General features: G+C 46.8%; 1 protein-coding gene across 13 annotated transcripts; it reads right to left on the bottom strand.

The window, feature by feature from the left end:
* Positions 1-97,783: 97,783 nt before the first annotated feature.
* On the bottom strand, positions 97,784-562,059 carry LOC141266083 (cytochrome P450 2C25-like). 13 transcript variants are annotated; one of them, XM_073679978.1, is made up of 13 exons: positions 561,929-562,059; positions 396,894-397,196; positions 393,134-393,190; positions 392,800-392,871; positions 385,291-385,472; positions 322,286-322,466; positions 321,726-321,866; positions 292,454-292,614; positions 244,803-244,976; positions 131,908-132,049; positions 100,764-100,951; positions 100,030-100,171; positions 97,784-98,495 (listed from the first exon to the last, which is right to left on the bottom strand). In XM_073679978.1, exons 5-13 carry the CDS (start codon positions 385,465-385,467, stop codon positions 98,302-98,304), a joined length of 1,500 nt encoding a protein of 499 aa, XP_073536079.1. In that variant the 5' UTR covers positions 385,468-385,472; positions 392,800-392,871; positions 393,134-393,190; positions 396,894-397,196; positions 561,929-562,059; the 3' UTR covers positions 97,784-98,301. The 13 variants fall into 13 exon arrangements, with proteins under 13 accessions (XP_073536079.1, XP_073536082.1, XP_073536080.1 ...); XM_073679981.1 differs by lacking the exon at positions 396,894-397,196 and having other exon boundaries at positions 561,929-562,022; XM_073679979.1 differs by lacking the exons at positions 392,800-392,871; positions 393,134-393,190.
* Positions 562,060-576,716: the final 14,657 nt, after the last annotated feature.

The raw sequence follows: 576,716 nt of genomic DNA, 5'->3' as shown, positions 1-576,716 counted from the left end.
GTACGCCCTCTTCCCTATCCTGGTATCTATGGTAACCCCTCACCCCCCAATCTTGTTATGCATGGCGCCCTTCACCCCCCGATCCTGGTATGCATGGTCCCCTCACCCCCCATTCCTGGTATGCATGGTCCCCTCACCCTCCAATCCTTTTATGCGTGGTCCCCACACACCCCAAAACTTGTATGCATGGTCCTCTCACCCCCCAATCCTCTTATGCATGTTCCTCTCACCCCCCAATCCTGGTATCTAAAGCACCCCTCACCCACCAATCGTGGTATTTTTGGGCACCCCACCGCCCAATCCTGGAATGTATGGCATCCCTCAAACCTGGTATGCATGGTCCCCTCACCACCCATTCCTGGTATGCATGGTCCCCTCACCCCCCAATCCTGGTATGCATGGTACCTCCTCAACCCTATCCTGGTATGTATGGCATCCCTCACCCACCAATCCTGGTTCGTATGGGCCCCTTTCCCCCAATCCTGGTGTGCAGGGTCCCCTCACCCCAAAATCCAGGTATGCATGGTGCCCTCGCACCCCATTCCTGGTATTCATGGCCCCCCCACCCTTAATCCTGGTAAGTATGGCACCCCTTACCCCGCAATCCTGGTATGTATTGTCCCCTCACTACCCCAATCCTGGTATGCATGTTCCCCTCACCCCCCAATCCTGGTAAGCATGGCACCCCCTCATCCTTATCATTGTAGGCATGATCCACTCACCCCCCAATATTGGTATGCATGGCACCCCCAATCCTGGTATGCATGGTCCCCTCACCACCCAATCCTGGAATTCATGGTCCCCTCACCCCCCATTCCTGGTATGCATGGTCCCCTCACCCTCCAATCCTTTTATGCATGGTCCCCACACAGCCCAAACCTTGTATGCATGGTCCTCTCACCCCCCAATCCTCTTATGCATGTTCCTCTCACCCCCCAATCCTGGAATCTAAATCACCCCTCACCCACCAATCGTGGTATTTTTGGGCACCTCACCGCCCAATCCAGGAATGTATGGCATCCCTCAAACCTTGTAAGCATGGTCCCCTCACAACCCATTCCTGGTATGCATGGTCCCCTCACCCCCCAATCCTGGTATGCATGGTACCTCCTCAACCCTATCCTGGTATGTATGGCATCCCTCACCCACCAATCCTCACCCCCAAATCCTGGTATGCATAGTATTCCCTCATCCCTATCCTGGCATGCATGGTCCCCTCACCCCCCAATTCTTGCATGCATAGTACACCCTCTTCCCTATCCTGGTATCTATGGTAACCCCTCACCCCCCAATCTTGTTATGCATGGCACCCTTCACCCCCCGATCCTGGTATGCATGGTCCCCTCACACCCCAATCCTGGTATGCATGGTACTCGCTCATCCCTTTCCTGGTATTTATGGCACCCCTCATCTCCCAATCCTGGAATGTATGGCACCCCTCACCCCACAATCCTGGTATGTATGGCACCCCTCACACCCCAATCCTGGTATGTATGGTCCCCTCACACCCCAATCCTGGTATGCATGGTCCTCCCAACCCCCAATCTAGGAATGCTTGGTCCCCTTACCCCCCAATCCTGGTATGTATAGCACCCCTTACCCCCCAATCCTGGTATGCATGGTACCCCCTCATCCCTATCCTGGTATGTATGGCACCCCTCACCACCAATCCTGGCATATATGCGCCCCTCATCCCCCAATCCTGGAATGTATGGCACTCCTCATCCCCCAATCCTGGAATGTATGGCACCCCTCACCCCACAATCCTGGTATGTAAGGCACCCCTCACACCCCAATCCTGGTATGTATGGTCCCCTCACTCTCCAATCCTGGTATGCATGGTGCATGGTCCTCCTAACCCCCAATCTTGGAATGCTTGGTCCCCTTACCTCCCAATCCTGGTATGCATGGTACCCTCTCCTCCCTATCCTGGTATGTATGGCACCCCTCACCACAAATCCTGGTATTTATGCGCCCCTCATCCCCCAATCCTGGAATGTATGGCACCCCTCACCCCACAATCCTGGTATGTATGGCACCCCTCACACCCCAATGCTTGTATGCATGGTCCCCTCACCCTCCAATCCTGGTATGCATGGTCCTCCTAACCCCCAATCTTGGTATGCATGGTCCCCTTACCCCCCAATCCTGGTATGTATGGCACCCCTTACCCCCCATTCCTGGTATGTGTGGTAGCCCTCTTCCTGGTATGCATGGTCGCTCCCTCACCCCCCAATCATGGTATGCAAGGTCCACTAACCCCACAATCCTGGTATGCATGGTACCCCCTCATCCCTATCCTGGTATGCATTGTCCCCTCACCCCCCAATCCTGGCATGCATGGTCCCCTCACCCCCCAATCCTGGTAGTCATGCAACCCCTCAACCCCCAATCCTGGTTTGCATGGTACCACTTCATATCTATTCTGGTTTGCATTGTACCCTCATTCCCAATGCTGGTATGCATGGTACCCCCTCATCCCTAGCCTGGAATTCATGGTCCCCTCATCTCCCAATCCTGGTATGCATGGTACCTCCTCATCCCTATCCTCGTAGGCATGGCAACCCTCACCCCCCAATCATGATATGCATGGTACCCATCATCCCCAATGCTGGTGTGCATGGCCCCCTCATCCACAAATCCTGGTATGCATGGTCCCCTCACCACCCAATCTTTGTATACATGTCCACTCACACCCCAATCCTGCTATGCTCTTTCCCCTCACACCCAATCCGGGTATGCATGGTCCCCTCACCCCCCAAACCTGGTATGAGTGGTCCCCTCACCCCCCAATCCTGGTATGCATGTTCCCGTCACCCCCCAATCATGGTATGTAAACCACCCCTGACCCACCAATCCTGTTATTTATGGGCACCTCACCCCCAATCCTGGTATGTATGGCACCCCTTAATCCTGGTATGCTTGGTCCGCTCACCCCCAATACTAGTATGCATGGTACCCTCACCCCCCAGTACCTCCTAATACCTATATTGGTATGTATGGCATTCCTCACGCACCAAGCCTGGTATGCATGGGCTCCTCATTTCCCAATCCTGGTATGTATGGCACCCCTCACCCCTCAATCCTCGTATGTATGGCACCCCTCACCCCCCAATCCTTTTATGCATGGTCCCCTCACCCCCCAAGCCTTATATGCATGGTCTCCTCACACCCTCAATCCTGGTATGCGTGTTCCCCTCACCACCCAATCCTGGTATGCATGTTCCCCTCACCCCCCAATCCTGGTGTGCATGGTCCCTTCACCCCCCAATCCTGGTATGCATGGTGCCCTCACACCCCAATCCTGGTATGCATGGTCCCCCCACCCCCCAATCCTGGTATGTATGGCACCCCTGACTCCCTAAACCTGGTATGTATTGTCCCCTCACCCACCCCAATCCTGGTATGCTTTGTTCCCTCACACCCAATCCTGGTATGCATGGTCCCCTCACCACCCAATCTGGGTATGCATGGTCGCCTCACCCCCCCATTCCTGGTATGCATGGCCCCCTCACCCTCCAATCCTTTTATGCATGGTCCCCACACACCCCAAACCTTGTATGCATGGTCCTCTCACCCCCCAATCCTCTTATGCATGTTCCTCTCACCCCCCAATCCTGGTATCTAAAGCACCCCTCACCCACCAATCCTGGTATTTATGGGCACCCCTCCCCCAATCCTGGAATGTATGGAATCCCTCAAACCTGGTATGCATGGTCCCCTCACCACCCATTCCTGGTATGCATGGTCCCCTCACCCCCCAATCCTAGTATGCATGGTACCTCCTCATCCCACCAATCCTGGTATGTATGGCATCCCTCACCCACCAATCCTGGTATGTATGGGTCCCTCATTCCCCAATCCTGGTATGCATGGTCCCCTCACCCCCAATCCTTTTATGCATGTTCCCCTTACCCCCCAAACCTGATATGCATGGTCCCCTTACCCCCAGTCCTGGTATAAATGTTCCCCTCAACCCCAATCCTGGTATGCATGTTACCCTCACTCCCCAATCCTGGTATGCATTGTCCTCCCACCCCCCAATCCTGGTATGTATGGCACCCCTCAATTCACAATCTGGATATGTATTGTCCCCTCACCACCCCAATTCTGGTATGCATGGTCCCCTCACCCCCCAAATCGTGTATGTATGTTCCCCTCACCGCCCAATCCTGGTATCTAAAGCACCGCTCACGGACCAATCCATGGTATGTATGGCACGTTTCAATCCTGGTATGCATGGTCCCCTCACCCCCAAATCCTGGAATGCATCGCACCCCTCATCCCCAAATCCTGTTATGCATTGTACCCCCTCAATCTTATCCTTGTATGCATGGCTCCCTCACCCCCCAATATTGGTATGAATGTACCCGCTCATCCCTATCCTCGTATGTATGTAACCCACTCACCCCCCAATCTTGGTATGCATGACACCCCCCTAACCCCACGATCCTGGAATGCATGGGCCCCTCATCCACCAATCCTGGTATGCATGATCCCCTCACCCCCCAATCCTGGTATGCATGGTACCCCCTCATCCCTATCCTGGTATGTATGGCACCCCTCACCCACCAATCCTGGTATGTATGGGCCCCCCATCCCCCTATCCTGGTATGTATTGCACCCCTCACCCCACAATCCTGGTATGTATGGCACCCCACACGCCCCAATCCTGGTATGTATGGTCCCCTCACCCTCCAATCCTGGTATGCATGGTCCTCTTAAAACCCAATCCTGGTATGCATGGTCCCCTTACCCCCCAATCCTGGTATGTATGGCACCCCTTACCCCCCATTCCTGGTATGTGTGGTACCCATCATCCTGGTATGCATGGTCCCCCCCTCCCCCTCCAATCATGGTATGCATGATCCACTAATCCCACAATCCTGGTATGCATGGTACCTCCTCATCCCTCTCCTGGTATGAATTATCCCCTCACCCCCCCCCAAACCTGGTATGCATTGTCCCCTCACCACTCAATCCTGGTATGCATGTTCCCCTCACCCCACAATCCTGGTATGTATGTTCCACTTTCCCCCAATCCTGGTGTGCAGGGTCCCCTCACAACCCAATCCTGGTATGCATGTTGCCCTCACACCCCAATCCTGGTATGCATGGTCCCTCCACCCCCAATCCTTGTAAGTATGGCAACCCTCACTACCCCAATCCTGGTATGCATGGTCCCCTCACCCCCCAATCCTGGTATGCATGGCACCCCTCACCCCCAAATCCTGGTATGCATAGTACCCCCTCATCCTTATCATTGTAGGCATGGTTCCCTCACCCCCCAATCCTTGTATACATGGCGACTCACACCCCAATCCTGCTATGCTCTTTCCCCTCACACCCAATCCTGGTATGCATGGTCCCCTCACCCCCCAAACCTGGTATGCATGGTCCCCTCACCCCCCAATCCTGGTATGCATGTTCCCGTCACCCCCCAATCATGGTATGTAAACCACCCCTGACCCACCAATCCTGTTATTTATGGGCACCCCACCCCCCAATCCTGGTATGTATGGTCCCCTCACCCCCAATACTGGTATGCATGGTCCCCTCACCCCCCAATCCTGGTATTCATGGCACCCCTCACCCCCAAATCCTGGTATGCATAGTACCCCCTCATCCTTATCATTGTAGGCATGGTCCCCTCACCCCCCAATATTGGTATGCATGGCACACCTCACCCCCAAATCCTGGTATGCAGAGTATCCCCTCATCCCTATCCTGGCATGCATGGTCCCCTCACCCCCCAATTCTTTTATGCATAGTTCGCCCTCTTCCCTATCCTGGACTCTATGGTAACCCCTCACCCCCCAATCTTGTTATCCATGGCACCCTTCACCCCCCGATCCTGGTATGCATGGTCCCCTCACCCCCCAATCCTGGTATGCATGGTACCCGCTCATCCCTATCCTGGTATGTATGGCACCCCTCACCACCAATCCTGGCATATATGCGCCCCTCATCCCCCAATCCTGGAATGTATGGCACCCCTCACCCCACAATCCTGGTGTGTATGGCACCCCTCACACCCCAATTCTGGTATGTATGGTCCCCTCACCCTCCAATCCTGGTATGCATGGTCCTCCTAACCCCCAATCTAGGAATGCTTGGTCCCCTTACCCCCCAATCCTGGTATGTATGGCACCACTTACCGCCCAATCCTGGTATGCATGGTATCCCCTCATCCCTATCCTGGTATGTATGGCACCCCTCACCACAAATCCTGGTATTTATGCGCCCCTCATCCCCCAATCCTGGAATGTATGGCACCCATCACCCCACAATCCTGGTATGTATGGCACCCCTCACTCTCCAATGCTGGTATGCATGGTCCCCTCACTCTCCAATCCTGGTATGCATGGTCCTCCTAACACCCAATCTTGGTATGCATGGTCCCCTTACCCCCCAATCATGGTATGTATGGCACCCCTTACCCCCCATTCCTGGTATGTGTGGTACCCCTCTTCCTGGCATGCATGGTCACTCCCTCACCCCCCAATCATGGTATGCATGGTCCACTAACCCCACAATCCTGGTATGCATGCTCCCCTCACCCCCCAATACTAGTAGTCATGCAACCCCTCAACCCCCAATCCTGGTTTGCATGGTACCACTTCATATCTATTCTGGTTTGCATTGTACCCTCATTCCCAATCCTGGTATGCCCGGTACCCCCTCATACCTAGCCTGGAATTCATGGTCCCCTCATCCCCCAATCCTCGTATGCATGGTACCTCCTCATCCCTATCCTGTTATGCATGGCACCCCTCACCCCCCAATCATGGTATGCATGGTACCCATTATCCCCAATGCTGGTGTGCATGGCCCCCTCATCCACCAATACTGGTATGCATGGTCCCCTCACCACACAATACTTGTATACATGGCCACTCACACCCCAATCCTGCTATGCTCTTTCCCCTCACATCCAATCCTGGTATGCATGGTCCCCTCACCCCCCAAACCTGGTATGCATGGTCCCCTCACCCCCCAATCCTGGTATGTATGTTCCCGTCACCCCCCAATCATGGTATGTAAACCACCCCTCACCCAACAATCCTGTTATTTATGGGCACCCCACTCCCAATCCTGGTATGTATGGCACCCCTCAATCCTGGTATGCATGGTCCCCTCACACCCAATACTGGTATGCATGGTCCCCTCACCCCCCAGTACCTCCTAAATCCTATCCTGGTATGTATGGCATTCCTCACCCACCAATCCTGATATGTATGGGCCCCTCATTTCCCAATCCTGGTATGTATGGCACCCCTCACCCCCAATCCTGGTATGCATGGTCCTCTCACCCCCCAATCCTTTTATGCATGGTCCCCTCACCCCCCAAACATGGTATGCATGGTCCCCTCACCCCCCCAATCCTGGTATGCATGTTCCCCTCACCCCCCAATCCTGGTATGCATGTTCCACTCACCCCTCAATCCTGGTGTGCATTGTCCCTTCACCCCCCAATACTGGTATGCATGGTGCCCTCACACCCCAATCCTGGTATGCATGGTCCCCCCACCCCCCTATCCTGGTATGTATGGCACCCCTCACTCCCCAAACCTGTTATATATTGTCCCCTCACCCACCCCAATCCTGGTATGCTTTGTCCCATCACACCCAATCCTGGTATGCATGGTCCCCTCACCACCCAATCCTGGTATGCATGGTGACCTCACCCTCCAATCCTTTTATGTATGGTCCCCACACACCCCAAACCTTGTATGCATGGTCCTCTCACCCCCCAATCCTCTTATGCATGTTCCTCTCACCCCCCAATCCTGGTATCTAAAGCACCCCTCACCCACCAATCGTGGTATTTATGGGCACCCCACCGCCCAATCCTGGAATAAATGGCATCCCTCAAACCTGGTATGCATGGTCCCCTCACCACCCATTCCTGGTATGCATGGTCCCCTCACCCCACAATCCTGGTATGTATGGCATTCCTCACCCACCAATCCTGGTATGTATGGGCCCCTCATTTCCCAATCCTGGTATGCATGGTCCCCTCACCCCCCAATCCTTTTATGCATGGTCCCCTCGCCCCCAAAACCTGATATGCATGGTCCCCTCACCCCCCAATCCTGGTATAAATGTTCCCCTCACCCCCCAACCCTGGTATGCATGTTCCCCTCACCCCCCAATCTTGTCATGCATGGCACCCTTCAAACCCCGATCCTGGTATGCCTGGTCCCCTCACCCCCCAATCCTGGTATGCATGGTACCCGCTCATCCCTATCCTGGTATGTATGGCACCCCTCACCACCAATCCTGGTATGTAGGCGCCCCTCATCCCCCAATCCTGGAGTGTTTGGCACCCCTCACCCCACAATCCTGGTATGTATGGCACCCCTGACACCCCAATCCTGGTATGTATGGTCCCCTCACCCTCCAATCCTGGTATGCATGGTCCTCCTAACTCCCAATCTTGGTATGTTGGTCCCCTTACCCCCCAATCCTGGTATGTATGGCACCCCTTACCCCCCAATCCTGGAATGCATGGCACCCCTCACCCCTCAATCCTGGTATGTATCACACCCCTCACACCCCAATGCTGGTATGCATGGTCCCCTCACCCTCAAATCCTGGTATGCATGGTCCTCCTAACCCACAATCTTGGTATGCATGGTCCCCTTACCCCCCAATCCTGGTATGTATGGCACCCCTTAACCCCCATTCCTGGTATGTGTGGTACACCTCTTCCTGGTATGCATGGTCGCTCCCTCACCCCCCAATCATGGTATGCATGGTCCACTAACCCCCCAATCCTGGTATGCATGGTACCCCCTCATCCCTATCCTGGTATGCATTGTCCCCTCACCCCCCAATCCTGGTATACATGGTCCCCTCACCCCCCAATCCTGGTAGTCATGCAACCCCTCAACCCCCAATCCTGGTTTGCATGGTACCACTTCATATCTATTCTGGTTTCCATTGTACCCTCATTCCCAATCCTGGTATGCATGGTACCCCCTCATCCCTAGCCTGGGATTCATGGTCCCCTCATCCCCCAATCCTGGTATGCATGGTACCTCCTCATCCCTATCCTGGTATGCATGGCACCCCTCACCCCCAATCATGATATGCATGGTACCCATCATCCCCAATGCTGGTGCATTGCCCCCTCATCCACCAATCCTGGTATGCATGGTTCCCTCACCACGCAATCCTTGCATACATGGAAACTCACACCCCAATCCTGTTATGCTCTTTCCTCTAACACCCAATCCTGGTATGCATGGTCCCCTCACCCCTAAATCTGGTATGCATGGTCTCCTCACCCCCCTATCCTGGTATGCATGTTCCCGTCACCCCCCAATCATGGTATGTAAACCACCCCTCACCCACCAATCCTGTTATTTATGGACACCCCAACCCCCAATCCTGGTATGTATGGCACCCCTCAATCCTGGTATGCATGGTCCCCTCACCCCCAATACTGGTATGCATGGTCCCCTCACCCCCCAGGACCTCCTAAAACCTATCCTGGTATGTATGTCATTCCTCACCCACCAATCCTGGTATGTATGGGCCCCTCATTTCCCAATCCTGTTATGTATGGCAGCCCTCACCCCTCAATCCTGGTATGTATGGCACCCCTCACCCCCAATCCTGGTATGCATGGTCCCCTCACCCCCCAATCCTGGTATGCATGGTCCCCTCACCACCCAAACCTGGTATGCATGGTGCCCTTACCCCCCAATCCGGGTATGCATGTTTCCGTCATCCTCCAATCCTGGTATGCATGTTCCCCTCACCCCCCAATCCTGGTGTGCATTGTCCCTTCACTCCCCAATCCTGGTATGCATGGTGCCCTCACACCCCAATCCTGGTATGCATGGTCCCCCCACCCCCAATCCTGGTATGTATGGCACCCTTCACTCCCCAAACCTGGTATGTATTGTCCCCTCACGCCCCTATCCTTTTATGCATGGTCCCCTCACCACCCAAACCTGGTATGCATGGTGCCCTCACCCCCCAATCAGGTATGCATGTTTCCGTCATCCTCCAATCCTGGTATGCATGTTCCCCTCACCGCCCAATCCTGGTGTGCATTGTCCCTTCATCCCCCAATCCTGGTATGCATGGTCCCCTCACCCCCCAATCCTGGTATGCATGGTACCCGCTCATCCCTATACTGGTATGTATGGCACCCCTCACCACCAATCCTGGTATATATGCGCCCCTCATCCCCCAATCCTGGTATGTATGGCACCCCTCACACCCCAATCCTGGTATGTATTGTCCCCTCACCCTCCAATCCTGGTATGCATGGTCCTCCTAACCCCCAATCTTGGTATGCATGGTCCCCTTACCCCCCAATCCTGGTATGTATGGCACCCCTTACCCCCCATTCCTGGTATGTGTGGTACCCCTCTTCCTGGTATGCATAGTCGCTCCCTCACCCCCCAATCATGGTATGCATGGTCCAGTAACCCCACAATCCTGGTATGCATGGTACCCCCTCATCCCTATCCTGGAATGCATGGTCCCCTCAACCCCCAATCCTGGTATGCATGCTCCCCTCACCCCCCAATACAGGTAGTCATGAAACCCCTCAACTCCCAATCCTGGTTTGCATGGTACCACTTCATATCTATTCTGGTTTGCATTGAACCCTCATTCCCAATCCTGGTATGCATTTTACCCCCTCATACCTAGCCTGGAATTCATGGTCCCCTAATCCCCCAATCATGGTATGCATGGTACCTCCTCATCCCTATCCTGTTATGCATGGCACCCCTCACCCCCCCAATCATGGTATGCATGGTACCCATCATACCCAATGCTGGTGTGCATGACCCCCTCATCAACCAATCCTGGTATGCATGGTCCCCTCACCATCCAATCCTTTTATACATAGCCACTCACACCCCAAACCTGCTATGCTCTTTCCCCTCACACCCAATCCTGGTATGCATGGTCCCCTCACCCCCAAACCTGGTATGCATGGTCCCCTCATACCCCAATCCTGGTATGCATGTTCACGTCACCCCCCAATCATGGTATGTAAACCACCCCTCACACACCAATAATGTTATTTATGGGCACCCCACCCCCCAATCCTGGTATGTATGGCACCCCTCAATCGTGGTATGCATGGTCTCCTCATCCCCAATACTGGTATGCATGGTCCCCTTACCCCCCAGTACCTCCTAAAACCAATCCTGGTATGTATGGCATTCCTCACCCACCAATCCTGATATGTATGGGCCCATCATTTCAAAATCCTGCTATGTATGGCACCCCTCACCCCTCAATCTTGGTATGTATGGCACCCCTCACCACCCAATCCTGGTATGCATGGTCCCCTCACCCCCCAATCCTTTTATGCATGGTCCCCTCACCCCCCAAACCTGGTATGCATGGTCCCCTCACGCCCCCTATCCTGCTATGCATGTTCCCCTCACCCCCCCAATCCTGGTATGCATGTTCCCCTCACCCCCCTATCCCGGTGTGCATTGTCCCTTCACCCCCCAATCCTGGTATGCATGGTGCCCTCACACCCCAATCCTGGTATACATGGTCCCCCCACCCCCCAATCCTGGTATGTATGGCACCCCTCACTCCCCAAACCTGGTATGTATTGTCCCCTCACCCACCCCAATCCTTGTATGCTTTGTCCCATCACACTCAATCCTGGTATGCATGGTCCCCTCACCACCCAATCCTGGTATGCATGGTCCCCTCACCCTCCATTCCTGGTATTGCATGGTCCCCTCACCCTCCAATCCTTTTATGCATGGTCCCCACACCCCCCAAACCTTGTATGCTTGGTCCTCTCACCCCCAATCCTCTTATGCATGTTCCTCTCACCCCCCAATCCTGGTATCTAAAGCACCCCTCACCCACCAATCCTGGTATTTATGGGCACCTCACCCCCCAATCCTGGAATGTATGGCATCCCTCAAACCTGGTATGCATGGTCCCCTCACCACCCATTCCTGATATGCATGGTCCCCTCACCCCCAAATCCTGGTATGCATGTTACCTCCTCATCCCTATCCTGGTATGTATGGCATCCCTCACCCACCAATCCTGGTATGTATGGGGCCCTCATTCCCCCATCCTGGTATGCATGGTCCCCTCACCCCCCAATCCTTTAATGCATGGTCCCCTCGCCCCCCAAACCTGATATGCATGGTGCCGTCATACCCCAATCCTGGTATACATTGTCCTCCCACCCCCAACCCTGGTATATATGGCACCCCTCAATCCCCAATCCTGGTATGTATGGGCCCCTCATTCCCCAATCCTGGTATGTATGGCACCCCTCACACCTCAATCCTGGTATGTATGGCACCACTGACCTCCCAATCCTCGTATGCATGGTCCCCTCACCCCCAATCCTTTTATCCATGGTCCCCTCAACCTCCCAAACCTGGTATGCATGGTGCCCTCACCCCTCATTCCTGGTATGCATGTTCCCCTCACCCCCCAATCCTGATATGCATGTTCCCCTCACCTCCCAAACCTGGTGTGCATGGTCACCTCACCCCCCAATCCTGGTATACATGGCACCCCTCACCCCCAAATCCTGGTAGGCATCGTACCCCCTCAATCTTATCCTTGTATGCATGGTTCCCTCACACCCCAATATTGGTATGAATGGTACCCCCTCATCCCTATCCTTGTATTTATGTAACCCACTCACCCCCCAATCTTGGCATGCATGACACCCCCCACCCCCCGATCCTGGAATGCATGGACTCCTCATCCACCACTCCTGGTATGCATGATCCCCTCACCCCCCAATCCTGGTATGCATGGTACCCCCTGATCCCTATCCTGGTATGTATGGCACCCCTCACCCACCAATCATGGTATGTAAGGGCCCCCCATCCCCCAATCCTGGTATGTATTGCACCCCTCACCCCATAATCCTCGTATGTATGGCACCCCTCACGCCCAAATCCTGGTATGTATGGTCCCCTCACCCTCCATTCCTGGTATGCATGGTCCTCTTAACCCCAAATCCTGGTATGCATGGTCCCCTTACCCCCTAATCCTGGTATGTATGGCACCCCTTACCCCCATTCCTGATATGTGTGGTACCCATCATCATGGTATGCATGGTCCCCCCCTCAACCTCCAATCATGGTATGCATGATCCACTAATCCCGCAATCCTGGTAAGCATGGTACCCCCTCATCCCTATCCTGGTATGTATGGTCCCCTCACCCCCCAATCCTTTTATGCATGGTACCCTCACCCCCCCAAACCTGGTATGCATGGTCCCCTCACCACTCAATCCTGGAATGCATGTTTCCCTCACCCTCCAATCCTGGTATGCATGTTCCCCTTTCCCCCAATCCTGGTGTGCAGGGTCCCCTCACCCCCCAATCCTGGTATGCATGGTGCCCTCACACCCCAATCCTGGTATGCATGGTCCCCCCACCCCCCAATCCTAGTAAGTATGGCACCCCTTACTCCCCAATACTTGTATGTATTGTCCCCTCACTTCCCCAATCCTGGTATGCATGGTCCCCTCGCCCCCCAATCCTGGTATACATGGCACCCCTCACCCCAAAATCCTGGAATGCATATTACCCCCTCATCCTTATCATTGTAGGCATGGACCCCTCACCCCCCAATATTGGTATGCATGGCACACCTCACCCCCAAATCCTGGTATGCATAGTATCCCCTCATCCCTATCCTGGCATGCATGGTCCCCTCACCCCAATTCTTGTATGCATAATACGCCCTCTTCCCTATCCTGGTATCTATGGTAACCCCTCACCCCCCAATCTTGTTATGCATGGCACCATTCACCCCCCGATCCTGGTATGCATGGTCCCTTCACCCCCCAATCCTGGTATGCATGGTACCCCCTCATCCCTATCCTGGTATGTATGGCACCCCTCACCACCAATCCTGGTACGTATGCGCCCCTCATCCCCCAATCCTGGAGAGTATGGCACCCATCACCCCACAATCCTGGTATGTATGGCACCCCTCACACCCCAATCCTGGTATGTATGGTCCCCTCACCCTCCAATCCTGGCATGCATGGTCCTCCTAACTCCCAATCTTGGTATGCTTGGTCCCCTTACCCCCCAATCCTGGTATGTATGGCACCCCTTAGCCCTCATTCCTGGTATGCATGCTACCCCTCTTCTTGGTATGCATGGTCGCTCCCTCACCCCCCAAACATGGTATGCATGGTCGACTAACCCCACAATCCGGGTATGCATGGTACCTCCTCCTCCCTATCCTGGTATGCATGGTCCCCTCACCCCCAATCCTGGTTTACATGGTCCGCTCACCCCCCAATCCTGGTAGTCATGCAACCCCTCAACCCCCAATCCTGGTTTGCATGGTACCACTTCATATCTATTCTGGTTTGCATTGTACCCTCATTCCCAATCCTGGTATGCATGGTACCCCCTCATCCCTAGCCTGGAATTCATGGTCCCCTCACCACCCAATCCTTGTATACATGGCCACTCACACCCCAATCCTGCTATGCTCTTTCCACTCACACCCAATCCTTGTATGCATGGTCCCCTCACCCCCTAAACCTGGTATGCATGGTCCCCTCACCCCCCAATTCTGGTATGCATGTTCCCGTCACCCCCGAATCATGGTATGTAAACCACCCCTCACCCACCAATCCAATTATTTATGGGCACCCCACCCCCCAATCCTTGTATGTATGGCACCCCTCAATCCTGGTATGCATGGTCCACTCACCCCCAATACTGTTATGCATGGTCCCCTCACCCCCCAGTACCTCCGAAAACCTATCCTGGTATGTATGGCATTCCTCACCCACCAATCCTGGTATGTATGGTCCCCTCACCCCCCAATCCTGGTATGCATGATCCCCTCACCCCCCAAACCTGGTATGCATGGTGCCCTCACCCCCCAATCCTGGTATGCATGTTTACCTCACCCCCCAATCCTGGTATGCATGTTCCCCTCACTCCCAATCCTGGTATGCATTGTCCCTTCACCCCCCAATCCTGGTATGCATGGTGCCCTCACACCCCAATCCTGGGATGCATGGTCCCCCCACCCCCCAATCCTGTTATGTATGGCACCCCTCACTCCCCAAACCTGGTACGTATTGTTCCCCCACCCACCCCAATCATGGTATGCTTTGTCCCCTCACACCCAATCCTGGTATGCATGGTGCCCTCACCACCCAATCCTGGTATGCATGGTCCCCTCACCCCCCATTCCTGGTATGCATGGTCCCCTCACCCTCCAATCCTTTTATGCATGGCCCCACACCCCCAAACCTTGAATGTATGGTCCTCCCACCCCCAATCCTCTTATGCATGTTCCCTTCACCCACCAATCCTGGTATTTATGGGCACCCCTCCCCCAATCCTGGAATGTATGGCATCCCTCAAACCTGGTATGCATGATTCCCTCACCACCCATTCCTGGCATGCATGGTCCCCTCACCCCCCAATCCTGGTATGCATGGTACCTCCTCATCCCTATCCTGGTATGTATGGCATCCCTCTCCCACCAATCCTGGTATGTATGGGTCCCTCATTCCCCAATCCTGGTATGCATGGTCCCCTCACCCCCCATTCCTTTTATGCATGGTCCCCTCCCCCCCAAACCTGATATGCATGGTCCCCTCACCACCCAATACTTGTGTAAAGGTTCCCCTCACCCTCCAATCCTGTTATGCATGTTACCTTCACCCCCCAATCCTGTTGTGCATGGTGCCCTCACATCCCAATCCTGGTATGCATTGTCCTCCCACCACCCAATCCTGGTATGTATGGCACCCCTCAATCCCCAATCCTGATATGTATTGTCCCCTCACCACCCCAATCCTGGTATGCATGGTCCCCTCACCCCCCAAATCGTGGTATGCATGTTCCCCTCACAGCCCAATCCTGGTATCTAAAGCACCCCTCACCGACGAATCCCTGGTATATATGGCATCTATCAATCCTGGTATGCATGGTCCCCTCATCACCCAATACTGATCTGCATGTTCCCCTCATCCCCCAATGCTGGTGTGCATGGTACCTCCTCATCCCTATCCTGGTTTGTATGGCATCCCTCACCAACCAATCCTGGTTTGCATGGGCCCCTCATTCCCCAATCCTGGTATGTATGGCACCCCTCACACCTCAATCCTGGTATTTATGGCACCCCTCACCCCCCAATCCTCGTATGCATGGTCCCCTCACCCCCAATCCTTTTATGCAAGGTCCCCTCACCCCCCCAAACCTGGTATGCATGATCCCCTCACCCCTCAATCCTGGTATGCATGTTCCCCTCACCCCCCAATCCTTGTATGCATGTTCCCCTCACCCCCCAAACCTGATGTGCACGGTGGTCACCTCACCCCCCAATCCTGGTATGCATGGTGCCCTCACACCCCAATTCTGGTATGCATGGTCTCCCCACCCCCAAATCCTGTTAAGTATGCCACCCCTTACTCCCCAATCCTGGTATGTATTGTACCCTCACCACCCCCAATTCTGGTATGCATGGTCCCCTCGCCCCCCCAATCCTGGTATGCATGGTCCCCTCACCCGCGAATCCTGGTATGCATGGTCCCCTCACCCCCAAATCCTGTTATGCATGGCACCCCTCACCCCCAAATCTTGGTATGTATTGTACCCCCACAACCTTATCCTTGTATGCATGGTCCCCTCACCCACCAATAGTGGTACGCATGGTACCCCCTCATCCCTATCCTGATATGTATGGTACCCACTCACACCCCATTCTTGGTATGCATGGCACCCCTCACCCCCCGATCCTGGTATGCATGGACCCCTCATCCACCAATCCTGGTATGCATGGTCCCCTCACCCCCTAATCCTGGTATGCATGATACCCCCTCATCCCTATCCTGGTATGTATGGCACACCTCACCCACCAATCCTGGTATGTATGGGCCCCCCATCCCCCAATCCTGGTATGTATTTCACCCCTCACCCCACAATCCTGGTATGTATGGCACCTCTCACGCCCCAATACTGGTATGTATGGTCCCCTCACCCTCCAATCCTGGTATGGATGGTCCTCTTAACCCCCAATCCTGGTATGCATAGTCCCCTTACCCTCCAATCCTGGTATGTGTGGTACCCATCATCCTGGTATGCATGGTCCCCCCCTCACCCTCCAATCATGGTATGCATGGTCCACTAACCCCACAATTCTGGTATGCATGGTACCACATCATCCCTATCCTGGTATGCATGGTCCCCTCACCCCAAAAACCTTTTATGCATGGTCCCCTCACCCCCCCAAATCTTGTATACATGGTCCCCTCACCTCTCAATCCTGTTATGCATGTTCCCCTCACCCCCCAAACATGGAGTGCATGGTGCCCTCACACCCCAATCGTATTATGCATGGTGCCCTCACACCCCAATCCTGGTATGCATTGTCCCCCCACACCCCAATCCTGGTATGCATTGTCCCCCCACCCCCCAATCCTGGTAAGTATGGCACCCCTTACTCCCCAATCCTGGTATGTATTGTCCCCTCACTACCCCAAACCTGGTAGGCATGGTCCCCTCGCCCCCCAATCCCGGTATGCATGGTATCCCCTCATCCTTATCCTTTTATGCATGGTCCCCTCACCCCCCAATATTGGTATGTGTGTTATCCCCTCATCCCTATCCTGGCATGCATGGTCCCCTCACCCCCCAATTCTTGTATGCATAGTACCCCCTCTTCCCTTTACTGGTATCTATGGTAACCCCTCACCCACCAATCTTGTAATGCATGGCACCCTTCACCCTCCGATCCGGGTATGCATGGTATCCCTCATCTCCCAATCCTGGTATGCATGGTCCCCTCACCCCCCAATCCTGGTATGCATGGTACCCCCTCATCCCTATCCTGGTATGTATGGCACCCCTCACAACCAATCCTGGTATGTATGGGCCCCTCATCCCCCAATCCTGGAATATATGGCACCCCTCACCCCACAATCCTAGGATGTATGGCACCCCTCATGCCCCAATCCTGGTATGTATGGTCACCTCACCCTCCAATCCTGGTATGCATGGTCCTCTTAACCCCCAATCTTGGTATGCATGGTCCCCTTACCCACCAATCCTGGTATGTATGGCACCCCTTACCCCCCATTCCAGGTATGTGTGGTGCCCCTCTTCCTGGTATGCATGGTCCCTCCCTCACCCCCCAATCATGGTATGCATGGTCCACTAACCCCACAATCCTGGTATGCATGGTACCACCTCATCACTATCCTGGTATGCATGGTCCCCTCACCCACCAATCCTGGTATGCATGGTCCCCTCACCCCCCAATCCAGGTATGCATGCAACCCCTCAACCCCCAATCCTGGTTTGCATGGTACCACTTCATATCTATTCTGGTTTGCATTGTCCCCTCATTCCCAGTCCTGGTATGCATGGTACCCCCTCATCCCTAGCCTGGAATGCATGGTCCCCTCATCCCGCAATCCTGGTATGCATGGTACCTCCTCATCCCTATCCTGGTATGCATGGCACCCCTCACCCCCCAATCATGGTATGCATGGTACCTTTTCATCCCCAATGCTGGTGTGCATGGTCCCTTTATCCACCAATCCTGGTATGCATGGTCCCCTCACCACCCAATCCTTGTATGCATGGCCACTCACCCCCCAATCCTGGTATGCATGTTTCCGTCACCCCCCAATCCTGGTATGTTAACCACTCCTCACCCACCAATCGTGGTATGTATGGGCACCCCACCCCCCAATCCTGGTATGTATGGCACCCCTCAATCCTGGTATGCATGGTCCCCTCACCCCCTAATACTGGTATGCATGGTCCCCTCAGCCCAGTACTTCCTCAAACCTATCCTGTTATGTATGGCATTCCTCACCCACCAATCCCTGGTTTGTATGGACCCCTCATTTCCCAATCCTGGTATGTATGGCACCCCTCACCCCTCAATCCTGATATGTATGGCACCCCTCACCCCCCAATCCTGGTATACATCGTCCCCTCACCCCCCCAATCCTTTTATGCATGGTCCCCTCACCCCCCAAACCAGGTATGCATGGTCCCTTCACCCCCCCAATCCTGGTATGCATGTTCCCCTCACCCCCCAATCATGGTATGCATGTTCCCCTCACCACCCAATCCTGGTGTGCATGGTCCCCTCACCCCCCAATCTTGATATACATGGTGCCTTCACACCCCAATCCTAGTATGCATGGTCCCCCCACCCACCAATCCTGGTATGTATGGCACCCCTCACTCCCCAATCCTGGTATGTATTGTCCCCTCACCCACCCCAATCCTGGTATGCATGGTCCCCTCACCCCCCAATGCTGGTATGCATGGCACCCCTCACCCCCAAATCCTGGTATGCATAGTCCCCCCTTCATCTTTATCCTTGTATGCATGGTCCCCTCACCCCCCAATATTGGTATGCATGGTATCCCCTCATCCCTATCCTGGCATGCATGGTCCCCTCACTCCCCAGTACCTCCTCAAACCTATCCTAGTATGTATGGCATTCCTCACCCACCAATCCTGGTATGCATGGTCCCCTCAACCCCCAATCCTGGTGTGCATGGTCCCCTCACCCCCCAATACTGGTATGCATGGTGCCCTCACACCCCAATCCTGGTATGCATGGTCCCCCCATCCCCCTATCCTGGTATGTATGGCACCCCTTACTTCCCAATCCTGGTATGTATTGTCCTCTCACTCACCCCAATCCTGGTATGCATGGTCCCCTCCCAAATTCTGGTATGTATGGCACCCCTCACCCCCAAATCCTGGTATGGATTTTACCCCCTCATCCCTATTCTCCTATGCATGGTCCCCTCACCCTCCAATATTGGTATACATGGTACCCCCTCATCCCTCTCCTGGTATGCATGGTCCCCTCACCCACCAATTTTTGTATGCATAGTACCCCCTCAATCCTGTCCGGGTATGTATGGTACCCCCTCACCCCCCCAATCTTGGTAGGCATGGCACCCATCGCACCCCGATACTGGTATGCATGGCCCCCTCAACCACCAATCCTGGTATGCATGGTCCACTCACCCCCCAATCCTGTTAAGCAAGTAAGAAAAAGATATTCAGCTCACCTGGCCCAGCCTGCCCAGTCCTCCTTTCCATGATCTCGGTGCTCGGAATTAGTCCATCCCCATCTGGGAGAAAAATCCTCAGTGAAAGTAAAAAATAGTTTTCCAGCACACGATGTAGAAAAATTAAAAAAAGCCTTTATTTAATCCATCGTTAAAAAATACAATTCCAACAGAGATAAAAGCATGTGTAGGCTTACGCGTTTCGGATCATATTTGACCCTTAGTCATAGCATAAAGTACTAAATAAATGTTGCACTTTTCAAGGAAAACAGTCAAGGGAAGCTGCCAAGGGTAACACTCAGCCAAAATCAGCTGTGATATCAGCATCACTAATTCAAGGCTAGCAGTGACCTAAACACTAGTTTAACCCTATAGTACATCCATCCTCTACAAACATATTACAATGTGAACTGTCACTTAGTAATGCACTAATTATTTGATCACTTTTTACCCAAGTTTTTTATATATGTGAATTCATTGAATAAACAATTGATGCACTATTTAAATATATATGTAACAATACGAGCTTCTAAAGATATCATTACCTATTTTCTAAAAATTATTGTTCTAACATTTGATTTCAAGGGCATACTTTCCCCCCCCCAAAAAAAAAATTCTCTATTTTGAAACCATATGAGAATGGCTGGAAATTATTACAAAACGTAATTAGCATGTTTTGTTTCGTATACTATTGATTATAGAGTCCCCTAGATTGATCACAAAAATAAAAAAAATTAAAAAATTTTTGAAGAAAAAAAATAAAAAAAATTTTTTAGTTAATAAATGCCTCAATTTGTCCCAACCTTTTTAATATTGATACATCAATTCATGTTTTAGATTTAGTCCTGCTGGGTGTCTGGTATTTAGTTTTAGAATCTATGGAGCTTCAGTCATCTGGAGTAATTTAACCCTATCTCCACCTCGCCGGGGAGCAGAAACAAATTCCAAAGCACTTACTCGCAGGCTACTTAAATCCCCCTTGTGTTCGCACAAAAAATGTTTGGAAGCCCTGAAAGACTGCGGGTAGTGACATTATTAATGTCATAAATGTGCTCCGACAGTTTTTTTCTTATACTACGGCTTGTAGATCCCACATATTGTTTTCTGCATATCGTGCAAAAAATGATATAAACACAGTGGTCAGTAACACAGTTCAGGAAAGTCTTAAGATTAAATACTTTACCCTCATTACTTATGACAGACGTGTTATTACTTATCAAGAATTTGCATAAACCACATGACTTCTGCCCACATCTAAATGAGCCCTTAGTGGACAACCATGTAAGACCTATTTTGCCTGTATTTTCTCTGAGTTCACTCAGGGAGAATACATTTCCTATTGTCATTGGGATTTTATTGGAACAAATTTACAACCATTTTTTGGTATGCATGGCACCCCTCACCCCCAAACCTGGCATGCATGGTACGACCTCATCCCTAGCCTGGTATGTATGGTACCCCCTCAACCCCCAATCTTGGTATGCATGGCACCCCTCACCCCCCGTTCCTGGTATGCATGGTACCGGCTCATCCCTTTCCTGGTATGTATGGCACCCCTCACCCACAAATCCTGTTATGTATGGCACCCATCACACCCCAATCATGGAAGATATGGGGCCATCGCCCCCCAATTCTGGAATGTATGGCACCCCTCACCCCCCAATCCTGGTATGCATGGCACCCCTCACCCCCTAATCCTGGTATGTATGGTCCCCTCACCCTCCAATCCTGGTATGCATGGTCCCCTCAAACCACAATCCAGGTTTGCATGGCACCCCTCACCCCCCAACCTTGCATGCATGGTATTCCCACATCCCTATCCTGGTATGTATGGTACCCCCTCACCCCTCAATCTTGGTATGCATGGCACCCCTCAACCCCCGATCCTGGTATGCATGGTTCCGGCTCTTCGCTTTCCTGGTATGTATTGCACCCCTCACCCACCAATCCTGTAATGTATGGCACCCATCACACCCCAATCCTGGAAAATATGGGGCACTCGCCCCCCAATTCTGGTATGTATGGCACCCCTCACCCCCCAATCCTGGTATGTATGGCACCCCTCACCCCCAATCCTGGTATGTATGGTCCCCTCACCCTCCAATCCTGGTATGCATGGTCCCCTCACCCCCCAATCCTGGTATGCATGGTCCGCTTACCCCCCAATCCTAGTATGTATGGTCCCCTCAACCCCAATCCTGGTATGCATAGAACCCTCACCCCCAAATACTGGTATACATGGTACCCCCTCAAACCTATACAGGTATTCATGGTCCCCTCACCCCCTCAATTCTGTGTGGCATGGTATCCCCTCATCCCTATCCTTATATGCATGCTTTCCAAACCCCCCAATCCTGGTATGCATGGTACCCCGTCATCCCTATCCTGGTATGTATTGTACTCCCTCATCCCCTAATCTTGGGAAGCATGGCACCCCTCACTCACCAATCCTGGTATGTATGGTACCTCTCATCCACAATGCTGGTATGCATGGCCCCCTCATCCCCCAATCCTGATATGCATGGTTCCCTCACCACCCAATCCTGGTATGTATGGCATCCCTCACCAACCAATCCTGGTATGTATGGGCCCCTTATTCCCCAATCTTGGTATGTATGGCACACCTCAACCCTTAATCATGGTATGTATGGCACCCCTAACCCCCCAATCCTGGTATGCATGGTCCCCTCACACCCCAATCCTGGTATGAAAAGTCCCCCCACCCCCCAATCCTGGTATGTTTGGCGCCCCTCACCCACCAATCCTGGAATGCATTGTCCCCTCACCTACCAATCCAGTTATGTATGGCACCCATCACTCCCCAATCCTGGAACATATGGGGCCATCGCCCCCAATACTGGTATGTATGGCACCCCTCACCCCCCAATCCTGGTATGTATGGCACCCCTCACCCCCCAAATCCTGGTATGTATGGTCCCCTCACCCTCCAATCCTGGTATGCATGGTCCCCTCACCCAACAATCCTGGTATGCATGGCACCCCTCACCCCCAAACCTTGCATGCATGGTATGCCCTCATCCCTATCCTGGTATGTATGGTACCCCCTCACCCCTCAATCTTGGTATGCATGGCACCGATCACCCCCCGATCCTGGTATGCATGGTACCGGCTCTTCCCTTTCCTGGTAAGTATGGCACCCCTCACCCACCAATCCTGGTATGCATGGTCCCCTCACCCCACAATCCAGGTTTGCATGGCACCCCTCACCCCCAAACCTTGCATGCATGGTATTCCCACATCCCTATCCTGGTATGTATGGTACCCCCTCACCCCTCAATCTTGGTATGCATGGCACCCCTCAACCGCCGATCCTGGTATGCATGGTTCCGGCTCTTCGCTTTCCTGGTATGTATTGCACCCCTCACCCACCAATCCTGTAATGTATGGCACCCATCACACCCCAATCCTGGAAAATATGGGGCACTCGCCCCCCAATTCTGGTATGTATGGCACCCCTCACCCCCCAATCCTGGTATGTATGGCACCCCTCACCCCCAATCCTGGTATGTATGGTCCCCTCACCCTCCAATCCTGGTATGCATGGTCCCCTCACCCCCCAATCCTGGTATGCATGGTCCCCTTACCCCCCAATCCTAGTATGTATGGTCCCCTCAACCCCAATCCTGGTATGCATAGAACCCTCACCCCCAAATACTGGTATACATGGTACCCCCTTAAACCTATACAGGTATTCATGGTCCCCTCACCCCCTCAATTCTGTGTGGCATGGTATCCCCTCATCCCTATCCTTATATGCATGCTTTCCAAACCCCCCAATCCTGGTATGCATGGTACCCCGTCATCCCTTTCCTGGTATGTATTGTACTCCCTCATCCCCTAATCTTGGGAAGCATGGCACCCCTCACTCACCAATCCTGGTATGTATGGTACCTCTCATCCACAATGCTGGTATGCATGGCCCCCTCATCCCCCAATCCTGATATGCATGGTTCCCTCACCAACCAATCCTGGTATGTATGGCATCCCTCACCAACCAATCCTGGTATGTATGGGCCCCTTATTCCCCAATCTTGGTATGTATGGCACACCTCAACCCTTAATCCTGGTATGTATGGCACCCCTCACCCCCCAATCCTGGCATGCATGGTCCCCTAACCCCCCAATCCTGGTATGCATGGTCCCCTCACACCCCAATCCTGGTATGAAAAGTCCCCCCACCCCCCAATCCTGGTATGTTTGGCGCCCCTCACCCACCAATCCTGGAATGCATTGTCCCCTCACCTACCAATCCAGTTATGTATGGCACCCATCACTCCCCAATCCTGGAACATATGGGGCCATCGCCCCCAATACTGGTATGTATGGCACCCCTCACCCCCCAATCCTGGTATGTATGGCACCCCTCACCCCCCAAATCCTGGTATGTATGGTCCCCTCACCCTCCAATCCTGGTATGCATGGTCCCCTCACCCAACAATCCTGGTATGCATGGCACCCCTCACCCCCAAACCTTGCATGCATGGTATGCCCTCATCCCTATCCTGGTATGTATGGTACCCCCTCACCCCTCAATCTTGGTATGCATGGCACCGATCACCCCCCGATCCTGGTATGCATGGTACCGGCTCTTCCCTTTCCTGGTAAGTATGGCACCCCTCACCCACCAATCCTGGTAGGTATGGGCCCCTCGTGCCCCAATCCTGGTATGTATGGCACCCCTCACCCCCAATCCTGTTATGTTTGGCACCCATCAAACCCAATCCTGGAAGATATGGGGCACTCACCCCCAATTCTGATATGTATGGCAACCCTCACCCCCCAATCCTGGTATGTATGGCACCCCTCACCCCCCAATCCTGGTATGTATGGTCCCCTCACCCTCCAATCCTGGTATGCATGGTCCCTTTACCCCCCAATCCTAGTATGTATGGCACCCCTCACCCCCCCATACTGGTATGTGTGGTGCCCACCATCCTGATATGCATAGTCTCCCCCTCACCCCTAATCATGATATGCATGATCCCCTAACCCCATAATTCTGGTATGCATGGTACCCCCTCATCCCTATCCTAGTATGTATGGTACCCCCTCACCCCCCAATCCTGATATACATGGCACTCCTTACCCCCCAATCCTGGTATTTGTGGTACCCCTAATCCCCAATGCTGGTATGCATGGCCCCCTCATCCCCCAATCCTGGTATGCATGGGCCCCTCACCCCCAATCCTGTTATGTATGGCACCCCTCACACCCCGATCCTGTTATGTATGGTCCCCTCAACCCCAATCCAAGAATGCATGGAACCCTCACCCCCAAATACTGGTATACATGGTACCCCCTCCAACCTATACATGTATTCAAGGTCCCCTCACCCCCAAATTCTGTGTGGCATGGTATCCCCTCATCCCTATCCTTATATGCATGGTTTCCAAACCCCCCAATCCTGGTATGCATGGTACCCCGTCATCCCTATCCTGGTATGTATGGTACTCCCTCATCCCCTAATCTTGGGATGCATGGCACCCCTCACTCACCAATCCTGGTATGTATGGTACCTCTCATCCCCAATGCTGGTATGCATGGCCCCCTCATCCCCCAATCCTGATATGCATGGTTCCCTCACTACCCAATCCTGGTTTGTATGGCATCCCTCACCAACCAATCCTGGTATGTATGGGCCCCTTATTCCCCAATCTTGGTATGTATGGCACCCCTCACCCCTTAATCCTGGTATGTATGGCACCCCTCAACCCCCAATCCTGGCATGCATGGTCCCCTAACCCACCAATCCTGGTATGCATGGTCCCCTCACATCCCAATCCTGGTATGCAAAGTCCCCAAACCCCCCAATCCTGGTATGTTTGGCATCCCTCAACCACCAATCCTGGAATGCATTGTCCCTTCACTGCCCTAATCCTGGTATGCATGGTCCCCTCACCCCCAAATCCTGGTATGCATGGTCCCCTCATCCCCCAATTCTGGTATGCATGGTAAACTCACTCCACAATCCTGGTTTGCATGTCACCCCTCACCCCCAAACCTGGCATGCATGGTACGCTCTCATCTCTATTCTGGTATGTATGGTACCCCCTCATCCCCCAATCTTGGTATGCATGGCACCCCTCACCCCCCGATCCTGGTATGCATGGTACCGGCTCATCCCTTTCCTGGTATGTATGGCACCCCTCACCCACCAATCCTGGTAGGTATGGGTATCTCATGCCCCAATCCTGGTATGTATGGCACCCCTCACCCCCCAATCCTGGTATGTATGGCACCCATCACTCCCCAATCCTGGAAGATATGGGGCCCTCGCCCCCGAATTCTGGTATGTATGTCACCCCTCACCCCCCAATCCTGATATGTATGGCACCCCTCACCCCCAATCCTGGTATGTATGGTCCCCTCACCCTCCAATCCTGGTATGCATGGTTTCCTCACCCCACAATCCTGCTATGCCTGGCACCCCTCACCACCAAACCTGGCATGCATGGTATGCCCTCATCCCTATCCTGGTATGTATGATACCCCCTCACCCCCCAATCTTGGTATGCATGGCACCCCTCACCTCCCGATCCTGGTATGCATGGTACCGGCTCATCCCTTTCCTGATATGTATGGCACCACTCACCCACCAATCCTGGTAGGTATGGGCATCTCATGCCCCAATCCTGATATGTATGGCACCCCTCACCCCCCAATCCTGTTATGTATGGCACCCCTCACCCCCCAATCCTGGTATGTATGGCACCACTCACCCCCACAATCCTGGTATCTATGGTCCCCTCACCCTCCAATCCTGGTATGCATGGTCCCCTCACCCCACAAGCCTGCTATGCATGGCACCCCTCACCCCCAAACCTGGCATGCATGTTACCCCCTCATCCCTATCCTGGTATGTATGGTACCCCCTCACCCCCCAATCTTGGTATGATTGGCACCCCTCACACCCCGATCCTGGTATACATGGTACTGGCTCATCCCTTTCCTGGTATGTATGGCACCTCTCACCCACCAATCCTGTTAGGTATGGGCCCCTCATGCCCCAATCCTCGTATGTATGGCACCCCTCACCCCCCAATCCTGTTATGTATGGCACCCATCACACCCCAATCCTGGAAGATATGGGGCCCTCGCCCCCCAATTCTGGTATGTATGTCACTCCTCACCCCCCATTCCTGGTATGTATGGCACCCCTCACCCCCCAATCCTGGTATGTATGGTCCCCTTACTCTAAAATCCTGGTATGCATGGTCCCCTCACCCCCCAATCCTGGTATGCATGGTCCCCCATCCCACAATCCTGGTATGCATGGTCCCCTCACCCCACAATACTGGTATGCATGGCACCCCTCACCCCCAAACCTGGCATGCATTGTACGCCCTCATCCCTATCCTGGTTTGTAAGGTACCCCTCACCCCCCAATCTTGGTATGCATGGCACCCCTCACCCCCCGATCCTGGTATGCATGGTACCGGCTCATCCCTTTCCTGTTATGTATGGCACCCCTCACCCACCAATCCTGGTAGGTATGGGCATCTCATTACCCAATCCTGGTATGTATGGCACCCCTCACCCCCCAATCCTGTTATGTATGGCACCCATCACACCCCAATTATGGATATATGGGGCCATCACCCCCCAATTCTGGTATGTATGGCACCCCTCACCCCCCAATCCTGGTATGCATGGCACCACTCACACCCCAATCCTGGTATGTATGTTCCCCTCACCCTCCAATCCTGGTATGCATGGTCCCCTCACCCCACAATCCTGCTCTGCATGGCACCCCTCACCCCCAAACCTGGCATGCATGGTACCCCCTCATCCCTATCCTGGTATGTATGGTACCCCCTCACCCCCAATCTTGGTATGCATGGCACCCCTCACCCCCCGATCCTGGTATACATGGTACTGGCTCATCCCTTTCCTGGTATGTATGGCACCCCTCACCCACCAATCCTGGGAGGTATGGGCCCCTCATGCCCCAATCCTGGTATGTATGGCACCCCTCACCTCCCAATCCTGTTATGTATGGCACCCATCACACCCCAATCCTGGAAGATATGGGGCCCTCGCCCCCCAATTCTGGTATGTATGTCACCCCTCACCCCCCAATCCTGGTATGTATGGCACCCCTCACCCCCCAATCCTGGTATGTATGGTCCCCTTACCCTCCAATCCTGGTATGCATGGTCCCCTCACCCCCCAATCCTGGCATGCATGGTCCCCTAACCCACCAATCCTGGTATGCATAGGCCCCTCACACCCCAATCCTGGTATGTTTGGCACTCCTCACCTAACAATCCTGGAATGCATTGTCCCTTCACCCCCCTAATTCTGGTATGCATGGACCCCTCACCCCCCCAATCCTGGTATGCATGGTCCCCTTATCCCCCAATCCTGGTATGCATGGTCCCTTCACCCCACAATCCTGGTATGCATGGCACCCCTCACCCCCAAAACTGGCATGCATGGTACGCCCTCATCCCTATCCTGGTATGTAAGGTACCCCTCACCCCCCAATCTTGGTATGCATGGCACCCCTCACCCCCCAATCCTGGCTTGCATGGTACCGGCTCATCCCTTTCCAGGTATGTATGGCAACCCTCACCCACCAATCCTGGTAGGTATGGGCATCTCATGATCCAATCCTGGTATGTATGGCACCCCTCACCCCCCAATCCTGTTATGTATGGCACCCATCACACCCCAATCCTGGAGATATGGGTCCATCGCCCCCCAATTCTGGTATGTATGGCACCCCTCACCCCCCAATGCTGGTGTGTATGGCGCCTCTCACACCCCAATCCTGGTATGCAAAGTCCCCCCACCCCCAATCCTGGTATGTTTGGCACCCCAAAACCAACCAATACTGGAATGCATGGTCCCTTCACCTGCCTAATCCTGGTATGCATGGACCCCTCATCCCCAATCCTGGTATGCATGGCCCCTCTTCCCATAATTCTGGTATGCATGGTCCCCTCACCCCAAAATCCTGGTATGCATGGCACCCCTCACCCCCAAACCTGGCATGCATGGTACTCCCTCATCCCTATCCTGGTATGTAAGGTACACCCTCACCCCCCAATCTTGGTATGCATGGCACCCCTCACCCCCCGATCCTGGTATGCATGGTACCGGCTCATCCCTTTCCTGGTATGCATGGCACCCCTCACCCACCAATCCTGGTAGGTATGGCTCTCTCATGACCCAATCTTGGTATGTATGGCACCCCTCACCCCCCAATCCTGTTATTTATGGCACCCATCACACCCCAATCCTGGAAGATATGGGGCCATCGCCCCCCAATTCTGGTATGTATGGCACCCCTCACCCCCCAATCCTGGTATGTATGGCACCCCTCACCCCCCAATCCTGGTATGTATGGTCCCCTCAACCTCCAATCCTGGTATGCATGGTCCCCTCAACCCACAATCCTGGTATGCATGGAACCCCTCACCCCCAAACCTTGCATGCATGGTATGCCCTCATCCCTATCCTGGTCTGTATGGTACCCAGACACCCCTCAATCTTGGTATGCATGGCACTCTTCACCCCTCGATCCTGGTATGCATGGTACCGGCTCATCCCTTTCCTGGAATGTATGGCACCCCTCACCCACCAATCCTGGTAGGTATGGGCCCTTCATGCCCCAATCCTGGTATGTATGGCACCCCTCACCCCCCAATCCTGTTATGTATGGCACCCATCACACCCCAATCCTGGAAGATATGGGGCACTCGTCCCAAAATTCTGGTATGTATGGCTCTCCTCACCCCCCAATCCTGGTATGTATGGCACCCCTCACCCCCCAATCCTGGTATGTATGGTCCCCTCACCCTCCAATCCTGTTATGCATGGTCCCCTCCCCCACAGTCCTTGTATGCATGGTACACCTCACCCCCAAACCTGGCATGCATGGTACGCCCTCATCCCTATCCTGGTATGTATGGTACCCCCTCACCCCCCAATCTTGGTATGCATGGCACCCCTCACCCCCCGATCCTGGTATGCATAGTACCGGCTCATTCCTTTCCTGGTATGTATGGCACCACTCACCCATCAATTCTGGTAGGTATTGGCCTCTCATGCCCCAATCATGGTATGTATGGCACCCCTCACCCCCCAATCCTGGTATGTATGGTCCCCTCTCCCTCCAATCCTAGTATGCATGGTCCCATCACCCCCAATCCTGGTATGCATGGTCCCCTTACCCCCCAATCCTGGTATGTATGGCACCCCTCACCCCCCGATCCTATTATGCATGGTCCCCTCAACCCCAATCCTGGTATGCATGGAACCCTCACCCCCAAATTCTGGTATACATGGAACCCCTGAAACCTATACAGGTATTCATGGTCCCCTCACCCCCAATTCTGTGTGGCACGGTATCCCCTCATCCCTATCCTTATATGCATGGTTTCCAAACCCCCCAATCCTGGTATGCATGGTACCCAGTCATCCCTATCCTGGTATGTATGGTACTCCCTCATCCCCTTATCTTGGGATGCATAGCACCCCTCACTCACCAATCCTGGTATGTATGGTACATCTCATCCCCAATGCTGGTATGCATGGCCCCCTCATCCCCCAATCCTGATATGCATGGTTCCCTCACCACCCCATCCTGGTATGTATGGCATCCCTCACCAACCAATCCTGGTATGTATTGGCCCCTTTTATCCCAATCTTGATATGTATGTCACCCCTCAACCCTTAATCCTGGTATGTATGGCACCCCTCACCCCACAATCCTGGCATGCATGGTACCCTCTCCCCCCAATCATTTTCTGCATGGTCACCCCCCAATACTAATATGTATGTTCCCCTCACCTCCCAATCCTTGTATGCATGGTTTCCTTACCACCTAATCCTAGTTTGTATGGCACCCCTCACCCTCCAATCCTGTTTTGAGTGGTACCCCTCATCCTGGTAAGCATGCCCCCTCCCACATCCACCCAATACTGGAATGCATGGTCCCCTCAACCCCCAATCCTGGTATGCATGGTACCAATCATTCCTATCCTGGTATGCATGGTTCCCTCAACCCCAAATCCTGGTATGCATGGTACCCCTCATTCCGATCCTGGTATGCATAGTCCACTCACCCGCCATTCCTGGTATGCATGGCACCCCTCACCCCCCAATCCTGGCATGCATGGTACCGGCTCATCCCTTTCCTGGTATGTATGGCACCCCTCACCCACCAATCCTGGTATTTATGGGCATCTCATGCCCCAATCTTGGTATGTATGGCTCCCCTCACCCCCCAATCCCGTTATGTATGGCACCCATCACAGCCCAATCCTGGAAGATATGGGGCCCTCGCCCCCCAATCCTGGTATGTATGGCACCCCTCACCCCCAATCCTGGTATGTATGGTCCCCTCACCCTCCAATCCTGGTATGCATCGTCCCCTCACCCCACAATCCTGGTATGCATGGCACCCCTGACCCCCAAACCTGGCATGCATGGTACACCCTCATCCCTATCCTGGTATGTATGGTACCCCCTCACCCCCCAATCTTGGTATGCATGGCACCCCTCACCCCCCGATCCTGGTATGCATGGTACCGGCTCATCTCTTTCCTGGTATGTATGGCACCCCTCACCCACCAATCCTGGTAGGTATGGGTCCCTCATGCCCCAATCCTGGTATGTATGGCACCCCTCACCCCCCAATCCTGGTTTGCATGGCACCCATCACACTCCAATCCTGGAAGATATGGGGCCCTCGTCCCCCAATTCTGGTATGTATGGCACCCCTCACCCCTCAATCCTGGTATGTATGGCACCCCTCACCCCCCAATCCTGGTATGTATGGTCCCCTTACCCTCCAATCCTGGTATGCATGGTCCCCTCAAACCCCAATCCTGGCATGCATGGTCCCCTAACCCACCAATCCTGGTATGCATAGTCCCCTCACACCCCAATCCTGGTATGTTTGGCACTTCTCACCCACCAATCCTGGAATGCATTGTCCCTTCACCCCCCTAATTCTGGTATGCATGGTCCCCTCACCACTCAAACCTGGTATGCATGGTCCACTCATCCCCCAATCCTGGTATGCATGGTCCCCTCACTCCACAATCCTGGTATGCATGGCACCCCTCATCCCCAAACCTGGCATGCATGGTACGCCCTCATCTCTATCCTGGTATGTATGGTACCCCCTCACCCCCCAATCTTGGTATGCATGGCACCCCTCACTCCCCGATCCTGGTATGCATGGTACCGGCTCATCCCTTTCCTGGTATTTATGGCACCCCTCACCGACCAATCCTAGTAGGTATGGGCATCTCATGCCCCAATCCTGGTATGTATGGCACCCCTCACCCCCCAATCCTGTTATGTATGGCACCCATCACACCCCAATCCTGGAAGATATGGGGCCCTCGCCCCCCAATTCTGGTATGTATGGCACCCCTCACCCCCCAATCCTGGTATGTATGGCACCCCTCACCCCCCAATCCTGGTATGTATGGTCCCCTCACCCTCCAATCCTGGTATGCATGATCCCCTCACCCCAAAATCCTGGTATGCATGGCACACCTCACCCCCAAACCTGGCATGCATGGTATGCCCTCATCCCTATCCTGGAATGTATGGTACCCCCTCACCCCCCAATCTTGGTATGCATGGCACCCCTCACCCCCCAATCCTGTTATGTATGTCACCCATCACACCCCAATCCTGGAAGATGTGGGGCCCTCGCCCCCCAATTTTGGTATGTATGGCACCCCTCAACCCACAATCCTGGTATGTATGGCACCCCTCACCCCCCAATCCTGGTATGTATGGTCCCCTCACCCTCCAATCCTAGTATGCATGGTCCCCTCACCCCCCAATCCTGGCATGCATGGTCCCCTTACCCCCCAATCCTGGTATGCATGGGCCCCTCACCCCCAATCCTGTTATGTATGGCACCCCTCACCCCCCGATCCTGTAATGCATGGTCCCCTCAACCCCAATCCTGGTATGCATGGAACCCTCACCCCCAAATACTGGTATACATGGTACCCCCTCAAACCTATACAGGTATTCAAGGTTCCCTCACTCCCCAATTCTGTGTGGCACGGTATCTCCTCATCCCTATCCTTATATGCATGGTTTCCAAACCCCCCAATCCTGGTATGCATGGTACCCCGTCATCCCTATCCTGGTATGTATGATACTCCCTCATCCCCTAATCTTGGGATTCATGGCACCCCTCACTCACCAATCCTGGTATGTATGGCACCTCTCATCCCCAATGCTGGTATGCATGGCCCCCTCATTCCCCAATCCTGATATGCATGGTTCCCTCACCACCCAATCCTGGTATGTATGGCATCTCTCACCAACCAATCCTGGTATGTATTGGCCCCTTTTTTCCCAATCTTGGTATGTATGGCACTGCTCACCCCTTAATCCTGGTATGTATGGCACCCCTCACCCCCCAATCCTGGCATGCATGATACCCTCACCTCCCAATCATTTTCAGCACGGTCACCCCCCAATACTAATATGTATGTTCCCTCACCCCCCAATCCTGGTATGCATGGTTCCCTCACCACCCAATCCTGGTATGTATGGCATCCCTCACCAACCAATCCTGGTATGTATTGTCCCCTTTTTTCTCAATCTTGGTATGTATGGCACCCCTCACCCCTTAATCCTGGTATGTATGGCACCCCTCACCCCCCAATCCTGGCATGCAAGGTACCCTCACCCCAAAAATCATTTTCTGCACGGTCACCCCCCAATACTGATATGTATGTTCCCCTCAACCCCCAATCATGGTATGCATGTTTTCCTTACCCCCTAATCCTGGTTTGTATAGCACTCCTCATCCCCCAATCCTGTTATGTGTGGTATCCCTCATCCTGGTAAGCATGCCCCCTCCCACACACACCCAATACTGGAATGCATGGTCCCCTCAACCCCCAATCCTGGTATGCATGGTACCAATCATTCCTATCCTGGTATGCATGGTCCCCTCAACGCCAAATCCTGGTATGCATGGTACCCCTCATTCCGATTCTGGTAGGCATAGTCCCCTCACCCGACAATCCTGGTATGCATGGAACCTCTCACTCCACAATCCTTGTATTCATGGTACCCCCTCATCCCTATCCTGGTATGCATGGTCCCCTCGCCCAACAATCCTGGTATGCATGGTACCACCTCATTCCTATCCTGGTATGTATGGTACCCCCTCACCCCCCAATCCTGGTATGCATGGCACCACTGACCTCCCAATCCTGGTATGCATGGTATACCTCATTCCCAATGCTTGTATGCATGGCCCCCTCATCCCCCAATTGTGGTATGCATGGTCCCCTCACCACCCAATCCTGGAATGCATGACCCATCACCCCCCAATCCTGATATGCATTGTCCCCTCACCCACCAATCCTAGTATGCATGGTCTCATCACACCCCAATCCTGGTATGCATGGCACCCTTCAACCCCCAATCCTGGTATGCATGGTCCCCTCACCCTCCAATCCAGGTATGCATGGTCCCCTCAACCCCAATACTGGTATGCATGTTCCCCTCACCCCCCCAATCATGGTATGCATGGAACCCTCACGCCCAAATCCTGGTATACATGGTACCCCCTCATCCCTATCCTGGTATGCATGGTCCCCTCACCCCCCAATTCTGGTTTGCATTGTACCCCCTCATCCCTATCCTAATATGTATGGTTCTCTCCCCCCCCAATCCTGGTATGCATGGTACCCCTTCATCCCTATTCTGGTATGTATGGTACTCCCTCATCACCCAATCTTGGTATGCATGGCACCACTCACCCCCCAATCCTGGTATGTATGTTACCTCTCATCCCCAATGCTGATATGCATGGCCCACTCATCCCCCAATCCTGGTATGCATGGTCCCCTCACCACCAAATCCTGGTATGTATGGCATCCCTTGGCCACAAATCCTGGTATGTATGAGCCCCTCATTTCCCAATCCTGGTATGAATGGCACCCCTCACCATTTAATTCTGTTATGTATGGCACCCCTCAGCCACCTATCCTGGTATGCATGGACTCATCACCCCCCAATCCTATTATGCATGGTCCCAACACCCCCAAAACCTTTTATGCATGGTCCCAGAACCCCTCAATCCTGATATGCATTTTCCTTTCACCCCCCAATTTTGTTATGCATGGTCCCCTCACCCCAAATCCTGGTATGTATGGCACCCATCACCCCCCAATACTAGTATGTGTGGTACCCCTCATCCTGGTATGCATGCCCCCCCACACCTCCCCAATTCTGGTATGCATGGTCGCTCAACCCCCAATACTGGTATGCATGGTACCCCTCATTCTCGTCATGGTTTGCATGGTCCCCTCACCCGCCAATTCTGGTATGCATGGCACTCCTCACCCACCAATCCTGGTATGCATGGTACCCCTTCATCCCTATCCTCGTATGCATGGTCCCCTCACCCTCAAATCCTGGTATGCATGGTACCCCCTCATCCCTATCCTGGTATGCATTGCACCCCTCACCACCCAATCATGGTATGCATCGTACCCCTCATCTCCAATACTGGTATGCATGGCCCCCTCATCCCCCAATGCTGGCATGCATGGTCCCCTCACCCCCTAATCCTGGTATGCATGGTCCCCTCACCCACCAATCCTGGAGTGTAAAGCACCCCTCGACTGCCAATCCTGGGATGCATGGCACCCCTCACTCACCAATCCTGGTATGTATGGTACCTCTCATCCCCAATGCTGGTATGCATGGCCCCCTCATCCCCCAATGTTGATATGCATGGTTCCCTCACCACCCAATCCTGGTATGTATGGCATCCCTCACCAACCAATCCTGGTATGTATTGGCCCCTTTTTTCCCAATCTTGGTATGTATTGCACCCCTCACCCCTTAATCCTGGTATGTATGGCACCCCTCACCCCCCAATCCTGGCATGCATGGTACCCTCACCCCCCAATCATTTTCTGCACGGTCACCCCCAATACTGATATGTATGTTCCCCTCACCCCCCAATCCTGGTATGCATGGTTCCCTCACCACCCTATCCTGGTATGTATGGCATCCCTCACCAACCAGTCCTGGTATGTATTGGCCCATTTTTTCCCAATCTTGGTATGTATGGCACCCCTCACCCCTTAATCCTGGTATGTATGGCACCCCTCACCCCCCAATCCTGGCAGGCAAGGTATGCTCACCCCCCAATCATTTTCTGCACGGTCACCCCCCAATACTAATATGTATGTTCCCCTCACCCCCCAATTCTGGTATGCATGGTTTCCTTACCCCCTAATCCCGGTTTGTATGGCACTCCTCACCCCCCAATCCTGTTATGTGTGGTACCCCTCATCCTGGCAAGCATGCCCCCTCCCACACCCACCCAATACTGGAATGCATGGTCCCCTCAAACCCCAATCCTGGTATGCATGGTACCAATCATTCCTATCCTGGTATGCATGGTCCCCTCAATGCCAAATCCTGGTATGCATGGTACCCCTCATTCCGATCCTGGTATGCATAGTCCCCTCACCCGACAATCCTGGTATGCATGGCACCTCTCACTCCCCAATCCTGGCATGCATGATACCCCCTCATCCCTATTCTCGTATGCATGGTCCCCTCACCCCCTATCCTGGTATGCATGGCACCCCCTCATCCCTATCCTTTTATGCATGGTCCCCTCGTCCCCCAATCCTGGTATGCATGGTACAACCTCATTCCTATCCTGGTATGTATGGTACCCCCTCACCCCCCAATCCTGGTATGCATGGCACCCGTAACCCCCCAATCCTGGTATGCTTGGTATCCCTCATTCCCAATGCTGGTATGCATGGCCCCCTCATCCCCCAATTGTGGTATGCATGGTCCCCTCACCACCCAATCCTAGAATGCATGACCCATCACCCCCCAATCCTGATATGAATTGTCCCCTCACCCATCAATCCTAGTATGCATGGTCTCCTCACCCCCCCCAATCCTGGTATGCATGGCACCTTTCAACCCCCAATCCTGGTATGCATGGTCCCCTCACCCCCAATCCTGTTAAGCATGGTCCCCTCAACCCCAATCCTGGTATGCATGTTCCTCTCACCCCCCCAATAATGGTATGCATGGAACCTTTACGCCCAAATCCTGGTATACATGGTACCCCCTCATCCCTATCCTGGTATGCATGGTCCCCTCACCCCCCAATTCTGGTATGCATGGTACCCCCTCATCCCTGTCCTGATATGTATGGTTCCCTCACCACCCAATCCTGGTATGCATGGTACCCCTTCATCCCTATTCTGGTATGTATGGTACTCCCTCATCCCCCAATCTTGGTATGCATGGCACCCCTCACCCCCAAATCCTGGTATGTATGTTACCTCTCATCCCCAATGCTGATATGCATGGCCCCCTCATCCCCAAATCCTGGTATGCATGGTCCCCTCACCACCAAATCCTGGTTTGTATGGCATCCCTCGGCCACAAATCCTGGTATGTATGGGACCCTCATTCCCCAATCCTGGTATGAATGGCACCCCTCACCACTTAATTCTGTTATGTATGGCACCCCTCACCCACCTATCCTGGTATGCATGGACTCATCACCCCCAATCCTATTATGCATGGTCCCAACACCCTCAAAACCTTTTATGCATGGTCCCAGAGCCCCTCAATCCTGATATGCATGTTCCTTTCACCCCCCAATCCTGGTATGCATGGTCCCCTCACCCCCAATCCTGGTATGCATGCCCCCTCACACCTCCCCATTCCTGGTATGCATGGTCGCTCAACCCCCAATACTGGTATGCATGGTACCCCTCATTCTTATCCTGGTTTGCATGGTCCCCTCACCCGCCAATTCTGGTATTTATGGCACTCCTCACCCACCAATCCTGGTATGCATGGTACCCCTTCATACCTATTCTAGTAGGCATGGTCCCCTCACCCCCCAATCCTTATATGCATGGTACCCCCTCATCCCTATCCTGGTATGCATTGCACCCCTCACCCCTCAATCATGGTATGCATCGTACCATTTATCCCGAATACTGGTATGCATGGCCCCCTCATCCCCCAATGCTGGTATGCATGGTCCCCTCACCTCCCAATCCTGGTATGCATGGTCCCCTCACCCCCCAATCCAGGTGTGTAAAGCACCCCTCGACTGCCAATCCTGGAATGCATGGCACCCCTCACCCACCAATCCTGGTATGCATGGTACCCCCTCATCCCTATTCTCGCATGCATGGTCCCCTCACCCCCCAATCCTGATATGCATGGTACCCCCTCATCCCAATCCTGGTATGTATGGTACCCCCTCACCCCCAATCCTGGTATTCATTGCACCCCTCACCCCCCAATCCTGGTATGCATGGTACCCCTCATTTCCAATGCTGGTATGCATGGCCCCCTCATCCCCGAATCGTGGTATGCATGGTCCCCCCACCACCCAATCCTGGTATGCATGGCCCGTCACCCCTCAATCCTGATATTCATTGTCCCCTCACCCCCCAATCCTACTATGCATGTTCCCCTCATCCCCCAATCCTGGTATACATGGTCCCCTCTCCCTCCAATCCTTGTATGTATGGCACCCCTCATCCCCCCAATCCTAGTATGCATGGTCTCCTCTCCACGCAAATCCTGGTATGCATGGTACCCTTCCACCTCTAATCTTGGTATGCATGGTCCCCTCACCCCCCAATGCTGGTATGCATGCTCACCCTTCAATCCTGGTATGGATGGTCAACTCACCCGCAATCCTGGTATGCATGCTCCCCTCACCCTTCAATCCTGGTATGCATGGCCCCCCTCACTTCCAAATCCTGGTATGCATGGTACCCCCTCATTCCTATCCTGTTATGCATGGTCTCCTCACCCCGCCATCCTGGTATGCATGGTATCCCCTCATCCCTATCCTGATATGCACGGTCCCCTAACCCCCCAATCCTGGTATGCATGGCACCCCTTGCCCCGCAATCCTGGTATGCATGGTCCCCTCAACCCCAATCCTGGTATGCAGGGTCCCCTCACCCCCCAATCAAGGTATTCTTGTTCCCCTCATCCCCCATTCCTGGTAAGGATCGTGCACTCACCCCCCAATCCTTGTATGCATGGAACCCCCTCATCTCTATCCTGGTATGCATGGTCCCCTCACCCCCCAATTCTGGTATGCATGGTATGCCCTCATGCCTATCCTCATATGCATGGTTCCCTCCCCCCCCAATCCTGGTATACATGGTTCCCCTTCATCCCTATCCTGGTATGTATGGTTCCTCTCATCCCCAATGCTGGTATGCATGGCCCCCTCATCCTCCAATTCTGGTATGCATGGTCCCCTCACCACCCAATCCTGGTATGTATGGCATCCCTCACCCACCAATCCTGATATGCATGGGCCCCTCATTCGCCAATCCTGGCATGCATGGTCCCCTCACCCTCCAATCCTTTTATGCATGGTCCCTCAGCCCCAAACCTCGTATGCATGTTTCCCTCACCCCCCAATCCTGGTATGCATGGTCCCCTCACCCACCAATCCTGGTGTGTAAAGCACCCCTCGACTGACAATCCTGGATTGCATGGCACCCCTCACCCACCAATCCTGGTATGCATGGTACCCCCTCATCCCTATTCTCGTATGCATGGTCCCCTCACCCCCCAATCCTGGTATGCATGGTACCCCCTCATCCCAATCCTGGTATGTATGGTACCCCCTCACCCCCCAATCCTGGTATGCATTGCACCCCTCACCCCCCAATCCTGGTATGCATGGTACCCCTCATTTCCAATGCTGGTATGCATGGCCCCTTCATCCCCCAATCGTGGTATGCATGGTCCCCCCACCACCCAATCCTGGTATGCATGGCCTGTCACCCCTCAATCCTGATTTTCATTATTCCCTCACCCCCCAATCCTACTATGCATGTTCCTCTCATCCCCCAATCCTGGCATACATGGTCCCCTCTCCTCCAATCCTTGTATGTATGGCACCCCTCATCCCCCCAATCCTAGTATGCATGGTCTCCTCACCACGCAAATCCTGGTAAGCATGGTACCCTTCTAGCTCTATTCTTGGTATGCATGGTCCCCTCACCCCCCAATGCTGATATGCATGGTCCCCTCACCCTTCAATCCTGGTATGGATGGTCAACTCATCCGCAATCCTGGTATGCATGCTCCCCTCACCCTTCAATCCTGGTATGCATGGCCCCCCCTCACTTCCAAATCCTGGTATGCATGGTACCCCCTCATCCCTATCCTGTTATGCATGGTCTCCTCACCCCACAATCCTGGTATGCATGGTATCCCCTCATCCCTATCCTGATATGCATGGTCCCCTCACCCCCCAATCCTGGTATGAATGGCACCCCTTGCCCCCCAATCCTGGTATGCATGGTCCCCTCAACCCCAATCCTGGTATGCAGGGTCCCCTCACCCCCCTGGTATATAAACCTATAAAAGTATCACTAAAAAGTGACAACAATCCCAAATCATATGAGAAACCAAAGAACAGAGTATTCCCTGCTAAATTTTGCTAGCCCAATAGTATAATATATAGTATATGATCACAACCAAACGGGAATTTAAGAAAAACTGTGGGATCAGTTTAAAAGAGAGTAACAAATTTTATTTAATGTAATAAATATACAACATAGAAAGTATCGGTTAAAATAGTTTGGAGTGACAGAAATTACTGCAGTTGTACTATGGAAAAAATGATGAAAATAATCCAACACAATAGATAGTAAATAGAGACACATAGGATCCTACTCAAACTACATATGGCTTCAAAATAAGGCTGCTCTATTAAATTGCAAGGCAGTAAATAAATGCCTAGCAATCAATCAAAAAGTAAATGGTATGCAGCCTGATTATATCTTGCCTGCATAGCTTACTAGACAGGCTGCTCTGATATAATCCAAAGCAATAAAGTTTATGCCCAGCAATAAAGCAGGAAGTAAGTACTATATAGCCTAAATATATCTAGACTGAATGTCAGAAAAGGACTAGGATAAAAATACCTTAAGTCATAATATATAGGAGGTAGATATTACTAGGGATCCGTGCATCAGCCTCGGATCCTGTTAAGACTACATGCAGCTTCCTAATAAGGGCTACTCTGGGCTATATAGAGAGGTATAAGAATTTATACTCAACAATCGATCAAAGAGTTAATAGTATGCAGCCTGATTTTGTCTTATCGCGCGTTTCACCTTCCGGCTTCGTCAGGAGGCGTGGTTAGAGGTAAAAGCAGGGGCTATTTAAATGAATGGGTCTGGGCCACTAGCGAATCGGCGCGCAACACGTCATGTTGCTCCGCCCTGTGGCGCGGCCTGACGGCGTCTGCAGGAAGCGACTGGGAGGAGGACAAACGTCACCCCCCCCCGTCGCCCCAAGCAACCCGCCCTGCCAGCGACGCCACACGGCGGGAGCAGCACATGTACGGGGCGCGTCTGCGCTGTATGGGGACACATAGAGTGAAAATCAGGTGGGTGTATAAATCAGCTTGTGCCTACATATTAGCCACCGTAGATCTCAATAAGGAAGAGTGTGTTATATTATATCTCACAGAGGCTATATGGCTACTCCATTAGAGCATAATGTATATCTAATGCTGCATATAGTATTGTACTTAATACAGGGTTAGTGCCATTCATAGAAATCCCATATTATAAGTGACAGTACCAGAAAAAAAAATATATATTTTTTTTTTAGGCAGATGCTGGCTGTAAATCTCATATGTACGTCTAGGAGTATCAAGGAAGCTATATATAAATAACTATATTGAGCATGTGCCTGCCAGCACTGAATGTATGGGGGCAATCACTGAACAATTCAGTAATAGTTGACATTGCTCCCAGCCATGCAGGTTGCTCAGCCATACACATAAAACATGCATATATGAGCATAAAATGCCCATATAGAATAATACAGACAACAGACCTATGTATACAAATAACGGCCTTATTATATGTGACACTAATACACATGGACTGCAATAATTATATTGACAAGACATTACAAGACATCTCTGGTATGTATGGCACCCCTCACCCCCCAATCCTAGTAAGCATGGTCTACTCAACCCCCAATCCTGGTATGCATGGCAAACTTCTACCCCCAATCGTGGTATGCACGGTCCCCTCACCCCCCAATCCTGGAATGCATGGTCCCCTCACCCCCCAATCCTGGTATGCATGGTCACCTCAACCCCCAATACTGGTGTGCATGGTTCCCCCTCATCCCTATCCTGGTGTGCATGGTACCCTCACCCCCAATCCTGGTATGCATGGTACCCCCTCATACCTATACTGGTATGCATGGTTCCCTCACCCCAAATCCAAGTATGCATTGCACCCCTCACCCCCAAATCCTGGTATGCAAGACACCCCTCACCCCCAATACTGGTATGTATGGTACTCCTCTTCCCCAAAACTGGTATGCATGGCCCCCTCATCCCCCAATCCTGGTATGCATGGTCCCCTCATCTCCCAGTCTTGATATGCATGGTCCCCTCACCCCCCAATCCTGGTATGCATGGTCCTCTCACCCCCCAAATCCTGGTATGCATGATCCCCTCATCCCCCTATCCTAGTATGGAAGGTCCCCTCTCCCCCCAATTATGTGTGCATGGTACCCCCTCATCCCTATCCTGATATGCATGGTTCCCTCACCCCCCAATCCTGGTATGCATGGTACCCCTTCATCCCTATCGTGGTATGTATGGTACCCCCTCAGCCACCAATCCTGGTAAGTATGGGCACCTCACCCTACAATCCTGGTATGCATGGAACCCCTCACCCTGCAATCCTGGTATGCATGGTATCCCCTCATTACTATCCTGGTATGCATGGTTCCCTCAACCCTAATTCTTGTATGCATGGTCCCCCCACCCACAATCCTGGTGTGTATGGCACCCCTCACCCCCAATCATGTATGCATTGTCCCCTCACCCCCCAATCCTGGTATGCATGGTCCCCTCACCCTGCAATCCTGGTATGCATGGCACCCCTCACCCCCAAATCCTGGTATGCATCGTACTCCCTCATCCCTATCCTTGTATGCATGGTCCCCTCACCCCCCAATTCTTGCTTAGTACCCCCTCAACCCTATCCTGGTATGTATGGTTCTCTCTCATCCCACAATCCTGGTATGCATGGTACCCCCTCATCCCTATCCTGGTATGTATGGCACCCCTCACCCACCAATCCGGGTAAGTATGGGCCCCTCATCCCCCAATCCTGGTATGCATGGCACCCCTCACCCCCCAATCCTGGTATGTATGGCACCCCTCACCACCCAATCCTGGTATATCTGGGCCCCTCAACCCCCAACTCTGGTATGTATGGCACCCCACACCCCCAATCCTGGTATGTAAAGCACCCCTCACCCCCAATCCTGGTATGTATGGCCCACTCATCCTCCAATCCTGGAATGCATGGTCCTTTCATCCCCAAATCCTGGTATGCATGATCCCCTAACCCCACAATCCTGCTAAGTATGGCACCCCTCACCCCCAAACCTGGTATGCATAGCACCCCTCACCCCCAAAACCTGGTATGCATGGCACCCCTCACCGCCAATCCTGATATGTATGGTACCCCTCTTCCCCAAAACTGGTATGCATGGCCCCCTCATCCCCCAATCCTGGTATGCATGGTAACCTCATCCCCCAATCCTAGTATGGATGATCCCCTCACCCCACAATCCTGGTATGCATGGCACCCCTCACCCCCCAAATCTTGGTATGCATGGCACCCCTCACCCCCCGTCCTGGTATGCATGGCCCCCTCAACACCTAATCCTGGTATGCATGGTCCTCTCACCCCCCAATCCTGGTATGCATGGTCCCTTCACCCTCCAATCCTGGTATGCATGGTACCCCCTCATTCCTATCCTGGTATGCATGGCACCCCTCACCCACCAATTCTGGTATGTATGGGCCCCTCATCCCCCAATTCTGGTAAGTATGGCACCCCTCACCCCCAATCCTTTTATGCATGGTCCCCTCACCCCCCAATGCTGGTATGCATGGTACCCCCTCATCCCAATCCTACTATGCATGGCACCACTCACCCACCAATCCTGGTATGTATGGGCCCCTCATCCACCAATCCTGGTATGTATGGCACCCCTCAGACCCAATCCTGGTATATATGGGCCCCTCACCCCCCAACTCTGGTATGTATGGCACCCCTCACCCCCAATCCTGGTATGTATGGCACCCCTCTCCCCCAATCCTGGTATGCATGGCACCCCTCACCCTCGATCTTGGTATGCTTGGTCCCCTCAAAACCAATCCTGATTTGTATGGCACCCCTCACCCCCCAATACTGGTATGCATTGTCCCCTCTCCCCCAAATCCTGGTATGCATGGTCCCCTCACCTTGCAATCCTGGGATGCATGGCACCCCTCACCCCCAATCCTGGTATGTATGGTCCCCTCACCCTCCAATCCTGTTACGCATGGTCCCCTCTCCCCACAATCCTGGTATGTATCGTCCCCTCACCCCCCAATCCTGGTATGCAAGGTACCCCCTCATCCCTATCCTGGTATGCATGGCACCCCTCACCCACCAATCCTGGTATGTATTTGCCCCACATCCACCAATCCTGGTATGTATGGCACCCCTCGGCCCCCAATCCTGGTATATATGGGCCCCTCACCCCTCAACTCTGGCATGTATGGCACCACCCACCACCAATCCTGGTATGTATGGCACCCCTCACTCCCAATCTTGGTATGTATGGCACCCCTCTCCCCCGATCCTGCAATGGTTGGTCCCCTCAACACCAATCCTGGAATGCATGGTCCTCCCACCCCCAAAACCTGGTGTGTATGGCACCACTCACCCCCCAATCTTGGTATGCATTGTCCCCTCACCCCCCAACACTGGTATGCATGGTCCCCTCACCCTGCATTCCTGGTATGCATGGCACCCCTAATCCCCAAATCCTGGTATGCATTGTACCCCCTCATCCCTATCCTGGTATGCATTGTCCCCTCACCCCCCAATTCTTGTATTGCATGTTACCACCTCATCCCTATCCTGGTATGTATGGCACCCCTCACCCACCAATCCTGGTATGTATGGGGCCCTCATCACCCAATCCTGGTATGTATGGCACCCCTTACCCCCCAATCCTGGTATGTATGGCACCCCTCACATCCCTATCCTGGTATATATGGGCCCCTCAACCCCCATCTCTGGTATGTATGGCACCCCTCACCCCCCAATCTTGGTATGCATGGCACCCCTCACTCTCTATCCTGGTATGCATGGCCCCCTCATCCCCCAATCCTGGTTTGCATGGTCCTCTCACCCCCCCAATTCTGGTATGTATGGTCCCCTCACACTCCAATCCTGGTTTATATGGGCCCTCAACAACCATCTGTGGTATGTATGGCACCCCTCACCCCCCAATCTTGGTATGCATGGCACCCCTCACCCCGCGATCCTGCTATGCATGGCCCCCTCATCCCCCAATCCTGGTATGTATGGTTTCCTCACCCTCCAATCCTCTTATGCATGGTCCCATCACCCCACAGTCCTGGTATGCATCGTCCCCTCACAATCAAATCCTGGTATTCATGGTACCCCCTCATCCCTATCCTGGTATGCATGGCACCCCTCACCCCCAATCCTGGTGTGTATGGTCCCCTAACCCTCCAATCCTGTTGTGCATGGTCCCCTCACCCCACAATCCTGGTATGTATCATCCCCTCATCCCCAAATCCTGGTATGCATGGTACCCCCTCATTCCTATCCTGGTATGCATGGCACCCCTCACCCACCAATCCTGGTATGTATGGGTCCCTCATCCACCAATCATTGTGTTTATGGCACCCCTCACCCCCCAATCCTGGTATATATGGGCCCCTCAACCCTAAACTCTGCTATGTATGGCACCCCTCACCCCCAATCCTGGTATGCATGGCACCCCCCACCCCCAATCCTGGTATGTATGGCACCCCTCACCCCCGATCCTGGTATGCATGGTCCCCTCACCCCAAAATCCTGGTATGCATGGTCCCCTCACCCTGCAATCCTGGTATGCCTGGCACCCCTATCCCCCAAATCCTGGTATGCATGGTACCCTCACCCCCCAAATCTTGTATGCATAGTACCCCCTCAACCCTGTCCTGGTATGTATGGCACTCCCTCACCCCCCAATCCTGGTATGCATGGTACCCCCTCATCCCTATCCTGGTATGTATGGCACCCCTCACCCACCAATCCTGGTATGAATGTGCCCCTCATCACCCAATCCTGGTAAATATGGCGCCCCTCATCCCCAATCCTGGTATATATGGCACCCCTCACCCCCCAATCCTGGTATATATAGGCCCCTAAACCCCCATCTCTGGTATGTATGGCACCCCTCACCCCCAATCCAGGTATGTATGGCACCCCTCACCCCAATCCTGGTATGTATGCCCCCTCAACCTCCAATCCTGGAATGCATGGTCCTTTCACCCCCCAATCCTGGTATGCATGGTGCCCTTACCCCTCAATCCTGGCATGTATGGCACCCCTCAACCCCAAACCTGGTATGCATGGCACCTCTCACCCCCAAATCCTGGTATGCATGGCACCCCTCACCGCCAATCCTGGTATGTATAGTACCCTTCTTCCCCAATACTGGTATACATGGCCCCCTCATCCCCAAATCCTGGTACGCATGGTCCCCTCATCCCCCAATCCTAGTATGGATGGTCCCCTCACCACCCAATCCTGGTATGCATGGAACTCCTCACCCCCCAATCTTGGTATGCATGGCACCCCTCATCCCCAGATCCTGGTATGCATGGCCCCCTCATCCCCCAATCCTGCTATGCATGGTCCACTCACCCCCCAATACTGGTATGCATGGTCCCCTCACGCCCCAATCCTGGTATGCATGGTACCTCATCGTCCCTATCCTGGTAGGCATGGCACCCCTCACCCACCAATCCTGGTATGTATGGGCCCCTCATCCCCCAATCCTGGTATGTTTGGCACCCCTCACCTCCCAATCCTGGTATATATGGGCCCCTCACCCCGCAACTCTGGTATGTATGGCACCCCTCACCCCCAATCCTTGTATGTATGGTCCCCTCACCCTCCAATCCTCTTATGCATGGTCCTTTCACACCCCAATCCTGGTATGCATGGTCACCTTACCCTCCAATCTTGGGATGTATGGCACCCCTCACCCCCAATCCTGGTATGCATGGCACCCCTCACCCCCAAATCCTGGTATGCATGGCACCCCTAACCCCCAATCCTGGTATGCATGGTAGCCCTCTCCCCCAATCTTGATATGCATGGTCCACTCACCCCTCAATCCTGGTATGCATGGTCCTCTCACCTCCCAATCCTGGTATGCATGGTCCCCTCATCCCGCAATCCAAGAATGGATGGTCCCCTCACCCCCCAATCCTGGTATGCATGGCACCCCTCACCCCCAGATCATTGTATACAAGATACCCCCTCATCCCTATCCTGGTATGCATGGCACCCCTCACCCACCAATCCTGGTATGTATGGGCCCCTCATCCCCCAATCCTGGTATGTTTGGTACCCCTCACCCCCCAATCCTGGTATTTATGGGCCCCTCACCTCCCAACTCTGGTATGTATGGCACCCCTCACCCCTAATCCTGGTATGTATGGCTCCCCTCACCCCCAATCCTGGTATGTATGGTCCCCTCACCCTCCAATCCTGTTATGCATGGTCCTTTCACCCCCAATCCTGGTATGCATGGTCCTCTTACCCCCCAATCCTGGCATGTATGGCACCCCTCACCTCCAATCCTGGTATGCATGTCACCCCTCACCCCCAAATCCTGGTATGCATGGCCCCCCTAACCCCCAATCCTGGTATGTATGGTACCCCTATTCCCCAATACTGGTATGCATGGCCCCCTTATCCCCCAATCCTGGTATGCATGGTCCTCTCATCCCCCAATCTTGATATGCATCGTCCCCCCACCCCCCAATCCTTTAATGCATGATCCTCTCACCCCCCAATACTGGTTGCATGGTCCCCTCATCCCCCAATCCTAGTATAGATGGTCCGCTCACCCCCCAATCCTGTTATCCATGGTACCCCTTCATCCCTATTGTGGTATGTATGGTACCCCTCACCCCCCAATCCTGTTATGTATGGCACCCCTCAAACCTGGTATGCATGTTCCCTAACCCCCCAGTCCTGGTATGAATGGTCCTCTCACCCCCTAATCCTGGTATGTACAGCACCCCTCACCCCCCCAGATCATGGTATGCTTGGTCCCCTCAACCCCATTCCTGGTATGCATAGTCCCTTCACCCCCCAAACCTGGTATGCACTGACCCCTCATCCCCCAATCCTGGTATGCATTGTCCCTTCACCCCTCAATCCTGGTATGCATGGTCCCCTCACCCTGCAATCCTGGTATGCATGGAACCCCTCACCCCCAAATCCTGGTATGCATGATACCCCCTCATCCATATCCTTGTATGTATGGTCAACTCACTCAACAATCCTGTATACATAGTAACCCCTCAACCCTATCCTGGTATGTATGGTACCCCCTCACCCCCCTCTTGGTATGCATGGCACCCCTCACCCCCCGATCCTGGTATGCATGGTCCCCTCAACTCCTATCCTGGTATGCATGATTCCCCCACCCCCATTACTGGTTTGTATGGCACCCCTTACCCCCCAAACTTGGTATGCATGACACTCCTCACCCCCAATCCTGGTATGCATGGCACCCCCTCTTCCCTATCCTGGTATGTATGGCACCCCTCACCCACCAATCCTGTTATGTATGGGCCCCTCATCCCCCAATCCTGGTATGTATGGCATCCCTCACCCCCCAATCCTGGTATGTATGGCACCCCTCACCCCCAATCCTGGTATGCATTGTCCTTTCACCCCCAATCCTGGTAAGCATGGTCCCCTTACCCCCCAATCCTGGCATGTATGGCACCCCTAACCCCCAATCCGGGTATGCATTACAAACCTCACCCCCAAATCCTGGTATGCATGGCACCCCTAACCCCCAATCCTGGTATGTATGGTACCCCTCTTCCCCAATACTGGTATGAACGGCCCCCTCATCCCCCAATCCTGGTATGCATAGTCCCCTCATCCCCCAATCTTGATTTGCATGGTCCCCTCACCACTCAATCCTGGTATGCATGGTCCTCTCACGCCCCAATCCTGGTATGCATGGTCCCCTCATCCCCCAATCCAAGAATGGATGGTCCCCTCACCCCCCAATCCTGGTATGCATGGCACCCCTCACCCCCAGATCATGGTATACATGATACCCCCTCATCCCTGTCCTGGTATGCATGGCCCCTCACCCCCCAATTCTGGTATGCATGATACCCCCTCATCCCTATCCTGATATGCATGGTTCCCTCACCCACCCAATCCTGGTATACATGGTACCCCTTCATCCCTATCGTGGTATGTATGGGCACCTCACCCCCCAATCCTGAAATGTATGGCACCCCTCAAACCTGGTATGCATGGTTCCCTCACCCCCCAGTCCTGGTATGAATGGTCCACTCACCCCCTAATCCTGGTATGTATGGCACCCCTCACCCCCAAAACATAGTATGCATGGTCCCCTCAACCCCAATCCTGGTATTCATGGCTCCAATCACCACCCAATCCTGGTATGCTTGGTCCCCTCAACCCCATTCCTGGTATGCATAGTCCCTTCACCCCCCAATCCTGGTATGCACTGTCCCCTCATTCCCCAATCCTGGTATGCATTGTCCCTTCACCCCCCAATCCTGGTATGCATGGTCCCCTCACCCTGCAATCCTGGTATGCATGGAACCCCTCACCCCCAAATCCTGGTATGCATGATACCACCTCATCCATATCCTTGTATGCATGGTCACCTCACTCAACAATCCTTGTATGCATAGTAACGCCTCAACCCTATCCTGGTATGTATGGTACCCCCTCACCCCCCTCTTGGTATGCATGGCACCCTTCACCCCCCGATCCTGGTATGCATGGTCCCCTCAACTCCTATCCTGGTATGCATGATCCACCCACCCCCCAATACTGGTATGTATGGCACCACTCACCCCCGAATCCTAGTATGCATTTTCCCCTCACTCCCCTCCTGGTATGCATGGTCCCCTCACCCCCCAATCCTGGTATGCATGATCCCCTCACCCTGCAATCCTGGTGTACATGGTACCCCCTCATCCCTATCCTGATATGCATGGTCCCCTCACCCCCCAATTCTTGTATGCATAGTACCCCCTCAACCCTATCCTGGTATGTATGGTACTGCCTCACCCCCCAAACTTGGTATGCATGGCACTCCTCACCCCCGATCCTGGTATGCATGGACCCTCATCCCCCAATCCTGGTATGCATGGCACCCCCTCATCCCTATCCTGTTATATATGGCACTCCTCACTCACCAATCCTGTTATATATGGGCCCCTCATCCCCCAATCCTGGTATGTATGGCATCCCTCACCCCCCAATCCTGGTAGGTATGGCACCCCTCACCCCCAATCCTGTTATGTATGGTCCCCTCACCCTCCAATCCTGGTATGCATTGTCCTTTCACCCCTTAATCCTGGTATGCATGGTCCCCTCACCCCCCAATCCTGGCATGTATGGCACCCCTAAACCCCAATCCTTGTATGCATTGCAAACCTCACCCCCAAATCCTGGTATGCATGGCACCCCTCACCCCCAAATCCTGGTATGCATAGTACCCCCTCATCCCTTTCCTGGTATGCGTGGTCCCCTCACCCCCTAATTCTTGTATGCATAGTACCCCCTCAACCCTATCCTGGTGTGTATGCTACCCCCTCACCCCCCAATCTTGGTATGCATGGCACTCCTCACCCCCCGATCCTGGTATGCATGGCCCCCTCATCCCCCAATCCTGGTATGCATGGTCCCCTCACCCCCCAATCCTGGTATGCATGGTACCCCCTCATCCCTATACTGGTATATATGGTACCCCTCACCCACCAATCCTGGTAAGTATGGGCCCCTCATCACCCAATCCTAGTATGTATGGCCCCCCTCATCCCCCAATCCTGGTATGTATGGCACCCCTCACCCCCCAATCCTGGTATATATTTGGCCCTCACAACCCAACTCTGGTATGTATGGCACCCCTCACCCTCAAACGTGGTATGTATGGTCCCCTCACCACCCCCAATCCTGGTATGCATGGTCCCCTTACCCCTCCAATCCTGGTATGCATGGTCCCCTCATCCCCCAATCCTGATATGGATGATCCCCTCACCCCCCAATGTTGTTATGCATGGAACCCTCACCACCAAATCCTGGTATACATGGTACCCCCTCATCTCTATCCTGTTATGCATGGTCCCCTCACCCCCCAATCCTGGTATGCATGGTACCCCTTCATCCATATCCTGGTATGTATGGTACCCCCTCATCCCCCAATCTTGGTATGCATGGCACCCTTCACCCCCCAATCCTGGTATGTATGGAACCTCTCATCCCCAATGCTGGTATGCATGGCCCCCTCATCCCCCAATCCTGGTATGCATGGTCCCCTCACCACCCAATCGTGATATGTATGGCATCAATCACCCAACAATCCTGTTATGTATTGGCCCCTCATTCCCCAATCCTGGTTTGTATGTCACCTCTCACCCCTTAATCCAGGTATGTATGGCACCCCTCACCCCCCAATCCTGGCATGCATGATCCCCTAACACCCCAATTCTTTTATGCATGGTCCCCTCACCACCCAAACCTAGTATGCATCGTCCCCTCACCCCCAATCCTAAAATGCATGTTCCCCTCGCCCCCAATCCTGGTATGCATGTTCCCCTCACCCCCCAATCCTGGTATGTATGGCACCCCTAACCCCCCCAATCCTGCTATGTGTGGTACCCCTAATCCTGGAATGCATGGTCCCCTCAACTCCAAATCCAGTTATACATGGTACCCCTCATTCCTATCCTGTTATGCATGGTCCCCTCACCCACCAATCCAGGTGTGCATGGCACCCCTAACCCCCAAATCCTGGTATGCATGGTACACCCTCATAGCTGTTCTGGTATGCATGGTCCCCTCACCCCCCAATCCTGGTATGCAAGGTACCCCCTCAACCCTATCCTGGTATGCATGGTCCAATCACCTCCCAATTCTGGTATGCATGGTACCCTCTCATCCATATCCTGGTTTGTATGGTACCTCCGCACCTCCCAATCCTGGTATGCATGGCACCCTCACCACCTTATCCTGGTATGCATTGTTCCCCTCATCCCCAATGCTGGCATGCATGATCCCTCATCTCCCAATCCTGGTATGCATGGTCCCATCACCACCCAATCCTGGTATGCATGGCCCCTCATCACCCAATCCTGATATCATTGTCCCCTCACGCCCCAATTCTGGTATGCATGGTCCCCTCACCCCCCAATCTTGGTATGCATTGTCCACTCTCCCTCCAATCCAGGTATGTTTGGCACCCCTCACCCCCCAATCCTGGTATGCATGGGCACCTCACCCCCCAATCCTGTTATGTATGGCACCCCTCAAACCTGGTATGAATGGTCCCCTCACCCCCTAATCCTGGTATGTACGGCACCCCTCACCCCCCAAACCTAGTATGCATGTTCCACTCACCACCAATCCTGGTATTCATGGCTCCCCTCTCCACCCAATCCTGGTATGCATGGTCCCCTCAACCCCATTCCTGGTATGTACTGTCCCCTCACCCCCCAATCCTGCTATGCATTGTCCCCTCACCCCCCAATCTTGGTATGCTTGGTCCCCTCACCCTGCAATCCTGGTATGCATGGAACTCCTCACCCCCAAATCTTGGTATGCATGGTATCCGATCTTTCCTATCCTGGTATGCATGGTCCCCTCACTCAACAATCCTTGTATGCATAGTAACCCCTCAGCCCTATCCTGGTATGCATGGTAACCCCTCACCCCCCTCTTGGTATGCATGGCACCCCTCACCCCCCGATCCTAGTATGTATGGTCCCCTCAACCCCTATCCTGGTATGCATGATCCCCCACCCCCCAATCCTGGTATGTATGGCACCCCTCACCCCCCAATCCTGGTTTGTGTTGTCCCCTCACCTCCCAATCCTGGTATGCATGGTCCCCTCACCCCCCAATCCTGGTATGCATGGTGCCCTCACCCTGCAATCCTGGTATGTATGGCACCGCTCACCCACCAATCCTGGTATGTGTGGGCCCCTCATCCCCCAATTCTGGTATGTATGGCATCCCTCATCCCCCAGTCCTGGTATGCATGGCACCCCTTCATCCCTATTGTGGAATGTATGGTACCCCCTCACCTGCCAATCCTGGTATGCATGGGCACCTCACCCCCCCCAATCCTGTTATGTATGGCACCTCTCAAACCTGGTATGCATGGCCCCTTCACCCCCCAATCCTGGTTTGAATGGTCCCCTCACCCCCTAATCCTGGTATGTATGGCACCCTTCACACCCCAAACCTAGTATGCATGGTCCCCTCATCCCCAATCCTGGTATTCATTGCTCCCCTCACCACACAATCCTGGAATGCATGGTCCCCTCAACCCCATTCCTGGCATGCATAGTCCCCTCACCCCCCAATCTGGCTATTCACTGTCCCCTCACCCCCCAATCCTGGTATGCATTGTTCCCTCACCCCCCAATCCTTGTATGCATGGTCCCCTCACCCTGCAATCCTGGTATGCATGGAACACCTCACCCCCAAATCTTGATATGCATGGTATCCCATCTTTCCTATCCTGGTATGCATGGTCCCCTCACTCAACAATCCTTGTATGCATAGTAACCCCTCAACCCAATCCTGCTATGTATGGTACCCCCTCACCCCCCTCTTGGTATGCATGGCACCCCTCACCCCCCGATCCTGGTATGCATGGTCCCCTCACCCTGCAATCCTGGTATGCATGGAACCCCTCACCCCCAAATCTTGATATGCATGGTATCCCATCTTTCCTATCCTGGTATGTATGGTCCCCTCACTCAACAATCCTTGTATGCATAGTAACCCCTCAAACCTATCCGGCTATGTATGGTACCCCCTCACCCCCCTCTTGGTATGCATGGCACCCCTCACCCCCCGATCCTGGTATGCATGGTCGCCTCAACCCCTATCCTGGTATGCATGATCCCCCCACCCCCCAATCCTGGTATGTATGGCACCCCTCACCCCCCAATCCTGGTATGCATTATCCCCTCACCCCCCAATCCTTGTATACATGGTCCCCTCACCCTGCAATCCTGGTATGCATGTTACCCCCTCATCCCTATCCTGATATGCATGGTCCCCTCATCCCCCAATTCTTGTATGCATAGTACCCCCTCAACCCTATCCTGGTATGCATGGCACCCCCTCACCTCCCAATCTTGGTATGCATGGCACTCCTCACCCCTGATCCTGGTATGCATGGCCCCTTCATCCCCCAATCCTGGTATGCATGGTCCCCTCACCCTCCAATCCTGGTATGTATGGTAGCCCCTCATCCCTATCCTGGTATGTATGGGCCCCTCATCCCCCAATCCAAGTATGTATGGCATCCCTCACCCCTCAATCCTGGTATGTATGGCACACCTCACCCCCCAATTCTGGTATTTTTGGGCCCCTCTCCCCCCAACTCTGGTATGTATGGCACACCTCACCCCCAATCCTGGTATGTATGGCTCCCCTCACCATCAATCCTGGTATGTATGGTCCCCTCACCCTCCAATCCTGGTATGCATGGCACCCATCCCCCCCAATCCTTGTATGTATGATACCCCTCTTCCCCAATACTGGTATGCATGGTCGCCTCATCTCCCCAATCCTGGTATGCATGGCACCCCTCACCCCCCAATCTTGGTATGCATGGCACCCCTCACTCCCCGATCCTGGTATGCATGGCCCCCTCATCCCCCAATCCTTGTATGCATGGTCCCCTCACCCCCCAATCCTGGTATGCATGGTACCCCCTCATCCCTATCCTGGTATGTATGGCACCTCTCACCCATCAATCCTGGTACGTATGGGCCTCTCATCCCCCAATCCTGGTATGTATGGAACCCCTCACCCCCAAATGCTGGTATGTATGGCACACCTCACCCCCCAATCCTGGTATATATGGGCCCCTCACCCCCCAACTCAGGTATGCATGGCACCCCTCACCCCCAATCCTGGTATATATGGCACCCCTCGCCCCCAATCCTGGTATGTATGGACCCCTCACCCTCCAATCTTGGTATGCATGGTCCTTTCACCCCCATCCTGGTATGCATGGTCCCCTTACCCCCAATCCTGGCATGTATGACACCCCTCACCCCCAACCCTGATATGCATGGCATCCCTCACCACCAAATCCTGGTATGCATGGCACCCCTAACCCCTTAATCCTGGTTTGCACGGCACCCCTCACCCCCCAATCCTAGTATGCATGGTCCCCTCAACCTCCAATTCTGGTATTAATGGCAACCCTCACCAACCAATCCTGGTATGCATGGTCCCCTCAACCCCATTCCTGGTATGCATAGTCCCCTCACCCCAATCCTGGAATGCACTGTCCCCTTACCCCCCAATTCTGGTATGCATTGACCTCTCACCCCCCAATCCTGTTATGAATGGTCTCTTCACCCCCAAATCCTGGCATGTATGGCATTCCTCACCCCCAATCCTGGTATGCATGGCAGCCCTCACCCCCAAATCCTGGTATGCATGGCACCTCTAACCGCCAATCCTGGAATGGTCCCTTCACCCCCAAATCCTGGCATGTATGGCACCCCTCACCCCCAATACTGGTATGCATGGCCCCCTCATCCCCCAATCCTGGTATGCATGGTCCCCTCGCCCCCGATCCTGGTATGTATGGACCCCTCACCCTCCAATCCTGGTATGCATGGTCCTTTCACCCCCAATTATGATATGCATGGTCTCCTTACCCCCCAATCCTGGCATGTATGACACCCCTCACCCCCAATACTGGTATGCATGGCCCCCTCATCCCCCAATCCTGGTATGCATGGTCCCCTCGCCCCCGATCCTGGTATGTATGGACCCCTCACCCTCCAATCCTGGTATGCATGGTCCTTTCACCCCCAATCCTGATATGCATGGTCCCCTTACCCCCCAATCCTGGCATGTATGACACCCCTCACCCCCAACCCTGGTTTGCATGGCATCCCTCACCACCAAAACCTGGTATGCATGGCACCCCTAACCACTTAATCCTGGTTTGCACGGCACCCCTCACCCCCCAATCCTAGTATGCATGGTCCCCTCAACCCCCAATTCTGGTATTAATGGCACGCCTCACCAACCAATCCTGGTATGCATGGTCCCCTCAACCCCACTCCTGGTATGCATAGTCCCCTCACCCCCAATCCTGGAATGCACTGTCCCCGTACCTCCCAATTCTGGTATGCATTGACCTCTCACCCCCCAATCCTGTTATGAATGGTCTCTTCACCCCCAAATCCTGGCACGTATGGCACCCCTCACCCCTAATCCTGGTATGCATGGCAGCCCTCACCCCCAAATCCTGGTATGCATGGCACCTCTAACCGCCAATCCTGGAATGGTCCCTTCACCCCCAAATCCTGGCATGTATGGCACCCCTCACCCCCAATACTGGTATGCATGGCCCCCTCATCCCCCAATCCTGGTATGCATGGTCCCCTCATCCCCCAATCTTTATATGCGTGGTCCCCTCACCCCTCAATCCTGGTGTGCATGGTCCTCTGTCCCCCCAATCCTGGTATGCATGGTCCCCTCATCCCCCAATCCAAGAATGGATGGTCCCCTCACCCCCCAATCCTGGTAGGCATGGCACACCTCACCCCCAGATCATGGTATACATGGTAACTCCTCATCCCTGTCCTGGTATGCATGGTCCCCTCATCCCCAAATTCTGGTATGCATGATACCCCCTCATCCCTATCCTGATATGCATGGTTTCCTCACCCCCCAATCCTGGTATGCATGGTGCCCCTTCATCCCTATCGTGGTATGTATGGTACCGCCTCACCCACCAATATTGATATGTATGGGCACCTCACCCCCCAATCCTGGTATGTATGGCACCCCTCAATCCTGGTATGCATGGTCCACACATCCCCCAACCCTGGTATCCATGGTCCCCTCACCCCTTAATCCTGGTATGTACAGCACCCCTCACCCCCCAATCCTAGTATGCATGGTCCCCTCAACCCCCAATTCTGGTATTCATGGCACCCCTCACCACCCAATCCTGGTATGCATGGTACCCTCAACCCCATTCCTGGTATGCATAGTCCCCTCACCCCTAATCCTGGTATGCACTGTCCCCTCACCCCCCAATCCTGGCATGCATTGACCTCTCACCCCCAATCCTGTTATGAATGGTAACCTCATCCCCAAATCCTGGTATGCATGGTACCCCCTCATGCCTATCCTGGTATGCATGGTCCCCTCACTCCCCAATTATTGTATGCATAGTATCCCCTCAACCCTATCCTGGTATTTATGGTACCCCCTCACCCCCCAATCTTGGTATGCATGGCACCCCTTATTCCCCAATTCTGGTATGCATGGTCCCCTCAACCCCAATCCTGGTATGCATGGTCCCCCCACCCACCAATCCAGGTATGTATGGCACCCCTCACCCCCCAATCCTGGTATGCATGGTCCCCTCACTATGCAATTCTTATATGCATGGCACACCTCACCCCCAAATCCTGGTATGCATAGTACCCCCTCATCCCTTTCCTGGTATGCATGGTCCCCTCTCCCCCTAATTCTTGTATGCATAGTACCCCCTCAACCCTATCCCGGTATTTATGGTAACCCCTCACCCCCCGATCCTGGGATGCATGGCCCCCTCATCCCGCAATCCTGGTATACATGGTCCCCTATCCCCCCCATTCCTGGTATGCATGGTACCCCCTCATCCACATCCTGATATGTATGGTACCCCTCACCCACCAATCCAGGTAAGTATGGGCCCCTCAGCCCCAACCTTGGTATGCATGGCCCCCCTCACCCTCCAATCCTGGTATGTATGGCACTCCTCACCCCCCAATCCTGGTATATATGGGGCCTGCACCCCCCAACTCTGGTTTGTATGGCATCCCTCACCCCCAATTCTGGTATGTATGGCACCCCTCACCCCTAATCCTGGTATGTATGGTCCCCTCACCCTCCAATCCTGGTATGAATGGTTCCCTAAACCCACAATCCTGGTATGCATGGTACCTCCTCATCCCTATTCTGGTATGCATGGTACCCCCTCACCCCCCAATCCTGATATGCATGGCACACTTTACCCCCCAATCTAGGTATGCATGGTTCCCCTCATCCCAAATGCTGGTATGCATGGCCCCCTCATTCCCCAATTCTGGTATGCATGGTCCCCTCACCACCCCATTCTGGTTTGCATGGTCCCCTCACCCCCCAATCCTGGTATGTATAAAACCCCTCACCCTCCAATCCTAGAATGCATGGTCCCCTCACCCCCCAGTCCTGGTAAGCATGAAACCCCTCAGTGCCCAATCCTGGTATGCATGGTCCCATCATCAACAATCCTGGTATGCATAGAAACCTCACCCCCAAATCCTGGTATACATGGTACCCCCTCATCCCTATCCTGTTATGCATGGTCCCCTCACCCCCCAATCCTGGTATGCATGGTACCCCTTCATCCCTATCCTGGTATGTATGGTACCCCCTCATCCCCCAATCTTGGTATGCATGGCACCCTTCACCCCCCAATCCTGGTATGTATGGTACCTCTCATCCCCAATGCTGGTATGCATGGCCCCCTCATCCCCCAATCCTGGTATGTATGGCATCCCTCACCCAACAATCCTGGTATGTATTGGCCCCTCATTCCCCAATCCTGGTATGTATGGCACTCCTCACCCCTTAATCCTGGTATGTATGGCACCCCTCACCCCCCAATCCTGGCATGCATGGTCCCCTCACACCCCAAATATTTTATGCATGGTTCCCTCACCACCCAAACCTAGTATGCATCGTCACCTCACCCCCCAATCCTAAAATACATGTTCCCCTTACCACCAATCCTGGTATGCATGTCCCCCTCACCCCCCACTCCTGGTATGTATGGCACACCTAACCCCACAATCCTGGTATGTGTGGTACCCCTCATCCTGGTATGCATGCCGCCCCCCAAACCCACCCAATCCTGGAATGCATGGTCCCCTCAACTCCCAATCCTGATATGCATGGTACCCTTCATTCCTATCCTGGTATGCATGGTCCCCTCACCCACCAATCCTGGTATGCATGCCACCCCTAACCCCCCAATCCTGGTATGCATGGTACCCCCTCATCCCTATTCTGGTATGCATGGTCCCCTCACCACCCAATCCTGGTACGCATGGTAACCCCTCAACCCTATCCTGGTATGCATTGTCCCCTCACCTCCCAATCCTGGTATGCATGGTACCCCCTCATCCCTATCCTGGTTTGTATGGTACCTCCTCACCCCCCAATCCTGGTATGCATGGCACCCCTCACCACTCAATTCTGGTAAGCATTGTACCCCTCATCCCCAATGCTGGTATGCATGATTCCTCATCTCCCAATCCTGGTATGCATGGTCCCCTCACCCCCCAATCCTGGTATGCATGGTCCCCTCACCCCCCTCCTGGTATGCATGGTCCCCTCTCCCTCCAATCCAGGTATGTTTGGCACCCCTCACCCCCCAATCCTAGTATGCATGGTCTCCTCACCTCCCAATCCTGGTATGTATGGCACACTTCTACCCCTAATCCTATTATGCATGGTCCCCTCACCCCCCAATCCTGGTATGAATGCTCCCCTCACCCCCCAATCCTGGTATGCATTGCACCCCTCCCCCCCAAATCCTGGTATGCCTGGTACCTCCAAATCCCTATTCTGGTATGCATGGTCCCCTCACCCCCCAATCCTGGTATGCGTGGTACCCCCTCATCCCTATCCTGTTATGCATGGTCCCCTCATCCCCCAATCCTGGTATGCATGGTCCCCTCACCCCCAATCCTGGTATGCATTGCAACCCTCTCCCCCAAATCCTGGTATGCATGGCACCCCTCACCCCCAATCCTGGTATGTATGGTACCCCTCTTCCCCAATACTGGTATGCATGGCCCCCTCATTCCCCAATACTGGTATGCAAGGTCCCCTCACCCTCCAATCCTGATATGCATGGTCCCCTTACCCCCCAAATCCTGGTGTGCATGGTCCCTCATCCCCCAATACTAGTATGGATGGTCCCCTCATCCCCCAATCCTGGTTTGCATGGCACCACTCACCCCCAAATCATAATATACATGGTACCCCCTCATCCCTATCCTGGTATGCATGGTCCCCTCACCCCCCAATTCTGGTATGCATGGTACCCCCTCATTACTATCCTGATATGCATGGTTCCCTCACCCCCCAATCCTGGTATGCATGGTACACCTTCATCCATATCGTGGTATGTATGGTACCCCGTCACCCCCCAATCCTGGTATGTATGGGCACCACACCCCGCAATCCTGGCATGTATGGAACCCCTCAATCCTGGATTGCATGGTCCCCTAATCCCCCAATCCTGGTATGCATGGTCCCCTCACCACCTAATCCTGGTATCTATGGCACCCCTCAACCCCCAATCCTAGTCTGCATGGTCCCCTCAACCCCCAATCCTGGAATTCATGGCACCCCTCACCACCCAATCCTGGTATTCATGGTCCCCTCAACCCCAATCCTGGTATGCATAGTCCCCTCACTCCCCAATCCTGGTATGCACTGTCCTCTCACCCCCAATCCTGGTGTGCATGGTCCCTCATCCCCCAATACTAGTATGGATGGTCCCCTCATCCCCCAATCCTAGTATGCATGGTCCCCTCACCCTGCAATCCTGGTATGCATGGAACCCCTCACCCCCAAATCCTGGTATGCATGATGCCCCCTCATCCCTATCCTGGTATGGATGGTCCCCTCACCCCTCAATTCTTGTATGCATAGTAACCCCTCAACCCTATCCTAGTATGTATGATACCCCCTCACACCCAAATGTTGGTATGCATGGCACCCCTCACCCCCACTATCCTGGTATGCATGGTCCCCTCAAACCCAATCCTGGTATGCATGGTCCCCTCACCCCCCAATCCTGGTATGTATGGCATCCCTCACCCCCCAATCCTGGTATGCATTGTCTCCTCACCCCCTCAATCCTGGTATGCATGGTCCCCTCACCCCCCAATCCTGGTATGCATGAGCCCCTCACCCTGCAATCCTGGTATGCATGGCACCCCTCACCCCCAAATTCTGATATGCCTGGTACCCCCTCATCCCTATCCTGGTATGCATGGTTCCCTCACCCCCAATCATGGTATGTATGGTACCCCTCTTCCCCAATACTGGTATGCATGGCACCCCTCACCCCCAGATCATGTTATACATGGTACCCCCTCATCCCAATCCTGGTATGTATGGCACCCCTCACCCCAAAATCCTGGTATGCATGGCACCCCTCACCCCCAATCCTGATATGTAGGGTACCTCTCTTCCCCAATACTGGTATGCATGGCCCCCTCATCCCCCAATCCTGGTATGCATGGTCCCCTCATACTTCAATCTTGATATGCATGGTCCCCTTACCCCCCAATCCTGGTATGCATGGTCCTCTCACCCCCCAATTCTGGTATGCATGGCACCCCTCACCCCCAGATCATGGTATACATGGAACCCCCTCATCCCTATCCTGGTATGCATGGTCCCCTCACCCCCCAATTCTGGTATGCATGGTATCCCCTCATCCCTATCCTGATATGCATGGTTTCCTCACCCCCAATCCTTGTATGCATGGTACCCCTTCATCCCTATCGTGGTATGTATGGGCACCTCACCTCCCAATCCTGGTATGTATGGCACCCCTCAATCCTGGTATGCATGGTCCCCTCACCCCCCAATCCTGGTATGCATGGTCCCCTCACCCCCTAATCCTGGAATGTACGGCAGCGGTGCGAGGCTCGGAAATTAGTGCAGCAGAATGGGGATGTATTCTCCAAACTGCCAGGCCATACTTCTGTCATCCAACATGACATTGTCACCGAACCTCGGGTGAGGGTGCGAATGAAACCGTACCGTGTACCCGAAGCCCGGAGGCAGGCCATCGTTGCAGATGTAAAACAAATGCTCAAACTAGGAGTCATCGAGGAATCTCGTTGTGAGTGGGCTAGCCCCATCGTGCTGATTCCAAAGTCGGATGGATCGTTACGATTTTGTAACGACTTCTGAAAATTGAATGAGGTGTCAAAATTTGATCTTTATCCAATGCCTCGGGTGGACGAGTTGATTGAGAGACTGGGGCAGGCCCAGTACTTCACCACACTCGATCTCACCAAGGGTTACTGGCAGGTGCCTCTGACAAAATCGGCGAAAGAAAAGACTGCCTTTGTAACACCAGAGGGCCTCTATCACTATGTCGTCTTGCCTTTTGGGTTAAATGGGGCTGACGGACATAGTGTTTGAGCCCCATCAGAAGTACGCGTCCGCATATTTGGATAATATTATCATCTTTAGTACTGATTGGCAGACCCACTTGACCCAGGTATAAGAAGTAGTGGATACACTCAGAGAAGCAGGCCTGACAGCGAACCCCAAAAAATGTGCGATAGGTCTCGAGGAAGCCCGGTACTTGGGGTACATGATTGGCCGTGGGGTTATCAAACCCCAAATAAACAAGAATGAGGCCATTCAAAACTGGCCCAAGCCGGTGACTACTAAACAAGTGAGAGCATTCTCACACTTCTTGTAATACCGACAATTTTTGCCTAACTTTTCTGGTAAAACGGCGCCCCTGACCGAACTGTTAAAGGGTAAAAAGTCGGTTATGGTACGGTGGAACCCTCAGGCGGAGGAAGCGCTCCAGTCTATGAAGTCGGCGCTGTGTGGACAGCCGGTCCTCATCAGCCCCAACTTCAAGAAAAACTTTATTGTACAAACGGACAACTCTGAGGTAGGCCTAGGAGTGGTACTGTCACAAGAGGTGAACGGAGAAGAACATCCGTTCACCTGCTTGAGCAGGAAACTTACCCCAGCAGAGAGAAATTATAGCGTAGTGGAGAAGGAGTGCTTGGCAATTAAGTGGCCTTGGAGTCCCTACGCTATTATTTGCTCGGGCGACAGTTTTGCTTAGTTACGGACCATTCACCCCTCGTCTGGATGAGAAACACAAAGGAGAGGAATGCTCTGGTTACCAGATGGTTCCTGTCCCTACAAAATTTTAGTTTCTCGGTGAAACATCGGGCTGGGAAATCGCAGTGAAATGCAGATGCCCTGTCTCGGGCACCCTGTATGGTGACAAGTGTTCAACCCCACATGTTTGAACAGAGGGAGGGGATATGTAAGGCAGTAAGAGGGATCATTTGCGAGGGATGGTATGTGTCTCCCAGAATGTACATAGAAGCATATTGAACCCACTGGAGTGCATTGCTATCACAGACACAGCTGTGGTTGCAGTGCAGATTAAAAGTAAAGTTTGAACGTGGTCAAGCTTTTTGGCTAAGTTGGATTTAGTAAAAACCCGGCATGGACTTTTATTCTTGGAGAGGACTGCAGGTGGAAGTGGGCGGTCCACTCCCTCCAGCCCGGGTCTTGCATGTGGCTCATGTCCACAGTTCTCATTTAATACATGCAGGTCTTGGGGGTGTCAGTGTTTTGTCTACAAGCTGCAGAGCAGGTGGTTCTGCAACACAGGTCTGTGTGAAGCTGAACACAGAGCCAAGGGAAAAGCAAAACTCCCGGCGCACCCCAGCGTGACACCTGAGTGCCGTCGCCCTCGGTAACGGGTTGGAGAAGGACTGTGTGACAAACTGTGCGGATCCCGGCTGCGATCCGGAGGATACCATTTTCCTTTACTTTGTGAGTTTTTGCTAAATAAAGCCGTTTAAGTTGGACTTCCCTTGGGTCACTGCCTCATCACTGCACAGTGTGAACACCACCGCACTACACTTGCCACAATTGAAGATGATTTTAAAAGGGCACTATAAAGAAGAGAGTACTTCAGAATTGTTCCACCGACTCATTAACATCTCACAGAAAAATAATGAATCACCCCAAAGTTTCTTGTTCAGAGCAATTGAACTGAAGGATAGACTGTTGTTTGCATCCAGAGATGTAGAAACGGAGAAGTTTGTTGCTGGACTAGTCCAGAAGAAGTTCTTGAGATCATTGGGAACGGGGTTAATCAGCAAAGACATCAAGTTGCAGCTGAAACAGCACCTAGAAGATCCTGGCATTCTGGACGAAGTCCTAATTTAAAAAATGAATGAGGCCGCTAGTTTGGAGTCAGAGAGCGAACAAAAGTTAAAGAAAGACTCTGATTCTAAAATCACCAAAATGAGTCAGCTGAAGTTGGAGACCCCCGGTGGCCAGTCCCAAGATCATCATGGAGACCCTCCAGTGCCACCTCCGAGAGGGAACCTTAAATCACCAACAAAAGAGAGGACCGCCAGCGCTGACTGGGAGGAAGTAATAGGAGAACTGTGAGCCAAGTTGATTGAGGTGAAAAAGTTGATTCGCTCCAGGCCAGAACCTGTATCCCTCAGACCCAGGAGTGGGTTCTAAAACAGAAGATACCCGGCTTGTGAAGCGGGCCGTTCATCAAATCAGAGTATGGTGTGTGTCCACTGTCTAAGATGTGGTGAGGAAGTACATTATGCCAAAAAATGTCAATGGTCACGGTTGTTTGGGTTAAAAGACAGGAGGTTGCCAATGCGAAGGGACTGGTAACCACAACACGGAGGAGGCCCCAGAAGCAAATCCAAATCTCATCAAACCATAGAACGGCACATGAGGTAAAACGGCTGCGTCAGTACTATCCCCAAGTGTGTTCCAGTCTACAACAGTGGCAAGAGAGACAGGGGCATCAGTTACATAATGCCCAGTGCGAAAGTCCAATGATGTACTCCTGGAAGGAGGATTCCTCGGTCAGTAAAGAAAGCCTCATCAGCCTAATCGGTGAAAGGTACTTTATACAGTGCCAGCTAGATGGACACCTGGTAAAAGCACTGTGGGACACAAGAGCCCAAGCGAGCCTTTAAATGAAGAATGGAGAAGGCGCTACCTGCCACATACCTGCCTTCGGTCACTAAAAGAACTCTTAGGACCAGTGGAACTCCACGACAAAGCTGTCAACCAGACCGAAATCCCTTTCATAGGCTGGGTGGAAGTGACTTTCCAACTGAGGGCCACGAAGAACAGCAACACCATTGAGCTTTTGGTACCTTTTCTCGTGACCAGTGATCAGAACGTAGCAGAGAATCATATCCTGGGTTATAATGTAACCAGTGAGGTTATCACGAAACACAAGTCAGGGAAGCTGGTGGTGGATGCAATTGCCACATCACTTGCCATACCCAACGCCGTGGTGGAAAATGTGATTCATAGAGTAAAGAAAGAACTGAATACAATGGACCTAAAAGAAGTTAAGGTAGGCTGGCGCCAAACCATCATCCCTGCAAACTAAATGGTGGGGGTGAGGTGTGGAGAACGGGTGGAACCGGGAAGAAAAGTACAGAAAAGATTGTTTGTGCCAAAAGACTCCTCAGAACTTCCGGAATGCCTGGTTCAAGGTGAAACTATGCTTACGATTCCTACTGGTGGGTTTGCTCAAAGTGACAGTACCAGTGATGAATACTACGAAGCACGAAATTAGACTGGATCCAAAGACTGTGTTAGTTCACATTGAAAATGTTATAACGGTATATCCAGCCAGTGTGAGACCTGCCCTGGGGTCTACCAAGAGTTCAGTCTCCCCACCGAGGAACAGGAGTTGTCCAGAGGAGGAAATTGCACGACCCACCTCAGGATCCTGGGATCCCCCAGCATCCCTGGAACACTTGTGTGCTGAAGACATAGCGATAGCAAAACAGATGCTGAGAGAAGAGTGTCACGCATTATCTAAAGATGACTCTGATATAGGTTGTATCCCATCGTTGCAATTGAAAATTAATTTGAAATACACAACGCAAGTAACCAGAAGTTACATGTCTGTGCCGAAACCATTACACCGTGAAGTGAAAGAGTATTTACAAGATCTAATCAACAGAGATTGGGTCCAAAAGTCGAAGTCATCTTATTCGTCTCCTATTGTTGGTGTTAGGAAGAAGGACGGTACGTTGAGACTCTGTTTGTGATTACCGGGAACTAAACTGAAAGTCAGTACCTGATCGGCACCCGATACCAAGATTCAAGATATGCTGGATAGCCTATCAGGAAGTACCTGATTCTCTGTTCTCGATCAGGGTAAAGCATACCATCAAGGGTTTGTTGAATAGTCCAGTAGACCCTTGACAGCATTCATCACACCGTGGGGGTTATATGAGTGGATCCACATAACGTTTGAGCTTAGTTCAGCTCCAGCAGAATTTCAGAGGAGCATGGAGTCTTTTTTGTAAAGATTGAGGGACGATATCTGCCAGCCGTACTTGAATGACAATGTGGTACACAGCAAAGCCTTCCAGGAGCATGTTGAACACGTGAGGACCGTATTACAGCGGTATCAACAACACAGAGTTAAGTTGACCCCAAAGAAGTGTGAACTGTTCAAAAGGCAAGTGTTAGAACCCTCCTGTTTGTTTTAGCCATCTTGTGTTTTGCGGTCACTTGACCACCTGCCTTTATATTCCAGCTGGACTTCAGTGTTTTTTGACTGTTTTGCTAGCCATTTGCTTTGATGCCTTACTCTGTCAGTTCGCTTGGTCCTTCTGGGACCTCTAGTACCTTTTTTGTCAGTTTATCTTTTTGTGTTCTGCAACAACTTCTCTGTTTAGGAGGTGTTCCATTTTTGTTCCAGTCCTTAGTTCTTTTAGGGACCCCTCCCCTATATGCTTTAGGTTTTCGTTCAGACTAGCTGAGGACTAAGACGGGTCTGTTCGCAAGGAACAGGCAGCAAGCTACATCGTAGGGATTCAGCTTAGTCTTACTGTAGGGACAGCTTTCCCCCTTCTTTCCTTAGTACTTGTTGCAGATCATAACAGTAAATCCAGCCCAAAAAAAAAGCTAAAAGAAAAGAAATTCGGGGATCAGTATGGTTTCCATCCAGGATTTGGCTCAACGCTTGCAGGGATAGTCTCTGGAGGTGGCCGAGCTCCAGCAACACGTGAGTAGCTGTTCTGGAGGGCATTTTGTGGAACCCAAGGTAGGACTGCCTGATGTTTTTGTATGGTAAAGAGCAAGATTTTTTTTCCTTTAAAAATGCTTGTTTGTTATATTTTTGTTTGAGACCAAGGTCCTCTGGGATGAATCACAGCGCATTGGTTTTAATATGTCACTTTTGCGCAATGAACCACAGGGGTGGGCCTTTTCTCTCCAACCTAATGATTCATGCTTAAGGTCAGTAGAAGAATTTTTTTCTGCTATGGGGCTATTATATGACGATCCTGATCGAATCTCATCTGTTGAGGCAGAACTCAGGCATTTGAATCAGGGGTCAGGTGATGTTGAAAATTATTGCACACACTTTAGAAGATGGGCTTGAGAAGTTAAATGGAATGATCCTGCTCTGAAATGTCTATTTCTTGCTGGTCTGAGTGAAAGGGTTAAGGATTTGCTAATTGCATTCCCCGCACCTGAGACTCTGCAGGATGCCATGCAATTAGCTGTTTGTGTGGATAGGAGGCTGAGGTCCAAGCTGAATGAGGCAAAGACTCCTGTAATGCCAGGTCCTAGACCCCAGAAAATCTGCTCAAATGGCGGAGAACTGATGGAGGTTGGGGCGATGTCACTCCGCTCTCAGTAAAGAGACCGGAGTTTCGCCGAGGGATTGTCAGTGAATATGAATAGCGGTACCAGAGCGCCAATAACAGGGCAAAAATATTAAAAGGACTGATTTATTAATATACACACAACACGTTTCGGTGGACACAGCCACCTTCAATCAAATTGCCGGAAACAGTGATGTGCAGCCTGGGATCGGTGCTCCTAAGTAACCCCAGCCCTCTCCCCAAACTGCTATGATCGGTGCGATCGCCAATCACATCGATCGCACCGATCATTGCGGGACCGCGCGGTAACAGGGCTTGTGACCTGTCTGTCCCCGCCCCATGACCCCCTGTGATGTCATAGAAGCCCCCAGCCAGCTCTGATTAGAGCGATCGATGATGACATCGATCGCTCCAATCAGAGTACCTGAACACAGGTGACAGGGCAGTCACAGGGCGATGACCGGCTTGTGATCTGCCTGTCACCTCCCTGTGACCCCCTGTGGTGCGTGCCCAGACCCCAGCCATCTCTGATTGGTGCGATCGATGTCATCATCGATTGAACCAATTAGAGTACCTGACCGGGAGGTGACCGGCCTGTGACCTGTCTGTCACCACCCTATCACCCTCCTGTGGCCGCCCTGCAAATCCTCACACTTGGTGAGGATTTCTACAGAGCGGTCACACTGCTGATCTCTCTGTGCTGAGCCTTGTAGTGCCACATAATCTTCTGTGGCACTACAAGACCTTCCTAATACCTGCTCCAGTCGCTGCTGCTGCTCCAGCAACCTGCTGCTGTCTCCAGGGTCCTGGGTCTCCAGCTCCGGCGTCCTGCTGCTGTCTCCAGGGTCCTGGGTCTCCAGCTCCGGCGTCCTGCTGCTGTCTCCAGGGTCCTGGGTCTCTAGCTCCTTATCCTGCTGCTGCGGATCCTGCTCCAGAGCCTCTTCCAGAACATGCTGCTGATCCTGCTGCTGAAAGAAGAACAGAGAAGACTTTGGTAAGTCGATCTCTGTTCTCCTCTTATCCACCCCTCTCCCCCTCTCCCCCTCCTCCTCTCCCCCCCTCCTTTTACCCTCAATCCTCCTTCCCCCAGTTTTTTTTTCCGTGAGTCCTGCAGTGGCCGAGCGCTGACCAGTGACTACGTCACTGATCAAGGTCCATGCTCGCTGCTTTTCAGGACTTTTTTTTGTCCCTGTCAATTCCCCCCCCCCCCCACACACACTTTGCACCACCTCCGTGCATGCATCGAGCAGCCGCCAAGAGTTGATCGGTGACACAAATCACAGATCAGCAATCGTGCTCGCTACTTTACCCTTTTTTTTTTCAACTAACCTTTTTTCTTTTCTAGAGGGCGGTCGCGTTGTCTGATTGTGCATCGTGCTGGGCCTTGAGCTACCACAGAAGCATGTGACACCACAATCGCCACTCCTGCTCCAGAAGACATCGTACAGAAGACATCTTACAGAAGACATCTTACAGAAGACATCTTACAGAAAACATCTGAAAGACGACATCTGAAAGACGACAACTGTAAGTAGGATTTTTTGATCCGTCCTCATCCACCCCAATCTCTCTCTCTCCCCTCTCCTCCTTCCCCCCTTCCAATCCCCCTTTCTCCCACCAAGTGCTGATCATTACTTGATCAGTACTTGATCGCTTGACTTTTATCCATTTTTTTTTCCTTGCTTTCTGCAGCGGCTGAGCGCTGATTAGTGACCACAGATCACTGATCCGCACTCATGGTCGTTGTTTGCACCACCTACAGTAGTTCCTTTTTATCTCTTTTTTTTCAGAAAAAAAAGTTCACACCAACCACATTGACACACACACTCTAAATAAAGTACTGACACACACGCACCACATTCACAAGAAAAAAAAATGTCCCGCTCATCCCAAACTCGCTATTCAGTGGAGGAGGCATACGCTATTCTTGCCTCCGACACTGAGACTGACAGCGAGGGTGAGGATCCCACATTTCTTTACTTTTCCGACGTCTCATCATCCTCCTCTTCCTCCTCTTCTTCCTCCTCCTCCTCTTCCTCCTCAGGTGCTGCTGGACCACCCCACAGTCGTCGCAGGAGAGAAGATGATCCAGCGCCCCACACTACTGACCCCATATGGACCTCGCCCCCTGAAAATTATGAGCCACTGATTCCTGATTTCGTGGCGGAATCAGGAATCAAGATTGACACCACCGGCCTCACAGAAATAGACTTTTTCATAGTCTTTTTCTCTGAGGATTTTATAAACCTCATCGTGGGCAAAAACTAATTTATACGCTCATCAATTTTTGGAACAAAACCCCTCTTCATCATTTTCTAACTGGTCTCCTGTAGACGCAGAAGAAATGATGAAGTTTTTGGACCTGGTCCTTCATATGGGGATCCTGAAGAAATCAGAGGTTTGGCAATACTGGAGTGTTGACATTTTGTATAACACTCCAGTCTTCCGAATGGTCATGACCTGGAAAAGTTTTGAGGGCATTCACAAGTTCTTGCATTACCAAGAAAATGCAAGGTGTCCTGCACGCGATCACCCGAACTTTGATCGTCTTTTCAAAGTTCGGCCGGTCATCGAGCACTTCAACAACAAGTTTGCTGAAGTGTATGTGCCCCAAAGGGACATCTGCGTGGATGAGTCCTTAATCTCTTTTAAGGGGCGGCTTGGATTCCGGCAGTACCTGCCAGTAAGAGGTCCAGGTACTGGATCCAGCTGTATAAACTTTGTGAGAGTACCTCAGGGTACACTCACAAGTTTAGAGTTTATGAAGGGAAGGACTCCCGGATTGAACCCCCTGAATACCCCCCTTTTCTGGGAGTGAGTGGGAAAATTGTGTGGGACTTGGTGCACCCACTGCTGTATAAAGGTTATCACCTGTATGTGGATAACTTTTATACAAGTATTCCGCTCTTCAAGTGCCTCTCTGCGCAACATACCGCAGCTTGCGGTACTGTCAGCAAAAATCAGAGAGGCCTCCCAAAGACGCTAATTGGGCAGCTGCTCAGAAGGGGTGAGAGCAGAGCCCAATGTAGCGACCACCTGTTGGTGGTCAAGTACAAGGACAAGAGGGATGTCCTTCTCTTGACCACCATACATGGTGATGGCAGCACCCTCAGCACTGTATGAGGTTCCACTACACAGGTCGCCAAACCAGACTGTGTAGTGGGATACAACAAGTACATGGGGGGGTTGATCTCTCTGATCAAGTCCTCCAGCCGTACAGTGCTTTGAGAAAGGCCAAGGTATGGTATAAGAAGCTGGCGGTGCACCTTGAACAGATGGCAATGCACAAAGCTTTCCTTCTGTCACAATGTGCAGGCCAGACTTCTGCGTCGTATCTTCACTTTCAGGAGACAGTTATCAAGGACCTGAAGGACCTCGAATTGTACCGGGCCAGCATTTCCCAGGGCAGATCCCTCACAGCGGAAAAAAAGGTAAGTCACAAAAGAAGTGCCGAGTGTGTTACCGAAGGGGAATAGGCAAGGACACCATTTACCAATGTGACACCTGCCCCGACAAACCTGGCCTGTGCATGAAAGACTGCTTCAAAAGGTACCATATTTCCATGGACTATTAAATTAATTTCTAACGTATGCCAACCTGACGAACACTACACAGCTGACGTAGTGTTCGTCAGGTTGTCATACGTCAGTTGTGTAGTGTTTGTCAGGTTGTCCTACACAACTGACGTATAACACTACATTATATCATTGACAAATGAGGTATCAGTTCCAAAAAGGGGGCACTTGTTGGGCATTTCCACTGTTTAGGCACATCAGGGGCTCTGAGAACGTGACATGACGTCCGCAGACCATTCCATCAAAGTCTGCATTCCAAAGCGTCACTCCTTCCCTTCCGAGCCCTGATATGCGCCCAAACAGTAGTTTTCTCCAACACATGGGGTATCAGCGTACTCAGGAGAAATTGCACAACGGGGCATTATTATGCATGAAATGGTCTTGATGGTCCAGATGAATGGAGTGGAGGATGGCTGGTTGATGGACACCCCATGCAAACACGGCTACGGCGCTAACAAGGAGGAGGTGGAGTAATGTTTTGGGCTGGAATAATGGGGAGAGAGATTGTCGGTCCTTTTAGGATCCCTGAAGGGGTAAAGATGAACTCCATAATGTATGTTGAGTTTCTCAAACAGCACTTCCTTCCATGGTTCAAGAAGAAGAACCGTGTATTCCGCAGCAAGATCATTTTCATGCATGATAATGCCCCGTCTCATGCTGCACATAACACATCTGCATCTCTGGCTGCTATGGGCATAAAAGGGGACAAACTTATGGTGTGGCACCCATGTTCCCCTGACCGCAACCCCATTGAGAACCTCTGGAGCATCATCAAAAGGAGTGTCTATGATGGCGGGAGGCAGTTCACATCTAAGCAACAGCTCTGGGAGGGTATTCTGTCCTCATGCAAAACAATTGAAGCAGAAACCATCCAAAACCTGACAAATTCAATGAATAAGAGAGTTCAGAAGCTCCTTTCGAACAATGGGTCCTATGAGCAAATGTAACATCACCTAGAATAAAGTTTTGAGTAGAGATGAGCGTTGTTCGACTCGAACTGTTCGCCAATCTCAAATTCGAGCTGTTTTGGGCGGTGTTCGAGCCGTTCGGCGAACACGAACGATTTGAGAAAAATTCGGCTGTTCGAGGTTATGTTCGATAACTGTTCGTGCACCAAAATCATAACTGGATTTTTTCTCAGTAATGATGAAACTTAATGTTAATACGCAGTTTGAGTGTACAGCGGGGTGGGGGGAGGGGCAGGGGATGGATCTCTGCAGGAATAATGAAGATCTCCATTTTTTTTTCTCTTTCCCTCATTTACAGTGGGGAGGTGCAATCTGTCAGCCTATCAGCAGCGCACACACGGAGCGAAGTGCTTTTTTTCACACAAGCAAGGGCATGTGTCATTGGCAGTGTATGTCACATGTCCTTGCCCTATAAGACCAAGCCATTTTCCCCGTCGCCACCATTTTCTCACTGCTGCAGCTGCGTGTTAGACGGCACCGCTGTTGCTGTGTGCGCTATACCTTGTTAATTTCAAGCCAATTTTCGCACAAATCTACAGATAGCTTGGGAGTAGGGAATAGTTGTGATTGCAGTCCTTTTAAGGACTAGGTTACAGCATTTCCTGCGACTTTTATCAGGCAGGTCTGTGCTCTTAAATAGATAGATTGTGGGAGTAAAGACTAATTGTAATTGCAGTCCTTTTCAGGACTAGGTTACATCAGTACCTATCAGTTTTTGCCAGGCAGGTCTGTGCCAGTGCTGTGCAAGTTTTTTTCACAGCATTTGGCTGAATCTAGCAAAGCTAATCCTTTTTGGCCTATTGCAGAGTGTGTTATTCAGTGGAGTAGCCTATCTGTGTTGCAAGATATACCACCTGTGTATAGAATACCAATTTTTTTACTGCACCTAGTGAAGTAAAATCTTTTGGGCATAGCATCATTCTATTAGTCCATCTATACTGACCTCCATCAGGTTGCAAATTGAATATAATTTTTTTCTGCATCTAGCTCTGAAAAAATATTTGGGCTTCTAGCAGTGTGTGGGACTTGTTCTATTAGTCCATCTATACTGACCTCCATCAGGTTGCAAACTGAATATAATTTTTTTCTGCCTCTAGCTCTGAAAAAATATTTGGCCTTCTAGCAGTGTGTGGGACTTGTTCTATTAGTCCATCTATACTGACCTCCATCACGCTGCAAATTCAAAATAATTTTTTGTCTGCATCTAGCTCTGAAAAAATATTTGGCCTTCTAGCAGTGTGTGGGACTTTCTCTATTAGTCCATCTATACTGACCTCCATCAGGTTGCAAATTAAAAATAATTTTTATCTGCATCTGTGGCACCCCAGGGGTCTGGTTTCCACAGTAATAGCAATATTACGTCTGTGAGCAGGTGGGAGGTCTCCTGGCCAGGAATCCTATGCATGCCACACCTCCTGCCCAGTCCTGGGAGGGGAAGAACTTCCCCTATATAAGACTGGGGCTGAGGCAGGGTTAGGGAGAAAGAGGAGAAGAAGAGTCCCAGACAGAGACATAGTCTGGTCTGGAGAGGAGCAGCCATAGGAAAGAAAGATCAGGAGCTCAGTGGGAGCAGTGCTAAAAAGAGTCAGGGGCTGGAAGCTGTAGAGCTCGCCCTGATCGAAGAGTTCTCACCGGACCCGGAGTCAGAGGCTGTGGGGACTAATCCTTACCCAGCAGCAGAAACCGACCGGCAGGGGATTTCAGGTCCTCTGGCCAAGAAACCCGAAGGCACGGTCACACGCAAGGGACCAGCACCGCCGTCGTGGAGCGGAAGCTACCAGAAGGCCTCGAGTCACCGGCCATACAGGTGAGCACCACACGGTACACTCAGGGACGTGGGCTACTTTTACCCGCCTCTAGCAAGGTAGCCAGAAGAGTACAATTAGTTGGGGAGGCCTACAACTCCGCCTGGCCAGGGGAGATCCCATCTGCTCACGGACTGACCAGGCCCCGATCGCTAGCCAGTACTCCGGGAGGGTCTACCTTTGTCATCAGTAAAGACCCTGAACTACACCGCACCGTCTCTGAGTGGTTCCTGCTACCTGCATGCTATTCTGCTACCCCCTTCAAACACGTGGGCTGCCCTGAGGCCATACCCCTCCCATTGGGGGTTATACCATCTACGCTGCACAATCGTACCACCGGCCTCAGCGGTCTGCCCTGCAGCGGCGGCCTCATAGCCGCATTCAACGGGTGGCGTAGTCGAACACCGTACCATCTTCTGCTAAACTCTGCCACTCAGCTTGACTCCCTGGGCACGGACCGGGTCACCGCCACGAGACTACTACCCCTATCTGATCCGGCTCCGGGTAGGCTCCCGCGTGCGCAACGCTGCGCGACTCAGGCCCAGGGGCGCGTCAACTTTGGCGTAGTCGGCAGGATTCCGTGCCCGCAACCACCGGGTACTGCGTGCCTGAAAGAAGACTGTTAAACTTACCTGTGGTGAAGATTCCCGCCGTCCGGCGCCATCTTCTGCCTTCTTCCCGCCATCCGTGAAGTTTTCCCGCCATCCGGCGCCATCTTCTGCCTTCTTCCCGCCATCCGTGGAGCTTTCCCGCCGTTGGACGCCATCTTGAAGACGCCGCGCGGGAAGAAGAGGGGCGTGGACTCTGAAAGCGCGCGAGAACTGAAGCCCCGCCTCACGTCAGGACGTTGCGTAAGGTCCTGGAAGGAGCCCAGCAGACGCCGACGTCACAGGAGCGCGACGGAAGGTCCTCAACCCTGACGATCCACTGCGGAACCGCGGCCTACGGAAGAGGATCATCGCAAGGTAGGCCACGGTCCACTAGGGGGGAGGAGGATGTCGGATACGGAGGAGAGCTTCACTGCCACAGCCACCGCCAGCGCCGCCGCTGCTGCGGTCATGCCTTTCACCATGCCCTATATCCCGGGGGCAGCCTGGCTACCCCAGTACTCAGGGGAGTCACATACCTTGAATGACTTTAGAGAAAAGCTGGATAGCCTCTTCCAGGTGTACCCCCTCACAGAAGAGCAAAAAGTGAGCATCCTGGTGGCCCAACTAATCGGGGCAGCCCAAAGGGAGGTAAAGTCCTGGCCACCTGGGAGGAGGACTGTCGCAGGGATATTAACCCGGCTGAAGGACACCTTTGATACCCGCACCTCAGCCAAGATTAAGCTTAGATTCTACGGGTGCAAACAGCGAGCACATGAGAATATAAGGGACTATGCACTAAACCTACAAGAGGCCCTGAGAGCCATTAAGCAGACCGACCCTGACGGCGTGGGAAACGAGGACAGGCTGTTGACCGAACAATTTATAGAGGGACTATATTGCAATGCCCACCGAACCCAGTTGCGGGCAATGGCCTTACAGGATCCTCATGTGGACTTTGCACAGTTCAAGGACAGAGCCATCCGGGTGCTCCGAGAACCGGCACCGGGTGGCGTGGTGACCCACAGGCGCCCTACTACCGCTTACCACCAGGAGGCGGCGCCCTTGTCGGCAGGGCCTGTGGGAGCTGACGCGCAGGCTTTGAACAATGACCCGGCTCCAGACCTGCACCATCAGGTCCAAGAGCTAGCTAAAAGCGTTGCTGCGCTAACCCGAACTGTGCAGTCTTTACAGGTTTCTGCTCCAGGGAAGATCCAGCTGGCATCCGGACCGGCCAGAGGAAGACCCAGCGACCGATACAACGAGGACGGACAACCCATCTGCCGCCGCTGCAATCAACCCGGACATATGGCAAGGTACTGTCCTTTAAACTGGCACAACCTGGGGTAGAGGGCCAACCCCTAGGAATAAGATCACCAGGCCCATCGAACTGGCGTGACAAATACGTGGGAGGACGTCCAGTCTTGCCTGTGGTACTGGATGGCATTCCTATGAGTGCCCTACTTGACACCGGGTCACAGGTCACCACCATCCCGTACGTGCTCTTCAAGCAGTACTGGAATGACTCGGATATATCCCGCTACCCTGACGACGACTTGAGTATCATTGCCAGCAATGGTCAGCCCGTGCCACAGATCGGATTTAAAGAGATGACCATTAAAATCGGTAGAGTCGAACTAGCAGCACAGGGACTGATCATTGTAGACATTGACAAGCGCGAGAGTCACCCAAAGATAACTCTAGGAACTAATGTGATTGAAAATTGTCTTGCAGAGGTGATTTTCATTTTACAGCAGGTTGCCAAGAACGCCAGCTCCGGCCAGCAGCGAGTGCTCCAAAAAGAGATCCGGCACTGATGCGGCGGCAACAGGTGGAACTCTCCGGTGGTGAGATAGGTAGCGTGAGAATGTGTGACCCTTTCCCTATTGCCATGCCCCCGAAAAGTGAAATGATGATTTGGTGCCGGGCAGCTATTGGTCTGAGAGGTAGAGATTACCAGGCAATGGTAGAACCAGTCTACTCAGACAGTAGGCCCACCATTTTGACGGCACGGGGGGTGGTTGATGTACGCCATGGGAGGGTGCCCATTCGCATAATAAATATCGGGAAGAGGGAAGTATACCTGCCCCGGTATGCCACGCTAGCCAAATTGTATACCATCGACCAAAATTCTGTACAGTCAGTGGAACCCTTGCCTCCATCTCACCCAGAGGAAGGTAACGGCTCTAAGAAACCAATGGAGGACTGGTGTCAGCAACTACATTTGGGAACTGACTCCACTCCCTCACACCAGAAACAGGGAGTCTATCGGGTGGTTCAAGAGTACGAGAGAGTGTTTAGTAAACACCCGTTAGACTTCGGGCGAGTAAAGGGGGTAGAACACCACATCCCCACGGGAGACCATCCTCCCATAAAGGAGAGATACCGACCCGTACCCCCTGCACACTACCAACACGCCAAGGGGATGCTTAGAGACATGAAGGAGGCTGGAGTAATCAGGGATAGCTGTAGCCCCTGGGCAGCTCCACTAGTCTTGGTTAAAAAGAAGGACAACACCATGAGAATGTGTGTAGATTACCGGAAAATCAACCGTATCACACACAAAGATGCGTACCCCTTACCAAGGATAGAGGAGTCTTTGGCTGCTTTAAAATCTGCTAACTTCTTCTCCACTTTGGATCTCACTAGCGGGTACTGGCAGGTTCCTGTAGCAGAGGCGGACCGGGAGAAGACCGCATTCACCACCCCGATGGGACTTAGCGAGTTTACCTGCATGCCGTTCGGACTCTGCAACGCACCAGGAACCTTCCAACGATTGATGGAATGCTGTCTGGGACACCGAAACTTCGAGACGGTCCTGTTATACCTGGACGATGTCATCGTCTACTCCAAGACCTACGAGGACCACCTGAAACACCTGGCAGAAGTGTTCGAAGCCCTGGCAAACTACGGCCTAAAGGTGAAACCCTCCAAGTGTCACCTCCTGAAACCAAAGGTGCAGTACCTGGGACACGTGGTGAGTGCTGACGGAGTGGCTCCCGACCCTGATAAGATCACCGCAATTAAGGAATGGCCAAGCCCCTCCAGCGTAAAGGAAGTGCGGCAGTTCCTCGGGTTGGTAGGCTACTACCGAAGATTCATTCCCGGTTTCACCAAAAAGGCAGCTCCTATGCAGGACCTCCTGATAGGCCAGTCCAGGAAGGCCAAGAACCAGAAGCCACCCTTCAGATGGGAGAAGCTGGAAGAAGAGTCCTTCCGCCAGCTGAAGATGGCCCTCACGGGGAATGAAATCCTGGCGTACCCTGATTACAGCCAGCCCTTTATCCTCTACACCGACGCAAGTAACGTCGGGCTAGGAGCCGTACTGTCCCAGATCCAGCAGGGGAAAGAACGGGTAATTGCTTACGCCAGCCGAAAACTGCGACCCACCGAAAGAAACCCTGAGAATTACAGCTCATTCAAGCTAGAGTTCCTGGCAGTGGTGTGGGCAGTCACCGAACGCTTTAGGCACTACCTTGCCTCTTCCCGGTTCACCGTGTACACGGATAACAACCCGTTGACACACCTGGATACGGCAAGACTCGGTGCCCTGGAGCAGAGATGGATGGCCCGCCTGTCCAACTATGAGTTCACGATCAAATACCGGGCAGGACGCTCCAATACCAACGCGGATGCTTTGTCCAGAATGCCAAACCTACCAGACGTAGGGGAAGATCCAGAGGAACTGGAAGAAGTTGAACTCCCCGCGTTCCACTGTCATGGGACTATCCAGTATTCCCACCGTGTAAGGGGTAAGCAATCTGCTACGTTCAACCCCTTACCTCATTACAACTGGGCGGAAACGCAAGACAGTGACCCCGCCGTCCGACTGGTGAAGGAGATGCTGACGCAGCCAGATGCCCGCCTTGACCCTGACGCTCCGGAGGAGGCCAAGCAACTGTGGGTTGAGAAGAGTCGACTGTTCCTTTACAAGGGGAAGTTGTGCCGCAGAATGGTTAACTCCCGGATGCATGAACTGATCTGGCAAGTAGTGGTGCCAAGAAGAGACGCGGCTATGGTACTGGAGGCATACCACAACGGAGCTGGGCACTTCGGATGGAAGAAGCTGGAGTTCCTGCTGCGCGGGCGGTTCCATTGGGTAGGCATGAGAGGAACCATCGAGAGGTGGTGCAGAGACTGTGGCCCATGCAACCTAAGAAGGAAGGACCGTGCTAGCCAGAAGACTCCCCTGCAGTCCATCGTCACCAAGCAGCCGTTGGAACTGGTAGCCTTGGATCATGTAAAACTGACCCCCAGCAGAAGTGGCTACGTCTATGCGTTAACCATCGTGGATCACTACTCCCGGTTCTTGGTTGTCGTCCCCGTCAAGGACTTAACGGCTCAAACAGCAGCTAGAGCCTTCCAGCAGCACTTCTGCCGTCCACACGGATACCCAGAGCAGGTGCTGACGGACCAGGGACCTGCCTTTGAAGCGGAGGTCTTCCAGGAGTTCTGCACTCTGTATGGCTGCCGGAAGATAAGAACAACACCCTATCATACACAAACCAATGGACTCTGCGAGAAAATGAACCAGGTGATAGACCTTTTGAAAACATTGCCCCTGGAAGAACGCAGTCTGTGGCCTGAGAAACTGCCTGATCTGGTGGACCTATACAACCACATCCCTGTAGGTTCTACAAACTGTACCCCGGCTTACCTAATGAGAGCAAGACCTGGTAAGCTGCCTGTTGACCTGGATATGGGAGTTCTGACACCCGAGGACACTTCACCAGAAGCAGACTGGGACACAGAGAGGCAGCAGCAGTACCGGAAAGTACAGGAGAGCGTGAAGCGAAGTCTCTGTCAAGCTAGAGAAAGACAGGAGAAGACTTACAACCAGTATGCTCCCGCTGTTCCCCTGGTACCTGGAGAGCAGGTCTTGAAGAGGAAGAGACGGCTCCACAAGTTGGACGAACAGTGGGAGAAGGACCCGTACACCGTACTGCCCTCAAGCCATGAGAACCCGAAAGTCTGCACAATCAGTAAGGATGGAGGAGAAACCACAGCCATTGTATCCCGAGATCACCTGAAGAAGTGTCCCGAACAGCTACGGAACCCTGAAGAAGAACAGGAAGACCCTCGACCCGCAGAGGAAAGGGAAGATATGGTCAGTACTGTGCTCGGAGACTTCCCTCGGTCTTGGACTCAAGTCAATGGCGCTGTTGTGGTACCCGTCCTCACCTTCCTCCAACCAACATCTCAAGTACCTACGGAGAAACAGGTAGAGCTGGAAGAGCAGCCGGTCCAGGAGGCAGAAGACCCCACACAAGCAGACCAGGAGGATCAACCCTCTGCTTATAGTGAGCCTGCCGTGCCCCTAGTGAGCCAAAGAGCTCGTAGACAGCTGCCCAGTTTACCTTTGACAGCCCCTACACCCTGTAACTCAGGACCAGTCAGTCAGCTCCGTAGGTCTACTAGGGTCACTAGAGGCCAGTTGCCCGTACGTTGGAGGATTTAAAGTGCTCAAACTGTTTTATTTGTATTTACTTGTTTATTGTTGCTTGTGAATAATTGTGTATTTCTAGTTATTTTATAGGTGTCGTTTATGGATTATCCGGAATCCTTTGTACATATGTTTGGAGCGTAACCCAGGAACGGACTAAAGACTGTTAAAGACTCGGGGCAGGACAGACCCCTACCTGGTTACGGCTCTCTGTTCTTTGGTGGAATGGACACCCTTGTTTTCTTCAAAAACCGCACCCGGTTGCGGACACGCCGTGACCATCCTAATGTGTTTTTCTTTATTGTACTGTTTCTGTTTATAACTTATGTTTACAAAAGTATGTTTAGTCCCGGAGTACTAAATTTCACTAGGGGGGAATGTGGCACCCCAGGGGTCTGGTTTCCACAGTAATAGCAATATTACGTCTGAGAGCAGGTGGGAGGTCTCCTGGCCAGGAATCCTATGCATGCCACACCTCCTGCCCAGTCCTGGGAGGGGAAGAACTTCCCCTATATAAGACTGGGGCTGAGGCAGGGTTAGGGAGAAAGAGGAGAAGAAGAGTCCCAGACAGAGACATAGTCTGGTCTGGAGAGGAGCAGCCATAGGAAAGAAAGATCAGGAGCTCAGTGGGAGCAGTGCTAAAAAGAGTCAGGGGCTGGAAGCTGTAGAGCTCGCCCTGATCGAAGAGTTCTCACCGGACCCGGAGTCCGAGGCTGTGGGGACTAATCCTTACCCAGCAGCAGAAACCGACCGGCAGGGGATTTCAGGTCCTCTGGCCAAGAAACCCGAAGGCACGGTCACACGCAAGGGACCAGCACCGCCGTCGTGGAGCGGAAGCTACCAGAAGGCCCCGAGTCACCGGCCATACGGGTGAGCACCACACGGTACACTCAGGGACGTGGGCTACTTTTACCCGCCTCTAGCAAGGTAGCCAGAAGAGTACAATTAGTTGGGGAGGCCTACAACTCCGCCTGGCCAGGGGAGATCCCATCTGCTCACGGACTGACCAGGCCCCGATCGCTAGCCAGTACTCCGGGAGGGTCTACCTTTGTCATCATTAAAGACCCTGAACTACACCGCACCGTCTCGGAGTGGTTCCTGCTACCTGCATGCTATTCTGCTACCCCCTTCAAACACGTCGGCTGCCCTGAGGCCATACCCCTCCCGTTGGGGGTTATACCATCTACGCTGCACAATCGTACCACCGGCCTCAGCGGTCTGCCCTGCAGCGGCGGCCTCATAGCCGCATTCAACGGGTGGCGTAGTCGAACACCGTACCATCTTCTGCTAAACTCTGCCACTCAGCTTGACTCCCTGGGCACGGACCGGGTCACCGCCACGAGACTACTACCCCTATCAGATCCGGCTCCGGGTAGGCTCCCGCGTGCGCAACGCTGCGCGACTCAGGCCCAGGGGCGCGTCACATCTACCTCTGAAAAAATATTTGGGCTTCTAGCAGTGTGTGGGACTTTCTCTATTAGTCTATCTATACTGACCTCCATCAGGTTGCAAATTAAAAATAATTTTTTGTCTGCATCTAGCTCTGAAAAAATATTTGGCCTTCTAGCAGTGTGTGGGACTTTCTCTATTAGTCCATCTATACTGACCTCCATCAGGTTGCAAATTCAAAATAATTTTTTGTCTGCATCTAGCTCTGAAAAAATATTTGGCCTTCTAGCAGTGTGTGGGACTTTCTCTATTAGTCCATCTATACTGACCTCCATCAGGTTGCAAACTGAATATATTTTTTTTCTGCATCTACCTCTGAAAAAATATTGGGCTTCTAGCTGTGTGTGGGACTTGTTCTATTAATCCATGTATACAGACCTCCATCAGGTTGCAAACTGAAAATAATTTTTTTCTGCATCTACCTCTGAAAAAATATTTGGGCTTCTAGCTGTGTGTGGGACTTGTTCTATTAGTCCATCTATACTGACCTCCATCAGGTTGCAAACTGAATATAATTTTTTTCTGCATCTAGCTCTGAAAAAATATTTGGCCTTCTAGCAGTGTGTGGGACTTTCTCTATTAGTCCATCTATACTGACCTCCATCAGGTTGCAAATTAAAAATAATTTTTATCTGCATCTAGCTCTGAAAAAATATTTGGCCTTCTAGCAGTGTGTGGGACTTTCTCTATTACTCCATCTATACTGACCTCCATCAGGTTGCAAATTCAAAATAATTTTTTGTCTGCATCTAGCTCTGAAAAAATATTTGGCCTTCTAGCAGTGTGTGGGACTTTCTCTATTAGTCCATCTCTACTGACCTCCATCAGGCTGCAAATTAAAAATAATTTTTATCTACATCTACCTCTGAAAAAATATTTGGCCTTCTAGCTGTGTGTGGGACTTGTTCTATTAGTCCATCTATACTGACCTCCATCAGGTTGCAAACTGAATATAATTTTTTTCTGCATCTAGCTCTGAAAAAATATTTGGCCTTCTAGCAGTGTGTGGGACTTTCTCTATTAGTCCATCTATACTGACCTCCATCAGGTTGCAAATTAAAAATAATTTTTTGTCTGCATCTAGCTCTGAAAAAATATTTGGCCTTCTAGCAGTGTGTGGGACTTTCTCTATTAGTCCATCTATACTGACCTCCATCAGGTTGCAAACTGAATATATTTTTTTTCTGCATCTACCTCTGAAAAAATATTGGGCTTCTAGCTGTGTGTGGGACTTGTTCTATTAATCCATCTATACAGACCTCCATCAGGTTGCAAACTGAATATAATTTTTTTCTGCATCTACCTCTGAAAAAATATTTGGGCTTCTAGCTGTGTGTGGGACTTGTTCTATTAATCCATCTATACAGACCTCCATCAGGTTGCAAACTGAATATATTTTTTTTCTGCATCTACCTCTGAAAAAATATTGGGCTTCTAGCTGTGTGTGGGACTTGTTCTATTAATCCATCTATACAGACCTCCATCAGGTTGCAAACTGAATATAACTTTTTTCTGCATCTACCTCTGATAAAATATTTGGGCTTCTAGCTGTGTGTGGGACTTGTTCTATTAGTCCATCTATACTGACCTCCATCAGGTTGCAAACTGAATATCATTTTTTTCTGCATCTAGCTCTGAAAAAATATTTGGGCTTCTAGCAGTGTGTGGGACTTTCTCTATTAGTCCATCTATACAGACCTCCATCAGGTTGCAAACTGAATATATTTTTTTTCTGCATCTACCTCTGAAAAAATATTTGGGCTTCTAGCTGTGTGTAGGACTTGTTCTATTAGTCCATCTATACTGACCTCCATCAGGTTGCAAACTGAATACAATTTTTTTCTGCATCTAGCTCTGAAAAAATATTTGGGCTTCTAGCTGTGTGTGGGACTTGTTCTATTAGTCCATCTATACTGACCTCCATCAGGTTGCAAATTGAATATAATTTTTTTCTGCATCTAACCCAGCCAATAGTTTTGGCCTAATACCACAGTTTGGCCACTGAGTTCTGCTCGGTTCCCATCCATTGTTTTTTTGTGCAAACAACTCCAGAGTTGTGAATTAGTTAACCACCAAAATGAGTGGAAAAAGGCCTGCTGCTGGTGGAAAGGCGAATAGGCGTGTTGGGAAGGGGAAAAAAGGTTGTGTCCGTGGGGTAGGTGTTAAAGCAACAGTAACATCTGCAGAAGAAAGACCATCTTCCAGCCAAACTAAAATGTCTACTTCTTTTAGCGGACAATGTGATAAGATCCCTTTCTTTCGGCCACGCCAATCGCTATAAATTCCAGATGAGGCACAAAAACAGCAGGTGCTTCAACGGATATCAAGTGCTCCTTTAAGTGGGCTCTCCTCCACATCAACTTCAACATCACAAATACTCCAGTCCTCAAAGGTGTCACCCCAATCGCACTTGCTTCCTCACAGCTCCCAAATCTCCAGCTGCCCGTCTGAGTATGAGGTAGAACAGATGGTTGAGTCTGCAGAGCTGTTTACTCATACTATAGCCTGGGAATCAGAGGTTGACTCCAGCGCTTCTGTGAATCCAGACGAGGAAATGATTTGCACTGATGCCCAGAATCTTTATGAGTCGGATCCAGGACCAGACGCAGAAGGTTCTGACCATAATGTAGACCCTCATTCCCAAACTGTAACTCCTGTTGGTGGAGACAATGAGGAAGATGATGATGAGACTCAAATACCTGATTGGAGCGACAACTTTAGTTTTTTGTCAGGGCAGGAACAGGTTGGCTCTGAGGACGACGGGTGTGATAACGCACAGGGTGATGATGATGAGGTTGGAGATCCCACTTACTGTCAACCCACAGTCAGCCAAGAGATGAGGTCAGCAGAGGAGGTGGAGGAAGATGCTAGTGACGACGAGGTCAGGTTGCGCCTTCCTGGACAGAGACGTAGTACTGGAAGCACGTCAACAACTGCATCCTCAAACACAACTCTGCCTCTCACCACAAGTCGTGGTGGCTCTTCAGGTCGCATGGGTGCTAAGCCTTGCATAGCCTGGGCATTTTTTCAGATCGATAAAGATTACCCAACTCGTGTTATCTGTAACATTTGTCAGCAAAAGCTAAGTAGAGGCCAAAAAATACATAGTTTGAGTACTTCATGCATGAACCGGCACATGGACATGAAGCATAAGTTGCAGTGGGAAGCTCAGTGTGCTACAATGCGGCCTAGCCGGCCAGGCCAACCACCGTCTGCCATATCTTGTGCATCCGCGGCCTCTTCATCCTCTGTGACTGGGGGGGACAGCAGTCACACCTGTTTTGGGGCGCAGACCTGCCACCTCTTTACCCGCAACAGCCAGCGTGATTGGCAGGTCATCATTTTCTTTGGAGGTGGTAACACCAGCTGGTGTTGAGCGCTGTCCGACATCGATAGCACCACCTTTGAATCAAGGCAACCTAACATGTCCGCCTGCATCTTCCTCACAGACCGGCAGTTTGCCGGGGACACCCTTATCAACCCCGTCTAAGCACAATAGCCAGCCCTCGGTCCCTCAGATGTGGACAAGTAAAAGACCATTTCCTCCTAGCCATGAGAAAGCTAAGAGGTTGAATTTCACCATCTGCAAGCTCTTGGTTACAGAAATGCTGCCTTTCCGCCTGGTGGACACAGAGGATTTTCGAGACCTTATGTCCGTCGCAGTGCCCCAGTACCAGATGCCCAGTCGGCACTACTTCTCCAAGAAAGGTGTGACTGCGCTCCACCAGCATGTCGCACACAACATCACCGCTTCTTTGAGAAACTCTGTGTGTGGCAGGGTGCATTTCACCACAGACACTTGGACGAGTAGGCATGGACAGGGGCGTTACATGTCGCTGACTGGGCACTGCGTAACTATGGTGACAGCAGGACAAGGGGCTGCTGTCCAAGTCTTGCCGTCCCCACGAGTTGTGCGTCAATCCTCTTTATGTCAAAGTTCCTCCACTGCTTCTGCCTCCTCAACCTCCTCTCGGTCTTCCACCTGCACCCAAAGCCTGTCTGGTCATGCCACAAGCTTTCTAACTGCGCAGAAGGGATCCTGCACACCTCCTTACTATGCTGGCAGTAGGGCTCAACGTCATCAGGCGGTTTTTACTTTGAAATGTCTGGGAAATGTGAGTCACACAGCTGAGGAGTTGTGGTCAGCTCTGGAGAACCAATTTCATGAATGGTTGTCTCCACTGGACCTGAAACCAGGGAAGGCCGTGTGCGACAATGCTGCAAACCTGGGTGCGGCCCTTCGCCGGGGCAATGTCACACACGTGCCTTGTATGGCTCACGTGTTGAACCTGGTTGTCCAGCAATTTTTAGCCCACTATCCCAGACTAGATGGCCTTCTGCAGAGGGCACGGTCGCTGTGTGCTCACTTCCGCCGTTCGCATCCCGCAGCTCAGCGACTTACATCTCTACAGAAGTCGTTGGGCCTGCCACTTCACCGGCTAAAATGCGATGTGCCTACCCGGTGGAATTCAACTCTGCACATGTTGCAGCGACTGTGGCAGCACCGACAAGCCCTGGTGCAATACGTTCTGACGTATAGCCTGGGCCAACGAGATCCAGAGGTGGGGCAAATCACGCTGGAGGAGTGGTCTCAGATCAGGGACCTATGCACCCTTCTGCACAGTTTTGAAATGGCGATGAAGATGTTTAGTGCTGACGATGCCATTATCAGCATGACTATTCCGCTGATTTACATGCTGGAGCACATGTTAAACAGACTTCGGAGTCAGGTGGTGGCACAAGAGGAGGTGGAGGAAGTAGAGGAGGAGGAGTTGTATGCGGAAGGGCTAACATCTGCAAGGTCCAGACGGTCGGCAGCACCAAGGCGGCAGGCATGTGAGGGTGGGGGAGATGGTTTTACCAGGGCTCATGGTAGCAGCCAAACTAGTGAGGAAGGTGCAGGAGCCCAGGAAGAAGTGGAGGACCAACTGATGGAAGACTCATCAGATGAGGGAGACCTTGATCACATTTCTGTTGTGCGAGGTTGGGGGGAGAGGACAGAGGAAGGAAGCATGATTGTTACCTCGCCACCAACACAACAGGGACTTGGTGCTCCTGGATGCGCAACACACATGAGTGCCTTCTTGCTGCACTACTTGCAACATGACCCTCGAATTGTGAGAATTAGAAATAATCCTGACTACTGGGTTGCCACACTGTTAGATCCCCGGTACAAAAGTAAATTTGCAGAAATTATTCCTGCCATAGAAAGGGATGCACGCATGCGGGAGTATCAGCAGAGACTGTTGCAGAATCTTACATGTGCTTTTCCACAAAACACCAGTGGTGCACGTAGTGAATCTCACAGTTCCAACTTGCCAACCGTGGGACCGTCAAGTGTTCAGCACTCAAACCGTAACAGAACCACAGTATCTGCTGGTAACATCAATTTTGCGGAATCATTTCACAACTTTTTTAAGCCCATCCTTTGCAAGGCCGCAGGAGACAAGAAGTCTGACACATAGTCAACGCCTAGAGACGATGGTACAGGAGTATCTCCAAGTAACCATTGAAGCCATGACTGTGTCACTGGACCCTTGCTCTTTTTGGGCTTTCAATCTGGATAAATGGCCGGAGCTAGCCACTTACGCCTTGGAGATCTTGTCATGCCCCGCAGCCAGCGTTCTGTCTGAACGTGTGTTCAGCGCTGCTGGTGGTGTGCTGACAGATAAGCGCACGCGGCTCTCCACTGATAATGTAGACAGACTCACGTTCATAAAGATGAACAAATCATGGATCCGAAACGACTTTTCTACCCCTGTGTCATCCTGGGGAGAGTAAAAGCTTGATGATTGGTTAAAATCACCCTACCAACCGTTTTAAGCTTTCAAATTACTAATCATGTTTATCTGTATCTTGGCTGGAAAATAATTTGGGCTTTGTAGCAGTGTGCAGCACTGATTCTATTAGGCCATCTATAATAAGCTCCACCAGATTTAAAATTACTAATCATGTTTATCTGTATCTTGGCTGGAAAATAATTTGGGCTTTGTAGCAGTGTGCAGCACTGATCCTATTAGGCCATCTATACTAAGCTCCACCAGATTTAAAATTAATAATAATTTTTAGCTGCATCTAGCCCGGAAAATAATTTTGGGGCTCCGAGATGCGCAAGACACATAAGTGCCTTCTTGCTGCACTACCTGCAACATGACCCTCATATTGTCAGAATTCGAAGTAATCATGACTACTGGGTTGCCACACTCTTAGATCCCCCAAACTTTTCGATCAACCTTTTCATTTTAATAAAGACCAAAAAAATGGTCATTTTTGAAATTATAAGCATTAGCAGGTTATTAGAATCTGAAATCAAACAGTTTTCAACTCAAAACTTTATTCTAGGTGATGTTACATTTTCACATAGGACGCCTTGTTCGAAAGGAGCTTCTGAACTCTCTCGTCCATTGAATTTGTCAGGTTTTGGATGGTTTCTGCTTCAATTGTTTTGCATGAGGACAGAATACCCTCCCAGAGCTGTTGCTTAGATGTGAACTGCCTCCCGCCATCATAGACACTCCTTTTGATGATGCTCCAGAGGTTCTGAATGGGGTAGAGGTCAGGGGAGCATGGGGGTCACACCATAAGTTTGTCCCCTTTTATGCCCATATCAGCCAGAGATGCAGATGTTTTATGTGCAGCATGAGATGGTGCATTATCATGCAAAAAAATGATCTTGCTGTGAAATACACGGTTCTTCTTCTTGAACCATGGCAGGAAGTGCTGTTTGAGAAAATCCACATACATTATGGAGTTCATCTTTAGCGCCTTCAGGGATCTTAAAGGGGCCGACAATCTCCCATGATTCCAGCCCAAAACATTACTCCACCTCCTCCTTGTTGGCGCTGTAGCCGTGTTTGCGTGGGGTGTCCATCAACCAGCCATCCTCCACTTCATCCATCTGGACCATCGAGCGCTGCACGGCACTCATCCGTGAACAAAACAGTTTTGAAATCAGTCTTCATGTAATGTTTGGCCCACTGGAGCCGTTTCTGCTTGTGTGAAGTGGATAGAGGAGGTCGACAGGATGGCGTATGCACAGCTGCAAACCTCTGAAGGACCCTGCATCTTGTTGTTCGGGGGACGTTGGAGGCACCAGCAGCTTCAAAAACTTGTCTGCTGCTATGACAAGGCTTTTTTGCCGCTGCTCTTTTAACCTGACGTAATTGCCTGTAGGAAAGAGTCCTCAATTTGCCCTTATCAGCACGCACACGTGTGTACTGTGAATCAGCTACATACTTCGTGATTGCCAAGACACTTCATCCTGATCATCGCACAATGTTGATTGTAGTCATGCCTTGACCTAAACACTCCACAATTTGTTGCTTCTCAGCAGCCGACACATCCTTTTTCTTTCCCATTTTGGCAGAAAATGTAGGCTGCTTAATAATGTGAGACAGCCTTCTTAAGTAGTCTTGCCTTTCATTGGACACACCTGCCAAACTAATTAGCACAGGTGTCTGCAATTGCTTACAGTGATATAAAGAGCCCTGACACACATCACCATCAATGAGTTTAACTGACAAACAAACAAATTCTTCCCTTATCACTCCTAAACACTTTTTGCATAATAATTTGGAACACAGTGTACATGTGCTTTTCCACAAAACACCAGTGGTTCACGTAGTGAATCTTACAGTTCTAACTTGCCAACCGTGGTCTGTATGGAGTTGATCAATAAAGGGCCCAAAATTAAGATAACATAGATGGGAGAGGTCTCTATGAATAGGAATTCCTAAGTATTTGATACCCTGTGAGGGCCAGGCAAAGGGAAAGTTGGACTGGATGGAATCCTATATGGATTTGGGGAGGGAGACATCGAGGGCCTCAGACTTCGCTGCATTGATTTTAAAATTTGACCATGTAACAAAGTGATCTATTTCAGCCATAACAGCATGGATGGATATATGTGATTGAGTGATATATACTAGGACATCATCAGCAAATAGAGAGCCCTTGTACTCAGTGCCTCCCACCTCAATCCACCTAATATTGGGGTTATGGCAAATTGATGAGAGCAGGTGCTCCGTCACTAGGATGTATAAGAGAGGGGACAGAGGACATCCCTGCCTTGTCCCATTGGTAATTGTGAAGGGTGATTAAAATGTTCTGATGCACCCCCTGGGCCTTGGGACACCCGGAGCCGGACCCTTTTTGGTGGATGCTGGTGGTTGTAGTATTCGGGCCAGTGACCCGGTTCCGTGGCTCAGGGTGGTCAAACCAGTGGCGGAATTATTTATGTGGTTTTGATGTTTAAATGTCCGACTACGCCACCCGTGGATTGCGGTCAGAGTGAACCGCCGCTGCAGGGCAGACCGCTGAGGCTGGTGTTGTGGGTGCAGCAGAGCGTAGCATAACTCCCCATGGGAGGAGTATAGCCTCAGGGCAGTGTATGCGGAGGATGGGGGTGATGGTGCAGGGCAGCAGCAGTAACGACACGGAGTCAGTGATGCAGTCCAGGGCCTTTACTCACAGTTCTTATTATCCAGACCACGTCTGCAGGTAACGGCTGCCCACGTCGTACTGTGCTCACCAGGTGAGGGGCTCAGACAACTCCCAGATAACTTTGGAGCGCTTCACAGGACGCCCTTTGTGTGTCCTTTGTCTGGCCTTTCTTACCAACCCTTCTGTCCGGCTGCCTCGGGCCTCCTCTTGGTAAACTTGGCGCCAGTTTCCCTGACCCTATGTGGTGCCTTCCTAGCGGGTGTAGTGAGGGGCTGCGCCACATAAAATGTCACAGCCTCCGGTTTCTAGCTGAGGGTCGTTTCCTGCCTCCACTAGTTTCGGGGACCGGTCTCCCCCTTTGGCCTGACCCCTCCACGCAGGTGGATTCGGGCGTGCGGTGGCGACTCGCCCGTCCGCACCCCTGGGATCCCTTCATTCCTCGTTCCTGGAGCCTTCTCCGCTCCTCTTCCTTCCTTCTCCCTCTTCCAGGCCTGGGCCTCTGTTACTAGGCCCGCCTCCGGAGCAGAGCTCAAGCAGAGCCCCTGCTCCCTGCCACTTCTGCTCAGACTTCTCTGCACTGAACTAAGATGGTGCCCACCTTTTATACTCCCTTCTCAATGCACCCAGGAACTGCTTCCTCCCTGCTCCTGCACTACAGGGTTCCCCTTCCTCAGTGTTCCCTCCCCCCACTCCAGCCAGGGACAGGGACTGTCGTGCCCATCTCAGAGGCATATTGGTCGCCCTGCCCCAAGGGCAATGAGGTGTAATGCATGCAGGTGTCGGGTCCTGATCCACACTCCATCCTTACCTGAGAGTGAGATATCACACCTCTGGGTGAGGTGAAATACCTCTGTAGCAACCGAGCCCTCAGGGTGCTACAGTTCCATTTATCTTCAGCCTAGGTGACGTATTGTGATACAGGGCCGTGATTTTGGCTATAAAAGGGTCCCCTAGACCCCTACCCCAAGCTTTTTAAGAGAATCATATATGGCGTGCCAAGAGACTCTATGGAATGCTTTCTCAGCATCCAACGAGAGTATCTAATTACAAATTTTTAACTGCATCTAGCCCAGGAAATACTTTGTGCCTAGTAGCAGTGTCTGCTAGTCAGCGGATTATACCGGCTGATAAGCAAGCTACACCACCTGTAGTTTGGACACTTAATTTTTTCAAAGGAAATGCTTCGGGACCACGGGATACTCAGTGAAGAGCATCAGGAGGCACCCCAAGGCATAGGGGCTGGGACTGGCAGTAGGATGCCTTGCGGTGGACAGCCGAGCTCGATCCTTATAAAAGCTTTTTAACTGCAGCAGCTTTAGTGGACGCTACTGGAGCTGGAATTACGCGGCTGCTGGCATGAGACTTGCCCTCCAATAGATCCTTGTAAATGGATTTAAAGTGTATTCATTCAAATTAGAGAGACAATTTAAATTAAAAAGCTTAGAGCTGCCTCCACCACAGGGGGGCTCGCTCGACCCACCAGCGGACAGGCACCAGTATTGGGAGAGGGGGGCTGGCCGTCAGGGTTCACTGCGGCTCTGGCACAAACCCGGCGACACGGAGGTGGCACGGGCAGGAGCCGACTGAACGTTTCGGCTTCTCACTTTTTGGATTTTAGAAGGGCATGACATGCCTATATCTGTGTCTCCCCCTCCTTTTACTCCTCCACCTCTTTTCTTTTCGCATGACTATATGTACTTGTCACTTTTCCATGTGTTAGTTGTGTCTTCTGAGCAGTTTGTCAGCTTTTGTACACCTTTGAAGGTGTTTTCTATGTGTTTCTATGTGTTTTTGTTTGCCTGCCATTGGTTTTAACGGTGTTCGAAGGTGTTCGACGAACAGTTCGACGAACAGTTCGGCGAACATACGGGTGTTCGACGAACCGAACCGAACTCGAACACTACGGGGGTGGCTCAACACTAGTTTTGAGTTGAAAACTGTTTGATTTCAGTTTGTAATAACCTGCTAATGCTTATAATTTCAAAAATGACCATTTTTTTGTTCTTTATTAAAATGAAAAGGTTGAAAACTCTGCTGTGCATAATAATTTGGAACATGCATTTTGAGTGCAGTTTGAGTTTTTTATTTTTTTTTAAATATACTGTTATCATAGGCAGTTTGTACAAAAACCTTTCAATTGTACTCTAATAGTTATTTGACTGGAAAATTACAATGACTGCAATTCATATAGGTAATTTGGGAAAATCTGAGAAAATATTATTTGCATAATAATTTGGAACACAGTGTATACATACAGTACAGACCAAAAGTTTGGACACACCTTCTCATTTAAAGATTTTTCTGTATTTTCATGACTATGAAAATTGTACATTCACACTGAAGGCATCAAAACTATGAATTACCACATGCGGAATTATATACTTAACAAAAAAGTGTGAAACAACTGAAAATATGTCTTATATTCTAGGTTCTTCAAAGTAGCCACCTTTTGCTTTGATGACTGCTTTGCACACTGTTGTCATTCTCTTGATGAGTTTCAAGAGGTAGTCACCGGAAATGATCTTCCAACTATCTTGAAGGAGTTCCCAGAGATGCTTAGCACTTGTTGGCCCTTTTGCCTTCACTCTGCGGTCCAGCTCACCCCAAACCATCTCGATTGGGTTCAGGTCTGGTGACTGTGGAGGCCAGGTCATCTGGCGTAGCCCCCCATCACTCTCCCTCTTGGTCAAATAGCCCTTACACAGCCTGGAGGTGTGTTTGGGGTCATTGTCCTGTTGAAAAATGAATGATGGTCCAACTAAACGCAAACCGGATGGAATAGCATGCCGCAGCAAGATGCTGTTGTAGCCATGCTGGTTCAGTATGCCTTCAATTTTGAATAAATCCCCAACAGTGTCACCAGCAAAGCACCCCCACACCATCACACTTCCTCCTCCATGCTTCACGGTGGGAACCAGGCATGTAGAGTCCATCCGTTCACCTTTTCTACGTCGCACAAAGACACGGTGGTTGCAACCAAAGATCTCAAATTTGGACTCATCAGACCAAAGCACAGATTTCCACTGGTCTAATGTCCATTCCTTGTGTTCTTTAGCCCAAATAAGTCTCTTCTGCTTGTTGCCTGTCGTTAGCAGTGGTTTCCTAGCAGCTATTTTCACCATGAAGGCCTGCTGCACAAAGTCTCCTCTTAACAGTTGTTGTAGAGATGTGTCTGCTGCTAGAACTCTGTGTGGCATTGACCTGGTCTCTAATCTGAGCTGCTGTTAACCTGCGATTTCTGAGGCTGGTGACTTGGATAAACTTATCCTCAAAAGCAGAGGTGACTCTTGGTCTTCCTTTCCCGGGGCGGTCCTCATGTGAGCCAGTTTCTTTGTAGCGCTTGATGGTTTTTGCAACTGCACTTGGGGACACTTTCAAAGTTTTCCCTATTTTTCGCACTGACTGACCTTCATTTCTTAAAGTAATGATGGCCACTCGTTTTTCTTTACTTAGCTGCTTTTTTCTTGCCATAATACAAATTCTAACACTCTATTCAGTGGGACTATCAGCTGTGTATCCACCAGACTTCTGCACAGCACAACTGATGGTCCCAACTCCATTTATAAGGCAAGAAATCCCACTTATTAAACCTGACAGGGCACACCTGTGAAGTGAAAACCGTTTCCGGTGACTACCTCTTGAAACTCATCAAGAGAATGCCAAGAGTGTGCAAAGCAGTCATCAAAGCAAAAGGTGGCTACTTTGAAGAACCTAGAATATAAGACATATTTTCAGTTGTTTCACACTTTTTTGTTAAGTATATAATTCCACATGTGTTAATTCATAGTTTTGATGCCTTCAGTGTGAATGTACAAATTTCATAGTAAAGAAAATGCAGAAAAATCTTTAAATGAGAAGGTGTGTCCAAACTTTTGGTCTTTACTGTATATGTATATATACACACGTGGCAAAATTGTTGGTAACCCTCGTTTAATGAAAGAAAAACCCACAATGGTCACAGAAATAACCAGAATCTGACAAAAGGAATAATAAATTAAAAATCTATGAAAATGAACAGATGAAAGTCAGACATTGCTTTTCTGCTTCCACAGAATTAAAAAAAAAATTAAACTCATGAAATAGGCCTGGACAGAAATAATGGTACCCCTGAAAATAATGTGACAAGAGGGACATGTTAAATCAAGTTGTGTCCACTAATTAGCATCACAGGTGTCTACAATCTTGTAATCAGTCAGTGGGCCTGTATATAGGGCTACAGATACTCACTGTGCTGTATATAGAGCTACAGATACTCACTGTGCCTGTATATAGGACTACAGATACTCACTGTGCTTTTGGTGACATGGTGTGTACCACACTCAACATGGACCAGAGGAAGCAAAGGAAAGAGTTGTCTCAGTAGATTAGAAAGAAAATTATAGACAAGCATGTTAAAGGTAAAGGTTATAAGACCATCTCCAAGCAGCTTGATGTTCCTGTGACTACAGGTGCACATATTATTCAGAAATTTAAGAGATGGATAATACGAATGGCAACAAAAGAGCCCAGGATAACTTCTAAAGAGATTAAAGGTGAACTTCAAGCTCAAGGAACATCAGTGTCAGATCGCACCATCCGTCGTTGTTTGATCCAAAGTGGACTTCATGGGAGACGACCAAGGAGAACACCATTGTTGAAAAAAATAAATCATAAAAAAGCCAGACTGGAATTTGACAAACTACATGTTGACAAGCCACAAAGCTTCTGGGAGAATGTCCTATGGACAGATGAGACAAAAATGGAAGTTATTGGCAAGGCACATCAGCTCTATGTTCAAAGACGGAAAAATGAAGCATATCAAGAAAAGAACACTGTCTCTACTGTCTTGCACAGGGTGTCTTGAATCTGTGCAAGGTACAATGAAATCTCAAGACTATCAATGGAATCTAGAGAGAAATGTGCTGCCCAGTGTCAGAAAGTTTGGTCTCAGTCGCAGGTCATGGGTCTTGCAACAGGATAATGACCCAAAACACACAGCTAAAAACACCCAAGAATGGCTAAGAGGAAAACATTGGACTATTCTGAAGTGGCTTCTATGAGCCCTGACCTAAATCCTATTGAGCATCTTTGGAAAGAGCTGAAACATGCCGTCTGGAAAAGGCAACCTTCAACCACGAGACACCTGGAGCAGTTTGCTCATGAGGAGTCGGCCAAAATACCTGTCGAGAGGCGCAGAAGTCTCATTGACAGTTACAGGAATCGTTTGATTGCAGTGATTGCCTCAAAAGGTTGTTCAACAAAATATTAAGTTAAGAAGAACCATCATTTCTGTCCAGGCCGATTTCATCAGTTTAATTATTTTAAAAATTCAGTGGAAGCAGAAAAGCAATGTCTGACTTTCATTTGTTCGTTTTCATAGATTTTTAATTTATTATTACTTTTGTCAGATTCAAGTTATTTCTGTGACCATTGTGAGTTTTTCTTTCATTAAACGAGGAGTAACAGCAAGTTTGACCACGTGTGTACACATATACACTATCAAAAGTTTGGGGTCACCCAGACAATTTTGTGTTTTCCATGAATTCATACTTTTACTTATCAAATCAGTTGCAAAATGAATATAAAATATCGTCCAGACATTGACAAGGTTAGAAATAATGATTTTTATTAGAAAGAATAATTTTCTCCTTCACACTTTGCTTTGGTCACAGAATGCTCCTTTGCAGCAGTTACAGCATTGCAGACCTTTGGCTTCTAGCTGTTAATTTGCTGAGGTTTCTTGAGACATTTCCCCCCATGCTTCCTGAAGCCCCTCCACAAGTTGGATTGGCTTGATGGGCACTTTTTGCGTGTCATACGGTCAAGCTGCTCCCACAACAGCTCAATGGGGTTGAGATCTGGTGACTGCGCTGGCCACTCCATTACAGATAGAATACCAGCTGCGTGCTTCTTCCCTAAATAGTTCATGCATAATTTGGATTTGTGCTTTGAGTCATTGTCCTGTTGTAGGATGAAATTGGCTTCAATCAAGCACTGTCCACAGGGTATGGCATGGCGTTGCAAAATGGAGTGATAGTCTTCCTTATTCAAAATCCTATTTACCTTGTACAAATCTCCCACTTTACAAAGTGTACAGTATTGGATGTGATAGTGTAGGGATGTTAAGTTTAGGGTTTTAGTACATAAGATTGGTAAAGTAGATAGTTGATTGTAGTTAGGAAATAACATTAGGGTAAGTTAGGAGTTAATGTTTGGGACTAGCCCAGAGTGTGAGGGGAATAGTGTTAGGACAAGTGACTGCTTCCTGTGGATAGTTAGATAGGAACAAAATTCAAGTTCGAGTAGGAAGTGTCTGTGAGCAGTGCTGCCAGTTTGGGTGAACTACCAAGGAAAAGGAGACTAAAGGACAAAGGATTAGCGAGATCCTGAAGTGACAGACGAGACAGAGTGGTCTTCCAGAAATGGGATCCTTGGATAGGACAATGTGTCACGAGAAACACTGAACTTGCAAAACGCCAAAGGTAAAGGACCAAAACAGGACTGAGTTGGTGGGATTATTTTGGATCCCGAGCGGTAGATCCAGGGCGCCAGTAGTGAAAGAAATAGGAAATGGAGCCACTGAGCAGGTAGAGAGAAATGCTCATCAGGACTATAGCAAAAAGCTAGGCCATGACGAAGCAGGGTGAAACATTGTGCCTCACTGGCCCTGGAAGGATACTGTGTGTTAAAATGCTTTGCACTGTGAAAGAAATGTTCATAAAATTTTTTACTCACTTTCCCTTGTACGCAGCTTTTATTAAGTTATAAGAGCTATAAATTATAATGTTATAAAACGGAAGTCTCCTTTATTGAACTGCGGAATTTGAGGTCCTGGCCAGCCAACACCATCACATACAGTCGGCCTGAATTGGCACAAGGCCATCACAGCACCAACACCAAGCCAGGACCCACACTTTTATGTAGCGCGTCGGTGCATAAAAGTAAGAGACCAGTGCCTCGCTGCCACTGTGACACGCTTCAAATGCGGGTCTGTCAAGCAGCCTCAAGTTCATGTATTTGAATTTCTAATTGTATTTGGGATTCTTTTCAGGGACTTGCCCATCTATCTCTCAAAAGTGGTTCTTTTCTTGTCTTCGGATTGGCTACCTTCACGTACCACTAATTTGCTTGAAAAGTGTGGGATTGGGATGTCCCTCAAACACTGTGACTGTCTTCTATAGAAAGTGATGTGTCCCTTGGCTGTGTTTTAAAAAACAGTCTTGGGCCTTCCTAAGAAGTGTGTCCCCAATAATTCTGCCAGGATTCTGTTGTCCTTTTGCTGATTGACCACTAGTGGCTGCAGGTTTACACCTTGAAAAATTGTCCTGCATTTTCACTTCTTTATACTGGAGGCTACTATTTTGCACTTGAGCTGCCCATAGTTTAGACTGTCGATGTTGTTCCAGTGGAAGCCATCTGGGCTTCTTCAGGACACTTGGAATTCTAAAGATTGCTTGTCCAGCCTTCTGACTAGCTCCAGTCTCCCACTCTAGAGAAGAGTCTTCCCCAGGTTGATCTTACCCTCTACAGTATTTACTCTTATTGGTCCCAAAGTCATTATCTACATCCTTGTTGCGTGTCGCTCATGCTTTTCTGGCCATGGCATTTCATTAGCAGTTCCCTAATGTCATAACAACTTTAATGTCATTTGTCCTCTGGCACCAAAATGAGACTGGCACAATGATTGGTGAAGTCACTAACCACAAGTAGGTGAGATACCTGCTCAAGTATCATTTGTGCACACATTGGCAAGCATGGGAAATATGTCTGGGAGATGAAAACCAAAGAGCCACTTTATTAGAGACACCAGATTTTATTATTGGATCTCTGTGCATTTTTCTCTTGAAACTGTGTCGAGAGTAGACAAAGAATGTTGTGATAAAGGAAGGACATTCAACGAAAGGAAATCTTGTGTGTGTAAAGAAATTTCTAATGAAAGGGGGTCTGAGAAAACAGTCAAGAAACATCCTGAACAGACAAGAAAATTACTGCAGAGTACAACGCTGGTGCTCAAAAGAAGAAGAATTGTCTCGTCTATTAGAGGAGCAAACAAGCCAAAAAAAAAGAAGCAAATGGGTTACCTTACTCATCTACCATATTTCTCCATTTTAACTCAAGTTTTGTAATTTTTAAAGAATTTGACTGAAATTCTGCCAATAAATTTGACACAATGTGAATGAATTAGGGTTTTCCCAATTTTTCCCTGTAAATTCTAAATCTTTACATTTTTTTTAATCAGCGTCTTTTTTTCACATGTTCTGGATTATTTTCTTATATTCTCATCCATATTGGTCGGCTGGATGGCAGTCGGTCACTTGGACAAGGCTCGAGGTACAGCACATATCTGGGAAGATTCAATGATTTCCACCTTGTTAAGGTTCAGATATTTCGAGTCCTGACGTTCTGTCCCCGGGGGGAGGGTGAAGGTGAATTTCTGGAGCAAAGCGGAGAAGAACATGAAGAGCTCCATGCGGGCCAGGTTCTCTCCAGGACAAACTCTCTTCCCTAGAAGACAAAATAAAACGTATGTAATAAGGAATTATCTTATTCCTGGAGTCACTCTGTGCTTTAGTTTCCCACCATCTAAAGACCACTGCTTGCTGTCCATTTATTTATATTTTCTGGCATATAATAATCAGTGCAGATTCAATGTATCATTATTGAGTTCATCATCAGCTGTTTGAGCAGTAGCATGCTATGATTTAATCCTTCAAAGGGAACCTGCCATGTACCCAAACGCTATTAACCTGCAATTATAGTCTTAATTTGTAATAGTATTCAAAAGCTGCCCTGCTGCCGCACTAAAAGTGCCGATACCAGGAGGAAATTAATTAAATTCCTCCCGGCAGCCTTTGGATTTCAGTCATAAAGGCAGGCCGATGCAGGTTTAGTCACTACTCCTTACTTAGTGAATGGTTGCGGCACATAAACTGCAGAGATAGCTTTCAGTCACTGTACCGCAGCGTGCTTACAGCTGCTCACGAAGTAAGGAGTAGAGACTAAAGCCACATTGGCACAACTCTATGACTGAAATCTGCAGGCTGCCGGGAGGAATACAATTAAATTCCTCCCGGCAGCCTTTGGATTTCAGTCATAAAGGCAGGCCGATGCAGGTTTAGTCACTACTCCTTACTTAGTGAATGGTTGCGGCACATAAACTGCAGAGACGGCTGTCAGTCACTGTACCGCAGCGTGCTTACAGCTGCTCACGAAGTAAGGAGTAGAGACTAAAGCCACATTGGCACAACTCTATGACTGAAATCTGCAGACTGCCGGGAGGAATACAATTAATTTCCTCTCGGTAGCCGGGCTTTCAGAGTTGTGGCTGCATGGTTTTGGAAACCTGCAGATTAACCCTATATCTATAGGTGAAAAGCACATCAGGACATGACAGGTTCCCTTCACATTTATTGCTGAAGATATCTAGAAGATATTTTCTATATGAATTGGCAATACCTTACACAAAAGAAAAGAACTGTAACTAAGAAAGAAGGCGGCAGTCACCACTGACATATCCAAAAATGTTTATTCGGTCATGGATGTTACAGAGACACAAACTTTAACCTGGTTCGCGTGTGTTCACACTTCTTTCGGCCCTAACAATAAACCCTCCCACGCTTAGCACGTATAATTAATTATCTCCAAAAATATTTAGGGCAGACATAATATAATATAATACAATATATAGGGCAGACATAATATAATATAATACAATATATAGGGCAGACATAGTAACGCAAATACATAAAACCATTTCAAAAATATTAGTGATAGTTACAGAAAATTGCTCAAATCACTTCATTCATTTAGGCCTAAGAGACCCAATGCCTCAGCTTTAATTAGAGAAGAGCCGATCAGGCAAACTTCAAATTCACCTGTTCATGTGGTTTTTCCTGAGAAATTTGATTCATTGATAAGTCATTCTCTGCAAATTTAATATTCATTATTATGGTTTGGTCTCTCTAGACCCCAATTCTTCACTTTGCCCAGAATCTCAGAAGATTGCCTACTCTCCGATATTTCCATCTTTGGTTCTTACCTGCCGAGAATGGCATGAACGCCAACCTGGTGCGAAACTGCCCATCCTCATTCAGAAAATGCTGAGGGTTAAACACTTCTGGAGTTTCCCACTGAGATGGGTCTTGTAGGACTGATGTAAGGAAGGGGATCACAGTCGTTCCCTGATATCAAGAAACATTAGGTGTTACATGAATGTGTATAGATCATGAAGATCACAGTAGACCTAGAATTTCCTAACTATGTACCAATGGTCAGATATAGAGATGAGCGGATCGGTTCACAGGACTCTGGTCTACCGGCCAGATCAATAGTCGTGCCTGGCTAATCAAATGCTGTGCCTGGAAGGTCCCAGAAGGTAAGAGATTCTAGAGCCTCCTGTCCACCAGCCGGAGACTACTGACCTGGTCGATGGAGCAGAGTCTCACAAATTGATCCATTCATCTCTAATTATAATTATACGTGAACTGTATGAATGTATCTAACAAGAATACAGCACAACTTATACAATCGCGATAATGAAACGTGACCATAAACGTATTCTAAAGGGTTTTCGACATAAATGCTGTAATTCAAAGCAAAATTGCATTAAGGCGCTAATGATTGTGAATTCTGAGTGGCATCAGCTTTCTACAAGAATAGGTGGTACAAAATATTTTTGTTTATATATTTTAATTTGCTTGTATCAAAATTTGTCCCAAAACTTTTTTGCGTAAGAAAATCTAGACATTGCCCATTGTAAGAAATGCACCGTACCTTCGGGATGGTATAACCTCTGAACTTGATGTCTTCAGTGACGGCATGGGAAAGAGCAGTTGGCACCAGGTCAAAAACTCGCTGTGCTTCATGGATGACAGCGTTGGTATATGCCAGCTGGGGCTTGTCCATGATCTCAGGGGATCGCAGGGACTTGGTCACCTCATCTATCTCCTGCTGAACTTTAGCTGTAAGACAAAGATCAGATTATTATTACCGGTGGTTATTTTAGGGCACCATCCAGAGTGCTGTATAAACGAAAAGGGATTACAGACATATAATACAATTAAAAAGCACACACAACTACAAAAAACATAAATGGGCTGGTACATGGGGAACAGGACCTTAAAATCTGTAGGGTACTAGAAAAGGACACCGAAGAAGGAGGAAGGGGTAATGTTGTTATAAGCTGTAATGAGGTGATACTGGAGTCATTGCAGGCTGCAGACCTTTACTGAAGAGATAAGTTTTGAAGGTTCCAAATGTTGAAGACAATGAGATGTATTTGGGCACTGTATTCCAGAGAACGAAAGAAACTCAGGGGAAATCTTGGAGGTAATTGGATGAGGAACATAGGAGAGAGGAGGAGGTCTTGTGAAGAGCGGAGCTTATGACTAGCCCAGGGGGATGGGGACCCTTTGCCTGGACTTTGGGGATGTCACGGTGGTCGGCTTCCGGGCCCATACCCTGGGGTCAGCTTTTAAAAAGGGGATTATTTGTTAATTTTATGAAAGTTCGTGACGCCACCTGTGGTTTCCGGTGAGAATCACCAGCGCTGCAGCAGTCCACTGAGGCCGGTGATAAGGCAGCTCGATGGTATAGCTCCCCACAGGTGGAGCTAGGCCTCAGGGCAGTGTACGGAGAGGGGGATGCAGGACAGGCGAGACCCAGCTGAGTCAGAGCAAGAGCGGAGACGGACACGGTAGTCATTTCAGTACCTTTTACTGGTGATAGTTCAGGCACATCCCAGAGCACTGTAGGGTGAAGGGAGCATATCAGGATCGTCCCCAATGAGCGGGTGTAGGGCCTCCTGTTTCTTGCCTCTGCGTAGTAAGTTTCTGACCTGCCTGAAGCTAGGCCTAACTTTATCTCTGTCCTGCACCGGCTGACGTAGTGGTAGGGCCTTCTGTTGGAGTGCACGCTCAAAATGCAGCAACGGGGATAATAGAAACAACTACACAAAAGTAGATATAGATACCAGCAGGTGTAGTTCTATAGAAACTTAAAACTTAACGTTTAATACCATTAGATAAAATATATGCCAAATGCAAGGACCTAAAAACACACAGTTTGACTGCCTGTGGTATATAATAACCAAGAGAACTTCCATATATTGTTACTTCCAGAGATATAAATATATGTCATATAAGCATATTACATCTCTAACACAAACCAGGGAAGGAATGGCAAATAGGAAAAAAGATAATGAAGCCCACAGTACACTATATCAACTTATTGTACCCCAATATGTGGGAACATGAAGGCATTCACCCTGAGATATGGGAACATGAAAACACTCGCCCCATCAATGGTGACCATTTAACTCTGCTATATAGAAATGGAACATCCTCACCAATTTTGATGACTGTCCATGCTCTCGGATCTCAGAGGGGGCTCCATATGATGGTGGTGAACCGAAATTCATAAGGTCACCAAACCAAATACCGCTCCCCAGATGCCGCTCCCGACGCGTTTCTTAGCCTTAGCTATTCATCAGGGGAAAGAAGAAAGAGGACATGCGGTATGCACGCTGCCCAAAGTCGCGCAGCTCATTCACCAGACAGCGCTACTTCATGCTCTATTAGATCCTCTTTTGAATCCTAATCGCGCTCTGTTCATAATCGTGTCACTTCCGGTTCCGGTCACCTGACATCCGGTATGTGGAACGCAGATGCCGGCCGTGACACGCAAACGTCACTTCCGGTATGCGCGTCATAGACAAGGAAACATCGCACATAACGGAGCGATAGCTAGGGGACACGCAGGATCACCAGCCGGCATCCTGCTTTGGATGTCACCATAAAAGGAGTCTCATCCATGAATATCCCAAGCCATGGAAAGTGTCCAGAACATATAATAACTGGCACTTATCCTGGCAACATACCATATGTACCGCGGTATATATAAAACACGCGTTCATTTTACCCCAGTGGTTAGAAGGCTGGAAATGCTTCATAGGTCCAGAATCGCACAGTGAAGCTACGGCCCAACCCCAGGAGCGCACTTTAAGCCCAAAATAGTAATGAAAGAAAAATGACAAAAACAGAAACAGAAAAAAATATATAAACAGAAAAAAATATAAAAAAGGAGGGAGAGGGGTATGAAGGGATATGAGGGAACAATGGAGAGGGACCGCACCTCATAGATTTGGAGAGTTAGAGGAATGTATGTAGGGAGCCAGGGGACCTATAAACATCCCTATTCAGCACCTGAAAAAATATATCCCTACCTGACAGTGGAGGTTGGCACCCTATAAACCTGCGCAAATGGCGCCCCCACTCCTCGACGGCTGTCCCTACACTCCTCTCCCTAATTCACCCTATATCTATAGGAACGGCCTGTAGGACAGCTGCTCGTTGAGGCCGTAGGGAGCCGTTGTCCGCATTCTGAAGATCCACTTCGTCTCTCTTTGCAGTATCAGTTTGTCCCAGTCGCCCCCTCTTGGTGGGGCCGTAACTTTGTCAATTCCCATATAGCGTATTATATCCCTACTGTTCGGATGTACGTTATTCACGTGTTTTGCCAGGGGGGTATCTCTTTTCAGGGCGATATCTCTTTGGTGCTCTCCTATTCTTCTTCTCAATTCTCTCTTTGTCTTCCCTATATATTCCATTCCGCAGACACATTTAGCCATATAGATAATTCCCTTCGATCTACAATTAATGAAATGTTTGACAACAAATGTTTTTCCGGTGACATTACTTATGAAGTCTTTCCCTTGCGTAATAACTTTGCATGATACGCATCCACTACATCTAAAACAGCCAGTTATGGAGCTTTTCAGCTTTTTGTTCCCCATATGGCCCATATAGTGACTATGGACCAATCTGTCCCTAAGGGATCTGCCCTTTTTATATGTAATCATAGGTCTTGAGTCAACCATGTTACCAATATCCTCGTCCATTAATAGAATCGGCCAATGTTTTTGTAATATCCTACGGACTGTATACGACTGATTAGTGAAAGTAGTGATGAGTCTGCAGAAGGTGTTGTCCTTATCCACATTTGGGGATGAGTGTAAAAAGGAGGAGCGGTCCCTGGCCAGAGTCCCCCCATAGGCCTCAGCTATCACCTTCTTTGGGTAACCCCTCTCATGAAATCTCTGACAGAGATCGGTGGCCTGGGCTCTAAAAGTGGCATCGTCCGAGCAGTTCCTCCGGACCCTCATGAATTGCCCCTTCGGTATGCCCCTCTTAAGTGGGGCTGGATGGTTACTCTCCCACCTGAGGAGGGAATTCGAGGCAGTTTTTTTCCTATATGTACTGGTCTCTATCTCCCCATCCTTTCCTATCCGTATCAAGATGTCCAGAAAGGGCAACTCCTGGGGGCCAAACTCAAAAGTGAAGTGTAAGTTAAGGTCATTGTGATTAAGCCTTTCTACAAGGTTTCCAAAGGATGTTTTGTCCCCATTCCACAGAACTAGGACGTCGTCGATATATCGAACCCATAGCAAAATGTTTTCACCACCTTCAATAGGGATGTCTCCAAAAACCACGGTTTCCTCCCACCAACCCAGGTATAAATTGGCATACGATGGGGCACAAGGGCTCCCCATCGCAGTACCCCTGAGCTGGTGGAAGTACTTCCCACCAAAAAGAAATACATTTTTGGTCAGGCAAAACTGAAGGGCCTTCATCACAAAGTGATTGTGTCGCTCAAATTGTTTGCCTCTCCCCATAAGGAAAAAACGTATCGCCTCCAGACCCCTATCATGGGGAATTGAGGAGTATAATGACTCCACATCAATGCTAGCCAAAGTCACGTCTTTGTCAACTGTCATACCTTCTAGTTTTCGAAGCAGGTCATTGGTGTCACCGACAAATGAGTTCAAGCTTATAACAAAGGGTTTAAGTACCTTCTCCAAATATATTCCCAAATTTTGCGTTAAGTTATTAATTCCCGATATTATGGGTCGTCCTTTCAGTGGATTCAAGCCCTTATGTACCTTTGGGAGACTATAGAAGGTAGACATAACTGGATGGATTGGACAAATAAAATCTCTCTCCTGTTTACTTAGGGTACCATCCCTCATGGCCCCATTTGCCAGTTCCTCCAACTCTTGGGAGAATCTTTTCGTGGGATCCGCCTTTAATGTGCTGTAGCACTCCTTAACGTTGAGTATAGCACTGCACATCAGGTAGTACTCACTGGTATCCATGATCACCACGTTACCCCCTTTATCTGAAGGTTTTATGGTGATATGTTCATCATTTTCTAGTGACCTCAATGCCTGCATCTCGCAACGAGTGAAATTGTGTCTAAAGCGTCTGGAATCATTTTCCAGGTCCCTCAAATCTTTAGTCACCATGTTCAAAAATACATCAATAGGGCTCAGATCACTCTGTGGAGGTGGCATTTTGGTGCTTTTCAGTTTCAAATTGGTGAATGGGCCATTCCCCTCAAGGTTAGGATCCACATCACCGAGGTGAAAAAGGGTTCTAATATCAGGTAAAAGTTCTTCACGAACCCCCAGATCCGCGCATGCCTCTCTAATAGGAGCCCAAGATACCCAGATACAGATATTTCGTCTACTGACACTGACTTTTCAGAGTCAGAGGTCAGACCCAAATCATATCGTGGTAGACAGAGGGGAAGAGGTGGCGGTAGGACTCGTGGCAGAAACATTAGTAATAGGAGATCCCCCTCTGGGCTTTTTTTAGAGGAGGGTTATCCATTACGCAATCGCCTCAATCTGAGTACCCCCACACCGACATTATGAATCCCCAAATCATAAACTTATCATCGAGAAGCCTCACCTCTGTAGAACTGGAGGTTTTGAATAGGGGTCTGACTTTTGTACCGACAACAGACTACAATTCTTTTGAGATTATAAAAGACGTAAATTTATTTGTGCGCAAGTTGAAGTGGCGCAAGCACTATATTAAGATTGATAAACAGGCATGCGCGGATCTGGGGGTTCGTGAAGAACTTTTACCTGATATTAGAACCCTTTTTCACCTCGGTGATGTGGATCCTAACCTTGAGGGGAATGGCCCATTCACCAATTTGAAACTGAAAAGCACCAAAATGCCACCTCCACAGAGTGATCTGAGCCCTATTGATGTATTTTTGAACATGGTGACTAAAGATTTGAGGGACCTGGAAAATGATTCCAGACGCTTTAGACACAATTTCACTCGTTGCGAGATGCAGGCATTGAGGTCACTAGAAAATGATGAACATATCACCATAAAACCTTCAGATAAAGGGGGTAACGTGGTGATCATGGATACCAGTGAGTACTACCTGATGTGCAGTGCTATACTCAACGTTAAGGAGTGCTACAGCACATTAAAGGCGGATCCCACGAAAAGATTCTCCCAAGAGTTGGAGGAACTGGCAAATGGGGCCATGAGGGATGGTACCCTAAGTAAACAGGAGAGAGATTTTATTTGTCCAATCCATCCAGTTATGTCTACCTTCTATAGTCTCCCAAAGGTACATAAGGGCTTGAATCCACTGAAAGGACGACCCATAATATCGGGAATTAATAACTTAACGCAAAATTTGGGAATATATTTGGAGAAGGTACTTAAACCCTTTGTTATAAGCTTGAACTCATTTGTCGGTGACACCAATGACCTGCTTCGAAAACTAGAAGGTATGACAGTTGACAAAGACGTGACTTTGGCTAGCATTGATGTGGAGTCATTATACTCCTCAATTCCCCATGATAGGGGTCTGGAGGCGATACGTTTTTTCCTTATGGGGAGAGGCAAACAATTTGAGCGACACAATCACTTTGTGATGAAGGCCCTTCAGTTTTGCCTGACCAAAAATGTATTTCTTTTTGGTGGGAAGTACTTCCACCAGCTCAGGGGTACTGCGATGGGGAGCCCTTGTGCCCCATCGTATGCCAATTTATACCTGGGTTGGTGGGAGGAAACCGTGGTTTTTGGAGACATCCCTATTGAAGGTGGTGAAAACATTTTGCTATGGGTTCGATATATCGACGACGTCCTAGTTCTGTGGAATGGGGACAAAACATCCTTTGGAAACCTTGTAGAAAGGCTTAATCACAATGACCTTAACTTACACTTCACTTTTGAGTTTGGCCCCCAGGAGTTGCCCTTTCTGGACATCTTGATACGGATAGGAAAGGATGGGGAGATAGAGACCAGTACATATAGGAAAAAAACTGCCTCGAATTCCCTCCTCAGGTGGGAGAGTAACCATCCAGCCCCACTTAAGAGGGGCATACCGAAGGGGCAATTCATGAGGGTCCGGAGGAACTGCTCGGACGATGCCACTTTTAGAGCCCAGGCCACCGATCTCTGTCAGAGATTTCATGAGAGGGGTTACCCAAAGAAGGTGATAGCTGAGGCCTATGGGGGGACTCTGGCCAGGGACCGCTCCTCCTTTTTACACTCATCCCCAAATGTGGATAAGGACAACACCTTCTGCAGACTCATCACTACTTTCACTAATCAGTCGTATACAGTCCGTAGGATATTACAAAAACATTGGCCGATTCTATTAATGGACGAGGATATTGGTAACATGGTTGACTCAAGACCTATGATTACATATAAAAAGGGCAGATCCCTTAGGGACAGATTGGTCCATAGTCACTATATGGGCCATATGGGGAACAAAAAGCTGAAAAGCTCCATAACTGGCTGTTTTAGATGTAGTGGATGCGTATCATGCAAAGTTATTACGCAAGGGAAAGACTTCATAAGTAATGTCACCGGAAAAACATTTGTTGTCAAACATTTCATTAATTGTAGATCGAAGGGAATTATCTATATGGCTAAATGTGTCTGCGGAATGGAATATATAGGGAAGACAAAGAGAGAATTGAGAAGAAGAATAGGAGAGCACCAAAGAGATATCGCCCTGAAAAGAGATACCCCCCTGGCAAAACACGTGAATAACGTACATCCGAACAGTAGGGATATAATACGCTATATGGGAATTGACAAAGTTACGGCCCCACCAAGAGGGGGCGACTGGGACAAACTGATACTGCAAAGAGAGACGAAGTGGATCTTCAGAATGCGGACAACGGCTCCCTACGGCCTCAACGAGCAGCTGTCCTACAGGCCGTTCCTATAGATATAGGGTGAATTAGGGAGAGGAGTGTAGGGACAGCCGTCGAGGAGTGGGGGCGCCATTTGCGCAGGTTTATAGGGTGCCAACCTCCACTGTCAGGTAGGGATATATTTTTTCAGGTGCTGAATAGGGATGTTTATAGGTCCCCTGGCTCCCTACATACATTCCTCTAACTCTCCAAATCTATGAGGTGCGGTCCCTCTCCATTGTTCCCTCATATCCCTTCATACCCCTCTCCCTCCTTTTTTATATTTTTTTCTGTTTATATATTTTTTTCTGTTTCTGTTTTTGTCATTTTTCTTTCATTACTATTTTGGGCTTAAAGTGCGCTCCTGGGGTTGGGCCGTAGCTTCACTGTGCGATTCTGGACCTATGAAGCATTTCCAGCCTTCTAACCACTGGGGTAAAATGAACGCGTGTTTTATATATACCGCGGTACATATGGTATGTTGCCAGGATAAGTGCCAGTTATTATATGTTCTGGACACTTTCCATGGCTTGGGATATTCATGGATGAGACTCCTTTTATGGTGACATCCAAAGCAGGATGCCGGCTGGTGATCCTGCGTGTCCCCTAGCTATCGCTCCGTTATGTGCGATGTTTCCTTGTCTATGACGCGCATACCGGAAGTGACGTTTGCGTGTCACGGCCGGCATCTGCGTTCCACATACCGGATGTCAGGTGACCGGAACCGGAAGTGACACGATTATGAACAGAGCGCGATTAGGATTCAAAAGAGGATCTAATAGAGCATGAAGTAGCGCTGTCTGGTGAATGAGCTGCGCGACTTTGGGCAGCGTGCATACCGCATGTCCTCTTTCTTCTTTCCCCTGATGAATAGCTAAGGCTAAGAAACGCGTCGGGAGCGGCATCTGGGGAGCGGTATTTGGTTTGGTGACCTTATGAATTTCGGTTCACCACCATCATATGGAGCCCCCTCTGAGATCCGAGAGCATGGACAGTCATCAAAATTGGTGAGGATGTTCCATTTCTATATAGCAGAGTTAAATGGTCACCATTGATGGGGCGAGTGTTTTCATGTTCCCATATCTCAGGGTGAATGCCTTCATGTTCCCACATATTGGGGTACAATAAGTTGATATAGTGTACTGTGGGCTTCATTATCTTTTTTCCTATTTGCTATTCCTTCCCTGGTTTGTGTTAGAGATGTAATATGCTTATATGACATATATTTATATCTCTGGAAGTAACAATATATGGAAGTTCTCTTGGTTATTATATACCACAGGCAGTCAAACTGTGTGTTTTTAGGTCCTTGCATTTGGCATATATTTTATCTAATGGTATTAAACGTGGAGTGCACGCTCCCAGCTTACGGGGCCTATGTGTCTCCTGGCTCTGTTACGTATCAGCTCTCTGGTGAAACTGGGACCTGTAGTTCTCCAGGGATTCCGGTTATGCTTTACTGGGTCGTAGAGATCCCGGTAAGCTCGGAGCCGGTGTCCGGTATATGTTTCGGGGTGAGCTGGGTAAGCTCCTCTGCCCCCACTGCTACTCACTTTCCACTCGCCTTCGGCCACGCTTGGGCCCTCACTAGGCTACTCACACTAACGGCAGCTTGCCGCTCTTCACCGATCTTATGGCGCCGGCACACCTTAAGCTCTAACTGAGCTCCTGAGTCTAGACTGGGCTTACCTCTGCAGACAGACTTCTGCAGGAACCAAACTGAGAACTATGTCCCTCTCTGGCTGTGAGCAGGAACTCTGTTCTGGCTAGACTGAACTGCCTAGCTCCACCTTCCCTATTTATATCCCTAACGGGCTCCCTCTGCTGGTCTGAGGTGGAAGGTGGAGATGTGTGAATGTTTATATGGGCCTCTTGTGGAGGATTCCATCAACACACCCTTCTAGGATCTGTGGTACCAAGCACAGCTGGGCGCCACATGCCCACCTAGCAAAGCTCAGCACTCCCGGGCTGAAGTGCATTTTAAAACAACAATAGTAAACATTAACAATGCAATAACTCTTCCCTTTATGGGAGGCACATTCTTAAACGTTGCATATAACATAAACAGGTACAAAGCATCCTCAGAATTTAAGTCTCTTATGGTGAGGTTCCCAGACAGGATGTCCATCTCACAGGGTAGAGTACTTGGTGGTTTGAGGGACCTGTCCCAAACTCTCAACGTTGGCCCTGTTGTGGCTGCAGGGCATGAAGATCCCGAGTTGGACCTCCAGTAGAGCCACTCCAGACAGGTTTTACTTCTGAGGTCACCTAAAAGGGGCACTCCAGGGAGCGCAATTATATACAATAAATAGTTTTTGGGCTGCACACAGTCCTCAGCCGCGGAGTTCTTAGATAAATAAGGAAGTCATTAGGCAAAGTGTCCATATAACTTGAACTGTTCAGTAATAAAGCAAAGCACAAAATAATATACATATGCATGAAAACACACAATCTAATTCAATTTAATTCAATGCTATACAATACCCCAGGGGAAACTATCTACATTTGTGAGAGTTTAGCTATCTTACTGATTATACCTGACAGGGGGTTGACCTTTAGTACTACGCGTTGATCTGCGTGGTACTGGAATGCGTGAGGCACTAATAGGTGCTCTACCTCCCAATGTGTCAGTACTAGGTGTGGAGGGGCTACTAGGCTGCATTGATCTCTCTACTGGACTGACAAGTTCACCATTGGCTGGGCCTTCTTGCTCTTCTCCTACCAGGGATCCTTCGTCCGGGGATTCTTCTTGAGCTGGCTCCTCTTCAGCACTTACAGGCTCTTCTTGCTTTGGGTAGAAGGTGATTACTAGTGTTGAGCCACCCCCGTAGTGTTCGAGTTTGGTTCGGTTCGTCGAACAATTCATTGAACTGTTCGTCAAACACCTTCGAACACCGTTAAAACCAATGGCAGGCAAACAAAAACACATAGAAACACATAGAAAACACCTTCAAAGGTGTCCAAAAGCTGACAAACTGCTCAGAAGACACAACTAACACATGGAAAAGTGACAAGTACATATAGTCATGCGAAAAGAAAAGAGGTGGAGGAGTAAAAGGAGGGGGAGACACAGATATAGGCATGTCATGCCCTTCTAAAATCCAAAAAGTGAGAAGCCGACACGGCCAGTCCGTTCCTGCCCGTGCCACCTCCGTGTCGCCGAGTTTGTGTCAGAGCCGCGGTGGACCCTGACGGCCAGCCCCCCTTTCCCAATACTGGTGCCTGTCCGCTGGTGGGTCGAGCGAGCCCCCCTGTGGTGGAGGCAGCTCTATGCTTTTTAATTTAAATTGTCTCTCTAATTTGAATGAATACACTTTAAATCCTTTTACAAGGATCTATTGGAGGGCAAGTCTCATGCCAGCAGCCGCATAATTCCAGCTCCAGTAGCGTCCACTAAAGCTGCTGCAGTTAAAAAGCTTTTATAAGGATCGAGCTCGGCGGTCCACCGCAAGGCGTCCTACCGCCAGTCCCAGCCCCTATGCCTTGGGGAGCCTCCTGATGCTCTTCACTGAGTGTCCCGGGGTCCCGAAGCATTTCCTTTGAAAGAATGAAGTGTCCAAACTACTGGTGGTGTAGCTTGCTTAACAGCTGGGATAATCCGCTGACTAGCAGACACTGCTACTAGGCACAAAGTATTTCCTGGGCTAGATGCAGTTAAAAATTTGTAATTAGATACTCTCGTTGGATGCTGAGAAAGCATTCCATAGAGTCTCCTGGCACGCCATATATTATTCTCTTAAAAAGCTTGGGGTAGGGGTCTAGGGGACCCTTTTATAGCCAAAATCACGGCCCTGTATCGCAATACGTCACCTAGGCTGAAGATAAATGGAACTGTAGCACCCCGAGGGCTCGGTTGCTACAGAGGTATTGCACCTCACCCAGAGGTGTGATATCTCACTCTCAGGTAAGGATGAAGTGTGGATCAGGACCCCGACACCTGCATGCATTACACCACATTGCCGTGGGGCAGGGCGACCAATATGCCCCTGAGATGGGCACGACAGTCCCTGTCCCTGTCTGGAGTGGGGGGAGGAAACACTGAGGAAGGGGAACCCTGTAGTGCAGGAGCAGGGAGGAAGCAGTTCCTGGGTGCATTGAGAAGGGAGTATAAAAGGTGGGCACCATCTTATTTCAGTGCAGAGAAGTCTGAGCAGAAGTGACAGGGAGCAGGGGCTCTGCATGTGCTCTGCTCCGGAGGCGGGCCTAGTAACAGAGGCCCAGGCCTGGAAGAGGGAGAAGGAAGGAAGTGGAGCAGAGAAGGCTCCAGGAACAAGGAATGAAGGGATCCCATGGGTGCGGACGGGCGAGTCGCCATTGCACGCCCGAATCCACCTGCGTGGAGGGGTCAGGCCAAAGGGGGAGACCGGTCCCCAAAACTAGTGGAGGCTGGAAATGACCCTCAGCTAGAAACCGGAGGCTGTGACATTTTATGTGGCGCAGCCCCTCGCTACACCCGCTAGGAAGGCACCACATAGGGTCAGGGAAACTGGCGCCAAGTTTACCAAGAGGAGGCCCAAGGCAGCCGGACAGAAGCGTTGGTAAGAAAGGCCAGACAAAGGACACACAAAGGGGGTCCTGTGAAGTGCTCCAAAGTTATCTGGGAGTTGTCTGAGCCCCTCACCTGGTGAGCACAGTACGACATGAGCAGCCGTTACCTGCAGAAGTGGTCTGGATAATAAGAACTGTGAGTAAAGGCCCTGGACTGCATCACTGACTCTGTGTCATTACTGCTGCTGCCCTGCACCATCACCCCCATCCTCCGCATACACTGCCTGATGCTATACTCCTCCTGTGGGGAGTTATACTACGCTCTGCTGCACCCACAACACCAGCCTCAGCGGTCTGCCCTGCAGCGGCGGTTCACCCTGACCGCAATCCACGGGTGGCGTAGTCGGACATTTAAACATCAAAACCACATAAATAGTACTGCCACTGGTCTGACCACCCTGAGCCACGGAACCGGGTCGCCGCCACGGAGACTACAACCACCAGCATCCACCAAAAAGGGTCCTGCTCCGGGTGTCCCAAGGCCCAGGGTGCGCGTCAGAACATTTTCATCACCTTTCATAATCACCAATGGGACAAGGCAGGGATGTCCTCTGTCCCCTCTCTTATACATCCTAACGACGGAGCACCTGCTCTCATCAATTCGCCATAACCCCAATATTAGGTGAATTGAGGTGGGAGGCAACGAGTACAAGTGCTCTCTATTTGCTGATGATGTCCTAGTATATATCACTCAATCACATATATCCATCCCTGCTGTTATAGCTGGAATAGATCACTTTGTTACATGGTCAAATTTTAAAATCAATGCAGCGAAGTCTGAGGCCTTCGATGTCTCCCTCCCCAAATCCATACAGGATTCCATCCAGTCCAACTTTCCCTTTGCCTGGCCCTCACAGGGTATCAAATACTTAGGAATTCGTATTCATAGAGACCTCTCCCGTCTATGTTATCTTAATTTTGGGCCCTTTATTGAACAACTCCATACAGACCACGGTTGGCAAGTTAGAACTGTAAGATTCACTGCGTGAACCACTGGTGTTTTGTGGAAAAGCACATGTACACTGTGTTCCAAATTATTATGCAAAAAGTGTTTAGGAGTGATAAGGGAAGAATGTGTTTGTTTGTCAGTTAAACTCATTGATGGTGATGTGTGTCAGGGCTCTTTATATCACTGTAAGCAATTGCAGACACCTGTGCTAATTAGTTTGGCAGGTGTGTCCAATGAAAGACAAGACTACTTAAGAAGGCTGTCCCACAATATTAAGCAGCCTACATTTTCTGCCAAAATGGGAAAGAAAAAGGATGTGTCGGCTGCTGAGAAGCAACAAATTGTGGAGTGTTTAGGTCAAGGCATGACTACAATCAACATTGCCAAGACACTTCATCCTGATCATCGCACAATCAAGAAGTATGTAGCTGATTCACAGTACACACGTGTGCGTGCTGATAAGGGCAAATTGAGGACTCTTTCCTACAGGTAATTACGTCAGGTTAAAACAGCAGCGGCAAAAAAGCCTTGTCATAGCAGCAGACAAGTTTTTGAAGCTGCTGGTGCCTCCAACGTCCCCCGAACAACAAGATGCAGGGTCCTTCAGAGGTTTGCAGCTGTGCGTAAGCCATCCTGTCGACCTCCTCTATCCACTGCACACAAGCAGAAACGGCTCTAGTGGGCCAAACAATAAATGAAGACTGACTTCAAAACTGTTTTGTTCACGGATGAGTGCCGTGCAACGCTTGATGGTCCAGATGGATGGAGTGGAGGATGGCTGGTTGATGGACACCCCACGCAAACACGGCTACAGCGCCAACAAGGAGGAGGTGGAGTAATGTTTTGGGCTGGAATCATGGGGAGAGAGATTGTTGGCCCCTTTAGGATCCCTGAAGGGGTAAAGATGAACTCCATAATGTATGTGGAGTTTCTCAAACAGCACTTCCTGCCATGGTTCAAGAAGAAGAACCGTGTATTCCACAGCAAGATCATTTTCATGCATGATAATGCACCGTCTCATGCTGCACATAACACATCTGCATCTCTGGCTGATATGGGCATAAAAGAGGACAAACTTAGGGTGTGACCCCCATGCTCCCCTTACCTCAACCCCATTCAGAACCTCTGGAGCATCATCAAAAGGAGTGTCTATGATGGCGGGAGGCAGTTCACATCTAAGCAACAGCTCTGGGAGGGTATTCTGTCCTCATGCAAAACAATTGAAGCAGAAACCATCCAAAACCTGACAAATTCAATGGACGAGAGAGTTCCGAAGCTCCTTTCGAACAAGGGGTTCTATGTGCAAATGTAACATCACCTAGAATAAAGTTTTGAGTTGAAAACTGTTTGATTTCAGTTTCTAATAACCTGCTAATGCTTATAATTTCAAAAATGACCATTTTTTTGTTCTTTATTAAAATGAAAAGGTTGATCGAAGAGTGTGGGGGATCTAAGAGTGTGGCAACCCAGTAGTCAGGATTACTTCAAATTCTGACAATATGAGGGTCATGCTGCAGGTAGTGCAGCAAGAAGGCACTCATGTGTCTTGCGCATCTAGGAGCCCCAAAATTATTTTCCGGGCTAGATGCAGCTAAAAATTTTTATTAATTTTAAATCTGGTGGAGCTTAGTATAGATGGCCTAATAGAATCAGTACTGCACACTGCTACAAAGCCCAAATTATTTTCCAGCCAAGATACAGATAAACATGATTAGTAATTTGAAAGCTTAAAACGGTTGGTGAGGTGATTTTAACCAATCATCAAGCTTTTACTCTCCCCAGGATGACACAGGGGTAGAAAAGTCATTTCGGATCCATGATTTGTTCATCTTTATGAACGTGAGTCTGTCTACATTATCAGTGGAGAGCCGCGTGCGCTTATCTGTCAGCACACCACCAGCAGCGCTGAACACACGTTCATACAGAACGCTGGCTGCGGGGCATGACAAGATCTCCAAGGCGTAAGTGGCGAGCTCCGGCCATTTATCTAGATTGGAAGCCCAAAAAGAGCAAGGGTCCAGTGACACAGTCACGGCTTCAATGTTTACTTGGAGATACTCCTTTACCATCGTCTCTAGGCGTTGACTATGTGTCAGACTTCTTGTCTCCTGTGGCCTTGCAAAGGATGGGCTAAAAAAGTGGTGAAATGATTCCGCAAAATTGATGTTACCAGCAGATACTGTGGTTCTGTTACGGTTTGAGTGCTGAACACTTGACGGTCCCACGGATGGCAAGTTGGAACTGTGAGATTCACTACGTGCACCACTGGTGTTTTGTGGAAAAGCACATGTAAGATTCTGCAACAGTCTCTGCTGATACTCCTGCATGCGTGCATCCCTTTCTATGGCAGGAATAATTTCGGCAAATTTACTTTTGTACCGGGGATCTAACAGTGTGGCAACCCAGTAGTCAGGATTATTTCTAATTCTCACAATTCGAGGGTCATGTTGCAGGTAGTGCAGCAAGAAGGCACTCATGTGTGTTGCGCATCCAGGAGCACCAAGTCCCTGTTGTGTTGGTGGCGAGGTAACAATCATGCTTCCTTCCTCTGTCCTATCCTTCCAACCTCGCACAACAGAAATGTGATCAAGGTCTCCCTCATCTGATGAGTCTTCCATCAGTTCATCCTCCACTTCTTCCTGGGCTCCTGCATCTTCCTCACTAGTTTGGCTGCTACCATGCGCCCTGGTAAAACCATCTCCCCCACCCTCACATGCCTGCCGCCTTGGTGCTGCCGACCGTCTGGACCTTGCAGATGTTAGCCCTTCCGCATACAACTCCTCCTCCTCTACTTCCTCCACCTCCTCTTGTGCCACCACCTGACTCTGAATTCTGTTTAACATGTGCTCCAGCATGTAAATCACCGGAATAGTCATGCTGATAATGGCATCGTCAGCACTAAACATCTTCGTCGCCATTTCATAACTGTGCAGAAGCGTGCATAGGTACCTGATCTGAGACCACTCCTTCAGCGTGATTTGCCCCACATCTGGATCTCGTTGGCCCAGGCTATACGTCAGAACGTATTGCACCAGGGCTTGTCGGTGCTGCCACAGTCGCTGCAACATGTGCAGAGTTGAATTCCACCGGGTAGGCACATCGCATTTTAGCCGGTGAAGTGGCAGGCCCAACGACTTCTGTAGAGATGTAAGTCGCTGAGCTGAGGGATGCGAACAGCGGAAGTGAGCACACAGCGACCGTGCCCTCTGCAAAAGGCCATCTAGTCCGGGATAGTGGGCTAAAAATTGCTGGACAACCAGGTTCAACACGTGAGCCATACAAGGCACGTGTGTGACATTGCCCCGTCGTAGGGCCGCACCCAGGTTTGCAGCATTGTCGCACACGGCCTTCCCTGGTTTCAGGTCCAGTGGAGACAACCATTCATGAAATTGGTTCTCCAGAGCTGACCACAACTCCTCAGCTGTGTGACTCACATTTCCCAGACATTTCAAAGTAAAAACCGCCTGATGACGTTGAGCCCTACTGCCTGCATAGTAAGGAGGTGTGCAGGATCCCTTCTGCGCAGTTAGAAAGCTTGTGGCATAACCAGACAGGCTTTGGGTGCAGGTGGAGGACCAAGAGGAGGTTGAGGAGGCAGAAGCAGTGGAGGAACTTTGAGATAAAGAGGATTGACACACAACTCGTGGGGACGGCAAGACTTGGACAGCAGCCCCTTGTCCTGCTGTCATCATAGTTACCCAGTGTCCAGTCAGTGACATGTAACGCCCCTGTCCATGCCTACTCGTCCAAGTGTCTGTGGTGAAATGCACCCTGTCACACACAGAGTTTCTCAAAGAAGCGGTGATGTTGTGTGCGACATGCTGGTGGAGCGCAGGCACACCTTTCTTTGAGAAGTAGTGCCGACTGGGCATCTGGTACTGGGGCACTGCGACGGACATAAGGTCTCGAAAATCCTCTGTGTCCACCAGGCGGAAAGGTAGCATTTCTGTAGCCAAGAGCTTGCAGATGGTGAAATTCAACCTCTTAGCTTTCTCATGGCTAGGAGGAAATGGTCTTTTACTTGTCCACATCTGAGGGACCGAGGGCTGGCTATTGTGCTTAGACGGGGTTGATAAGGGTGTCCCCGGCAAACTGCCGGTCTGTGAGGAAGATGCAGGCGGACATGTTAGGTTGCCTTGATTCAAAGGTGGTGCTATCGATGTCGGACAGCGCTCAACACCAGCTGGTGTTACCACCTCCAAAGAAAATGATGACCTGCCAATCACGCTGGCTGTTGCGGGTAAAGAGGTGGCAGGTCTGCGCCCCAAAACAGGTGTGACTGCTGTCCCCCCAGTCACAGAGGATGAAGAGGCCGCGGATGCACAAGATATGGCAGACGGTGGTTGGCCCGGCCGGCTAGGCCGCATTATAGCACAGTGAGCTTCCCACTGCAACTTATGCTTCATGTCCATGTGCCGGTTCATGCATGAAGTACTCAAACTATGTATTTTTTGGCCTCTACTTAGCTTTTGCTGACAAATGTTACAGATAACACTAGTTGGGTCATCTTTATCGATCTGAAAAAATGCTCAGGCTATGCAAGGCTTAGCACCCATGTGACCTTAAGAGCCACCACGACTTGTGGTCAGAGGCAGGGTTGTGTTTGAGGATGCAGTTGTTGACGTGCTTCCAGTACTACGTCTCTGTCCAGGAAGGCGCAACCTGACCTCGTCGTCACTAGCATCCTCCTCCACCTCCTCTGCTGACCTCATCTCTTGGCTGACTGTGGGTTGACAGTAAGTGGGATCTCCAACCTCATCATCATCACCCTGTGTGTTATCACACCCGTCGTCCTCAGAGCAAACCTGTTCCTGCCCTGACAAAAAACTCAAGTTGTCGCTCCAATCAGGTATTTGAGTCTCATCATCGTCTTCCTCATTGTCTCCACCAACAGGAGTTACAGTTTAGGAATGAGGGTCTACATTATGGTCAGAACCTTCTGCGTCTGGTCCTGGATCCGACTCATAAAGATTCTGGGCATCAGTGCAGATCATTTCCTCGTGTGGATTCACAGAAGCTCTGGAGCCGACCTCTGATTCCAAGGCTATAGTATGAGTAAACAGCTCTGCAGACTCAACCATCAGTTCTACCCCATACTCAGATGGGCAGCTGGTGACTTGGGAGCTGTGAGGAAGCAAGTGCGATTGGGGTAACATAGTTTGTAATGCCGAATAAAGACTTGCGTCCATCAAGTTCGACCTGTTAGTTCTGTAATTGCTAAAGTTGATCCAGAGGAGGGCAAAAACCCCAAATGATTTGGCCAATCTTCACCTGAGGAAAAATTCCCTCCCGACTCTGAAACCAGCAGTCAGAATAAATCCCTGTATCAACCTACTATTTTATTTTATTTTTAAGTATATGCTGAAATCTGCCTGGTATCTAGAAATGCATCCAGTCCCCGCTTGAACTGGTGTAGTGAATCCGACATTACCGTCTCCTCACTCAGTGAATTCCATATTCTCACTGCTCTTACCGTAAAGAACCCCTTCCTATGCTGGTGCTGAAACCTTTTCTCTTCCAGTCTTAGTGAATGCCGTCTTGTTACCGTAATATCCCTCCTTTTGAACAAATCCCGGGCAAGATCTCTATACTGTCCCCTAACATATTTGTACACATTTATTATGTCCCCCCTCAACCTTCTCTTTTCCAGGCTGAATAGTCCTAGTTTTGCCAACCTCTCTGGGTATTGCAGTCCCTCCATTCCCTTTATTAATTTTGTTGCCCTCCTTTGTACCTTTTCAAGCTCATTTATATCCTTTCTATATATTGGGGCCCATAACTGAGCACAGTATTGCAAGTGTGGTCTGACCAGTGCTTTGTACAGTGGAAGAACAATGTTCTCATCCTTTGCAGCTATACCTCTTCTGATACATCCCATTACCCTGTTTGCCCTTACAGCAGCGGCCTGACTTTGGGCACTCCAATTTAGTTTGCTATCAATCAAGATGCCCAAGTCCTTCTCCATCTCTGAATTCCCCAATGGTTTCCCATTCAGTGAGTACTGGTGACTTCCATTTCTCCTTCCCATATGTATGACCTTACATTTCTCCTCGTTAAACCTCATTTGCCATTTAATGCTCCACCTACCCAGCTTATCCAAATCCCTCTGTAGGTCTGCACTGTCCTCTTTTGTATTAATTGTTTTACATAACTTTGTGTCATCTGCAAATATTGATATTTTACTATTTATCCCGTTGACTATGTCGTTAATAAAGATATTAAATAACATTGGGCCTAGTACAGACCCCTGTGGTACCCCACTAGTGACGCTTACCCAATCTGAGTATATTCCATTTATAACCACCCTCTGCCTTCTATCCTTTAGCCAGTTAGCTACCCACTTGCAGACATTTTCCCCCAGCCCCATCATTCTCATTTTGTATACCAACCTATTATGTGGCACGCTATCGAACGCTTTTGAGAAGTCGAGATACACGACATCCACTGGTTCCCCCTGATCTACTCGAGAGCTAACCTCCTCGTAGAAGTCAATCAGGTTTGTTTGGCAGGAGCGATTCCTCATGAATCCATGTTGGTTCGGGATTAAAAGATTATTAGCATCAAGATGCTCCGTAATCGCCTCATTAATGAAGCCTTCAAAAATTTTGCACACAACGGACGTCAGACTCACCGGCCGATAGTTTCTGGCGTCACTTTTCGCTCCCTTTTTGAATATTGGCACTACATTCGCCTGTCGCCAATCAAGTGGTACAGACCCAGTCTCAACAGAGTCCTTAAATATAAGATATAACGGTCTGTCTATCACATTACTTAGTTCCCTTAGTACCCGTGGGTGTATGCCATCAGGTCCTGGTGATTTGTTTATTTTAATGTTACTGAGGAGTTTCTGTACCTCAACTTGGGTTAGATTTGTCATACTTAGTGGAGGATTAAGTTTGTCACTTCTCATTTCACCTGTTAGTTCGATTTCCTTTGTGAAAGTTGTCGAAAAAAAATTATTTAATAGATTAGCTTTATCCTCATCTTTCTCTATGATTTTGCCTTCCTCACTTATAGTAACATAGTTATTTAGCCATAGTTATTTTGCCACCTCTGAGGACTGGAGTATTTGTGATGTTGAAGCTGAGGTGGAGGAGAGCCCACTTAAAGGAGCACTTGATATCCGTTGAAGCACCTGCTGTTTTTGTGCCTCATCTGGAATTTGTAGCGATTGGCGTGGCCGTAAGAAAGGGATCTTATCGCATTGTCCGCTAAAAGAAGTAGACATTTTAGTTTGGCTGGAAGATGGTCTATCTTCTGCTTTAACACCTACCACACGGACACAACCTTTTTTCCCCTTCCCAACACGCCTATTCCCCTTTCCAACAGCAGCAGGCCTTTTTCCACTCATTTTGGTGGTTAACTAATTCACAACTCTGGAGTTGTTTGCACAAAAAAACAATGGATGGGAACCGAGTAGAGCTGAGTGGCCAAACTGTGGTATTAGGCCAAAAGTATTGCCTGGGTTAGAAGCAGATAAAAATGATATTGAATTTGCAACCTGATGGAGGTCAGTATAGATGGACTAATAGAACAAGTCCAACACACAGCTAGAAGCCCAAATATTTTTTCAGAGCTAGATGCAGAAAAAAATTATATTCAATTTGCAACCTGATGAAGGTCAGTATAGATGGACTAAGAGACCAAGTCCCACACACTGCTAGAAGCCCAAATATTTTTTCAGAGCTAGATGCAGAAAAAAAATATATTTAATTTGCAACCTGATGGAGGTCAGTATAGATGGACTAATAGACCAAGTCCCACACACAGCTAGAAGCCCAAATATTTTTTCAGAGCTAGATGCAGAAAAAAATTATATTCAATTTGCAACCTGATGGAGGTCAGTATAGATGGACTAATAGAACAAGTCCCACACACTGCTAGAAGCCCAAATATTATTTCAGAGCTAGATGCAGATAAAAATCATTTTTAATTTGCAACCTGATGGAGGTCAGTATAGATGGACTAATAGACCAAGTCCCACACACTGCTAGAAGGCCAAATATTTTTTCAGAGCTAGATGCAGAAAAAAATTATATTCAATTTGCAACCTGATGGAGGTCAGTATAGATGGACTAATAGAATGATGCTATGCCCAAAAGATTTTACTTCACTAGGTGCAGTAAAAAAATTGGTATTCTATACACAGGTGGTGTATCTTACAACACAGATAGGCTACTCCACTGACTAACACACTCTGCAATAGGCCAAAAAGGATTAGCTTTGCTAGATTCAGCCAAATGCTGTGAAAAAAACTTGTACAGCACTGGAACAGACCTGCCTGGCAAAAACTGATAGGAACTGATGTAACCTAGTCCTGAAAAGGACTCCAATTACAATTAGTCTTTACTCCCACAATCTATCTATTTAAGAGCACAGACCTGCCTGATAAAAGTCATTGGAAATGCTGTAACCTAGTCCTTAAAAGGACTGCAATCACAACTATTCCCTACTCCCAAGATATCTGTAGATTTGTGCGAAAATTGGCTTGAAATTAACAAGGTATAGCGCACACAGCAACAGCGGTGCCGTCTAACACGCAGCTGCAGCAGTGAGAAAATGGTGGCGACGGGGAAAATGGCTTGGTCTTATAGGGCAAGGACATGTGACATACACTGCCAATGACACATGCCCTTGCTTGTGTGAAAAAAAGCACTTCGCTCCGTGTGTGCGCTGCTGATAGGCTGACAGATTGCACCTCCCCACTGTAAATGCGGGAAAGAGAAAAAAAAATGGAGATCTTCATTGTTCCTGCAGAGATCCATCCCCTGCCCCTCCCCCCACCCCGCTGTACACTCAAACTGCGTATTAACATTAAATTTCATCATTACTGAGAAAAAATCCAGTTATGATTTTGGTGCACGAACAGTTATCGAACATAACCTCGAACAGCCGAATTTTTCTCAAATTGTTCGTGTTCGCCGAACGGCTCGAACACCGCCCAAAACAGCTCGAATTTGAGATTGGCGAACAGTTCGAGTAGAACAACGCTCATCTCTAGTAACGACACGGAGTCAGTGATGCAGTCCAGAGCCTTTACTCACAGTTCATATTATCCAGACCACGTCTGCAGGTAACGGCTGCCCACGTCGTACTGTGCTTACCAGGTGAGGGGCTCAGACAACTCCCAGATAACTTTGGAGCGCTTCACAGGACCCCCTTTGTGTGTCCTTTGTCTGGCCTTTCTTACCAACGCTTCTGTCCGGCTGCCTCGGGCCTCCTCTTGGTAAACTTGGCTCCAGATTCCCTGATCCTATGTGGTGTCTTCCTAGTGGGTGTAGCGAGGGGCTGCGCCACATAAATGTCACAGCCTCCGGTTTCTAGCTGAGGGTCGTTTCCCGCCTCCACTAGTTTCGGGGACCGGTCTCCCCCTTTGACCTGACCCCTCCACGCAGGTGGATTCGGGCGTGCGGTGGCGACTCGCCGGTCCGCACCCCTGGGATCCCTTCGTTCCTCGTTCCTGGAGCCTTCTCCGCTCCTCTTCCTTCCTTCTCCCTCTTCCAGGCCTGGGCCTCTGCTACTAGGCCCGCCTCCAGAGCAGAGCTCATGCAGAGCCCCTGCTCCCTGTCACTTCTGCTCAGACTTCTCTGCACTGAACTAAGATGGCGCCCACCTTTTATACTTCCTTCTCAATGCACCCAGGAACTGCTTCCTCCCTGCTCCTGCACTACAGGGTTCCCCTTCCTCAGTGTTCCCTCCCCCCACTCCAGCCAGGGACAGGGACTGTCGTGCCCATCTCAGAGGCATATTGGTCGCCCTGCCCCACGGCAATGTGGTGTAATGCATGCAGGTGTCGGGGTCCTGATCCACACTCCATGCTTAGCTGAGAGTGAGATATGACACCTCTGGGTGAGGTGCAATACCTCTGTAGCAACCGAGCCCTCGGGGTGCTACAGTTCCATTTATCTTCAGCCTAGGTGACGTATTGCGATACAGGGCTGTGATTTTGGCTATAAAAGGGTCCCCTAGACCCCTACCCCAAGCTTTTTAAGAGAATAATATATGGCGTGCCAGGAGACTCTATGGAATGCTTTCTCAGCATCCAACGAGAGTATCTAATTACAAATTTTTAACTGCATCTAGCCCAGGAAATACTTTGTGCCTAGTAGCAGTGTCTGCTAGTCAGCGGATTATCCCGGCTATTAAACAAGCTACACCACCTGTAGTTTGGACACTTAATTTTTTCAAAGGAAATGCTTTGGGACCCCGGGATACTCAGTGAAGAGCATCGGGGAGGCAGCCCAAGGCAAAGGGGCTGGGACTGGCGGTAGGACGCCTTGCAGTGGACCGCCGAGCACGATCCTTATAAAAGCTTTTAACTGCAGCAGCTTTAGTGGACGCTACTGGAGCTGGAATTACGCGGCTGCTGGCATGAGACTTGCCCTCCAATAGATCCTTGTAAAAGGATTTAAAGTGTAGTCATTCAAATTAGAGAGACAATTTAAATTAAAAAGCTTAGAGCTGCCTCCACCACAGGGGGGCTCACTCGACCCACCAGCGGACAGGCACCAGTATTGGGAGAGGGGGGCTGGCCGTCAGGGTCCACCGCGGCTCTGGCACAAACCCGGCGACACGGAGGTGGCACGGGCAGGAACGGACTTTTAGAAGGGCATGACATGCCTATATCTGTCTCTCCCCCTCCTTTTACTCCTCCACCTCTTTTCTTTTCGCATGACTATATGTACTTTTCACTTTTCCATGTGTTAGTTATGTCTTCTGAGCAGTTTGTCAGCTTTTGGACACCTTTGAAGGTGTTTTCTATGTGTTTCTATGTGTTTTTGTTTGCCTGCCATTGGTTTTAACGGTGTTCGAAGGTGTTCGACGAACAGTTCGACAAACAGTTCGGCGAACACACGGGTGTTCGACGAACCGAACCGAACTCGAACACTACGGGGGTGGCTCAACACTAGTAGGTAACGCTCCCAGTCGCGTCCCTGGGTCTGAACCAGCATTTTTAACATCTGTTTGAGGGTACCGTTGAATCGCTCACACAAACCATTGGTTTGGGGATGATGTGCACTCAATACCAGATGCTGCACCTGCATTTTCTTACATAGGGCTTCCATTAAGCGAGACATGAACTGGGTCCCCTGTTCGGTAAGCATCTCCCTGGGGATGCCTACTCGCGAAAATATGGCCAAGAGGGCGTCCGCCACCTTATCCGCCCTAATTGAGGACAGGGCTACTGCCTCTGGATATCGGGTAGCATAGTCTACCACAGTAAGGATGAAATGTTTTCCAGAACTTGCTGGGTATGGCCAGTGGTCCCACAATGTCCACAGCAATCCTCTGGAAAGGCTCCTCTATCACTGGCAAAGAGATCAGGGGGGCTTTGGGATCCGGCCCTGACTTTTCCACTCTTTGACACATGGTACAGGGGTGATAGTAGTTCACCACAGCCGTCCCCATTTTGGGCCAATAAAAGTGGTTAGACAGCTGGGCCTTGGTTTTGCTGACCCCCAAGTGTCCAGCGAGTGTAATCTCATGGGCGATCCACAACAACTCATCCCTGAATTGGTAGGGGACGACCAGCTGTCTTTCCCTCAGCCACTCCTGTTGGGGTGTATGGGGAACTGTCTCCCGGTACAACCTCCCTTGGTCCCAGAATACCCTCTCCTTATCCAACTCGGAGGTGGGTTTCTCAGCGAGGCTCCTTAACATCTCTAGGCTAGCATCTGAGTGCAGAGCTGCCTGAAACTCCTGGCTGGAGGAAGCCAGTAGTGAGGTTAAGGCCACGTCCTCACTGGGACCCTCTGGGACCGGCTCTGGGTCCATAACTGATTCCGTTATTCCTCTGTCCGAGGAGGGTCCAGAAGTCAGGGCGTTACTTGCGCTCTGGGCACTATGACTGCGGGTAACAGCGGCTATATAGGCCGTCTCTCCGGGGAATAACACCATCCCATCAGCCTGCGCGGCTATGAGAACTACTTCCCCATCCTCCCCCATTACCTCAGGTGCAGTGCTACTTATGAGGCCGCTACCATCAGCCAGATCACCGTCTGTTGTGACACTGGTCGCCAGCACAGCACCACCTACTTCATGGTCCCCGTGCCTCTCCCCATCACCCTTAGCACTGACACTTGTTCCTGCTAGGGGATCCTCAGCAATATCACCCCGCAGCGTGACATGGTTGAGTACTCCTGTACCTTCAAATACATCATCATCATCATCATCAGGTAAAGCTTTGACATTCACATTATCAGCATTAACCTTACCAACCGTATCAGATCGTTGAGGGGTGTCAGGGACATAATAAGCAAACATCCTCCCCAAATCAGTTCCCAACAAAACATTTGCAGGTAGGTTTTCAGATACTCCCACTTCATTCACCCCACTCCCCTCACCCCAATCAATAAAAACCCGGGCCATGGGCAAGGGGCAACGGACGCCCCCAATCCCGGTGACAGTCAGGGTCTTTCCCGGAATAAGCTCTTTAGCGGACACCAGTTCGGGTCGGATGAGGGTTCGTTCGGCCCCAGTGTCCCTGAGGCCTACAGTGACAGTGTCCCCCAAGGTGACAGACTGCAAGTTTTCACAGACCCTCCCAACCGGCCCACCCACCAAAAGAACTGATGCACTAGGCCCTGGGGCCTTGGATGGGGGGTTCTTCCTCTGCTTCTCTGGGCAAGTGGCGCTGAGATGACCAGTCTGGTTGCAGAAATAACACCTGCGGGCATCAGATGCAGGCCGGGCGTTGGTAAAGGGGTCAAGGCCTCCGGAAGTTCGGCTGGCAGGGGCAGGGATGGTTGTTGATGGCTTACCCCCTTTCCAGCTGGCGACGACCGGCTTCCCCACCTCCGGTCTCCGGTTGGCCTCGTAGGTGTCTGCGATCTGCGCTGCTTTATTGGCATCTGGTGGCTCCCGATCCATCACGAACTGCCGTACCTCAGTCGGACACAGATGCAGGAACTGGTTTTTCACCATCAGGTCCTTTAGCTGCTCAAAGGTGGTCGCTGACAGTCCTTGGATCCACTGCTCAAAGTTCGTTCTGAGCCCATGCAACACATCGCTGTAACTGTCGTGCGGTCCAAGTTGGAGGTTCCGGAACTTTTTACGGTACACCTCAGGAGTCAGCTGGAACCTCTGGATTAGGGCCTGCTTAATGGCATCATAGTTCCCATCTAGGCCCTGAGGAAGAGCCACAAACACATCCAGAGATTTGCCTCGCAGCCCTGCAGTTAAGTACCGGGCCCACTGGTCCACAGGCAACTGGTACTGTCTGCAAGTCTTTTCAATACCCCTCAGAAAGGTGTCAAGGTCGCCGTCCTTCTCCATCACAGTAAAATGCTCTGGATGGGGTTTAAACAGGGTCGCATTGTTGGTCTCACCATTCCGAGAGGTGGATGTTGAGATCCCGAGTTGGGCCATCTGCAGTTCATGGGCCCTCTGAGCTTGGGCTTCTCGCTTGGCCCCTCGCTCGGCCTCTCGCTCGGCACGCCGCTCGGCAGCCTCCTGGTGCTGCTGAATTACTTTCAGCCATCCTTCATGACCCTCTGCAGGAAGTTGCTGTAGAGCCATCTGCAGATAGGGGTCCAGGCTGCCCTGGTCGCTGATGCGGCGTGCATCTACAGGTGGGACCCCTGCAGCAGTACTGTCCATATCTCAGCTGACCCCTGGCCCTGTTGAGGTCTGGAGACGGGCTTGCTCGACCTCCAGTTGCGCCAGTGCAGCAGCCATTTGTTCTTTGTTTTTGCTGAGGGGGTCAATGCCTCTGGTTATACATATTCCAATGAGAGTGTCCTTTTTCTGCTGACTGTACCAGAACTCCCCAACTATGACCATGATCACCAAAATACAAATAAAAAAGAAAAACGAAGAAGGGTAGGGGTAACTGCTACACATACAGTATTGTCTCAGATCTAATAAACACTGAGTTCGATCTTCAAAACTTTTGTGCAGGGTGCAGGTAAGAACCGTGCAAGTTTTTAGTGAGAGTAATGATTGCTCAAACCAGATCACTAATGTCCTATGATCCCACCTCTGCCACCAATTTGTCTGGAAACACTTGGTCAGACCTTGCAGCCCTCTGGAGCCCCCTTATCCTGCTGGTCAAACACGGTATTGACCGAGGATAAGCAACAGGGCGCAGCTGCTCTCATTTATGTCGACTATTGTGGCACGTAATGTGACAGGACATATATATACCACCAGTTCCTTCCAGGAACGTATATATACCTCAATCCAGCCACCCTCAACCACAATATCACATAAATACACAGTATGCTGCCACCACCGATCTCTTAACAGGTGGATCGGGTACCGTTAGGTAACGTGAATTAGCAGGTGAGGAACGTGTTTGCTCGACATAGGTCAAGAAGAGCAAAGCTGGTAAATAATAATAATTTACTCCCGAAAGTTGGCAGTGTTTACAAAAGATATACAAGATATTATAAAAGAGACAATTTACATATATGCATAAAACAGTTATTAAAATAAAAGGGATAAGTAATAGCAAAACCTGCGCCACGAGGTGATGGTCCCAGATTCGGTGGGGGGGACTGCTCCCCGGAAATTAGGTGTGATTCCTCCACGCAGCGAGAAGTGCTTGCGTCCGACGTCCCTGGGTTGGAATGAGCCAACATGGACGTTTTGGTTTTTACTAAGGAGGCAAAACACTAGGACACACCCATGTTGCTTACCTCACACGGGGGCTCGGTTTTGTGAACCCACCCAGCTGCACAAGACATAAAAATTCTTCTTCTTTCATATCTTGGTATGGGGGGGACCCCACATCCAAGATGGATGCATCATGTTTGCCGTCACCAATATTCACGGAGATTGGTATCAAATATGATATTTCTAAGACGTTCAGAAGCTCAGACCGCATTTCCTCGGTTTCTGGTGGTTTCCGAGTTATGAAAGATACACCACCATAACTGGAAAAAGGTGGGCATCCCAAAAATGTGCTCCACGTGTTTGTGACAGTCTTGTGCATTATTAAACTTGACATTAAAGATTGTACAGTTACACAATAGAGCTTTGGAGGGGAAATCCAGTGTAGACCAGTATGCTTGCTCTTGGCTGAGATTTATGGCGGTTATAAAAATTCCTTGTTTGGGGGAAGCAAGAGTAGAGTTCTATGGAGGTCACTTCCAAGTGAACAGGGGGCGGAGATTTAAGACAACTCTGGCTGTCCTTTCAACATTTTTAAAACTAGGATAAAAATACATTTTGCCTGACAAGTAAAATACAGGATGTAACTCAGGATCAGTAATGTAATGTATGTACACAGAGACTGCACCAGCAGAGTAGTGAGTGCTGCTCCAGAGTATAATACAGGATGTAATTCAGGATCAGTAATGTAATGTATGTACACAGAGACTGCACCAGCAGAATAGTGAGTGCAGCTCCAGAGTATAATACAGGATGTAACTCAGGATCAGTAATGTAATGTATGTACACAGTGACTGCACCAGCAGAATAGTGAGTGCAGCTCTGGAGTATAATACACGATGTAACTCAGGATCAGTAATGTAATGTATGTACACAGTGACTGCACCAGCAGAAAAGTGAGTGCAGCTCTGGAGTATAATACAGGATGTATCTCAGGATCAGTACAGGATGAGTAATGTAATGTATGTACACAGTGACTGCACCAGCAGAATAGTGAGTGCAGCTCTGGAGTATAGTACAGGATGTAACTCAGGATCAGTAATGTATGTACACAGTGACTCCACCAGCAGAATAGTGAGTGCAGCTCTGGAGTATAATACAGGATGTAACTCAGGATCAGTAATGTAGTGTATGTACACAGTGACTGCACCAGCAGAATAGTGAGTGCAGCTCCAGAGTATAATACAGGATGTAATTCAGGATCAGTAATGTAATGTATGTACACAGTGACTGCACCAGCAGAATAGTGAGTGCAGCTCTGGAGTATAATATAGGATGTAACTCAAGATCAGTAATGTAATGTATGTACACAGTGACTGCACCAGCAGAATAGTGAGTGCAGCTCTGGAGTATAATACAGGAGGTAACTCAGGATCAGTAATGTAATGTATGTACACAGTGACTGCACCAGCAGAATAGTGACTGCAGCTCTGGAGTATAACCCTGGATATAACTCAGGAACAGTAATGTATTGTATGTACACAGTGACTGCACCAGCAGAATAGTGAGTGCAGCTCTGGAGTATAATACAGGATGTATCTCAGGATCAGTACAGGATGAGTAATGTAATGTATGTACACAGTGACTGCACCAGCAGAATAGTGAGTGCAGCTCTGGAGTATAGTACAGGATGTAACTCAGGATCAGTAATGTATGTACACAGTGACTCCACCAGCAGAATAGTGAGTGCAGCTCTGGAGTATAAAACAGGATGTAACTCAGGATCAGTAATGTAGTGTATGTACACAGTGACTGCACCAGCAGAATAGTGAGTGCAGCTCCAGAGTATAATACAGGATGTAATTCAGGATCAGTAATGTAATGTATGTACACAGTGACTGCACCAGCAGAATAGTGAGTGCAGCTCCAGAGTATAATACAGGATGTAACTCAGGATCAGTAATGTAATGTATGTACACAGTGACTGCACCAGCAGAATAGTGAGTGCAGCTCTGGAGTATAATACACGATGTAACTCAGGATCAGTAATGTAATGTATGTACACAGTGACTGCACCAGCAGAAAAGTGAGTGCAGCTCTGGAGTATAATACAGGATGTATCTCAGGATCAGTACAGGATGAGTAATGTAATGTATGTACACAGTGACTGCACCAGCAGAATAGTGAGTGCAGCTCTGGAGTATAGTACAGGATGTAACTCAGGATCAGTAATGTAGTGTATGTACACAGTGACTGCACCAGCAGAATAGTGAGTGCAGCTCCAGAGTATAATACAGGATGTAATTCAGGATCAGTAATGTAATGTATGTACACAGTGACTGCACCAGCAGAATAGTGAGTGCAGCTCTGGAGTATAATATAGGATGTAACTCAAGATCAGTAATGTAATGTATGTACACAGTGACTGCACCAGCAGAATAGTGAATGCAGCTCTGGAGTATAATACAGGAGGTAACTCAGGATCAGTAATGTAATGTATGTACACAGTGACTGCACCAGCAGAATAGTGACTGCAGCTCTGGAGTATAACCCCGGATATAACTCAGGAACAGTAATGTAATGTATGTACACAGTGACTGCACCAGCAGAATAGTGAGTGCAGCTCTGGAGTATAATACAGGAGGTAACTCAGGATCAGTAATGTAATGTATGTACACAGTGACTGCACCAGCAGAATAGTGAGTGCAGCTCTGGAATATAATACAGGATGCAACACAGGATTAGTAATGTAATGTATGTACACAGTGACTGCACCAGCAGAATAGTGAGTGCAGCTCTGGTGTATAATACAGGATGTAACTCAGGATCAGTAATGTAATGTATGTACACAGTGACTGCACCAGCAGAATAGTGAGTGCAGCTCTGGAGTATAATACAGGATGTAACTCAGGATCAGTAATGTAATGTATGTACACAGTGACTGCACCAGCAGAATAGTGAGTGCAGCTCTGGAGTATAATACAGGAGGTAACTCAGGATCAGTAATGTAATGTATGTACACAGTGACTGCACCAGCAGAATAGTGAGTGCAGCTCTGGAGTATAACACAGGAGGTAACTCAGGATCAGTAATGTAATGTATGTACACAGTGACTGCACCAGCAGAATAGTGAGTGCAGCTCTGGAGTATAATACAGGAGGTAACTCAGGATCAGTAATGTAATGTATGTACACAGTGACTGCACCAGCAGAATAGTGAGTGCAGCTCTGGAGTATAATACAGGATGTGACTCAGGATCAGTAATGTAATGTATGTACACAGTGACTGCACCAGCAGAATAGTGAGTGCAGCTCTGGAGTATAACACACGAGGTAACTCAGGATCAGTAATGTAATGTATGTACACAGTGACTGCACCAGCAGAATATTGAGTGCAGCTCTGGAGTATAATACAGGAGGTAACTCAGGATCAGTAATGCAATGTATGTACACAGTGACTGCACCAGCAGAATAGTGAGTGCAGCTCTGGAGTATAATACAGGAGGTAACTCAGGATCAGTAATGTAATGTATGTACACAGTGACTGCACCAGCAGAATAGTGAGTGCAGCTCTGGAGTATAATACAGGATGTGACTCAGGATCAGTAATGTAATGTATGTATACAGTGACTCCACCAGCAGAATAGTGAGTGCAGCTCTGGAGTATAATACAGGAGGTAACTCAGGATCAGTAATGTAATGTATGTACACAGTGACTGCACCAGCAGAATAGTGAGTGCAGCTCTGGAGTATAATACAGGATGTGACTCAGGATCAGTAATGTAATGTTTGTACACAGTGACTCTATCAGCAAAATAGTGAGTGCAGCTCTGAAGTATAACTGATTCATACCTTGAACATCTGGATAATGGGCCATCAGCACCAGGCAGAACTTCAGTGTGAAAGCTGTGGTTTCCGTTCCTGCTGTTAAAAGTCCTACAAGCACCATGTGGAGACTGGTGTCACAGATATCGGGGTCAATCTCATGTTCAACCTGAGGGTGAGCAGAAATGCGATTATTATACAGGACTTCTCTTTATTATGCTTTTGGGTTCAGAGGACTAACTGCGATCTGGGTAAACAAGCTCCTCTGCATGGTAGCTGGGGTAAGTAGGGGCATCGGTGCCTAAGCGTGTTAGACAGTGAGCAGAATAGTGAGTTCAGCTCTGGAATATCCTACAAGCAGTTAGTTTGATTGCACAGTGTCAGGAGTAAGGATCACTCTTCTCAGAATGAAAATCATTATAGAAAGGTCAAGCAGAGAAAGCAAAAAATGTATACTTTAAAGCCTGAACAATTGTGAATGCAGCACTGAAGTACATTGAAGGACCACAGTATTAAATTCCAGAAGCACATTGGGCCTCCTTTACTATTTAGCACAGTACCAATTGGTGGCATAGATTACATCAGGCATTAAACATTTTCCTGATGGAATATTGGCTCCAGTGGACAGGATAATAGTAATAGTAATAATAATAATTTATATTTTTATGGCACCAGCACACTCGTCCGCACTTTACATTACAGAGGAGACTTATACAGACAATAAAGACTTCATAGATTAGCACATAATTCATCAGATACAGGAGGAGTGAGGGTCCTGATCACAAGCTACAATCGATGAGGAAATAGGGGGCACATGAAAGGTGGATGGTAATAAGAGCTTGTATTGAGCGGTCCGGGATTCACATAACGCTGCATGAACCGGTCACCAGCCAGTGTGCAGTACAGTTACAGAGGGCTAATAATTGCATGGTGGGGTGTGAACAGAAGCTACGAGAGTCCTGATTTTGAAGAAAATGTTGTATGGGCAAAACGGGGACAGTTAGATAAGTGAGGTGAGGTGATAGGCCAGTCGAAAGAAATACATTTTTAGGTCACCCTTAAAAACTGTAGGCATTGGGAACTAATTGAATTGCCCTGGGAAGTGCATTCCAAATAATTGGTGCAGCACACGAGGAGTCTTGGAGATGAGAGTGGGAGGTTTGGATTATTCAGGATGTTAGTCTTAGGTCATAAGAGGAACGGAGGGCACGGGTAAGGTGATAATCAGGTATGAGGGAGAAGATGTAGGGCAGTGCTGAAGCATAGAGCGTTTTGTGGGTGAGAATGATTATTTTATATTGAACTCTATAGTGGATGGGTAACCAGTGTAATAACTGGCACAGGGTGGAGGCATCGGTGTAGCGGCTGGACAGCAATATGATCCTGGCTGCTGCATTCAGGACAGATTGGAGAGGGGAGAGTTTAGTAAGAGTGAGACGGATCAGTAGAGAATTGCAATAGCCCAGACATGAATGAATAAGAGCTACAGTAAGAGTTTTTGCACGTAAAGTAAGAAAAGGTCGAATTCTAGAGTTTTTGAGGTGTAGGTGACATGAGCGAGCGAGTGATTGGATGTAGTGGGTGAAGGAAATATCTGAGTCAAATATGATCCCAAGACAGTGAGTATGCTGCTGGGGAGTAATGGTAGAACCACATATGGAAATGTCAATATCGGGCATAGGTAGGTTAGAGGAGGAGTTTTGCCAGATTCAGTTTTAGATAGAGTGAGGACATGATGTTAGAGATAGTGGACAGACAATCACTGGTATTTGGTAGTAATGGGGATGATGTCAGGAGAAGAGGTGTATAATTGGGTGCCAACAGCAGAGAGATCATGCAAAAACTGAATCGACTGTTGGTTTGTCCAATACTGGTGGTGAATAAGAAGAAGAAGAGGGGGGGCCTAGGCCTGAGCCTTGAGGAACCCCAATAGTAAGGAGAAAAGGAGAGGAAGAGAAGCCAGCAAAAGATATAGTGAAGGAGCGGTCAGAGAGGTAGGAAGAGAACCAGGAGAGAGCAGTATCCTTGATTCCAATAGAAGCCAATAGAATGGAGCATAGTGAGAAGGAGCTAGTGAATGCTGCAGAAAGATCCAGGTGAATCAGTAGGGAGTAGTGACCATTTGATTTAGCTGTTAGTTGATCATTAGAGACTTTAGTGAGGGCACTTCAAGTAGAGTGTAAGGAGCGGAAACCAGATTGTAAAGGGTCAAGAAGAGATTATATGGACCAAGCGTTCCAGGAGTTTAGAGATGAAGTGAGGATTAGACAAAGGTCTGCAGTTAGCAGTGCAGTTCTGATCAAAGGAGGGTTTTTTAAGAAATGGTTGCATGCTGGCATGTATAAATGAGGAGGGAAAGGTACCAGATGAGAGAGATTAAATATTTTAGTTAGATGAGTAGCGAAAGCCACAGTAAGGGACTGAAGGAGATGTGAGGGAATAGGGTCGAGAAGCTGCAACGAGCCTGTTAACTTCTTCTTCCGTGAAAGGTTCAAAGACAAAGTGAGCTAGATGCAGTGCAAGAAGGAGTGCAATTCATGAAATTAAGGGATTGGGAGAAAATATCTTGTTGAATATGGTACATTTTTAATTTTAAATAATTGTCCAGATTGTCAGCGTTTAGGTCGGTGGTCAGGGCCTGCACTTTTGGATTGATGAGAGAATTAAAAGTGTCAAAGAGATGATTAGGATTGTTGGATAGTTTGGTGACGAGGGTGTTCAAGTCACTTGTTTGGAGAGGTGATAGGCAAAGTTGTATGTTTTAAGTATAAACTTATAATAGATGAAATCTTCGGCCAGATTGGATTTTCTCCAAAGACGTTCGGTGCACCTTGAGCACCGCTGGAGAAAATGTGTTTGCAGCGTGTGCCATGATTGTCACCATCTGTGCCGAGTTGTTCTATGTGTAGGAGATGCAGCTTCATCCAGGGCGCTCTGCACTGAAACATTATAATGATACATTGCAGAGTCAGGATATGAGAGGGAGAAGATTGGGGCCAATAATGACTGCAAATTCTTCATATATTTCTATAAGTATGGTAAGTGGGAGTGCCCTGAATGGGGTGACAGTTCTTGACAGAGAATGAAAGAACTTTGTGGTCAAAGAGCAGGAGAGGGTAGTTAGTAAAATCATGCACTGAGCAGAGCCGGGAGAAGATCAGGTCCAGCATATTCCCGTCTTCATGCGTAGGAGAGTAAGTAAACTGTGAAAGCCAGAAAAAGAAGGTTAGAGATAAAAGATGAGTGGCAGATGGGGAGAGGGGATCACCAATAGGGATGTTAAAGTCTCCAATGATGAGAGTGGGGATGTCAGAGGATAGAAAGTGAGGAAGCCATTGTCACAGATGTGTCAGTTGTAGCAGTCATTCTGCAGCTGGTTGCAGAAGGTCACTTTGTTTGGCCTTACAGACGCCTTCTTAAATCTGTCTTACTTTAGATCCCAGTGGCTACCCTGGCCTGGGTGTTTAAATAGTTTTAGTTTGTTGCAGGGAGGGTCCGGTGATATTCACATGTTCCCTTGTGAAAGCTTGGAGCTATTGCAATCTGCTTACTTCCTCTCTGGTGCTTATAGGACGTTTGGTGTAATCACTCTGAAAATGGCTCAATCTAAGTTTCTCCCCCCTGTGTTTGTCTCCCTTGTGTTCTTTAGTTTATAGTGGGGACTGACCAGTGCTCATCCCCCCTTCCCTATCCAAGGCCTAGCTCTGGGCATTTACAGGGCGTAGGTTCCTGTTCGGCAATTGGTGAGGAACCAATATAGGGATGGTACTGGAGACAGGGTGATATTAGATCAGCCTAGGAGGTCTCCACTCCCCCTTTCCCTAGTGTCTGGGCTCCCTTCCCCTCATCGCTTCATGGGGCACTTTGTCTTTCCTACACTGTGTGTGACAGCCAGGTGGCAAAGTGATCTAGGAATTGACGAGAGAGGACTGAAGGGCGATATACAACTACCACCTCCATGGAGAAGGGCAGGTAAAATCTGACAACATGGATCTCAAAAGAAAAGAAGATGAGGAAGATAATTCAGGGTACTTGGGGATAACCTGAAAAGTACATTTTGTTTAAAAAAGCAGACCAACACCTCCACCTGGTCTGTTGTCAGGTCTGGTGGTATGTGAAAAATGTAAGCCCCCGCATTCAAGAGAGAAGCAGCGGCGGTGGTGACAGACTGCTAGATCCAGATTTCAGCAAGAGCCAGAAGGATAAAGGAATTTGAAAGAAAAAGTCATGGATGTATGAGAGTTTGTTACACGCTGACTATGTGATCCAGAGGGCACAGTTAAAAGAGACAAAAGGCATGAAAGGAATATTAATGAGATTCACAGGGTTTCTGAGTGTAGCAGGTGAGGAGTTAAACTAACTATTACAAGAAGGGCCGGGGTTAGGAGAGATATCTCCCGCGACTAGGAGAAGGAGAATAGAGGGAGTGAGAATATGGTTAAGTAACATAGTAACATAGTTTTTAAGGTTGAAGGAAGTGTGGTGCCCCTGGGGGTTCAGTCGCCACAGAGGTACTGCATCTCACCCAGAGGTGTGGTATCTCACTCTCAGGTAAGGAAGGAGTACTGCCCGGGACCCTAACACCTGCAACCAACACTACACTACTCCAGGAGGGGCAAGATGCGCTGCTCCTCTGCTGAGCCCTGTCCCTGGCTGGAGTGGGGGGAACCAAAATAGGGGGAACCATGTAGTGGGTGTGGGTGGAGGAAGAAGTTCAGGGGAGCTCAGTAAGAAGTGATATAAAAAGGGATGGAACCATCTAGAAGGGTTCCAGTCAGAGGAAGAGTTGGGAACAGGATCTCTGTAGGAGCTCTGCTCAGGGAAGCTCGGGCCTGAGTGAGGAGGCCCAGGAGAAGGAGAGGAGGAAGGAACGGGAGCAGAGATAAGGCTCAAGGAGTGAAGAAAGGATCCCAGGGGTACGGGCAGTGCTGGAGGCCACCCATACGTCCGAATCTACCAGGCAGTGGAGGGATCGGGTCGCAGAGGGGACCGGCCCCTAACTAGTGAGAATTGCAACGTTCAACTAGGTAACCGTAGGGTGCAGCATTTCATGTGCTGCAGCCACAAGCCACATCTATCTCACCGAGAAGGTGGCCATAGAGGACCCAGGGGACAGAGAAGACGTCACCCTACAAGGTCTGCTGTCACTAGATTGGGATACTGGGTGTGAGGTGCAGGGAGAAAACCAGAAGGAACACACAGAAGGGGGTCCCGTTACGTACTCCGGAGGTACCTGAGGGTTGGCTGAACCCCTCCCTGAGTAAGCTCAGGACGACGTGGGAAGTTATGATCTGCAGTGATGCCATGCCTGGAAGCAAGGAGGGGTCCCCTAATCAGGTATGCCAGCATGCATCACTTTCCTGGCTCCAGACCAGGAAGGGTAGCTCCTCTCCATTGCAACTGGTATCTGGAGGCGGGGTTAGTTAGAGTTAATGAGAGGAGTTGAAGTCAGGACGTCGACGAGGAAAGACCTAGGGAGTGGAGCTGCACGGCAGTTCACCCCAGAGAGAAGCGCAGAAGAACCGGACACCAGAGTCTGAGGTTGTGGTGCACTGAAGGCCCAGCAGCAGAAACCGGAGGGCAGGAGACTGCAGGTCTCCTGGCCCCATCAGACACCCATAGGCTCAGCAGCACATAGGGCCCAGCACCGCCACGTGGGAGCAACACATAAAGAAGGCCCGAGCTGCCTGCCATACGGGTGAGCACAAAGATGTTTTACTCAGGGACGAGGGCCACAGCACAGCTACAAGCAGCAAGGCCAAAGATATTAGTGCAAAGGGGAGGCCTCCAACTTCACCTGGCGAGGTGGATTCCCAACTTGCTTCCAGGCTGCCCAGACCTCTACTACCAGCTAGTACCGGTGCCCCGGTCCGCCTAACCACCACAAGTAAAGAAAAGAGGAAACTGCCATTAAGTTGTGGACTGATTATTAACTGCGCCATCCCCTGCACTACACTGCACAGCAACATCTATAACATCACCATTTCCTGCCCTGGAGCTAAGCTCTGCCTGTGGAGAGCTGAACCAACTCTGCAGCGTCATCATCAGCTCCAGAGGATCTGCACCGCAGCGGCGGCTCCATATAGCCGCATACCACAGGTGGCGTCACGAATAGTGTTGAGCATTCCGATACTGAAATATCGGGTATCGGCCGATTTTCGCGGCATCGGAATTCCGATACTTAATTCCGATACTTTTGCAATATCGTATACCGGAATCGGAAGTTCCCATAATGCAATGAGCCAGTTTCATTTTATTCAGCCAATGAGGATCCTAAGAAGTGTGGGCACATCCTGTTAGGCATGTAGGCATCTTAACTAATGGCATGGCTGTGACTGGCTGCCGAAATGATGTCATGATGCACTATAAAAGCCGCCGCCGCCATTTTGAGCTCACTCTGCTGTGAATTCAGTTAGGGATAGGACGCTGTTGTTCTGAGGGACAGTTTTAGCTACCTATTTGGTCTATTCTGCTTTACCCAAGCTACTTTATAAATCGCTGTGCCTTGCAGCGCTAGTGCACAGTTCTCTGTGCTGTTCACCGCTGTCTGCAAGGTCTGTGTGTGTGAGTGCAGCTCACCCTGTAGTGTGTGCTTCAGCCACATCTGGTTGTAGTGCGCTCAGCGTGCGTCACTGCCTCATACATTGTCCTTTTTTGCCAATTCATAATTTTTCCTGATATCTCCTATTAGTGTGGTGGTTCCATCCGTATTCAGCTAAATTGGTTCCAAACACACTATATAGGAGTAGATAGAGAAGTTTTGTTTTGTCTTGCAGCGCTAGTGCACAGTGCTCTGCATCTGCACTGTTCACCGCTGTCTGCAAGGTCTCTGTGTGTGAGTGCAGCTCACGCTGTAGTGTGTGCTTCAGCCACGTCTGGTTGTAGTGCACTCAGTGTGTGTCACTGCCTCATACATTGTCCTTTTTTGCCAATTCATAATTTTTCTGATTTCTCCTATTAGTGTGGTGGTTCCATCCGTATTCAGCTACATTGGTTCCAAACACACTATATAGGAGTAGTTAGAGGAGCCTTTCTGCAGCATTGTGCCCTGCAGCCCCAGCCAGATTAGTATTAGCCTATTTTTTGTAGCCTCATCTATTGCATTGTAGGTTACCTTCCTACATTGTAATAGCTACAAAAAGTTTGTGATACTATCGGTGTTACATCTTTGGGCACATCCAGTGTCTTTTTGTGACAAAAAAAAACTAAATAAAGTTCGCCAAACACTCCAATTTACAGTTGTGTAGGCCACATTAGCTCATATTAAAGTCTAGTCCACACTTTATAAAATTAGTGTTTCTTATACCTGTTAGCAGCTGTTCAGGAATAAGCACACTAAGCCCTTAGTACTTTTCTGTCTATCTTTATCAGTCTACCAAGATGAAGAAGGCAGGGAGTAAGGCATGTGGTCGTGGTCGTGGGCGTGGGCGTGGAGTTTCTGCAGAGAGAGGACGTGAGGATTCTGTGCCTGCAGGGAGAGGACGTGGGGATTCTGTGCCTGCTGCGGGCACCAGTGACTCAGCATCCCCCAGTTTTACCAGGGAACAGTCCTTTATGCGCAGCTTTGTAGGAGCTAGCCGTACCCCAGTGCTGCGGGAGGACCAAATTGAAGCCGTTGTCGGATGGATGGCAGCTAACGCATCGACTTCAATTAGTTCCAGATCCTCTCAGTTCCTGAGCACTGAAGAGCACCCATCTGTCTCTTCACCACCTGCCAAATTTCCCAGGCAGTCAGAGAGCCCTGGACAGGAGCCATCTCTACTTCTGTTCTCTGAATCTCTTGGCTTGGAAAGAGGGGGCCAGCCAAGCAGAATTCGAGAATTTGAAGAAGAAGTAGTATGCAGTGATGCGCAACCGTTTTGTCTCTCTGAATCTGAAGAGGCGGGTGGGCCAGTGCCTATGGTCAGCAGCACACCTCAGTACGCATCTGATGATGAGACTCAGGTGCCACTTTCTGGTGCGTACTGTGCAGTCGAGACTACCCAGGAGAAGCAGTTGTTTGAAGAGGGTGGTGTAGATGATGAGGTCCTTGACCCATCATGGCGTGAGGGACAGGAAGGTGGTGGGAGCAGCTCTGAGGAAGAGATTCCCCGAACAGCCCAAAAAGGAGGGAGAGGGAGGGGGCAGACTTGGTTGCCTGTAGCCTCCACTTCTGCACCCATTAGGAGCATGGCTCTTCCAAAATCCAAAGCGGGCTCTCCCAAGACTTGCAGTGCCTGGTCCTTTTTTGACACAGTTGCAGATGACATTTGCTTTGTCAAATGCAAGCTGTGTAATCAGAAGGTGAAAAGAGGGAAAAGTGTCAGCAACCTCAATACCACAAATATGTGGAAACATGTGCGGACCAAGCACGTGGTGGAGTTACAAAAACACACTGAAGACCTAGGCCAACCTACAGCGCCACCTACCACCTCTTCAGCTCGTGTTGTAGCCTCTTCCTCCAGCTCACACACAGCTGGTTCGGCTTCCTCACAGGATCGCCATGGAAGAATCTGTGGCACTGTTGTACAGAGACACAGTGTAATTCCACCCACAGCACCACTTTCCCAGTCATCCTCACACTCCCAGGCCAGTCTACAGCCATCGTTAGCACAGGCATGGGAGAAAAGGCGCCCATACTCGGCAAACCACAGGCTCTGAATGCTGGCATTGCTAAACTACTGGCCTTTGAAATGCTATCATTCAGGCTGGTGGAGTCTGACACCTTCCGTAACTTTATGGCATTGGCAGTCCCACAATACAACGTGCCCAGACGCTTTTATTTCAGCAGGCAAGCCGTCCCTGCCCTGCAACATCATGTGGAGGGAAAAATTAAACATGCGCTACAAAACGCCGTCAGTAGCAAGGTCCACCTGACCACCGATGCGTGGACCAGTAAGCATGGATAGGGACGATACCTTTCCCTCACTGCCCATTGGGTAAATGTTGTGGAGCCGGGTACAGATCTTGAGAGTGGCACTGTATGTGTTCTGCCAACTCCAAGGATTGCAGGAATCCAGTCTGTACACATTGACTCCTCCTCATACTCCAGTTCCTCTGAATCAGCGCTGCAGGAGCCGTCACAGTCTACCTCCACATCGACCCGTGAGCGGTTACCTGTTATGATGACTGATATGAGCACAGCCGTGGCCAAACGTCAACAGGCCGTATTAAAATTAATTTCTTTGTGGAATTGAAGCCACACAGCGCAGGAGCTCTGGAATGCCATCAAGCAGCAGAGCGACGTGTGGTTTGTGCCAGTAAATCTCCAGCCAGGCATGGTAGTGTGTGACAATGGCCGAAATCTGGTGGCAGCTCTGGGCCTAGGCAACCTCACTCACATCCCATGTCTGGCACATGTGCTCAACTTGGTCGTGCAGAGTTTTTTGAGGGACTATCCGGATCTTGATGCACTTCTTCACAAGGTCCGCATAGAGTGCGCTCACTTGCGGCGTTTCAGCAACGCAAGATCACGCATTGCAGCTCTGCAGCGCCGATTACGTCTTCTGGAACATCGCATCATATGTGACCTACCCACCAGGTGGAATTCAACGTTACATATGTTGGAGAGGTTGTGTGAGCAGCAGGCAGCAGTAATGGAGTACCAGCTGCAGCAGGCGCAAACAAGTCGCAGTGCGTGCCGTTCACACTTCACCACCACTGAGTGGGCCTCTATGAAGGACATTTGCCACGTTTTGCGTGCCTTCGATTATTCCACGCGGATGGCGAGTGCAGATAATGCACTAGTCAGCATGACTATCCCCCTTATCTGCCTGCTTGAAAAAACACTGCAAGCACTAAGGGATGAGGTTTTGGAAGAGGTGGAGGATGAGGAGTCACAAATGCCATTTGCTTCTCTACAGTCTGCGCAACGTGGTTCCTCACAAAGGCCTAGGCAGGGGACACTTTGTGAGGAGGATGAGGAGGAGTCAATGGATGAGGAAGACACCTGTCCAGAGGAGGGAGGTACACAATGCTCTAGTAGTCAGTATCTAGAGCGAGGGTGGGGTGATGCAGAGCAGGCAGAGATCACGCCTCAAGCAGGGGACAGCGTTTCGTGGCCAGTTGGCAGTTTGCAGCACATGGTTGATTTCATGCTGCAGTGCCTAAGAAACGACCGCCGCATCGCCCACATTCTCAACACGGCTGATTATTGGGTGTCCACCCTCCTAGATCCTCGCTACCGGGACAACTTACAAAGCCTCATAACACCGTTGAACCGGGAGCGTAAAATGCGGGAGTACCAAGACGCACTGGTGCATTCCATCATGTTCTCCATTCCAACCGAGAGCAGTGCTGCTAGTACTTTACAAAGCAGCTCAGTGCGTCGAGGCAGTGGAGGAAGCTCTGCACAAAGAGGGAGCAGAAGCAGCGCCTCAGCACAAGGCAAGACCAGTATGACCGAAATGTGGCGAAGTTTTGTGTCCCCGCCGCCACAAATGTCTACACCATCACAGACGGCTCCAGTCAGCAGGAGGCAACATTTCCGTCAGATGGTGACAGACTACATGTCTTGCCCTCTTAGTGTACTCCCAGACGGCTCTTCTCCCTTCAAGTTTTGGGTGTGTAAGCTGGATACATGGCCAGAGCTTAGTCAGTATGCTTTGGAGGTGCTAGCTTGCCCTGCTACTAGTGTATTATCGGAACGCGTCTTTAGTGCCGCAGGTAGTGTACTAACAGACCGTCGCATGCGACTATCCTCAGATAACGTTGACCGGCTTACTTTTCTCAAAATGAACAAGGCCTGGATCTCTCATGAATTTGCCAATCCTCTTCCAGAATAAATAATTGGTTGGCAACAGTATCCAGGTCTCCTGTTGTGTTCATGTTTCTACCACCTGAACTGTAATCCCTGAGCTCCAACACCGCCAGTTGGTGCTCGGAAGTGCCGTCTGCACAGTCAACACTTGCTGGCGTGTTATTGGGGTTCAGTAACGTCAGCTGTTCCCCTGCTGTGCGGACGGCAATTTCTCCTGCTTTGTCCACATCCACTGTACTACTGATTTAAAACTTGCTCCAATTACACCTCTGGCTCCTCTGTTTTTAGTATTTACCCTGGGCTCCAATACTGCTAGTTGCTGCTCAGAAGTTCCGTCTGCACAGTCAGCGCTTGCTCCAGTGTTATTGGGGTTCAGTAACGTCAGCTGATCCCCAGCTGTGTGTCCGGCATATTCTCCTGCTCTGTCCACATTCACACTACTACAAATTTTAAAGTTGCTCCAATTACGCCTCTGGCTCCACTCTGTTTTTAGTATTTACCCTGGGTTCCAGCACCGCCAGCTGTTTCCCAGCAGTGTCTTTGGCACGGGTACTCCCTCCTGCCCAGCCTGGTTCCAGCACGCCAGCTGTTTCCGGGTGGTGTCAACGTCACTTTGCCTCCAATGCGTTGTCCTGTCGTGTTGCGGTCGGGTTAGCCGACTCTATGGTGCCTGCAGTTTAGGTGACTCCTATGTGGGCTGCGGGATCTGGCAATGAAGGCTGGTTCCATAGTGCCAATAAGACAAGCACCCCCTGTAGGACTGTGGGTTTTGGTAACTGCGGCCGGCTCGCGGCCTTGAAACATTTTTTTACATGGGTACCTTCTGCTACCCATCCGGGTTCCAGTACCGTCAGCTGGTTCTCGGCAGTGCCTTTGGATTAGGTGCCTCCTTCTCGGTATCCAAGTTCCACCAATGTCTGCTGGTCCTTGGTAGTGCTTTCTGGCACAGGTACCTCCTGCTTAGTAACCGTGTTCCAGTACCGTCAGCTGGTCTTCGGTAGTTCCATTCGCTCTTGTACCTTCTGCTACTCATCCGGTTTCCAGTACCGTCAGCTGGTCCTCGGTAGTTCCATTTGCTCTTGTACCTTCTACTACCCATCCAGGTTCCAGTACCGTCAGCTGGTTCTCGGCAGTGCCTTTGGATTAGGTGCTTCCTTCTCGGTATCCAAGTTCCACCAACGTCTGCTGGTCCTTGGTAGTGCTTTCTGGCAGAGGTACCTCCTGCTTAGTAACCGAGTTCCAGTACCGTCAGCTGGTCTTCGGTAGTTCCATTGGCTCTTGTACCTTCTGCTACCCATCCCGGTTCCAGTATCGTCAGCTGGTCCTCGGTAGTTCCATTTGCTCTTGTACCTTCTACTACCCATCCGGGTTCCAGTACCGTCAGCTGGTTCTCGGCAGTGTCTTTGGCACGGGTACTCCCTCCTGCCCAGCCTGGTTCCAGCACGCCAGCTGTTTCCGGGTAGTGTCAACGTCACTTTGCCTCCAATGCGTTGTCCTGTCGTGTTGCGGTCGGGATAGCCGACTCTAATGTGCCTGCAGTTTAGGTGACTCCTATGTGGGCTGCGGGATCTGGCAATGAAGGCTGGTTCCATAGTGCCAATAGGACAAGCACCCCCTGTAGGACTGTGGGTTTTGGGAACTGCGGCCGGCTCGCGGCCTTGAAACTTTTTTTTACATGGGTACCTTCTGCTACCCATCCGGGTTCCAGTACCATCATCTGGTCCTCGGCAGTGCCTTTAGATTAGGTGCCTCCTTCTCGGTATCCAAGTTCCACCAACGTCTGCTGGTCCTTGGTAGTGCTTTCTGGCACAGGTACCTCCTGCTTAGTAACCGAGTTCCAGTACCGTCAGCTGGTCTTCGGTAGTTCCATTGGCTCTTGTACCTTCTGCTACCCATCCGGGTTCCAGTACCGTCAGCTGGTCCTCGGTAGTTCCATTTGCTCTTGTACCTTCTACTACCCATCCGGGTTCCAGTACCGTCAGCTGGTTCTCGGCAGTGTCTTTGGCACGGGTACTCCCTCCTGCCCAGCCTGGTTCCAGCACGCCGGCTATTTCCGGGTAGTGTCAACGTCACTTTGCCTCCAATGCGTTGTCCTGTCATGTTGCGGTCAGGTTAGCCGACTCTATGGTGCCTTCAGTTTAGGTGACTCCTATGTGGGCTGCGGGATCTGGCAATGAAGGCTGGTTCCATAGTGCCAATAGGACAAGCACCCCCTGTAGGACTGTGGGTTTTGGTAACTGCGGCCGGCTTGCGGCCTTGAAACTTTTTTTTACACGGGTACCTTCTGCTACCCATCCGGGGATCAGTAATGTCAGCTGATCCCCAGCTGTGTGTCAGGCATATTCTCCTGCTCTGTCCACATTCACACTACTACAAATTTTAAAGTTGCTCCAATTACGCCTCTGGCTCCACTCTGTTTTTAGTATTTACCCTGGGTTCCAGCACCGCCAGCTGTTTCCCAGCAGTGTCTTTGGCACGGGTACTCCCTCCTGCCCAGCCTGGTTCCAGCACGCCCGCTGTTTCCGGGTAGTGTCAACGTCACTTTGCCTCCAATGCGTTGTCCTGTCATGTTGCGGTCGGGTTAGCCGACTCTATGGTGCCTGCAGTTTAGGTGACTCCTATGTGGGCTGCGGGATCTGGCAATGAAGGCTGGTTCCATAGTGCCAATAGGACAAGCACCCCCTGTAGGACTGTGTTTTTTGGGAACTGCGGCCGGCTCGCGGCCTTGAAACTTTTTTTTACATGGGTACCTTCTGCTACCCATCCGGGTTCCAGTACCGTCAGCTGGTTCTCGGCAGTGCCTTTGGATTAGGTGCCTCCTTCTCGGTATCCAAGTTCCACCAACGTCTGCTGGTCCTTGGTAGTGCTTTCTGGCACAGGTACCTCCTGCTTAGTAACCGAGTTCCAGTACCGTCAGCTGGTGTTGGGTAGTTCCATTGGCTCTTGTACCTTCTGCTACCCATCCGGGTTCCAGTACCGTCAGCTGGTCCTCGGCAGTGTCTTTGGCACGGGTACTCCCTCCTGCCCAGCCTGGTTCCAGCACGCCAGCTGTTTCCGGGTGGTGTCAACGTAACTTTGCCTCCAATGCGTTGTCCTGTCGTGTTGCGGTCGGGTTAGCCGACTCTATGGTGCCTGCAGTTTAGGTGACTCCTATGTGGGCTGCGGGATCTGGCAATGAAGGCTGGTTCCATAGTGCCAATAGGACAAGCACCCCCTGTAGGACTGTGGGTTTTGGGAACTGCGGCCGGCTCGCGGCCTTGAAACTTTTTTTACATGGGTACCTTCTGCTACCCATCCGGGTTCCAGTATCGTCAGCTGGTTCTCGGCAGTGCCTTTGGATTAGGTGCCTCCTTCTCGGTATCCAAGTTCCACCAATGTCTGCTGGTCCTTGGTAGTGCTTTCTGGCACAGGTACCTCCTGCTTAGTAACCGAGTTCCAGTACCGTCAGCTGGTCTTCGGTAGTTCCATTGGCTCTTGTACCTTCTGCTACCCATCCGGGTTCCAGTACCGTCAGCTGGTCCTCGGTAGTTCCATTTGCTCATGTACCTTCTACTACCCATCTGGGTTCCAGTACCGTCAGCTGGTTCTCGGCAGTGTCTTTGGCACGGGTACTCCCTCCTGCCCAGCCTGGTTCCAGCACGCCAGCTGTTTCCGGGTATTGTCAACGTCACTTTGCCTCCAATGCGTTGTCCTGTCGTGTTGCGGTCGGGTTAGCCGACTCTATGGTGCCTGCAGTTTAGGTGACTCCTATGTGGGCTGCGGGATCTGGCAATGAAGGCTGGTTCCATAGTGCCAATAGGACAAGCACCCCCTGTAGGACTGTGGGTTTTGGAAACTGCGGCCGGCTCGCGGCCTTGAAACTATTTTTTACATGGGTACCTTCTGCTACCCATCCGGGTTCCAGTACCGTCAGCTGGTTCTCGGCAGTGCCTTTGGATTAGGTGCCTCCTTCTTGGTATCCAAGTTCCACCAACGTCTGCTGGTCCTTGGTAGTGCTTTCTGGCACAGGTACCTCCTGCTTAGTAACCGAGTTCCAGTACCGTCAGCTGGTCTTCTGTAGTTCCATTGGCTCTTGTACCTTCTGCTACCCATCCGGGTTCAGTACCGTCAGCTGGTCCTCGGTAGTTCCATTTGCTCCTGTAACTTCTACTACCCATCCGGGTTCCAGTACCGTCAGCTGGTTCTCGGCAGTGTCTTTGGCACGGGTACTCCCTCCTGCCCAGCCTGGTTCCAGCACGCCAGCTGTTTCCGGGTAGTGTCAACGTCACTCCAGGACTATTTCATCTGATCCCTTCCCAGCTACAGAAAGAGCACGTGACCGGAAGAGAGAGCACGTGCGGGGTGTGAGCACGTGGGCTGTGGTGTGGCTGTGGTGAGCGGCGTGCGGCGGGTGGAGAGGTCCGATTCGGCTCGTGTCCCTCCGGCGAGGGAGCCAGGCGGAGGTGACCGAGTGGACCGGGTGGACCGGTAGGAGGCGACCGGAGGGACGAGCGCAAGAGAGCGCTGTGATATCGTGCAGCGCCGGCCGGCGGAGGGCGCCAGGTGGTGGTGACCAGGAGGTGACCAGGAGGACCGGTAAGAGGCGACCGGAGGGGCGAGCGTGCTGTGATAGCGTGCAGCATCCCTAGAGGAGGTGAGTGAGGGGCAGGAGGCTGCGATAAGCGGCCCTACTGAACCCGAGTGTGTACTGTACTGTACTGTATTGTATTTGTATTTGTATTGTGATTGTATTATATTTAAGTGCTCCCCCCCTGGCCTTATTTAAATTAATCCCCTGTCCATACTTGATCGATCTCCCCCCTATCCATATTTAATACAACTCCCCCGGCCATCTTTAGTGATCCCCCAGTCCATATTTAATTGATCACCCCCCGACCATATTTAAATTGATCCCCTGATCACCCCGTCCATATTTAACTGATCCCCCTGACCACATTTAAATTGACCCCTCCGTCCTCATTTAATTGATTCCCCAACCACCCCCGTCCATATTAAATTGATCCCCCCGACCACATTTAACTGATTGACCCCCCCAGCCCATAATCAATTGATCCCCCTTGTCCATATTTAATAGATTCCCCCTGTCCACTTTTACTGATCCCCAGTCCCTATTTATTTGCCTATCCCCATCCATATTTAATCAACCCCCTGTCCATAAGTAATTGATTGATTCCCCAGTCCACAATTAATTATTTCCCCAGTCCATATTTATTGATCCCCAGTCCATAGTTAATTGACACACCGTCCATACTTAATTAATCCACCTGACCTACTTAGCTGATTCCCCCGTCCATACTTAATTGATGCTTAATTGATCCCCCGTCCATACTTAACTGATCCCCCGCCGATATCTAATTGATACACTTGCACATCCCTAATTGATCCCCGTCCATACACCTATATATAAATAATTGTGTTTTGTACTTGTATATATATACTGACTGTATCCCCATATTTAGAATGGAGTCCATGTTGGCCGGAGCCGTGCAGTGTACATCTTGCGCAATGTATGCATTCCGTGAGCAACCGCTCGAGGATCCATACTACTGCGAGAGATGTGAGCATATCGTGCACTTGGAAGCCCAAATTCTGGATCTAAGTGCTCAGATATCGATACTGAGGAGCATCGACAACATGGAACGGAGTTTGCTGCTCACCGAGCAGACACTCAATGGGTCAATACTGGGGGTGGAGCATAGAGGGGAAGTGCAGGCTGAACAGGCAGGGAGCTGGATAACAGTTAGGAGGCATAGAGGGAAGAAGTATAGGAAGGCTGGTTCAGAACCGGCATTATTGGAGCACGACAGATCCTCTGACCGCCGGGGGAGTGTATGCTCCAGTAATGAGGGGGAGGGGGGAAGTGTAGGGCAGGCAAGACAGGTCCTGGTAGTGGGTGACTCTATTATTAGGGGGACAGACAGGGCAATCTGTCACAAAGACCGGGATCGCTGAACGGTGTGCTGCCTCCCTGGCGCTCGAGTCCGGCACATCGCGGATCGGGTTGACAGGTTACTGGGTGGGACTGGCGAAGACTCAGCGGTCATGGTCCACATCGGCACCAATGACAAAGTGAGTGGTAGATGGAGGGTCCTTAAAAATGATTTCAGGGACCTAGGTAGGAAGCTTAGGGCAAGGACCTCCAAGGTAGTTTTCTCAGAAATACTACCAATCCCGCGAGCCACACAGGAGTGCCAACGGGAAGTTAGGGAGGTGAATAAGTGGCTAAAGAGTTGGTGCAAGGCAGAAGGGTTTGGGTTCATGGAGAACTGGGCCAACTTCGCGGTCGGCTACAGGCTCTACCGTAGGGACGGGCTGCACCTCAATGGGGAGGGTGCAGCGGTGCTGGGGAAGAAGATGGCTAATAGGTTGGAGGAGTTTTTAAACTAGAGACGGGGGGGGGGAAACCAAGGAAATAGGTGGGATGTGAGGCAAGCAAGGGGGAAGGGGAGAAGTGAATATAATGAGGGTGGAGAGGGGGGTGGGGATAGTGCAGTTAGATCATTAGAGAAGAATAGGATGCTAAATAACCCCAAAGTTTTATCTTGCATGCTGACCAACGCAAGAAGCCTGACCAATAAGGCGGATGAGCTGCGGGCGCTTATATCGGAGGAGAGGTATGACATCGTAGGTATAACAGAGACTTGGCTAGACGATAGCTACGACTGGGCGGTAAATTTATTAGATTATAGTTTATTTAGAAGGGACCGGAAACAGGGGAAAGGCGGAGGAGTCTGCTTATATGTAAAGTCATGTCTAAAACCCAGACTAAGGGAAGATATAGGAGAGGGAGAAGAGGGGGTCGAGTCCATGTGGCTAGAGATAGAGGGGGCAAAAAATAATAATAAAATATTACTGGGGGTCTGCTATAAGCCACCAAATATAACAGAGGAGAATGAGAATCTGCTATTAGGTCAAATAGACAAAGTAGCAAAACATAATGAAGTGATTGTAATGGGGAATTTCAACTACCCAGATATTGACTGGGAAACAGAAACCTGTAGATCTCAGAAAGGAAAAAGGTTCTTGACAAATATTAAGGATAATTATCTCTCCCAACTAGTGCAGGAACCAACGAGAGGGAAGGCCGTGTTGGACTTAATATTGACTAATAGGCCTGATAGAATAACTGAGGTACAGATAGGGGGGCACCTAGGTAATAGCGACCATAATATTATCGACTTCAAAATGCCCTTCAGTAGGGTTATCAATAAGGGAACAACAAAAACATTAAACTTTAGGAGGGCGAAGTTTGATCAGCTGAAAGAAAGCCTTCAACTTATAGACTGGGACAAAGTTCTTAATGAATGGAATACGAATAGTAAATGGGAAACCTTCAAAAGAATTCTGAATACTCAGTGCGAGAGATATATACCGTATGGGAATAAAAGGGCCAGAAATAAGAGGAAACCAATATGGTTGAACAAGAACGTAAAAGGGGCGTTAAATAGCAAAAAAGAGGCATTCAAGAGATTAAAACAGGAAAACAGTAAGGAGGCACTAATGTGTTACAAGGAAAAAACGAGAACCTGTAAAAAACAAATAAAAATAGTGAAGGAGGAAACAGAGAGATGTATTGCTAGGGAAAGTAGATCCAATCCCAAACTGTTCTTTACGTATATAAATAGTAAAAGGATGAAATCGGATAATATTGGACCGATAAAAAGTGATGAAGGCAAAATCATAGAGAAAGATGAGGATAAAGCTAATCTATTAAATAATTTTTTTTCGACAACTTTCACAAAGGAAATAGAACTAACAGGAGAAATGAGACGTGACAAGCTTAATCCTCCACTAAGTATGACAAATCTAACCCAAGTTGAGGTACAGAAACGCCTCACTAACATTAAAATAAACAAATCACCAGGACCTGATGGCATACACCCACGGGTACTAAGGGAACTAAGTAATGTGATATATCTTATATTTAAGGACTCTGTTGAGACTGGGTCTGTACCACTTGATTGGCGACAGGCGAATGTAGTGCCAATATTCAAAAAGGGAGCGAAAAGTGACGCCGGAAACTATCGGCTGGTGAGTCTGACGTCCGTTGTGGGCAAAATTTTTGAAAGCTTTATTAAAGAGGCAATTGCGGAGCATCTTGATGATAATAATCTTTTAATCCCAAACCAACATGGATTCATGAGGAATCGCTCCTGCCAAACAAACCTGATTGACTTCTACGAGGAGGTTAGCTCTCGAGTAGATCAGGGGGAACCAGTGGATGTCGTGTATCTCGACTTCTCAAAAGCGTTCGATAGCGTGCCACATAATAGGTTGGTATACAAAATGAGAATGATGGGGCTGGGGGAAAATGTTTGCAAGTGGGTAGCTAACTGGCTAAAGGATAGAAGGCAGAGGGTGGTTATAAATGGAATATTCTCAGATTGGGTAAGCGTCACTAGTGGGGTACCACAGGGGTCTGTACTAGGCCCAATGTTATTTAATATCTTTATTAACGACATAGTCAACGGGATAAATAGTAAAATATCAATATTTGCAGATGACACAAAGTTATGTAAAACAATTAATACAAAAGAGGACAGTGCAGACCTACAGAGGGATTTGGATAAGCTGGGTAGGTGGAGCATTAAATGGCAAATGAGGTTTAACGAGGAGAAATGTAAGGTCATACATATGGGAAGGAAAAATGGAAGTCACCAGTACTCACTGAATGGGAAATCATTGGGGAATTCAGAGATGGAGAAGGACTTGGGCATCTTAATTGACAGCAAACTAAATTGGAGTGCCCAAAGTCAGGCCGCTGCTGTAAGGGCAAACAGGGTAATGGGATGTATCAGAAGAGGTATAGCTGCAAAGGAGGAGAACATTGTTCTTCCACTGTACAAAGCACTGGTCAGACCACACTTGGAATACTGGGCTCAGTTATGGGCCCCAGTATATAGAAAGGATATAAATGAGCTTGAAAAGGTACAAAGGAGGGCAACAAAATTAATAAAGGGAATGGAGGGACTGCAATACCCAGAGAGGTTGGCAAAACTAGGACTATTCAGCCTGGAAAAGAGAAGGTTGAGGGGGACATAATAAATGTGTACAAATATGTTAGGGGACAGTATAGAGATCTTGCCCGGGATTTGTTCAAAAGGAGGGATATTACGGTAACAAGAGGGCACTCACTAAGACTGGAAGAGAAAAGGTTTCAGCACCAGCATAGGAAGGGGTTCTTCACGGTAAGAGCAGTGAGAATATGGAATTCACTGAGTGAGGAGACGGTAATGTCGGATTCACTACACCAGTTCAAGCGGGGACTGGATGCATTTCTAGATACCAGGCAGATTTCAGCTTATACTTAAAAATAAAATAAAATAGTAGGTTGATACAGGGATTTATTCTGACTGCTGGTTTCAGAGTCGGGAGGGAATTTTTCCTCAGGTGAAGATTGGCTAAATCATTTGGGGTTTTTGCCCTCATCTGGATCAACTTTAGCAATTACAGAACTAACAGGTCGAACTTGATGGACGCAAGTCTTTATTCGGCTTTATAAACTATGTTACTATGTTACTATGTTACTTTGCCTCCAATGCGTTGTCCTGTCGTGTTGCGGTCGGGTTAGCCGACTCTATGGTTCCTGCAGTTTAGGTGACTCCTATGTGGGCTGCGGGATCTGGCAATGAAGGCTGGTTCCATAGTGCCAATAGGACAAGCACCCCCTGTAGGACTGTGGGTTTTGGTAACTGCGGCCGGCTCGCGGCCTTGAAACTTTTTTTTTACATGGGTACCTTCTGCTACTCATCCGGGTTCCAGTACCGTCAGCTGGTTCTCGGCAGTGACTTTGGATTAGGTGCCTCCTTCTCGGTATCCAAGTTCCACCAACGTCTGCTGGTCCTTGGTAGTGCTTTCTGGCACAGGTACCTCCTGCTTAGTAACTGAGTTCCAGTACCATTAGCTGGTCCTCGGTAGTTCCATTGGCTCTTGTACCTTCTGCTACCCATCCGGGTTCCAGTACCATCAGCTGGTCCTCGGTATTTCCTCAGCCTTCTTGTACCTTCTGCTACATTTCCAAGTACAAGCATTTTAAAATGGTTCTTGGTAATCTCTCTGGATCTCCCTGACGAGGACCCTGAAGACGAGGACCCTGAAGACCAACCCGAAGAAGACGAGGACCCCGAAGACGACGACCCTGAAGACGAGCACCCTGAAGACCACCCTGAACAAGACGAGGATCCTGAAGACCACCCCGAAGAAGACGAGGACCCCGAAGACGAGGACCCTGAAGACAAGGACCCTGAAGACCAACCCAAAGAAGATGAGGACCCCGAAGACGAGGACCCCGAAGATGACGACCCTGAAGACGAGGACCCCGAAGACGACGACCCTGAAGACCACCCTGAAGAAGACCAAGAAGATAACCCTGAAGAAGTTGACCAAGAGGACAAAGAAGAGAAGACAACCACCAAGATACAGAAGAACAAGAGACAGATAACCAAGAAGCAGAAGTACAAGAAGCTGCAGAACAAAAAGCGGAAGAACATTAAGCATAAGACTAAAAATCAGAGCAAAAGATAATATCTAAATTATAAGCAGAAGATGACTAAGCAGTGTATGGGGGTGAGTCCGTTCCTCTTCGTGGTGCCCCTGGAAAAGACCTGCTGCTGCAGGCCAAACTGAACGCGGACTAATCCTGTTGTAAATCTTTTGTCACGGGCAGAACGAAAGGTGTAATGTTCAAACTTTTATAGATAACAACTACAGGAATGCCTGTCACAAATAAGAATATGATGAAGAAGAAGAATATGAAGAAGATGAAGAAGTAGATTATGAAGAAGAATAATAGTTGAATAAGAAGAATATGAAGAATGTAAAAAAAAAGAATAATATGAAGAAGGTGGAGAAGAAGAAGATGAAGAAGGTGAAGAAGAAGTGGATGAAAAAGATGCTGATGCTGAGGATGATGAAGGAGAAAGTGTGGGAGAAGTAAAAAAGAAGGTGAAGAGCATGGAAGTAGTGAAACATAAATATCTGACAAAATATAAAAATACTTAACATAGTCAATATTTCCATAACTCAGAACGTCTTAAAAAAAATATTAATTCCTGCTATTCCATTTGATTGGGCTAAACCTCTATGCCTTTATTGTCTCCCCCACCTCCCCCAATACATTCTACATTATTCTTAGTTGTTTTCCTTCATGTAGAATTAACCTACAAGGAAAGAAAGGGTTTATTTTCATTCCGATATTTCTGTCCCATTGACTTTCATTGGTTTCCGGTATAGGAATCGGCGATATCCGATACTTTTGGGGTATCGGTCCGATCCAATCCGATCCGAAATTTGCCGATATCGGAAGGTATCGCTCAACACTAGTCACGAATGTTACATATATAAAACTTTAATTCCCCTTTTCTCAACATCCCCTTTTATTGACTGTCCTGGGTCACAGACCAGGTCACCGCCACTGTGACACCCCCAGCACCAACCGGCCCGGCTACCGAGTACCCCACGGCCCAGGGGGCGCGTCAGCTGCGCTATCATCCCCTGCTCTACACCGCACGACAACCGCACAGCAACATCTATAATATCACCATTTCCTGCCCTGTGGAGAGCTGAACGAACTCTGCTGCACTAACATCAGCTCCAGAGGACCTGCTCCGCAGCGGCGGCTCACTTTAGCTGCATACCACAGGTGGCGTCACAAACTGTATATAAGAACTTTAATTCCCCTGTAAATATCCCTTTTTATTGACCGCCCTGAGTCACGGACCGGGTCACCGCCACTGTGACATCTCCCCAAGCAAGTACCCCACGGCCCAGGGGGCGCGTCATCTTTGGCGTCACAAACAGGATATGAACCCACCCGTTATCACCAAGTATTGTGCGCCTAGAGACTGTGTTCTATACTGAATGTGGCACCCGCCCCAGAAGAACGGGCGCCATTATGTGCATGATCAAAGACAACAAGAAACCACCTCCCATCGTGGGCCGGGTTCCAGAATGGCACCAAAAGCGGGGCCCGCCCAGAGCAGCAGTGGCCATGTATGTAGATGTGTCCATCAAGGTGGGGGGCCGCACCTAGGTGTGGCCGACAGCAAGCTGCCATGGAACCACCCCCGAAAGGGGAGAGGAGAAGAGAAACAGTGGAGAAAGGGTGTGGTCTCCAGCAGACCAGACAGACCGCATCGTGCAGGCAGCATGGAGAGGAGTCAGGAGCAAGCTCCCGTCCGTGGCCTGCAGCACGCCGAGATGCCTCTTAGCCTGGAAGAAGCAAACTCAAAACTGTCCCTGGAGGACACAGAGTTCCTCCACGCCGAAGTACGGGAGCTGGGCCGCAGAATGGAGAAGGTTGGAAGGAGGAGCTGCTGGAAAAGATTGCGATCCGGCAGCAGCCAAAGCTGTGCAACATCAGCAGTGCCCCAGCCCCGGCGGAGCCTGAAAGGAGCCAAGAGGCAGAGAGAAGCACAGGAGCGGCCGCAGGAGCAGGTAAGAGGAATCTCCCTGTCCCGGGCGCTGAGAGTGCTGACCTGCTCCTGGGCCCCCTGGCAGAGCCTCCAATCCCGGACGCCTATTCCGCAGACCTACTTCTAGGCCCCCTACCAGAGCCACCTGCCTCCCCCACCCGAGTGGGTGTACGGAAGCCCCGTCTATGACTGGTCCGCCAAGTTTGAGGACTAGCAGGGACTCCCTCTGACACCCACACTCGCACCCCCGGTTGCCTGCCAAGGAGGAGAGGAGTTTCGGTGGGACAACCGGGAGGGGAACCTCATGGGGTTCACGTGGGAGACCCAGACCTAGGCCCTCAGGTGGGAGGAGCACTGCAGGCGGGAGCTCCTGCAGTTAGAGAAGGAGCGGTACAACCGGCAGGTGCGTTGGGAGCAGATGGAGGCCCGGAATATGGCGGCCAAAACCCGGGCCCGCAAGACAAGATCTGCCACGTCCAGTCTCCGTCTGGAGGGGATAGTGGTGAAATTCGACCTGAAAGCTGGGTGGGGCTTCATTAGAGAGCCGCAGACATCCCGAAACGTCTTTGTGAATCGGCGGGACGTCGAACCCCATCTCCAACAGGGGCATCCCGGCCGAGACCTCTACCCCGGTGACCGTGTCACCTTTAACCGACACAAGGGAGAGCGGGGGGTGGTATGCCCTCCAGGTGTACAGAGAAGTGTAGGAGGAAAAGGACATGCCCCCGCAGTGCAAGGCTGATGAATCAGGTGTTTCCCAGGAGGGAGCACCACTATTGAGTGACTCTAGTGGGAACTGAACTGTATATAGTTACCCGGAAGGGTACAGCACTGCTTAAGTCTATGTTGAAGAAGTTTGTTTTTGTGTGACTTTAAAGTTCTATAAGTGTACCCGGTAAGGGTAAAAGGACTGAAAGGTTATGGACGATGAATAACCGACAAACTTTACCTGTAAATAGTTTGCACTTATTAAAGTGCCTCTTATTGGTTTTATATACAAAGACCTCAGTACAAAAACCCGTTGACTGGATCATCTATGCCCTGCAGCCACGCCCAGGCCCTACGTTGAGGGTTTTCGGACGGGTCCCTCATGTTTATCAGAATTGCACCTTCTCCAGTGGAATAGACACCCGGTTACACATCGCGCTGTATCCTGCTAAAAATGTTGTATATGTGTGGAGAAAAATGTTCTTTAAAAAGTTTTATAATGTTTCATAAGCTAATAAGTAACCTGTAACGTTTAAGTAATGTGCCTCCCATAAAGAGAAGAAAAAGTTTGTTTATGAACTTATATGTGAATGCATTCTAAAAAAATTATATGTCTAAAACCTTGTTTTACTCTGTTCCAGCCCAGGGACGTGCTGTGTTTTACCAGGGGGGTATGTGGCGCCCTTGCGGGTTCAGTCGCCACAGAGGTACTGCATCTCACCCAGAGGTGTGGTATCTCACTCTCAGGTAAGGAAGGAGTACTGCCCGGGATCCTAACACCTGCATGCAACCCCACTACACTACTCCAGGAGGGGCAAGATGCGCTACTCCTCTGCTGAGCCCTGTCCCTGGCTGGAGTGGGGGGAACCAAAGTAGGGGGAACCATGTAGTTGGTGTGGGTGGAGGAAGAAGTTCAGGGGAGCTCAGTAAGAAGTGATATAAAAAGGATGGAACCATCTAGAAGGGTTCCAGTCAGAGGAAGAGTTGGGAGCAGGAGCTCTGTAGGAGCTCTGCTCAGGGAAGCTCGGGCCTGAGTGAGGAGGCCCAGGAGAAGGAGAGGAGGAAGGAACAGGAGCAGAGAGAAGGCTCAAGGAGTGAAGAAAGGATCCCAGGGGTACGGGCAGTGCTGGAGGCCACCTGTACGCCCAAATCTACCAGGCGGTGGAGGGATCGGGTCGCAGAGGGGACCGGCCCCTAACTAGTGAGAAGTGCAACATTCAACTAGGTAACTGGAGGGTGCAGCACTTCATGTGCTGCAGCCACAAGCCACATCTATCTCACCGAGAAGGTGGCCATAGAGGACCCAGGGGACAGAGAAGACGTCGCCCGACAAGGTCTGCGGTCACTAGATTGGGACACTGGGTGTGAGGTGCAGGGAGACGGCCAGAAGGAACACACAGAAGGGGGTCCCGTTACGTACTCCGGAGGTACCTGAGGGTTGGCTGAACCCCTCCCTGAGTAAGCACAGAATGACATGGGAAGTTATGATCTGCAGTTGTAACCAGGAGCAAAGTGAGAACTGTGAGTAAATCCAGAAGACTGCACCCCACTGTCTGTGTGAAATATTACGGCTGCTCCATCATCCCCTGCACTACACTGCACCACAACCACACAGCAACATCTATAATATCACCATTTCCTGCCCTGGAGCTAAGCTCTGCCTGTGGAGAGCTGAACCAACTCTGCTGCACTAACATCAGCTCCAGAGGACCTGCTCCGCAGCGGCGGCTCACTTTAGCCGTCACGAACTGTATATAAGAACTTTAATTCCCCTGTAAATTTCCCCTTGTATTGACAGCCCTGGATTACAGACCGGGTCACCGCTACTGTGACATCTCCCCTAGCAACGACCGGCCCGGCACCGAGTACCCCACGGCCCTGGGGGTGCGTCAGAAGACTAAGTCCATCTAGTTCAACCCATAGCCTAACATTTTGATCCAGAGGAAGGCAAAAAAAACATGTGGCAAACACTAAGCTCCACAATGGTAAAAAAAATTCCTTCCTGACTCCACATATGGCAATCAGACTATTTCCCTGGATCAACACCCTATCAAGGAGTCTAGTATACAGTATATAACCTGTAATATTATAATTTTCCAGAAAGGCATCCATGTTTGGCGCTATTTAGAGCACCAATCATGCAGGGATTGTCTGCCACTCACTGTAATGTCACAGCCATGGTGGTTGTGGCATTACAGTGATTGCCCAAATCGATGGGAACAGTCCTCACAGTGAAACATGAAAAGCCAGCAATTCAGCAGTGGCATACACCGGTACCCGACAATTTATAACAGAAAGAATAGAGCATCACACATAGATTAGATAGATAGAAACATGTCAGTCACATATATAATAAGTACAGTGAGAGTGTTGGTTACTGTACTTGTCATTTAGTGTTAAAATAAAGGATTTATTAACCACTTCGCACCAGAGCCTGTTTTTGCCTTCGTGACCGGGCCAATTTTTTCAATTCTGACCACTGTCACTTTATGAAGTAATTACTCTGGAACGCTTCAACGGATCCCCCTGATTCTGAGAATGTTTTTTCGTGACATATTGTACTTCATGATTGTGGTAAAATTTCTTCTATATCACTTTCGATTATTTGTGAAAAAATCGGAAATTTGGCGAAAATGTTGAAAATTTTGCAATTTTCAAACTTTGAATTTTCATGCCCTTAAATCAGAGAGATATGTCACACAAAATAGTTAATAAATAACATTTCCCACATGTCTACTTTACATCAGCACAATTTTGGAACCAAAATTTTTTTTTGTTAGGGAGCTATAAGGGTTAAAATTTGACCAGCGATTTCTCATTTTTCCAACAAAATTTACAAAAACATTTTTTTAGGGACCACATCATATTTGAAGTCACTTTGAGGGGTCTTTATGACAGAAAATACCCAAAAGTGACACCATTCTAGAAACTGCACCCCCCAAGGTGCTCAAAACCACATTTAAGAACTTTATTAACCCTTCAGGTGCTTCACAGGAATTTTTGGAATGTGGAAGAAAAAAATTAACTTTTAACTTTTTTCACAAAAATGTTACTTTAGACCCAATTTTTTTTATTTTCACAGGGGTAACAGGAAAAACTGGACCCCCAATTTTTTTGTGCAATTTCTCTTGAGCACGCATATGCCCCATATGTGAGGGAAAACTACTGTTTGGGCGCACAGCAGGGTTCGGAAGGGAAGGAGCGCCATTAGACTTTTTGAATGTAAAATTTGTCTGAATAATTAGCAGACGCCATGTTGCGTTTGGAGAGCCCCTGATGTTCCTAAACAGTGGAAACCCCCCACAAGTTACACCATTTTGGAAACTAGACCCCTTAGGGAACTTATCTAGATGTGTGGTGAGCACCTTGAACCCAAAGGTGCTTCACAGAAGTTTATAATATTGAGCTGTAAAAATAAAATTTTCACATTTTTCCCACAAAAACGTTTTTCATCCCTTAATTTTGCATTATCATAAGGGTAATAGGATAAATTGCACTATGAAATTTGTTGTGCAATTTCTCCTGAACATGCTGATACCCCATATGTGGAGGCAAACCACTGTTTGGGCGCACGGTAGGGTTTGAAAGGGAAGGAGCGCCATTTGACTTTTTGAATGTAAAATTTGTTTGAATAATTAGCGGACGCCAAGTTGTATTTGGGGAGCACCTGATGTGCCTAAACAGTGGAAACCCCCCACAGATGACACCATTTTGGAAACTAGACCCCTTAGGGAACTTATCTAGATGTGTGGTGAGCACCTTGAACCCCAAGGTGCTTCACAGAAGTTTATAATAATGAGCTGTAAAAATAAAATTTTCATATTTTTCCCACAAAAAATGTTTTTCATTCCCTAATTTTGCATTATCATAAGGGTAACAGGATAAATTGCACCATGAAATTTGTTGTGCAATTTCTCCTGAGTACGCCGATACCCCATATGTGGGGGAAAACTACTGCTTTGGTGTACGGCAGGGTTCGGAAGAGAAAGGAGCGCTATGTTGGCTGGGATAGGTTGCAGACACCATGTCACATTTGAAGAGTCGCTGACATGGCAAACAGCCGAAACCCCCACAAGTGACCCCATTTTGTAAACTAGACCTCTCAAGGAATTCATCTAGGGAAGTAGTGAGTATTTTTTAATTTTTAAATTTATACCATTGGGCAGTGAAAAAAGCATAATTATATTTTTACCACAAAAAAATGTTTTACCCTCAGATTTTACATTTTCACACAGGGCAATGGGTAAAAATGGTGCCGAAATGTGTCACACAATTTCTTCTAAAAGTGTCAATACCCCATATGTGGCTGTATCGTACCGCTCAGCCATAAGGTGAGATCTGGGGGGGACGGAGCGCTATTTGACAGTTGGAGAACAAATTATTGTAGAATAGGCATTTGGATTTGGGAGCACAAAATTTTCTGAATTTCTTTTGGGGGGCAAGGGCCATTTCGCTTTTCCAGAGCCTTTCTGCTACCAGTAACTTGGAAGTCCCTTATATATTTAACAGATAACGGACCTGAGTGGGGACTAGCTTTTTTTGAGGACTGAGTTGAAGCTTTTATTGGGAACATTTTACGTAACATTTATCCGGCGCTCAAGGCTGAGCACTTACATCGTGGTTTCCATCTAAATTTCCAAGTGATGTAATTCAGATGAAACCCCTGCGGGATCCATTCACTATAATGAGGCAGCAGAGTTACTCTGGACTCCGTCTGGCCTCTGTTTAGCGGTGTCCTTTTTTTCAGAAGTGCACAAAACTGTGGCCAACCGCACTTTTATGCACGCCTAAAACAAATGACACCGTGGGATCACAGGCCAGATGGCATCCACAGTGGCCTATATCTGCCTCATTACAGGGAATTTTCCATCATTGGTTCCGTCTGAATCACGTATTTCAGAGATTTACACAGAAACTCTGGTGTAAGCGCTCAGCGCAGAGCGCAGGATAAATGTGAGCAGAGCCTTACTGCGATCTTTGGGAGACATAATAAACAAATCAGTAGCAGGTGAAGAATTGGTTTTATTTATTTTTTACGCCGTTCCTCGTGTGATATAACTGATATTACTTTATTCTACAGGTCGGTGCGATTACAGAGATACCAGATTTATATCGGGTTTTTATGACTGACAGCTGTCACACACTAAGAGACGCTTTTTTTGCAAAATCTAGTTTTTGCATCGCCATATTTTGAGAGCTATAATTTTTCCATATTTCGGCCGACAGAGTCATGTGACAGCTTGTTTTTTGTGGGACGAGTTGACATTTTTATTGGTACCATTTTTGGGTATGTGACATTTTTTGATCGCTTTCTATTCCGTTTTTTGGGAGGTAAAATTAACAAAAACCAACAATTCAGGAAGAGTTTTTTGAGGGTTTTTTTTATGCCGTTCTGCGTGTGGTAAAAGTGATCAGGCAGCGTTATTCTTCGGGTCGGTACGTTTACAGTGATACTACACTTACTGTATATTTTTTTATGTTTTAGCGCTTTTACACAATAAAACAATTTTATAGAAAAAATATTTTTTTTGCATTGCTTTATTCTGAGCGCTATAACTTTTTTATTTTTCGGCTGATGGAGCTGTATGGCGGCTTTTTTTTTGCGGAACAAGATGATGTTTTCAGCGGTACCATTTTTATTTCCATTTTGCTTTTTGATTGCATTTTTTTCCACTTTTTGTTTGGCGATATGATGAAAAAGCATATTTTTTTGCTCCGTTTTTTATTTATTTTTATTACGGTGTGCACAGAAGGAGTTAATTAGTGTGACAGTTTTATATATCGGGTTGTTTCGGATGCGGCGATACCAAATATGTGTACTTTTTTTGGTTTTGCATAAATATACGGATTTATTGGTTTAATATTTTATTTATTTATTTTTATTTATTTTGTAATTTTTTTTTTAACAGTTTAAAAACATGTTTTTTTACACTTTTACTTAGTCCCTGTATGGGACATTAATTTTTATTTTTCTGATCACTGATCTCATGTAATGTAATAGACATGTATTACATTACATTACATGAGATCTTCCATGACTGTTTCACAGTCAGAGTCTCCTGCCAGGCTTCAGCTGCAGGCTGAGCCAGGCAGGACACCATATATGGCAGATCTGGAGGCGGTCATGTGACCTCCAGCTGCCATAGCAACATCAGGTCCTGGAAGGTATAAGGGGGCAGTCGGAGAGGTAAGTGGACGACCCCCTCTCCTCCTGCTGTCTTCTATATGCCGCGATCACTATAGATCGCGGCATATAGAAGACAGCAAAGGGTTAACATCATTGGGACCTGATCCAATCAGGTCCCGATGATGTCCCCTGTCAGAGCTAACGCTCTGCACCGGAATCTCAGCGCTTGCAGGACCCTGGGGGTCCTGAGCGCTGCGGGACCACCTAACATTTTTAAACGTCGGCGCTGCACAGAGCCCAGCAAGTGCCGACGTTTATGTACAGTGGGGCGCCGCAAAGCGGTTAAAAAAAAAATTGGCGTAGGGTGCCCCGTAATTTTAGTCTCTAGCGGAGGTTAAGCAGACGGCTGGGGCAGATGTTTGAAGCCTGGGAAGGGGGTAATACCCACGGAGATTCCCAGGCTACTAATATCAGCCCCCAGCTGAATACCTAGCCTTTACCAGCTATTAAAATGGGGGACCCACCCAAAAAAATGATGTGGGGTCCCCCCTATTTTAATAGCTAGCAAAGGCTAGGCAGACAGCTGGGGGCTGATATTAATAGCCCAGGAAGGGTGCCATGAATATTGGCACCCTCCCAGGCTAGAAACACCAGCCGTCAGCCGCCCCAGAAATAGCGCATCCATAGGATGAGCCAATTCTGGCACTTAGCCTCGCTCTTCCCACTGCAATGTAGCAGTGGCAGTGGGGTAATAGGGTTGGGGTTGATGTCAGCTTATAATGCCAGCTGACATCAAGCCCAGGTTAGTAATGGAGAGGTGTCTATAAGACACCCCCATTACTAACCCAATAATGAAAGTAAAAAAAAAACACAAACACCCAGAATAAAGTCCTTTATTTGAAATAAAGACACATTCCTTTAATGTGGCTGTGGGAAGAGCGAGGCTAAGTGCCAGAATTGGCGCATCCTATGGATGTGCCATTTCTGGGGCAGCTGACGGCTGGTGATTCTAGCCTGGGAGGGGGACAATATTCATGGCACCCTTCCTGGGCTATTAATATCAGCCCCCAGCTGTCTGCCTAGCCTTTGCTAGCTATTAAAATAGGGGGGACCCCACATCATTTTTTGGGGGGGTCCCCCATTTTAATAGCTGGTAAAGGCTAGGTATTCAGCTGGGGGCTGATATTAGTAGTCTGGGAAGCTCCATGGGTATTACCCCCTTCCCAGGCTTCAAACATCTGCCCCAGCCGTCTGCTTTAGAGATGAGCGTTGTTCTACTCGAACTGTTCGCCAATCTCAAATTCGAGCTGTTTTGGGCGGTGTTCGAGCCGTTCGGCGAACATGAACAATTTGAGAAAAATTCGGCTGTTCGAGGTTATGTTCGATAACTGTTCGTGCACCAAAATCATAACTGGATTTTTTCTCAGTAATGATGAAAATTAATGTTAATACGCAGTTTGAGTGTACAGCGGGGTGGGGGGAGGGGCAGGGGATGGATCTCTGCAGGAACAATGAAGATCTCCATTTTTTTTTCTCTTTCCCGCATTTACAGTGGGGAGGTGCAATCTGTCAGCCTATCAGCAGCGCACACACGGAGCGAAGTGCTTTTTTTCACACAAGCAAGGGCATGTGTCATTGGCAGTGTATGTCACATGTCCTTGCCCTATAAGACCAAGCCATTTTCCCCGTCGCCACCATTTTCTCACTGCTGCAGCTGCGTGTTAGACGGCACCGCTGTTGCTGTGTGCGCTATACCTTGTTAATTTCAAGCCAATTTTCGCACAAATATACAGATAGCTTGGGAGTAGGGAATAGTTGTGATTGCAGTCCTTTAAAGGACTAGGTTACAGCATTTCCTACGACTTTTATCAGGCAGGTCTGTGCTCTTAAATAGATAGGTTGTGGGAGTAAAGACTAATTGTAATTGGAGTCCTTTTCAGGACTAGGTTACATCAGTTCCTATCAGTTTTTGCCAGGCAGGTCTGTGCCAGTGCTGTGCAAGTTTTTTTCACAGCATTTGGCTGAATCTAGCAAAGCTAATCCTTTTTGGCCTATTGCAGAGTGTGTTAGTCAGTGGAGTAGCCTATCTGTGTTGCAAGATATACCACCTGTGTATAGAATACCAATTTTTTTACTGCACCTAGTGAAGTAAAATCTTTTGGGCATAGCATCATTCTATTAGTCCATCTATACTGACCTCCATCAGGTTGCAAACTGAATCTAATTTTTTTCTGCATCTAGCTCTGAAAAAATATTTGGCCTTCTAGCAGTGTGTGGGACTTGTTCTATTAGTCCATCTATACTGACCTCCATCAGGTTGCAAACTGAATATATTTTTTTCTGCATCTACCTCTGAAAAAATATTGGGCTTCTAGCTGTGTGTGGGATTTGTTGTATTAGTCCATCTATACTGACCTCCATCAGGTTTCAAACTGAATATATTTTTTTCTGCATCTACCTCTGAAAAAATATTGGGCTTCTAGCTGTGTGTGGGTCTTGTTCTATTAATCCATCTATACAGACCTCCATCAGGTTGCAAACTGAATATAATTTTTTTCTGCATCTAGCTCTGAAAAAATATTTGGCCTTCTAGCAGTGTGTGGGACTTGTTCTATTAGTCCACCTATACTGACCTCCATCAGGTTGCAAATTCAAAATAATTTTTTGTATGCATCTAGCTCTGAAAAAATATTTGGCCTTCTAGCAGTGTGTGGGACTTTCTCTGTTAGTCCATCTATACTGACCTCCATCAGGTTGCAAATTAAAAATAATTTTTATCTGCATCTACAGTACCTCTGAAAAAATATTTGGGCTTCTAGCTGTGTGTGGGACTTGTTGTATTAGTCCATCTATACTGACCTCCATCAGGTTGCAAACTGAATATATTTTTTCTGCATCTACCTCTGAAAAAATATTGGGCTTCTAGCTGTGTGTGGGTCTTGTTCTATTAATCCATCTATACAGACCTCCATCAGGTTGCAAACTGAATATAATTTTTTTCTGCATCTACCTCTGAAAAAATATTGGGCTTCTAGCTGTGTGTGGGACTTGTTGTATTAGTCCATCTATACTGACCTCCATCAGGTTGCAAACTGAATATATTTTTTTCTGCATCTACCTCTGAAAAAATATTGGGCTTCTAGCTGTGTGTGGGTCTTGTTCTATTAATCCATCTATACAGACCTCCATCAGGTTGCAAACTGAATATAATTTTTTTCTGCACCTAGCTCTGAAAAAATATTTGGCCTTCTAGTAGTGTGTCGGACTTTCTCTATTAGTCCATCTATACTGACCTCCATCAGGTTGCAAACTGAATATATTTTTTTCTGCATCTACCTCTGAAAAAATATTGGGCTTCTAGCTGTGTGTGGGACTTGTTGTATTAGTCCATCTATACTGACCTCCATCAGGTTGCAAACTGAATATATTTTTTTCTGCATCTACCTCTGAAAAAATATTGGGCTTCTAGCTGTGTGTGGGACTTGTTATATTAATAGATCTATACAGACCTCCATCAGGTTGCAAACTGAATATATTTTTTTCTGCATCTACCTCTGAAAAAATATTGGGCTTCTAGCTGTGTGTGGGACTTGTTGTATTAGTCCATCTATACTGACCTCCATCAGGTTGCAAACTGAATATATTTTTTTCTGCATCTACCTCTGAAAAAATATTGGGCTTCTAGCTGTGTGTGGGTCTTGTTCTATTAATTCATCTATACAGACCTCCATCAGGTTGCAAACTGAATATAATTTTTTTCTGCATCTAGCTCTGAAAAAATATTTGGCCTTCTAGTAGTGTGTGGGACTTTCTCTGTTAGTCCATCTATACTGACCTCCATCAGGTTGCAAACTGAATATATTTTTTTCTGCATCTACCTCTGAAAAAATATTGGGCTTCTAGCTGTGTGTGGGACTTGTTGTATTAGTCCATCTATACTGACCTCCATCAGGTTGCAAACTGAATATATTTTTTTCTGCATCTACCTCTGAAAAAATATTGGGCTTCTAGCTGTGTGTGGGACTTGTTCTATTAATCCATCTATACAGACCTCCATCAGGTTGCAAACTGAATATATTTTTTTCTGCATCTACCTCTGAAAAAATATTGGGCTTCTAGCTGTGTGTGGGACTTGTTGTATTAGTCCATCTATACTGACCTCCATCAGGTTGCAAATTGAATATAATTTTTTTCTGCATCTAACCCAGCCAATAGTTTTGGCCTAATACCACAGTTTGGCCACTCAGCTCTGCTCGGTTACCATCCATTGTTTTTTTGTGCCAACAACTCCGGAGTTGTGAATTAGTTAACCACCAAAATGAGTGGAAAAAGGCCTGCTGCTGGTGGAAAGGGAAATAGGCATGTTGGGAAGGGGAAAAAAGGTTGTGTCCGTGGGGTAGGTGTTAAAGCAACAGTAACATCTGCAGAAGAAAGACCATCTTCCAGCCAAACTAAAATGTCTACTTCTTTTAGCGGACAATGTGATAAGATCCCTTTCTTACGGCCACGCCAATCGCTACAAATTCCAGATGAGGCACAAAAACAGCAGGTGCTTCAACGGATATCAAGTGCTCCTTTAAGTGGGCTCTCCTCCACATCAACTTCAACATCACAAATACTCCAGTCCTCAAAGGTGTCACCCAAATCGCACTTGCTTCCTCACAGCTCCCAAATCTCCAGCTGCCCGTCTGAGTATGAGGTAGAACAGATGGTTGAGTCTGCAGAGCTGTTTACTCATACTATAGCCTGGGAATCAGAGGTCGACTCCAGCGCTTCTGTGAATACAGACGAGGAAATGATCTGCACTGATGCCCAGAATCTTTATGAGTCGGATCCAGGACCAGACGCAGAAGGTTCTGACCATAATGTAGACCCTCATTCCCAAACTGTAACTCCTGTTGGTGGAGACAATGAGGAAGACGATGATAAGACTCAAATACCTGATTGGAGCGACAATTTTAGTTTTTTGTCAGGGCAGGAACAGGTTGGCTCTGAGGACGACGGGTGTGATAACACACAGGGTGATGATGATGAGGTTGGAGATCCCACTTACTGTCAACCCACAGTCAGCCAAGAGATGAGGTCAGCAGAGGAGGTGGAGGAAGATGCTAGTGACGACGAGGTCAGGTTGCGCCTTCCTGGACAGAGACGTAGTACTGGAAGCACGTCAACAACTGCATCCTCAAACACAACTCTGCCTCTCACCACAAGTCGTGGTGGCTCTTCAGGTCGCATGGGTGCTAAGCCTTGCATAGCCTGGGCATTTTTTCAGATCGATAAAGATGACCCAACTCGTGTTATCTGTAACATTTGTCAGCAAAAGCTAAGTAGAGGCCAAAAAATACATAGTTTGAGTACTTCATGCATGAACCGGCACATGGACATGAAGCATAAGTTGCAGTGGGAAGCTCAGTGTGCTACAATGCGGCCTAGCCGGCCGGGCCAACCACCGTCTGCCATATCTTGTGCATCCGCGGCCTCTTCATCCTCTGTGACTGGGGGGACAGCAGTCACACCTGTTTTGGGGCGCAGACCTGCCACCTCTTTACCCGCAACAGCCAGCGTGATTGGCAGGTCATCATTTTCTTTGGAGGTGGTAACACCAGCTGGTGTTGAGCGCTGTCCGACATCGATAGCACCACCTTTGGATCAAGGCAACCTAACATGTCCGCCTGCATCTTCCTCACAGACCGGCAGTTTGCCGGGGACACCCTTATCAACCCCGTCTAAGCACAATAGCCAGCCCTCGGTCCCTCAGATGTGGACAAGTAAAAGACCATTTCCTCCTAGCCATGAGAAAGATAAGAGGTTGAATTTCACCATCTGCAAGCTCTTGGCTACAGAAATGCTGCCTTTCCGCCTGGTGGACACAGAGGATTTTCGAGACCTTATGTCCGTCGCAGTGCCCCAGTACCAGATGCCCAGTCGGCACTACTTCTCAAAGAAAGGTGTGCCTGCGCTCCACCAGCATGTCGCACACAACATCACCGCTTCTTTGAGAAACTCTGTGTGTGACAGGGTGCATTTCACCACAGACACTTGGACGAGTAGGCATGGACAGGGGCGTTACATGTCGCTGACTGGGCACTGGGTAACTATGGTGACAGCAGGACAAGGGGCTGCTGTCCAAGTCTTGCCGTCCCCACGAGTTGTGCGTCAATCCTCTTTATGTCAAAGTTCCTCCACTGCTTCTGCCTCCTCAACCTCCTCTCGGTCTTCCACCTGCACCCAAAGCCTGTCTGGTCATGCCACAAGCTTTCTAACTGCGCAGAAGGGATCCTGCACACCTCCTTACTATGCTGGCAGTAGGGCTCAACGTCATCAGGCGGTTTTTACATTGAAATGTCTGGGAAATGTGAGTCACACAGCTGAGGAGTTGTGGTCAGCTCTGGAGAACCAATTTCATGAATGGCTGTCTCCACTGGACCTGAAACCAGGGAAGGCCGTGTGCGACAATGCTGCAAACCTGGGTGCGGCCCTTCGCCGGGGCAATGTCACACACGTGCCTTGTATGGCTCACGTGTTGAACCTGGTTGTCCAGCAATTTTTAGCCCACTATCCCAGACTAGATGGCCTTCTGCAGAGGGCACGGTCGCTGTGTGCTCACTTCCGCCGTTCGCATCCCGCAGCTCAGCGACTTACATCTCTACAGAAGTCGTTGGGCCTGCCACTTCACCGGCTAAAATGCGATGTGCCTACCCGGTGGAATTCAACTCTGCACATGTTGCAGCGACTGTGGCAGCACCGACAAGCCCTGGTGCAATACGTTCTGACGTATAGCCTGGGCCAACGAGATCCAGAGGTGGGGCAAATCACGCTGGAGGAGTGGTCTCAGATCAGGGACCTATGCACCCTTCTGCACAGTTTTGAAATGGCGACGAAGATGTTTAGTGCTGATGATGCCATTATCAGCATGACTATTCCGGTGATTTACATGCTGGAGCACATGTTAAACAGAATTCGGAGTCAGGTGGTGGCACAAGAGGAGGTGGAGGAAGTAGAGGAGGAGGAGTTGTATGCGGAAGGGCTAACATCTGCAAGGTCCAGACGGTCGGCAGCACCAAGGCGGCAGGCATGTGAGGGTGGGGGAGATGGTTTTACCAGGGCGCATGGTAGCAGCCAAACTAGTGAGGAAGGTGCAGGAGCCCAGGAAGAATTGGAGGACGAACTGATGGAAGACTCATCAGATGAGGGAGACCTTGATCACATTTCTGTTGTGCGAGGTTGGGGGGAGAGGACAGAGGAAGGAAGCATGATTGTTACCTCGAAACCAACACAACAGGGACTTGGTGCTCCTGGATGCGCAACACACATGAGTGCCTTCTTGCTGCACTACCTGCAACATGACCCTCGAATTGTGAGAATTAGAAATAATCCTGACTACTGGGTTGCCACACTGTTAGATCCCCGGTACAAAAGTAAATTTGCCGAAATTATTCCTGCCATAGAAAGGGATGCACGCATGCAGGAGTATCAGCAGAGACTGTTGCAGAATCTTACATGTGCTTTTCCACAAAACACCAGTGGTGCACGTAGTGAATCTCACAGTTCCAACTTGCCATCCGTGGGACCGTCAAGTGTTCAGCACTCAAACCGTAACAGAACCACAGTATCTGCTGGTAACATCTATTTTGCGGAATCATTTCACCACTTTTTTAGCCCATCCTTTGCAAGGCCACAGGAGACAAGAAGTCTGACACATAGTCAACGCCTAGAGACGATGGTACAGGAGTATCTCCAAGTAAACATTGAAGCCACGACTGTGTCACTGGACCCTTGCTCTTTTTGGGCTTCCAATCTGGATAAATGGCCGGAGCTAGCCACTTACGCCTTGGAGATCTTGTCATGCCCCGCAGCCAGCGTTCTGTCTGAACGTGTGTTCAGCGCTGCTGGTGGTGTGCTGACAGATAAGCGCACGCGGCTCTCCACTGATAATGTAGACAGACTCACGTTCATAAAGATGAACAAATCATGGATCCGAAATGACTTTTCTACCCCTGTGTCATCCTGGGGAGAGTAAAAGCTTGATGATTGGTTAAAATCACCCTACCAACCGTTTTAAGCTTTCAAATTACTAATCATGTTTATCTGTATCTTGACTGGAAAATAATTTGGGCTTTGTAGCAGTGTGCAGCACTGATCCTATTAGGCCATCTATAATAAGCTCCACCAGATTTAAAATTAAAAATAATTTTTAGCTGCATCTAGCCCGGAAAATAATTTTGGGGCTCCGAGATGTGCAAGACACATAAGTGCCTTCTTGCTGCACTACCTGCAGCATGAGCCTCATATTGTCAGAATTCGAAGTAATCATGACTACTGGGTTGCCACACTCTTAGATCCCCCAAACTTTTCGATCAACCTTTTCATTTTAATAAAGACCAAAAAAATGGTCATTTTTGAAATTATAAGCATTAGCAGGTTGTTAGAAACTGAAATCAAACAGTTTTCAACTCAAAACTTTATTCTAGGTGATGTTACATTTTCACATAGGACCCCTTGTTCGAAAGGAGCTTCTGAACTCTCTCGTCCATTGAATTTGTCAGGTTTTGGATGGTTTCTGCTTCAATTGTTTTGCATGAGGACAGAATACCCTCCCAGAGCTGTTGCTTAGATGTGAACTGCCTCCCGCCATCATAGACACTCCTTTTAATGATGCTCCAAAGGTTCTGAATGGGGTAGAGGTCAGGGGAGCATGGGGGTCACACCATAAGTTTGTCCCCTTTTATGCCCATATCAGCCAGAGATGCAGATGTTTTATGTGCAGCATGAGATGGTGCATTATCATGCAGAAAAATGATCTTGCTGTGAAATACACGGTTCTTCTTCTTGAACCATGGCAGGAAGTGCTGTTTGAGAAAATCCACATACATTATGGAGTTCATCTTTAGCGCCTTCAGGGATCCTAAAGGGGCCGACAATCTCTCTCCCCATGATTCCAGCCCAAAACATTACTCCACCTCCTCCTTGTTGGCGCTGTAGCCGTGTTTGCGTGGGGTGTCCATCAACCAGCCATCCTCCACTCCATCCATCTGGACCATCGAGCGCTGCACGGCACTCATCTGTGAACAAAACAGTTTTGAAATCAGTCTTCATGTAATGTTTGGCCCACTGGAGCCGTTTCTGCTTGTGTGAAGTGGATAGAGGAGGTCGACAGGATGGCGTATGCACAGCTGCAAACCTCTGAAGGACCCTGCATCTTGTTGTTCGGGGGACGTTGGAGGCACAAGCAGCTTCAAAAACTTGTCTGCTGCTATGACAAGGCTTTTTTGCCGCTGCTCTTTCAACCTGACGTAATTGCCTGTAGGAAAGATTCCTCAATTTGCCCTTATCAGCACGCACACGTGTGTACTGTGAATCAGCTACATACTTCTTGATTGCCAAGACACTTCATCCTGATCATCGCACAATGTTGATTGTAGTCATGCCTTGACCTAAACACTCCACAATTTGTTGCTTCTCAGCAGCCGACACATCCTTTTTCTTTCCCATTTTGGCAGAAAATGTAGGCTACTTAATAATGTGAGAGAGCCTTCTTAAGTAGTCTTGCCTTTCATTGGACACACCTGCCAAACTAATTAGCACAGGTGTCTGCAATTGCTTACAGTGATATAAAGAGCCCTGACACACATCACCATCAATGAGTTTAACTGACAAACAAACAAATTCTTCCCTTATCACTCCTAAACACTTTTTGCATAATAAATTGGAACGCAGTGTACATGTGCTTTTCCACAAAACACCAGTGGTTCACGTAGTGAATCTTACAGTTCTAACTTGCCAACCGTGGTCTGTATGGAATTGTTCAATAAAGGGCCCAAAATTAAGATAACATAGATGGGAGAGGTCTCTATGAATAGGAATTCCTAAGTATTTGATACCCTGTGAGGGCCAGGCAAAGGGAAAGTTGGACTGGATGGAATCCTATATGGATTTGGGGAGGGAGACATCGAGGGCCTCAGACTTCGCTGCATTGATTTTAAAATTTTACCATGTAACAAAGTGATCTATTTCAGCCATAACAGCAGGGATGGATATATGTGATTGAGTGATATATACTAGGACATCATCAGCAAATAGAGAGCACTTGTACTCAGTGCCTCCCACCTCAATCCACCTAATATTGGGGTTATGGCGAATTGATGAGAGCAGGTGCTCCGTCACTAGGATGTATAAGAGAGGGGACAGAGGACATCCCTGCCTTGTCCCATTGGTGATTGTGAAAGGTGACGAAAATGTTCTGACGCACCCCCTGGGCCTTGGGACACCCGGAGCCGGACCCCTTTTGGTGGATGCTGGTGGTTGTAGTCTTCGTGGCGGCGACCCGGTTCCGTGGCTCAGGGCGGTCAAACCAGTGGCGGAACTATTTATGTGGTTTTGATGTTTAAATGTCCGACTACGCCACCCGTGGATTGCGGTCAGAGTGAACCGCCGCTACAGGGCAGACCGCTGAGGCTGGTGTTGTGGGTGCAGCAGAGAGTATAGCCTCAGGGCAGTGTATGCGGAGGATGGGGGTGATGGTGCAGGGCAGCAGCAGTAACGACACGGAGTCAGTGATGCAGTCCAGGGCCTTTACTCACAGTTCTTATTATCCAGACCACGTCTGCAGGTAACTGCTGCCCACGTCGTACTGTGCTCACCAGGTGAGGGGCTCAGACAACTCCCAGATAACTTTGGAGCGCTTCACAGGACCCCCTTTGTGTGTCCTTTGTCTGGCCTTTCTTACCAACCCTTCTGTCCGGCTGCCTCGGGCCTCCTCTTGGTAAACTTGGCGCCAGTTTCCCTGACCCTATGTGGTGCCTTCCTAGCGGGTGTAGCGAGGGGCTGCGCCACATAAAATGTCAGAGCCTCCGGTTTCTAGCTGAGGGTCGTTTCCTGCCTCCACTAGTTTCGGGGACCGGTCTCCCCCTTTGGCCTGACCCCTCCACGCAGGTGGATTCGGGCGTGCGGTGGTGACTCGCCCGTCCACACCCCTGGGATCCCTTCATTCCTCGTTCCTGGAGCCTTCTCCGCTCCTCTTCCTTCCTTCTCCCTCTTCCAGGCCTGGGCCTCTGTTACTAGGCCCGCCTCCGGAGCAGAGCTCATGCAGAGCCCCTGCTCCCTGCCACTTCTGCTCAGACTTCTCTGCACTGAACTAAGATGGTGCCCACCTTTTATACTCCCTTCTCAATGCACCCAGGAACTGCTTCCTCCCTGCTCCTGCACTACAGGGTTCCCCTTCCTCAGTGTTCCCTCCCCCCACTCCAGCCAGGGACAGGGACTGTCATGCCCATCTCAGTGGCATATTGGTCGCCCTGCCCCACGGCAATGTGGTGTAATGCATGCAGGTGTCGGGTCCTGATCCACACTCCATCTTTACCTGAGAGTGAGATATCACACCTCTGGGTGAGGTGCAATACCTCTGTAGCAACCGAGCCCTCAGGGTGCTACAGTTCCATTTATCTTCAGCCTAGGTGACGTATTGTGATACAGGGCCGTGATTTTGGCTATAAAAGGGTCCCCTAGACCCCTACCCCAAGCTTTTTAAGAGAATCATATATGGCGTGCCAGGAGACTCTATGGAATGCTTTCTCAGCATCCAACGAGAGTATCTAATTACAAATTTTTAACTGCATCTAGCCCAGGAAATACTTTGTGCCTAGTAGCAGTGTCTGCTAGTCAGCGGATTATCCCGGCTGTTAAGCAAGCTACACCACCTGTAGTTTAGACACTTAATTTTTTCAAAGGAAATGCTTCGGGACCATTGGATACTCAGAGAAGAGCATCAGAAGGTACCCCAAGGCATATGGGCTGGGACTGGCAGTAGGATGCCTTGCGGTGGACAGCCGAGCTCGATCCTTATAAAAGCTTTTTAACTGCAGCAGCTTTAGTGGACGCTACTGGAGCTGGAATTACGCGGCTGCTGGCATGAGACTTGCCCTCCAATAGATCCTTGTAAATGGATTTAAAGTGTATTCATTCAAATTAGAGAGACAATTTAAATTAAAAAGCTTAGAGCTGCCTCCACCACAGGGGGGCTCGCTCGACCCACCAGCGGACAGGCACCAGTATTGGGAGAGGGGGGCTGGCCGTCAGGGTTCACCGCGGCTCTGGCACAAACCCGGCGACACGGAGGTGGCACGGGCAGGAGCGGACTGGCCGTGTCAGCTTCTCACTTTTTGGATTTTAGAAGGGCATGACATGCCTATATCTGTGTCTCCCCCTCCTTTTACTCCTCCACCTCTTTGATTTTCGCATGACTATATGTACTTGTCACTTTTCCATGTGTTAGTTATGTCTTCTGAGCAGTTTGTCAGCTTTTGGACACCTTTGAAGGTGTTTTCTATGTGTTTCTATGTGTTTTTGTTTGCCTGCCATTGGTGTTAACGGTGTTCGAAGGTGTTCGACGAACAGTTCGACGAACAGTTCGGCGAACACACGGGTGTTCGACGAACCGAACCGAACTCGAACACTACGGGGGTGGCTCAACACTAGTCTGCTTAACCTCCGCTAGAGACTAAAATTACGGGGAACCGCACGCCAATTTTTTTTTTAATAAATCCTTTATTTTAACACTAAATGACAAGTACAGTAATCAACACTATCACTGTACTTAATATATATGTGACTGACATGTTTCTATCTATCTAATCTATGTGTGATGCTCTATTCTAAATTGTCGGGTACCGGTGTATGCCGCTGATGAATTGCCGGCCGGCTTTTTTAAAGAGACGGGTGCATGAAAATCGGAGGGCACTAGTGTGTTCCAAGTGCCCTGCTATGTTTTTCATGCACCCTCCTATATACCCTGCCTGCCTGTCTGCCTATATATTTTGCCAGCCTGATGTTTAATTGAGCACCGTTTCCATCGATTTGGGAAATTTTTGACCTTCTGAAGACCGCCAGGGGGGACCACCAGAAAAATGTTTGAGTTTCCCATAGACTTACATTGGGCTCGTTGCTCGGGTCGAGCACCCGACTATTCCAATGTGCTCGACCCGAGCTTCGAGCACCTGAGCATTTTAGTGCTCGCTCATCACTAATCCATGCCCTTCTTAAGTGTTAGTAGTGAATCCCTCATTACAACATCATGCGGCAGAGAGCTCCATAGTCTCACTGCTCTTACAGTAAAGAATCCCCGTCTGTGATTATGATTAAACCTTCTTTCCTCCAGACGTAGAAGATGCCCCCTTGTCCCCGTCTCAGGCCTCAGAGTAAAAAGATCAGTAGAAAGGTCTTTGTACTGTCCCCTCATATACTTGTACATAGTATTAAGATCACCCCTAAGCCTTCGTTTTTCCAAACTAAATAACCCCAAGTGTAATAACCTGTCTTGGTCTTGCAGACCCCCCAGTCCTCTAATAACCTGTCTTGGTATTGCAGACCCCCCAGTCCTCTAGTAACCTTGGTCGCTCTTCTCTGCACCCGCTCTAGTTCAGCTATGTCTTTCTTATACACCGGAGACCAGAACTGTACACAGTATTCTAAGTGTGGTCGCACTATGACTTGTATAAAGGTAAAATTATCTTCTCCTCATGAGCATTTATGCCTCTTTTAATGCATCCCATTATTTTATTTGCCTTTGTAACAGCTGCCTGACACTGGCCACCAAACGTGAGCTTGTCGTCCACCAATACACCCAGGTCTTTTTCAGTGACAGTTTTGCCCAGTGTTTTACAATTAAGCATATAATTTTACATTTTATTTCCTCTACCCAAGTGCATTGCCTTACATTTATCCCCATTAAAGCTCATTTGCCATTTATCAGCCCAAGCTTCTAGTTTACATAGATCCTCCTGTAATATAAAACTGTCCTCCTCTATATTGATTACCATGCAAATATTGAAATATTACTCTGTATGCCCCCTACAAGGTCATTAATAAATATGTTAAGAAGAAGCGGGCCCAATACTGACCCCTGTGGTACCCCACTGTTAACTGAGACCCAGTCTGAGTGTTTTCCATCAATAACCACCCTTTGTTTCCTATCACTGAGCCAGTTCTTAACCCACTTACATATATTTTCCTCTATCCCCATTGTTCTCATGTTATGTATCAGCCTTTTGTGTGGAACCGTATCAAAAGCTTTTGAAAAGTCCATATACACAACGTCCACTGCATTTCCTTGGTCCAGTCCAGAACTTGCCTCCTCATAAAAGCTGATCAGATTAGTCTGACAGGAACGGTCCCTCGTAAACCCATGTTGATATTGGGTCATGAAGTTCTTCTTCTTCAGATACTCTAGTATAGCATCTCTTAGGAAACCCTCCAGGATTTTACCCACAGTAGAGTTTAAGCTTACTGGCCTATAATTTCCAAGTTCGGTCTTTGTCCCCTTTTTGAATATTGGCACCACATTTGCTATATGCCAGTCCTGTGGTACAGACCCTGTTATTATGGAATCTTTAAAGATTAAAAATAATGGTCTATCTATGACGTTACTTAATTCCTGCAGTACTCGTGGGTGTATCCCATCCGGGCCCGGGGATTTGTCACCTTTAGTGATTTTTAGACGCCGCCGTACTTCCTGCTGGGTTAAGCAAGTGACATTTAATGGAGAATTTTTGTTATCACTGATCATGTTTTCTGCGATTTTCTTGTGTAAATACTGTTAAAAAAAAATCATTTAGCATATTGTCTTTTCCCTCATCCTCATCCACCATTTCACCCAGACTAATTTTAAGGGGGCCAACACTATCATTTTTTAGTTTCTTACTATTTATGTAGTTAAAGAATATTTTGGGATTATGTTTACTTTCTCTGGCAATGATTCTCTCTGTCTCAATCTTTGCTGCCTTGATTTGGTTTTTACAGGATTTATGTAATTTTCTGTATTTATTTAATGCCTCATCACTACCTACTTGCTTTAGTTCTCTAAATGCTTTCTTTTTGTCACTTATTGCTCCCCTTACAGCTCTATTTAGCCATAGTGGTTTCCTTCTATTTCTAGCATGTTTATTCCCATAGGGTATATATTGTGCACAGCTCCTATTCAGGATGCTAATAAATGTCTCCCATTGGCTTTGTGTAGTTTTATGTCTCAGGATATTGTCCCAGTTTATTGCACTAAGATAATCTCTCAACCATTGGAAATTTGCCTTCCTGAAGTTTAGTGTCCTTGTAACCCCTCTATTACATATCTTATTAAAGGATACATGAAAGCATATTATTTTGTGATCACTATAACCCAAGTGACTCGCTACTCGTATATTTGATTTGCGGTCTGGCCTGTTGGTTAATATTAGGTCTAGCAGTGCCCCCCTTCTTGTTGGGTCCTGAAACAGTTGTGAAAGGTAATTGTCTCTCATAGTTGTCAAAAACCTATTACCTTTGCTTGAGCTACAGGTTTCTGTTCCCCAATGTATTTCAGGGTAGTTAAAGTCCCCCATAATAATAACTTCTCCTTGAGTTGCTGCTTCTTCTATTTGCTTTATGAGGATATTCTCCGCTGCTTCCATTATTCTTGGAGACTTATAACAAACCCCTATCAGTAATTTATCAGTAATGACTCTGGCTGCAGCATTAAGGATGGACTTGAAAGGGGAAAGTCAAGTGAGGGGGAGGCCAATTAATAGAGAGTTACAGTAGTCAAGGCGGGAGTGGATCAGGGCAACAGTGAGGGTTTTTGCTGTTTCCATGTTGAGAAAGGGGCGGATTCTAGAGATGTTCTTCATGTGCAAGTAACAAGAGTGGGCAAGAGATTGTATATAGGAGATGAAGGAAAGATTGGTGTCAAACACAACGCCCAGACAGCGAGCCTGCTGGCTCAGCGTTATTGTGGTGCCATACACAGAGAGGTAGATGTCAGATTTAGGGACGTGAGTAGACGGCGGGAGCAGAAGAAGTTCAGTTTTGGAAAGGTTGTGTTTCAGATAGAGAGTGGATATGATGTTGGAAACTGCGGCCAGACAGTCACTGGTGTTCTGTAGTACAGTTGGGGTAAGGTCAGGGGATGAGGTGTATAGTTGTGTGTCATCAGCATAAAGATAGTACTGAAAGCCAAATTTACTAATGGTCTGTCCAATTGGGGCCGTGTAGAGAGAGAAGAGATGAGGGCCAAGGACTGAACCCTGAGGAACCCCAATAATGAGAGGAAGGGGGGAAGAAGTGGAGCCAGCAAACGATACACTGAAAGAACGGTCAGATAGGTAGGAGGAGAACCAAGAGAGAGCATTGTCCATTATGCCAATTGAGTGGAGCGTAGAGTGGAGGAGGTGGTGGTCAACGGTGTCGAAAGCTGCAGAAAGGTCAAGAAGAATGAGAAGAGAGTAGTCACCATTACGTTTTGCTATCAGAAGGTCATTGGTTACTTTGATATTACTTTGACAAGAATTTTTGTACTCGCTTCGCTATATTTGGATGTCCCGCCCTGCAGTTTTGGCGCCTCCTTTGCAGCCACTAAACATGCTGGGCTTCTTAACCAATCACAGTAATGCTGCAGACATCTTGTTTTTGGCACTCCTGTGATTGGCTGGCCGCCCAGCGTCATAGGGTCAATTTAAGCCCTGCCGCCTCCATTTTGTGCACATTGCATCCAGGGCCTGCGTTCTATGAGCATAGGGAGAGATCGCTGAGCTGCTAGGGAGAGTGTTTAAGCCTCTTGATAAAAAAAAAAGCCCTTTTAAGGGTTAACTGCAGTGTATACTAGTTCAGTGTTTAAAGGAGCCGCCCACTAGCTCCATAATACCACCAAAAAATAGCTCTTTTCGGAGCTAAAGAAGCACAACAAAGTCAGAGTACAGGGAGGGAGAGATTGTGGATTAGGTAAGGAGAGGAAAAAGTGTGACAGCCTGCCTTCTGTCCACATCAGTCAACTTAACCCCTTCGCAACCCTGGGATTTTCCGTTTTTGCATTTTCATTTTTTGCTCCCCTTGTTCCCAAAGCCATAGCGTTTTTATTTTTTGGTCAATATGGCCGTGTGAGGGCTTATTTTTGCGGGACGAATTGTACTTTTCAACGCCATTACTAGTTTTACCATATCATGGACGAGAAAACGGGAAAAAATTCCAAGTGAGGTGAAATTGCAAACAAAGTGCTATACCACAGATGTTTTTTTTTTTTATTTTTTTTTTACCACGTTCACTGAATGCTAAAACTAATCTGCCATTATTATTCTTCAGGTCATTACGAGTTCGTAGACACCAAACATGTACAGGTTCTTTGTTATTTAAGTGGTGAATAGAGATGAGCGGTGTTCGACTCGAACTGTTCGCCAATCTCAAATTCGAGCTGTTTTGGGCGGTGTTCGAGCCGTTCGGCGAACAAGAACAATTTGAAAAAAATTTGGCTGTTCGAGGTTATGTTCGATAACTGTTCGTGCACCAACATCATAACTAGTGTTGAGCCACCCCCGTAGTGTTCGAGTTCGGTTCGGTTCGTCGAACACCCGTGTGTTCGCCGAACTGTTCGTCGAACTGTTCGTCGAACACCTTCGAACACCGTTAAAACCAATGGCAGGCAAACAAAAACACATAGAAACACATAGAAAACACCTTCAAAGGTGTCCAAAAGCTGACAAACTGCTCAGAAGACACAACTAACACATGGAAAAGTGACAAGTACATATAGTCATGCGAAAAGAAAAGAGGTGGAGGAGTAAAAGGAGGGGGAGACACAGATATAGGCATGTCATGCCCTTCTAAAATCCAAAAAGTGAGAAGCCGAGACGGCCAGTTCGCTCCTGCCCGTGCCACCTCCGTGTCGCCGGGTTTGTGCCAGAGCCGCGGTGAACCCTGACGGCCAGCCCCCCTCTCCCAATACTGGTGCCTGTCCGCTGGTGGGTCGAGAGAGCCCCCCTGTGGTGGAGGCAGCTCTAAGCTTTTTAATTTAAATTGTCCCTCTAATTTGAATGAATACACTTTAAATCCATTTACAAGGATCTATTGGAGGGCAAGTCTCATGCCAGCAGCCGCGTAATTCCAGCTCCAGTAGCGTCCACTAAAGCTGCTGCAGTTAAAAAGCTTTTATAAGGATCGAGCTCGGCTGTCCACCGCAAGGCATCCTAGTGCCAGTCCCAGCCCCTATGCCTTGGGGTGCCTCCTGATTAGTGTTGAGCCACCCCCGTAGTGTTCGAGTTCGGTTCGGTTCGTCGAACACCCGTGTGTTCGCCGAACTGTTCGTCGAACTGTTCGTCGAACACCTTCGAACACCGTTAAAACCAATGGCAGGCAAACAAAAACACATAGAAACACATAGAAAACACCTTCAAAGGTGTCCAAAAGCTGACAAACTGCTCAGAAGACACAACTAACACATGGAAAAGTGACAAGTACATATAGTCATGCGAAAATAAAAGAGGTGGAGGAGTAAAAGGAGGGGGAGACACAGATATAGGCATGTCATGCCCTTCTAAAATCCAAAAAGTGAGAAGCTGACACGGCCAGTCCGCTCCTGCCCGTGCCACCTCCGTGTCGCCGGGTTTGTGCCAGAGCCGCGGTGAACCCTGACGGCCAGCCCCCCTCTCCCAATACTGGTGCCTGTCCGCTGGTGGGTCGAGCGAGCCCCCCTGTGGTGGAGGCAGCTCTAAGCTTTTTAATTTAAATTGTCTCTCTAATTTGAATGAATACACTTTAAATCCATTTACAAGGATCTATTGGAGGGCAAGTCTCATGCCAGCAGCCGCGGTAATTCCAGCTCCAGTAGCGTCCACTAAAGCTGCTGCAGTTAAAAAGCTTTTATAAGGATCGAGCTCGGCTGTCCACCGCAAGGCATCCTACTGCCAGTCCCAGCCCCTATGCCTTGGGGTGCCTCCTGATGCTCTTCACTAAGTATCCCATGGTCCCGAAGCATTTCCTTTGAAAAAATTAAGTGTCTAAACTACAGGTGGTGCAGCTTGCTTAACAGCCGGGATAATCCGCTTACTAGCAGACACTGCTACTAGGCACAAAGTATTTCCTGGGCTAGATGCAGTTAAAAATTTGTAATTAGATACTCTCGTTGGATGCTGAGAAAGCATTCCATAGAGTCTCCTGGCACGCCATATATGATTCTCTTAAAAAGCTTGGGGTAGGGGTCTAGGGGACCCTTTTATAGCCAAAATCACGGCCCTGTATCGCAATACGTCACCTAGGCTGAAGATAAATGGAACTGTAGCACTCTGAGGGCTCGGTTGCTAAAGACGTATTGCACCTCACCCAGAGGTGTGATATCTCACTCTCAGGTAAGGATGGAGTGTGGATCAGGACCCGACACCTGCATGCATTACACCACATTGCCGTGGGGCAGGGCGACCAATATGCCCCTGAGATGGGCACGACAGTCCCTGTCCCTGGCTGGAGTGGGGGGAGGGAACACTGAGGAAGGGGAACCCTGTAGTGCAGGAGCAGGGAGGAAGCAGTTCCTGGGTGCATTGAGAAGGGAGTATAAAAGGTGGGCACCATCTTAGTTCAGTGCAGAGAAGTCTGAGCAGAAGTGGCAGGGAGCAGGGGCTCTGCATGAGCTCTGCTCCGGAGGCGGGCCTAGTAACAGAGGCCCAGGCCTGGAAGAGAGAGAAGGAAGGAAGAGGAGTGGAGAAGGCTCCAGGAACGAGGAATGAAGGGATCCCAGGGGTGCGGACGGGCGAGTCGCCACCGCACGCCCGAATCCACCTGCGTGGAGGGGTCAGGCCAAAGGGGGAGACCGGTCCCCGAACTAGTGGAGGCAGGAAACGACCCTCAGCTAGAAACCGGAGGCTCTGACATTTTATGTGGCGCAGCCCCTCGCTACACCCGCTAGGAAGGCACCACATAGGGTCAGGGAAACTGGCGCCAAGTTTACCAAGAGGAGGCCCGAGGCAGCCGGACAGAAGTGTTGGTAAGAAAGGCCAGACAAAGGACACACAAAGGGGGTCCTGTGAAGTGCTCCAAAGTTATCTGGGAGTTGTCTGAGCCCCTCACCTGGTGAGCACAGTACAACATGGGCAGCCGTTACCTGCAGACGTGGTCTGGATAATAAGAACTGTGAGTAAAGGCCCTGAACTGCATCACTGACTCCGTGTCGTTACTGCTGCTGCCCTGCACCATCACCCCCATCCTCCGCATACACTGCCCTGAGGCTATACTCCTCCCGTGGGGAGTTATGCTACGCTCTGCTGCACCCACAACACCAGCCTCAGTGGTCTGCCCTGTAGCGGCGGTTCACTCTGACCGCAATCCACGGGTGGCGTAGTCGGACATTTAAACATGAAAACCACATAAATAGTTCCGCCACTGGTTTGACCGCCCTGAGCCACGGAACTGGGTCGCCGCCACGAAGACTACAACCACCAGCATCCACCAAAAAGGGTCCGGCTCCGGGTGTCCCAAGGCCCAGGGGGTGCGTCAGAACATTTTCATCACCTTTCACAATCACCAATGGGACAAGGCAGTGATGTCCTCTGTCCCCTCTCTTATACATCCTAGTGACGGAGCACCTGCTCTCATCAATTCGCCATAACCCCAATATTAGGTGGATTGAGGTGGGAGGCACCGAGTACAAGTGCTCTCTATTTGCTGATGATGTCCTAGTATATATCACTCAATCACATATATCCATCCATGCTGTTATGGCTGAAATAGATCACTTTGTTACATGGTAAAATTTTAAAATCAATGCAGCGAAGTCTGAGGCCCTCGATGTCTCCCTCCCCAAATCCATATAGGATTCCATCCAGTCCAACTTTCCCTTTGCCTGGCCCTCACAGGGTATCAAATACTTAGGAATTCCTATTCATAGAGACCTCTCCCATCTATGTTATCTTAATTTTGGGCCCTTTATTGAACAACTCCATACAGACCACGGTTGGCAAGTTAGAACTGTAAGATTCACTACGTGAACCACTGGTGTTTTGTGGAAAAGCACATGTACACTGCGTTCCAAATTATTATACAAAAAGTGTTTAGGAGTGATAAGGGAAGAATTTGTTTGTTTGTCAGTTAAACTCATTGATGGTGATGTGTGTCAGGGCTCTTTATATCACTGTAAGCAATTGCAGACACCTGTGCTAATTAGTTTGGCAGGTGTGTCCAATGAAAGGCAAGACTACTTAAGAAGGCTCTCTCACATTATTAAGCAGCCTACATTTTCTGCCAAAATGGGAAAGAAAAAGGATGTGTCGGCTGCTGAGAAGCAACAAATTGTGGAGTGTTTAGGTCAAGGCATGACTACAATCAACATTGTGCGATGATCAGGATGAAGTGTCTTGGCAATCAAGAAGTATGTAGCTGATTCACAGTACACACGTGTGCGTGCTGATAAGGGCAAATTGAGGACTCTTTCCTACAGGCAATTACGTCAGGTTGAAAGAGCAGCGGCAAAAAAGCCTTGTCATAGCAGCAGACAAGTTTTTGAAGCTGCTTGTGCCTCCAACGTCCCCCGAACAACAAGATGCAGGGTCCTTCAGAGGTTTGCAGCTGTGCATGCGCCATCCTGTCGACCTCCTCTATCCACTTCACACAAGCAGAAACGGCTCCAGTGGGCCAAACATTACATGAAGACTGATTTCAAAACTGTTTTGTTCACGGATGAGTGCCGTGCAGCGCTCGATGGTCCAGATGGATGGAGTGGAGGATGGCTGGTTGATGGACACCCCACGCAAACACGGCTACAGCGCCAACAAGGAGGAGGTGGAGTAATGTTTTGGGCTGGAATCATGGGGAGAGAGATTGTCGGCCCCTTTAGGATCCCTGAAGGCGCTAAAGATGAACTCCATAATGTATGTGGATTTTCTCAAACAGCACTTCCTGCCATGGTTCAAGAAGAAGAACCGTGTATTTCACAGCAAGATCATTTTTCTGCATGATAATGCACCATCTCATGCTGCACATAAAACATCTGCATCTCTGGCTGATATGGGCATAAAAGGGGACAAACTTATGGTGTGACCCCCATGCTCCCCTGACCTCTACCCCATTCAGAACCTTTGGAGCATCATTAAAAGGAGTGTCTATGATGGCGGGAGGCAGTTCACATCTAAGCAACAGCTCTGGGAGGGTATTCTGTCCTCATGCAAAACAATTGAAGCAGAAACCATCCAAAACCTGACAAATTCAATGGACGAGAGAGTTCAGAAGCTCCTTTCGAACAAGGGGTCCTATGTGAAAATGTAACATCACCTAGAATAAAGTTTTGAGTTGAAAACTGTTTGATTTCAGTTTCTAACAACCTGCTAATGCTTATAATTTCAAAAATGACCATTTTTTTGGTCTTTATTAAAATGAAAAGGTTGATCGAAAAGTTTGGGGGATCTAAGAGTGTGGCAACCCAGTAGTCATGATTACTTCGAATTCTGACAATATGAGGGTCATGCTGCAGGTAGTGCAGCAAGAAGGCACTTATGTGCCTTGCGCATCTCGGAGCCCCAAAATTATTTTCCGGGCTAGATGCAGCTAAAAATTATTTTTAATTTTAAATCTGGTGAAGCTTTAGTATAGATGGCCTAATAGGATCAGTGCTGCACACTGCTACAAAGCCCAAATTATTTTCCAGTCAAGATACAGATAAACATGATTAGTAATTTGAAAGCTTAAAACGGTTGGTAGGGTGATTTTAACCAATCATCAAGCTTTTACTCTCCCCAGGATGACACAGGGGTAGAAAAGTCGTTTCGGATCCATGATTTGTTCATCTTTATGAACGTGAGTCTGTCTACATTATCAGTGGAGAGCCGCGTGCGCTTATCTGTCAGCACACCACCAGCAGCGCTGAACACACGTTCAGACAGAACGCTGGCTGCGGGGCATGACAAGATCTCCAAGGCGTAAGTGGCGAGCTCCGGCCATTTATCCAGATTGGAAGCCCAAAAAGAGCAAGGGTCCAGTGACACAGTCGTGGCTTCAATGTTTACTTGGAGATACTCCTGTACCATCGTCTCTAGGCGTTGACTATGTGTCAGACTTCTTGTCTCCTGTGGCCTTGCAAAGGATGGGCTAAAAAAGTGGTGAAATGATTCCGCAAAATTGATGTTACCAGCAGATACTGTGGTTCTGTCACGGTTTGAGTGCTGAACACTTGACGGTCCCACGGTTGGCAAGTTGGAACTGTGAGATTCACTACGTGCACCACTGGTATTTTGTGGAAAAGCACATGTAAGATTCTGCAACAGTCTCTGCTGATACTCCTGCATGCGTGCATCCCTTTCTATGGCGGGAATAATTTCTGCAAATTTACTTTTGTACCGGGGATCTAACAGTGTGGCAACCCAGTAGTCAGGATTATTTCTAATTCTCACAATTCGAGGGTCATGTTGCAGGTAGTGCAGCAAGAAGGCACTCATGTGTGTTGCGCATCCAGGAGCACCAAGTCCCTGTTGTGTTGGTGGCGAGGTAACAATCATGCTTCCTTCCTCTGTCCTCTCCCCCCAACCTCGCACAACAGAAATGTGATCAAGGTCTCCCTCATCTGATGAGTCTTCCATCAGTTCGTCCTCCACTTCTTCCTGGGCTCCTGCACCTTCCTCACTAGTTTGGCTGCTACCATGCGCCCTGGTAAAACCATCTCCCCCACCCTCACATGCCTGCCGACTTGGTGCTGCCGACCGTCTGGACCTTGCAGATGTTAGCCCTTCCGCATACAACTCCTCCTCCTCTACTTCCTCCACCTCCTCTTGTGCCACCACCTGACTCTGAATTCTGTTTAACATGTGCTCCAGCATGTAAATCACCGGAATAGTCATGCTGATAATGGCATCGTCAGCACTAAACATCTTCGTCGCCATTTCAAAACTGTGCAGAAGGGTGCATAGGTCCCTGATCTGAGACCACTCCTCCAGCGTGATTTGCCCCACCTCTGAATCTCGTTGGCCCAGGCTATACGTCAGAACGTATTGCACCAGGGCTTGTCGGTGCTGCCACAGTCGCTGCAACATGTGCAGAGTTGAATTCCACCGGGTAGGCACATCGCATTTTAGCCGGTGAAGTGGCAGGCCCAACGACTTCTGTAGAGATGTAAGTCGCTGACCTGCGGGATGCGAACGGCGGAAGTGAGCACACAGCGACCGTGCCCTCTGCAGAAGGCCATCTAGTCTGGGATAGTGGGCTAAAAATTGCTGGACAACCATGTTCAACACGTGAGCCATACAAGGCACGTGTGTGACATTGCCCCGGCGAAGGGCCGCACCCAGGTTTGCAGCATTGTCGCACACGGCCTTCCCTGGTTTCAGGTCCAGTGGAGACAACCATTCATGAAATTGGTTCTCCAGAGCTGACCACAACTCCTCAGCTGTGTGACTCACATTTCCCAGACATTTCAATGTAAAAACCGCCTGATGACGTTGAGCCCTACTGCCAGCATAGTAAGGAGGTGTGCAGGATCCCTTCTGCGCAGTTAGAAAGCTTGTGGCATGACCAGACAGGCTTTGGGTGCAGGTGGAAGACCGAGAGGAGGTTGAGGAGGCAGAAGCAGTGGTGGAACTTTGACATAAAGAGGATTGACGCACAACTCGTGGGGACGGCAAGACTTGGACAGCAGCCCCTTGTCCTGCTGTCACCATAGTTACCCAGTGCCCAGTCAGCGACATGTAACGCCCCTGTCCATGCCTACTCGTCCAAGTGTCTGTGGTGAAATGCACCCTGTCACACACAGAGTTTCTCAAAGAAGCGGTGATGTTGTGTGCGACATGCTGGTGGAGCGCAGGCACACCTTTCTTTGAGAAGTAGTGCCGACTGGGCATCTGGTACTGGGGCACTGCGACGGACATAAGGTCTCGAAAATCCTCTGTGTCCACCAGGCGGAAAGGCAGCATTTCTGTAGCCAAGAGCTTGCAGATGGTGAAATTCAACCTCTTAGCTTTCTCATGGCTAGGAGGAAATGGTCTTTTACTTGTCCACATCTGAGGGACCGAGGGCTGGCTATTGTGCTTAGACGGGGTTGATAAGGGTGTCCCCGGCAAACTGCCGGTCTGTGAGGAAGATGCAGGCGGACATGTTAGGTTGCCTTGATCCAAAGGTGGTGCTATCGATGTCGGACAGCGCTCAAGACCAGCTGGTGTTACCACCTCCAAAGAAAATGATGACCTGCCAATCACGCTGGCTGTTGCGGGTAAAGAGGTGGCAGGTCTGCGCCCCAAAACAGGTGTGACTGCTGTCCCCCCAGTCACAGAGGATGAAGAGGCCGCGGATGCACAAGATATGGCAGACGGTGGTTGGCCCGGCCGGCTAGACCGCATTGTAGCACACTGAGCTTCCCACTGCAACTTATGCTTCATGTCCATGTGCCGGTTCATGCATGAAGTACTCAAACTATGTATTTTTTGGCCTCTACTTAGCTTTTGCTGACAAATGTTACAGATAACACGAGCTGGGTCACCTTTATCGATCTGAAAAAATGCCCAGGCTATGCAAGGCTTAGCACCCATGCGACCTGAAGAGCCACCACGACTTGTGGTGAGAGGCAGAGTTGTGTTTGAGGATGCAGTTGTTGACGTGCTTCCAGTACTACGTCTCTGTCCAGGAAGGTGCAACCTGACCTCGTCGTCACTAGCATCTTCCTCCACCTCCTCTGCTGACCTCATCTCTTGGCTGACTGTGGGTTGACAGTAAGTGGGATCTCCGACCTCATCATCATCACCCTGTGCGTTATCACACCCGTCGTCCTCAGAGCCAACCTGTTCCTGCCCTGACAAAAAACTAAAGTTGTCGCTCCAATCAGGTATTTGAGTCTTATCATCGTCTTCCTCATTGTCTCCACCAACAGGAGTTACAGTTTGGGAATGAGGGTCTACATTATGGTCAGAACCTTCTGCGTCTGGTCCTGGATCCGACTCATAAAGATTCTGGGCATCAGTGCAGATCATTTCCTCGTCTGGATTCACAGAAGCGCTGGAGTCGACCTCTGATTCCCAGGCTATAGTATGAGTAAACAGCTCTGCAGACTCAACCATCTGTTCTACCTCATACTCAGACGGGCAGCTGGAGATTTGGGAGCTGTGAGGAAGCAAGTGCGATTTGGGTGACACCTTTGAGGACTGGAGTATTTGTGATGTTGAAGTTGATGTGGAGGAGAGCCCACTTAAAGGAGCACTTGATATCCGTTGAAGCACCTGCTGTTTTTGTGCCTCATCTGGAATTTGTAGCGATTGGCGTGGCCGTAAGAAAGGGATCTTATCACATTGTCCGCTAAAAGAAGTAGACATTTTAGTTTGGCTGGAAGATGGTCTTTCTTCTGCACCTACCCCACGGACACAACCTTTTTTCCCCTTCCCAACACGCCTATTCCCCTTTCCACCAGCAGCAGGCCTTTTTCCACTCATTTTGGTGGTTAACTAATTCACAACTCTGGAGTTGTTTGCACAAAAAAACAATGGATGGTAACCGAGCAGAGCTGAGTGGCCAAACTGTGGTATTAGGCCAAAACTATTGGCTGGGTTAGATGCAGAAAAAAATTATTTTTAATTTGCAACCTGATGGAGGTCAGTATAGATGGACTAATAGACCAAGTCCCACACACCGCTAGAAGCCCAAATATTTTTTCAGAGCTAGATGCAGAAAATTTTTTTATTCAATTTGCAACCTGATGGAGGTCAGTATAGATGGACTAATAGACCAAGTCCCACACACTGCTAGAAGCCCAAATATTTTTTCAGAGCTAGATGCAGAAAAAAATTATTTTTAATTTGCAACCTGATGGAGGTCAGTATAGATCGACTAATAGACCAAGTCCCACACACTGCTAGAAGCCCAAATATTTTTTCAGAGCTAGATGCAGAAAAAAATTATTTTTAATTTGCAACCTGATGGAGGTCAGTATAGATGGACTAATAGAACAAGTCCCACACGCTGCTAGAAGCCCAAATATTTTTTCAGAGATAAATGAAGAAAAAAATTATTTTTAATTTGCAACCTGATGGAGGTCAGTATAGATAGACTAATAGACCAAGTCCCACACACTGCTAGAAGCCCAAATATTTTTTCAGAGCTAGATGCAGAAAAAAATTATTTTTAATTTGCAACCTGATGGAGGTCAGTATAGATGGACTAATAGACCAAGTCCCACACACCGCTAGAAGCCCAAATATTTTTTCAGAGCTAGATGCAGAAAAAAATTATATTCAATTTGCAACCTGCTGGAGGTCAGTATAGAAGGACTAATAGAACAAGTCCAACACACTGCTAGAAGCCCAAATATTTTTTCAGAGCTAAATGAAGAAAAAAATTATTTTTAATTTGCAACCTGATGGAGGTCAGTATAGATGGACTAATAGACCAAGTCCCACACACTGCTAGAAGCCCAAATATTTTTTCAGAGCTAGATGCAGAAAAAAATTATATTCAGTTTGCAACCTGATGGAGGTCAATATAGATGGACTAATAGAATGATGCTATGCCCAAAAGATTTTACTTCACTAGGTGCAGTAAAAAAATTGGTATTCTATACACAGGTGGTATATCTTGCAACACAGATAGGCTACTCCACTGACTAACACACTCTGCAATAGGCCAAAAAGGATTAGCTTTGCTAGATTCAGCCAAATGCTGTGAAAAAAACTTGCACAGCACTGGCACAGACCTGCCTGGCAAAAACTGATAGGAACTGATGTAACCTAGTCCTGAAAAGGACTCCAATTACAATTAGTCTTTACTCCCACAATCTATCTATTTAAGAGCACAGACCTGCCTGATAAAAGTCGTAGGAAATGCTGTAACCTAGTCCTTAAAAGGACTGCAATCACAACTATTCCCTACTCCCAAGCTATCTGTATATTTGTGCGAAAATTGGCTTGAAATTAACAAGGTATAGCGCACACAGCAACAGCGGTGCCGTCTAACACGCAGCTGCAGCAGTGAGAAAATGGTGGCGACGGGGAAAATGGCTTGGTCTTATAGGGCAAGGACATGTGACATACACTGCCAATCACACATGCCCTTGCTTGTGTGAAAAAAAGCACTTCGCTCCGTGTGTGCGCTGCTGATAGGCTGACAGATTGCACCTCCCCACTGCAAAGGCGGGAAAGAGAAAAAAAAATGGAGATCTTCATTGTTCCTGCAGAGATCCATCCCCTGCCCCTCCCCCCGCCCTGCTGTACACTCAAACTGCGTATTAACATTAATTTTCATCATTACTGAGAAAAAATCCAGTTATGATTTTGGTGCACGAACAGTTATCGAACATAACCTCGAACAGCCGAATTTTTCTCAAATTGTTCGTGTTCGCCGACCGGCTCGAACACCGCCCAAAACAGCTCGAATTTGAGATTGGCGAACAGTTCGAGTAGAACAACGCTCATCTCTAATCATAACTGGATTTTTTCTCAGTAATGCTGAAAATTAATGTTAATACGCAGTTTGAGTGTACAGCGGGGCGGGGGGAGGGGCAGGGGATGGATCTCTGCAGAAATAATGAAGATCTCCATTTTTTTTCTCTTTCCCGCATTTACAGTGGGGAGGTGCAATCTGTCAGCCTATCAGCAGCGCACACACGGAGCGAACTGCTTTTTTTCACACAAGCAAGGGCATGTGTCATTGGCAGTGTATGTCACATGTCCTTGCCCTATAAGACCCAGCCATTTTCCCCGTCGCCACCATTTTCTCACTGCTGCAGCTGCGTGTTAGACGGCACCGCTGCTGCTGTGTGTGCTATACTTTGTTAATTTCAAGCCAATTTTCGCACAAATCTACAGATAGTTTGGGAGTAGAGAATAGTTGTGATTGCAATCCTTTTGAGGACTAGGTTACATCATTTCCTACGACTTTTATCAGGCAGGTCTTTGCTCTTAAATAGATAGGTTGGGAGTAAAGACCAATTGTAATTGCAGTCCTTTTGAGGGCTTGGTTACATCAGTTCCTATCACTTTTATCAGGCAGGTCTGTGCTCTTAAATAGATAGGTTGGGAGTAAAGACTAATTGTAATTGCAGTCCTTTTGAGGGCTAAGTTACAACAGTTCCTATCACTTTTTGACAGGCAGGTCTGTGCCAGTGCTGTGCAAGTTTTTTTCACAGCATTTGGCTAAATCTAGCAAAGCAAATCCTTTTTGGCCTCTTGCAGTGTGTGTTAGTCATTGGAGTGGCCTATCTGTGTTGCAAGCTACACCACCTGTGTATAGAATACAATTTTTCTTACTGCACCTAGTGAAGTAAACCTTTTGGGCATAGCATCATTCTATTAGTCCATCTATACTAACCTCCATCAGGTTGCAAATTCAAAATAATTTTTATCTGCATCTAGCGCTGAAAAAATATTTCGGCTTGCAGCAGTGTGTGGGACTTGTTCTATTAGTCCATCTATACTAACCTTCACCAGGTTGCAAATTCAATATAATTTTTATCTGCATCTAGCTCTGAAAAAACATTTCAGCTTGTAGCAGTGTGTGTGACTTGTTCTATTAGTCCATCTATACTAACCTCCACCAGGTTGCAAATTCAATTTAATTTTTATCTGCATCTAGCTCTGAAAAAATATTTCGGCTTGTAGCAGTGTGTGGGACTTGTCCTATTAGTCCATCTATACTGACCTCCATCAGATTGCAAATTCAATCTAAATTTTTTCTGCATCTAGCTCTGAAAAAATATTTCGTCTTGTAACAGTGTGTGGGACTTGTTCTATTAGTCCATCTATACTAACCTCCACCAGGTTGCAAATTCAATATAATTTTTATCTGCATCTAGCTCTGAAAAAATATTTCGGCTTGTAGCAGTGTGTGGGACTTGTTCTATTAGTTCATCTATACTAACCTCCACCAGGTTGCAAATTCAATATAATTTTTATCTGCATCTAGCTCTGAAAAAATATTTGGGCTTCGGCTTGTAGCAGTGTGTGGGACTTGTTCTATTAGTCCATCTATACTGACCTCCACCAGGTTACAAATTCAATATAATTTTTATTTGCATCTAGCTCTGAAAAAATATTTCGGCTTGTAGCAGTGTGTGGGACTTGTTCTATTAGTCCATCTATACTAACCACCACCAGGTTGCAAATTCAAAATAATTTTTATCTGCATCTAACCCAGCCAATACTTTTGGGCTAATACCACAGTTTGGCCACTCAGCTCTGCTCGGTTCCCATCCATTGTTTTTTGTGTTATCAACTCCAGAGTTGTCAATTAGTTAACCACCAAAATGAGTGGAAAAAGGCCTGCTGCTGGTGGAAAGGGGAATAGGCGTGTTGGGAAGGGAAAAAAAGGTTGTGTCCGTGGGGTAGGTGTTAAAGCAACAGTAACATCTGCAGAAGAAAGACCATCTTCCAGCCAAACTAAGATGTCTACTTCTTTTCTTAAGGCCACGCCAATCGCTACAAATTCCAGATGAGGCACAAAAACAGCAGGTGCTTCAACGGATATCAAGTACTCCTTTAAGTGGGCTCTCCTCCACCTCAACTTCAACATCACAAATACTCCAGTCATCAGAAGTGTCACCCCAATCGCACTTGCTTCCTCACAGCTCGCAAGTCTCCAGCTGCCCGTCTGAGTATGGGGTAGAACTGATGGTTGAGTCTGCAGAGCTGTTTACTCATACTATAGCCTGGGAATCAGAGGTCGGCTCCAGAGCTTCTATGAATCCAGACGTGGAAATGATCTGCACTGATGCCCAGAATCTTTATGAGTTGGATCCAGGACAAGACGCAGAAGTTTCTGACCATGATGTAGACCCTCGTTCCCAAACTGTAACCTCTGTTTGTAGAGACAATGAGGAAGACGATGATGAGACTCAAATACCTGATTGGAGCGACAACTTGAGTTTTTTGTCAGGGCAGGAAGAGGTTGGCTCTGAGGACGACGGGTGTGATAACACACAGGGTGATGATGACGAGGTTGGAGATCCCACTTACTGTCAACCCACAGTCAGCCAAGAGATGAGGTCAGCAGAGGAAGTGGAGGAGAATGCTAGTGACGACAAGGTCAGGTTGTGCCTTCCTGGACAGAGACGTAGTACTGGAAGCACGTCAACAACTGCATCCTCAAACACAACTCTGCCTCTGACCACAAGTCGTGGTGGCTCTTCAGGTCGCATGGGTACTAAGCCTTGCATAGCCTGGGCATTTTTTCAGATCGATAAGGATGACCCAACTCGTGTTATCTGTAACATTTGTCAGCAAAAGCTAAGTAGAGGCCAAAAAATACATAGTTTGAGTACTTCATTCATGAACCGGCACATGGATATGAAGAATAAGTTGCAGTGGGAAGCTCACTGTGCTACAATGCGGCCTAGCCGGCCGGGCCAACCACCATCTGCCACATCTTGTGCAACCGCGGCCTTTTCATCCTCTGTGACTTGGGGGACAGCAGTCACACCTGTTTTGGGACGCAGACCTGCCACCTCTTTACCCGCAACAGCCAGCGTGATTGGCAGGTCATCATTTTCTTTGGAGGTGGAAATACCAGCTGGTGTTCAGCGCTGTCCGTCATCGATAGCACCACCTTTGGATCAAGGCAACCTAACATGTCCGCCTGCATCTTCCTCACAGACTGGCAATTTGCCGGGGACACCCTTTTCAACCCCATCTAAGCACAAAAGCCAGCCCTCGGTCCCTCAGATGTGGACAAGTAAAAGACCATTTCCTCCTAGCCATGAAAAAGCTATGAGGTTGAATTTCACCATCTGCAAGCTCTTGGCTACAGAAATGCTGCCTTTCCGCCTGGTGGACACAAAGGAATTTCGAGACCTTATGTCCGTCGCAGTGCCCCAGTACCAGATGCCCAGTCGGCACTACTTCTCAAAGAAAGGTGTGCCTGCGCTCTACCAGCATGTCGCACACAACATCACCGCTTCTTTGAGAAACTCTGTGTGTGACAGGGTGCATTTCACCACAGACACTTGGACGAGTAGGCATGGACAGAGGCGTTACATGTCGCTGACTGGGCACTGGGTAACTATGGTGGCAGCAGGACAAGGGGCTGCTGTCCAAGTCTTGCCATCCCCACGAGTTGTGCGTCAATCCTCTTTATCTCGAAGTTCCTCCACTGCTTCTGCCTCCTCAACCTCCTCACGGTCCTCCACCTGCTCCCAAAGCCTGTCTGGTCATGCCACAAGCTTTCTAACTGCGCAGAAGGGATCCTGCACACCTCCTTACTATGCTGGCAGCAGGGCTCAACATCATCAGGCGGTTTTTACTTTGAAACGACTGGGAAATGTGAGTCACTCAGCTGAGGAGTTGTGGTCAGCTCTGGAGAACCAGTTTCATGAATGGTTGTCTCCACTGGACCTGAAACCAGGGAAGGCCGTGTGAGACAATGCACCAAACCTGGGTGCGGCCCTTCGCCGGGGCAATGTCACACACATGCCTTGTATGGCTCACGTGTTGAACCTGGTTGTCCAGCAATTTTTAGCCCACTATCCCGGACTAGATGGCCTTCTGCAAAGGGCATGGTCGCTATGTGCTCACTTCCGCCGTTCGCATCCCGCAGCTCAGCGACTTACATCTGGATTTTGGCTGTTGGAGCTGAAAAGAGGACATCGGTAAACCAGGGGAGGAGTCCTGAGGAGATAATTTGCATATTCCCACTGCATTTTGGGGTAAGTGAAGAGTCTCCGCATGCTCAAAGAACACTGGATTTTGGCTGTTGGAGCTGAAAAGAGGACATCGGTAAACCAGGGGAGGAATCCTGAGGAGATAATTTGCATGTTCCCACTGCATTTTGGGGTAAGTGAAGAGTCTCCGCGAGCTCAAAGAACACTGGATTTTGGCTGTTGGAGCTGAAAAGAGGACATCGGTAAACCAGGGGAGGAGTCCTGAGGAGATAATTTGCATATTCCCACTGCATTTTGGGGTAAGAGAAGAGTCTCCGCGAGCTCAAAGAATACTGGATTTTGGCTGTTGGAGCTGAAAAGAGGACATCGGTAAACCAGGGGAGGAATCCTGAGGAGATAATTTGCATATTCCCACTGCATTTTGGGGTAAGTGAAGAGTCTCCGCGAGCTCAAAGAACACTGGATTTTGGCTGTTGGAGCTGAAAAGAGGACATCGGTAAACCAGGGGAGGAGTCCTGAGGAGATAATTTGCATATTCCCACTGCATTTTGGGGTAAGTGAAGAGTCTCCGCGAGCTCAAAGAACACTGGATTTTGGCTGTTGGAGCTGAAAAGAGGACATCGGTAAACCAGGGGAGGAGTCCTGAGGAGATAATTTGCATATTCCCACTGCATTTTGGGGTAAGTGAAGAGTCTCCGCGAGCTCAAAGAACACTGGATTTTGGCTGTTGGAGCTGAAAAGAGGACATCGGTAAACCAGGGGAGGAATCCTGAGGAGATAATTTGCATATTCCCACTGCATTTTGGGGTAAGTGAAGAGTCTCCGCGAGCTCAAAGAACACTGGATTTTGGCTGTTGGAGCTGAAAAGAGTACATCGGTAAACCAGGGGAGGAGTCCTGAGGAGATAATTTGCATATTCCCACTGCATTTTGGGGTAAGTGAAGAGTCTCCGTGAGCTCAAAGAACACTGGATTTTGGCTGTTGGAGCTGAAAAGAGGACATCGGTAAACCAGGGGAGGAATCCTGAGGAGATAATTTGCATATTCCCACTGCATTTTGGGGTAAGAGAAGAGTCTCCGCGAGCTCAAAGAACACTGGATTTTGGCTGTTGGAGCTGAAAAGAGGACATCGGTAAACCAGGGGAGGAGTCCTGAGGAGATAATTTGCATATTCCCACTGCATTTTGGGGTAAGTGAAGAGTCTCCGCGAGCTCAAAGAACACTGGATTTTGGCTGTTGGAGCTGAAAAGAGGACATCGGTAAACCAGGGGAGGAATCCTGAGGAGATAATTTGCATATTCCCACTGCATTTTGGGGTAAGTGAAGAGTCTCCGCGAGCTCAAAGAACACTGGATTTTGGCTGTTGGAGCTGAAAAGAGTACATCGGTAAACCAGGGGAGGAGTCCTGAGGAGATAATTTGCATATTCCCACTGCATTTTGGGGTAAGTGAAGAGTCTCCGTGAGCTCAAAGAACACTGGATTTTGGCTGTTGGAGCTGAAAAGAGGACATCGGTAAACCAGGGGAGGAATCCTGAGGAGATAATTTGCATATTCCCACTGCATTTTGGGGTAAGTAAAGAGTCTCCGCGAGCTCAAAGAACACTGGATTTTGGCTGTTGGAGCTGAAAAGAGGACATCAATAAACCAGGGGAGGAGTCCTGAGGAGATAATTTGCATATTCCCACTGCATTTTGGGGTAAGAGAAGAGTCTCCGCGAGCTCAAAGAACACTGGATTTTGGCTGTTGGAGCTGAAAAGAGGACATCGGTAAACCAGGGGAGGAATCCTGAGGAGATAATTTGCATATTCCCACTGCATTTTGGGGTAAGTGAAGAGTCTCCGCGAGCTCAAAGAACACTGGATTTTGGCTGTTGGAGCTGAAAAGAGGACATCGGTAAACCAGGGGAGGAGTCCTGAGGAGATAATTTGCATATTCCCACTGCATTTTGCCGTCAACAAGGATTTGGATTTCTGGATCACGGAATGAATTACCTATACGATGGACTACTTGCTTACGAAGACTGGAAAACATGTATTTGGAAGTCGCCTTGCTACACTCATCAGAAGAGCTTTAAACTAGAACAATGTGGGAAGGGAAGCAAAAGGCCAGAAAAAGCCATACAGCTGACAAATACTATTGAGATCTCTGCTACTGGAAGTGGAAAGGAAGAACAAAGACAAAACAATTTAAATAATAAAAATATGGGAGGAAGAGAAACCAATCACAAACTAAAATGTTTTTATACAAATGCACAAAGCATGGGCAACAAACAAGGAGAATTGGAACTACTAATGCAGGAAAAGGAATATGATGTCATTGGAATCACTGAAACTTGGTGGGATGATACACATGATTGGAATAAAAGGCTAAAAGGATACAACTTATTTGCAAGAAACAGACTTGATAAACGAGGAGAAGGTGTCGCATTGTATGTTAGAAAAGCGTATATCTGCACAGAGATTGAAGCTTCAGAGACTGGGAGTTCTGTGGAAACTGTTTGGGTAAGAATACAAGGAGAGAACAACGGAAAGGACACCATTGTAGGCATTTACTACAGGCCACCTGGGCAAGCTGAAGATATGGATGAACTCTTTATGTATCAAATGACCAAGTTCTCCAAAAAATATGACGTAGTGGTCATGGGAGATTTCAACTATCCAGACATTTGTTGGGAATCTCTCTCAAGTAAAACTAACAGGTCAAACAAATTCTTATCCTCTCTTGCTGACAACTTTATCTTCCAAAAGGTAGGGGAGAAAACAATGGGATCTGCTACTTTGGATCTAATCCTTATAAACAGGGAGGAAATGGTTGAGGAGGTAAAGGTGGCTGGGACCCTAGGAGGCAGCGATCATGCTATTATAGAATTTTGGATAACTAGAGGAGGAAGACATGTGAAGACTCAGACTTCAAGGTTAGATTTTAGAAAGGCAGATTTTAAGAGACTCAGAAAGAGAATAGGAGGGATCCAATGGCTGGATGTCCTTAAGGACAAAAATGTCCAGGAAGGATGGGAAATTTTTAAAAATGAGATTCTCAAAGCACAATCGTTAACAATCCCGAAAAGTAGGAAGAATGGGAAGCATTTAAGGAAACCAGGATGGATGAACACAGAACTTAAACACATGCTAAAAAGAAAGAAAGAAATGTTTATTAAATGGAAAGAGGGAGGCATATCTAAAGAAGATTATAATGCAGTCTGCAGATCCTGCAGGGCACGTATCAGGTTAGCTAAAGCTGACAATGAATTAAGGCTTGCAAGAGATGTCAAAAGCAATAAAAAAGGATTTTGGGGGTATGTAAAAAGTAAAAGAAAAGTCAAAGATGCTATAGGATTTTTACAGGATGAAAATGGAGAAATGGTAAGAGAGGATGTTGAGAAGGCCGAACTTTTTAATTCCTATTTTGCATCTGTTTTCTCTCAGAAAGAAAATGTAACATCAACTGATCTTCACTGTCCTTTTAAAGGAATAGAGGAATCCAAGTTATCTGTAAACAGAAAGATTGTGAGGGAATATTTAGCTAACATAAATGAGTTCAAGTCTCCAGGTCCAGATGAATTACACCCCAGAGTACTGAAGGAGATCGTAGAAGAAATTTTAGAACCACTCTCCATAATCTTTGAAAATTCTTGGAGAACAGGAGAAGTCCCAGAAGACTGGAGAAAAGAAAATGTTGTTCCTATCTTCAAAAAGGGGAAGAAGGTGGACCCAGGGAACTATAGGCCGGTGAGTCTGACTTCTATACCAGGAAAGATCTTTGAACAAATTATTAAACAACATGTATGTAAGTACATGGATAAGAATGAAGTGATTAACCAGAGTCAGCATGGGTTTGTAACTAACAAGTCATGTCAGACTAACTTAATTTCCTTCTATGACAGAATCACTGACTGGGTGGATCAGGGAAATTCTGTAGATATAGTATATCTTGACTTCAGCAAAGCATTTGACAAAGTATCTCACACCATCCTTATTGAAAAAATGACCAAGTATGCAATGGACCAGGCAACTGTTAGGTGGATTCATAACTGGCTTAGTGATCGGACTCAAAGGGTGGTTGTAAATGGCTTCACATCCAGCTGGATGAATGTCTCAAGTGGGGTACCACAGGGCTCCGTCCTGGGACCTGTATTGTTCAACATCTTTATCAATGATTTAGATGAAGGAATTGAGGGTAAACTGATTAAATTTGCTGATGACACAAAGCTAGGAGGGATAGCTAATACTAGAGAAGAGAGAGAGAGGATTCAAAAAGACCTAAATAAACTGGAGCAGTGGGCAGCAACCAACAGAATGGTTTTTAACAGGGAAAAATGCAAAGTACTACATCTGAGCAATAAAAATGAAAAAAGCATATACAGAATGGGAGGAATAGAGCTAAGCAACAGTACATGTGAAAAAGACTTAGGTATACTAATAGATCATAGACTGAACATGAGTCAACAGTGTGATGCAGCAGCAAAAAAGGCAAATACAATTCTGGGATGTATTAACAGAAGCATACAGTCTAGATCACGTGAAGTCATTATCGGTCTTTACTCCTCTTTGGTCAGACCTCATCTGGAATACTGTGTACAGTTTTGGGCACCACATTTTAAAAAAGACATAGACAAACTGGAGCAAGTTCAGAGAAGAGCGACCAGAATGGTGACTGGTCTGCAAACCATGTCCTATGAGGAACGGTTGCAGGATTTGGGAATGTTTAGCTTGCAAAAAAGAAGACTGAGAGGAGACTTAATAGCTGTCTACAAATATGTCAAGGGCTGTCACATTGTAGAAGGATCATCTTTATTCTCATTTGCATAAGGAAAGACTAGAAGCAATGGGATGAAACTAAATGGGAGGAGACACAGATTAGATATTAGAAAAAACTTTTTGACAGTTAGGGTGATTAATGAGTGGAACAGGCTGCCACGAGAGGTGGTGAGTTCCCCTTCAATGGACGTCCTCAAACAGAGGCTGGACAGACATCTGTCTGAGATGATCTAGTGAATCCTGCTTTGAGCAGGGGGTTGGATCAGATGACCCAGGAGGTCCCTTCCAACTCTACCATTCTATGATTCTATGATTCTATCTCTACAGAAGTCGTTGGGCCTGCCACTTCACCGACTAAAATGCGATGTGCCTACGAGGTGGAATTCAACTCTGCACATGTTGCAGCGACAGTGACAGCACCGACAAGCCCTGGTGCAATACGTTCTGACATATAGCCTGGGCCAGCGAGATCCAGAGGTGGGGCAAATCACGCTGGAGGAGTGGTCTCAGATCAGGGACCTATGCACCCTTCTGCACAGTTTTGAAATGGCGACGAAGTTGTTTACTGCTGTCGATGCCATTATCAGCATGACTATTCCGGTGATTAACATGCTGGAGCACATGTTAAACAGAATTCGGAGTCAGGTGGTGGCACAAGAGGAGGTGGAGGAAGTAGAGGAGGAGGAGTTGTATGCGGAAGGGCTAACATCTGCAAGGTCCAGACGGTCGGCAGCACCAAGGCGGCAGGCATGTGAGGGTGGGGGAGATGGATTTACCAAGGCGCATGGTAGCAGCCAAACTAGTGAGGAAGGTGCAGGAGCCCAGGAAGAAGTGGAGGACGAACTGATGGAAGACTCATCAGATGAGGGAGACCTTGATCACATTTCTGTTTTGCGAGGTTGGGGGGAGAGGACAGTGGAAGGAAGCATGATTGTTACCTCGCCACCAACACAACAGGGACTTGGTGCTCCTGGATGCGCAGGACACATGAGTGCCTTCTTGCTGCACTACCTGCAACATGACCCTCGAATTGTGAGAATTAGAAATAATCCTGACTACTGGGTTGCCACACTGTTAGAACCCCGATACAAAAGTAAATTTGCAGAAATTATTCCTGCCATAGAAAGAGATGCACGCATGCAGGAGTATCAGCAGAGACTGTTTCAGAATCTTACATGTGCTTTTCCCCAAAACACTAGTGGTGCACGTAGTGAATCTCACAGTTCCAACTTGCCAACCGTGGGACCTTCGAGTGTTCAGCACTCAAAACGAAACAGAAACACAGTATCTGCTGGTAACATCAATTTTGCGGAATCATTTCACCACTTTTTTAGCCCATCCTTTGCAAGGCCACAGGAGACAAGAAGTCTGACAAATAGTCAACGCCTAGAGACGATGGTACAGGAGTATCTCCAAGTAAACATTGAAGCCATGACTGTGTCACTGGACCCTTGCTCTTTTTGGGCTTCCAATCTGGATAAATGGCCGGAGCTCGCCACTTACACCTTGGAGATCTTGTCATGCCCCGCAGCCAGCGTTCTGTCTGAACGTGTGTTCAGCGCTGCTGGTGGTGTGCTGACATATAAGCGCACGCGGCTCTCCACTGATAATGTAGACAGACTCACGTTCATAAAGATGAATAAATCATGGATCCGAAATGACTTTTCTACCCCTGTGTCATCCTGGGGAGAGTAAAAGCTTGATGATTTGTTAAAATCACCTCACCAACCGTTTTAACCTTTCAAATTACTAATCATGTTCATCTGTATCTTGGTTGGAAAATAATTTGGGCCTTGAAGCAGTGTGCAGTACTGATTCTATTCGGCCATCTATACTAAACTCCACCAGATTTAAAATTACTAATCATGTTTATCTGTATCTTGGCTGGAAAATAATTTGGGCCTTGTAGCAGTGTGCAGTACTGATTCTATTAGGCCATCAATACTAAACTCCACCAGATTTAAAATTACTAATCATGTTTATCTTTATCTTGGCTGCAAAATAATTTGGGCCTTGAAGCAGTGTGCAGTACTGATTCTACTAGGCCATCTATACTATACTCCACCAGATTTAAAATTACTAATCATGTTTATCTGTATCTTGGCTGGAAAATAATTTGGGCCTTGTAGCAGTTTGCAGTACTGATTCTATTAGGCCATCTATACTAAGCTCCACCAGCTTTCAAATCAATAATAATTTTTAGCTGCATCTAGCCCGTAAAATAATTTTGGGGCTCCTAGATGCGCAAGACACATGAGTGCCTTCTTGCTGCACTACCTGCAACATGACCCTCAGATTGTCAGAATTCGAAGTAATCCTGACTACTAGGTTGCCACACTCTTAGATCCCCCACACTCTTCGATCAACCTTTTCATTTTAATAAAGAACAAAAAAATGGTCATTTTTGAAATTATAAGCATTAGCAGGTTATTAGAAACTGAAATCAAACAGTTTTCAACTTAAAACTTTATTCTAGGTGATGTTAAATTTGCACATAGGACCCCTTGTTCGAAAGGAGCTTCTGAACTCTCTCGTCCATTGAATTTTTCAGGTTTTGGACGGTTTCTGCTTCAATTGTTTTGCATGAGGACAGAATACCCTCGAGGAGCTGTTGCTTAGATGTGAACTGCCTCCCGCCATCATAGACACTCCTTTTGATGATGCTCCAGAGGTTCTCAATGGGGTTGAGGTCAAACGAGCATGGGGGTCACACCATAAGTTTGTCCCCTTTTATGCCCATATCAGCCAGAGATGCAGATGTGTTATGTGCAGCATGAGACGGTGCATTATCATGCATGAAAATGATCTTGCTGCGGAATACACGGTTCTTCTTCTTGAACCATGGCAGGAAGTGCTGTTTGTGAAACTCCACAATCATTATGGAGCTCATCTTTACCTCTTCAGGGATCCTAAAGGGGCCGACAATCTCTCTCCCCATGATTCCAGCCCAAAACATTACTCCACCTCCTCCTTGTTGGCACCGTAGCCGTGTTTGCATGGGGTGTCCATCAACCAGCCATCCTCCACTCCATCCATCTGGACCATCGAGCGTTGCACGGCACTCATCGGTGAACAAAACAGTTTTGAAGTTTTGAAGTCAGTCTTCATGTATAGTTTGGCCCACTGGAGCCGTTTCTGCTTGTGTACGGTGGATAGAGGAGGTCGACAGGATGGCTTACGCACAGCTGCAAACCTCTGAAGGACCCTGCATCTTGTTGTACGGGGGACGTTGGAGGCACCAGCAGCTTCAAAAACTTGTCTGCTGCTATGACAAGGCTTTTTTGCCGCTGCTCTTTTAACCTGACATAATTGCCTGTAGGAAAGAGTCCTCAATTTTCCCTTATCAGCACGCACACGTGTGTACTGTGAATCAGCTACATACTTCTTGATTGTGCGATGATCAGGATGAAGTGTCTGGGCAATGTTGATTGTAGTCATGCCTTGACCTAAACACTCCACAATTTGTTGCTTCTCAGCAGCCGACACATCCTTTTTCTTTCCCATTTTGGCAGAAAATGTAGGCTGCTTAATAATGTGGGACAGCCTTCTTAAGTAGTCTTGCCTTTCAATGGACACACCTGCCAAACTAATTAGCACAGGTGTCTGCAATTGCTTACAGTGATATAAAGAGCCCTGACACACATCACCATCAATGAGTTTAACTGACAAACAAACAAATTCTTCCCTTATCACTCCTAAACACTTTTTGCATAATAATTTGGAACACAATGTACATGTGCTTTTCCACAAAACACCAGTGGTTCACGTAGTGAATCTTACAGTTGTAACTTGCCAACCGTGGTCTGTATGGAGTTGTTCAATAAAGGGCCCAAAATTAAGATAACATAGACGGGAGATGTCTCTATGAATACGAATTCCTAAGTATTTGATACCCTGTGAGGGCCAGGCAAAGGGAAAGTTGGACTGGATGGAAATCTGTATGGATTTGGGGAGGGAGACATCGAGGGCCTCAGACTTCGCTGCATTGATTTTAAAATTTGACCATGTAACAAAGTGATCTATTTCAGCCATAACAGCAGGGATGGATATATGTGATTGAGTGATATATACTAGGACATCATCAGCAAATGCAGAGCACTTGTACTCGGTGCCTCCCACCTCAATCCACCTAATATTGGGGTTATGGCGAATTGATGAGAGCAGGTGCTTCATCACTAGGATGTATAAGAGAGGGGACAGAGGACATCCCTGCCTTGTCCCATTGGTGATTATGAAAGGTGATGAAAATGTTCCATTTATCTTCAGCCTAAGTGACGTATTGCGATACAGGGCCGTGATTTTGGCTATAAAAACGTCCCCTAGACCCCTACCTCAAGCTTTTTAAGAGAATAATATATGGCATGCCAGTAGACTCTATGGAATGCTTTCTCAGCATCCAACGAGATTATCTAATTACAAATTTTTAACTGCATCTAGCTCAGGAAATACTTTGTGCCTAGTAGCAGTGTCTGCTAGTCAGCGGATTATCCCAGCTGTTAAGCCAGCTACACCACCTGTAGTTTGGACACTTAATTTTTTCAAAGGAAATGGTTTGGGCCCCCGGGACACTCAGTGAAGAGCATCGGGGAGGCACCCCTCGGCACAGGGGCTGGGGCTGGCGGTAGGACACCTTGCGGTGGACCGCCAAGCTCGATCCTTATAAAAGCATTTTAACTGCAGCATCTTTAGTGGATGCTACTGGAGCTGGAATTGCGCGGCTGCTGGCATGAGACTTGCCCTCCAATAGATCCTTGTAAAAGGATTTAAAGTGTACTCATTCAAATTAGAGAGACAATTTAAATTAAAAAGATTAGACCTGCCTCCACCGCAGGGGGGCTCGCTCGACCCACCAGCGGACAGGCACCAGTATTGGGAGAGGGGGGCCGGCTGTCAGGGTCCACCGCGGCTCTGGCACAAACCCGGCGACACGGAGGTCGCACGGGCAGGAACGGACTGGCCTTGTCGGCTTCGCACTTTTTTGGTTTTAGAAGGGCATGACATGCCTATATCTGTGTCTCCCCCTACTTTTACTCCTCCATCTCTTTTCTTTTCACATGACTATACAGTATGTACTTGTCACTTTTCCATGTGTTAGTTGTGTCTTCTGAGCAGTTTGTCAGCTTTTGGACACCTTTGAAGGTGTTTTCTATGTGTTTCTATGTGTTTTTGTTTGCCTGCCATTGGTTTTAACGGTGTTCGATGGTGTTCGACGAACAGTTCGACGAACAGTTCGGCGAACATACGGGTGTTCGATGAACCGAACCGAACTCGAACACTACGAGGGTGGCTCAACACTAGTGGTGAAACAAAAATCCAAAATTTGCTAAAAAATAAAAATAAATAAAGCGCCATATTCCAAGACTCGTAGCATCTCCATTTTTTTGAATCTGGGTCTGAGTGAGGGCTTGTTTTTTGTGCACCGAGCTGAAGTTTCTATTGATATCATTTTTGGGGCAGATCCGATGTTTTTATCGCCCGTTATTGCATTTTATTGCAATGTTGAGGCGACCAAAAAACGTAATTCTGGCGTTAAGAATTTTTTTCTCGTTACGCCGTTTACAGATCGGATTAATTATTTTTTATATTGATAGATCAGACGATTCTGAACGCGACGATACCAAATATGTGTATGTTGGTTTTTTTTTTATTATTTTATTTTGAATGGGGCGAAAGGGGGGTGATTTCAACTTTTATATTTTTTAAAAAAAATTTAATATTTTTAAAAACATTTTTTTTTTCACTTTATGATTGCTTCTATAGTCTCCATAGGAGCCTAGAAGCAGCACTTGCCTGATCTCCTCTGTTACATAGAGGTGATGAGCTGATCACCTCTATGTAGCAGAAATGGTCCTGTGCTATGAGCGCCGACCACTAGGTGGCGCTCATAGGGATCAGAACATGATAACCACTGGGGTCTGCTGAAGACCCAGGGTTGTCATGCCTACGCATGGGTGACCCGCGATCACGTGACGGGGTCACCGATGGGCGGGGTAAGTGAAGCGCTTCTGGCGCGGCGATGTTAAATGCCGCTGTCAGAGATTGACAGCGGCATTTAACATGTTAACAGCCGCGGGTGGATCGCGATTCCACCCGCAGCTGTTGCGGGCACATGTCAGCTGTAAGAATCAGCTGACATGTGCCCATTTCAGTGCGGGCTCAGCGCCGGAGCCCTCACTGAACCGGGGGTTACAGCCTGTTGCGTACAAATACGGCACAGGCTGTAAAATGGTTAAAAAAGTGTTTAGTGCCCTACACAAAGCAGTAGTCCAAACATTTCCTGCCGCCTGCTACCAAGCACGCACCAGGCCATTTTACCCAATATTTTTGAAGCCACCATTAGAGATGAGCGGTGTTCGACTAGAACTGTTCGCCAATCTCAAATTCGAGCTGCTTTGGGCGGTGTTCGAGTCGTTCGACGAACACAAACGATTTGCAAAAAATTCGGCTGTTCGAGGTTATGTTCGATAATTGTTCGTGCACCAAAAGCGTGTCCTGCATGTCTGGCGCTATTTAGAGCACCAATCATGCAGGGATTGTCTGCCACTCACTGTAATGCCACAGCCATGGTGGTTGTGGCATTACAGTGGTTGCCCAAATCGATGGGAACAGTGCTCACAGTGGAACATGAAAAGCCGGCAATTCAGCAGCGGCATACACCCGTACCCGACAATTTAGAACCGAAAGAATAGAGTATCACACATAGATTAGATAGAAACATGTCAGTCACATATATAAGAAGTACAGTGACAGTGTTGGTTACTGTACTTTTCATTTAGTGTGAAAGGATTTATTTAAAAAAATATTACTGTTTTCATGCATCGTCTCTTTAAAAAAGCTGACCAGCAATTCAACATCGGTATCCGACAATTTAGAACATAAAGAATAGAGCATCACACATAGATTAGATAGATAGAAACATGTCAGTCACATATATAAGAAGTACAGTGATAGTGTTGATTACTGCCATGAATATTGGCCCCCTCCCAGGCTAGAAACACCAGCCGTCAGCCGCCCCAGAAATGGCGCATCCATAGGATGCGCCAATTCTGGCACTTAGCCTCGGTCTTCCCACTGCCCTGTAGCGGTGGCAGTGGGGTAATAGGGTTGGGGTTGATGTCAGCTTATAATGCCAGCTGACATCAAGCCCAGGTTAGTAATGGAGAGGCGTCTATAAGACACCCCCATTACTAACCCCATAGTCAAAGTTAAAAAAAAAACACAAACACCCAGAATAAAGTCCTTTAATTGAAATAAAGACACAATTCTTTATTGTTCTAAATTAAACCATACTTACCATCACGCCCATTTCAGCTGAAGCCAACGATCTCCTGCAATAAAAGTAAAATAATAAAGCAGCATCATCCTTACCTTTCCATGGTTCCCACGACAGCTTCAGCTCTGCTACATTCACATGACAGGCTGGACCGCAGCAGAACGCTGCTATCCAGCTTGCCATGCCGCAGAGACTGAGAAGCGCAGGCATGCTTGCTCTTCTCAGTGTCTGGCTGTGACGGCATAAAGATGAGCCGAGGTCATGTCCAATGAACTCAGCTCACCTCATGCACGTCACTGACAGCGTGGGAAAATTCTCCTGCGCATGCGGTGAGTGCAGGAGAATTTTCCCACGCTGTCAGTGACATGCATGAGGTGAGCTCATGTCCAATGAACTCGGCTCACCTCATGCACATCACTGACAGCGTGGGAAAATTCTCAGCGCTCAGCGCTTGAGCAGGAGAATTCTCCCACGCTGGGATGGCATTGAGATGACAGGTTGGATCACAGCTGAGCGCTGCCATCCAGCTTGTCATCCTTCAGAGACACTGCAGAGCGCAAGCATGTGTCTATATGTCTATTCTTGGCGTAGGTGGGATGTGTGATGTTCCGGTTTGCGCCTTTGTCCCACCCTCCACCAGGCTCACCCAGTGTGCCGTGACAGAAATGTATCGCCCCTGTCCACAACATGCTCTCAGGCACGGACAATTGGACGCTTCGCTGGGACTAGGAAGTGGATGTGGTTGATGCTTGTTGTGTGAGCAACCACTGCTTGTGGGCAGGATGTATGAGCGCCTGCTTCCTGAACAGCAGATTCTGAAGGACATAGCCCAGGCGACATGGCATTAGTTTGACCCGCAGATGCAGATGGAGTCTGAAGATAATAAGGATATCCAAAGATGAATACAGCTAGAAAGTCACAAGCAACCTGTTAGCCAGTATTAGGTGTGCTTGATATAGCCCCTCTGGCTAACAGGTTGCTTGTGACTCTCTAGCTGTATTCATCTTTGGATATCCTTATTATCTTCAGACTCCGATTACCAGCTTGATGGTTCGATTGGTAATCATGTTATTCCTATATATCTCTTTTTGGGTAATCTATCACATCATATGAACTTTACCTATTTAGAGCTGTGCTCGTCAACATGCAGTGCTTTCTTCTTCTACAATATCTGAGGTAACATTACTGACATCATCTCAGTTCACAGCAGCTGGGTCTCTCAGAGCACAGCATGAGACCCGGCAGTGGCTACTGCTCCAGTCTAGGGAGCTGCATTTGTGGCACCCTGCTGTTCACAGGTACCACAGGACCCAAAAGGGTGCATGGACGGACTTCTCCACAAGAGGCCCTCATTACTAACAGACACCTCCACCCTTCCACCTCAGACCACCAGAGGGAGCCCTGTTAGGGATATATATATGGAGGGTGGAGCCAGGCAGTCAGTCTGTCAGAGAGTGTGCTAGCACTTAGACCAGTGAAGAAGCAGCACGTGAGCTGCTGCTGTGTATTGAGGGCCCCGAGTGTGGCCGGAGGCAAAGAGGAGAGGAGAAAGGAGTTAAGGGGGCAGAGGAGCATCACAGGCTCACCCCAAGACATAATCCGGACACCGGGTCCGCGCCTACAGGGTCCTCTACACCCAGTAGGGATTACAGGCATACCAGGAGGCTTCCAGACCCCTGGTCAACCTGAAGCTAAACCCTTTACAGGACAAGGAACTACGAAGGCCCCAGCATCCAGGGATAGTGGTTGCCAGAGAAAGGTCCTACTACCAAGTGACAGGTGAAAGAACAGCACAACACAGAAGCTAGGCCCAGTTGCAGGCTGGCCAGGTGCTTAGAGAGAGGGAGAAACTTACCAAGAGGCCTTATACCCGCTCACTGGTATGGTGCACTTCTGGAGAGTCCAGAAGTGCACCCTTCCTACCGAGTACCCTGGACCGTACCTGACATCCGTACCAGTAAAGGTACTGAAGTGAATCTCCTGTCTCTATCAGTTACTCCTGCTGCGCCATCAATTCTGCACTACAACGCCCGGCATCACCATCTGCACCTACACTGCCCCGGGGGCTCTCTCCGCCTGTGGGGAGCAGAAACATCCCCAGCTGCCATCCCATCACCCCCAGAGGTCTGCAGCAGCGCCGGTAACCATTACCAGAAACCACAGGTGGCGTCACGAGACAAACTGTACACTAAAACCCCTTTTTCAAGAGAGACCCCAGAGTACGGGCCCGGGAGCCGACTGCCGTGACATCCTACACAAGGTAAAAGGCCCGGGTACCGAGTCCCCTATATCCCCCTGGGCGACACACATTCTTTGAACAGAGCTCCATAGACTGGACGGGGCTGGGCTAGTTATTAAAAATAGGGAGGACCCCATATCATTTTTTTTAGGGTCCCTTCATTTTTAATAACTAGAAAATGCAAAGCAGGCAGCTGCGGGCTGATATTAATAGGCTGGGAAGGTGCATGGATATTGGCCCCTTCCCAGCATAATAAGACCAGCTCACAGCTGTCTGCTTTCCCTTGGCTGGTTATAAAAATAGGGGAAGCCCCACATCATTTTTTAAAATAATTTATTTATTTATTTCACAGCATCAGTCTGGGTCACATTCTGTGTCGACAAAGCACAGTCATGGCAATACTTGGCATGGCTGTGATGAGGCTGGAGGTGCCCACAGCCTTAAAGCTTGTTGATTGGCTGTGCTGCAGCCTTTCAACAAGTTTTATAAGTCAGTCGAACCTGACAGTAACATGAATGTACAGTAAGTAATACATCAATTTACGGGGTTTGTACTGGACACTAGGTGTCCAGTTACGAACTCCGAACTTTACAGTTTGGGTTTGGACATCCTCCTCTATCCTATTTTGTCGGCCACAGTATCGTCCGTCTATAGATGGGTCTTCTCCTAGATCACATCATTCTTCATATACTGTTCATTTTGTTGTATGAGAAAAGCCTACAGAGTTATCAGATTATGAAATATTGACCCTGGATGATCTAGTATCTACGACCTTTTCTTGATCAAAGTCACTCATATCGCTCATTTTTTTTTCATTTTAATGTGGATTCACATGAAAACCAGATAACGGTAAACTCATCCCTTGACCTTATATCTGGGGACACCTGTCTAATATTCAGCCAGGTAAGCTCCAATCTTGAAATGGCAGGTGGCTCTTCTAGTGTTGAGCGAGTATGTTCTGTCCGAGTATGCTCGGGCCGAGCTCCGAGTATTTACAGCTGCTCGGTGATATGATTAAATCGCTCCCGTGTGCATGATTTGCAACTGTTTGACAGTTTTATTACATGTGAGGATTGTGTAAGAAATAGACAATCCTCACGTGTAATAAAACTGTCAAACAGTTGCAAATCATGCACACGGGAGCGATTTAATCATATCACCGAGCAGCTGTAAATACTCGGAGCTCGGCCCGAGCATACTCGGCGAAAGGGTTAATAGAACATACTCACTCAACACTAGTCTCTAATAAAGTGGCCATTCAGTGTATAATACAATGTCACTAAGGATTTTATTGTAATAGATTAACAGAGTTTTAAATTTTCAGTAAACTCATCCCCCAACTGCAGTTTGTTTTAGGAAAAACAGTCTGGATTTTACTCGCTGCCCCTGGGTCTAATGCTGAGTATCTGCCGCTGCTTCCATATCTGTTATTGTCTGCAGCGCTGATGTCACATCACCAATGCTCTAGTCAATCAACGAAACCAGCGACTCTGCCCCAATAGACAGCATGAGCTGCTGATGTCACTACTTGGCTGCAAGTTCTGTTAACATGACGTCAATAAAAGACACCGTAACATCAATCAGTTGTGCTTCAATACTGGACCTGGGGAGGGTGTGTAAAGTACAGGGTTTTTTAAACAGCATCTGGGGACAGAAGTGTTCTAACCCCTGTAAGCATCAAGTTGAGGTAGAGTAGTTTATGTCTATGATTAAGCTTTTTGATCTTCTAGTGCCTCACATCACACAAGCAAATGGTCACAGACTGAATGGTTGTTTCCATTCTCAGCCTTTATAGACTTTATAGGATAAAAAGGTCTTTAAAGCAGAACAGCTCTGTTGCAATGGCTGTCCACTGGTACTTATAGTCTACCAGTGCAGGTTAACAAAAATCTTAATTTCAGTCATGCTATTCCAAAAATTTTTTTATAACCTGCAAGGACTAAAATAACAGTAGACAACCATTGCAACAGGCAGTTCTGCTTATACAAAGTTGGTGAGTGGAAACTGCTTTTCAGACTGTGACCATTGGCTTGTGCAATGTTGTAAGAGGGTGTGCCGTAGAAAATGAGATTCTCCAGCGATGTGCAGCATTTGTGTACGGAGACTGCTGCCTACTGCCCAAGCAAAATCCTGTGGAACCAGCATGAAGCGGAAGAGTTTTGGGAAAGATGGGTCTAGATGGAGCACTGAGTCAGGTGACCTTTGTAACACAGTTCCCCGATATACGAGGGTGGAGCAGCAAGATGGGGAGAGATTTGGCACCAACCAGTGAGACTAACAGGGCGTGCACTACGAGGGACGCTCAGACTGAGACACCGGAATGTACCAGGCGGCTCAAATCAGTGGGTTGTTGTGTGCCTGCCAGAGAGGTTTAGATGATGCCAGTCAAGATCCGTGAAACAGACCATGCCGGTCAAGACCTGAGACTCACACCCGCACCAGTCAATCTTGTGAGGATCAGAGGTTGCATGCAATTAAGTACCGGGAGACTAGATCACACATGTATGGAGGAGAGAGGTTGTGGATGGCTTTGTATGCCATGGTTAGGGTTTTGAACTGGAGTCTCAGGGCAATGGGGGAGCCAGTGAAGGGATTGGCAGAGAGGAGAAGCTGGGAAATAGTGGGGGGACAGGTGGATTAGTCAGGCTGCAGAGTTTAGGATAAATTGGAGAGGTGTGAGATTGTTAGAAGAGAGGCCACAGAGCAGGGGGTTGCAGTAGTCAAGGTGGGAGATGATGACGGCGTGCAAAAGAGTTTTCGCAGATTCTTGATAAAGGAATGTACAGATCCAGAAGATATTTTTGAGTTGGTAGCAGCCCAAGAATCAGGAGAGGAACCCAAACCCACTCAGATCCTGGGAAGTCCAAGGAACAAATGTGTGCAACTGCAGTTAGTTTTCTCCACAAGTACTTTACAAATCTTGGGGCAGTGGGAAGGACTCTTCTTGAAAAACGGTTGTTATACCGATGGATCCAATTACATAGAGAGCTCAGAGTCACCTGGCAAGTGGTGGTTCCAGAAGGGATGGTGGTAAGCCTAGCTAAAGAATTTAAGAGAAAGGAGCCCACTTCGGTACTGAGAAGACCTTCCAATGGTTGCAGTGGCTGGTGTATTGGCCTCAACTATGGCAAACAGTGGAAGAGGCCTGCTGAAGATGTCGACAGTGCGAGTTGACTAAACCCCCAGAGCAGAGAGCCCCTACCCAAGTTAACCGAACCTCCGCGCTCTTAGAATTATTAGTAGACGACTATCTGATGATCAGGATGTCTCATAATGGCTATGAATATTGCTTGGTGATGACCAACCACTTCACTAAGTTCACAGTAGTGACCCCAATCAGTGACAAGATGAAGGCAGAGGCCTGAGCCAAATGTTGGGATTTAATTTGTGTATATTTATGCCCGAAGAGAATACATTCGAATCAAGGGGCCTGCTTCCAAGAGAAGGTAATGGAAGAGTTGCAACATCTCTACTGGATTGATAAGTCCCGGACCACACCATACCACCTCCAAGGGAAAGGAGCTTGTTAGCAATTCTGCAAATATTGCAAACATTGGAAGAAAACAGGAAGATGACGTGGCACGCATTCATCTCAGTACTGCTGTGGGTCTACAATAATTGAGTCCATGCAACTACTGGTGGACTCAATTATGCAAACCTCCTTCCATCAGCAAGGGAATTGAAGATGAAATGTGGCTGTGTCTTTTAGCATGACAATGATCCCAAGCACACTGCCAAGACAACGAAGGAGTGGCTTCATAAGAAGCATTTCAAGGTCCTGGAGTGGCCTAGCCAGTCTCCAGATCTAAACCCTATAGAAAACCTTTGGAGGGAGTTGAAAGTCCGTGTTGCCCAGCGACAGCCCCAAAACATCACTGCTCTAGAGGAGATCTGCATGGAGGAATGGGCCAACATACCAGCAATAGTGTGTACTAACTTTGTGAAGACTTACAGAAAACATTTGATCTCTGTCATTGGCAACAAAGGATATATAACAAAGTATTGAGATGAATTTTTGTAATTGACCAAATACTTATTTTCCACCAAAATTGAGAAAAAAAATTCTTTCCAAATCAGACAATGTGATTTTCAGGATTTGTTTTCTCATTTTGTCTCTCATAGTTGAGGTCTACCTATGATGTAAATTACAGGCCTCTCTCATATTTTTAAGTGGGAGAACTTGCACAATTGGTGGCTGACTAAATACTTTTTTTCCCCACTGTACCATACATGCTGCTATTCGGTTGGAGTGATCAAGAAAATACAGAATTACAGTCGGATCTGGAGGACAACTATCCAGGGAGCAGTCTGAATGCTTGGGTCCGAGAGCGTAGGCATCAACTTCAGATGACTGGTGGACCAGAAATGTTGAGAATAGATCACTCTATCATGTCCCCAACACAAGAAGAAAAAATCTAGCCAGAAGACCGTGTGTCCATACGGGCAAAACTGCTGAGAAACAAACTGTACTATCTCTGGCAGGCAAAGAGTGAACATCTCAACAAGCCAGTCTATGAAGTCTGGCCTGAAGGGGACGAAGAAACTCTTGTCCAAGTGTTGCATTGGAACAGGCTGTGAAACAGAAAGGATCAGAAGGATGAAGTTTCTGGAGGAACCACATGACACCACCTTGGGAAAGACTGTTGGTGAGGTGACTAGAAGGGGTGGTTTGCTGTGCCTATGGGGCCGTAGTAGTTTACAAGACCACTTCCAACAGGGTTGGAAGATGGGTCAAAAGACAAACTTATCAAAGTCTCTAAAGTCCCAGAGATTCCTGAAACACTCCTGCAGGAAGAACTACGTATAACCAAATGCACCAAAGCTGGCATCCCTCCTAACCGATACGGTCAGGTTGGGTTCGCCTGGGAACAGGTTAAGCAGAAGGCCCGTGAATGCACTAAACTTTTGGCAGAAATAGGACTACTCCCAGAGAAGGCCCGATCACAAAAGATTACCATCGCCTGAAGACTGGAGAACTATATGCGAGGAGGAATGTAAGAGAGTGTGCCGTAGAAGATTAGATTCCCCAGGATTGGGTGGCATTTATGTATGAAGACTGCAACCTACTGCCCAAGCATAACCCCGTGGAACCAACAGGAAGGGGAAGAGTTTGGGGCAGCAAGGTGGGGAGAGATTTTACGCCAAACAGTGAGATGAGCAAGACGTGCGCTAAGAGGGACGTTGAGGCCGAGACACCAGAATGTGCCAAGAGGCCCGAACCAGTGGGTTGTTTTGCACCCACGAGCTGGGTTCAGACGACGTCAATCAATAACTGTGGACCCGGTCCAGTCAAGGTCCGTGAACCAGACCATGCCAGTCAAGTCCCGGGGCCTAGAAATTGTTCATCCAGGCTCAATAGATGACCATCACAGGTCAATCAGCGAAGGAAATCAATCCAGAAATAGATGTCAACAGCAGTGAACCTGAGGTGTGAGTGAGCTGGGCCTTTACTTCCTGCGCTGATGTACGGTACAGGGTTCAGTCTGGGGTAGTGCAGCAGATGGGATGGGGACCAGCAAGTGTGAGGAAAAACTAGCTAGTGGGAAAAACTGAAGACCCCCAGCTAGGGCCTGTAACACAAAGGGGAACATTGCATTGGTATCCTTATACTTGTGAATACTGCTTGCATCAGAAATTAGTCCAATAGCATTGAGAAACTTGCTATAGGAGATATAGTGTGCTTGATAACAACATTGTATATTGTATATTATATACTGTAAACACTCTGTTTTCATACTATTTCTTTTCTGCTAAAACCTCCCCTCCTTATACCCGCGTTATGAAAATTAATAGTTAAGTTGGTTACTTCCGCCCAGTGGCGTACCGCCAATGGCGGCAGACCACGCGACTGCTATGGGGCCCGTGAGCCGGGGGGGGCCCCATAGCAGTCCAGGGGTGAACATACCGCCACCGCTGCAGCTGCGCAGGGTCCCCACCATGCAGCTGCACCAAGGGGCCCGCAAGGTGCAGCTGCTCCCTGCACGCGGCTGTCAGGGAGCGATCCCTGCAGCTCTGCTGCTGTCAGGAGGAGAATAGCAGCAGAGCTGGAGGGTTCGTCCTCTGCTTCCTCCCTGACCCAGGCGCGCGCAGCTTGATGACGTCATCATGCAGCGCGCACCTGGGTCAGGAAGAAAGCTGCCGGCAACCAGGAGGATGCTGCTGCAGGGGAGCGAGCTGAGGTAGGTTGTTGTTTTTTTTTTGTTTTTTTTTTACTGAAATGCTGGGGAGGGGAGGTGGGGGGAGAGTAATGGTGGGGTGGTGGGGCTGGGGAGAGGAATGGTGGAGCTGGGAAGAGCAATAATGGGGCTGATGGGACTGGGGAGAGAAATATTGGGGCTGGGGAGAGGAATAATGGGGTTGATGGGGCTGGGGAGAGCAATAATGGGGTTAATGGGGCTGGGGAGAGGAATAATGGGCTTTATTGGGCTGGGGAGAGCAATAATGGGCTGATGAGGCTGGGGAGAGGAGTGATGGGGCTTGGGATAGGAATAATGGGACTAATGGGGCTGGGGTGAGCAATAATGGGGCTGGGGAGAGGAATGATGGGGTTGATGGGGCTGGGGAGGGGAATAATGGGATGGTGGGGCTAGGGAGAGCAATGATGGGGCTGGGGAGAGGAATGATGGGGCTGGGGAGAGCAATGATGGGGATGGTGGGGCTGGGGAGAGCAATGATGGAATGGTGGGGCTGGGGAGAGCAATAATGGGGCTGATGGGGCTGAGGAGAGGAATAATGGAGTTGATGGGGCTGGGGAGAGGAATGATGGAATGATGGGGCTGGAGAGAGCAATAATGGGGCTGATGGAGCTGTAGAGAGGAACGATGGGGCTGGGAAGAGCAATAATGGGGCTGATGGGGCTGGGAAGAGCAATAATGGGGCTCGGGAGAGGAATGATGGGGCTGGGGAGAGCAATAATGGGACTGATAGAGCTGGGGAGAGCAATGATGGGGATGGTGGGGAAGGGGAGAGCAATGACGTGTTGCTGGGAGAGAGCAATGATGGGGGTGCTGGGAGCGAGCAATGATGGGGGTGCTGGGACAAAGCAATGGTGGGGGTGCTGGGAGAGCGCAATGATGGGGGTGCTGGGAGAGAGCAATGATGGGAGTGCTGGGAGAAGCAATGATGGAGATGCTGGGACAGAGCAATGATGGGGGGCTGGGAGAGAGCAATGATGGAGGTGCTGGGACAGAGCAATGATGGGGGTGCTGGGACAGAGCAATGACGGGGGTGCTGGGACAGAGCAATGACAGGGGTGCTGGGAGAGAGCAATGATGGGGGCTGCGAGAGAGCAATGATGGGGCTGGTAGGACAGAGCAATGATGCGGGTGCTGTGAGAGAGTAATTATGGGGGTTTCACTTTGCTTGTACTGTGAAGCCTTGTATGTTTTCCGTGTGCACATAGCCTTACAGTTAATTGGGGAGAGTCTGAGAGAGAGCAATGATGGGGGTGCTGGGAGAGAGCAATGATGGGGGTGCTGGTAGAGAGCAACGATGAAGGTGCTGGGTCAGAGCAATGACGGGGGTGTTGGGACAGAGCAATGACGGGGGTGCTGGGAGAGAGTAATGATGGGGGTGCTGAGAGAGAGCAATGATGGAGGTGGTGGGAGAGAGCAATGACGGGGGTGCTGGGAGAGAGCAATGACGAGGGTGCTGGGAGAGAGCAATGATGGGGGTGCTGTGAGAGAGTAATTATGGGGGTTTCACTTTGCTTGTACTGTGAAGCCTTGTATGTTTTCCGTGTGCACATAGCCTTACAGTTAATTGGGGAGAGTCACAGAGACTGAATAATTTATATTATTGGCCGGTGCAGATTATAGTTAATGGGGGGCACACTTATCACTTTATATTTTGATTACTAAGTGGCTAATAGTATATTAATGGGGGGGTACATATCTGTATTCGAGGACACAGAGCGGGGGAGACACATGTATGCATATAATATGTGACCTTGATATTTTCTAGGCTGGAGATCATCGTGACAAGACGAGTTGTGGCTGGGAGATGTCGACATGAAGGTCTGACCAGATGGAGAAAAATCAGCAGAAACCGGCTCTGATCAGATGAGATGTCAGCGGTAAGTCCCTGGATGTAAATATTATTCTGTATCTGCACTGCGTGACTTGGAGTGATAATTAGTGTTGAGCGAACATGCTCGACACTGCTCGGTACTCGCCCGAGCATCACGCTACTCGGGATGTTCGGCGAGCACGGAGCATTTCCGGGTTACTCGTGCGGGAGCTCGGTTCTCCGCCCTGCATGTTTGGTGCTCTTTACAGAGCCAATGAACATGCAGGGATTGCCAGCCAGTCACTGTAATGCTGCTGCCATGTTGGTTGTGGGCATTACAGTGATTGGCTGGCCGCACAGCGTTACCTCGAGTATTTAAAACGGGGCGCCGCCATCTTGGACACAGTCGCTCCGGATTAGACAGTGTAGGGACAGCGCTGCTGATTTAGGGAGAGATATAAACTGCGAAATAGTTAGTGTAGGGTCTGTAAAGGCTTCCAGATCAAGTAAACAGTCCTTTTCAGGACTAATATCCATCCCAGATACCAGGCAGGCAGGCTGTATAGGAGACACAGTGGTTATACCAGCAAACGCTGCATTACAGTCCTGTGTGCTCCTGTTGCTGAAATTGCTGGACTTAGCACCAGGTGTCGGGGGCCAGGAAAAATCCTTTTTTTTTCATCTAAATCCTCCTTTTTTTTTCCTCCTTCACACTGTACAAATACCCGTCTTATTAACCTTTTGGTGTGTCCCCCCCCCAAAAAAAAAGCGTGTCTCTGATTTTTCAGACACAAATATAACTGTTGAAAATAGTCTGGTGTAGGCTAGAGAAACAGAAGTGTGGTTTTGCAGTTCCACGGTTCAAACCTCTGTATTATCCATTTTGGGCCATTTGTATCTAAAAAAAAAAAACAGTTTGAGTGTGTCGCTCACTGTTCAGCCGCAAATATCTCCATTTAAAAAAGTGTGGTATACCCCAGTAAATAATAACTGTGGTTTTGCCATCCCACGGTAAAAAATCTCTATTATTCAGGTTTCGGTAGTTTTTTCCGTAAAGAAAAACAGTAGTGTCTCCTGACTGTTGTGACACAAAAATATATCTGTTGAAAATAGTCTTGTGTAGGCCCGACATCCCAGTGTGGTTTCGCAGTTCCACGGGTCAAATCGCTGTATTATCCAGTTTTGGGCCTTTGGTATCTAAAAAAAAAGCAGTTTGAGTGTGTCGCTCACTGTTCAGCCGCAAATATCTATTTAAAAAAGTGTGGTATACCCCACTAGACAATAACTGTGGTTTTCCTCTTCCACGGTTCTAATCTACTCTTTATTACCCTTTTTCCATTGATAGTGCAAGTGTAAGCTATTTTACTTCATTTACAATGGGCAAGGCGCGTGGCAAGGGACGTGGAAGTGGACGTTCTGGTGATGGTTCATGCAGAGGACGGGGCCGTGGCCAAGGTGAAAATGTGCCACAACCATCAGCCACATCTTCTCGCTCCCACTTCTTGACCGAATTACTAGGGAAGCACAGAACAACACCAGTATTGAGAACTGATCAGTGTGAACAGGTTATTAATTGGATAGTGTAACATACCTGGCGGCGTCCTTGCATAGTAGTCCATCTCCCACTGTGCAAGAGCGCGCACTTGATCTCCAATCCAGAATGTCTCTCTGGCTTCCCTCCATGCTGTCTGTTTGCTTCTGTGTGCTGCTGCTTAAGGGCGGCGCCCGATCACTTCCTGCTTCTTGTACCTGCTGTGGGCACACCCCTTGTGCGTCCTCAGCCTATTGCTGTCTGTCACCTGGTATTTAAACCAGCTGCTCCAATTAACCCATGCCTGAGCATTGTGTTTCATTCAGTGTGTGCTTTCACTCTGAAGGTGCCAGGTCCCGTTCTGTGTTCTCTTGTGTGCCTTTCCTGGAGGCTGTATTTCCAGGCCTGTCTGAACACGCTCCTAGCCTGTTCCTCCCGCCTTCTAGGGGCCGATTACCTAGACCCGCTCCTGTATCTTGTCTGTCCTGTCTGAACACGCTCCTTGCCTGTTCGTCCCGCCTCTCTGGGGGCCGTATTCCCAGACTCGCTCCTGTATCCCGCTGCAGTGTCGGTCTCCTCCGTACACTCAGTTCCAGTCTGAACGCTCTCCTATCTTTTACCTGTTTTTTCTCTATGTCCGTTCCTTTCCTTTTTCTGCAGAGTCTGAACTCGTACCTAACTCCTGCTTGTTGTCTCTGTACTCCCGTTTGTGAGTTTGTGGTCCACTCGCTACTTCACTGCAAGTACCCTGTGGGTATCTGGCTCTGCCTTTCCCTTCCTGTCTGTTCCGTGTGAACAGAGCCCTGTCCATCCTGCTCTGACTCCTTGCTCACTGCTCCGGCAGCCTTGCTCCGCTCTGACACTTTTGCTCACTGCTCCGGCAGTCTCGCTCCGATCTTATCCTTTTGCTCACTGCTCCGGCAGTCTTGCTCTATTCTTGCTCACTGCTCCAGGCGGCCTCGTCCTGCTCTGACTCCTTACTCACTGCTCCGGCAGTCTTGCTCTGCTCTTGCTCACCGCTCCAGGCGGTCTCGTCCTGCTCTGCTCTTGCTCACCGCTCCAGGCGGTCTCGTCCTGCTCTGCTCTTGCTCACCGCTCCAGGCGGTCTCGTCCTGCTCTGCTCTTGCTCACCGCTCCAGGCGGTCTCGTCCTGCTCTGCTCTTGCTCACCGCTCCAGGCGGTCTCGTCCTGCTCTGCTCTTGCTCACCGCTCCAGGCGGTCTCTTCCTGCTCTGCTCTTGCTCACCGCTCCAGGCGGTCTCGTCCTGCTCTGCTCTTGCTCACCGCTCCAGGTGGTCTCGTCCTGCTCTGCTCTTGCTCACCGCTCCAGGCGGTCTCGTCCTGCTCTGCTCTTGCTCACCGCTCCAGGCGGTCTCGTCCTGCTCTGCTCTTGCTCACCGCTCCAGGCTGTCTCGTCCTGCTCTGCTCTTGCTCACCGCTCCAGGCGGTCTCGTCCTGCTCTGCTCTTGCTCACCGCTCCAGGCGGTCTCGTCCTGCCCTGCTCTTGCTCACCGCTCCGGGCGGTCTCGTTCTGCCCTGCTCTCGCTCACCTCTCTGGGCGGCCTCACTCTGCTGTGTTTGTCCGCCACATCTGTGGTTCTGTTCCAGAGTCCCAGTGTGTACTGGGTCCTATCCCGCCTGTGTTCCTACCTGCTAGTGCCTTCCTGTCTGCACTCTAGCCGTGCTTGCCTGTACCCCCCTGCCTGCATACCCGCCTGCCTGCATACCAGTCGTGCCTGCCTATTCCCACCAGTCTGTGTGCCAGCCTAACCAGTCTGTTCCTGTATTCCCCTGTGTGGGTCAACAGCCGTGTCCGGGGTCTGTCCTGGAGTAGCACCTGGTCCCTCTGCTCGGTTCCTCCTTGGTGCACTGGCGTCGTATGCCGTCGTGCGACCCTGGTCGGATCGGGTGAATATCTAGTTACGCCCCTCCAGGCATTCACTCTCCGGCACGGTCCAGTGGAATCACACGCACACGCAGCTCAGCCCGGGCGTGTGCATTACAGCTAGCAGATAATACTTCCAGTTACCTGGGCACCACCACCTCCGGTCTGTCTTCCACACGGTCAACTCTTAGTAGCCGTGAGTCTCGACCGCATACTCCTCCTCACCCTGATGCTCCTTCCTCCCACCATGCCGAGTGTCGTCAGACAGCAAGTGATCCCACACTTGGACACTCTGAAGAGCTGTTCACTGGTCCATTTCCATATTTGGGCACCTCGCCTGATACGCTTGAAGTGGTGGAAGAGGAGATCCCATGTTGTGATGCCCAAATATTTGAACAGCCACGGCCACAGGAAGTCGACGTTGGCATTCTGTCACAAGAGGTGGACGATGATGAGACACAATTGCCAGGAAGTGAGGAGGAGGATCGTGGTGCGCAAGTGGAAGAGGAGGAGGTGGTGGATGATCTAGTAACTGACCCAACGTGGAAGGAGGACATGCAGAGTGAGGCCAGCAGCACACAGGGGGAGGGAGGCAGAGTACCCCAACAGGCAGGAAGAAGCAGTGTGGTGGCCGCAGACAGAAGGCAGGCAACCGTTCCCCGTAACACCAACACGAGGGACGTTGCCAGTACAAGCGGTAGGTCTTCCAGAGTCTGGAATTTTTTTAAAGACTCTGCTGATAACCCCAAAAAGGCCATATGTTCCACCTGCCATGCCAGCATCTGCAGGGGTGACAAAACTACCAGCCTGACCACCACCAGCATGATCAGGCACATGGCAGCAAAGCACCCGACTTTGTGGGGCGAAACCCAGGGTCCAAGACCAGTGTCAGCGGGTGTTACCACTGCTTCTTCCACTGTTGTGCGTGCAATAGAACCCCCTGTTGTGTGTGCAAGGCAATCCCCTGTCCATACTGCATGTAAAGATGCCCCCTCCTCTCAGTCTCCACTTGTTATGGCAGTTTCTCAAGAAACAGCTTCAACATCCACGACCCACCGCAGCGTTCAATTATCCATATCCCAGACCTTTGAACGAAAGCGGAAATTCGCAGCTAACGCCCCACAGGCCACAGTCTTAAATTCGCACATTTCACAACTGCTTGCATTGGAAATGCTGCCTTTTAGGCTGGTGGAGACGGAATCCTTCCGCAATCTTATGGCGGTGGCCGTCCTTCGGTACTCGGTCCCCAGCCGACACTATTTTGCCCGGTGTGCCATCCCCGCACTACACAAGCACGTGTCCCAAAGCATCTGCCGTGCCCTCAACAACGCAGTTACTGGGAGAGTCCACCTGACAACGGACACGTGGACAAGTGCTTGTGTCCAGGGACGGTACATCTCTCTGACGGCACACTGGGTAAACATAGTGGAAGCCGGGACCCAGTCGGACCTTGGGACAGAACACATCCTCCCCACACCGAGGATTGCGGGCCCTATGTCAGTCAGAGTTGCCCCCACAGTGTACAGCTCCTGTGCATCCTCCTCCTCCTCCTCCTCCTCATGTTCAGCCTCCATCTCAGATATCACCACATCAGTTACAAGCTGGAAGCATTGCAGTACTGCCTCAGCCAAGCGGCAACAGGCTGTGCTAAAACTCATAAGCTTAGGTGATAAACCTCACACTGCTTGTGAGTTGTGGACAGCTGTGAAAGAGCAGGCAGATCTGTGGCTGAGACCGCTGAACCTACATCCCGGCATGGTCGTGTGTGACAATGGCCGTAACCTGGTGGCGGCTCTGAGGCGAGGTGAGATCACACACGTACCATGCCTGGCTCATGTGCTTAACCTCGTGGTTCAGCGGTTTCTTAAATCGTACCCCGAGTTGCCAGATCTGCTCGTGAAAGTACGCCACCTGTCAGCTCATTTTCGCAAGTCGGCTACAGCTATTGCCGCCCTTGCTGTGTTGCAGCAGCGTTTGCAGCTTCCGGCACACTGACTGGTGTGTGGTGTCCCCACACATTGGAACTCTACCCTCCACATGTTGCAAAGGATTTGTGAGCAGAAGAGAGCAGTTGTGGAGTACCAGCTGCAACAAGGCCGTCGATATTCAGGTCAGACTCCACACATAAGACCTCAGGAGTGGACCTGGATGTCTGACATATGTACCATCCTGACAAACTTTGAGGAGGCCACCAAGATGGTGAGTGGCGATGACGCCATCATTAGTGTCAGCATCCCACTTGTCTGTCTTTTGCAACGCTCTCTGCAGAGAATTAAAGAGGAGGCATTGCAGCCAGAGTATGATGAGATGGATCAAGAAGCCGTAGCGGGCGATTACACACAGCCCAGCCTCATCTCATCCCAACGTGCATTGGGGGACAATGAGGGAGAAGAGGAGGAGGAGGAAGAACAAGAGCTGCTATCATGCGTTGTAGACGGTAGTACCTGCACAAGTGTCATACAGTCGGTTCAGCGTGGGTGGCCTGAGGACAGGGGGGAGGAGGAGGAGAGCATGGTCAGTCGTCATCTTGGTGAGGACACGGAAATCTTGCCCATCACCAGTCTGGCACGCATGGCTGACTTTATGTTACGCTGCCTTAACCGTGACCCTCGCGTTGTCAAAATGTTGGGTGACAGTCATTACTGGTTGGTGACACTTGTAGACCCCCGCTACAAGGAGGACTTTCACTCTCTTATTCCTGAGGTGGAGAGGTCTACAAAAATGGGGCAGTACCAGAAGGCCCTTGCTGCAGAACTGTTAAAAAAATTCCCATCTGAACACGCTAGCGGCAGAGGTCACAGTTCGTTGCCCAACCAAGGCATACAGGCGAGAGAGATGCAACTCCAATCCAGCAGAGGCAGGGGAATACTGTCAACGTTCTGGGACAGTTTTCTGACACCCGCCCAGCTTACAGGCCCTGAGGCGCGGGGTACTCTCACAAGGAGTGGAAAGTTTCAAAAGATGGTGAGGGAGTACCTTGCCGATCGTACCAGCGTCCTCCATGATTCCTCTGTGCCTTTTAATTATTGGGTATCCAAGCTGGACACTTGGAATGAACTCGCTCTGTACGCCTTGGAGGTCCTGGCCTGTCCTGCCGCTAGTGTGTTATCGAAGCGTGTTTTTAGTGCCGCTGGGGGAATTATAACTGATAAGCGCACTCACCTGTCAACTGACAATGCTGACAAGCTGACCCTTATCAAAATGAACAAGGGCTGGATTGGGCCAGACTTCTCATCACCACCAAATGACAGCAGAGTAACATAAAGTCAAATCCACTGTGTTATTTCGGGAGGTGTATTCACATGCACCGCTTCACACCCACACATGGGTATACGCTTCCTCGTTTCAGCTGTTTTATCTTCTTCTCCTTATCCTCAGCCTCCACCACCACTATACCACCAGGGTGCCAGCATTGCAAGTTCCTACCTCCTTATTTTTGGCAGATTTTGCTTGCAAGGCATAAGCAAATACTATGGGACACCCACTCCCCAATAATGGGACTTATGTTTGTAATATGCTGTACTGCATGGCTCTTGTAAGGGGCATTGCAAGTTGCTCCGTTCTAATTTTTGGCAGCTTTTGCTTGGAAAGCATAAGCAAATACCATGGGACACCCACTCCCCAATAATGGGAATAATGTTTTTAATATGCTGTACTGCATGGCTCTTGTAAGGGGCATTGCAAGTTGCTCCGTCCTAATTTTTGGCAGCTTTTGCTTGGAAAGCATAAGCAAATACCATGGGACACCCACTCCCCAATAATGGGACTTATGTTTGTAATATGCTGTACTGCATGGCTCTTGTAAGGGGCATTGCAAGTTGCTCCGTCCTAATTTTTGGCAGCTTTTGCTTGGAAAGCATAAGCAAATACCATGGGACATCCACTCCCCAATAATGGGACTTATGTTTTTAATATGTTGTACTGCATGGCTCTTGTAAGGGACATTGCAAGTTGCTCTGTCCTAATTTTTGACAGCTTTTGCTGGGAAAGCATAAGCAAATACTATGGGACACCCACTCCCCAATAATGGGACTTATGTTTGTAATATGCTGTACTGCATGGCTCTTGTAAGGGGCATTGCAAGTTGCTCCGTCCTAATTTTTGGCAGGTTTTGCTGGAAAAGCATAAGCAAATACTATGGGACACCCACTCCCCAATAACGGGACTTATGTTTGTAATATGCTGTACTGCATGGCTCTTGCAAGGGGCATTGCAAGTTGCTCCGTCCTAATTTTTGGCAGCTTTTGCTGGGAAAGCATAAGCAAATACCATGGGACACCCACTCCCCAATAATGGGACTTATGTTTGTAATATGCTGTACTGCATGGCTCTTGTAAGGGGCATTGCAAGTTGCTCCGTCCTAATTTTTGGCAGCTTTTGCTGGGAAAGCATAAGCAAATACCATGGGACACCCACTCCCCAATAATGGGACTTATGTTTGTAATATGCTGTACTGCATGGCTCTTGTAAGGGGCATTGCAAGTTGCTCCGTCCTAATTTTTGGCAGCTTTTTCTTGGAAAGCATAAGCAAATACCATGGGACACCCACTCCCCAATAATGGGACTTATGTTTGTAATATGCTGTACTGCATGGCTCTTGTAAGGGGCATTGCAAGTTGCTCCGTCCTAATTTTTGGCAGCTTTTGCTTGCAAGGCATAAGCAAATACTATGGGACACCCACTCCCCAATAATGGGACTTATGTTTGTAATATGCTGTACTGCATGGCTCTTGTAAGGGGCATTACAAGTTGCTCCATCCTAATTTTTGGTAGCTTTTACTGGGAAAGCATAAGCAAATACTATGGGACACCCACTCCCCAATAATGGGACTTATGTTTGTAATATGCTGTACTGCATGGCTCTTGTAAGGGGCATTGCAAGTTGCTCCGTCCTAATTTTTGGCAGCTGTTGCTGGGAAAGCATAAGCAAATACTATGGGACACCCACTCCCCAATAATGTGACTTATGTTTGTAATATGCTGTACTGCATGAATCTTGCGAGGGGCATTGCAAGTTGCTCCGTCCTAATTTTTGGCAGCTTTTGCTTGGAAAGCATAAGCAAATACCATGGGACACCCACTCCCCAATAATGGGACTTATGTTTGTAATATGCTGTACTGCATGGCTCTTGTAATGGGCATTGCAAGTTGCTCCGTCCTAATCTTTGGCAGCTTTTGCTGGGAAAGCATAAGCAAATACCATGGGACACCCACTCCCCAATAATTGGACTTATGTTTGTAATATGCTGTACTGCATGGCTCTTGTAAGGGGCATTGCAAGTTGCTCTGTCCTAATTTTTGGCAGCTGTTGCTGGGAAAGCATAAGCAAATACTATGGGACACCCACTCCCCAATAATGGGACTTATGTTTGTAATATGCTGTACTGCATGACTCTTGCGAGGGGCATTGCAAGTTGCTCCGTCCTAATTTTTGGCAGCTTTTGCTTGGAAAGCATAAGCAAATACCATGGGACACCCACTCCCCAATAATGGGACTTATGTTTGTAATATGCTGTACCTCATGGCTCTTGTAAGGGGCATTGCAAGTTGCTCCGTCCTAATTTTTGGCAGCTTTTGCTTGCAAGGCATAAGCAAATACTATGGGACACCCACTCTCCAATAATGGGACTTATGTTTGTAATATGCTGTACTGCATGTGACGTGCCCCCTGGGCTGTGTGTACACGTGTGTGGGATACCCGGTGCCGAGTCTCTGGGGTCTGTAGTCTCCGTGGCGGTGACCCGGTCCCATGGCTCAGGCTGGTCAAACCAGTGGCAGTCTTTCTTAGGTTTTGAGGTTAATTGTCCGACTGCGCCACCCGTGGATTGCGGTCAGGGAGTACCACCGCTGCGAGGCAGACCGCTGAGGCTGGTGTTGTGTGCGCAGCATAGAATGGGATAACTCACCTCGGGAGGAGTATAGTCTCAGGGCAGTGAGTGTGGATGATGGGGGTGATGCAGCACGGGCGCAACAGGAACGACTCAGAGTCTTTGCAGTGCAGTTCAGGGTCTTTACTGATGATTATAAGGTAGACCCTCCCGGGAGTACTGGCTAGCATAAGGGGCCTGGTCAGTCTGTGAGCAAGCAGGAGTTCCCCTGGCCAGGTGGAGTTGTAGGCCTCCCCATCTGTCTGCACTCTTCCTGGCTACCTTGCTGTAAGCGGGTAGAAGTAGCCCACGTCCCTGAGTGTACCGTGTAGTGCTCACCCGTATGGCTGGTGACTTGGGGCCTTCTGTTAGCCTCCGCTTCACGACGGCGGTGCTGGTCCCTTGCTTCTGACTGAGCCTCCGGGCTTCTATGGCCAGAGGACCTGAAATCCCCTGCCGGCTGGTTTCTGCTGCTGGATATATAAGTCCTCACAGCTTCGGACTCCTGTGTCCGGTTCCTATTGTCTTCTGCCAGGGCGAGCTCTGCTCAGCTTCCAGCCCCTGGTCTTTGGCTCCTAGCTCCTACAGAGCTCCTTGCTGTTACTTTCCCTTGCTCTCACTCTGACTCTGACTGTTCTCTGACTCACTCAACCCCGCCCCAGATCCAGTTTATAAGGGCAGAATTCTGCCCTCCAGGACTGGGGCAGGAGGATGTTGCATGTTTAAGGGATCCTGACCAGGAAACCTCCCACTTGCTCTCCGACGTAATATCTCTATTACTGTGGTGACCAGACCCCTGGGGTGCCACACATGGCTCTTGTAAGGGGCATTGCAGTTCCTCATAATTTTTGGAAAGCCTTCCATTCACTGCTTAGGCCAACAGTGCACGGGAGACCCAGTTGCTATAAATGGAAAAAAAGGTTTAGTTAATGCCCTCTGATCTCCATGTCATTTCCAAGGGGCATTGGAGTGGCTCGAAATTTTTGGTAGGCATTGCACTCACTGTATGCCCTATAACTGTGTAGCCGAACCGCTCCTTTTGTTACAGAAACATATCCTACAAGACATATCTGGTTGACTGGCCTGATATTGTTGTGAATGGTCCCTCTTCCTCCTGCTCTTTCTCCTTTGCCACCACCTCATCCATCATTTATCACCTGAAGCTTTGTTTTAACGGGAGTCATAGAACTGGGATAGTAGCAGGAAAACATCCAGCAATCCTCGGAGGAGGTAGGATATGCGCCAAAACGCGGACCACCTCAGGCCTAGCCGCTACTACATACATGCGCTTGCATTCCAAGAAAACAAAGCAGATGCTAACTTCTATCATCATCATCATGCTCCTCACCTTGGCACTCTCAACTCCCCTGATGGAGAAGCCAGGGCCCACCGGAGGAGTCTGGTTCTCTGGTGGGCTCGTCCAATGCTGCCCTAAAGCAGGCCAGGCTAAGAAAAGTGTGGGGGAAGGTGACAGGAGAAATCAGGGCGGCTGTGGACCGAGCGTGGACACCCAGCCGCCGGGCGGCTGGGGACTGAGTATGGATACCTCGCTGCCGAAGTGGCCATGAGGTAGTGGCCAGCTTCGGCCTCCTCCAAACTAAAATGCCCCATTTCAAGTGAAAGCTAGCAGTATGGTATTGCAGCCTGCGGGTGGGTGGGTGGTTGGCTGCATATTTTCGCTTGCATTGCAAGGAATGGGGGAGGTACAATTGAACACTGCCCTGGGACAAGGACTTGCACGGGGATAGTTGCAAGTCTGCATCTTCTGATGCGGCAAGGATCACTTCTGATGGGCACACTTTTAGGCAGTGACCTGGGAGTCAGAGATGCTTCCAGGGGTCTTCCCCATGCTGATCCCTTGTCTTTTCAGCACTGTATGCATGTGTCACACAGCACATGGCCAGATAAGGTTGTAAAATGTTAAAATGACATTTCCCGGTGAACACATTTGTCACGGTTGAAAGCAATACAAAAGTGCAAAAACGCATGAAAAATGCTACTTGTGAACATAGACCAAGGTGTGGAGGAGTATTTTTGTTTTTGGTTATTTATTTTACCTTATACACAAGATTTTACCCTGGAAAGGAAATTCCTTAACATATTTCACAGGAAAACCGTTTCAGTTTCGTTTTTGAACATTTTATTGTGAGCCAGCAAAAGTGGCTTAATACCTCTGACCACGTTGTTGACAGCAGTGACCTGGGGGTCAGAAATGCTTCCAGGGGTGATCCCCATGCTGCCCCCATGTCTTTTGAGCACTGTCACTATCGTTTTGGGCACTTTTTAGGCTTTCTACAGACTGCTGGGGGTGCTGCCGCAAAAATGCTCGGGTCTCTCATAGACTAACATTGGGCTCGTTGCTCGGGTCAAGCACCCGAGTATCACGGTAAGCTCGGCCCGAGCTTCGAGCACCCGAGCATTTTAGTGATCGCTCAACACTATCAGTCGTCATCTTGGTGAGGACACGGAAGTTTTGCCCGTTACCAGTCTGGCACCCATGGCTGACTTTATGTTACGCTGCCTTAACCGTGACCCTCGCATTGTCAAAATGTTGGGTGACAGTCATTACTGGTTGATGACACTTTTAGACCCCCTCTACAAGGAGAACTTTCACTCTCTTATTCCTGAGTTGGAGAGGTCTACAAAAATGGGGCAGCACCAGAAGGCCCTTGCTGCAGAACTATTAAAAAAATTCCCATCTGAACACGGTAGCGGCAGAGGTCACAGTTCGCTGCCCAACTAAGGCATACAGGCAAGAGAGACGCAACTCCAATCCAGCAGAGGCAGGGAAACACTGTCAATGTTCTAGGACAGTTTTCTGAGATCTGCCCAGCTTACAGGCCCTGAGGCGCAGGGTACTCTCACAAGGAGTGGAAAGTTTCAAAAGATGGTGAGGGAGTACCAGCGTCCTCCGTGATTCCTCTGACCTTTTAATTATTGGGTATCCAAGCTGGACACTTGGAATGAACTCACTCTGTACGCCATGGAGGTCCTGGCCTGCCCTGCCGCTAGCGTGTTATCGGAGTGTGTTTTTAGTGCCGCTGGGGGAATTATAACTGATAAGCGCACTCGCCTGTCAACTGACAATGCTGACAAGCTGACCCTTATCAAAATGAACAAGGGCTGGATTGGGCCAGACTTCTCATCACCACCAAATGACAGCAGAGTAACATAAAGTCAAATCCACTGTGTTATTTCGGGAGGTGTATTCCCATGCATCGCTTCACACCCACACATGGGTATACGCTTCCTCATTTCGGCTGTTTTTTGCTCTTCTCCTTATCCTCAGCCTCCACGACCACTATACCACCAGGGTGACCGTAGTCCATGTTGCCAGCATTGCAAGTTCCTCTGTCCTAATTTTTGGCAGCTTTTGCTTGGAAGGCATAGGCAAAGACTATGGGAGACCCACTCCCCAATAATGGGAATAATGTTTTTAATATGCTGTACTGCATGGCTCTTGTAAGGGACATTGCAAGTTCCACCTTCCTAATTTTTGCCAGCTTTTGCTTGGAAGGCATAGGCAAAGACTATGGGAGACCCACTCCCCAATAATGGGAATAATGTTTTTAATATGCTGTACTGCATGGCTCTTGTAAGGGGCATTAAAATCGTCTTGTTAAGCTACTGTGACCTCCACGTCTCTTCCAAGGGTCATTAATATTGTCTTTTTATTCCACTGCGACCTCCACCACTCTTCCAAGGGGCATTAAAAGAGTCTTGTTAAGCTACTGTGACCTCCACGTCTCTTCCACAGGGCATTGATATTGTCTTTTTATTTCACTGTAACCTCCACCACTCTTCCAAGGGGCATTAAAACTGTCTTGTTAAACCACTCTGAACTCCACGTCTCTTCCAAGGGGCATTAAAACCATCTTGTTAAGCTACTGTGACCTCCTCGTCACTTCCACGGGGCATTGATATTGTTTTTTTATTCCACTGTAACTTCCACCACTCTTCCAAGGGGCATTAAAACTGTCTTGTTAAACCACTCTGAGCTCCATGTCTCTTCCAAGGGGCATTAAAACCATCTTGTTAAGCTACTGTGACCTCCACATCTCTTCCAAGGGGCATTAAAACTGTCTTGTTAAACCACTCTGAACTCCACGTCTCTTCTAAGGGGCATTAAAACCATCTTGTTAAACCACTCTGAACTCCACAGCTCTTCCAAGGGGCATTGACATGTTGTTTTTAATTACCTCTAATCTCCACGACTCTTGCAACGGGCATTGCATTTCCTCCTAATTTTTGTCAGCTTTTGCTTTTCAATGCATAGGCGAACACTAAGGGAGACCCACTCCCCAATAATGGGTAGAAGGTTTTTAATATGCTGTAATCCACGTCTGTTTCAAGGGGCATTGCAGTGCCTAATAATTTTTGGAAAGCCTTCCATTCCCTGCTTAGGCCAACAGTGTACAGGAGACCCAGTTGCTATAAATGGAAAAAACGGTTTAGTTAAGGCCCTCTGACCTCCATGTCATTTCCAAGGGGTATTGGAGTGCCTCGAAATTTTTGGTAGGCATTGCATTCACTGTATGCCTTATAACTGTGTAGCTGAACCGCTCTTTTTGGTACAGAAACATATCCTACAAGACATGTGTGGTTGGCTGGCCTGATATTGATGTGAATGGTCCCTGTTCCTCCTGCTCTTTCTCCTTTGCCACCACCTCATCCATCATTCATCACCTGAAGCTTTGTTTTAACGGGAGTCATAGAACTGGGATAGTAGCAGGAAAACATCCAGCAATCCTCGAAGGAGGTAGAATATGCGCCAAAACGCTGACCACCTCAGGCCTAGCTGCTACTACATACATGCGCTTGCATTCCAAGGAACAGAAAGCTAAGGAGGTGGATGGCCTCATGATCATGAATAATTTACTCGTTGTGTAGGAGGCCGACCACTGCTGCTGTCTACCTTCTGAACTTTGTGTTGAAGCCTGATTGACCCAGGACCCGCAATCCTCTATGTCTGGAGGACGTGTTGCATCCCAGTGTCCAACTGTGTCCCGGCTTCCACAATATTAACCCAGTGTGAAGGCGTCAGTGAGATGGACCATTCCTGGCCACATTCACTTGTCCACGTGTTTGTGGTTAGGCTGTCCTTCCCACTAAATGCACTGGGGAGGGCACAGGTAATGTTTTGGCATGCGCGCTTGTGTATAAGGCGCACCGGGACAAATAGGGGCGGCTGGGGACCGTTTATGGACACCCGGCCACCCCCACGCGGCTGAGGACTGTGTGTGGGCACCCGGCCGCGGGGCGGCTGGGGACCAAGTATGGACACCAGGCCGCCCCCTGGCGGCTGGGGACCAAGCGTGGACACCCGGCCACCGGGCGGCTGGGGACTGAGTATGGATACCAGGCTACCGACGCAGCAATGACGTGGTGGCCAGATTCCACCTCCACATGCCTAAAAGGCCCAATTTCAAGTGCAAGCAAGCTAGCAGTATGGTATTGCAGCCTGGGGGTGGGTGGGTGGCAGGCTGCATACTTGTGCTTGTATTGCAAGTTATGGGGGAGGTACAATTGAACACTGCCCTGGGACAAGGACTTGCACGGGGATAGTTGCAAGTCTGCATCTTCTGATGCGGCAAGGATCACTTCTGATGGGCACACTTTTAGGCAGTGACCTGGGTGTCAGAGATGCTTCCAGGGGTCTTCCCCATGCTGTTCCCATGTCTTTTTAGCACTGTATGCATGTGTCACACAGCACATGGCCAAATAAGGTTGTAAAATGTTAAAATGACATTTCCCGGTGAATGCATTTGTCACAGTTGAAAGCAATACAAAAGTGCAAAAACGCATAAAAAATGCTACTTGTGAACATAGCCCAAGGTGTGGAGGAGTATTTTTGTTTTTGGTTATTTATTTTACCTTATACACAAGTCTTTACCCTGGAAAGGATGTTCCTTAACCCCTTTCCGACCTGGTCAGTAATAGTACGCACCAGGTCGGGAAGGCCGGTTCAGCGGGGGCTCCGGCGGTGAGCCCGCACTGAAGCAAGCACATGTCAGCTGATTATTGGAATCGCAATCCACCCGCGGCTGTTAACATGTTAAATCTCTGACAGTGGCATTTAACTCGCGCTTCCGGGAGTCCTAAGCCCCGCCCACAGTGACCCTGTCACGTGATCGCGGGTCACCAATGGGTGGGCATGACAACTCAGGGTCTGCAGCAGACGCCTGTGGTTGTCATGGCTCAATTGCTATGAGCGCCACCTAGTGGTCAGCGCTCATAGCAAGTGAGCATTTCTCCTGCATACAAGCGATCTGCTCATCGCTTGTATGCAGTAGAAGCAATCAGACAACTGCTGCTTCTAGTCTCCTCTGGAGACTATAGAAGCAAGCAGAAAGTGTAAAAAAAATGTTTTTAAAAATATTAAGAAAATAAAAAATATATAAAAGTTTAAGTCACCCCCCTTTCGCCCCATTCAAAATAAAATATATATATATAAAAAAAAAACACATACACATATTTGGTATCGCCGCGTTCAGAATCGCCCGATCTATCAATATAAAAGAAGAATTAATACAATCAGTAAACGGCGTAACGAGAAAAAAAAATTTAAACGCCAGAATTAAGTTTTTTGGGTCGCTACAACTTTGCAATAAAATGTAATAACGGGCGATCAAAACATTGGATCTACCCCAACATGGTATCAATAAAAGCGTCAGCCCGGCACGCAAAAAATAAGCCCTCACCCAGCCCCAGATCCCGAAAAATGGAGAAGCTAAGGGTCTCGGAAAATGGCGTTTTTTTTTGTTTTTTTTTAGCAAGCTTTGGATTTTTTTTTCACCACTTAAATAAAAAAGAACCTATACATGTTTGGTGTCTATGAACTCATAACGACCTGGAAAATAATGATGGCAGGTCAGTTTTAGCAATCTGTGAACGTGGTAAAAAAAGAACCCAAAAAACAACTGTGGAATTGCATTTTTTTTGCAGTTTCACTGCACTTGGAATTTTTTTCCCATTTTCCAGCACACGATATGGTAAAACCAGTGATGGTGTTTAAAAGTAAAACTCGTCCCGCAAAAAATAAGCCCTCACATGGCCATATTGAATGAAAATTAAAAAAGGTCTGGCTCTGGGAAGAAGGGGAGCAAAAAAGGAAAACACAAAAACAGAGAGACCCAAGGTCGTTAAGGGGTTAACATATTTCACAGGAAAGCACTTTCAGTTTCGTTTTTGAACGTTTTATTGTGAGCCTGTAAAAGTGGCTTAATACCTCTGACCACGTTGTTGACAGCAGTGACCTGGGGGTCAAAAATGCTTCCTGGGGCGATCCCCATGCTGTCCCCATGTCATTTGAGCACTGTCACTATCGTTTTGGGCACTTTTTAGGCTTTCTACAGACTGCCGGGGGTGCCGCCGCAAAAATGTTCGGGTCTCCCATAGACTAACATTGGGCTCGTTGCTCGGGTCGAGCACCCGAGTATCACAGTGAGCTCTGCCCGAGCTTCGAGCACCCGAGCATTTTAGTGCTCGCTCAACACTAGTGATAATGTTATCTGTAAAATCTCTTAGGCCACATTCTCACATTTGTGTGAAATGTCCGTGTGCTGCCAGTTTTTTTTATCGGATGGTCCACGGACTCGTACAGTTTTATAGATCCATTCACACATCCATGAAAATCACGGATCTGAGAATGAGATCTAAGAGGGTCAGAGAATGTCCTGTTCTGATCCAATTTTGAGGATTAGAATAGGACATGCTCAATGCGTCAGTAAAACAGGGCAGCACACCGACACTGCACACAGATGCAGGAATGTAGCCTTATTATGTATAGCACAGTCCCTTAGTATATAGTGTACTCACTTATTATGTATAGCACCATCCTTAGTTATATAGTTTCCTCTTTTATTATGTATAGCGTCGTCCCTTATTATGTACCATCCTCTCTAGCGGCTCACAGTTGGGGGATCATACTGTGTTGGGGTCAGCATACTTTACCCTGGGAGTTGAGGTGGGGTACAGTAGGGTCATTATTAGAGATGAGCGTTGTTCTACTCGAACTGTTCGCCAATCTCAAATTCGAGCTGTTTTGGGCGGTGTTCGAGCCGTTCGGCGAACACGAACAATTTGAGAAAAATTCGGCTGTTCGAGGTTATGTTCGATAACTGTTCGTGCACCAAAATCATAACTGGATTTTTTCTCAGTAATGATGAAAATTAATGTTAATACGCAGTTTGAGTGTACAGCGGGGCGGGGGGAGGGGCAGGGGATGGATCTCTGCAGGAACAATGAAGATCTCCATTTTTTTTTCTCTTTCCCGCATTTGCAGTGGGGAGGTGCAATCTGTCAGCCTATCAGCAGCGCACACACGGAGCGAAGTGCTTTTTTTCACACAAGCAAGGGCATGTGTCATTGGCAGTGTATGTCACATGTCCTTGCCCTATAAGACCAAGCCATTTTCCCCGTCGCCACCATTTTCTCACTGCTGCAGCTGCGTGTTAGACGGCACCGCTGTTGCTGTGTGCGCTATACCTTGTTAATTTCAAGCCAATTTTCGCACAAATCTACAGATAGCTTGGGAGTAGGGAATAGTTGTGATTGCAGTCCTTTTAAGGACTAGGTTACAGCATTTCCTGCGACTTTTATCAGGGAGGTCTGTGCTCTTAAATAGATAGGTTGTGGGAGTAAAGACTAATTGTAATTGGAGTCCTTTTCAGGACTAGGTTACATGAGTTCCTATCAGTTTTTGCCAGGCAGGTCTGTGCCAGCATTTGGCTGAATCTAGCAAAGCTAATCCTTTTTGGCCTATTGCAGAGTGTGTTAGTCAGTGGAGTAGCCTATCTGTGTTGCAAGATATAACACCTGTGTATAGAATACCAATTTTTTTACTGCACCTAGTGAAGTAAAATCTTTTGGGCATAGCATCATTCTATTAGTCCATCTATACTGACCTCCATCAGGTTGCAAACTGAATATAATTTTTTTCTGCATCTAGCTCTGAAAAAATATTTGGGCTTCTAGCTGTGTGTGGGACTTGGTCTATTAGTCCATCTATACTGACCTCCATCAGGTTGCAAATTAAAAATAATTTTTTTCTTCATTTAGCTCTGAAAAAATATTTGGGCTTCTAGCGGTGTGTGGGACTTGGTCTATTAGTCCATCTATACTGACCTCCATCAGGTTGCAAATTAAAAATAATTTTTTTCTGCATCTAGCTCTGAAAAAATATTTGGGCTTCTAGCAGTGTGTGGGACTTGGTCTATTAGTCCATCTATACTGACCTCCATCAGGTTGCAAATTAAAAATAATTTTTTTCTGCATCTAGCTCTGAAAAAATATTTGGGCTTCTAGCGGTGTGTGGGACTTGGTCTATTAGTCCATCTATACTGACCTCCATCAGGTTGCAAATTAAAAATAATTTTTTTCTGCATCTAGCTCTGAAAAAATATTTGGGCTTCTAGCTGTGTGTGGGACTTGGTCTATTAGTCCATCTATACTGACCTCCATCAGGTTGCAAATTAAAAATAATTTTTTTCTTCATTTAGCTCTGAAAAAATATTTGGGCTTCTAGCAGTGTGTGGGACTTGTTCTATTAGTCCTTCTATACTGACGTCCAGCAGGTTGCAAATTGAATATAATTTTTTTCTGCATCTAGCTCTGAAAAAATAGTTGGGCTTCTAGCGTGTGTGGGACTTGGTCTATTAGTCCATCTATACTGACCTCCATCAGGTTGCAAATTAAAAATAATTTTTTTCTGCATCTAGCTCTGAAAAAATATTTGGGCTTCTAGCAGTGTGTGGGACTTGGTCTATTAGTCCATCTATACTGACCTCCATCAGGTTGCAAATTAAAAATAATTTTTTTCTTCATTTAGCTCTGAAAAAATATTTGGGCTTCTAGCAGTGTGTGGGACTTGTTCTATTAGTCCTTCTATACTGACCTCCAGCAGGTTGCAAATTGAATATAATTTTTTTCTGCATCTAGCTCTGAAAAAATATTTGGGCTTCTAGCTGTGTGTAGGACTTGTTCTATTAGTCCATCTATACTGACCTCCATCAGGTTGCAAACTGAATATATTTTTTTCTGCATCTACCTCTGAAAAAATATTTGGCCTTCTAGTAGTGTGTCGGACTTTCTCTATTAGTCCATCTATACTGACCTCCATCAGGTTGCAAATTAAAACTAATTTTTATCTGCATCTACAGTACCTCTGAAAAAATATTTGGGCTTCTAGCTGTGTGTGGTACTATTTGTATTAGTCCATCTATACTGACCTCCATCAGGATGCAAATTCAAAATAATTTTTTTCTGCATCTAACCCAGCCAATAGTTTTGGCTTAATACCACAGTTTGGCCACTCAGCTCTGCTCGGTTACCATCCATTGTTTTTTTGTGCAAACAACTCCAGAGTTGTGAATTAGTTAACCACCAAAATGAGTGGAAAAAGGCCTGCTGCTGGTGGAAAGGGGAATAGGCGTGTTGGGAAGGGGAAAAAAGGTTGTGTCCGTGGGGTAGGTGTTAAAGCAACAGTAACATCTGCAGAAGAAAGACCATCTTCCAGCCAAACTAAAATGTCTACTTCTTTTAGCGGACAATGTGATAAGATCCCTTTCTTACGGCCACGCCAATCGCTACAAATTCCAGATGAGGCACAAAAACAGCAGGTGCTTCAACGGATATCAACTGCTCCTTTAAGTGGGCTCTCCTCCACATCAACTTCAACATCACAAATACTCCAGTCCTCAAAGGTGTCACCCAAATCGCACTTGCTTCCTCACAGCTCCCAAATCTCCAGCTGCCCGTCTGAGTATGAGGTAGAACAGATGGTTGAGTCTGCAGAGCTGTTTACTCATACTATAGCCTGGGAATCAGAGGTCGACTCCAGCGCTTCTGTGAATCCAGACGAGGAAATGATCTGCACTGATGCCCAGAATCTTTATGAGTCGGATCCAGGACCAGACGCAGAAGGTTCTGACCATAATGTAGACCCTCATTCCCAAACTGTAACTCCTGTTGGTGGAGACAATGAGGAAGACGATGATAAGACTCAAATACCTGATTGGAGCGACAACTTTAGTTTTTTGTCAGGGCAGGAACAGGTTGGCTCTGAGGACCACGGGTGTGATAACGCACAGGGTGATGATGATGAGGTCGGAGATCCCACTTACTGTCAACCCACAGTCAGCCAAGAGATGAGGTCAGCAGAGGAGGTGGAGGAAGATGCTAGTGACGACGAGGTCAGGTTGCGCCTTCCTGGACAGAGACGTAGTACTGGAAGCACGTCAACAACTGCATCCTCAAACACAACTCTGCCTCTCACCACAAGTCGTGGTGGCTCTTCAGGTCGCATGGGTGCTAAGCCTTGCATAGCCTGGGCATTTTTTCAGATCAATAAAGATGACCCAACTCGTGTTATCTGTAACATTAGTCAGCAAAAGCTAAGTAGAGGCCAAAAAATACATAGTTTGAGTACTTCATGCATGAACCGGCACATGGACATGAAGCATAAGTTGCAGTGGGAAGCTCAGTGTGCTACAATGCGGCCTAGCCGGCCGGGCCAATCACCGTCTGCCATATCTTGTGCATCCGCGGCCTCTTCATCCTCTGTGACTGGGGGGACAGCAGTCACACCTGTTTTGGGGCGCAGACCTGCCACCTCTTTACCCGCAACAGCCAGCGTGATTGGCAGGTCATCATTTTCTTTGGAGGTGGTAACACCAGCTGGTGTTGAGCGCTGTCCGACATCGATAGCACCACCTTTGGATCAAGGCAACCTAACATGTCCACCTGCATCTTCCTCACAGACCGGCAGTTTGCCGGGGACACCCTTATCAACCCCGTCTAAGCACAATAGCCAGCCCTCGGTCCCTCAGATGTGGACAAGTAAAAGACCATTTCCTCCTAGCCATGAGAAAGCTAAGAGGTTGAATTTCACCATCTGCAAGCTCTTGGCTACAGAAATGCTGCCTTTCCGCCTGGTGGACACAGAGGATTTTCGAGACCTTATGTCCGTCGCAGTGCCCCAGTACCAGATGCCCAGTCGGCACTACTTCTCAAAGAAAGGTGTGCCTGCGCTCCACCAGCATGTCGCACACAACATCACCGCTTCTTTGAGAAACTCTGTGTGTGACAGGGTGCATTTCACCACAGACACTTGGACGAGTAGGCATGGACAGGGGCGTTACATGTCGCTGACTGGGCACTGGGTAACTATGGTGACAGCAGGACAAGGGGCTGCTGTCCAAGTCTTGCCGTCCCCACGAGTTGTGCGTCAATCCTCTTTATGTCAAAGTTCCTCCACTGCTTCTGCCTCCTCAACCTCCTCTCGGTCTTCCACCTGCACCCAAAGCCTGTCTGGTCATGCCACAAGCTTTTTAACTGCGCAGAAGGGATCCTGCACACCTCCTTACTATGCTGGCAGTAGGGCTCAACGTCATCAGGCGGTTTTTACATTGAAATGTCTGGGAAATGTGAGTCACACAGCTGAGGAGTTGTGGTCAGCTCTGGAGAACCAATTTCATGAATGGTTGTCTCCACTGGACCTGAAACCAGGGAAGGCCGTGTGCGACAATGCTGCAAACCTGGGTGCGGCCCTTCGCCGGGGCAATGTCACACACGTGCCTTGTATGGCTCACGTGTTGAACCTGGTTGTCCAGCAATTTTTAGCCCACTATCCCAGACTAGATGGCCTTCTGCAGAGGGAACGGTCGCTGTGTGCTCACTTCCGCCGTTCGCATCCCACAGCTCAGCGACTTACATCTCTACAGAAGTCGTTGGGCCTGCCACTTCACTGGCTAAAATGCGATGTGCCTACCCGGTGGAATTCAACTCTGCACATGTTGCAGCGACTGTGGCAGCACCGACAAGCCCTGGTGCAATACGTTCTGACGTATAGCCTGAGCCAACGAGATTCAGAGGTGGGGCAAATCACGCTGGAGGAGTGGTCTCAGATCAGGGACCTATGCACCCTTCTGCACAGTTTTGAAATGGCGACGAAGATGTTCAGTGCTGACGATGCCATTATCAGCATGACTATTCCGGTGATTTACATGCTGGAGCACATGTTAAACAGAATTCGGAGTCAGGTGGTGGCACAAGAGGAGGTGGAGGAAGTAGAGGAGGAGGAGTTGTATGCGGAAGGGCTAACATCTGCAAGGTCCAGACGGTCGGCAGCACCAAGGCGGCAGGCATGTGAGGGTGGGGGAGATGGTTTTACCAGGGCGCATGGTAGCAGCCAAACTAGTGAGGAAGGTGCAGGAGCCCAGGAAGAAGTGGAGGACGAACTGATGAGGGAGACCTTGATCACATTTCTGTTGTGCGAGGTTGGGGGGAGAGGACAGAGGAAGGAAGCATGATTGTTACCTCGCCACCAACACAACAGGGACTTGGTGCTCCTGGATGCGCAACACACATGAGTGCCTTCTTGATGCACTACCTGCAACATGACCCTCGAATTGTGAGAATTAGAAATAATCCTGACTACTGGGTTGCCACACTGTTAGATCCCCGGTACAAAAGTAAATTTGCAGAAATTATTCCTGCCATAGAAAGGGATGCACGCATGCAGGAGTATCAGCAGAGACTGTTGCAGAATCTTACATGTGCTTTTCCACAAAATACCAGTGGTGCACGTAGTGAATCTCACAGTTCCAACTTGCCAACCGTGGGACCGTCAAGTGTTCAGCACTCAAACCGTAACAGAACCACAGTATCTGCTGGTAACATCAATTTTGCGGAATCATTTCACCACTTTTTTAGCCCATCCTTTGCAAGGCCACAGGAGACAAGAAGTCTGACACATAGTCAACGCCTAGAGACGATGGTACAGGAGTATCTCCAAGTAAACATTGAAACCACGACTGTGTCACTGGACCCTTGCTCTTTTTGGGCTTCCAATCTGGATAAATGGCCGGAGCTAGCCACTTACGCCTTGGAGATCTTGTCATGCCCCGCAGCCAGCGTTCTGTCTGAACGTGTGTTCAGCGCTGCTGGTGGTGTGCTGACAGATAAGCGCACGCGGCTCTCCACTGATAATGTAGACAGACTCACGTTCATAAAGATGAACAAATCATGGATCCGAAACGACTTTTCTACCCCTGTGTCATCCTGGGGAGAGTAAAAGCTTGATGATTGGTTAAAATCACCCTACCAACCGTTTTAAGCTTTCAAATTACTAATCATGTTTATCTGTATCTTGACTATAAAATAATTTGGGCTTTGTAGCAGTGTGCAGCACTGATCCTATTAGGCCATCTATACTAAAGCTTCACCAGATTTAAAATTAAAAATAATTTTTAGCTGCATCTAGCCCGGAAAATAATTTTGGGGCTCCGAGATGCGCAAGGCACATAAGTGCCTTCTTGCTGCACTACCTGCAGCATGACCCTCATATTGTCAGAATTCGAAGTAATCATGACTACTGGGTTGCCACACTCTTAGATCCCCCAAACTTTTCGATCAACCTTTTCATTTTAATAAAGACCAAAAAAATGGTCATTTTTGAAATTATAAGCATTAGCAGGTTGTTAGAAACTGAAATCAAACAGTTTTCAACTCAAAACTTTATTCTAGGTGATGTTACATTTTCACATAGGACCCCTTGTTCGAAAGGAGCTTCTGAACTCTCTCGTCCATTGAATTTGTCAGGTTTTGGATGGTTTCTGCTTCAATTGTTTTGCATGAGGACAGAATACCCTCCCAGAGCTGTTGCTTAGATGTGAACTGCCTCCCGCCATCATAGACACTCCTTTTAATGATGCTCCAAAGGTTCTGAATGGGGTAGAGGTCAGGGGAGCATGGGGGTCACACCATAAGTTTGTCCCCTTTTATGCCCATATCAGCCAGAGATGCAGATGTTTTATGTACAGCATGAGATGGTGCATTATCATGCAGAAAAATGATCTTGCTGTGAAATACACGGTTCTTCTTCTTGAACCATGGCAGGAAGTGCTGTTTGAGAAAATCCACATACATTATGGAGTTCATCTTTAGCGCCTTCAGGGATCCTAAAGGGGCCGACAATCTCTCTCCCCATGATTCCAGCCCAAAACATTACTCCACCTCCTCCTTGTTGGCGCTGTAGCCATGTTTGCGTGGGGTGTCCATCAACCAGCCATCCTCCACTCCATCCATCTGGACCATCGAGCGCTGCACGGCACTCATCCGTGAACAAAACAGTTTTGAAATCAGTCTTCATGTAATGTTTGGCCCACTGGAGCCGTTTCTGCTTGTGTGAAGTGGATAGAGGACGTCGACAGGATGGCGCATGCACAGCTGCAAACCTCTGAAGGACCCTGCATCTTGTTGTTCGGGGGACGTTGGAGGCACAAGCAGCTTCAAAAACTTGTCTGCTGCTATGACAAGGCTTTTTTGCCGCTGCTCTTTCAACCTGACGTAATTGCCTGTAGGAAAGAGTCCTCAATTTGCCCTTATCAGCACGCACACGTGTGTACTGTGAATCAGCTACATACTTCTTGATTGCCAAGACACTTCATCCTGATCATCGCACAATGTTGATTGTAGTCATGCCTTGACCTAAACACTCCACAATTTGTTGCTTCTCAGCAGCCGACACATCCTTTTTCTTTCCCATTTTGGCAGAAAATGTAGGCTGCTTAATAATGTGAGAGAGCCTTCTTAAGTAGTCTTGCCTTTCATTGGACACACCTGCCAAACTAATTAGCACAGGTGTCTGCAATTGCTTACAGTGATATAAAGAGCCCTGACACACATCACCATCAATGAGTTTAACTGACAAACAAACAAATTCTTCCCTTATCACTCCTAAACACTTTTTGTATAATAATTTGGAACGCAGTGTACATGTGCTTTTCCACAAAACACCAGTGGTTCACGTAGTGAATCTTACAGTTCTAACTTGCCAACCGTGGTCTGTATGGAGTTGTTCAATAAAGGGCCCAAAATTAAGATAACATAGATGGGAGAGGTCTCTATGAATAGGAATTCCTAAGTATTTGATACCCTGTGAGGGCCAGGCAAAGGGAAAGTTGGACTGGATGGAATCCTATATGGATTTGGGGAGGGAGACATCGAGGGCCTCAGACTTCGCTGCATTGATTTTAAAATTTTACCATGTAACAAAGTGATCTATTTCAGCCATAACAGCATGGATGGATATATGTGATTGAGTGATATATACTAGGACATCATCAGCAAATAGAGAGCACTTGTACTCGGTGCCTCCCACCTCAATCCACCTAATATTGGGGTTATGGCGAATTGATGAGAGCAGGTGCTCCGTCACTAGGATGTATAAGAGAGGGGACAGAGGACATCACTGCCTTGTCCCATTGGTGATTGTGAAAGGTGATGAAAATGTTCTGACGCACCCCCTGGGCCTTGGGACACCCGGAGCCGGACCCTTTTTGGTGGATGCTGGTGGTTGTACTCTTCGTGGCGGCGACCCAGTTCCGTGGCTCAGGGCGGTCAAACCAGTGGCGGAACTATTTATGTGGTTTTCATGTTTAAATGTCCGACTACGCCACCCGTGGATTGCGGTCAGAGTGAACCGCCACTACAGGGCAGACCACTGAGGCTGGTGTTGTGGGTGCAGCAGAGCGTAGCATAACTCCCCACGGGAGGAGTATAGCCTCAGGGCAGTGTATGCGGAGGATGGGGGTGATGGTGCAGGGCAGCAGCAGTAACGACACGGAGTCAGTGATGCAGTTCAGGGCCTTTACTCACAGTTCTTATTATCCAGACCACGTCTGCAGGTAACGGCTGCCCACGTCGTACTGTGCTCACCAGGTGAGGGGCTCAGACAACTCCCAGATAACTTTGGAGCACTTCACAGGACCCCCTTTGTGTGTCCTTTGTCTGGCCTTTCTTACCAACACTTCTGTCCGGCTGCCTCGGGCCTCTTCTTGGTAAACTTGGCGCCAGTTTCCCTGACCCTATGTGGTGCCTTCCTAGCGGGTGTAGCGAGGGGCTGCGCCACATAAAATGTCAGAGCCTCCGGTTTCTAGCTGAGGGTCGTTTCCTGCCTCCACTAGTTCGGGGACCGGTCTCCCCCTTTGGCCTGACCCCTCCACGCAGGTGGATTCGGGCGTGCGGTGGCGACTCGCCCGTCCGCACCCCTGGGATCCCTTCATTCCTCGTTCCTGGAGCCTTCTCCGCTCCTCTTCCTTCCTTCTCCCTCTTCCAGGCCTGGGCCTCTGTTACTAGGCCCGCCTCCGGAGCAGAGCTCATGCAGAGCCCCTGCTCCCTGCCACTTCTGCTCAGACTTCTCTGCACTGAACTAAGATGGTGCCCACCTTTTATACTCCCTTCTCAATGCACCCAAGAACTGCTTCCTCCCTGCTCCTGCACTACAGGGTTCCCCTTCCTCAGTGTTCCCTCCCCCCACTCCAGCCAGGGACAGGGACTGTCGTGCCCATCTCAGGGGCATATTGGTCGCCCTGCCCCACGGCAATGTGGTGTAATGCATGCAGGTGTCGGGTCCTGATCCACACTCCATCCTTACCTGAGAGTGAGATATCACACCTCTGGGTGAGGTGCAATACGTCTGTAGCAACCGAGCCCTCAGGGTGCTACAGTTCCATTTATCTTCAGCCTAGGTGACGTATTGCGATACAGGGCCGTGATTTTGGCTATAAAAGGGTCCCCTAGACCCCTACCCCAAGCTTTTTAAGAGAATCATATATGGCGTGCCAGGAGACTCTATGGAATGCTTTCTCAGCATCCAATGAGAGTATCTAATTACAAATTTTTAACTGCATCTAGCCCAGGAAATACTTTGTGCCTAGTAGCAGTGTCTGCTAGTGAGCGGATTATCCCGGCTGTTAAGCAAGCTGCACCACCTGTAGTTTAGACACTTAATTTTTTCAAAGGAAATGCTTCGGGACCATGGGATACTTAGTGAAGAGCATCAGGAGGCACCCCAAGGCATAGGGGCTGGGACTGGCAGTAGGATGCCTTGCGGTGGACAGCCGAGCTCGATCCTTATAAAAGCTTTTTAACTGCAGCAGCTTTAGTGGACGCTACTGGAGCTGGAATTACCGCGGCTGCTGGCATGAGACTTGCCCTCCAATAGATCCTTGTAAATGGATTTAAAGTGTATTCATTCAAATTAGAGAGATAATTTAAATTAAAAAGCTTAGAGCTGCCTCCACCACAGGGGGGCTCGCTCGACCCACCAGCGGACAGGCACCAGTATTGGGAGAGGGGGGCTGGCCGTCAGGGTTCACCGCGGCTCTGGCACAAACCCGGCGACACGGAGGTGGCACGGGCAGGAGCGGACTGGCCGTGTCGGCTTCTCACTTTTTGGATTTTAGAAGGGCATGACATGCCTATATCTGTGTCTCCCCCTCCTTTTACTCCTTCACCTCTTTTATTTTCGCATGACTATATGTACTTGTCACTTTTCCATGTGTTAGTTATGTCTTCTGAGCAGTTTGTCAGCTTTTGGACACCTTTGAAGGTGTTTTCTATGTGTTTCTATGTGTTTTTGTTTGCCTGCCATTGGTTTTAACGGTGTTCGAAGGTGTTCGACGAACAGTTCGACGAACAGTTCGGCGAACACACGGGTGTTCGACGAACCGAACCGAACTCGAACACTACGGGGGTGGCTCAACACTAGTCATTATACTGTGCATGTGGAGGAATACACCATGGGGGTTTCATACTGTGTTTGGGGGGCCCTTTTATTGGCATCACACTTTATGGGGCAATGAAAGAGAGATCTAGGACGTTAGCAGGAGGAAAATTACTATGTAAAGGATGGAAAGTTGTGAGATCTGATCTTTGGTGACCCCGACAATTATTTAAAAAAAAAAAATTTTTTTTTGGGGGGGGGCAGTTAGAGCTTCTGCTATGGGGCCCCATGATTCCTATGTATGCCCCTGCTTCCGTCTTTTCCTTGTTTTCATGTTGCATCCTGTGACCTGTTTACAATGTGAGCCACAGCAGGGTGAACGGGAACTAATTGCTCATGTAAGGGATTGTGGACTTTCCTCTCTTTCTTCTGTTTCTTCTCCATTGCACCTGTAATTTTTGGCTTGTAATATTCCCCCACTTCACATTGATATAGTTATAAAGGCTTTTCAGCAGCCTCATCTGATTCCCGTTACCTCCTTTATCTTCAGCAGGAAATAGTCTATGAAGTCCCGCGGTGACTCCGGATTCAGAGTCTTTTTGTGCTGCTCTATGTACTTTGCCACAAATTTTAGTAGATATTCGTTTTCTTTAAAGATTTTCTTCTTGATGATCGTAAACTTCAGAAGGATCGGGACAATATTGCAGACCTGTAGAGGATAAAATAGATGAGGAATACAAGCAAGAAGAATGGAGACGAGATAGATTTGTTCCCTCTAAGCCTTTTGTAAATTAGGAGCCTGGAGGCCATTTGAACTAATCTGGACAATCTATAAAGGTGGCCCCAATTAACTAGCCAAGTAAAGTACATTAGATGGCTGTCGACCAAATGATGGTTTGGCTGACCACTCAGCCAGCAGCTATTTTAGCCAACACTCCCAAATACTGGAGTGATCATTCGGGTGTGTTAATTCCATGAGACAATACAAATGGCAGTCCGAAATCGGGCATACCAGATCGATATGTTCTCCTATAATAAATTGTCCTGGGCTTCCATATATAGTGGGTACGGAAAGTATTCAGACCCCTTTAAATTTTTCACTCTTTGTTTACATTGCAGCCATTTAGTAAATTCTAAAGAGTTCATTTTTTTTCTCATTAAAGTACACCCTGCACCCCATCTTGACTGAAAAAAACAGAAATGTAGAAATTTTTGCAAACTTATTAAAAAAGAAAAACTGAAATATCACATGGTCTTAAGTATTCAGACCCTTTGTTCAGACACTAATATTTAAGTCACATGCTCTCCATTTCCTTGTGATCCTCCTTGAGATGGTTCTACTGCTTCATTGGAGTCCAGCTGTGTTTAATTAAACTGATAGGACTTGATTTGGAAAGGCACATACCTGTCTATATAAGATCTCACAGCTCACAGTGCATGTCAGACCAAATGAGAATCATCAGCTCAAAGGAACTGCCCAAGGAGCTCAGAGACAGAATTGTGGCAAGGCACAGATTTGGCCAAGGTTACTAAAGAATGTCTGCAGTACTCAAGGTTCCTAAGAGCACAGTGGCCTCCATAATCAATGGAAGAAGCTTGGGACCACCAGAAGTCTTACTAGACCTGGCCGTCCAGCCAAATTGAGCAATCGTGGGAGAAGAGCGTTGGTGAAAGAGGTAAAGAAGAACCCTAAGATCACTGTGGCTGAGCTCCAGAGATGCAGTAGGGAGATGGGAGAAAGTTCCACAAAGTCAACTATCACTGTAGCCCTCCACCAGTCGGGCCTTTATGACAGAGTGGCCCGACAGAAGGCTGTCTATGAATCAAAGAGTGAAAATTTTAAAGGGGTCTGAATACTTTCCGTACCCACTGTACATTAGACTGTCGGCCAAAGCTATCGATTTCAGATGGTTTAGCCAACACTAGTCTAATGTGTGTGGGCGGTTTAAGTAATGGATTTATGCTGACATCTCTAGTGGTTCTAAGACAGTGAAAAAGGTGAAGACTTTATTGCTGGAGTTCTGATGGACTAAAGAGCTGGAGGCAAGTAGAAACGAACTGATCATTTGAAATTAGAATTTACTCACGATGTTGAACTTTCCTCCAATACTATAAAAGCATGAAAGCTTTAACTGCAAGAAAATCGAGGTATACCTCCCTGATGTCTCTTAGGTCTGTATTGAACCCATTTTGAGCTCTTTAAAACAATCATAGATGTCATGTCCAAGTGATCTTAAACTATCTAACTAGTGTAAAACTAATGGTAACTGGAGACAACAAACAGTGGTATTCTGTTGAAGTATATGGATATAATATTCGACTATTATGACAAGAAAGTGTGCAAAAACACAAAACAAAACATTTTTTACAACACGCACAATTTGTGAGGTAAAGTTGTGTTTATCCTCCGATGACACACCATAGAGTATCCGGGAATCGTCACACAGACTTTTCTTAGCCAGGGCTGCTTCTCGGCAGGGTTGGACGGTCCCACCAGAGAACCAGAGACTCCTCCGGTGGACCCTGGCTTCTCCATCAGGAGAGTTCATAGCGCAAATCTTGCAGGTTGTGATTATGATGAGGCCATCCATCTCCTTAGTTTTCTGTTACTTGGAATGCAAGCGCAAGTATGCAGCAAGCCACCCACCCACAATCCGCAATACTGAATTGACTCATTTCTGGACAGCTGCTTGCACTTGAAATTATTATTATTATTATTTATTATTATAGCGCCATTTATTCCATGGCGCTTGGCATGTGTAAAAGGGGCTATACATAGCAAAAACACTTACAATAATCTTCACAACATGAGTCAGCGACTGGTACAGGAGGAGAGAGGAGCATGCCCTCGAGGGCTCACAATCTCCAAGGGATGGGTGAGGATACAGTAGGTGAAGGTAGAGCTGGTCATGCAGCGGTATGGTGGAGCGAGGGTTACTGCAGGTTGTAGGCTTGTCGGAAGAGGTGGGTCTTCAGGTTTTTTTTAAGGTTTCTGTGGTAGGCGAGGGTCTGATATGTTGGGGTAGAGAGATCCAGAGTAGGGGGATACACGGGAGAAATCTTGTATGCAATTGTGGGAAGAGGAGATAAGAGGGGAGCAGAGCAGGAGATCTTGTGAGGATCGAAGGTTGCGTGCAGGTAAGTACCGGGAGACTAGGTCACAGATGTATGGAGGAGACAGGTTGTGGATGGCTTTGTATGCCAGGGTTAGGGTTTTGAACTGGATTCTCTGGGCAATGGGGAGCCAGTGAAGGGATTGACAGAGGGGAGAGGCCAGGGAATAGCGGGGGGACAGGTGGATTAGTCGGGCAGAAGAGTTTAGGATAGATTGGAGGGGGGCGAAAGTGTTGGAAGGGAGGCCACAGAGCAGGAGGTTGCAGTAGTCTATGCGGGAGATGGTGAGGGCATGCACTAGTGTTTTTGCAGAGTCTATGCAAGAGAGGTCAGAGTCCAGGATTACCCCGAGGCAACGAGCTTGTGGGACTGGGGAGAGTGGGCAGCCATTGACGCTGATGGATAGGTCAGATGGGGGTTATGAATGAGAAGGTGGAAAGATGATGAATTCTGTTTTATCCATGTTAAGTTTTAGAAATCTTGCAGAGAAGAAGGATGAGATAGCAGACAGACATTGTGGGATACTGGTTAGTAGGGAGGAAATACCGGGTCCAGAGGGGTAGATCTGTGTGTCATCTGCGTAGAGGTGATACTGAAAGCCGTGAGACTCTATGAGCTGTCCCAGGCGAAAGGTGTAGATGGAGAAGAGCAGAGGTCCTAGGACTGAACCTTTGGGGACACCGACAGATAGGGGCTGAGATGAGGAGGTGGTGTGCGAGTGGGAGACGCTGAAAGTCCTGTCTGTTAGGTATTAGGAGATCCAAGATAGGGCCAAGTCCATGATACCAAGAGATGAGAGGGTCTGTAGTAGGAGGGAATGGTCGACTGTGTCAAAGGCAGATGACAGCTCCAGGAGGAGGAGGACGGAGTAGTGTTGCTTGGATTTGGCGGTTAGTAGGTCATGGTGACTTTGGTCAGGGCAGTTTCAGTCGAGTGATGTAGTCGGAAGCCAGATTGTAAGTGGTCGAAGAGGGAACATGAGGAGAGGTGGGAGGACAGTTCAAGGTGGACATGTTGTTCCAGTAGTTTTGAGGCATAGGGGAGAAGTGATATGGGGTGGTAGCTGGTCATAGAGGATGTGTCAAGGGAGGGCTTTTTGAAGATGGGTGTGATTGAGGCGTGTTTGAAACATGAGGGGAAGACACCAGTTGTTAGTGACAGGTTGCAGGTTGAAGAGATGGGTTAGGGTTGGGATGAAGACTGTGATAAGGTTAGGGATGAGGTGGGGCGGGATTGGATCAAGTTCGCAGGTGGTGAGGTGTGACTTGGAGAGTAAAGAAGAGACTTGGTCTTCTGTAATTGTGGAGAAGTGGGGTTTGGAGGAGGAAGGTTGAGTAGATATGAGGAGGGGCTGTGGAGACTATAGGGAAAAGCTTTGTCTGATGGTGTCAATCTTCTGCTTGAAGAATGAGGCAAACTCTTCCTCTGAGATGAGAGGAGAAAGAGGAGGCACTGGGGGATGGAGTAGAGAATTGAAAGTGTTTAATAGCTGTTTAGGGTTGTGAGACAGGGAGGATATGAGAGATGAGAAGTAGGTTTGCTTTGCTGCAGTGAGTGGGGACTTGAAAATAGTGAGGGATTGTTTGAATGCGATAAAGTGCTCGATGGAGTGGGACCTTTTCCATCTCCGCTCACAACCCTGGAGGCCCATCGCAGTTCTTTAGTGAGGTTGGTGTGCCAGGGTTGCCTATTGATTGTGTGAGCTTTGGTATGTGTGAGAGGAGCGACTGAGTCGAGAACTGAGGCTGTTGTGGTATTATATAAAGCCGCGGCAACATCTGCATCATGTAAGGAATTTATGTCTGCAAGAGGGAGGAGGGATTCAGAGAGTGAGTGTAGGTTGAGGTGTTTGAGGTTCCTGCCAGGCTGTGCAAGTTTTTGGAGTGGTGATTGTGGACCTGGAGAGGAGAGGGCAGAGAATGTAAGTAGGTTGTGGTCTGAGAGAGGGAGAGGAGAGTTAGAGAGGTTAGATAGGGAACAGAGGCGGGTGAAGATTAGGTCCAGTGTGTGGCCATCTTTATGAGTGGTTGCGGAAGACCATTGAGCAAGGCCGAAGGAGGAAGTAAGGGATAGGAGCTTAGAGACAGATGAGTGGGAAGTGTCGATGGGGATGTTGAAGTCACCCATTATGATAGTGGGGATGTCAGTGGAAAGGAGGTGAAGCAGCCTGGTGGTGAAGTGGTCTAAGAAGGTGGTGGCTTGCCCTGGGGGTCGGTAAATGATGGCCAGTTGGATGTTGGAGGGGGAGTAGATGCGCATGGAGTGCACCTCAAAAGATGGGAGTGTAACAGAGGGCAGCAGTGGGATTTCGGTGAAGGCGCAGGTATCTGACAGGAGAAAACCTACGCCTCCACCATGTTTGCCATTGGGGCGGCGGGGGTGGGAAAGGTGGAATCCGCCATACAAAAGTGCAGCTGGGGAGACTGTGTCAGAGGGGGTGAGCCAGGTTTCGGTGATGGTGAGGAAGGAAAGTTTGTTAGTAATGAAAAGGTCGTGGAAGTAGGAAAGTTTGTTGCAGACGGAGCGAGCATTCCATAGAGCTCCTGTTAGTGCAACTGGGGAAGCGGGGATTAGGTGGATGGGTATGAGGTTAGATAGGCTGCGAGAGTTTGTGTTAGATTGTGGATAGGAGGTGGAAGTGACTGTGGGGATGTGATGAGGAGAGCCAGGATTTGGAGAGATGTCGCCGAAAGTGAGGAGGAGCAGAGAAAGTGTTAGCAGGTGGGAGTAGGAGATGGCATGGGATGGCTGTCTGTGTTTGGAGATACAGGATTGAATGTTGATGAATAGTTCTGAGGAGGGGGTGAGGTGAATGGGGAGGATGGAGGGAGAGATGAAGAGTTCCTTACTAGGTGTAGGGGTTAGAGGGGTTAGTAGAAAGTGGAGGACTATAGGGGAAAAAGTGAAAGCTAACAAAAACATAGTTGAAAGAGAGTAAGCGGTCAAAGTGTGGGTTACCTGACTCCTGCCCTGACTAACTGCCTCTGAAATAACTGCCACTTATCTCCAAAGCCACTTTGCACAAGACGCGTGCACAACCCCACATGTGTGCACCCCTTAGGCAGCTTCTGATTTTATAGGGCACACTATAGCATTAGGTGAGGGGCATTGTGGGAGCTGTTTGTGGCTAAATTGCCAGCTGCTCTGATCACCAGGAGATGGCTGGGTGATCAAAGACAGAGCTAGGACTCTTAGCCCTGCAGTTTAGCACCTCTAAACATCAGATAAAGTCTAAAGTGGGGAAAGGACGGACATAGGTGAGTATTGAATGGAATGTGACAGATAAAGCAGAAATATAGAGCAGAGCATGTATCAGTGAGATGATTCAGGGAAGCAGAGCAATAGATGACCACACATACAGCGAGCAGAGAAATTATGGAGGAGCAGAGCATGTACCAGTGAGATGATTCAGGGAAGCAGAGCAATAGATGGCCACATATACAGCGAGCAGAGGGATTATGGAGGAGCAGAGCATGTACCAGTGAGATGATTCAGGGAAACAGAGCAATAGATCACCACTGGAAATGTTGCCTTTTAGGCTCGTGGAGGCGGAAGCTTTTCACAATCTCATGGCGGCAGCCAGGCTCCATACTCGGTCCCCAGCCTCCACTATTTCTCCCGGTGTCGTCCCTGCCTTCCACAAGCACGGGTCCCAGAACATTACCCGTGCCCTCCCCAGTGCACTTAGTGGGAAGGACTGCCTAACCACAATCATGTAGACAAGTGAATGTGGCCAGGGACGGTACATCTCACTGGAGCCAGTCCACAGTAAAAAAAAAGCAGCCCTAAAGTGTCCGGGAACCTTCACACAGACTTTTCTTAGCCAGCGCTGCTTCTCGGCAGAGTTGGACGGGCCCACCAGAGAACCAGAGACTCCTCCGGTGGGCCCCAGCTTCTCCTACAGGAGAGTTCATAGTGCCGAAGTCGTGATGATGATAGAGGCCACCATCTCCTTAGCTTGCTGTGGTACTTTTCTATGGGAATCAGCTTGGCTCCAACTAGCCTGGAATATTTCCAGTGAACTATGGTAGGACCCCATGGTATTAGCACTGCCCCCAGTACCAGTAGCGAAGCCATCCACAATTTCCTTCTCAGGAATTTTATTTGGTTCACTGATTGGCTGCAGAAATACATTAGTTTCTCACAAAGGAGCTGAAGACACTGAGTGGCAGCAGGAGCATGTTTCTCCAGCCTGTTAGATATCAGAGGGAGAACAGAGAGGGCAGCACAGTGGCTCAGTGGTTAGCACTGAAGCCTTGCAGCGCTGGAGCCCTGGGTTCAAATCCCACCAAGGACAACATCTGCAAGGATTTTGTATGTTCTCCCTGCGTTTGCATGGGTTTCCCCCTCAGTAAAAAATAGCAGCCATATAGTGTCCAGGAACCTTCACACTGACTTTTCTTTGCCAGGGCTGCCTCTCGGCAGGGTTGGACGGGTCCATCAGAGAATCCTCCGGAGGGCACTGGCTTCTCCTTCAGGAGAGCTCATAGCGCAAACCTTGCAGCTACTATGGGGCTCTTTAGTGGGGGAGAAAGGTGGTCGCTTATAATCAAATCCTCTGGTGAGCCCAATGTTCTTCAGTCTGACACTGCTTCTCAGTGAGAGTTGTATTTCACCACAGCCATATTCTTTAGCTTGGTGAAAGGACTGGCATAGAAGGAAACTGTATCTACTCCAGCTGTCATTTCACCCAGGAAGTCCTCTAATGCAGCTTGTTGCATAAGCAATGACAGCCCATCCAACATCAGCTCGGTTGTGCTTAGTCACAGCTTAGTCACAGATAAAGATCTTTTTTTATGCCTTGCATTTAATCACTGCAGAGTTGGACAATAGCCTGATCTGCAATACGTTTTGAGAAATAACATGATTAAGCAATCCACAGTTTAGGCCACTGATGATCATTAAGCGAAACTCATAAAGCTTTCCCATAGAATGAAAGGGGTATTAAGGCTTCCAAGACAGCCAAGCGTTTCATGTCTTACCCAAGAGATCGACTGTCCGTGTTCTCCTCCTCATCCTCCTCCTCCTCATTATCACACAATCTGCTCTGAGATGAGATGAGGCTGGGCTGCATAGTTCCTTGCTCCGCCTGCAATGCCTCCTCTTTAACTGTGAGCACCGAGCATTTCAGTAGATAGAGAAGCAGGATGGTGACGCTAATTATGGCGTCATCGCCGCTCACCATCTTGGTGGAGTCCTCAAAGTTTTGGAGGACAGTACAGATGTCACACATCCATGCCCACTCATCAGCTCTTATGTGCGGAGGCTGACCTGAATGCCGAGGGACATGTTGAAGCTTATACTCAACAACTGCTCTCTTTTGCTCACAAATCCTTCCCAACATCTGCAAAGTTGATTTCCAACATGTGGTGACATCGCACAACAGTCAGTGAGCTGGAAGCTGCAAACGTTGCTGAAGCACTGCCAGGGTGGCGGAAGCTATAGCTGACTTTCTGAAATGGGCACACATGCGTTGTACTTTCACAACAGCTCTGGCAGATCTGGGTTGGTTTTGAGAAACCGCTGAACCACTAAGTTGAGCACGTTTAGTGCTCTCTCATTACTAATGTGTACCCCTGTATGGAGAACAATGTCAGCACAGAAAAATTAAAAGATGAAATATAGCCTGCGTTATATACCATGGTACAAAGAAAACCAATTTCGATTATATCTTGTGTACCCCTGTGACAAAAAAATCACCAACAAATTAATTTCACTAGACTAGAACTAGTATAATGGTGACCGACAGCTCTTCCACTACAGCCAACCCAGCAGACATTTACAAAAATTAGTGGCAGACACCATCAAAGTGGCATTCATTTCACTACAGTACAAATGATGTAATTAGGACCGACACCTTTTCCAGTACAGCCAACCCAGTAGATGGAGAGTCAATTAGAAGTGTTTACATTTCCCTAAATTAGGGCCTAACACCACCAAAGTGGCATCAATTTCACCAGAGTAGAAGTAGTTTATTGGAGACAGAAACCTCTTCCTCTGCAGCCAACCCAATAGATGGAGACCCTATGAGGATTCCCCACATTTCCAAAAATTTGTGGCAGACACCAGCAAAGTGGCATCAATTTCAGTAGAGTAGAAATTGTAGAATTAGGAACAACAACTCTTCCCCTACAGCAAACCCAGTAGATGGAGCCCCAATCAGGAGTGTTCACATTTTAATAATTAGGGCCTAAAACTACAAAAGTGTCATCAATTTCACTAGAGTTTAAGTAGTATAATGGGGACCAACACTGCTTCCAATACAGTCAACTCAGCAAATGGAGATACAATCAGAACTGTACACATTTATAAAAATTAGGGCCTAAAACCACCATTTCCGTGTCCTACAGATTGGAGATGGTGATGTTCAACCTCTTAGCTTTGTCATGTGAAAACAGCTGAGGTTCACTGCCACTAACGTAGTAGCTGACATATAGCAGAGTGTATGACGTTTGCCACACAAAAAAATCTTTGGTGGACTCTGCCTCTCAACAGAAAACAGTGCATTATCACATTAGCAAATGAAAAAGAAAAGTTTCTGTGCTCTGCACTCAGATGCTCTGCACTGACAAGCAGTGTTGAGCCACCCCCGTAGTGTTCTGGTTCGGTTCGTCGAACACTGGGATGTTCGTGGAACTGTTCATTGAACACCTTAGAACAACGTCGAACACCGTTAAAACCAATGGCAGGCAAATAAAAATGCATAGAAAACACCTTCAAAGGTGTCCAAAAGCTGACAAACTGCTCAGAAGACACTCTCTTAAAAAAAGCCGGCCGGCAATTCAGCATCGGTACCCAACAATTTAGAACAGAAAGAATAGAGCATCACACATACAGTAGATTAGATAGATAGAAACATGTCAGTCACATATATAATAAGTACAGTGACAGTGTTGGTTACTGTACTTGTCATTTAGTGTTAAAATAAAGAATTTATTAAAAAAAAATTGGCGTGGGGTTCCCCGTAATTTTAGTCTCTAGCGGAGGTTAAGCAGACGGCTGGAGCAGATGTTTGAAGCCTAGGAAGGGGGTAATACCCACGGAGCTTCCCAGGCTACTAATATCAGCCCCCAGCTGAATACCTAACCTTTACTAGCTATTAAAATGGGGGACCCCCCCTAAAAAATGACGTGGGGTCCCCCTATTTTAATAGCTAGCAAAGGCTAGGCAGACAGCTGGGGGCTGATATTAATAGCCCAGGAAGGGTGCCAAGAATATTGGCCCCCTCCCAGGCTAGAAACACCAGCCGTCAGCCGCCCCAGAAATGGCGCATCCATAGGATGCGCCAATTCTGGCACTTAGCCTCGCTCTTCCCACTGCCCTGTAGCGGTGGCAGTGGGGTAATAGGGCTGGGGTTGATGTCAGCTTATAATGCCAGCTGACATCAAGCCCAGGTTAGTAATGGAGAGGCGTCTATAAGTCACCCCCATTACTAACCCCATAGTCAAAGTTAAAAAAAAACACAAACACCCAGAATAAAGTCCTTTAATTGAAATAAACACACAATTGTTCTTTTAAACCATACTTACCATCACGCCCATTCCAGCTGAAGCCAACGATCTCCTGCAATAAAAGTAAAATAATAAACCAACATCATCCTTACCTTTCCATGGTTCCAGGACGGCTCCAGCTCTGCTACATCGAGATGACAGGCTGGATCGCAGCTTGCCATGCTGCAGACACTGAGAAGTGCAGGCATGCTTGCGCTCCTCAGTGTCTGGCTGTGATGGCATCCAGATGAGCCGAGTTCATGTCCAATGAACCCAATTGCAAGGGGACTGCAGCACACCACTATTGAACCCAGGGCAGTGTCAAAATGTTGTTGGTTGGATAGCAGATATTGCTTTAAGTCACTTTGCCACCACCACCACCCTGTCTTCCACATGGTCAAGTCTTAGTAACCGTAAGTCTGGACCGCATATTCCTCACCCTGATCCTTCTTCCTCCCACCATGCCGAGTGCCCGGAGACAACTGATCCCACACTTGGACACTAGAGATGAGCGTTGTTCTACTCGAACTGTTCGCCAATCTCAAATTCGAGCTGTTTTGGGCGGTTTTCTTGCCGTTCGGCGAACACGAACAATTTGAGAAAAATTCGGCTGTTCGAGGTTATGTTCGATAACTGTTCGTGCACCAAAATCATAACTGGATTTTTTCTCAGTAATGATGAAAATTAATGTTAATACGCAGTTTGAGTGTACAGCGGGGTGGGGGGAGGGGCAGGGGATGGATCTCTGCAGGAACAATGAAGATCTCCATTTTTTTTTTCTCTTTCCCGCATTTACAGTGGGGAGGTGCAATCTGTCAGCCTATCAGCAGCGCACACACGGAGCGAAGTGCTTTTTTTCACACAAGCAAGGGCATGTGTCATTGGCAGTGTATGTCACATGTCCTTGCCCTATAAGACCAAGCCATTTTCCCCGTCGCCACCATTTTCTCACTGCTGCAGCTGCGTGTTAGACGGCACCGCTGTTGCTGTGTGCGCTATACCTTGTTAATTTCAAGCCAATTTTCGCACAAATCTACAGATAGCTTGGGAGTAGGGAATAGTTGTGATTGCAGTCCTTTTAAGGACTAGGTTACAGCATTTCCTACGACTTTTATCAGGCAGGTCTGTGCTCTTAAATAGATAGATTGTGGGAGTAAAGACTAATTGTAATTGGAGTCCTTTTCAGGACTAGGTTACATCAGTTCCTATCAGTTTTTGCCAGGCAGGTCTGTGCCAGTGCTGTGCAAGTTTTTTTCACAGCATTTGGCTGAATCTAGCAAAGCTAATCCTTTTTGGCCTATTGCAGAGTGTGTTAGTCAGTGGAGTAGCCTATCTGTGTTGCAAGCTACACCACCTGTGTATAGAATACCAATTTTTTTACTGCACCTAGTGAAGTAAAATCTTTTGGGCACAGCATCATTCTATTAGTCCATCTATACTGACCTCCATCAGGTTGCAAATTGAATATAATTTTTTTCTGCATCTAGCTCTGAAAAAATATTGGGCTTCTAGCTGTGTGTGGGACTTGTTGTATTAGTCCATCTATACTGACCTCCATCAGGTTGCAAACTGAATATATTTTTTTCTTCATCTACCTCTGAAAAAATATTGGGCTTCTAGCTGTGTGTGGGACTTGTTCTATTAATCCATCTATACAGACCTCCATCAGGTTGCAAACTGAATATATTTTTTTCTTCATCTACCTCTGAAAAAATATTGGGCTTCTAGCTGTGTGTGGGACTTGTTCTATTAATCCATCTATACTGACCTCCATCAGGTTGCAAACTGAATATATTTTTTTCTGCATCTACCTCTGAAAAAATATTGGGCTTCTAGCTGTGTGTGGGACTTGTTCTATTAATCCATCTATACAGACCTCCATCAGGTTGCAAACTGAATATAATTTTTTTCTGCATCTACCTCTGAAAAAATATTGGGCTTCTAGCTGTGTGTGGGACTTGTTGTATTAGTCCATCTATACTGACCTCCATCAGGTTGCAAACTGAATATATTTTTTTCTGCTTCTACCTCTGAAAAAATATTGGGCTTCTAGCTGTGTGTGGGACTTGTTGTATTTGTCCATCTATACTGACCTCCATCAGGTTGCAAACTGAATATATTTTTTTCTGCATCTAGCTCTGAAAAAATATTGGGCTTCTAGCTGTGTGTGGGACTTGTTCTATTAATCCATCTATACAGACCTCCATCAGGTTGCAAACTGAATATATTTTTTTCTGCATCTACCTCTGAAAAAATATTGGGCTTCTAGCTGTGTGTGGGACTTGTTGTATTAGTCCATCTATACTGACCTCCATCAGGTTGCAAACTGAATATATTTTTTTCTGCATCTAGCTCTGAAAAAATATTTGGCCTTCTAGCAGTGTGTGGGACTTTCTCTATTAGTCCATCTATACTGACCTCCATCAGGTTGCAAATTGAATATAATTTTTTTCTGCATCTAACCCAGCCAATAGTTTTGGCCTAATACCACAGTTTGGCCACTCAGCTCTGCTCGGTTCCCATCCATTGTTTTTTTGTGCAAACAACTCCAGAGTTGTTAATTAGTTAACCACCAAAATGAGTGGAAAAAGGCCTGCTGCTGGTGGAAAGGGGAATAGGCGTGTTGGGAAGGGGAAAAAAGGTTGTGTCCGTGGGGTAGGTGTTAAAGCAACAGTAACATCTGCAGAAGAAAGACCATCTTCCAGCCAAACTAAAATGTCTACTTCTTTTAGCGGACAATGTGATAAGATCCCTTTCTTACGGCCACGCCAATCGCTACAAATTCCAGATGAGGCACAAAAACAGCAGGTGCTTCAATGGATATCAAGTGCTCCTTTAAGTGGGCTCTCCTCCACATCAACTTCAACATCACAAATACTCCAGTCCTCAAAGGTGTCACCCCAATCGCACTTGCTTCCTCACAGCTCCAAAATCTCCAGCTGCCCGTCTGAGTATGAGGTAGAACAGATGGTTGAGTCTGCAGAGCTGTTTACTCATACTATAGCCTGGGAATCAGAGGTCGACTCCAGCGCTTCTGTGAATCCAGACGAGGAAATGATCTGCACTGATGCCCAGAAACTTTATGAGTCGGATCCAGGACCAGACGCAGAAGGTTCTGACCATAATGTAGACCCTCATTCCCAAACTGTAACTCCTGTTGGTGGAGACAATGAGGAAGACGATGATAAGACTCAAATACCTGATTGGAGCGACAACTTTAGTTTTTTGTCAGGGCAGGAACAGGTTGGCTCTGAGGACGACGGGTGTGATAACGCACAGGGTGATGATGATGAGGTTGGAGATCCCACTTACTGTCAACCCACAGTCAGCCAAGAGATGAGGTCAGCAGAGGAGGTGGAGGAAGATGCTAGTGACGACGAGGTCAGGTTGCGCCTTCCTGGACAGAGACGTAGTACTGGAAGCACGTCAACAACTGCATCCTCAAACACAACTCTGCCTCTCACCACAAGTCGTGGTGGCTCTTCAGGTCGCATGGGTGCTAAGCCTTGCATAGCCTGGGCATTTTTTCAGATCGATAAAGATGACCCAACTCGTGTTATCTGTAACATTTGTCAACAAAAGCTAAGTAGAGGCCAAAAAATACATAGTTTGAGTACTTCATGCATGAACCGGCACATGGACATGAAGCATAAGTTGCAGTGGGAAGCTCAGTGTGCTACAATGCGGCCTAGCCGGCCGGGCCAACCACCGTCTGCCATATCTTGTGCATCCGCGGCCTCTTCATCCTCTGTCACTGGGGGGACAGCAGTCACACCTGTTTTGGGGCGCAGACCTGCCACCTCTTTACCCGCAACAGCCAGCGTGATTGGCAGGTCATCATTTTCTTTGGAGGTGGTAACACCAGCTGGTGTTGAGCGCTGTCCGACATCGATAGCACCACCTTTGGATCAAGGCAACCTAACATGTCCGCCTGCATCTTCCTCACAGACCGGCAGTTTGCCGGGGACACCCTTATCAACCCCGTCTAAGCACAATAGCCAGCCCTCGGTCCCTCAGATGTGGACAAGTAAAAGACCATTTCCTCCTAGCCATGAGAAAGCTAAGAGGTTGAATTTCACCATCTGCAAGTTCTTGGCTACAGAAATGCTGCCTTTCCGCCTGGTGGACACAGAGGATTTTCGAGACCTTATGTCCGTCGCAGTGCCCCAGTACCAGATGCCCAGTCGGCACTACTTCTCAAAGAAAGGTGTGCCTGCGCTCCACCAGCATGTCGCACACAACATCACCGCTTCTTTGAGAAACTCTGTGTGTGACAGGGTGCATTTCACCACAGACACTTGGACGAGTAGGCATGGACAGGGGCGTTACATGTCGCTGACTGGGCACTGGGTAACTATGGTGACAGCAGGACAAGGGGCTGCTGTCCAAGTCTTGCCGTCCCCACGAGTTGTGCGTCAATCCTCTTTATGTCAAAGTTCCTCCACTGCTTCTGCCTCCTCAACCTCCTCTCGGTCTTCCACCTGCACCCAAAGCCTGTCTGGTCATGCCACAAGCTTTCTAACTGCGCAGAAGGGATCCTGCACACCTCCTTACTATGCTGGCAGTAGGGCTCAACGTCATCAGGCGGTTTTTACATTGAAATGTCTGGGAAATGTGAGTCACACAGCTGAGGAGTTGTGGTCAGCTCTGGAGAACCAATTTCATGAATGGTTGTCTCCACTGGACCTGAAACCAGGGAAGGCCGTGTGCAACAATGCTGCAAACCTGGGTGCGGCCCTTCGCCGGGGCAATGTCACACACGTGCCTTGTATGGCTCACGTGTTGAACCTGGTTGTCCAGCAATTTTTAGCCCACTATCCCAGACTAGATGGCCTTCTGCAGAGGGCACGGTCGCTGTGTGCTCACTTTCGCCGTTCGCATCCCGCAGCTCAGCGACTTACATCTCTACAGAAGTCGTTGGGCCTGCCACTTCACCGGCTAAAATGCGATGTGCCTACCCGGTGGAATTCAACTCTGCACATGTTGCAGCGACTGTGGCAGCACCGAGAAGCCCTGGTGCAATACCTATAGCCTGGGCCAACGAGATCCAGAGGTGGGGCAAATCACGCTGGAGGAGTGGTCTCAGATCAGGGACCTATGCACCCTTCTGCACAGTTTTGAAATGGCGACGAAGATGTTTAGTGCTGACGATGCCATTATCAGCATGACTATTCCGGTGATTTACATGCTGGAGCACATGTTAAACAGAATTCGGAGTCAGGTGGTGGCACAAGAGGAGGTGTAGGAAGTAGAAGAGGAGGCGTTGCATGCGGAAGGGCTAACATCTGCAAGGTCCAGACGGTCGGCAGCACCAAGGCAGCAGGCATGTGAGGGTGGGGGAGATGGTTTTACCAGGGCGCATGGTAGCAGCCAAACTAGTGAGGAAGGTGCAGGAGCCCAGGAAGAAGTGGAGGACGAACTGATGGAAGACTCATCAGATGAGGGAGACCTTGATCACATTTCTGTTGTGCGAGGTTGGGGGGAGAGGACAGAGGAAGGAAGCATGATTGTTACCTCGCCACCAACACAACAGGGACTTGGTGCTCCTGGATGCGCAAAACACATGAGTGCCTTCTTGCTGCACTACCTGCAACATGACCCTCGAATTGTGAGAATTAGAAATAATCCTGACTACTGGGTTGCCACACTGTTAGATCCCCGGTACAAAAGTAAATTTGCAGAAATTATTCCTGCCATAGAAAGGGATGCACGCATGCAGGAGTATCAGCAGAGACTGTTGCAGAATCTTACATGTGCTTTTCCACAAAATACCAGTGGTGCACGTAGTGAATCTCACAGTTCCAACTTGCCAACCGTGGGACCGTCAAGTGTTCAGCACTCAAACCGTAACAGAACCACAGTATCTGCTGGTAACCAATTTTGCGGAATCATTTCACCACTTTTTTAGCCCATCCTTTGCAAGGCCACAGGAGACAAGAAGTCTGACACATAGTCAACGCCTAGAGACGATGGTACAGAAGTATCTCCAAGTAAACATTGAAGCCACGACTGTGTCACTGGACCCTTGCTCTTTTTGGGCTTCCAATCTGGATAAATGGCCGGAGCTAGCCACTTACGCCTTGGAGATCTTGTCATGCCCCGCAGCCAGTGTTCTGTCTGAACGTGTGTTCAGCGCTGCTGGTGGTGTGCTGACAGATAAGAGCACGCGGCTCTCCACTGATAATGTAGACAGACTCACGTTCATAAAGATGAACAAATCATGGATCCGAAACGACTTTTCTACCCCTGTGTCATCCTGGGGAGAGTAAAAGCTTGATGATTGGTTAAAATCACCCTACCAACCGTTTTAAGCTTTCAAATTACTAATCATGTTTATCTGTATCTTCGCTGGAAAATAATTTGGGCTTTGTAGCAGTGTGCAGCACTGATTCTATTAGGCCATCTATAATAAGCTCCACCAGATTTAAAATTACTAATAATGTTTATCTGTATCTTGACTGGAAAATAATTTGGGCTTTGTAGCAGTGTGCAGCACTGATCCTATTAGGCCATCTATACTAAGCTCCACCAGATTTAAAATTAATAATAATTTTTAGCTGCATCTAGCCCGGAAAATAATTTTGGGGCTCCGAGATGCGCAAGACACATAAGTGCCTTCTTGCTGCACTACCTGCAACATGACCCTCATATTGTCAGAATTCGAAGTAATCATGACTACTGGGTTGCCACACTCTTAGATCCCCCAAACTTTTCGATCAACCTTTTCATTTTAACAAAGACCAAAAAAATGGTCATTTTTGAAATTATAAGCATTAGCAGGTTATTAGAAACTGAAATCAAACAGTTTTCAACTCAAAACTTTATTCTAGGTGATGTTACATTTTCACATAGGACCCCTTGTTCGAAAGGAGCTTCTGAACTCTCTCGTCCATTGAATTTGTCAGGTTTTGGATGGTTTCTGCTTCAATTGTTTTGCATGAGGACAGAATACCCTCCCAGAGCTGTTGCTTAGATGTGAACTGCCTCCCGCCATCATAGACACTCCTTTTGATGATGCTCCAGAGGTTCTGAATGGGGTAGAGGTCAGGGGAGCATGGGGGTCACACCATAAGTTTGTCCCCTTTTATGCCCATATCAGCCAGAGATGCAGATGTTTTATGTGCAGCATGAGATGGTGCATTATCATGCGAAAAAATGATGTGGCTGTGACATACACGGTTCTTCTTCTTGAACCATGACAGGAAGTGCTGTTTGAGAAAATCCACATACATTATGGAGTTCATCTTTAGCGCCTTCAGGGATCCTAAAGGGGCCGACAATCTCTCTCCCCATGATTCCAGCCCAAAACATTACTCCACCTCCTCATTGTTGGCGCTGTAGCCGTGTTTGCGTGGGGTGTCCATCAACCAGCCATCCTCCACTCCATCCATCTGGACCATCGAGCGCTGCACGGCACTCATCCGTGAACAAAACAGTTTTGAAATCAGTCTTCATGTAATGTTTGGCCCACTGGAGCTGTTACTGCTTGTGTGAAGTGGATAGAGGAGGTCGACAGGATGGCGTATGCACAGCTGCAAACCTCTGAAGGACCCTGCATCTTGTTGTTCGGGGGACATTGGAGGCACCAGCAGCTTCAAAAACTTGTCTGCTGCTATGACAAGGCTTTTTTGCCGCTACTCTTTTAACCTGACGTAATTGCCTGTAGGAAAGAGTCCTCAATTTGCCCTTATCAGCACGCACACGTGTGTACTGTGAATCAGCTACATACTTCTTGATTGCCAAGACACTTCATCCTGATCATCGCACAATGTTGATTGTAGTCATGCCTTGACCTAAACACTCCGCAATTTGTTGCTTCTCAGCAGCCGACACATCCTTTTTCTTTCCCATTTTGGCAGAAAATGTAGGCTGCTTAATAATGTGGGACAGCCTTCTTAAGTAGTCTTGCCTTTCATTGGACACACCTGCCAAACTAATTAGCACAGGTGTCTGCAATTGCTTACAGTGATATAAAGAGCCCTGACACACATCACCATCAATGAGTTTAACTGACAAACAAACAAATTCTTCCCTTATCACTCCTAAACACTTTTTGCATAATAATTTGGAACACAGTGTACATGTGCTTTTCCACAAAACACCAGTGGTTCACGTAGTGAATCTTACAGTTCTAACTTGCCAACCGTGGTCTGTATGGAGTTGTTCAATAAAGGGCCCAAAATTAAGATAACATAGATGGGAGAGGTCTCTATGAATAGGAATTCCTAAGTATTTGATACCCTGTGAGGGCCAGGCAAAGGGAAAGTTGGACTGGATGGAATCCTATATGGATTTGGGGAGGGAGACATCGAGGGCCTCAGACTTCGCTGCATTGATTTTAAAATTTGACCATGTAACAAAGTGATCTATTTCAGCCATAACAGCATGGATGGATATATGTGATTGAGTGATATATACTAGGACATCATCAGCAAATAGAGAGCACTTGTACTCGGTGCCTCCCACCTCAATCCACCTAATATTGGGGTTATGGCGAATTGATGAGAGCAGGTGCTCCGTCACTAGGATGTATAAGAGAGGGGACAGAGAACATCCCTGCCTTGTCTCATTGGTGATTGTGAAAGGTGATGAAAATGTTCTGATGCGCTGCCTGGGCCTTGGGACACCCGGAGCCGGACCCTTTTTGGTGGATGCTGGTGGTTGTAGTCTCCGTGGCGGCAACCCGGTTCCGTGGCTCAGGGCGGTCAAACCAGTGGCGGAACTATTTATGTGGTTTTGATGTTTAAATGTCCGACTACGCTACCCGTGGATTGCGGTCAGAGTGAACCGCCGCTCCAGGGCAGACCGCTGAGGCTGGTGTTGTGGGTGCAGCAGAGCGTAGCATAACTCCCCACGGGAGGAGTATAGCCTCAGGGCAGTGTATGAGGAGGATGGGGGTGATGGTGCAGGGCAGCAGCAGTAACGACACGGAGTCAGTGATGCAGTCCAGGGCCTTTACTCACAGTTCTTATTATCCAGACCACGTCTGCAGGTAACAGCTGCCCACGTCGTACTATGCTCACCAGGTGAAGGGCTCAGACAACTCCCAGATAACTTTGGAGTGCTTCACAGGACCCCCTTTGTGTGTCCTTTGTCTGGCCTTTCTTACCAACCCTTCTGTCCGGCTGCCTCGGGCCTCCTCTTGGTAAACGTGGCGCCAGTTTCCCTGACCCTATGTGGTGCCTTCCTAGCGGGTGTAGCGAGGGGCTGCGCCACATAAAATGTCACAGCCTCCTGTTTCTAGCTGAGGGTCGTTTCCTGCCTCCACTAGTTTCGGTGACCGGTCTCCCCCTTTGGCCTGACCCCTCCACGCAGGTGGATTCGGGCGTGCGGTGGCGACTCGCCCGTCCGCACCCCTGAGATCCCTTCGTTCCTCGTTCCTGGAGCCTTTTCCGCTCCTCTTCCTTCCTTCTCCCTCTTCCAGGCCTGGGCCTCTGTTACTAGGCCCGCCTCCGGAGCAGAGCTCATGCAGAGCCCCTGCTCCCTGCCACTTCTGCTCAGACTTCTCTGCACTGAACTAAGATGGTGCCCACCTTTTATACTCCCTTCTCAATGCACCCAGGAACTGCTTCCTCCCTGCTTCTGCACTACAGGGTTCCCCTTCCTCAGTGTTCCCTCCCCCCACTCCAGCCAGGGACAGGGACTGTCGTGCCCATCTCAGGGGCATATTGGTCGCCCAGCCCCACGGCAATGTGGTGTAATGCATGCAGGTGTCGGGTCCTGATCCACACTACATCCTTACCTGAGAGTGAGATATCACACCTCTGGGTGAGGTGCAATACCTCTGCAGCAACCGAGCCCTCAGGGTGCTACAGTTCCATTTATCTTCAGCCTAGGTGACGTATTGCGATACAGGGCCATGATTTTGGCTATAAAAGGGTCCCCTAGACCCCTACCCAAAGCTTTTTAAGAGAATCATATATGGCGTGCCAGGAGACTCTATGGAATGCTTTCTCAGCATCCAAAGAGAGTATCTAATTACAAATTTTTAACTGCATCTAGCCCAGGAAATACTTTGTGCCTAGTAGCAGGGTCTGCTAGTCAGCGGATTATCCCGGCTGTTAAGCAAGCTACACCACCTGTAGTTTGGACACTTCATTTTTTCAAAGGAAATGCTTCGGGACCACGGGATACTCAGTGAAGAGCATCAGGAGGCACCCCAAGGCATAGGGGCTCAGACTGGCAGTAGGATGCCTTGCGGTGGACAGCCGAGCTCGATCCTTATAAAAGCTTTTTAACTGCAGCAGCTTTCGAACAAGGGGTCCTATGTGAAAATGTAACATCACCTAGAATAAAGTTTTGAGTTGAAAACTGTTTGATTTCAGCTTCTAACAACCTGCTAATGCTTATAATTTCAAAAATGACCATTTTTTTGGTCTTTATTAAAATGAAAAGGTTGATCGAAAAGTTTGGGGGATCTAAGAGTGTGGCAACCCAGTAGTCATGATTACTTCGAATTCTGACAATATGAGGGTCATGCTGCAGGTAGTGCAGCAAGAAGGCACTTATGTGTCTTGCGCATCTCGGAGCCCCAAAATTATTTTCCGGGCTAGATGCAGCTAAAAATTATTATTAATTTTAAATCTGGTGAAGCTTTAGTATAGATGGCCTAATAGGATCAGTGCTGCACACTGCTACAAAGCCCAAATTATTTTCCAGTCAAGATACAGATAAACATGATTAGTAATTTTAAATCTGGTGGAGCTTATTATAGATGGCCTAATAGAATCAGTGCTGCACACTGCTACAAAGCCCAAATTATTTTCCAGCCAAGATACAGATAAACATGATTAGTAATTTGAAAGCTTAAAATGGTTGGTAGGGTGATTTTAACCAATCATCAAGCTTTTACTCTCCCCAGGATGACACAGGGGTAGAAAAGTCGTTTCGGATCCATGATTTGTTCATCTTTATGAACGTGAGTCTGTCTACATTATCAGTGGAGAGCCGCGTGCGCTTATCTGTCAGCACACCACCAGCAGCGCTGAACACACGTTCAGACAGAACGCTGGCTGCGGGGCATGACAAGATCTCCAAGGCGTAAGTGGCTAGCTCCGGCCATTTATCCAGATTGGAAGCCCAAAAAGAGCAAGGGTCCAGTGACACAGTCGTGGTTTCAATGTTTACTTGGAGATACTCCTGTACCATCGTCTCTAGGCGTTGACTATGTTTCAGACTTCTTGTCTCCTGTGGCCTTGCAAAGGATGGGCTAAAAAAGTGGTGAAATGATTCCGCAAAATTGATGTTACCAGCAGATACTGTGGTTCTGTTACGGTTTGAGTGCTGAACACTTGACGGTCCCACGGTTGGCAAGTTGGAACTGTGAGATTCACTACGTGCACCACTGGTATTTTGTGGAAAAGCACATGTAAGATTCTGCAACAGTCTCTGCTGATACTCCTGCATGCGTGCATCCCTTTCTATGGCAGGAATAATTTCTGCAAATTTACTTTTGTACCGGGGATCTAACAGTGTGGCAACCCAGTAGTCAGGATTATTTCTAATTCTCACAATTCGAGGGTCATGTTGCAGGTAGTGCAGCAAGAAGGCACTCATGTGTGTTGCACATCCAGGAGCACCAAGTCCCTGTTGTGTTGGTGGCGAGGTAACAATCATGCTTCCTTCCTCTGTCCTCTCCCCCCAACCTCGCACAACAGAAATGTGATCAAGGTCTCCCTCATCTGATGAGTCTTCCATCAGTTCGTCCTCCACTTCTTCCTGGGCTCCTGCACCTTCCTCATTAGTTTGGCTGCTACCATGCGCCCTGGTAAAACCATCTCCCCCACCATCACATGCCTGCCGCCTTGGTGCTGCCGACCGTCTGGACCTTGCAGATGTTAGCCCTTCCGCATACAACTCCTCCTCCTCTACTTCCTCCACCTCCTCTTGTGCCACCACCTGACTCCGAATTCTGTTTAACATGTGCTCCAGCATGTAAATCACCGGAATAGTCATGCTGATAATGGCATCGTCAGCACTAAACATCTTCGTCGCCATTTCAAAACTGTGCAGAAGGGTGCATAGGTCCCTGATCTGAGACCACTCCTCCAGCGTGATTTGCCCCAACTCTGGATCTCGTTGGCCCAGGCTATACGTCAGAACGTATTGCACCAGGGCTTGTCGGTGCTGCCACAGTCGCTGAAACATGTGCAGAGTTGAATTCCACCGGGTAGGCACATCGCATTTTAGCCGGTGAAGTGGCAGGCCCAACGACTTCTGTAGAGATGTAAGTCGCTGAGCTGCGGGATGCGAACGGCGAAAGTGAGCACACAGCGACCGTGCCCTCTGCAGAAGGCCATCTAGTCTGGGATAGTGGGCTAAAAATTGCTGGACAACCAGGTTCAACACGTGAGCCATACAAGGCACGTGTGTGACACTGCCCCGGTGAAGGGCCGCACCCAGGTTTGCAGCATTGTCGCACACGGCCTTCCCTGGTTTCAGGTCCAGTGGAGACAACCATTCATGAAATTGGTTCTCCAGAGCTGACCACAACTCCTCAGCTGTGTGACTCACATTTCCCAGACATTTCAATGTAAAAACCGCCTGATGACGTTGAGCCCTACTGCCAGCATAGTAAGGAGGTGTGCAGGATCCCTTCTGCGCAGTTAGAAAGCTTGTGGCATGACCAGACAGGCTTTGGGTGCAGGTGGAAGACCGAGAGGAGGTTGAGGAGGCAGAAGCAGTGGAGGAACTTTGACATAAAGAGGATTGACGCACAACTCGTGGGGACGGCAAGACTTGGACAGCAGCCCCTTGTCCTGCTGTCACCATAGTTACCCAGTGCCCAGTCAGCGACATGTAACGCCCCTGTCCATGCCTACTCGTCCAAGTGTCTGTGGTGAAATGCACCCTGTCACACACAGAGTTTCTCAAAGAAGCGGTGATGTTGTGTGCGACATGCTGGTGGAGCGCAGGCACACCTTTCTTTGAGAAGTAGTGCCGACTGGGCATCTGGTACTGGGGCACTGCGACGGACATAAGGTCTCGAAAATCCTCTGTGTCCACCAGGCGGAAAGGCAGCATTTCTGTAGCCAAGAACTTGCAGATGGTGAAATTCAACCTCTTAGCTTTCTCATGGCTAGGAGGAAATGGTCTTTTACTTGTCCACATCTGAGGGACCGAGGGCTGGCTATTGTGCTTAGACGGGGTTGATAAGGGTGTCCCCGGCAAACTGCCGGTCTGTGAGGAAGATGCAGGCGGACATGTTAGGTTGCCTTGATCCAAAGGTGGTGCTATCGATGTCGGACAGCGCTCAACACCAGCTGGTGTTACCACCTCCAAAGAAAATGATGACCTGCCAATCACGCTGGCTGTTGCGGGTAAAGAGGTGGCAGGTCTGCGCCCCAAAACAGGTGTGACTGTTGTCCCCCCAGTCACAGAGGATGAAGAGGCCGCGGATGCACAAGATATGGCAGACGGTGGTTGGCCCGGCCGGCTAGGCCGCATTGTAGCACACTGAGCTTCCCACTGCAACTTATGCTTCATGTCCATGTGCCGGTTCATGCATGAAGTACTCAAACTATGTATTTTTTGGCCTCTACTTAGCTTTTGCTGACAAATGTTACAGATAACACGAGTTGGGTCATCTTTATCGATCTGAAAAAATGCCCAGGCTATGCAAGGCTTAGCACCCATGCGACCTGAAGAGCCACCACGACTTGTGGTGAGAGGCAGAGTTGTGTTTGAGGATGCAGTTGTTGACGTGCTTCCAGTACTACGTCTCTGTCCAGGAAGGCACAACCTGACCTCGTCGTCACTAGCATCTTCCTCCACCTCCTCTGCTGACCTCATCTCATGGCTGACTGTGGGTTGACAGTAAGTGGGATCTCCAACCTCATCATCATCACCCTGTGCGTTATCACACCCGTCGTCCTCAGAGCCAACCTGTTCCTGCCCTGACAAAAAACTAAAGTTGTCGCTCCAATCAGGTATTTGAGTCTTATCATCGTCTTCCTCATTGTCTCCACCAACAGGAGTTACAGTTTGGGAATGAGGGTCTACATTATGGTCAGAACCTTCTGCGTCTGGTCCTGGATCCGACTCATAAAGATTCTGGGCATCAGTGCAGATCATTTCCTCGTCTGGATTCACAGAAGCGCTGGAGTCGACCTCTGATTCCCAGGCTATAGTATGAGTAAACAGCTCTGCAGACTCAACCATCTGTTCTACCTCATACTCAGACGGGCAGCTGGAGATTTGGGAGCTGTGAGGAAGCAAGTGCGATTGGGGTGACACCTTTGAGGACTGGAGTATTTGTGATGTTGAAGTTGATGTGGAGGAGAGCCCACTTAAAGGAGCACTTGATATCCGTTGAAGCACCTGCTGTTTTTGTGCCTCATCTGGAATTTGTAGCGATTGGCGTGGCCGTAAGAAAGGGATCTTATCACATTGTCCGCTAAAAGAAGTAGACATTTTAGTTTGGCTGGAAGATGGTCTTTCTTCTGCAGATGTCACTGTTGCTTTAACACCTACCCCACGGACACAACCTTTTTTCCCCTTCCCAACACGCCTATTCCCCTTTCCACCAGCAGCAGGCCTTTTTCCACTCATTTTGGTGGTTAACTAATTCACAACTCTGGAGTTGTTTGCACAAAAAAACAATGGATGGGAACCGAGCAGAGCTGAGTGGCCAAATTGTGGTATTAGGCCAAAACTATTGGCTGGGTTAGATGCAGATAAAAATTATATTCAATTTGCAACCTGATGGAGGTCAGTATAGATGGACTAATAGAACAAGTCCCACACACAGCTAGAAGCCCAAATATTTTTTCAGAGGTAGATGCAGAAAAAAATTATATTCAATTTGCAACCTGATGGAGGTCAGTATAGATGGACTAATAGAGAAAGTCCCACACACTGCTAGAAGGCCAAATATTTTTTCAGAACTAGATGCAGAAAAAAATATATTCAGTTTGCAACCTGATGGAGGTCTGTATAGATGGATTAATAGAACAAGTCCCACACACAGCTAGAAGCCCAATATTTTTTCAGAGGTAGATGCAGAAAAAAATATATTCAGTTTGCAACCTGATGGAGGTCAGTATAGATGGACTAATACAACAAGTCCCACACACAGCTAGAAGCCCAATATTTTTTCAGAGGTAGATGCAGAAAAAAATATATTCAGTTTGCAACCTGATGGAGGTCTGTATAGATGGATTAATAGAACAAGTCCCACACACAGCTAGAAGCCCAATATTTTTTCAGAGGTAGATGCAGAAAAAAATATATTCAGTTTGCAACCTGATGGAGGTCAGTATAGATGGACTAATACAACAAGTCCCACACACAGCTAGAAGCCCAATATTTTTTCAGAGGTAGATGCAGAAAAAAATATATTCAGTTTGCAACCTGATGGAGGTCAGTATAGATGGACTAATACAACAAGTCCCACACACAGCTAGAAGCCCAATATTTTTTCAGAGGTAGATGCAGAAAAAAATATATTCAGTTTGCAACCTGATGGAGGTCTGTATAGATGGATTAATAGAACAAGTCCCACACACAGCTAGAAGCCCAATATTTTTTCAGAGGTAGATGCAGAAAAAAATATATTCAGTTTGCAACCTGATGGAGGTCTGTATAGATGGATTAATAGAACAAGTCCCACACACAGCTAGAAGCCCAATATTTTTTCAGAGGTAGATGAAGAAAAAAATATATGCAGTTTGCAACCTGATGGAGGTCTGTATAGATGGATTAATAGAACAAGTCCCACACACAGCTAGAAGCCCAATATTTTTTCAGAGGTAGATGAAGAAAAAAATATATGCAGTTTGCAACCTGATGGAGGTCAGTATAGATGGACTAATACAACAAGTCCCACACACAGCTAGAAGCCCAATATTTTTTCAGAGCTAGATGCAGAAAAAAATTATATTCAATTTGCAACCTGATGGAGGTCAGTATAGATGGACTAATAGAATGATGCTGTGCCCAAAAGATTTTACTTCACTAGGTGCAGTAAAAAAATTGGTATTCTATACACAGGTGGTGTAGCTTGCAACACAGATAGGCTACTCCACTGACTAACACACTCTGCAATAGGCCAAAAAGGATTAGCTTTGCTAGATTCAGCTAAATGCTGTGAAAACAACTTGCACAGCACTGGCACAGACCTGCCTGGCAAAAACTGATAGGAACTGATGTAACCTAGTCCTGAAAAGGACTCCAATTACAATTAGTCTTTACTCCCACAATCTATCTATTTAAGAGCACAGACCTGCCTGATAAAAGTCGTAGGAAATGCTGTAACCTAGTCCTTAAAAGGACTGCAATCACAACTATTCCCTACTCCCTAGCTATCTGTAGATTTGTGCGAAAATTGGCTTGAAATTAACAAGGTATAGCGCACACAGCAACAGCGGTGCCGTCTAACTTGCAGCTGCAGCAGTGAGAAAATGGTGGCGACGGGGAAAATGGCTTGGTCTTATAGGGCAAGGACATGTGACATACACTGCCAATGACACATGCCCTTGCTTGTGTGAAAAAAAGCACTTCGCTCCGTGTGTGCACTGCTGATAGGCTGACAGACTGCACCTCCCCACTGTAAATGTGGGAAAGAGAAAAAAAAATGGGGATCTTCATTGTTCCTGCAGAGATCCATCCCCTGCCCCTCCCCCCACCCCGCTGTACACTCAAACTGCATATTAACATTAATTTTCATCATTACTGAGAAAAAATCCAGTTATGATTTTGGTGCACGAACAGTTATCGAACATAACCTCGAACAGCCGAATTTTTCTCAAATTTTTCGTGTTCGCCGAACGGCTCGAACACCACCCAAAACAGCTCGAATTTGAGATTGGCCAACAGTTCGAGTAGAACAACGCTCATCTCTAGTAGTGAATCTTACAGGTCTAACTTGCCAACCGTGGTCTGTATGGAGTTGTTCAATAAAGGGCCCAAAATTAAGATAACATAGATGGGAGAGGTCTCTATGAATAGGAATTCCTAAGCATTTGATACCCTGTGAGGGCCAGGCAAAGGGAAAGTTGGACTGGATGGAATCCTATATGGATTTGGGGAGGGAGACATCGAGGGCCTCAGACTTCGCTGCATTGATTTTAAAATTTGACCATGTAACAAAGTGATCTATTTCAGCCATAACAGCATGGATGGATATATGTGATTGAGTGATATATACTAGGACATCATCAGCAAATAGAGAGCACTTGTACTCGGTGCTTCCCACCTCAATCCACCTAATATTGGGGTTATGGCGAATTGATGAGAGCAGGTGCTCCGTCACTAGGATGTATAAGAGAGGGGACAGAGGACATCCCTGCCTTGTCCCATTGGTGATTGTGAAAGGTGATGAAAATGTTCTGATGCACCCCCTGGGCCTTGGGACACCCGGAGCCGGACCCTTTTTGGTGGATGCTGGTGGTTGTAGTCTTCGTGGCGGCGACCCGGTTCCGTGGCTCAGGGTGGTCAAACCAGTGGCAGAACTATTTATGTGGTTTTGATGTTTAAATGTCCGACTACGCCACCCGTGGATTGCGGTCAGAGTGAACCGCCGCTGCAGGGCAGACCGCTGAGGCTGGTGTTGTGGGTGCAGCAGAGCGTAGCATAACTCCCCACGGGAGGAGTATAGCCTCAGGGCAGTGTATGCGGAGGATGGGGGTGATGGTGCAGGGCAGCAGCAGTAACGACACGGAGTCAGTGATGCAGTCCAGGGCCTTTACTCACAGTTCTTATTATCCAGACCACGTCTGCAGGTAACGGCTGCCCACGTCGTACTGTGCTCACCAGGTGAGCGGATCAGACAACTCCCAGATAACTTTGGAGTGCTTCACAGGACCCCCTTTGTGTGTCCTTTCTCTGGCCTTTCTTACCAACCCTTCTGTCCGGCTGCCTCGGGCCTCCTCTTGGTAAACTTGGCGCCAGTTTCCCTGACCCTATGTGGTGCCTTCCTAGCGGGTGTAGCGAGAGGCTGCGCCACATAAAATGTCACAGCCTCCGGTTTCTAGCTGAGGGTCGTTTCCTGCCTCCACTAGTTTCGGAGACCGGTCTCCCCCTTTGGCCTGACCCCTCCACGCAGGTGGATTCGGGCGTGCGGTGGCGACTCGCCCGTCCGCACCCCTGGGATCCCTTCATTCCTCGTTCCTGGAGCCTTCTCCGCTCCTCTTCCTTCCTTCTCCCTCTTCCAGGCCTGGGCCTCTGTTACTAGGCCCGCCTTCGGAGCAGAGCTCATGCAGAGCCCCTGCTCCCTGCCACTTCTGCTCAGACTTCTCTGCACTGAACTAAGATGGTGCCCACCTTTTATACTCCCTTCTCAATGCACCCAGGAACTGCTTCCTCCCTGCTTCTGCACTACAGGATTCCCCTTCCTCAGTGTTCCCTCCCCCCACTCCAGCCAGGGACAGGGACTGTCGTGCCCATCTCAGAGGCATATTGGTCGCCCTGCCCCACGGCAATGTGGTGTAATGCATGCAGGTGTTGGGTCCTGATCCACACTCCATCCTTACCTGAGAGTGAGATATCACACCTCTGGGTGAGGTGCAATACCTCTGTAGCAACCGAGCCCTCAGGGTGCTACAGTTCCATTTATCTTCAGCCTAGGTGACGTATTGTGATACAGGGCCGTGATTTTGGCTATAAAAGGGTCCCCTAGACCCCTTCCCCAAGCTTTTTAAGAGAATCATATATGGCGTGCCAGGAGACTCTATGGAATGCTTTCTCAGCATCCAACGAGAGTATCTAATTACAAATTTTTAACTGCATCTAGCCCAGGAAATACTTTGTGCCTAGTAGCAGTGTCTGCTAGTCAGCGGATTATCCCGGCTGTTAAGCAAGCTACACCACCTGTAGTTTGGACACTTAATTTTTTCAAAGGAAATGCTTCGGGACCACGGGATACTTAGTGAAGAGCATCAGGAGGCACCCCAAGGCATAGGGGCTCGTACTGGCAGTAGGATGCCTTGCGGTGGACAGCCGAGCTCGATCCTTATAAAAGCTTTTTAACTGCAGCAGCTTTAGTGGACGCTACTGGAGCTGGAATTACGCGGCTGCTGGCATGAGAATTGCCCTCCAATAGATCCTTGTAAATGGATTTAAAGTGTATTCATTCAAATTAGAGAGACAATTTAAATTAAAAAGCTTAGAGCTGCCTCCACCACAGTGGGGCTCGCTCGACCCACCAGCGGACAGGCACCAGTATTGGGAGAGGGGGGCTGGCCGTCAGGGTTCACCGCGGCTCTGGCACAAACCCGGCGACACGGAGGTGGCACGGGCAGGAGCGGACTGAACGTGTCGGCTTCTCACTTTTTGGATTTTAGAAGGGCATGACATGCCTATATCTGTGTCTCCCCCTCCTTTTACTCCTCCACCTCTTTTCTTTTCGCATGACTATATGTACTTGTCACTTTTCCATGTGTTAGTTGTGTCTTCTCATCAGTGAATATGAATAGCGGTACCAGAGCGCCAATAACAGGGCAAAAATATTAAAAGGACTGATTTATTAATATACACACAATGCGTTTCGGTGGACATAGCCACCTTCATCAGGTGTGACAAGCAGCAAACAATTGATCCTTATATACATTTGACTAGGTATACAATTACTTAAAAGGGGCGGGGCCAGATACAGAGTAATACCTCTATATTAACCCCTTGAGTTCATATATGCTCAATAAAGTAAAAAGGATTGTTATAAATTAATGCCTAATGAAGCATATAGGGTTCTTATAAAAAGGATTCGCTGTATAAAAACTTGTGAATCCTATAATCATAAATAATAATTTTTACATACAACATAGAACAATGTATAAATATAAAGTTATAAAATTACAATCAGTTTCTATCATTATAATTAGGGAAAAGTAGACGAAGAAAGGAAAGAGAAAAAAAATAAATAAACAAAAAAAAAAAAAGTAAAAAAACTTCTTAAAAAATCTTTATCCAAAAAAAAAAAAAATTTTTTTTTTTTTTTTTTTTTATATTATTTCTTTCCTTCTTTTCACTTCTCCTTTCTCTCTCTCCTCCCTCCTCCCCTCCCTCTCTCCTTTCCCCTCTTCCCTCCTTCTCTCTCTCTTTTTTTACTTTTTTTTTTCTTTTTTTTTGTTTATTTATTTTTTTTCTCTTTCCTTTCTTCGTCTACTTTTCCCTAATTATAATGATAGAAACTGATTGTAATTTTATAACTTTATATTTATACATTGTTCTATGTTGTATGTAAAAATTATTATTTATGATTATAGGATTCACAAGTTTTTATACAGCGAATCCTTTTTATAAGAACCCTATATGCTTCATTAGGCATTAATTTATAACAATCCTTTTTACTTTATTGAGCATATATGAACTCAAGGGGTTAATATAGAGGTATTACTCTGTATCTGGCCCCGCCCCTTTTAAGTAATTGTATACCTAGTCAAATGTATATAAGGATCAATTGTTTGCTGCTTGTCACACCTGATGAAGGTGGCTATGTCCACCGAAACGCGTTGTGTGTATATTAATAAATCAGTCCTTTTAATATTTTTGCCCTGTTATTGGCTCTCTGGTACCGCTATTCATATTCACTGATTGTCCCTTTCCCCCTGTTGGGGTGCGGTAGAGCTGCCTTTAATTTATTGTTCTTTCACCTGTGGGAGGAATTTAATTAGAATCACTACCCTGGTTTTCCAAGCTGCGCTGCCCTAACCCCTCCGGAGCGCTGCCTGGGGTGTTGGTGAAGCTGGGCGCCCATCTCGGTGTTACATGCAACTAACCTGACCACATGATCCACCACCGAGAGATCAGGATCTGTGAACGCAGCTGGAATTAGATGACAGCCACCAACAGAGCGGAGCTTGTGGAGCTTTACACTGGGGTTGTGCAGAGGTGCACAACTTCATAAGGTTAGTAGCCATCCTCACACCCCTCTAACAATTGCAATACTGAGTCACCCATTGCGCCTTGTTCTCTCCTCTCTTTTCAAGTTGTGTCTTCTGAGCAGTTTGTCAGCTTTTGGACACCTTTGAAGGTGTTTTCTATGTGTTTCTATGTGTTTTTGTTTGCCTGCCATTGGTTTTAACGGTGTTCGAAGGTGTTCGACGAACAGTTCGACGAACAGTTCGGCGAACACACGGGTGTTCGACGAACCCAACCGAACTCGAACACTACGGGGGTGGCTCAACACTATTCACCACCCAATGGTATAAATTTCTGTGAGTGACATGTGGTGTTAATATGATCACTGTACCCTAGATAAATTCATTGAGAGGTGTAGTTTGTAAAATGTGGTCACTTAATTGGGGGGTTTCTGCTTTTCTGGGACCTCAAGGGCTCTCCCAGTGGGTCATGTTGTCTGCAAACCACAACAGTAAAATCTGCACTGTAATATGGCACTCTTTCTCTTATGAGCTTTGCATTGTGCCTGAAAAGTAGTTTTCGACCACTTATGGGGCATTGATGTACTTAAGAGGAGTTGTGTAACATTTTATCTTATTACCCCTTTTGAAAATTGCAAACTTAGGGTCAAAGCAACATTTTAGTGGAAAAAAAGTAATATTTAATTTACTCAGCCTGAGGATTAAAAAAATAGTCACTTCTCCCCTAGATGAATTTCTTGAGAGGTCTAGTTTACAAAATGGGGTCACTTGTGGGGGTTTCTGCTGTTTCGCCATGTCAGCGACTCTTCAAATGTGACATGGTTTCAGCAACCTATCCCAGCCAACATGGCGCTCCTTCCCTTCCAAGCCCTGCTGTGTGCCAAAGCAGTAATTTTCCACAACATTTGGGCTATTGGCGTACTCAGGAGAAATTGCACAACAGTTTTTGGGGTCCATTTTCTCCTCTTACCCTTGTGAAAATAAAAAAAATTTGCTAAACGATCATTTTTATGGAAATAGTTAGATTTTTTTATTTTCACAGCTCTACGTTATAAACTTCTGTGATGCAGCTGGGGGTTCAGGGTGCTCACCACACATTTAGATAAGTTCCTTGAGGGGTCTAGTTTCCAAAATGGGGTCACTTGTGTGCGGTTTTAACTGTTTAGGCACATCAGGGGTACTCCAAACGGGACATGGCGTCCGCTAATTATTCAAGCAAATTTTACATTCAAAAAGTCGAATGGCTCTTCTTCCCTTCTGAGCCCTGCTGTGCGCCCAATCAGTGGTTTTCCCCCCACGTGTGGGATATCGACTTACTCAGGAGAAGTTGTGCAACAAATGGTATCATGCAATTTCTCCTGATACCCTTATTAAAATTCAAAATTGGGGGCTGAAAACCATTTTTGTGGGAAAAATATGAAAATTGTATTTTTATTGCCAATGTTATAAACTTCTGAGAAGCACCTTGGGGTTCAATGCGCTCACCATACATCTAGATAAGTTTCCTGAGGGATCTGGTTTCCAAAATGGTGTCACTTGTGGGGGGTTTCCACTGTTTAGGCACTTTAGGGGCTTCCCAAACGCGACATGGCGTCCGAAAATTATAAAAGCAAATTTTACATTCAAAAAGTCAAATGGCGCTCCTTCCCTTCCGAACCCTGCCGTGCGCCCCAACAGTGGTTTTCCTTCACATATGGGATATCGGCGTGCTCAGGAGAAATTGCACAACAAATTTTGTAATCCATTTTCTCCTGTTACCCCTGCGAAAATAAGAAAAAATTGGGTCTAAAATAACATTTTTGTGAAAAAAAGTTAAATGTTCATTGTTTTCTTCCACATTTCAAAAATTCCTGTGAAGCACATGAAGGGTTAATAAACTTCTTGAATGTGGTTTTGAGCACTTTGAGGAGTGCAGTTTTTAGAATGGTGTCACTTTTGGATATTTTCTGTCAGAAAGGCCTCTCAAAGTTACTTTAAATGTGATGTGGTCCCTAAAAAAAATGATTTTGTAAATGTTGCTGGAAAAATGAGAAATCAATGGTCAACCTTCAACCCTTATAACTTCCTAACAAAAAAAAAATTTTGGTTCCAAAATTGTGCTGATGTAAAGTAGACATGTGGGAAATGTTATTTATTAACTATTTTATGTGACATATCTCTCTGATTTAAAGGCATGAAAATTCAAAGTTTCAAAATTGCGAAATTTTCAAAATTTTGGCCAAATTTCAGATTTTTCCACAAAGTAACGCAAGTGATATCAAAGAAATTTTACCATTATCATGAAGTACAATATAACACAAAAAAAACAAACTCAGAATCAGTGGGATCCGTTGAAGCGTTCCAGATTTATTACCTCATAAAGTGACTATGGTCACAGTTGAAAAAATTGGACTGGCCACGAAGGCAAAAACAGGCTGAAGTGTGAAAGGGTTAAAGAAAATCTAACAGATCTGTGAGAGCCAAAATTCTTGCTGGTTGGTAGGTGATCAAATACTTATTTCATGCAATAAAATACAATTTAATTATCAATGCGATTTACTGGATTATTTTTTAGATTCTGTCTCTCACAGTTGAAGTGTTCCTACGATAAAAATTACAGACCTCTCCATTCTTTGTAGGTGGGAAAACTTGCAAAATATGCAGTGTATCAAATACTTATTTCCCCAACTGTATAGCACATTGAGAAGAATCATATATGGCACTCTTGTGGTCGGAGAGAATGGTGCACAAGAAGGGTATCCAGCCCTTACGTAATGTCAAATAAAGAACTTGGCACTCAAATTGGAATAAGGTGAAATAAAGTTCCTTTTTTATTGCATTCAATATATTGTTGAACGTTTTTGGTCCCAACACAGGCCTTCATCAGAACTGAAGGCCTGGAGGAAGGAGCTGCGGGAGTCCGCGCATGTGAATGCAACCTGTGTCACTAGAGGTAGAGGAAGTTCTGACTCCACAACTACAGCTCCTCTCTATAAACCACACTGACTATGCAGGTCCAGCACTTCAATATCACTTGAATTTTTGGATTATTTTATACAGACTGAGACTACCACTCTCTTCTTCAATGTGTTTCAGCACTGCAGTAGTAACCACAACAAAATGAGGCCTTTTCTATACTTATGTGGAATGAGCTGTGCACTTTAGGCTGTTAAGATCTTAAAATGGTGCTGCTTGGCAGACCCTCATCTTTTATAATCCCAGTATTAGTTCCCCCAATTGGCTGTGTTAGGCTATGTGATATAATTGCTTCATGGTATTATGGGTATGTGAGCAATCAAGCCTGGCTTCCACTGACGTAATTATCCTGCTTTCCGAGTCTTCAGCAATGTCTGAAATGGGGCAGGGCCTTTTTTTTTATTTTCGCTTATCAACTGAACTAACAGTCCTTCTGAGGACTAATTCAGCTGCATATATTCAGTGGTGATAGGAGGAGTTAGGCAGGCAGGCAGTGTATGTGGCAGACTTCAGTGCATATAGCGCAAGAGGGTGCATTGAACGTCCTGTCTGCTGCTGCTGTAATAATTACAGATATTTGTAAACATATCCCCAGATATCAGGGGCCATGGCAAATTTTTTTCTATCTAAATCTTGGTTATTTGCTTAAAAAGCAATCCAGAGTACACCATTTTTCTGCTCCATTTGCTGGTTCTCACTGCAGAATACAGCCAGGTCCTTTCCATATTTCAGCCATAAAAATCCAGAAATTTAAACTGAACGTGGAAAATATTGGCCTCCTTTTCTATTGCAGTGTGTTGCTCAAGCTATTCACACTAGGTGTCTGTGAAGAATAATATTAGCAAATTATAGGCCTTCTATTTAAAATCGTGGTTCTCTGTCAGACATAACATCTATAAGAGTGTTCCAAAATCAGACATTTCTTCCATTCTCATTTTATTGCAGTGTGTCAGTCAAGCTATTCACACTAGGTGACTGTGAATAGTATTAGCAAATTACAGGCCTGTAATTTAAAACCGTGGTTCTCTGTCAGACATAACACCTATACGACTGTTCCAAAATCAGCCATTTCTTCCATTTTCATTCTGTTGCGGTGTGTCGTTCAAGCTATTCACACTAGTTCTCTGTGTAGAATAATATTAGTAAATTACAGGCCTGCTATTTAGAATTGTGGTTCTCTGTCAGACGTATCAAATATTACTGCGTTCCAAAATCAGCCATTTCTCGAGAACGTGGAAAATATTGTCCTCCATTGAAAATGGGCAAGGTGTTTGGCAAGGGACGGAGAAGTAGACGTGATGGTGATGGTGCATCCAGAGGCCAAGGGCGTGACCGTGGGCAAGCTGAAATTGTGCCACAACAAACACCCACATCTTGTCACTCGACCTTCTTGTCCATATTACTAGGGGACCGCAGAATACCACTATTGAACACAGAGAGTGTCAAAAGGTTGTTGGTTGGATAGCAGATAACGCTTCCAGTCACTTTGCCACCACCACCACCCTGTCTTCCAAACGGTCAAGTCTCAGTAGCCATGAGTCTTTACTGCATATTCCTCACCCTGATCCTCCTTCCTCCCACCATGCCGAGTGCCTGGAGACAACTGATCCCACACTTGGACACTCAGAAGAGCTGTTCACTTTTCCATTTGTAGATTCGGGCCTCTCGCCCAGCCAGCTTCAAGGGAGTCAAGAGGAGAACGCATGTAGCGATGCCTAAATATTGGAGCAGCCACGGTCACACGAAGGTAATGGTGGGAAAGTGCAATTACTGTCGCAAGAGGTGGATGATGATGATGATGAGACACAATTGCCAGAAAGTCAGGAGCAGGACCAGGGTGCGGAAGTGGAAGGCGAGGTGGTGGATAATATAGTAACTGACTGAACCTGGCAGGGGGACATATGGAGCGAGGACAGGAGCACACAGGGGTGGAGGCGTAGCACCACATCAGGCAGGAAGGAGCAGTGTGGTGGCCGCAGACACAAGGCGGGAAAGCGTTCCTTGTAATGCCAACATAATGGAAGTTGCCAGTACAAGTGTTAGATCTTCCTGAGTCTGGTTATTTTTTAAAGACTCTGCAGATAACCCCAAAAAGGCCATTTGCACCACCTGCCAGGCCAGCAGGGGTAGCAAAACTAGCAGCCTGACCACCTCCAGCATGATCAGGCACATGGCAGCAAAGCACCCGACTAAGTGGGCCAAACCCCAGGGTCCAGTAACAATGTCTGCAGGTGACACCACTGCTTGTTCCGCTGTTGTGCGTGCACGCCAATCCCTTGTCCATGGCGCATGCGAAGATGCCTCCCGCCCTGCACCTGTCGTTCAACATTCTCAACTAGCACCATCAGCAAGCACGTCCACTTCCTTGTCCCAGAGCAGCGTTCAGTTGTCCCTACCCCAGTCCTAAAAATGCAAGCGCAAATACGGAGCCAATGCCCCACAGGCAACACTACTAAATTCACACATTTTGCGAATGTTTGCACTCAAAATGTTGCCTTTTAGGCATGTGGAGACCGAAGCTTTCCACAACCTGATGATGGCTGTCCCTCGGTACTCGGTCCCCAGCCCCCACTATTTCTCCTGGTGTGCCATCCCCGCATTACTTCAGCATGTGTTCCACAAAATTAGATGTGCCCTCAACAACGCAGTTACTGGGAAAGTCCACCTAACCACGGATACGTGGACAAGTGCTTGTGGGCAGGGACAGTACATCTTGTTGATGGCACACTGGGTTAATATAGTGGAAGCCGGGACCCAGTCAGACCTTGGAACGGAACACGTCCTCCCGACGCCAAGGATTGCGGGCCCTGCGTCAATCAGGGTTGCCCCCACATTCTGCAGCTTCTACACCTCATCCTCCTCCTATTCAGCCTCCATCTCCAAAATGACCACATCAGTAGTCAGCTGGAAGCACTGCAGCACTGCCTCGGCCAAGCGGCAACAGGCTGTGCTGAAGCTAATATGCTTAGGTAACAAACCGCACAACGCTGAAGAGTTGTGGACCGATGACCCTACAGCCAGGCATGGTCATGTGTGACAATGGTCGGAACCTGGTGGCGGCTCTGAGGCGAGGCGAGCTCACACACGTACTATGCCTTGCCCATGTGCTTAACCTTGTGGTTCAGCGGTTTCTCAAAACCTACCCGGATCTGTCAGATCTGCTTGTCAAAGTACTCCTGTGTGTGCCCATTTTAGAAAGTCAGCTACTGCTTCTGCCACCCTTGCCATGCTTCAGCAGTGTTTGCAGCTTCCAGCTCACCGACTGATCTGCGATGTCCCCACTAGTGATGAGCGAACGTGCTCGACACTACTCGATACTAGCCCGAGCATCATGGTGCTCGACAAGCTCGGCGAGTATTTCCAGGTTGCTCTGGCGGGAACTCGGGTCCCCTCCCTGCATGTTTGGCGCTGAACAGCCAGAGAACATGCAGGAATTGCCTGCCATGCACTGTAATGCCGTAGCCATGTTGGTTGTGGGCATTACAGTGATTGGCTGGCCGCACAGCGTCATCAGGTCTATATCAGACCTGGCGCTGCCATGCTCGTCACAGTCACTCCGGATCAGACAGTGTAGGGAGAACTGCTGCTGTGTCAGGGAGAGATTTGATTGTGTATTAGGTAGTGTAGGGAGAAAAACCGTACATTACACATATCCATCTTAACAAACAGTTCTTCTGAGGACTAATCCATCTGCAGAGATATCAGGCAGGCAGGGTGTATATAGCAGACTGCAGTGCATATAGCACAAGAGGCTCCATTCCAGTTCTGTCGGCTGCTGCTGTTAGATATTTCTGGAAAATAAAATCCATTTATTTAAAACTGTGTTTTCTCCATCACACGGCTCACATATACGTTGTCAGAAAATACTGCCACTTCTGGCCTCCATTAAAAAAAAATTTCAGTGTGTCAGCAAATTTTTTGACACTGGTTTGCTGTTCAAAATAGTTACCTACAGGCGAGGTATTTAAAACCATGTTTTCTCCGTCACACGGCTCACATATACTTTGTCAGAAAATACTGCCATTTCTGGCCTCCATTAAAAATTTCTTTCAGTGTGTCAGTGAAGCATTCACAGCAGTTTGCTGGTCAAACTACTTACCTACAGGCCAGGTATTTAAAACTCTGTTTTCTCTATCACACGGATCACATATAAATTCGCTCCAAACTCAGTCATTTGTAGTGAGCGTGCAATATACTGTCTTCCATTTAAAATGGGCAAGGCACGTGGCAAAGGATGGGGAACTGGACGTGACGGTAATGGTGCATGCAGAGACTGAGGAAAGACCGTGGGCAAGCCAAAATTGTGCCACAACAAACACCCACATCTTCTCGCCTGACCTTCCTGTCCCAATTTCTAGGGGACCGCAGCACACCACTATTGAACCCAGAGCAGTGTCAAAAGGTTGTTGGTTGGATAGCGGATAATGCTTCCAGTCACTTAGCCACCACCGCCACCACCACCCTGTCTTCCACATGGTCAAGTCTCAGTAGCCGTGAGTCTGGACCGCATATTCCTCACCCTGATCCTCCTTCCTCCGACTATGCCAAGTACCCAGAGACAACTGATCCCACACTTGGACACTCTGAAGAGCTGTTCACTTTTCCATTTATAGATTCGGGCCTCTCGCCGGGTCCACTTGAAGCGGGGCAAGAGGAGATCAGGTGTAGCGATGCTCAAATATTTGAGCAGCCACGGTCACACAAAGGCGACGGTGGGAAAGTGTCCCAAGAGGTGAACGATAATGAGACACAAATGCCAGAAAGTCAGGAGGAGGACGAGGGTGCGGAAGTGGAAGACGAGGTGGTGGATGATATAGTAACTGACCCAACCTGGCAGGAGGACATGCAGAGCGAGGACAGCACACAGGGGGAGGGAGGCGGAGCACCCCAGCAGAAAGGAAGAAGCAGTGTGGTGGCCGCAGACAGAAGGCAGGCAACCGTTCCCTGTAACACCAACACGAAGGAAGTTACCATTACAACTGTTAGGTCTTCCCGAGTCTGGTTGTTATTTAAAGACTCTGCCAATAGCCCCAAAAAGGCCATTTGCAACACTTGCCAGCCCAGCATCAGCAAGGGTGGCAAAACGACCAGCCTGACCACCACCAGCATGATCAGGCACATGGCAGCAAAGCACCCGACTTTGTGGGCCGAACCCCAGGGTCCAGGAACAGTGTCTGCGGGTGGCACCATTGCTTCTTCCACTGTTGTGCATGCAAGCCAATCCCCTGTCCATGGTGCATGCAAAGTTGCCTCCTGCCCTGCACCTGTCGTTGCACACTCTCAAGTAGCAGCATCAGGAAGCACGTCCATGTGCTTGTCCCAGCGCAGCGTTCAGTTGTCCATACCCCAGTCCTTGGAACGCAAGTGCAAATATGCAGCCAACGCCCCACAGGCCACACTACTGAATTCTCACATTTCACGACTGCTTGCGCTCGAAATGTTGCCTTTTAGGCTCGTGGAGACGGAAGCATTCTGCAACCTGATGGCGGCAGCCATCCCTCGGTACTCGGACCCCAGCCGCCACTATTTCTCCCGGTGTGCCGTACCCGCATTACACAAGCACGTGTCCCAAAACATTTGCCGTGCTCTCAACAACGCAGCTACTGGTAAAGTCTATCTAACCTTGGACACGTGGACAAGTGCTTGTGGGCAGGGATGGTACATCTCGCTAACGACACGCTGGGTTAACATAGTGGAAGCCGGGAACCAGTCGGACCCTGGGACGGAACACGTCCTCCCGACGCCAAGGATTGCGGGCCCTAGGTCAATCAGTGTTGCCCCCACGGTCTACAGCTCCTGCACCTCATCCTCCTCAGCCTCTTCCTCCTCTTCAGCCTTCATCTCCGAAATGACCACATCAGTCACAAGCTGGAAGCACTGCAGCACTGCCTCGGCCAAAAGGCAACAGGCTGTGCTGAAGCTATTATGCTTAGGTGAAAAACCACACAATGCTGAAGAGTTGTGGACAGCTCTGAAAGAGCAGGCAGATCTGTGGCACACCGCTGAACCTACAGTCAGGCATGGTCGTGTGTGACAATGGCTGGAACCTGGTGGCGGCTCTGAGGTGAGGCGAGCTCACACACATACCATGCCTGGCCCATGTGCTTAACCTCGTGGTTCAGCGTTTTCTCAAATCCTACCCAAGCCAGATCTGCTTGTTAAAGTATGCCGACTGTGTGCCCATATTAGAAAGACAGCTACAGCTTCCGCCGCCCTTGCAGTGTTTCAGCAGTGATGGCAGCTTCCGGCTCACAGACTGGTGTGTGATGTCCCCACACATTGGAACTCTACACTGCAGATGTTGGGAAGGATTTGTGAACAGAAGAAGGCAGTTGTTGAGTACCAGCATCAACAAGGCTATTGGTATTCAGTTCAGACTCCACACATAAGACCTCAGGAGTGGACATGGATGTCAGACATATGTACCATCCTCCAAAACTTTGAGGACTCCATCAAGATGGTGAGCGGCGATGATGCCATAATTAGCGTCACCATCCTGCTTCTATGTCTTCTGAAACTCTCTCTGCTCACAATCAAAGAGGATGCATTGCAGGCGGAGCACGATGAGATGGAGCAAGGAACCATACAGGGTGATTACACACAGCCAAGCCTCATCTCATCCCAACATGGATTGGGTGACAATGAGGAAGAGGAGGAGGAGGAGGAGGAAGAACAGGAGCTTATTTCATGCACTATAGAAGTTACTACCTGCACAGTAGTCATACCGTCTGTTCAGCGTGGATGGCCAGAGGACAGAGAGGAGGAGGAGGAGAGCATGGTCAGTCATCCTCTTGGTGAGGACACGGAAGTCTTGCCTATTAGTAGTCTGGCACGCATGGCCGAGTTTATGTTATGCTGCCTTTCCCATGACCCTCGCATTCTCAAAATTTTGGGTGACAGTCATTACTGGTTGGTGACACTTCTAGACCCACGCTACAAGGAGAACTTTATTTCTCTTATTCCTGAGCCGGACAGGTCTACAAAAATGGGGCTGTAGCAGAAGGCCCTTGTTGCGGAACTATTAAAAAAATTCCCATCTGACAATGCTGGTGGCAGAGGGCACACTTCCTTGGACAACCAAGGAGTACAGGCGAGAGAGACACAACTTCAATCCAGCAGAGGCAGGGGAACACTTTCAAAGTTCTGGGAGAGTTTTCTCAGACCCTCCCATCGGACAGGCCCTGAGGCGTGGGGTTCTCTCACAAGGGGTGCAAAGTTTGGGAAGATGCTTAGGGAGTACATTGCCGACCGTACCAACGTCCTCCGTGATTCCACTGTGCCTTATAATTATTGAGTATCCAAGCTGGATACGTGGAATGAACTGGCTCTCTACGCCTTGGAGATCCTGGCCTGCCCTGCCACCAGCGTTTTATCACAGTGGGTTTTTAGTGCCGCTGGTGGAATTATAACTAATAAGCGCATCCGCCTGTCAACTGAAAATGCTAACAGGCTGACTCTTATAAAAATGAACAAGGGCTGGATTGGGCCAGACCCCTCAACATCACCGAATGATAGCAGCGTGACATAAACTCAAATCCAGTGTCTTTTTATGGGAGGTGTATTCCCATGCACCTTTTCACACCCACACATGGGTATACGCTTCCTGATTTTGGCTATTTGCTCTTGTCCTCCTCCTTCTCCTCATCCTCCACCACCATATCACCAGGGTTACCATGGTCCGTGATGCAACAGCCACCTAATTTTTTTAAAGGCTGTTTATGATGCCCGTAAAAAAAATTTTTATACAGTTTGTTCATGTATTTCCCCCAGGGGTAAATGTTTGTCAGCCCATACACTTAGTGCATGGGCATTACAAGAATAGGAGGCCCGCTCCTTTCTAATGGGAACATTTTTTATGAGGCCCTCCTCCACGTCTCTTCCAAGGGGCATTGAATTGCCTCCAAATTATTGGCAGCACTTGCACTCACTGCATAGGCCAACACTATGGGAGACTCTTTCCTTTCTAATGGGAATTTGTCGTTACTGTGGCCTTGCTCTGTGTGTCTTTAAATTGTTAGTGGGGTTTTTCCTAAAATTGTCTGCCGTTGGACTCACTGCATACCATATAACTGTATAGCAGACCCTCTCCTTTCTAATGGGAACATGTCATACTTGTTACTGTGGCCCTGCTCTGTGTGTCTTTAAATTCTTAGTGGGGTTTTTCCTAAAACTGTCAGCCATTGGACTCACTGCATACCCTATAACTGTATAGCAGACCCTCTCCTTTCTTATGGGAATTTGTCGTTACTGTGGCCCTGCTCTGTGTGTCTTTAAATTCTTAGTGGGGTTTTTCCTAAAATTGGTCAGCCGTTGGACTCACTGCATACCCTAAAACTGTATAGCAGACCCTCTCCTTTCTAATGGGAACATGTCGTACCTTGTTACTGTGGCCCTGCTCCATGTGTCTTTAAATTCTTAGTGGGATTTTTCCTAAAATTGTCAGCCGTTCGACTCACTGCATGCCCTAAAGCTGTATAGCAGACCCTCTCCTTTCTACTGGGAACATGTCGTACCTTGTTACTGTGGCCCTGCTCCTTGTGTTTTAAATTCTTAGTGGGGTTTTTCCTAAAATTGGTCAGCCGTTGGACTCACTGCATACCCTATAACTGTATAGCAGACCCTCTCCTTTCTAATGGGAACATGTTGTACTTGTTACTGTGGCCCTGCTCTATGTGTCTTTAAATTCTTAGTGGGGTTTTTCCCAAATTTTGGCAGCCCTTGCAGTCACAGCATGGGCATTACCGCTATACGAGACCCGCTCCTTTATAATGGGAACATTTTTTTTACTGAGACCCTCCTCTATGTCTCTTCACAGGGGTATTGGGTTGCACCCAAATTTTTGGCAGCCCCTGCAGTCACTGGATACGCAACAACAGTATAGGAGACCCACTTGTTAATAATGGGAACAACAAAGCATAGCCGGCTGATGGCTCTCTAACAATAGCGAGGGCCGACTGCTGGCCTTTTAAGAATAGTAAGGGCCATCTGGTGTCCCTATAAAAATAGGCTTTATGACTTTCAGAGTCCCTCCATCATAAATAAAACAGGATGTGTATGATGATGTGTCACACACCACATTGCCAGATAAGGTTGTAAAATGTTAAAATGACATTTCTCGGTGAATGCATTTGTCTTAAAAAAAAACGTAAAAAAAACAAAACAATAGGATCTTTCTTTAGTATAAAAAACAGCGTCACCAATTTAACAACAATGTAATCACATTGTTCAGCTCATGCACCTCCTCCTCCATCTCCGAAATGACCACATCAGTCACAAGCTGACAGCACTGCAGCACTGCCTTGGCCAAGCGGCAACAGGCTGTACTGAAGATAACATGCTTAATGCTTAATTGACAAAACGCCCAGCGCTGCAGAGTTGTTGAAAGCTGTAACACAGCAGCCTGATCTGTGGCTCTCACCGCTGAACATACAGCCAGGCATGGTCGTGTGTGACAATGGGCGGAACTTGGTGACAGAGAAAATGACAGCCGGGGTAGATACGGTTTCTCTCTATGCCAGTCCTTTCACTGAGCTAAAGAATGTGGTGAAATACAACTCCTACTGAGAAGCTGTTTCAGATTGAAAAACATTGTGCCCACCAGAGGATTTGATTCTGAGGGATAACCTTTCTCCCCCACTCAAGAGCCCCATAGCAGCTGCAAAGTTAGCACTATCATGAACTCTCCTAAGGTAGACGCCAAGCCACACCAGAGGATTCTCTGGTTGGACCATCCAACCCTGCCAATCAGCAGTCCTCGCTAAGAAAAGCATGTGGAAAGGTTCCCGGACACTCTATTGCTGCTTTTTTACTGAGGAGGAAACACAAGCAAACACGGGGAGAACATGCAAAATCCTTGCAGATGTTGTCCTTGCTGGGATTTGAACCCAGGATCCCAGCGCTGCAAGTCTTTAGTGCTAACCACTGATCCAATGTGCTGCCGTTCACCCTCTAGTATCTAACAGGCTGGAGAAACTTGCACCTGCTTTCACTCTATCTTCAGCTCCTTTGTGAGAAAATGTATTTGGGCAGCCACTCAGTTTACCAAATAAAATTCCTGAGAAGGAAATTGGGGATGGCTTCGCTACTGGTACTGGGGGCAGTGCTAATACCATGGCGTCGTACCATAGCTTGCTGGAAATATTCCAGGTTGGTAGGAGGCAAGCAGATTCCCACAGAAAAGTACCAGCAGTAATGTTCAGGGACCCGCGCTTGTAGAAGACGGAGACAACACCGGGAGAAATAGTGACGGCTGGGGACTGAGTATGGACACGAGGCATGTGGACTCCGCAAGCCTAAAAGGCCACATTTCAAGTGAAAGCAGCTTTACAGGACTTCCTGTGAGAAATGACACGCAGGGTAGATAGGGTTTCCCTCTATGCCAGTCCTTTCACCGAGCTAAATACAACTGTCAGCAAAAAAAGTTGTGGACTGGCTCCGTACTGTCCCTGGCCACATTCACCTGTCCACGTGTTTGTGTTTAGGTGGTCCTTCCCAGTAAGTGCACTGGGGAGGGCACGGGTAATGTTGTGGGACCCGTGCTTGTGGAAGGCGGAGGCGATACAGGGAAATATAGTGGCGGCTGGGGACCGAGTATGGACACCCGGCCGCCGCCGGCATGAGGTTGTGAAAAGCTTCCGCCTCCACGAGCATAAAAAGCAAAAAGCTGCCCAGAAATCTGGCAGTTTAGTGTTGCAGCCTGTGGGTGGGTGGGTGGCTGCCTGCATACTTGCGCTTGCATTCCAAGGAATGTAGTAGGGACAACTGAACGCTGCAGTGGGACAAGGATGTGGACGGTGATTGTTGCAAGTCTGCAACGACAGGTGCATGGCGGGAGGCATCTTCGCATGCGCCAAGCATCACTTATGATGGGCACACTTTTAGGCAGTGACCTGGGAGTCAGAGATGCTTCCAGAGGTCTTCCCCATGCTGTTCCCATGACTTTTCAGCACTGTATGCATGTGTCTGATGATGTGGCACACACCACATGGCCAGATAAGGTTGTAAAATGTTAAAATGACATTTCCCGGTGAATGCATTTGTCTTGGTTGAAAGCAATGCAAAAGTGCAAAAAAGCATCAAAAACGCTATGTGTGAACATAGCCCAAGGTATGGAGGAGTATTTTTGTTTTTGGTTATTTATTTTGCTTTATATACATTGTACATGTCATGGAAAGCATGTTCCTTAACATATTTCCCAGGAAAATCCATTTTGGTTTCGTTTTGGTATGCTTTATTGTGAGTCCGTAAAAGTGGCGCAATACTCTGACAACGTTGTTGACAGAAGTGACCTGGGAGTCAGAAATGCTTCCAGGGGTCTTCCCCATGCTGTTCCCATGTCATTTAAGCACTGTTCCTGTAAAGATGTGCGGTTGTGGATTTTAATAATCACCTAGGCAGGTTATCGATGCAATTAGTTTTATTCCTTCCGACCATGGTGAACAGCAATTCCAGGTAAATGTCTAACAGGCAATTCTCTTAGTCCTTGAGTTTCCAACCTGGGATCAGTAGTTCCACTGCTCCGTACCAGGTGATACCCACTGTCCCCCAACTTTTGGTTAGCCCACAGCTTTTTGTATCTCCCGCCGGTATATTGGCAGTCACAGCATATGCTCCTTCGGATGATGGATATCACGACCGCAGCCCGTGATACCACCCAGCTCTCCGTCCGACTAGTAATGAATCTTCTCTTTCTCCTGCACAGGGTTCAGCCCCCTGAATCGGCAGAAGAGCTCACCCCTCCCTCCCCCAGCTAATTGTGCCTTAGTGGAGATATTTTCTCAGGTGGAACCCATCCCCTGGGTTTGCATGTGAGACGACCTGTGGTGATGGAGAGAACAATGGCCCAAGGTCTCGGAAATATGGTCACTGATTGGAATAGATACCTGAGGTTGAACTGATGAGCAAACAACATGGCATGAATTGGCTCTCTATGCCTTGGAGGTCCTGGCCTGCCCTGCCGCTAGTGTTTTTTGTCAGAGTTGATTTTTAGTGCCGCTGGTGGAATTATAACCAATAGGCGCATCCGCCTGTCAACTGAAAATGCTGACAGGCTGACTCTTATAAAAATGAACAAGGGCTGGATTGGGCCAGACTCCTCAACACCACCGAATGATAGCAACGTAATATAAACTCCCATGCACCTTTTCATACCTACACATGGGTATATGCTTCATGATTTAGTCTATTTGCTCTTGTCCTCCTGTTTCTCTGCATCCTCATTCTCCACCACCATATCACCACCATATGTACCATATCAACATATATACGTCTCTTGCAAGGGACATTGGAGTTCCTCCAAATTTTTGCCAGCCGTTGCTTCACTGCGTAGGAAAACAGTATGGGAGACACACTTTTTAATAATGGGAACATTGTTTTCAGGAGGCCCTCCGACTTCTACGTCTCTTGCAAGGGGCATTGGAGTCCCTCCAAATTTGTGACAGCCATTGCAGTCACTGCATAGGCAAACAGTATGGGAGACCCTCTCCTTTCTAATGAGAACCTGTTGTACTTGTTACTGTGGCCCTGCTCTATGTGTCTTTAAATTGTTAGTGTGGTTTTTCCTAAATTTTGGCAGCTGTTGGACTCACTGCATACCCTATAACTGAATAGCAGACCGTCTCCTTTCTAATGGGAACATATCATACTTGTCACTGTGGCCCAGATGTATGTGTGTTTAAATTGTTAGTGGGGTTTTTCCTAAATTTTGGCAGCCTTTTCACTCACTGCATACCCTATAACTGAATAGTAGAGCCTCTCCTTTCTAATGGGAACATGTCATACTCGTTACTGTGGCCCAGCTCCATGTGTCTTTAAATTGTTAGTGGGGTTTTTTCCAAATTTTGCAGTCACAGCATGGGCATTACCACTATAGGAGACCCGCTCCTTTATAATGGGAACATTTTTTTTTTACTGAGACTTTTTTCTATGTCTCTTCAAAGGGGTATTGGGTTGCGTCCAAATTTTTGGCAGCCGTTGCAGTCACTGCATATGTAATAACAGTATAGGAGACCCACTCGTTAATAATGGGAACAACAAAGCATAGCCAGCTGATGGCTTTCTAACAACAGCGAGGGTCAACTGCTGGCCCTTTAAGAATAGTAAGGGCCGCCTGATTGCCCTATAAAAATAAGTTTTGCGACTTTCAGAGTCCCTCCTTCATAAATGAAACAGGATGTGTCTGATTAGGTTGTAAAATGTTAAAATGACCATTTCCCGGTGAATGTATTTATCTTGTTTGAAAGCAATACAAAAGTGCAAAAACGCATCAAAAATGCTACGTGTGAACATAGTCCAAGGTGTGGAGGAGCATTTTTGTTTTTGTATATTTGCTTTGCCTTATATACAAGTCATTTCCCTGGAAAGGATGTTCCTTAGCATATTTCCCTGGAAAATCCATTTTGGTTTCGTTTTTGTATGTTTTATTGTCAGTCCGTAAGAGTGATGTAATACTCAGACAATATTGTTGACAGCAGTGATCTGTGAGTCAGAAATGCTTCCAGGGGTCTTCCCCATGCTGTTCCCATGTCCTTTGAGCAGTGTTCCCATCGATTTGGGCAATTTTTAGGCCCTCTGCAGACCGCCGGGGGGAGCCGCGTGAAAAATGCTTGAGTTTCCCATAGACTTACATTGAGCTCGTTGCTCGGACTGAGCACTCGAGTATTCCAATGTGCTCGACCCGAGGAATGAGTACCCGATCATTTTAGTGCTTGCTCATCACTAGTAATAACATATTACAATATGACTCTGCCATAAAAATATGGAACAGCCTGAATCTCTGAAGAATATAGCCCCATACTATAATCATAGATCACCGTGTTTAGCACAGATGAGAAGCTTCTAATTTGTCTGGTTGTAGATAAAAGAAATTCTTGCAGCTTCTCGTCCTGGTAATCAAATTTCTCCCCAAGTAACACAGAACTGATGATGTTTCCCACAGCGCAGCCCATGGTCATTACCGGGTTAAAGGGCTTTCCTGTGGAGAGAAAGCAAGAACATCATGAAATGATCACCGCTTATCATCCTACTCTACTCATTCTTTGGAACATTCATACTAAGAGGCTGGTCCAACATGGCATAATAAAGTCACAGGGCAGATAGTGGCAGGGAGCAGATGCTGAGACACCCACAGAGGTATTGAAGGACTGCCAAAATCCAAGAGTCACTTTAGGTGCAGCCAGAATCTGGTAGAGCTCCCCACAGCCTTGGTATAAGGACTGCTCAGGTGAAGCTAACAGTTTATTCAGTACCACCGCATTGTCTGTGGTCAACTTAAAGCGAATTTCCAGTACAATGTTAGTGGTCGCAGTCAGCAGTTGCACATCTGCAGAATGCATCTCTATGATCAGTGCAGGGAAAAGACAGGAAGCTTAATTCTCAGTGTTCAGCTTCCTACTACAGACATCATGGAGTCTAATAAAAACTAATAAAGTCTAAGCAGTGCAGATTGTGGTAGTGTCATGGGTATGTCAGAGGTGACAGACAGTCGCCCTGCAGTTGGTTGCAGGAGATCTCTGCGTTTGGCATTACAGACATCTTCTTAGAGGCAGTCTCTAGGACCCAGCGGCTACCTCCCTCTGGCTAATTAACACCCTGCCTGGGTGTATAAATACCTGCTGTGTTTCAGAGGGAGGTGCTGGCGATATTCATTACTACCTGTGAAAGCTTTAGCAAGAGCAGTACTTCATCCTCTCTGGAGCTTGAAGATGTTTGCTCATTCGTCTGGAGTTCATCAAAAGCTAAGCAATTTCGCCCTATTTAGGGGGGGGGGGCAGGGGGATCAGTCTGTGAGAGAGAGGGCATGAAGAGCAGTCTGTGAGAGAGGTGGCATGGGGAGCTGTCTGTGAGAGAGGGGGCATGGGGAGCAGTCTATGAGGGAGGGGGCATGGGGAGCAGTCTATGAGAGAGGGGGAATGGGGAGCAGTCTGAGAGAGGGGGCATGGGGAGCAGTCTATGAGAGAGGGGGCATGGGGAGTAGTCTATGAGAGAGGGGGCATGGGGAGCAGTCTATGAGAGAGGGGGCATGGGGAGTAGTCTATGAGAGAGGGGGCATGGGGAGCAGTCTATGAGAGAGGGGGCATGGGGAGCAGTCTATGATAGAGGGGGCATGGGGAGCAGTGCGTGATAGAAGGGTCATGGGGAGAAGTCTGGGGAGAGGGGGCATGCGGAGCAGTCTGTGAGAGAGGGGGCATGGGGAGCAGTCTATGAGAGAGGGGGCATGGGAAGCAGTCTGTGAGAGAGGGGGCATGGGGAGCAGTCTATGAGAGAGGGGGCATGGGGAGAGGTCTATGAGAGAGGGGGCATAGGGAGCAGTCTGTGAGAGAGGGGGCATGGGAAGCAGTCTGTGAGAGAGGGGGCATGGGGAGCAGTCTATGAGAGAGGGGGCATGGGGAGCAGTCTGTGAGAGAGAGGGCATGGGAAGCAGTCTGTGAGAGAGGGGGCATGGGGAGCAGTGCATGGTAGAAGGGTCATGGGGAGAAGTCTGGGGAGAGGGGGCATGCGGAGCAGTCTGTGAGAGAGAAGGCATGGGAAGCAGTCTGTGAGAGACGGGGCATGGGGAGCAGTCTATTAGAGAGGGGGCATGGGGAGCAGTCTATGAGAGAGGGGGCATGGGGAGCAGTCTGTGAGAGAGGGAGCATGGGAAGCAGTCTGTGAGAGAGGGGGCATGGGGAGCAGTGCGTGGCAGAAGGGTCATAGGGAGAAATCTGGGGAGAGGGGGCATGCAGAGCAGTCTGTGAGAGAGAGGGCATGGGAAGCAGTCTGTGAGAGAGGGGGCATGGGGAGCATTCTGTTAGAAAGGGGACATGGTTAGCAGTGTTATGCATCTGTCCCAGATTCGTGCCTTGCTTCCCTCCCCCGGTTCAGTGAATTCTGCTGTGCTCCACATAAGAGTTTGCAGATTGCCTAGCGTGGTCCCATGTGAGCATCAGCCCTCACCTTTATGAGGCTCGCTGAGACACAAGACAAACTCAGCTAAGTTTATATGCCGCACATAGAAAAAAAGTGAATTTGAAGGGCCGAATTCTTTGCAGGATGATATGAAAATTTGAATGATACCATATATTTTTTTCTATACACCTTTTGGATCATTTTTTGAACATTTTTTTATTTTATTCTTTTAAATGACATTCATTTTATGGGCTATGGTACAGTTTTATACAGTTTAAACAAGTTTTATTTCCTCTTTGTGTCCCCTAATTTACCACATACAGTGATTTTTTTTCTTACAATTAACACCATATAGTAATTCTGACCAACTTATTATAGCAATGTCCCCATCCTTGTCCGCATCTTGTAGTAACATCCCCCATCCCGGTCCCCATTTTGCATTTTGTAGTAATATGCCCATCCCGGTCCCCATCTTGTAGTAATGTGCCCATCCTGGTCCACATCTTGCAGTAATGAGCCCATCCTGGTCCCCATCTTGTAGCAATGTGCCGATCCCGGTCCCCATCTTGAAGTAATGTACCCATCCCGGTCCCCATCTTGTTATTATGGCCCATGATGGTCCCAATCTTGTTGTTATGGCCCATGCTGGTTCCCATCTTGTAGTAATGTGCTCATCCTGGTCCCCATCTTGTAGTAATGTCCCCATCTTGTAGTAATGTGCCCATCCTGGTCCCCATCTTGTAGTAATGTGCCCATCCTGGTCCCCATCTTGTAGTAATGTGCCCATCGTGGTCCCCATCTTGCTGTAATGTGCCCATCCTGGTCCCCATCTTGTAGCAATGTGCCGATCCCAGTCCCCATCTTGAAGTAATGTACCCATCCCGATCCCCATCTTGTTGTTATGGCCCATGCTGGTTCCCATCTTGTAGTAATGTGCCCATCCTGGTCCCTATCTTGTAGTAATGTCCCCATCTTGTAGTAATGTGCCCATCCCGGTCCCCATCTTGTAGTAATGTGCCCATCCTGGTCCCCATCTTGTATTAAAGTGCCCATTCTTGTCCCCATCTTGTAGTAATGTGCCCATCACCGTCTCTATCTTGTAGTAATGTGCCAATCCCAGTTCCCATCTTGTAGTAGGTGCCCATCCTGGTCCCAATCTTGTAGTAATGTGCTCATCCTGGTCCCCATCTTGTAGTAATGTGCCCATCCTGGTCCCTATCTTGTAGTAATGTCCCCATCCTGGTCCCCATCTTGTAGTAATAGGACCATCCCGGTCCCCATCTTGTAGTATTGTGCCCATCCTGGTCCCTATCTGTCATAATGTCCCCATCATGGTCCCGATCTTTTAGTAATGGCCCATGCTGGTCCCGATCTTGTAGTAATGTGCCCATCCCGGTTCCCATCTTGTGGTAATAGCCAATGCTGGTCCCCATCTTGTAGTAATGTGCACATCCTGGTTCCCATCTTGTAGTAATGAGCCCATCCCGGTCCCCATCTTGTTGTAATGGCCCATGCTGGTTCCCACCTTGTAGTAATGGCCCATCCTGGACCCCATCTGGTAGTAATGTGCCAATCCTGGTCGCCATCTTTTAGTAATGTGCCCATGTTGGTCCCCATCTTGTGGTAATGCGCCCATCCTGGTCCCCATCTTGTAGTAATGTGCCCATCCCGGTCCCCATCTTGTAGTAAGGTCCCCATCCTGGTCCCCATCTTGTAGTAATGTGCCCATCCTGGTCCCCATCTTGTAATAATGCGCCCATAACGGTCCCCATCTTGTAGTAATGGCCCATGCTGGTCCCCATCTTGTAGTAATGGCCAATGCTGGTCCCGATCTTGTAGTAAAGTGCTCATCCTGGTCCCCATCTTGTAGTAATGTGCCCATCCCGGTCCCCATCTTGTAGTAATATGACCATCCTGGTCCCCATCGTGAAGTAATGTGCTCATCCTGGTCCCCATCTTGAAGTAATGTGCACATCCCGGTCCCCATCTTGTAGTAATGGCCCATCCGGTCCCAATTTTGTAGTAATGTGCCTATCGCGGTCCCCATCTTGAAGCAATGTGACCATCCTGGTCCCCATCTTGTAGTAATGTGCTCATCCTGGTCCCCATCTTGAAGTAATGTGCCCATGCTGGTACCCATCTTGTAGCAATGTGCCCATCCTGGTCCCCATATTGTAGGAATGTGTCCATGCTGGTCCCCATCTTGTAGTAATGGCCCATGCTGGTCCCCATTTTGTAGTAGTGTGCCCATCCTGGTCCCGATCTTGTAGTAATGTGCTCATCCTGGTCCCCATCTTGAAGAAATGTGCCCATCCCGGTCCCCGTCTTGTAGCAATGGCCCATCCCGGTCCCCATTTTGTAGCATTGTGCCGATCCCGGTCCCCATCTTGAAGTAATGTACCCATCCCGGTCCCCATCTTGTTGTTATGGCCCATGCTGGTTCCCATCTTGTAGTAATGTGCCCATCTTGTAGTAATGTGCCCATCCCGGTCCCCATCTTGTTGTTATGGCCCATCCTGGTCCCCATCTTGTAGTAATGTCCCCATCTTGTAGTAATGTGCCCATCCCGGTCCCCATCTTGTAGTAATGTGCCCATCCCGGTCCCCATCTTGTTGTTATGGCCCATGCTGGTCCCCATCTTGTTGTTATGGCCCATGCTGGTTCCCATCTTGTAGTAATGTGTAGAGATGAGCGGTGTTCGACTAGAACTGTTCGCCAATCTCAAATTCGAGCTGTTTTGGGCGGTGTTCGAGTTGATCGACGAACCCGAACAATTTGCAAAAAATTTGGCTGTTCGAGGTTATGTTCGATAACTGTTCGTGCACCAAAAGCGTGTCCTGCATGTCTGGCGCTATTTAGAGCACCAATCATGCAGGGATTGTCTGCCACTCACTGTAATGCCACAGCCATGGTGGTTGTGGCATTACAGTGATTGCCCAAATCAATGGGAACAGTGCTCACAGTGAAACATGAAAAGCCGGCAATTCAGCAGCGGCAAACACCGGTACCCGACAATTTACAACAGAAATAATAGAGCATCACACATAGATTAGATAGATAGAAACATGTCAGTCACATATATATGAAGTACAGTGACAGTGTTGCTTACTGTACTTGTCATTTAGTGTAAAGGATTTATTAAAAAAAATAATAGTGTTTTCATGCACCGTCTCTTTAAAAAAGCCGGCCGGCAATTCAGCAGCGGTACCCGACAATTTAGAATAGAAGGAATAGAGAATGACACATAGATTAGATAGATAGAAACATGTCAGTCACATATATAAGAAGTACAGTGACAGTGTTGATTACTGTACTTGTCATTTAGTGTTAAAATAAAGGATTTATTTAAAAAAAAATAGGCGTGGGGTTCCCCGTAATTCTAGTCTCTAGTGGAGGTTAAGCAGACGGCTGGGGCAGATGTTTGAAGCCTGGGAAGGGGGTAATACCCACGGAGCTTCCCAGGCTACTAATATCAGCCCCCAGCTGAATACCTAGCCTTTACTAGCTATTAAAATGGGGGACCCCCCCAAAAAAAATTGACGTGGGGTCCCCCCTATTTTAATAGCTAGCAAAGGCTAGGCAGACAGCTGGGGGCTGATATTAATAGCCCAGGAAGGGTGCCATGAATATTGGCCCCCTCCCAGGCTAGAAACACCAGCCATCAGCCGCCCCAGAAATGGCGCATCCATAGGATGCGCCAATTCTGGCACTTAGCCTCGCTCTTCCCACTGCCCTGTAGCGGTGGCAGTGGGGTAATAGGGCTGGGGTTGATGTCAGCTTATAATGTCAGCTGACATCAAGCCCAGGTTAGTAATGGAGAGGCGTCTATAAGACACCCCCATTACTAACCCCATAGTCAAAGTTAAAAAAAAAACACAAACACCCAGAATAAATTCCTTTTAATTGAAATAAAGACACAATTCTTTATTGTTCTAAATCAAACCATACTCACCATCACGCCCATTCCTGCTGAAGCCAACGATCTCCTGCAATAAAAGTAAAATAATAAAGCAACATCATCCTTACCTTTCCATGGTTCCCATGAAGGCTCCAGCTCTGCTACATCGAGATGACAGGCTGGACCGCAGCAGAACGCTGCCATCCAGCCTGTCATCCCGCAGACACTGAGAAGCGCAGGCATGCTTGCGCTCCTCAGTGTCTCGCTGTGACGGCATCCAGATGAGCCGAGGTCATGTCCAATGAACTCAGCTCACCTCATGCACGTCACTGACAGCGTGGGAGAATTCTCCTGCACTCAGCGCTTCAGTGTGAGAATTCTCCCACGCTGTCAGTGACGTGCATGAGGTGAGCTCATGTCCAATGAACTCAGCTCACTTCATGCACGTCACTGACAGCGTGGAAAAATTCTCCTGCACTCAGCGCTTCAGCGTGAGAATTTTCCCACACTGTCAGTGACGTGCATGAGGTGAGTTCATGTCCAATGATCTCCGCTCACCTCATGCACGTCACTGACAGCGTGGGAGAATTCTCACGCTGAAGCGCTGAGTGCAGGAGAATTTTCCCACGCTGTCAGTGACGTGCATGAGGTGAGCCGAGTACATTGGACATGCCGTCACAGCAAGACACTGAGGAGCGCAAGCAAGCCTGCGCTTCTCAGTGTCTGCGGGATGACAGGCTGGATGGCAGCGTTCTGCTGCGGTCCAACCTGTCATCTCGATGTAGCAGAGCTGGAGCCGTCGTGGGAACCATGGAAAGGTAAGGATGATGTTGCTTTATTATTTTTCTTTTATTGCAGGAGATCGTTGGCTTCAGCTGGAATAGGTGTGATGGTGAGTATGGTTTAATTTAGAACAATAAAGAATTGTGTGTTTATTTCAATTAAAGGACTTTATTCTGGGTGTTTGTGTTTTTTTTAAATACTTTACTAGAAATTCATGGCGGTCATGTCTAATATTGGCGTGACCCCATGAATTTCAGGCTTAGGGCCAGCTGATAATGCCAAGCTGGCCCTAACCCCTTTATTACCCAGTGAGCCACCGCACCAGGGCCCTGGATGAGTTGGGTACAGCGCCAGAAGATGGCGCATCTATGAACGCGCCATTTTCCGGGGTGGCTGCGGACTGCAATTTGCAGCGGGGGGGGGCCCAGAAAGCTTGGGCCTCCCTGCGCTGCGGATTCCAGCCCCCAGCTGCCTAGTTGTATCTGGCTGGACACAAAAATAGGGCAAAGCCCCACGTCAATTTTTTTTTAATTAATTCATGAAATAATTTTAAAAAAAAAGGGCTTCCCTATATTGTTGTGTCCGGCCAGGTACAAATAGGCAGCTGGTGGTTGGGGGCAGCCCGTTCCTGCCTGCTGTACCTGGCTGGACACAAATATAGTGCGAAGCCCCACGTCAATTTTTTTTAAATTATTTCATGAATTTCATGAAATAATTTAAAAAAAAAATACGTGGGGCTTCGCCCTATTTTTGTGTCCAGCCAGGTACAACTAGGCAGCTGTGGGCTGGAATCTGCAGCGCAGGGAGGCCCAAGCTTTCTGTGCCCCCCCCCCCCACTGCAAATTGCAGTCCACAGCCACCCCTGAAAATGGCGCGTTCAAAGAAGCGCCATCTTCTGACGCTGTACCCAACTCATCCAGGGCCCTGATGCGGTGGCTCACTGGGTAATAAAGGGGTTAGGGCCATCTTGCTATTATCAGCTGGCCCTAAGCCCGAAATTCATGGGGTCACGCCAATATTAGACATGACCGCCATGAATTTCTAGTAAAGTATTTAAAAAAAACACAAACACCCAGAATAAAGTCCTTTATTTGAAATAAACACACAATTCTTTATTGTTCTAAATTAAACCATACTTACCATCACACCCATTCCAGTTGAAGCCAACGATCTCCTGCAATAAAAGTAAAATAATAAAGCAACCTCATCCTTACCTTTCCATGGTTCCCACGACTGCTTCGGCTCTGCTACATCGAGATGACAGGCTGGACCAAAGCAGAACGCTGCCATCCAGCCTGTCATCCCGCAGACGCTGAGAAGCGCAGGCATGCTTGCGCTCCTCAGTGTCTCGCTGTGACGGCATCCAGATGAGTCGAGTTCATGTCCAATGAACTCGGCTCACCTCATGCACGTCACTGACAGCGTGGGAAAATTCTCCTGCACTCAGCGCTTCAGCGTGAGAATTTTCCCACGCTGTCAGTGAAGTGCATGAGGTGAGCTCATGTCCAATGATCTCAGCTCACCTCATGCACGGCACTGACAGCGTGGGAGAATTCTCACGCTGAAGCGCTGAGTGCAGGAGAATTTTCCCACGCTGTCAGTGACGTACATGAGGTGAGCTGAGTTCATTGTCAGCTCATCTGGATGCCGTCACAGCCAGACACTGAGGAGCGCAAGCATGCCTGCGCTTCTCAGTGTCTGCGGCATGGCAAGCTGGATGGCAGCGTTCTGCTGCGGTCCAGCCTGTCATCTCGATGTAGCAGAGCTGAAGCTGTCGTGGGAACCATGGGAAGGTAAGGATGAGGTTGCTTTATTATTTTTCTTTTATTGCAGGAGATCGTTGGCTTCAGCTGGAATGGGCGTGACGGTAAGTATGGTTTAATTTAGAACAATAAAGAATTGTGTGTTTATTTCAATTAAAGGACTTTATTCTGGGTGTTTGTGTTTTTTTTAACTTTGACTATGGGGTTAGTAATGGGGGTGTCCTATAGACGCCTCTCCATTACTAACCTGGGCTTGATGTCAGCTGGCATTATAAGCTGACCTCAACCCCAGCCCTATTACCCCACTGCCACCGCTACAGGGCAGTGGGAAGAGCGAGGCTAAGTGCCAGAATTGGCGCATCCTATGGATGCGCCATTTCTAGGGCGGCTGACGGCTGGTGTTTCTAGCCTGGGAGGGGGCCAATATTCTTGGCACCCTTCCTGGGCTATGAATATCAGCCCCCAGCTGTCTGCCTAGCCTTTGCTAGCTATTAAAATAGGGGGGACCCCACGTCATTTTTTGGGGGGTCCCCCATTTTAATAGCTAGTAAAGGCTAGGTATTCAGCTGGGGGCTGATATTAGTAGCCTGGGAAGCTCCATGGGTATTACCCCCTTCCCAGGCTTCAAACATCTGCCCCAGCCGTCTGCTTAACCTCCGCTAGAGACTAAAATTACGGGGAACCCCACGCCAATTTTTTTTTAATAAATCCTTTATTTTAACACTAAATGACAAGTACAGTAACTAACACTGTCACTGTACTTCATATATATGTGACTGACAAGTTTCTATCTATCTAATCTATGTGTGATTCTCTATTCTTTCTATTCTAAATTGTCGGGTACAGATGCTGAATTGCCGGCCGGCTTTTTTAAAGAGACGGTACATGAAAACACCAATATTTTTTTTAATAAATCTTTTACACTAAATGACAAGTACAGTAAGCAACACTGTCACTGTACTTCATATATATGTGACTGACATGTTTCTATCTATCTAATCTATGTGTGATGCTCTATTCCTTCTTGTCTAAATTGTCGGGTACCGGTGTATGCCGCTGCTAAATTGCCGGCCGGCTTTTTTAAAGAGAGCGTCTTCTGAGCAGTTTGTCAGCTTTTGGACACCTTTGAAGGTGTTTTCTATGTGTTTCTATGTGTTTTTGTTTGCCTGCCATTGGTTTTAACGGTGTTCGACGGTGTTCTAAGGTGTTCGACGAACAGTTCGACGAACAGTTCCTCGAACATCCCGTTGTTCGACAAACCGAACCGAACCCGAACACTAGGGGGGTGGCTCAACACTAGTAATGTGCTCATCCTGGTCCCCATCTTGTAGTAATGTGCCCATCCCGGTCCCCATCTTGTAGTAATGTGCCCATCCTGGTCCCCATCTTGTAGTAATGTGCCCATCCTGGTCCCCATCTTGCAGTAATGTGCCCATCCTGGTCCCCATCTTGTAGCAATGTGCCGATCTCAGTCCCCATCTTGAAGTAATGCACCCATCCCGGTCCTCATCTTGTTGTTATGGTCCATGCTGGTTCCCATCTTGTAGTAATCTGCCCATCCTGGTCCCCATCTTGTAGTAATGTCCCCATCTTGTAGTAATGTGCCCATCCAGGTCCCCATCTTGTAGTAATGTGCTCATCCTAGTCCCCATCTTGTATTAATGTGCCCATTGCTGTCCCCATCTTGTAGTAATGTGCCCATCACGGTCTCTATCTTGTAGTAATGTGCCAATCCCAGTTCCCATCTTGTAGTAAGGTGCCCATCATGGTCCCCATCTTGTAGTAATGTGCCCATCCCGGTCCCCATCTGGTAGTAATGTGCCAATCCTGGTCGCCATCTTGTAGTAATGTGCCCATGTTGGTCCCCATCTTGTAGTAATGCGCCCATCCTGGTCCCCATCTTGTAGTAATGTGCCCATCCCGGTCCCCATCTTGTAGTAGGGTCCCCATCCTGGTCCCCATCTTGTAGTAATGTGCCCATCTTGGTCCCCATCTTGTAGTAATGGGCCCATCCTGGTCCCCATCTTGTAATAATGCAACCATAACGGTCCCCATCTTGTAGTAATGCGCCCATAACGGTCCCCATCTTGTAGTAATGGCCCATGCTGGTCCCCATCTTGTAGTAATGGCCAATGCTGGTCCCGATCTTGTAATAATGTGCCCATCCTGGTTCCCATCTTGTAGTAATGAGCCCATCCCGGTCCCCATCTTGTTGTAATGGCCCATGCTGGTTCCCACCTTGTAGTAATGGCACATCCTGGTCCCCATCTGGTAGTAATGTGCCAATCCTGGTCGCCATCTTGTAGTAATGTGCCCATGTTGGTCCCCATCTTGTGGTAATGCGCCCATCCTGGTCCCCATCTTGTATTAATGTGCCCATCCCGGTCCCCATCTTGTAGTAAGGTCCCCATCCTGGTCCCCATCTTGTAGTAATGTGCCCATCTTGGCCCCCATCTTGTAGTAATGTGCCCATCCTGGTCCCCATCTTGTAATAATGCGCCCATAACGGTCCCCATCTTGTAGTAATGCTCCCATAACGGTCCCCATCTTGTAGTAATGGACCATGCTGGTCCCCATCTTGTAGTAATGGCCAATACTGGTCCCGATCTTGTAGTAATGTGCTCATCCTGGTCCCCATCTTGTAGTAATGTGCCCATGCTGGTCCCTATCTTGTAGTAATGGCCCATGCTGGTCCCCATTTTGTAGTAATGTGCCCATCCTGGTCCCCATCTTGTAGTAATGTGCCATGCTGGTCCCCATCTTGTAGTAATGTGCCCATCCCGGTCCCCATCTTGTAGTAATGGCCAATGCTGGACCCCATCTTGTAGAAATGTGCCCATCCCGGTGGCCAATGCTGGTCCCCATCTTGTAGTAATGTGCCCACCCCGGTTCCTATCTTGCAGTAATGTGCCCATCCCAGTCCCCATCTTGTAGTAATGTGCCCATCCCGGTCCCCATTTTGTAGTGATGTGCCCATCCTGGTCCCCATCTTGTAGTAATGTGCCATGCTGGTCCCCATCTTGTAGTAATGTGCACATCCCGGTCCCCATCTTGTAGTAATATGACCATCCTGGTCCCCATCTTGTATTAATGTGCTTATCCTGGTTCCCATCTTGTTGTAATGGCCCATGCTGGTTCCCACCTTGTAGTAATGGCACATCCTGGTCCCCATCTGGTAGTAATGTGCCAATCCTGGTCGCCATCTTGTAGTAATGTGCCCATGTTGGTCCCCATCTTGTGGTAATGTGCCCATCCTGGTCCCCATCTTGTATTAATGTGCCCATCCCGGTCCCCATCTTGTAGTAAGGTCCCCATCCTGGTCCCCATCTTGTAGTAATGTGCCCATCTTGGCCCCCATCTTATAGTAATGGGCCCATCCTGGTCCCCATCTTGTAATAATGCGCCCATAACGGTCCCCATCTTGTAGTAATGCTCCCATAACGGTCCCCATCTTGTAGTAATGGACCATGCTGGTCCCCATCTTGTAGTAACGGCCAATGCTGGTCCCGATCTTGTAGTAATGTGCTCATCCTGGTCCCCATCTTGTAGAAATGTCCCCATCTTGTAGAAATGTGCTCATCCTGGTCCCCATCTTGTAGTAATGTGCCCATGCTGGTCCATATCTTGTAGTAATTGCCCATGCTGGTCCCCATTTTGTAGTAATGTGCCCATCCTGGTCCCCATCTTGTAGTAATGTGCCATGCTGGTCCCCATCTTGTAGTAATGTGCACATCCCGGTCCCCATCTTGTAGTAATGGCCAATGCTGGACCCCATCTTGAAGAAATGTGCCCATCCCGGTCCCCGTCTTGTAGCAATGGCCCATCCCGGTCCCCATTTTGTAGTAATGTGCCCATCGCGGTCCCCATCTTGTAGCAATGTGCCCATCCTGGTCCCCATCTTGCAGTAATGTGCCCATGCTGGTCCCCATCTTGTAGTAATGTGCCCATCCCGGTCCCCATCTTGTAGTAATGGCCAATGCTGGACCCCATCTTGTAGAAATGTGCCCATCCCGGTGGCCAATGCTGGTCCCCATCTTGTAGTAATGTGCCCATCCCGGTTCCTATCTTGCAGTAATGTGCCCATCCCAGTCCCCATCTTGTAGTAATGTGCCCATCCCGGTCCCCATTTTGTAGTAATGTGCCCATCCCGGTCCCCATTTTGTAGTGATGTGCCCATCCTGGTCCCCATCTTGTAGTAATGTGCCATGCTGGTCCCCATCTTGTAGTAATGTGCACATCCCGGTCCCCATCTTGTAGTAATATGACCATCCTGGTCCCCATCTTGTATTAATGTGCTCATCCTGGTCCCCATCTTGAAGTAATGTGCCCATGCTGGTACCCATCTTGGAGCAATGTGCCCATCCAAGTCCCCATCTTGTAGTAATGTGCCCATGCTGGTCCGCATCTTGTAGTAATGGCCAATGCTGGTCCCCATCTTATAGTAATGTGCCCATCCCGGTCTCCATCTTGTAGTAATGTGCCCATCCTGGTCCCCATCTTGTAGTAATGTGCCCATGCTGGTCCCCATCTTGTAGTAATGGCCAATGCTGGTCCCCATCTTGTAGTAATGTGCCCATCCCGGTTACCATCTTGTAGTAATGGCCAATGCTGGTACCCATCTTGTAGTAATGTGCCCATCCCGGTGGCCAATGCTGGTCCCCATCTTGTAGTAATATGCCCATCCCGGTTCCTATCTTGTAGTAATGTACCCATCCTGGTCCCCATCTTGTAGTAATGTGCCCATCCCGGTCCCCATATTGTAGGAATGTGCCCATGCTGGTCCCCATCTTGTAGTAATGGCCCATGCTGGTCCCCATTTTGTAGTAATGTGCCCATCCTGGTCCCGATCTTGTAGTAATGTGCTCATCCTGGTCCCCATCTTGAAGAAATGTGCCCATCCCGGTCCCCGTCTTGTAGCAATGGCCCATCCCGGTCCCCATTTTGTAGTAATGTGCCCATCGCGGTCCCCATCTTGTAGCAATGTGCCCATCCTGGTCCCCATCTTGCAGTATTGTGCCCATCCTGGTCCCCATCTTGTAGCAATGTGCCGATCCCGGTCCCCATCTTGAAATAATGTACCCATTCCGGTCCCCATCTTGTTGTTATGGCCCATGCTGGTTCCCATCTTGTAGTAATGTGCCAATCCTGGTCCCCATCTTGTAGTAATGTCCCCATCTTGTAGTAATGTGAACATCCCGGTCCCCATCTTGTAGAAATGTGCCCATCCCGGTCCCCATCTTGTTGTTATGGCCAATGCTGGTCCCCACCTTGTTGTTATGGCCCATGCTGGTTCCCATCTTGTAGTAATGTGCTCATCCTGGTCCCCATCTTGTAGAAATGTCCCCATCTTGTAGAAATGTGCCCATCCCGGTCCCCATCTTGTAGTAATGTGCCCATCCTGGTCCCCATCTTGTAGTAATGTGCCCATCCTGGTCCCCATCTTGCAGTAATGTGCCCATCCTGGTCCCCATCTTGTAGCAATGTGCCGATCCCAGTCCCCATCTTGAAGTAATGTACCCATCCCGGTCCCCATCTTGTTGTTATGGCCCATGCTTTTTCGCATCTTGTAGTAATCTGCCCATCCTGGTCCCCATCTTGTAGTAATGTCCCCATCTTGTAGTAATGTGCCCATCCCGGTCCCCATCTTGTAGTAATGTGCCCATCCTAGTCCCCATCTTGTATTAATGTGCCCATTCTTGTCCTCATCTTGTAGTAATGTGCCCATCACGATCTCTATCTTGTAGTAATGTGCCAATCCCAGTTCCCATCTTGTAGTAAGGTGTCGATCCTGGTCCCCATCTTGTAGTAATGTGCCCATCCCGGTCCCCATCTGGTAGTAATGTGCCCATGTTGGTCCCCATCTTGTAGTAATGCGCCCATCCTGGTCCCCATATTGTAGTAATGTGCCCATCCCGGTCCCCATCTTGTAGTAAGGTCCCCATCCTGGTCCCCATCTTGTAGTAATGTGCCCATCTTGGTTCCCATCTTGTAGTAATGGGCCCATCCTGGTCCCCATCTTGTAATAATGCACCCATAATGGTCCCCATCTTGTAGTAATGCGCCCATAACGGTCCCAATCTTGTAGTAATGGCCCATGCTGGTCCCCATCTTGTAGTAATGGCCAATGCTGGTCCCGATCTTGTAGTAATGTGCTCATCCTGGTCCCCATCTTGTAGTAATGTGCCCATGCTGGTCCCTATCTTGTAGTAATGGCCATGCTGGTCCCCATTTTGTAGTAATGTGCCCATCCTGGTCCCCATCTTGTAGTAATGTGCCATGCTGGTCCCCATCTTGTAGTAATGTGCCCATCCCGGTCCCCATCTTGTAGTAATGGCCAATTCTGGTCCCCATCTTGTAGTAATGTGCCCATCCCGGTGGCCAATGCTGGTCCCCATCTTGTAGTAATGCACCCATCCCGGTCCCCATTTTGCAGTAATGTGCCCATCCTGGTCCCCATCTTGTAGTAATGTGCCATGCTGGTCCCCATCTTGTAGTAATGTGCCCATCCCGTTCCCCATCTTGTAGTAATATGACCATCCTGGTCCCCATCTTGTAGTAATGTGCTCATCCTGGTCCCCATCTTGAAGTAATGTGCCCATCCCGGTCCACATCTTGTAGTAATGGCCCATCCGGTCCCCATTTTGTTGTAATGTGCCTATCGCGGTCCCCATCTTGTAGCAATGTGACCATCCTGGTCCCCATCTTGAAGTTATGTGCCCATCCCGGTCCCCATCTTGTAGTAATGGCCGATCCCGGTCCCTATTTTGTAGTAATGTGCCAATCGTGGTCCCCATCTTGTAGCAATGTGCCCATCCAAGTCCCCATCTTGTAGTAATGTGCCCATGCTGGTTCCCATCTTGTAGTAACGGCCAATGCTGGTCCCCATCTTGTAGTAATGTGCCCATCCCGGTCTCCATCTTGTAGTAATGTGCCCATCCTTGTCCCCATCTTGTAGTAATGTGCCAATGCTGGTCCCCATCTTGTAGTAATGGCCAATGCTGGTCCCCATCTTGTAGTAATGTGCCCATCCCGGTCCCCATCTTGTAGTAATGGCCAATGCTGGTCCCCATCTTGTAGTAATGTGCCCATCCCGGTGGCCAATGCTGGTCCCCATCTTGTAGTAATATGCCCATCCCGGTGGCCAATGCTGGTCCCCATCTTGTAGTAATGTGCCCATCCCGGTTTCTATCTTGTAGTAATGTACCCATCCCGGTCCCCATCTTGTAGTAATGTGCCCATCTCGGTCCCCATATTGTAGGAATGTGCCCATGCTGGTCCCCATCTTGTAGTAATGGCCCATGCTGGTCCCCATTTTGTAGTAATGTGCCCATACTGGTCCCGATCTTGTAGTAATGTGCTCATCCTGGTCCCCATCTTGAAGTAATGTACCCATCCCGGTCCCCATCTTGTAGTAATGTGCCCATCCGGGTCCCCATATTGTAGGAATGTGCCCATGCTGGTCCCCATCTTGTAGTAATGGCCCATGCTGGTCCCCATTTTGTAGTAATGTGCTCATCCTGGTCCCCATCTTGAAGTTATGTGCCCATCCCGGTCCCCATCTTGTAGTAATGGCCGATCCCGGTCCCCATTTTGTAGTAATGTGCCAATCGTGGTCCCCATCTTGTAGCAATGTGCCCATCCAAGTCCCCATCTTGTAGTAATGTGCCCATGCTGGTCCCCATCTTGTAGTAACGGCCAATGCTGGTCCCCATCTTGTAGTAATGTGCCCATCCCGGTGTCCATCTTGTAGTAATGTGCCCATCCTTGTCCCCATCTTGTAGTAATGGCCAATGCTGGTCCCCATCTTGTAGTAATGTGCCCATCCCGGTCCCCATCTTGTAGTAATGGCCAATGCTGGTCCCCATCTTGTAGTAATGTGCCCATCCCGGTGGCCAATGCTGGTCCCCATCTTGTAGTAATATGCCCATCCCAGTCCCCATCTTGTAGTAATGTGCCCATCCCGGTCCCCATCTTGTAGTAATGTGCCCATCCAGGTCCCCATATTGTAGGAATGTGCCCATGCTGGTTACCATCTTGTAGTAATGGCCCATGCTGGTCCCCATTTTGTAGTAATGTGCCCATCCTGGTCCCGATCTTGTAGTAATGTGCTCATCCTGGTCCCCATCTTGAAGTAATGTGCCCATCCTGGTCCCCGTCTTGTAGCAATGGCCCATCCCGGTCCCCATTTTGTAGTAGTGTGCCCATCGTGGTTCCCATCTTGTAGCAATGTGCCCATCCCAGTCCCTATCTTGTAGTAATGTGCCCATCCTGGTCGCTATCCTGTAGTAATGGCCCATCCCGGTCCCCATCTTTTTGTAATGGCCCATGCTGGTCCCCATCTTGTAGTAATGGCCAATGCTGGTCCCGATCTTGTAGTAATGTGCTCATCCTGGTACCCATCTTGTTGTAATGTGCCCACGCTGGTTCCCATCTTGTAGCAATGTGCCCATCCTGGTCCCCATCTTTTAGTAATGTGCCCATCCCGGTCCCCATCTTGTAGTAATGTGCCCATGCTGGTCCCCATCTTTTAGTAATGTGCCCATCCCGGTCCCCATCTTGTAGTAATGTGCCCATCCCGGCTCCTATCTTGTAGTAATGTGCCCATGCTGGTCCCCATCTTGTAGTTATGGCCAATGCTGGTCCCCATCTTGTAGTAATGTGCCCATCCCGGTGGCCAATGCTGGTCCCCATCTTGTAGTAATGTGCCCATCCTGGTCCCCATCTTGTAGTAATGGCCAATGCTGGTCCCCATCTTCTAGTAATGTGCCCATCCCGGTTCCTATCTTGTAGTAATATGCCCATCCCGGTCCCCATCTTGTAGTAATGGCCCATGCTGGTCGTTAACTTGTAGAACATTCAACTGAAAATAATCACTGACTTCGGCGGCCCTCCTGACCAGGCCGGAATCATTATGGGGGCTCCGGTGCCTGCAGGCTGCATTTTTGAGACCCCTGATCTAGCGGCTTGGTATTGCATTAAGAGTAGACTTCTTTGTTGCTGGTTCTTGGCTTGCTTCTTAACTTTTCTGCTTTCACACTGCCTAACTGCGTTTCCTGACATTCTCCTCCTGCCTGCAGTTTCAAGCAGTCCACCTGCCTGCGGTTTATTAACAACCTCTGCATGCCTGCAGTTTCCTGCACTCTGCCTGCCTGAGGTTTTCTGATGTCCTCTGCCTGCCTGCAGTCTCCCAACCTGCACCTACTTGCCTGGGGTCTTCTTGTGCTTGGCTGTCTATGTCCGGTGTGCTCCTTCTATCTGCTGCGCTGATGCCCGAGGTTCGTGTGCCTACTTACCCAGACATTGGGCTTGGAGCATCAGCCTCAACTTGTGAGTCTAATAAGCAGTCTGTGAGAGAGAAGTCATTTTGAGCATTTTGTGAGAGAGGGGACATGGGGAGTAGTGTTGAGCCACCCCCGTAGTGTTCGAGTTCGGTTCGGTTCGTCGAACACCCGTGTGTTCGCCGAACTGTTCGTCGAACTGTTCGTCGAACACCTTCGAACACCGTTAAAACCAATGGCAGGCAAACAAAAATACATAGAAACACATAGAAAACACCTTCAAAGGTGTCCAAAAGCTGACAAACTGCTCAGAAGACACAACTAACACATGGAAAAGTGACAAGTACATATAGTCATGCGAAAAGAAAAGAGGTGGAGGAGTAAAAGGAGGGGGAGACACAGATATAGGCATGTCATGCCCTTCTAAAATCCAAAAAGTGAGAAGCCGACACGTTCAGTCCGCTCCTGCCTGTGCCACCTCCGTGTCGCCGGGTTTGTGCCAGAGCCGCGGTGAACCCTGACGGCCAGACCCCCTCTCCCAATACTGGTGCCTGTCCGCTGGTGGGTCGAGCGAGCCCCCCTGTGGTGGAGGCAGCTCTAAGCTTTTTAATTTAAATTGTCTCTCTAATTTGAATGAATACACTTTAAATCCATTTACAAGGATCTGTTGGAGGGCAAGTCTCATGCCAGCAGCCGCGTAATTCCAGCTCCAGTAGCGTCCACTAAAGCTGCTGCAGTTAAAACGCTTTTATAAGGATCGAGCTCGGCTGTCCACCGCAAGGCATCCTACTGCCAGTCCCAGCCCCTATGCCTTGGGGTGCCTCCTGATGCTCTTCACTGAGTATCCCGTGGTCCCGAAGCATTTCCTTTGAAAAAATTAAGTGTCCAAACTACAGGTGGTGTAGCTTGCTTAACAGCCGGGATAATCCGCTGACTAGCAGACACTGCTACTAGGCACAAAGTATTTCCTGGGCTAGATGCAGTTAAAAATTTGTAATTAGATACTCTCGTTGGATGCTGAGAAAGCATTCCATAGAGTCTCCTGGCACGCCATATATGATTCTCTTAAAAAGCTTGGGGGAGGGGTCTAGGGGACCCTTTTATAGCCAAAATCACGGCCCTGTATCACAATACGTCACCTAGGCTGAAGATAAATGGAACTGTAGCACCCTGAGGGCTCGGTTGCTACAGAGGTATTGCACCTCACCCAGAGGTGTGATATCTCACTCACAGGTAAGGATGGTGTGTGGATCAGGACCCAACACCTGCATGCATTACACCACATTGCCGTGGGGCAGGGCGACCAATATGCCTCTGAGATGGGCACGACAGTCCCTGTCCCTGGCTGGAGTGGGGGGAGGGAACACTGAGGAAGGGGAACCCTGTAGTGCAGGAGCAGGGAGGAAGCAGTTCCTGGGTGCATTGAGAAGGGAGTATAAAAGGTGGGCACCATCTTAGTTCAGTGCAGAGAAGTCTGAGCAGAAGTGGCAGGGAGCAGGGGCTCTGCATGAGCTCTGCTCCGGAGGCGGGCCTAGTAACAGAGGCCCAGGCATGGAAGAGGGAGAAGGAAGGAAGAGGAGCGGAGAAGGCTCCAGGAACGAGGAATAAAGGGATCCCAGGGGTGCGGACGGGCGAGTTGCCACCGCACGCCCGAATCCACCTGCGTGGAGGGGTCAGGCCAAAGGGGGAGACCGGTCCCCGAAACTAGTGGAGGCAGGAAACGACCCTCAGCTAGAAACCGGAGGCTGTGACATTTTATGTGGCGCAGCCCCTCGCTACACCCTCTAGGAAGGCACCACATAGGGTCAGGGAAACTGGCGCCAAGTTTACCAAGAGGAGGCCCGAGGCAGCCGGACAGAAGGGTTGGTAAGAAAGGCCAGACAAAGGACACACAAAGGGGGTCCTGTGAAGCGCTCCAAAGTTATCTGGGAGTTGTCTGAGCCCCTCACCTGGTGAGCAGAGTACGACGTGGGCAGCCGTTACCTGCAGACGTGGTCTGGATAATAAGAACTGTGAGTAAAGGCCCTGGACTGCATCACTGACTCCGTGTCATTACTGCTGCTGCCCTGCACCATCACCCCCATCCTCCGCATACACTGCCCTGAGGCTATACTCCTCCCGTGGGGAGTTATGCTACGCTCTGCTGCACCCACAACACCAGCCTCAGCGGTCTGCCCTGCAGCGGCGGTTCACTCTGACCGCAATCCACGGGTGGCGTAGTTGGACATTTAAACATCAAAACCACATAAATAGTTCCGCCACTGGTTTGACCACCCTGAGCCACGGAACCGGGCTGCTGCCACGAAGACTACAACCACCAGCATCCACCAAAAAGGGTCCGGCTCCGGGTGTCCCAAGGCCCAGGGGGTGCATCAGAACATTTTCATCACCTTTCACAATCACCAATGGGACAAGGCAGGGATGTCCTCTGTCCCCTCTCTTATACATCCTAGTGACGGAGCACCTGCTCTCATCAATTCGCCATAACCCCAATATTAGGTGGATTGAGGTGGGAGGCACTGAGTACAAGTGCTCTCTATTTGCTGATGATGTCCTAGTATATATCACTCAATCACATATATCCATCCATGCTGTTATGGCTGAAATAGATCACTTTGTTACATGGTCAAATTTTAAAATCAATGCAGCGAAGTCTGAGGCCCTCGATGTCTCCCTCCCCAAATCCATATAGGATTCCATCCAGTCCAACTTTCCCTTTGCCTGGCCTTCACAGGGTATCAAATACTTAGGAATTCCTATTCATAGAGACCTCTCCCATCTATGTTATCTTAATTTTGGGCCCTTTATTGAACAACTTCATACAGACCACGGTTGGCAAGTTAGAACTGTAAGATTCACTACGTGAACCACTGGTGTTTTGTGGAAAAGCACATGTACACTGTGTTCCAAATTATTATGCAAAAAGTGTTTAGGAGTGATAAGGGAAGAATTTGTTTGTTTGTCAGTTAAACTCATTGATGGTGATGTGTGTCAGGGCTCTTTATATCACTGTAAGCAATTGCAGACACCTGTGCTAATTAGTTTGGCAGGTGTGTCCAATGAAAGGCAAGACTACTTAAGAAGGCTGTCTCACATTATTAAGCAGCCTACATTTTCTGCCAAAATGGGAAAGAAAAAGGATGTGTCGGCTGCTTAGAAGCAACAAATTGTGGAGTGTTTAGGTCAAGGCATGACTACAATCAACATTGTGCGATGATCAGGATGAAGTGTCTTGGCAATCAAGAAGTATGTAGCTGATTCACAGTACACACGTGTGCGTGCTGATAAGGGCAAATTGAGGACTCTTTCCTACAGGCAATTACGTCAGGTTAAAAGAGCAGCGGCAAAAAAGCCTTGTCATAGCAGCAGACAAGTTTTTGAAGCTGCTGGTGCCTCCAACGTCCCCCGAACAACAAGATGCAGGGTCCTTCAGAGGTTTGCAGCTGTGCATACGCCATCCTGTCGACCTCCTCTATCCACTTCACACAAGCAGAAACGGCTCCAGTGGGCCAAACATTACATGAAGACTGATTTCAAAACTGTTTTGTTCACAGATGAGTGCCGTGCAGCGCTCGATGGTCCAGATGGATGGAGTGGAGGATGGCTGGTTGATGGACACCCCACGCAAACACGGCTACAGCGCCAACAAGGAGGAGGTGGAGTAATGTTTTGGGCTGGAATCATGGGGAGAGAGATTGTCGGCCCCTTTAGGATCCCTGAAGGCGCTAAAGATGAACTCCATAATGTATGTGGATTTTCTCAAACAGCACTTCCTGCCATGGTTCAAGAAGAAGAACCGTGTATTTCACAGCAAGATCATTTTTTTGCATGATAATGCACCATCTCATGTTGCACATAAAACATCTGCATCTCTGGCTGATATGGGCATAAAAGGGGACAAACTTATGGTGTGACCCCCATGCTCCCCTGACCTCTACCCCATTCAGAACCTCTGGAGCATCATCAAAGGGAGTGTCTATGATGGCGGGAGGCAGTTCACATCTAAGCAACAGCTCTGGGAGGGTATTCTGTCCTCATGCAAAACAATTGAAGCAGAAACCATCCAAAACCTGACAAATTCAATGGACGAGAGAGTTCAGAAGCTCCTTTCGAACAAGGGGTCCTATGTGAAAATGTAACATCACCTAGAATAAAGTTTTGAGTTGAAAACTGTTTGATTTCAGTTTCTAATAACCTGCTAATGCTTATAATTTCAAAAATGACCATTTTTTTGGTCTTTATTAAAATGAAAAGGTTGATCGAAAAGTTTGGGGGATCTAAGAGTGTGGCAACCCAGTAGTCATGATTACTTCGAATTCTGACAATATGAGGGTCATGTTGCAGGTAGTGCAGCAAGAAGTCACTTATGTGTCTTGCGCATCTCGGAGCCCCAAAATTATTTTCCGGGCTAGATGGAGCTAAAAATTATTATTAATTTTAAATCTGGTGGAGCTTAGTATAGATGGCCTAATAGGATCAGTGCTGCACACTGCTACAAAGCCCAAATTATTTTCCAGTCAAGATACAGATAAACATGATTAGTAATTTTAAATCTGGTGGAGCTTATTATAGATGGCCTAATAGAATCAGTGCTGCACACTGCTACAAAGCCCAAATTATTTTCCAGCCAAGATACAGATAAACATGATTAGTAATTTGAAAGCTTAAAATGGTTGGTAGGGTGATTTTAACCAATCATCAAGCTTTTACTCTCCCCAGGATGACACAGGGGTAGAAAAGTCGTTTCGGATCCATGATTTGTTCATCTTTATGAACGTGAGTCTGTCTACATTATCAGTGGAGAGCCGCGTGCGCTTATCTGTCAGCACACCACCAGCAGCGCTGAACACACGTTCAGACAGAACGCTGGCTGCAGGGCATGACAAGATCTCCAAGGCGTAAGTGGCTAGCTCCGGCCATTTATCCAGATTGGAAGCCCAAAAAGAGCAAGGGTCCAGTGACACAGTCATGGCTTCAATGTTTACTTGGAGATACTCCTGTACCATCGTCTCTAGGCGTTGACTATGTGTCAGACTTCTTGTCTCCTGTGGCCTTGCAAAGGATGGGCTAAAAAAGTGGTGAAATGATTCCGCAAAATTGATGTTACCAGCAGATACTGTGGTTCTGTTACGGTTTGAGTGCTGAACACTTGACGGTCCCACGGTTGGCAAGTTGGAACTGTGAGATTCACTATGTGCACCACTGGTGTTTTGTGGAAAAGCACATGTAAGATTCTGCAACAGTCTCTGCTGATACTCCTGCATGCGTGCAACCCTTTCTATGGCAGGAATAATTTCTGCAAATTTACTTTTGTACCGGGGATCTAACAGTGTGGCAACCCAGTAGTCAGGATTATTTCTAATTCTCACAATTCGAGGGTCATGTTGCAGGTAGTGCAGCAAGAAGGCACTCATGTGTGTTGCGCATCCAGGAGCACCAAGTCCCTGTTGTGTTGGTGGCGAGGTAACAATCATGCTTCCTTCCTCTGTCCTCTCCCCCCAACCTCGCACAACAGAAATGTGATCAAGGTCTCCCTCATCTGATGAGTCTTACATCAGTTCGTCCTCCACTTCTTCCTGGGCTCCTGCACCTTCCTCACTAGTTTGGCTGCTACCATGCGCCCTGGTAAAACCATCTCCCCCACCCTCACATGCCTGCCGCCTTGGTGCTGCCGACCGTCTGGACCTTGCAGATGTTAGCCCTTCCGCATACAACTCCTCCTCCTCTACTTCCTCCACCTCCTCTTGTGCCACCACCTGACTCCGAATTCTGTTTAACATGTGCTCCAGCATGTAAATCACCGGAATAGTCATGCTGATAATGGCATCGTCAGCACTAAACATCTTCGTCGCCATTTCAAAACTGTGCAGAAGGGTGCAAAGGTCCCTGATCTGAGAACACTCCTCCAGCGTGATTTGCCCCACCTCTGGATCTCGTTGGCCCAGGCTATACGTCAGAACGTATTGCACCAGGGCTTGTCGGTGCTGCCACAGTCGCTGCAACATGTGCAGAGTTGAATTCCACCGGGTAGGCACATCGCATTTTAGCAGGTGAAATGGCAGGCCCAACGACTTCTGTAGAGATGTAAGTCGCTGAGCTGCGGGATGCGAACGGCGGAAGTGAGCACACAGCGACCGTGCCCTCTGCAGAAGGCCATCTAGTCTGGGATAGTGGGCTAAAAATAGCTGGACAACCAGGTTCAACACGTGAGCCATACAAGGCATGTGTGTGACATTGCCCCGGCGAAGGGCTGCACCCAGGTTTGCAGCATTGTCGCACACGGCCTTCCCTGGTTTCAGGTCCAGTGGAGACAACCATTCATGAAATTGGCTCTCCAGAGCTGACCACAACTCCTCAGCTGTGTGACTCACATTTCCCAGACATTTCAAAGTAAAAACCGCCTGATGACGTTGAGCCCTACTGCCAGCATAGTAAGGAGGTGTGCAGGATCCCTTCTGCGCAGTTAGAAAGCTTGTGGCATGACCAGACAGGCTTTGGGTGCAGGTGGAAGACCGAGAGGAGGTTGAGGAGGCAGAAGCAGTGGAGGAACTTTGACATAAAGAGGATTGACGCACAACTCGTGGGGACGGCAAGACTTGGACAGCAGCCCCTTGTCCTGCTGTCACCATAGTTACCCAGTGCCAAGTCAGCGACATGTAACGCCCCTGTCCATGCCTACTCGTCCAAGTGTCTGTGGTGAAATGCACCCTGTCACACACAGAGTTTCTCAAAGAAGCGGTGATGTTGTGTGCGACATGCTGGTGGAGCGCAGGCACACCTTTCTTTGAGAAGTAGTGCCGACTGGGCATCTGGTACTGGGGCACTGCGACGGACATAAGGTCTCGAAAATCCTCTGTGTCCACCAGGCGGAAAGGCAGCATTTCTGTAGCCAAGAGCTTGCAGATGGTGAAATTCAACCTCTTAGCTTTCTCATGGCTAGGAGGAAATGGTCTTTTACTTGTCCACATCTGAGGGACCGAGGGCTGGCTATTGTGCTTAGACGGGGTTGATAAGGGTGTCCCCGGCAAACTGCCGGTCTGTGAGGAAGATGCAGGCGGACATGTTAGGTTGCCTTGATCCAAAGGTGGTGCTATCGATGTCGGACAGCGCTCAACACCAGCTGGTGTTACCACCTCCAAAGAAAATGATGACCTGCCAATCACGCTGGCTGTTTCGGATAAAGAGGTGGCAGGTCTGCGCCCCAAAACAGGTGTGACTGCTGTCCCCCCAGTCACAGAGGATGAAGAGGCCGCGGATGCACAAGATATGGCAGACGGTGGTTGGCCCGGCCTGCTAGGCCGCATTGTAGCACACTGAGCTTCCCACTGCAACTTATGCTTCATGTACATGTGCCGGTTCATGCATGAAGTACTCAAACTATGTATTTTTTGGCCTCTACTTAGCTTTTGCTGACAAATGTTACAGATAACACGAGTTGGGTCATCTTTATCGATCTGAAAAAATGCCCAGGCTATGCAAGGCTTAGCACCCATGCGACCTGAAGAGCCACTACGACTTGTGGTGAGAGGCAGAGTTGTGTTTGAGGATGCAGTTGTTGACGTGCTTCCAGTACTACGTCTCTGTCCAGGAAGGCGCAACCTGACCTCGTCGTCACTAGCATCTTCCTCCACCTCCTCTGCTGACCTCATCTCTTGGCTGACTGTGGGTTGACAGTAAGTGGGATCTCCAACCTCATCATCATCACCCTGTGCGTTATCACACCCGTCGTCCTCAGAGCCAACCTGTTCCTGCCCTGACAAAAAACTAAAGTTGTCGCTCCAATCAGGTATTTGAGTCTCATCATCGTCTTCCTCATTGTCTCCACCAACAGGAGTTACAGTTTGGGAATGAGGGTCTACATTATGGTCAGAACCTTCTGCGTCTGGTCCTGGATCCGACTCATAAAGATTCTGGGCATCAGTGCAGATCATTTCCTCCTCTGGATTCACAGAAGCGCTGGAGTCGACCTCTGATTCCCAGGCTATAGTATGAGTAAACAGCTCTGCAGACTCAACCATCTGTTCTACCTCATACTCAGACGGGCAGCTGGAGATTTGGGAGCTGTGAGGAAGCAAGTGCGATTGGGGTGACACCTTTGAGGACTGGAGTATTTGTGATGTTGAAGTTGATGTGGAGGAGAGCCCACTTAAAGGAGCACTTGATATCCGTTGAAGCACCTGCTGTTATTTTGCCTCATCTGGAATTTGTAGAGACTGGCGTGGCCGTAAGAAAGGGATCTTATCACATTGTCCGCTAAAAGAAGTAGACATTTTAGTTTGGCTGGAAGATGGTCTTTCTTCTGCAGATGTTACTGTTGCTTTAACAGCTACCCCACGGACACAACCTTTTTTCCCCTTCCCAACACGCCTATTCCCCTTTCCACCAGCAGCAGGCCTTTTTCCACTCATTTTGGTGGTTAACTAATTCACAACTCTGGAGTTGTTTGCACAAAAAAACAATGGATGGGAACCGAGCAGAGCTGAGTGGCCAAACTGTGGTATTAGGCCAAATTATTGGTTGGGTTAGATGCAGAAAAAAATTATATTCAATTTGCAACCTGATGGAGGTCAGTATAGATGGACTAATAGAACAAGTCCCACACACAGCTAGAAGCCCAAATATTTTTTCAGAGCTAGATGCAGAAAAAAATTATATTCAGTTTGCAACCTGATGGAGGTCAGTATAGATGGACTAATAGAACAAGTCCCACACACAGCTAGAAGCCCAAATATTTTTTCAGAGGTAGATGCAGAAAAAAATTATATTCAGTTTGCAACCTGATGGAGGTCAGTATAGATGGATTAATAGAACAAGTCCCACACACAGCTAGAAGCCCAATATTTTTTCAGAGGTAGATGCAGAAAAAAAATATATTCAGTTTGCAACCTGATGGAGGTTAGTATAGATGGACTAATAGAGAAAGTCCCACACACTGCTAGAAGGCCAAATATTTTTTCAGAGCTAGATGCAGATAAAAAATTATTTTTAATTTGCAACCTGATGGAGGTCAGTATAGATGGACTAATACAACAAGTCCCACACACAGCTAGAAGCCCAATATTTTTTCAGAGGTAGATACAGAAAAAAAATATATTCAGTTTGCAACCTGATGGAGGTCAGTATAGATGGACTAATAGAGAAAGTCCCACACACTGCTAGAAGGCCAAATATTTTTTCAGAGCTAGATGCAGATATAAATTATTTTTAATTTGCAACCTGATGGAGGTCAGTATAGATGGACTAATAGAGAAAGTCCCACACACTGCTAGAAGGCCAAATATTTTTTCAGAGCTAGATGCAGAAAAAAATTATATTCAGTTTGCAACCTGATGGAGGTCAGTATAGATGGACTAATAGAACAAGTCCCACACACAGCTAGAAGGCCAAATGTTTTTTCAGAGGTAGATGCAGATAAAAATTATTTTTAATTTGCAGCCTGATGGAGGTCAGTATAGATGGACTAATAGAGAAAGTCCCACACACTGCTAGAAGTCCAAATATTTTATCAGAGCTAGATGCAGACAAAAAATTATTTTAAATTTGCAACCTGATGGAGGGCAGTATAGATGGACTAATAGAGAAAGTCCCACACACTGCTAGAAGGCCAAATATTTTTTCAGAGCTAGATGCAGACAAAAAATTATTTTTAATTTGCAACCTGATGGAGGTCAGTATAGATGGACTAATAGAGAAAGTCCCACACACTGCTAGAAGGCCAAATATTTTTTCAGAGCTAGATGCAGAAAAAAATTATATTCAGTTTGCAACCTGATGGAGGTCAGTATAGATGGACTAATAGAACAAGTCCCACACACAGCTAGAAGGCCAAATATTTTTTCAGAGGTAGATGCAGATAAAAATTATTTTTAATTTGTAGCCTGATGGAGGTCAGTATAGATGGACTAATAGAGAAAGTCCCACACACTGCTAGAAGGCCAAATATTTTTTCAGAGCTAGATGCAGACAAAAAATTATTTTGAATTTGCAACCTGATGGAGGTCAGTATAGATGGACTAATAGAGAAAGTCCCACACACTGCTAGAAGGCCAAATATTTTTTCAGAGCTAGATGCAGATAAAAATTATTTTTAATTTGCAACCTGATGGAGGTCAGTATAGATGGACTAATAGAGAAAGTCCCACACACTGCTAGAAGGCCAAATATTTTTTCAGAGCTAGATGCAGAAAAAAATTATATTCAGTTTGCAACCTGATGGAGGTCTGTATAAATGGACTAATAGAACAAGTCCCACACACAGCTAGAAGCCCAAATATTTTTTCAGAGGTAGATGCAGATAAAAATTATTTTTAATTTGCAACCTGATGGAGGTCAGTATAGATGGACTAATAGAATGATGCTATGCCCAAAAGATTTTACTTCACTAGGTGCAGTAAAAAAATTGGTATTCTATACACAGGTGGTATATCTTGCAACACAGATAGGCTACTCCACTGACTAACACACTCTGCAATAGGCCAAAAAGGATTAGCTTTGCTAGATTCAGCCAAATGCTGTGAAAAAAACTTGCACAGCACTGGCACAGACCTGCCTGGCAAAAACTGATAGGAACTGATGTAACCTAGTCCTGAAAAGGACTCCAATTACAATTAGTCTTTACTCCCACAATCTATCTATTTAAGAGCACAGACCTGCCTGATAAAAGTCGTAGGAAATGCTGTAACCTAGTCCTTAAAAGGACTGCAATCACAACTATTCCCTACTCCCAAGCTATCTGTAGATTTGTGCGAAAATTGGCTTGAAATTAACAAGGTATAGCGCACACAGCAACAGTGGTGCCGTCTAACACGCAGCTGCAGCAGTGAGAAAATGGTGGTGACGGGGAAAATGGCTTGGTCTTATAGGGCAAGTGCATGTGACATACACTGCCAATGACACATGCCCTTGCTTGTGTGAAAAAAAGCACTTTGCTCCGTGTGTGCGCTGCTGATAGGCTGACAGACTGCACCTCCCCACTGCAAATGCGGGAAAGAGAAAAAAAAATGGAGATCTTCATTATTCCTGCAGAGATCCATCCCCTGCCCCTCTCCCCACCCCGCTGTACACTCAAACTGCGTATTAACATTAATTTTCATCATTACTGAGAAAAAATCCAGTTATGATTTTGGTGCACGAACAGTTATCGAACATAACTTCGAACAGCCGAATTTTTCTCAAATCGTTCGTGTTCGCCGAACGGCTCGAACACCGCCCAAAACAGATCGAATTTGAGATTGGCGAACAGTTCGAGTCGAACAACGCTCATCTCTAATGGGGAGCAGTCTGAGAGATTAGGGAATATGGTCCAATCCGTGTGAGAGGGTGCATGGGGAGCAGTCTGTGAGAGAACTCAATCATCATTACCAAGAAAAAATCAGATGTACGGACGAACATATGCAAATTTCTTTATGGACTCTGAGACCTATGAATTCTCTCCTATTGGTTAACATCAGATTTGGAATATTTGGAGCCCACCCACCTCCGGTCTCTGACACAGCCTGCACCAGGTATTTGGACTCTGCCAATACTCTCATCTCCATGGTCTTCTTCCCCATTCCAAAATTTCTGAGAAATGTCATGGTGAAGCGACGGAGTGATCGCCACCGTGGTCCACTAATACCTAAGGAGAAAAGGACATGGAGACATTACTGGCTGCATACAGAACAAGAGTTTTCTACCACCTCACCTCGTTCCTATAATACTTCCAAGCTTTAAAGATATACAGTCAGCCACAGTGCCCCAACATCTGCCACTATACCCCTGGTGTTAGCAACTTGGTCTGTTTTATTTAGGAGTCATGCACCCACTCACAAAGAATTGTGGGGGACCTCACAGTTTGAAAATTACCGGTATACAGAAAACAGTCTGATGTGGAGAGCGGGGATAATTACTTTACATGTGAACTTATCTTTGCCCTGTTTCCCAGAGATAGTAACTGCAGCTTCATCTCCCTCCTCCCCTCTGACCTGTTTAATATTTTCTATATGACTCTAAATTGATTTCTGATTGGAAGGACGAAGACACTGACAGAGATCCTACATGATGCTTTAGTCTCACCATATCCCTTGGTGGAGACATACAACACTGGGATGATGGGGCGCGCGCTGAACTGCTCGGCGTGATTTATCAGGGCGTCTTTCACCGTCTCATAGCCACACAGGACGATCACAGGTTCTGACATTTTCCAAATGGTGAACATGGAGCCGTATTTTTGGCTGAGCTGATGGAGGAAACACATTTGATGAATTAACATAAAGCTGTCATTAGTGTTGAGCATTCCGATACTGAAATATCGGGTATCGGCCGATATTCGCGGTATCGGAATTCCGATACTTAATTCCGATACTTTTGCAATATCGTATACCGGAATCGGAAGTTCCCATAATGCAATGAGCCATTTTCATCTTATTCAGCCAATGAGGATCCTAAGAAGTGTGGGCACATCCTGTTAGGCATGTAGGCATCTTAACTAATGGCATGGCTGTGATTGGCTGCTGAAATGATGTCATGATGCACTATAAAAGCCGCCGCCGCCATTTTGAGCTCACTCTGCTGTGAATTCAGTTAGGGATAGGACGCTATTGTTCTGAGGGACAGTTTTAGCTACCTATTTGCTCTATACTGCTTTACCCAAGCTACTTTCTAAATCGCTGTGCCTTGCAGTGCTAGTGCACAGTTCTCTGCACTGTTCACCGCTGTCTGCAAGGTCTGTGTGTGTGAGTGCAGCTCACCCTGTAGTGTGTGCTTCAGCCAAGTCTGGTTGTAGTGCACTCAGTGTGTGTCACTGCCTCATACATTGTCCTTTTTTGCCAATTCATAATTTTTCCTGATATCTCCTATTAGTGGGGTGGTTCCATCCGTATTCAGCTAAATTGATTCCAAACACACTATATAGGAGTAGATAGAGGAGCCTTTCTGCAGCATTGGGCCCTGCAGCCCCAGCCAGATTAGTATTAGCCTATTTTTTGCAGCCTCATCTATTGCATTGTAGGTTACCTTCCTACATTGTAATAGCTACAAAAAGTTTGTGATACTATCGTTATTACATCTTTAGGCACATCCAGTGTCTTTTTGTGACAAAAAAAAACCTAAATAAAGTTCACCAAACACTCCACTTTACAGTTGTGTAGGCCACATTAGCTCATATTAAAGTCTAGTCCACACTTTATAAAATTAGTTTTTCTTATACCTGTTAGCAGCTGTTCAGGAATAAGCACACTAAGCCCTTAGTACTTTTCTGCCTATCTTTATCAGTCTACCAAGATGAAGAAGGCAGGGAGTAAGGCATGTGGTCGTGGGCGTGGGCGTGGAGTTTCTGCAGGGAGAGGACGTGAGGATTCTGTGCCTGCAGGGAGAGGACGTGGGGATTCTGTGCCTGCTGCGGGCACCAGTGACTCAGCATCCCCCAGTTTTACCAGGGAACAGTCCTTTATGCGCAGCTTTGTAGGAGCTAGCCGTACCCCACTGCTGCGCGAGGACCAAATTGAAGCCGTTGTCGGATGGATGGCAGCTAACGCATCGACTTCAATTAGTTCCAGATCCTCTCAGGTCCTGAGCACTGAAGAGCACCCATCTGTCTCTTCACCACCTGCCAAATTGCCCAGGCAGTCAGAGAGCCCTGGACAGGAGCCATCTCTACTTCTGTTCTCTGAATCTCTTGGCTTGGAAAGAGGGGGCCAGCCAAGCAGAATTCTAGAATTTGAAGAAGAGGTAGTATGCAGTGATGCGCAACCGTTTTGTCTCTCTGAATCTGAAGAGGCAGGTGGGCCAGTGCCTATGGTCAGCAGCACACCTCAGTACGCATCTGATGATGAGACTCAGGTGCCACTTTCTGGTGCGTACTGTGCTGTCGAGACTACCCAGGAGAAGCAGTTGTTTGAAGAGGGTGGTGTAGATGATGAGGTCCTTGACCCATCATGGCGTGAGGGACAGGAAGGTGGTGGGAGCAGCTCTGAGGAAGAGATTCCCCGAACGGCCCAAAAAGGAGGGAGAGGGAGAGGGCAGACTTGGTTGCCTGTAGCCTCCACTTCGGCACCCATTAGGAGCATGGCTCTTCCAAAATCCAAAGCGGGCGCTCCCAAGACTTGCAGTGCCTGGTCCTTTTTTGACACAGTTGCAGATGACATTTGCTTTGTCAAATGCAAGCTGTGTAATCAGAAGGTGAAAAGAGGGAAAAGTGTCAGCAACCTCAATACCACAAATATGTGGAAACATGTGCGGACCAAGAACGTGGTGGAGTTACAAAAACACACTGAAGACCTAGGCCAACCTACAGCGCCACCTACCACCTCTTCAGCTCGTGTTGTAGCCTCTTCCTCCAGCTCACACACAGCTGGTTCGGCTTCCTCACAGGATCGCCATGGAAGAATCTCTGGCACTGTTGTACAGAGACACAGTGTAATTCCACCCACAGCACCACTTTCCCAGTCATCCTCACACTCCCAGGCCAGTCTACAGCCATCGTTAGCACAGGCATGGGAGAAAAGGCGCCCATACTCGGCAAACCACCCCCGAGCACAGGCTCTGAATGCTGGCATTGCTAAACTACTGGCCCTTGAAATGCTATCATTCAGGCTGGTGGAGACTGACACATTCCGTAACTTTATGGCATTGGCAGTCCCACAATACAACGTGCCCAGCCGCTTTTATTTCAGCAGGCAAGCCGTCCCTGCCCTGCAACATCATGTGGAGGGAAAAATTAAACATGCGCTACAAAACGCCGTCAGATGCGTGGACCAGTAAGCATGGACAGGGACGATACCTTTCCCTCACTGCCCATTGGGTAAATGTTGTGGAGCCGGGTACAAATCTTGAGAGTGGCGCTGTACGTGTTCTGCCAACTCCAAGGATTGCAGGAATCCAGTCTGTACACATTGACTCCTCCTCATACTCCAGTTCCTCTGAATCAGCGCTGCAGGAGCCGTCACGGTCTACCTCCACATCGACCCGTGAACGGTTACCTGTTATGATGACCGATATGAGCACAGCCGTGGCCAAACGTCAACAGGCCGTATTAAAATTAATTTCTTTGGGGAATCGAAGCCACACAGCGCAGGAGCTCTGGAATGCCATCAAGCAGCAGAGCGACGTGTGGTTTGTGCCAGCGAATCTCCAGCCAGGCATGGTAGTGTGTGACAATGGCCGAAATCTGGTGGCAGCTCTGGGCCTAGGCAACCTCACTCACATCCCATGTCTGGCACATGTGCTCAACTTGGTCGTGCAGAGTTTTTTGAGGGACTATCTGGATCTTGATGCACTTCTTCACAAGGTCCGCATAGAGTGCGCTCACTTGCAGCGTTCCAGCAATGCAAGATCATGCATTGCAGCTCTGCAGCGCCAATTACGTCTTCCGGAACATCGCGTCATATGTGACCTACCCACCAGGTGGAATTCAACGTTACATATGTTGGAGAGGTTGTGTGAGCAGCAGGCAGCAGTAATGGAGTACCAGCTGCAGCAGGCGCAAACAAGTCGCAGTGCGCGCCGTTCACACTTCACCACCACTGAGTGGGCCTCTATGAAGGACATTTGCCACGTTTTGCGTGCCTTCGATTATTCCACGCGGATGGCGAGTGCAGATGATGCACTAGTCAGCATGACTATCCCCCTTATCTGCCTGCTTGAAAAAACACTGCAAGCACTAAGGGATGAGGTTTTGGAAGAGGTGGAGGATGAGGAGTCACAAATGCCATCTGCTTCTCTACAGTCTGCGCAACGTGGTTCCTCACAAAGGCCTAGGCAGGGGACACTTTGTGAGGAGGATGAGGCGGAGTCAATGGATGAGGAAGACATCTGTCCAGAGGAGGGAGGTACACAATGCTCTAGTAGTCAGTATCTAGAGCGAGGGTGGGGTGATGCAGAGCAGGCAGAGATCACGCCTCAAGCAGGGGACAGCGTTTCTTGGCCAGTTGGCAGTCTGCAGCACATGGTTGATTTCATGCTGCAGTGCCTGAGAAACGACCGCCGCATCGCCCACATTCTCAACATGGCTGATTATTGGGTGTCCACCCTCCTAGATCCTCGCTACCGGGACAACTTACAAAGCCTCATAACACCATTGAACCGGGAGCGTAAAATGCGGGAGTACCAAGACGCACTGGTGCATTCCATCATGTTCTCCATTCCAACCGAGAGCAGTGCTGCTAGTGCTTTACAAAGCAGCTCAGTGCGTCGAGGCAGTGGAGGAAGCTCTGCACAAAGAGGGAGCAGAAGCAGCGCCTCAGCACAAGGCAAGACCACTATGGCCGAAATGTGGCAAAGTTTTGTGTCCCCGCCGCCACAAATGTCTACACCATCACAGACGGCTCCAGTCAGCAGGAGGCAACATTTCCGTCAGATGGTGACAGACTACATGTCTTGCCCTCTTAGTGTACTCCCAGACGGCTCTTCTCCCTTCAAGTTTTGGGTCTGTAAGCTGGATACATGGCCAGAGCTTAGTCAGTATGCATTGGAGGTGCTAGCTTGCCCTGCTGCTAGTGTATTATCGGAACGCGTCTTTAGTGCCGCAGGTGGTGTACTAACAGACCGTCGCATGCGACTATCCTCCGATAACGTTGACCGGCTTACTTTTCTCAAAATGAACAAGGCCTGGATCTCTCATGAATTTGCCAGTCCTCTTCCAGAATAAATAATTGGTTGGCAACAGTATCCAGGTCTCCTGTTCTGTTCATGTTTCTACCACCTGAACTGTAATCCCTGAGCTCCAACACCGCCAGTTGACGCTCGGAAGTGCCGTCTGCACAGTCAACACTTGCTGCGGTGTTATTGGGGTTCAGTAACGTCAGCTGTTCCCCTGCTGTGTTCACGGCAATTTCTCCTGCTCTGTCCATATTCACTGTGCTACTTATTTAAAACTTGCTCCAATTACACCTCTGGCTCCTCTCTGTTTTCATTCTTATCCCTGGGCTCCAACACCGCCAGTTGGCGCTCGGAAGTGCCATCTGCACAGTCAACACTTGCTGCGGTGTTATTGGGGTTCAGTAACGTCAGCTGTTCCCCTGCTGTGTTCATGGCAATTTCTCCTGCTCTGTCCATATTCACTGTGCTACTTATTTAAAACTTGCTCCAATTACACCTCTGGCTCCTCTCTGTTTTTATTCTTATCCCTGGGCTCCAGCACCGCCAGTTGGCGCTCGGAAGTGCTGTCTGCACAGTCAACACTTGCTGCCGTGTTATTGGGGTTCGGTAACGTCAGCTGTTCCCCTGCTGTGCGGACGGCAATTTCTCCTGCTTTGTCCACATCCACTGTACTACACATTTTAAAGTTGCTCCAATTACACCTCTGGCTCCTCTGTTTTCATTCTTATCCCTGGGCTCCAACACCGCCAGTTGGCGCTCGGAAGTGCCGTCTGCACAGTCAACACTTGCTGCGATGTTATTGGGGTTCAGTAACGTCAGCTGTTCCCCTGCTGTGTTCACGGCAATTTCTCCTGCTCTGTCCATATTCACTGTGCTACTTATTTAAAACTTGCTCCAATTACACCTCTGGCTCCTCTCTGTTTTCATTCTTATCCCTGGGCTCCAACACCGCCAGTTGGCGCTCGGAAGTGCCGTCTGCACAGTCAACACTTGCTGCGGTGTTATTGGGGTTCAGTAACGTCAGCTGTTCCCCTGCTGTGTTCACGGCAATTTCTCCTGCTCTGTCCATATTCACTGTGCTACTTATTTAAAACTTGCTCCAATTACACCTCTGGCTCCTCTCTGTTTTTATTCTTATCCCTGGGCTCCAGCACTGCCAGTTGGCGCTCGGAAGTGCTGTCTGCACAGTCAACACTTGCTGCCGTGTTATTGGGGTTCGGTAACGTCAGCTGTTCCCCTGCTGTGCGGACGGCAATTTCTCCTGCTTTGTCCACATCCACTGTACTACACATTTTAAAGTTGCTCCAATTACACCTCTGGCTCCTCTGTTTTCATTCTTATCCCTGGGCTCCAACACCGCCAGTTGGCGCTCGGAAGTGCTGTCTGCACAGTCAACACTTGCTGTCGTGTTATTGGGGTTCGGTAACGTCAGCTGTTCCCCTGCTGTGCGGACGGCAATTTCTCCTGCTTTGTCCACATCCACTGTATTACACATTTTAAAGTTGCTCCAATTACACCTCTGGCTCCTCTGTTTTCATTCTTATCCCTGGGCTCCAACACCGCCAGTTGGCGCTCAGAAGTGCTGTCTGCACAGTCAACACTTGCTGCGGTGTTATTGGGGTTCAGTAAAGTCAGCTGTTCCCCGGCTGTGTTCACGGCAATTTCTCCTGCTCTGTCCATATTCACTGTGCTACTTATTTAAAACTTGCTCCAATTACACCTCTGGCTCCTCTCTGTTTTTATTCTTATCCCTGGGCTCCAGCACCGCCAGTTGGCGCTCGGAAGTGCTGTCTGCACAGTCAACACTTGCTGCCGTGTTATTGGGGTTCGGTAACGTCAGCTGTTTCCCTGCTGTGCGGACGGCAATTTCTCCTGCTTTGTCCACATACTCTGTACTACACATTTTAAAGTTGCTCCAATTACACCTCTGGCTCCTCTGTTTTCATTCTTATCCCTGGGCTCCAACACCGCCAGTTGGCGCTCGGAAGTGCCGTCTGCACAGTCAACACTTGCTGCGGTGTTATTGGGATTCAGTAACGTCAGCTGTTCCCCTGCTGTGTTCACGGCAATTTCTCCTGCTCTGTCCATATTCACTGTGCTACTTATTTAAAACTTGCTCCAATTACACCTCTGGCTCCTCTCTGTTTTCATTCTTATCCCTGGGCTCCAACACCGCCAGTTGGCGCTCGGAAGTGCCGTCTGCACAGTCAACACTTGCTGCGGTGTTATTGGGGTTCAGTAACGTCAGCTGATCCCCAGCTGTGTGTCCGGCAAATTCTCCTGCTTTGTCCACATCCACTGTACTACGGATTTAAAACCTCCTCCAAATACACCTCTGGCTCCTCCGTTTTTAGTATTTACCCTGGGCTCCAATACCGCTAGTTGCTGCTCAGAAGTGCCGTCTGCACAGTCAACGCTTGCTCCAGTGTTATTGGGGTTCAGTAACGTCAGCTGATCCCCAGCTGTGTGTCCGGCAAATTCTCCTGCTTTGTCCACATCCACTGTACTACGGATTTAAAACCTCCTCCAAATACCCCTCTGGCTCCTCCGTTTTTAGTATTTACCCTGGGCTCCAATACCGCTAGTTGCTGCTCAGAAGTGCCGTCTGCACAGTCAACGCTTGCTCCAGTGTTATTGGGGTTCAGTAACGTCAGCTGATCCCCAGCTGTGTGTCCGGCAAATTCTCCTGCTTTGTCCACATCCACTGTACTACGGATTTAAAACCTCCTCCAAATACACCTCTGGCTCCTCTGTTTTTAGTATTTACCCTGGGCTCCAGCACCGCCAGCTGGTTCTTGGCAGTTCCATTGGCTCTTGTACCTTCTGCTACCCATCCGGGTTCCAGTACCGTCAGCTGGTTCTCGGCAGTGACTTTGGCACGGGTACTCCCTCCTGCCCAGCCTGGTTCCAGCACGCCAGCTGTTTCCGGGTAGTGTCAACGTCACTTTGCCTCCAATGCGTTGTCCTATCGTGTTGCGGTCTTGTTAGCCGACTCTATGGTGCCTGCAGTTTAGGTGACTCCTATGTGGGCTGCGGGATCTGGCAATGAAGGCTGGTTCCATAGTGCCAATAGGACAAGCACCCCCTGTAGGACTGTGGGTTTTGGTAACTGCGGCCGGCTCGCGGCCTTGAACTTTTTTTAACATGGGTACCTTCCGCTACCCATCCGGGTTCCAGTACCGTCAGCTGGTTCTCGGCAGTGCCTTTGGATTAGGTGTCTCCTTCTCGGTATCCAAGTTCCACCAACGTCTGCTGGTCCTTGGTAGTGCTTTCTGGCACAGGTACCTCCTGCTTAGTAACCGAGTTCCAGTAACATCAGCTGGTCCTCGGTAGTTCCATTGGCTCTTGTACCTTCTGCTACCCATCCGGGTTCCAGTACCGTCAGCTGGTTCTCGGCAGTGTCTTTGGCACGGGTACTCCCTCCTGCCCAGCCTGGTTCCAGCACGCCAGCTGTTTCCGGGTAGTGTCAACGTCACTTTGCCTCCAATGCGTTGTCCTGTCGTGTTGCGGTCGGGTTAGCCGACTCTATGGTGCCTGCAGTTTAGGTGACTCCTATGTGGGCTGCGGGATCTGGCAATGAAGGCTGGTTCCATAGTGCCAATAGGACAAGCACCCCCTGTAGGACTGTGGGTTTTGGTAACTGCGGCCGGCTCGCGGCCTTGAACTTTTTTTTACATGGGTACCTTCCGCTACCCATCCGGGTTCCAGTACCGTCAGCTGGTTCTCGGCAGTGCCTTTGGATTAGGTGCCTCCTTCTCGGTATCCAAGTTCCACCAACGTCTGCTGGTCCTTGGTAGTGCTTTCTGGCACAGGTACCTCCTGCTTAGTAACCGAGTTCCAGTGACATCAGCTGGTCCTCGGTAGTTCCATTGGCTCTTGTACCTTCTGCTACCCATCCGGGTTCCAGTACCGTCAGCTGGTCCTCGGTAGTTCCATTTGCTCTTGTATCTTCTGCTACCCATCCGGGTTCCAGTACCGTCAGCTGGTTCTCGGCAGTGTCTTTGGCACGGGTACTCCCTCCTGCCCAGCCTGGTTCCAGCACGCCAGCTGTTTCCGGGTAGTGTCAACGTCACTTTGCCTCCAATGCGTTGTCGTGTCGTGTTGCGGTTGGGTTAGCCGACTCTATGGTGCCTGCAGTTTAGGTGACTCCTATGTGGGCTGCGGGATCTGGCAATGAAGGCTGGTTCCATAGTGCCAATAGGACAAGCACCCCCTGTAGGACTGTGGGTTTTGGTAACTGCGGCCGGCTCGCGGCCTTGAACTTTTTTTTACATGGGTACCTTCTGCTACCCATCCGGGTTCCAGTACCGTCAGCTGGTCCTCGGCAGTGCCTTTGGATTAGGTGCCTCCTTCTCGGTATCCAAGTTCCACCAACGTCTGCTGGTCCTTGGTAGTGCTTTCTGGCACAGGTACCTCCTGCTTAGTAACCGAGTTCTAGTAACATCAGCTGGTCCTCGGTAGTTCCATTGGCTCTTGTACCTTCTGCTACCCATCCGGGTTCCAGTACCGTCAGCTGGTCCTCGGTAGTTCCTCAGCCTTCTTGTACTTTCTGCTACATTTCCAAGTTCAAGCTTTTTGAAATGGTTCTTGGTAATCACTCTGGATCTCCCTGACGAGGACCCTGAAGACGAGGACCCTGAAGACCAACCCGAAGAAGACGAGGACCCCGAAGACGACGACCCTGAAGACGAGGACCCTGAAGACCACCCCGAAGAAGACGAGGACCCTGAAGACCACCCCGAAGAAGACGAGGACCCTGAAGACCACCCCGAAGAAGACGAGGACCCCGAAGACGAGGACCCAGAAGACCAACCCAAAGAAGACGAGGACCCCGAAGACGAGGACCCGGAAGACGACCACCCTGAAGACCACCCTGAAGAAGACCAAGAAGATGACCCTGAAGAAGTTGACCAAGAGGACAAAGAAGAGAAGACAAGTACCAAGATACAGAAGAACAAGAGACAGAAAACCAAGAAGCAGAAATACAAGAAGCTGCAGAACAAAAAGCGGAAGAACATTAAGCATAAGATTATAATTCAGAGCAAAAGTTAATATCTAAATTATAAGCAGAATATGACTAAGCAGTGTATGGGGGTGAGTCCGTTCCTCCTCGTGGTGCCCCTGGAAAAGACCTGCTGCTGCAGGCCAAACTGAACGCGGACAAATCCTGTTGTGAATCTTTTGTGACGGGCAGAACGAAAGGTGTAATGTCCAACCTTTTATAGATAACAACTACAGGAATGCCTGTCACAAATAAGAATATGATGAAGAAGAAGAATATGAAGAAGATGAAGAAGTAGAACATGAAGAAGGTAAAAAAAAGAATAATACGAAGAAGGTGAAGAAGTGGATGAAAAAGATGCTGAGGATGATGAAGGAGAAAGTGTGTGAGAAGTAAAAAAGAAGGTGAAGAGCATGGAAGCAGTGAAACATAAATATCTGACAAAATATAAAAATACTTAACATAGTTAATATTTCCGTAACTCAGAACATCTTAAAAAAATAGTAATTCCTGCTATTCCATTTGACTGGGCTAAACCTCTATGCCTTTATTGTCTCCCCCACCTCCCCCAATACATTCTACATTATTCTTAGTTGTTTTCCTTCATGTAGAATTAACCTACAAGGAAAGAAAGGGTTTATTTTAATTCCGATATTTATGTCCCATTGACTTGCATTGGTTTCCGGTATCGGAATCGGCGATATCCGATACTTTTTCGGTATCGGTCCGATCCAATCCGATCCGATATTTCCCGATATCGGAAGGTATCGCTCAACACTAGCTGTCATACATTCCTCTTTCCCTAAGATTGGATCTCAGTAAATTATCAGGAGAACTTACAGTTCACACAGTCTCTTTACAATGTAAAGATCGTAAAAATGTAAATTTCCAGATGAATCGGATTAAGCTTCTTTCACCAATTTTATTTCAATTGCTTTACAATCCAGGTACAATTCAGTAAAAATTTAAGCATCGTACCATGACTATGGAGTGATGTCCGAAACCCGCAGAATGATGGTGGAATATTCACTAGTTTCTACCTGCATTTCAAAACGATTGAAATAAAAATGGTAGAAGTTTTAATCTGAAACCAGAAGAAATCTTCATTTTGTAATCTTAAAAATTTGAGCCAAGCAGGGTCCATTTCTTGATGATGAGAACCAAAGCCTTAGGCCCCCTTCACCTGTGTATGTTTTCGATAAGCTTGGCGTCCATTTTCACTCTTACCGGAGACACGTAGACACGCACACATTAAAATCTTGGTGATCCTCACATCTCCGTGTTTCCATGTGAATCACACGTGGGTCCATGTGACCCACACGTGGACATGTCCGTTTTTTGCGGAAGCACGGATGACAACACATAACTCACACGTGCACATGGATGACATAAACTATGTCATTCGTGTGCCGTCTATGTGACACGTACCAGAATACAATGCAGGATATAAATAATATAAGTGAGTACACCCCTCACATTTTTGTAAATATTTTATTATATCTTTTCATAGGACAACACTGAAGATCTGACATTTGATTCAATGTAAATTTGGTGACCTCTACATAATACACAACCATTAATGTCAAAACTGCTGACAACAAAAGTAAGTTCTCCACTCAGTGAAAATGGACAAATTGTGCCCAATGTGTGACTATTTTGTGTGGCCACCATTATTTTCCAGACCTGCCTTAACTCTCTTGGGCATGGAGTACACTAGATCTTCACAGGTGGCCACTGGAATCCTCTTCTACTCCTCCATCATGACATCATGGAGCTGGTGGATGTTAGAGAACTTGTTCTCCTCCACCTTCCAGCTGAGGAGACCCCACAGATGCTCCATAGCGTTTATGTCTGGAGACATGCTTAACCAGTCCAGCACCTTTACCTTCAGTTAGTTTAGCAAGACAGTAGTGGTCTTGGACATGTTTGGGGTCGTTATCATGTTGGAATACTGCCTGGCGGCCCAGTTTCCGAGGGGAGGGGACCATGTTCTGCTTCAGTATGTCAGAGTAAATGTTGGGATTCATGGTTCCCTCAATAAACTATAGCTCCCCATACCAGGCAACACTAATGCAGCCCCTAACCATGACACTCCCACCACCATGCTTGACTATAGGCAAGACACACTTCTCTTTGTGCTCTTCACCTGGTTGCCACCACACTCACTTGACACAATCTGAACCTAATAAGTTGATCTTGTTCTCATCAGACCACAGGACATGGTTCCAGTAATCCACATTCTTAGTCTGCTTGTCTTCAGCACAGTGTTTCCAGTTTTCTTGTGCATCATTGTTAGAAGAGGCTTCCTTCTGAGACCACAGCCAAGCAGAACAATGTGATGTAGTGTGTAGCGAATGGTCTGAGCACTGACTGGCGGACTCTCCAACCCTGTAATGTCTGCAGCAATGTATATGGTCTGAGCACTGACAGGCGGACCCCCCACCCCTGTTAACTCTGCAGCAATGTGTATGGTCTGAACAATGACAGTCGGACACCCCACCCCTGTAACCTCTGCAGCAATGGGTATGGTCTGAGCACTGACAGGAGGACCACCCACCCCTGTAACCTCTGCAGCAATGTGTATGGTCTGAGCACTGACAGGCGGACCCCCCACCACTGTAACCTCTGCAGCAATATGTATGGTCTGAGCACTGACAGACGAACCCCCCACCCCTGTAACCTCTGCAGCAATGTGTATGGTCCGAGCACTGACAGGCAGACCCCCCACCCCTGTAACCTCTGCAGCAATGTGTATGGTCTGAGCACTGACAGGTGGACCCCCCCACCCCTGTAACCTCTGCAGCAATGTGTATGGTCTGAGCACTGAAAGGCAGACCCCCAACCCCTGTAACCTCTGCAGCAATGTGTATGGCCTGAGCACTGACAGGCGGACCCCCCACCCCTATAACCTCTGCAGCAATGTGTATGGCCTGAGCACTGACAGGCGGACCCCCCACCCCTGTAACCACTGCAGCAATGTGTATGGTCTGAGCACTGACAGGCGGACCCCCCACCCCTGTAACCTCTACAGCAATGTGTATGGTCTGATCACTGACAGGCGGACCCCCCACCCCTGTAACCTCTGCAGCAATGTGTATGGTCTGAGCACTGATAGGCGGACCCCCCACCCCTGTAACCTCTGCAGCAATGTGTATGGTCTGAGCACTAACAGGCAGACCTCCCACCACTGTAACCTCTGCAGCAATGTGTATGGTCCGAGCACTGACAGGCGGACCCCCCACCCCTGTAACCTCTGCAGCAATGTGTATGGTCCGAGCACTGATAGGCGGACCCCCCACCCCTGTAACCTCTGAAGCAATGTGTATGGTCCGAGCACTGACAGGCGGACCCCCCACCCCTGTAACCTCTGCAGCAATGTGTATGGTCTGAACAATGACAGTCGGACACCCCACCCCTGTAACCTCTGCAGCAATGGGTATGGTCTGAGCACTGACAGGAGGACCACCCACCCCTGTAACCTCTGCAGCAATGTGTATGGTCTGAGCACTAACAGGCAGACCTCCCACCACTGTAATCTCTGCAGCAATGTGTATGGTCTGAGCACTGATAGGCGGACCCCCCCACCCCTGTAACCTCTGCAGCAATGTGTATGTCTGAACTCTGACAGGCGGACCCCCCACCCCTGTAACCTCTGCAGCAATGTGTATGGTCTGATCACTGACAGGCAGACCCCCCACCCCTGTAACCTCTGCAGCAATGTGTATGGTCTGAGCACTAACAGGCAGACCTCCCACCACTGTAACCTCTGCAGCAATGTGTATGGTCCGAGCACTGACAGGCGGACCCCCCACCCCTGTAACCTCTGCAGCAATGTGTATGGTCCGAGCACTGATAGGCGGACCCCCCACCCCTGTAACCTCTGCAGCAATGTGTATGGTCTGAGCACTGATAGGCGGACCCACTACCCTGTAACCTCTGCAGCAATGTGTATGGTCTGAGCACTGACAGGCAGACCCCCCACCCCTGTAACCTCTGCAGCAATGTGTATGGTCTGAGCACTGACTGGCGGACTCTCTACCCCTGTAACCTCTGCAGCAATGTGTATGGTCTGATCACTGACAGGCGAACCCCCCATCCCTGTAACCTCTGCAGCAATGTGTATGGTCTGATCACTGACAGGCGAACCCCCCATCCCTGTAACCTCTGCAGCAATGTGTATGGTCTGATCACTGACAGGCAAACCCCCCACCCCTGTTACCTCTGCAGCAATGTGTATGGTCCGAGCACTGACAGGCGGACCCCCCACCCCTGTAACCTCTGCAGCAATATGTATGGTCTTAGCACTGACCGGCGGACCCCCCAACCCTGTAACCTCTGCAGCAATGTGTATGGTCTGATCACTGAAAAGTGGACCCCCTACCCCTGTAACCTCTGCAGCAATGTGTATGGTCTGAGCACTGACCGGCGGACCCTCCACCCCTTTAACCTCTCCAGCAATGCTGGCAGCACTCATACGTCTCTTCTGACAAGATGACCTCTGGATGGCGCTGTCTCGTGCATTCTACTTCTGTGGTCGACCCTGGCGAGGCCAGTTCTTAGTGTATCCTGTCTTGTTAATCTGCTGTATGGTGTTGCCCACCTTGCTGCAACTCAGGTTCAGGGTGTTCGCAATCTTCTTATAGCCTCGGCAATCTTTATGTAGAGCATCAAGCCTTTTCTCAGATCTTTAGAGAATTCTTTGCAATGAGGCGCCGTGCTGAACTTCCAGTGATCAGTATGAGAGAATGTGAGAGCGATGACACCACATTTACCACCCTGCTCCCCATTCACACCTGAGACCTGGTAATACTAATGAGTCACATGTCACCGGGGAGGGAAAAGGGATAATTGAGCACAATTTAGCCATTTTCACTTAGGGGTGCACTCATTTAGACAATGGCTGTGTGTTTAAGTTATTTAGAGGGAAATTTACACTGTTCAATATATAGATAATAGATACATAAATAGATAGATAGATGCAATAGATATCAATACACAGATAGATAGATAGATAGGTAGATAGGTAGATAGATAGGTAGATAGATAGATAGATAGATAGATATGTGACATGTAGAAGTAGTGCTGTTGCTTTAAAAGCTTTCAGCAACTATTAGAAGTAACACAAGCACAGGAGACAGGAAGTGTTGTGCTCCAGAAGCATCCAGCAACTATAGGGGTTAACATAGTCACAGGAGAAGGGGAGTGTTTTAACAGAGCTCCAGGGGGATTGTGGGGAAGTTGTTTACTGTCTGTCTGGAGCCAATTAGAAAGGTGGCTTATGATCTGTATCTCACAGAAAGCAAGGGAACAGAATTCAGGTCAGGAGGCAAGCTAAACAAAGATCAGTTAGACTCCCTGAGCGAACAGTGTGAAGTATTATCGGCCAGGAAGATAAGGACTGGAAGGAAGCCTGTCATAGAGATCATCTCCCTCATCACACCCTTCCCCCCTCCATCTCCATGCAGGATAAAGGATGCCGAGTACTAATGAGTAGAGATGAGCGTTGTTCTACTCGAACTGTTCGCCAATCTCAAATTCGAGCTGTTTTGGGCGGTGTTCGAGCCGGTCGGCGAACACGAACAATTTGAGAAAAATTCGGCTGTTCGAGGTTATGTTCGATAACTGTTCGTGCACCAAAATCATAACTGGATTTTTTCTCAGTAATGATGAAAATTAATGTTAATACGCAGTTTGAGTGTACAGCGGGGCGGGGGGAGGGGCAGGGGATGGATCTCTGCAGGAACAATGAAGATCTCCATTTTTTTTTCTCTTTCCCGCATTTGCAGTGGGGAGGTGCAATCTGTCAGCCTATCAGCAGCGCACACACGGAGCGAAGTGCTTTTTTTCACACAAGCAAGGGCATGTGTGATTGGCAGTGTATGTCACATGTCCTTGCCCTATAAGACCAAGCCATTTTCCCCGTCGCCACCATTTTCTCACTGCTGCAGCTGCGTGTTAGACGGCACCGCTGTTGCTGTGTGCGCTATACCTTGTTAATTTCAAGCCAATTTTCGCACAAATATACAGATAGCTTGGGAGTAGGGAATAGTTGTGATTGCAGTCCTTTTAAGGACTAGGTTACAGCATTTCCTACGACTTTTATCAGGCAGGTCTGTGCTCTTAAATAGATAGATTGTGGGAGTAAAGACTAATTGTAATTGGAGTCCTTTTCAGGACTAGGTTACATCAGTTCCTATCAGTTTTTGCCAGGCAGGTCTGTGCCAGTGCTGTGCAAGTTTTTTTCACAGCATTTGGCTGAATCTAGCAAAGCTAATCCTTTTTGGCCTATTGCAGAGTGTGTTAGTCAGTGGAGTAGCCTATCTGTGTTGCAAGATATACCACCTGTGTATAGAATACCAATTTTTTTACTGCACCTAGTGAAGTAAAATCTTTTGGGCATAGCATCATTCTATTAGTCCATCTATACTGACCTCCATCAGGTTGCAAACTGAATATAATTTTTTTCTGCATCTAGCTCTGAAAAAATATTTGGGCTTCTAGCAGTGTGTGGGACTTGGTCTATTAGTCCATCTATACTGACCTCCATCAGGTTGCAAATTAAAAATAATTTTTTTCTTCATTTAGCTCTGAAAAAATATTTGGGCTTCTAGCAGTGTGTGGGACTTGTTCTATTAGTCCTTCTATACTGACCTCCAGCAGGTTGCAAATTGAATATAATTTTTTTCTGCATCTAGCTCTGAAAAAATATTTGGGCTTCTAGCGGTGTGTGGGACTTGGTCTATTAGTCCATCTATACTGACCTCCATCAGGTTGCAAATTAAAAATAATTTTTTTCTGCATCTAGCTCTGAAAAAATATTTGGGCTTCTAGCAGTGTGTGGGACTTGGTCTATTAGTCCATCTATACTGACCTCCATCAGGTTGCAAATTAAAAATAATTTTTTTCTTCATTTATCTCTGAAAAAATATTTGGGCTTCTAGCAGCGTGTGGGACTTGTTCTATTAGTCCATCTATACTGACCTCCATCAGGTTGCAAATTAAAAATAATTTTTTTCTGCATCTAGCTCTGAAAAAATATTTGGGCTTCCAGCAGTGTGTGGGACTTGGTCTATTAGTCCATCTATACTGACCTCCATCAGGTTGCAAATTAAAAATAATTTTTTTCTGCATCTAGCTCTGAAAAAATATTTGGGCTTCTAGCAGTGTGTGGGACTTGGTCTATTAGTCCATCTATACTGACCTCCATCAGGTTGCAAATTGAATAAAAAAAATTTCTGCATCTAGCTCTGAAAAAATATTTGGGCTTCTAGCGGTGTGTGGGACTTGGTCTATTAGTCCATCTATACTGACCTCCATCAGGTTGCAAATTAAAAATAATTTTTTTCTGCATCTAGCTCTGAAAAAATATTTGGGCTTCTAGCAGTGTGTGGGACTTGGTCTATTAGTCCATCTATACTGACCTCCATCAGGTTGCAAATTAAAAATAATTTTTTTCTGCATCTAGCTCTGAAAAAATATTTGGGCTTCTAGCAGTGTGTGGGACTTGGTCTATTAGTCCATCTATACTGACCTCCATCAGGTTGCAAATTAAAAATAATTTTTTTCTTCATTTAGCTCTGAAAAAATATTTGGGCTTCTAGCAGTGTGTGGGACTTGTTCTATTAGTCCTTCTATACTGACCTCCAGCAGGTTGCAAATTGAATATAATTTTTTTCTGCATCTAGCTCTGAAAAAATATTTGGGCTTCTAGCGGTGTGTGGGACTTGGTCTATTAGTCCATCTATACTGACCTCCATCAGGTTGCAAATTAAAAATAATTTTTTTCTGCATCTAGCTCTGAAAAAATATTTGGGCTTCTAGCGGTGTGTGGGACTTGGTCTATTAGTCCATCTATACTGACCTCCATCAGGTTGCAAATTAAAAATAATTTTTTTCTGCATCTAGCTCTGAAAAAATATTTGGGCTTCTAGCAGTGTGTGGGACTTGGTCTATTAGTCCATCTATACTGACCTCCATCAGGTTGCAAATTGAATAAAAAAAATTTCTGCATCTAGCTCTGAAAAAATATTTGGGCTTCTAGCGGTGTGTGGGACTTGGTCTATTAGTCCATCTATACTGACCTCCATCAGGTTGCAAATTAAAAATAATTTTTTTCTGCATCTAACCCAGCCAATAGTTTTGGCCTAATACCACAGTTTGGCCACTCAGCTCTGCTCGGTTACCATCCATTGTTTTTTTGTGCAAACAACTCCAGAGTTGTGAATTAGTTAACCACCAAAATGAGTGGAAAAAGGCCTGCTGCTGGTGGAAAGGGGAATAGGCGTGTTGGGAAGGGGAAAAAAGGTTGTGTCCGTGGGGTAGGTGCAGAAGAAAGACCATCTTCCAGCCAAACTAAAATGTCTACTTCTTTTAGCGGACAATGTGATAAGATCCCTTTCTTACGGCCACGCCAATCGCTACAAATTCCAGATGAGGCACAAAAACAGCAGGTGCTTCAACGGATATCAAGTGCTCCTTTAAGTGAGCTCTCCTCCACATCAACTTCAACATCACAAATACTCCAGTCCTCAAAGGTGTCACCCAAATCGCACTTGCTTCCTCACAGCTCCCAAATCTCCAGCTGCCCGTCTGAGTATGAGGTAGAACAGATGGTTGAGTCTGCAGAGCTGTTTACTCATACTATAGCCTGGGAATCAGAGGTCGACTCCAGCGCTTCTGTGAATCCAGACGAGGAAATGATCTGCACTGATGCCCAGAATCTTTATGAGTCGGATCCAGGCCTAGGTGGTCTGGAGTTGGGACCCGGTCCTATTTGTCTACCCTTTTATATGCATTACTTCAACTTTGATATACAGTAAGGTTTTTAATATAGGCAGTATAGGTACCGTCCCAATTTAGGGTCACCTTGCCGCTGGTGGGACGGCTTGTATACTTTTTTTGATCAAAAATAGTTCACTAAGTACCCTATATTTATTATGCAACTTTGCTTTACATTTATATATAATTATGGTAGGGTATGAGATATATTTTTGTCTTGCTTCTTTTTTTCTTTTTTGCTAGTGTGAACATGCCTCTGTTTCTTGTATGTCTGCCATCTTAGACCTCAGTTCACATTGTCTGGTTTTTTGACTTGTTTGCATTCTGTGCAATTTAAGGGTGTGGCATGCCCTTTGTTGAGCTGATTGGTATATATGTAGCTTACCACGGGCCTAGGTGGTCTGGAGTTGGGACCCGGTCCTATTTGTCTACCCTTTTATATGCATTACTTCAACTTTGATATACAGTAAGGTTTTTAATATAGGCAGTATAGGTACCGTCCCAATTTAGGGTCACCTTGCCGCTGGTGGGACGGCTTGTATACTTTTTTTGATCAAAAATAGTTCACTAAGTACCCTATATTTATTATGCAACTTTGCTTTACATTTATATATAATTATGGTAGGGTATGAGATATATTTTTGTCTTGCTTCTTTTTTTCTTTTTTGCTAGTGTGAACATGCCTCTGTTTCTTGTATGTCTGCCATCTTAGACCTCAGTTCACATTGTCTGGTTTTTTGACTTGTTTGCATTCTGTGCAATTTAAGGGTGTGGCATGCCCTTTGTTGAGCTGATTGGTATATATGTAGCTTACCACGGGCCTAGGTGGTCTGGAGTTGGGACCCGGTCCTATTTGTCTACCCTTTTATATGCATTACTTCAACTTTGATATACAGTAAGGTTTTTAATATAGGCAGTATAGGTACCGTCCCAATTTAGGGTCACCTTGCCGCTGGTGGGACGGCTTGTATACTTTTTTTGATCAAAAATAGTTCACTAAGTACCCTATATTTATTATGCAACTTTGCTTTACATTTATATATAATTATGGTAGGGTATGAGATATATTTTTGTCTTGCTTCTTTTTTTCTTTTTTGCTAGTGTGAACATGCCTCTGTTTCTTGTATGTCTGCCATCTTAGACCTCAGTTCACATTGTCTGGTTTTTTACTCATACTATAGCCTGGGAATCAGAGGTCGACTCCAGCGCTTCTGTGAATCCAGACGAGGAAATGATCTGCACTGATGCCCAGAATCTTTATGAGTCGGATCCAGGACCAGACGCAGAAGGTTCTGACCATAATGTAGACCCTCATTCCCAAACTGTAACTCCTGTTGGTGGAGACAATGAGGAAGACGATGATAAGACTCAAATACCTGATTGGAGCGACAACTTTAGTTTTTTGTCAGGGCAGGAACAGGTTGGCTCTGAGGACGACGGGTGTGATAACGCACAGGGTGATGATGATGAGGTCGGAGATCCCACTTACTGTCAAACCACAGTCAGCCAAGAGATGAGGTCAGCAGAGGAGGTGGAGGAAGATGCTAGTGACGACGAGGTCAGGTTGCGCCTTCCTGGACAGAGACGTAGTACTGGAAGCACGTCAACAACTGCATCCTCAAACACAACTCTGCCTCTCACCACAAGTCGTGGTGGCTCTTCAGGTCGCATGGGTGCTAAGCCTTGCGTAGCCTGGGCATTTTTTCAGATCGATAAAGATGACCCAACTCGTGTTATCTGTAACATTTGTCAGCAAAAGCTAAGTAGAGGCCAAAAAATACATAGTTTGAGTACTTCATGCATGAACCGGCACATGGACATGAAGCATAAGTTGCAGTGGGAAGCTCAGTGTGCTACAATGCGGTCTAGCCGGCCGGGCCAACCACCGTCTGCCATATCTTGTGCATCCGCGGCCTCTTCATCCTCTGTGACTGGGGGGACAGCAGTCACACCTGTTTTGGGGCGCAGACCTGCCACCTCTTTACCCGCAACAGCCAGCGTGATTGGCAGGTCATCATTTTCTTTGGAGGTGGTAACACCAGCTGGTCTTGAGCGCTGTCCGACATCGATAGCACCACCTTTGGATCAAGGCAACCTAACATAATAATAATATTAATAATAGTTTATTTTTATAGCGCCAACATATTCCGCAGCACTTTACAAATTTTAGGGGGGACTTATACAGACAATACAGAATAAGCATATCTCATATCGAACGGAGTGAGGGCCCTGCTCGCGAGCTTACAGTCTATGAGGAAGTGGGGGAGACACAAAAGGTAAAAAGTACATATATTGTATAATGCAGCCTTGATATACTGAATAGGATAAATAATACATGGACTGGTCGCCAGCCAGTATGTGTGCAGTCCTGACAGAGGCTTTTATGTGCATGGTTGGTTTGAACCCGAAGTTGAAGAAGATTTTAATATGGGGGAAAGCTGGGATGGACAGAGTGTGTTTAGGTGATACGCCAGTCTAAAGAAATGTGTTTTTAGGGTTCGCTTGAAACTGTGGGTATTGGGAATTAATCGAACTGTCCTGGGTAGTGCATTCCAGAGAATGTCCGCCTGCATCTTCCTCACAGACCGGCAGTTTGCCGGGGACACCCTTATCAACCCCGTCTAAGCACAATAGCCAGCCCTCGGTCCCTCAGATGTGGACAAGTAAAAGACCATTTCCTCCTAGCCATGAGAAAGCTAAGAGGTTGAATTTCACCATCTGCAAGCTCTTGGCTACAGAAATGCTGCCTTTCCGCCTGGTGGACACAGAGGATTTTCGAGACCTTATGTCCGTCGCAGTGCCCCAGTACCAGATGCCCAGTCGGCACTACTTCTCAAAGAAAGGTGTGCCTGCGCTCCACCAGCATGTCGCACACAACATCACCGCTTCTTTGAGAAACTCTGTGTGTGACAGGGTGCATTTCACCACAGACACTTGGACGAGTAGGCATGGACAGGGGCGTTACATGTCGCTGACTGGGCACTGGGTAACTATGGTGACAGCAGGACAAGGGGCTGCTGTCCAAGTCTTGCCGTCCCCACGAGTTGTGCGTCAATCCTCTTTATGTCATTTTTCCTCCACTGCTTCTGCCTCCTCAACCTCCTCTCGGTCTTCCACCTGCACCCAAAGCCTGTCTGGTCATGCCACAAGCTTTCTAACTGCGCAGAAGGGATCCTGCACACCTCCTTACTATGCTGGCAGTAGGGCTCAACGTCATCAGGCGGTTTTTACATTGAAATGTCTGGGAAATGTGAGTCACACAGCTGAGGAGTTGTGGTCAGCTCTGGAGAACCAATTTCATGAATGGTTGTCTCCACTGGACCTGAAACCAGGGAAGGCCGTGTGCGACAATGCTGCAAACCTGGGTGCGGCCCTTCGCCGGGGCAATGTCACACACGTGCCTTGTATGGCTCACGTGTTGAACCTGGTTGTCCAGCAATTTTTAGCCCACTATCCCAGACTAGATGGCCTTCTGCAGAGGGCACGGTCGCTGTGTGCTCACTTCCGCCGTTCGCATCCCGCAGCTCAGCGACTTACATCTCTACAGAAGTCGTTGGGCCTGCCACTTCACCGGCTAAAATGCGATGTGCCTACCCGGTGGAATTCAACTCTGCACATGTTGCAGCGACTGTGGCAGCACCGACAAGCCCTGGTGCAATACGTTCTGACGTATAGCCTGGGCCAACGAGATTCAGAGGTGGGGCAAATCACGCTGGAGGAGTGGTCTCAGATCAGGGACCTATGCACCCTTCTGCACAGTTTTGAAATGGCGACGAAGATGTTTAGTGCTGACGATGCCATTATCAGCATGACTATTCCGGTGATTTACATGCTGGAGCACATGTTAAACAGAATTCGGAGTCAGGTGGTGGCACAAGAGGAGGTGGAGGAAGTAGAGGAGGAGGAGTTGTATGCGGAAGGGCTAACATCTGCAAGGTCCAGACGGTCGGCAGCACCAGGGCGGCAGGCATGTGAGGGTGGGGGAGATGATTTTACCAGGGCGCATGGTAGCAGCCAAACTAGTGAGGAAGGTGCAGGAGCCCAGGAAGAAGTGGAGGACGAACTGATGGAAGACTCATCAGATGAGGGAGACCTTGATCACATTTCTGTTGTGCGAGGTTGGGGGGAGAGGACAGAGGAAGGAAGCATGATTGTTACCTCGCCACCAACACAACAGGGACTTGGTGCTCCTGGATGCGCAACACACATGAGTGCCTTCTTGCTGCACTACCTGCAACATGACCCTCGAATTGTGAGAATTAGAAATAATCCTGACTACTGGGTTGCCACACTGTTAGATCCCCGGTACAAAAGTAAATTTGCAGAAATTATTCCTGCCATAGAAAGGGATGCACGCATGCAGGAGTATCAGCAGAGACTGTTGCAGAATCTTACATGTGCTTTTCCACAAAATACCAGTGGTGCACGTAGTGAATCTCACAGTTCCAACTTGCCAACCGTGGGACCGTCAAGTGTTCAGCACTCAAACCGTAACAGAACCACAGTATCTGCTGGTAACATCAATTTTGCGGAATCATTTCACCACTTTTTTAGCCCATCCTTTGCAAGGCCACAGGAGACAAGAAGTCTGACACATAGTCAACGCCTAGAGACGATGGTACAGGAGTATCTCCAAGTAAACATTGAAGCCACGACTGTGTCACTGGACCCTTGCTCTTTTTGGGCTTCCAATCTGGATAAATGGCCGGAGCTAGCCACTTACGCCTTGGAGATCTTGTCATGCCCCGCAGCCAGCGTTCTGTCTGAACGTGTGTTCAGCGCTGCTGGTGGTGTGCTGACAGATAAGCGCACGCGGCTCTCCACTGATAATGTAGACAGACTCACGTTCATAAAGATGAACAAATCATGGATCCGAAACGACTTTTCTACCCCTGTGTCATCCTGGGGAGAGTAAAAGCTTGATGATTGGTTAAAATCACCCTACCAACCGTTTTAAGTTTTCAAATTACTAATCATGTTTATCTGTATCTTGACTGGAAAATAATTTGGGCTTTGTAGCAGTGTGCAGCACTGATCCTATTAGGCCATCTATAATAAGCTTCACCAGATTTAAAATTAAAAATAATTTTTAGCTGCATCTAGCCCGGAAAATAATTTTGGGGCTCCGAGATGCGCAAGACACATAAGTGCCTTCTTGCTGCACTACCTGCAGCATGACCCTCATATTGTCAGAATTCGAAGTAATCATGACTACTGGGTTGCCACACTCTTAGATCCCCCAAACTTTTCGATCAACCTTTTCATTTTAATAAAGACCAAAAAAATGGTCATTTTTGAAATTATAAGCATTAGCAGGTTGTTAGAAACTGAAATCAAACAGTTTTCAACTCAAAACTTTATTCTAGGTGATGTTACATTTTCACATAGGACCCCTTGTTCGAATGGAGCTTCTGAACTCTCTCGTCCATTGAATTTGTCAGGTTTTGGATGGTTTCTGCTTCAATTGTTTTGCATGAGGACAGAATACCCTCCCAGAGCTGTTGCTTAGATGTGAACTGCCTCCCGCCATCATAGACACTCCTTTTAATGATGCTCCAAAGGTTCTGAATGGGGTAGAGGTCAGGGGAGCATGGGGGTCACACCATAAGTTTGTCCCCTTTTATGCCCATATCAGCCAGAGATGCAGATGTTTTATGTGCAGCATGAGATGGTGCATTATCATGCAGAAAAATGATCTTGCTGTGAAATACACGGTTCTTCTTCTTGAACCATGGCAGGAAGTGCTGTTTGAGAAAATCCACATACATTATGGAGTTCATCTTTAGCGCCTTCAGGGATCCTAAAGGGGCCGACAATCTCTCTCCCCATGATTCCAGCCCAAAACATTACTCCACCTCCTCCTTGTTGGCGCTGTAGCCGTGTTTGCGTGGGGTGTCCATCAACCAGCCATCCTCCACTCCATTCATCTGGACCATCGAGCGCTGCACGGCACTCATCCGTGAACAAAACAGTTTTGAAATCAGTCTTCATGTAATGTTTGGCCCACTGGAGCCGTTTCTGCTTGTGTGAAGTGGATAGAGGAGGTCGACAGGATGGCGTATGCACAGCTGCAAACCTCTGAAGGACCCTGCATCTTGTTGTTCGGGGGACGTTGGAGGCACAAGCAGCTTCAAAAACTTGTCTGCTGCTATGACAAGGCTTTTTTGCCGCTGCTCTTTCAACCTGACGTAATTGCCTGTAGGAAAGAGTCCTCAATTTGCCCTTATCAGCACGCACACGTGTGTACTGTGAATCAGCTACATACTTCTTGATTGCCAAGACACTTCATCCTGATCATCGCACAATGTTGATTGTAGTCATGCCTTGACCTAAACACTCCACAATTTGTTGCTTCTCAGCAGCCGACACATCCTTTTTCTTTCCCATTTTGGCAGAAAATGTAGGCTGCTTAATAATGTGAGAGAGACTTCTTAAGTAGTCTTGCCTTTCATTGGACACACCTGCCAAACTAATTAGCACAGGTGTCTGCAATTGCTTACAGTGATATAAAGAGCCCTGACACACATCACCATCAATGAGTTTAACTGACAAACAAACAAATTCTTCCCTTATCACTCCTAAACACTTTTTGCATAATAATTTGGAACGCGGTGTACATGTGCTTTTCCACAAAACACCAGTGGTTCACGTAGTGAATCTTACAGTTCTAACTTGCCAACCGTGGTCTGTATGGAATTGTTCAATAAAGGGCCCAAAATTAAGATAACATAGATGGGAGAGGTCTCTATGAATAGGAATTCCTAAGTATTTGATACCCTGTGAGGGCCAGGCAAAGGGAAAGTTGGACTGGATGGAATCCTATATGGATTTAGGGAGGGAGACATCGAGGGCCTCAGACTTCGCTGCATTGATTTTAAAATTTTACCATGTAACAAAGTGATCTATTTCAGCCATAACAGCAGGGATGTATATATGTGATTGAGTGATATATACTAGGACATCATCAGCAAATAGAGAGCACTTGTACTCGGTGCCTCCCACCTCAATCCACCTAATATTGGGGTTATGGCGAATTGATGAGAGCAGGTGCTCCGTCACTAGGATGTATAAGAGAGGGGACAGAGGACATCCCTGCCTTGTCCCATTGGTGATTGTGAAAGGTGATGAAAATGTTCTGACGCACCCCCTGGGCCTTGGGACACCCGGAGCCGGACCCTTTTTGGTGGATGCTGGTGGTTGTAGTCTTCGTGACGGCGATCCGGTTCCGTGGCTCAGGGCGGTCAAACCAGTGGCGGAACTATTTATGTGGTTTTGATGTTTAAATGTCCGACTACGCCACCCGTGGATTGCGGTCAGAGTGAACCGCCGCTACAGGGCAGACCGCTAAGGCTGGTGTTGTGGGTGCAGCAGAGCGTAGCATAACTCCCCACGGGAGGAGTATAGCCTCAGGGCAGTGTATGCGGAGGATGGGGGTGATGGTGCAGGGCAGCAGCAGTAACGACACGGAGTCAGTGATGCAGTTCAGGGCCTTTACTCACAGTTCTTATTATCCAGACCACGTCTGCAGGTAACGGTTGCCCACGTCGTACTGTGCTCACCAGGTGAGGGGCTCAGACAACTCCCAGATAACTTTGGAGCGCTTCACAGGACCCCCTTTGTGTGTCCTTTGTCTGGCCTTTCTTACCAACACTTCTGTCCGGCTGCCTCGGGCCTCCTCTTGGTAAACTTGGCGCCAGTTTCCCTGACCCTATGTGGTGCCTTCGTAGCGGGTGGAGCAAGGGGCTGCGCCACATAAAATGTCAGAGCCTCCGGTTTCTAGCTGAGGGTCGTTTCCTGCCTCCACTAGTTCGGGGACCGGTCTCCCCCTTTGGCCTGACCCCTCCACGCAGGTGGATTCGGGCGTGCGGTGGCGACTCGCCCGTCCGCACCCCTGGGATCCCTTCATTCCTCGTTCCTGGAGCCTTCTCCGCTCCTCTTCCTTCCTTCTCCCTCTTGCAGGCCTGGGCCTCTGTTACTAGGCCCGCCTCCGGAGCAGAGCTCATGCAGAGCCCCTGCTCCCTGCCACTTCTGCTCAGACTTCTCTGCACTGAACTAAGATGGTGCCCACCTTTTATACTCCCTTCTCAATGCACCCAGGAACTGCTTCCTCCCTGCTCCTGCACTGCAGGGTTCCCCTTCCTCAGTGTTCCCTCCCCCCACTCCAGCCAGGGACAGGGACTGTCGTGCCCATCTCAGGGGCATATTGGTCGCCCTGCCCCACGGCAATGTGGTGTAATGCATGCAGGTGTCGGGTCCTGATCCACACTCCATCCTTATCTGAGAGTGAGATATCACACCTCTGGGTGAGGTGCAATACGTCTGTAGCAACCGAGCCCTCGGTGCTACAGTTCCATTTATCTTCAGCCTAGGTGACGTATTGTGATACAGGGCCGTGATTTTGGCTATAAAAGGGTCCCCTAGACCCCTACCCCAAGCTTTTTAAGAGAATCATATATGGCGTGCCAGGAGACTCTATGGAATGCTTTCTCAGCATCCAACGAGAGTATCTACTTACAAATTTTTAACTGCATCTAGCCCAGGAAATACTTTGTGCCTAGTAGCAGTGTCTGCTAGTCAGCGGATTATCCCGGCTGTTAAGCAAGCTACACCACCTGTAGTTTGGACACTTAATTTTTTCAAAGGAAATGCTTCGGGACCACGGGATACTTAGTGAAGAGCATCAGGAGGCACCCCAAGGCATAGGGGCTGGGACTGGCACTAGGATGCCTTGCGGTGGACAGCCGAGCTCGATCCTTATAAAAGCTTTTTAACTGCAGCAGCTTTAGTGGACGCTACTGGAGCTGGAATTACGCGGCTGCTGGCATGAGACTTGCCCTCCAATAGATCCTTGTAAATGGATTTAAAGTGTATTCATTCAAATTAGAGGGACAATTTAAATTAAAAAGCTTAGAGCTGCCTCCACCACAGGGGGGCTCTCTCGACCCACCAGCGGACAGGCACCAGTATTGGGAGAGGGGGGCTGGCCGTCAGGGTTCACCGCGGCTCTGGCACAAACCCGGCGACACGGAGGTGGCACGGGCAGGAGCGGACTGGCCGTCTCGGCTTCTCACTTTTTGGATTTTAGAAGGGCATGACATGCCTATATCTGTGTCTCCCCCTCCTTTTACTCCTCCACCTCTTTTCTTTTCGCATGACTATATGTACTTGTCACTTTTCCATGTGTTAGTTGTGTCTTCTGAGCAGTTTGTCAGCTTTTGGACACCTTTGAAGGTGTTTTCTATGTGTTTCTATGTGTTTTTGTTTGCCTGCCATTGGTTTTAACGGTGTTCGAAGGTGTTCGACGAACAGTTCGACGAACAGTTCGGCGAACACACGGGTGTTCGACGAACCGAACCGAACTCGAACACTACGGGGGTGGCTCAACACTACTAATGAGTCCTGGTGAAGGAAAAGCCTGTGGTTATGTATGCATTTAAACTGTGTTGCACTGTGCTACTGGTTAATAGACTGTGAACTGCTGTGCTGCAAAGGAGACTGTAGGGTTATTAGTGGTGCCGGTTGCTCAAGAAACTCAAACTGCACTGTAATGAAGAGTGTTGCTGTAATATCCCTGAATTGCACTGGCCGTGCTTCAGATTAAATTCCACTGTTAAACTGTTGAAAAAGATTCTTGTCAGATGTGTCTGGTCAGCAATTGAATCTATCGTGTGCCTGAGAGAAGCTGCAGCCTATTGTCTCTCTGAGTAATAGTTCTCCCAGAATTCCAAAGAATTCATGAAACCCGTCTCACCCTATCTGGACCTAGCAGCATGGGTGTAACATTGGTGGCCTGTACGGGGATCCTGAGCAGGAATTAGCATGTAGAAGTGTCTGCAAAAACACAGCAGCACAGCACCTCAGTTCAACTCTGCTACACCAGTTAACGAGGACCAGCCCTAAAGAAAACTCACTAGCAGCAATGGATGTGGAAATACAAATGGACAGAATTAGTGAGTTGCTTCTTTAGTTAACTCCACGGCAAAGCTGTCAACCAGACCAAAATCCCTTTCATAGGCTGGGTGGAAGTGACTTACCAACTGAGGGCCATGAAGAACAGCAACGCCATTGAGCTTTTGGTACCTTTTCCCGTGACCAGTGATCAGAACATGGCAGAGGATCCTATCCTGGGTTATAATGTAATCAGTGAGGTTATCACGAAACACAAGTCAGGGACGCTGGTGGTTGATGCAATTGCCACATCACTTGCAATACCCAGTGTGAGACCCGCCCAGGGGTCTACCATGAATTCAGTCTCCCCACCAAGGAACAGGAGTTGCCCAGGGGAGGAAATTGCACGATCCACCTCAGGGTCCTGGGATAACCCAGTGTCCCTGGAACACTTGTGTGCTGAAGATTTAGCGACAGCAAAACAGATGCTGATAGAAGAGTGTCATGCGTTCTCCAAAGATGAGTCTGATATAGGCGGTATCCTGTCGTTGCATTCGAAAATCAAATTGAAAGACACGACCCCAGTAACCAGAAGTTACATGTCTGTGCCAAAACCATTACATTGTGAAGTGAAAGAATATTTACAAGATCTCATTAACAAAGGTTGGGTTCAAAAGTCAAAGTCATCTTATTCCTTTCCTATTGTCTGTGTTAGGAATAGTGTTGAGCCACCCCCGTAGTGTTCGAGTTCGGTTCGGTTCGTCGAACACCCGTGTGTTCGCCGAACTGTTCGTCGAACTGTTCGTCGAACACCTTCGAACACCGTTAAAACCAATGGCAGGCAAACAAAAACACATAGAAACACATAGAAAACACCTTCAAAGGTGTCCAAAAGCTGACAAACTGCTCAGAAGACACAACTAACACATGGAAAAGTGACAAGTACATATAGTCATGCGAAAAGAAAAGAGGTGGAGGAGTAAAAGGAGGGGGAGACACAGATATAGGCATGTCATGCCCTTCTAAAATCCAAAAAGTGAGAAGCCGACACGGCCAGTCCGTTCCTGCCTGTGCCACCTCTGTGTCGCCGGGTTTGTGCCAGAGCCGCGGTGGACCCTGACGGCCAGCCCCCCTATCCCAATACTGGTGCCTGTCCGCCGGTGGGTCGAGGCCCCCCACGGTGGGGGGGGTAACATCTGCAGAAGAAAGACCATCTTCCAGCCAAACTAAGATGTTGACTTCTTTTCGTGGACAATGTGATACGATCCCATTCTTACGGACACACCCATCGCTACAAATTCTAGATGAGGCACAAAAACAGCAGGTGCTTCAACGGATATCAAGTGCTCCTTCAAGTGGGCTCTCCATCACAAATACTCCAGTCCTCAGAGGTGTCACCCCAATCGCACTTGCTTCCTCACAGCTCCCAAGTCTCCAGCTGCCCGTCTGAGTATGGGGTAACACAGATGGCTGAGTCTGCCCAGCTGTTTACTCATACTATAGCCTGGGAAACGGAGGTCTGCTCCAGAGCTTCTGTTAATCCAGATGAGAAAATGATCTGATCCGATGCCCAGTATCTTTATAAGTTGGATCCAGGACCAGATGAAGAAGGTTCTGAGCATAATGTAGACCCTTGTTCCCAAACTGTAACTCCTGTTGGTGGAGACAATGATGAAGACGATGATGAGACTCAAATACCTGATTGGAGCGACAACTTGACTTTTCGGTCAGGGCAGGAAGAGGTTGGCTCTGAGGGCGACGGGTGTGATAACACACAGGGTGATGATGACGAGGTTGGAAATCCCACTTACTGTCAACCCACAGTCAGACAGTCGATGAGGTCAGCAGAGGAGGTGGAGGAGGATGTGACTAGCCCTGGGGATGGGGATGACTCGGTACCCGGGCATTTGCCTGGCCTTGGGGATGTCGCGGTGGTCGGCTCCCTGGCCCGTACCCTGGGGTCTCTCTTTAAAAGGGTGGATAATTGTTAATTTTATAAGAGTTCATGACGCCACCTGTGGTATCTGGTGACAAGCACCAGCGCTGCAGCAGTCCACTGAGGCCGGTGATAAGGCAGCTCGATGGTATAGCTCCCCACAGGTGGAGCTAGGTCTCAGGGCAGCGTATGCAGGGGGAATGCAGGACAGGCGAGACCCAGCTGGGTCAGAGCAAGAACGGGAACGGACACGGTAGTCACTTCAGTACCTTTTACTGGTGGAAATTCAGGCACATCCCGGAGCACTGTAGGGTGAAGGGTGCATATCATGATCCTCCCCAATGAGCGGGTGTAGGGCCTCCTGTTTCTTGCCTCTGCGTAGTAAGTTTCTGACCTGCCTGGAGCTAGGCCTAACTTTGTCTCTGTCCTGCGCTGGCTGACCTTGTGGTAGGGCCTTCTCTTGGAGTTCACGCTCCCAGTATGCGGGGCCTAAGCGTCTCCTGGCTCTGTTACATATCAGCACCTTAGCGATCCTGGGACTTGTAGTTCTCCAGGGATTCCGGTTATGCCTTACTGGGTCATAGAGATACCGGTAAGCTCGGATCCTGTGTCCGGTAAATGCTTCGGGGTGAGCTGGTTAAGCTCCTCTGCCCCTTATGTACTAACTCGCCACTCGCCTTCGGCCTACTCGGGCCCTCACAAGGCTATACACACTAACGGCAGCTTGCCGCGCTTCACTGATCTTATGGCACCGGCACACCTTAAGCTCTATCTGGGCTCCCTGAATCTAGCAAGCAGGAGCCTCGTGCTCCACTGCTGAACTATTAACTGCGTTCTCTAGACTAGACTGAGCTCCACTGCAGACTGACCTCTCTTAGGCTTCTCTACTGCAGGAACTCTTCAGAGGAACTGAACTGCCTAGCTCCACCTTCCCTATTTATATCCCTAACGGGCTCCCTCTGCTGGTCTGAGGTGGAAGGTGGAGATGTGTGAATGTTTATGGGGGCCTCTTGTGGAGGATTCCATCAATGCACTCTTGTAGGATCTGTGATACCAAGCGCAGCGGGGCATCACAGATGCTATTGACGACGAGGTTACGTTGCGCCTTCCTGAACAGAGACGGAGTACTGGAAGCACGTCAACAACTGCATCCTCAACCACAACTCTGCCTCTGACCACAAGTCGTAGTGGCTCTTCAGGTCACATGGGCTCTAAGTCTTGCATAGCCTGGGCATTTATTCAGATCGATAAGGATGACCCAACTCGTGCTATCTGTAATATTTGTCAGCAAAAGCTAAGTAGAGGCCAAAAAATACATAGTTTGAGTACTTCATGCATGTACCGTCACATGGATATAAAGCATAAGTTGCAGTGGGAAGCTCACTGTGCTACAATGCGGCCTAGCCGGCTGGGCCAACCACCGTCTGCCCCATCTTGTGCATCCGCAGCCTCTTCATCCTCTGTGACTGGGGGGACAGCAGTCACACATGTTTTTGGACGCAGACCTGCCACCTCTTTACCCGCAACAGCCAGTGTGATTGGCAGGTCGTCAGTTCATTGGGAAGTGGAAACACCTGCTAGTGTTGAGCGCTCTCCGACATCGAGAGCACCACCTTTGGATCAAGGCAACCTAACATGTCCGCCTGCATCTTCCTCACAGACCGGCAGTTGCCGGGGACACCCTACTCAACACCGTCTAAGCACAACAGCCAGCCCTCGGTCCCTCAGATGTGGAAAAGTAAAAGACCATTTCCTCCTAGCCATGAGAAAGCTAAGAGGTTGAATTTCACCATCTGCAAGCTGTTGGCTACAGAAATGCTGCCTTTCCACCTGGAGGACACAGAGGATTTTCAAGACCTTATGTCCGTCACAGTGCCCCAGTACCAGATGCCCAGTCGGCACTACTTCTCAAAGAAAGGTGTGCCTGCGCTCCACTAGCATGTCGCACACAACATCACCGCTTCTTTGAGAAACTCTGTGTGTGACAGGGTGCACTTCACCACAGACACTTGGACGAGAAGGCATGGACAGGGGCGTTACATGTCGCTGACTGGGCACTGGGTAACTATGGTGACAGCAGGACAAGGGGCTGCTGTCCAAGTCTTACCGTCCCCACGAGTTGTGTGTTAATCCTCTTTATCTCGAACTTCCTCCACTGCTTCTGCCTCCTCAACCTCCTCTCGGTCCTCCACCTGCACCCAAAGCCTGTCTGGTAATGCCACCTGCTTTCTAACTGCGCAGAAGGAATCCTGCACACCTCCTTACTATGCTGGCAGCAGGGCTCAACGCATCAGTGTTTACTTTGAAATGTCTGGGAAATGTGAGTCACACAGCTGAGGAGTTTTGGTCAGCTCTGGAGACCCAGTTTCATGAAAGGTTGTCTCCACTGGACCTGCAACCAGGGAAGGCCATGTGCGACAATGCTGCAAACCTGGGTGCGGCACTTCGCCGGGGCAATGTCACACACGTGCCTTGTATGGCTCACGTGTTGAACCTGGTTGTCCAGCAATTTTTAGCCCACTATCCCGGACTAGATGGCCTTCTGCAGAGTGCACGGTCGCTGTGTGCTCACTTCCGCCGTTCGCATCCCGCAGTTCAACGACTTACATCTCTACAGAAGTCGTTGGGCCTGCCAGTTCACCGGCTGAAATGCGTTGTGCCGACACGGTGGAATTCAACTCTGCACATGTTGCAGCGACTGTGGCAGCACTGACAAGCCCTGGTGCAATATGTTCTGACGTATAGCCTGGGCCAACGAGATCCAGAGGTGGGGCAAATCACGCTGGAGGAGTGGTCTCAGATCAGGGACCTATGCACCCTTCTGCACAGTCTTGAAATGGCGACGAAGATGTTTAGTGCTGACGATGCCATTATCAGCATGACTATTACGGTGATTTACATGCTGGAGCACATGTTAAACAGAATTCGGAGTCAGGTGGTGGGACAAGAGGAGGTGGAGGAAGTAGAGGAGGAGTCGTATGCGGAAGGGATAACATCTCCAAGGTCCAGACGGTTGGCAGCACCAAGGCGGCAGGCATGGGAGGGTGGGGGAGAGGGATTAACCAGGGCGCATGGTAGCAGCCAAACTGTTGAGGAAGGTGCAGGAGCCGAGGAAGAAGTGGAGGACGAACTGGCAATGGGCATGGAAGACTCATCAGATGAGGGAGACCTTGATCACATTTCTGTTGTGCGAGGTTGGAGGGAGAGGGCAGAGGAAGGAAGCATGATTCTTACCTCGCTACCAACACAACAAGGACTTGGTCCTTCTGGATGCGCAAGACACATGAGTGCCTTCTTGCTGCACTACCTGCAACATGACCCCCGGATTGTCAGAATTCAAAGTAATCCCGACTACTGGGTTGCCACACTCTTAGATCCCCGGTACAAAAGTATATTTGCCGAAATAATTCCTGCCATAAAAAGGTATTGACGAATGCAGGAGTATCTGTTGCAGAATCTTACATGTGCTTTTCCACAAAACACCAGTGGTGCACGTAGTGAATCTCACAGTTCTAACTTGCCAACGGTGGGACTGTCGAATCTTCATCACTCAAACAGTAACATTAACACAGTATCTGCTGGTAACAGCAATTTTGTGGAATCGTTTCACCACTTTTTTAGACCATCCTTTGCAATGCCACAGGAGACAAGAAGTCTGACACATAGTCAATGCCTAGAGAGGATGGTACAGGAGAATCTCCAAGTGAACATCGAAGCCATGACTGTGTCACTGGACCCTTGCTCATTTTGGTATTCCAATCTTGAAAAATCGCCGGAGCTCGCCACTCACGCCTTGGAGATCTTGTCATGCCATGCAGCCAGCGTTCTCTCTGAACGTGTGTTCAGCGCTGCTGGTGGTGTGCTGACAGATAAGCGCACGCGGCTGTCCACTGAGAATGTAGACAGACTCACGTTCATAAAGATGATCAAATCATGGATTCGCAAGGACATTTCTACCCCTGTGTCATCCTTGGGAGACTAAAAGCTTGGGGATTTGGTAAAATCACCTCACCAACCGTTTTAAGCAACAGTGGGGCAATTGATGCCACTTAACCCTAGAACGCATGACCATAAAAATCTACACTTTCACATACCTGGGGCCCTTTAGGCCCGTGTGCAAATAACATGGAATAACTCAAACTCAAATGACAAACAACTATATACATGAAGAATACCTAGAGTTTCAAAATTCTAACTAAAGCAATCCTGCAGAAAATAGAAAACAATTAACTGGGCGGGCCTGCAAGGCCACAGGTATGCGTTCTAGGGTTAAGTGGTGTCTGTGCCACAATTTTGGGAGTCCCCTTGCTGTGTCTTACGTGACGTTGGCATCGTCAATTCCAGGTGGGTTGGGTCGCACCCCCCCCTTTTAACTGTAAGAAACTACATACACTATGGCTTGGGGTAACACAGATGGTTGAGTCTGAAGAGTTGTTTACTCAGAGGTCTGCTCCAAATCTTCAGTGTCTGCAAGTCAGCGTAGAATTTTTAACTGCATCTAGCCTAGGCAATACTTTGGGCGTAGTAGCCCAGCTGCGAAGCAAGCTGCACCGCCTGTGTATCTAATAAGAATTTTTAAATTAATCTAGCCTAGGCAGACTGTGGGGACCCCCAACCAAACCCAGATGCTCAGCCCCCCTACCGCCCCCCTTTCATGGACAACCCAATAATGTAACTCTTACAACTGGATGGGTGAGGATTGGACACAGCTTTATTAACTCTTTATACTCATTCCATTAGAAAGGCATTTTATTTCTAAAATAATTCAGCTTGTTGCAGCATGCCCTGGGTCCCCACTCCGGCAAGTTGGCCAACAAGTGTAACTCTCCAACATGTCCTTTCTATTTCCAGGCCACGGAGGATCCAGCGTACTCGTATGCAGGACTCTGACCCCCACCCATCACTCTTAACGCTTGTTCCACTCCGTCCTGGAGTCCTGACAGGAATATGTCCAGTCCAATATCTATTAAGTGAACACCGTCGGGCCGTATGAGGCCTGCTTTATCTCCTTCCAGTTGTCGGTGTCGTATCACTACACCGCCTCTGTCTCTTCTAAATTTTGCCATCCGAATATTTATTACCCGCCTTGTCCATTCGATGGCCGTGATGTCTCGCGCACCTTGCCATACCGCTATCGGCACAATCTCTGACCATACTATAGCTAATTTTGTGAAAAATTCTCTGAAGCGCTCAGTGTCTAGTTTCATTATTGCCATTAGTTATGCGCTCTTGTGATGACCTAGGTTGTTTCCCCCGGCCTGTATAACTAAGATGACCAGACCTCTTGCCTCTCTCCCTACCTTGATTACCTCCATTAGTACCTGTGGCCATAGCAGGCCTCTAATACCTCTCCAGTTGAAATATTTGTTATGAAACTCTAATTTCCTCCCGCCTGGGCGGACTTTCGCCCTTTTTTGTGCCCAATATATATACGAGTGGCCTATCACTCACACTGTTGGCTTAGCGTCACCTGTAAAAGAAACAAACCACGTTAGGATAACAAGTCCGGTCTTATGTATCTCGCCAAACACGTGGATCGCCATCTCCCTATCCTCTGAACTTCCGTTTCTGACAGTCCTGCTCTTGCTGCTTCCGTGGCCGCACCTATGCGGAATGAGTGTGTCCCGTAATCTTTGGGGTGGTTCCCTGCCGATGTTATGCATTTATTAAATATAGCTTGGAACAGGTATCTTGATAATGGCGTTCCATCAATGTGTGATACGAAGAAATTACTTTGTGATCTGATGGTTAGATATGTTTTTACTATTGTTACCCGACTCAGTGTACCGTTTGTGGGTTGTAGAAGTACCCAAGTACCCCTGCCCGCTGGAACCATTTTCGATTGGTGTATGCATACACGTATTGCATTATTGGCTATGACTACTTCCTGGTGTAATAAGCGTCCACTGGTGGTAATTTTGGATTGAGGGACTAATTCGCTTATACATAGCGCCCCGAAGAAGGCGATCACAAATGCAGTAGACATTAGTGTTGCTTCAAATTGTGAGTGTCATATTAATGGTGTTAGGGATAAGATGTGAGAAATCAGTTTTAGTGACACGGGACGGGACGTCTACATTCCTGACTTGGCTGACCCCATTTCCACCCTTTTATGGATTGTCTGATGATGAATCTTTGTCACATCTCCCCAATTCAGTAGTTGGAAGTGAAATGCTACTCCGGTCAGACACCGCTGCGCTGACGCCCCTGATATGCCCCTCATCATTAGCTGGTGGAGAAATTCTATGGTGACTTGTGGTCTGGCTTGTTCACATTGGTCAACCCGTCTGCCTGCTACTAGTCGTGTCCACTCTTCCCATGCCTTACCGTATGCTTGCCACGTTGACGGGGCAACTGACGCTCTGATTAATGGCATCAACTATTCGCCACTAGATCCCATAGGGAGGGTGGGCAACTGTTGCCCGATGGGTGGGCGTTGTGGAAGAGCTCTGTGAAAATCTGCCAATTGAATTGTTATAAAGCGTTAGCAGCAGCTTTATACCCCTCAGCATAGTGGCTAGCGCAGACCCATACATTGTGTTTTAGGCACAGGAATACTAGCCTGCGTAGTAGGCCTAGCACTGGGAGAGACGATGATACCATCTTATTAATGCGGTGCGCTAGGCTGGTGTTTTGTGTTATGAAGCGTATATTTTTGTTAGCCAGGCGCGCGCCCCATTTTTCTATTGCTACCACTATTGGGAAAATTATTTTCAGGGCTAGATGCAGCTAAAAATTATTATTAATTTCAAAGCTGGTGGAGCTTGGTATAGAAGGCCTAATACAATGAGTCCCACACACTGCTAGAAGCCCAAATATTTTTTCAGAGGTAGATGCAGATAAAAATTATTTTTAATTTGCAACCTGATGGAGGTCAGTATAGATGGACTAATAGAGAAAGTCCCACACACTGCTAGAAGGCCAAATATTTTTTCAGAGCTAGATGCAGATAAAAATTATTTTTAATTTGCAACCTGATGGAGGTCAGTATAGATGGACTAATACAACAAGTCCCACACACAGCTAGAAGCCCAATATTTTTTCAGAGCTAGATGCAGACAAAAAATTATTTTGAATTTGCAACCTGATGGAGGTCAGTATAGATGGACTAATAGAGAAAGTCCCACACAGTGCTAGAAGGCCCAATATTTTTTCAGAGGTAGATGCAGAAAAAAATATATTCAGTTTGCAACCTGATGGAGGTCAGTATAGATGGACTAATACAACAAGTCCCACACACAGCTAGAAGCCCAATATTTTTTCAGAGGTAGATGCAGAAAAAAATATATTCAGTTTGCAACCTGATGGAGGTCTGTATAGATGGATTAATAGAACAAGTCCCACACACAGCTAGAAGCCCAATATTTTTTCAGAGGTAGATGCAGAAAAAAATATATTCAGTTTGCAACCTGATGGAGGTCTGTATAGATGGATTAATAGAACAAGTCCCACACACAGCTAGAAGCCAAATATTTTTTCAGAGGTAGATGCAGAAAAAAATATATTCAGTATGCAACCTGATGGAGGTCTGTATAGATGGATTAATAGAACAAGTCCCACACACAGCTAGAAGCCCAATATTTTTTCAGAGGTAGATGCAGAAAAAAATATATTCAGTTTGCAACCTGATGGAGGTCTGTATAGATGGATTAATAGAACAAGTCCCACACACAGCTAGAAGCCCAATATTTTTTCAGAGGTAGATGCAGAAAAAAATATATTCAGTTTGCAACCTGATGGAGGTCAGTATAGATGGACTAATAGAGAAAGTCCCACACACAGCTAGAAGCCCAATATTTTTTCAGAGGTAGATGCAGAAAAAAATATATTCAGTTTGCAACCTGATGGAGGTCAGTATAGATGGACTAATACAACAAGTCCCACACACAGCTAGAAGCCCAATATTTTTTCAGAGGTAGATGCAGAAAAAAATATATTCAGTTTGCAACCTGATGGAGGTCTGTATAGATGGATTAATAGAACAAGTCCCACACACAGCTAGAAGTCCAAATATTTTTTCAGAGGTAGATGCAGATAAAAATTATTTTTAATTTGCAACCTGATGGAGGTCAGTATAGATGGATTAATAGATAAAGTCCCACACACTGCTAGAAGGCCAAATATTTTTTCAGAGCTAGATGCAGATAAAAATTATATTCAATTTGCAACCTGATGGAGGTCAGTATAGATGGACTAATACAACAAGTCCCACACACAGCTAGAAGCCCAATATTTTTTCAGAGCTAGATGCAGACAAAAAATTATTTTGAATTTGCAACCTGATGGAGGTCAGTATAGATGGACTAATAGAGAAAGTCCCACACACTGCTAGAAGGCCAAATATTTTTTCAGAGCTAGATGCAGAAAAAAATTATATTCAGTTTGCAACCTGATGGAGGTCAGTATAGATGGACTAATAGAGAAAGTCCCACACACTGCTAGAAGGCCACATATTTTTTCAGAGGTAGATGCAGAAAAAAATATATTCAGTTTGCAACCTGATGGAGGTCTGTATAGATGGATTAATAGAACAAGTCCCACACACAGCTAGAAGCCCAATATTTTTTCAGAGGTATATGCAGAAAAAAATATATTCAGTTTGCAACCTGATGGAGGTCAGTATAGATGGACTAATACAACAAGTCCCACACACAGCTAGAAGCCCAATATTTTTTCAGAGGTAGATGCAGAAAAAAATATATTCAGTTTGCAACCTGATGGAGGTCAGTATAGATGGACTAATACAACAAGTCCCACACACAGCTAGAAGCCCAATATTTTTTCAGAGGTAGATGCAGAAAAAAATATATTCAGTTTGCAACCTGATGGAGGTCTGTATAGATGGATTAATAGAACAAGTCCCACACACAGCTAGAAGCCCAATATTTTTTCAGAGGTAGATGCAGAAAAAAATATATTCAATTTGCAACCTGATGGAGGTCAGTATAGATGGACGAATACAACAAGTCCCACACACAGCTAGAAGCCCAAATATTTTTTCAGCGGTAGATGCAGATAAAAATTATTTTTAATTTGCAACCTGATGGAGGTCAGTATAGATGGACTAATACAACAAGTCCCACACACAGCTAGAAGCCCAATATTTTTTCAGAGGTAGATGCAGAAAAAAATATATTCAGTTTGCAACCTGATGGAGGTCTGTATAGATGGATTAATAGAACAAGTCCCACACACAGCTAGAAGCCCAATATTTTTTCAGAGGTAGATGCAGAAAAAAATATATTCAGTTTGCAACCTGATGGAGGTCAGTATAGATGGACTAATACAACAAGTCCCACACACAGCTAGAAGCCCAATATTTTTTCAGAGCTAGATGCAGAAAAAAATTATATTCAATTTGCAACCTGATGGAGGTCAGTATAGATGGACTAATAGTATGATGCTATGCCCAAAAGATTTTACTTCACTAGGTGCAGTAAAAAAATTGGTATTCTATACACAGGTGGTATATCTTGCAACACAGATAGGCTACTCCACTGACTAACACACTCTGCAATAGGCCAAAAAGGATTAGCTTTGCTAGATTCAGCCAAATGCTGTGAAAAAAACTTGCACAGCACTGGCACAGACCTGCCTGGCAAAAACTGATAGGAACTGATGTAACCTAGTCCTGAAAAGGACTCCAATTACAATTAGTCTTTACTCCCACAACCTATCTATTTAAGAGCACAGACCTGCCTGATAAAAGTCATAGGAAATGCTGTAACCTAGTCCTTAAAAGGACTGCAATCACAACTATTCCCTACTCCCAAGCTATCTGTAGATTTGTGCGTAAATTGGCTTGAAATTAACAAGGTATAGCGCACACAGCAACAGCGGTGCCGTCTAACACGCAGCTGCAGCAGTGAGAAAATGGTGGCGACGGGGAAAATGGCTTGGTCTTATAGGGCAAGGACATGTGACATACACTGCCAATGACACATGCCCTTGCTTGTGTGAAAAAAAGCACTTCGCTCCGTGTGTGCGCTGCTGATAGGCTGACAGATTGCACCTCCCCACTGTAAATGCGGGAAAGAGAAAAAAAAAATGGAGATCTTCATTGTTCCTGCAGAGATCCATCCCCTGCCCCTCCCCCCACCCCGCTGTACACTCAAACTGCGTATTAACATTAATTTTCATCATTACTGAGAAAAAATCCAGTTATGATTTTGGTGCACGAACAGTTATCGAACATAACCTCGAACAGCCAAATTTTTCTCAAATTGTTCGTGTTCGCCGAACGGCTCGAACACCGCCCAAAACAGCTCGAATTTGAGATTGGCGAACAGTTCGAGTAGAACAACGCTCATCTCTAGTTAGGAAGAAGGATGGTACGTTGAAACTCTGTTGTGATTACCGGGAACTAAACCGAACGTCAGTACCTGATAGACACCCGATACCAAAGATCCAAGATATGCTGGATAGCCTATCAGGAAGCACCTGGGTTTCTGTCCTCGATCAGGGTAAAGCATACTACCAAAGGTTTGTCAAAGAGTCCAGTAGACCCTTTGCAGCATTCATCACACAGTGGGTATTATATGAGTGGATCTGCATATCGTTTGGGCTCAGTTCAGCTCCAGCAGAATTCCAGAGGAGCATGGAGACATGTTTACAAGGATTGAGGGAAGATATCTGCCAGCCGTATTTGGATGACAATGTTGAACACAGCAAAACCTTCCAGGAGCATGTTGAACACGTGAGGACCGTATTACAATGGTATCAACTAGTGTTGAGCCACCCCCGTAGTGTTCGAGTTTGGTTCGGTTTGTCAAACACCCGTATGTTCGCCGAACTGTTCGTCGAAATGTTCGTCGAACACCTTCGAACACCGTTAAAACCAATGGCAGGCAAACAAAAACACATAGAAACACATAGAAAACACCTTCAAAGGTGTCCAAAAGCTGACAAACTGCTCAGAAGACACAACTAACACATGGAAAAGTGACAAGTACATATAGTCATGCGAAAAGAAAAGAGGTGGAGGAGTAAAAGGAGGGGAGACACAGATATAGGCATGTCATGCCCTTCTAAAACCAAAAAAGTGCGAAGCGGACATGGCCAGTCCGTTCCTGCCCGTGCGACCTCCGTGTCACCGGCTTTGTGCCAGAGCTCCTGTGGACCCTGATGGCCAGCCCCCCTCTCCCAATACTGGTGCCTGTCCGCTGGTGGGTCGAGCGAGCCCCCCTGTGGTGGAGGCAGGTCTAAGCTTTTTAATTTAAATTGTCTCTCTAATTTGAATGAATACACTTTAAATCCTTTTACAAGGATCTATTGGAGGGCAAGTCTCATGCCAGCAGCCGCGTAATTCCAGCTCCAGTAGCGTCCACTAAAGCTGCTGCAGTTAAAAAGCTTTGATAAGGATCGAGCTCAGCGGTCCACCGCAAGGCGTCCTACTGCCAGTCCCAGCCCCTATGCCTTGGGGTGCCTCCTGATGCTCTTCACTGAGTATCCCGGGGTCCCGAAGCATTTCCTTTGAAAAAATTAAGTGTCCAAACTACAGGTGGTGTAGCTTGCTTAACAGCTGGGATAATCCACTGACTAGCAGACACTGCTACTAGGCACAAAGTATTTCCTGGGCTAGATGCAGTTAAAAATTTGTAATTAGATACTCTCGTTGGATGCTGAGAAAGCATTCCATAGAGTCTCCTGGCACGCCATATATTATTCTCTTAAAAAGCTTGGGGTAGGGGTCTAGGGGACGCTTTTATAGCCAAAATCATGGCCCTGTATCGCAATACATCACCTAGGCTGAAGATAAATGGAACTGTAGCACCCCGAGGGCTCGGTTCCTACAGAGGTATTGCACCTCACCCAGAGGTGTGATATCTCACTCTCAGGTAAGGATGGAGTGTGGATCAGGACCCCGACACCTGCATGCATTACACCACATTGCCGTGGGGCAGGGCGACAAATGTTCCCCTGAGATGGGCACAACAGTCCCTGTCCCTGGCTGGAGTGGGGGGAGGGAACACCGAGGAAGGGGAACCCTGTAGTGCAGGAGCATGGAGGAAGCAGTTCCTGGGTGCATTGAGAAGGGAGTATAAAAGTTGGGCACCATCTTAGTTCAGTGCAGAGAAGTCTAAGCAGAAGTGACAGGGAGCAGGGGCTCTGCATGAGCTCTGCTCCGGATGCGGGCCTAGTAACAGAGGCCCAGGCCTGGAAGAGGGAGAAGGAAGGAAGAGGAGTGGAGAAGGCTCCAGGAACGAGGAACGAAGGGATCGCAGGGGTGTCGCCACTCCACGCCCGAATCCACCTGAGTGGAGGAGTCAGGCCAAAGGGGGAGACCGGTCCCCGAAACTAGTGGAGGCGGGAAACGACCCTCAGCTAGAAACCGGAGGCTGTGACATTTTATGTGGCGCAGCCCCTCACTACACCCGCTAGGAAGGCACCACATAGGGTCAGGGAAACTGGCTCCAAGTTTACCAAGAGGAGGCCCGAGGCAGCCGGACAGAAGGGTTGGTAAGAAAGGCCAGACAAAGGACACACAAAGGGGGTCCTGTGACACGCTCCAAAGTTATCTGGGAGTTGTCTGAGCCCCTCGCCTGGTGAGCACAGTACGACGTGGGCAGCCGTTACCTGCTGAAGTGGCCTGGATAATAAGAACTGTGAGTAAAGGCCCTGGACTGCATCACTGACTCTGTGTCGTTACTGCTGCTGCCCTGCACCATCTCCCCCATCCTCCGCATACACTGCCCTGAGGCTATACTCCTCCCGTGGGGAGTTATACTATGCTCTGCTGCACCCACAACACCAGCCTCAGCGGTCTGCCCTGCAGCGGCGGTTCACTCTGAGCGCAATCCACGGGTGGCGTAGTCGGACATTTAAACATCAAAACCACGTGAATAGTACCGCCACTGGTTTCACCGCCCTGAGCCACGGAACAGGGTCGCCGCCATGGAGACTACAACCACCAGCATCCACCAAAAAGGGTCCGGCTCCGGGTGTCCCAAGGCCCAGGGGGCGCGTCAGAACATTTTCATCACCTTTCATAATCACCAATGGGACAAGGCAGGGATGTCCTCTGTCGCCTCTCTTATACATCCTAGTGACGGAGCACCTGCTCTCATCAATTCGCCATAACCCCAATATTAGGTGGATTGAGGTGGGAGGCACCGAGTACAAGTGCTCTGCATTTGCTGATGATGTCCTAGTATGTATCACTCAATCACATATATCCATCCCTGCTATTATGGCTGAAATAGATCACTTTGTTACATGGTCAAATTTTAAAATCAATGCAGCGAAGTCTGAGGCCCTCGATGTCTCCCTCCCCAAATCCATACAGAATTCCATCCAGTCCAACCTTCCCTTTGCCTGGCCTTCACAGGGTATCAAATACTTAGGAATTCCTATTCATAGAGACCTCTCCCATCTATGTTATCTTAATTTTGGGCCCTTTATTGAACAACTCCATACAGACCACGGTTGGCAAGTTAGAACTGCAAGATTCACTATGCAAACCACTGGTGTTTTGTGGAAAAGCACATGTACACTGTGTTCCAAATTATTATGCAAAAAGTGTTTAGGAGTGATAAGGGAAGAATTTGTTTGTTTGTCAGTTAAACTAATTGATGGTGATGTGTGTCAGGGCTCTTTATATCACTGTAAGCAATTGCAGACACCTGTGCTAATTAGTTTGGCAGGTGTGTCCAATGAAAGGCAAGACTACTTAAGAAGGCTGTCCCACATTATTAAGCAGCCTACATTTTCTGCCAAAATGGGAAAGAAAAAGGTTGTGTTGGCTGCTGAGAAGCAGCAAATTGTGGAGTGTTTAGGTCAAGGCATGACTACAATCAACATTGCCAAGACACTTCATCCTGATCATCGCACAATCAAGAAGTATGTAGCTGATTCACAGTACACACGTGTGCGTGCTGATAAGGGAAAATTGAGGACTCTTTCCTACTGGCAATTACGTCAGGTTAAAAGAGCAATGGCAAAAAAGCCTAGTCATAGCAGCAGACAAGTTTTTGAAGCTGCTGATGCCTCCAAAGTCCCCGAACAACAAGATGCAGAGTCCTTCAGAGGTTTGCAGCTGTGCGTAAGCCATCCTGTCGACCTCCTCTATTCACTGCACACAAGCAGAAACGGCTTCAGTGGGCCAAACAATACATGAAGACTGACTTCAAAACTGAGTGCCGTGCAAAGCTTGATGGTCCAGATGGATGGAGTGGAGGATGGCTGGTTGATGGACACCCCACGCAAACACGACTACAGCGCCAAAAAGGAGGAGGTGGAGTAATATTTTGGGCTGGAATCATGGGGAGAGAGATTGTCGGCCCCTTTAGGATCCCTGAAGGGGTAAAGATGAACTCCATAATGTATGTGGAGTTTCTCAAACAGCACTTCCTGCCATGCTTCATGAAGAAGAACCGTGTATTCCACAGCAAGATAATTTTCATGCATGATGATGCACCGTCTCATGCTGCACATAACACATCTGCATCTCTGGCTGATATGGGCATAAAAGGGGACAAACTTATGGTGTGACCCCCATGCTCGTCTGACCTCAACCCCATTCAGAACCTCTGGAGCATTATCAAAAGGAGTGTCTATGATGGCGGGAGGCAGTTCACATCTAAGCAACAGCTCTGGGAGGGTATTCTGTCCTCATGCAAAACAATTGAAGCAGAAACCATCCAAAACCTGACAAATTCAATGGACGAGACAGTTCAGAAGCTCCTTTCGAACAAGGGGTCCTATGTGAAAATGTAACATCACCTAGAATAAAGTTTTGAGTTGAAAACTGTTTGATTTCAGTTTGTAATAACCTGCTGATGCTTACAATTTCAAAAATGACCATTTTTTTGTTCTTTATTAAAATGAAAAGGTTGATCGAAGAGTGTGGGGGATCTAAGAGTGTGGCAACCCAGTAGTCAGGATTACTTCGAATTCTGACAATCTGAGGGTCATGTTGCAGGTAGTGCAACAAGAAGGCACTCATGTGTCTTATGCATCTAGGAGACCCAAAATTATTTTCCGGGCTAGATGCAGCTAAAAATTATTATTAATTTGAAAGCTGGCGGAGCTTAGTATAGATGGCCTAATAGAATCAGTACTGCACACTGCTACAAAGCCCAAATTATTTTCCAGCCAAGATACAGATAAACATGATTAGTAATTTTAAATCTGGTGGAGCTTAGTATAGATGGCCTAATAGAATCAGTACTGCACACTGCTACAAAGCCCAAATAATTTTCCAGCCAAGATACAGATAAACATGATTAGTAATTGTAAATCTGGTGGAGCTTAGTATAGATGGCCTAATAGAATCAGCACTGCACACTGCTACAAAGCCCAAATTATTTTCCAGCCAAGATACAGATAAACATGATTAGTAATTTTAAATCTGCTGGAGCTTAGTATAGATGGCCTAATAGAATCAGTACTGCACACTGCTACAAAGCCCAAATTATTTTCCAGCCAAGATACAGATAAACATGATTAGTAATTTTAAAGCTTAAAATGGTTGGTGAGGTGATTTTAACAAATCATGAACCTTTTACTCTCCCCAGGATGACACAGGGGTAGAAAAGTCGTTTCGGATCCATGATTTGTTCATCTTTATGAACGTGAGTCTGTCTACATTATCAGTGGAGAGCCACGTGCGCTTATCTGTCAGCACACCACCAGCAGCGCTGAACACACGTTTAGACAGAACGCTGGCTGCGGGGCAGGACAAGATCTCCAAGGCGTAAGTGGCAAGCTCCGGCCATTTATCCAGATTGGAAGCCCAAAAAGAGCAAGGGTCTAGTGACACAGTCATGGCTTCAATGTTTACTTGGAGATATTCCTGTACCATCGTCTCCAGGCGTTGACTATGTGTCAGACTTCTTGTCTCCTGTGGCCTTGCAAAGGATGGGCTAAAAAAGTGGTGAAATGATTCCGCAAAATTGATGTTACCAGCAGATACTGTGTTTCTGTTACGGTTTGAGTGCTGAACACTCGACGGTCCCACGGTTGGCAAGTTGGAACTTTGAGATTCACTACGTTCACCACTGGTGTTTTGTGGAAAAACACATGTAAGATTCTGCAACAGTCTCTGCTGATACTCCTGCATGCGTGCAACCCTTTCTATGGCAGGAATAATTTCTGCAAATTTACTTTTGTACCGGGGATCTAACAGTGTGGCAACCCAGTAGTCAGGATTATTTCTAATTCTCACAATTCGAGGGTCATGTTGCAGGTAGTGCAGCAAGAAGGCACTCATGTGTCTTGCGCATCCAGGAGCACCAAGTCCCTGTTGTGTTGGTGGCGAGGTAACAATCATGATTCCTTCCTCTGTTCTCTACCCCCAACCTCGCACAACAGAAATGTGATCAAGGTCTCCCTCATCTGATGAGTCTTACATCAGTTCGTCCTCCACTTCTTCCTGGGCTCCTGCACCTTCCTCACTAGTTTGGCTGCTACCATGCGCCCTGGTAAAACCATCTCCCCCACCCTCACATGCCTGCCGCCTTAGTGCTGCCGACCGTCTGGACCTTGCAGATGTTAGCCCTTCCGCATACAACTCCTCCTCCTCTACTTCCTCCACCTCCTCTTGTGCCACCACCTGACTCCGAATTCTGATTAACATGTGCTCCAGCATGTAAATCACCGGAATAGTCATGCTGATAATGGCATCGTCAGCACTAAACATCTTCGTCGCCATGTCAAAACTGTGCAGAAGGGTACATAGGTCCCTGATCTGAGACCACTCCTCCAGCGTGATTTGCCCCACCTCTGGATCTCGTTGGCCCAGGTTATACGTCGGAACGTATTGCACCAGGGCTTGTCGGTGCTGCCACAGTCGCTGCAACATGTGCAGAGTTGAATTCCATCGGGTAGGCACATCGCATTTTAGCCGGTGAAGTGGCAGGCCCAACGACTTCTGTAGAGATGTAAGTCGCTGATCTGCGGGATGCGAACGGCGGAAGTGAGCACACAGCGACCGTGCCCTCTGCAGAAGGCCATCTAGTCTGGGATAGTGGGCTAAAAATTGCTGGACAACCAGGTTCAACACGTGAGCCATGCAAGGCACGTGTGTGACATTGCCCCGGCGAAGGGCCGCACCCAGGTTTGCAGCATTGTCGCACACGGCCTTCCCTGGTTTCAGGTCCAGTGGAGAAAACCATTCATGAAACTGGTTCTCCAGAGCTGACCACAACTCCTCAGCTGTGTGACTCACATTTCCCAGACATTTCAAAGTAAAAACCGCCTGATGACGTTGAGCCCTGCTGCCAGCATAGTAAGGAGGTGTGCAAGATCCCTTCTGCGCAGTTAGAAAGCTTGTGGCATGACCAGACAGGCTTTGGGTGCAGTTGGAGGACCGAGAGGAGGTTGAGGAGGCAGAAGCAGTGGAGGAACTTTGAGATAAAGAGGATTGACGCACAACTATGAGGGTCTACTTTATGGTCAGAACCTTCTGCGTCTGGTCCTGGATCCGAATCGTAAAGATTCTGGGCATCAGTGCAGATTATTTTCTCATCTGAATTCACAGAAGCTCTGGAGCCGACCTCTGATTCCCAGGCTATAGTATGAGTAAACAGCTCTGCAGACTCAACCATCTGTTCTACCCCATACTCAGATGGGCAGCTGGAGATTTGGGAGCTGTGAGGAAGCAAGTGCGATTGGGGTGACACCTCTGAGGACTGGAGTATTTGTGATGTTGAAGTTGATGTGGAGGAGAGCCCACTTAAAGGAGCACTTGATATCCGTTGAAGCACCTGCTGTTTTTGTGCCTCATCTGGAATTTGTAGCGATTGGCGTGGCCGTAAGAAAGGGATCTTATCGCATTGTCTGCTAAAAGAAGTAGACATTTTAGTTTGGCTGGAAGATGGTCTTTCTTCTGCAGATGTTACTGTTGCTTTAACACCTACCCCACGGACACAAACTTTTTTCCCCTTCCCAACATGCCTATTCCACTTTCCACCAGCAGCAGGCCTTTTTCCACTCATTTTGGTGGTTAACTAATTCACAACTCTGGAGTTGTTTGCACAAAAAAACAATGGATGGTAACCGAGCAGAGATGAGTGGCCAAACTGTGGTATTAGGCCAAAAGTATTGGCTGGGTTAGATGCAGATAAAAATGATATTGAATTTGCAACCTGATGGAGGTCAGTATAGATGGACTAATAGAACAAGTCCCACACACTGCTAGAATCCCAAATTTTTTTTAAGAGCTAGATGCAGATAAAAAGTATATTCAATTTGCAACCTGATGGAGGTCAGTGTAGATGGACTAAGAGAACAAGTCCCACACACTGCTAGAAGCCCAAATTTTTTTCAGAGCTAGATGCAGAAAAAAATTATATTCAATTTGCAATCTGATGGAGGTCAGTATAGATGGACTAATAGAATAAGTCCCACACACTGCTAGAAGCCCAAATTTTTTTTCAGAGCTAGATGCAGAAAAAAATTATGTTCAGTTTGCAATCTGATGGAGGTCAGTATAGATGGACTAATAGAACAAGTCCCACACACTGCTAGAAGCCCAAATATTTTTTCAGAGCTAGATGCAGAAAAAAATTATATTCAATTTGCAACCTGATTGAGGTCAGTATAGATGGACGAATAGAACAAGTCCCACACACTGCTAGAAGCCCAAACATTTTTTCAGAGCTAGATGCAGAAAAAAAATATTTTTAATTTGCAACCTGATGGAGGTCAGTATAGATAGACAAATAGACCAAGTCCCACACACTGCTGGAAGCCCAAATTTTTTTCAGAGCTAGATGCAGAAAAAAATTATATTCAATTTGCAACCTGATGGAGGTCAGTATAGATGGACTAATAGAACAAGTTCCACACACTGCTAGAAGCCCAAATATTTTTTCAGAGCTAGATGCAGAAAAAAATTATGTTCAGTTTGCAATCTGATGGAGGTCAGTATAGATGGACAAATAGACCAAGTCCCACACACTGCTGGAAGCCCAAATTTTTTTCAGAGTTAGATGCAGAAAAAAATTATATTCAATTTGCAACCTGATGGAGGGCAGTATAGATGGACTAATAGAACAAGTCCCACACACTGCTAGAAGCCCAAATTTTTTTTCAGAGCTAGATGCAGAAAAAAATTATTTTTAATTTGCAACCTGATGGAGGTCAGTATAGATGGACTGATAGACCAAGTCCCACACACTGCTAGAAGCCCAAATTTTTATTCAGAGCTAGATGCAGATAAAAATTATTTTTAATTTGCAACCTGATGGAGGTCAGTATAGATGGACTAATAGAACAAGTCCCACACACTGCTAGAAGGCCAAATATTTTTTCAGAGCTAGATGCAGAAAAAAATTATATTCAATTTGCAACCTGATGGAGGTCAGTATAGATGGACTAATAGAACAAGTCCCACACACTGCTAGAAGGCAAAATATTTTTTCAGAGCTAGATGCAGGTAAAAATTATTTTGAATTTGCAACCTGATGGAGGTCAGATTAGATGGACTAATAGAATGATGCTATGCCCAAAAGGTGTTACTTCACTAGGTGCAGTAAAAAAATTGGTATTCTATACACAGGTGGTGTAGCTTGCAACACAGATAGGCTACTCCACTGACTAACACACTCTGCAATAGGCCAAAAAGGATTAGCTTTGCTAGATTTAGCCACATGCTGTGAAAAAAATCTTGTAGAGCACTGGCACAGACCTGCCTGGCAAAAACTGATAGGAACTGATGTAACCTAGCCCTGAAAAGGACTGCAATTACAATTAGTCTTTACTGCCAACCTATCTATTTAAGAGCACAGACCTGCCTGATAAAAGTCGTAGGAAATGCTGTAACCTAGTCCTTAAAAGGACTGCAATCACAACTCTTCCCTACTCCCAAGCTATCTGTAGATTTGTGCGAAAATTGGCTTGAAATTAACAAGGTATAGAGCACACAGCAACAGCGGTGCCGTCTAACACGCAGCTGCAGCAGTGAGAAAATGGTGGCGACGGGGAAAATGGCTGGGTCTTATAGGGCAAGGACATGTGACATACACTGCCAATGACACATGCCCTTGCTTGTGTGAAAAAAAGCAGTTTGCTCCATGTGTGCGCTGCTGATAGGCTGACAGATTGCACCTCCCCACTGTAATTGCGGGAAAGAGAAAAAAAAATGGAGATCTTCATTATTCCTGCAGAGATCCATCCCCTGCCCCTCCCCCCGCCCCGCTGTACACTCAAACTGCGTATTAACATTAATTTTCAGCATTACTGAGAAAAAATCCAGTCATGATTTTGGGGCACGAACAGTTATCGAACATAACCTCGAACAGCCGAATTTTTTTCAAATCGTTCGTGTTCGCCGAACGGCTCGAACACCGCCCAAAACAGCTCGAATTTGAGATTGGCGAACAGTTCGAGTTGAACAACGCTCATCTCTAGTCAGAAACTTACTACGCAGAGGCAAGAAACAGGAGGCCCTACACCTGCTCATTGGGGAGGATCCTGACATGCACCCTTCACCCTACAGGGCTCCGGGACGTGCCTGAATTTCCATCAGTAAAAGGTACTGAAGTGACTATCATGTCTGTCCCTGTTCTTGCTCTGACCCGGCTGGGTCTCGCCTGTCCTGCATCTCCCTGCATACACTGCCCTGGGGCCTAGCTCCACCTGTGGGGAGCGATACCATCTAAGCTGCTTTATCACCGGCCTCAGTGGACTGCCCCAGCGCTGGTGAATCTCACCAGAAACCACAGGTGGCGTCACGAACTTTTATAAACGTAACAAATTATCCACCCCTTTTTAAAGAGAGACCCCAGGCTACGGTCCGGGAGCCGACCACCGCGACATCCTCAAGGCCAGGCTAAAGGCCCGGGTACCGAGTAATCCCCATCGTCCTGGGCGAGTCATTAATGTCACTGTTTTAAACGGGGTTGCTCAAGAGCCAGGGACCAAAACTGGGTTTCCACACTAAGCTAGGGGGAGAATTATTGGAACAACTGGTAGTACGAGGGCACTATAGGCATAGCGTGTTAGACCTTTCCCCTTTCATGCCTTGGGTGGGCATCTGGGTATAGACAAGACCAAAGAGCAGATACTTTGCAGGTTCTTCTGGCCTGTCACAGAGATATTTTGAACTATTGTGGAACCTGTCCCACTTGCCAGCTAACCATCCCAGTCTCTCACTTCCAGAGTCCCCTAGTGCTGTAACCTATTATAGAGGTCCCGTTCGACCGCATTGCCATGTATCTAGTCAGACCCATGGTAAATTCTGACCAAGAGCATCAGTATATCCTGGTGGTCCTGGACAAAGTGACACAGTAACCGGTGGTGGTACCCCCGAGAAACTCCTCCGCAAGTAGTATAGCCTGAGAACTGGTCCATATCTTTTCCCAGACCAGCCTGCCAAAGGAGATCCTGATGGACCAAGGAACTCCATTCATGTTCAAAGTGATGAGAGAGTTGTGTAAGGCCCTCCAGATTGCACAACTCAGGATATCGGTATACCATCCACAAACGGACGTCCTGGTATAGAGGTTTAATAAAATCCTGAAAGCCAGGCTCAAGAAGGTTGTGGAGAAGGATGGTCGAGACTGGGACTGCCTACTCCCATATCTGCTGTTTTCCATCAGGGTAGTTCCTCAGGCATCTACGGGGTTCTCTCCATTTGAACTGCTGTATGGCTGGCATCCTCTGGGTCACCTAGATGTGCCAACAAGACCTGGGAAGCAGAAGTTACACCCCACCGGAGCATCACCGAGCATGTGGACCAGATGCAGGAGAGAATTGCTGAGGTATTGCTGAGAGAGAGCCTCTTCCAGGCACAAGAGGCTCAATTAAGGGCCTTCAATCATTCGGCAAGGCTGAGCCGGCTTAGCACTGGAGATCGAGTCATAGTACTGATTCCCACAGTTTAAAGTAAATTTCCAGCTAAATGGCAAGGGCCATACAAAGTGGTCAAAAAATTGAGCAACGTTAACTACAAGGTTCACAAGCCAGGGATAAGAAAATCCTACCAGGTCTACCATGTTAACCTGCTCAAGCGATGGCGTGATAGGGAGCCGGTGGAAGCTCCATGTCTGGGGACTAACCCCAGAGCAGATGTTGAGGAGGCAGAGACACTATCTTTGGCCCAGAAACAACATTGCTGAGAACTCCTGCAGCGAAACTGAGATCTGCTTTCAGAGTTGCCATGCCGAGATGTAATCAGACCGTGGAGCATGGAGTTCTGACGGATTTGCATGTGTGGGTAAACCTTAAACCTTATCAAATACCTGAAGGCCACTGCAACATGGTTTTGAAGGAGTCATCGAAGAGTCGAAGAGTGGCTGGTCCAGTTCCATTGTCCTTGTGCCAAAGCCAAATGGAGAATGGTGGTTTTGTAATGATTATTGTAAACTGAATGAGGTGTCCAAGTCTGATGTGTATCCGATGCTCCAGGTCGATGAGTTCATTGAGAGGTTGAGGTTAGCAAGATACATCACGACCCTTGACCTAACGAAAGGGTACTAGCAAATCCCCATGTCCCAAACAGCCATAGAGAAGATGGCGCTCTCTACACCTGATTGGTGTTTTCAATACCCCAGGATGACTTTAGGTTTGCAAGGAGCCCTAGTCATCTTCCAAAAGGCCATGGATTGGGTCCTAACTCCTCACAAGAAATACGCCACAGCTTACCCAGACAATATTGTGATCTTCAGCCAGGATTGGGAAAGTCATCTGCAGAAGGTCCAGGCAGTCCTGAACGCACTGAGGAAGGCAGAGTTTACAGTAAACCAGAAGAAATAAGCCATGGGGAAGGAGGAGGCCAAATACCTATGCTATATCATCTGTAGGGGCAAAATCAAGCCGCAGGAGAACAAGTTGGAGGCGATCCAAAATTGGCCGCAACCAGCCTCCAAGAAACAGGTGAAGGTCTTTCTACTAAATGTGGGAAACTAATGGCGATTTATCCCGAATTTCGCCATGAGAGATGCACACCTGACCGACTTCCTTAAGGGCACAAAATCATCAATGTCCAAGTGGACTCTCCAAGCGGAGGCGGCTTTCCAGGAGTTAATACTAGCCCTGTGCAAACAGCCAGTCTTGGTCACACTAGACTTCAAAAAGAAGTTTGTGGTCCAGATGGATGCTTCAGAGGTTGGGTGCCATATTGTCACAAGAAATAAAAGCTGAGGAATATCGAGTCCTATACCTAAGTAGGAAACTCTATTACTGTGAAAAGGATTAGGCTATCATGGAAAAAGAATGTTTGGCCATCAAATGGGCGATTGACACTTTGAAATACTACCTGATAGGCCGAAAATTCAGGTTAGTGTCAGACCATGCACCCCTGAGATGTATGATGGAAAGGAATGGGAAGAATGTCCGGGTGACTAGGTGGTTTCTGGCACTCCAGGACTTCAGCTTCCACGTGGAGCTTAGGCCAGGGAAAGTACATGCTAACACAGATGCCCTGTTGAGGATTCCCTGTCTAGTGACTGAAGATGTCAAATTCCCTGACTTTCGGCAAAGGGGAGGATATGTAAGAGGGTCACTGGTAATGTGCTGGAGAGGAGATATGTTTCACTGAGATTATTAGCTTCAGCGATATGAACCTGGAAGTTTTCTCCAGCATGTTATGTGCTGAGAGGGGTTAATCAACAATGACAGGACCAGTTTTTTTTTGTTTAACAGCTACAGAGTGGGGTGGGATGGCTGTTCACCATATCTCCTCCTTAGGGTGTGGTCCAGGAGATAAAAGTGAAGCCTCTGGACTTAATGTTTGTTCTTTGTGTGCTCTGAAGGTGAAGCTGACCTAGAGAGTACAGAGCTGTGCTCTTGCTGAAGAAAGCTGAACCCTGTTTTCTGAGCGTCCTGATCCCTGCTAATATTCGGACTGTAATGGGTGCTGTTTGTTTATGCCAACAAATCTAAATATGGCCATTCTTCTCTTGACCTGGTTTATGATGCACATTTCAATAAACCAGATGAAAATTTAAACGGAAAGCATTCCTGTGACTACCTCATTAAGCAGCTGATTAAGCTGGTCTACCACATTATATATATACTGTGTATATATATGTATATATTCACTGTACAGTGGGTATGGAAAGTATTCAGACCCCTTTAAATTTTTCACCCTTTGTTTCATTGCAGCCATTTGGTAAATTCTAAAAATTTCATTTTTTTTTCACATTAAAGTACACTCTGCACCCCATCTTCAATGAAAGAAACAGAAATGTAGACATTTTTTCAAATTTATTAAAAAAGAAAAACTGAAATATCACATGGTCATAAGTATTCAGACCCTTTCTCAGACACTCATATTTAAGTCACATGCTGTCCATTTCTTTTAGATCCTCCTTGAGATGGTTCTACTCCTTCATTGGAGTCCAGCTGTGTTTTTATTTAAACTGATAGGACTTGATTTGGAAAGGCACACACCTGTCTATATAAGACCTCACAGCTCACAGTGCATGTCAGGCCAAATGAGAATCATGAGCTCAAAGGAAATACCCAAGGAGCTCAGAGACAGAATTGTGGCAAGGCACAGATCTCGGCCAAGGTTCTAAAATCATTTCTTCATTACTCAAGGTTCCTAACAGCGCAGTGGCCTCCATAATCCTTAAATGGAAGAAGTTTGAGACCACCAGAAGTCTTCCTAGACCTGGCTGTCCAGCCAAACTAAGCAATCGTGGGAGAAGTGCCTTGGTGAGAGAGGTAAAGAAGAACCCCAAGATCACTGTGGCTGAGCTCCAGAGATGCAGTAGAGAGAAGGTAAAAAGTTCCACAAAGTCAACTATCACTGCAGCCCTCCACCAGTCGAGCCTTTATGGCACAGTGGCCTGACGGAAGCCTCTCCTCAGTGCAAGACATATGAAAGCCCGCATAGTTTGATCAAAGACACGTGAAGGACTCCCAGACTATGAGAAATAAGATTCTCTGGTCTGATGAGATGAAGATAGAACTTTTTGGTGCTAATTCTAAGTGGTATGAGTGGAGAAAACCAGGCACTGCTCACCACCTGCTCAATACAATCCCAACAGTGAAACATGGTGGTGACAGCATCATGCTATGGTCGTGTTTTTCAGCTGCAGGGACAAGACGACTGGTTGCAATTGAAGGAAGCATGAATGCGGCCAAGTATAGAGATATCCTGGATGAAAACCTCTTCCAGAGACCTCAGACTTGGCCGAAGGTTCACCTTCCAACAAGACAATGACCCTAAGCACACAGCTAAAATAACAAAGGAGTGGCTTCAGAACAACTCTGTGACCATTCTTGACTGGCCCAGCCAGAGCTTTGACCTAAACCCAATTCAGCATCTCTGGAGAGACCTGAAAATGGCTGCCCACCAACGTACACCATCCAACCTGACGGAACTGGAGAGGATCTGCAAGGAAGAATAGTAGAGGATCCACAAATCCAGCTGTGAAAAACTTGTTGCATCATTCCCAAGAAGACTCATGGCTGTACTAGCTCAAAAGGGTGCTTCTACTCAATACTGAGCAAAGGGTCTGAATACTTATGACCGTGTGATATTTCAGTTATTCTTTTTTAATAAATTTGAAAAGATTTCTACATTTTTTTTTCACAGTCAAGATGGGGTGCAGAGTGGACTTTAATGAGTAAATAAATGAACTTTTTAGAATTTACCAAATGGCTGCAATGAAACAAAAAGTGAGAAATTTAAAGGGGTCTGAATACTTTCCGTACCCATTGTATATATTGTGGTAAAGCGCCTTGCTTGGCTCTCACAGAGGCAGACACAGGAAAACACGTCTTGGGTTAATTTCCTGGAGGTTTACTGGAATATAGCATAATCCTCAGCAGAATTTGACAACATAAACACGTCCTCTCCGGAATAACGGAAAACAAAAAGATAAAGTGTAGAACAGTCCATTTGTGAGCAGGGTTTCAGCCGCTTCGAGTAGCACAATGAAGTTCCACCAAACAGAAGTCCTTCTGTAGAGCTCTCTGGCTTCCACACAAACTGCCTGGAGACTTCCTTCTTCAGACCACAACAGAGAAAGAAAAAACAGTGACTAAGCATTTAACCTTCTCAGCCACACCCTGAGGTGGAGTTATGGTGAATGACCTCCCGCCCTTCACAATGGTCATTCACAAAAAAACCTCCCTTTGAACATGGTGGTTTAACCCTCAACACATAACATGCTGGAGGAAATTATAGGTTTAGTTCACTAAGGCTAATAACCATAGTGAAACATATCTCCCCTCACATACTTCACCAGTGACTCTCTCACAATTATATATATATATATATATATATATATATATATATATATATATACATATATACAGTGCCTACAAGTAGTATTCAACCCCCTGCAGATTTAGCTGGTTTGATAAGATGCAAATAAGTTAGAGCCTTCAAACTGCAAACGAGAGTAGGATTTATGAACAGAAGCATAAATCTTACAAACCAAAAAGTTATGTTGCTCAGTTGAATTTTATTAAATTTTAAACATAAAAGTGTGGGTCAATTATTATACAACCCCTATGTTTAATATTTTGTGGAATAACCCTTGTTTGCAATTACAGCTAATAATCGTCTTTTATAAGACCTGATCAGGCCGGCACAGGTCTGTGGAGTTATCTTGGCCCACTCCTCCATGCAGATCTTCTCCAAGTTATCTAGGTTCTTTGGGTGTCTCATGTGGACTTTATTCTTGAGCTCCTTCCACAAGTTTTCAATTGGGTTAAGGTCAGGAGACTGACTAGGCCACTCCAACACCTTGACTTTTTCCCTCTTGAACCAGGCCTTGGTTTTCTTGGCTGTGTGCTTTGGGTCGTTGTCTTGTTGGAAGATGAAATTACGACCCATCTTAAGATCCTTGATGGAGGAGCGGAGGTTCTTGGCCAAAATCTCCAGGTAGGCCGTGCTATCCATCTTCCCATGGATGCGGACCAGATGGCCAGGCCCCTTGGCTGAGAAACAGCCCCACAGCATGATGCTGCCACCACCATGCTTGACTGTAGGGATGGTATTCTTGGGGTCGTATGCAGTGCCATCCAGTCTCCAAACGTCACGTATGTGGTTGGCACCAAAGATCTCAATCTTGGTCTCATCAGACCATAGAACCTTGAACCAGTCTGTCTCAGAGTCCTCCAAGTGATCATGAGCAAACTGTAGACGAGCCTTGACATGACGCTTTGAAAGTAAAGGTACCTTACGGGCTCGTCTGGAACGGAGACCATTGCGGTGGAGTACGTTACTTATGGTATTGACTGAAACCAATGTCCCCACTGCCATGAGATCTTCCCGGAGCTCCTTCCTTGTTGTCCTTGGGTTAGCCTTGACTCTTCGGACAAGCCTGGCCTCGGCACGGGAGGACACTTTCAAAGGCTGTCCAGGCCATGGAAGGCTAACAGTAGTTCCATAAGCCTTCCACTTACGGATGATGCTCCCAACAGTGGAGACAGGTAGGCCCAACTCCTTGGAAAGGGTTTTGTACCCCTTGCCAGCCTTGTGACCCTCCACGATCTTGTCTCTGATGGCCTTGGAATGCTCCTTTGTCTTTCCCATGTTGACCATGTCTGAGTGCTGTTCACAAGTTTGGGGAGGGTCTTAAATAGTCAGAAAAGGCTGGCAAAAGAGATCTTTAATCCACACATGTGAAGCTCATTATTCTTGGTGCCTGAACTACTTCTTAATACTTTAGGGGGACCAAACAGAATTCTTGTGGCTTGAGGGGTTGAATAATAAATGACACTCTGAATTAACTTTTAACGTTTTAAAAAAAAAAAAAAAAATATTTGCTGCAGTGCATTTCCCACTTCCAGGCTGATCTACAGTACAAATGTCACAATGCCAAGTTAATTCCGCATGTGTCAACCAGCTAAATCTGCAGGGGGTTGAATACTACTTGTAGGCACTGTATATATATATATATATATATATATATATATATATATATATATATATATACAGTGCTGGCCAAAAGTATTGGCACCCCTGCAATTCTGTCAGATAATACTCAGTTTCTTCCTGAAAATGATTGCAATCACAAATTCTTTGGTATTATTCTCTTCATTTAATTTGCTTGCAAGGAAAAAACACAAAAGAGAATGAAGCAAAAATCAAATCATTGATCATTTCACACAAAACTCCAAAAAAGGGCTGGACAAAAGTATTGGCACCCTCAGCCTAATACTCGGTTGCACAACCTTTAGCCAAAATAACTGCGAACAACCGCTTCCGGTAACCATCAATGAGTTTCTTACAATGCTCTGCTGGAATTGTAGACCATTCTTCTTTGGCAAACTGCTCCAGGTCCCTGATATTTGAAGAGTGCCTTCTCCAAACTGCCATTTTGAGATCTCTCCACAGGTGTTCTATGGGATTCAGGTCTGGACTCATTGCTGGCCACCTTAGAAGTCTCCAGTGCTTTCTCTCAAACCATTTTATAGTGCTTTTGGAAGTGTGTTTTGGGTCATTGTCCTGCTGGAAGACCCATGACCTCTGAGGGAGACCCAGCTTTCTCACACTGGGCCCTACATTATGCTGCAAAATTTGTTGGTAGTCTTCAGACTTCATAATGCCATGCACACGGTCAAGCAGTCCAGTGCCAGAGGCAGCAAAGCAACCCCAAAACATCAGGGAACCTCTGCCATATTTGACTGTAGGGACCGTGTTCTTTTCTTTGAATGCCTCTTTTTTTTCCTGTACACTCTATGTTGATGCTTTTTGCCAAAAAGCTCTACTTTTGTCTCATCTGACCAGAGAACATTCTTCCAAAACGTTTTAGGCTTTCTCAGGTAAGTTTTGGCAAACTCCAGCCTGGCTTTTTTATGTCTCGGGGTAAGAAGTGGGGTCTTCCTGGGTATCCTACCATACAGTCCCTTTTCATTCAGACGCCGACGGATAGTACGGGTTGACACTGTTGTACCCTCGGACTGCAGGGCAGCTTGAACTTGTTCGGATGTTAGTCGAGGTTCTTTATCCACCATCCGCACAATCTTGCGTTGAAATCTTTCGTCAATTTTTCTTTTCCGTCCGCATCTAGGGAGGTTAGCCACAGTGCCATGGGCTTTACACTTCTTGATGACACTGCGCACGGAAGACACAGGAACATTCAGGTCTTTGGAGATGGACTTGTAGCCTTGAGATTGCTCATGCTTCCTCACAATTTGGTTTCTCAAGTCCTCAGACAGTTCTTTGGTCTTCTTTCTTTTCACCATGCTCAATGTGGTACACACAAGGACACAGGACAGAGGTTGAGTCAACTTTAATCCATGTTAAATGGCTGCAAGTGTGATTTAGTTATTGCCAACACCTGTTAGGTGCCACAGGTAAGTTACAGGTGCTGTTAATTATACGAATTAGAGAAGCATCACATGATTTTTCAAAGGGTGCCAATACTTTTGTCCACCCCCTTTTTTAGGTTTGGTGTGGAATTATATCCAATTTGGCTTTAGGACAATTCTTTTTGTGTTTTTTTCTTTGAAGACAAATTAAATGAAGATAATAATACCAAAGAATTTGTGATTGCAATCATTTTCAGGAAGAAACTGAGTATTATCTGACAGAATTGCAGGGGTGCCAATACTTTTGGCCAGCACTGTATATATGTATATATATATATATATCTGTCTCCCCCATCCTGGTATATATGTCCCTCATCCTGGTATATATGTCGCTTATCCTGGCCACATCCGGATATATATATCCCCGATCCTAGTATACATGTCCCCCATTCTGCCACTGTTCTTTAATGTATAGAAAGAAATAAACCATTATACTCACTAGGGGCGTACATAGAAGTTATGGGGCACCATAGCAGAAGTATAATGCACTATCCATAGTCCTCCCTAGAGTATAATGCACCATCCATAGTCCTCTATACAGTATAATGCACACCCCATAGTCCTCCATATAGTATAATACACTCCCATAGTCATCCATATAGTATCTTGCACACAATATAGTCCTTCATACAGTATAATGCATATGCCATAGTCCTCCATACAGTATAATACCCACCCATAGTCATTCATATAGTATAATGCACACTCCATAGTCCTTCATACAGCATAATGCACACACCATAGTCCTTCATATAGCATAATATGCCCCGTAGTCTTCTTTATAGTATAATGCATCTCAATAGTCCTCCATATAGTATAATGCACCCCATAGTCCTCTATAAAGTAAAATGTGCCTCCATAGGTCTCCATATAGTTTAATGTACTCCCCATAGTCATCCATATAGCATAATGCACTGTGGCAGTGACAATTTAAACATGCGGCTGCAGCAGTGTCAAAAAACACTTGATTGCGAATTATAATTGGAACAATCTATGGGCACCAAAGAGCCTCAGGCCCTTGGCGGTAGCCCAGATTGCCCTCATTATAATTCGCCTATGGGTGTAGCACAACATATATAGTAAGTGCTCCTTTCCCCCACTACTACCCACCTATGACGCAGACACTCACACAGAGATGCACAGCTTTGGACAGAGAAAAAAAAAAGCAGCCTATGGCAATAGCAAAAGATATGACAGTCCAGGCGGTAACCATGCGGTTTAGGTGGCATACGGCCTTCATTTTTGTATGAGGTTGGCTCTTACAAGCATAAGCAGTCCTCTGTGACCAAAACACAGCACAGTGCCTGTCTCTACTGCTTTTATTGTCCGCTTTTGTTGTGTATGTAGGAACGTTCACAATGTCTTGTTCGGTGAGTTTATGATTCACCCGTCTGTGAATTTATCTTGGTAAAGAGTCACCTTCATTATTAGATCTTATGTACTGCATAAAGGAGGCACACTCCAGACTCGTGACAAATGTTACATGCACGCTGCTAGGTTGAGATAGGGCGAGACGCATTTCATGAATTCTTTGGAATCCTGGGGGAACCGTTACTCAGGGCGACCATAGGCAGCAGCTTCTCTCAGGCACACGATAGGTTCAATTGCTGACCAGACACATCTGACAAGAGTCTTTTTCAATAGATTAACAGTGGAGTTTATTCAAGTACAACCAGTACCATTTAACTCTTTGAAGAAACAGGCTTCACCACAGTACACTTTATTAAAGCAGGCACAGTAACTTCAGTCTCTTCAGTAGCATAATTCAGCATAGATTAGATCTCTTAGCAGCACACTTCTATGCATACACAACCACAGGCTTTTCCTTCACAAGGACACAACAGTACACTGCATTCTTTATCCTGCATGGAGATGAAGGGGGGGAGGGTTTGATGAGGGAGATGATCCCTATGACACAATTCCTTCCAGTCCTTATCTTCCTGCCCGATAATATTTTGCACTGTTAGTTCAGGGAGTTTATCTGACCTGTGTTTAGTTTCTCTCCTCATCTGAAGCCTGTTCAGTTGTCTTCTGTCAGATCCAGATAGCACACCACCTTTCTCTTCGGCTTCAGCCAGACGACAATAACAAGTTCCCCACAATTCCCCTGGGGCTCTGCTAAACACTCCCTGTCTCCTGTGACTGTGTTAACCCCTCTAGTTTCTGGATGCTTCTGAAGCACAACCCTACTTCTGCATGTCACACATAGAGATCTCCACACAGTCTCCTCTGACACACATTCTGCTCAACAACCAAAATAAAAACAATGTGGTAGGAAAAGAGGTAAAGATCGCAAGCCCGGAGGCTGAGGAGGCAACTACTACAGTGAGCCACCAGTGGAGGAGGAGACCGATGACATTGTACAGTAAATGGTCTTATTGTGTATGGTCATCTTGTTTTATACACATGCAGGCTTCAGAGCTGAAATCTCAAAACATTCATTCCCTGCTTGTTCATTGTCTGATAATAACATATGCTATTTCATAATGTGGATGACACGGGTATGATGGTGATATCGGAGGGCTTACTTCTTTTATCTACTGTAACCCTAGTGCCACTTGGGGATTGCAACTCTTTAACCATCAATAAGATGATACAATTTGAAGGGTCCATGACAAGGATTATTATACCCCTTAATAATTATTATATAATCAGCCCTTCTGCTCCTTTTTTATTAGAGCATGTGAACATCACAGATGAAGGACCCCCACTATATCCAAAGAGTAGGTAACACTATAGTGAATGACAAGCCATCCATGGATAGTAAAGTCAGATGGTTTTTAAAAACTTCCTTATTTCTACTACAAATGACGGAATCTTTGAAAATTTAAGTTTGTCAGATTTGCCAAATTTTTCTAGAAAACTTAATTCATGACGAATAGAAAGCCTCCAATTGCCCTAAAAATGTGTCTGGCACGCTTCTCTTCTCTGCACACACTAATGTTCTTCATTGCAGTTCTGTCATCTTTAGGTTGCGTTCACATGCTTCCATAATGTGTGAATACAGTCTTAGAATTCCTTCAGTGTTTTGTGACGTTCTCTCCTTATTTCTATCTCTAAGCTGAGATGCTTTCTTACATTTCAGATTCAGTCCAATATGTTTGCTGCACACCCTGCCTCGGCTTTTACACAGGCTACGATAGTCCATCCTCGTTGACTGTGCTATGCCATGTGCTGCGATAGCTGTGCAGCATTTTGTGGAAGCTCAACCACAGCTGAGGGTATGTGAGCCTTCTCTAGCTGATACAATTCGGGTCCGACAAATTCTCCAAAAATTCCACATATAATTGATTTGCTCATCTGTAATTTTCACTAAAGAAGACAGCCCAGCATCCCTGCTTGTGAATGGTTTGTATGAAGCTTATTCAGCTGATTTGCTTTTTTGGAATTACCATAATTTGCATTTTTAAGATCTCTCATTTGTTTGTATGTCTTTTTATATAGGACATGCCTTGTATATAACACAAATCCAAGCTGATGCAGATAGCAGATCAGGATCAGAGCTCCGGTTGTCTACATCTCACACTGAGCAGCCTGAAAATGATAAATCCTGCATCTCTACAGCATGATGAGCGAAAAACAGGACACACAATATCTGCATTACCAACATGCACTGCACTATGTCTCCTTGTGGACACTTACCTCTGGGAAAGTCTTGGGGGCATCATTTAAATGCATGTATTTGGGGGTACCCAGCAGAGGAATTGGGGTAGGTCCGGGAGGCAGTGACCGGTATCTATGTTGTCTGACCCAGGAGAGGAAAATGTAGACAGTGAAGAGAAGTACAAGAGAAAGAGCGAGGATGGTGGACAGCTCCATGGCTCCTGTGATTAGAAACAGAGAATTTGATAACACTGTTTTACATATTTTCAAAAGTCGTCAGGTTCAGTTATGAAATCAGCCATTTCTAAATGATTTTCACCTCCTGAATTCAAATCTGACAATGAACAATTTTTTCTATGTCAAAGAGTTTTCCTGTTAATGTTACAGATAATTCATTCAAAATAGTTTCAGCACTTTCAAACATTATTATTTTTACAAATATAAAGACGCAGAATATTTTGTGTCAATTTTCCAATATTTTTTTGGTGGAAACTCAGCAACAATTCCAATAAATAAAACGTCTAAACGCTATTGTGAATTATAAAGTTACAGAAATCGCTCTACATTTGCTCCTCATTCAGTGACTGCTCTTTTTTGCTTGTCTCTTGTACTCCTGCATCTGATCATCTCTTACAATTGTCCTCAGTAATCTGCAGCATTGATGGATTCGATTTTCCTTGATATCTTTTCTCCATATCCGCAATATCTCATCATGCTCGTCGCTCGCTGCTGCTCAGTTTGGCGGAAATAAGTCTAGATGCGAATGTAAGAAATTAATCTTTAAGCCATGATTCTTAAATGTTTCAGGAGATTTTCCACCAACTCTTCATAGTTATCTGCTTTTGAGTTCCCAGTAATGTGAATGTGACCCATGCAGGCTTTACTTTTCCCTGCAAAAAACAGAGAAAATCCTCATCATGAAGAAGCTTACGAATCTGAGCTCCAATAAAGACTCCTTCCTTTATCTTTTTTTCACTCAACCTTGGAAATTTGTTAATGAGATACTTGATGCTTTTGTTTTTTTTATCCATTGCCTTCACAAAGTTCTTCATTAGGCCCAATGTGATATGCAGTTGTGGTAACAAAATCATATTTGATTGGTGAACAAGTGCTGGATGCAGTAGATTTTTACTCTTTAATGGCTGAAGTGAATGTCGGAGAGGTCGGTCTCTTTTATTGTAGGGATATTCTCTTGCACGACTATTCCACTCGCACAGAAAGCAGCAAGACTTTATGCATCCACCTTGGAGACCAAGTAAGAGGGCCATCACCTTTAAGTCACCACAGAGGGGTCACCAATTTTGCCCATAGTTCAGGCCCCTCAACAGCTATTTCATTTTGTCATAGGTTTCTTTTATGTGGACTGTTTAACCTACTGGAATTGAAGGTAGCACATTGCAATTAATTATGCAGCAAGACGGCTTTTAGGCTTGCTTTGGAGGAATCGATGAAGAGCCCCCATTCCTCTGGATTATGACTTATCTTCAGATAAGTTGTTGCATGCCACAAGATCGCCCTCCATGAAGAAGTATTGGACAAGATCTTTATCTCGGTTGAGGGAACAAAAAAATCCGAACATCGCCCTCTAGGAGATTCCATTACTGTAGCTGGAAATCTAAGGGCTCAGCTTTACTCTGGGGCAGATCCAAACCTCTAACAAGATCGTTCGGTTCACTTTGTGTTATAAGATGTTGTGAAGTTGAGGTTGCTGACAGAAAATCTGAATTGTGAGAGAAAGATGCATTATGATACCAAGCACCCTCTTCTTCCTCACTTGATTCGGCTGAAAATGTTTCTTGTGCTTCTGGAGCCAGCAGTTCTTCTGTATGTGGTACTGATTATATTGCAGATGGAAGTTTTGGATACTGTAAAGTCCACTTATTCCTTAAAACTACTTTCCTAATGGGGGGCACCATGCAAAAATAGCAATTGGTAGTGTGATCGGTTGGCTCTCTCCAGATCATTTCTGCTGCAAAAGGCATAGATTGTCTCTTCCCATGCAACTGATGGGTAAGATGTGATGCACATCTATTGCAGCATATGTGTGAAGCCCAACTCTTGTCCTGATCTCCTATTCTTCAGCCAAAATACAGGTTGTAGGCTTTCCTTATCACAGTAGTCAAGTTTCACCTTTGTGACTCAAAAATGACTTCTCCGTATTTGTAGCAAAAACTATCCGCTTTGTTAATTCAAGAACGAGGCATGTCAGAAAAAATATATAGAAACTAGTGATGAGCGAGCATGCTCGACACTGCTCGGTACTCGTCCAAGCATCACGCTACTCGGGATGTTCGGCGAGCACCGAGCATTTCTGGGTTACTCGGGCGGGAGCTCGGGTCTCCGCCCTGCATGTTTGGCACTCTTTACAGAGCCAATGAACATGCAGGGATTGCCCACCAGTCACTGTAATGCCGCAGCCATGTTGTTTGTGGGCATTACAGTGATTGGCTGGCCGCACAGCGTCACCTCGAGTATTTAAAACCGGGCGCCGCCATCTTGGACACAGACGGCCGGGATCAGTCAGTGTAGGGACAGTGCTGCTGATTTAGGGAGAGATATATACTGCGAAATAGTTAGTGTAGGGTCTGTAAAGGCTGCCAGATCAAACAAACAGTCCTTCTCAGGACTAATATCCATCCCAGATATCAGGCAGGCTGTATAGGAGACGCAGTGGTTATACCAGCAAACGCTGCATTACAGTCCTGTGTGCTCCTGTTGCTGAAATTGCTGGACTTAGCTCCAGGTCTCGGGGGCCAGGAAAAATACTTTTTTTTCATCTAAATCCTCTTTTTTTTTTCCTCCTTCACACTGTACAAATACCCGTCTTATTAACCTTTTGGTGTCCCCTCCCCCCCACAACAAAAAAAAAAAATAGTGTGTCTCTGATTTTTCAGACACAAATATATCTGTTGAAAATAGTCAGGTGTAGGCTACAGAAACAGAAGTGTGGTTTTGCAGTTCCACGGTACAAACCTCTGTATTATCCACTTTTGGGCCATTTGTATATAAAAAAAACAGTTTGAGTGTGTCGCTCACTGTTCAGCCGCAAATATATATATTTATTATTATTATTATTTATTATTATAGCGCCATTTATTCCATGGCGCTTTACATGTGATAGGGATATACATAGCAAAAACATTTACATAATCTTAACAAAACGAGTCAGCGACTGGTACAGGAGGAGCGAGGACCCTGCCCGCGAGGGCTCACAGTCTACAAGGGATGGGTGAGGGATACAGTAGGTGAGGGTAGAGGAGTTCATGCAGTAATGTGGTGGAGCGGTGGTTACTGCAGGTTGTAGGCTTGTCGAAGAGGCAGGTCTTCAGGTTTCTTTTGAAGGTTTCCATGGTAGGCGAGAGTCTGATGTGTTGGGGTACAGAGTTCCAGAGTAGGGGCGATGCACGGGAGAAATCTTGTATGCGATTGTGGGAAGAGGAGATAAGAGGGGAGTAGAGAAGGAGATCTTGTGAGGATCGGAGCTTGCGTGCAGGTAAGTACTGGGAGACTAGGTCACAGATGTATGGAGGAGACAGGTTGTGGATGGCTTTGTATGCCGTAGTTAGGGTTTTGAACTGGATTCTCTGGGCAATGGGGAGCCAGTGAAGGGATTGACAGAGGGGGGAGGCCGGGGAATAGCGGGGGGACAGGTGGATTAGTCGAACAGCAGAGTTTAGGATAGATTGGAGGGGTGCAAGAGTGTTGAAAGGGAGGCCACAGAGTAGGATGTTGCAGTAGTCGAGGCGGGAGATGATGAGGTCATGCACTAGTGTTTTTGCAGAGTCTTTGCTGAGGAATGCACGGATCCGGGAGATATTTTTGAGTTGGAGTCGGCAGGAGGTGGAAACGGCTTGGATATGTGGTTTGAAGGAGAGATCAGAGTCCAGGGTTACCCCAAGGCAGCGAGCTTGTGGGACTGGGGAGAGTGAACAGCCATTGACGTTGATGGATAGGTCAGATGGGGGATATGAATGAGAGGGTGGAAAGATGATGAACTCTGTTTTATCCATGTTGAGTTTTAGAAATCTGGCAGAGAAGAAGGATGAGATGGCGGACAGACATTGTGGGATTTTGGTTAGTAGGGAGGAGATATCGGGTCCAGAGAGGTAGATCTGTGTGTCATCAGCATAGAGGTACTGAAAGCCGTGAGACTCTATAAGCTGTCCCAGGCCAAAGGTGTAGATGGAGAAGAGCAGAGTTCCTAGAACTGAACCTTGGGGGACACCGACAGATAGGGGGCGAGATGAGGAGGTGATGCGTGAGTGGGAGACGCTGAATGTCCTGTCTGTTAAGTATGAGGAGATCCAAGATAGGGCCAAGTCCGTGATGCCAAGAGATGAGAGAATCTGTAGCAAGAGGGAATGGTCCACTGTGTCGAAGGCAGATGACAGGTCCAGAAGGAGGAGGATGGAGTAGTGTCGCTTGGATTTGGCAGTTAGTACGTCGTTGGTGTCTTTGGTCAGGGCAGTTTCAATCGAGTGATGCGGTCGGAAGCCAGATTGCAGGCGGTCGAAGAGGGAACAGGAGGAGAGGTGGGAGGACAGTTCAAGGTGGACATGTTGTTCTAGTAGTTTTGAGGAAAAGGGGAGAAGTGATATGGGGCTGTAGCTAGTCAGAGAGGATGAGTCAAGGGAGGGCTTTTGAGGATGGGTGTGATTGCGGCATGTTTGAAACATGAGGGGAAGACACCGGTTGTTAGTGACAGGTTGAAGAGGTGGGTTAGGGTTGGCATGAAGACTGTGGTAAGGATAGGGATGAGGTGGGATGGGATTGGGTCAAGTTCGCAGGTGGTGAGGTGTGATTTGGAGAGTAAAGAGGAGACTTGACCTTCTGTAATGGTAGAGAAGTGGGGTTTGGAGGAGGAAGGTTGAGTAGGTATGAGGAGGGGTTGTGCGGGCTTTAGGCAAAAGCTTTGTCTGATGGTGTCAATCTTCTGCTTGAAGAATGAGGCAACGTTTTCGGCTGAGTTGAGAGAAGAGGGAGGAGGTGCTGGGGGATGAAGGAGAGCATTGAAAGTGTTAAATAGCTGTTTAGGGTTGTGAGACAGGGAGGATATGAGAGATGAGAAGTAGGTTTGTTTTGCTGTAGTGAGTGCAGAACTTGAAGATAGTGAGGGATTGTTTGAATGCGATGAAGTGCTCGATGGAGTGAGACCTTTTCCATCTCCTCTCCGCAACCCTGGAGGCCCGTCTCAATTCTTTAGTAAGTTTGGTGTGCCAGGGTTGCCTGTTGATTGTGCGAGATTTGGTATGTGTGAGGGGGGCGATCAAGTCGAGAGCTGCAGCTATTGTGGTGTTATATGAAGCGGCAGCAACATCTGCATTGTGTAAGGAATTTATGTCTGTAAGAGGGAGGAGGGATTCAGAGAGTGAGTGTAGGTCAAGGTGTTTGAGGTTTCTGCGAGCGTGTGTAAGTTTGTGGAGTGGGGATTGTGCACTTGGAGAGGAGAGGGTAGAGAATGTGAGGAGGTTATGGTCAGAGAGAGGGAGGTGTGAGTTAGAGAGGTTAGATAGGGAACAGAGGCGGGTGAAGATGAGGTCCAGTGTGTGGGCATCTTTATGAGTAGCTGCCGAAGACCATTGAGCAAGGCCGAAAGAGGAAGTGAGGGATAGGAGCTTAGAGACCGAAGAGTGGGAAGTGTCAATGGGGATGTTGAAGTCACCCATTATGATAGTGGGGATGTCGGTGGAAAGGAAGTGAAGCAGCCAGGTGGTGAAGTGGTCTAAGAAAGTGGTGGCTAGCCCTGGGTGTCGGTAAATGACGGCCAGTTGGAGGTCAGAGGGGGAATAGATGAGCACACAGTGCACCTCAAATGAGGGGAGTGTAACAGAGGGTGGCAGTGATATTTGGGTGAAAGCACAGGTATCTGACAGCAGAAAACCTACGCTTCCGCCATGTTTGCCGTTGGGGCGGGGGGTGTGGGAAAGGTGGAATCCGCCATATGAAAGTGCAGCTGGGGAGGCTGTGTCAGAGGGGGTGAACCAGGTTTCGGTAATGGCGAGGAAGGAAAGTTTGTTAGTAATGAAAAGGTTGTGGATGTAGGAAAGTTTGTTGCAGATGGAGCAAGCGTTCCATAGAGCTCCTGTTAGAGCAACTAAGGAAGTGGGGATTAGTTGGATGGGTATGAGGTTAGAAGAGTTGCGACAGTTTGTGAAAGGTCGTGGATAGGAGATAGAAGTAACTGTGGGGATATGGCGAGGAGGACCAGGATTTGGAGAGATATCTCCAGCAGTGAGGAGGAGCAGAGAAAGTGTTAGCAGGTGGGAGCAAGAGAGAGCATGAGGTGGCTGTCTGTGTTTGGAGATCCAGGATTGAATGTTGAGGAATAATTCGGAGGAGGAGGTGAGATGAATGGGGAGGATGGAGGGAGAGATGAAGAGTTTCTTACTAGGTGTAGGTATTTGAGGGGTTACTAGCAAGTGGAGGACTATAGAGGAAAAAGTGAGAGCTAACAGAAACATAGTTAAAAGAGAGTAAGTGGTCAAAGTGTTGGTTACCTGACTCCTGCCCTGACTAACTGCCTCTGAAATAACTGCCACTTATCTCCGAAGCCACTTTGCACAAGAAGACGCATGCACAACCCAGAACGCGTTAACCCCTTAAAGAGCTTCTAAGTATATAGGGCACACTAAACCATCAGGTGAGGGGAATTGTGGGAGCAGCTTGTGGCTAAATTAGCAGCTGGTCATCTCATCAGGAGATGGCTGGGTGATCAAAGACAGAGCTAGGACTCTGTAGGCTCTGCAGTTTAGCACCTCTAAACATTAGATAAAGTCTACAGTGGGGAAAGGACAGACATATGTGAGTATTGAGTGGAAAGGGACAGATAAAGCAGAAATATCAAGCAGAGAACTCTACCAGTGAGTTGAATCTGGAGAGCAGAGCATTAGATGGCGGCATATACAGAAAGCAGAGGAATTATGCAGGAGAAGAGCATGTACCAGTGAGATGAATCAGGAGAGCAGAGCATTAGATGGCGGCATATACAGCAAGCAGAGGAATTATGCAGGAGAAGAGCATGTACCAGTGATTTCAATCAGGAGAGCAGAGCATTAGATGGTGGCATATACAGCAAGCAGAGGAATTATGCAGGAGAAGAGCATGTACCTGTGTGAAAAGAGAAGAAGAAGACGAATGTTAGTTCATGGCCACTGAAAATATATTTTAAAAAGTCTGGTATACCCCAGTAAATTATAACTGTGGTTTTGCTGTTCCACGGTAAAAAAATCTCTATTATCCCGCTTTTGGCATTTTTTGCCGTAAAAAAAAATAATAGTGTCTCCTGATTGTTCAGACACAAATATATCTGTTGAAAATAGTCTGGTGTAGCAGAGGATTTGCTCTCATTAACCCTAGCACGCAGTCTTCTATCCACCCGTATAGCTAATTGCATAGCCTGTTGCAAATCCTCAGGTGTAGGATAAGCAATTAGCAGGTCTTTAACCCTTTCACTGAGCCCAGCAAGAAATAGACTTTTCAGAGCAGAATCGTTCCACCCTGTTTGAGTGGACCAACGACGAAAATGAGTACAATATTTTTCCACATTACCTGATCCTTGTTTTAAACGTCTCAACTCAGTCTCAGCTGATGCCACACGGTCAGGATCATCATATAATAATCCTAAAGCAGAAAAAAAACTATCCACTGATCTGAAGCATGTATCACTAGGTTGCAAAGAAAAGGCCCACTCCTGAGGCTCTTTGCGCAAAAGTGACATTATGAACCCTACGCGCTGGGATTCATCCCCAGAGGACTTGGGTCTCAAACGAAAATACAATAAGCAAGCATTTTTAAATGAAAAAAATTCTCGATGTTCACCAAAAAATAAATCCGGCAAACATACCTTAGGCTCCAAGAAATATGCTCCAGGACAGTTACTCACGTGCTGACGGAGCTCGGCCACTTCCAGAGAGAGTCCCTGCAGGTGTTTAGCCAAATCCTGAACCGACACCATGATGGAACAAAAAAAAAAAAAAAATCTTTCCTTAGAGAATTTGCAGGCTGGACTTACTGTTATGTTCTGCTACCAAAGCTAAGGAAAGAGAGGAGATCTGTCCCTACTATAGGACTCAGCTGAATCCCTACGATGTAACAGGGAACCTGATCCTGCGATCAGACCTGCTAAAGTCCGAATCTAGTCTGTACGGAGACCTATAGATGTGGGGAGGGAATCCCTACAAGTACTAAGGACTGGGAGGAATATGGGACACCTCCTAACAGAAATAGTAGCAGACAGACGAACAAACAAAATAGATAGAACATAGAGGTCCGTAGACCAAGCAAACTAACAGAGCTAGATACAGAGCACAGGCTAGCTAGAAAGTAGATATACAATGAAGTCCAGCAAAGCCAGAAGGGCGGAGCAGGATTAAATAGGCCAACAAGGTCATGTGACCAGCAAAGGAAAAAAAACCTAACAGCAAGGTTCTAACAGGTACAAAATCTCTATTATCCTGTTTTGGTAATTTTTTGCCGTAAAAAAAAAACTAATAGTGTCTCCTTGATTTTTCAGACACAAATATATCTGTTGAAAATAGTCTGGTGTAGGCCCAAGAAATACAAGTGTGGTTTTGCAGTTCCACGGGTCAAATCTATGTATTATCCTGCTTTTTTGCATTTTTTGCCGTAAAGAGAAACAGTGGTGTCTCCTGATTATTCAGACACAAATATATATGTTGAAAATAGTCTGGTGTAGGCGCGAGAAATACAAGTGTGGTTTTGCAGTTCCACGCGTAAAATCTCTGTATTATCCTTCTTTTTTGCATTTTTGCTGTAAAGAAAAACAGTAGTGTCTACTGATTGTTCAGATACAAATATATCTGTTGAAAATAGTCTGGTATGGGCTAGAGAAACAGAAGTGTAGTTTTGCAGTTCCATGGTTCAAACCTCTGTATTATCCACTTTTGGGCCATTTGTATCTAAAAAAAACAGTTTGAGTGTGTCGCTCACTGTTCAGCCGCAAATAGATAAATTTAAAAAAAAGTCTGGTATACACCAGTAAACTATAACTGTGGTTTTGCTGTTCCACGGTAAAAAATCTCTATTATCCTGCTTTTGGCATTTTTTGCCATAGACAAAAAACTAATAGTGTCTCCCTTATTTTTCAGACACAAATATATCTGTTGAAAATAGTCTGGGGTAGGCCCGAGAAATACAAGTGTGATTTTGCAGTTCCACGGGTCAAATCTCTGTATTATCCTGCTTTTTTGCATTTTTTGCCGTAAAGAAAAACAGTAGTGCATCCTGATTTTTCAGACACAAATATATCTGTTGAAAATAGTCTGGTGTAGGCCCGAGAAATACAAGTGTGATTTTGCAGTTCCATGGGTCAAATCTCTGTATTATCCTGCTTTTTTACATTTTTTGCCGTAAAGACAAACAGTAGTGTCTCCTGATTGTACAGACACAAATATATTTGTTGAAAATAGTCTGGTGTAGGCTAGAGAAACAGTAGTGTGGTTTAGAAGTTCCATGGTTCAAACCTTCATATTATATACTTTTGGATCATTTGTATCTAAAAAAAAAACAGTTTGAGTGGGTCGCTCACTGTTCAGCCGCAAATAGATAAATTTAAAATTGTCTGTTATACACCAGTGAATTATAACTTTGGTTTTGCTGTTCCACGGTAAAAAACCTCTATTATCCTGCTTTTGGCAGTTTTTGCCGTAAAAAAAAAATTAATAGTGTCTCCCTGATTTTTCAGACAGAAATATATCTGTTGAAAATAGTCTGGTATAGGCCCGAGAAATACAAGTGTGGTTTTGCAGTTCCACGGGTCAAATCTCTGTATTATCCTGTTTTTTTGCATTTTTTGCCATAAAGAAAAACAGTAGTGTCTCCTGATTGTTCAGACACAAATATATCTGTTGAAAATAGTCTGGTGTAGGCCCAAGAAATACAAGTGTGGTTTTGCAGTTCCACGGGTCAAATCGCTGTATTATCCTGCTTTTTTGCCGTAAAGAAAAACATTAGTGTCTCCTGATTGTTCAGACACAAATATATCTGTTGAAAATAGTCTGTTGTAGGCCTGAGAAATACAAGTGTGGTTTTGCAGTTCCATGGGTCAAATCTCTGTATTATTCTGCTTTTTTGCATTTTTTGCCGTAAAGAAAAACAGTAGTGTCTCCTCATTGTTCAAACACAAATATATCTGTTCAAAATAGTCTGGTGTAGGCCCGAGAAATACAAGTGTGGTTTTGCAGTTCCACGGGTCAAATCTCTGTATTATCCACAATTTTGCATTTTTTGATGTAAAGAAAAACAGTAGTGTCTACTGATTGTTCAGATACAAATCATAGAATCATAGAATCATAGAATGGTAGAGTTGGAAGGGATCTCCTGGGTCATCTGGTCCAACCCCCTGCTCAAAGCAGGATTCACTAAATCATCTCAGACAGATGTCTGTCCAGCCTCTGTTTGAAGACGTCCATTGAAGGGGAACTCACCACCTCTCGTGGCAGCCTGTTCCACTCATTAATCACCCTAACTGTCAAAAAGTTTTTTCTAATATCTAATCTGTGTCTCCTCCCATTTAGTTTCATCCCATTGCTTCTAGTCTTTCCTTGTGCAAATGAGAATAAAGATGATCCTTCTACAATGTGACAGCCCTTGACATATTTGTAGACAGCTATTAAGTCTCCTCTCAGTCTTCTTTTTTGCAAGCTAAACATTCCCAAATCCTGCAACCGTTCCTCATAGGACATGGTTTGCAGACCAGTCACCATTCTGGTCGCTCTTCTCTGAACTTGCTCCAGTTTGTCTATGTCTTTTTTAAAATGTGGTGCCCAAAACTGTACACAGTATTCCAGATGAGGTCTGACCAAAGAGGAGTAAAGACCAATAATGACTTCACGTGATCTAGACTGTATGCTTCTGTTAATACATCCCAGAATTGTATTTGCCTTTTTTGCTGCTGCATCACACTGTTGACTCATGTTCAGTCTATGATCTATTAGTATACCTAAGTCTTTTTCACATGTACTGTTGCTTAGCTCTATTCCTACCATTCTGTATATGCTTTTTTTATTTTTATTGCCCAGATGTAGTACTTTGCATTTTTCCCTATTAAAAACCATTCTGTTGGTTGCTGCCCACTGCTCCAGTTTATTTAGGTCTTTTTGAATCCTCTCTCTCTCTTCTCTAGTATTAGCTATCCCTCCTAGCTTTGTGTCATCAGCAAATTTAATCAGTTTACCCTCAATTCCTTCATCTAAATCATTGATAAAGATGTTGAACAATACAGGTCCCAGGACGGAGCCCTGTGGTACCCCACTTGAGACATTCATCCAGCTGGATGTGAAGCCATTTACAATCACCCTTTGAGTCCGATCACTAAGCCAGTTATGAATCCACCTAACAGTTGCCTGGTCCATTGCATACTTGGTCATTTTTTCAATAAGGATGGTGTGAGATACTTTGTCAAATGCTTTGCTGAAGTCAAGATATACTATATCTACAGCATTTCCCTGATCCACCCAGTCAGTGATTCTGTCATAGAAGGAAATTAAGTTAGTCTGACATGACTTGTTAGTTATAAACCCATGCTGACTCTGGTTAATCACTTCATTCTTATCCAGGTACTTACATACATGTTGTTTAATAATTTGTTCAAAGATCTTTCCTGGTATAGAAGTCAGACTCACCGGCCTATAGTTCCCTGGGTCCACCTTCTTCCCCTTTTTGAAGATAGGAACAACATTTGCTCTTCTCCAGTCTTCTGGGACTTCTCCTGTTCTCCAAGAATTTTCAAAGATTATGGAGAGTGGTTCTAAAATTTCTTCTACGATCTCCTTCAGTACTCTGGGGTGTAATTCATCTGGACCTGGATACTTGAACTCATTTATGTTAGCTAAATATTCCCTCACAATCTTTCTGTTTACAGATAACTTGGATTCTTCTATTCCTTTAAAAGGACAGTGAAGATCAGTTGATGTTACATTTTCTTTCTGAGAGAAAACAGATGCAAAATAGGAATTAAAAAGTTTGGCCTTCTCAACATCCTCTCTTACCATTTCTCCATTTTCATCCTGTAAAAATCCTATAGCATCTTTGACTTTTCTTTTACTTTTGACATACCCCCAAAATCCTTTTTTATTGCTTTTGACATCTCTTGCAAGCCTTAATTCATTGTCAGCTTTAGCTAACCTGATACATGCCCTGCAGGATCTGCAGACTGCATTATAATCTTCTTTAGATATGCCTCCCTCTTTCCATTTAATAAACATTTCTTTCTTTCTTTTTAGCATGTGTTTAAGTTCTGTGTTCATCCATCCTGGTTTCCTTAAATGCTTCCCATTCTTCCTACTTTTCGGGATTGTTAATGATTGTGCTTTGAGAATCTCATTTTTAAAAATTTCCCATCCTTCCTGGACATTTTTGTCCTTAAGGACATCCAGCCATTGGATCCCTCCTATTCTCTTTCTGAGTATCTGTTGAAAATAGTCTGGTATATGCTAGAAAAACAGAAGTGTGGTTTTGCAGTTCCACGGTACAAAACTCTGTATTATCCACTTTTGGGCCATTTGTATCTAAAAAAAACAGTTTGAGTGTGTCGCTCACTGTTCAGCCACAAATAGATATATTTTAAAAAGTCTGGTATACACCAGTAAATTATAACTGTGGTTTTGCTGTTCCAAGCTAAAAAATCTCTATTATCCTGCTTTGGGTAATTTTTGCAGTAAATAAAAACTACTAGTGTCTCCCTGATTTTTCAGACACAAATATATTTGCTGAAAATAGTCTGTTGTAGGCCCGAGAAATAAAAGTGTGGTTTTGCAGTTCCACGGGTCAAATCTCTGTATTATACTGTTTTTTGCATTTTTTGCTTTATAGAAAAACAGCAGTGTCTCCTGATTGTTCAGACTAAAATATATCTGTTGAAAATAATCTGGTGTAGGCCCGGGAAATACAAGTGTGGTTTTGCAGTTCCACCGGTCAAATCTCTGTATTATCCTGCTTTTTGCATTTTTTCCTGTAAAGATAAACAGTAGTGTCTCCTGATTGTTCAGACACACATATATCTGTTGAAAATAGTCTGGTGTAGGCTAGAGAAACAGTAGTGTGGTTTCGCAGTTGCACGGTTCAAACCTCTATATTATCCACTTTTGGGCCATTTGTATCTAAAAAAAACGGTTTGAGTGTGTCGCTCACTGTTAAGCCGCAAATAAATATATTTAAAAAGGTCTGGTATACAACAGTAAATTCTAACTTTGGTTTTGCTGTTCCACGGTAAAAAATCTCTATTATCCTGCTTTTGGCAATTTGTGCCGTAAAAAAAAAATTATAGTGTCTCCCTGATTTTTCAGACACAAATATATCTGTTGAAAATAGTCTGGTGTAGGCCCGAGAAATTCAAGTGTGGTTTCGCAGTTCCACGGGTCAAATCTCTGTATTATCCTGCTTTTTTGCATTTTTTGCCGGAAAGAAAAACAGTAGTGTCTCCTGATTGTTCAGACACAAATATATATGTTGAACATAGTCTGGTGTAGGCCCGAGAAATACAAGTGTGGTTTTGTAGTTCAATGGGTTAAATCTCTGTATTATCCTGCTTTTTTGCATTTTTTGCCGTAAAGAAAAACAGTAGTGTCTCCTGATTGTTCAGACACAATTATATCTGTTCAAAATAGTCTGGTGTAGGCTCGAGAAATACAAGTGTGGTTTTGCAGTTCCACGGGTCAAATCTCTGTATTATCCTGCTTTTTTTCATTTTTTGCCGTAAAGAAAAACAGTAGAGTCTCCTGATTGTTCAGACACAAATATATCTGTTGAAAATAGTCTGGTGTAGGCTAGAGAAACAGAAGTGTGGCTTTGAAGTTTCATGGTTCAAACCTCTGTATTATCCACTTTTGGGTCATTTGTATCTAAAAAAAAAACAGTTTGAGTGTGTCGCTCACTGTTCAGCCGCAAATAGATAAATTTAAAATAGTCTGGTATACACCAGTGAATTATAACTGTGGTTTTGCTGTTCCACGGTAAAAAATCTCTATTATCCTGCTTTTGGCATTTTTTGCCGTAAAAAAAAAACTAATAGTGTCTCCCTGATTTTTCAGACACAAATATATCTGTTGAAAATAGTCTGTTGTAGGCCCGAGAAATACAAGTGTGGTTTTGCAGTTCCATGGGTCAAATCTCTGTATTATCCTGCTTTTTTGCATTTTTTGGGGTAAAGAAAAACAGTAGTGTCCCCTGATTGTTCAGACACAAATATATCTGTTGAAAATAATCTGGTGTAGGCCCGAGAAATACAAGTGTGGTTTTGCAGTTCCACGGGTCAAATCTCTGTATTATCCTGATTTTTTGCATTTTTTGCCATAAAGAAAAACATTAGTGTCTCCTGATTGTTCAGACACAAATATATCTGTTCAAAATAGTCTGGTGTAGGCCCGAGAAATACAAGTGTGGCTTTGCAGTTCCACGGGTCAAATCTCTGTATTTTTCCTACAATTTTGCATTTTTTGCTGTAAAGAAAAACAGTAGTGTCTCCTGATTATTCAGACACAAATATATCTGTTGAAAATAGTCTTGTGTAGGCTAGATAAACAGAAGTGAGGTTTTGCAGTTCCATGGTTTAAACCTCTGTGTTATCCACTTTTGGGCCACTTGTATCTCAAAAAAACAGTTTGAGTGTGTCGCTCACTGTTCAGGGACAAATAGGTATATTTAAAAAAGTCTGGTATATACCAGTAAACTATAACTGTGGTTTTGCTATTCCACGGTAAAAAAATCTCTATTATCCTGTTTTGGGCATTTTTTGCCATAAAAAAAAACCATAGTGTCTCCCTGATTTTTCAGACACAAATATATCTGTTGAAAATAGTCTGGTGTAGGCCCGAGAAATACAAGTGTGGTTTGGCAGTTCCACAGTTCAAATCTCTGTATTATCCTGCTTTTTTTTGCGTTTTTTGCCGTGAAGAAAATCAGTAGTGTCTCCTGATTGTTCAGACACAAATATATCTGTTCAAAATAGTCTGGTGTAGGCCCGAGAAATACAAGTGTGGTTTTCCAGTTCCACGGGTCAAATCTCTGTATTATCCTTCTTTTTAGCATTTTATGCTGTAAAGAAAAACAATAGTGTCTCCTGATTTTTCAGACACAAATATATTTGTTGAAAATAGTCTGGTGTAGGCTAGATAAACAGAAGTGTGGTTTTTCAGTTCCACGGTTCAAACCTCTGTATTATCCACTTTTGGGCCATTTGTATCTAAAAAAAACAGTTTGAGTGTGTCGCTCACTGTTCAGCCACAAATATATATATATTTAAAAAAGTCTGGTATACACCAATAAACTATAACTGTGGTTTTGCTGTTCCTCGGCAAAAAATCTCTATTATCCTGCTTTGGGCATTTTTTGCCGTAAAAAAAAAACTAACAGTGTCTCCCTGATTTTTCAGACACAAATATATCTGTTGAAAATAGTCTGGTGTAGGCTAGAGAAACAGTAGTGTGGTTTCGCAGTTGCACGGTTCAAAAATCTGTATTATCCACTTTTGGGCCATTTGTATCTAAAAAAAACAGTTTGAGTGTGTCGCTCACTGTTCAGCCGCAAATAGATATATTTAAAAGACTATGGTACACAACAGTAAATTATAACTTTGGTTTTACTGTTCCACGGTAAAAAATCTCTATTATCCTGCTTTTGGCAATTTTTGCTGTAAAAAAAAACTAATAGTGTCTCCCTGATTTTTCAGACACAAATATATCTGTTGAAAATAGTCTGGTGTAGGCCCGAGAAATACAAGTGTGGTTTTGCAGTTCCACGGGTCAAACCTCTGTATTATCCACTTTTGGGCCATTTTTACCCCAAAAAAACATTTTGAGTGTGTCGCTCACTGTTCAGCCGCAAATATATCTATTTAAAATTTTCTGATGTACCCAAATAAACAATAACTGTGGTTTTGCCATTCCACGGTAAAAAATCTCTACTATCCTGCTTTTGGCATTTTTTGCCGTAAAAAACAAACTAATAGTGTCTCCCGGATTTTTCAGACACAAATATATCTGTTGAAAATAGTCTGGTGCAGGCCCGAGAAATACAACTGTGGTTTTGCAGTTCCACGGGTCAAATCTCTGTATTATCCTGATTTTTTGCACTTTTTGCCATAAAGAAAAACAGTAGTGACTCCTGATTGTTCAGACACAAATATATCTGTTGAAAATAGTCTGGTGTAGGCCCGAGAAATACAAGTGTAGTTTTGCAGTTCCACGGGTCAAATCTCTGTATTATCCTGCTTTTTTGCATTTTTTGCCATAAAGAAAAACATTAGTGTCTCCTTATTGTTCAGACACAAATATATCTGTTGAAAATAGTCTGTTGTAGGCCCGAGAAATACAAGTGTGGTTTTGCAGTTACATGGGTCAAATCTCTGTATTATCCTGATTTTTTTGCATTTTTTGCCGTAAAGAAAAACAGTAGTGTCTCCTGATTGTTGAGACACAAATATATCTGGTCAAAATAGTCTGGTGTACGCCCGAGAAATACAAGTTTGGTTTTGCAGTTCCACGAGTCAAATCTCTGTATTATCCTACAATTTAGCATTTTTTGCTGTAAAGAAAAACAGTAGTGTCTCTTGATTGTTCAGACACAAATATATCAGTTGAAAATAGTCTGGTGTAGGCTAGATAAACAGAAGTGTGGTTTTGCAGTTCCACTGTTAAAACCTCTGTATTATCCACTTTTAGGCCATTTGTATTGTAATGCAGCGACTTGCTGGCATTACGGTAATGGTCCAGGATGTGTTTTACCTGACCATGTACCTTCCCCTCAGGTGACTGGTCACATGACTGTGACATAGCACAGTTCCTGTGCGCACAGAATGTCTGTCTGATCACATGACTGTGACATCAGCAAGTTCCTGTCAGTATGTGTGTGTTTGTGCATGGGATGCATATATAAACCCTGCTTGATGGGAGACTGGTGTGTTCTGTGAGAGAGGCGTAAGGCCAGTTCCCGTGTGTGTGGGACACCAACCGTGTGTGGCCTAGTGAGGCCGAGTGAAGCCTGGTGCCTGAAAGGCAAAGCCTGGATCCTGTGTGGATGCTAGTGGCCTTGGAAGGCAGAGGTTTGCGGAAGAGTCCTGAAAAGGCGCAGGCTGGATGTGAGTGAAGACATACCAGTAGCCTTCGAGGAACGACGGCTGGAAACCCCTTCCTGGGAAGCCGCAAAGCCACAGTGGTGGCGGAGTAATGGACTGAGACAGCTAAACCCGCCAAAGGTAATACCCTGTGTTATATGGACATTGCTATGGATGTTGCTATCTGATTACCTTGCTGAAGGCTGTACCTGGAGCAAGTGGGCCGGTCTGCCACTTGGCTCATGAACATTATATGTATATGTGTGTCGGCGTGCCACTGAGTTGGACCCGGTGAACTGTGGTTTATGAAGTGCAATAAACTGCAGCATTGTGAAATACCGGAAGGACATTGCTGGTGTGCTTTGATTTACCCGATGCAGCGAGTATCCCCCATTATGATGTCTAGCGCTGCCTTACAGTATCTAAAAAAAAACAGTTTGAGTGTGTCGCTCACTGTTCAGCTGCAAATAGATATATTTAAAAAAGTCTGGTATACACAAGTAAATTATAACTGTGGTTTTACTGTTCCACGGTAAAAAATCTCTATTATCCTGCTTTGGGTATTTTTTGCCGTAAAAAAAAACTAATAGTGTCTCCCTGATTTTTCAGACACAAATATATCTGTTGAAAATAGTCTGGTGTAGGCCCGAGAAATGCAAGTGTGGTTTTGCAGTTCCACGGGTCAAATCTCTTTATTATCCTGCTTTTTTGCATTTTTTGCGGTAAAGAAAAACAGTAGTGTCTCCTGATTGTTCAGACACAAATATATCTGTTGAAAATAATCTGGTGTAGGCCCGAGAAATACAAGTGTGGTTTTGCAGGTTAAGAAAAACAGTAGTGTCTCCTGATTGTTCAGACGCAAATATATGTGTTGAAAATAGTCTGGTGTAGGCCCGAGAAACACAAGTGTGGTTTTGCAGTTACACGGGTCAAATCTCTGTACTATCCTGCTTTTTTTACATTTTTTGCAGTAAAGAAAAACAGTAGTGTCTCCTGATTGTTCAGACACAAATATATCTGTTGAAAATAGTCTGGTGTAGGCTAGAGAAACAGAAGTGCGGTTTTGAAGTTCCATGGTTCAAACCTTTGTTTTATCCACTTTTGGGCCATTGTATCTAAAAAAATACAGTTTGACTGTGTCGCTCACTGTTCAGCCGCAAATAGATGAATTTAAAAAAGTCTGGTAAACACCAGTGAATTATAACTGTGGTTTTGCTGTTCCACGGTAAAAAATCTCTATTATTCTGCTTTTGACATTTTTTGCCGTAAAAAAAAAACTAATAGTGTCTCCCTGATTTTTCAGACACAAAAATATCTGTTGCAAATTGTCTGGTGTAGGCCCGAGAAATACAAGTGTGGTTTTGCAGTTCCACGGGTCAAATCTCTGTATTATTCTGCTTTTTTGCATTTTTTGCCGTAAAGAAAAGCAGTAGTGTCTCCTGATTGTTCAGACACAAATATATCTATTAAAAATAGTCTGGTGTAGGCCCGAGAAACACAAGTGTGGTTTTGCAGTTCCACGAGTCAAATTTCTGTATTATCCTTCTTTTTTGCATTTTTGCTGTTAAGAAAAACATTAGTGTCTCCCTGATTGTTCAGAGACAAATATATCTGTTGAAAATAGTCTGTTGTAAGCCTGAGAAATACAAGTGTGGTTTTGCAGTTCCACGGGTCAAATCTCTGTATTATCCTGCTTTTTTGCATTTTTTGCGGTAAAGAAAAACAGTAGTGTCTCCTGATTGTTCAGACACAAATATATCTGTTGAAAATAATCTGGTGTAGGCCCGAGAAATACAAGTGTGGTTTTGCAGTTCAATGGGTCAAATCTCTGTATTATCCTGCTTTTTGCATTTTTTGCTGTAAAGAAAAACAGTAGTGTCTCCTGATTGTTCAGACACAAATATATCTGCTGAAAATAGTCTGGTGTAGGCCCAAGAAATACAAGAGTGGTTTTGCAGTTCCACAGGTCAAAACTCTGCATTCTCCTGCTTTTTTGCATTTTTTGCCATAAAGAAAAACAGTAGTGTCTCCTGATTGTTCAGACACAAATATATCTGTTAAAAATAGTCTGGTGTAGGCCCAAGAAACACAAGTGTGGTTTTGCAGTTCCACGGGTCAAATTTCTGTATTATCCTTCTTTTTTGCATTTTTGCTGTTAAGAAAAACATTAGTGTCTCCCTGATTGTTCAGACACAAATATATCTGTCGAAAATAGTCTGGTATAGGCTAGATAAACAGAAGTGTGGTTTTGCAATTCCATGGTTCAAACCTCTGTATTATCCAGTTTTGGGGCATTTGTATCTAAAAAAATAGTTTGAGTGTGTCGCTCACTGTTCAACCGCAAATTGATATATTTAAAAAAGTCTGGTATACACCAGTAAATTATAACTGTGGTTTTGCTGTTCCACGCTAAAAAATCTCTATTATCCTGCTTTGGGTATTTTTTGCCGGTAAAAAAAAACCTAATAGTGTCTCCCTGATTTTTCAGACACAAATATATCTGTTGAAAATAGTCTGTTGTAGGCCCGAGAAATACAAGTGTGGTTTTGCAGTACCACGGGTCAAATCTCTGTATTATCCTGCTATTTTGCATTTTTTGCCGTAAAGAAAAACAGTAGTGTCTCCTGATTATTCAGACACAAATATATCTGTTAAAAATAGTCTGGTGTAGGCCCGAGAAATACAAGTGTGGTTTTGCAGTTCCACTGGTCAAATCTCTGTATTATCCTGCTTTTTTGCATTTTTTGCCATAAAGAAAAACAGTAGTGTCTCCTGATTGTTCAGACACAAATATATCTGTTCAAAATAGTCTGGTGTAGGCCCGAGAAATACAAGTGTGGTTTTGCAGTTCCACCAGTCAAATCTCTGTATTATCCTTCTCTTTTGCATTTTATGCTGTAAAGAAAAACAGTAGTGTTTCCTGATTATTCAGACACAAATATATCTGTTGAAAATAGTCTGGTGTAGGCTAGATAAACAGAAGTGTGGTTTTGCAGTTCCATGGTTCAACACTCTGTATTATCCAGTTTTGGGGCATTTGTATCTAAAAAAAACAGTTTGAGTGTGTCGCTCACTGTTCAGCCGCAAATAGATATATTTAAAAAAGTCTGGTATACACCAGTAAACTATAACTGTGGTTTTGCTGTTCCACGGTAAATAATCTCTATTATCCTGCTTTGGGCATTTTTTGCTGTAAAAAAAAAAACTAATAGTGTCTCCCTGATTTTTCAGACACAAATATATCTGTTGGAAGTAGTCTGGTGTAGGCCCGAGAAATACAAGTGTTTTTTTGCAGTTCCACGGGTCAAATCTCTGTATTATCCTGCATTTTTGCATTTTTTGTCGTAAAGAAAAACAGTAGTGTCTCCTGTTTGTTCAGACACAAATATAACTGTTGAAAATATTCTGGTTTAGGCCCGATAAATACAAGTGTGGTTTTGCAGTTCCACCAGTCAAATCTCTGTATTATCCTGCTTTTTTGCTTTTTTTGCCGTAAAGAAAAACATTAGTGTCTCCTGATTGTTCAGACACAAATATATCTGTTGAAAATAGTCTGGTGTAGGCCCGAGAAATACAAGTGTGGTTTTGCAGTTCAATGGGTCAAATCTCTGTATTATCCTGCTTTTTGCATTTTTTGCTGTAAAGAAAAACAGTAGTGTCTCCTGATTGTTCAGACACAAATATATCTGTTGAAAATAATCTGGTGTAGGCCCAAGAAATACAAGTGTGGTTTTGCAGTTCCACAGGTCAAAACTCTGCATTCTCCTGCTTTTTTGCATTTTTTGCCATAAAGAAAAACAGTAGTGTCTCCTGATTGTTCAGACACAAATATATCTGTTAAAAATAGTCTGGTGTAGGCCCAAGAAACACAAGTGTGGTTTTGCAGTTCCACGGGTCAAATTTCTGTATTATCCTTCTTTTTTGCATTTTTGCTGTTAAGAAAAACATTAGTGTCTCCCTGATTGTTCAGACACAAATATATCTGTCGAAAATAGTCTGGTATAGGCTAGATAAACAGAAGTGTGGTTTTGCAGTTCCATGGTTCAAACCTCTGTATTATCCAGTTTTGGGGCATTTGTATCTAAAAAAATAGTTTGAGTGTGTCGCTCACTGTTCAACCGCAAATTGATATATTTAAAAAAGTCTGGTATACACCAGTAAATTATAACTGTGGTTTTGCTGTTCCACGCTAAAAAATCTCTATTATCCTGCTTTGGGTATTTTTTGCCGGTAAAAAAAACCTAATAGTGTCTCCCTGATTTTTCAGACACAAATATATCTGTTGAAAATAGTCTGTTGTAGGCCCGAGAAATACAAGTGTGGTTTTGCAGTACCACGGGTCAAATCTCTGTATTATCCTGCTATTTTGCATTTTTTGCCGTAAAGAAAAACAGTAGTGTCTCCTGATTATTCAGACACAAATATATCTGTTAAAAATAGTCTGGTGTAGGCCCGAGAAATACAAGTGTGGTTTTGCAGTTCCACTGGTCAAATCTCTGTATTATCCTGCTTTTTTGCATTTTTTGCCATAAAGAAAAACAGTAGTGTCTCCTGATTGTTCAGACACAAATATATCTGTTCAAAATAGTCTGGTGTAGGCCCGAGAAATACAAGTGTGGTTTTGCAGTTCCACCAGTCAAATCTCTGTATTATCCTTCTCTTTTGCATTTTATGCTGTAAAGAAAAACAGTAGTGTTTCCTGATTATTCAGACACAAATATATCTGTTGAAAATAGTCTGGTGTAGGCTAGATAAACAGAAGTGTGGTTTTGCAGTTCCATGGTTCAACACTCTGTATTATCCAGTTTTGGGGCATTTGTATCTAAAAAAAACAGTTTGAGTGTGTCGCTCACTGTTCAGCCGCAAATAGATATATTTAAAAAAGTCTGGTATACACCAGTAAACTATAACTGTGGTTTTGCTGTTCCACGGTAAATAATCTCTATTATCCTGCTTTGGGCATTTTTTGCTGTTAAAAAAAAAACTAATAGTGTCTCCCTGATTTTTCAGACACAAATATATCTGTTGGAAGTAGTCTGGTGTAGGCCCGAGAAATACAAGTGTTTTTTTGCAGTTCCACGGGTCAAATCTCTGTATTATCCTGCATTTTTGCATTTTTTGTCGTAAAGAAAAACAGTAGTGTCTCCTGTTTGTTCAGACACAAATATAACTGTTGAAAATATTCTGGTTTAGGCCCGATAAATACAAGTGTGGTTTTGCAGTTCCACCAGTCAAATCTCTGTATTATCCTGCTTTTTTGCTTTTTTTGCCGTAAAGAAAAACATTAGTGTCTCCTGATTGTTCAGACACAAATATATCTGTTGAAAATAGTCTGGTGTAGGCCCGAGAAATACAAGTGTGGTTTTGCAGTTCAATGGGTCAAATCTCTGTATTATCCTGCTTTTTGCATTTTTTGCTGTAAAGAAAAACAGTAGTGTCTCCTGATTGTTCAGACACAAATATATCTGTTGAAAATAATCTGGTGTAGGCCCAAGAAATACAAGTGTGGTTTTGCAGTTCCACAGGTCAAATCTCTGCCTTCTCCTACCTTTTTGCATTTTTTGCCGTAAAGAAAAACAGTAGTGTCTCCTGATTGTTCAGACACAAATATATCTGTTAAAAATAGTCTGGTGTAGGCCCAAGAAACACAAGTGTGGTTTTGCAGTTCCACGGGTCAAATTTCTGTATTATCCTTCTATTTTGCATTTTTGCTTTTAAGAAAAACATTAGTATCTCCCTGATTGTTCAGACACAAATATATCTGTTGAAAATAGTCTGTTGTAGGCCTGAGAAATACAAGTGTGGGTTTGCAGTTCCACGGGTCAAATCTCTGTATTATCCTGCTTTTTTTCATATTTTGCGGTAAAGAAAAACAGTAGTGTCTCCTGATTGTTCAGACACAAATATATCTGTTGAAAATAATCTGGTGTAGGCCCGAGAAATACAAGTGTGGTTTTGCAGTTCAATGGGTCAAATCTCTGTATTATCCAGCTTTTTGCATTTTTTGCTGTAAAGAAAAACAGTAGTGTCTCCTGATTGTTCAGACACAAATATATCTGTTGAAAATAGTCTGGCATAGGCTAGATAAACAGAAGTGTGGTTTTGCATTTCCACGGTACAAACCTCTGTATTATCCACTTTTGAGCCATTTGTATTTAAAAAAAACAGTTTGAGTGTGTCGCTCACTGTTCAGCCGCAAATTGATATATTTAAAAAAATCTGGTATACACCAGTAAATTATAACTGTGGTTTTGCTGTTCCACGCTAAAAAATCTCTATTATCCTGCTTTGGGTATTTTTTGCCGTAAAAAAAAAACTAATAGTGTCTCCCTAATTTTTCAGACACAAATATATCTGTTGAAAATAGTCTGTTGTAGGCCCGAGAAATACAAGTGTGGTTTTGCAGTACCACGGGTCAAATCTATGTATTATCCTGCTATTTTGCATTTTTTGCCGTAAAGAAAAATAGTAGTGTCTCCTGATTGTTCAGACACAAATATATCTGTTAAAAAATAGTCTGGTGTAGGCCCGAAAAATACAAGTGTGGTTTTGCAGTTCCACGGGTCAAATCTCTGTATTATCCTGCTTTTTTGCATTTTTTGCCGTAAAGAAAAACAGTAGTGTCTCCTGATTGTTCAGACACAAATATATCTGTTCAAAATAGTCTGGTGTAGGCCCGAGAAATGCAAGTGTGGTTTTGCAGTTCCACCGGTCAAATCTCTGTATTATCCTTCTCTTTTGCATTTTATGCTGTAAAGAAAAACAGTAGTGTTTCCTGATTATTCAGACACAAATATATCTGTTGAAAATAGTCTGGTGTAGGCTAGATAAACAGAAGTGTGGTTTTGCAGTTCCATGGTTCAAACCTCTGTATAACCAGTTTTGGGGCATTTGTATCTAAAAAAAACAGCTTGAGTGTGTCGCTTACTGTTCAGCCGCAAATAGATATATTTAAAAAAGTCTGGTACACACCAGTAAACTATAACTGTGGTTTTGCTGCTCCACGGTAAATAATCTCTATTATCCTGCTTTGGGCATTTTTTGCTGTAAAAAAAAAAACTAATAGTGTCTCCCTGATTTTTCAGACACAAATATATCTGTTGAAGATAGTCTGGTGTAGGCCCGAGAAATACAAGTGTGGTTTTGCAGTTCCACGGTTCAAATCTCTGTATTATCCTGCTTTTTTTTCATTTTTTGCCGTAAAGAAAAATAGTAGTGTCTCCCGTTTGTTCAGACACAAATATATCTGTTGGAAACAGTCTGGTGTAGGCCCGAGAAATACAAGTGTTTTTTTGCAGTTCCACGGGTCAAATCTCTGTATTATCCTGCATTTTTGCATTTTTTGTCGTAAAGAAAAACAGTAGTGTCTCCTGTTTGTTCAGACACGAATATAACTGTTGAAAATATTCAGGTTTAGGCCCGATAAATACAAGTGTCTTTTTGCAGTTCCACCAGTCAAATCTCTGTATTATCTTGCTTTTTTGCTTTTTTTGCCGTAAAGAAAAACATTAGTGTCTCCTGATTGTTCAGATACAAATATATCTGTTGAAAATAGTCTGGTGTAGGCCCGAGAAATACAAGTGTGGTTTTGCAGTTCCACGGTTCAAATCTCTTTATTATCCTGCTTTTTTGCATTTTTGCCGTAAAGAAAAACAGTAGTGTCTCCTGATTGTTCAGACACAAATATATCTGTTCAAAATAGTCTGGTGTAGGCCAGAGAAATACAAGTGTGGTTTTGCAGTTCCACCGGTCAAATCTCTGTATTATCCTTCTCTTTTGCATTTTATGCTGTAAAGAAAAACAGTAGTGTTTCCTGATTATTCAGACACAAATATATCTGTTGAAAATAGTCTGGTGTAGGCTAGATAAACAGAAGTGTGGTTTTGCAGTTCCATGGTTCAAACCTCTGTATAACCAGTTTTGGGGCATTTGTATCTAAAAAAAACAGTTTGAGTGTGTCGCTCACTGTTCAGCCGCAAATAGATATATTTAAAAAAGTCTGGTACACACCAGTAAACTATAACTGTGATTTTGCTGCTCCACGGTAAATAATCTCTATTATCCTGCTTTGGGCATTTTTTGCTGTAAAAAAAAAAACTAATAGTGTCTCCCTGATTTTTCAGACACAAATATATCTGTTGAAAATAGTCTGGTGTAGGCCCGAGAAATATAAGTGTGGTTTTGCAGTTCCACGGGTCAAATCTCTGTATTATCCTGCTTTTTTTTCATTTTTTGCGGTAAAGAAAAATAGTAGTGTCTCCCGTTTGTTCAGACACAAATATATCTGTTGGAAACAGTCTGGTGTAGGCTCGAGAAATACAAGTGTTTTTTTGCAGTTCCACGGGTCAAATCTCTGTATTATCCTGCATTTTTGCATTTTTTGTCGTAAAGAAAAACAGTAGTGTCTCCTGTTTGTTCAGACACGAATATAACTGTTGAAAATATTCAGGTTTAGGCCCGATAAATACAAGTGTGGTTTTGCAGTTCCACCAGTCAAATCTCTGTATTATCTTGCTTTTTTGCTTTTTTTGCCGTAAAGAAAAACATTAGTGTCTCCTGATTGTTCAGACACAAATATATCTGTTGAAAATAGTCTGGTGTAGGCCCGAGAAATACAAGTGTGGTTTTGCAGTTCCACGGTTCAAATCTCTTTATTATCCTGCTTTTTTGCATTTTTGCCGTAAAGAAAAACAGTAGTGTCTCCTGATTGTTCAGACACAAATATATCTGTTCAAAATAGTCTGGTGTAGGCTAGATAAACAGAAGTGTGGTTTTGCAGTTCCACTGTTAAAACCTCTGTATTATCCACTTTTAGGCCATTTGTATTGTAATGCAGCGACTTGCTGGCATTACGGTAATTGTCCAGGATGTGTTTTACCTGACCATGTACCTTCCCCTCAGGTGACTGGTCACATGACTGTAACATAGCACAGTTCCTGTGCGCACAGAATGTCTGTCTGATCACATGACTGTGACATCAGCAAGTTCCTGTCAGTATGTGTGTGTTTGTGCATGGGAAGCATATATAAACCCTGCTTGATGGGAGACAGGTGTGTTCTGTGAGAGAGGTGTAAGGCCTGTTCCCGTGTGTGTGGGACACCAACCGTGTGTGGCCTAGTGAGACCGAGTGAAGCCTGGTGCCTGAAAGGCAAAGCCTGGATCCTGTGTGGATGCTAGTGGCCTTGGAAGGCAGAGGTTTGCGGAAGAGTCCTGAAAAGGCGCAGGCTGGATGTGAGTGAAGACATACCAGTAGCCTTCGAGGAACGACGGCTGGAAACCCCTTCCTGGGAAGCCGCAAAGCCACAGTGGTGGCGGAGTAATGGACTGAGACAGCTAAACCCGCCAAATTTAATACCCTGTGTTCTATGGACATTGCTATGGACGTTGCTATCTGATTACCTTGCTGAAGGCTGTACCTGGAGCAAGTGGGCCGGTCTGCCACTTGGCTCATGAACATTATATGTATATGTGTGTCGGCGTGCCACTGAGTTGGACCCGGTGAACTGTGGTTTATGAAGTGCAATAAACTGCAGCATTGTGAAATACCGGAAGGACATTGCTGGTGTGCTTTGATTTACCCAGTGCAACGAGTATCCCCCATTACGATGTCTAGCGCTGCCTTACAGTATCTAAAGGAAAACAGTTTGAGTGCGACGCTCACTGTTCAGCTGCAAATAGATATATTTAAAAAAGTCTGGTATACACAAGTGAATTATAACTGTGGTTTTGCTGTTCCACTGTAAAAAATCTCTATTATTCTGCTTTTGACATTTTTTGCCGTAAAAAAAAAACTAATAGTGTCTCCCTGATTTTTCAGACACAAATATATCTGTTGAAAATAGTCTGTTGTAGGCCCGAGAAATACAAGTGTGGTTTTGCAGTACCACGGGTCAAATCTCTGTATTATCCTGCTATTTTGCATTTTTTGCCGTAAAGAAAAACAGTAGTGTCTCCTGATTATTCAGACACAAATATATCTGTTAAAAATAGTCTGGTGTAGGCCCGAGAAATACAAGTGTGGTTTTGCAGTTCCACTGGTCAAATCTCTGTATTATCCTGCTTTTTTGCATTTTTTGCCATAAAGAAAAACAGTAGTGTCTCCTGATTGTTCAGACACAAATATATCTGTTCAAAATAGTCTGGTGTAGGCCCGAGAAATACAAGTGTGGTTTTGCAGTTCCACCAGTCAAATCTCTGTATTATCCTTCTCTTTTGCATTTTATGCTGTAAAGAAAAACAGTAGTGTTTCCTGATTATTCAGACACAAATATATCTGTTGAAAATAGTCTGGTGTAGGCTAGATAAACAGAAGTGTGGTTTTGCAGTTCCATGGTTCAACACTCTGTATTATCCAGTTTTGGGGCATTTGTATCTAAAAAAAACTGTTTGAGTGTGTCGCTCACTGTTCAGCCGCAAATAGATATATTTAAAAAAGTCTGGTATACACCAGTAAACTATAACTGTGGTTTTGCTGTTCCACGGTAAATAATCTCTATTATCCTGCTTTGGGCATTTTTTGCTGTAAAAAAAAAAACTAATAGTGTCTCCCTGATTTTTCAGACACAAATATATCTGTTGGAAGTAGTCTGGTGTAGGCCCGAGAAATACAAGTGTTTTTTTGCAGTTCCACGGGTCAAATCTCTGTATTATCCTGCATTTTTGCATTTTTTGTCGTAAAGAAAAACAGTAGTGTCTCCTGTTTGTTCAGACACAAATATAACTGTTGAAAATATTCTGGTTTAGGCCCGATAAATACAAGTGTGGTTTTGCAGTTCCACCAGTCAAATCTCTGTATTATCCTGCTTTTTTGTTTTTTTTGCCGTAAAGAAAAACATTAGTGTCTCCTGATTGTTCAGACACAAATATATCTGTTGAAAATAGTCTGGTGTAGGCCCGAGAAATACAAGTGTGGTTTTGCAGTTCAATGGGTCAAATCTCTGTATTATCCTGCTTTTTGCATTTTTTGCTGTAAAGAAAAACAGTAGTGTCTCCTGATTGTTCAGACACAAATATATCTGTTGAAAATAATCTGGTGTAGGCCCAAGAAATACAAGTGTGGTTTTGCAGTTCCACAGGTCAAATCTCTGCCTTCTCCTACCTTTTTGCATTTTTTGCCGTAAAGAAAAACAGTAGTGTCTCCTGATTGTTCAGACACAAATATATCTGTTAAAAATAGTCTGGTGTAGGCCCAAGAAACACAAGTGTGGTTTTGCAGTTCCACGGGTCAAATTTCTGTATTATCCTTCTATTTTGCATTTTTGCTTTTAAGAAAAACATTAGTATCTCCCTGATTGTTCAGACACAAATATATCTGTTGAAAATAGTCTGTTGTAGGCCTGAGAAATACAAGTGTGGGTTTGCAGTTCCACGGGTCAAATCTCTGTATTATCCTGCTTTTTTGCATATTTTGCGGTAAAGAAAAACAGTAGTGTCTCCTGATTGTTCAGACACAAATATATCTGTTGAAAATAATCTGGTGTAGGCTCGAGAAATACAAGTGTGGTTTTGCAGTTCAATGGGTCAAATCTCTGTATTATCCAGCTTTTTGCATTTTTTGCTGTAAAGAAAAACAGTAGTGTCTCCTGATTGTTCAGACACAAATATATCTGTTGAAAATAGTCTGGCATAGGCTAGATAAACAGAAGTGTGGTTTTGCATTTCCACGGTACAAACCTCTGTATTATCCACTTTTGAGCCATTTGTATTTAAAAAAAACAGTTTGAGTGTGTCGCTCACTGTTCAGCCGCAAATTGATATATTTAAAAAAATCTGGTATACACCAGTAAATTATAACTGTGGTTTTGCTGTTCCACGCTAAAAAATCTCTATTATCCTGCTTTGGGTATTTTTTGCCGTAAAAAAAAAACTAATAGTGTCTCCCTGATTTTTCAGACACAAATATATCTGTTGAAAATAGTCTGTTGTAGGCCCGAGAAATACAAGTGTGGTTTTGCAGTACCACGGGTCAAATCTATGTATTATCCTGCTATTTTGCATTTTTTGCCGTAAAGAAAAATAGTAGTGTCTCCTGATTGTTCAGACACAAATATATCTGTTAAAAAATAGTCTGGTGTAGGCCCGAAAAATACAAGTGTGGTTTTGCAGTTCCACGGGTCAAATCTCTGTATTATCCTGCTTTTTTGCATTTTTTGCCGTAAAGAAAAACAGTAGTGTCTCCTGATTGTTCAGACACAAATATATCTGTTCAAAATAGTCTGGTGTAGGCCCGAGAAATACAAGTGTGGTTTTGCAGTTCCACCGGTCAAATCTCTGTATTATCCTTCTCTTTTGCATTTTATGCTGTAAAGAAAAACAGTAGTGTTTCCTGATTATTCAGACACAAATATATCTGTTGAAAATAGTCTGGTGTAGGCTAGATAAACAGAAGTGTGGTTTTGCAGTTCCATGGTTCAAACCTCTGTATAACCAGTTTTGGGGCATTTGTATCTAAAAAAAACAGTTTGAGTGTGTCGCTCACTGTTCAGCCGCAAATAGATATATTTAAAAAAGTCTGGTACACACCAGTAAACTATAACTGTGGTTTTGCTGCTCCACGGTAAATAATCTCTATTATCCTGCTTTGGGCATTTTTTGCTGTAAAAAAAAAAACTAATAGTGTCTCCCTGATTTTTCAGACACAAATATATCTGTTGAAGATAGTCTGGTGTAGGCCCGAGAAATACAAGTGTGGTTTTGCAGTTCCACGGTTCAAATCTCTGTATTATCCTGCTTTTTTTTCATTTTTTGCCGTAAAGAAAAATAGTAGTGTCTCCCGTTTGTTCAGACACAAATATATCTGTTGGAAACAGTCTGGTGTAGGCCCGAGAAATACAAGTGTTTTTTTGCAGTTCCACGGGTCAAATCTCTGTATTATCCTGCATTTTTGCATTTTTTGTCGTAAAGAAAAACAGTAGTGTCTCCTGTTTGTTCAGACACGAATATAACTGTTGAAAATATTCAGGTTTAGGCCCGATAAATACAAGTGTCTTTTTGCAGTTCCACCAGTCAAATCTCTGTATTATCTTGCTTTTTTGCTTTTTTTGCCGTAAAGAAAAACATTAGTGTCTCCTGATTGTTCAGATACAAATATATCTGTTGAAAATAGTCTGGTGTAGGCCCGAGAAATACAAGTGTGGTTTTGCAGTTCCACGGTTCAAATCTCTTTATTATCCTGCTTTTTTGCATTTTTGCCGTAAAGAAAAACAGTAGTGTCTCCTGATTGTTCAGACACAAATATATCTGTTCAAAATAGTCTGGTGTAGGCCAGAGAAATACAAGTGTGGTTTTGCAGTTCCACCGGTCAAATCTCTGTATTATCCTTCTCTTTTGCATTTTATGCTGTAAAGAAAAACAGTAGTGTTTCCTGATTATTCAGACACAAATATATCTGTTGAAAATAGTCTGGTGTAGGCTAGATAAACAGAAGTGTGGTTTTGCAGTTCCATGGTTCAAACCTCTGTATAACCAGTTTTGGGGCATTTGTATCTAAAAAAAACAGTTTGAGTGTGTCGCTCACTGTTCAGCCGCAAATAGATATATTTAAAAAAGTCTGGTACACACCAGTAAACTATAACTGTGATTTTGCTGCTCCACGGTAAATAATCTCTATTATCCTGCTTTGGGCATTTTTTGCTGTAAAAAAAAAAACTAATAGTGTCTCCCTGATTTTTCAGACACAAATATATCTGTTGAAAATAGTCTGGTGTAGGCCCGAGAAATATAAGTGTGGTTTTGCAGTTCCACGGGTCAAATCTCTGTATTATCCTGCTTTTTTTTCATTTTTTGCGGTAAAGAAAAATAGTAGTGTCTCCCGTTTGTTCAGACACAAATATATCTGTTGGAAACAGTCTGGTGTAGGCTCGAGAAATACAAGTGTTTTTTTGCAGTTCCACGGGTCAAATCTCTGTATTATCCTGCATTTTTGCATTTTTTGTCGTAAAGAAAAACAGTAGTGTCTCCTGTTTGTTCAGACACGAATATAACTGTTGAAAATATTCAGGTTTAGGCCCGATAAATACAAGTGTGGTTTTGCAGTTCCACCAGTCAAATCTCTGTATTATCTTGCTTTTTTGCTTTTTTTGCCGTAAAGAAAAACATTAGTGTCTCCTGATTGTTCAGACACAAATATATCTGTTGAAAATAGTCTGGTGTAGGCCCGAGAAATACAAGTGTGGTTTTGCAGTTCCACGGTTCAAATCTCTTTATTATCCTGCTTTTTTGCATTTTTGCCGTAAAGAAAAACAGTAGTGTCTCCTGATTGTTCAGACACAAATATATCTGTTCAAAATAGTCTGGTGTAGGCTAGATAAACAGAAGTGTGGTTTTGCAGTTCCACTGTTAAAACCTCTGTATTATCCACTTTTAGGCCATTTGTATTGTAATGCAGCGACTTGCTGGCATTACGGTAATTGTCCAGGATGTGTTTTACCTGACCATGTACCTTCCCCTCAGGTGACTGGTCACATGACTGTAACATAGCACAGTTCCTGTGCGCACAGAATGTCTGTCTGATCACATGACTGTGACATCAGCAAGTTCCTGTCAGTATGTGTGTGTTTGTGCATGGGAAGCATATATAAACCCTGCTTGATGGGAGACAGGTGTGTTCTGTGAGAGAGGTGTAAGGCCTGTTCCCGTGTGTGTGGGACACCAACCGTGTGTGGCCTAGTGAGACCGAGTGAAGCCTGGTGCCTGAAAGGCAAAGCCTGGATCCTGTGTGGATGCTAGTGGCCTTGGAAGGCAGAGGTTTGCGGAAGAGTCCTGAAAAGGCGCAGGCTGGATGTGAGTGAAGACATACCAGTAGCCTTCGAGGAACGACGGCTGGAAACCCCTTCCTGGGAAGCCGCAAAGCCACAGTGGCGGCGGAGTAATGGACTGAGACAGCTAAACCCGCCAAATTTAATACCCTGTGTTCTATGGACATTGCTATGGACGTTGCTATCTGATTACCTTGCTGAAGGCTGTACCTGGAGCAAGTGGGCCGGTCTGCCACTTGGCTCATGAACATTATATGTATATGTGTGTCGGCGTGCCACTGAGTTGGACCCGGTGAACTGTGGTTTATGAAGTGCAATAAACTGCAGCATTGTGAAATACCGGAAGGACATTGCTGGTGTGCTTTGATTTACCCAGTGCAACGAGTATCCCCCATTACGATGTCTAGCGCTGCCTTACAGTATCTAAAGGAAAACAGTTTGAGTGCGACGCTCACTGTTCAGCTGCAAATAGATATATTTAAAAAAGTCTGGTATACACAAGTGAATTATAACTGTGGTTTTGCTGTTCCACTGTAAAAAATCTCTATTATTCTGCTTTTGACATTTTTTGCCGTAAAAAAAAAACTAATAGTGTCTCCCTGATTTTTCAGACACAAATATATCTGTTGCAAATAGTCTGGTGTAGGCCCGAGAAATACAAGTGTGGTTTTGCAGTTCCACGTGTCAAATCTCTGTATTATTCTGCTTTTTTGCATTTTTTGCCGTAAAGAAAAACAGTAGTGTCTCCTGATTGTTCAGACACAAATATATCTGTTAAAAATAGTCTGGTGTAGGCCCGAGAAACACAAGTGTGGTTTTGCAGTTCCACGGGTCAAATTTCTGTATTATTCTTCTTTTTTGCATTTTTGCTGTTAAGAAAAACATTAGTGTCTCCCTGATTGTTCAGACACAAATATATCTGTTGAAAATAGTCTGGTGTAGGCCTGAGAAATACAAGTGTGGTTTTGCAGTTCCACGGGTCAAATCTCTGTATTATCCCGCTTTTTTGCATTTTTTGTAGTAAAGAAAAACAGTAGTGTCTCCTGATTGTTCAGACACAAATATATCTGTTGAAAATAATCTGGTGTAGGCCCGAGAAATACAAGTGTGGTTTTGCAGTTCAATGGGTCAAATCTCTGTATTATCCTGCTTTTTGCATTTTTTGCTGTAAAGAAAAACAGTAGTGTCTCCTGATTGTTCAGACACAAATATATCTGTTGAAAATAGTATGGTGTAGGCTAGATAAACAGAAGTGTGGTTTTGCATTTCCACGGTACAAACCTCTGTATTATCCACTTTTGAGCCATTTGTATCTAAAAAAAACAGTTTGAGTGTGTCGCTCACTGTTCAGACGCAAATTGATGTATTTAAAAAAGTCTGGTATACACCAGTAAATTATAACTGTGGTTTTGCTGTTCCATGCTAAAAAATCTCTATTATCCTGCTTTGGGTATTTTTTGCCGTAAAAAAAAACCTAATAGTGTCTCCCTGATTTTTCAGACACAAATATATCTGTTGAAAATAGTCTGTTGTAGGCCCGAGAAATACAAGTGTGGTTTTACAGTTCCACGGTACAAACCTCTGTATTATCCACTTTTGAGCCATTTGTATCTAAAAAAAACTGTTTGAGTGTGTCGCTCACTGTTCAGCCACAAATAGATCTATTTAAAATTTTCCGGTGTACCCAAATAAACAATAACTGTGGTTTTGCCATTCCACGGTAAAAAATCTCTATTATCCTTCTTTTGGCATGTTTTGCCGTAAAAAACAAACTAATAGTGTCTGCATGATTTTTCAGACACAAATATATCTGTTGAAAATAGTCTGGTGTACCCCCGAGAAATACAAGTGTGGTTTTGCAGTTCCATGGGTCAAATCTCTGTATTATCCTGATTTTTTGCATTTTTTGCCGTAAAGAAAAACAGTAGTGTCTCCTGATTGTTCAGACACAAATATGTCAGTTGAAAATAGTCTGCTGTAGGCTAGAGAAACAGTAGTGTGGCTTCGCAGTGGCACGGTTCAAACCTCTGTATTATCCAGTTTTGGGGCATTTGTATCTAAAAAAAACTGTTTGAGTGTGTCACTCACTGTTCAGTCGCAAATAGATATATTTAAAAAAGTCTGGTATACAACAGTAAATTATAACTGTGGTTTTCCTGTTCCACGGTAAAAAATCTCTATTATCCTGCTTTTGGCAATTTTTGCCGTAAAAAAAACCTAATAGTGTCTCCCTGATTTTTCAGACACAAATATATCTGTTGAAAATAGTCTGGTGTAGGACCGAGAAATGCAAGTGTGGTTTTGCAGTTCCACGGATCAAATCTCTGTATTATCCTGCTTTTTTGCATTTTTTGCCGTAAAGAAAAACAGTAGTGTCTCCTGATTGTTCAGACACAAATATATCTGTTGAAAATAGTCTGGTGTAGGCCCGAGAAAAGCAAGTATGGTTTTGCAGTTCCACGGGTCAAATCTCTGTACTATCCTGCTTTTTTTTGTTTTTTGCTGTAAAGAAAAACAGTAGTGTCTCCTGATTGTTCAGACACAAATATGTCTGTTGAAAATAGTCTGGTGTAGGCCCGAGAAATACAAGTGTGGTTTTGCAGTTCCACGTGTCACATCTCTGTATTATCCTGCTTATTTGCATTTTTTACCATAAAGAAAAACAGTAGTGTCTCCTGATTGTTCACACACAAATATATCTGTTGAAAATAGTCTCGTGTAGGCTAGAGAAACAGAAGTGTGGTTTTGAAGTTCCACGGTTCAAGCCTCTGTATTTTCCACTTTTGGGCCATTTGTATCTAAAAAAAAGCTGTGTGAGTGTGCCGCCCACTGTTCGGCCGCAAATAGATATATTTAAAAAAGTCTGGTATACACCAGTAAATTATAACAGTCGTTTTGCTGTTCCACGGTAAAAATCTCTGTTATCCTGCTTTTGGCATTTTTTGCCGTAAAAAAATCTAATAGTGTCTCCCGGATTTTTCAGACACAAATATATCTGTTGAAAATAGTCTGGTGTAGGCCCGAGAAATACAAGTGTGTTTTTGCAGTTCCACGGGTCAAATCTCTGTATTATCCTGCTTTTTTATATTTTTTGCCGTAAAGAAAAGCAGTAGTGTCTCCTGATTGTTCAGACACAAATATATCTGTTGAAAATAGTCTGGGGTAGGACCGAGAAATGCATGTGTGGTTTTGCAGTTCCACGGATCAAATCTCTGTATTATCCTGCTTTTTTGCATTTTTTGCCGTAAAGAAAAACAGTAGTGTCTCCTGATTGTTCAGACACAAATATATCTGTTGAAAATAGTCTGGTGTAGGCCCGAGAAAAACAAGTATGGTTTTGCAGTTCCACGGGTCAAATCTCTGTACTGTCCTGCTTTTTTAAGTTTTTTGCTGTAAAGAAAAACAGTAGTGTCTCCTGATTGTTCACACACAAATATATCTGTTGAAAATAGTCTCGTGTAGGCTAGGGAAACAGAAGTGTGGTTTTGAAGTTCCACGGTTCAAGCCTCTGTATTATCCTCTTTTGGGCCATTTGTATCTAAAAAAAAGCCGTGTGAGTGTGCCGCTCACTGTTCGGCCGCAAATAGATATATTTAAAAAAGTCTGGTATACACCAGTAAATTATAACAGTCATTTTGCTGTTCCACGGTAAAAATCTCTGTTATCCTGCTTTTGGCATTTTTTGCCGTAAAAAAATCTAATAGTGTCTCCCGGATTTTTCAGACACAAATATATCTGTTGAAAATAGTCTGGTGTTGGCCCGAGAAATACAAGTGTGGTTTGGCAATTCCATGGGTCAAATCTCTGTACTATCCTGCTTTTTTGTATTTTTTGCAGTAAAGAAAAACAGTAGTGTCTCCTGATTGTTCAGACACAAATATATCTGTTGAAAGTATTCTGGTGTAGGCCCGAGAAATTCAAGTGTGGTTTTGCAGTTCCACGAGTCAAATCTCTGTATTATCCTGCTTTTTTGCATTTTTTTCTGTAAAGAAAAACAATAGTGTCTCCTGATTGTTCAGACACAAATATATCTGTTGAAAATAGTCTGGTGTAGGCCCGAGAAATTCAAGTGAGGTTTTGCAGTTCCACAGGTCAAATTTCTGTATTATCCTGCTTTTTTGCATTTTTTTCCGTAAAGAAAAACAATAGTGTCCCCTGATTGTTCAGACACAAATATATTTGTTGAAAATAGTCTGTTGTAGGCCCGAGAAATACAAGTGTGGTTTTACTGTTCCACGGGTCAAATCTCTGTATTATCCTGCTTTTTTGCATATTTTGCCATAAAGAAAAACAGTAGTGTCCCCTAATTGTTCACACACAAATATATCTGTTGAAAATAGTCTGGTGTAGGCCCGAGAAATACAAGTGTGGTTTTGCAGTACCACGGGTAAAATCCCGGTATTATCCTGATTTTTTGCATTTTTTGCTGTAAAGAAAAATAGTAGTGTCTCCTGAATGTTCAGACACAAATATATCTGTTGAAAATAGTCTGGTGTAGGCTAGAGAAACAGAAATGTGGTTTTGAAGTTCCACAGTTCAAACCTCTGTATTATCCACTTTTGGGCCATTTGTATCTAAAAAAAACAGTTTGAGTGTGTCGCTCACTGTTCGGCCGCAAATAGATATATTTAAAAAAGTCTGGTATACACCACTAAATTATAACAGTGGTTTTGCTGTTCCACGGTAAAAAACCTCTATTATCCTGCTTTTGGCATTTTTTGCCGTAAAAAAAAAACTCATAGTGTCTCCCTGATTTTTCAGACACAAATATATCTGTTGAAAATAGTCTGGTGTAGGCCCGAAAAATATAAGCGTGGTTTTGCAGTTCCACGGGTCAAATCTCGGTATTATCCTGCTTTTTTGTATTTTTTGCCGTAAAGAAAAACAGTAGTGTCTCCTGATTGTTCAGACACAAATATATCTGTTGAAAGTATTCTGGTGTAGGCCCGAGAAATTCAAGTGTGGTTTTGCAGTTCCACGGGTCAAATCTCTGTATTATCCTGCTTTTTTACATCTTTTACGGTAAAGAAAAACAGTAGTGTCTCCTGATTGTTCAGACACAAATATATCTGTTGAAAATAGTCTGGTGCAGGTCCGAGAAATACAAGTGTGGTTTTGCAGTTCCACTGGTCAAATCTCTGTATTATCCTGCTTTTTTGCATTTTTTGCCGTAAAGAAAAACAGTAGTGTCTCCAGATTGTTCAGACACAAATATACCTGTTCAAAATAGTCTGATGTAGTCCCGAGAAATACAAGTGTGGTTTCGCAGTGGCACGGTTCAAACCTCTGTATTACCCAGTTTTGAGCCATTTGTATCTAAAAAAAACTGTTTGAGTGTGTCGCTCACTGTTCAGTCGCAAATAGATATATTTAACAAAGTCTGATATACAACAGTAAATTATAACTGTGGTTTTGCTGTTCCATGGTAAAAAATCTCTGTATTATCCTGCTTTTTTGCATTTTTTGCCGTAAATAAAAACAGTAGTGTCTCCTGATTGTTCAGACACAAATATATCTGTTGAAAATAGTCTGGTGCAGGCCCGAGAAATACAAGTGTGGTTTTGCAGTTCCACGTGTCAAATCTCTGTATTATCCTGCTTTTTTGCATTTTTTGCCGTAAAGAAAAGCATTAGTGTCTCCTGATTGTTCAGACACAAATATATCTGTTGAAAATAGTCTGATGTAGGCCGGAGAAATGCAAGTGTGGTTTTGCAGTTCCACTGATCAAATCTCTGTATTATCCTGCTTTTTTGCATTTTTTGCCGTAAAGAAAAGCGGTAGAGTCTCCTGATAGTTCAGACACAAATATATCTGTTCAAAATAGTCTGGTGTAGGCCCGAGAAAAGCAAGTGTGGTTTTGCAGTTCCACGGGTCAAATCTCTGTACTATCCTGATTTTTTACATTTTTTGCTGTAAAGAAAAACAGTAGTGTCTCCTGATTGTTCACACACAAATATATCTGTTGAAAATAGTCTCATGTAGGCTAGAAAAACAGAAGTGTGGTTTTGATGTTCCACGGTTCAAACCTCTGTATTATCCACTTTTGGGCCATTTGTATCTAAAAAAAAGACGTTTGAGTGTGTCGCACTGTTCGGCCGCAAATAGATATATTTAAAAAAGTTTGGTATACTCCAGTAAATTATAACAGTCGTTTTGCTGTTCCATGGTAAAAAAACCTCTGCTATCCTGCTTTTGGCATTTTTTGCCGTAAAAAAAAACTAATAGTGTCTCCCGGATTTTTCAGACACAAATATATCTGTTGAAAATAGTCTGGTGTTGGCCCGAGAAATACAAGTGTGGTTTGGCAATTCCACGGGTCAAATCTCTGTATTATCCTGCTTTTTTGCATTTTTTGCCGTAAAGAAAAACAATAGTGTCTCCTGATTGTTCAGACACAAATATATCTGTTGAAAATAGTCTGGTGTAGGCCCGAGAAATTGAAGTGAGGTTTTGCAGTTCCACAGGTCAAATCTCTGTATTATCCTGCTTTTTTGCATATTTTGCCATAAAGAAAAACAGTAGTGTCCCTTGATTGTTCACACACAAATATATCTGTTGAAAATAGTCTGGTGTTGGCCCGAGAAATACAAGTGTGGTTTGGCAATTCCACGGGTCAAATCTCTGTATAATCCTGCTTTTTTGTATTTTTTGCCGTTAAGAAAAACAGTAGTATCTCCTGATTGTTCAGACAGAAATATATCTGTTGAAAGTATTTTGGTGTAGGCCCGAGAAATTCAAGTGTGGTTTTGCAGTTACACGGGTCAAATCTCTGTATTATCCTGCTTTTTTGCATTTTTTGCAGTAAAGAAAAACAGTAGTGTCTCCTGATTGTTCAGACACAAATATATCTGTTGAAAATAGTCTGTTGCTGGCCCGAGAAATACAAGTGTGGTTTTGCAGTTCCACGGGTCAAATCTCTGTATTATCCTGCTTTTTTGCATTTTTTGCGGTAAAGAAAAACAGTAGTGTCTCCTGATTGTTCAGACACAAATATGTCAGTTGAAAATAGTCTGCTGTAGGCTAGAGAAACAGTAGTGTGGCTTCGCAGTGGCACGGTTCAAACCTCTGTATTACCCAGTTTTGGGCCATTTGTATCTAAAAAAAACTGTTTGAGTGTGTCGCTCACTGTTCAGTCGCAAATAGATATATTTAAAAAAGTCTGGTATACAACAGTAAATTATAACTGTGGTTTTGCTCTTCCACGGTAAAAAAATCTCTATTATAATGCTTTTGGCAATTTTTGCCGTAAAAAAAACCTAATAGTGTCTCCCTGATTTTTCAGACACAAATATATCTGTTGAAAATAGTCTGGTGTAGGCCCGAGAAATACAAGTGTGCTTTTGCAGTTCCACGGGTCAAATCTCTGTATTATCCTGCTTTTTTATATTTTTTGCCATAAAGAAAAGCAGTAGTGTCTCCTGATTGTTCAGACACAAATATATCTGTTGAAAATAGTCTGGGGTAGGACCGAGAAATGCATGTGTGGTTTTGCAGTTCCACGGATCAAATCTCTGTATTATCCTGCTTTTTTGCATTTTTTGCCGTAAAGAAAAACAGTAGTGTCTCCTGATTGTTCAGACACAAATATATCTGTTGAAAATAGTCTGGTGTAGGCCCGAGAAAAACAAGTATGGTTTTGCAGTTCCACGGGTCAAATCTCTGTACTGTCCTGCTTTTTTAAGTTTTTTGCTGTAAAGAAAAACAGTAGTGTCTCCTGATTGTTCACACACAAATATATCTGTTGAAAATAGTCTCGTGTAGGCTAGGGAAACAGAAGTGTGGTTTTGAAGTTCCACGGTTCAAGCCTCTGTATTATCCTCTTTTGGGCCATTTGTATCTAAAAAAAAGCCGTGTGAGTGTGCCGCTCACTGTTCGGCCGCAAATAGATATATTTAAAAAAGTCTGGTATACACCAGTAAATTATAACAGTCATTTTGCTGTTCCACGGTAAAAATCTCTGTTATCCTGCTTTTGGCATTTTTTGCCGTAAAAAAATCTAATAGTGTCTCCCGGATTTTTCAGACACAAATATATCTGTTGAAAATAGTCTGGTATTGGCCCGAGAAATACAAGTGTGGTTTGGCAATTCCACGGGTCAAATCTCTGTACTATCCTGCTTTTTTGTATTTTTTGCAGTAAAGAAAAACAATAGTGTCTCCTGATTGTTCAGACACAAATATATCTGTTGAAAATAGTCTGGTGTAGGCCCAAGAAATTCAAGTGAGGTTTTGCAGTTCCACAGGTCAAATTTCTGTATTATCCTGCTTTTTTGCATTTTTTGCCGTAAAGAAAAACAATAGTGTCCCCTGATTGTTCAGACACAAATATATTTGTTGAAAATAGTCTGTTGTAGGCCCGAGAAATACAAGTGTGGTTTTACAGTTCCACGGGTCAAATCTCTGTATTATCCTGCTTTTTTGCATATTTTGCCATAGAGAAAAACAGTAGTGTCCACTAATTGTTCACACACAAATATATCTGTTGAAAATAGTATGTTGTAGGCCCGAGAAATACAAGTGTGGTTTTGCAGTACCACGGGTAAAATCCCGGTATTATCCTGATTTTTTGCATTTTTTGCTGTAAAGAAAAATAGTAGTGTCACCTGAATGTTCAGACACAAATATATCTGTTGAAAATAGTCTGGTGTAGGCTAGAGAAACAGAAATGTGGTTTTGAAGTTCCACAGTTCAAACCTCTGTATTATCCACTTTGGGCCATTTGTATCTAAAAAAAACAGTTTGAGTGTGTTGCTCACTGTTCGGCCGCAAATAGATATATTTAAAAAAGTCTGGTATACACCACTAAATTATAACAGTGGTTTTGCTGTTCCACGGTAAAAAACCTCTATTATCCTGCTTTTGGCATTTTTTGCCGTAAAAAAAAAACTCATAGTGTCTCCCTGATTTTTCAGACACAAATATATCTGTTGAAAATAGTCTGGTGTAGGCCCGAAAAATATAAGCGTGGTTTTGCAGTTCCACGGGTCAAATCTCGGTATTATCCTGCTTTTTTGTATTTTTTGCCGTAAAGAAAAACAGTAGTGTCTCCTGATTGTTCAGACACAAATATATCTGTTGAAAATAGTCTCGTGTAGGCTAGAGAAACAGAAGTGTGGTTTTGAAGTTCCACGGTTCAAACCTCTGTATTATCCACTTTTGGGCCATTTGTATCTAAAAAAAAGCCGTTTGAGTGTGTCGCTCACTGTTCGGCCGCAAATAGATATAATTAAAAAAGTTTGGTATACACCAGTAAATTATAACAGTCGTTTTGCTGTTCCACGGTAAAAAAAAACTCTGTTATCCTGCTTTTGGCATTTTTTGCCATAAAAAAAAACTAATAGTTTCTCCCGGATTTTTCTGACACAAATATATCTGGTCTGGTGTTGGCCCGAGAAATACAAGTGTGGTTTGGCAATTCCACGGGTCAAATCTCTGTATAATCCTGCTTTTTTGTATTTTTTGCCGTAAAGAAAAACAGTAGTATCTCCTGATTGTTCAGACACAAATATATCTGTTGAAAGTATTCTGGTGTAGGCCCGAGAAATTCAAGTGTGGTTTTGCAGTTCCACGGGTCAAATCTCTGTATTATCCTGCTTTTTTACATCTTTTACGGTAAAGAAAAACAGTAGTGTCTCCTGATTGTTCAGACACAAATATATCTGTTGAAAATAGTCTGGTGCAGGTTCGAGAAATACAAGTGTGGTTTTGCAGTTCCACTGGTCAAATCTCTGTATTATCCTGCTTTTTTGCATTTTTTGCCGTAAAGAAAAACAGTAGTGTCTCCAGATTGTTCAGACACAAATATATCTGTTCAAAATAGTCTGATGTAGTCCCGAGAAATACAAGTGTGGTTTCGCAGTGGCACGGTTCAAACCTTTGTATTACCCAGTTTTGGGCCATTTGTATCTAAAAAAAACTGTTTGAGTGTGTCGCTCACTGTTCAGTCGCAAATAGATATATTTAAAAAAGTCTGATATACAACAGTAAATTATAACTGTGGTTTTGCTGTTCCATGGTAAAAAATCTCTGTATTATCCTGCTTTTTTGCATTTTTTGCCGTAAATAAAAACAGTAGTGTCTCCTGATTGTTCAGACACAAATATATCTGTTGAAAATAGTCTGGTGTAGGCCCGAGAAATACAAGTGTGGTTTTGCAGTTCCACGTGTCAAATCTCTGTATTATCCTGCTTTTTTGCATTTTTTGCCGTAAAGAAAAGCATTAGTGTCTCCTGATTGTTCAGACACAAATATATCTGTTGAAAATAGTCTGATGTAGGCCGGAGAAATGCAAGTGTGGTTTTGCAGTTCCACTGATCAAATCTCTGTATTATCCTGCTTTTTTGCATTTTTTGCCGTAAAGAAAAACGGTAGTGTCTCCTGATAGTTCAGACACAAATATATCTGTTCAAAATAGTCTGGTGTAGGCCCGAGAAAAGCAAGTGTGGTTTTGCAGTTCCACGGGTCAAATCTCTGTACTATCCTGCTTTTTTACATTTTTTGCTGTAAAGAAAAACAGTAGTGTCTCCTGATTGTTCACACACAAATATATCTGTTGAAAATAGTCTCGTGTAGGCTAGAGAAACAGAAGTGTGGTTTTGAAGTTCCACGGTTCAAACCTCTGTATTATCCACTTTTGGGCCATTTGTATCTAAAAAAAAGACGTTTGAGTGTGTCGCACTGTTCGGCCGCAAATAGATATATTTAAAAAAGTTTGGTATACTCCGGTAAATTATAACAGTCGTTTTGCTGTTCCATGGTAAAAAAACCTCTGCTATCCTGCTTTTGGCATTTTTTGCTGTAAAAAAAAACTAATAGTGTCTCCCGGATTTCTCAGACACAAATATATCTGTTGAAAATAGTCTGGTGTAGGCCCGAGAAATTGAAGTGAGGTTTTGCAGTTCCACAGGTCAAATCTCTGTATTATCCTGCTTTTTTGCATTTTTTGACGTAAAGAAAAACAGTAGTGTCCCCTGATTGTTCAGACACAAATGTATTTGTTGAAAATAGTCTGTTGTAGGCCCGAGAAATACAAGTGTGGTTTTACAGTTCCACGGGTCAAATCTCTGTATTATCCTGCTTTTTTGCATTTTTTGCCGTAAAGAAAAACAATAGTGTCTCCTGATTGTTCAGACACAAATATATCTGTTGAAAATAGTCTGGTGTAGGCCCGAGAAATTGAAGTGAGGTTTTGCAGTTCCACAGGTCAAATCTCTGTATTATCCTGCTTTTTTGCATATTTTGCCATAAAGAAAAATAGTAGTGTCCCTTGATTGTTCACACACAAATATATCTGTTGAAAATAGTCTGGTGTATGCCCGAGAAATATAAGTGTGGTTTTGCAGTTCCACGGGTAAAATACCGGTATTATCCTGATTTTTTACATTTTTTGCTGTAAAGAAAAACAGTAGTGTCTCGTGATTGTTCAGACACAAATATATCTGTTGAAAATAGTCTGGTGTAGGATAGAGAAACAGAAGTGTGGTTTTGAAGTTCCACGGTTCAAACCTCTGTATTATCCTGCTTTTTTGCATATTTTGCCATAAAGAAAAACAGTAGTATCCCCTGATTGTTCACACACAAATATATCTGTTGAAAATAGTCTGGTGTAGGCCCGAGAAATATACGCGTGGTTTTGCAGTTCCACGGGTCAAATCTCGGTATTATCCTGCTTTTTTGCATTTTTTGCCGTAAAGAAAAACAGTAGTGTCTCCTGATTGTTCAGACACAAATATATCTGTTGAAAATAGTCTGGTGTAGTCCCGATAAATACAAGTGTGAATGTGCAGTTCCACGAGTCAAATCTCTGTATTATCCTGCTTTTTTGTATTTTTTGCAGTAAAGAAAAACAGTAGTGTCTCCTGATTGTTCAGACACAAATATATCCGTTGAAAATAGTGTGGTGTATGCCCGAGGAATTCAAGTGTGGTTTTGCAGTTCCACAGGTCAAATCTCTGTATTATCCTGCTTTTTTGCATTTTTTGCCGTAAGGAAAAACAGTAGTGTCTCCTGATTGTTCAGACACAAATATATCTGTTGAAAATGGTCTGGTGTAGGCTAGAGAAACAGAAGTGTGGTTTTGAGGTTCCACGGTTCAAACCTCTGTATTATCCACTTTTGGGCCATTTGTATCTAAAAAAAAACAGTTTGAGTGTGTCGCTCACTGTTCGGCCGCAAATAGATATATTTAAAAAAGTCTGGTATACACCAGTAAATTATAACAGTGGTTTTGCTGTTCCACGGTAAAAAATCTCTGTTATCCTGCTTTTGGCATTTTTTGCCGTAAAAAAAAAACTAATAGTGTCTCCCTGATTTTTCAGACACAAATATATCTGTTGAAAATAGTTTGGTGTAGGACCAAGAAATCCAAGCGTGGTTTTGCAGTTCCACGGGTCAAATCTCGGTATTATCCTGCTTTTTTGTATTTTTTGCCATATAGAAAAACAGTAGTGTCTCCTGATTGTTCAGACACAAATATATCTGTTGAAAATAGTCTGGTGTAGGCCCGAGAAATACAAGTGTGGTTTTGCAGTTCCACGGGTAAAATCCCGGTATTATCCTGATTTTTTGCATTTTTTTGCTGTAAAGAAAAATAGTAGTGTCTCCTGATTGTTCAGACACAAATATATCTGTTGAAAATAGTCTGGTGTAGGCTAGAGAAACAGAAGTGTGGTTTTGAAGTTCCACGGTTCAAACCTCTGTATTATCCAATTTTGGGCCATTTGTATCTAAAACAAAAACAGAATGAGTGTGTCGCTCACTGTTCGGCCGCAAATAGATATATTTAAAAAAGTCTGGTATACACCACTAAATTATAACAGTGGTTTTGCTGTTCCACGGTAAAAAACCTCTGTTATCCTGCTTTTAGCATTTTTTGCTGTAAAAAAAAAACTAATAGTGTCTCCCTGATTTTTCAGACACAAATATATCTGTTGAAAATAGTCTGGTGTAGGCCCAAGAAATATAAGCGTGGTTTTGCAGTTCCATGGGTCAAATCTCTGTATTATCCTGCTTTTTTGTATTTTTTGCCGTAAAGAAAAACAGTAGTGTCTCCTAACTGTTCAGACACAAATATATATGTTGAAAATAGTCTGGCGTAGGCCCGATAAATACAAGTGTGATTGTGCAGTTCCACGAGTCAAATCTCTGTATTATCCTGCTTTTCTGTATTTTTTGTAGAAAAGAAAAACAGTAGTGTCTCCTGATTGTTCAGACACAAATATATCTGTTGAAAATAGTGTGGTGTAGGCCCGAGGAATTCAAGTGTGGTTTTGCAGTTCCACAGGTCAAATCTCTGTATTATCCTGCTTTTTTCCATCTTTTACTGTAAAGAAAAACAGTAGTGTCCCCTGATTGTTCAGGCACAAATATATTTGTTGAAAATAGTCTGTTGTGGGCCCGAGAAATACAAGTGTGGTTTTACAGTTCCACGGGTCAAATCTCTGTATTATCCTGCTTTTTTGCATATTTTGCCATAAAGAAAAACAGTAGTGTCCCTTGATTGTTCAAACACAAATATATCTGTTGAAAATAGTCTGGTGTATGCCCGAGAAATACAAGTGTGGTTTTGCAGTTCCACGGGTAAAATCCCGGTATTATCCTGATTTTTTACATTTTTTCCTGTAAAGAAAAACAGTAGTGTCTCCTGATTGTTCAGACACAAATATATCTGTTGAAAATAGACTGGTGTAGGATAGAGAAACAGAAGTGTGGTTTTGAAGTTCCACGGTTCAAACCTCTGTATTATCCTGCTTTTTTGCATATTTTGCCATAAAGAAAAACAGTAGTATCCCCTGATTGTTCACACACAAATATATCTGTTGAAATTAGTCTGGTGTAGGCCCGAGAAATATAAGCGTGGTTTTGCAGTTCCACGGGTCAAATCTCGGTATTATCTAACTTTTTTGTATTTTTTGCCGTAAAGAAAAACAGTAGTGTCTCCTGATTGTTCAGACACAAATATATCTGTTGAAAATAGTCTGGTGTAGGCCCGATAAATAAAAGTGTGAATGTGCAGTTCCACGAGTCAAATCTCTGTATTATCCTGCTTTTTTGTATTTTTTGCAGTAAAGAAAAACAGTAGTGTCTCCTGATTGTTCAGACACAAATATATCTGTTGAAAATAGTGTGGTGTAGGCCCGAGGAATTCAAGTGTGGTTTTGCAGTTCCACAGGTCAAATCTCTGTATTATCCTGCTTTTTTCCATCTTTTACCGTAAAGAAAAACAGTAGTGTCTCCTGATTGTTCAGACACAAATATATCTGTTGAAAATAGTCTGGTGTAGGTCCGAGAAATACAAGTGTGGTTTTGCAGTTCCACTGGTCAAATCTCTGTATTATTCTGCTTTTTTGCATTTTTTGCCGTAATGAAAAACAGTAGTGTCTCCAGATTGTTCAGACACAAATATATCTGTTCAAAATAGTCTGATGTAGTCCCGAGAAATACAAGTGTGGTTTCGCAGTGGCACGGTTCAAACCTCTGTATTACCCAGTTTTGGGCCATTTGTATCTAAAAAAAAACAGATTGAGTGTGTCGCTCACTGTTCGGCCGCAAATAGATATATTTAAAAAAGTTTGGTATACTCCAGTAAATTATAACAGTCGTTTTGCTGTTCCATGGTAAAAAAAACCTCTGTTATCCTGCTTTTGGCATTTTTTGCCGTAAAAAAAAACTAATAGTGTCTCCCGGATTTTTCAGACACAAATATATCTGTTGAAAATAGTCTGGTGTTGGCCAGAGAAATACAAGTGTGGTTTGGAAATTCCACGGGTCAAATCTCTGTATTATCCTGCTTTTTTGCATTTTTTGCCGTAAAGAAAAACAATAGTGTCTCCTGATTGTTCAGAAACAAATATATCTGTTGAAAATAGTCTGGTGTAGGCCCGAGAAATTCAAGTAAGGTTTTGCAGTTCCACAGGTCAAATCTCTGTATTATCCTGCTTTTTTGCATTTTTTGCCGTAAAGAAAAACAGTAGTGTCCCCTGATTGTTCAGACACAAATATATTTGTTGAAAATAGTCTGTTGTAGGCCCGAGAAATACAAGTGTGGTTTTACAGTTCCACGGGTCAAATCTCTGTATTATCCTGCTTTTTTGCATATTTTGCCATAAAGAAAACCAGTAGTGTCCCTTGATTGTTCAAACACAAATATATCTGTTGAAAATAGTCTGGTGTATGCCCGAGAAATACAAGTGTGGTTTTGCAGTTCCACGGGTAAAATCCCGGTATTATCCTGATTTTTTACATTTTTTCCTGTAAAGAAAAACAGTAGTGTCTCCTGATTGTTCAGACACAAATATATCTGTTGAAAATAGACTGGTGTAGGATAGAGAAACAGAAGTGTGGTTTTGAAGTTCCACGGTTCAAACCTCTGTATTATCCTGCTTTTTTGCATATTTTGCCATAAAGAAAAACAGTAGTATCCCCTGATTGTTCACACACAAATATATCTGTTGAAATTAGTCTGGTGTAGGCCCGAGAATTATAAGCGTGGTTTTGCAGTTCCACGGGTCAAATCTCGGTATTATCTAACTTTTTTGTATTTTTTGCCGTAAAGAAAAACAGTAGTGTCTCCTGATTGTTCAAACACAAATATATCTGTTGAAAATAGTCTGGTGTAGGGCCGATAAATAAAAGTGTGAATGTGCAGTTCCACGAGTCAAATCTCTGTATTATCCTGCTTTTTTGTATTTTTTGCAGTAAAGAAAAACAGTAGTGTCTCCTGATTGTTCAGACACAAATATATCCGTTGAAAATAGTGTGGTGTAGGCCCGAGGAATTCAAGTGTGGTTTTGCAGTTCCACAGGTCAAATCTCTGTATTATCGTGCTTTTTTGCATTTTTTGCCGTAAAGAAAAACAGTAGTGTCTCCTGATTGTTCAGACACAAATATATCTGTTGAAAATAGTGTGGTGTAGGCCCGAGAAATTCAAGTGTGGTTTTGCAGTTCCACGGGTAAAATCCCGGTATTATCCTGATTTTTTGCATTTTTTGCTGTAAAGAAAAACAGTAGTGTCTCCTCATTGTTCAGACACAAATATATCTGTTGAAAATGGTCTGGTGTAGGCTAGAGAAACAGAAGTGTGGTTTTGAAGTTCCACGGTTCAAAACTCTGTATTATCCACTTTTGGGCCATTTGTATCTAAAAAAAAACAGTTTGAGTGTGTCGCTCACTGTTCGGCCGCAAATAGATATATTTAAAAAAGTCTGGTATACACCAGTAAATTATAACAGTGGTTTTGCTGTTCCACGGTTAAAAATCTCTATTATCCTGCTTTTGGCATTTTTTGCCGTAAAAAAAAAACTAATAGTGTCTCCCTGAATTTTCAGACACAAATATATCTGTTGAAAATAGTCTGGTGTAGGACCGAGAAATACAAGCGTGGTTTTGCAGTTCCACGGGTCAAATCTCGGTATTATCCTGCTTTTTTGTATTTTTTGCCGTTAAGAAAAACAGTAGTGTCTCCTGATTGTTCAGACACAAATATATCTGTTGAAAATAGTCTGGTGTAGGCCCGAGAAATACAAGTGTGGTTTTGCAGTTCCACGGTTCAAATCTCTGTATTATCATGCTTTTTTGCATTTTTTGCCATAAAGAAAAACAGTAGTGTCTCCTGATTGTTCACACACAAATATATCTGTTGAAAATAGTCTAGTGTAGGCTAGAGAAACAGATGTGTGGTTTTGAAGCTCCACGGTTCAAACCTCTGTATTATCCACTTTTGGGCAATTTGTATCTAAAAAGACAGTTTAAGTGTGTCGCTCACTGTTCGGCCGCAAATAGATATATTTTAAAAAGTCTGGTATACATCAGTAAATTATAACAGTCGTTTTGCTGTTCCACGGTAAAAAATCTCTATTATCCTGCTTTTGGCATTTTTTGCCGCAAAAAAAAAACTAATAGTGTCTCCCTGATTTTTCAGACACAAATATATCTGTTGAAAATAGTCTGGTGTAGGCCCGAGAAATACAAGTGTGATTTTGCAGTTTCACGGGTCAAATCTCTGTATTATCCTGCTTTTTTGCATTTTTTGCTGTAAAGAAAAACAGTAGTGTCTCCTGATTGTTCAGACACAAATATATCTGTTGAAAATAGTCTGGCGTAGGCCCAAGAAATACAAGTGTGGTTTTGCAGTTCCACAGGTCAAATCTCTGTATTATCCTGCTTTTTTGAATTTTTTGCCGTAAAGAAAAACAGTAGTGTCCCCTGAATTTTCAGACACAAATATATCTGTTGAAAATAGTCTGTTGTAGGCGCGAGAAATACAAGTGTGGTTTTGCAGTTCCATGGGTCAAAACTCTGTTTTATACTGATTTTTGCATTTTTTGCCATAAAGAAAAACAGTAGTGTCTCCTGATTGTTCAGACACAAATATATCTGTTCAAAATAGTCTGGTGTAGGTTCGAGAAATACAAGTGTGGTTTTACAGCTCCACGGGTCAAATCTCTGTATTATCCTGCTTTTTTGCATTTTTGCTGTAAAGAAAAACAGTAGTGTCTCCTGATTGTTCAGACGCCAATATATCTGTTGAAAATAGTCTGGTGTAGGCTAGATAAACAGATGTGTTGTTTTGCAGTTCCACGGTTCAAACCTCTGTATTATCCACTTTTGGACACTTTGTATCTAAAAAAAACAGTTTGAGTGTGTCGCTCACTGTTCAGCCGCAAATAGATATATTTAAAAAAGTCTGGTATACACCAGTAAATTATAACTGTGGTTTTGCTGTTCCACGGTAAAAAATCTCCATTATCCTGCTTTGCAAATTTTTTGACATAAAAAAAAAACTAGTAGTGTCTCCTTGATTTTTCAGACACAAATATATCTGATGAAAATAGTCTGTTGTAGGCCCGCGAAATACAAGTGTGGTTTTGCAGTCCCATGGGTAAAATCTCTGTACTATCCTGCTTTTTTGCATTTTTTGCGGTTAAGAAAAACAGTAGTGTCTCCTGATTGTTCAGACACAAATATATCTGTTGAAAATAGTCTGGTGTAGGCCCGATAAATACAAGTGTGGTTTTGCAGTTCCATGGGTCAAATCTCTGTATTATCCTACTTTTTTGTATTTTTTGCCATAAAGAATTATAGTAGTGTCTCCTGATTGTTCAGACAAACATATATCTGTTGAAAATAGTCTAGTGTAGGCTAGAGAAATATTAGTGTGGTTTCTCAGTTGCACGGTTCAAACCTCTGTATTATCCACTTTTGGGCCATTTGTATCTAAAAAAAACAGTTAGAGTTTGTCACTCACTGTTCAGCCGCAAATAGATTTATTTAAAAATGTCTGGTATACAACAGTAAATTATAACTGTGGTTTTGCTGTTCCACGGTAAAAAATCTCTATTATCCTGCTTTTGGCAATTTTTGCCGTAAAAAAAAAACTAATAGTGTCTCCCTGATTTTTCAGACACAAGTATATCTGTTGAAGATAGTCTGGTGTAGGCCCAAAAAATACAAGTGTGGTTTTGCAGTTCCACGGGTGAAATCTCTGTATTATCCTGCTTTTTTGTATTTTTTGCCGTAAAGAAGAACAGTAGTGTCTCCTGAGTGTTCAAACACAAATATTTCTGTTGAAAGTAGTCTGGTGTAGGCCCGAGAAATTCAAGTGTGGTTTGACAGTTCCACGGGTCAAATCTCTGTATTATCCTGCTTTTTGGCATTTTTTGCAATAAAAAAAAACAGTAGAGTCCCCTGATTGTTCAGACACAAATATATCTGTTGAAAATAGTCTGTTGTAGGCCCGAGAAATACAATTGTGGCTTTGCAGTTCCACGGGACAAATCTCTGTATTATCCTGCTTTTTTGCATTTTTTGCCATAAAGAAAAACAGTAGGGTCTCCTGATTGTTCAGACAGAAATATATCTGTTGAAAATAGTCTTGTGTAGGCCCAAGAAATACAATTGTGGTTTTGCAGTTCCACGGGTCAAATCTCTGTATTATCCTGCTTTTTTGCATTTTTTGCTGTAAAGAAAAACAGTAGTGTCTCCTGATTGTTCAGACACAAATATATCTGTTGAAAATAGTCTGGTGTAGGCTAGAGAAACAGAAGTGTGGTTTTGAAGTTCTACGGTTCAAACCTCTGTATTATCCACTTTTGGGCCATTTGTATCTAAAAAAAAACAGTTTGAGTGTGTCGCTCACTGTTTGGCCGCAAATAGATATATTTAAAAAAGTCTGGTGTACACCAGTAAATAATAACAGTGGTTTTGCTGTTCCACGGTAAAAAATCTCTATTATCCAGCTTTTGGCATTTTTTGCCATAAAAAAAATAACTAATAGTGTCTCCCTGATTTTTCAGACAGAAATATATCTGTTGAAAATAGTCTGTTGTAGGCCCAAGAAATACAAGTTTGGTTTTGCAGTTCCACGGGTCAAATCTCTGTATTATCCTGCTTTTTTGTATTTTTTGCCGTAAAGAAAAACAGTAGTGTCTCCTGATTGTTCAGACACCAATATATCTGTTGAAAATAGTCTGTTGTAGGCCCGAGAAATACAAGTGTGGTTTTGCAGTTCCACGGGTCAAATCTCTGTATTATCCTGCTTTTTTGCATTTTTGCCGTAAAGAAAAACAGTAGTGTCTCCTGATTGTTCAGACACAAATATATCTGTTGAAAATAGTCTGGTGTAGGCCTGAGAATTACAAGTGTGGTTTTGCAGTTCCACGGGTCAAATCTCTGTATTATCCTGCTTTTTTGAATTTTTTGCTGAAAAGAAAAACAGTAGTGTCTCCTGATTGTTCAGACACAAATATATCTGTTGAAAATAGTCTGGTGTAGGCTAGAGAAACAGTAGTGTGGTTTTGCTTTTCCACGGTTCAGACCTCTGTATTATCCACTTTTGGGCCATTTGTATCTAAAAAAAATAGTTTGAGTGTTTCGCTCACTGTTCAGCCGCAAATAGATATATTTAAAAAAGTCTGGTATACACCAGTGAATTATAACTGTGGTTTTGCTGTTCCATATTTCATATTTATATATTCAGTGTTACAGTGTGCTACTTTATTTGTTCATTATATATGGAGGTAGCTGCTCTTAGTAAGCACCTGTTCACACCTATTTTTTGTAGTGGAAGTACCGTCATTTTATTTGTTACTAGATTTAGCGTTGACTGAGCCCCCCACCCCCATGCCGCAGGTGGTTTTAAATGCATCAGGATCTGTCTTTCCCATACATAAGCAGACGGAGGTCTCTTAGAGAGGTATTCACATTGGTAGGTCCTGACATCGAGAAACGCCTTACCGTGGCTGTCAGGTACACATGAATTGGCCAATTTATGCGCTAAGATTTCTCATTTATTTACAGCAGTAATGCTATTCATTTTCCATACTTCATATTTACATGCGCTAAAAAGCTCTTAGTAAGCACCTGTTCACACCTATTTTTTGTAGTGGAAGTGCCGTCATTTTCTTTGTTACTGGAATTTTTTTAAAGACTCTGCTGATAACCCCAAAAAGGCCATTTGTACCACCTGCCATGCCAGCATCAGCAGGGGTGACAAAACTACCAGCCTGACCACCACCAGCATGATCAGGCACATGGCAGTAAAGCACCCGACTTTGTGGGGCGAAACCCAGGGTCCACGACCAGTGTCAGTGGGTGTCACCACTGCTTCTTCTGCTGTAGTGCGTGCAATAGAACCCCCAGTTGTGTGTGCAAGGCAATCCCCTGTCCATACTGCATGCAAAGATGCCCCCTCCTCTCAGTCTTCACTTGTTATGGCAGTTTCTCAAGAAACAGCATCAACGTCCATGTCCACGTCCCACCGCAGGGTTGAATTGTCCATATCCCAGACCTTTGAACGAAAGCGGAAATTCGCAGCTAACGCCCCACAGGCCACAGTCCTAAATTCGCACATTTCACGACTGCTTGCATCGGAAATGCTGCCTTTTAGGCTGGTGGAGACGGAATCCTTCCACAACCTTATGGCGGTGGCCGTCCTTCGGTACTCAGTCCCCAGCCGACACTATTTTGCCCGGTGTGCCATCCCCACACTACACAAGCATGTGTCCCAAAACATCTGCCGTGCCCTCAACAACGCAGTTACTGGGAGAGTCCACCTGACAACGGACACGTGGACAAGTGCTTGTGGCTAGGGACGGTACATCTCTCTGACGGCACACTGGGTAAACATAGTGGAAACCGGTACCCAGTCAGACCTTGGGACGGAACACATCCTCCCCACACCGAGGATTGCGGGCCCTATGTCAGTCAGAGTTGCCCCCACAGTGTACAGCTCCTGCGCATCATCCTCCTCCTCCTCTTCCTCATGTTCAGCCTCCATCTCAGATATCACCACATCAGTTACAAGCTGGAAGCACTGCAGTACTGCCTCAGCCAAGCGGCAAGAGGCTGTGCTGAAACTCATAAGCTTAGGTGATAGACCTCACACTGCTTGTGAGTTGTGGACAGCTGTGAAAGAGCAGGCAGATCTGAGACCGCTGAACCTACATCCAGGCATGGTCGTGTGTGACAATGGCCATAACCTGGTGGCGGCTCATGTGCTTAGCCTCATGGTTCAGCAGTTTCTTAAATTGTACCCCGAGTTGCCAGATCTGCTCGTCAAAGTACGCCGCCTGTCAGCTCATTTTCGGACGTCGGCTACTGCTTCCGCCGCCCTTGCTGTGTTGCAGCAGCGTTTGCAGCTTCCGTCACACCGACTGGTGTGTGAAGTCCCCACACTTTGGAACTCTACCCTCCACATGTTGCAAAGGATTTGTGAGCAGAAGAGAGCAGTTGTGGAGTACCAACTGCAACAAGGCCGTCGATATTCAGGTCAGACTCCACACATAAGACCTCAGGAGTGGATCTGGATGTCTGACATATGTACCATCTTGACAAACTTTGAGGAGTCCACCAAGATGGTGAGTGGCGATGACGCCATCATTAGCGTCAGCATTCCACTTGTCTGTCTTTTGCAACGCTCTCTGCAGAGAATTAAATAGGAGGCATTGCAGCCAGAGTATGATGAGAAGGATCAAGAAGCCATAGCGGTCGATTACACACAGCCCAGCCTCATCTCATCCCAACGTGCATTGGGGGACAATGAGGGAGAGGTGGAGGAGGAGGAGGAGGAAGAACAGGAGATTGTATCATGCGCTGTAGACGGTAGTACCTGTACAACTGTCATACCGTCGGTTCAGCGTGCGAGGCCTGAGGACAGGGGGGAGGAGGAGGAGGAGGAGAGCATGGTCAGTCGTCATTTTGGTGAGGACACGGAAGTCTTGCCCGTTACCAGTCTGGCACGCATGGCTGACTTTATGTTACGCTGCCTTAACCGTGACCCTCGTGTTGTCAAAATGTTGGGTGACAGTCATTACTGGTTGGTGACACTTTTAGACCCCCACTACAAGGAGAACTTTCACTCTCTTATTCCTGAGGTGGAGAGGTCTACAAAAATGGGGCAGTACCAGAAGGCCCTTGCTGCAGAACTGTTAAAAAAATTCCCATCTCAACATGCTAGCGGCAGAGGTCACAGTTCGTTGACCAACCAAGGCGTACAAGTGAGAGAGAGGCAACTCCAATCCAGCAGAGGCAGGGGAACACTGTCAACGTTCTGGGACAGTTTTCTGAGACCCGCCCAGCTTACAGACCCTGAGGCGCTGGGTACTCTCACAAGGAGTGGAAAGTTTCAAAAGATGGTGAGGGAGTACCTTTCTGACCGTACCAGCATCCTCCGTGATTCCTCTGTGTCTTTTAATTATTGGGTATCCAAGCTGGACACTTGAACTCTCTCTGTACACCTTGGAGGTCCTGGCCTGCCCTGCCGCTAGCGTGTTATCGGAGCGTGTTTTTAGTGCCGCTGGGGGAATTGTAACTGATAAGCACACTCGCCTGTCAACTGACAATGCTGACAAGCTGACCCTTATCAAAATGAACAAGGGCTGGATTGGGCCAGACTTCTTATCACCACCAAATGACAGCAGAGTAACATAAAGTCAAATCCACTGTGCTATTTCGGGAGGTGTATTCACATGCACCGCTTTACACCCACACATTGGTATATGCTTCCTCATTTCGGCTGTTTTATGTATTTTCTCCTTATCCTCAGCCTCCACCTCCACTATACCACCAGGGTGACTGTGGTCCATGTTGCCATTATTGAAGGTTCCTCCGTCCTTATTTTTGTTAGCTTTTGCTTGGAAGGCATAAGCAAAGACTGTGGGAGACCCACTCCCCAATAATGGGAATAATATTTTTAAGATGCTGTACTGTTCGGATCTTGTAAGGGGCATTAAAAGCGTCTTGTTAAGCTACTGCGACCTCCACCACTTTTCCGAGGGGCATTAAAAGCATCTTGTTAAGCAACTGTGACCTCCACCACTTTTCCGAGGGGCATTAAAAGCGCCTTGCTAAGCTACTGGGACCTCCACCACTTTTCCGAAGGGCATTAAAACCATCTTGTTAAGCTACTGCGACCTCCACCACTTTACCGAGGGGCATTAAAACCGTCTTGTTAAGCTACTGGGAACTCCACGTCTCTACCAAGGGGCATTCAAACCGTCTTGTTAAGCTACTGCGACCTCCACAACTTTTCCAACGGGCATTTAAAGCATCTTATTAAGCTACTGGGACCTACACGTCTCTTCCGAGGGGCATTAAACGCGTCTTGTTAAGCTACTGCAACCTCCACCACTTTACTGAGGGGCATTAAAACCGTCTTGTTAAGCTACTGGGACCTCCACGTCTCTTCTGAGGGGCATTAAAAGCGTCTTGTTAAGCTACTGTGACCTCCACGTCTCTTCCAAGGGGCATTAAAAATATCTTGTTAAGCTACTGTGACCTCCACGTCTCTTCCAAGCGGCATTAAAACCGTCTTTTTAAGCTACTGCAACCTCCACCACTTTTCCAAGGGACATTAAGACCGTCTTGTTAAGCTACTGCGACCTCCACATCTCTTCTGAGGGGCATTAAAAGCATCTTGTTAAGCTACTGGGACCTCCACCACTTTTTCAAGGGGCATTAAACTATCTTGTTAAGCTACTGGGACCTCCACGCTCTTCCAAGGGGCATTAAAACTGTCTTGTTAAGCTACTGCGACCTCCAAGTCTTTTCCGAGGGGCATTAAAACCGTCTTGTTAAGCTACTGTGACCTCCACGTCTCTTCCGAGGGGCATTAAAAGCATCTTGTTAAACCACTCTGAACTCCACAGCTCTTCCAAGGGGCAGTGAAATGTTGTTTTTAATTAACTCTAACCTCCACGACTCTTCAAACGGGCATTGCATTTCCTCCTAATTTTTGTCAGCTTTTGCTTGGAAGGTATAAGCAAATACTATGGGAGACCCACTCCCCAAAAATGGGAATAATGATTGTAATATGCTGTACAGCATGGCTCTTGTAAGGGGCATTGCACGTTCCTCCGTCCTAATTTTCGGCAGCTTTTGCTTGGAAGTCATAAGCAAATACTATGGGAGACACACTCCCCAATAATGGGAATAATGTTTGTAATATGCAGTACTGCATGGCTCTTGTAAGGGGCATTGCAAGTTCCTCCATCCTAATTTTTGGCAGCTTTTGCTTGGAAGGCATAAGCAAAGACTATTGGAGACACTCTCACCAATAATGGGAATAATGTTTGTAATATGCTGTACTGCATGGCTCTTGTAAGGGGCATTGCAAGTTCCTCCATCCTAATTTTTGGCAGCTTTTGCTTGGAAGGCATAAGCAAAGACTATGGGAGACACACTCCCCAATAATGGGAATAATGTTTGTAATATGCTGTACTGCATGGCTCTTGTAAGGGGCATTGCAAGTTCCTCCGTCCTAATTTTTGGCAGCTTTTGCTTGGAAGGCATAAGCAAAGACTGTGGGAGACACACTCCCCAATAATGGGAATAATGTTTATAATATGCTATACTGCATGGCTCTTGTAAGGGGCATTGCAAATTCCTCCGTCCTAATTTTTGGCAGCTTTTGCTTGGAAGGCATAAGCAAAGACTATGGAATACACACTCCCCCAATAATGGGAATAATGTTTGTAATATGCTGTACTACATGGCTCTTGTAAGGGGCATTAAAACCATCTTGTTAAGCTACTGAGACCTCCACGTCTTTTCCGAGGGGCACTAAAACCGTCTTGTTAAGCTACTGTGACCTCCACGTCTCTTCAAAGGGGCATTAAAAGCGTCTTCTTAAGCCACTCTGAACTCTACAGCTCTTCCAAGGGGCATTGAAATGTTGTTTTAAATAACCTCTAACCTCCATGACTCTTCCAATTGGCAATGCATTTCCTCTTAATTTTAGTCAGCTTTTGCTTTTCAATGCAAAGGCAAAAACTAAGGGAGACCCACTCCCCAATAATGGGTAGAAGGTTTTTAGTACGCTGTAATCCACGTTTGTTTCAAGGGGTATTGCAGTTCCTCATAATTTTTGGAAAGCCTTCCATTCACTGCTTAGGCCAACAGTGTACAGGACACCCAGTTGCTATAAATGGAAAAAACGGTTTAGTTAAGGCCCTCTGACCTCCATGTCATTTCCAAGGGGCATTGGAGTGCCTCTAAATTTTTGGTAGGTATTGCACTCACTGTATGCCCTATAACTGTGTAGCCGAACCGCTCCTTTTGTTACAGAAACATATCCTACAAGACATATGTGGTTGACTGGCCTGATATTGATGTGAATGGTCCCTGTTCCTCCTGCTCTTTCTCCTTTGCCACCATCTCATCCATCATTTATCACCTGAAGCTTTGTTTTAACGGGAGTCATAGAACTGGGATAGTAGCAGGAAAACAACCAGCAATCCTCGGAGGAGGTAGGATATGCGCCAAAACGCTGACCACCTCAGGCCTAGTCGCTGCTACATAAATGCGCTTGCATTCCAAGAAAACAAAGCAGATGCTAACTTCTATATCATCATCATGCTCCTCACCTTGGCAATCTCAACTCCCCTGATGGAGAAGCCAGGGCCCACCGGAGGAGTCTGGCTCTCTGGTGGGCTCATCCAATGCTGCCCTAAGGCTGGCCGGGCAAAGAAAAGTGTGTGGGGGGAAGTTGACAGGAGAAATAGGGGCGGCTGGGGACCGTGTGTGGACACCCGGCCATGGAGCAGCTAGGGACCGAGTATGGACACCCGGCCGCCCCCTTGTGGCTGGGGACTGAGTATGGATACCAGGCCGTCAACGCAGCCATGACGTGGTGGCCAGATTCCTCCTCCACATGCCTAAAAGGCCCAATTTTAAGTGCAAGCAAGCAGTATGGTATTGTAGCCTGGCGGTGGGTGGGTGGCAGGCTGCATACTTGCGCTTGCATTGCAAGGAATGGGAGAGGTACAATTGAACACTGCCCTGGGACAAGGACTTGAACGGGGATAGTTGCAAGTTTGCAACGACAGTTGCAGGGTGGGAGGCATCTTTGCATGTACCATGAACAGGGGTTTGGCATGCACACACTACAGCAGAATAGGCTGTCTTTCCCAGTAAATGCACTGGGGAGGGCACAGGTAATGTTTTGGTATGCGCGCTTAATCTTATGTATAAGGCACACCAGGAAAAATAGGGGAGGCTGGGGCCTGAGTATGGATACCTCGCTGCCGAAGCAGCCATGAGGCAGTGGCCAGCTTCGGCCTCCTCCAAACTAAAAGGCCCCATTTCAAGTGCAAGCTAGCAGTATGGCATTGCACCCTGGGGGTGGGTGGGTGGCAGGCCGCACACTTACGCTTGCATTAAAAGAAAACAAAGCAGATGCTAACTTCTATCATCATCATCATGCTCCTCACCTTGGCACTCTCAACTCCCCTGATGGAGAAGCCAGAGCCCACCGGAGGCCCAATTTCAAGTGCAAGCAAGCAGTATGGTATTGCAGCCTGGGGGTGGGTGGGTGGTTGGCTGCATATTTGCACTTGCATTGCAAGGAAAGGGGGAGGTACAATTGAACACTGCCCTGGGACAAAAACTTGCACGGGGATAGTTGCAAGTCTGCATCTTCTGATGCGTCAAGGATCACTTTTGATGGGCACACTATTAGGCAGTGACCTGGGAGTCAGAGATTCTTCCAGGGGTCTTCCCCATGCTGTTCCCATGTCTTTTCAGCACTGTATGCATGTGTCACACAGCACATGGCCAGATAAGGTTGTAAAATGTTAAAATTACATTTCCTGGTGAATGCATTTGTCACGGTTGAAAGCAATACAAAAGTGCAAAAACGCATGAAAAATGCTACTTGTGAATATAGCCCAAGGTGTGGAGGAGTATTTTTTTGGGGGGGTTATTTATTTTACCTTATACACAAGTCTTTACCCTGGAAAGGATGTTCCTTAACATATTTCACAGGAAAGCAGTTTCAGTTTCGTTTTTGAACGTTTTATTGTGAGCTCTTAAAAGTGGCTTAATACCTCTGACCTCGTTGTTGACAACAGTGACCTGGGGGTCAGAAATGCTTCCTGGGGCGATCCCCATGCTGTCCCCATGTCATTTGAGCACTGTCACTATCGTTTTGGGCACTTGTTAGGCTTTTAAAAGACTGCCGGGGGTGCCGCCGCAAAAATGCTCAGGTCTCCCATAGACTAACATTGGGCTCATTGCTCGGGTCGAGCATCCGAGTATCACGGCGAGCTCGGCCCGAGCTACGAGCACCCGAGCATTTTAGTGCTCGCTCAACACTAATGGAAACATATCAATATGCCAAGAAACTAAGCTAAGAAATCTTAAAACTGTATACCATACACAGAGAGCATTAATAAAAGTAGGAGATGCAACTGTAATTAGAATGACGTCATCGGAGAGGATTTGGCATTTTTTGATTGGTCGCCCTAAGATGATAGAATACTGAAGGCTCAAAAGACTAAATAGATGATGTAATAGACGAGCTACTAACAATACAATATTGATTATAAAGTAATAAAGACACAATTTTTCTATAAGTCTGCATGAAAGATGTCAGAACTAATTACAATCTCCTCTGGATCTTGAAAATTAGAGTCAACCGGCATATTTAAGTTTCATATTCATTTTCAGCACCACAAAATTAGTTGAGTTTAACTGTTTTTTGTCTCTGACTCTGACCCAATTTGGCTGTAGAACAGTTATTAGTCCCAGTTCTGTGCTTACTAAACACTGAAGGCAATGATCTCACCAAACGGTCTCCATCAGGGGTCTATCCCAATTCTGACCACACCCTAGAGTCCTCTGACACTTCCTCCATTTTGATCGCTCTCCTACTTCTGACCCTTGACCTGTGTTCTGACTATATATCCCTAGTCCTGATTACGCTCCTCTTTCTGACCCATGGCATATTTTCTGACTAAATCTCTGTCTTATCATTCATCTATCCTGATTACTTTGTTCTGACCCCCGTTCAATCCTCTGACTATATCTCCATCTTATTCTTCCTCCATCCTAATTTTTCTCCTTCTTCTGACACTTGTTCCATCATCTGACTATATCTCCGTCTTGTTCTTTCTCCATCCTGATCAATCCCCTAGTTCTGACCCTTATCCCATCCTCTGACTATATCTCCATCTTATCTTTCATCTATATTGATCCATCTCTTAGTTCTGGTCCTCATCACATCCTCTATGTGTCTATCTTATCTTTCCTTCATCCTGATCAATCCCCTAGTTCTGACTGTCATCCTCTCCTAGGACTATATCTCCATCTTATCCTTTGTTTATACTGAACCATCTCCTAGTTATGATCCTCATCACAACCTCTGACTATATCTACATCTTATTCTTCCTCCATCATGAGCACTATCCTAGTTCTGAACCTCATCCCAGCTTAGGTCCACATCTCCATTTTTTCTTTCCTCTATCCTGATCACTCTCCTAGTTCTGACCCTCATCCCTTCTTCTAACTATATCTCAATCTTATTCTTCATCCATCCTCATCATTCACACTACTGACACTAATTGAGATGTTCTGGGATCTTGGGAATCTGGCCAAGGAAGTAGATATCTCCTTGCAGGAATGTTGGGGAGCAAGCAGAGATACCCTACAATCCAATCTGAACAGCATCAACTTATTGGGGAATAAAAGATCCACTTTTAAGTAAGATCCACGTCTGACCCCTGGAAGACCATTAGAGAATCAAGGAATAATTCACATGCAACCCACTTAAGATGCATGACCCCAATCTGCAGACACATCTATCTATTTTTTTTTGTTAAATCTCATTGAACATATTATTTACATTAGTGTACACCACTGAAAGACTACATTAACAGGGAGGGGAAAAGATATGTTTCTATCATAGCTGTGATGCTCTGTGTGTCCTGACCCTTTCTATCATAGCTGTGATGCTCTGTGTGTCCTGACGCCTTTCTATCATAGCTGTGATGCTCTGTGTGTCCTGAAGCCTTTCTATCATAGCTGTGATGCTCTGTGTGTCCTGACGCCTTTCTATCATAGCTGTGATGCTCTGTGTGTCCTGACGCCTTTCTATCATAGCTGTGATGCTCTGTGTGTCCTGACGCCTTTCTATCATAGCTGTGATGCTCTGTGTGTCCTGACGCCTTTCTATAATAGCTGTGATGCTCTGTGTGTCCTGACGCCTTTCTATCATAGCTGTGATGCTCTGTGTCCTGATGCCTTTCTATCATAGCTGTGATGCTCTGTGTGTCCTGATGCCTTTTTATCATAGCTGTGATGCTCTATGTGTCCTGATGCCTTTCTATCATAGCTGTGATGCTCTGTGTGTCCTGATGCCTTTCTATCATAGCTGCGAATAAACCATTGATATTATTATTTAAATTAAATGACTATCTATTTCCTCAAAGTTCAAATTAATACCTAAACAATATGTAACCCAATACATTGCTTGTGGCTGTTTAGATATAAGGACGATTTTGCTTTAATTCTATATTTCAACTCCCTATTTACAAGATTCTAACTTTAAAATATCATAGAAAATAAGTTGATTGGTCAATCTGCTTGCCAGTCTTGACTAGCAGCGTACGATGAAGGGGGCATCAATTAATTGATTTATTAAGATGTGGTTTTTGGTAACGTTAATAAAGATGAATTTTTAAAGTACTACATGGAATGCTTCTTTTTCTTTAGGAATTTGTTTAGTCCAAAGAAAGGTTTATACATTATTGTATGAATTACCATATTGATATTGATTGGCAGACCCCCCTTTTTGATATCTAATAGCAGTGTAATGCAGGTGCCGAAATGCAACGCACAGAGACACAAGGCGAGGACAGTCAGAGATGAATATAAACAGTTTATATATAGATATAACAGGTATTCTGAACAATGGAATGGCAACAGGGGTAATGAACAGTAATTTGAAATATTAACAAAATATGAAGTCCCGCAAGATAGTGTGGTGCACCCAATCATGGGAGTCACCACGTCAGTTCTTTAACTCTGTATATGGCCCTAGCGGGGGTCACCGGTTATTCCCGCTAGGCCGAAAGTCTTTTCCAGACAAAGTCAATTAAATCACGTTTAGCTTCTTCCGCCCCAACCATTCCCCTCCCAACTTAAGTACCTAAACCCAACTGGCCCCGGTACCGTGAGTGAACAGTAGAAGTGACGGCCCTGTTCACGTATGCTGCTCCTCTGCCTTCACTGGCGTGACTTTCCTGGCTCAGCCGTCTCCCAACTCCTCTCTTCCTGGCCATTGGAGGCAGTCTCTCAAGCCGTAGATAGGGGGGTCCAGACCTTGTCTGTCGGAGGGCGACGTTGGGTTCCGCGAACTCACTCAGCTCCACAAGCAAGTTCCGACTCTCCTCAATAGCCACAGCACTCGGGTCACATCTGTGATGGATCCGGAGCTCATCCACCAGTGTCCGGCTGCGGCACCTCGCAGGCCTCTGACTTAGGCCTGCCACGCGGGGCTTCTCAGCATGCAGGGAGCACGTCTGCTCCTCTCTGCTGCTTGGCGCCAAAAAACCCTCAGGCTTGGCTCGCTGGCCTCTTATCTTCAGGAACTCCTTCCTGGAAGTCACCTGACTGTGTCCAGCGTCTAGATCTGCTCCCCCTTCAACTTCCTTTGTTCATCTTGGTTCCGCTTGACTGCGCCTGACCAGCAGATGGCAATTTCTCTCCATCTTTGAAGCATCCTGTAAGAATTCTCTTAAAGGCTCTCTTGCCTCCATTACATTAGCATAAATATCCAGAGCATGAGGCCGACCCCACCCTTTGAAAAAAGACGGTATTCCGGCGAAACGCACATCAGGGACACATGACCCGCTTGTTTATCAGAAGTTAATTAGGGTCGGATAGTATAAAATTATGCAGACGGTTAACTAGGTTAGGATAGCTATGTGCGCTCCAGCATCGGCACACTGTCTATTAGTGTGCCTGCAGCTGCAGTGTCAGCACGTCCGTGCACTGGCGTGGTCTCCAGCATGGAGATGCTACACCTTCCTGATCACACACCTTCTCGCATAGTATCGTTATAGAATTGATACGGCTTTAACATCATGTCGTTATCTATATGAATTGGGGTGGCACTACAATAGAAATTTATATTTCTGTCGGTTTATGATGTCTAATAGCATTATTGGGCATTTTATCTTATATAGCAGTGCATGTATGTGAGTGATTATACACCCTAATAATTTTAGATATAAGCCACAATCCTAATTTAACCCTCTTCTGCTAGGTTGCATAACTCTAATGACTAGTGATGGGCGAACCCGTCACTGTTTAGGTTCGGCCAATACCAGAACAGTACCCGAACCCCGAACACGGACCCCATTCATGTGAATGGGGGACCCGAATTTACCTGGTTTCCCGAGCCGTCATTTTCATGACAGCGCAGGAAACACAGGCTTTGATTGCGATAATTGCATTACCGCGATCAGAGCGCTGTGGCATCATGCTGAGATACAGTGTGGCACTCTGTTCATGGAATCTTCGTGGGACCCTCGTTATTTGGACTGCGTCGGAAAGGTAAGAATGAGGTTGGTTTATTATTTTATTTTTATTACAGGTGATCAAGGGTTTCAGCTGGAATGGGCATGACAGAAAGTATGGTTTAATTTCGAATATTAAAGGAATACTGTCTTCAAATAAAATATTTTATTCTGGGTATGGGTGTTTTATTTTACCTTTAACTTACACTATGGGGTTAGTAATGGGGGCGTCTTATAGATGCCTCTCCATTACTAACATGGGCTTGATGTCACTGCCACCGCTACAGGGCAGTGGGCAGAGGAAGGCTACGTGCCAGAATTGGTGCATGATATGGATGCACCATTTTTGGGGCAGCTAAGGGCTGCAGTTTCTAGCCTCAAAAGTGGCCAATATTCATGGCCCCTTCCTAGGCTATTAATATCAGCCCCCAGCTATCGGCATAGCCCCTGCTAGCTATTAAAATAGGGGGACCCCACATCATTTTTTTGGGGGGTCCCCCATTTTAATAGCCAGCGAAGGCTATGTATACAGCTGGGGGTTGATATTAGTAGCCTGGGAAGCTCCATGGGTATTAACCCCTTCCCAGGTTAAAAACATCTGCCCCAGCTGTCCACTTTCCCTCTGCTGGTTACTAAAATTACATGGGACCTCCATGTCATTCTTTTGGGGGGGTCCCCCATTTTAATAGCCAGTGAAGGCTAAGTATACTGCTGGGAGTTGATATTGGTAGCCGGGAAGCTCCATGGGTATTACCCCCTTCCCAGGGTCTAAACATCTGCCCCAGCTGTCCGCTTTCCCTCTGCTGGTTCATAAAATTATCAGGGACCACAGGCCATTTTTTTTCTAGAAATGTACTAATTTTTTAATAAATTACATGAACAGTAAGGTACACACGAAAAGCAGATTATATATATCACATATTTATATCTATCTGTATTTATATCTATTATTTATATATCTATCTATTTGTTATCTGTTGACCTATCTAATTATCTATCTAAGATAGATAATGGATAGATATATGGATATATAGATAGATAGATAGTAGTGATGAGCGAGCACTAAAATGCCCGGGTACTCGTTGCTCAAGTCAAGCAAATTGGAATGCTCTAGTGCTTGGACCGAGCAAAGAGCCCAATGTAAGTCTATGGGAAACTCGAGCATTTTTCAGGCGGCTCCCCCCGGCGGTGTGAAGAGGGCCAAAAAATTGCCCAAATCAATGGGAACAGTGCTCAAATGATATGGGAACAGCATGGAGAAGACCCCTGGAAACATCTCTGACTCCCATGTCACTGCTGTCAACAACGTTGTCAGAGTATTATGAAACTTTTACGGACTCACAATAAAACATACAAAAACAAAACCAAAATGGATTTTCCTGGGAAATATGATAAGGAACATCCTTTCTAGGGTAATGACTTGTACAAAAAGGCAAAATAAATAACCAAAAACAAAAATGCTCCTCCACACCTTGGTGTATGTTCACACGTAGCGTTTTTGATCCATTTTTGCACTTTTGCATTGCTTTCAGCCGTGACAAATACATTCACCAGGAATTTTAACATTTTACAACCTTATCTGGCCATGTGACACTTCATCAGACACATCCTGTTTCATTTATGATGGATGGACTCTGAAAGTCACAAAGATTATTTTTATAGGGACATCAGGCGGCCTTTACTATTCTTAAAGGGCCAGCAGTCGTCCATCACTATTCTTAGAGAGCCATCAGCAAGCTATGCTTTGTTGTTCCCATTATAAAGGAGCAGGTCTCCAGTAGTGGTAATGCCCATGTTGTGACTGCAAGGAATGCCAAAATTTTGGATAAACTTCACTAACAATTTAAAGACACATACAGCTGGGCCACAGTAACAACATGTTACCATTAGAAAGGAGAGGGACTGCTATTCAGTTATAGGGTATGCAGTGAAGCAACAGCTGCCAAAAATTTGGAGGAACTCGAATGCCCCTTGCAAGAGATGTACAGGTCAGAGGGCCTCCTGCAAAAAATGCTCCCATTATTAGGAAGTGGGTCTCCCATATTGTTTGCCTATGCAGTGAAGCAACAGCTGGCAAAAATTTGGAGGAAATTCAATGCCCCTTGCAAGAAACGTAGATATGTTGATATGGTACATATGGTGGTGATATTGTGGTGGAGGATGAGGATGCGGAGTAGGAGGAGGACAAGAGCAAATAGACAAAACCATGAAGCGTATACCCATGTCTGGGTGTGAAAAGGTGCATGGGAAAAGAGTTAGACCTCCCAAAAAAAAAGACACAGTATTTGAGTTTATGTTATGTTGCTATCATTCGGTGGTGTTGAGAAGTCTGGCCCAATCCAGCCCTTGTTCATTTTTATAGGAGTCAGCCTGTCAGCATTTTCAGTTGACAGGCGGATGCACCTATCGGTTATAATTCCACCGGCAGCACTAAACACCCGCTTTGACAAAACGCTAGCGGCAGGGCAGGCCAGGACCTCCAAGGCGTAGAGAGCCAGTTCATGCCACGTATCCAGCTTGGATACCCAATAATTATAAGGCACAGAGGAATCACAGAGGACGTTGGTACGGTCGGCAAGGTACTTCCTCATCATCTTCCGAAACTTTTCCTTCTTTGGTAGAATACCCCGCCTGTGCGATGGGAAGGTCTGAGAAAACTGTTCCAGAACTTTGACAGTGTTCCCCTGCCTCTGCTGGATTGCATTTGTGGCTCTCTTGCCTGTACTCATTGTTTGCCCAATGAACTGTGACCTTTGCCGCCAGCGTTTTCAGATGGGAATTTTTTAAATAATTCCGCACCAAGGGCCTTCTTGTACTGCACCATTTTATTAGGCCTGTCCTGCAAGGACATAAGAGACAGAAAGTTCTCCTTGTAGCATGGGTCTAGAAGTGTCACCAACCAGTAATGACTGTCACCCAAAATTTGGACTACGCGAGGGTCACGGGAAAGGCAGCGTAACATAAACTCAGCCATGTGTGCTAGACTGCAAATAGGCAAGAGTTCCGTGTCCTCACCAAGAGAACGATAGACCATGCTCTCCTCCTCTTCCATGCTGTACAGACGGTATGACAGGTGTGCATGTAGTACCATCTACAGTATAGCGCAGGAAACTAGCTCCTGCTCCTCCTTTTCCTCATTGTCACCCAATCCACATTGGGATGAGATGAGGCTAGGCTATGTGGAATCACCATGTATGGTTCGTTGCTCCATCTCATCGTGCTCCGCCTGCAATGCATCCTCTTTAATTGTGAGCAGAGAGCGTTTCAGAAGACAGAGAAGCGAGCTGGTGACCCTAATTATGATGTCATCGCCGCTCACCATCTTGGTGGAGTCCTCAAAGTTTTGGAGGATGGTACAAATGTCTGACATTCATGTCCACTCCTGAGGCTTTATGTGTGGAGTCTGACCTGAATACCGACGGTGTTGTTGATGCTGGCAGTCAATAACTGCCCTATACTGCTCACAAATCCTTCCTGACATCTGCAATGTAGAGTTACAACATGTGGGGACATCACAGATCAGTCTGTGAGCTGGAAGCTGCAAACGATACTGAAGCATGGCAAGAGCGGCGAAAGCTGTAGCTGACTTTCTAAAATGGGCACAAAGGCGGCGGACTTTGACAAGCAGATCCGACAGATGCGGGTAGTTTTTGAAAAACTGCTAAACCACGAGGTTAAGCACATGGGCCAGGCATAGTACGTGTGTGAGCTTGCCTCGCCTCAGAGCCGCCACCAGATTCCGGCCATTGTCACACATGACCATGCCTGGCTGTAGGGTCAGTGGTGTCAGCTACAGATCTGCCTGCTCTTTCAGAGATGTCCACAACTCTTCAATGTTGTGCGGTTTGTAACCTAAAAACATTAGCTTCAGCACAGCCTGTTGCCACTTGGCCGAGGCAGTGCTGCAGTGATTCCAGCTTGCGACTGATGTGCTCATTTCGGAGATGGAGGCTGAAGAGGAGGAGAAGGTGCAGGAGCTGTAGAATGTAGGGGCAACCCTGATTGACCCAGGGCCCGCAATCCTCGGCACTTGTCCATGTGTCCGTGGTTAGGTGGACTTTCCCAGTAACTGCATTGTTGAGAGCTTGTCTAATGTTGTGGGACACGTGCTTATGTAATGCGGGGATGGCACACGGGGAGAAATAGTGCCGGCTGGGGACTGAGTACCGAGGGATGACTGCCGCCATCAGGTTGTGGAAAGCTTCCATCTCCACGAGCCTAAAAGGCAACATTTCGAGCACATGCATTCGCGAAATGTGTGAATTTAGTAGTGTGGCCAGTGGGGCATTGGCTGTGTATTTGTGCTTGTGTTCCAAGGACTGGGGTAGGGACAACTGAACGCTGCTTTCAGACAAGGACGTGGACGTGCTTGCTGATGGTGCTAGTTGAAAGTATTCAACAACAGGTGCAGGGTCGGGAGGCATCTTGGCATGCGCCATGGACAGGGGATTAGTGTGCACGCACAACAGCAGGACAAGCAGTGGTGTCACCCGCAGACACTGTTGCTGGACCCTTGGGTTCGGCCCACTTAGTCGGGTGCTTTGCTGCTATGTGCCTGATCATGCTGGTGGTGGTCAGGCTGGTAGTTTTGCTACCCCTGCTGATGCTGGCCTCTCAGGTGGTGCAAATGGCCTTTTTGGGGTTATCTGCAGAATCTTTAAAAAAGAACCAGACTTTGGAAGACCTAACAGTTGTACTAGCAACTTCCTTCGTGTTGGCATTACGAGGAATGCTTTCCTGCCTTGTGTCTGCGGACACCACACAGCTTCTTCCTGCCTATTAAGGTGCTACACCTCCCTCCCCCTGTGTGCTTCTGTCCTCACTCTGTATGTCCCCCTGCCAGGTTGAGTCAGTTACTATATCATCCACCACCTCGTGTTCCACTTCCGCACCATGGTCCTCCTCCTGACTTTCTGGCAATTGTGTCTCATCATCATCATCATCCACCTCTTTCGACAGTAATTGCACGTTCCCACCGTCACCTTCATGTGCCCGTGGCTGCTCCAATATTTGGGCATCACTACACGTGTTCTCCTCTTGACTGTCTTGAAGCTGGCCAGGCGAGAGAACCTAATCTACAAATGGAGAAGTGAACAGCTCTTCTGAGTGTCCAAATATGCGATCAGTTGTCTGCAGGCACTCAGCATGGTGGGAGGAAGGAGGATCAGGGTGAGGAAACTCACGGCTACTGAGACTTGACCGTGTGGAAGACAAGGTGGTGGTGGAGGTGGCTAAGCGACTGGAAGCATTATCTGCTATCCAACCAATAACCTTTTGACACTGCTCTGTGTTCAATAGTGGTGTTCTGCAGTCCCCTAGTAATTGGAACAGGAAGATTGAGCGACAAGATGTGGGTGTTTGTTGTGGCACAATTTCAGCTTGCCCACGGCCACGTCGTCGGTCTCTGCTTTCACCATCATGTCCACTTCCCCGTCCGTTACCACGCAACATGTCCATTTTTAATGGAGGACAATATTTTCCATGTTCACGAAAAATGGCTGATTTTTGAGTGCAGTTATATGTGATACGTCTGACAGAGAACCATCGTTATAAATAGCGGGCCTGTAACTTGCTAATACTATTCTTCACAGACTCCTAGTGTGAATAGCTTGACCGACACACTGCAATGGATTGAAAATGCAAGAAATATCTGATTTTGGAACACTCTTACAGGTGTTATATCTGACAGAGAACTATGGTTTTAAATAGCAGGTCTGTAATTTGCTAATACTATCCTTCATAGACACCTAGTGTGAATAGCTTGACCGACACACTACAACGGAATGAAAATGGAAGAAATGTCTGATTTTGGAACACTCTTATAGGTGTTATGTCTGACAGAGAACCACAGTTTTAAATAGCAGACCTGTAATTTACTAATACTATTCTTCACAGACACCTAGTGTGAATAGCTTGACCGACACATTGCAACAGAATGGAAAAGGAGGCCAATATTTTCCCCATTCAGTTTAAATTTCTGGTTTTTATCACTGAAATGTGGAACAGATCTGGCTTTATTCTGCAATGAGAACAAGCAAATGGAGCAGAAAAATGGTGTACTATGGGTTGCTTTTTAAGCAAATAACCAGGACTAAGATCAAGAAAATTTTTTCCCTGGCCCCTGATATCTGGGGCTATGTCTACAAATATCTGTAAAAACAGCAGCGGCAGGAAAGTTCAATGGACCCTCTTGAACTATATGCACTGCAGTCTGTCACATACACTGCTTGCCTGCCTAATTCCTGCTATCACCACTGATTATATACAGCTGAATTAGTCCTCAGAAGGACTATTAGTTCAGTTGGATATATAAATATATATATGTATAAATATACAGTACAGACAAAAAGTTTGGACACACCTTCTCATTTAAAGATTTTTCTGTATTTTCATAACTATGAAAATTGTACATTCACACTGAAGGCATCAAAACTATGAATTAACACATGTGGAATTATATACTTAACAAAAAAGTGCGAAACAACTGAAAATATGTCTTATATTCTAGGTTCTTCAAAGTAGCCACCTTTTGCTTTGATGACTGCTTTGCACACTCTTGGCATTCTCTTGATGAGCTTCAAGAGGTAGTCACCTGGAAATGGTCTTCCAACAATCTTGAAGGAGTTCCCAGAGATGCTTAACACTTGTTGGCCCTTTTGCCTTCATTCTGCGGTCCAGCTCACCCCAAACCATCTCGATTGGGTTCAGGTCTGGTGACTGTGGAGGTCAGGTCATCGTCAAATAGCCCTTATACAGCCTGGAGGTGTGTTTGGAGTCATTGTCCTGTTGAAAAATAAATGTTGGTCCGACTAAACGCAAACCGGATGGAATAGCATGCCGCTGCAAGATGCTGTGGTAGCCATGCTGGTTCAGTATGCCTTCAATTTTGAATAAATCCCCAACAGTGTCACCGGCAAAGCACCCCCACACCATCACACCTCCTCCTCCATGCTTCACGGTGGGAACCAGGCATGTAGAGTCCATCCGTTCACCTTTTCTGCGTCGCACTAAGACACAGTGGTTGGAACCAAAGATCTCAAATTTGGACTCATCAGACCAAAGCACAGATTTCTACTGGTCTAATGTCCATTCCTTGTGTTCTTTAGCCCAGACAAGTCTCTTCTGCTTGTTGTGTGGCGCCCCTGAGGGTTCGGTCGCCACAAGGGGGGATACTTCAGCCTGTCAGCAGGTGTAGTGTCTCCTCACCCAGGTAAGGAAGGTGTACTAATCAGGACCCTGTCTTCCATCCAACACTACACACTCCTGCCTATGGGAGGCAAGTATGCACCATAGTGCTGCCTCAGCAGGATCACGAGTGGGGGGGACCAAAAGTTAGGGGAACCATCTAGTGGGTGGAGGGTGTAGAACACACTTTTAGTTACACACATAGTTTCATATATAATAGCCAGCCATCTTAAGCACAAGGTTCTTGGTTCCTGGCTCCAGTTCTTGATTCTTAGTTCTTGGAGTGTGATCTTGAGAGCTGGCAGCGGCCATGTGTTGGAGCCTGCAGCATGTTGAAGATTCACGGTCCTCGTGCTCTGACCTTGGCACGAGGAGCGGGTATGAGTTAACAGTGTCGCTACCCCAGTCAAGTTCCCTTGCTTAAGAAGGTCGGGAGCTATAGTGACAGCTCCACAAGCAAAAGGATCCCAGGGAGCACGGACGGAGCGGCGTACGCCACCTGTACTCTCCATTCTGGCCCTGCCAGAGGGACTCCTGCTGCAAGAGGGGTACCGGCCCCCGACATCTGACTTTGCCACTTCACGTCTCTGTCAGAGAAGCCCGGTAGGCTACAGTGGATCCAGTCGGGTGATGGGCGGAACGGATTTGCCGCCTTACCCTATATCTGTGCATAGTCCAGAGGGAGACCCAGCCTTTGCATGCACACACACAGGAGAGGTTCAAAGGGGACTGTTAGGTACACTCGGAGGGTCCTGATCCAGGCACCTGACGCAACTGGGTGCGCTGAGCCCTCATCCCTGGTGGCCGCAGTGATCCGTGAGGAGCAGGGAGAAGCCTTGCGGCTGAGCTAAAAGAACTGTGAGTAAAAACCCTGGAAGACTATCCCTATGGCCTCTAGACTCTTTATTACACACTGTACCACACTGCGCCTAGGTGGCCAGGACTACTCCCCCCATCCTCCTGTCCCATCTGCCCTGAGGCACAGCTCCGCCTGTGGGGAGTTATACCATCGCAAGCTGCCACAACACCCAGCCTCAGAGGACTGCTAGCAGCGCTGGTGGCCCATCACCAGACACCACAGGTGGAGTAGTCTCAAGCCTGAATGCCCTAACATCATTTTTAATGTGACGGCCCTGGGCACAGGACGGGTCCGGTCCATGACTGCATCCCCCCTAACATCTAACCCGGCCCCGAGTACCCCCACCATCTTCCCAGGGCAGGGCTGCGAGCGTCACAGTTGCCTGTACTTAGCAGTGGTTTCCTAGCAGCTATTTTACCATGAAGGCCTGCTGCACAAAGTCTCCTCTTAACAGTTGTTGTAGAGATGTGTCTGCTGCTAGAACTCTGTGTGGCATTGACCTGGTCTCTAATCTGAGCTGCTGTTAACCTGCGATTTCTGAGGCTGGTGACTCGGATAAACTTATCCTCAGAAGCAGAGGTGACTTTTGTTCTTCCTTTCCTGGGGCGGTCCTCATGTGAGCCAGTTTTTTTGTAGCGCTTGATGGTTTTTGCAACTGCACTTGGGGACACTTTCAAAGTTTGCCCAATTTTTCGGACTGACTGACCTTCATTTCTTAAAGTAATGATGGCCACTCGTTTTTCTTTACTTAGCTGCTTTTTTCTTGCCATAATACAAATTTTAATAGTCTATTAAGTAGGACTATCAGCTGTGTTTCCACCTGACTTCTGCACAACACAACTGTTGGTCCCAACCCCATTTATAAGGCAAGAAATCCCACTTATTAAACCTGACAGGGCACACCTGTGAAGTGAAGACCATTTCCGGTGACTACCTCTTGAAGCTCATCAAGAGAATGGCAAGAGTGTGCAAAGCAGTCATCAAAACAAAAGGTGGCTACTTTGAAGAACCTAGAATATAAGACATATTTTCAGTTGTTTCACACCTTTTTGTTAAGCATATAATTCCACATGTGTTAATTCATAGTTTTGATGCCTTCTGTGTGAATGTACAATTTTCATAGTCATGAAAATACAGAAAAATCTTTAAAGGAGAAGGTGTGTCCAAACTTTTGGTCTGTACTGTATATATATTTATATATATATATATATATATATATATATATATATACACTGCTGAAAAAAATAAAGGGAACACTCAAATAACACATCCTAGATCTGAATGAATGAAATATTCCCATTAAATGCTTTGTTCTGTACAAACTTGAATGTGCTGACAACAAAATCACACAAAAATCATCAATGGAAATCAAATTTATTAACCAATGGAGGCCTGGATTTGGAGTCACCCCCAAATTTAAAGTGGAAAAACACACTACAGGCTGATCCAACTTTGATGTAATGTCCTTAAAACAAGTCAAAATGAGGCTCAGTATTGTATGTGGCCTCCACGTGCCTGTATGACCTCCCTACAATGCCTGGGCATGCTCCTGATGAGGTTGCGGATGGTCTCCTGTGGGATCTCCTCCTAGACCTGGACTAAAGCATCCGCCAATTCCTGGACATCTGTGGTGCAATGGAGCGAGACATGATGTCCCAGATGTTCTCAATCGGATTCAGGTCTGGGGAACGGGCGGCCAGTCCATAGCTTCAATGCGATCATCTTGCAGGAACTGCTGACACACTCCAGCCACATGAGGTGTGGCATTGTCCTGCATTTGGAGGAACCCAGGGCCAACCGCACCAGCATATGGTCTCACAAGGGGTCTGAGGATCTCATCTTAGCAGTCAGGCTACGTCTGGCGAGCACATGGAGGGCTGTGCGGCCCTCAAAAGAAATGCCACCCCACACCATTACTGACCCACTGCCAAACCGGTCATGCTGAAGGATGTTGCAGGCAGCAGATCGCTCTCCACGGAGTCTCCAGACTCTGTCACGTCTGTCACATGTGCTCAGTGTGAACCTGCTTTCATCTGTGAAGAGCACAGGGCGACAGTGGTGACTTTGCCAATCCTGGTGTTCTGTGGCAAATGCCAAGCGTCCTGCATGTTGTTGGGCTGTGAGCACAACCTCCATCTGTGGACGTCGGGCCCTCATACCACCCTCATGGAGTCGGTTTCTAACCGTTTGTGCAGACACATGCACATTTGTGGCCTGCTGGAGATCATTTTGCAGGGGTCTGGCCGTGCTCCTCCTGTTCCTCCTTCCACAAAGGTGGAGGTAGCGGTCCTGCTGCTGGGTTGTTGCCCTGCTACAGTCCCCTTCAAGTCTCCTGGTGTACTGGCCTGTCTCCTGGTAGCGCCTCCAGCCTCTGGACATTACCCTAACAGACACTGCAAACCTTCTTGCCACAGCTCGCATTGATGTGCCATCTTGGATGAGCTGCACTACCTGAGCAACTTCTGTGGGTTGTAGAGTCCGTCTCATGCTACCACGAGTGTGAAAGCACAACCAATATTCAAAAGTGACCAAAACATCAGCCAGAAAGCAATGGTACTGAGATGTGGCATGTGGTCCCCACCTGCAGAACCACTCCTTTATTGAGGGTGTCTTGATAATTGCCAATAATTTCCATCTATTGTCTATTCCATTTGCACAACAGCATGTGAAATTGATTGTCAATCAGTGTTGCTTCCTAAGTGGACAGTTTGATTTAACAGAAGTTTGATTTACTTGGAGTTATATTCTATTGTTTAAGTGTTGCCTTTTAATTTTTTGAGCAGTGTGTATATGTATATATATATATATATATATATATATATATATATATATATATATATGCTGTGGTATACCTATACTAACTATGAAGACGCAAATCTCTCCCTGAGGCAGCAGCAGCTCTCCCTACTCTGCTTGATTCCGGAGTGACTGGGACGAGCCTAGGACTACCAGGTCTTATACAGGCCTTATGGCGCTGTGAAGCCAGCCAATCACTTTAATACCACAATCAACATGGCTACGGTATTATAGTGTGTGGCAGGCAATCCCTGCATGTTCATTGGCTCTCTAAAAAGCGCCAAACATGCAGGGAGGGGACCTGCGCTCTGCAGTGTCTATGAAGAATGGCATGCTGGATGGCAGCGCTCAGCTGCGATCCAGCCTGTCATCTCAATGCCATCCCAGCATGGGAGAATTCTCCTGCTCAAGCGCTGAGCACAGGAGAATTCTCCCACGCTGTCAGTGACGTGCATGAGGTGAGCTGAGTTCATTGGACATGAACTCGGCTCATCTGGATGCCGTCACAGCGAGACATTGAAGAGCGCAAGCATGCCTGCGCTTCTCAGTGTCTGCGGCATGGCAAGCTGGATGGCAGCTTTCTGCTACGATCCAGCCTGTCATGTCAATGTTGCGGAGCTGAAGCCATCCTGGGAACCATAGAAAGGTAAGGATTAGTGTTGAGTGAGCATGCTTGACACTGCCAGGTACTCGCCCGAGCATCTCACTACTCGGGATGTTCGGCGAGCAGCGAGCATTTCCGGGTTACTCGGGCGGGAGCTCGGGTCTCCGCCCTGCATGTTTGGCGCTCTTCTCAGAGCCAATGAACATGCAGGGCTTGCTAGCCAGTCACTGTAATGCCGCAGCCATGTTGTTTGTGGGCATTACAGTGATTGGCTGGCCGCACAGCGTCACCTCGAGTATTTAAAATCGGGCACCGTCATCTTGGACACAGTCGCTCTAGATCACACAGTGTAGGGAGAGTGCTGCTGAGTTAGGGAGAGATATATAGTGCGAAATAGGTAGTGTAGGGTCTCTAAAGCCTGCCAAATCAAACAAACAGTCCGTCTCAGGACTAATATAAATCCCAGATATCAGGCAGGCAGGCTGTATAGGAGACGCAGTGGTTATACCAGCAAGCGCTGCATTACAGTGCTGTGTGCTCCTGTTGGTCAAATTGCTAGACTTATCCCCCGGTCTCAGGGGTCAGGAAAAATCTTTTTTTTTCATCTAAATCCTGTATTTTTTTTTTCCTCAGTCAGACTGTACAAATACGCCTCTTATTAACCTTTTGGCATCCCCCCCCCCACAAAAAAAAAAAATTGAGTGTGTCTGTGACTGTTCAGACACCAATATATCTGTTTAAAATAGTCTGGTGTAGGCCAGAAAAATATAACTGTGGTTTTGCAGTTCCACGGGTCAATTCTATGTATTATCCTGCTTTTGGCATTTTTTCTGTAAAAAAAACTGTAATAGTGTCTCCCTGACTGTTCAGACACCAATATATCTGTTTAAAAGAGTCTGGTGTAGGCCAGAGAAAGAGAACTGTGGCTTTGCAGTTCCACAGGTCAAATCTCTGTATTATCCTGCTTTTGGCATTTTTTGCCGTAAAAAAAAACCAGTAATAGTGTCTCCCTGACTGTTCAGACACCAATATATCTGTTTAAAAGAGTCTAGAGTAGGCCAGAGAAATAGAACTGTGGTTTTGCAGTTCCACGGGTCAAATCTCTGTATTATCCTGCTTTTGGCATTTTTACAGTAAAAAAAAACTGTAATAGTGTCTCCCTGACTGTTCAGACACAAATATATCTGTTTAAAAGAGTCTGGTGTAGGCCAGAGAAATAGAACTGTGGTTTTGCAGTTCCACGGGTCAAATCTCTGTATAATCCTGCTTTTGGCATTTTTTGCGTAAAAAAAACCAGTAATAATGTCTCCCTGACTGTTCACACACCAGTATATCTGTTTAAAAGAGTCTGGTGTAGGCCAGAGAAATAGAACTGTGGTATTGCAGTTCCACGGGTCAAATCTCTGTATTATCCTGATTTTGGCATTTTTTGCCATAAAAAAAACTGTAATAGTGTCTCCCTGACTGTTCAGACACCAATATATCTGTTTAAAAGAGTCTGGTGTAGGCCAGAGAAATAGAACTGTGGTTTTGCATTTCCATGGGTCAAATCTCTGTATTATCCTGCTTTTGGCATTTTTTCCGTAAAAAAAAACTGTAATAGTGTCTCCCTGACTGTTCAGACACCAATATATCTGTTTAAAAGAGTCTGGTGTAGGCCAGAGAAATAGAACTGTGGTTTTCCTCTTCCATGGTTCTAATCTCCTTTTTATTACCCTTTTTCCATTGATAGTGCGAGTGTAAGTTATTTTACTTCATTTAAAATGGGCAAGGCGTGTGGCAAGGGACGTGAAACTGAACGTTCTGGTGATGGTGCGTGTAGAGGACGGGGCCATGGCCAAGGTGAAAATGTGCCACAACCAACAGCCACATATTCTTGCTCCCACTTCTTGACCAAATTACTAGGGAAGCACACTACAACACCAGTATTGCGAACTGATCAGTGTGAACAGGTTATTAATTGGAGAGCAGATAATACTTCCAGGCACCTGCGCACCACCACCTCCGGTCTGTCTTCCACACGGTCAAGTTTTAGTAGCCATGAGTCTCGACCGCATACTTCTCCTCACCCTGATGCTCCTTCCTCCCACCATGCCGAGTGTCGTCAGACAGCAACTGATCCCACACTTTGACACTCTGAAGAGCTGTTCACTGGTCCATTTCCATATTTGTTCCCCTCGCCTGCTCCGCTTGAAGTGGTGGAAGAGGAGATCCCATGTAGCGATGCCCAAATATTTGAACAGCCACGGCCACAGGAAGTCGACGCTGGCAATTTGTCACAAGAGGTGGACGATGACGAGACACAATTGCCAGGAAGTGAGGAGGAGGATCATAGTGCGCAGGTGGAAGAGGAGGAGGTGGTGGATGATCTAGTAACTAACCCAACGTGGCAGGAGGACACGCAGAGCGAGGCCAGCAGCACAAAGGGGGAGGGAGGCAGAGTACCCCAACAGGCAGGAAGAAGCAGTGTGGTGGCCGCACACAGAAGGCGGGCAACAGTTCCCCGTAACACCAACACGAGGGACGTTGCCAGTACAACCGGTAGGTCTTCCAGAGTCTGGAATTTTTTTAAAGACTCTGCTGATAACCTCAAAAAGGCCATTTGTACCACCTGCCATGTCAGCATCAGCAGGGGTGACAAAACTACCAGCCTGACCACCACCAGCATGATCAGGCACATGTCAGCAAAGCACCCGACTTTGTGGGGTGAACCCCAGGGTCCGCGACCAGTGTCAGCGGGTGTCACCACTGCTTCTTCCGCTGTTGTGAATGTAATAGAACCCCCGTTGTGCGTGCAATTCAATCCCCTGTCCATACTGCATGCAAAGATGCCACCTCCTCTCAGTCTTCACTTATTATGGCAGTTTCTCAAGAAACAGCATCAACGTCCACGTCCCACCGCAGCGTTCAATTGTAAATATCCCAGAGTTTTGAATGAAAGCGCAAATTTGCAGCCAAAGCCCCACAGGCCACAGTCCTAAATTTGCACATTTCATGACTGCTTGCATTGGAAATGCTACCTTTTAGGCTGGTGGAGATGGAATCCTTCTGCAACCTTATGGCAGTGGCCATCCCTCGGTACTCGGTCCCCAGCTGACACTATTTTGCCGGGTGTGCCATCCCCGCACTACACAAGCACGTGTCCCAAAACATCTGCCGTGCCCTCAACAATGCAGTTACTGGGAGAGTCCACCTGACATCGGACACGTGGACAAGTGCTTGTGGCTAGGGACGGTACATCTCCCTGAAGGCACACTGGGTAAACATAGTGGAAGCTGGGACCCAGTCGGACCTTGGGACAAAACACATCCTCCCCACACCGAGGATTGCGGGCCCTATGTCAGAGTTCCCCCACAGTGTACAGCTCCTGCGCATCCTCCTCCTCCTCATGTTCAGCCTTCATCTCAGATATCACCACATCAGTTACAAGCTGGAAGCACTGTAGTACTGCCTCAGCCAAGCGGCAACAGGCTGTGCTGAAACTCATAAGCTTAGGTGATAAACCTCACACGGCTTGTGAGTTGTGGACAGCTGTGAAAGAGCAGGCAGATCTGTGGCTGAGACCGCTGAACCTACATCCAGGCATGGTCGTGTGTGACAATGGCCGTAACCTGGTGGCGGCTCTGAGGCAAGGCGAGATCACACACGTACCATGCCTGGCTCATGTGCTTAACCTCGTGGTTCAGCGATTTCTTAAATCGTACCCCGGGTTGCCAGATCTGCTAGTCAAAGTACGCCGCCTGTCAGCTCATTTTCAGACGTAGGCTACAGCTTCCGCCGCCCTTGCTGTGTTGCAGCAGCGTTTGCAGCTTCCGGCACACCGACTGGTGTTTGATGTCCCCACACGTTGGAACTCTACCCTCCACATGTTGCAAAGGATTTGTGAGCAGAAGAGACCAGTTGTGGAGTACCAGCAGCAACAAAGCCGTCGATATTCAGGTTAGACTCCACACATAAGACATCAGGAGTGGACCTGGATGTCTGACATATGTACCATCCTGACACACTTTGAGGAGTCCACTAGTGTTGAGCGAGCACAAAAATGCTTGGGTGCTCGAAGCTCGGCCTAAGCTCGCCATGATACTCGGTTGCTCGACCTGAGCAATGAGCCCAGTGTTAGTCTATGGGAGACCCGAGCATTTTTGCGGCGGCACAACCGGCAGTCTTTTAAAAGCCTAACAAGTGCCCAAAACGATAGTGACAGTGCTCAAATGACATGGGGACAGCATGGGGATCGCCCCAGGAAGCATTTCAGACCCCCAGGTCACTGTTGTCAACAACGTGGTCAGAGGTATTAAGCCACTTTTAAGAGCTCACAATAAAACGTTCAAAAACGAAACTGAAACTGCTTTCCTGTGAAATATGTTAAGGAACATCCTTTCCAGGGTAAAGACTTGTGTATAAGGTAAAATAAATAACCCCCCCCAAAAAAATACTTCTCCACACCTTGGGCTATGTTCACAAGTAGCATTTTTTATGCGTTTTTGCACTTTTGTATTGCTTTCAACCGTGACAAATGCATTCACCTGGAAATGTCATTTTAACATTTTACAACCTTATCTGGCCATGTGCTGTGTGACACATGCATACAGTGCTGAAAAGACATGGGAACACCATAGGGAAGACCCCTGGAAGCATCTCTGACACCAAGGTCACTGACTAAAAGTGTGCCCATCAGAAGTCATCCTTGCCGCATCTGAAGATGCAGACTTGCAACTATCCTCGTGCAAGTTCTTGTCCCAGGGCACTGTTCAATTGTACCTCCCCCATTCCTTGCAATGCAAGCGCAAATATGCAGCCAACCACCCATCCACGCCCAGGCTGAAATACCATACTGCTAGCTTGCTTGCACTTGAAATTGGGCCTTTTAGGCATGTGGAGGCGGAATCTGGCCACCACGTCATGGCTGCGTTGGCGGCCTGGAATCCATACTCAATCCCCAGTCACCCGGTGGCCGGGTGTCCACACTCGGTACCCAGCCGCCCCGTGGCCGGGTGTCCACACACGGTCCCCAGCTGCCTGGGGGCAGATGGGAGTCCATAAACGGTCCCCAGCCGCCCCTATTTCTCCTTGGAACTTCCCCCTACACACTTTTCTTAGCCCGGCCTGCTTTAGGGAAGCATTGGTTGAGCCCACCAGAGAACCAGACTCCTCTGGTAGGCCCTGGCTTCTCCATCAGGGGAGTTGAGAGTGCCAAGGTGAGGACCATGATGATGATGATACAAGTTAGCATCTGCTTTGTTTTCTTGGAATGCAAGCGTAAGTGTGCAGCCTGCCACCCACCCACCCCCAGACTGCAATGCCATACTGCTGCCTTGCACTTGAAATGGGGCCTTTTAGTTTGGAGGAGGCCAAAGCTGGCCACTACCTCATGGCTGCTTCGGCTGCGAGGTATCCATACTCAGTTCCCAGCCGCCCCTATTTGTCCCGGTGTGCCTTATACATAAGATTAAGCGTGCATACCAAAACATTACCTGTGCCCTCCCCAGTGCATTTAGTGGGAAGGACAGCCTATTCCGCTGTACTGTGTGCATGCCAAACCCCTGTTCATGATACATGCGAAGATGCCTCCCACCCTGCACCTGTCGTTGCAGACTTGCAACTATCCCCGTTGAAGACCTTGTCCCAGGGCAGTGTTCAATTGTACCTCTCCCATTCCTTGCAATGCAAGCGCAAGTATGCATCCTGCCACCCACCCACCCCCAGGCTGCAATACCATACTGCTTGATTGCTTGCACTTGAAATTGGGCCTTTTAGGCATGTGGAAGCGGAATCTGGCCACCACGTCATGGCTGCTTTGGCGGCCTGGAATCTATACTCATTTCCCAGCCGCCCGGCGGCCGGGTGTCCACACTCGGTCCCCAGCCGCCAGGGGGCGGCCGGGTGTCCACACTCGGTCCCAAGCCGCCCTGCGGCCGGGTGTCCACACACGGTCCCCAGCCGCCTGGGTGCTGCCAGGTGTCCATAAACGGTACCCAGCCGCCCCTATTTCTCCTTGGAACTTCCCCCCACACACTTTTCTTAGCCCGGCCTGCTTTAGGGCAGCATTGGACGAGCCCACCAGAGAACCAGACTCCTCTGGTGGGCATTGGCTTCTCCATCAGGGGAGTTAAGAGTGCCAAGGTGAGGACCATTATGATGATGATACAAGTTAGCTAGTGTTGAGCGAACATGCTCGACACTGCTCGGTACTCGTCCGAGCATCACGCTACTCGGGATGTTCAGCGAGCACCAAGCATTTCCGGGTTACTCGGGCGGGAGCTCCGGTCTCCGCCCTGCATGTTTGGCGCTCTTTACAGGGCCAATGAACATGCAGGGATTGCCAGCCAGTCACTGTAATGCTGCAGCCATGTTGGTTGTGGGCATTACAGTGATTGGCTGGCCGCACAGTGTCACCTCGAGTATTTAAAACGGGGCGTCGCCATCTTGGACACAGTCGCTCCACATTAGACAGTGTAGGGACAGCGCTGCTGATTTAGGGAGAGATATAAACTGCGAAATAGTTAGTGTAGGGTCTGTAAAGGCTGCCAGAACAAACAAACAGTCCTTTTCAGGACTAATATCCATCCCAGATACCAGGCAGGCAGGCTGTATAGGAGACACAGTGGTTATACCAGCAAACGCTGCATTACAGTCCTGTGTGCTCCTGTTGCTGAAATTGCTGGACTTAGCACCAGGTGTCGGGGGCCAGGAAAATCCTCTTTTTTTCATCTAAATCCTCCTTTTTTTTTCCTCCTTCACACTGTACAAATACCCGTCTTATTAACCTTTTCGTGTCCCCCCCCCCAAAAAAAAAAAGCGTGTCTCTGATTTTTCAGACACAAATATAACTGTTGAAAATCGTCTGGTGTAGGCTAGAGAAACAGAAGTGTTGTTTTGCACTTCCACGGTTCAAACCTCTGTATTATCCATTTTGGGCCATTTGCATCTAAAAAAAAAACAGTTTGAGTGTGTCGCTCACTGTTCAGCCACAAATATCTCTATTTAAAAAAGTGTGGTATACCCCAGTAAACAATAACTGTGGTTTTGCCATCCCACGGTAAAAAATCTCTATTATTCAGCTTTTGGTAGTTTTTTCCGTAAAGAAAAACAGTAGTGTCTCCTGACTGTTGTGACACAAAAATATATCTGTTGAAAATAGTCTTGTGTAGGCCCGACATCCCAGTGTGGTTTCGCAGTTCCACGGGTCAAATCGCTGTACTATCCAGTTTTGGGCCTTTGGTATCTAAAAAAAAAGCAGTTTGAGTGTGTCGCTCACTGTTCAGCCGCAAATATCTCTATTTTAAAAAGTGTGGTATACCCCAGTAAACAATAACTGTGGTTTTGCCATCCCACGGTAAAAAATCTCTATTATTCAGCTTTTGGTAGTTTTTTCCGTAAAGAAAAACAGTAGTGTCTCCTGACTGTTGTGACACAAAAATATATCTGTTGAAAATAGTCTTGTGTAGGCCCGACATCCCAGTGTGGTTTCGCAGTTCCACGGGTCAAATCGCTGTACTATCCAGTTTTGGGCCTTTGGTATCTAAAAAAAAAGCAGTTTGAGTGTGTCGCTCACTGTTCAGCCTCAAATATCTCTATTTAAAAAAGTGTGGTATACCCCAGTAAACAATAACTGTGGTTTTGCCATCACACGGTAAAAAATCTCTATTATTCAGGTTTTGGTAGTTTTTTCCGTAAAGAAAAACAGTAGTGTCTCCTGACTGTTGTGACACAAAAATATATCTGTTGAAAATAGTCTTGTGTAGGCCGGAAATCCCACTGTGGTTTCGCAGTTCCACGGGTCAAATCGCTGTACTATCCAGTTTTGGGCCTTTGGTATCTAAAAAAAAAGCAGTTTGAGTGTGTCGCTCACTGTTCAGCCGCAAATATCTCTATTTAAAAAAGTGTGGTATACCCCAGTAAACAATAACTGTGGTTTTGCCATCCCACGGTAAAAAATCTCTATTATTCAGCTTTTGGTAGTTTTTTCCGTAAAGAAAAACAGTAGTGTCTCCTGACTGTTGTGACACAAAAATATATCTGTTGAAAATAGTCTTGTGTAGGCCCGACATCCCAGTGTGGTTTCGCAGTTCCACGGGTCAAATCGCTGTACTATCCAGTTTTGGGCCTTTGGTATCTAAAAAAAAAGCAGTTTGAGTGTGTCGCTCACTGTTCAGCCGCAAATATCTCTATTTAAAAAAGTGTGGTATACCCCAGTAAACAATAACTGTGGTTTTCCTCTTCCACGGTTCTAATCTACTCTTTATTACCCTTTTTCCATTGATAGTGCAAGTGTAAGCTATTTTACTTCATTTACAATTGGCATGGCGCGTGGCAAGGGACGTGGAAGTGGACGTTCTGGTGATGGTTCGTGCAGAGGACGGGGCCGTGGCCAAGGTGAAAATGTGCCACAACCAACAGCCACATCTTCTCGCTCCCACTTCTTGACCGAATTACTAGGGAAGCACAGAACAACACCAGTATTGAGAACTGATCAGTGTGAACAGGTTATTAATTGGATAGCAGATAATACTTCCAGTTACCTGGGCACCACCACCTCTGGTCTGTCTTCCACACGGTCAACTCTTAGTAGCCGTGAGTCTCGACCGCATACTCCTCCTCACCCTGATGCTCCTTCCTCCCACCATGCCGAGTGTCGTCAGACAGCAAGTGATCCCACACTTGGACACTCTGAAGAGCTCTTCACTGGTCCATTTCCATATTTGGGCCCCTCGCCTGATACGCTTGAAGTGGTGGAAGAGGAGATCCCATGTTGCGATGCCCAAATATTTGAACAGCCACGGCCACAGGAAGTCGACGTTGGCAATCTGTCACAAGAGGTGGACGATGACGAGACACAATTGTCAGGAAGTGAGGAGGAGGATCGTGGTGCGCAAGTGGAAGAGGAGGAGGTGGTGGATGATCTAGTAACTGACCCAACGTGGAAGGAGGACATGCAGAGTGAGGCCAGCAGCACACAGGGGGAGGGAGGCAGAGTACCCCAACAGGCAGGAAGAAGCAGTGTGGTGGCCGCAGACAGAAGGCAGGCAACCGTTCCCCGTAACACCAACACGAGGGACGTTGCCAGTACAAGTGGCAGGTGTTATGTTCTGCTACCAGAGCTAAGGAAAGAGAGGAGATCTGTCCCTACGATAGAACTCAGCTTAATCCCTACGATGTAACAGGGGACCTGATCCTGCGATCAGACCTGCTAAAGTCCTAAGCTAGTCTGTACGGAGACCTATAGATGTGGGGAAGGAATTCCTACAAGTACTAAGGACTGGGAGGAATATGGGACACCTCCTAACAGAAATAGTAGCAGACAGACGAACAAACAAAATATATAGAATATAGAGGTCAGTAGACCAAGCAAACTAACAGAGCAAGACACAGAGCACAGGCTAGCTAGAAAGTAGATATACAATGAAGTCCAGCAAAGCCAGAAGGGCGGAGCAGGATTAAATAGGCCAACAAGGTCAAGTGACCAGCAAAGGAAAAAAAACCTAAGAGCAAGGTTCTAACAGTACCCCCCCTTCTAAGAGGATCCTCTGGATCCCCTAGGACCAGGCTTATCAGGAAATCTCCTGTGAAACGCTCTGATAAGTCTGGACGCGGAAACATCATCCGACCTCACCCAAGAGTTATCCTCGGGACCGAAACCTTTCCAGGCCACAAGATACTGCAAACTACCTCTATACCGTCTAGAGTTAAGGATGCGAGAAATTTCATATTCCCCATCCTCCACCACCGGAGGAACAGAGGCAGAGGCGTCACAATCCGATACAACAGCTTTTTTCAACAGAGAGACATGAAATACCGGATTAATTCTCCAGGAGGTAGGAACCTCCAACCTAACAGCAGATTGGTTGACAACCTGAAGCACCTTAAAGGGCCCTACAAACTTGGGACCCAATTTCTTTGAAGGAATCCTCAACCACAGATTCCTAGAGGACAACCAAACCATGTCACCAACAGCGAACAAAACCTCCTGTCGTTTCCTATCAAAGTAGTCTTTAGATTTTCTGTTGGCCTCCTGAAGATTACCACGCACATCCGTCCAAACTCTCTCCAAATCACCGGAAAAATTCTCCTCCTCAGGCACGGCAGATCCCAACTTGGAGAACGACCCAAACGACGGATGTCTCCCAGAACAACAAAAAAAAGGCGAACAACCAGCAGAAGAAGATGTATGATTGTTCAGAGCAAATTCAGCAAGTGGCAGAAACTCAGACCACCCCTCTTGATTGTCTGCCACAAAACAACGCAAGAACTGCTCAACATCCTGGTTTTTCCTTTCTGTCTGGCCATTAGATTCAGGATGATATCCGGACGAGAACGACAAATGAACTCCCAACCTATCACAAAAGGCACGCCAAAAACGAGCCACGAACTGAGGACCCCTATCAGAAACAATGTCAGTAGGAACGCCATGAAGTCTGACAATTTCCTTGACAAAGGCCTTAGCGAGAGTTTTAGCGCAGGGCAGTTTGACGAAAGGAACCAAGTGACACATCTTGCTAAAACGGTCCACGACCACCCAGATGACAGTAAAACCCTCAGAGGGGGGAAGGTCAGTTATAAAGTCCATAGCCAAATGTGTCCAAGGAGCACTGGGAACCTCCAAAGGACAAAGCAACCCCGCAGCAGGAGTATGTGAGGACTTAGATCTAGCACATATAGTACATTGACGCACCCACTTAATGACTTCCTTCTGCCATCCAGGCCACCAAAAACTGCGACCCACCAGTCTCTTGGTCTCAGAGATTCCGGGATGACCTGCCAACCGAGATTCGTGACACTCAACAAACAAATCTCTCCTAAAGGTCCCAGGCACAAACAACCTCCCATGAGGAGTGTTAGAAGGGGCATTCTCCTGTGCTTTAAGAATCTCATTTTCCAAAACGGAGTCCAAAGCAGCTATCACAACACCTTCTTGTAAAATGTTCTCCTCTTTCTCAGCACCGACTATGGGAGAAAAACTGCGAGACAAGGCATCCGCCTTAACATTCTTAGTACCAGGGATGAAAGTAACGGAGAAATTAAACCGCGAGAAAAACAGTGCCCACCTAGCCTGACGGGCATTCAGGCGCTTGGCAGCATCAAGATATATCAGATTTTTATGATCCGTAAGAACCTGAACGGGAAATTCCGCACCTTCCAAGAAGTGGCGCCAGTGTTCAAATGCGAGTTTAATAGCCAATAATTCCCGATTACCAATATCGTAATTCAGTTCAGTCTCTGAAAATTTTTTTGAAAAAAAGGCACAGGGATGTAATCCATCCCCGTTATCCTGAGACAATACTGCGCCAACCACCACAGAGGAAGCATCAACCTCAACCAAAAACGGCCTAGTAACATCAGGCTGCATAAGGATGGGAGCAGAGGTGAACCTCTCCTTGAGATACACAAAAGCTTCAATGGCCTCAGAAGACCACTGAACCGCATCAGCACCTTTCCTGGTGAGATCAGTCAGAGGTTTGACAATGCTAGAAAAAATTTTTATGAATTTTCTGTAGTAATTGGCGAAACCCAAAAACCTCTGTATCGATTTCAAACCAATAGGCCTAGGCCATTCCTGCACAGCCTGAACCTTAACCGGATCCATCTCAAAACCTTTGCTGGAGATAATGTAGCCCAAAAAACTAATTCTCTGTACAGCGAACTCACATTTCTCCAGCTTAGCAAAAAGCGAATTGTCCATTAATAACTGTAATACCTCACGCACGCTCCGCCAATGAGACTCCAGATCCGGCGAATAAATCAAAATGTCATCCAAATACACAACCACATTTTTGCCGATTAAAGGTCTAAGGATGTCATTAATCAGATTCTGAAAAAATGCAGGAGCATTAGTAAGACCAAAAGGCATAACCAGATTCTCAAAATGACCCACAGGAGTGTTAAAAGTAGTCTTCCATTCGTCACCCTCCTTCATGCGCAACAGATTGTATGCCCCCTTAAGGTCAATTTTAGAGAACCACTTGGCCCCCATTAACTGGTTAAACAGATCAGGAATCAATGGCAGTGGGTAAGGATTGCATACAGTAATTTTGTTAATCTCACGAAAATCCAGACAAGGACGAAAACCGCCGTCCTTTTTTTTTTACAAAAAAAAATCCAACCGCCACAGGAGACTTAGAGGGCCTAATGTGACCGGCGGCCAAACTTGTCTGTATGTATTCCTCCAAAGCCTTCCTCTCAGGAATAGTAAGGTTAAATAAACGACTTTTAGGAAGAGTCGCTCCAGGGACAAATTCAACAGAACAATCATAGTCTCTATGGGGAGGCAAAACCTGCGATTCCTTCTCAGAAAAAACTCTCCAAAAATCCTGAATAGGAACAGGCAATTCTCCCCTATCCAAAGCTGCAATACGCCCGTTACAACACTTGTCATAACATTTATGGCTCCAGGATTTAATTTCACTGGTAGACCAATCCAGTACAGGATTGTGAAATTTTAACCAGGGCAATCCCAATATTACTGGAGAAGGCAAGTTATTCAACACTACCAAATCCAATTTCTCATGGTGAACACCATTAATAGTGAGAGGAAATTCACAGACCTTGAGAGTAATATTCTTCAAAGGGGAACCATCCACAGAAACCACAGCAATGGGGGATGATAAAGGTTCAGGTTTTAAATTGAGTCTTTCCACGAATCCCCCATCAATTACATTCAGAGTAGACCCGCAATCAACAAACACCCGAAATTCCATAAATTTTTTCTGAGCAATCGTGGAAGCAGCTAAAAATATACCCTTGGAATTTAAACAGGCAATACGGGCGTGACTGACCATTTTTTTTTCTTTCTTCATACGAAGCTCACAGCCTTTAATCAAATGACCAGATTTTCCGCAATAGAAACACAAGCCTTCAAAAAATCGACGGTCTTTTTCTTGAGAGCGAGGTGCCACCGATCCAATCTCCATCGGTTCACCACTGTTAGTACACACATTCTCATAACCAGAAACTGACATAGCAGAGGATTTGCTCTCATTAACCCTTGCACGCAGTCTTCTATCCACCCGTATAGCTAATTGCATAGCCTGTTGCAAATCTTCAGGTGTAGGATAAGCAATTAGCAGGTCTTTAACCCTTTCACTGAGCCCAGCAAGAAATAGACTTTTCAGAGCAGAATCGTTCCACCCTGTTTGAGTAGACCAACGACGGAAATGAGTACAATATTTTTCCACATTACCTGATCCCTGTTTTAAACGTCTCAACTCAGTCTCAGCTGATGCGACACGGTCAGGATCATCATATAATTGTCCCAAAGCAGAAAAAAAACTATCCACTGATCTGAAGCATGAATCACTAGGTTGCAAAGAAAAGGCCCACTCCTGAGGCTCTTTGCGCAAAAGTGACATTATGAACCCTACGCGCTGGGATTCATCCCCAGAGGACTTAGGTCTCAAATGAAAATACAATAAGCAAGCATTTTTAAATGAAAAAAATTCTCGGTGTTCACCAAAAAATAAATCCGGCAAACATACCTTAGGCTCCAAGAAATGTGCTCCAGGACAGTTACTCACGTGCTGACGGAGCTCGGCCACCTCCAGAGAGAGTCCCTGCAGGCGATGAACCAAATCCTGAACCGACACCGTGATGGAACAGAAAAATCTTTCCTTAGAGAATTTGCTGGCTGGACTTACTGTTATGTTCTGCTACCAGAGCTAAGGAAAGAGAGGAGATCTGTCCCTACGATAGAACTCAGCTTAATCCCTACGATGTAACAGGGGACCTGATCCTGCGATCAGACCTGCTAAAGTCCTAAGCTAGTCTGTACGGAGACCTATAGATGTGGGGAAGGAATCCCTACAAGTACTAAGGACTGGGAGGAATATGGGACACCTCCTAACAGAAATAGTAGCAGACAGACGAACAAACAAAATATATAGAACATAGAGGTCAGTAGACCAAGCAAACTAACAGAGCAAGACACAGAGCACAGGCTAGCTAGAAAGTAGATATACAATGAAGTCCAGCAAAGCCAGAAGGGCGGAGCAGGATTAAATAGGCCAACAAGGTCAAGTGACCAGCAAAGGAAAAAAAACCTAAGAGCAAGGTTCTAACAGCAGGTCTTCCAGAGTCTGGAATTTTTTTAAAGACTCTGCTGATAACCCCAAAAAGGCCATATGTTCCACCTGCTATGCCAGGATCAGCAGGGGTGACAAAACTACCAGCCTGTAAAGAGAGGAGAGAACAAGGCGCAATGGGTGACTCAGTATTGCAATTGTAGAGGGGTGTGGGGATGGCTACTAACCTTATGAAGTTGTGCACCTCTGCACAACCCCAGTGTAAAGCTCCACAAGCTCCGCTCTGTTGGTGGCTGTCATCTATTTCCAGCGGCGTTCACAGATCCTGATCTCTTGGTGGTATATCACGTGATCAGGTTAGTAGCATGTAATGCCGAGATAGATGCCCAGCTTCACCAACACCCCCGGCAGCGTTCCGGAGGGGTTAAGGCAGCGCAGCTTGGAAAACCAGGGTAGTGATTCTAATTAAATTGCTCCCACAGGTGAAAAAACAATAGGTTAAAGGCAGCTCTACCGCACCCCAACAGGGGGAAAAGGACAATCAGTGAATATAAAAGGTATTACTCTGTATCTGGCCCCGCCCCCTTTTAAGTAATTGTATACCTAGTCAAATGTATATAAGGATCAATTGTTTGCTGCTTGTCACACCTGATGAAGGTGTCCACCGAAACGCGTTGTGTGTGTGTATTAATAAATCAGTCCTTTTAATATTTTTGCCCTGTTATTGGCGCTCTGGTACCGCTATTCATATTCACTGATAAAACTACCAGCCTGACCACCACCAGCATGATCAGGCACATGGCAGCAAAGCACCCGACTTTGTGGGGCGAAACCCAGGGTCCGCGACCAGTGTCAGCGAGTGTCACCACTGCTTCTTCCACTGTTGTGCGTGCAATAGAACCCCCTGTTGTGTGTGCAAGGCAATCCCCTGTCCACACTGCATGTAAAGATGCCCCCTCCTCTCAGTCTTCACTTGTTATGGCAGTTTCTCAAGAAACAGCATCAACGTCCACGTCCACGTCCCACCGCAGCGTTCAATTGTCCATATCCCAGACCTTTGATTGAAAGCAGAAATTCACAGCTAACACCCCACAGGCCACAGTCCTAAATTCGCACATTTCGCGTCTGCTTGCATTGTAAATAGAGATGATCGTTGTTCTACTCGAACTGTTCGCCAATCTCAAATTCGAGCTGTTTTGGGCGGTGTTCGAGCCGTTCGGCGAACACGAACAATTTGAGAAAAATTTGGCTGTTCGAGGTTATGTTCGATAACTGTTCGTGCACCAAAATCATAACTGGATTTTTTCTCAGTAATGATGAAAATTAATGTTAATACGCAGTTTGAGTGTACAGCGGGGTGGGGGGAGGGGCAGGGGATGGATCTCTGCAGGAACAATGAAGATCTCCATTTTTTTTTTCTCTTTCCCGCATTTACAGTGGGGAGGTGCAATCTGTCAGCCTATCAGCAGCGCACACACGGAGCGAAGTGCTTTTTTTCACACAAGCAAGGGCATGTGTCATTGGCAGTGTATGTCACATGTCCTTGCCCTATAAGACCAAGCCATTTTCCCTGTCGCCACCATTTTCTCACTGCTGCAGCTGCGTGTTAGACGGCACCGCTGTTGCTGTGTGCGCTATACCTTGTTAATTTCAAGCCAATTTTCGCACAAATCTACAGATAGCTTGGGAGTAGGGAATAGTTGTGATTGCAGTCCTTTTAAGGACTAGGTTACAGCATTTCCTACGACTTTTATCAGGCAGGTCTGTGCTTTTAAATAGATAGATTGTGGGAGTAAAGACTAATTGTAATTGGAGTCCTTTTCAGGACTAGGTTACATCAGTTCCTATCAGTTTTTGCCAGGCAGGTCTGTGCCAGTGCTGTGCAAGTTTTTTTCACAGCATTTGGCTGAATCTAGCAAAGCTAATCCTTTTTGGCCTATTGCAGAGTGTGTTAGTCAGTGGAGTAGCCTATCTGTGTTGCAAGATATACCACCTGTGTATAGAATACCAATTTTTTTACTGCACCTAGTGAAGTAAAATCTTTTGGGCATAGCATCATTCTATTAGTCCATCTGTACTGACCTCCATCTGGTTGCAAATTGAATATAATTTTTTTCTGCATCTAGCTCTGAAAAAATATTGGGCTTCTAGCTGTGTGTGGGACTTGTTGTATTAGTCCATCTATACTGACCTCCATCAGGTTGCAAACTGAATATATTTTTTTCTGCATCTACCTCTGAAAAAATATTGGGCTTCTAGCTGTGTGTGGGACTTGTTCTATTAATCCATCTATACAGACCTCCATCAGGTTGCAAACTGAATATATTTTTTTCTGCATCTACCACTGAAAAAATATTGGGCTTCTAGCTGTGTGTGGGACTTGTTGTATTAGTCCATCTATACTGACCTCCATCAGGTTGCAAACTGAATATATTTTTTTCTGCACCTACCTCTGAAAAAATATTGGGCTTCTAGCTGTGTGTGGGACTTGTTCTATTAATCCATCTATACAGACCTCCATCAGGTTGCAAACTGAATATATTTTTTTCTGCATCTACCTCTGAAAAAATATTGGGCTTCTAGCTGTGTGTGGGACTTGTTGTATTAGTCCATCTATACTGACCTCCATCAGGTTGCAAACTGAATATATTTTTTTCTGCATCTACCTCTGAAAAAATATTGGGCTTCTAGCTGTGTGTGGGACTTGTTCTATTAATCCATCTATACAGACCTCCATCAGGTTGCAAACTGAATATATTTTTTTCTGCATCTACCTCTGAAAAAATATGTGGCCTTCTAGCAGTGTGTGGGACTTTCTCTATTAGTCCATCTATACTGACCTCCATCAGGTTGCAAACTGAATATATTTTTTTTCTGCATCTAGCTCTGAAAAAATATTTGGCCTTCTAGCAGTGTGTGGGACTTTCTCTATTAGTCCATCTATACTGACCTCCATCAGGTTGCAAATTGAATATAATTTTTATCTGCATCTAGCTCTGAAAAAATATTTGGCCTTCTAGCAGTGTGTGGGACTTTCTCTATTAGTCCATCTATACTGACCTCCATCAGGTTGCAAATTAAAAATAATTTTTATCTGCATCTACCTCTGAAAAAATATTTGGGCTTCTAGCTGTGTGTGGGACTTGTTCTATTACTCCATCTATACTGACCTCCATCAGGTTGCAAACTGAATATATTTTTTTCTGCATCTACCTCTGAAAAAATATTGGGCTTCTAGCTGTGTGTGGGACTTGTTGTATTAGTCCATCTATACTGACCTCCATCAGGTTGCAAATTAAAAATAATTTTTATCTGCATCTACCTCTGAAAAAATATTTGGGCTTCTAGCTGTGTGTGGGACTTGTTCTATTAATCCATCTATACAGACCTCCATCAGGTTGCAAACTGAATATAATTTTTTTCTGCATCTAGCTCTGAAAAAATATTTGGCCTTCTAGCAGTGTGTGGGACTTGTTCTATTAGTCCACCTATACTGACCTCCATCAGGTTGCAAATTCAAAATAATTTTTTGTCTGCATCTAGCTCTGAAAAAATATTTGGCCTTCTAGCAGTGTGTGGGACTTGTTCTATTAGTCCATCTATACTGACCTCCATCAGGTTGCAAATTAAAAATAATTTTTATCTGCATCTACAGTACCTCTGAAAAAATATTTGGGCTTCTAGCTGTGTGTGGGACTTGTTGTATTAGTCCATCTATACTGACCTCCATCAGGTTGCAAACTGAATATATTTTTTTCTGCATCTACCTCTGAAAAAATATTGGGCTTCTAGCTGTGTGTGGGTCTTGTTCTATTAATCCATCTATACAGACCTCCATCAGGTTGCAAACTGAATATAATTTTTTTCTGCATCTAGCTCTGAAAAAATATTTGGCCTTCTAGCAGTGTGTGGGACTTTCTCTATTAGTCCATCTATACTGACCTCCATCAGGTTGCAAGCTGAATCTAATTTTTTTCTGCATCTAGCTCTGAAAAAATATTTGGCCTTCTAGCAGTGTGTCGGACTTTCTCTATTAGTCCATCTATACTGACCTCCATCAGGTTGCAAATTAAAAATAATTTTTATCTGCATCTACAGTACCTCTGAAAAAATATTTGGGCTTCTAGCTGTGTGTGGGACTTGTTGTATTAGTCCATCTATACTGACCTCCATCAGGTTGCAAACTGAATATATTTTTTTCTGCATCTACCTCTGAAAAAATATTGGGCTTCTAGCTGTGTGTGGGTCTTGTTCTATTAATCCATCTATACAAACCTCCATCAGGTTGCAAACAGAATATAATTTTTTTCTGCATCTACCTCTGAAAAAATATTGGGCTTCTAGCTGTGTGTGGGACTTGTTGTATTAGTCCATCTATACTGACCTCCATCAGGTTGCAAACTGAATATATTTTTTTCTGCATCTACCTCTGAAAAAATATTGGTCTTCTAGCTGTGTGTGGGACTTGTTGTATTAGTCCATCTATACTGACCTCCATCAGGTTGCAAATTGAATATAATTTTTTTCTGCATCTAACCCAGCCAATAGTTTTGGCCTAATACCACAGTTTGGCCACTCAGCTCTGCTCGGTTACCATCCATTGTTTTTTTGTGCAAACAACTCCAGAGTTGTGAATTAGTTAACCACCAAAATGAGTGGAAAAAGGCCTGCTGCTGGTGGAAAGGGGAATAGGCGTGTTGGGAAGGGGAAAAAAGGTTGTGTCCGTGGGGTAGGTGTTAAAGCAACAGTAACATCTGCAGAAGAAAGACCATCTTCCAGCCAAACTAAAATGTCTACTTCTTTTAGCGGACAATGTGATAAGATCCTTTTCTTACAGCCACGCCAATCGCTACAAATTCCAGATGAGGCACAAAAACAGCAGGTGCTTCAACGGATATCAAGTGCTCCTTTAAGTGGGCTCTCCTCCACATCAACTTCAACATCACAAATACTCCAGTCCTCAAAGGTGTCACCCAAATCGCACTTGCTTCCTCACAGCTCCCAAATCTCCAGCTGCCCGTCTGAGTATGAGGTAGAACAGATGGTTGAGTCTGCAGAGCTGTTTACTCATACTATAGCCTGGGAATCAGAGGTCGACTCCAGCGCTTCTGTGAATCCAGACGAGGAAATGATCTGCACTGATGCCCAGAATCTTTATGAGTCGGATCCAGGACCAGACGCAGAAGGTTCTGACCATAATGTAGACCCTCATTCCCAAACTGTAACTCCTGTTGGTGGAGACAATGAGGAAGACGATGATAAGACTCAAATACCTGATTGGAGCGACAACTTTAGTTTTTTGTCAGGGCAGGAACAGGTTGGCTCTGAGGACGACGGGTGTGATAACACACAGGGTGATGATGATGAGGTTGGAGATCCCACTTACTGTCGACCCACAGTCAGCCAAGAGATGAGGTCAGCAGAGGAGGTGGAGGAAGATGCTAGTGACGACGAGGTCAGGTTGCGCCTTCCTGGACAGAGACGTAGTACTGGAAGCACGTCAACAACTGCATCCTCAAACACAACTCTGCCTCTCACCACAAGTCGTGGTGGCTCTTCAGGTCGCATGGGTGCTAAGCCTTGCATAGCCTGGGCATTTTTTCAGATCGATAAAGATGACCCAACTCGTGTTATCTGTAACATTTGTCAGCAAAAGCTAAGTAGAGGCCAAAAAATACATAGTTTGAGTACTTCATGCATGAACCGGCACATCGACATGAAGCATAAGTTGCAGTGGGAAGCTCAGTGTGCTACAATGCGGCCTAGCCGGCCGGGCCAACCACCGTCTGCCATATCTTGTGCATCCGCGGCCTCTTCATCCTCTGTGACTGGGGGGACAGCAGTCACACCTGTTTTGGGGCGCAGACCTGCCACCTCTTTACCCGCAACAGCCAGCGTGATTGGCAGGTCATCATTTTCTTTGGAGGTGGTAACACCAGCTGGTGTTGAGCGCTGTCCGACATCGATAGCACCACCTTTGGATCAAGGCAACCTAACATGTCCGCCTGCATCTTCCTCACAGACCGGCAGTTTGCTGGGGACACCCTTATCAACCCCGTCTAAGCACAATAGCCAGCCCTCGGTCCCTCAGATGTGGACAAGTAAAAGACCATTTCCTCCTAGCCATGAGAAAGCTAAGAGGTTGAATTTCACCATCTGCAAGCTCTTAGCTACAGAAATGCTGCCTTTCCGCCTGGTGGACACAGAGGATTTTCGAGACCTTATGTCCGTCGCAGCGCCCCAGTACCAGATGCCCAGTCGGCACTACTTCTCAAAGAAAGGTGTGCCTGCGCTCCACCAGCATGTCGCACACAACATCACCGCTTCTTTGAGAAACTCTGTGTGTGACAGGGTGCATTTCACCACAGACACTTGGACGAGTAGGCATGGACAGGGGCGTTACATGTCGCTGACTGGGCACTGGGTAACTATGGTGACAGCAGGACAAGGGGCTGCTGTCCAAGTCTTGCTGTCCCCACGAGTTGTGCATCAATCCTCTTTATCTTAAAGTTCCTCCACTGCTTCTGCCTCCTCAACCTCCTCTCGGTCTTCCACCTGCACCCAAAGCCTGTCTGGTCATGCCACAAGCTTTCTAACTGCGCAGAAGGGATCCTGCACACCTCCTTACTATGCTGGCAGTAGGGCTCAACGTCATCAGGCGATTTTTACATTGAAATGTCTGGGAAATGTGAGTCACACAGCTGAGGAGTTGTGGTCAGCTCTGGAGAACCAATTTCATCAATGGTTGTCTCCACTGGACCTGAAACCAGGGAAGGCCGTGTGCGACAATGCTGCAAACCTGGGTGCGGCCCTTCGCCGGGGCAATGTCACACACGTGCCTTGTATGGCTCACGTGTTGAACCTGGTTGTCCAGCAATTTTTAGCCCACTATCCCAGACTATATGGCCTTCTGCAGAGGGCACGGTCGCTGTGTGCTCACTTCCGCCGTTCGCATCCCGCAGCTCAGCGACTTACATCTCTACAGAAGTCGTTGGGCCTGCCACTTCACCGGCTAAAATGCGATGTGCCTACCCGGTGGAATTCAACTCTGCACATGTTGCAGCGACTGTGGCAGCACCGACAAGCCCTGGTGCAATACGTTCTGACGTATAGCCTGGGCCAACGAGATTCAGAGGTGGGGCAAATCACGCTGGAGGAGTGGTCTCAGATCAGGGACCTATGCACCCTTCTGCACAGTTTTGAAATGGCGACGAAGATGTTTAGTGCTGACGATGCCATTATCAGCATGACTATTCCGGTGATTTACATGCTGGAGCACATGTTAAACAGAATTCGGAGTCAGGTGGTGGCACAAGAGGAGGTGGAGGAAGTAGAGGAGGAGGAGTTTTATGCGGAAGGGCTAACATCTGCAAGGTCCAGAAGGTCGGCAGCACCAAGGCGGCAGGCATGTGAGGGTGGGGGAGATGGTTTTACCAGGGCGCATGGTAGCAGCCAAACTAGTGAGGAAGGTGCAGGAGCCCAGGAAGAAGTGGAGGACGAACTGATGGAAGACTCATCAGATGAGGGAGACCTTGATCACATTTCTGTTGTGCGAGGTTGGGGGGAGAGGACAGAGGAAGGAAGCATGATTGTTACCTCGCCACCAACACAACAGGGACTTGGTGCTCCTGGATGCGCAACACACATGAGTGCCTTCTTGCTGCACTACCTGCAACATGACCCTCGAATTGGGAGAATTAGAAATAATCCTGACTACTGGGTTGCCACACTGTTAGATCCCCGGTACAAAAGTAAATTTGCAGAAATTATTCCTGCCATAGAAAGGGATGCACAAATGCAGGAGTATCAGCAGAGACTGTTGCAGAATCTTACATGTGCTTTTCCACAAAACACCAGTGGTGCACGTAGTGAATCTCACAGTTCCAACTTGCCAACCGTGGGACCGTCAAGTGTTCAGCACTCAAACCGTAACAGAACCACAGTATCTGCTGGTAACATCAATTTTGCGGAATCATTTCACCACTTTTTTAGCCCATCCTTTGCAAGGCCACAGGAGACAAGAAGTCTGACACATAGTCAACGCCTAGAGACGATGGTACAGGAGTATCTCCAAGTAAACATTGAAGCCACGACTGTGTCACTGGACCCTTGCTCTTTTTGGGCTTCCAATCTGGATAAATGGCCGGAGCTAGCCACTTACGCCTTGGAGATCTTGTCATGCCCCGCAGCCAGCGTTCTGTCTGAACGTGTGTTCAGCGCTGCTGGTGGTGTGCTGACAGATAAGCGCACGCGGCTCTCCACTGATAATGTAGACAGACTCACGTTCATAAAGATGAACAAATCATGGATCCGAAACGACTTTTCTACCCCTGTGTCATCCTGGGGAGAGTAAAAGCTTGATGATTGGTTAAAATCACCCTACCAACCGTTTTAAGCTTTCAAATTACTAATCATGTTTATCTGTATCTTGACTGGAAAATAATTTGGGCTTTGTAGCAGTGTGCAGCACTGATCCTTTTAGGCCATCTATAATAAGCTCCACCAGATTTAAAATTAAAAATAATTTTTAGCTGCATCTAGCCCGGAAAATAATTTTGGGGCTCCGAGATGCGCAAGACACATAAGTGCCTTCTTGCTGCACTGCCTGCAGCATGACCCTCATATTGTCAGAATTCGAAGTAATCATGACTACTGGGTTGCCACACTCTTAGATCCCCCAAACTTTTCGATCAACCTTTTCATTTTAATAAAGACCAAAAAAATGGTCATTTTTGAAATTATAAGCATTAGCAGGTTGTTAGAAACTGAAATCAAACAGTTTTCAACTCAAAACTTTATTCTAGGTGATGTTACATTTTCACATAGGACCCCTTGTTCGAAAGGAGCTTCTGAACTCTCTCGTCCATTGAATTTGTCAGGTTTTGGATGGTTTCTGCTTCAATTGTTTTGCATGAGGACAGAATACCCTCCCAGAGCTGTTGCTTAGATGTGAACTGCCTCCCGCCATCATAGACACTCCTTTTAATGATGCTCCAAAGGTTCTGAATGGGGTAGAGGTCAGGGGAGCATGGGGGTCACACCATAAGTTTGTCCCCTTTTATGCCCATATCAGCCAGAGATGCAGATGTTTTATGTGCAGCATGAGATGGTGCATTATCATGCAGAAAAATGATCTTGCTGTGAAATACACGGTTCTTCTTCTTGAACCATGGCAGGAAGTGCTGTTTGAGAAAATCCACATACATTATGGAGTTCATCTTTAGCGCCTTCAGGGATCCTAAAGGGGCCGACAATCTCTCTCCCCATGATTCCAGCCCAAAACATTACTCCACCTCCTCCTTGTTGGCGCTGTAGCCGTGTTTGCGTGGGGTGTCCATCAACCAGCCATCCTCCACTCCATCCATCTGGACCATCGAGCGCTGCACGGCACTCATCCGTGAACAAAACAGTTTTGAAATCAGTCTTCATGTAATGTTTGGCCCACTGGAGCCGTTTCTGCTTCTGTGAAGTGGATAGAGGAGGTCGACAGGATGGCGTATGCACAGCTGCAAACCTCTGAAGGACCCTGCATCTTGTTGTTCGGGGGACGTTGGAGGCACAAGCAGCTTCAAAAACTTGTCTGCTGCTATGACAAGGCTTTTTTGCCGCTGCTCTTTCAACCTGACGTAATTGCCAGTAGGAAAGAGTCCTCAATTTGCCCTTATCAGCACGCACACGTGTGTACTGTGAATCAGCTACATACTTCTTGATTGCCAAGACACTTCATCCTGATCATCGCACAATGTTGATTGTAGTCATGCCTTGACTTAAACACTCCACAATTTGTTGCTTCTCAGCAGCCGACACATCCTTTTTCTTTCCCATTTTGGCAGAAAATGTAGGCTGCTTAATAATGTGAGAGAGCCTTCTTAAGTAGTCTTGCCTTTCATTGGACACACCTGCCAAACTAATTAGCACAGGTGTCTGCAATTGCTTACAGTGATATAAAGAGCCCTGACACACATCACCATCAATGAGTTTAACTGACAAACAAACAAATTCTTCCCTTATCACTCCTAAACACTTTTTGCATAATAATTTGGAACGCAGTGTACATGTGCTTTTCCACAAAACACCAGTGGTTCACGTAGTGAATCTTACAGTTCTAACTTGCCAACCGTGGTCTGTATGGAATTGTTCAATAAAGGGCCCAAAATTAAGATAACATAGATGGGAGAGGTCTCTATGAATAGGAATTCCTAAGTATTTGATACCCTGTGAGGGCCAGGCAAAGGGAAAGTTGGACTGGATGGAATCCTATATGGATTTGGGGAAGGAGACATCGAGGGCCTCAGACTTCGCTGCATTGATTTTAAAATTTTACCATGTAACAAAGTGATCTATTTCAGCCATAACAGCAGGGATGGATATATGTGATTGAGTGATATATACTAGGACATCATCAGCAAATAGAGAGCACTTGTACTCGGTGCCTCCCACCTCAATCCACCTAATATTGGGGTTATGGCGAATTGATGAGAGCAGGTGCTCCGTCACTAGGATGTATAAGAGAGGGGACAGAGGACATCCCTGCCTTGTCCCATTGGTGATTGTGAAAGGTGATGAAAATGTTCTGACGCGCCCCCTGGGCCTTGGGACACCCGGAGCCGGACCCTTTTTGGTGGATGCTGGTGGTTGTAGTCTTCGTGGCGGCGACCCGGTTCCGTGGCTCAGGGCGGTCAAACCAGTGGCGGAACTATTTATGTGGTTTTGATGTTTAAATGTCCGACTACGCCACCCGTGGATTGCGGTCAGAGTGAACCGCCGCTACAGGGCAGACCGCTGAGGCTGGTGTTGTGGGTGCAGCAGAGCGTAGCATAACTCCCCACGGGAGGAGTATAGCCTCAGGGCAGTGTATGCGGAGGATGGGGGTGATGGTGCAGGGCAGCAGCAGTAACGACACGGAGTCAGTGATGCAGTCCAGGGCCTTTACTCACAGTTCTTATTATCCAGACCACGTCTGCAGGTAACGGCTGCCCACGTCGTACTGTGCTCACCAGGTGAGGGGCTCAGACAAGTCCCAGATAACTTTGGAGCACTTCACAGGACCCCCTTTGTGTGTCCTTTGTCTGGCCTTTCTTACCAACACTTCTGTCCGGCTGCCTCGGGCCTCCTCTTGGTAAACTTGGCGCCAGTTTCCCTGACCCTATGTGGTGCCTTCCTAGCGGGTGTAGCAAGGGGCTGCGCCACATAAAATGTCAGAGCCTCCGGTTTCTAGCTGAGGGTCGTTTCCTGCCTCCACTAGTTCGGGGACCGGTCTCCCCCTTTGGCCTGACCCCTCCACGCAGGTGGATTCGGGTGTGCGGTGGCGACTCGCCCGTCCGCACCCATGGGATCCCTTCATTCCTCGTTCCTGGAGCCTTCTCCGCTCCTCTTCCTTCCTTCTCCCTCTTCCAGGCCTGGGCCTCTGTTACTAGGCCCGCCTCCGGAGCAGAGCTCATGCAGAGCCCCTGCTCCCTGCCACTTCTGCTCAGACTTCTCTGCACTGAACTAAGATGGTGCCCACCTTTTATACTCCCTTCTCAATGCACCCAGGAACTGCTTCCTCCCTGCTCCTGCACTACAGGGTTCCCCTTCCTCAGTGTTCCCTCCCCCCACTCCAGCCAGGGACAGGGACTGTTGTGCCCATCTCAGGGGCATATTGGTCGCCCTGCCCCACGGCAATGTGGTGTAATGCATGCAGGTGTCGGGTCCTGATCCACACTCCATCCTTACCTGAGAGTGAGATATCACACCTCTGGGTGAGGTGCAATACGTCTGTAGCAACCGAGCCCTCAGGGTGCTACAGTTCCATTTATCTTCAGCCTAGATGACGTATTGCGATACATGGCCGTGATTTTGGCTATAAAAGGGTTCCCTAGACCCCTACCCCAAGCTTTTTAAGAGAATCATATATGGCGTGCCAGGAGACTCTATGGAATGCTTTCTCAGCATCCAACGAGAGTATCTAATTACAAATTTTTAACTGCATCTAGCCCAGGAAATACTTTGTGCCTAGTAGCAGTGTCTGCTAGTCAGCGGATTATCCCGGCTGTTAAGCAAGCTACACCACCTGTAGTTTAGACACTTAATTTTTTCAAAGGAAATGCTTCGGGACCATGGGATACTTAGTGAAGAGCATCAGGAGGCACCCCAAGGCATAGGGGCTGGGACTGGCAGTAGGATGCCTTGCGGTGGACAGCCGAGCTCGATCCTTATAAAATCTTTTTAACTGCAGCAGCTTTAGTGGACGCTACTGGAGCTGGAATTACCGCGGCTGCTGGCATGAGACTTGCCCTCCAATAGATCCTTGTAAATGGATTTAAAGTGTATTCATTCAAATTAGAGAGACAATTTAAATTAAAAAGCTTAGAGCTGCCTCCACCACAGGGGGGCTCGCTCGACCCACCAGCGGACAGGCACCAGTATTGGGAGAGGGGGGCTGGCCGTCAGGGTTCACCGCGGCTCTGGCACAAACCCGGCGACACGGAGGTGGCACGGGCAGGAGCGGACTGGCCGTGTCGGCTTCTCACTTTTTGGATTTTAGAAGGGCATGACATGCCTATATCTGTGTCTCCCCCTCCTTTTACTCCTCCACCTCTTTTATTTTCGCATGACTATATGTACTTGTCACTTTTCCATGTGTTAGTTATGTCTTCTGAGCAGTTTGTCAGCTTTTGGACACCTTTGAAGGTGTTTTCTATGTGTTTCTATGTGTTTTTGTTTGCCTGCCATTGGTTTTAACGGTGTTCGAAGGTGTTCGAACCGAACTCGAACACTACGGGGGTGGCTCAACACTAGTCAGCATCCCACTTGTCTGTCTTTTGCAGCGCTCTCTGCAGAGAATTAAAGAGGAGGCATTGCAGCCAGAGTATGATGAGATGGATCAAGAAGCCATATCGGGCGATTACACACAGCCCAGCCTCATCTCAACCCAACGTGCATTGGGGGACAATGAGGGAGAGGAGGAGGAGGAGGAGGAGGAAGTTCAGGAGCTGCTATCATGCGTTGTAGACGGTAGTACCTGTACAAGTGTCATACCTTCGGTTCAGCATGGGTGGCCTGAGGACAGGGGGGAGGAAGAAGAGGAGGAGGAGGAGGAGAGCATGGTCAGTCGTCATCTTGGTGAGGACACGGAAATCTTGCCTGTTACCAGTCTGGCACGCATGGATGACTTTATGTTTCGCTGCCTTAACCGTGACCCTCGCGTTGTCAAAATGTTGGGTGACAGTCATTACTGGTTGGTGACACTTGTAGACCCCCGCTACAAGGAGAACTTTCACTCTCTTATTCCTGAGGTGGAGAGGTCTACAAAAATGGGGCAGTACCAGAAGGCCCTTGCTGCAGAACTCTTAAAAAAATTCCCATCTGAACACGCTAGCGGCAGAGGTCACAGTTCGTTGCCCAACCAAGGCGTACAGGCGAGAGAGATGCAACTCCAATCCAGCAGAGGCAGGGGAACACTGTCAACGTTCTGGGACAGTTTTCTGACACCCGCCCAGCTTACAGGCCCTGAGGCGTGGGGTACTCTCACAAGGAGTGGAAAGTTTCAAAAGATGGTAAGGGAGTACCTTGCCGATCGTACCAGCGTCCTCCGTGATTCCTCTGTGCCTTTTAATTATTGGGTATCCAAGCTGGACACTTGGAATGAACTCGCTCTGTACGCCATGGAGGTCCTGGCCTGCCCTGCCGCTAGCGTGTTATCGGAGCGTGTTTTTAGTGCAGCTGGGGGAATTGTAACTGATAAGCGCACTTGCCTGTCAACTGACAATGCTGACAAGCTGACCCTTATCAAAATGAACAAGGGCTGGATTGGGCCAGACTTCTCATCACCACCAAATGACAGCAAAGTAACATAAAGTCAAATCCACGGTGTTATTTCGGGAGGAGTATTCACATGCACCGCTTCACACCCACACATGAGTATACGCTTCCTCGTTTCTGCTGTTTTATCTTCTTCTCCTTATCCTCCACCACCACTATACCACCAGGGTGCCAGCATTGCAAGTTCCTCCGTCCTTATTTTTGGCAGCTTTTGCTTGCAAGGCATAAGCAAATACTATGGGACACCCACTCCCCAATATTGGGACTTATGTTTGTAATATGCTGTACTGCATGGCTCTTGTAAGGGGCATTGCAAGTTGCTCCGTCCTAATTTTTGGCAGCTTTTGCTTGGAAAGCATAAGCAAATACCATTGGACACCCACTCCCCAATAATGGAACTTATGTTTGTAATCTGCTGTACTGTATGGCTCTTGTAAAGAGCATTGCAAGTTGCTCCGTCCTAATTTTTGGCAGCTTTTGCTTGGAAAGCATAAGCAAATACCATGGGACACCCACTCCCCAATAATGGGACTTATGTTTGTAATATGCTGTACTGCATGGCTCTTGTAAGGGGCATTGCAAGTTGCTCCGTCCTAATTTTTGGCAGCTTTTGCTTGGAAAGCATAAGCAAATACCATGGGACACCCACTCCCCAATAATGGGACTCATGTTTGTAATATGCTGTACTGCATGGCTCTTGTAAGGGGCATTGCAAGTTGCTCCATCCTAATTTTTGGCAGCTTTTGCTGGGAAAGCATAAGCAAATACCATGGGACACCCACTCCCCAATAATGGGACTTATGTTTGTAATATGCTGTACTGCATGGCTCTTGTAAGGGGCATTGCAAGTTGCTCCGTCCTAATTTTTGGCAGCTTTTGCTTGGAAAGCATAAGCAAATACCATCGGACACCCACTCCCCAATAATGGGACTTATGTTTGTAATATGCTCTACTGCATGGCTCTTGTAAGGGGCATTGCAAGTTGCTCCATCCTAATTTTTGGCAGCTTTTGCTGGGAAAGCATAAGCAAATACTATGGGACACCCACTCCCCAATAATGGGACTTATGTTTGTAATATGCTGTACTGCATGGCTCTTGTAAGGGGCATTGCAAGTTGCTTCATCCTAATTTTTGGCAGCTTTTGCTTGGAAAGCATAAGCAAATACCATGGGACACCCACTCCCCAATAATGGGACTTATGTTTGTAATATGCTGAACTGCATGGCTCTTGTAAGGGGCATTGCAAGTTGCTCCATCCTAATTTTTGGCAGCTTTTGCTTGGAGAGCATAAGCAAATACCATGGGACACCCACTCCCCAATAATGGGACTTATGTTTGTAATATGCTGTACTGCATGGCTCTTGTAAGGGGCATTGCAAGTTGCTCAGTCCTAATTTTTGGCAGCTTTTGCTGGGAAAGCTAAAAGGAAATAACATGGGACACCCACTCCCCAATAATGGGACTTATGTTTGTAATATGCTGTACTGCATGGCTCTTGTAAGGGGCATTGCAAGTTGCTCCGTCCTAATTTTTGGCAGCTTTTGCTTGGAAAGCATAAGCAAGTACCATGGGACACCCACTCCCCAATAATGGGACTTATGTTTGTAATATGCTGTACTGCATGGCTCTTGTAAGGGGCATTGCAAGTTGCTCCGTCCTACTTTTTGGCAGCTTTTGCTGGGAAAGCATAAGCAAATACTATGGGACACCCATTCCCCAATAATGGGACTTATGTTTGTAATATGCTGTACTGCATGGCTCTTGTAAGGGGCATTGCAAGTTGCTCCATCCTAATTTTTGGCAGCTTTTCCTGGGAAAGCATAAGCAAATACTATGGGACACCCACTCCCCAATAGTGGGACTTATGTTTGTAATATGCTGTACTGCATGGCTCTTGTAAGGGGCATTGCAAGTTGCTCCATCCTAATTTTTGGCAGCTTTTGCTGGGAAAGCATAAGCAAATACCATGGGACACCCACTCTCCAATAATGGGACTTATGTTTGTAATATGCTGTACTGCATGGCTCTTGTAAGGGGCATTGCAAGTTGCTCCGACCTAATTTTTGGCAGCTTTTGCTGGGAAAGCATAAGCAAATACCACGGGACACCCACTCCCCAATAATGGGACTTATGTTTGTAATATGCTGTACTGCATGGCTCTTGTAAGGGGCATTGCAAGTTGCTCCGTCCTAATTTTTGGCAGCTTTTGCTGGGAAAGCATAAGCAAATACCATGGGACACCCACTCCCCAATAATGGGACTTATGTTTGTAATATGCTGTACTGCATGGCTCTTGTAAGGGTCATTGCAAGTTGCTCCGTCCTAATTTTTGGCAGCTTTTGCTGGGAAATCATATGCAAATACTATGGGACACCCACTCCCCAATAATGGGACTTATGTTTGTAATATGCTGTACTGCATGGCTCTTGTAAGGGGCATTGCAAGTTGCTCCATCCTAATTTTTGGCAGCTTTTGCTGGGAAAGCATAAGCAAATACTATGAGACACCCACTCCCCAATAATGGGACTTATGTTTGTAATATGCTGTACTGCATGGCTCTTGTAAGGGGCATTGCAAATTGCTCCGTCCTAATTTTTGGCAGCTTTTGCTGGGAAAGCATAAACAAATACTATGGGACACCCACTCCCCAATAATGGGACTTATGTTTGTAATATGCTGTACTGCATGGCTCTTGTAAGGGGCATTGCAAGTTGCTCCGTCCTAATTTTTGGCAGCTTTTGCTGGGAAAGCATAAGCAAATACTATGGGACACCCACTCCCCAATAATGGAACTTATGTTTGTAATATGCTGTACTGCATGGCTCTTGTAAGGGGCATTGCAAGTTGCTCCATCCTAATTTTTGGCAGCTTTTGCTGGGAAAGCATAAGCAAATACTATGGAACACCCACTCCCCAATAATGGGACTTATGTTTGTAATATGCTGTACTGCATAGCTCTTGTAAAGGGCATTGCAAGTTGCTCCATCCTAATTTTTGGCAGCTTTTGCTTGGAAAGCATAAGCAAATACCATGGGACACCCACTCCCCAATAATGGGACTTATGTTTGTAGTATGCTGTACTGCATGGCTCTTGTAAGGTGCATTGCAAGTTGCTCCATCCTAATTTTTGGCAGCTTTTGCTGGGAAAGCATAAGCAAATCCTATGGGACACCCACTCCCCAATAATGGGACTTATGTTTGTAATATGCTGTACTGCATGGCTCTTGTAAGGGGCATTGCAAGTTGCTCCGTCCTAATTTTTGGCAGCTTTTGCTGGGAAAGCATAAGCAAATACTATGGGACACCCACTCCCCAATAATGGGACTTATGTTTGTAATATGCTGTACTGCATGGCTCTTGTAAGGGGCATTGCAAGTTGCTCCATCCTAATTTTTGGCAGCTTTTGCTTGGAAAGCATAAGCAAATACCATGGGACACACACTCCCCAATAATGGGACTTATGTTTGTAATATGCTGTACTGCATGGCTTTTGTAAGGGGCATTGCAAGTTGCTCCATCCTAATTATTGGCAGCTTTTGCTTGCAAGGCATAAGCAAATACTATGGGACACCCACTCCCCAATAATGGGACTTATGTTTGTAATATGCTGTACTGCATGTGACGCGCCCCCTGGGCCGTGTGTACACGTGTGTGGGATACCCTGTGCCCGGTCTCTGGGGTCTGTAGTCTCAGTGGCGGTGACCCGGTTCCGTGGCTCAGGCTGGTCAAACCAGTGGCAGTCTTTCTTAGGTTTTGAGGTTAATTGTCCGACTGCGCCACCCGTGGATTGCGGTCAGGGAGTACCACCACTGCGAGGCAGACCGCTGAGGCTAGTGTTGTGTGCGCAGCATAGAATGGGATAACTCCCCTCGGGAGGAGTATAGCGTCAGGGCAGTGAGTGTGGATGATGGGGGTGATGGTGCACGAGCGCAGCAGGAACGACTCAGAGTCTTTGCAGTGCAGTTCAGGGTCTTTACTGATGATTATAAGGTAGACCCTCCCGGGAGTACTGGCTAGCATAAGAGGCCTGGTCAGTCTGTGAGCAAGCAGGAGTTCCCCTGGCCAGGTGGAGTTTTAGGCCTCCCCATCTGTCTGCACTCTTCCTGGCTACCTTGCTGTAAGCGGGTAAAAGTAGCCCACGTCCCTGAGTGTACCGTGTAGTGCTCACCCGTATGGCTGGTGACTTGGGGCCTTCTGTTAGCCTCCGCTCCACGACGGCGGTGCTGGTCCCTTCCTTGTGACTGAGCCTCCGGGCTTCTATGGCCAGAGGACCTGAAATCCCCTGCTGGCTGGTTTCTGCTGCTGGATATATAAGTCCTCACAGCTTCGGACTCCTGTGTCCAGTTCCTATTGTCTTCTGCGGTGGGCCCTGGCTTCTCCATCAGGGGAGTTGAGAGTGTCAAGGTGAGGAGCATGGTGAGGATGATAGAAGTTAGCATCTGCTTTGTTTTGTTGTAATGCAAGCGCATGTATGTAGTAGCGGCTAGGCCTGAGGTGGTCAGCGTTTTGGCGCATATCCTTCCTCCTCCGAGGATTGCTGGATGTTTTCCTGCTACTATCCAAGTTCTATGACTCCCGTTAAAACAAAGCTTCAGGTGATAAATGATGGATGAGGTAGTGGCAAAGGAGAAAGAGCAGGAGGAACAGGGACCATTCACATCAATATCAGGCCAGTCAACCAGATATGTCTTGTAGGACATGCTTCTGTAACAAAAGGAGCAGTTCGGCTACACAGTTATAGGGCATACAGTGAGTGCAATGCCTACCAAAAATTTTGAGGCACTCCAATGCCCTTTGGAAATGACATGGAGGTCAGAGGGCCTTAACTAAACCTTTTTTTCCATTTATAGCAACTGGGTCTCCTGTGCACTGTTGGCCTAAGCAGTGAATGGAAGGCTTTCCAAAAATTATGAGGAACTGCAATGCCCCTTGAAACAGACGTGGATTACAGCGTACTAAAAACCTTCTACCTATTATTGGGGAGTGTGTCTCCCTTAGTTTTCGCCTTTGCATTGAAAAGCAAAAGCTGACTAAAATTAGGAGGAAATGCAATGCCCGTTGGAAGAGTCGTGGAGATTAACATAGTAACATAGTAACATAGTTTGTAAAGCCGAATAAAGACTTGCGTCCATCAAGTTCGACCTGTTAGTTCTGTAATTGCTAAAGTAGAGGTAAGGTATTTAAAAACAACATTTCAATGCCCATTGGAAGAGCTGTGGAGTTCAGAGTGGCTTAAGAAGACTCTTTTAATGCCCCGTGGAAGAGACGTTGAGGTCACAGTAGCTTAACAAGACGGTTTTAATGCCCCTTGGAAGAGCTGTGGAGTTCAGAGTGGTTTAACAAGACGGTTTTAATGCCCCTTCGAAGAGAAGTGGAGGTCACAGTAGCTTAACAAGACGGTTTTAATGCCCCTTACAAGAGCCATACAGTACAGCATATTACAAACATTAGTACTGTTATTGGGGAGTGGGTCTCCCATAGTATTTGCTTATGCCTTCCAAGCAAAAGCTTCCAAAAATTAGGACGGAGCAATTTGCAATGCCTCTTACAAGTGCCATGCAGTACAGCATATTACAAACATTAGTCCCATTATTGGGGAGTGGGTCTCCCATAGTATTTGCTTATGCCTTCCAAGCAAAAGCTTCCAAAAATTAGGACGGAGCAACTTGCAATGCCCCTTACAAGAGCCATGCAGTACAGCATATTACAAACATTAGTCCCATTATTGGGGGTGGGTCTCCCATAGTATTTGCTTATGCCTTCCAAGCAAAAGCTTCCAAGAATTAGGATGGAGCAACTTGCAATGCCTCTTACAAGAGCCATGCAGTACAGCATATTACAAACATAAGTCCCATTATTTGGGAGTGGGTCTCCCATAGTATTTGCTTATGCCTTCCAAGCAATAGCTGCCAAAAATTATGAGGAAATGCAATGCCCGTTCAAAGAGTCGTGGAGGTCCCAGTAGCTTAACAAGATGCTTTTAATGCCCCTTAGAAGAGATGTGGAGGTCAGAGTGGTATAACAAGACGCTTTTAATGCCCCTTGGAAGAGACGTGGAGGTCAGAGTGGTATAGCAAGACGCTTTAAATGCCCCTCAGAAGAGACGTGGAGGTCAGAGTGGTATAACAAGACGCTTTTAATGCCCCTCAGAAGAGACGTGGAGGTCAGAGTGGTATAACAAGATGGTTTAAATGCCCCTTGGAAGAGACGTGGAGGTTAGAGTGGTATAACAAGACGCTTTTAATGCCCCTCAGAAGAGACGTGGAGGTCAAAGTGGTATAACAAGATGCTTTTAATGCCCCTCAGAAGAGACGTGGAGGTCAGAGTGGTATAACAAGACGCTTTTAATGCCCCTCAGAAGAGACGTGGAGGTCAGAGTGGTATAACAAGACGGTTTTAATGCCCCTTGGAAGAACCATACAGTACAGCATCTTAAAAATATTATTCCCATTATTGGGGAGTGGGTCTCCCACAGTCTTTGCTTATGGCTTCCAAGCAAAAGCTGACAAAAATCAGGATGGAGGAACTTTCAATAATGGCAACATGGACCACGGTCACCCTGGTGGTATAGTGGTGGTGGCGGCTGAGGATAAGGAGAAGAACATAAAACAGCCGAAATGAGGACGCTTATACCCATGTGTGGGTGAAAAGCGGTGCATGGGAATCCACCTCCCGAAATAACACAGTGGATTTGACTTTATGTTACTCTGCTGTCATTTGGTGGTGATGAGGAGTATTGCCCAATCCAGCCCTTGTTCATTTTGATAAGGGTCAGCTTGTCAGCTTTGTCACTTGACAGGCGAGTGTGCTTATCAGTTATAATTCCCCCAGCGGCACTAAAAACACGCTCCGATAGCACGCTAGCGGCAGGGCAGGCCAGGACCTCCAAGGCGTACAGAGCGAGTTCATTCCAAGTGTCCAGCTTGGATACCCAATAATTAAAAGGCACAGAGGAATCACGGAGGACGCTGGTACGGTCGTCAAGGTACTCCCTCACCATCTTTTGAAACTTTCCACTTCTTCTGAGAGTACCCCGCGCCTCAGGGTCTGTCCAAAGGGAGGGTCTCAGAAAACTGTCCCAGAACATTGACAGTGTTCCCCTGCCTCTGCTGGATTGAAGTTGCGTGTCTCCGCATGTACGCCTTGGTTGGGTAACGTACTGTGACCTCTACCACTAGCGTGTTCAGATGGGAATTGTTTTAACAGTTCTGCAGCAAGGGCCTTCTGGTACTGCCCCATTTTTGTAGACCTCTCCACCTCAGGAATAAGAGAGTGAAAGTTCTCCTTGTAGCGGGGGTCTACAAGTGTCACCAACCAGTAATGACTGTCACCCAACAATTTGACAACGCGAGGGTCACGGTTAAGGCAGCGTAACATAAAGTCAGCCATGCGTGCCAGACTGGTAACGGGCAAGATTTCCGTGTCCTCACCAAGATGACGACTGAAAATGCTCTCCTCCTCCTCCTCCTCCCCCCTGTCCTCAGGCCACCCACGCTGAACCAACGGTATGACAGTTGTACAGGTACTACCGTCTACAGCGCATGATAGCAGCTCCTGTTCGTCCTCCTCCTCCTCCGCTCCCTCATTGTCCCCCAATGCATGTTGGGTTGAGATGAGGCTGGGCTGTGTGTAATCACCCACTACGGCTTTTAGATCCATCTCATCATACTCTGGCTGCAATGCCTCCTCTTTAATTCTCTGCAGAGAGCGTTGCAAAAGACAGACAAGTGGGATGCTGACACTAATGATGGCGTCATCGCCACTCACCATCTTGGTGGCCTCCTCAAAGTTTGTCAGGATGGTACATATGTCAGACATCCAGGTCCACTCCTGAGGTCTTATGTGTGGAGTCTGACCTGAATATCGATGGCCTTATTGCAGCTGGTACTCCACAACTGGTCTCTTCTGCTCACAAATCCTTCACAACATTTGGAAGGTAGAGTTCCAACGTGTGGGAACATCACACACCAGTCGGTGTTCCAGAAGCTGCAAACGCTGCTGCAACACAGCAAGGGCGGCGGAAGCTGTAGCCGACTTGCGAAAATGAGCTGACAGGCGGCGTACTTTCACGAGCAGATCTGGCAACTCGGGGTACGATTTAAGAAACCGCTGAACCACGAGGTTAAGCACATGTGCCAGGCATGGTACGTGTGTGATCTCGCCTCGCCACCAGGTTATGGCCATTGTCACACACGACCATGCCTGGATGTAGGTTCAGCGGTCTCAGCCACAGATCTGCCTGCTCTTTCACAGCTGTCCACAACTCACAAGCAGTGTGAGGTTTCTCACCTAAGCTTATGAGTTTCAGAACAGCCTGTTGCCGCTTGGCGGAGGCAGTACTGCAGTGCTTCCAGCTTGTAACTGATGTGGCGATATCTGAGATGGAGGCTGAACATGAGGAGGAGGAGGAGGATGCGCAGGAGCTGTACACTGTGGGGGCAACTCTGACTGACATAGGGCCCGCAATCCTCAGTGTGGGGAGGATGTGTTCCGTCTCAAGGTCCGACTGGGTCCCGGCTTCCTCTATGTTTACCCAGTGTGCCGTCAGGGAGATGTACCGTCCCTGGCCACAAGCACTTGTCCACGTGTCCGTTGTCAGGTGGACTCTCCCAGTAACTGCCTTGTTGAGGGCACGGCAGATGTTTTGGGACACGTGCTTGTGTAGTGCGGGAATGGCACACCAGGCAAAATAGTGTCGGCTGGGGACCGAGTACCGAGGGACAGCCACCGCTATAAGGTTGCGGAAGGATTCCGTCTCCACCAGCCTAAAAGGCAGCATTTCCAACGCAAGCAGTCGTAAAATGTGCGAATTTAGGACTGTGGCCTGTGGGGCGTTAGCTGCGAATTTCCGATTTCGTTCAAAGGTCTGGGATATGGACAATTGAACGCCGCGGTGGAATGTGGACATTGATGTTGATTCTGTTTCTTGAGAAACTGCCATAACAAGTGAAGACTGAGAGGAGGGGGCATCTTTACATGCAGTATGGACAGGGGGTTCTATTGCACGCACAACAGTGGAAGAAGCAGTGGTGACACCCACTGACACTGGTGCCACTGACATGGCAGGTGCTTTGCTGCCATGTGCCTGATCATGCTGGTGGAGGTCAGGCTGGTAGTTTTGTCACCCCTGCTGATGCTGGCATGGCAGGTGGTACAAATGGCCTTTTTGGGGTTATCAGCAGAGTCTTTAAAAAAATTCCAGACTCTGGAAGACCTACCGCTTGTACTGGCAACGTCCCTCGTGTTGGTGTTATGGGGAACGGTTGCCCGCCTTCTGTCTGCGGCCACCACACTGCTTCTTTCTGCCTGTTGGGGTACTCTGCCTCCCTCCCCCTGTGTGCTGCTGGCCTCACTCTGCATATCCTCCTGCCACGTTGAGTCAGTTACTAGATCATCCACCACCTCCTCCTCTTCCACTTGCGCACCACGATGCTCCTCCTCACTTCCTGGCAATTGTGTCTCGTCATCGTCCACCTCTTGTGACAAATTGCCAGCGTCGACTTCCTGTGGCCGTGGCTGTTCAAATATTTGGGCATCGCTACATGGGATCTACTCTCTACCACTTCAAGCAGAGCAGTCGAGGGGCCCAAATATGGAAATGGACCAGTGAACAGCTCTTCAGAGTGTCCAAGTGTGGGATCAGTTACTGTCTGACAACACTCGGCATGGTGGGAGGAAGGAGCATCAGGGTGAGGAGGAGTATGCGGTCGAGACTCACGGCTTGTAAGAGTTGACCATGTGGAAGCCAGACGGGAGGTGGTGGTGCCCAGGTAACTGGAAGTATTATCTGCTATCCAATTAATAACCTGTTCACACTGATCAGTTCGCAATACTCGTGTTGTTCTGTGCTTCCCTAGTAATTCGGTCAAGAAGTGGGAGCGAGAAGATGTGGCTGTTGGTTGTGGCACATTTTCACCTTGGCCACGGCCCCGTCCTCTGCAATCACCATCACCAGAACGTCCAGTTCCACGTCCCTTGCCACACGCCTTTCCCATTGTAAAAGAAGTAAAATAGCTTACACTCGCACTATCAAAGGAAAAAGGGTAATAAAAAGTAGATTAGAACCGTGGAAGAGGAAAACCACAGTTCTATTTCTCTGGCCTACACCCGACTATTTTAAACAATCAGAACAATCAGGGAGAAACTATTACTGTTTTTCTTTACGGAAAAAATACCAAAACCTGAATAATAGAGATTTTTTACCATGGAATGGCAAAACCACAGTTATTGTTTACTGGGGTATACTATAAAATTTTCAATATATATTTGCGGCTGAACAGTGAGCGACACACTCAAACTGTTTTTTTTTAGATACAAACGGCTCAAAGCTGGATACTACAGAGATTTAACCCGTGGGACTGCAAAACCACACTGGGATTTGTCGGGCCTACAACAGACTATTTTCAACAGATATATTTTTGTGTCTGTACAGTCAGGAGACACTACTGTTTTTTTTTTAGGCAAAAGATGCAAAAAACAAGATAAGAGAGATTTTTTACCGTGGAACAGCAAAACCACAGTTTTAATTTACTGGTGTATACCAGACTTTTTTCAAAATATATATTTGCGGCTGAACAGAGAGCGACACACTCAAACAGTTTTTTTTTTAGATACAAAAGGCCCAAAACTGGATACTACAGAGATTTGACCCGTGGAACTGCAAAACCATACTGGGATTTGTCAGGCCTACAAAAAACTATTTTCAACAGATAAATTTTTGTGTCTGGACAATCAGGGAGACACGATTAAATTTTTTTTTTTACGGCAAAAATGCAAAAAGCAGGATAATAGAGATTTTTTACCGTGGAACAGCAAACCCACAGTTATAATTTACTGGTGTATACCAGACTTTTTTAAATATATATATTTGCGGCTGAACAGTGAGAGACACACTGAAACTGTTTTTTTTAGATACAAATGGCCAAAAAGTGGATAATACAGAGATTTGACCTGTGGAACTGCAAAACCACACTTCTGTTTCTGTGGCCTACACCAGACTCTTTTCAACTGATATATTTGTGTCTGAAAAGTCAGAGACACACTTTTTTTTGGGGGGGGGGGGGACACCAATAGGTTAATAAGACGTGTATTTGTGCAGTGTGAAGGAGGAAAAAAAAAGAGGATTTAGATGAAAAAAAAGGATTTTTACTGGCCCCTGAGACGTGGAGCTAAGTCTAGCAATTTCGGAAACAAGAGCACACAGGACTGCAATGCAGCATTTGCTGGTATAACCACTGCGTCTCCTATACAGCCTGCCTGCCTGCCTGATATACCTGGGATGGATATTAGTCCTGAGAAGGACTGTTTGTTTGATCTGGCAGCCTTTACAGACCCTACACTAACTATTTCGCAGGATAAATCTCTCCCTAGCTCAGCAGCGCTGTCCCTGCACTGTCTAATCCAGAGCAACTGTGTCCAAGATGGCGGCGCCCGGTTTTAAATACTCCAGGTGACGCTGTGAGGTCATCCAATCACTGTAATGCCCACAAACAACATGGCTGCGGCATTACAGTGACTGGCTGGCAATCCCTGCATGTTCATTGGCTCTGTAAAGAGCGCCAAACATGCAGGGCGGAGACCCGAGCTCCCGCCCCAGTAACCCGGAAATGCTCAGTGCTCGCCGAACATCCCGAGTAGCGTGATGCTCGGCGAGTACCGAGCAGTGTTGAGCATGCTCGCTCAACACTAGAGATGAGCGTTGTTCTACTCGAACTGTTCGCCAATCTCAAATTCGAGCTGTTTTGGGCGGTGTTCGAGCCGTTCGGCGAACACGAACGATTTGAGAAAAATTCGGCTGTTCGAGGTTATGTTCGATAACTGTTCGTGCACCAAAATCATAACTGGATTTTTTCTCAGTAATGATGAAAATTAATGTTAATACGCAGTTTGAGTGTACAGCGGGGTGGGGGGAGGGGCAGGGGATGGATCTCTGCAGGAATAATGAAGATCTCCATTTTTTTTTCTCTTTCCCGCATTTACAGTGGGGAGGTGCAATCTGTCAGCCTATCAGCAGCGCACACACGGAGCGAAGTGCTTTTTTTCACACAAGCAAGGGCATGTGTCATTGGCAGTGTATGTCACATGTCCTTGCCCTATAAGACCAAGCCATTTTCCCCGTCGCCACCATTTTCTCACTGCTGCAGCTGCGTGTTAGACGGCACCGCTGTTGCTGTGTGTGCTATACCTTGTTAATTTCAAGCCAATTTTCGCACAAATCTACAGATAGCTTGGGAGTAGGGAATAGTTGTGATTGCAGTCCTTTTAAGGACTAGGTTACAGCATTTCCTACGACTTTTATCAGGCAGGTCTGTGCTCTTAAATAGATAGGTTGTGGGAGTAAAGACTAATTGTAATTGGAGTCCTTTTCAGGACTAGGTTACATCAGTTCCTATCAGTGTTTGCCAGGCAGGTCTGTTCCAGTGCTGTGCAAGTTTTTTTCACAGCATTTGGCTGAATCTAGCAAAGCTAATCCTTTTTGGCCTATTGCAGAGTGTGTTAGTCAGTGGAGTAGCCTATCTGTGTTGCAAGATATACCACCTGTGTATAGAATACCAATTTTTTTACTGCACCTAGTGAAGTAAAATCTTTTGGGCATAGCATCATTCTATTAGTCCATCTATACTGACCTCCATCAGGTTGCAAATTGAATATAATTTTTTTCTGCATCTAGCTCTGAAAAAATATTTGGCCTTCTAGCAGTGTGTGGGACTTTCTCTATTAGTCCATCTATACTGACCTCCATCAGGTTGCAAACTGAATATATTTTTTTCTGCATCTACCTCTGAAAAAATATTGGGCTTGTAGCTGTGTGTGGGACTTGTTCTATTAAACCATCTATACAGACCTCCATCAGGTTGCAAACTGAATATAATTTTTTTCTGCATCTACCTCTGAAAAAATATTTCGGCTTCTAGCTGTGTGTGGGACTTGTTGTATTAGTCCATCTATACTGACCTCCATCAGGTTGCAAATTGAATATAATTTTTTTCTGCATCTAGCTCTGAAAAAATATTGGGCTTCTAGCTGTGTGTGGGACTTGTTGTATTAGTCCATCTATACTGACCTCCATCAGGTTGCAAACTGAATATATTTTTTTCTGCATCTACCTCTGAAAAAATATTGGGCTTCTAGCTGTGTGTGGGACTTGTTCTATTAATCCATCTATACAGACCTCCATCAGGTTGCAAACTGAATATAATTTTTTTTCTGCATCTAGCTCTGAAAAAATATTTGGCCTTCTAGCTGTGTGTGGGACTTGTTCTATTACTCCATCTATACTGACCTCCATCAGGTTGCAAATTGAATATAATTTTTTTCTGCATCTAGCTCTGAAAAAATATTTGGGCTTCTAGCTGTGTGTGGGACTTGTTCTATTACTCCATCTATACTGACCTCCATCAGGTTGCAAATTGAATATAATTTTTTTCCGCATCTAGCTCTGAAAAAATATTGGGCTTCTAGCTGTGTGTGGGACTTGTTGTATTAGTCCATCAATACTGACCTCCATCAGGTTGCAAACTGAATATATTTTTTTCTGCATCTATCTCTGAAAAAATATTGGGCTTCTAGCTGGGTGTGGGACTTGTACTATTAATCCATCTATACAGACCTCCATCAGGTTGCAAACTGAATATAATTTTTTTCTGCATCTAGCTCTGAAAAAATATTTGGCCTTCTAGCAGTGTGTGGGACTTTCTCTATTAGTCCAAATATACTGACCTCCATCAGGTTGCAAACTGAATATAATTTTTTTCTGCATCTAGCTCTGAAAAAATATTTGGCCTTCTAGCAGTGTGTGGGACTTTCTCTATTAGTCCATCTATACTGACCTCCATCAGGTTGCAAATTAAAAATAATTTTTATCTGCATCTACCTCTGAAAAAATATTTGGGCTTCTAGCTGTGTGTGGGACTTGTTCTATTACTCCATCTATACTGACCTGCATCAGGTTACAAATTGAATATAATTTTTTCTGCATCTAGCTCTGAAAAAATATTGGGCTTCTAGCTGTGTGTGGGACTTGTTGTATTAGTCCATCTATACTGACCTCCATCAGGTTGCAAACTGAATATATTTTTTTCTGCATCTACCTCTGAAAAAATATTGGGCTTCTAGCTGTGTGTGGGACTTGTTCTATTAATCCATCTATACTGGCCACCATCAGGTTGCAAATTAAAAATAATTTTTATCTGCATGTAGCTCTGAAAAAATATTTGGGCTTCTAGCTATGTGTGGGACTTGTTCTATTACTCCATCTATACTGACCTCCATCAGGTTGCAAATTGAATATAATTTTTTTCTGCATCTAGCTCTGAAAAAATATTGGGCTTCTAGCTGTGTGGGACTTTTTCTATTAATCCATCTATACAGACCTCCATCAGGTTGCAAACTGAATATAATTTTTTTCTACATCTAGCTCTGAAAAAAATATTTGGCCTTCTAGCAGTGTGTGGGACTTTCTCTATTAGTCCATCTATACTGACCTCCATCAGGTTGCAAATTAAAAATAATTTTTATCTGCATCTAGCTCTGAAAAAATATTTCGGCTTCTAGCTGTGTGTGGGACTTGTTCTATTACTCCATCTATACTGACCTCCATCAGGTTGCAAATTGAATATAATTTTTTTCTGCATCTAGCTCTGAAAAAATATTGGGCTTCTAGCTGTGTGTGGGACTTGTTGTATTAGTCCATCTATACTGACCTCCATCAGGTTGCAAACTGAATATATTTTTTTCTGCATCTACCTCTGAAAAAATATTGGGCTTCTAGCAGTGTGTGGGACTTGTTCTATTAATCCATCTATACAGACCTACATCAGGTTGCAAACTGAATATAATTTTTTTCTGCATCTAGCTCTGAAAAAATATTTGGCCTTCTAGCAGTGTGTGGGACTTTCTCTATTAGTCCATCTATACTGACCTCCATCAGGTTGCAAATTAAAAATAATTTTTATCTGCATCTACCTCTGAAAAAATATTTGGGCTTCTAGCTGTGTGTGGGACTTGTTCTATTAGTTCATCTATACTGACCTCCATCAGGTTGCAAATTGAATATAATTTTTTTCCGCATCTAGCTCTGAAAAAATATTGGGCTTCTAGCTGTGTGTGGGACTTGTTCTATTAGTCCATCTATACTGACCTCCATCAGGTTGCAAACTGAATATATTTTTTTCTGCATCTACCTCTGAAAAAATATTGGGCTTCTAGCTGTGTGTGGGACTTGTACTATTAATCCATCTATACAGACCTCCATCAGGTTGCAAACTGAATATATTTTTTTCTGCATCTACCTCTGAAAAAATATTGGGCTTCTAGCTGTGTGTGGGACTTGTTCTATTAATCCATCTATACAGACCTCCATCAGGTTGCAAACTGAATATAATTTTTTTCTGCATCTAGCTCTGAAAAAATATTTGGCCTTCTAGCAGTGTGTGGGACTTTCTCTATTAGTCCATCTATACTGACCTCCATCAGGTTGCAAACTGAATATAATTTTTTTCTGCATCTAGCTCTGAAAAAATATTTGGCCTTCTAGCAGTGTGTGGGACTTGTTCTATTAGTCCACCTATACTGACCTCCATCAGGTTGCAAATTCAAAATAATTTTTTGTCTGCATCTAGCTCTGAAAAAATATTTGGCCTTCTAGCAGTGTGTGGGACTTTCTCTATTAGTCCATCTATACTGACCTCCATCAGGTTGCAAACTGAATATTTTTTTTTCTGCATCTACCTCTGAAAAAATATTTGGGCTTCTAGCTGTGTGTGGGACTTGTTCTATTAGTCCATCTATACTGACCTCCATCAGGTTGCAAATTGAATATAATTTTTTTCTGCATCTAACCCAGCCAATAGTTTTGGCCTAATACCACAGTTTGGCCACTCAGCTCTGCTCGGTTCCCATCCATTGTTTTTTTGTGCAAACAACTCCAGAGTTGTGAATTAGTTAACCACCAAAATGAGTGGAAAAAGGCCTGCTGCTGGTGGAAAGGGGAATAGGCGTGTTGGGAAGGGGAAAAAAGGTTGTGTCCGTGGGGTAGGTGTTAAAGCAACAGTAACATCTGCAGAAGAAAGACCATCTTCCAGCCAAACTAAAATGTCTACTTCTTTTAGCGGACAATGTGATAATATCCCTTTCTTACGGCCACGCCAATCGCTACAAATTCCAGATGAGGCACAAAAACAGCAGGTGCTTCAACGGATATCAAGTGCTCCTTTAAGTGGGCTCTCCTCCACATCAACTTCAACATCACAAATACTCCAGTCCTCAAAGGTGTCACCCCAATCGCACTTGCTTCCTCACAGCTCCCAAATCTCCAGCTGCCCGTCTGAGTATGAGGTAGAACAGATGGTTGAGTCTGCAGAGCTGTTTACTCATACTATAGCCTGGGAATCAGAGGTCGACTCCAGCGCTTCTGTGAATCCAGACGAGGAAATGATCTGCACTGATGCCCAGAATCTTTATGAGTCGGATCCAGGACCAGACGCAGAAGGTTCTGACCATAATGTAGACCCTGTAACTCCTGTTGGTGGAGACAATGAGGAAGACGATGATGAGACTCAAATACCTGATTGGAGCGACAACTTTAGTTTTTTGTCAGGACAGGAACAGGTTGGCTCTGAGGACGACGGGTGTCATAACGCACAGGGTGATGATGATGAGGTTGGAGATCCCACTTACTGTCAACCCACAGTCAGCCAAGAGATGAGGTCAGCAGAGGAGGTGGAGGAAGATGCTAGTGACGACGAGGTCAGGTTGCGCCTTCCTGGACAGAGACATAGTACTGGAAGCACGTCAACAACTGCATCCTCAAACACAACTCTGCCTCTCACCACAAGTCGTGGTGGCTCTTCAGGTCGCATGGGTGCTAAGCCTTGCATAGCCTGGGCATTTTTTCAGATCGATAAAGATGACCCAACTCGTGTTATCTGTAACATTTGTCAGCAAAAGCTAAGTAGAGGCCAAAAAATACATAGTTTGAGTACTTCATGCATGAACCGGCACATGGACATGAAGCATAAGTTGCAGTGGGAAGCTCAGTGTGCTACAATGCGGCGTACCGGCCGGGCCAACCACCGTCTGCATATCTTGTGCATCCGCGGCCTCTTTATCCTCTGTGACTGGGGGGACAGCAGTCACACCTGTTTTGGGGCGCTGACCTGCCACCTCTTTACTCGCAACAGCCAGCGTGATTGGCAGGTCATCATTTTCTTTGGAGGTGGTAACACCAGCTGGTGTTGAGCGCTGTCCGACATCGATAGCACCACCTTTGGATCAAGGCAACCTAACATGTCCGCCTGCATCTTCCTCACAGACCGGCAGTTTGCCGGGGACACCCTTATCAACCCCGTCTAAGCACAATAGCCAGCCCTCGGTCCCTCAGATGTGGACAAGTAAAAGACGATTTCCTCCTAGCCATGAGAAAGCTAAGAGGTTGAATTTCACCATCTGCAAGCTCTTGGCTACAGAAATGCTGCCTTTCCGCCCGGTGGACACAGAGGATGTTCGAGACCTTATGTCCGTCGCAGTGCCCCAGTACCAGATGCCCAGTCGGCACTACTTCTCAAAGAAAGGTGTGCCTGCGCTCCACCAGCATGTCGCACACAACATCACCGCTTCTTTGAGAAACTCTGTGTGTGACAGGGTGCATTTCACCACAGACACTTGGACGAGTAGGCATGGACAGGGGCGTTACATGTCGCTGACTGGGCACTGGGTAACTATGGTGACAGCAGGACAAGGGGCTGCTGTCCAAGTCTTGCCGTCCCCACGAGTTGTGCGTCAATCCTCTTTATCTCAAAGTTCCTCCACTGCTTCTGCCTCCTCAACCTCCTCTCGGTCTTCCACCTGCACCCAAAGCCTGTCTGGTCATGCCACAAGCTTTCTAACTGCGCAGAAGGGATCCTGCACACCTCCTTACTATGCTGGCAGTAGGGCTCAACGTCATCAGGCGGTTTTTACTTTGAAATGTCTGGGAAATGTGAGTCACACAGCTGAGGAGTTGTGGTCAACTCTGGAGAACCAATTTCATGAATGGTTGTCTCCACTGGACCTGAAACCAGGGAAGGCCGTGTGCGACAATGCTGCAAACCTGGGTGCGGCCCTTCGCCGGGGCAATGTCACACACGTGCCTTGTATGGCTCACGTGTTGAACCTGGTTGTCCAGCAATTTTTAGCCCACTATCCCAGACTAGATGGCCTTCTGCAGAGGGCACGGTCGCTGTGTGCTCACTTCCGCCGTTCGCATCCCGCAGCTCAGCGACTTACATCTCTACAGAAGTCGTTGGGCCTGCCACTTCACCGGCTAAAATGCGATGTGCCTCTGCACATGTTGCAGCGACTGTGGCAGCACCGACAAGCCCTGGTGCAATACGTTCTGACGTATAGCCTGGGCCAACGAGATCCAGACGTGGGGCAAATCACGCTGGAGGAGTGGTCTCAGTTTAGGGACCTATGCACCCTTCTGCACAGTTTTGAAATGGCGACGAAGATGTTTAGTGCTGACGATGCCATTATCAGCATGACTATTCCGGTGATTTACATGCTGGAGCACATGTTAAACAGAATTCGGAGTCAGGTGGTGGCACAAGAGGAGGTGGAGGAAGTAGAGGAGGAGGAGTTGTATGCGGAAGGGCTAACATCTGCAAGGTCCAGACGGTCGGCAGCACCAAGGCGGCAGGCATGTGAGGGTGGGGGAGATGGTTTTACCAGGGCGCATGGTAGCAGCCAAACTAGTGAGGAAGGTGCAGGAGCCCAGGAAGAAGTGGAGGACGAACTGATGGAAGACTCATCAGATGAGGGAGACCTTGATCACATTTCTGTTGTGCGAGGTTGGGGGGAGAGGACAGAGGAAGGAAGCATGATTGTTACCTCGCCACCAACACAACAGGGACTTGGTGCTCCTGGATGCGCAACACACATGAGTGCCTTCTTGCTGCACTACCTGCAACATGACCCTCGAATTGGGAGAATTAGAAATAATCCTGACTACTGGGTTGCCACACTGTTAGATCCCCGGTACAAAAGTAAATTTGCAGAAATTATTCCTGCCATAGAAAGGGATGCACGCATGCAGGAGTATCAGCAGAGACTGTTGCAGAATCTTACATGTGCTTTTCCACAAAACACCAGTGGTGCACGTAGTGAATCTCACAGTTCCAACTTGCCAACCGTGGGACCGTCAAGTGTTCAGCACTCAAACCATAACAGAACCACAGTATCTGCTGGTAACATCAATTTTGCGCAATCATTTCACCACTTTTTTAGCCCATCCTTTGCAAGGCCACAGGAGACAAGAAGTCTGACACATAGTCAACACCTAGAGACGATGGTACAGGAGTATCTCCAAGTAAACATTGAAGCCATGACTGTGTCACTGGACCCTTGCTCTTTTTGGGCTTCCAATCTGGATAAATGGCCGGAGCTAGCCACTTACGCCTTGGAGATCTTGTCATGCCCCGCAGCCAGCGTTCTGTCTGAACGTGTGTTCAGCGCTGCTGGTGGTGTGCTGACAGATAAGCGCACGCGGCTCTCCACTGATAATGTAGACAGACTCACGTTCATAAAGATGAACAAATCATGGATCCGAAATGACTTTTCTACCCCTGTGTCATCCTGGGGAGAGTAAAAGATGGATGATTGGTTAAAATCACCCTACCAACCGTTTTAAGCTTTCAAATTACTAACCATGTTTATCTGTATTTTGGCTGGAAAATAATTTGGGCTTTGTAGCAGTGTGCAGCACTGATTCTATTAGGCCATCTATAATAAGCTCCACCAGATTTAAAATTACTAATCATGTTTATCTGTATCTTGGCTGGAAAATAATTTGGGCTTTGTAGCAGTGTGCAGCACTGATCCTATTAGGCCATCTATACTAAGCTCCACCAGATTTAAAATTAATAATAATTTTTAGCTGCATCTAGCCCGGAAAATAATTTTGGGGCTCCGAGATGCGCAAGACACATAAGTGCCTTCTTGCTGCACTACCTGCAACATGACCCTCAGATTGTAAGAATTCGAAGTAATCATGACTACTGGGTTGCCACACTCTTAGAACCGCCAAACTTTTCGATCAACCTTTTCATTTTAATAAAGACCAAAAAAATGGTCATTTTTGAAATTATAAGCATTAGCAGGTTATTAGAAACTGAAATCAAACAGTTTTCAACTCAAAACTTTATTCTAGGTGATGTTACATTTTCACATAGGACCCCTTGTTCGAAAGGAGCTTCTGAACTCTCTCGTCCATTGAATTTGTCAGGTTTTGGATGGTTTTGTCACACTGTCACAGAATACTGGAGGTAGGGGGCCTAAGCTGACCCTAAGCTGGGGCCCTGACTAATCCCTCACCCTGGAGGTACTGTTAAAGGTACAGAGGTCCAGGCCGCCAGCGTAACCCCTACCTCCTGAGGATCCCTGCACCTAAGTAATCTAGTCCTGAGAAGGACCCCGATCACAACAATTGGGAACCAGAAATAATATGCCCACACACAGTATTTAGACGAACGAGACAGTACAAGGGAAAAACCAAAACCACCTTGCATACAACTTCTACACAACTACAACAGAGGGAACACCAACGGGAAAGGAGATAAATGATAAAGCGAGGAAAGGGAAAAAACACTTCCAAAAACACTTATCTCAGCAACTCCAAACACCACGATCCGCTCTGTAAGTCTGAATGAAAAGCTGCGAGAAGTCAGGCTGTGTACTCGTGACGATCTTCGTGGCAACACACCCGTAACAGTACCCCCCCTTCTACGAGGGGCCTCCGGACCCTCAGGGCCAGGTTTATCCGGGTGAGTCGTGTGGAAGGCCCGAACTAATCGGTCTGCGTTAATATCCGACGCAGGAACCCACATCCTCTCCTCAGGACCATACCCCTTCCAATGAACCAAGTACTGAAGGGACCGGCGATTAAAGCGTGAATCAATGACCCTCGATACCTGGAACTCCAAGTTACCATTGACAACCACAGGAGGGGGAGGTAAAGGTGACGGTACCACCGGCGCCACATACCTCTTAAGCAATGATCTGTGAAACACGTTGTGAATTTTAAACGTAGGGGGGAGGTCAAGACGGAATGCCACCGGATTAATAACAGAACTGATTCTGTACGGCCCGATGAACCTGGGACCCAGTTTCCAGGAGGGAACCTTAAGTTTAATATTCCTGGTAGACAACCATACCTGATCGTTCACACTTAGGTCCGGACCAGACACTCTCCTCCTATCAGCCATACGTTTGTATCGGTTCCCCATAGTATTCAGATTCTTCAGCACCCCTCTCCATACTGAAGCGAGAGATGAGGAAAATCGTTCCTCCTCCGGAACCCCCGAAGAGCCCCCCCTACTGAAAGTACAAAACTGGGGGTGAAAACCATATGCCCCAAAAAACGGGGACTTACCAGTGGACTCGCTCCGCCTATTATTGAGAGCAAACTCTGCCAGAGGTAGGAAAGAAGCCCAGTCCTCCTGGTTCTCTGACACAAAACACCGAAGATATGTCTCCAAGCTCTGGTTCATACGTTCCGTCTGACCATTGGTCTGAGGATGAAAAGCCGACGAGAATGACAAATGCATCCCCCGCCGTGCACAAAACGCCCTCCAGAACTTGGACACAAACTGAGACCCCCGATCAGACACCACCTCGGAGGGTACCCCGTGAAGCCTCACAATCTCCCCAATGAACACCTGCGCAAGAGTTTTAGCATTAGGGAGAGCCGGAAGAGCGATGAAATGTGCCATCTTGCTGAACCTGTCCACTACAACGAGTATGACCGTTTTACCCGAAGACGGAGGGAGGTCCGTAATAAAGTCCATAGACAGATGAGTCCAAGGACGCTCCGGGATCTTCAAAGGTAAAAGGGCCCCAGACGGACGGGTATGTGAGGTCTTAGAGCGCGCACAAACCCCACAGGACGCGACAAAAGTTACCACCTCTTTATGTAAGTTAGGCCACCAAAACCGACGCGAGAGGAGATCCACAGTTGCTTTACTCCCCGGGTGTCCTGCAAAAACTGAGTTATGGTGTGCCTCGATCACCTTTTGTCGCAACTGATCTGGAACGAACAGTCTCCCCGGAGGTCCAACAGGGGCATCCCCCTGAGCCTCCAATATCTCCTCCTCCAGCTCAGAGCATACTGCCGAAACCACCACCCCCTCCTGAAGAATAGGAATCGGGTCGTCCGTATTCCCGGCCCCAGGGAAACTACGAGATAAGGCATCCGCCTTTACATTTTTAGACCCAGGACGATATGTAACGACGAAATTAAACCTGGTAAAAAACAATGACCACCTAGCTTGTCTGGGATTCAGACGTTTAGCGGACTCCAGATATAGCAGGTTCTTGTGATCGGTGATGACAGTGACCGGATGAACTGCCCCCTCCAAAAAATGGCGCCACTCCTCAAAAGCTAACTTAATGGCCAAGAGTTCCCTATTGCCGACATCATAATTCCTCTCAGCGGACGACAATTTTTTAGAGAAAAAGGCGCACGGATGCCACTTACCAGGGGACGAACCCTGTGACAATACTGCTCCCACCCCTACCTCGGAAGCGTCTACCTCTACAAAGAATGGCTGAGACGCATCAGGTTGAATGAGTATAGGTGCCGAGGCAAAACATTTTTTCAAGGAGGAGAATGCTTGACAAGCCTTGTCAGACCACCTAGAAAAATCCGTCCCCTTTTTAGTCATGTCTGTGAGAGGCTTAACCATGGACGAGAAATTACGAATGAACTTCCGGTAATAGTTAGCAAACCCCAGGAAACGTTGTAGTGCCTTAAGATTCTCCGGCCGATCCCACTCAAGAACTGCCCGCACTTTCCCAGGGTCCATACGAAAACCGGACGCTGAAACCAGGAAGCCTAAAAACTGGAGTTCCTGTACGGCGAACACACACTTTTCCCACTTGGCATACAGTTTATTATCCCGCAAGATCTGTAACACCTGTCTAACGTGCTCCTGATGAGACACCAGATCCGGCGAGTAAATTAAGATATCATCCAGATATATGACAACAAACTGTCCCACCAGGTGGCGAAAAATATCATTAACAAAGTGTTGAAACACCGCCGGGGCATTAGTCAGACCGAATGGCATGACAAGGTTCTCATAATGCCCCTCCGGAGTGTTAAAAGCCGTCTTCCACTCATCCCCCTCCTTCATCCTAATCAGATTGTACGCCCCCCTGAGATCCAACTTAGAGAACCATTTGGCGCCCACGATCTGATTAAAGAGATCGGGAATAAGTGGGAGCGGATACGGATCTCGGACCGTAATCCGATTAAGTTCACGGAAATCCAGGCAAGGGCGTAGGCCTCCATCTTTCTTCTTAACAAAGAAGAACCCCGCGGCCACCGGTGAAGATGAAGGTCTAATATGCCCCTTAGCCAGACTTTCAGAAATATAATCCTTCATGGCCTGCCTCTCAGGACCAGAAAGGTTATACAACCTAGCTTTTGGTAACTTGGCCTCAGGGAGCAGTTTTACAGAACAGTCATACTCGCGATGAGGAGGTAGTTCCTGACACCCATTCTCCGAGAATACATCCTCAAAGTCCGCCAGAAATGGAGGTAAGACCCAAGGAGTAACCGCACCGATGACCGTGTTCATGCAGTTTTTATTACAGAATTTACTCCATTGGCTTATCTCTCTGGTTTGCCAATTAATAACCGGGTTATGCTTAGCTAACCAAGGAAGGCCCAACACTATAGGAGTGGGAAGACCCTCCAACACGTAGCAAGACAACAGTTCTTTATGTATTGCCCCCACTTGAAGTTTTACGCCATGCACAGCTTGCAAAAAACTTCCCTGACCGAGAGGCCTGGCATCGATCGAGAATATGGGGATGGGTTTAGCCAACTCACTCAATCGCATACCTTGAACCCGGGCAAACCGAGCATCAACCAGATTAGCCCCGGCCCCACTATCCAGAAGAACAGATATCCTCTCAGTTCTCGTACCCACCACCACCTCCGCCGGTACGAGAAACTGAGACGAACCTAGGGACGAAATACCTACTCCCAGATTGCCGTCCACCACACAACCTGGGATCAACAGTTTTTTCGACAACTCTTTACTCTGCAAGGGACGGGATGGACACCCCCCAATAAAATGTCCCTTTTTCCCGCAGAGGAAACACCTTCCTGTCTTATGGCGCACCACCGGTCCCCTTCCCCGAAATGATGTCCCTCCTAATTGCATAGGCTCCTCCGGACTGACCAGGGGAACCACCATATGAGGGGACCTTGTAGGAGGTGGAGACATTACAGGGGGTAGAGTTATCCCGCACCTCTCCCGAAGCCGTCTGTCAACGCGAATAGCAAGGGCCATAGCGGCTTCCAGTGACGCGGGAGAGTCATACTGTGCCAACACATCCTGTAATTTGTCGGATAAACCATGACAAAACTGGCTCCTAAGAGCCGGGTCATTCCACTGGGTGTCCGTGGCCCACCTACGGAACTCCGAACAGAATTCCTCCGCCGGACGATCTCCCTGCTGAATCCTACGTAACTTAGACTCAGCAAGGGAGATCCGATCTGGGTCATCATATACGAGTCCCAGAGCAGCGAAAAACCTATCCACTGACTGGAGAACCGGGGAGCTTGGGGGAAGAGAGAACGCCCAAGATTGTGGGTCCCCTTGTAGGAGCGAGATGACAATTCCCACCCTTTGTTCTTCACTGCCCGATGACCGAGGCCGCAGCCGAAAGTACAATTTGCATGCCTCCCGGAAAACATAAAACTTGTCCCGCCCCCCAGTGAACCTGTCAGGGAGAGCTACTTTAGGTTCTGGTCCGGCTTGCTCCAGAGGATGCAAAACCTTGGACCTAACGTCCGCCAGCCCCATGGACAAACTCTGCAACTGCCGAGCTAGACCGGCTACTGGATCCATGGTAGCTGGAGAAAAACTAAGTTGGTCGGTGAAAATGTCACACTGTCACAGAATACTGGAGGTAGGGGGCCTAAGCTGACCCTAAGCTGGGGCCCTGACTAATCCCTCACCCTGGAGGTACTGTTAAAGGTACAGAGGTCCAGGCCGCCAGCGTAACCCCTACCTCCTGAGGATCCCTGCACCTAAGTAATCTAGTCCTGAGAAGGACCCCGATCACAACAATTGGGAACCAGAAATAATATGCCCACACACAGTATTTAGACGAACGAGACAGTACAAGGGAAAAACCAAAACCACCTTGCATACAACTTCTACACAACTACAACAGAGGGAACACCAACGGGAAAGGAGATAAATGATAAAGCGAGGAAAGGGAAAAAACACTTCCAAATACACTTATCTCAGCAACTCCAAACACCACGATCCGCTCTGTAAGTCTGAATGAAAAGCTGCGAGAAGTCAGGCTGTGTACTCGTGACGATCTTCGTGGCAACACACCCGTGACAGGTTTCTGCTTCAATTGTTTTGCATGAGGACAGAATACCCTCCCAGAGCTGTTGCTTAGATGTGAACTGGCTCCCGCCATCATAGACACTCCTTTTGATGATGCTCCAGAGGTTCTGAATGGGGTAGAGGTCAGGGGAGCATGGGGGTCACACCATAAGTTTGTCCCCTTTTATGCCCATATCAGCCAGAGATGCAGATGTTTTATGTGCAGCATGAGATGGTGCATTATCATGCAAAAAAATGATCTTGCTGTGAAATACACGGTTCTTCTTCTTGAACCATGGCAGGAAGTGCTGTTTGAGAAAATCCACATACATTATGGAGTTCATCTTTAGCGCCTTCAGGGATCCTAAAGGGGCCGACAATCTCTCTCCCCATGATTCCAGCCCAAAACATTACTCCACCTCCTCCTTGTTGGCGCTGTAGCCGTGTTTGCGTGGGGTGTCCATCAACCAGCCATCCTCCACTCCATCCATCTGGACCATCGAGCGCTGCACGGCACTCATCCGTGAACAAAACAGTTTTGAAATCAGTCTTCATGTAATGTTTGGCCCACTGGAGACGTTTCTGCTTGTGTGAAGTGGATAGAGGAGGTCGACAGGATGGCGTATGCACAGCTGCAAACCTCTGAAGAACCCTGCATCTTGTTGTTCTGGGGACGTTGGAGGCACCAGCAGCTTCAAAAACTTCTCTGCTGCTATGACAAGGCTTTTTTGCCGCTGCTCTTTTAACCTGACGTAATTGCTTGTAAGAAAGAGTCCTCAATTTGCCCTTATCAGCACGCACAAGTGTGTACTGTGAATCAGCTACATACTTCGTGATTGCCAAGACACTTCATCCTGATCATCGCACAATGTTGATTGTAGTCATGCCTTGACCTAAACACTCCACAATTTGTTGCTTCTCAGCAGCCGACACATCCTTTTTCTTTCCCATTTTGGCAGAAAATGTAGGCTGCTTAATAATGTGAGACAGCCTTCTTAAGTAGTCTTGCCTTTCATTGGACACACCTGCCAAACTAATTAGCACAGGTGTCTGCAATTGCTTACAGTGATATAAAGAGCCCTGACACACATCATCATCAATGAGTTTAACTGACAAACAAACAAATTCTTCCCTTATCACTCCTAAACACTTTTTGCATAATAATTTGGAGCACAGTGTACATGTGCTATTCCACAAAACACCAGTGGTTCACGTAGTGAATCTTACAGTTCTAACTTGCCAACCATGGTCTGTATGGAGTTGTTCAATAAAGGGCCCAAAATTAAGATAACATAGATGGGAGAGGTCTCTATGAATAGGAATTCCTAAGTATTTGATACCATGTGAGGGCCAGGCAAAGGGAAAGTTGGACTGGATGGAATCCTATATGGATTTGGGGAGGGAGACATCGAGGGCCTCAGACTTCGCTGCATTGATTTTAAAATTTGACCATGTAACAAAGTGATCTATTTCAGCCATAACAGCATGGATGGATATATGTGATTGAGTGATATATACTAGGACATCATCAGCAAATAGAGAGCACTTGTACTCGGTGCCTCCCACCTCAATCCACCTAATATTGGGGTTATGGCGAATTGATGAGAGCAGGTGCTCCGTCACTAGGATGTATAAGAGAGGGGACAGAGAACATCCCTGCCTTGTCCCATTGGTGATTGTGAAAGGTGATGAAAATGTTCTGACGCGCCCCTGGGCCTTGGGACACCCGGAGCCGGACCCTTTTTGGTGGATGCTGGTGGTTGTAGTCTCCGTGGCGGCGACCCGGTTCCGTGGCTCAGGGCGGTCAAACCAGTGGCGGAACTATTTATGTGGTTTTGATGTTTAAATGTCCGACTACGCCACCCGTGGATTGCGGTCAGAGTGAACCGCCGCTCCAGGGCAGACCGCTGAGGCTGGTGTTGTGGGTGCAGCAGAGCGTAGCATAACTCCCCACGGGAGGAGTATAGCCTCAGGGCAGTGTATGCGGAGGATGGGGGTGATGGTGCAGGGCAGCAGCAGTAACGACACGGAGTCAGTGATGCAGTCCAGGGCCTTTACTCACAGTTCTTATTATCCAGACCACGTCTGCAGGTAACGGCTGCCCACGTCGTACTGTGCTCACCAGGTGAGGGGCTCAGACAACTCCCAGATAACTTTGGAGCGCTTCACAGGACCCCCTTTGTGTGTCCTTTGTCTGGCCTTTCTTACCAACCCTTCTGTCCGGCTGCCTCGGGCCTCCTCTTGGTAAACTTGGCGCCAGTTTCCCTGACCCTATGTGGTGCCTTCCTAGCGGGTGTAGCGAGGGGCTGCGCCACATAAAATGTCACAGCCTCCGGTTTCTAGCTGAGGGTCGTTTCCTGCCTCCACTAGTTTCGGGGACCGGTCTCCCCCTTTGGCCTGACCCCTCCATGCAGGTGGATTCGGGCGTGCGGTGGCGACTCGCCCGTCCGCACCCCTTGGATCCCTTCATTCCTCGTTCCTGGAGCCTTCTCCGCTCCTCTTCCTTCCTTCTCCCTCTTCCAGGCCTGGGCCTCTGTTACTAGGCCCGCCTCCGGAGCAGAGCTCATGCAGAGCCCCTGCTCCCTGCCACTTCTGCTCAGACTTCTCTGCACTGAACTAAGATGGTGCCCACCTTTTATACTCCCTTCTCAATGCACACAGGAACTGCTTCCTCCCTGCTCCTGCACTACAGGGTTCCCCTTCCTCAGTGTTCCCTCCCCCCACTCCAGCCAGGGACAGGGACTGTCGTGCCCATCTCAGGGGCATATTGGTCGCCCTGCCCCACGGCAATGTGGTGTAATGCATGCAGGTGTCGGGTCCTGATCCACACTCCATCCTTACCTGAGAGTGAGATATCACACCTCTGGGTGAGGTGCAATACCTCTGTAGCAACCGAGTCCTCAGGGTAATACAGTTCCATTTATCTTCAGCCTAGGTGACGTATTGCGATACAGGGCCGTGATTTTGGCTATAAAAGGGTCCTCTAGACCCCTACTCCAAGCTTTTTAAGAGAATCATATATGGCGTGCCAGGAGACTCTATGGAATGCTTTCTCAGCATCCAACGAGAGTATCTAATTACAAATTTTTAACTGCATCTAGCCCAGGAAATACTTTGTGCCTAGTAGCAGTGTCTGCTAGTCAGCGGATTATCCCGGCTGTTAAGCAAGCTACACCACCTGTAGTTTTGACACTTAATTTTTTCAAAGGAAATGCTTCGGGACCACGGGATACTCAGTGAAGAGCATCAGGAGGCACCCCAAGGCATAGGGGCTGGGACTGGCAGTAGGATGCCTTGCGGTGGACAGCCGAGCTCGATCCTTATAAAAGCTTTTTAACTGCAGCAGCTTTAGTGGATGCTACTGGAGCTGGAATTACGCGGCTGCTGGCATGAGACTTGCCCTCCAATAGATCCTTGTAAATGGATTTAAAGTGTATTCATTCAAATTAGAGAGACAATTTAAATTAAAAAGCTTAGAGCTGCCTCCACCACAGGGGGGCTCGCTCGACCCACCAGCGGACAGGCACCAGTATTGGGAGAGGGGGGCTGGCCGTCAGGGTTCACCGCGGCTCTGGCACAAACCCGGCGACACGGAGGTGGCACGGGCAGGAGCGGACTGAACGTGTCAGCTTCTCACTTTTTGGATTTTAGAAGGGCATAACATGCCTATATCTGTGTCTCCTCCTCCTTTTACTCCTCCACCTCTTTTCTTTTCGCATGACTATATGTACTTGTCACTTTTCCATGTGTTAGTTGTGTCTTCAGAGCAGTTTGTCAGATTTTGGACACCTTTGAATGTGTTTTCTATGTGTTTCTATGTGTTTTTGTTTACCTGCCATTGGTTTTAACGGTGTTCGAAGGTGTTCGACGAACAGTTCGACGAACAGTTCGGCGAACACACGGGTGTTCGACGAAACAAACCGAACTCGAACACTACGGGGGTGGCTCAACACTAACTGCGACATCCACTTCTATTCCAAGGGGCACTGATATTGTCTTTTTATTCCACTGCGACCTCCACCATTCTTCCAAGGGGCATTAAAACCATCTTGTTAAGCAACTCTGAACTTCACGTCTCTTCCAAGGGGCATTAAAACCGTCTTATTAAGCTACTGCGACCTCCACCACTCTTCCAAGGGGCATTAAAACCGTCTTGTTAAGCTACTGCGACCTCCACATCTATTCCAAGGGGCATTAAAACCATCTTGTTAAGCTACTGCGACATCCAAGTCTCTTCCAAGGGGCATTTAAACCGTCTTGTTAAGCTACTGCGATGTCCACGTGTCTTCCATGGACCATTAAAACCATCTTGTTAAGCTACTCTGAACTCCACGTCTCTTCCAAGGGGCATTAAAACCATCTTGTTAAGCTACTGCGACCTATACCACTCTTCCAAGCGGCATTGATATTGTCTTTTTATTCCACTGCGACCTCCACCATTCTTCCATTGGGCAATAAAACGGTATTGTTAAGCTACTGCGATCTCCACGTCTCTTCCAAGGGGCATTAAAACCGTCTTGTTAAGCTACTGCGACCTCCACCACTTCTCCAAGGGGCATTAAAACCATCTTGCTAAGCTACTGCAACCTCCACCATTCTTCCAAGGGGCATTAAAACGGTCTTCTTAAGCTACTGCGACCTCCACGTCTATTCCGAGGGGCATTAAAACCGTCTTGTTAAGCTACTGCGATCTCCACCACTTTTCCAAGGGGAATTAAAACCGTCTTGTTAAGCTACTGCGACATCCCCGTCTCTTTAAAGGGGCATTACAACCGTCTTGTTAAGCTACTGCGAACTCCACGTCTCTTCCAAGGGGCATTAAAACCGTCTTGGTAAGCTACTGCGGCCTCCACCACTTTTCCAAGGGGCATTGATATTGTCTTTTTATTCCACTGCGACCTCCACCATTCTTCCAAGGGGCATTAAAACTGTCTTGTTGAACTACTGCGACCTCCACTACTTTTCCAAGGTGCTTTGGTATTGTGTTTTTATTCCACTGCGACCTCCACCATTCTTCCAAGGGGCATTAAAAGCATCTTGTTAAGCTACTCTGAGCTAAACTTCTCTTCCAAGGGGCATTAAAACCATCTTGCTAAGCTACTGCGAACTCCACCACTTTTCCAAGGGGCATTATAACCATCTTGTTAAGCTACTGCGACCTCCACCACTTTTCCAAGGGGCATTGATATTGTATTTTTATTCCACTGCGACCTCCACCATTCTTCCAAGGGGCATTACAAACGTCTGATTATGCTACTGCGACATCCACGTCTCTTCCAAGGGGCATTAAAACCGTCTTGTTAAGCTACTGCAACCTCCACGTCTCTTCCAAGGGGCATTTAAACACTCTTGTTAAGCTACTGCGACCTCCACCACTTTTCCAAGGGGCATTGATATTGTCTTTTTATTCCACTGCGACCTTCACCATTCTTCCAAGGTGCATTAAAACTGTCTTGTTAAGCTACAGCGACCTCCACTACTTTTCCAAGGGGCATTGATATTGTCTTTTTATTCCTCTGCTACCTCCACCACTCTTCCAAGGTGCACTAAAATCGTCTTGTTAAGCTACTGCGATCTCCAGGTGTCTTCCAAAGAGCATTAAAACCGTCTTGTTAAGCTACGCTGAACTCCATGTCTCTTCCAAGGGGCATTAAAACCATCTTGTTAAGCTACTGCAACCTCCACCATTCTTCCAAGGGGCATTAAAACCGTCTTGTTAAGCTACTGCGACCTCCTTGTCTCTTCCAAGGGGCATTAAAACCATCTTGTTAAGCTACTGCGACCTCCACCACATTTCCAAGGGGCATTAAAACCATCTTGTTAAGCTACTGCGACCTCCACCACTTTTCCAAGGGGCATTAAAACGGTCTTGTTAAGCTACTGCGACCTCCACGTCTCTTCCGAGGGGCATTAAAACCGTCTTGTTAAGCTACTGCGATCTCCACCACTTTTCCAAGGGGAATTAAAACCGTCTTGTTAAGCTACTGCGACATCCCCGTCTCTTCAAAGGGGCATTAAAACCATCTTGTTAAGCTACTGCGACCTCCACCACTTTTCCAAGGGTCATTGATATTGTCTTTTTATTCCACGGCGACCTCCACCATTCTTCCAAGGGGCATTACAACTGTCTTGTTGAGCTACTGCGACCTCCATTACTTTTCCAAGTGGCATTGATATTGTCTTTTTATTCCACTGCGACCTCCACCACTCTTCCAAGGTGCATTAAAATCGTCTTGTTAAGCTACTGCGATCTCCACGTGTCTTCCAAGGAGCATTAAAACCATCTTGTTAAGCTACCCTGAACTCCACGTCTCTTCCAAGGGGCATTAAAACCATCTTGTTAAGCTACTGCGACCTATACCACTCTTCCAAGGGGCATTGGTATTGTCTTTTTATTCCACTGTGAACTCCACCATTCTTCCAATGGGCATTAAAACAGTATTGTTAAGCTACTGCGATCTCCACCTCACTTCCAAGGGGCATTAAAACCATCTTGTTAAGCTACTGCGACCTCCACCACTTTTCCAAGGGGCATTAAAACCGTCTTGTTAAGCTACTGCAACCTCCATTATTCTTCCAAGGGGCATTAAAACCGTCTTGTTAAGCTACTGCGACCTCCATGTCTCTTCCAAGGGGCATTAAAACCATCTTGTTAAGCTACTGCGACCTCCACCACATTTCCAAGGGGCATTAAAACCATCTTGTTAAGCTACTGCGACCTCCACATCTCTTCCGAATGGCATTAAAACCGTCTTGTTAAGCTACTGCGATCTCCACCACTTTTCCAAGGTGAATTAAAACCGTCTTGTTAAGCTACTGCGACATCCCCGTCTCTTCAAAGGGGCATTAAAACCATCTTGTTAAGCTACTGCGACCTCCACGTCTTTTCCAAGGGGCATTAAAACTGTCTTGTTGAGCTACTGCGACCTCCACTACTTTTCCAAGTGGCATTGATATTGTCTTTTTATTCCACTGCGACCTCCACCATTCTTCCAAGGGGCATTAAAACTGTCTTGTTAAGCTACTCTGAACTCAACGTCTCTTCCAAGGGGCATTAAAACCATCTTGTTAAGCTACTGCAACCTCCTTGTCTCTTCCAAGGGGCATTAAAACCATCTTGTTAAGCTACTGCGACCTCCACAACATTTCCAAGGGGCATTAAAACCATCTTGTTAAGCTACTGCGACCTCCACCACTTTTCCAAGGGGCATTAAAACGGTCTTGTTAAGCTACTGCGACCTCCACGTCTCTTCCGAGGGGCATTAAAACCGTCTTGTTAAGCTACTGCGATCTCCACCACTTTTCCAAGGGAAATTAAAACCATCTTGTTAAGCTACTGCGACATCCCCGTCTCTTCAAAGGGGCATTAAAACCATCTTGTTAAGCTACTGCGACCTCCACGTCTCTTCCAAGGGGCATTAAAACTGTCTTGTTGAGCTACTGCGACCTCCACTACTTTTCCAAGTGGCATTGATATTGTCTTTTTATTCCACTGCAACCTCCACCATTCTTCCAAGGGGCATTAAAACCATCTTAAGCTACTCTGAACTCAACGTCTCTTCCAAGGGGCATTAAAACCATCTTGTTAAGCTACTGCGACCTCCACCACTTTTCCAAGGGGCATTAAAACCATCTTGCTAAGCTACTGCGACCTCCACCACTTCTCCAAGGGGCATTATAACCGTCTTGTTAAGCTACTGCGACCTCCACCACTTTTCCAAGCAGCATTGATATTGTCTTTTTATTCCACTGCGACCTCCACCATTCTTCCAAGGGGCATTACAACCATCTTGTTAAGCTACTGTGACATCCACGTCTCTTCCAAGGGGCATTAAAGCAGTCTTGTTAAGCTACTGCGACCTCCCCACTTTTCCAAGGGGCATTGATATTGTCTTTTTATTCCACTGCGACATTCACCATTCTTCCAAGGTGCATTAAAACTGTCTTGCTAAGCTACTGCGACCTCCACTACTTTTCCATGGGGCATTCATATTGTCTTTTTATTCAACTGCGACCTCCATAATTCTTCCAAGGGGCATTAAAACTGCCTTGTTAAGCTACTCTGAACTCCACGTCTCTTCCAAGGGGCATTAAAACCATCTTGTTAAGCTACTACGACCTCCACCACTTTTCCAAGGCACATTAAAACCATCTTGTTAAGCTATTGCGACATCTGCCACTATTCCAAGGGACGTTGATATTGTCTTTTTATTCCACTGCGACCTCCACCATTATTCCAAGGGGCATTAAAACCGTCTTGTTAAGCTACTGCGATCTCCACGTCTCTTTCAACGGGCATTAAAACCATCTTGTTAGGCTTCTGCGACTTCCACCACTTTTCCAAGGAGCATTAAAAACATCTTTTTAAGCTACTACAACCTCCACCATTCTTCCTAGGGGCATTAAAACGATCTTGTTAAGCTACTGCGACCTCCATGTCTCTTCCAAGGGGTATTAAAACCGTCTTGTTAAGCTACTGCGACCTCCACCACTTTTCCAAGGGTCATTAAAACCATCTTGTTAAGCTACTGCGACTTCCACGTCTCTTCCGAGGGGAATTAAAACTGTCTTGTTAAGCTACTGCGATCTCCACGTGTCTTCCAAGGAGCATTAAAACTGTCTTGTTAAGCTACTGCGACATCCACTACTATTCCAAGGGGCATTGATATTGTCTTTTTATTCCACTGCGACCTCCACCATTCTTCCAAGGGGCATTAAAACCATCTTGTTAAGCTACTCTGAAATCCACGTCTCTTCAAGGGGCATTAAAACCATCTTGTTAAGCTACTGCGACCTCCACCACTCTTCCAAGGGGCGTTAAAACCGTCTTGTTAAGCTACTACGACCTCCACATCTATAACAAGGGGCATTAAAACCATCTTGTTAAGCTACTGCGACGTCCACGTCTCTTCCAAGGGGCATTAAATCCGTCTTGTTAAGCTACTGCGGCCTCCACCACTTTTCCAAGGGGAATTGATATTGTCTTTTTATTCCACTGCGACCTCCACCACTCTTCCAAGGGGCACTAAAACCATCTTGTTAAGCTACTGCGATCTCCATGTGTCTTTCAAGGAGCATTAAAACCGTCTTGTTAAGCTACTCTGAACTCCACGCCTCTTCCAAGGGGCATTAAAACCATCTTGTTAAGCTACTGCGACCTCAACCTCTTTTCCAAGGGCCTTGATATTGTCTTTTTATTCCACTGCGACCACCACCATTCTTCCAAGGGGCATTTAAACCATCTAGTTAAGCTACTGCTATCTCCACGTGTCTACCAAGGGGCATTAAAACCGTCTTGTTAAGCTACTCTGAACTCCACGTCTCTTCCAAGGGGCTTTAAAACCATATTATTAAGCCACTACGACCTCCACCCCTTTTCTTAGGCGCATTGAAACCATCTTGTTAAGCTACTGCGACCTCCACCACTTTTCCCAGGGGCATTGATATTGTCTTTTTATTGCACTGCGACCTCCACCATTCTTACAAGGGGCATTAAAACCATCTTGCTCAGCTACAGCGATCTCCACGTCTCTTCCAAGGGGCATTAAAACCGTCTTGTTAAGCTACTGCGACCTCCACCACTTTTCCAAGGGGCATTGAAACCGTATTGTTAAGCTGCTGCAACCTCCACCATTCTTCCAAGGGGCATTAAAACCGTCTTGTTAAGCTACTGTGACCTCCATGTCTCTTCAAAGGGGCCTTAAAACCATCTTGTTAAGCTACTGCGACCTCCGCCACTTTTCCAAGGGGCATTAAAACCATCTTGTTAAGCTACTGCGACCTCTACCACTTTTCCAAGGGGCATTAAAAAGGTCTTGTTAAGCTATTGCGACCTCCACGTCTCTTCCGAGGGGCATTAAAACCGTCTTGTTAAGCTACTGCAACCTCCACTACTTTTCCAAGGGGAATTAAAACCGTCTTTTTAAGCTACTGCGACCTCCACGTCTCTTCCAAGGGGCATTAAAACCGTCTTGTTAAGCTACTGTGACCTCCACGTCTCTTCCAAGGGGCATTAAAACCATCTTGTTAAGCTACTGTGGACTCCCCCACTTTTCCAAATGGCATTCATATTGTCTTTTTATTCCACTGCGATCTCCACCATTCTTCCAAGGGGCATTAAAACCGTCTTGTTAAGATACTGCCATCTCCACGTCTCTTCCAAGGGGCATTAAAACCATTTTTTTAAGCTACTGCAACCTCCACCACTTTTCCAAGGGGCATTGATATTGTCTTTTTATTCCACTGCGACCTCCACCATTCTTCCAAGGGGCATTAAAACCATCTTGTTAAGCTACTGTGACCTCCACATCTCTTCCAAGGGGCATTAAAACCGTCTTGTTAAGCTACTGCGACCTCCACGTCTTTTCCAAGGGGCATTAAAACAGTCTTGTTAAGCTACTGCGACCTCCACCACTTTTCCAAGGGGCATTGATATTGTCTTTTTATTCCACTGCGACCTCCACCATTCTTCCAAGGGGCATTAAAACCGTCTTGTTAAGCTACTGCGACCTCCAACACTTTCCCAAAGGGAATTGATATTGTCATTTTATTCCACTGCGACCTCCACCATTCTTCCAAGGGGCATTAAAACCATCTTGTTAAGCTACTCTGAACTCCACGTCTCTTCCAAGGGGCATTAAAACCGTCTTGTTAAGCTACTGCGACCTCCACCACTTTTCCAAGGGGCATTAAAACCATCTTGTTAAGCTACTGCGACCTCCACATCTATTCCAAGGGGCATTAAAACCATCTTGTTAAGCTACTGCAACCTCCACGTCTCTTCCAAGGGGCATTAAAACTGTCTTGTTAAGCTACTGCGACATCCACTACTATTCCAAGGGGCATGGATATTGTCTTTTTATTCTACTGCGACCTCCACCATTCTTCCAAGTGGCATTAAAAACATCTTGTTAAGCTACTCTGAATTCCACGTCTCTTCCAAGGGGCATTAAAACCGTCTTTTTAAGCTACTGCGACCTCCACCACTCTTCCAAGGGGCATTTAAACCGTCTTGTTAAGCTACTGCGACCTCCACATCTATTCCAAAGGGCATTAAAACCATCTTGTTAAGCTACTGCAACCTCCACGTCTTTTCCAAGGCGCATTAAAACCGTCTTGTTAAGCTACTGCGACCTCCACCACTTTTCCAAGGGGCATTGATATTGTCTTTTTATTCCACTGCGAAATCCACCATTCTTCCAAGGGACATTAAAACTGTCTTGTTAAGCTACTGCGACCTCCAACACTTTTCCAAAGGGCATTGATATTGTAATTTTATTCCACTGCGACCTCCACCATTCTTCCAAGGGGCATTAAAACCATCTTGTTAAGCTACTGCGACTTCCAAGTCTCTTCCAAGGAGCATTAAAACCTTCTTGTTAAGCTACTGCGACTTCCAACACTTTTCCAAAGGGCATTGATATTGTCATTTTATTGCACTGCGACCTCCACCATTCTTCCATAGGGCATTAAAACCATCTTGTTAAGCTACTCTGAACTCCACGTCTCTTCCAAGGGGCATTAAAACCATCTTGTTAAGCTACTGCGACCTCCACCACTTTTCCAAGGGGCATTAAAACCGTCTTGTTAAGCTACTGCGACCTCCACATCTATTCCAAGGGGCATTAAAACCATCCTGTTAAGCTACTGCAACCTCCACGTCTCTTCCAAGGGGCATTAAAACAGTCTTGTTAAGCTACTGCGAACTCCACCACTTTTCCAAGGGGCATTGATATTGTCTTTTTATTCCACTGCGACCTTCACCATTCTTCCAAGGTGCATTAAAACTGTCTTGTTAAGCTACTGCGACCTCCACTACTTTTCCAAGGGGCATTGATATTGTCTTTTTATTCCACTGCGACCACCATATTTCTTCCAAGGGGCATTAAAACTGCCTTGTTAAGCTACTCTGAACTCCACGTCTCTTCCAAGGGGCATTAAAACCATCTTGTTAAGCTACTACGACCTCCACCACTTTTCCAAGGCACATTAAAACCATCTTGTTAAGCTACTGCGACATCCACCACTTTTCCAAGGGGCATTGATATTGTCTTTTTATTCCACTGCGACCTCCACCATTCTTCCAAGGGGCATTAAAACCGTCTTGTTAAGCTACTGCGATCTCCACGTCTCTTCCAACGGGCATTAAAACCATCTTGTTAAGCCACTGCGACCTCCACCACTTTTCCAAGGGGCATTAAAACAGTCTTGTTATGCTACTGCAATCTCCACCATTCTTCCAAGGGGCATTAAAACCGTCTTGTTAAGCTACTGCGACCTCCATGTCCCTTCCAAGGGGCATTAAAACCGTCTTGTTAAGCTACTGCGACCTCCACCACTTTTCCAAGGGGCATTAAAACCATCTTGTTAAGCTACTGCGACCTCCACGTCTCTTCCGAGGGGCATTAAAACTGTCTTGTTAAGCTACTGCGATCTCCAAGTGTCTTCCAAGGAGCATTAAAACCGTCTTGTTAAGCTACTGCGACATCCACTACTATTCCAAGGGGCATTGGTATTGTCTTTTTATTCCACTGCGACCTCCACCATTCTTCCAAGGGGCATTAAAACCATCTTGTTAAGCTACTCTGAAATCCACGTCACTTCCAAGGGGCATTAAAACCGTCCTGTTAAGCAACTGCGATCTCCACCACTCTTCCAAGGGGCCTTAAAACCGTCTTGTTAAGCTACTGCGACCTCCACATCTATAACAAGGGGCATTAAAACCATCTTGTTAAGCTACTGTGACCTCCACGTCTCTTCCAAGGGGCATTAAAACCGTCTTGCTAAGCTACTGTGGCCTCCACCACTTTTCCAAGGGGAATTGATATTGTTTTTTTATTCCACTGCGACCTCCACCACTCTTCCAAGGGGCATTAAAACCGTCTTGTTAAGCTACTGCGATCTCCACGTGTCTTTCAAGGAGCATTAAAACCGTCTTGTTAAGCTACTCTGAACTCCACGTCTCTTCCAAGGGGCATTAAAACCATCTTGTTACGATACTGCGACCTCTACCTCTTTTCCAAGGGGCATTGATATTGTCTTTTTATTCCACTGCGACCACCACCATTCTTCAAAGGGGCATTTAAACCGTCTGGTTAAGCTACAGCGATCTCCAAGTGTCTTCCAAGGGGCATTAAAACCGTCTTGTTAAGCTACTCTGAACTCCACGTCTCTTCCAAGGGGCTTTAAAACCATATTGTTAAGCTACTACGACCTCCACCCTTTTTCTAAGGCGCATTAAAACCATCTTGTTAAGCTACTGCGACCTCCACCACTTTTCCAAGGGGCATTGATATTGTCTTTTTATTGCACTGCGACATCCACCATTCTTCCAAGGGGCATTAAAACCATCTTGCTAAGCTACAGCGATCTCCACGTCTCTTCCAAGGTTCATTAAAACCGTCTTGTTAAGCTACTGCGACCTCCACCACTTTTCCAAGGGGCATTAAAACCGTCTTGTTAAGCTACTGCAACCTCCACCATTCTTCCAAGGGGCATTAAAACCGTCTTGTTAAGCTACTGCGACCTCCATGTCTCTTCCAAGGGGCCTTAAAACCATCTTGTTAAGCTACTGCGACCTCCACCACTTTTCCAAGGGGCATTAAAACCATCTTGTTAAGCTACTGCGACCTCTACCACTTTTCCAAGGGGCATTAAATCCATCTTGTTAAGCTACTGCAATCTCCACGTCTCTTCCGAGGGGCATTAAAACCGTCTTGTTAAGCTACTGCAACCTCCACCACTTTTCCAAGGGGCATTAAAACGGTCTTGTTAAGCTACTGCGACCTCCACGTCTCTTCCGAGGGGCATTAAAACCGTCTTGTTAAGCTACTGCGATCTCCACCACTTTTCCAAGGGGAATTAAAACCGTCTTGTTAAGCTACTGCGACATCCCCGTCTCTTCAAAGGGGCATTAAAACCATCTTGTTAAGCTACTGCGACCTCCACGTCTCTTCCAAGGGGCATTAAAACTGTCTTGTTGAGCTACTGCGACCTCCACTACTTTTCCAAGTGGCATTGATATTGTCTTTTTATTCCACTGCAACCTCCACCATTCTTCCAAGGGGCATTAAAACCATCTTAAGCTACTCTGAACTCAACGTCTCTTCCAAGGGGCATTAAAACCATCTTGTTAAGCTACTGCGACCTCCACCACTTTTCCAAGGCGCATTAAAACCATCTTGCTAAGCTACTGCGACCTCCACCACTTCTCCAAGGGGCATTATAACCGTCTTGTTAAGCTACTGCGACCTCCACCACTTTTCCAAGCAGCATTGATATTGTCTTTTTATTCCACTGCGACCTCCACCATTCATCCAAGGGGCATTACAACCATCTGGTTATGCTACTGCGACCTCCATGTCTCTTCCAAGGGGCATTAAAACCGTCTTGTTAAGCTACTGTGACATCCACGTCTCTTCCAAGGGGCATTAAAACAGTCTTGTTAAGCTACTGCGACCTCCCCACTTTTCCAAGGGGCATTGATATTGTCTTTTTATTCCACTGCGACATTCACCATTCTTCCAAGGTGCATTAAAACGGTCTTGCTAAGCTACTGCGACCTCCACTACTTTTCCATGGGGCATTCATATTGTCTTTTTATTCAACTGCGACCTCCATAATTCTTCCAAGGGGCATTAAAACTGCCTTGTTAAGCTACTCTGAACTCCACGTCTCTTCCAAGGGGCATTAAAACCATCTTGTTAAGCTACTACGACCTCCACCACTTTTCCAAGGCACATTAAAACCATCTTGTTAAGCTATTGCGACATCTGCCACTATTCCAAGGGACGTTGATATTGTCTTTTTATTCCACTGCGACCTCCACCATTATTCCAAGGGGCATTAAAACCGTCTTGTTAAGCTACTGCGATCTCCACGTCTCTTTCAACGGGCATTAAAACCATCTTGTTAGGCTTCTGCGACCTCCACCACTTTTCCAAGGAGCATTAAAAACATCTTTTTAAGCTACTACAACCTCCACCATTCTTCCTAGGGGCATTAAAACGATCTTGTTAAGCTACTGCGACCTCCATGTCTCTTCCAAGGGGTATTAAAACCGTCTTGTTAAGCTACTGCGACCTCCACCACTTTTCCAAGGGTCATTAAAACCATCTTGTTAAGCTACTGCGACTTCCACGTCTCTTCCGAGGGGCATTAAAACTGTCTTGTTAAGCTACTGCGATCTCCACGTGTCGTCCAAGGAGCATTAAAACTGTCTTGTTAAGCTACTGCGACATCCACTACTATTCCAAGGGGCATTGATATTGTCTTTTTATTCCACTGCGACCTCCACCATTCTTCCAAGGGGCATTAAAACCATCTTGTTAAGCTACTCTGAAATCCACGTCTCTTCAAGGGGCATTAAAACCATCTTGTTAAGCTACTGCGACCTCCACCACTCTTCCAAGGGGCGTTAAAACCGTCTTGTTAAGCTACTACGACCTCCACATCTATAACAAGGGGCATTAAAACCATCTTGTTAAGCTACTGCGACCTCCACGTCTCTTCCAAGGGGCATTAAATCCGTCTTGTTAAGCTACTGCGGCCTCCACCACTTTTCCAAGGGGAATTGATATTGTCTTTTTATTCCACTGCGACCTCCACCACTCTTCCAAGGGGCACTAAAACCGTCTTGTTAAGCTACTGCGATCTCCACGTGTCTTTCAAGGAGCATTAAAACCGTCTTGTTAAGCTACTCTGAACTCCACGCCTCTTCCAAGGGGCATTAAAACCATCTTGTTAAGCTACTGCGACCTCAACCTCTTTTCCAACGGCCTTGATATTGTCTTTTTATTCCACTGCGACCACCACCATTCTTCCAAGGGGCATTTAAACCATCTAGTTAAGCTACTGCTATCTCCACGTGTCTACCAAGGGGCATTAAAACCGTCTTGTTAAGCTACTCTGAACTCCACGTCTCTTCCAAGGGGCTTTAAAACCATATTATTAAGCCACTACGACCTCCACCCCTTTTCTTAGGCGCATTGAAACCATCTTGTTAAGCTACTGCGACCTCCACCACTTTTCCGAGGGGCATTGATATTGTCTTTTTATTGCACTGCGACCTCCACCATTCTTACAAGGGGCATTAAAACCATCTTGCTCAGCTACAGCGATCTCCACGTCTCTTCCAAGGGGCATTAAAACCGTCTTGTTAAGCTACTGCGACCTCCACCACTTTTCCAAGGGGCATTGAAACCGTATTGTTAAGCTGCTGCAACCTCCACCATTCTTCCAAGGGGCATTAAAACCGTCTTGTTAAGCTACTGTGACCTCCATGTCTCTTCAAAGGGGCCTTAAAACCATCTTGTTAAGCTACTGCGACCTCCGCCACTTTTCCAAGGGGCATTAAAACCATCTTGTTAAGCTACTGCGACCTCTACCACTTTTCCAAGGGGCATTAAAAAGGTCTTGTTAAGCTATTGCGACCTCCACGTCTCTTCCGAGGGGCATTAAAACCGTCTTGTTAAGCTACTGCAACCTCCACTACTTTTTCAAGGGGAATTAAAACCGTCTTTTTAAGCTACTGCGACCTCCACGTCTCTTCCAAGGGGCATTAAAACCGTCTTGTTAAGCTACTGCGACCTCCACGTCTCTTCCAAGGGGCATTAAAACCATCTTGTTAAGCTACTGTGGACTCCCCCACTTTTCCAAATGGCATTCATATTGTCTTTTTATTCCACTACGATCTCTACCATTCTTCCAAGGGGCATTAAAACCGTCTTGTTAAGATACTGCGATCTCCACGTCTCTTCCAAGGGGCATTAAAACCATCTTTTTAAGCTACTGCAACCTCCACCACTTTTCCAAGGGGCATTGATATTGTCTTTTTATTCCACTGCGACCTCCACCATTCTTCCAAGGGGCATTAAAACCATCTTGTTAAGCTACTGTGACCTCCACATCTCTTCCAAGGGGCATTAAAACCGTCTTGTTAAGCTACTGCGACCTCCACGTCTTTTCCAAGGGGCATTAAAACAGTCTTGTTAAGCTACTGCGACCTCCACCACTTTTCCAAGGGGCATTGATATTGTCTTTTTATTCCACTGCGACCTCCACCATTCTTCCAAGGGGCATTAAAACCGTCTTGTTAAGCTACTGCGACCTCCAACACTTTCCCAAAGGGAATTGATATTGTCATTTTATTCCACTGCGACCTCCACCATTCTTCCAAGGGGCATTAAAACCATCTTGTTAAGCTACTCTGAACTCCACGTCTCTTCCAAGGGGCATTAAAACCGTCTTGTTAAGCTACTGCGACCTCCACCACTTTTCCAAGGGGCATTAAAACCGTCTTGTTAAGCTACTGCGACCTCCACATCTATTCCAAGGGGCATTAAAACCATCTTGTTAAGCTACTGCAACCTCCACGTCTCTTCCAAGGGGCATTAAAACTGTCTTGTTAAGCTACTGTGACATCCACTACTATTCCAAGGGGCATTGATATTGTCTTTTTATTCTACTGCGACCTCCACCATTCTTCCAAGTGGCATTAAAAACATCTTGTTAAGCTACTCTGAATTCCACGTCTCTTCCAAGGGGCATTAAAACCGTCTTTTTAAGCTACTGCGACCTCCACCACTCTTCCAAGGGGCATTTAAACTGTCTTGTTAAGCTACTGCGACCTCCACATCTATTCCAAAGGGCATTAAAACCATCTTGTTAAGCTACTGCAACCTCCACGTCTTTTCCAAGGCGCATTAAAACCGTCTTGTTAAGCTACTGCGACCTCCACCACTTTTCCAAGGGGCATTGATATTGTCTTTTTATTCCACTGCGAAATCCACCATTCTTCCAAGGGACATTAAAACTGTCTTGTTAAGCTACTGCGACCTCCAACACTTTTCCAAAGGGCATTGATATTGTAATTTTATTCCACTGCGACCTCCACCATTCTTCCAAGGGGCATTAAAACCATCTTGTTAAGCTACTGCGACTTCCACGTCTCTTCCAAGGAGCATTAAAACCTTCTTGTTAAGCTACTGCGACTTCCAACACTTTTCCAAAGGGCATTGATATTGTCATTTTATTGCACTGCGACCTCCACCATTCTTCCATAGGGCATTAAAACCATCTTGTTAAGCTACTCTGAACTCCACGTCTCTTCCAAGGGGCATTAAAACCATCTTGTTAAGCTACTGCGACCTCCACCACTTTTCCAAGGGGCATTAAAACCGTCTTGTTAAGCTTCTGCGACCTCCACATCTATTCCAAGGGGCATTAATACCATCTTGTTAAGCTACTGCAACCTCCACGTCTCTTCCAAGGGGCATTAAAACAGTCTTGTTAAGCTACTGCGAACTCCACCACTTTTCCAAGGGGCATTGATATTGTCTTTTTATTCCACTGCGACCTTCACCATTCTTCCAAGGTGCATTAAAACTGTCTTGTTAAGCTACTGCGACCTCCACTACTTTTCCAAGGGGCATTGATATTGTCTTTTTATTCCACTGCGACCACCATATTTCTTCCAAAGGGCATTAAAACTGCCTTGTTAAGCTACTCTGAACTCCACGTCTCTTCCAAGGGGCATTAAAACCATCTTGTTAAGCTACTACGACCTCCACCACTTTTCCAAGGCACATTAAAACCATCTTGTTAAGCTACTGCGACATCCACCACTTTTCCAAGGGGCATTGATATTGTCTTTTTATTCCACTGCAACCTCCACCATTCTTCCAAGGGGCATTAAAACCGTCTTGTTAAGCTACTGCGATCTCCACGTCTCTTCCAACGGGCATTAAAACCATCTTGTTAAGCCACTGCGACCTCCACCACTTTTCCAAGGGGCATTAAAACAGTCTTGTTATGCTGCTGCAACCTCCACCATTCTTCCAAGGGGCATTAAAACCGTCTTGTTAAGCTACTGCGACCTCCATGTCTCTTCCAAGGGGCATTAAAACCGTCTTGTTAAGCTACTGCGACCTCCACCACTTTTCCAAGGGGCATTAAAACCATCTTGTTAAGCTACTGCGACCTCCACGTCTCTTCCGAGGGGCATTAAAACTGTCTTGTTAAGCTACTGCGATCTCCAAGTGTCTTCCAAGGAGCATTAAAACCGTCTTGTTAAGCTACTGCGACATCCACTACTATTCCAAGGGGCATTGATATTGTCTTTTTATTCCACTGCGACCTCCACCATTCTTCCAAGGGGCATTAAAACCATCTTGTTAAGCTACTCTGAAATCCACGTCTCTTCCAAGGGGCATTAAAACCGTCCTGTTAAGCTACTGCGATCTCCACCACTCTTCCAAGGGGCCTTAAAACCGTCTTGTTAAGCTACTGCGACCTCCACATCTATAACAAGGGGCATTAAAACCATCTTGTTAAGCTACTGTGACCTCCACGTCTCTTCCAAGGGGCATTAAAACCGTCTTGCTAAGCTACTGTGGCCTCCACCACTTTTCCAAGGGGAATTGATATTGTTTTTTTATTCCACTGCGACCTCCACCACTCTTCCAAAGGGGCATTAAAACCGTCTTGTTAAGCTACTGCGATCTCCACGTGTCTTTCAAGGAGCATTAAAACCGTCTTGTTAAGCTACTCTGAACTCCACGTCTCTTCCAAGGGGCATTAAAACCATCTTGTTACGATACTGCGACCTCTACCTCTTTTCCAAGGGGCATTGATATTGTCTTTTTATTCCACTGCGACCTCCACCATTCTTCCAAGGGGCATTAAAACCATCTTGTTAAGCTACTGTGACCTCCACATCTCTTCCAAGGGGCATTAAAACCGTCTTGTTAAGCTACTGCGACCTCCATGTCTTTTCCAAGGGGCATTAAAACAGTCTTGTTAAGCTACTGCGACCTCCACCACTTTTCCAAGGGGCATTGATATTGTCTTTTTATTCCACTGCGACCTCCACCATTCTTCCAAGGGGCATTAAAACCGTCTTGTTAAGCTACTGCGACCTCCAACACTTTCCCAAAGGGAATTGATATTGTCATTTTATTCCACTGCGACCTCCACCATTCTTCCAAGGGGCATTAAAACCATCTTGTTAAGCTACTCTGAACTCCACGTCTCTTCCAAGGGGCATTAAAACCGTCTTGTTAAGCTACTGCGACCTCCACCACTTTTCCAAGGGGCATTAAAACCGTCTTGTTAAGCTACTGCGACCTCCACATCTATTCCAAGGGGCATTAAAACCATCTTGTTAAGCTACTGCAACCTCCACGTCTCTTCCAAGGGGCATTAAAACTGTCTTGTTAAGCTACTGCGACATCCACTACTATTCCAAGGGGCATTGATATTGTCTTTTTATTCTACTGCGACCTCCACCATTCTTCCAAATGGCATTAAAAACATCTTGTTAAGCTACTCTGAATTCCACGTCTCTTCCAAGGGGCATTAAAACCGTCTTTTTAAGCTACTGCGACCTCCACCACTCTTCCAAGGGGCATTTAAACCGTCTTGTTAAGCTACTGCGACCTCCACATCTATTCCAAAGGGCATTAAAACCATCTTGTTAAGCTACTGCAACCTCCACGTCTTTTCCAAGGCGCATTAAAACCGTCTTGTTAAGCTACTGCGACCTCCACCACTTTTCCAAGGGGCATTGATATTGTCTTTTTATTCCACTGCGAAATCCACCATTCTTCCAAGGGACATTAAAACTGTCTTGTTAAGCTACTGCGACCTCCAACACTTTTCCAAAGGGCATTGATATTGTAATTTTATTCCACTGCGACCTCCACCATTCTTCCAAGGGGCATTAAAACCATCTTGTTAAGCTACTGCGACTTCCACGTCTCTTCCAAGGAGCATTAAAACCTTCTTGTTAAGCTACTGCGACTTCCAACACTTTTCCAAAGGGCATTGATATTGTCATTTTATTGCACTGCGACCTCCACCATTCTTCCATAGGGCATTAAAACCATCTTGTTAAGCTACTCTGAACTCCAGGTCTCTTCCAAGGGGCATTAAAACCATCTTGTTAAGCTACTGCGACCTCCACCACTTTTCCAAGGGGCATTAAAACCGTCTTGTTAAGCTTCTGCGACCTCCACATCTATTCCAAGGGGCATTAAAACCATCTTGTTAAGCAACTGCAACCTCCACGTCTCTTCCAAGGGGCATTAAAACAGTCTTGTTAAGCTACTGCGAACTCCACCACTTTTCCAAGGGGCATTGATATTGTCTTTTTATTCCACTGCGACCTTCACCATTCTTCCAAGGTGCATTAAAACTGTCTTGTTAAGCTACTGCGACCTCCACTACTTTTCCAAGGGGCATTGATATTGTCTTTTTATTCCACTGCGACCACCATATTTCTTCCAAGGGGCATTAAAACTGCCTTGTTAAGCTACTCTGAACTCCACGTCTCTTCCAAGGGGCATTAAAACCATCTTGTTAAGCTACTACGACCTCCACCACTTTTCCAAGGCACATTAAAACCATCTTGTTAAGCTACTGCGACATCCACCACTTTTCCAAGGGGCATTGATATTGTCTTTTTATTCCACTGCGACCTCCACCATTCTTCCAAGGGGCATTAAAACCGTCTTGTTAAGCTACTGCGATCTCCACGTCTCTTCCAACGGGCATTAAAACCATCTTGTTAAGCCACTGCGACCTCCACCACTTTTCCAAGGGGCATTAAAACAGTCTTGTTATGCTGCTGCAACCTCCACCATTCTTCCAAGGGGCATTAAAACAGTCTTGTTAAGCTACTGCGACCTCCATGTCTCTTCCAAGGGGCATTAAAACCGTCTTGTTAAGCTACTGCGACCTCCACCACTTTTCCAAGGGGCATTAAAACCATCTTGTTAAGCTACTGCGACCTCCACGTCTCTTCCGAGGGGCATTAAAACTGTCTTGTTAAGCTACTGCGATCTCCAAGTGTCTTCCAAGGAGCATTAAAACCGTCTTGTTAAGCTACTGCGACATCCACTACTATTCCAAGGGGCATTGATATTGTCTTTTTATTCCACTGCGACCTCCACCATTCTTCCAAGGGGCATTAAAACCATCTTGTTAAGCTACTCTGAAATCCACGTCTCTTCCAAGGGGCATTAAAACCGTCCTGTTAAGCAACTGCGATCTCCACCACTCTTCCAAGGGGCCTTAAAACCGTCTTGTTAAGCTACTGCGACCTCCACATCTATAACAAGGGGCATTAAAACCATCTTGTTAAGCTACTGTGACCTCCACGTCTCTTCCAAGGGGCATTAAAACCGTCTTGCTAAGCTACTGTGGCCTCCACCACTTTTCCAAGGGGAATTGATATTGTTTTTTTATTCCACTGCGACCTCCACCACTCTTCCAAGGGGCATTAAAACCGTCTTGTTAAGCTACTGCGATCTCCACGTGTCTTTCAAGGAGCATTAAAACCGTCTTGTTAAGCTACTCTGAACTCCACGTCTCTTCCAAGGGGCATTAAAACCATCTTGTTACGATACTGCGACCTCTACCTCTTTTCCAAGGGGCATTGATATTGTCTTTTTATTCCACTGCGACCACCACCATTCTTCAAAGGGGCATTTAAACCGTCTGGTTAAGCTACAGCGATCTCCAAGTGTCTTCCAAGGGGCATTAAAACCGTCTTGTTAAGCTACTCTGAACTCCACGTCTCTTCCAAGGGGCTTTAAAACCATATTGTTAAGCTACTACGACCTCCACCCTTTTTCTAAGGCGCATTAAAACCATCTTGTTAAGCTACTGCGACCTCCACCACTTTTCCAGGGGGCATTGATATTGTCTTTTTATTGCACTGCGACATCCACCATTCTTCCAAGGGGCATTAAAACCATCTTGCTAAGCTACAGCGATCTCCACGTCTCTTCCAAGGTTCATTAAAACCGTCTTGTTAAGCTACTGCGACCTCCACCACTTTTCCAAGGGGAATTAAAACCGTCTTGTTAAGCTACTGCAACCTCCACCATTCTTCCAAGGGGCATTAAAACCGTCTTGTTAAGCTACTGCGACCTCCATGTCTCTTCCAAGGGGCCTTAAAACCATCTTGTTAAGCTACTGCGACCTCCACCACTTTTCCAAGGGGCATTAAAACCATCTTGTTAAGCTACTGCGACCTCTACCACTTTTCCAAGGGGCATTAAAACCATCTTGTTAAGCTACTGCAACCTTCACGTCTCTTCCGAGGGGCATTAAAACCGTCTTGTTAAGCTACTGCAACCTCCACCACTTTTCCAAGGGGAATTAAAACCGTCTTGTTAAGCTACTGCGACCTCCACGTCTCTTCCAAGGGGCATTAAAACCGTCTTGCTAAGCTACTGCGACCTCCACGTCTTTTCCAAGGGACATTAAAACCATCTTGTTAAGCAACTGTGGCCTGCACCACTTTTCCAAGGGGCATTGATATTGTTTTTTTATTCCACTGCGATCTCCACCATTCTTCCATGGGGCATTAAAACCGTCTTGTTAAGATTCTGCGATCTCCACGTCTCTTCCAAGGGGCATTAAAACCATCTTATTAAGGTACTGCGACCCCCACCACTTTTCCAAGGGGCATTGATATTGTCTTTTTATTCCACTGCGACCTCCACCATTCTTCCAAGGGGCATTAAAACCATCTTGTTAAGCTACTGCGACCTCCACGTCTTTTCCAAGGGGTATTAAAACCGTCTTGTTAAGCTACTGCGACCTCCACCACTTTTCCAAGGGGCATTAAAACCGTCTTGTTAAGCTACTGCGACCTCCACATCTATTCCAAGGGGCATTAAAACCATCTTGTTAAGCTACTGCAACCTCCACGTCTCTTCCAAGGGGCATTAAAACTGTCTTGTTAAGCTACTGTGACATCCACTACTATTCCAAGGGGCATTGATATTGTCTTTTTATTCCACTGCGACCTCCACCATTCTTCCAAGGGGCATTAAAATCATCTTGTTAATCTACTCTGAATTCCACGTCTCTTCCAAGGGGCATTAAAACCGTCTTGTTAAGATACTGCAACCTCCACCAGTCTTCCAAGGGGCATTTAAACCGTCTTGTTAAGCTACTGCGACCTCCACATCTATTCCAAGGGGCATTAAAACCATCTTGTTAAGCTACTGCGACCTCCACGTCTTTTCCAAGGGGCATTAAAACCGTCTTGTTAAGCTACTGCGACCTCCACCACTTTTCCAAGGGGCATTGATATTGTCTTTTCATTCCACTGCGACCTCCACCATTCTTCCAAGGGGCATTAAAACCGTCTTGTTAAGCTACTGCGACCTCCAACACTTTTCCAAAGGGCATTGATATTGTCATTTTATTCCACTGCGACCTCCACCATTCTTCCAAGGGGCATTAAAACCATCTTGTTAAGGTACTCTGAACTCCACGTATCTTCCAAGGGGCATTAAAACCGTCTTGTTAAGCTACTGCGACCTCCACCACTTTTCCAAGGGGCATTAAAACCGTCTTGTTAAGCTACTGCGACCTCCACATCTATTCCAAGGGGCATTAAAACCATCTTTTTAAGCTACTGCAACCTCCACGTCTCTTCTAAGGGGCATTAAAACTGTCTTGTTAAGCTACTGCGACATCCACTACTATTCCAAGGGGCATTGATATTGTCTTTTTATTCCACTGCGACCTCCACCATTCTTCCAAGGGGCATTAAAATCATCTTGTTAAGCTACTCTGAATTCCACGTCTCTTCCAAGGGGCATTAAAACCGTCTTGTTAAGATACTGCAACCTCCACCAGTCTTCCAAGGGGCATTTAAACCGTCTTGTTAAGCTACTGCGACCTCCACATCTATTCCAAGGGGCATTAAAACCATCTTGTTAAGCTACTGCGACCTCCACGTCTTTTCCAAGGGGCATTAAAACCGTCTTGTTAAGCTACTGCGACCTCCACCACTTTTCCAAGGGGCATTCATATTGTCTTTTCATTCCACTGCGACCTCCACCATTCTTCCAAGGGGCATTAAAACCGTCTTGTTAAGCTACTGCGACATCCAACACTTTTCCAAAGGGCATTGATATTGTCATTTTATTCCACTGTGATCTCCACCATTCTTCCAAAGGGCATTAAAACCATCCTGTTAAGCTACTGTGAACTCCACGTCTCTTCCAAGGGGCATTAAAACCGTCTTGTTAAGCTACTGCGACCTCCACCACTTTTCCAAGGGGCATTAAAACCGTCTTGTTAAGCTACTGCGACCTCCACATCTATTCCAAGGGCCATTAAAACCATCTTGTTAAGCTACTGCAACCTCCACGTCTCTTCCAAGGGGCATTAAAACTGTCTTGTCAAGCTACTGGGACATCCACTACTATTCCAAGGGGCATTGATATTGTCGTTTTATTCCACTGCGACCTCCACCATTCTTCCAAGGGGCATTAAAACCATCTTGTTAAGCTACTCTGAATTCCACGTCTCTTCCAAGGGGCATTAAAACCGTCTTGTGAAGATACTGCAACCTCCACCACTCTTCCAAGGGGCATTTAAACCGTCTTGTTAAGCTACTGCAACCTCCACATCTATTCCAAGGGGCATTAAAACCATTTTGTTAAGCTACTGCAACCTCCACGTCTTTTCCAAGGGGCATTAAAACCGTCTTGTTAAGCTGCTGCGATCTCCACCACTTTTCCAAGGGGCATTGATATTGTCTTTTTATTCCACTGCGAACTCCACCATTCTTCCAAGGGGCATTAAAACTGTGTTGTTAAGCTACTGCGACCTCCAACACTTTTCCAAAGGGCATTGATATTGTCATTTTATTCCACTGCGACCTCCACCATTCTTCCCACAGGCATTAAAACCATCTTGTTAAGCTACTCTGATCTCCACGTCTCTTCCAAGGGGCATGAAAACCATCTTGTTAAGCTACTGCGACCGCCACCACTTTTCCAAGGGGCATTAAAACCGTCTTGTTAAGCTACTGCGACCTCCACATCTATTCCAAGGGGCATTAAAACCATCTTGTTAAGCTACTGCAACCTCCACGTCTCTTCCAAGGGGCATTAAAACCGTCTTGTTAAGCTACTGCGACATCCACTACTATTCCAAGGGACATTGATATTGTCTTTTTATTTCACTGCGACCTCCACCACTCTTCCAAGGGGCATTAAAACCGTCTTGTTAAGCTACTGCGATCTCCACGTGTCTTCCAAGGGGCATTAAAACCATCTTGTTAAGCTACTCTGAACTCCACGTCTCTTCCAAGGGGCATTAAAACCATAATGTTAAGCTACTGCGCCCTCTACCACTTTTCCAAGGGGCATTGATATTGCCTTTTTGTTCCACTGCGACCTCCACCATTCTTCCAAGTAGCATTAAAACAGTATTGTTAAGCTACTGAGATCTCCACGTCTCTTCCAAGGGGCATTAAAACCGTCTTGTTAAGCTACTGCGACCTCCACCACATTTCCAAGGGGCATTAAAACCATCTTGTTAAGCTACTGCGACCTCCACCACTTTTCCAAGGGGAATTAAAACCGTCTTGTTAAGCTATTGCGACCTCCACGTCTCTTCAAAGGGGCATTAAAACCGTCTTGTTAAGCTACTGCGACTAGAGATGATCGTTGTTCGACTCGAACTGTTCGCCAATCTCAAATTCGAACTGTTTTGGGTGGTGTTCGAGCCGTTCGGCGAACACGAACGATTTGAAAAAAATTCGGCTGTTCGAGGTTATGTTCTATAACTGTTCGTGTACCAAAATCATAACTGGATTTTTTCTCAGTAATGCTGAAAATTAATGTTAATACGCAGTTTGTGTGTACAGTGGGGTGGGGGAGGGGCAGGGGGAGGGGCAGGGGTTGGATCTCTGCAGGAATAATGAAGATCTCCAATTTTTTTTCTCTTTCCCGCATTTACAGTGGGGAGGTGCAATCTGTCAGCCTATCAGCAGAGCACACACGGAGCGAACTGCTTTTTTTCACACAAGCAAGGGCATGTGTCATTGGCAGTGTATGTCACATGTCCTTGCCCTATAAGACCCAGCCATTTTCCCCGTCGCCACCATTTTCTCACTGCTGCAACTGTGTGTTAGACGGCACCGCTGTTGCTGTGTGCGCTATACCTTGTTAATTTAAAGCCAATTTTCGCACAAATCTACAGATAGCTTGGGAGTAGGGAATAGTTGTGATTGCAGTCCTTTTAAGGACTAGGTTACAGCATTTCCTATGAATTTTATAAGGCAGGTCTGTGCTCTTAAATAGTTTGGGAGTAAAGACTAATTGTAATTGCAGTCCTTTTCAGGACTAAGTTACATCAGTTCCTATCAGTTTTTGCCAGGCAGGTCTGTGCCAGTGCTGTGCAAGTTTTTTTCACAGCATTTGGCTAAATCTAGCAAAGCTAATCCTTTTTGGCCTATTGCAGAGTGTGTTAGTCAGTGGAGTAGCCTATCTGTGTTGCAAGCTACACCACCTGTGTATAGAATACCAATTTTTTTACTGCACCTAGTGAAGTAAAACCTTTTGGGCATAGCATCATTCTATTAGTCCATCTATACTGACCTCCATCTCGTTGCAAATTGAATATAATTTTTTTCTGCATCTAGCTCTGAAAAAATATTTGGGCTTCTAGCATTGTGTGGGACTTGTTCTATTAGTCCATTTATACTGACCTCCATCAGGTTGCAAATTAAAAATAATTTTTATCTACATCTAGCTCTGAAAAAATATTTGGGCTTCTAGCAGTGTGTGGGACTTGGTCTATTAGTCCATCTATACTGACCTCCATCAGGTTGCAAATTAAAAATAATTTTTATCTGCATCTAGCTCTGAAAAAATATTTGGGCTTCTAGCAGTGTGTGGGACTTGGTCTATTAGTCCATCTATACTGACCTCCATCAGGTTGCAAATTGAATATAATTTTTTTCTGCATCTAGCTCTGAAAAAATATTTGGGCTTCTAGCAGTGTGTGGGACTTGTTCTATTAGTCCATCTATACTGACCTCCATCAGGTTGCAAATTAAAAATAATTTTTATCTACATCTAGCTCTGAAAAAATATTTGGGCTTCTAGCAGTGTGTGGGACTTCGTCGATTAGTCCATCTATACTGACCTCCATCAGGTTTCAAATTAAAAATAATTTTTATCTGCATCTAGCTCTGAAAAAATATTTGGGCTTCTAGCAGTGTGTGGGACTTGTTCGATTAGTCCATCTATATTGACCTCCATCAGGTTGCAAATTGAATATAATTTTTTTCTGCATCTAGCTCTGAATAAATATTTGGGCTTCTAGCAGTGTGTGGGACTTGTTCTATTAGTCCATCTATACTGACCTCCACCAGGTTGCAAATTGAATATAATTTTTTTCTGCATCTAGCTCTGAAAAAATATTTGGGCTTCTAGCAGTGTGAGGGACTTGATCTATTAGTCCATCTATACTGACCTCCATCAGGTTGCAAATTGAATATAATTTTTTTCTGCATCTAGCTCTGAAAAAATATTTGGGCTTCTAGCAGTGTGTGGGACTTGGTCTATTAGTCCATCTATACTGACCTCCATCAGGTTGCAAATTGAATATAATTTTTTTCTGCATCTAGCTCTGAAAAAATATTTGGGCTTCTAGCATTGTGTGGGACTTGGTTTATTAGTCCATCTATACTGACCTCCATCAGGTTGCAAATTGAATATAATTTTTTTCTGCATCTAGCTCTGAAAAAATATTTGGGCTTCTAGCAGTGTGTGGGACTTGGTCTATTAGTCCATCTATACTGACCTCCATCAGGTTGCAAATTAAAAATAATTTTTATCTGCATCTAGCTCTGAAAAAATATAGCAGTGTGTGGCACTTGGTCTATTAGTCCATCTATACTGACCTCCATCAGGTTGCAAATTGAATATAATTTTTTTCTGCATCTAACCCAACCAATAATTTGGCCTAATACCACAGTTTGGCCACTCAGCTCTGCTCGGTTCCCATCCATTGCTTTTTTGTGCAAATAACTCCAGAGTTGTGAATTAGTTAACCACCAAAATGAGTGGAAAAAGGCCTGCTGCTGGTGGAAAGGGGAATAAGCGTGTTGGGAAGAGGAAAAAAGGTTGTGTCAGTGGGGTAGGTGTTAAAGCAACAGTAACATCTGCAGAAGAAAGACCATCTTCCAGCCAAACTAAAATGTCTACTTCTTTTAGCGGACAATGTGATAAGATCCTTTTCTTACGGCCACGCCAATCGCTACAAATTCCAGATGAGGCACAAAAACAGCAGGTGCTTCAACGGATATCAAGTGCTCCTTTAAGTGGGCTCTCCTCCACATCAACTTCAACATCACAAATACACCAGTCCTCAGAGGTGTCACCCCAATCGCACTTGCTTCCTCACAGCTCCCAAATCTCCAGCTGCCCGTCTGAGTATGAGGTAGAACAGATGGTTGAGTCTGCAGAGCTGTTTACTCATACTATAGCCTGGGAATCAGAGGTCGGCTCCAGCGCTTCTGTGAATCCAGACGAGGAAATGATCTGCACTGATGCCCAGAATCTTTATGAGTCGGATCCAGACCAGACGCCGAAGGTTCTGACGATAATGTAGACCCTCATTCCGAAACTGTAACTCCTGTTGGTGGAGACAATGAGGAAGACGATGATGAGACTCAAATAACTGATTGGAGCGACAACTTTAGATTTTTGCCAGGGCAGGAACAAGTTGGCTCTGAGGACGACGGGTGTGATAACACACAGGGTGATGATGATGAGGTTGGAGATCCCACTTACTGTCAACCCACAGTCAGCCAAGAGATAAGGTCAGCAGAGGAGGTAGAGGAGGATGCAAGTGACGAAGATGTCAGGTTGCGCCTTCCTGGACAGAGACGTAGTACTGGAAGCACGTCAACAACTGCATCCTCAAACACAACTCTGCCTTTCACCACAAGTCGTGGTGGCTCTTCAGGTCGCATGGGTGCTAAGCCTTGCATAGCCTGGGCATTTTTTCAGATCGATAAAGATGACCCAACTTGTGTTATCTGTAACATTTGTCAACAAAAGCTAAGTAGAGGCCAAAAAATACATAGTTTGAGTACTTCAGGCATGAACCGGCACATGGACATGAAGCATAAGTTGCAGTGGGAAGCTCACTGTGCTACAATGCAGCCTAGCCGGCCGGGCCAACCACCGTCTGCCCATCTTGTGCATCTGCGGCCTCTTCATCCTCTGTGACTGGGGGGACAGCAGTCACACCTGTTTTGGGATGCAGACCTGCCAGCTCTTTACCCGCAACAGCCAGCGTGATTGGCAGGTCATCATTTTCTTTGGAGGTGGTAACACCAGCTGGTGTTGAGCGCTGTCCGACATCGATAGCACCACCTTTGGATCAAGGCAACCTAACATGTCCGCCTGCATCTTCCTCACAGACCGGCAGTTTGCCGGGGACACCCTTCTCAACCCCGTCTAAGCACGACAGCCAGCCCTCGGTCCCTCAGATGTGGACAAGTAAAAGACCATTTCCTCCTAGCCATGAGAAAGCTAAGAGGTTGAATTTCACCATCTGCAAGCTCTTGGCTACAGAAATGATGCTTTTCTCCCTGGTGGACACAGAGGATTTTCGAGACCTTATGTCCGTCGCAGTGCCCCAGTACCAGATGCCCAGTCGGCACTACTTCTCAAAGAAAGGTGTGCCTGTGCTCCACCAGCACGTCGCACACAACATCACCGCTTCTTTGAGAAACTCTGTGTGTGACAAGTCACACAGCTGAGGAGTTGTGGTCAGCTCTGGAGAACCAATTTCATGAATGTTTGTCTCCACTGGACCTGAAACCAGGGAAGGCCATGTGTGACAATGCTGCAAACCTGGGTGCGGCCCTTCGCCAGGGCAATGTCACACACGTGCCTTGTATGGCTCACGTGTTGAACCTGAAATTTTTAGCCCACTATCCCAGACTAGATGGCCTTCTGCAGAGGGTCGCTGTGTGCTCACTTCCGCCGTTCGCATCCCGCAGCTCAGCGACTTACATCTCTACAGAAGTCGTTGGGCCTGCCACTTCACCGGCTAAAATGCGATGTGCCTACCCGGTGGAATTCAACTCTGCACATGTTGCAGCGACTGTGGCAGCACCGACAAGCCCTGGTGCAATACGTTCTGACGTATAGCCTGGGCCAACGAGATCCAGAGCTGGGACAAATCACGCTGGAGGAGTGGTCTCAGATCAGGGACCTATGCACCCTTCTGCACAGTTTTGAAATGGCGACGAAGATGTTTAGTGCTGACGATGCCATTATCAGCATGACTATTCCGGTGATTTACATGCTGGAGCACATGTTAAACAGAATTCGGAGTCAGGTGGTGGCACAAGAGGAGGTGGAGGAAGTAGAGGAGGAGTAGTTGTATGCGGAAGGGCAAACATCTGCAAGGTCCAGACGGTCGGCAGCACCAAGGCGGCAGGCATGTGAGGGCAGGGGAGATGGTTTTACCAGGGCGCATGGTAGCAGCCAAACTAGTGAGGAAGGTGCAGGAGCCCAGGAAGAAGTGGAGGACGAACTTATGGATGACTCATCAGATGAGGGAGACCTTGATCACATTTCTGTTGTGCGAGGTTGGGGGGAGAGGACAGAGGAAGGAAGCATGATATTTACCTCGCCACCAACACAACAGGGACTTGGTGCTCCTGGATGCGCAAGACACATGAGTGCCTTCTTGCTGCACTACCTGCAACATGACCCTCGAATTTTGAGAATTAGAAATAATCCTGACTACTGGGTTGCCACACTGTTAGATCCCCGGTACAAAAGTAAATTTGCAGAAATTATTTCTGCCATAGAAAGGGATGCACGCATGCAGGAGTATCAGCAGATACTGTTGCAGAATCTTACATGTGCTTTTCCACAAAACACCAGTGGTGCACGTAGTGAATCTCACAGTTCCAACTTGCCAACCGTGGGACCGTAGAGTGTTCAGCACTCAAACCGTAACAGAAACACAGTATCTGCTGGTAACATCAATTTTGCGGAATCATTTCACCACTTTTTTAGCCCACCCTTTGCAAGGCCACAGGAGACAAGAAGTCTGACACATAGTCAACGCCTAGAGACGATGGTACAGGAGTATCTCCAAGTAAACATTGAAGCCATGATTGTGTCACTCGACCCTTGCTCTTTTTGGGCTTCCAATCTGGATAAATGGCCGGAGCTCGCCACTTAAGCCTTGGAGATCCTGTCATGCCCCGCAGCCAGTGTTCTGTCTGAACGTGTGTTCAGCGCTGCTGGTGGTGTGCTGACAGATAAGCGCACGTGGCTCTCCACTGATAATGTAGACAGACTCATGTTCATAAAGATGAACAAATCATGGATCCAAAATGACTTTTCTACCCCTGTGTCATCCTGGGGAGAGTAAAAGGTTGATGATTGGTTAAAATCACCTCACAAACCGTTTTAAGCTTTCAAATTACTAATCATGTATATCTGTATCTTGGCTGGAAAATAATTTGGGCTTTGTATCAGTGTGCAGTACTGATTCTATTAGGCCATCTATACTAAGCTCCACCAGATTTAAAATTACTAATCATGTTTATCTGTATCTTGGCTGGAAAATAATTTGGGCTTTGTAGCAGTGTGCAGTACTGATTCTATTAGGCCATCTATACTAAGCTCCACCAGATTTAAAATTACTAATCATGTTTATCTGTATCTTGGCTGGAAAATAATTTGGGCTTTGTAGCAGTGTGCAGTACTGATTCTATTAGGCAATCTATACTAAGCTCCACCAGATTTAAAATTAATAATAATTTTTAGCTGCATCTAGCCCGGAAAATAATTTTGGGGCTCCGAGATGCGCAAGACACATAAGTGCCTTCTTGCTGCACTACCTGCAACATGACCCTCAGATTGTCAGAATTCGAAGTAATCCTGACTACTGGGTTGCCACACTCTTAGATCCCCCACACTCTTCGATCAACCTTTTCATTTTAATAAAGACCAAAAAAATGGTCATTTTTGAAATTATAAGCATTAGCAGGTTACTAGAAACTGAAATCAAACAGTTTTCAACTCAAAACTTTATTCTAGGTTATGTTACATTTGCACATAGGACCCCTTGTTCGAAAGGAGCTTCTGAACTCTCTCGTCCATTGAATTTGTCAGGTTTTGGATGGTTTCTGCTTCAATTGTTTTGCATGAGGACAGAATACCCTCCCAGAGCTGTTGCTTAGATGTGAACTGCCTCCCGCCATCATAGACACTCCTTTTGATGATGCTCCAGAGGTTCTGAATGGGGTAGAGGTCAGGGGAGCATGGGGGTCACACCATAAGTTTGTCCCCTTTTATGCCCATATCAGCCAGAGATGCAGATGTGTTATGTGCAGCATGAGACGGTGCATTATCATGCATGAAAATGATGTTGCTGTGGAATACATGGTTCTTCTTCCTGAACCATGGCAGGAAGTGCTGTTTGAGAAACTCCACATACATTATGGAGTTCATCTTTACCCCTTCAGGGATCCTAAAGGGGCCGATAATCTCTCTGCCCATGATTCCAGCCCAAAACATTACTCCACCTCCTCCTAGTTGGCGCTGTAGCCATGTTTGCGTGGGGTGTCCATCAACCAGTCATCCTCCACTCCATCAATCTGGACCATCGAGCGCTGCACGGCACTCATCCGTGAACAAAACAGTTTTGAAATCAGTCTTCATGTATTGTTTGGCCCACTGGAGCCGTTTCTGCTTGTGTGCTGTGGATAGAGGAGGTCGACAGGATGGCGTATGCACAGCTGCAAACCTCTGAAGGACCCTGCATCTTGTTGTTCGGGGGATGTTGGAGGCACCAGCAGCTTCAAAAACTTGTCTGCTGCTATGACAAGACTTTTTTGCCGTTGCTCTTTTAACCTGACGTAATTGCCTGTAGGAAAGAGTCCTCAATTTGCCCTTATCAGCACGCACATGTGTGTACTGTGAATCAGCTACATACTTCTTGATTGTGCGATGATCAGGATGAAGTGTCTTGGCAATGTTGATTGTAGTCATGCCTTGACCTAAACACTCCACAATTTGCTGCTTCTCAGCAGCCAACACAACCTTTTTCTTTCCCATTTTGGCAGAAAATATAGGCTGCTTAATAATGTGGGACAGCCTTCTTAAGTAGTCTTGCCTTTCATTGGACACACCTGCCAAACTAATTAGCACAGGTGTCTGCAATTGCTTACAGTGATATAAAGAGCCCTGACACACATCACCATCAATTAGTTTAACTGACAAACAAACAAATTCTTCCCTTATCACTCCTAAACACTTTTTGCATAATAATTTGGAACACAGTGTACATGTGCTTTTCCACAAAACACCAGTGGTTTGCATAGTGAATCTTACAGTTCTAACTTGCCAACCGTGGTCTGTATGGAGTTGTTGAATAAAGGGCCCAAAATAAAGATAACATGGACGGGAGAGGTCTCAATGAATAGGAATTCCTAAGTATTTGATACCCTGTGAGGGCCAGGCAAAGGGAAAGTTGGACTGGATGGAATCTTGTATGGATTTGGGGAGGGAGACATCGAGGGCCTCAGACTTCGCTGCATTGATTTTAAAATTTGACCATGTAACAAAGTGATCTATTTCAGCCATAACAGCAGGGATGGATATATGTGATTGAGTGATATATACTAGGACATCATCAGCAAATAGAGAGCACTTGTACTCGGTGCCTCCCACCTCAATCCACCTAATATTGGGGTTATGGCGAATTGATGAGAGCAGGTGCTCCGTCACTAGGATGTATAAGAGAGGGGACAGAGGACATCCCTGCCTTGTCCCATTGGTGATTATGAAAGGTGATGAAAATGTTCTGACGCGCCCCCTGGGCCTTGGGACATCCGGAGCCGGACCCTTTTTGGTGGATGCTGGTGGTTGTAGTCTCCGTGGCGGCGACCCGGTTCCGTGGCTCAGGGCGGTCAAACCAGTGGCGGAACTATTTATGTGGTTTTGATGTTTAAATGTCCGACTACGCCACCCGTGGATTGCGGTCAGAGTGAACCACCGCTGCAGGGCAGACCACTGAGGCTGGTGTTGTGGGTGCAGCAGAGCGTAGCATAACTCCCCACGGGAGGAGTATAGCCTCAGGGCAGTGTATGCGGAAGATGGGGGTGATGGTGCAGGGCAGCAGCAGTAACGAAACGGAGTCAGTGATGCAGTCCAGGGCCTTTACTCACAGTTCTTATTATCCAGACCACTTCTGCAGGTAACGGCTGCCCACGTCGTACTGTGCTCACCAGGTGAGGGGCTCAGACAACTCCCAGATAACTTTGGAGCACTTCACAGGACCCCCTTTGTGTGTCCTTTGTCTGGCCTTTCTTACCAACCCTTCTGTCCAGCTGCCTCGGGCCTCCTCTTGGTAAACTTGGCGCCAGTTTTCCTGACCCTATGTGGTGCCTTCCTAGCGGGTGTAGCGAGGGGCTGCGCCACATAAATTGTCACAGCCTCCGGTTTCTAGCTGAGGGTCGTTTCCCGCCTCCACTAGTTTCGGGGACCGGTCTCCCCCTTTGGCCTGACCACTCCACGCAGGTGGATTCGGGCGTGCGGTGGCGACTCGCCCGTCCGCACCCCTGGGATCCCTTCGTTCCTCGTTCCTGGAGACTTCTCCGCTCCTCTTCCTTCCTTCTCCCTCTTCCAGGCTTGGGCCTCTTTTACTAGGCCCGCCTCCGGAGCAGAGCTCATACAGAGCCCCTGCTCCCTGTCACTTCTGCTCAGACTTCTCTGCACTGAGCTAAGATGGTGCCCACCTTTTATACTCCCTTCTCAATGCACCCAGGAACTGCTTCCTCCCTGCTCCTGCACTACAGGATTCCCCTTCCTCAGTGTTCCCTCCCCCCACTCCAGCCAGGAAAAAGGACTGTCGTGCCATCTCAGGGGCATATTGGTCGCCCTGCCCCACGGCAATGTGGTGTAATGCATGCAGGTGTCGGGTTCTGATCCACACTCCATCCTTACCTGAGAGTGATATATCACACCTCTGGGTGAGGTGCAATACCTCTGTAGCAACCGAGCCCTCAGGGTGCTACAGTTCCATTCATCTTCAGCCTAGGTGACGTATTGCGATACAGGGCCGTGATTTTGGCTATAAAAGGGTCCCCTAGACCCCTACCCCAAGCTTTTTAAGAGAATAATATATGGCGTGCCAGGAGACTCTATGGAATGCTTTCTCAGCATCCAACGAGAGTATCTAATTACAAATTTTTAACTGCATCTAGCCCAGGAAATACTTTGTGCCTAGTAGCAGTGTCTGCTAGTCAGCGGATTTTCCCGGCTGTTAAGCAAACTATACCACCTGTAGTTTGGACACTTAATTTTTTCAAAGGAAATGCTTCGGGACCACGGGATACTCAGTGAAGAGCATCAGGAGGCACCCCAAGGCATAGGGGCTGGGACTGGCGGTAGGACGCCTTGCGGTGGACCGCCGAGCTCGATCCTTATAAAAGCTTTTAACTGCAGCAGCTTTAGTGGACGATACTGGAGCTGGAATTACGCGGCTGCTGGCATGAGACTTGCCCTCCAATAGATCCTTGTAAAAGGATTTAAAATGTATTCATTCAAATTAGAGAGACACTTTAAATTAAAAAGCTTAGAGCTACCTCCACCACAAGGGGGCTCGCTCGACCCACCAGCGGACAGGCACCAGTATTGGGAGAGGGGGGCTGGCCGTCAGGGTCCACCGCGGCTCTGGCACAAACCCGGCGACACGGAGGAGGCACGGGCAGGAACGGACTGGCCGTGTCGGCTTCTCACTTTTTGGATCTTAGAAGGGCATGACATGCCTATATCTGTGTCTCCCCCTCCTTTTACTCCTCCACCTCTTTTCTTTTCGCATGACTATATGTACTTGTCACTTTTCCATGTGTTAGTTATGTCTTCTGAGCAGTTTGTCAGCTTTTGCACAACTTTGAAGGTGTTTTCTATGTGTTTCTATGTGTTTTTGTTTGCCTGCCATTGGTTTTAACGGTGTTCGAAGGTGTTCGACGAACAGTTCGATGAACACTTCAGCGAACACATGGGTGTTCGACGAACCGAACCGAACTCAAACACTACGGGCGTGGCTCAACACTAACTGCGACCTCCATGTCTCTTCCAAGGGGCATTAAACCCTTCTTGTTATGCCACTGCGGCCTCCACCACTTTTCCAAGGGGCATTGATATTGTCTTTTTATTTCACTGCGACCTCCACCATTCTTCCAAGGGGCATTAAAACCATCTTGTTAAGCTACTGCGACCTCCACCACTTTTCCAAGGGGCATTAAAACCATCTTGTTAAGCTACTGCGACCTCCACCACTTTTCCAAGGGGCATTATAACCGTCTTGGTAAGCTACTGCGACCTCCACCACTTTTCCAAGGGGCATTGATATTGTCTTTCTATTCTACTGCGACCTCCACCATTTTTCCAAGGGGCATTAAAACCGTCTGGTTAAGAAACTGCGACCTCCACGTCTCTTCCAAGGGGCATTAAAACCGTCTTGTTAAGCTACTGCGACCTCCACGTCTCTTCCAAGGGGCATTAAAACAGTCTTGTTAAGCTACTGCGACCTCCACCACTTTTCCAAGGGGCATTGATATTGTCTTTTTATTCCACTGCGACCTTCACCATTCTTCCAAGGGGCATTAAAGCTGTCTTGTTAAGCTACTGCGACCTCCACTACTTTTCCAAGGGGCATTGATATTGTCTTTTTATTACACTGCGACCTCCATCATTCTTCCATGGGGCATTAAAACGGTCTTGTTAAGCTACTCTGAACTCCACGTCTCTTCCAAGGGGCATTAAAACCATCTTGCTAAGCTACTACGACCTCCACCACTTTTCCAAGGCACATTAAAACCATCTTGTTAAGCTACTGCGACATCCATCACTTTTCCAAGGGGCATTGATATTTTCTTTTTATTCCACTGCGACCTCCACCATTCTTCCAAGGGGCATTAAAACCGTCTTGTTAAGCTACTGCGATCTCCACGTCTCTTCCAACGGGCATTAAAACCATCTTGTTAAGCTACTGCAACCTCCACCACTTTTCCAAGGGGCATTAAAACCATCTTGTTAAGCTACTGCAACCTCCACCATTCTTCCAAGGGGCATTAAAAAAGTCTTGTTAAGCTACTGCGACCTCCATGTCTCTTCCAAGGGGCATTAAAACCGTCTTGTTAAGCTACTACGACCTCCACCACTTTTCCAAGGGGCATTAAAACCATCTTGTTAAGCTACTGCGACCTCCACATCTCTTCCGAGCGGCATTAAAAATGTCTTGCAAAGCTACTGCGACCTCCACCACTATTCCAAGGGGCATTAAAACCGTCTTGTTAATCTACTGCGACCTCCACGTCTCTTCCAAGGGGCATTAAAACCATCTTGTTAAGCTACTGCGATCTCCACGTCTCTTCCAAGGGGCATTAAAACCGTCTTGTTAAGCTACTTTGGCCTCCACCAATTTTCCAAGGGGAATTGATATTGTCTTTTTACTCCACTGCGACCTCCACCATTTTTCCAAGGAGCATTAAAACCGTGTTGTTAAGCTACTGCGATCTCCACGTCTCTTCCCAGGGGCATTAAAACCACCTTGCTAAGCTACTGCGACCTCCACCACTTTTCCAAGGGGCATGAAAACCATCTTGTTAAGCTACTGCGACCTCCACCACTTTTCCAAGGGGCATTAAAACCGTCTTGTTAAGCTACTGCGACCTCCACCACTTTTCCAAGGGGCAATGATATTGTCATTTTATTCCACTGTGACCTCCACCATTCTTCCAAGGGGCATTAAAACCATCTTGTTAACCTACTGTGACCTCCATTTCTCTTCCAAGGGGCATTAAAACCATCTTGTTAAGCTACTGCGACCTCCATGTCTCTTCCAAGGGGCATTAAAACCGTCTTGTTAAGCTACTGCAACCTCCACCACTTTTCCAAGGGGCATTGATATTGTCTTTTTATTCCATTGCGACTTCCACCATTCTTCCAAAGGGCATTAAAACCATCTTGTTAAGCTTCTGCGACCTCCACGTCTCTTCCAAGGGGCATTAAAACCATCTTCTTAAATTACTGTGACCTCCACGTCTCTTCCAAGGGGCATTAAAACAGTCTTGTTAAGCTACTGCGACCTCCACCACTTTTCCAAGGGGCATTGATATTGGGTTTTTTTTCCACTGCGACCTCCACCATTCTTCCAAGGGGCATTAAAACTGTCTTGTTAATCGACTGCAACCTCCACTACTTTTCCAAGGGGCATTGATATTGTCTTCTTATTCCACTGCGACCTCCACCATTCTTCCAAGGGGCATTAAAACCATCTTGTTAAGCTACTACGACCTCCACCACTTTTCCAAGGCACATTAAAACCATCTTGTTAAGCTACTGCGACCTCCACCACTTTTCCAAGGGGCATTAAAACGGTCTTGTAAAGCTACTGCGACCTCCACGTCTCTTTTGAGGGGCATTAAATCCGTGTTGTTAAGCTACTGCGACCGCCACCACTTATCCAAGGGGCATTAAAACCGTGTTGTTAAGCTACTGCGACCTCCACGTCTTTTCCAAGGGATATTTAAACCGTCTTTTTAAGCTACTGCGACCTCCACGTCTCTTCCAAGGGGCATTAAAACCATCTTGTTAAGCTACTGTGTCCTCCACCACTTTTCCAAGGGGAATTGATATTGTCTTTTTATTCCACCGCGACCTCCACAATTCTTCCAAGGGGCATTAAAACCGTCTTGTTAAGCTACTGCGATCTCCACGTCTCTTCCAAGGGGCATTAAAACCGTCTTGTCAAGCTACTGCGACCTCCACAACTTTCCCAAGGGGCATTAAAACCGTCTTGTTAAGCTACTGCAACCTCCACGTCTCTTCCAAGGGGCATTAAAACCATCTTGTTAAGCTACTGCAACCTCCACGTTTCTTCCAAGGGTCATTAAAACCGACTTGTTAAGCTACTGCGACCTCCACCACTTTTCCAAGGGGCATTGATATTGTCTTTTTATTCCACTGCGACCTCCACCATTCTTCCAAGGGGCATTAAAACTGTCTTGTTAAGCTGCTGCGACCTCCACCACTTTTCCAAGGGGCATTGATATTGTTTTTTATTCCACTGCGACCTCCACCATTCATCCAAGGGGCATTAAGACCGTCTTGTTAAGCTACTGCGACCTCCACGTCTCTTCCGAGGGGCATTAAAACTGTCTTGTTAAGCTACTGCAACCTCAATGTCTTTTCCCAGGGGCATTAAAATCATCTTGTTAAGCTACTGCGACCTCCACGTCGCTTCCAAGGAGAATTAAAACCGTCTTCTTAAGCTACTGCGACCTCTACGTCTCTTCCAAGGGGCATTAAAACCGTCTTGTTAAGCTACTAGTACCTCCACCTCTTTTCCAAGGGGCATTGATATTGTCTTTTTATTCCACTGCGACGTCCACCATTCTTCCAAGATGCATTAAAACTGTCTTGTTAAGCGACTGCAACCTCCACTACTTTTCCAAGGGGCATTGATATAGTCTACTTATTCCACTGCGACCTCCACCATTCTTCCAAGGGGCATTAAAACTGTCTTGTTAAGCTACTCTGAACTCCACGTCTCTTCCAAGGGGCATTAAATCCATCTTGTTAAGCTACTACGACCTCCACCACTTTTCCAAGGCACATTAAAACCATCTTGTTAAGCTACTGCGACCTCCACCACTTTTCCAAGGGGCACTAAAACGGTCTTGTTAAGCTACTGCGACCTCCACGTCTCTTTTGAGGGGCATTAAAACCGTCTTGTTAAGCTACTGCAACCTCCACCACTTTTCCAAGGGGCATTAAAACCATCTTGTTAAGCTACTGCGACCTCCACGTCTCTTCCAAGGGATATAAAAAAACCGTCTTGTTAAGCTACTGCGACCTCCACGTCTCTTCCAAGGGGCATTAAAACTGTCTTGTTAAGCTACTGTGGCCTCCACCACATTTCCAAGGGGAATTGATATTGTCTTTTTATTCCACTGCGACCTCCACAATTCTTGCAAGGGGCATTAAAACCGTTTTGTTAAGCTACTGCGATTTCCACGTCTCTTCCAAGGGGCATTAAAACTGTCTTTTCAAGCTACGGCGACCTCCACCACTTTTCCCAGGGGCATTAAAACCATCTTGTTAAGCTACTGCGACCTCCACTACTTTTCCAAGGGGCATTGATATTGTCTTTTTATTCCACTGCGACCTCCACCATTCTTCCAAGGGGCATTAAAACCATCTTGTTAAGCTACAGCGACCTCCACATCTCTTCCAAGGGGCATTAAATCCATCTTGTTAAGCTACTACGACCTCCACCACTTTTCCAAGGCACATTAAAACCATCTTGTTAAGCTACTGCGACCTCCACCACTTTTCCAAGGGGCACTAAAACGGTCTTGTTAAGCTACTGCGACCTCCATGTCTCTTTTGAGGGGCATTAAAACCGTCTTGTTAAGCTACTGCAACCTCCACCTCTTTTCCAAGGGGCATTAAAACCATCTTGTTAAGCTACTGCGACCTCCTCGTCTCTTCCAAGGGATATTAAAACCGTCTTGTTAAGCTACTGCCACCTCCACGTCTCTTCCAAGGGGCATTAAAACTGTCTTGTTAAGCTACTGCGGCCTCCACCACATTTCCAAGGGGAATTGATATTGTCTTTTTATTCCACTGCGACCTCCACAATTCTTGCAAGGGGCATTAAAACCGTCTTGTTAAGCTACTGCGATTTCCACGTCTCTTCCAATGGGCATTAAAACTGTCTTTTCAAGCTACTGCGACCTCCACCACTTTTCCCAGGGGCATTAAAACCATCTTGTTAACCTACTGCAACCTCCACTACTTTTCCAAGGGGCATTGATATTGTCTTTTTATTCCACTGCGACCTCCACCATTCTTCCAAGGGGCATTAAAACTGTCTTGTTAAGCCACTGCGGTCTCCACGTCTCTTCCAAGGGGTATTAAAACCATCTTGTTAAGCTACTGCGGCATCCACCACTTTTCTAAGGGGAATTGATATTGTCTTTTTATTCCACTGTGACCTCCACCATTCTTCCAAGGGGCATTAAAACAGTCTTCTTATGCTACTGCGATCTCCATGTCTCTTCCAAGGTGCATTAAAATCATATTGTTAAGCTACTGCGACCTCCACCACTTTTCCAAGGGGCATAAAAACCATCTTGTTAAGCTACTGCGACCTCCACCACTTTTCCAAGGAGCATTAAAACAGTCCTGTTAAGCTACTGCGACCTCCACCACTTTTCCAAGAGACATTGATATTGTCTTTTTATTCCACTGCGACCTCCACCATTCTTCCAATGGGCATTAAAACCGTCTTGTTAAGATACTGCGACCTCCACGTCTCTTCCAAGGGGCATTAAAACCATCTTGTTAAGCTACTGCGACCTCCACGTCTCTTCCAAAGGGCATGAAAACCGACTTGTTAAGCTACTGCGACCTCCACCACTTTTCCAAGGGGCATTGATATTGTCTTTTTATTCCACTGCGACATCCACCATTCTTCTAAGGGGCATTAAAACTGTCTTGTTAAGCTACTGCGACCTCCACCACTTTTCCAAGGGGCATTGATATTGTGTTTTGATTCCACTGCGACCTCCACCATTCATCCAAGGGGCATTAAAACCGTCTTGTGAAGCTACAGCTACATCCACCATTCTTCCAAGGGGCATTAAAACCGTCTTGCTAAGCTACTGCGACCTCCACGTCTCTTCCGAGGGGCATTAAAACTGTCTTGTTAAGCTACTGCGACCTCAATTTCTTTTCCGTGGGGCTTTAAAACCGTCTTGTTAAGCTACTGTGACCTCCACCAATTTTCCAAGTGGCATTAAAACCGTCTTGTTAAACTACTGCGACCTCCACGTCTCTTCCAAGGGGCATTAAAATCGTCTTGTTAAGCTACTGTGACCTCCACGTCTCTTCCAAGGGGCATTAAAACCGTCTTGTTAAGCTACTGCGACCTCCACCACTTTTCCAAGGGGCATTGATATTGTCTTTTTATTCCACTGTGACCTCCACCATTCTTCCAAGGGGCATTAAAACCGTCTTGTTAAGCTACTGCGACCTCCACCACTTTTCCAAGGGGCATTAAACCCATCTTGTTAAGCTACTGCGACCTCCACATATCTTCCAAGGGGCATTAAAACCGTCTTGTTAAGCTACTGCGACCTCCACCACTTTTCCAAGGGGCATTGATATTGTCTTTTTATTTCACTGCGACCTCCACCATTCTTCCAAGGGGCATTAAAAATGTCTTGTTAAGCTACTACGACCTCCAACACTTTTCCAAGGGGCATTGATATTGTCTTTTTATTCCACTGCGACCTCCACCATTCATCCAAGGGGCATTAAAACCGTCTTGTTAAGCTACAGCTACCTCCACCATTCTTCCGACGGGCATTAAAACTGTCTTGTTAAGCTACTGCGACCTCCACCAAGTTTCCAAGGGGCATTATAACCATCTTGTTAAGCTAATGCGACCTCCACGTCTCTTCCAAGGGGCATTAAAACTGTCTTGTTAAGCTACTGTGACCTCCACCACTTTTACAAGGGGCATTGATATTGTGTTTTTTTTCCACTGTGACCTCCACCATTCTTCCAAGGGGCATTAAAACTGTCTTGTTAAGCTACTGTGATCTCCACTTCTCTTTCAAGGGGCATTAAAACCGTCTTGTTAAGCTACTGCGACCTCCACCACTTTTCCAACGGACATTAAAACCATCTTGTTAAGCTACTGCGACCTCGACTACTCTTCCAAGGGGCATTAAAACCGTATTGTTAAGCTACTGCAACCTCCACCACTATTCCAATGGGCATTGATATTGTCTTTTTATTCCACTGCGACCTCCACCATTCTTCCAAGGGGCATTAAAACTGTCTTGTTAAGCTACTGTGACCTCCACATCTCTTCCAAGGGGCACTAAAACCGTCTTGTTAAGCTACTGCGACCTCCACGTCTCTTCCAAGGGGCATTAAAACCGTCTTGTTAAGCTACTGCGACCTCCACCACTTTTCCAAGGGGCATTAAAACCGTCTTGTTAAGCTACTGTGACCTCCACCAATTTTCCAAGGGGCATTAAAACCATCTTGTTAAGCTACTGTGACCTCCACCACTTTTCCAAGGGGCATTAAAACCGTCTTGTTAAGCTACTGCGACCTCCACCACTTTTCCAAGGGGCATAAAACCATCTTGTTAAGCTACTGCGACCTCCACGTCTCTTCCGAGGGGCAATAAAACCATCTTGTTAAGCTACTGGGACCTCCACGTCTCTTTCAAGGGGCATTAAAACCATCTTGTTAAGCTACTGCGACCTCCACCACTTTTCCAAGGGGCATTAAAACCGTCTTGTTAAGCTACTGCAACCTCCACGTCTCTTCCGAGGGGCATTAAATCTATCTTGTTAAGCTACTGGGACCTCCATGTCTCTACCGAGGGGCATTAAAACCATCTTGTTAAGCTACTGCAACCTCCAGCACTTTTCCAAGGGGCATTAAAACCATCTTGTTAATCTACTGCGACCTCCACGTCTCTTCCGAGGTGCAATAAAACTGTCTTGTTAAGCTACTTGGACCTCCACGTCTTTTCCAAAGGGCATTAAAACCGCTTTGTTAAGCTTCTGCCACCCCCACCACTTTTCCAAGGTGCATTAAAACCGTCTTGTTATGTTACTGCGACCTGCACGACTCTTCCAACGGGCATCACATTTCCTCTTAATTTTAGTCAGCTTTTGCTTTTCAATGCATAGGCGAACACTAAGGGAGACCCACTCCCCATTAATGGGTAGAAGGTTTGTAGTACGCTGTAATCCACGTCTGTTTCAAGGGACATTGCAGTTCCTCATACTTTTTGGAAAGCCTTCCATTCACTGCTTAGGCCAACAGTGCACAGGAGACCCAGTTGCTATAAATGTAAATAATGGTTTAGTTAAGGCCCTCTGACCTCCATGTCACTTCCAAGGGGCATTGGAGTGCCTCGAAATTTTTGGTAGGCATTGCACTCACTGTATGCCCTATAACTGTTTAGCCAAACTGCTCCTTTTGGTATAGGAACATATCCTACCAGACATGTGTGGTTGACTGGCCTGATATTGATGTGAATGGTCCCTGTTCCTCCTGCTCTTTCTCCTTTGCCACCACCTCATCCATCATTTATCACCTGAAGCTTTGTTTTAACGGGAGTCATAGAACTGGGATAGTAGCAGGAAAACATCCAGCAATCCTCGGAGGAGGTAGGATATGCACCAAAACGCTGACCACCTCAGGCCTAGCCGCTACTACATACATGCGCTTGCATTCCCAGAAAACAAAGCAGATGCTAACTTCTATCATCATGCTCCTCACCTTTGCACAAGAAGCCAGGGCCCACCAGAGGAGTCTGGTTCTCTGGTGGGCTCGTCCAATGCTGCCCTAAAGCAGGCCAGGCTAAGAAAAGTGTGTGGGAAGGTAACAGGAGAAATAGGTGCGGCTGGGGACCGTTTATGGACACCCGGCCGCACCCAGGTGGCTGGGGACTGTGTGTGGACACCCGGCCATCCCCTGGTGGCTGGGGACAGAGTATGGATACCTCGCTGCCGAAGCAGCCATGAGGTATTGGCCAGCTTTGTCCTCCTGCCAACTAAAAGGCGCCATTTCAAGTGAAATGCTGCCCTAAAGCAGGCCAGGCTAAGAAAAGTGTGTGGGAAGGTAACAGGAGAAATAGGGGCGGCTGGGGACCGAGTATGGACACCTGGCCGCCACCTGGCGGCTGCGGACCGAGCGTGGACACCCGGCTGCCGGGCGGCTGGGGACAGAGTATGGATACCTCGCTGCCGAAGCGGCCATGAGGTAGTGGCCAGCTTCGGCCTCCTCCAAACGAAAAGGCCCCATTTCAAGTGAAAGCTAGCAGTATGGTATTGCAGCCTGCGGGTGGGTGGGTGGTTGGCTGCATATTTGCGCTTGCATTGCAAGGAATGGGGGAGTTACAATTGAACACTGCCCTGGGACAAGGACTTTCACGGGGATAGTTGCAAGTCTGCATCTTCTGATGCGGCAAGGATCACTTCTGATGGGCACACTTTTAGGCAGTGACCTGGGTGCCAGATATGCTTCCAGGGGTCTTCCCTATGCTGTTCCTATGTCTTTTCAGCACTGTATGCATGTATCACACAGCACATGGCCAGATAAGATTGTAAAATGTTAAAATGACATTTCCCGGTGAACGCATTTGTAACGGTTGAAAGCAATACAAAAGTGCAAAAACGCATAAAAAATGCTACTTGTGAATATAGCCCAAGGTGAGGAGGAGTATTTTTTGGGGGGGTTATTTATTTTACCTTATACACAAGTCTTTACCCTGGAAAGAAACTTCCTTAACATATTTCACAGGAAAACCGTTTCAGTTTCGTTTTTGAACGTTTTATTGTGAGCTCTTAAAAGTGGCTTAATACCTCTGACCACGTTGTTGACAGCAGTGACCTGGTGGTCAGAAATGCTTCCTGGGGCGATCCCCATGCTGTCCCCATGTAATTTGAGCACTGTAACTATCGTTTTGGGCACTTGTTAGGCTTTTAAAAGACTGCCGGTTGTGCCGCCGCAAAAATGCTCGGGTCTCCCATAGACTAACACTGGGCTCATTGCTCGGCTTGAGCACCCGAGTATCACGGTGAGCTCGGCCCGAGCTACGAGCACCCAAGCATTTTAGTGCTCGCTCAACACTCTTTCAGATACTGTGTGAACAGCTCCAATTCATTCCTGTGCCGCTACACAAAAAAAAAATAACGGAGTCCGAGTTCCAAATTTCTAGATATCAATATCTATAAAAACAAATTTCTTTGCAAAAAATAAAAATCATAAAATTGTTTGCACAACTTGGAGCCACAGGAGACCCCATTGATGTCCCCTGTAACTGTAAGTAAAAATCAGAACCAAACCGAAAAAAAATCATGGACTAAAGAATTTCGCAAAGTGATATCAGGAATGTGATGTTTTCATTGAACAGTGACCAACCTGAAATGAAACATTCCCGAGACTGTCAGAAACAGTATAAATAAAAAAATAAGTTGGTAGCGAATGATTGATGATCACCTCAGTGTTTGTGGCTTTATCGGGGTGTATGTGATATTTTGCTTTGCATTTATGCATTTTAAGTCATGTTTTCACTTGGAAGATGGACATAAAATAATATAAAATATTATTAAAGAAAAAATCTCTACCTCTATACGCTCTTTTTTGTGTTTGATGTATAACATAGCATTTGGAGATATCCTCGTATACAATGAGCAGTCCCCTGGAAAGTGCAGTGAGAATTTGAAGATACGTATATTTTTGGACTTTTGATGATTTTGTTTCCATTTTCTCATAATTTGTGGATCATTACCATCTCTTTCCATCCTGTGATTTCCATCCTTTTAAGACTTTTCCTACTTGATGTTGCAATTTCGTTATTGAGGTGCGTATATAACTACTGTAATCAGCATTATGATGTGCGAAACTAGCACCTACCACGACATGGTGACTGTATGGTGGAGAAATATCAGTCTTGATTCTATCATCTGCTGAAGATGCCCATATACACTATGATTAGACTGTACCACCTACATATAAATGTACTTGGTTGGGTATCCCACTGGGCTGAACCCTTCGCTACACCTCTGAACTGGAAAGGGAATTACTAAAGTGGGAATAACGAGAGAGGGTGTTGGTGAATAGGGGTCCTGAATGAATAAGGAGTTCAAGTGTTACAAGATACATTGCAAATTGAAATATGATTAACTAAAATTGATCCCTGTTGATATCACAGTTGCCGAGTGTGAAGAACTTGGAGACTTTTTGGAACCTTTCTATATCACATTTTTATGAACAAGTCCGAAAACAATTTGAAAACAATATAAGGAAAACAGTAGAGTAAAAAGAGTGGAAGATGACACTGTCATAGAGGAATGCTTCACATAAAGACCATAGCAATGTAAAGCAGTCTAGACACCTGGAGTCCGGTGTATCCATCATGAGCACTGGTAAATCGATCCTTCATGATGGATATAGCAGTCATTCTGATCCAGCTCTATTGATTCTGTACCCGCGTGAACAGCTGCAAGAACTTGCCTGATATACATAAATGAAACTTGCTGAAATCTTCAAGAACAGGGTCTCCAACCTTCGGCAGTCCAGTTAGGCAACTACAACATCCAGGATTTCTGGTGGGTGTGAAGGCATATTGAAGCTTGTAGCTGAAGAGCTTAAGGCTCTTGACCCAAGGTGTAAACCAAATGGTCTGGAAAACCTGAACCAAAGATCTGGCTGCCGGAGAGCAGAGAGAAGAGTAGACTTTCACTTTATCAGTACTGGCTGGATGTTTTACAACTTGGTATTTGCCATTAAGTCATGGTTGTGTGAACCTTTAAAGAAGGGTCTTAAGAAGGAGTTAGAGGGAGCCAAGTGGAGAGATCTGTGTTCGGGGCAGACCCTGCTGTCATGTCTATGAAGAACCAGTAAGTGACAGACAGTGACATCTCTATTTGTTCTTCATTCCCTGTTCCTACTTTACTTGATGCCGAACTCCAACAATACTAAAAAGACTGATCAACTTACCGGGAAATCTCCAAGATCCTTGTCCAAATCCAATTGTGTAAAAGGAGAAACTGTGCCTGACACTCCACAATAGTGAGAATCTAAAATATGACTTATGAATAAAACATCTCTACACCCAGTGTGACACCTTATATTTTGTACATCTCATCACATGAGGAAAACAGTAAACTGTCTGGAAGAATCACACAAACATCACATGAGCCATCAGTATTCAGAATCCGGATATACAGATACAATGCATATAGATGTGTCATTTAAAAAAAGAACACTTCAGGTTTACCTGTGAAAATGATTTTATCCTTATTTCTTATATTTTTGCTAACTTGTCCTATTAACCCTTAACTCTACTTGACAGATATATCCATCATGAGGGTTGAGAAAAGAACACTCCATGGCGGACACATCAGTTATGTTGATCCAGCGGGTATTGCCTCTGTACCCATGTGCCCAGCTGATATAATAAGCCCGACTGCTGAAACTTCTGAGATTGGTGAGAACATCGATCCCCACAATGTAACCCTATAGATGCTGCCGTCATTAGCAACCACAACATCTAGTTGGTTAGTCAGAAAGAGCTTTGTTTTTCAGTCCATAACCTGACATTTTATCACACCCAGTATGTTTGTACTTTGTATCCCCTTTTTAGGCTGACCAACTTGTATGTATAACTTTCCACGGGTAGGTGTCTTAGCAATCTTGTCTCGATCCTGCTCTGCCCCATCTATTTTGTAGTTTGCTGGCACATAGCAAGGTGAACTACAAGAGTTAGGGTCCTTCCTGATAAGGTACACCTTGTCGCGGTGGGACGGCTTTTATGCCCTCTTGTCAACTAAGTAGTAAGTACCCTATGTTAGTTACATTTACTATTACTATGTATTTACTTGCTGCAGGGGGTTTGATCATTTTGCTTCTATCCTAGGTTTTGTTACTTAAATGGCCGCAGTCTGAAACTGTTCCTACATATTGCACTTATACTAACAGGTGTTCCGGGCTCATTTTAGTTTTGCAGTATCTAAGTAAGTTACCAAGTTCTGTAGGGTGTATGGAGGATGTGAGGACAGATGAGTAGGAGCGACCAGATTCTGAGGAAAATTTAGAAAGAGGGAAGAAGGAAAAGTTAGATTAGTGAAGTGAGGTGATAGACCTACAGTATCTAGTGAGATGTGTTTTTAAAAGATGCTAAAAAATATGGGAGCGAGGTATTAATCGGATCATCTGAGGTAGTGCATTCCAGAAAACTGGTGCAGCATGAGAGAAGTTTTTGAGACCAAAGTTGGAGGTTCGGATTATGAATGATAATACGGGTAGGGTGATAGACAGAGATGAGTGAGGAGATGTAGGGCAGTGCAGAACTCTGGAGAGCTTTGTAGGTGAGAGAGATAAGCTTATATTGTACTCTATATTGGATGGGTAACCAGTGCAATTACTGACACAATGTGAAGGCATCGGTGTAGTGGCTGGACAGAAATATGACCCTGGATGCCACATTCTGGATGGATGGGAGATGAGAAACCATTGCAGTAGTCCAGATGAAAATGAATAAGAGCGATAGTAATAGTTTTTGTAATTTCAAAAGTGATAAACAGTCAGATTCTGGAGATGTTTTTAACAACCAGGTGAAATGAGTGATTGAGTGATTGGATATAAGAAATAATAGAAAGTTCTGTGTCAAATATGACCCCAAGAAAATGGACATGCTGCTTGTGAGTTATGGTTGTACCACTCAAGGAAATTGAAATATCAGGTATAGGTAGGTTAGTAGAGGGATGGAAGCACAAGGAATTCAGTTTTGGAGACATTCAGTTCCAGGTAGAGGGAGGACATGATGTTAAGAGGCAATGGACAGACAATTTCTGATATTTTGTATTAAAGTTGGGGTGATGTTTAAAGAAGATTTGTACAATTGAATGTCATCACAATCATACTAAAGCTAGTAAAGAAGTGAGGCTTGCAAGCAATTGGAACTAGTGTTGAGCAAATATGCTCGCCACTACTTGGTACTCGTTCGAGCATCACTGTGCTCAATATGCTCAGCACTCGGCGAGTATTTTCAGGTTGTTCGGGCGGGAGCTTGGGTCCCCGCCCTGCATATTTGGTGCTCTTTAGAGAGCCAATGAACATGCAGGGATTGCCTGCCTTGCACTGTAATGCCGTAGCCATGTTGTTTGTGGCATTATAGTGATTGGCTGGCCGCACAGCGTCACCAGGTCTATATAAGACCTGGCGCCGCTATGCTCATCACAGTCACTCTGGAATCAGGCAGAGTAGGGAGAGCTACTACTGAGCTAGGGAGAGATTTTGCTTGTTTATTAGTCAGTGTAGGTATTCCACAACTTATCTAATATATATAATCATCTTATCCCATCTGTCTGTCTGTCGGTCTGTCTGTCCTTCTGTCAAGGAAATCCCGCGTCGCTGATTGGTCCGGCCATGGCCAATCAGCGACGCGAGATTTCAGAAAAAGATGGCGGCCGTTAGCGGCTCATCTGCCGCACTGAGGTCAGCGGCGATGCAGCCGGGAGATGACCGGCGCTAGCAGAAGGACCCCAACCGGCGGCGCCGCTGACCTCCATGTGACTACCGTCGGGAGATCAGCGGCAAGTGTGAAGGGAGGATCGGGGAGCAGCGCCGCCGGTCGGGATACTTCTGCTGCGAGCAGCCGGTCATCTCCCGGCGGCTCACAGTGGAAGTACCCGCACAGGCAGCGCTGCTCCCCGGTCCTCAAGAATATGATTCGCTGATTGGTCACGGCCGCCGCCCGCGACCAATCAGCGATATTGGCACCAATTTTAAACACCGCTCTGCTGATTGGTCATGGCCGCGACCAATCAGCGATATTGCCGCCAAATTTAAACATCGCTCTGCTGATTGGTCGTGCCCACGACCAATCAGCGATATTGGCGCGAAATTTAAAACCTCGCTTCTCTGATTGGTCGCGCCCAGCCGGCCGTGATCAATCAGCGACTGCCGCAGCACGGCCGCGAATTGGCGCCAGATTTTAAACACGCAGCCCACCGTCGGGAGATCAGCGGCGACGCAGCCGGGAGATGAGCGGTGCTTGCCGCGAAATGGTGCACAGACAACGTCGGGAACGGGAGACACCGCAACACACTGCCACCAGACAAGTCCAGAATGCGGAATATCACAGAAAACGACGGGAACAGGAGACACCAAAACACACTGCCGCCAGACAAGCCCAGGATGAGGAATCTCACAGAAAACATTGGGAACAGGAGACACCACAACACACTGCCGGCAGACAAGTCCATGATGTGGAATCTCACAGACAACGTTGGGAACAGGAGACACCACAACACACTGCTGCCAGACAAGCCCAGGATGCGGAATCTCACAGACAACATCGGGAACAGGAGACACCACAACACACTGCCGCCAGACAAGCCCAGGATGAATCTCCAGAATCCAGGGCAAACAGAGAACAACACGATCGCCAAATTTATCAAAAACGAATGCTCTACCAACTAAGGCAAACCCAGCAGAATATTCAACAACTTGCACGTTACGTAACAGACAATGAAACTATAATTATTCAACACTACTGTGGGAATATGAATGTAGTTTGTTCTAAATGTAACGCTCTGAATTTCATTGAGGAAAAACCATCTGACAATCAGTTTACTCAATGCTGCCAAAAAGGAAAAGTTATGCTACCGAGACGTCACTACTCAGATCTGTTTGAGCAGTTGATGAAAGGGACACATGAACACAGTAGAAATTTTATGGAAAATATCAGAAGCATCAACAATTCTCATGCGTTTGCTTCATTTGGTGCCAACATTGCACCGCCCCCTGGCTTCGGACCGTATTGTTTTAAAATTCATGGCCAGATCTACCACCGCACTGGAACACTTCACCCAGAAATAGGACAACCACCAAAATTTGCACAATTATACATCTTTGATCCAAATGAGGCTACAGAACAAAGGATGAACCTGAAAGAAAATGAAAAGTGTAATGCTGAACTGATGAACCTAATTGCCGTACATTTACCAACAATCAGCCCATTTGCTGCCGCATATCGCATGCTAAAAGATGTCGAAGCTGAGGAGGAACAGAGAGCTATACAAAATGGGACGGAAATGCCTTCTATTATCATGGCCATTAAACAAGAACGTCAACAAGATCCCCGATGTTACAACAAACGACGTGTAAGTGAAGTCGCAGTTGTTTTTCAAAACGATGATGGAGAGCCTCCTTTTCAAAGGGATATATTAGTCCATCTTAAGCCAGACCAAAACAACCCTTTCGTTCCTAAAACACAACAAATTAGCATTTTGCACAGCAACCTTGATGCTCTTCTGTATCCGCTATTCTTTCCAAGCGGTGATCAAGGGTGGCATGAAAACCTACACCAGCAAGGAACTTCAAGAAGAATTACACAACTGCAGTACTACAGTTTTCTTCTGTCTGTCCGAAATTACTTCAATCCTATTTTAAACGGTGGGAAACTGACACAACAGTACTTAGTCAACGCATACGTTAAAATTTAAGCTAATCGGTTCAATTTCATACGAATGAACCAAAAACAACTTAAAGTTGAAGACTACTGCGTTCTTCAAGAACATTTCCAAAAAAAATCCATTCAAAAAGGAATTCCAAATGGAAAAACAGTAATTCTCCCGTCGTCGCTTGAAGTTAGCACCCGCAACATGCAACAGCGTTATCAAGATGCAATGGCAATAGTAACAAAGTATGGAAGACCTGACATTTTTGTAGCAATGACCTGTAATCCTAAATGGCTGGAAATTACTGAAAATCTACAACCCTGGCAGCAAGTTGAACACCGGCCGGACTTAGTTGCAAGCGTATTTCGACTAAAACTCAGCAGCCTTTTTAAAGACATCAAAAATGGGCTTTTTGGAACAGTCATAGCAATGGTACACGTCATAGAGTTTCAGAAACGAGGTCTTCCACATGCGCATATACTAATTATCTTAGATGCGGATTCCAAGTTTCGCATGGAGGAAGAAATTGACAACATAGTGTGGGCTGAAATTCCTAACCAAGAAAAGTATCCTGAATTGTATAATATTGTAGTCTCTCATATGGTTCATGGTCCATGCGGTGTAGCAAATCCAAAAAGTCCATGCATGCTAAACGGAAAGTGTACAAAAGGGTTTCCAAAGCAGTTGAAACATCACACTGTTAAAAATTTGGATGGCTACCCATCCTACTGGCGACAACTCATTGATAACATTGTACTCAACAAAAAAATTATAAATAACTCATGGATAGTTCTATACAACCCGCACTTATTAAAACGCTACAACTGTCACATCAACGTTGAAATCTTTGCTTCAATAAAAAGTGTAAAATATCTTTTCAAGTACATCTACAAGGGGCATGACAAAGCTAACGTCGAAATACAACAGAAAACAGTCAATCACGATGAATCATAAAGTTTTGTTGACTCAAGATATGTGAGTGCTCCAGAAGCTGCTTGGAGGATATTTGCGTTTCCAATGCATTCACAGTCCCATGCCATTATACGTTTAGCTATTCATTTACCAAATCAACAGCAGCTTTATTTCTTTGAAAATGCTCAAGTCGAAGATGTCTCAAAAACTTTAAGCATGACATCAACATTAATGGAATGGTTTTTGCTGAACCAACGTGACGAAAACGCAAGGCAGTATTTGTATCGAGAGATTCCAGAGCATTACTTTTGGAATAAAACTTGGAATCCAAGACGAGAACTTAGCAGAATAATTGGACGCATGTATACTGTTAGTGTCAAGGATCAAGAAAGATATTGCTTTTGGCTGTTGCTACTGCATGTGAAAGGAGCTACAAGTTATGACGATTTGAAAACAGTTAATGGAGTATTGCACGACACATTTAAAGCTGCAGCTTTGGCTTTAGGACTTCTATTGGATGATACTGTGTGGAGACTTACTTTAGAAGGCGCAGTTACCCTACATATGCCTAAGCAACTTCGTGAATTGTTTGCCTACATCTGCGTATTTGGACTACCTACAAATCCTGCTCAACTTTGGACAAATTTCAAAGAATTACTGCTTACGGCTTCACAACAGAAGTGGAAATTGTCAAAATTGCGAATTTTATGCCATGCAAGAGGTCCAAAATGTCTTACTACTGCATGGAAAAACGTTTTCAGACTTTAATTTGCCACAGCCTGCAATGCAAGTTCCTCAAGTTCCAGAGTATGACAAAGCTTACAAATTATTGTTGACAACAGAGAAGAGAAACTCATTAAATGAACAACAACGGATTGCATATGACACTATTGTGAGCGCTATAGAAAACCAAGCAGATGCAAGGCCAAAATGTTTCTTTATTGACGGTCCTGGAGGCAGCGGTAAAACATACGTCTATGAAGTTTTAATGTATCACGTTAGAGGGTTAAGTCGTATTGCCATCGGCTACAACAGGTATTGCAGCAAACCTTTTAAGAGGAGGTCGCACTATGCATTCACTCTTTGGAATACCAGTTCCAGTCAAAGAAATCTCAGTTTCCAGAATAAAACAAGACACATTTGCAGGAAGACAGTTAAACAACGCAAATCTTTTGATACTTAACGAGTGCATCATGGCACCCAAATACGCTTTGAGCTTAATTGACAGACTTCTGCGTGAAGTTATGACTACACATGTTGCTGAAAAAAATGAAATTCCATTTGGAGGTAAAGTTTTTGTCATTGGCGGAGATTTTAGGCAATGCCTTCCAGTTATACCAAATGGAACAAGTACAGATGTTATCGAGTCCAGCTTAAAAATGGCTGACCTTTGGAAACAGTTTAATAAACTCCAACTAATTAACAACATGCGATCTTCTGACCCAGAGTACAGCAAGTGGCTTCTTAAACTTGGTAACGGTGAACTTAGCAACGAATATAACCTTGGAGAAGACATTATTGAAATACCAGAAGACATGTTGTGCACTGACTGCATCGTAAGTGATGTTTTTGGACAATGCGTTGAAATTGATGTGAACGACCAAAGCAGTGTTGAGAGGGCCTCTTCCCATGCAATTCTCTGTCCCAAGAACGATGATGTGGCTCTGCTAAATTCCGGTGTGATGGATAGAATGCCTGGAGAGTATAAGTTGTACAAAAGTGATGATTCAGTGGATGTAGACAATGAAGATGAACGAGAGCATTATCCAGTTGAATTTTTAAATAGTGTTACGCCATCAGGAATGCCATCCCACAGACTACAACTCAAAGTTGGAACAATCGTAATGTTGCTGCGGAATCTAAATACAAAAAATAGTCTATGTAATGGAACTCGCCTTATTGTTACCAGACTCCATTCCCACGTAATTCAAGCAAGAGTGATCACTGGATCTGACGCGCCCCCTGGGCCGTGTGTGGGGACATACCCGGAGCCGGGTCTCTGTGTAATGCTGGGGGTTGTAGTCTCTGTGGCGGCGACCCGGTCCGGTGGCTCAGTGTGGTCAAACCAGTGGTGGTCCAGTTTATTTGGTTTTGCAATGTTTAAATGTCCGACTATGCCACCCGTGGATTGCGGTCACTGAGAACCGCCGCTGCGGGACAAACCGCTGAGGCTGATGTTGTGTGCGCAGCAGAGGGTAGTATAACTCCCCACGGGAGGAGTATAGCCTCAGGGCAACGTCTATAGATGGTGAAGGTTGTGGTGCGTGGGCACAGCAGACATGACTCAGAGTCCGTGCGGTGCAGTTCAGGGTCTTTACTGTTGGTAATGAAGAAGGCCCTGCCGGGAGTACTGGCTAACATTAGAGGCCTGGTCAGTCTGTGAGCGAACAAGAGTCCCCCTGGCCAGGTGTAGGTATAGGCCTTCCCGTCTGACTGCACTCTTCCTGGCTACCCTGCTGTAGTCGTGTAGTAGCCCAAGTCCCTGAGTGTACCGTGTGCTGCTCACCCGTATGGCTTGTGACTTGGGGCCTTTGGTTCCTTCCGCTCCTCGATGGCGGTGCCGGTCGCTTGCGTGTGACTGAGCCTCCAGGCTTTCTATGGCCAGAGGACCTGAAATCCCCTGCCAGATGGTTTCTGCTGCTGGATGTAGATATCCTCACAGCCTCGGACTTCAGGGTCCTGTTCTCTGCGTCTTTCTGCCAGGACGAGCTCTGCTGCTCCAGTCCCTGGTCTTCAGCTCCTGGCTCCTACAGAGCTCCTTGCTGCTGCTCTGTCCCTTCCTCTGGAACTAACTCTCTAATCCCGCCCCAGATCCAGTTTATAAAGGGAAGGTTCCCCCCCTCCCTGGACTGGGGCAGGAGGCGTTGCATGCAAATGTACTCCTGACCAGGAAAACCCATGCTCGCTCTCAGACATGGTATTTCTACCACTGTGGCAACCAGACCCCTGGGGTGCTACAGATCAGAAAAAGTAGACGAAGTGTTCATTCCACGCATTGATTTATGTCCTTTGGACACCGGTCTTCCATTTAGGCTTCGGCGTCTACAGTTTCCAGTAAAACCAGCATTTGCCATGACAATAAACAAGTCACAAGGTCAAACTCTACACCGTGTTGGCATATATCTACCGGAGCCCGTTTTTGTTCATGGACAACTCTATGTTGCATTTTCAAGAGTGAAAATGAGGTCCAACGTCAAGGTGCAAGTTTTGGATACCCATTTACAAGGAAAGTTGCTTAGAGATAGTCAAAACGTATTCACAAGAAATGTGGTGTACAAAAATATTTTGGGTTGAGATTGTTAACAAATATACTATAGTGTCGATGTACTTCGTTCGTCCGATGATTTATTTAAATACAGTTAGATATTCATGTAACGGTTTATATCTTTTGACGATCTATTTAATAATTTCGTTCAGTTGTATTAAGTTCTATAAGCAATAAAATTTAATGATAATGTATATATTTTACCCGGAAAATCCTGTGTATTCATTGCAATATTCTTAAATCTTCATAAATAAACTACATACATATTCTAGAATACTCGATGCATCTAGTTTCTCATAATTGCTTATCTATTGAAGGATTTTATTCATTCATCCAATTGACCTAAATGTTTTTTTCTGCAGCCAGCAGGATCCAAATAATATGATCTCTTCTCTCCTTCACGTGCTTCCATAATATCTCACTATTGTCTGTTTCTACATATAATAATTCAAGCCTCATCCTCAGTTCTCCACCTTCTTAAAAATTGAATGCACTTGTTGTATCTGATATATTTTTTTTCTGGCAACCTCCCTCTCTTTGCTTTATTTGATATGATAGATTCAGTAGCGTAACATGGGTGCCAGCGCCTGGGACAAGGCAAATATTTTGTATCCCTAACCTGTGGACCCTTAGACAGAATATTTTAAAAAATAAAGTTATACTTTACATTGTTAGATTTTTCACTTTTTTAATTACATTGATATTTTTTTTAATGTTACTATTTTATTACCTTAGCCCCAAACCTAGTGCTACTACTACCCCTGACCCTAGCTTTAATCCTAGTCATGACTTTAAGACTAGTCCTATCCCTAACCCTAAACTTAGTTAAAAGGGACTAGTCACCAAGTAAAGAGTGGCCCAATTTCCTTTTCACTTTATTACTTTATTATTCAAGCTCATCAGAGAAATGTGCAGCATCAATCGTGAAGTGAAAATAACCTCTGGGTGCTTGAAATGGAACCTGTCAATAGATGAGTGCTGCTCGAACCATCTGCCTGGTTGCATGATTGAAGCCAGATATATTTTTATCTTAAATTTCAGAGTAAAAATACTTTGAAAACTGGGCAGGGACTATAGGAAGAGACCCGACTAGTCCAGTGTGGTCCCTGGCCGGCCTCTCCCCACACAGATCCATTTGATTGACAGGTCTCTCATATTTGTACACCGGGAGAGGCCCGCCCATCTTGTGAGGGATGGACAGAAACCGAACAGGGACAACATCAGACAAGTCAGGTCTCTTCTAGTGTTGAGAGAGTATGTTCTATTAACCCTTTCGCCGAGTATGCTCGGGCCGAGCTCCGAGTATTTACAGCTGCTCGGTGATATGGTTAAATCGCTCCGTGTGCATGATTTGTGACTGTTTGACAGTTTTATTACATGTGAGGAATGTCTATTTCTTACACATTCCTCACATGTAATAAAGCTGTCAAACAGTTGCAAATCATGCACACGGGAGCGATTCAACCATACCACCGAGCAGCTGTAAATACTCAGAGCTCGGCCCGAGCATAATCGGCACAGAACATACTCGCTCAACACTAGTCTCTTCCTATAGTCCCGGTTTTTCAAAATATGTTTTCTCTAAAATGCAGCAGCTTTTCAGAGTAAGAAATACCTCTCTGGAATCGCCCAGCCAGGCTCTGATTCATGCTGCTAATGGTTTGGGCAGCATGGCTCTGCTTCACCTTAATAAGAAGCATCAGTGAGCGTAGGTGGGTGAATTTTTGCACCCTCCTATAGACCGGCCCCTGTTCCCCCCACACTCCGCCACTGTATAGATTTCAAGCTAATCATGACGGATCTTATTGGAATCACTTGTGGGTCTGGATCTGTGTTGACTTCGCATAATTCTCATCATGTGGTGGAACAATAATCTGCTGTTAATGAACAGAACAAACATCAACCAGTCATCACATGCACAGTAAGTATACAGACCTACACAACACATATTTACAGTCATCACTACTCCCACACCCCCAGTCACAAGGGTCACTACTGCCGTTATCTCTGGAAACAATGTGCCCTACATCACCCCAGAAATGTGTGTAGACTCTGGCTGCAGCAGTGGTGACCATACCTCCTAACCGTGCCAGATCCAGAGAAACAGGCCTGAATTTGGGGAGTTGTCCTGGGAGGATGGGGATATGACCGGACTATTATAACAATTGTTGAGCAGGGATCCACTACAGCCTAGGGGACCAGCACTGTTCCTCTTGTCCCTGCTATCTCCCTGTAGTCAGGCCCTGATGTCGTCATACCCGTCCTCCCTTCCCCCTTTTTCTAGCTTCATTATTGTCCACTTCTGTTATTTTAGTAAATATTTTGTGAACATTTATCAGTATTTTGTTACACGCATGCCGCTAGGTTCAGATAGGGGCGAGTCAGGTTACATGAATTCTTTGGAATCCTGGTGGAACTGTTACTCAGGGCGACCATAGACCATGTGCTGCAGCTTCTCTCAGGCACACAGGGGTATTGACCCTCAGGCACAGACACGTAGGTTGTTTCACTTGCTGACCAGACACACTTGACAAGAGTCCTCATAAACGGTAGAACAGTAGCATTTAATAAGAAGCCGCACAGCCAGTGCAAGTTAAGTCCTATGAGCAACAGGCTCCAGTGACAAACAGTACAGTTTCCTTAGCAGCACAGCAGTTCACAGTCTTCCCAGTAGTACAGGACAGCACAGTTCTAATGCAAAGGCACATTAATGAACACAGCATTCTTTACAGCACAGTGAGATGGAGGGGGGGGGGTTTGCTGAGGGAGATGATCCCTGTGACACTATTTCTTCCAGTCCTTATCTTTCTGCCTGACAATACTCTGCACTGCTAGTTCAGGAACTCTACCTGACCTGTGCTTAGCTTCACTCCTGACTTGAATTCTTTTCACTTGCAGGGGCGCTTCTGTGGGATACAGATCACACATCACCTTTCTCTTCGGCTCCAGCCAGACAGTAAACAACTTCCCCACAATCCCCTTGGGGCTCTGCTAAAACACTCCCCTTCTCCTGTGACTGTGTTAACCCCTCTAGTTACTGGATGCTTCTGGAGCACAACACTTCCTGTCTCCTGTGCTTATGTTGCTTCTAATAGTTGCTGAATGCTTTTAAAGCAACAGCACTTCTGCATGTCACAATTTCTCTCTGATATCGGCCTCACATTTGTTGTCTCATTATTGCGTCAGAATAATGAAAAGATGATGATCCCAGATGCAGCTGTAGAGCCGGTGTGCAGCCTCGGCAGAGCTATGGTCACGTATAATAGCGAGATTGCTCAGTGTCAAAAGATACACAGTTAAGAACAGTCGTTGTAGATGACAATGATGGTGATGATGACAACAAGCAGCGACTACTTGTGAATGAGGTCTTGCTGACAAAACGAGTGTGAGAAGATGGGGGAAGAGGACAACTCGAAGCTTGCTCTGATGCTGACTGCTTTCCCCAAATGAGCAGGTGACGTCGCTTCATGTCCTGATGGAGAGCTCTAGTACCTACTCTATATGAACTGAGTAATAATTTGTTTTCTTCCTGCAGAGCCTGCAAATTGCCAAAGAATGATCTGACAACAATGTGGAAAAGAAATTCCACATACAATATGCCAACACATAAGACTCGCCACTAACTAGACCAGAACTTTTAGGCATGGATGAGCCTCCTTCACCAACAACATGTTTGGTGTCACTTTCTCCAGAGCTAACAGCAGAACAAACAGATTTTGACACAGAGGATTTTGTAGCTGCTCATCACCTCTACTGTCTATTGCCAAGGCCAACAACTTCCTCCTTTGATGACATCACCTTCTTGGCACCCAAGTGTGGTTCACAGGTCTTGTTCACCACTTCATCATCATGATTATCATCATCATCCCTGACTTAGCTAACAGTTGCCTTGGTGTGGAAAATGTCTTGAGCTCCTTAACCTCTGCCTGATTCTCATGTCGAGATTTGCCCTAGCTGAGAGTGCTATTAACACTTCCAGTGCCCTACCACCGTGGCTCGCAGGATTTCACAGAGACGACACCGGGGAGATCACACAATATCTCACCGTTGCCGTCACACTCACCGGATTTCGCCAGGGATTTGCGAGCACCTGAACCCGACTACTCACTACGGAGCTATAGGCAAGCGAGCAGAAAGCGTATTCCGTCACACCTCCGGATTCCAACGCATGGAATATGTTTATACGCCCCATACGTTACTGCCAGCTTCACGATAGCCCAATTATTATTATTCTCTGCCACCAGCCGAATTTGAAATATAGTACAGGCCTGATCGGGCGCCGGCATTCTGGTAGCGTGTGGCTTCGGGGGAGGGAACAATTACAGAGCAAAAGAAACAGGACTATTAATTTTTATATATTATCCAAAAGGGAGGCAGTGTTTAGGAAAAATATACAAATGTTTTACAAAAGGGGACAGTACAATACATATGGAGTTACACAAAATAATAAGGATTAAAGCAGAAACTTACTATAAGATTGCTGAGACGATTCAATATAGGTCGAGGGGAGACAGTCTGCTTGATTAGACTATTATCGAACAGGATCCTTTGCTATAATAAATATATACTCCCGGCAATGAATACTACTCCAACCTCAGTGGATTCTTTTATGCCTATGGGGAGACCTGCCCACACATACCTGTGCTAACATCACGTGGGCTGGTCTCCAGCCTTCATATTTTTATTAAAATATCAGTTTTTTTGTGATAACTTATTGTTGGTTGATCATAAAGGCCCAAAAGTGATACCATCTTTTCCATTATGACTTTACCTTCCGGTAGAGACCACACATGACACAGTTGCGGTCTGCCATTTTGTTACTTTTGCGCCTCAGTCCCCCGGAGGGGCTTACAGCGATGGGAAAATAGCCATATTGTTCCCTAGCTGACCCCGTCACTCAAAATGTGGGTCCCATTAGTATCAGAATTAAGAAACTCACAATACTCAATATTTTGTGTTGGTGCCCAAAAGTCTGGAGATTTGCAGCTGGGACTTGTGACTGTGTTTGAATTTAATGAGCTGCGTTCTCCTCAGCTAGGTGTAAATTTCTCGCAAGCCTGTGTCTAATTATCCCCGGCCTCTGCCAAGGGGAAATACACTATGCTGATTGGGTTTGTAGCACCTTCTGTGCGAGCATTTGTTTACAAGTCACTTCTGCTGTAGGTGATAATTTGCATACAGACAGATGGTCAATTGTCAGCTCTTGTTTTGTGACAAATGGTGGATAAGGGAGGGGTGAGAGAGGCTTCAGGGAGAGAGAAAAATCCTTAATATTTTTCTTAATATCTCCATGACATCTCCCCCTCTTTGAGGTGGCTTGGGGGGTGATTTACAGATTGCCCCTTAAGCCCACCTCCTGGCCCACCCTTCCTGGTGATCCGACAAGCCGAGGACCCAACTCGCCCATCACTCTGACAGATTGGGGATCCAGCTTTCCAATCACCTTGATCGGTTCGGGGTACATTTTCCCCACACCTCTGACAGGCTATGGGTACCTTCCTCCCATACTCCTGACAGACAGGGGGGGCACACCTGTTACCTTGCCCGGTTGTGGGGCCTACCTTTTCACTTTTCATTGTTACCTTGGAGCCATGCTCACTATGGGGGAGCTACGACCGGCCATGTCACAGTCCATTGTGACATCGGTCAGCGGCACGAGACCACTTTCCCTATGACTCCCGTGTTTCTCCCCATCCTTTCTCATCAACTGTGGAACCGTGCTAGTCATGAGACAGCTACCACTGACCGTGTCACTATCTGGCGTGACACTGGCCACCAGCACAGGACGACATGCTTCCTGGTGTCCGTGCCTGCTCCCCTTGCCCATAGCACTTATACTGGCTCGCTTTAGGAGATCCTCAGCAGCATCACCCCACAGGGTGAGGTGGCTGAGTTCCCCTTTACCACATCACACACTTTTATTATACATAACATTGACATTTTTGACAGTGGCATTATTTGACGTATCAGACTTGGGAGGGTTGTCAGGAATGTATCGGGCAACCAACCGTCCAAGATCGGTTCCCAATAGCACATTAGTGGGGAGATTCTCCGACACCTCCACGTCCCTTAACCCCCTCCCCGCACCACAGTCTAGGAAAACTCGGGCCATCGGTATGGGATGGCGAACACCCCCAGACCCGGT

The sequence above is a fragment of the Phyllobates terribilis genome, unplaced genomic scaffold (genome assembly GCF_046119375.1).
Source record: "Phyllobates terribilis strain yellow unplaced genomic scaffold, ASM4611937v1 Scaffold_4__5_contigs__length_816908805, whole genome shotgun sequence".
NCBI classification, from domain to species: Eukaryota; Metazoa; Chordata; class Amphibia; order Anura; family Dendrobatidae; genus Phyllobates; species Phyllobates terribilis.
Note: the sequence above shows the minus strand (reverse complement) of the source record. Positions and strands in the feature narration are given on the sequence as shown.

What these genes read in the sequence shown, in the direction of transcription:
- LOC141266083 (XM_073679978.1), bottom strand. Translation starts at nt 385,467, where the DNA reads ATGGAGCTGTCCACCATCCTCGCTCTTTCTCTTGTACTTCTCTTCACT. An exon ending in TCCTGCTGAAGATAAAGGAG is followed by an intron (nt 132,050 to 244,802) that starts GTAACGGGAATC and finishes GCTCACCCTCAG; the next exon opens with GTTGAACATGAGATTGACCC. An exon ending in GTTCATGCCATTCTCGGCAG is followed by an intron (nt 98,496 to 100,029) that starts GTAAGAACCAAA and finishes TTTGTCTTCTAG; the next exon opens with GGAAGAGAGTTTGTCCTGGA.